At 35.0% G+C, this 576716-nt stretch overlaps 5 protein-coding genes across 8 annotated transcripts; 4 read left to right on the top strand and 1 right to left on the bottom strand.

Annotated features, from left to right (window-relative positions):
• Positions 1-111332: 111332 nt before the first annotated feature.
• Positions 111333-434582, bottom strand: LOC138692799 (monocarboxylate transporter 12). 2 transcript variants are annotated; one of them, XM_069816017.1, is made up of 9 exons: positions 434381-434582; positions 146102-146235; positions 130816-130942; positions 130588-130731; positions 128560-128765; positions 124703-124880; positions 120247-120570; positions 113881-114072; positions 111333-111496 (listed from the first exon to the last, which is right to left on the bottom strand). In XM_069816017.1, exons 2-9 carry the CDS (start codon positions 146204-146206, stop codon positions 111375-111377), a joined length of 1398 nt encoding a protein of 465 aa, XP_069672118.1. In that variant the 5' UTR covers positions 146207-146235; positions 434381-434582; the 3' UTR covers positions 111333-111374. The 2 variants fall into 2 exon arrangements, with proteins under 2 accessions (XP_069672118.1, XP_069672117.1); XM_069816016.1 differs by lacking the exon at positions 434381-434582 and adding an exon at positions 153162-153273.
• Positions 401501-465008, top strand: LOC138692796 (probable cytochrome P450 6a14). Of its 2 annotated transcripts, none has more exons than XM_069816014.1 (5): positions 401501-401833; positions 451435-452520; positions 457517-457690; positions 460802-461053; positions 464771-465008. In XM_069816014.1, exons 2-5 carry the CDS (start codon positions 451608-451610, stop codon positions 464941-464943), a joined length of 1512 nt encoding a protein of 503 aa, XP_069672115.1. In that variant the 5' UTR covers positions 401501-401833; positions 451435-451607; the 3' UTR covers positions 464944-465008. The 2 variants fall into 2 exon arrangements, with proteins under 2 accessions (XP_069672115.1, XP_069672114.1); XM_069816013.1 differs by having other exon boundaries at positions 401502-401833; positions 457457-457690.
• A 4280-nt stretch (positions 465009-469288) lies between these two features.
• LOC138692795 (probable cytochrome P450 6a13) lies at positions 469289-489714 on the top strand. Of its 2 annotated transcripts, XM_069816012.1 has the most exons (4): positions 469289-472973; positions 480333-481535; positions 485513-485764; positions 488105-489714. In XM_069816012.1, the coding sequence occupies exons 2-4, from the start codon at positions 480383-480385 to the stop codon at positions 488269-488271; spliced, it is 1572 nt and encodes a 523-aa protein (XP_069672113.1). In that variant the 5' UTR covers positions 469289-472973; positions 480333-480382; the 3' UTR covers positions 488272-489714. The 2 variants fall into 2 exon arrangements, with proteins under 2 accessions (XP_069672113.1, XP_069672112.1); XM_069816011.1 differs by lacking the exon at positions 469289-472973 and having other exon boundaries at positions 479065-481535.
• A 5480-nt stretch (positions 489715-495194) lies between these two features.
• Positions 495195-541221, top strand: LOC138692747 (uncharacterized). Its single transcript, XM_069815940.1, has 8 exons — positions 495195-495352; positions 503763-504914; positions 505684-505935; positions 510963-511124; positions 528528-529475; positions 531038-531259; positions 539243-539494; positions 540900-541221. The coding sequence occupies exons 2-8, from the start codon at positions 503774-503776 to the stop codon at positions 541070-541072; spliced, it is 3150 nt and encodes a 1049-aa protein (XP_069672041.1). The 5' UTR covers positions 495195-495352; positions 503763-503773; the 3' UTR covers positions 541073-541221.
• A 4875-nt stretch (positions 541222-546096) lies between these two features.
• LOC138692797 (probable cytochrome P450 6a14) lies at positions 546097-565402 on the top strand. The gene is made up of 5 exons (XM_069816015.1): positions 546097-546301; positions 554579-555514; positions 560231-560452; positions 561258-561509; positions 564925-565402. Exons 2-5 carry the CDS (start codon positions 554608-554610, stop codon positions 565092-565094), a joined length of 1551 nt encoding a protein of 516 aa, XP_069672116.1. The 5' UTR covers positions 546097-546301; positions 554579-554607; the 3' UTR covers positions 565095-565402.
• Positions 565403-576716: the final 11314 nt, after the last annotated feature.

The following is a 576716-nucleotide window of genomic DNA, read 5'->3' as shown; positions in this document are numbered from 1 at the left end:
GATAATGCGAATTCCTTGAGATTATTCGGATTATGTTGAACATTATCCTGCTTCAGAGTCTACGATGTCTAGTGTAGAGGTAGGCCTATTGAAAGGAATTAAAAAATGAAAATGTTATTCATATTTGGACATGAAATTCACTGAGTTAGCTGAGATATGTAACAAAGTTTTGCCCAATAGTTCTATGTTCCTTGCCAATCTCAGAGACGGCATTTCGAAACTCATCCTGACTTCACACATGAAACTACAGACTAGGCACTTTAAAAGAAAAACTGACGAACTCCATGCAGTTCAGACAATATTCTTATCTCATGTAAAAGACAAATAACGAGAAAGTACTGGAAGCGTCGTACTTGATTAGTCATGATTTGGCTCTTGCTGATAAACCTCCCTCTTGCTGAAACTCTTATGAAACCACTATTAGTGACGGTAGTGAAGTGCATGGTGGACGATAAAACTGCAAACTTGATCTCCAGTGTGTCTTTATCAAATTACACTGTGCGTAATCGAATACAGAATCTATCAAACGATGTTTAAAATATCATAATTTTCCGTATCAGTCAAATGAAATTTTTGCTACAACTTGACGAATCCACGGACGTTGCCGGATTAGCTGTGTTAATGACGTTTGTGCGGTACGAATTATCAGGTCCTTTCGTGAAGATATTTTGTTCTGCAAGCCATTGCCATCCTCTACAAGCGGTGCTGAAATTTCATTAAAGACTCGATACATTGGGACAATTGCATTCACGTGTGCACAGATGGCGAAAAGGCCATGGTAGGTCCTGTTTCTGGCGCTGTTACAGGGATCAAGAAAGTTTAAAAAAACTGCACAAGTAGTCATTGTGTACTACACCAAAATGCTCTCACAACGAAAAAAAATGCCAGCGTTATTAAAGCAAGTACCACACAACGTCGTCAAAATTATCAACTTTGTTAAGGCACGATCTTTGCAGTGTAGGCTACTCAGTATTCTGTGCAAAGTTATGGGAAGTATAGGCCTACACAAGTTATTGTTATTACACATAGGAGTGTGATGGTTGTGGCATGATAAAGCGTTATCCCGTTTACTTGAACTTTGAACGGCAGTTTTTTTTTTTTACTTTCGAATGACCAAAACAAATGGCTATCAGATTATTTGAATGGTCAGGAATGGTTGTGCAAATTATGTTACTTGGCAGACATTTTTTTTAAATTAACTAATTCAACACATCCGTACAAGGTAAACGGAAGATTGTATTCGGTGCTAATGACAAAATTGCCGCGCTGAAGAAAAAGAAAAAGATAGCGTTCTACATAGAAAGTGTCGAGAATAATTGATTTCAAACTTAGAATTAAATAACACAACAGTGAATGACTCATTCATAGCAATAATAAAATAACATCTTGACAATATGAATTCATACTTGCCAAGGGACACTCAGGAATCGATTCGAAAGAAATATGATTGGTTTGTAGATCCATTTCCAGTGCAGTCAAAACCAGCAGCCCTCACGGCGGCAGAATATGAGGTCCTTATAAACATGGTGTCAGGCATCATTTAAAACCAAACCACTTCTGGAATTTTGGGCTCAGTTAGGGGAGGATCTTTTTATAATAAGTTCCAAAGTTAAATTTGTCTTACTGTCTTTTGGTACTACGTATCTCTATGAATCGGCCTTGTCGAGATACACGACTACAAAAAAAAATCGAGCTTTTTTGGACACAAAAGACGATATACGTCTTCAAACTCACTTCTGTGACAACGGACAGTGACAAACTCTGCCGCAAGAAACACGCACATTCTTCACATTAACTTCGAGTGTACATGCAACATTGTAACATTTTTTAAATATCTTAACTAGTTGTTATATCATTTTGTAGATTTAAATAACATTATCTCCAGTACTTTTTCACATTATTATTAATATAGCTTATGATTCATAATTTCATATACGTATCGTGTGTAATATGCTTCATAGAACATAGACAGATATAACTAAAAACTAAACATTTCTTGGGGCTCCACGAGAAACTTTTGCTTCAAAAAGGGCTGAAAAAGTTTGGGAACCGCTGGTTTAGAGTGATGCACATATGTAATCCAAATCTGTGTGGATTACATGGGTAATCCAATTATGGATGGATTACATGTGTATCTATCTATCTGTCTGTCTGTCTGTCTGTCCATCCGTCCATCCGTCCGTCCATCCATCCGTCCATCCATCCATCCATCCATCCATCCATCCATCCATCCATCCATCCGTCCATCCATCCGTCTATCTATCTATCTATCTATCTATCTATCTATCTATCTATCTATCTATCTATCTATCTATCTATCTATCTATCTATCTATCTATCTATCTATCTATCTATCTATCTATCTATCTATCTATCTATCTATCTATCTATCTATCTATCTATCTATCTATCTATCTATCAAAACCACACAGATTTGGATTGCGAGTGTAATCCATCTATAATTGGATTATGTAGGCCTATGTAGTGCATTCATAATTGGATTACATATGTAATCCACGTATTTGGATCACATATCCAATCCACGTATTTGGAACACAAGTAATCCACATATTTGGATTACATATGTAATCAATCCATAATTGGATTACATATGTAATCCACACAGATTTGCATTACGTATGTTATCCATCCATTACGTATATAATCCATATATTCACTCGAGTCAATCCCTAATAATTCCTGATTCACTCCCGAGTCATTCCCGCAATCCACTTCTGGTTCACTCCCGAGTAACTCCTGCTTCACCCAAAGTTACTACTGATTCTCTCCTGAATTAATGCTGATTCACTTCCGAGCCAATCATTCGCCCTAGTCACTCTTGATTCAATCCGGTCACTCCTAGTACACTCGCGAGTCACTCCTGTTTCACTCTCGAGTCACTCCCGGTTCACCCCCAGTCACTCCTTATTCGATCCCGAGTCACTCCCGGCTCACCCCAGTCACTCCTTATTCGATCCCGAGTCACTTCTGGTTCACTCCCGAGTCGCTCCTGATTCACTCCCAGGTTACTCCTAATTCACATCAGTCACTCCTGATTCACTTTAGTCAATCTTGAATCACTCAGTCACTCCAGATTCACTCCTGTCACTAATGATTCACTCCCGAGTCACTTCTGACTACTTCGCAGATTCAATTGAAGATTTTTCAAAATAAAAGAATTTCAAAATTACCAAAGTTTTCAAAATTTATATAAATTTAAAAAAATCCAAATTTTCAAAACATTTCAATATTGAAAAAAAATTTCAAAATTTTTCAAAATTCAAAGATATTCCAAAAATTTTCCAAAATTTCAACATTTTTCAAATTACAAAAATATCAAAATTTACAAAATGTTCCAAAACTAAAAAAAAATTTTTAAGAATTCAAAATTTTCAAAGATTTTTTAAAAATTCAAACAAAATTTGAAAAATTTTTTAAATTAAAAAAATTTCAAACTTCAAAAATTTTCAAATTTTTTCAAAATACAAAAAGTTTCGAAAGTTACCAAAAATTTTAAAAATTCAAAATAATTTCAAATTTTATTGAACTTTGAAAAATTTTAATTAATTTTGGCAATTTCGAAAAATTTTGAATATTTTTGGAATTTTGAATAATATTGAAATTTGTTTGAATTTTGAAAAATTCTGAAAATTTTAGTATAATTTAAATTTTTCCAAAATTTGACATTTTTAAGTTTTTCCAAAATTTGAAATTTTTAAATTTTTTTAAGATTTTGAAAATTTTGAACTGTTTTGAATTTTGAAAAATTTTGAAAATTTTAAACGATTTTGAAATTTTTTCAATATTTTGAAATTTTAATTAATTTCAAAACGTTTGAAAATTTTGTAAGCTTTTGAATTTTGAGAAATGTAGAAAATTTATGGAAATTTTGAAATTTTTTTAATTATGGAAAATTTTGAAAATTTTGAAAAATTTTTTATAATTTTGAAAAAAATGTTTTTGGATTTCGAAAATTTTTGAATTTTTTTCAATCTTGAAAAATTGTGAAAATATTGAATTTTTCTTGAAATTCGAAAAATTTTTGGAAATTTTTGAGGTTAGACATTTTTTGAACTTTAAAATATTTCCAAATTTTTTAATTTGAGAAATTTTGAAAATTTTGGAAAATTTATATATTTTTTAATTGATTTTATTTTTGGAAAATTTTTTTAAATTTTGATATTTTTTGAACTCCAATTTAGGAAAATTTGGATAATTATTCGAAATTTTGAAATTCTTATATTTGAAAAATTTGGAGAGAATCTGTGAAAGAATCCGAATTGTCTTGGTAGTGAATGAGGGTATCGTGAGTGAATCAGGAGTGAAGCTTTGATCGGGATTGAATGGAGAGTGAATCAGGAGTGAATCAGGAGTTATTCTGGAGTGAATCTGAATCGATTCGGGAGTGATTCTGGAGTGAATCTAGACTGGCAAAGAGTGAATCAGGAGTGACATGTGAATTAAGAGTGGCTCATGAGCTTATCAGGAGTGACTGAAGTGAATCAGGAGTGATTGGTGACTGTATCAGGAGTGACTTGATTGAATAGGGAGTGACTCGGGAGCGAATAAGGAGTGACACGTGAGTGAATTAGGAGTGACTCGTGAGTGAATTAGGAGTGACTCGGGGTGAATAAGGAGTGAGTTGGGAGTGAATCGGGAACGACTCGGGAGTGTATCATCGGAATAAGGATTGTCTCTGTATGAGTGACTCGGGAGTGAATCAGGAGTGACTCGGAGGTTTGTCAGGATTGCCTCGTGAGTGAATCAGGAGTGACTCTGGAGTGAACCAGGAGTACCTCGAGAGTATCTGGAGTGATTCGGGAGAGACTCGGGATTAAATCAGAAGTGACTTTTTGAGTGAATCAGGAGTAATTCGGGAGTGAATCGAGTGTGACTCGGTAGTGTATCAGTAGTGAAGCAGGAGTGACTCTGGAGTGAGGCTGGAGGGACTCGGGAGTGAATTAGTTGCGATTCGGGAATGAATCAGGAGTGAGTACTGAACATAAGGTTGTGTGCTATAACTGGAACTTTTATTACTAATCATGCGTAGTGTGTTATAACAGAAACAGAGGGAGAAAGAGAGTGTATGGATCAAACGTAATCGGACTGTCAGTGGAAGACAAAATGTAATCCACTGTTCAATAAGATGCCACATCCTTTCGTCTTACAGTTTAGCCGTTATCTGGAGTGTTTGGATGTAACTGACTTTTTTCTCTGTAGGAGTATGGTTTACAGTGATGTACATATGTAATCCAAATCTGTGTGGATTACATGGGTAATCCAATTATGGATGGATTACATGTGTAATCCAAATCTGTGTGGATTACATATGTAATCCAATTATGGATGGATTACATATGTGATCCAAATACATGGATTACATATGTGATCCAAATACGTGGATTATGGATGCAATTACGTAATCCAAATCTGTGTGGATTACATACGTAATCGAATTATGGACGGATTACATATGTAATCCAAATCTGTGTGGATTACATATGTAATCCAAATCAGTGTAGATTACTAATGTAATCCAATTATGGACGGATTATATGGATGAATGACATGAGGGGCTCAAAACCAGAGTGGTCCAAGTCCACCTGTGGTCAGTTTGTGGATTAATACAGTCTCGGTTGAAGAAAACTTAGCTTCGTTCATTCCCCTAAGCAACTATGTCCATAATCATTTGTTACTCCACGAAGGACAGCATTTCCTATGGAAGGTGAACGTTGCTAAGCGTGAGTCAGGAACTTTAAGACTAAATATCTCAGACCTATTCCAGATGGACTTTGTCCACTCTGGTTGTGAACCCCTCACATGTGATCCAATTTAAGAACAAAAATTTAAACAAAAAACTGACAAAATAAAATAAAAAATAAACTGAAAAATTTGAGGAAAATTCTAAAATAAAGCTGTTGATTTATTAAATTGAAAGAAAAATCAAGAAAAATTCTGATGAAAAGAAAATTGAAAAACAAATTGAAAAAAAACTGAGAAAATATTTGAAAAAATTAAAACTTGATTTTGAAAACACAAAGTAATTAAATGATTTTGGAAAAATATTCTAAAAAAGAAACAATAAAACAATTTAATTTATTTCAATTTAGTTTAATTATTTTAATTGTTTTATTGTGACTTAATTTAATTGCATTTATTTTAATTTAATTTATTTTATTTTCATGTTGCAATTTATTTCATTTTTAATTCAATTTAATTTTTTTCTTAACTTATTACAATTTAATTTATTTTTTTAATTTCGCTTTAATTTATTTTGTTCTACTTCAATTCATTTTATCGTATTTTAATTCATTTTGTTTTAATTTTATTTTCTTTTATTACATTTTAACTTACTTAAATTATTTTCATTTAAATAATTTTGTTTTAATTAAATTAAATTATTTCAACTTATAATTTGTTTCAATCTAATATATTTGATTTGTTCTAATTTAGTTTAGTTTAATTTATTGTATTTTAATTTAATTGAATTTAAATTATTTTAATTTATTTTAATTTAACGTACATTATTTCAATTTAATTTAATTTCATTTTTTTGTTTTAACTATAATTTAATTTATTTCATATTTTAATTTATTTTATTTTAATTAATTTTTTAGGCTGAGAGAGAGAGATAAATTAAATAGCTAGATTAGAGGAGAGGAGAGGAGAGGAGAGAGGAGAGGAGAGGAGAGGAGAGGAGAGGAGAGGAGAGGAGAGGAGAGGAGAGGAGAGGAGAGGAGAGGAGAGGGCAGAGGGTACGAGGACACGAAAGCATAAGGGCAGAGAGCATGAGGGCAGAGGGCAAAGGACATGAGGGCTTGAGGGCACAGGGAATGAGAGCATGAGGTCGGAGAGGATGACGGCATGACGGCAGAAGGCATGACGCCATGAGGACAGACAGTATGAGGTCATGAGGGCAGAGGGCAGAGGGCATGAGGCCATGAGGACAGAGGGAATGAGGGCAGAGGGTATGAGGGCAATGGGTCTGGACAGAGGGCGTAAGGGAATGAGGGCATGAGGGCCTAAGGGCAGAGGGCAGAGCGCAGATGGCGTGAGGACAGAGGGCATGAGGGAAGAGGGCCGAGGGCAGAGGGCTGAGGGCATCACGGCAGAGGGCATGAGGCGGAGGGCATTAGGGCGTGACTGCAGAGGGCATGAGGGCATGAGGCCATGATGGAATAAGGGCAGAGGGCATAAGGGCAGAGGGGAGAAGGCATGAGTTCATGCGAGCAGAGGGTAGAAGGTATGAGGGTATGAGGGTATGAGGGCATGAGGGCAGAGGGCTTAAGGGCAGAGAGCAGATGGTATGAGGGCAAAGGGCAGAGTACATGAGGGCAAGAGGGCATGAGGGCATGACGGAAGACGGCATGAGGGCATGACAGCAGAGTGCACCTATTAAACCTCTATTTGACGTATGTCACCCCAATTCAACTATTTCACCTCTATTTCACGTATTTCACCTCTATTTGACCTATTTCACCTCTATGTGACCTATTTGACATCTATTTGACCTATTTGAGATCTATTTGAAATATTTGACATATTTGACCTCTATTTGAGCCCTGTTTGACCTATTTCACCTCTATTTGAACTATTCCACCTCCATTTGAACTATTTCTCATCTACTTGTCCTATTTCACCTCTACTTGACCCATTTGAAATCTACTTGAACTATTTGACCTCTATTTGAACTATTTGACTTTTATTTTACCATTTTCACCTCTATTTGACACACTTCACCTCTATTTGACACTTATTTCACAACTATTTGACCTCTTTGACCTTTATTTGAACAATTTGACCTATTTCACCTCTATTTGAACGATTTAACTTCTATTTGAACTATTTCACATCTATTTGACATACTTGACCTCTATTTGATCTCTATTTGAATTATTTGAACTCTATTTGACCTATTTTAACTCTATTTGACCTATTTGACCAATTTGAACTATTTCACCTCTATCTGAACTATTTTACCTCTATTTGAACTACTTGACCTCTATTTGTACTATTTCACATCTATTTGACCTATTTCACTTCTATTTTACCTATTTCAACTCTATTTGACCTATTTCACCTCTATTTGAACTTTTGACCATTATTTGACCTATTTGATTTTTATTTGACCTCTCTTTAAACTATTTGACCTATTCGACCTCTATTTGACCTATTGGATATCTATTTGAACTATTAGACCTATATTTGACTTCTTTCACCTCCATTTGAACTCTATTTGAACTATTTCAACTCTATTTGAACTATTTCAAACCTACTTCACCTCTATCTGAACTAGTTACACATCTATTTGACCGATTTGAGCTCTATTTGACCTATTTGACTTTTATTTGAACTTTTTTACCTCCATTTGACCTACTTGAACTCTGTTTGACCTATCTGACCTCTATTTGAATTATTTCAAATCTATTTGACCTATTTTAACGCTATTTGACCTCTATTTGAAATATTTCACATCTATTTGAAATATTTCAGCACTATTTGACCTATTTCACCTCTATTCCACCTATTTCACTTATATTTGACGTGTTTCACCTCTATTTGACCTCTATTTGACCCATTTGAACTCTATGTGACATATTTCAACTCTATTTGACCTATTTCACTTCTATTTGTCATATTTCAAGTCTATTTAACCTATTTGAAGTCTATTCGTCCTATTTCAATTGTATTTGAACAATTTGAAGTCTATTTGATCTATTTGACCTCTATTTGACCTCTTTTGAACCCTATTCGACCTCTATTTGACGCATTTGAACCATTTCACCTCTATTTGACCCATTTCAACTTTATGTGACCTATTTCTCCTCTATTTGACCCCTATTTAATATATTTGACACCTACTTGACCAATGACACCTCTATTTGACTTACTTGACCTCTATTATCCTCTATTTAACCTATTTCATCTTTATTTGACCTCTATTTGACTTATTTGACCTCTAATTGTGCTGTATTTGAACTATTTCGTCTCTGTTTGACCTATTTCAACTCTATTTTATCTATTTAACATCTAATTGACCTATATCAAATCTATTTGACCTATTTCATTCTTATTTGACGTATTTGACGTTTATTTGACCTCTATTTGACCTATTACAACTCTATTTGACATATTTGAACCCTATTTGACCTATTTCAACCCTGTTTGAATTATTTTAATTCTTATTTGACCTATTTCACCTCTATTTCAACTATTTCACCTCTGTTTGCGGTATTTAACTTTCTTACCTATTTCACCTCTATTTGACCTCTATTTGACCCATTTCACCTCCATTGGCCCATTTGACTTCTATTTGATCTATTTGACATCTATTTGATCTATTTCACATCAATTTGAACTCTTTAACCTCTATTTGACCTATTTCACACTTATTTGAACTCTATTTCACCTATTTGACCGCTATTTGACATATTTGAACATTATATGATCTATTTGATCTCTATTTCACCTATTTCAGCTCTATTTGACCCATTTCACCACTATTTTTCCTATTTGACCTCTATTTGACCTATTTGATCTTATTTGAACTATTTCACATCTACTTGACATTTTTCACCCCTATTTGAACTATTTCAAGTTATTTGAACTATTTCATGTCTATTTGACATATTTGACCTCTACGTGACCTCTATTTGACCTCTATTTTATGTATTTGACCTGAATTTGACTTATTTGACCTCTATTAGACCTATTTTACCTCTATTTGAACTATTTAAAATCTATTTGAAATATTTGAACTTTATTTGACCTCTATTCGACCTATTTCACATCCATTTGACCTATGTCAAGTCTATTTGTTCCGTAATTTCACTCTTCACAAAGGTTCCGATAAAAGAGGCTCTTGAACTGGTAGCGGAACAATTCCCGGATGATATTCTACAACTCTTCCGACTGGCCTTGACTACTACTTACTTCACGTACAACAGTGAGTTCTACGAACAAACCGACGGCGTGGCAATGGGCTCCCCGCTGTCACCTGCTATTGCTAACTTTTACATGCAGCACTTCGAACACCAGGCCCTAGACTCAGCCACACACAAGCCGAGCCACTTCTTCCGCTACGTAGACGACACCTTCGTGGTCTGGCCGCACGGACAAGACAAGCTACAAGAGTTCCTACAACATCTCAACAGCATCCACGCGAATATCCAGTTCACCATGGAGGTGGAGTCAGAGGGCTCACTGCCGTTCCTGGATATCCACATACACAGGAAAGCAGATGGTACTCTCGGACATGGCGTGTATAGAAAGCCGACGCACACAGATCTGTACCTGAATGCACTCAGCCTCCACCACCCTTCGCAGAAGAAGTCCGTCCTGACTAGTCTACTACATCGCGCCATAGTCATTTCCGATATCAACAACTTGCCTGCAGAAATGGACCATCTTCGTAGAACACTACAGCAAAACAACTACAGCCGGAGAGACATCAGCAAAGCCCTCAAACAAGTTACCACGAGATGTAACACAATAGACTTAGACAGCAAGCAAGAACCGACAAAGAAAGCTTTCATTCCATTCTGCGGGAGCGTGTCACACAAAATAAGCAGAATCCTCCAGAAGGTTAATATCAAGACCATCCATAAACCACAGAGCAAAATCCGGAGTCATCTACGTCAGGTTAAAGACAGTCAGGGCTTAAGGACTCCAGGGATTTACAAGATTCCATGCGAGTGTGGCGAAGTATACATAGGGCAGACTGGCCGCACAATAGAAGACAGAATCAAAGAACATAAGAGGAACCTGAGGCTGTATTACCCGGAAAAATCTGCAGTGGCGCAACACAGCATAGAAAAGGAGCATAAAATACTGTTTGACCACACCAAGGTCATTAACAAATCAAGCCACTACTGGGATCGTACAATCAAGGAGGCCATAGAGATCAAGCTGGAGAAAAACAACTTTAACAGAGACAGTGGACTCCAGCTCAGTCAGGCATGGACACCGGCCTTAGACCAACTCAGGCCCTCTTACAATCAAGGTCATGAAGATCACGGACCGAGGAAGGCAACCGATTCCAACCGGCGGAACAGGGCTCCCCGCCAGCCAAACTTCACGCAGTAATCCCGGGAGGGGCGGAGCTTACGAGCGATGACAATTCCCGGCCCCGGATTGGCCGATCCGCCAACCAATCCCGTTTCACCTGAGACAGCCACATCTATATAACCTTTCGACTTTCTGTTCGGACATCACTTCCCTGAAGATGGCTGCAGAGATAGCAGTCGAAAGCTTGGAGCATTCCAAAATCTTAACTCGGCTGATATCCCGCGAAAACATATTAGCGAATATTTATAATATTAATATTTTGATTGTCGGGGATTTTAATTTACCGAATGTTACTCCAGATTATGATCTTCTATCAGGACGCCATTCCGAAGTAGCCTTGAGTAATATTTTAGCTTTACTTAATTTATATTCAATCAATAACACATTAAATCACAATAATATAGCACTAGATTTAATATTAACAAATACTCCTTACTCATGCACAACCTCCAGAAAGCACTATCCTCTTGGCAAAGAGGATAAGCATAATCCAGCTTTAAACTTCCACATTTCTATTGTGGCCAAATCTTTTCCTTGTAAAACAAAAAAACTCATCGTCCCTAATTTCAGAAAAGCTAATTTCGAAGCAATGTACAGAAAACTTAATAATATAGATTGGGATATTTTGAGTAATAACTCAGACATTAACCATGCTTTGGAAATGCTTTTACTCTCATGTGAACGAAGTCATAATGGATACGGTATCTTGTAAAGTAATAAAAAGAATAAAAATTACCCGTCATGGTTCACGAATGAAATTATTAACAATTTAATATTAAAATCATATATTCATAAAGGAAATCTTTTTCGAATGAATATGAGATTACATTCAAAGGATTACGAAAACGTACAAAGGAATTAATCACCAAAGCCTATAATACATATATTGCCAATTCAATAGATGCAATAAACGAAAATCCAAAAAATTTTAGGAATTTTATTAGATTAAGAAGAATAGTCTAAAATCAAAAAATAATATATTAAGCCTAAATGACATTATTATAAATAATGAAAGTGCAATTGCTACAAATTTTGCTAAATATTTTAAGAGTGTTTATTCTGATATGCCGTCATCTTATGCGATTCCTGAAACTGTAAATTGTATTACCTCCTCCACACTATACTTTGATGAAATTTCAGAGGAGGAAATAACTGAAGCCATTAGACACCTGAAACCAAAAAATATCAGTGGTTCGGATGGGATACCTGCATATATAATGAAAGGTTGTTATGAAGCACTAAAATATCCACTAAAAATATTATATAATCTTATCATTAAAACTGGTGAATTCTCTAAATTTTGGAAAGTAACTATAATATGTTCTATTTTTAAATCTGGTGATATTAAAAAAATCGAAAACTACAGGCCTGTAGCAGTAGTATCAGCTCCCGCTAAAATTTTCGAGCAAATACTTACTTACTGGCTTTTAAGGAACCCGGAGGTTTATTGCTGCTCTCACATAAGCCCGCCATTGGTCCCTATCCTGAGCAAGATTAATCCAATCTCTATCATCATATCTCACCTCCCTCAAATCCATTTTAATATTATCTTCCCATCTACGTCTCGGCCTCCCTAAAGGTCTTTTTCCCTCTGGCCTCCCAACTAACACTCTATATGCATTTCTGGATTCGCCCATACGTGCTACATGCCCTGCCCATCTCATACGTCTGGATTTAATGTTCCTAATTATGTCAGGTGAAGAATACAATGCGTGCAGTTCTGTGTTGTGTTCGAGCAAATACAGTAGTGTACGTTAAAATCTTCAATCATGTTAAAAGTTATTTATCTAATCTCCAACATGGGTTTATACCAAATAGGTCGACTACAACAAATCTACTTAATTTTGTGCAGTTGATTTCATACAGCCTGGATGGCAGAACTCAAGTTGATGCAATCTATACAGACTTTTCAAAAGCTTTCGACAAACTAGATCATGACCTATTACTGCATAAACTATCAGAATTTGGCTTCTCTAACCATCTGCTAAAATTTACCTGTTCATACTTATCAAACAGAGAACAATATGTTTCATTCCGACAGGTCAATTCAAAACAATTTAATGTAAACTCGGGTGTCCCACAGGGGTCTAATTTAGGTCCTCTCTTCTCCTTACTATTCATCAATGACCTACAAAAACATATACAACATTCCAATTGCTTATTATACGCAGATAATGTTAAATTATTTAAAGAAATTTCAAATGACTCTGACTCAGCTGAGCTACAACAAGATATTAATAGAATTTTTAGGTGGAGCATTGTTAACAAACTCAACTTTAATATTAAAAAATGCTCACACTTTACCTTCACTCGTAATACTAACTCTATGGATTACACGTATAGCATAAATAACACAAAGGGTCACTTCAGTAAATGATTTAGGAGTGGTAATCTCTCATGACCTATCCTTTTTAACACATATAAAAGCAATTGCGAATAGAGCCTTCAAATTGGTAGGTTTGATCTACAGAAACTCAAAAGATTTCATGAACGTTGAAACTGTCTTTAAAATATACAGGGTGTTTCAAAAATACGGGGCATAATTTCAGGTATGTATTTCCCACATGTAGACAATCAAAATAGTTCATTACAACATGTGTCCGAAAATGCTTCATTTCCGAGTTATGGCCTTCACAACATTGAAATTCACCGGAACGTTTTTCTTTCCGCAGGTCGTTGTCATTACAGAAGATGTTCAAAATGTCCACCTCCTGCTTGAATACAGACCTCACATCGATGTCTCATTGACCTGCGAACGCAATCCCAAACTCCAGGAGTATTGCGCATGTACTCAGAATATGCCACAATTCGAATCCGAAGGGATTCCAAATCAGGCACCGGAGACGAATAAACCAATGATTTTAAATGGCCCCACAAGTAGAAATCGAGAGGGTTCAGATCAGGTGAGCGTAGAGGCCATGCAATTGGACCACCTCTACCTATCCATCGATCAGGAAACCTTCGATCCAAGTACCGGCGAGCCATACGACTGAAGTGTGCAGGAGCGCCATTATGCAAGAAGTGAATGTGTTGACGATTGATCAGTGGAGTGTCTTCTAAAACATGAGGTATGGTGTTTTCCAGGAAGTTTGTGTACGCTTGCCCCGTAAGTCTGTTTACAAGCACATGGGGTCCAACTAATCGATCACCAATGATACCGTCCCATATGTTGAGGGAGAACCGCACCTGGTGATGAGATGGAACAGTTGCACGTGGGTTTTCATACGCCCATACATGCTGATTGTGGAAATTTGTTATGCCATCTCGTGTGAACTGTGCTTCATCTGTAAATAATACTGACGCAGGAAAGTTCGGATTTACACCACACTGCTGCAAGAACCACTGACAGAACCTAACTCTTGCAGGGTAATCTGCTGGTGACAGGGCCTGTACACGTTGCAAATGATAAGGATACAATTGATACTCTTTCAACAGTCTCCAGACAGTCGTATGAGGAACATTGACTTGCAACGCTACCCTTCGTGTGCTGATAGAAGGAGTCATGTTCACAGCCTCCAGAATCTCCTCCTGTACTTCTGGAATTGTCGATCTTGGTCGTCCCCTTACCAAACCAGGAGAGTTAAATTTTCCATACTCGCATAGACGGTAATGGAGACGTACAAATGTCTTCCGATCTGGACATTGTCGCTGTGGGTACCTCTCCTGGTACAAACAACGAGCCAGCGCAGCATTGCTGTCCGCCTTACCGTACATGAAGTGTATCTCTGCCAGCTCTTGATTTTAATACATGTCGCACAGTCTAACGCCTACACAACACTGAATGTAACCTTCGCCTCGGAATGAACTGTCAGAGTGCCCTCTTAATGTCTCCTTTGACGGCAACGACCTGCGGAAAGAAAAACGTTCCGGTGAATTTCAATGTTGTGAAGGCCATAACTCGGAAATAAAGCATTTCCGGACACATGTTGTAATGAACTATTTTGATTGTCTACATGTGGGAAATACATACCTGAAATTATGCCCCGTATTTTTGAAACACCCTGTATAATACTTTCATACGAAGTAAATTAGAGTACGCATCTATAGTTTGGAACCCTCACTATCATTCGCACTCTGTCATTCTAGAGAGAGTACAGAATAAAATCCTAAAACTCCTATATATGAAAAACATTCTTGTTACAACATATTCCAATCTTATGAATCCAGCCTGGTTGAATTTAATGTACCATCTCTCAGTAGTCGCAGGATAAGAGCACAACAAATACATTTGTTCAAAACCATAAATGTTTTAATAGACAACCCTGATCTTCTACAGCTAATTAGTTTCAATACTGGTAAATCAAATTTGAGAAAGCGATCTCTCTTTTATTTACAGACAACAAAAACACTATCTCATAAAATGTCTTCACTTTTATTAATGCTTCGAACTTACAATCATCTATCAAATAAACAGGATTTAGATTTTTCGTTATCGTACAATATGTACAAGAAAAAGTTCTGTAAAGCATTACTTGAAACACATGTTCTGTGTTGCTGAGTTTTTTGAATAAATGAATTGAACCTATTGGTTCTGCTGTGTAGTGCTGTATATTGAATTTATTAACATGGTGTTGTATTTGCTCGGCAATTTTCCAATTATAGCTACGCCTACATTTTGCATTTTTGGCTGTGATGTCTGTACTTGGCTCTTTTTGATTTGTTTTTATTTGGTGTTTTTTTTATTTATATATGTATCTGTGTCTTTTATTTAGGTGGTATCTATTTGTTTTTTTTTCTTCTGTTTTCCATTTTTAATTTGTAATTACACTTGTATCTGTTTTACCTTTTTTTCGTGTTATATGTAATTCTATGTTTTTTTATCTGTACTGTCTATTGTAATTGGGGCTTTGCCCTGTTATGGACATAAATAAATAAATAAATAAATAAATAAATAAATAAATAAATAAATAAATAAATAAATAAATAAATAAATAAATAAATAAATAAATGTATAAGAAATTATTCAATCTCATGTACACAAGATCCTTCGCACGAGCCCGTACGGCCATTCGTGCTGTAACTATGCACAGTTTGAAACTTCAAAACAAAGATAATACTACTAATAATAAAATAGTAAAACAACAGTTTTTATTATTACTACCGTTATCATTACCACCATTAGGGCCTACAACAAATCTAACTTCAAGATACAATACAGCGCTACATTAAGACGCTTAAGTAATCGTACAGAAGATTTAGATCTGTACTTCACGAACTGATACCTGAACAGGCTCAACGCAGAGGGGATATCTGAAGCCAGCTTATCGCTAATCTCATGAAAGATAGATTTATCAGAAAAATTATCACATATAATAGAAAATAGACAGGGTTTGGAGTTGAACGGGTTACATCAGCTTCTTGTCTATGCGGATGACGTGAATATGTTAGGAGAAAATCCACAAACGATTAGGGAAAACGCGGAAATTCTAGTTGAAGCAAGTAAAGCGACAGGGTTGGAAGTAAATCCCGAAAAGACTAAGTATATGATTATGTCTCGTGACCAGAATATTGTACGAAACTGAAATATAAAAATTGGTGATTTATCTTTCCAAGAGGTGGAAAAATTCAAATATCTTGGAGCAACAGTAACAAATATAAATGACACTCGGGAGGAGGTTAAACGCAGAATAAATATGGGAAATGCGTGTTGTTATTCGGTTGAGAAATTTTTGTCATCTAGTCTTCTGTCAAAAAATCTGAAAGTTAGAATTTATAAAACAGTTACATTACCGGTTGTTCTGTATGATTGTGAAACTTGGACTCTCACTTTGAGAGAGGAACAGAGGTTAAGGGTGTTTGAGAATAAGGTTCTTAGGAAAATATTTGGGGCTAAGAGGGATGAAGTTACAGGAGAATGGAGAAAGTTACGCAACGCAGAACTGCACGCATTGTATTCTTCATCTGACATAATTAGGAACATAAAATCCAGACGTTTGAGATGGGCAGGACATGTAGCACGTACGGGCGAATCCAGAAATGCATATAGAGTGTTAGTTGGGAGGCCGGAAGGAAAAAGACCTTTGGGGAGGCCGAGACGTAGGTGGGAAGATAATATTAAAATGGATTTGAGGGAGGTGGGATATGATGGTAGAGACTGGATTAATCTTGCTCAGGATAGGGACCATTGGCGGGCTTATGTGAAGGCGGCAATGAACCTCCGGGTTCCTTAAAAGCCAGTAAGTAAATAAGTAAGTAAGTAAGTAAGTATAGAATATGGGTATTATTACCGCAGCTCTGACACCTGAAAACAGCAGCTCGATCACCGTCAGCCTGCCAAAGTAGTTGTTAAACAAAACTAGTTCCGCCCCAAATAGTGTTGTATGTCTGTTGGAATTTTTAATGTGCGGGAGTTTGTTCCAAATGAAAGTGAAGTCGGTGCAGATTCTCATTCTGAACGGCTAGAACGAGTTTATGAAGTTTTGAGAAAGGTGCAGGCATCAATTAATCGAAGTAGAATTCTGTTGCTGCGGGACAATGCGAGATCTCATATCGCCCGAAGAGCCATGGAAAAAAAAAAGACAGAAATTGCAACGATTCGATTACAATCTTCAGATTACAATCTGTTTTTTCAATCTATGGCTCACTTCCTGAGTATTTCCAAAATTCGGAAGCAGTTGAAAAGAGTATTACGGAATTCTTGGCATCAAAAACCAGGAACTGGTACCGTCGCAGGATAATACTGCGTGTTCAGTTCAAAGTGTGTCATGGCTCGCTGTATGACGTCATGTGGCTAGCCGATGAGCCTAGACAATTCAATCTTCCTACACTTCCGCAGAGGCGTATTACGTATGTGCCAGAGAAGTTGCCTAGCAAGTACGGCGTTCATTCTGAAGAGTACTTACCGATACGTACGGTAACTCCAGTAGTGGCAGGAATGTGAACTGTTTGGAAACACGTACTGGGGTGAGTTTTTTTCTTACTGTAGGGATGTGGGGAGAGGGTTAAGACGATTACTTACGTACAGTATTTGTTGATATTAACTTGGACGGTCAACATGGACACGGAGCATTTGATTTGTATTGTGGAATGTTGCCGTACGCAACCGATGATAACAAATACCCTGCGTACGACTTGCCCGCGCAAAACACAGTTCGAAAGAGATTATGGTAGCACACAGACCGTACAGACCGCCATTTGTTGCTAAGACGTTCAGATTATATGTTCTCAAGTTCAGATTGAACGCCTTGATTAATAGAAACTTCTCTGACATAAAATCTGAAACTCGCTTCAAATCGCTGACTCACAACAGTGACGTCATGACACACTTTGAAATGATGTATTACTGTGCCATCTCAACATTACGCTAGATGGCAGTAGTGTGTTATGAATAGCTGTTTTCTTGTTATCGGTTATGCCAACTATGGAATCTTCATTGAACTCTGTGGACGGTTACTGGTCAAGAAGGCTTTGTTGATTCAGTTTCATTTTTATTAAAACAGTTTCATTCCACTTCAATTATCCCGATCCCAGTAATCAACGTCACTTGACAGATGATTTTCAATAAATCTTAGTATTAAACAATCTCTGATACGTGACTATTTATAATATCATGTAGTAGAAGTTATAACATAACCTAAATAATATAAACGGGTGTTAGAAAAGTTTTCATTAGGGATGATGAAATAAACAAAAAACATTTTAATTAACGATGATGAAATAAAAAATAAACATGAATAATTTTAAAAGAAACAATTATTGAAAGTAGGTACAATTTTCAAATTTGAATGTTTTAGTGGTTGGTGGTTCAGTTGATGTTATATTGGACGTGTGCGTAAAAGAAGTGAACTCGGTGATGTACATGGTGTATCCCTCAACTTATTCAGGATTTCCGAATGGTGCTCTTCATGTATTTGTAAATGGAGTTTCAGGGAAGATGCATAGCTATGACCAGTGAGCTTTATTAATTCTTGTTCTTGTTCTTGAATGCCAATGCGAGTCATATTTGAAACTGCTGTGCATCGATTGGAGTGGTTTGTAATTTTCTGTTTTTGACGTCCAGACCAATGCAGTTTGAAATGTTGGCAAACAAAGAAACAAATGCTAGGGTAGTGATAAAAATAAACAAATGCTAGGGACGCGATAAAATTAAACAAATGCTAGGGACGCGATAAAATTGTGCGATAAGCAGCCATGATTGGTTGAAAGACGTCCTTTCGTACCGTTTTATTGGTCAAAAATAGTGTGACGTAGTAAAAGTGTAATAGTCAAAATAAATTCCAACTAAATTTTACTCCAAAACCGACGTTAATTATTAGACAGTACCTGTAGTAGGTACCTGGTTGGATTTATTAGTTTTTTGTAGCCTTTTACAGATGCAATCAACCTTCTTACTAAGGATAAACATTTCCTTTTTATCTAATTAAGTTATCATTAGATTATTTTCGACTTTATACGCCTATCGAAACAATTTCAACAAACAGAGGAAACGACATCGAAAGTAGTCAATCAGGTAAAATAACACCAGAAATTAAACATTAAGAGAATGAAGTTGTTTTTTTAAATAACTGAATAGTTCTTCGGTGACCTATAAGTGTTCAAAGACTGTAATAAAGGATGAAGAAACAGATTTATTAATGGATTTTAGAATTAAACGAATAATATACAAATTCATAACCTTAATATAATAAAATTAAACTAAAAATATATATTACAAACACATAAACAACTCGTACTACTTACAACTTACTTACTTACAAATGGCTTTTAAGGAACCCGGAGGTTCATTGCCGCCCTCAAATAAGCCCGCCATCTGTCCCTATCCTACGCAAGATTTATTCAGTCTCTATCATCATATCTCACCTCGCTCAAATCCATTTTAATATTATCTTCCCATATACGTCTCGGCCTCCTGAAAGGTCTTTTCCATCCGGTCTCCCAACTAACACTCTATATGCATTTCTGGATTCGCCCACACGTGCTACATGCCCAGCCCATCTCAAACGTCTGGATTTAATGTTCCTAATTATGTCAGGTGAAGCAGACTAGATGACAAAAGCTTCTCAACCGAATAATCACAGCCATTTCCCATATTTATTCTGCGTTTAATTTCCTCCCGAGTGTCATTTATATTTGTTACTGTTGCTCCAAGATATTTAAATTTTTCCACCTCTTCGAAGGATAAAACTCCAATTTTTATGTTTCCATTTAGTACAACATTCTGGTCACGAGACATAATCATATATTTTGTCTTTTCGGGATTTACTTTCAAACCTATCGCTTTATTTGCTTCAAGGAAAATTTCCGTGTTTTCCCTAATTGTTTGTGGATTTTCTTCTAACATATTCATGTGAAACAACTCATATTACTCCAACAATAAATGTAATATATAGAAAATATAAATACAAATATAACAAAAGTAATTCATGTCTCATATAGATTGTTAGGAGTAGTTGGGACATCTGAGGGAAAAAGACTTTTAGGGAGGCAGAGACATAGATTGCAGGATAATATTAAAATGGATTTGAAGTAGATGGGATATGATGCTAAGGACTGGATTAATATTACTTAGAATAGGGACCGATGGTGGGCTTATGTGAGGGCAGCAATGAACTTTCGTGCTCTCTAAAAGTAATTTGTAACTAAGAAAAAAAATTTTTTCTCATTATTCTACATTTCCTTAACACGCAGACTGTGAAAATATCATTTACTAATGTTTCTAGCTTCCTTTCTCTGGCTAATAATCATTGTTCATCTAAAATAAATAAAAATTCAAATTCTAGAGTCTCGGAAAATTTTTACAAGTTATTATTGAAGACTAAGTAGTAATGCTACTTTTCCAAGGTTCTTGGTCATCCTCTGTGGTATCGCTATTACCATGCTGGTCGTTGGATCGAGGTAACGGATTAAAACCAGGCCGAGTACAATGAAATTTTAAGGACGATGAAATCCCGAGCATGGCTTTCTTTAGCAGGGAATTAAAGCTGGGAGATTTATGACTTGTAAATGAACCCTATCCCCGATAGTGTTCCAGGAAAATTTTATCGGTCACTCCTCTCCAAAATTTCATTTCGAATCTAAATTGATAGCGTCATTAAATAACACACTGCCACCAAAATTACAAGTATTTAAATTGAGGACCGATTATGGTGAACAATGAAAACGCCAAAAATTGAATTTCCGCTTCTTTGCATCAAATGATAGATATGGGGTACAGTAGCATAAATCGCACTGCTTCCTAAATGGCACCACTGCTAGTTTAAAACAAGTTACTGTAGTAGTGTAGCATATATTGTTATTGTTACAATCTACCGTATGAACTTCCACCATGTCGCTTGATTTCTGCCACTTCTTTGTGCTAGCAACGTGGTGACAGAGTATTTAATATAATCGCTCAGGTGGATGTATATTTAGCTAACATTTTGTAACTAAATAACGGATTTGTATGCAAAGGAATCCATAATCTTAAGATGTTATTGGTTAAAAGAAATATTAAAGAATATTTAACTTCGTACGATTTTCGAACATGTGGTGATTATAGGCTAGAATGAAGGAAATAACTTATGACGTAGTTTCTTAATTCGCACCACTTTGTGGGTGCCTAATTCGCACCGGTGCGATATGAGCAACTGTAGCAATTCTAGCCGTACAAAAGAAGGCCAAAAAATTTTAACTGAACTAGGAATGTATTAGGCGGGTGCAATATCAAGTGGTGAAAAGGACGTTAATACAACAAGTGTGTGTTGTACAAGCGCACCAGATATTTTGTGCCACCTATGAAAATGTTTAAACGTCAAACAGTGCATCCTATATTATCAGCTGATGTCCTTCCAGGATCGTTATTTGTTTGCTCTGATTCAGTTTACATCAACAGTGAACTATTTGTCGACTAGCTCAAACATTTTATTTGCCACTCAAACCTGCCATAGAAAAAAGTGCTGCTTCTGTATGTCCACCTATACGAACCATTGCAAAAATTTAGAAGCTAGATTTTCTCGGGAAAATGATGTGCTCCTATTTCAGCTTCCTCGTCATAATACTCAGAGGCCCAGCCTTTAGATGTTTCTATCTTCAAACCATTTCAGACAGCTAAATCATGAAGCAGTTCTTAGGTGGCTTCGAGATAATCGTGGAGAAAAGGTGACGCAGTTTACAGTTTGAACTGCCTGGTGAAGCACATGGAAAATGTGTAACAATAAAAAACGCATTCAAGAAGTTTAAATGTTAGGTAATTTATGTTCTATTTGTTCAGTTTCATTTGAAGATGCGTTACTCTCTTTCATTAAATTCAATAAACTTGTAATTTGTATTTATTACATTATTCATATTAAATACTCTTCAATATGTTCAATATTAAAAGCTTTCCTTCATCCTGTTCCCTCCAGTTAAAGAGGTGTGATTTAAGAAACCGCAAGTGTTATTTAGGAAACTATTTGCCTAAATGGCACCATTGACAAGTGTTTCGAAAATGTCATTCTACTTCAAAAATATTAAGTCAAATTCAAGGATTCTTTTTTACATGAAAAATAAATGTTCTGGGAATGTATTTCTGTAAAGGAATGCAGAAAATAAAAATTGTATTGTTCAATAAAAATTATAAATGCTAAAGTGGTGCGATATACGCAACTTGGCCTATAATATAGCCTATAATTTATTCCCAAGAAATAATCTGCCCAGGCATCCTGTGTTGCCAAAAACACATATAAGAATAATAACGATTACAGTAAATAGATGAGTCAAATTAAATGTGAACTTAGATCTTAAATTTAAGAAATAATAATGCGTTTCTGTGTATTTCGACATTAAGAGCATATTTCATGTATATTTTTATTTTTATTCTCTGGACTCTGGTAAACATGTAGTAATTATTTACTTTCGCGAACGGCATGTTTTCTCGACAAAATTTATTCACAACTACTTGATTTGACTTGGGGAATATGTACGAAGTATTACATCTAAAATTGAGAGGAAAGCAAGAATTTTTATTTTATCCATTTAGATAATTAAAAGTTTAAAGTTTGGCAGTATAATTTTTTAGAGCGCAATGAAAGATCGTGTATCAGGAATTTCCAACAACAATAGAGAATATGCAACAGCGTATTACCACAGTCTAGTATGTACAGTCACGAAGCTTGAGTTGTGAGGGTGCTAGGAACAATAGACTGTGCCGGTACTATTTTGCATTGTCTGTAATGAGGCGATATTAGCGATCCTAGTGGTTAGCAACTATCTATGGATGCATATTTACTACGTATTGAGCTTCATGACTGTATATACTAGACTGTGGTATTACTGAGGCGTGTGCAGCAGTCTCTGAGAAAACACTGCGTCCTATGCAACTCCTATTGTTCACCGTCGCCATAAGTGAATGGTCATTTTGAACAACTGCTTAAACGACAAAGTTGCACAATAAGGTAAGAAGTTCATTTTGTTATTACTTTTCGCCGCATTTTCTCTAATGGATGCAATTTACAAGCCCAGTCTAATGAATGTCTAAGTCCGACAAATGGCGTGGTTAACTTTCGTGAATCTGACGCTGACAGTCGGACCATCCTGTCTGAGCCCCTGATAGCGCCAGGTACATTTATTACTTCGTGGCAAAGTCTTGAAGATTATGTCTCTGTAGAAATCCGGCCCTTGATGTTTCAACCAATCTTGGACAGCATCCTATACGCTTCCAGAATGACACGTCCACAGCAGTACGTCCATCAGACAATTTGTTCACTACCTCACGTCCACAGCTATTTTGCCCAAGGAAATTAGTCCAGCAAACATTTATTCCACCAAAAAATTTGTCCATTAAAATTAGGTCAAGAATGATTGTGTCCATAATTTTTTTTTTCCCAATTTTTCTTTGTCCACTAGTTTCTGTGCCGACTAAATATTTTGTCCTCGAATATATTGTTAATTTTTGGGTAACAAATACTTCCAATATGCAATTTAAAAAAGAAGGGTTGCTATGGAAATATATTTAATTATTTTGTAACCTAATAATATTCATATCTATGGAAATACGAGTATGTAGTTCATTGGTTCTGTATTAAATTTTGAGTGAAAACATTTAAAATGGTTTATATGATGACAACTGTAAGAGGGCGGGATATGCTAGTCTACAACAATTATACCTACCACTTTTATTAACATTATTATTATTATTATTATTATTATTATTATTATTATTATTATTATTATTATTATTATTATTGGGGTGAAGAAGGGATAGTGACGCGAAACATACAGCCTCTCCTATCCAAATGCCATCCTCACCTTCCCGTGGTCCACCCTGTTTCTACCAACGAGGAAATGGCGACCGAGTCACAGCGGTATAACTGTTTCATCAAATGCAGAGGAAATGCTGCATTACAAGCCTGTCCAGAGGCTAAAAGTGGCAGCCCCACTACTGGACTACCTAACGATAAGGCTAGTAACCTATCTTAGGGAAAACTACATTACTTTCAAGCCTCAAACAAGCAGTATAAGGATAGATAATTTGATGACAACCCAGAGCAAGTCAACGGTTAAACGAAATTGGAAAAAACAAAATATGTTCACATACGCTACTTGGAATGTTAGAGGGATCAATCATAAAGAAGAAGAACTAGATGAAATATTGAATAAAAAGCAGATTAAAATAGCAGCAATAACAGAAACAAAAAAGAAACTAAAAGGTACAACTGAAACAAAAAACTACATAATCATATATAATGGTGTTAATAAGAAGACAAGAGCACAGGCCGGAGTAATGATTTGGATTCATAAATCAATAAAAAACAAAATAAACAATTATACATACTGGAATGAAAGAATATTAGAAGTACAACTCCAGATAGGAAGAGGCAAACTAACTTTCTTTAGTCTTTATGCTCCAGAGGAAGGAAGAGTTGAAGAAACTGAATTGTTTTATGCCCAGTTGCAAGAAATTTTGAATAAAGTAAATAAAAATAATTACATATTATTAGCCGGAGATTTAAACGGTAGAATAGGCAACATCGAAATAAAAAATACCATAGGAAAATTTGGAGAACCTACCATAAACAATAATGGAGAAAAAGTAAGAGATTTGTATTATACAATGAAATGAAAATTATGAATTCATTTTACAACCATAAAGATATTCATATGTATACATGGTCAGCACGTGGCTCAAAATCTATCATAGATTATTTTATAGCAAATAGAAAATTATCCGAATTATTTTTAGATGTCAAGGTCTTCAGAGGAAGTGACATTGGATCAGATCATTACCTTGTATTAGCAAAAGTGAGATATACACCAAGATGGCTACATTTAACAAAGATAAATGCCCCCAAAAAAGAATTAATGCGTTACAAAATTAGATTAATCCATGACGACAGTGTACGCTGGCTTTATCAAAAAAGACTTGAACAAAAAATGTTAGAAATACCTGAAGATGAAGACATTCACAAAGAATGGGAAAATATTAAAACTCAAATATCACAGGCAGCCACGGAGAGCATCGGAAAATATAAGGCTTTCACACAAAAGAAAAAATTAAGATCTTGGGATGATGAAATTAAGGAGATCATAAAAAATAAAAATATAGCTTATAGAAAATACCTTCAAACAAAATCCGTTAATGATGAAATAGATTATAAACATAAAAGGGCGATAGCTAACAGAGAAATTAGAAAACGACACAGGCAATCATGGAAAGAGTTTATATCTTTTTTAGAAACTGACATTTATAAAATGAAACCCAATACATATAAAATTTTAAAATACATGAACAGAGACATAAAGGAATCCGCCAAGATAAACCCTTGCCCCAAAATAGAAACATTCCTAGACTTTTACAAAAACTTATGGAACAATCCTACTTTTGATTCAAAATTCTGGGACACAAAAAACCCAGATGAACAATGCATTACAAAAGAAGAACTACAAGAAGCATTAAAGAAGACGAAAAATAGTAAATCACCTGGAGAAGATAGCCTAAATTCAGAATTGTATAAATATGCAGGAGATCTATTTCAAGAAAGATTACTAAGATTTCTAAACAGAATATATCTGACTGCCACTTTACCGGAAGAATGGAAAAATAGTGTAATTATTCCCATATATAAAACAGGAGATAAACAGAATGTTGAAAACTATAGAGGGATTAGTATCCTCAACACATGTTATAAGATATTTAGTAGGATTTTAAATGAAAAATTAAAAAAACATGCTGAAACTTTCCTTCTGGAGTGTCAAAATGACTTCAGAAAAGGAAGATCATGTGTAGATCCATTATTTAGTATCAAACTATTGTTGGAAAAAAGAAGAGAATTTAATTTAGAAACCCATATAGCTTTTATTGATTTTGTGAAAGCTTTTGATAAAGTCCGAAGAGACCTTTTATTCGACATATTACAAGAAAAAAATATTCCAAATTTGCTATTCCAAAATATAATAGAAATCTACACGGACAGCAAAATAAGTGTCAAAATAAATAACTGTATATCCGAAAGAAAATTAGTTAATAATGGAGTTCGACAAGGTTGTCCACTATCACCAACTTTATTTAATATTTATATAAATGAAATTATTTTAAAATGGAATCAAATCTACTCATCAGGAATCAAAATAACCAGTGCTCTAACATTAAATACCTTACTCTATGCCGATGATCAAGTCATAATTTCCAATTCAGAAGATAATTTACAAAGAGGATTGTATACATTAAATGAAATATTAAAAGATTTTGGGATGGAAATTTCAGCACAAAAATCAAAAGTAATGGCATTTTTAGGACAAGACCCAGTGAGAAGTAAGATAATACACAATAACCAATGCCTCGAACAAGTGCAAAATTTCAATTATCTGGATTGTGAAATATCTTATCAAAATGAAAAAGATGTGAACAAGAAAATTACCAAATTTACACAAATTCTAGGAATAATAAACAATACATTAAAAGCTAAATTAGTACAAAAATCTACAAGAATAAAAATATATAATACACTAGCATTACCCACCCTTCTATACGGAAGCGAGATTTGGACATTAAAGAAAAAAGACATGAACAGAATCAAAGCAACGGAAATGAAATTTTTCAGGAGAACAGCAGGATATACTCTTTTAGACCGAAAAAGGAATGAAGAAATGTTAGAACAATTAGAAGTAGAGTCAGTAGAAGAAAAAATCACCAGATACAAATTCAATTGGCTAGATCATGTAAGAAGAATGGAAAATTCAAGAATCCCAAAAATTATGATGCAATATAAACCTAGAGGACATCGTCGACCAAGAAGACCGTTAAGAAGACTGCTAGATGGGGCCGAAACAGGTCTACAGAGCCTAATTCGTGAAGGATGATGATGATGATGATTATTATTATTATTATTACTGCTACTATTTTTGTAGTGGTAGTATATAGTAGTAATAGTGTATTAGTTTTAAACCATTTATGCAAATGAACAATCAGGAATATTAGACACAGTGTACTGGACGAGACAATAAAATGGCCAATTTAATAAAGAGAACAAAGTTAAATATAGGACATAATAGAATGTGGACCAAACTTTCAGAGGACAAAATAGCACAATGGACATTTAAACTGTGGATGAAATAATATATATAATAATAATAATGATAATAATAATAATAATAATAATAATAATAATAATAATAATAATCCGTGGCGCTACAGCCCGTGAAGGGCCTAGACCGACCAGTCGGCTGCTGGCCTCACGCCCACATGCCGAAGCAGAGGTGGACGATCATCCAACCAGAATGGAGGTATCATGTGGTTAGCACGATGATCCCCCCCAGCCGTTATAGCTGGTATTCGCAACCGGATTTCGCTACCTATCGTAGCTCCCCAAGTGCATCACGATGCTGGGTGGGCACCGGTCCCATACACTGGCCGAAATTTCATGAGAAAATTTCTTCCCCCATGAGGACTCGAACCAGCGCGCATTCCGTAACGCGAGTCCCAGGCAGGATGCCTTAGACCGCGACGCCACGGCGCGGGACGGACGAAATAATAGTGGACATAAAACACCAGAGGACGAAAAATATAGTGGACAAGAAATAAAAGGGACGTACGAAACAGTGGACGAAATATTCGTGGAAATAGCGTCTGGGAACCTCCTATACATTTGCAGCATCCAGAAATCGACTTCCTTCAAGATGTTAATTAGTGATCCAACAAACAAAAATCGGATGGAACTTAATTTCGGGCTGTAATGAGGATGTTCCGTATTATACCAATAAAACTGCAGAAGTTCCTGTGTTTGCTGGTCGTACTATAGGAACGCATTGTACCGCGAGCAGTGCGTACAGATATAAAAAAAAAATAATTTTCTCTAGCATTGTAACCTTACTTAGTAAATTAGGGTATTGTAAAACGTGACGGAAAAAAACTGAAAAAGATAGATATTTAGGAAGTAAACATCATAACAAGAGCCAAATCCAATCCAGGAGGAAGACTGAATCAATGCCTCTCATGGAACAGATGTCCGATTTGTAAATCCGGAACGAAGTAGAGCTTAAACCTTGCAGTGAAGAACTCCAAAATGAAAAATTCAATCATTCTGTGTATTAGACATTCTATGACATCCGGATTTGAAACAATCGGCAACTTTACAGACAAGTGAGCACAGAAATACGAAACAGGCTTAGTGGTAGGTAAGATTGAATCATACAAAGGCCCGACTCACATGATATTTGCATCGCTTCTGTTATTGCTGTGGGTAGAAGGCACCGCGAAGCAATTTCGTGCGTGTACCCTGCCAGACGTGTCGAGCCTCCGTGCCATTGTGCGAGCGAGCCGAACAAGTCGCAATAAGCCAGAGAGATGACCCCTGGCGGTCGGATTTACACACAAACTGATATTTATTGTTTGTAGGGCTACAGACACTATATCTTTCCCAACAATTCATACCTCTCTCCCAGCCTTACGAGACAGCGTCATTTTGTCAAACGGGCACAGATTCCAATTACAATAAATACTGTGAGTTACGTAGTTAGAATTCTACTTCTGTTAAATCTATTTCATCTGAGAATAGGTAACTTAATTCATATTTTTACTACAACTTTAGGTTAACAAAAATGAAAGTATGACGCATTCTAGGATAGTATTCTTCCTCTAGACCAGTGACCAGGCAAACCGACGCTGTAAAGCACCTCGACATTTCCCCCGTTAAAGTAAGTACAGTGCATATCCCTTTCAGTTCTTCGGTAAAAAATCTTGGCATTCACATGGATAATAATCTCAACTGGGACATGCAAATCACAGAAAACTGCAGAAAAATATATTCTATTATCCATGTGCTAAAAAGGATAAATGTTCATCTTCCCTCTTGCTTAAAAAAGTCCCTTGTGCAGATCCTTGTATTTCCCTATTTTGACTATGCTGACATTTTACTGACTGACCTTTCCAGCGACAACAAAACGAAACTTCAACGTGCTCATAATTTGTGTGTACGTTTTGTAAGCAATGTTCGTAAATATGATCCACATTACCCCATCCCTGGAAGCAATAGGTTGGCTTAAACTAGATAAGAAAAGAAATTTACATTCACTTCTCCTTCTCTTCGAAATCTTGAACTCTTCTATTCCTTCGTACCTGTCGTTTCGCTTCACTTACCTTTCTTCCCACCACACTCTGAACACACGCTCTCGCCATGAAACAATACTAACAATACCATCCCATCGCACCTCCTCATACTCATCCTCTTTCACAATAGCCCTGCCAAGACTGGAATTCTTTACCTGCTAGCATCAGGGACTGTCGAAATAAAATTCAATTCAAACGCAAACTTACTAGGCACTTGGTCAGTAATTGAGACTCGTTCAGACATGGTTTCTTGTAAATAGTTCTCTTAATCTATCACAAAATATTTCAATATCCGGTAATTTCATCACTATAGAATTTTGTTATTGTAGGTCAAATTTGTAATTCAGTAAATACAAAAATATTCTTTGTTCCTAACTTCTATGATAAAATGTCTAGCTTTCATTACTCAAGTATTCTTGTCGTACTTTATTTTTTATTGTAATTGTAATTGTAAATTTAATATTAATTGTAATTTTATTCTTCATATTATAGTTGTAATCCCCTGGTAGAGGGGCAGAGAAGGCCTGACGGCCTTATCTCTACCAGGTTAAATAAATAAATACTAAAATACTAATACTGATTCTTAATCTCTATGAGTTCGACGACACTTTTTTAAGGGCCTATATGATGTACATTTTGTCTGACCACCAACGTATTACCCTAACTTTATACTTTCGCTTACTACAAGTAATAAATAAATAAATAAATAAATAAATAAATAAATAAATAAATAAATAAATAAATAAATAAATGAGAGAATGAATGAACGAATGAACGAACGAACGAATGAATGAACGAATGAATGAATGGATGGATGAATAAATGAATGAATGAATAAAATATATTTATAATGTATTTATAACCCTAACAAACCTATCTGAGGTAAAGTAGGATTCTGTGTAAAGTTGAAGTATAATAAATAAATAATAAATAAATAAATAAATACATCAATATTATACGAATAAACAAAAGCTATAATTTTTTCAACAGTAATCTCACTAGAGGTTATGAGTTATGTAGAGAAAATTAAAACTCGAGTGGGATTTAATTGACTATTACACGATTAGAATAAAATATATCAAGATTAGAAGAAATACAGTACTCTAATACAATAAAATATTAACTGACTTATTAGAATTCTATTTCACTAATGTTAGCTTCACCAAAACGTTTGAATGGAGCCGCCATTTTCAGTTGACTATCTATGCGGTAAACAAGTGACGATCGCAAAGCATGTTTTATAGTACCGTAAAGAATTTGCAGTTTGAAATGTTAGCAAACAAAGAAACAAATGGTAGGGAGGTGATTAAAACAGAAGAAAGTATATCAAGATTAGAAGAAATAAAGTACTCTAATACAATAAAATATTAACTGACTTATTAAAATTCTATTTCACTAATGTTAACTTCACCAAAACGTTTGAATGGAGCCGCCATTTTCAGTTGACTATCTATGCGGTAAACAAGTGACGATCGCAAAGCATGTTTTATAGTACTGTAAAGAATTTGCAGTTTGAAATGTTGGCAAACAAAGATACAAAATGGTAGGGAGATGATAACAATAGAAAAAAGTATACAAAGATTAGAAGAAATAAAGTACTCTAATACAATAAAATATTAATTGACTTACTAAAATTCTATTTCACTAATCTTAGCTTCACCAGAACGTTTGAACGGAGCCGCCATTTTCAGTCGATTACCTATGCGAGAAACAAATGACGATGGGAAACCATATTTTGTAATACCGTAAAGAATTTGCAGTTTGAAATGTTGGCAAACAAAGAAACAAATGCTAGGGAAGTGATAAAATAAACAAATGCTAGGGACGTGATAAAATTGTAGCTATAAACAGCCATGATCGGTTGAAACACGTTCTTTCGTACCGTTTTATTGTCAAAAGTTGTATGACGTAGTAAAGATGTAATAGTCATTATAATAATTATGACAAACTCAAGTTTAATTTACAAACATTACAAAAATTAGCTTCGTTAATCAGCCCTTGTAATTACATATAGCCTACCATATCTACTTAAACGGTATGATTTATAAATAACGTAAAATATCTTCATTATAAAACGATATGGTACGAACATATACAACGTACATCGATAACAAGAATATGTAATGAATTCATTACTTTACAGATGAAGAACAGAACTCTCGAGGAAGAGATTAACAGATGAAATTAGGCAAAAATGCCTGCGCAACTTGAACAAGCCAAATCAAACTAAACAGTTTGATGATGATGATGATGATGATGATGATGATGATGATGATGATGGTGATGATGGTGATGATGATGATGATGATGATGGTGATGATGGTAATGGTAATGGTGATGGTGGTGGTGGTGACAACGAAGACGATGATGATGATGATGATGATGATGATGATGATTACGATTATGACCTTAAGTTAGGAATTACAGACAATGTAATTTGTGTGTAAGTGAAAATGTATCTCTCTATTGTAGGTCACTTCATTTATGCATGCATTTTCTGTAAGCGTTCACGAAGATAAGCTATAAACGACAATGTTATGCAAGGAACTGAATAGTTCATAAACGCATGAAACGTACAATAACAAGTATTACTTACAACATAGTCATTATTTTTGTTCTAGAATTAATATAGGATAAATAAATATTACTGCAAAATATATGATTATTTATTTGAGAAAAATACAATGCAATAAGATATTGTTTCAATGGAAGCGTTTTAAGTTACAGATAAACATTTATGGTTTCAGAAAAGTGAAAAGACGAAGTTCAATTCAATGATAGAACTAATGTTTCGGCTATCAGGATATGTTAATAAGTGTGTATCACTAAATTACATGTATATTTTCATGACGCATGTTAGAAACTAATTCAATTAATAATTGTTATATAAAACTTTTTAACATTACTTGTGGTTACTTTTCTCACAGATCTCTTTCTTAATCGAAGTTTCAAATATCGATTAGAAGAATTTATTGCCTAATAGTTCCGGCTTTTTTATGTTTATTTTTTTTTTGTATGGAGAGGGGTATCGAAACACTAGCACCGAAGCCTTGACTGGAGATGTTATGTATTACCACTCTTTTACTTATAAATATTCTGTTGAAGTTCGAATGGCAGTTTTCTTTCTACTGTGACTCAGTTATATGGTGTCATCTGTCGATTCAGTCATGTAGGCTTGTAGTTCTAATAAAGTCTCACTAGAGTGCTCTTTCACCGTCCTGAGAGCGTACTATGCCTACTCACGCTGATGCAATCTGTATGCCAGTCACAATACTACAACTTCGCCCCATTTATGGACGTTGTAAAAATAGTGTTGTCGAATGTATTGTAGAGTAATAGTAATATAATAAATTGAACTATCTAAGTAGTCTTTTCAGACTTTTCCATTGCGCTGTACACTAAACACCCAAGAATACAATTCCAATTATCTAAGTTTTGCTTTATTTTCTATCTTTGTTTGGTTATATTTTAATTGGATAGTGTAAAATAGATCCCGTCTCTTTTATCTTCCTGTTGGCTCCGATAAGAATTTTCAGTGAAAGATTGTGTGAGAAATAAAAATGCAAATGTTTTATTTTAAATTGGGTTACTTGAGAATATCGATGAGGGCGGGAGGGAAGGAATATTTTCTGCATAGTTTAACATTTTCGTCACAGGTGCGCTGCTAAATGCATGGAGTAACTAGTTTTTGTTTTCGCTACTTGGTGCGCTACTAGATGTAATATGTACTCCACCGTCCAACAGATGGCAGCAAGATCAGTTTCTACATTAGCGTCTCTAGCATGTGTTATGGGAAACGCAGTAAGTTTCGCATCCTATTATATATTCATCCATGCCTTGACTTTGTCCACCACAAATACAACTCCGCCATCCCCGGTTCGGACGCGGGTTCGCAATAATTTTAAGTCAGTGCTCTGCTACCTGAGCTACAGAGGCGGATTTCCGTTCCCTGTTATATGGACTTTCAATACACAACAACAGCACTCAAACTGAGAGTTTTTTTAAGTTCAATAACGTCTATCTCCGAGCTTAAAAATGTTAAAAAATTAAACGTTAGCAGGGTAACTCAAAAGCCTGTTTCAACACGAGATAACTCAGAAATTACAAGATTTAGAATTATAAAACCTAAGATAAACGAGGCGTCCATTTCCAAAAGGATCCTTGTTCATACTGTTTACTTTTAGGGAACGTGATAAAAACTTTTTATTAGTATTTTTGATCGGAAAATGTTAATGAAACTTTTGCATTTTGTTTATTAATGATTGTAGAATGACATTCTGAAAGAATTAACCCCAAATTCTTATTGGTTTTGTTGAAAATAAGGTTATTTACTTGGACAAGGGTCACTTTGGAATTCTTTTATGGACAAGGGCAATTTTGAAATTGTTTGAAATGGGCAAGGGGCATTTTGTTCTTGCAGCATTTTATTAGTGATTGAAAAGAACAATATTTAATAGCAATGATAATAACAACAACAATAATAATAAATAATCTATCTTATTTTGTTTAGTATAGGTATAAAGCCTGAAAAATAAAAGCAATTTAGAAGCCTAAATAACAGAATGTATGCTTCGGTCATCTCCACTAAGGCAAAGAAGAAAGGACATCAATAAAATTAACACAAAATTAATGAAAATGAATGAAACACAATTCAGAATTTTGATAAATCATAGTTATCTACTAATAGCAAAATAGCAAGTTGCATTTACATTGTCTCTAGTCATTGACAGTTTCAAGATCTTCCATGAAACATCCCTCATTTTCATCTTCAAATGGCAACTCAACTTGAACATCACTGACAGTCTTAAGTTGTTTGTTAAAATCCAACTATTGCAAGTTAGCCCAGACCTCTCCAAAGTGGAGACTCAGTAAGCGATGAATCCTTTTCCTTAAGTAAAGGTGTCACTGCACGAGATACTCGCCTAACCTCACTCTCAAAACTTGTAGACGGCTGCTGTCGTTAATTCATATTCTTGATAAAAGCTATGATGAATTAAAACTTACTAATTAATGTAATGATTAAACTGAAAATATGCGAGTAAAAATAAAGTACGGTAAGAGAAATAAAAGCCTACATTGCACTCCTTACCTCAACAAAACAGGACAACTTTGAACATGTTTCACAGCTGCAATGGTCGTTAAAATTAATGTGTTTCTTGTGCTCTGTGACTATTGAGGTACTACCAGCAGAAACATTTTAAATTATTGCATAAAGATGTTTAATTCTCTGTACAATTAAGCATTAAACCTAAGATGACAAATCCAAATGAGAAATGGACAAGGGAACGTTTCGAAATAAATATCACATTCTTCGTAAGCTCCGCAATTGGACAAGATTCCATTTGTTCCTGTACTGATGACTGCTGCTATAGTCAGCCATGATTGATTCTCTGTTACGGACAAGGGGCATTTTGAATCTGTTCGTAATTTTCAAAGGCTTTTTATATTGTTTAAATGCGTTTTCGAACTGTAAGACATGTATATTTAGATAAGAATGGTCGCCTAAATGCAGGGATACCAATATCTCAATTTCGAAAATTTATGGACAAGGCCGCATTTGGAAATGGACGCCACAAATCAAATAAAAAACAAAGACTTTAATTAGATAAAATTTGTTTTATTTTAAGGTATATGTACACCTTTACATACAAAAAATTTTGTTTTGTATAATTTTGCTCTGTAAAATTTTTATACAATTGAGAATGGTACCAGAAAGAGAATGAAGTGAACAGATCCCTTGAAATTATGTCTAAATTGTTAATAAAAATTATTTTGTTTATAATTTTGACATGCAACTTGAAACATGAGAGCGCATGCAGTTTTTAAAATAGAGCCACAGTTTTTTCACTGTTTTATAGCTAAAACTATTCTTTAGTGCCTGACATAGAGCTATTTTTTATTTTTATTTACATTAATTAAATATTACCGTATATGTAACTCACAATAATATTTTATGTTGCATAAATCGTGTAAAAAATCCATAGATAATTATTAATTATATTAATGTTATTTTACTCATTGTCAGGCACTGGGGGACATTTCAAGCTTCAAAATGACACCAATATCTTCTTGGTATCACCATATTTGACTGAGATATCATGTTTCAAAGAATTAAATATTCTAAAATTACTATTTACAGGAAATGAGCCACAAACTTTCAGAGCCTAGAGTCACCCCTTAATCAGCTTCATGTCGGTCCAGTTTCAGCTTCTTTCTGCCTCTCAAATACCTCCCCCTTCTTTTAACTTCAGGTGTTGAATGTTTTTTTTTGGCATTTTTGTCCCTATTTCCATTGATGCAACAAATCCTGCGATGGTGTTTGTCCTAGGGTTTATGCCCATCCTCCTCAGAATTGTAATTTCTACTTTTGGACTCTTATTAAAATGACGTACAATATCATTGACACACAAATTTACAGTTTTATGACTAACAGTAAAAGATTATAAATTACTTCATTATGTAAAAAAGTTTTTTCAATTTAATCATCATGCCCAGATATCTATGCATCTATTTTGGGACTAGAAAGAAGTTTATTTTACAAGCAATGCTGGACGAGGGGATTGACTGCTACGAAGATCACTCCAAAAGTAATGCACTCCAAAAGTAAGTGACCGTAGCTGATGACGCAGCATTTTGGAAAATGGGACTTATCTGAAAAACCATAAGGCATAAATCGAAAATTCTTGTATAAAATTAAAGAGGAGAAAATTCTCTATTAAAATAGTTATATTTTGAAAATTCTAATTTTTCACCATTTTTTGCGTTTTGTGGGTGTACATACTGTATACCTTAAGTCAATCATATTATATAATACTAGCCGTACCCGTGCGCTCCGCTGCGCTTGTTAGAAATAAATGTAAAATAATTACATAATTAAAATAGAACATCTTGTCCAGGGAACATTCGTGTTTGATAGAAGGATAAATAGTTTAATATGTTATTTAATTTAAATTATATTTAAATAATTAAAATGCGATTATTTTGGTCCAGAGACCACTTATTTGGTGCAATGATAATTCCTTTAACATGTTTCTTAATTGTTATTACATGCAAATAATTAAAATATGATCACTTGGTTCAGAGAAATCCGTTTTTGGTGCAAGGATAATTCGTTTAATATTTTTATGCTCGACCATGCCGAAATGTAGTAATTATACACCTGGTAGCAGACCTTTAATGCATGTCATTAAAGTACACCTACTCATTAAAGGTCAGGTCTTTCAGCCAATGACGTCTCAGGTTACAACTGTTCAGCCAATGACAGGTCAGCTTTCTACCGTTATAAAACCGCAAGTATCAATTATTCTCGGATATGCAATCGAAAGAGAATTAGCGAAAAGTCACGGAGGCTGGAAATCCAATACTGTCGCAGAAGGTTATGTTCTGTTACTATAATAATTAGCGTTAATTGTAAATAATATTCAAATAAATTCAATTTGTCATCTCGTTTTTCAATGCCTAATTTAATTTCAATGTTATCTCTGTAGGTTCTTATGGCCTAGCAAGGTCAATGTGGACATCTGTTCCTCGGAAAAAATCAATACTTTCGCGTCTGCGCACATCTCACAACATAGAGGGACATTGCTAAAAAATTAATAATATCAAGTTAGAAATATGGTCGAGCATAAAAAGTCGTATGAAACTCGCCTATAATGGTAAATTAAGAAGCTCGTATGAAAATTATGAAACTTGCTTGCGCTCGTTTCATAAATATCCATACTAACTTCTTAATTACCTTCATTATAGGCTCGTTGCATAATGTACTATTCTGAATTAGTTTTGAATGCTTCTTTTAATAAATCACTCCAAATTAATAGAGTTGATTGCATACGAAGATAATTTTTATGTTAACCTTACTGTGTATCTTTTTTTTTTTTGTTATGACACTCATAAAAGTAAAGGCTTCGTATTAAATTTAAACTTGTTTTTACAGTTTACAGTTCTTTCAACGCTTTTCTAACAATATTACATTACATTAAAGAATACCTGTCCTCCTTCTGCTGCTGCTAAAAATAATAAAAATAATAATGTACACAAATTTTAATTCATAGTATTCAAAAAATTGGTTTCGTGTCAGCTGTTCGTTACTGCGCGCTCGCTTACACGTAAGTGGACAACATGGCAACATTGCTCCCCCTTCTCTGTAAGCTGTCAAGTCGGAAGTAGTTTTGGTCACACCATAGCTGGAGATATAGCTAGAAACAACATAACAGAACAATCCATGTGCCCTTCATGCTCTAAACTTGTATCGTAATATAAATTATAACTAATCCTACAAAATTAGTCATTATGGAAGCGAATCAAATATGAAATCAAGCAAATAGTAATTTCATATACCAGTCTGATAACAGTAGGTAGTGTAATTTCATATCTGGTGGGGTTCGGATTTGGTCTTGTTGGAACACGCATCTGATATCACCAACATTGTACCCACTTCACTGGTTCCGGATTGAGACGGCTGGTAAGTACCTTACACTCCCTGCATTGCTCCTCTCTCCGCCTAAAGGAACCGCCCATTGTTCCAGGTTAGGAAGCAGAAGCCCGTCCTAATCTCTCCTGCCTCCCTTCTGTCATTTCCCCAAATTCGTAGGTAGAGAGTAACGGAGACCGCGAGTCTTATAATCCCCGGCAAGATGAAACGACGATGACGTCAGCGGCGACTAATGATGTCAGTCTTAAGTCTGTCTGTCAGTCACTCATTCCATTATGTGGCTCAAGATGAGTCGGAAGCTCTCAACTGGCAGGTTTCGATCAAACAGTCACACATCAAAGTTTCAACTTCCTTTATTCTGTGATTACGCGTCGTTTATCATCCATGAAAACTAATCTTTGAAGCCTGTTCGAAGTTTTGAGAGATAAATTTGTCCAAGCCAACTTTTCCTAGATCTTCTAATATTTCTCTTCCCAAAAGATGTATAAATTCTTATTGATTTTAGTAATATTTTCAAGGTACTCCTTCCAGTTGTTTCTTTATTTCATTATTTTATATGATAAGTTTTTAAAATCCTATTAAGCAGATTTTATAATTTATAATAGGTAAACTAATATCTAGAACATTGAAAAAAAAAAACAAATTACTGAAAACTACATTTAAAATTTTATAAAATAATGGCAATGCCTATTCTAACTTATGCAAGTTAGAACTGGATCCTAAACCGCTAGGATAGAAGAAAAATTGAAACGGCAGAGATAAAGTCCCTGCGTTCAGTAGTAGAAGTATCACTTCTAGATAAGAAAAGAAAGGAAGATATAAAAAAATCTGAAAATAATTAGTCTGTAAGGAAGAATAGATTAACTACGAGATAACTGGTACCAGTATATCCAAAGGATGGAACCTAGCAGAGCACCATCCCTCTTACTAGATTATGGATCTAAGGAAAGAAATGTTATACATCCCCTAGCCATACGGACAGAGAAATTTTCTTTATGCGGAAACAGGTTAGAAGGCCTAATTTCATGAAGAAGAAGAAGAAGAAGAAGAAGAAGAAGAAGAATTAAACTCCATTCGGATATTTTCATATTTTTCTTACCCCAACTACGTTACATTATTACTAACGTTTGCGCATGTATCATTAGCAGGCAGCGCATTTTCGTTCCCAAACGTACAGCGGATCGAGTAGTTTCTTCTGGTAGCTACCTCTATTACGTCACGTGGATGCGTAAGCAAGGTCGAATTGCAACCAGGTACGCATGGATTAATTAAACAATAATGATGTAATGGATTATAAATATATCTCTGTAATGTCATATGATGTAGAAGGAACATTCTCTTAGTTTAAACAAATTTTATGTGACGTTCGTAAAAGATTTGCATTTAATAACCTCAGAACGTATGTTTTCGTTCACTGCAACGGGATAGGTTTTGATGAATGAATTATTTGTACATACTATGTAAAATATAAATATTGATAATTTGTATATTGATTTTTGTTATTATCATTTTGTCCCTGTAACGTCATGTGGAGTAGAAAGAACATTTTCTTAGCTTAAACATATTTTTACTGGCAGTTATAGTAAAAGATATGAATTTCATAATCTCAGAATATAGGTATGTTTTTGTTCACTGTAACAGAGTTGATTTCGTTAAAAGAATATTGAATATATTATATATAGAATATTTACAGTTAATGTCTATCATGTTTACTATTATGTCCTATAATATATATTGTATACTATACACGCAAGCAACTACTATAGTACTTCTGTGAGACCGTTTCAAGCAAACAACTGAATATCACTTCAGAAAAAATTGAGATAATCCGAGTGAGCTCGTATGTGTGTGTGTGTTTGTATGTATGCATGTATGTATGTATGTATGTATGTATGTATGTATGTATGTATGTATGTATGTATGTATGTACATGTGCATATATGTGTGTACATGTGTATATATGTGTGTGTGTATGTGTGTATGTGTGTATGTGTATGTATGTATGCACAGTATGTATGTATGTATGTATTTTATTATATTGGGTTATTTTACGACTCTGTATCAACATCTCAGGTTATTTAGCGTCTGAATGAAATGAAGGTGATAACGCCGGTGAAATGAGTCCGAGGTCCAGCACCGAAAGTTACCCAGCATTTGCTCGTATTGGGTTGAGGGAAAACCCCGGAAAAAACCTCAACCGACCGGGATTCGAACCCGGGCCACCTGGTTTCGCGACCAGACGTGCTGACCGTGTATGTATATGTGTATGTATGTATGTATGTATGTATGTATGTATGTATGTATGTATGTATGTATGTGTGTATGTATGTATGTATGTATGTATGTGTGTATGTGAATGTATGTATGTATGTATGTATGTATTAACGCTACAATTGGGTATACACCCGGTGATAGTGACATAATATAATATACAATAATAACATTATAATTAGATTAATAAAATTTACAATAATTACAGCAATAAAAATGAATAAAATAAACGTAAATTTAATTATAACTATAAATAAATATAATGATGCAGTTCTCGTCCGAACTGAGAGGTAGACAAAGCAACAGAGGAATTTGTTTCAAAATAAGATAAATTGAGAAGAAGGAAACAGGGAGCGGTCTAGCAGACAGTTCATAGTACTTAAGGTTTAAGGAGTGGTAAGGTGATATCCGGCCGGTCCTGTTTGTGGAAGACATAGCGTTTACGCAGATTATTATTATTATTTTTTTTTGCGTGTGACTCACCTATAGAATAAAATACTTTCTCATAACATGTCATGGCAAGATTTTCACCACTTATACATTTCATTACAAGCTTAGGCCTATTAAGTTAAACACAGAAACTTTAAATGTTTCAGATATGAAAATTTGAAAACACATCATTCAAAACTTACAATATTACTCCAGAGTGAAAATTGAAGTTTCCGTGAGCGACTGTACCGGTGCAATACAATTGGGAGAGCTCACGAAGGACGCAACTGCTTAAAAAATGTAACTTCCATTCTCTAAATCAAGAAATTTAAAGTTTAAATAAGCAGTTGAATCATTTAAGTTCAAGTTTGATTGAGTCGTTTAAATAAAGGTTTGAATTACGTTTTAAGATTTTATTTAACTTTAAAATTACTTTCCTTAAAATGTCTCGCCTTATATAGAACTGTACGTGCAGATAATAGAAAACATTATTCATTATGGACACTAAGATTGTTAGAGATCTATTGCAGCTAAATCTACTTCAATTTTTTAATTTTAATGAACCTTCATTGGAACTGTATATAGTAACAACGTATCTAGTGCAAAATGAAACCCTGCGCCTACAATAGCATTAAATTTACACTCATAACATTTAATTTAATATTAAGTAGAAATAAACATAAACAGTGTAATCATTTCAGCTAAACGGGCCTACTAAACGTATTATACGATGTGGGGTATTAGCAATATGGGTTCCCCGTTAAGTCATTTTCATATTTTTATAACGGATCTTACGATGCCTTAGCGAGGGCGAATATTGTGTACATAATTCCCAATTTTACAGCTTAGAGAATATCGTGCTTAAGTCCTTATACGTTAAAATTAATTTATTTTGCAGTAAGATTTCACATTATGCAAAATAAAGTCAACTATTCAAACAGAAAAATCGTTGAGAAAATGGAATTTAAAAATAAAGTGATTAAATTGTTAAATTTGCATCAGATCTGCCAGTAGAACTATAAACTCTTGTGTGTAAAATTCTTGGTTCAAGCCTCGATGCAGTTATCTAATGTGACTTTCTGAAGGTTCCTTAGTACAATCAGTCTTCTAAAAGACTGAATACCGGATTTTCTCCAGGGTACAAAATGGTCGAAATGGGACACTGACCACAGCGTCTTTGTTTAGTGCTGAAGGTGGGGAAGTAAATAATTTCCTCAGAAGTAATTTGTCGTCTTGATGAAAGCTACATTATACTATAGCTCGTGCTGAACCTGATGAAGCTTGGAGGGAGAGAGCAGTAGTGTGGTGTGGGGTCGGCTACCGGCTGATGTTACAGTGGCGAGATGCAAGCGAGACTGAACAAGCTTTACCCCCTCCACTCCTAACCGCCCGTAGAACTGGTTTCGACATCGAGGTCAAGCTTCACCAGGTTCCGTTCGAGCTATAGCACTCTCAAGTGATATCGCAATCGGAGAAGATTCACCTGCGAATACTGAATCGACGTTTGCATTCTAAGATGGAAGGATAATTGAAAGACGAGCAGTTTGGCTTCAGGAAGGAAATGCAATTGGACTGCTGCGAACAATTGGTGAAAGATACCTAGAAGTCAAAAGGAGGATAGCAATGGCAAAGAACGCTTTTAATTGAAAACGGAGTATCTTCTGGGACCTCTGGAAAAGAACGAAGCAAGAGACTAGTGAAGTGCTTTGTGTGTAGTGTGGTATTATGTGGAGCAGAAATATGGCCTTACGACAAAGTGAAGTGGCTAGAAGTATTTAAAATATGGATATGGAAAAGAATGTAACGTGTGAAGTGGACAGACAGAATAAAGAATGAAACTGTGTTGGAAAGAGTGGGTGAAGAAAGAATATTGCTGAAAATCATCAGGAAAAGGAAAAGAAATTGGTTGGGCCAGTGGCTGAGAAGAACCTGCCTACTGAAGGATGTACTGGAAGGAATGGTGAACGGTAGAAGAATTCGGGGCAGAAGAAGATATCAGATGATAGATGGTAATATAATATATGGATCATATGGGGAGACTAAGAGGAAGGCAGAAAATAGGTAAGATTGGAGAAAGCTCGGTTTGCAGTGAAAGATCTGTCCTTAGGCAGAAAACTATTAATGCATGACCATAGATAAGCGATATTCGATTTCGAAAAACCAGCTGTAGGGAAGAGTCGGGTATATCGGACATCGGGTAATATCGGACAGTGAGTTTCTTTCATCTACCACACGATGATAGTACCTGACTGACATGGTTACGTTTCTGTGATGTCGCATAAAGAAACGTAACCATGTCATTCAGGTACTACAATATGGTGATAGATGAAAGAAACGCTCTGTCCGATACTACCCGATGTCCGATACTACCCGACTCTCCCCTAACGGCTGGGGGTTTCATCTTGTTAACCGCACGTTGGATGATCGTTCATCTGTGCTAAGGCGAAGTGGACAAGAGGCCAGCAGTCGGCTGGTCGGTCTTGGTACTTCATGGGATGTCGCACCACGGGCAATAATAATTAATATGTAAGTCGCGACTTTCCATTACCGAAAGTTGACACGCCAAATCACCTCTAAGAGGCCACTTACATGTGCATGCTTTTTTCGAATGGCACTATGCTAAGCGAAATCTGTTTTCTAGGGTGAACTCGTTAAATCAATATATATATATATATATATATATATATATATATATATATACACTGGGTGTTCAGTTCAAAGTGTGTCATGGATCGCTGTATGCCGTCATGTGGCTAGCCGATGAGCCTAGAGAATTCAATCTTCCTACACTTCCGCAGAGGTGTATAACCTTTGAGGCAGAGAAGTTGCCTAGCAAGCACGGCGTTCATTCTGTAGAGTACGTACCGATACGAACGGTAACGCCGGTAGTGGCAGGAATGTAAACTGTTTGGAAATACGTACTGTCGGGATATGGGGAGAGGGTTAAGACGATTACTTATGTATTTGTTGACATTAACTTCGACGGTCAACATGGACACGGAGCATTTGATTTGTGTTGTGGAATGTTACCGTACGCAACTGATGATAACAAATACCCTGCGTACGACTTGCCGGCGCAAAACACAGTTCGAAAGAGGTTATGGTAGCACACAGACCGTATAGACCGCCATCTGTTGCTACGACGTTCAAGTTATACCGTACACGTTCTCAAGTTTAGATTGAAGAACGCCTTAAATAATAGGCAACTTCTCTAACATATAAGCTGAAACTCGCTTCAAATCGGTGACCCAACAACAGTGACGTCATGACACACTTTGAAATGAACACCCAGTATATATATATATATAATACATTTATTCAAGCTGAAATAAAAGGAATGAAGTTTAGTGACACGAGTAAAAATTCAAGTGATTCGGGAAGTGATTTAACTACTGTCGATTAGTGGGAAGGAAGGTCAGTGCCGAGAGAAGAAGTGAAATTGTTTCTGTGAGTGCAAGGGCTGAAATAGTGAGAAGTGAAGAGAAGAAAAAGAAAGACGATTTTATAACTGAAAAGGTTGAAGTGGATGTTTCTGGTCCAGATACGGCTAAGGACATAGTAAGTAAAATAAAAAATTAATTAGAGGAATGTACAGTAATAGGAAGTTAAATAAGACGATAGAGATAATGAAAATAGGTAAGGAGTATGGTGGAGGAGGCTAGCTGGGATAGCGAAGTATAATATACAGAAAATTAGTGAGGTCTGAAAATGGAATGTACACAAGAAACAGACATAATAACGAATATATTGGACAATGGTGTAGTATGTTTTAGGAACAAGTATTATTAAAAACAGTGTGTGTTCGATATAAGTGAACTGAAAATCAAGAAAGGAGTGGTAAAAGTGTCAATTTTGAATGAAATACTGAGGGACAGAGTTCCAAACGAAGTGCTACAAAATATGTCAGCAATTAAAGATCCAGCACTGCAAGCCACCAACACCAAATGGAAGTGGGGAGGCCATGTTGCCCGACTGAGAGACGGAATATGGACGCAGAAAGTCACACTATGGGATCCCCGCATTGGCAAGAGATCACGCGGAAGGCCAGGAAGAAGATGGGCCGACCTCTTCAGTGAACGTGTAGGAAGCCATTGGTCAAACAGAGCAAGACATAGGGAAGATTGGAAAAACCTAAGAAGACAAGTGAACAGCGAAAGCGGAGTAGCTCACCGCGTGAGACAAATAGAGCTCTCCCTCTATAGGAGGAGGCCTTTGCCCTTAACGGGACATTTTTAAGCTAATCATTTCATCATTTCATTTCAATAGGAAGTTAGGTAACACGAGAGAGATAATGAAAATAGGTGAGGAGTATCATGCAGGCTAGCTAGGATAGCGAAGTTAATATGTAGAAAATTATTGAGATCTGGAAATGGAATGTACAAAAGAAACAGACATAATAACGAACATATTGGATAATGGTGTAGTATGGTTTAGTAACAAGTATTATTAGAAACAGTGTGTGTTCGATATAAGTGAACTGAAAATCAAGAACAAAGTTGTAAAAGTGTCAATTTCGAATGATCTAAATTAAGATTTTAGGTTTTAAAGGTGGGGCTACTCATCAATTTAAATGGGGTCGAAAGTCAAATTATAAGAGCGTCTACAAAAGGTATATCTGTAATGAATGTAATTGTGGCACCGGATATAAAATTGTGAGGTCCACGTTACATGGATGTAAATGTTGACATCAAATATATAATCATAGGCCTATATCATATTCATGCTGAAAAGTAGGATAATCTTATGACTAGACTTCGTGGAATTGCTACGAGAATCGCAAGGTTTACTGCGCACGCGGTATAGATTGTATGACAAGGAGGCGTGCAAAGGATGGAGTATGCCTCTGATGTAAACACTGAGCAATATACTGCGGTTGCAATAAAACCTGTATCCTGCATTCAAGAAATGTAATGAATGATCATTGAAGTAGGAAATGTCTCAACATGTAAATACACAATTATTTTATAGTGAGATATATTAACTCTTAAAATTTAATGTAAGATATTCACATAATCCTTGAATATGTGCAATGCAGTGAAGAGTTGCGTACATTTTGAGCGATTGCAAAGTAACCTCCTCCAATGGTCACTTAAACAATTTTTATTTTAGGAAAATGTACGTTCGACATCACACGATGTAATACGTACATATTTCAAGAACGGAAAGTCACTACTTTTTAGTACACCAACTTCAGATGTCTTGTCGTGACCTAATGGTACATCATTTATAGTACGAAGTTGTGAATAGGCATAATTTTTAGCAATAACGTTTCTCAACTTACATTTCATTTTTTCTGAAATTAGTGAATTGTTTTTTGGATAACGGTTTGTGATACTTTATCCATTTTATTAAGGGATTCTGAGAGTTGTAGTTTAGACGATTCTAACAGGATGATGCATTTGGACACGATTTTAAAAACAAGTCCTTACTTAGGTATGCATTAGCTGTAGCTGCTCTATCTATTTGGACCGGTCACAACTCTTAACATGAACTGCTTATACTACGAGACCGGGCGGTCGCTCACCTTCTCTATACTACCGTACAAATCCTTGTACAAACACTCGTGATGCCACACTTTGACTACTGCGATATTATATTAAGTAACCTAAATGCAAATTTGAGCAGCAGGCTACAACGTGTGCATAATGCGTGCGTCCGTTATATTTGTAATATTCGTAAGTATGATCATGTTTCCCCGTCTTTCCAAACTCTGTCTTGGCTAAGGCTAAGCGATCGACGAGCCCTGCATTCTCTTGTTCTCTTATTTCAAATTCTGCGCACCGCTACCCCAATATATTTGGCTTCTCGTTTTCAAAATTTATCCGCATATCATCAGCTAAGTACAAGATCTCATTATAACAATTTACTCATTATACCCTACCACAAGACATCTTTATATTCTTCATCCTATACAGTTTCAGTTGCTAGAAATTGGAACTCGCTTCCGAGTGATATAAGGGGTTGTTGGACAATTGCTTCATTTAGGTCAAAATTACATAAATTCTTACTTAACAGATGAATTGCTGATTAATATTTGTTACTTATAATGAAACTAACATCTGTCCATTCTTATTATTATTATCTTTAATTTCTCTAAATAGATTTACAAAACCTCTAATGGCAATTACATTAATATTCTCATTATAGAAATAGAAATATATCTATTCTCCCTGTTACATAGTCCTAGTAAGCTTATATTAAATTAATTTTCATCATTTTACTAGCTATCTCAAATATTAAATTAATTATAATTCATTGAATTAAATTAGCTCATAAATTAAGTTACTACTTTACCTTATAGATTTATCTAAATTTAAATAAATGTGTAGTGAAGATTATTGCTGGAGAACCTTTTAAGTGTAGTGAAAATATTTGTAATTTAAATAAATATGTATTGTATTGATTAAGGCTGGTTGAGTGGAAGAGAAGGCCTTATGGCCTTAACTCTGCCAGCGAAAATAAAACATTATTATTATTATTATTATTATTATTATTATTATTATTATTATTATTATTATTACATCGGCAACCTGATTGCATGCTGCGTGTGGCAATTCAACGAAGTCTAGAGTAAGGGAGGGGATTGTCGGATAGGTCTGGTAATGTCGGATAATCTCGGATAACATATTTCTTTTCCATCGAATGGTGCAATCTGATGTGAAAATAATGCATTGCGTTCTCTACAAGTAGACGAACATCTGCATGAATAGCCATTACTGTTGAGTGCTTCACTGTGTGTGAATAGTGTTTTCAACGTTTCTGCAAAAAAAACATTTTGAGGGTAAGTAATGTGATTTATTCGTTACAAGTTATTCTTATATTTACACAACATGGTATGCACTGTTTGATATACCATAGATAAGGCTTCTTAATTCTCTAATTGCAGAAATGCTATCGACAACATGTTTCATTGCAGCTGGCTTGTTTTACTGTTTGTGAAGAGTCGGCTAATGTCGGATACTAGCCGAGGGCATTGTCGGCTGTCTTTCAATGCTGATCGCTACATAAAAGCTGCCTTAAACCCATTTATATGTTTTCTATAACAAACCACTACATTTTTACTCATGGGTATTTTTAATTAAAGTAAGTAATTAATTTTCTAATTAATCGAATATTATGAAGTAACGAATTGTTTCTTCTTCTGATATTCTTAGATGCCTAAAGTAAAAGAAAAAAAGAGATTCAGTCTAAAAAAAATAGAAGCCTGAAGATATGGTAAATGCCATTGTCGCAGAACGAGAGAAAATAATGAGCTATCTTGCTGCTTCCAAAAGATTCAATGTACCTCGATCAACATTATTTGATTATGTACGGCACAACTCTGAGCCCACCAAAGCCGTTAAATCGAAACTTGGACGAAAACCAATACTCCCAGCTTCACTTGAAGAGAAGCTAGTTGACTATGTGTTAATGATGGAGAGAAAATATTTTGGATGAACCAGAAATGATGTTAAAAGTCTTGTATATCAGTTGGCTAAACAGAACACTATTGTAATAGTTTCTGATATGCAATATATTATTTTAAATGCATTATCATACCTCCTACATAATAATGTCTAATGTATCCGACATTAGCTTCCCATTCTGTTAGTGATGATATTATTTCTGTTTTCTCTTTGCAAGTTATACAGCAAATACATATTACGTGAATTACCTAATACTTACGTACAATCTGCAGGAACCCCAAGAGGTTATTATAATACTAAGTAATTTCAGTTCTAACTTTTTTTCAATTACCTTTATTTTGAAAAATCAAAATGGTATCCGACAATACCCTCCCTTACTCTACTTATGACATTAAAAATTGAAAAATTACAGTTTTGTTTAAGATTACCTTAACGGAGCTCTTCACGCTAACATTATCAGAGAGTTTGTGACTGTCTAGTTTTGCTTCATGATTGTCAGAGTATTAACAACGATACGGGATAAATGGTTAATGCCTTTTGGCTAGACTATCACAATAATAATAATGGTAAAGCCATTATTTTATGGCGTTTACCATTAGTATTATGACATGAATAAAAAGTCCACAGCCTCCACACTCTGCCCACTTACGATTCCGGGAGTAAAAGAGAGGACGAAGCCAGAGAGGAAGGGAGAAATAGAATCGACTGACGACAGACAGCCATTCATGAAGCTTTGTTAAACATCAGAATCGCTTTTCAGTCAATTTGAAGCCTCTTAAAGATCATTTTTCAATCAAATATTCACAAACCAAACAGTTAAATGTAATAATCCCGCATGTTCCCATATCACAGAATCAATAAATTTGCTTCATATCTACATTTGACTAACCACATAGCTTTAGCTTCTCTTAGCATTCAAACTAATACGTTTAAAACACAGCATATTACCCAAACAAAGCGTAAATGCAGATCAGTTTTTTGCAATCTCGGTCGAAACATGTTATTGAAATTGACATATCGTGTCGGGCTGAGCTGCTGTTATTGTGCCGCGATCAATGGAACACGGTCTGTGATTCTCCCGTGCTCGGGGCACGCTATAACAAAGCTACTGACATACAAGCATGATTGTTTTTTCCCTATTATTACTATGATTCCATTCAAATAACAAGGTTGTTCCACGGTGGTAGATTATTATCATTCAAAATTGTATCCTTTAGTGTACCACCTAAAAGCCAAATGGCTTTGGTAGTTTTGTTCTGTGAATAGTTATTATGGGCCAGTTATATTACGTCATAATTAATTAACAGTCTAGGTATCAAATTCCGACACAATTTAAGAAAGAGAATCAAATTATGTTACTTGAATGCAAGGAAACCAAGTTACAATTAAAACAATTTTAACCCACAAAATATACACCATGTTTAGCAAACGTATAATAATAATAATAATAATAATAATAATAATAATAATAATAATAATAATAATAATAATAATAATATTTATTTATTTATTCATTCATTTTAATAATATTAATGAGCTAGTCAACAGTGATTGGCCACATGGTCTAATAGTCTAGCACAGCGGTACACAACCCACGGCCTGCGGGCCCCATGCGGCCCGCCACTGTGTTTGCTGTGGCCCGATAGTAAATTTTCAAACTTAAAATTAAAAAAAAAAATTGAACAGACATATTATTAATTAATAAAATTACAGTAATCACTAATTGGTAAGAAATTTATGTAAATTGTATTTATTATTGGAGGATGTCTGCTGCCCTCAAAAATAATGTTTTTTTTAAATATTGGCTTGCAGCATTCATAAGTTTGAGCACCCCTGGTCTAGCGCGATAGATACAATAATAATACAACAATATGAAATGAAAACAAAAATTACAGTGATAATAATAACAAAATGTTACATACCGGTAGGTTATATATATATATATATATATATATATATATATATATAATTTGAACTGGTAATGGAAATTATGGGAAAACAGCTGAACGAATTTTAATAAACGACCCCTCATTTTGAAGCTTGGAACTCAAAGTTTTTCAGAAAAATAGTAGTTATCAGTGACATGTCAATTTTTCAACATAATTTTCCTATTTTCCAAAATCCATCTGTCGTCAGTTTTGAGAACTAGCTAATTGCATTTCAGAATAAAACAAAACACAGACTACAGTAAACAATATTACACGAAGGCCATGATCTGCAAGAATGCTGACATATTTAGAGCTTAAATTAAATTGGTTATTAAAAACTTAATTTACTAAAAATAATTTACAAGTTCGATTCTGTGGTGTGTAATTTTCTGGGTACAGCTGTGTATTGTATATTAAAAACTACAAAACTTGAGGTGGTCTGATGACATTATTACCATTAGAAATGAAATATTATTATAGTTAATGCCTTGATGTGACTATTTTTCATTAATTATACATATTTTTTTATTTTATTGGGTTATTTTACGACGCTGTATCAACATCTAGGTTATATAGCGTCTGAATGATATGAAGGTGATAATGCCGGTGAAATAAGTCCGGGGTCCAGCACCTAAAGTTACCCAGCATTTGCTCGTATTCGGTTGAGGGAAAACCCCGGAAAAAACCTCAACCAGGTAACTTACCCCAACCGGGATTCGAACCCGGGCCACCTGGTTTCGCAGCCAGACGCAATTATACATATTAATGCTATATTGATGATATGAAAGTGAAACTTTTGGGGTTATATAAGTAGATGTAGAGAATAACTTAAATTAGATTTTGATTTCTATATTTTACTGAGTGGCGGCTATACAGTATAGTATATGTTACTGAAAGCTATAAAACTTACGTAAGATAATATTATTAAAAATCAAATATTTTTATAGTTATTAATCAAGTGGGGTTGGGTCTTTTTCATATATTTAATGGCGGTGTGGTGTAGATATTTATATGCGTGGTTCTCTTCAGTATTGGCTCGAGAGAGAGTATCTTTCATTATTATGGAAGCAAATAACTTTCAGAATGTCTGGTATTATACATTGAAAATAAATCTGAAAAATGTTTATTTGAACGTCTAATGAACTTAGTTTGCAGAATTTGCTGCATAAGCCACTAGTTTTGTATAAAACTAAAACTACAGGTTGTCCCAAAATTCTCCATACATAGTACAAGTAAGTTCAAAATAAATATTTCACATAAAGTGCTCAATGTGGCCAATCCGCTCCCGAGATCTCGATGTTTTTTTATCTCTGGGATCATCTTAAGTCGCATGTCTATCCGGAGAAAACCCGGGACTCGCAATATCTGAAAGGTGTCGAGAGAAAACAGGGAATGTCACAACAAATCATTATCGAAAAAGAAAAAAAGTTTTAATACCTGAACATTCCTGGTTTTTAATCAAAGTACCAAATGTCTAACCAAATGTACCTTACACGAACATTTCCACTTTCAATTTTTTTCTGTGATTGGACCGTTCTGTATTACCAGTTGCCACCTATAGAATGCGCTATATACTATAAAATCGGTAAAAATAGACATTTCTTGATTTCCCCCAAAATCTTTCACCTGCAAGCACTTATCGTCGATGTCTGTTATGTGACGAGGGACATGTTAGAGTTTCTTCATCGGAACAGGTTGGAACACATTCACCGATCTGTGTTATATTCAGCACATTATGTGACATTTCTATTTTGAACTGATATTCCGTATATATGGAGACTTTTGGGACACTCTGTATACATTCATTTAATAAAATTTAAAATATAATCTTAATAAAATAGGTGAAAAAATTAAAACAACAGTAAATGAGGAATTAAACAGTAATCAGTGATATTAACGACGAATATTTATAAGTTTAAAGAACTTTTTTCAGTATAACTTTGGTAGTTTTTTGCAGTGAACATTATTAAGGGCCAATAATACTAATGGTTATATTATAATTAATTAACTGCATACGAATTAATAAGGATACATCTTTTTAGCTCATATTTTACTTATCTTTTCGCATTCATTTTGAAACTGTAAATTATTGAAAATATTTTATTGCATTATATTATAGGCCTACTTTGAGTTTAAATTCTTACTGTGTACTTACGTCCTATTTTTAAAATTGTAAATTTTTTTACAATATTTTGTATTATTGTTTACATTTCTCGCGTTTTTTCAATATATTTCTTTAGGCTATCCAATTACTTACAATATTTTACATAGGTCAAATAAAAATGATCGGGATGAAATTCAAATACAAACTGCTGAGCCATTTATTCCCGAACCCACACTTTTTGAAGACGAAATTGCTATAGAAAATCTGAAAAAGTACAAGTCTCTAGGTATCGATCAAACTCCAGCAGAATTAATACAAGAGGATATGGAAGAGAAATTTGTAAGCTTGTACTTACTATTTGGGAAAAGAAAATTGTACCAGAACAATGGAAAGAGTCCATAATTGTACCCATCTTTAAGAAGGGGGACAAGACTAACTGTAGTAACTTTCGAGGAATATCAATTTTGTTGACGTCGTACAAAATCTTGTCCAATATTCTTTTGAGGAGATTAACTCTATATGTAGATGAAATTATTGGAGATCATCAGTGTGGTTTTAGGCGTAATAGATCGATTATTGATCAGATTCTTGTATTCGAAAGATATTGGAGAAAAAATGGGAGTATAAGGGTACAGTACATCAGTTATTCTAGATTTCAAAAAGGCATATGACTTTGGTATTAAGTATAATTTTAAAGTCATCTTCTAAAATTTTATTTTATAATTGATAATCAGTGATGCTTAATTATTACATATTATTTTTATAACAATACTCATATTTAATTAATTATATTTTTATTTGCTATTAATTTCCGGATCCTCGTGGTCATCCTTAATTAAGGCCGGACGATTTATTTCTCTCTCTCAAGAAACTAGTACGATTAATTAAAATGTGTCTCAGTGAAACTTACAGTAGAGTCCGTATAGGCCAGTTTCTGTCGAATGCTTTTCCAATTCACTGCGGGCTAAAGCAAGGAGATGCACTATCAATTTTACTTTATAACTTTGCTCTAGATTATGCCATTAGGAAAATCCAGGAAAACAGAGAGGGTTTGAAATTGAATGGGTTACATCAGCTGCTTGTCTATGCAGATGACGTGAATATGTTAGAACAAAATCCAAAAAACTATTAGAGAAAACACGGAAATTTTACTTGAAGCAAGTAAAGAGATAGGGTTGGAAGTAAATCCCGAAAAGACAAAGTTATGATTATATCTCGTGATCAGAATATTGTACGAAAAGGAAATACGAAAATTGGAAATTTATCCTTTGATAAGGTGGAAAAATTCAAATATTTTGGAGCAAAAGTAACAAATATAAATGACACTCGGGAGAAAATTAAACGCAGAATAAATATGGGAAATGCCTGATATTATTATTTTGAGAAGCTTTTGCCATCCAGCCTGCTCTCAAAAAAGCTAAAAGTTAGAATTTATAAAACAGTTATATTACCGATTGTTCTGTACGGTTGTGAAACTTGGACTCTCACACTGAGAGAGGAACAGAGGTTAAGGATGTTTGAGAATAAGGTGCTTAGGAAGATATTTGGGGCTAATAAGGATGAAGTTACAGGAGAATGGAGAAAGTTACCCAACGCAGAACTGCAAGCATTGTATTATTCACCTGACACGTTTAGAAACATTAAATCCAGACTTTTGAGCTGGGCAGGGCATGTAGCACTTATGGGCGAATCCAGAAATGCATATAGAGTGTTAGCTGGGAGACCGGAGGGAAAAATACCTTTGGGGAGGCCGAGACGTAGATGGGAGGATAATACTTTAGGGAGATGGGATATGATTGTAGAGACTGGATTAATCCTGCTCAGGATAGGGATCGATGGCGGGCTTATGTGAGGGCGGCACTGAACCTCTGGGTTCCTTAAAAGCAATTAGTAAGTTAGTTAAATTTATTTTGTATATTTGTTATGACTACAACCCAAAGTGCAGTACATATTTAAAAACAAATTTTTCAATCAGAAATAATAATAATAATAATAATAATAATAATAATAATAATAATAATAATAGTAACTGCCTCTCACACTGAACTTCTGACACCATTATAAATCCATAGGCCTATGTTAAAAACATTAAAATGCAGGAAAATTTCTAAAGAATACAATATCAAAACTATTTTATTTCAGGCAATAAGTTTTAAGTCAGAAAATAACAAGAAAAAAATGTTAAATAAAATGGATTTAATCTTTCCTAAAGACTCCATGGAGTAAGACGCATTTTTTACTCGAACGTTTGTTCAACTGGAGAGAAAGTTACAGGCAATCACTAAATTAAGGTATCTTGAATTTATATATTTATCAACAATAAACAATAACCTTTTATGATGAAGGATGGATAGAACGGAGAAAAATTCTCTCCGGCACTGGGACTCGAACCCGGATTTTCAGCTCTACGTGCTGACGCTTTATCCACTAAGCCACACCAGATCCTAGTTCCGATGCCGGATCGAATCCCCTCAGTTTTAAGTTCTACCTCTCAATTCTCCCTTTGGTGGCCTACCATGATAACGCTGAATTCCTCCACGGAAATATCATATGTATTCGGTACATCATAATAATAAATTTTTAGTTACATACCAATCAAAGAAATATAATAGCAAATATAATGAATTTAACGGTTCGCAACGACTCCAACGAGTAAGTCATTTTTTTTTTTGCTTAACTTTTTGTTCAACTGAAGAGGAAGTTATAGGTAAGCTTCAAAATATATTGAATTTATAAATGCGTCAACAACAAGCAACTCAAACCTCACCTGTTCTCAATAAATTAACTGTAATATTAGTAGTAGTAGCAGTAGTAGTAGTAGTAGTAGTAGCAGCAGCAGTAGTAGTAGTAGTACTAGTAATTGTAGTAGTAGTAGTGGGGGTGGTAGTAGTAGTGGTGGTGGCAGTAGTAATGGAAGTGGCAGTAGTAGTAGTAGTAGTAGTAGTAGTAGTAGTAGTAGGTAATTGTAGTTGTGGTAGTAGAGGTGGTGGTGGCAGTAGTAATGGAAGTGGGCAGTAGTAGTAGTAGTAGTCAGCAGCAGTAGTAGTAGTAGTAATGGCGGTGGTAGTAGTAGTGGTGGTGGCAGTAGTAATGGAAGTGGGCAGTAGTAGTAGTAGTAGTCAGCAGCAGTAGTAGTAGTAGTAGTAATGGCGGTGGTAGTAGTAGTGGTGGTGGCAGTAGTAATGGAAGTGGGCAGTAGTAGTAGTAGTCAGCAGTAGTAGTAGTAGTAGTAGTAGTAGTAGTAGTAGTAGTAGATAATTGTAGTTGTGGTAGTAGAGGTGGTGGTGGTAGCGGTAGTGGTGGTAGTAGTAGCAGTAGTAATAGTAGTAGTAGTAGTAGTAGTAGTAGTAGTCATAATACTATTATCGTCATTATTATTATTATTATTATTATTATTATTATTATTATTATTATTATTAAGTGCTTAAATTAAAGTAAAAATTAAATAGCTATGTTAAAGTTAAAATTAAATATTTCTTGATGTTAACCACGTGGTTCGCTCACTGGTGATGTTACGACTGTAACTACAAGGAAATAACGACATTACTATTTTAAGTCATTTTTTATATTCAAGACTGACTGTCAATGTTTATTTGAATTTATTTTTGATATTCTTACTGTGGGTTTCATAAAATTACTTTTCAGTTCGCTATACTTCTTTGTGAGTGTGAAATTGTAACTAAATCGTGTGTATAGCTGAGAAAAGTCTGTATTAATAATTGTTCCCAAGGCCTGTAGTTTCACTACACTCCTATAAAAGTAATTTCGTACGACCGCGAATTTAAATCTGGAAGTTAAAGACTAGTAATATATCACTACTGAGTATTAATCCATATGCATTGCTGATGTGTGACACGACATAAAATACAAATTTTATAAACTGATACGGCAAAATCGCTTATTTATTGTCGGACACAATTCAAAATGCGGTAGTTTTAAACAGATTATCTATGCTAGGAATTCCCGATGCTGTGGGAGGGAGTCTTTTGAGCACAAAGCTTTTCGTGACGCGATCAATGTAATCGGATACGACATAAATAATGCAAAGCAAAATATGCTTTCATCACTAATAGAATAACAACATTATCGGAAAATAAACAAAAACCTTTAAAATGTAACAAAAACATTACAAAAGCGAAAACTGGATTTTACTCTTGTTCATAGAGACAGAGATGTATTCGGATGTGTATTCAGTTCAAGAACAGGAATGTGTCGAATGAAAAACACATAACCCCATACTGAAATCAAATAATCAATGTTCATTTGTACATATTTAGTATTTTCTATACGGTCTCCATAGCAATGACACGCAAATTTCTGTAAATAAACTACATAGAGAAGAGTGCGGTCACAATATTGGCAATTCTCTAACATCCCTTTCCAAGTATAAAATGTATAGAGATATGCTAATACAGCTATGACAAGTGAAGATGATATGGTTAATCGAGAATACCTATCCATACAGCTTTGTGCCTTAAATCCCCTAGAATCTGACAAGGAACAAACTCTGGACTTTTGTGACAATTTATCCGCTAACGTACGTACAGCTGGTCAATACTCATTATACGAATCATAGATAGGGACAAGAGAAGGATTTTTAGGTAAAATATTTCTTCTGCTTGTAAATATATGACTGAAACTTAGATCAAAAATCGGAGCAATAAGCCGTAAGTTTATGTATGAAATTTTATTCTACATAAGAACACACTTTTTTTACACATTTTTATGAGATTACATATCTCAATAATTTCGCTATAAAATACATAAATACATTGTTATTTTTTTATTAGTATAAATATTTTTCCATATTAGAATTTAATTTAAAAAAATCATTTCAACTATATAAATTAAATCACAATGTGAACGAATTTCTTAATGTATTATTGTGAGGTAAAAGTAAGATATGTCTAACGGACCAGTAATCCTAATTAATTTCAACAACACAGATATCGACTCGTATCCATGCAAGTAAGATCAGACGAGGAGATGAAGAGAAGAAAAATAATGGGGTGGAATAAATTATGAAAACTAAAAATCATCCTCTTTGACAAATTCTTAAGTATCCGGCTAAAAATCGATGTTTTGGAGAGCTGCGTCTCCATGCAATATGAAGTCAAACCTGGTCGCTGACAAATAGGCTACTCAAATAAAGATGTTAAGAGTAAGCCAACGTAAGATGTGGAGGAAAATACTCGTACTTCACATTTCCTTGAGGGATATAATCAGCAACCAAGAAAGGATGACCCAGACAAGCATGAAGGATATAGCGGTCCAAGCTCTACAATTGTAGTGGAGATGGGGCGGTCACGTGCTGAGGCTCAACCAGTCAAGAGGGTCAATGCATTAACTATATGGGACCAGAGAATAGGGAATAGAGGCTAGGGCAGACCGAGGCGGCATTGATCAGACCTGTTCAGAGAAACAGTAGGAACAGTACGGTCCGGAACAGCAACACACCGTGAATACTGGAGAAGTTTAGAAAGAAGAGAGCTTCAAACAATGTAAGTATGAAGGACCGAGTAAACCTCATAAAAGGGAGTATCCTTTTTCGATTCGATCAGTACCTGTACTTCATATAAATAAAGCATGTGAGTGTTAGGCCTGTATCTATGTGTAGTGTCTATTTATGTAGTGTAAAAACCGAAGGCACAAACAGAGAGTAAGGAATTAACCAGAGAAAGGCAGGTGGAGCAATAAAAATTTAAATTCTATTAGCTCGCTGCGAGTAATTGAGTTAGCCCTGTAACAGGCGTTACAGGCGGCACTTGGCCAAATGGGATTTCGTGGGCTGTTCTTATTTTTATTGTGAAAGTTCTCTATATATTGCACCATACTCATGAGCGTGACCATGAATGCATGTGGCTACTTTGTGTGTGGGTGTTGTGAATCTCCTATTGTATCATGCATTACGTATGTGGAATTTTTTCAGTCACTAGTGCTGTCTTGATTACTTGACGAGATATTTACAGAAAGTAAAGTCAAGTGTTAGTTCTGATTTGCATGAATAGTTTGAAGAAATATTTACAGGTAACGGGAAAGTTCTATACTGTCTCAAATGTGGAGAATATATTATGACAACAGGTCAGATATCTGAAATCACACAGCAAGAAGGATCAAGGCACTATTGAAATTGAGAATTTGTATCAATAGCATTCCTTACATGTTATGGTAAATTTTTGTTGCTGGTGTGATGATGACGCAAGTCATAGTGGGATTACATCTTAATTTACTGTAAAATATGTTGCCCTTGACCAGACTTGAACCTACGAATTTTGAATCCAACTGCTAAAATAACCTCTCGAGGCCCAAATACATGTACATTTTATGTAAATCATCATATGTGACATCCGTATAAGTACAGGCCAATAAATTATTTTAGTAAAGCTACTAAAATGCATATTATTATCATTCTAAGATTAAATTAATCGTAAGTATTGAATACAGTATTGGTTAATTCGCTCATTTTAATAGGTTATACAACAGTACAGGTAAAAAGATAAACAGACGGGATAGTAAAGATTAAATTTCCATGAAAATCGTTAAATCAATCAATTTTTTTACCACATCGCAATAACGAGAAGATCGATATTACGAGTATGTACAGCACCGTATCAAAAAACAATATATATATATATATATATATATATATATATATATATACACACATATATACAGACAACATGGTATGGAGATTTCGTTCTAATGAAGCAATGGTGAAATAAAAATGAAAGCTCAGAATGAAGTGCAAATGGATCATTTTATAGACATAATCTGCTAATTATCAAACTCTGAAGCTATACACTGCCTAATCATATGTGTATGGCATTTGTATTAGAGATAGTGTGTGTTCCATATTTCATGATTGTGACGATGATGGAGAGGAAGAGGGAGAAGAAAATGGAGCGAGAGAGAAAGCTTCACGAAGAGAACAAAAATGGAGAAGGGAGATATGTGACTGAAAGATAAGAAAGGAGGAAATTAAGAGAAGAATTTTTTAACGAAGATACAGTAAGAAAAATGTATAAAAAGAAAGGAATCAGGATATAAATAAAAAGCGGAAAATTTGTATGATTAAAAGAATGGAGCAAAGAAGAGCTTAAAGAAATAAAGAAGAGTAGACATTAGTAACAAATAAGGAGAAAACTGAGAAACAAAAAGAGAGGGAAAATTATAAAAAATTGACAAAAAAGAGGGACTAAAAATAAGTAGAAAACAGATAAAAGTAATAAAAGAAAAGAGGATTAAGAAGAAAATAGAGAGATCAATTCCGGACCAAAACTGAAATACATTATAATGACTAAAGGAATATAATAACTGGAGAAAAACATATTTCGGGAATGAATGAAAATAGTATAGATATATGTTTTCGACGACGACGACGACGATGATGATGATGATGATGATGATGATGATGATTAAGATTAAAGTGAGTAAAACGTGAAAACAGATGACAAAAAAGAGGATTAACAAAGGAGTTGAAGTAAAATTATACAGAAAAAACTAACGGAAAAAGAAGGAAAAAATGGAGAAGTAGAAGAGTAAAATGGTAGATGGGTAGGTAGATAGGAAGTGTATAATTATGATGGCGAAATGAATCCGAAATCAAACGCCGAAAGTTATCCAGAAATTCTGTTTCAATTGGTTGAGGAAAAACACGGAAGAAACCTCAACTAGATATCTTATACCAACCAGGATTTGAATCCGGGCTATTGTATGGATGATGATATGTGAATTAATAATGGCGAAATGAGGCCAAGCTCCAACGCCGACAATTACCCAGCAATTCTGCTTCAATTGGTTGAGAGAAAACCTCAGAAAAAAACCAACCAGGTAATTTTTCTCAACCAGAATTTGAACCCGGGCCCACTCGTTTCATAGCTAGACGTGCTGACCATTACTCCACAGCAGTGGACTTAATATACCACTCGTTAACAAAAATACATTCTACGGTCATCTCTACAGTGTTGTGAGATCCATTGGGCACTAAATATGAACAACATTTAAAAATGCTTAATATGAAAGTGAATGTAATAAGTATACAACTCATATTATTAGGACAATCAATGAACATCTTGCGACTGGTCAGTCCATTCATGACATTTAATATGTATACCTGTTAAAAAGAAAATGGAGGGTAAAAACTGAAAAAAAATGAATACAAAGTAGGAGGACATTAATAAATTAGGACCAATGAAAGAGAATAGAAGAAATTGGAAAGAAAGAGAAGAAGAGAATGAGGAGGAAAAATAATGAAGGCAAGAAAATTCGTTCCGTACTAAACCTGAAGAGCATTAAATGAACGAAAAAATATTACTAGCAGTAGCTGAATAAAACATGTCAAGAAAATAATTGCTGAAAAGCATATCATGCGTAAGCTTCATGATGTTTAGGCTATGTTGATAAAAGTTATGAAAAAGAATACGAAGAGAAAGATTAGAAGAAGACGAGGGAGAAAGGAGAAAAGGAGATAGAATGACAAAAGAAGGAAAAGTGAGAGAAATAACAAGAAGGGCAAATGCAACCATTCCCTGCTACATTTGAAGAACATTAAAGAAATAACTTGAAAAATCGTGTAAGAAATATGGATGGAATTAGAACTGTATATCGTCCATTAATATTAGTTTTCCCTCATAAATATTATTTACTTACTTGCTTACTTACTTACTTAATTACTTACTGGCTTTTAAGGAACACGGAGGTTCATTGCCGCCCTCACATAAGCCCGCCATTGGTCCCTATCCTGAGCAAGATTAATCCATTCTCTATCATCATATCCCACCTCCCTCAAATCCATTTTAATATTACCTTCCCACCTACGTCTCGGTCTCCCTAAAGGTCTTTTTCCCTCCGACCTCCCAACTAACACTCTATATGCATTTCTGGATTCGCCCATACGTGCTACATGCCCTGCCCATCTCATACGTCTGGATTTAATGTTCCTAATTATGTTAGGTGAAGAATACAATGTGTGAAGTTCTGTGTTGTGTAACTTTCTCCATTCTCCTGCAACTTCATCCCTTTTAGCCCCAAATATTTTCCTAAGCACCTTATTCGTAAACACTCTTAACATATGTTCCTCTCTCAAAGTGAGAGTCCAAGTTTCACAACCATAAAGAATAACCGGTAATATAACTGTTTTATAAATTCTAACTTTCAGAGTTTTTGACAGCAGACTGGATGATAAAAGCTTTTCAACCGAATAATAACAGGCATTTCCCATATTTATTCTCTGTTTAATATCCTCCCGAGTATCATTTATATTTGTTACTGTTGCTCCAAGATATTTGAACTTCTCCACCTCTTCAAAAGATAAATTTCCAATTTTCATATTTCCATTTCGTACAATATTCTCGTCACGAGACATAATCATATACTTGGTCTTTTCGGGATTTACTTCGAAACCTATCTCTTTACTTGCTTCCAATAAAATTCCCGTGTTTTCCCTAATCGTTTATGGATTTTCTCCTAACATATTCACATCATCCGCATAGACAAGCAGCTGATGTAACCCGTTCAATTCCAAACCCTCTCTGTTATCCTGGACTTTCCTAATGGCATATTCTAGAGCAAAGTTAAAAAGTAAAGGTGATAGTGCATCTCCTTGCTTTAGCCCACAGTGAATTGGAAACGCATCTGACAGAAACTGACCTATACGAACTCTGCTATACGTTTCACTGAGACACATTTTAATTAATCGAACTAGTTTCTTGGGAATACCAAATTCAATAAGAATATCATATAAAACTTCTCTCTTAATCGAGTCATATGCCTTTTTGAAATCTATGAATAACTGATGCACTGTACCCTTATACTCCCATTTTTTCTCCAATATCTGTAGAATACAAAATATCTGGTCAATAATTGATCTATTACGCCTAAAACCACACTGATGATCCCCAATAATTTCATCTGCATATGGAGCTAATCTTCTCAAAAGAATATTGGACAAAATTTCGTACGCACGTCAACAAAAGTGATATTCCTCGAAAGTTACATGAATATTACTACACAAAATAAATATTAAAATATGTTTCAAAAGAAACATTATCCGAAGGATGTAATATTCTAAGTATCAGATAAATTTACATGCATACTATTTTGAATTTCTGCAATAAATATCAAACTACTGTAAATTTATGTTTTTCGATCATGGCCATAATAAAAGAAGACACTATTTCGTTCCCCCTCATTGAACATAAATGTAAGACTAAAACAGATCTAAGGCACAGTTATAATTTCGGCCAAATATTGTATAAAGATTTTATAAAGAGAAATCCAAAATTTAAATTATTAAGCAATAAGTTATTTAAAAAGACATGTGCTTGAACTGTTGTTAAAATCATAATTATCGTATTAAACTTTTATTTTTTATTTTTGCCATCTTATCAATGCTATGTTCTTAACTTATTAGGTTTATGTATAATTATATAATATGTTTTATGCTCGACCATGCCGAAATGTAGTAATTATACACCTGGTAGCAGTCCTTTAATGCATGTTATTAAAGTACACCTACTCATTAAAGTAAAGGTGTTCAGCCGATGACAACTCAACTTACAGGTGTTCAGCCAATGACAAGTCAGCTTTGTACCGTTATAAAACCGCAAGTATCGATTATTCTCGGATATGCAATCGAAAGAAAATTAGCGAAAAGTCACGGAGGCTGGAAATCCAATACTGTCGCAGAAGGTTATGTTCTGTTACTATAATAATTAGCGTTAATTGTAAATAATATTCAAATAAATTCAATTTGTCATCTCGTTTTTCAATGTCGAATTCAATAATCAAGGTTATATCAAGTTTAACGGGATTACATCAAGGTCAATGACATTATTGTTCCTCGGAAAAAATCGCTTGCGCTCGTTTCATAAACATCCATACTTGCGTCTTAATTAGTATCATTATAGGCTCGTTGCATAACGTACTATTATGCATAATTACAATTAACAGCTTAATCACAGTTATTTGTGATGAATTTTTCGATGTCATTTATTTTTTCTCACACCGGATCTCAAGCATCTTGCTTGACCCAGTTATAATTTATTAGTACAAAAATTGTAATATGTATATTGTACATTGTAATGTATTTAAAATATAATTTAATGTAATTGGAATCTTACGGAAAGAAAAGTGCATTTTCTTTCTTTTTATCATTTTCAATATTATTGTTTTGTGCTTTTGTGTTGAATTTTACTTTTTATTATATATTTGTATTTGCAAAATTTGAATTTCAATAAATCTAATTTGAAAATTTATACAGAGCTATGCCCTAGTTCTGACAGGCTACACTATTCTTGCCTTCTTTGATAATGTAGTCAATAAACAGGTCAGAAATTTTGGATGTGTCTTCAACTTACACAGTGAAAATTGTTTAGATCCCAAAAGTTGTAAATGTCCACTATTGAAAGAAGCCACGTATGTGAAATATCTGGGTATCATTATTGATTAGAATTTAAAATGGCCTCATTGCATTACTTATCTTTGTAAGAGGCTTCGTAAAACAATTTATAAATTCGTTAATCTTCGATTACCCATTAGAGTTCTACGAAATGTTTATTTGGCCATTATTCAGTCTATCATTCAAAATGGTATAATTGTTTGGGGTGGAAGTACAAAAATTAATCTTAATCCGTTAAATTTACTACAAAAACGAATAATTAAAATTTGTTTGAAGAAATGTTTCGATTATCCAACTAAATTAATTTATTGTGAATTTAATATATTTAATATTGAACAAATTTATTAGTATACGCTGTTAAAATTTTATTATAAAAATTGTAATAAGTTTATATTACAGACACATAATTATGACACAAGACGAAATATTAATTCAACATTAGTAGTACCCAAATGTCTCACATCTGCTGGTCTAAAGCGTAGCATTAATTTTGGCCCTCGGTTGTACAATGCTTTAGCTAAATTACACCCAGAACTTCTAACATGTAACCCACTAACATATAACAAGAAAATTAGAAACGTGTTAATATCTTCAATTTGATGAAATAAATGTATAGTCTATGTGTATGAATTTATCTACCTATATTATATTTGTATTCTATAATTTTGAAAAAAAAAATATATGTATATATTTATATATATATAAATTGTCCTACTTTTCACGTGCGATATTATTCTTCTCTAGTGTTAATATTATATAATTCCATTGCCGCTGTAATTTAAATTTTAGTTTCTATTTTATTTTATTTATTTATTTTTATTTTTTTATTTTCTATATTTCTCTTATATTAATATTTTATTATATAATTTCTGTAACTGTAATTTTAATTTTACTTCCTATTTTATTTTATTTTATATTCTCTTATAGGCCTATTAATATTTATCTGAACTGCGACCGAACACGAGCGCTGCTCATTCGGTCTCAAATTTTGTTAATACTACTACATCTCCTTTTTTATATTGATTGTATTATTTTATTTCTATTTCTCTTGTTTGTAATTATATTCTTTATTCTGTATATTTAAATAAATAAATAAATAAATAAATAAAACTATGAAATTATACAAACACCTTAAAATATTTCACAAGAAAACAAAAATTTACGTTTCTGTATAATTTATAAATATACATCATCCCTCTATTCGTCTTGGATGGGTGGAGGCATATATGAATCACTGAGAAAGTAGTACGATGGGCCAATTCGTCTGACTATACTTCTGAAAGCTGATTGGGCAGTGTTGGTTATTGTGAACCGTAAAACGCCTAATTAATGAATAAAGAATACAACATAGCAGAAAACAAAATAATTTTTTATCTTGGCACGAAATTTACAGGAAATGAATTAAAAATTCATCCGGTTAGAAACCAACATTTTCACATGCAATGTTACAGAATACTGCCGAAAAATATGAGTGTGGAAAACAGGGCAAATCATTCAATCAACGCGCTATGTACAGATAATGAATTATTGATAATTACATTTCAGAGTAAATTAGATTTGGTGTACATATTCCAGCGTTACGTTTATTAACAACGATATGGATAGAAAAACTGAACCATAAATTATAAACTTCTGCAATTCAGATAGCATACGAGCATAGTTGGTAGGCTACATCTAGGGGAACAACTGCAAGTAGAGAGCAGATTACCCTTCGTGTAAAAGCAAGGGCGCCCGACAGCTTCCTTTCGAGATCCACCCCTCACAACCCCACAAGCATTATGCACTTTCCCTCTACTAGGAATCCATCATTCTGAAGGGTCCATTTGATGGCATTCAAGAAAGATGTTAAATATTTATCGGAGAGGTTTTAGCGTCCCCCCTCCTAACCAAGGGTAAGGGTGTAGAACTCCTGTGGATTATAACGAAGTTCTTGGATGGTCTCTATTAAGTGGCGCATTGTAGTTCCATATACATACAGGCATTAAACAGACCATCCGGTGTCTCTAATTCTGTGGACTTCGTTACCTAGCAACGACCAACAACACACTCTGGTTATCTTGTCAACTTCAATGGGATCTGCGCAAGGAAAATAGGTTACTATGGTACGTTGAAAGTGGTCGTTATGAACAGAATTTATTGCCCAGTTATCTTTCTGAAAGTATTAAACAAAGATAGCGAAAAACATAAAGCCAGAGTTGCGTAAAAGTTCCGGTTTTCTTAGATCTGAGTATCGATTTGGTAACTATTTGAAAAACCACGATGTTCAAAATTACCAAAAATCTGTTTTAATATTTTATGTAGCTATACTAAGGGTTTGATTCTGAATATATATATATATATATATATATATATATATATATATATATATATCATCTTTCACTGTTGCTACCTCTCGTCACTGGAACTCTCTGCCGCCTGAAGTCAAGGGCTGCCGAACATTGAAATCTTTCAAATTCAAGTTAGAAAATTATCTTATGACGAGTTGCCAAACTAACTTACTATTATGACAAGTGTTGTCTTGCATGTTTCCACGTATTCACATTTTTTTATGTTCTAGTGATATTTAACTTATTTTATATTTTTGTTTTCATATTTTCCGATAATGGTATATCTCTAATGTGATAAGTTGAGCTATATATAAACATAATTTTCCTTACTGTGTATACTTAAAAATATTGTATTCATTGTATGCTTTGTACTGCACTATTTTATTACTACTATTAGTATTATTATTACTATTAGGCCTGTTATTATTATGTTATTATTTATTACTATTATTATCATTATTATTATCATTACTATTCTTATTTATTATTATTATTATTATTATTATTATTATTATTATTATTATTATCATCATCATCATCAATAATTGTCTTATTTTTTTATACTTTGTAGGCCTCATTTATTTTTGACCTGCTGTTCACATTTTATTATGCTTTTTTCTTTCTTTCTCTATGTTATATATTATGTCTGATTTCTTCTTACTTGTTGTTTACATTTTATTATTATTATTATTATTATTATTATTATTATTATTATTATTATCTTATTCAGTTTTGTGTGTACTTTGTAAATTTGTACTGTTTCTGTAACGCAGTTTTTACTCCTGGTTGAGTGTTAGAGAAGGCCGTATGGCCTTAACTCTGCCAGGTTAAATAAATCATTATTATTATTATTATTATTATTATTATTATTATTATTATATATACACTGAATATTACTTCTCAAAAGCGACACTCTTTGCCAGTTTGTTAGGATGGTCATTTTAATCTAAGTTCATAATAAACTTAGGCAGGTTCGCTATCGTTCCCAAGATATGAATTGAAACGTTAACGTACCGGAGGAATATTACGTTGGCTAGAAATGCCCAGGTTTGATTTCTACGTTGTTTTCTTTCTGTTATTTAAATTCAAATTTATTGAATATTTTTGTTACATTGATATGATTTGATATGATGTGATATAATATATGTTATATGATATATGATACGATATGGTATGATATATGATATGATATGATATGATATGATATGATATGATATGATATGATATGATATGATATGATATGATATGATATGATATGATTATGATATGATATGATATATGATATGATATTATATATATATATATATATATATATATATATATATATATATATTACATAGGTCGTGACGGCCCTTCACATTTCTGCATACAGTGCCATCACTCCCCTGGATACATATTCTGCTTACGTTTTTTTTAAACATCCGGCTATTACATAAAATGATCCTGTTCACTTTTCCATCACGTCTCTCACCTCTGTTTCCCTCCCTTCGTTTTCTACTTACCCCTGGTATGATATGGTGTGATGTGATATAATATAATATGATTGATATGATATGATATGATATGATATGATATGATATGATATGATATGATATGATATGATATGATATGATATGATATGATATGATATGATATGATATGATATGATATGATATATGATATGATATGATATGATATATTTACTTCACCAGCTTACATCGGTCGTTATGGCCCTTCACATTTCTGCATAGAGTGGCATCACCCCCTTGGATACATATTCTGCTTACCTTTTTTTTAAACATCCGGTTATTACATATAAATGATCCTGATCACTTTTCTATCACGTCTCTCAGCTCTATTTCTCTCCCTTCTTTTTCTACTTACCCCTTTCTTTCCCAGTTATCTATCTTGTTCTTACTAATCAAATTTAACTAAACAATCACTTCTCTCAATTTCCTATTAATTGTTCCCAACATTGTTTACATTAAGTTGAACTCTTTCATAGATATCAACTTATTTATTCACTTGAATCACTAACGTTCACTGACCATTATTCCCATTAATCTAATCTGTATATTTTCAAACGAAGTAATTCTACAGTTAATTCTACAGTTTTTGTTACATTATATAATACAGATAAAGTTACCCAAACTGAGCATGAGCTCATAATAATAATAATAATAATAATAATAATAATAATAATAATAATAATAATAATAATAATAATAATCAGTGCTTTTTTCTGACGGAACGCGTCGTAATGGTGTTTCGATATTTGTTTTTATTTTTCATCATGGAACCGAGAAATGTGTTAATAATTATGTTTTTAAAATAAAGGACGAAAACATCTTGAACATCTCATTCAACATCTTGAAATTTCCAGCACAAGATTTACACTCTTAGAGTCGATTAAAAAAACACTCACTTCATCTCTTCTTCTATATAATTATACATTCGATACGCAAACTTCTCTTTTGTGGCGACGTTTCATTCCTAAGGAGTCTTTGCTTTGTAGAAGTTCAATGAGAAAACTTCTTCCCTTTGCCCAACTCCCATCATGAATACTTCACGTTGCCATGACGACTTCACAGGGATTTATCATAACTGTGTCCTTGGTGCACATTTAGCTGAACGACTGAAACACCGTAATCTATTTTGGAAAGCAGTGCTTAAATATCGACAAAACTGATTGGAATTGTTAGTGAGCATATAATATTATGATTTAGGAGCTATTTCTGAGCGCATGCTTCTACCAGCCACACTATGCTCCTAAAGTTCATAGTCATTTCTATTGTAGTGTAGAGTCGTTGAAAACTATCATCTCCAGGAAACCTATGACAGGCATGTCAATTGATGCCCACAGGAGCAAGCGCGCGCTTTAGAGCCCAGGAGAGCCTGAGCGCTTTACAGCGGAAGGGAAAGAGACAGACGAAAGAGGTGGTATATGCCGCTTGGTCGAGCTATATTCAGGGATGGCCAGCACTGATTCAATAGATAAGGGGAAGAGAACTTATTAAAACTGTATCCATGTTACCTTTTAGATTTGCCTGAGAAGTATAAGTGCATTATAAGAATGTAAGTTTTAATTTTAATGCTCATTTTTCATAAGTTTCATTTTATTTTATTCAAAAGAAATATTTTCTCAACTTTTCATATAGAAAGAGAAATTTTCAGGTATAGGCCTATTTATTTAGTAGCCTTACAGAATGCGCGTCCTCTGGTTGCGGATAGAGGAGAAGGCTTTCAGATATGAAGGGTAGCTGTGAATATATTGAAAAAGCAGTCTCGGACAGCTGATAAGGGGTGGTCCTCCAGCTTGGGGATTGGCTGAAGAGCTAACAAACCGTCACCGTAAAAAACAGCTTGTTACGAAACCTCAAAATAAGCCTCGGAATGGGACTGATTCTCTCGCACAACCACAGCAAAGAAATAAGGTTATGAGATTTTGTACTTGGAATGTTACAAGTCTATAAAGAATAGGAAGGAGTAACATTAGTAGCAAAAGTACTCGCTAGATATAGAATAGACTTTGTGGGAGTACAGGAGCTTAGGTTAGATGGGAATGACGTATCACGAGTAGGAGATTACTTGTTGTATTATGGAAAAGGAAAAAATTATCATCAATTAGGAACAGGATTCTTTGTTCATAAGAGAATAAAATCAGCAGTAATAAAGGTCGAATTTATGAGTGATAGGTTATCGTATTTAGTACTTCAGGGTAGATGGTGCGACATCGTAGTTATAAATGCTCACGCTCCTACAGAAGAGAAAGACGGACATAATTAGGAACATTAAATTCAGACGTTTGAGATGAGCAGGGCATGTAGCACGCATGGGTGAATCCAGAAATGCATATAGAGTGTTATTTGAGAGGCCGGAGGGAAAAAATACCTTTGGGGAGGCCGAGACGTAGATGGGAGGGTAATATTAAAATGTATTTGAGAGAGGTGGGATATGATAGTAGAGATTGGATTGATCTTGTTCAGGATAAGGACCGATGGCGGGCTTATGTAAGGGCGGCAATGAATCTCGGGTTCCTTAAAATCCATATATGTATTATTTTTCATATTCAACTAAATCTTTGCACCTTCCCGTTCAGCAGTAGTGAATATATAGTATGATATATATTATGTGATTAATATCCTTAACTGGAGTATCCTCTTCAAAATGCTCCCCTTCACCAGCTTTCTAACCGGTTTCTCGAAGATGTGGATAAGTTAATTAAAAGTTCGGTGAGAGCGGACATCGTGGCTCTAGACAAGACTAATAGTAAAGGCTTTATACTGGACCCAACTGTTAGATTTGAGATGAGCCAGACCTAACCATCCGAGGTCAACAAAGAAAAACAACAAATTTATGAGCCTACTATTCCGTATTTTCGAGAAAAGTATGAGATGGAAGGCACCTGGGAAGTACATGGTTTAATGATCGGAGCGAGGGGCACCATCCCACGATCAAGTGTAAACACTATCAAAACATTTGGAATCCATGACATCATTCCAAAAATAATTACTTCAACCATTAAAGGGTCTGTGGCAATTCTGAAAAATCATTTATACGGAATATCATAATACCCCCCCTTTTCTATTCGTTAGTGTGTGATTGTTACATATATATGTACAAATTTATTATTTCTTAAACTTAAGCTCCTAGTTCACATTTCAATTTGACTCATCTATCTTACTGTAATCATTACTATTCTTATATGTGTGTTATTCTGTGTTTTTGGCAACCCAGGATGCCTGGGCAGACTATTTCTTGAAATAAATTATATTATATACCTCGCCTTTATATAGTAGGGACATAACCCACATATCATTTGCAACTTTAGAGATGCACACATAAAAGTTTTTGAAGTGCTGCCCGAAACGGACATTGCAATAGTTTAATGAGCCAGTTTGGTCTAAACAGACAAGGTAGGTCGTTTAAATTTCGCCCACGATTTGCTGTGGCATGCAGAATATCGAGAATAATTGAATGCACCCTCGGTCCCTTTCTTCAGACTCAGCTCCTTCTGCCATCAACCCTCTTCCCCTGAGACTTGTTGCTATTATGGAAGCTGACGAATTCCGTGTCTTAAAACTTAATCTGGGGTTTATCGCGAAATGTTGTAGCTGGTGCTACATTTTATGACGAAAGTCTCTCCATCATTCTGTGCTATATACTTCTCTCTCTTTTTTCTTTCTCGTCGCTCTTAAAAATGTAAAGTGCTATATAAGACTGCAAACTAGCCGTGGGGTACTCGGCGTCTAAGACACGTCCTTAATGTTAGGTGGATTTGAATCTCGCCAAGGACATGGATATCTGTCAGTTTTATGTGGTTTCCTGAGTTGTTTTAGATGTAGACATAGCATCAAGGATGAAGGCCTAACATCAAACTGACCAAAATTATGACGTTACTGCGTTTACTATCCTAGTACAGTGTGACTCAAAGTGTGGTAGGCGGAAAGTTTTGAATGAATATCAACCCTCGCGGTCTCAAGATTTTCAGCACTTTCCTTATCCGCAGTACGGACAGGCTAGAAAGCTCGTCATTGTTATTGACATCCGTGAAATAGACGTGAGTGATATTAGTTATTTCGTCGTGTATTTTTGTGTTATACATTTCATCATATAGCCTACAGGAAAACGAATAGTGACGGATTTGTGAAAAAATTTTGCCTTTTCTTTTTTCACTATTTTACACATTCGCATAGTTACAAATGGAAGATGTGTTTTCAAAAGATTTTGTGCAAAAAAATGTTATTTTTTCAGAATTGACTCAAAATGTCGGTATTCAAATTTTTAATATACTGATCCATGCATTGATTACATGATCATTTACTTCTTGGTCAATTTGACGTGTCTAATAATTGAGTCGACCACCTCTGTGGTGTAGGGGTCAGCATGCTGGTCTGTTACGTAGAGGGCCCAGGTTCGATTCCCGGTAGGGTTGAATTTCGTGATTGAGGTTTTTCAGGGTTTTCCCTCAACCTTAAGGCAAATACCAGGAAATTCGGGCCACAACATCCCTGAATATCACCGGCCTCATTCATCATATTCATAACAAATCAGTAATACATATACGGCGCCATCTAGTTCACAACAATAGAACCAGTCTCAACAATAGTACACAGGCCTTCGGATTTCACCCAAAAGATTAAATCGCGATATGACCAAAGATGTTAAAGCGAGTATAAATAACAGCGAGAGAAAAGAAATAATAATTGAAGCACCTAGAATCAAACTGTACTTTATGCAAAAATCTGATTTGTCAGAAAAAAAAAAACTAGTGCAGTTAGATTCCACACGGTGATTCTACTATTAAGTTATGGCAGATAAATTTCAGTTTGACTCCAAACGAGAAGTTAACACATTCCCTGCAAAATTCTGCACTGAAACATACCTTAATCCCATTATTTATCATTTGGAGCAAGTGCAGTTTCATTATAGGCGACTCCATCTAGATGATCTTCCAAGCAGGGATCGTGTGTTCATTGCCAGTACCGGCGAAAGCGATTTCGTTTGAATATGTATTTTCATGTAGAGGCTAGTGATACTAACTTTCCTGGTTTAGTTGTTTTGATCGAACTCGGCGATATCGATTCTATACAGTATTCGTTGGCAGTTCAGAAGCTTGATCAATTTCTTCATTAGAGTCTAAACCAAGTTTATCTTTAAACAGCTCCCTATCTAAAGCTTTGCATCTTAGCACGGATTTTGGTGGAGGGAGTATTAATTGTCTTCGAATTTTTAACAGTGCCGGTTTATGGTCAGAAGATGCTAACGAATATTGAAATTAAATTAAATATTTTTCATCAGAAAAATTTGCAGCATATCCGGATCAAAACGTGGATTATCTTTGTACGTGTCTTTTTTAATCTTTATTCAGTGCACGTCCCATTACATCCATAGTAATAATGCATGCTGATGTTTTTACATTGTTATTAATTAATCTATCCTTAAATTATTACCATACTCTCTTGATGTCACATAACTGTAGCAGCGGCTAAACGCTGTTACTTCGTAATATATAATTATACTATTTTCTCTTAATCCCTCATATTGAAGTTTCCTACTACATGATCACATATAATTGACTAGTAATACAGGTAATGTGTGTTTACATTGATACCTATTAAATTAATACTGTAATTTCCTGATTTAATATTAATCGTTGTACGTGTGCTCTCCCGAAAAGGTCACAACATAATCGCTCATCATTGGGTGTTATGAAGCCTCCACCCTGCAGTGATTGTCACTCAGCATCCCCACAATTTAAGTTTAGCCATGTTTACATGTTGTTATTAAATCTATTTTAATTTACTGTTTTACAGCTCTTCTTGCCCCTTACACCGAGGTCTTGTCCAGGAACTTCTGGTCTGTCATTTAGGTAATTTTTATAACTGGCAATAAGAAACTTAATGGAAGGTCACAAATAAGTTTCGTATTGGTTATTTGATTACTTCCAGATAATGCTAGAGCTCGTGCTTTTCAAATTTTAAGTCCTCAATCACTGCATGTATAAACATGAAACTCACCAGAAGTGTTACGCGTTCTTTGTATTACGTGCTGGTCTATATGTTGGCTCTGTTTAAATTGTCAGGGGTAGTACCTGTGCCATCGTGTGACATTCAGGATTGTCTGTTAGTTGAACACTTAAGGTTTCAAGGACCTGAGGCATTATGTCCAGCGTGAACCATGGGACCTTATTCCTACCCTGCTTCCGGAACGCACTTGCCCAATCTCTATTGGTGGTTGGATGGTGAGAATGTGGACGGGGAGACAGCAACTTAACTGAATGACGGCTTGCTCGTGCCAGCTGCCGTGAGCACGACGCAGTCGGCTAAGATATTTACGAATCACTTCTTCATTGCCAGCTCATCTTCGACAGTGGGTTGACGAGCTTTGTTAGAAATTTTACAGTACTGGAATCCAGCCATAATTGAGGGGTTCACAACCAGAGTGGACCAAGTCCTTCTGGAATAATTTTGAGAAATTGAGTCTTAAAGTTCCTCTCATGCTTAGCAACCTTCATCTTTCATAGGAAATGCTGCCCTCAGTGGAGTAACAAATGAGTGAGTTATGGACTTGGTTTGTTATGGCAATGAATAAATATAAGTTTTCTTCATCCGAGATTGTATTAATCCACAAACTAACCACTGGTGGACTTCGTCCACTCTGGTTGTTAGCCCCTCAATTATCAGATGGCTATAGGATTTCTTGCGTGACAACAGGCGCAAATAAATACATACGACGCCCTCTCCGCGTCTTTCATAATATATGGGGGTGTCCGTCAAAGCATGGTACTATTTCCGGTACTATAATATGATATTTGTGCAGCGAGTATTCCATAAGCTTTCTGGAATGTTTGTCCAAACATTTTCGTTTAATACGACATTTAGTTCAAATTTCTATAACCAACACATTTAAGTTCAGCAGAATAAGTCCATAACATTTTCGTTCGAGAGTAAATTTCGTCCAGAAATTTTTCAGTCCACAAAAATTTAGTTCAATATACATATTGTCCAATCGTGATTGATTTTGGATATTCAGATACTAGAAGCACATTTTAAACAGATGTCAACAATATAATACCAAATAATGGAGAACTAAAAAATGGACAAGTGTTGCTAGAGAAATGCATGCCTTAGATTTACTTAAAATTATCAGGTATACAGTAGATCCCAAAGTAATTAATTAAAAAGGAAACAAACAACTGCTCCTAAAAGACGGCTACTGTTATCAACACTACTCTTATAATAAGAATCTAACCAGGATATATTGGCGATGTGAGAATCGGTCAACCTGTAATGAAATTACACAGCAACCCGCAGAACCACGAAGATGAAAATTAAAGAAGAACATTACACTTTCTAAGAAATATCTGCAATGAATGCATGATCTTTGTTCTTTGAAATAACTGAAAATAACTCTGATGTTTTATTCCAGTGATTCTTTTTTGTAATAAACACAGCTACGAAAATTTAAAGTAAATAAATCTGGAATAATTCAGATATGAATAAAATATAATTTTAATTTAGTAGGTTATTTTACGACGCTTTATCAACAGCTCAGATTATTTAAATGAGATGAAGGTGATAATGCCGGTGAAATGAGTCCAAGGTCCAGCACCGGAATTTACCCAGCATTTGCTCATATTGAGTTGAGGAAAAACCCCGGAAAAACCTCAACCAGGTAACTTTCCCCGACCGGAAATCGAACCCGGGCCACCTGGTTTCGCGGCCAGACGCGCTAACCGTTACTCCACAGGTGTGGACAATAAAATATATATAAGAGGAAATTTCACATGATACTAAAATGACATGGACGAAAGATTTGTGGACAAAATTTGATGCATGAAAAATATATAACTTGACAAATGTAAAATTATGACCGAATTACGAATGGACGAAAACGTAACGGGCTAACATTCTGCTAACCTTCCACAACGCCACGTACCAAGGATATTAACATCGACAGAACGAAGCTTTTATACAGTCTCTAAGTTCCTAAAATAACTTATTTTCCTGACTCGTAACATGGTTCGATATGTGGTGGCTCGTAATAAACACGACCAAGACTCAAGTCATGCTAATAAAGTAATGCGATACCAGATAGCCTACGCAAATTACAGAAACCTCATCGGATCCGACATATACGACAACCATACCAAAACAAAATAGTCTACCTCGGTGTGACATTTACTAAAAAGATAAGCCTTACCAAACACATTGAAATGTCCGAGAAAGACTCTAAACAGCGAACAGATTGCCTTCCAAAAACCAATATCATTCTCTAAAAATCCATAATCTGGTCACCTATCCTGAGCGCCTTTCAACTTTACACGTCGCTCTCAGACTCTGTGCAGCTGAGAGCAGACTGATCCTCTAAGTGCATCATATTCATCACGACACCAACAACGCAAATAAAATACATCTAACCCCTCCCAGAATATATCCGCAGTGAAAACATACAATATATCCACCATTCCGTTTTGCGACTATGTACCCTAAATTCCTCACAGCCTCCACTTCAACCAAACAACAAATCATAATCTGCAATCTCTATCCGCAATACATCCAATACCGCACCAAAACGTGTACCAAACTAATATCCATGGATCCCAAATCCCACTATCCCTCATAAGGAGCACACTATAGAACTATAGTTATATAAATACACAGAGATGACCGGCATATATGTACTAGAACCCAACCCACCTCAATAGCGCTGATCAGCATCTCAAGAACATAAAAAGCACCGGAAGTTCAAACGGCACTACCAGCTGAGGAAGGAAGAGCCTACAGAGATCGCGTCATTCTATGGCTGACAGCACTGGGACCAGTGAACTCGCTTTTGCAAACATGAACAGAAGAATACGCAGTACGACACATATCATCTATGAAAATCATGATAGACTGAAAAGTGTAATTTATAAGGTCCTGAAACAGGGGTTGTGAAATAATTATCCTACCGGAACTAAATACGATAATGATTTATTGTATTATTTTTTGCGTTACTCGCAGAGGTAGGTACATACATAGGCGCGTTCCCATGCCTACGTTTACTTTCTACTTTTCGCGCATTGTCGCTGATTCTCAACGTTCCGTGGTGGGGACTTCAGTAGACTTCTTCGCCTGATTACGCGCTGTAGGTTGCGACTCCTGGAGCGATGGAAGTGCTGGATGCTGGTGACAGTGATGGTGGGAGCTGGTTTTGTGTAACATTCCTGACAGGGGGTAAACCAACCCCTATCAACGCTGGTACTAGTTCTTTTAGCCGATGAACGCCCGGCATCTCCTAAATGTTGCCGGATGATTACCCAGCCAATTAACACATAGCCAATCATTCTAGGTAGGCAACGTGCAAGCAGACGTCAAGTGACCTTGGGTACACTTTCGGCAGGAAGGTGGGTCCTTGCATTGTTGAGTAGTGTGCCCAAACCTCCAGCAAGTGTGGTATGGAAAAGTCTGGCGTGGTCTGTAGGGTTTGAAATAGGATTTGAAACTAACTGATGTGAACAGCAGCATTTTTACGTCTAGGACGGAGCTAACTTTAGCTGTATCATGCGGATGACGAACATTTTTTAGTGTAAATATAGTGCAGACGAAAGTACTTTTCACAGGAAATTTCAGTTGGTTTATTTCGTAATTCTAGTAGAGTTTGTACGAGGAAGCAAACCCTTCGCAACAGCTTAAATATCTTTTTCATCCTGGCTTTCAACTAAGTCAATGGTATGTGGTTGGTCTCAAAGTGTTCATTAATGTTGCTATATCTTGTTGGTTATAATTTTTAATTCCGTAGCCGTACAAGACTCTGTTACACAACATGTCAATTGATCTAAACTGTCCCGGTAAGAAGTCAACAAGCAAACTGGATCTCTCGCGTTTATAACGGGTGGTAGGTATCATGTAATTGACATCAGTGAAGTTCGGGAATTGTCACTAACATTGGACAAATTTACAGCTTGCTCTCCGACCATGCTATCGGAGGCAGTAGGTCTTGCTCCTTCCCTGCTTTTCCAATACAGACTAAAAGGTATGCTTTCCGGTTCGGAATCAGAAGCCCATGAACCACTCCCCAATGAAGTTGAGCGATGAGTCAAGTTCACCCGTCTCTGCGGGGAAGGACGGTCCTCAACCGAGTTAGTTGTAGTAGTAGTAGTAGTAGTAGTAGTAGTAGTAGTAGTAGTAGTAGTAGTAATAGTATAACGCCGCGCGCCGGTGAAAGCGCCACAAATTCGCTTTCAGGTGACGCCCGAACGACTTTTACATTCAGCTTTGTGGATTTCTCCACGTCAGGTCTAATTTTCTAGTCCTTTCTGACCTAGTAGCAACAGTTGAGAGTCCCCACAACAGAGTTGCGTAAGAATTTCCTAAGGGTTGAATACCGTTACGCCTTTTTTCGCTGCAACATCTAATTTTCAGACAGATGACAATGTTGCACGGCTTATCTTTTTGGCAAAAATAGTCTATAATGATATGGAGAAATGGTAGGTGCATGAGCATAGAGACAAGGAGTTGGATGGCCTTTAAAAGAAACGTCCTGGTGATACTTCAACACAAAATCAGTTTGATTAGAACTTACCCCCGCTCTCTTGTAGTTTAGCCTCAGTTCAGTTCAGCTGCTACCACTGAATCAGTCCAGAAGACTGTAAGTGGTAGCTGCTATCCCGCTAGCCTCCCAGTTGGCACCGTTAGGTGGACAGGCTAGCGGAACTCCGGTGGGTTGGCACACCGTATCTCCTTTATCCTCGACTTGATTTGAACTGAAATCCTGCGGTGGAAGAGGGAGTTGTCACAAATGTAGGCCAGCTACTGGCGCCTTAGCTTCAAGGGTGCCTTAGTAGCTCGCTGCAGTAGTATGACCGAAGCCGATTCAACGTCGCATCGGGGACGTTATCCGCTGCTGTGAGTTGTGTCCCTCGTTGATTCCCAATCCGTGCTCTGCTGCCATGATATATCCAACGATGCTTCCGGTTCCGCTGCTCTGTTGAAAATCTCAGCCGGTGCTCAGCTCGTTGCACTGTAGAATAGAATAGAATGTTTTATTTTCGCTGGCAGAGTTAAGGCCATAAAGCCTTCTCTTCCACTCAACCAGTCTTAATACAATAGTGACATACATATTTAAATTATGAATATTTACAATACACTTAAAAGATTCTCCAGCGATATTCTTCAGTTAAGTTTTAACGACTAGTGCATTGTTATTTAAACTGAGATAAAACCTATACGAAAAATTAATAACTTAATTTATGAGCTAATGTAATTCAATTCAGTCTATATGTAATATGTAAAGAATTATAATTAAGTAAAGATAGCTAGTTGGTTAAAATGATGAGAATTAATGTAATAGAACTATGTTACAGGGAGCAAAATATAAATCTAAAATATATTTATATAATGAGAATATTAATGTCATGAGATTTTTCCATTAGAGGTTTTGTATTCTATTTAGGGAAATTAATGGTAATAATAAGAATGGACAGATGTTAGTTTCATTGTAAGTAACAACTATTAACCAGTAATTAATCAGTAATTAAGCAAGAATTTATGTAATTTTGTTCTAAATGAAGTTATTGTCCATAGGCGTCGGCTTCTGAACTGTGGTGGTCTCGTACCACGAATTGCCATCCGGTGATCTGCTGAAACAAGACAAGTTCTAATTTTTTAATCCTTTGTTTTAACATTAGGCCTACTTCATGAAATTTAAATGAGTCGCTAAGCGCATGAAGGTCCACTCTTTTATAGTCAGTTCTTATGTAAACGGTTAATCCCGATGTTATTTTTGAATTTATTATAGTGCAAGAAATAAGCATAAGAAATATCCATTTGCATAAATGTCCTATTTCTGAAAATGACTTGCATTCCATGTATGGTGGTGGCTGAAGCTTGTTGTGCTCAATCTAAAACGAAGTGTTAATGTTATTTCTTTTATTTTGAACATAACTTTAATCTGGGGCCTTCCAGTCCACATAAATATACCTTCGATGTATGTGGAGAACTGAAATGTAAATTGAAGAGAAATTTCCTGAATGATAATGCCAAAAATGTGGCCGCGGCAGAGATAATGGTAGGCATACATAAATAGCAGAAGAAAAAAAAAATTATTCATCCTGTATTTGGTTTCGAGTACATGACACATTGTAGTGGAAGATACTTATTCTTATAGATAGTTCAGTTTGAACACTTTTTAGGTATATGTGAATTAAGAAATCAGCTTGTTACTGCTTACCAGGACATGTTCAGACCAATTGTGTAAGAGATGTCTTGTAGGGCTGTCATTCCGTAGAAACCTGCAATAAAATATTATAGGCCTACATTAAAAATTTTTCAATTTTATTAATGTATAACTAATTAACATAAGATTAATCATTACCAAATCTAAAGATTTGTTTCCTTAGATTTCGTTTTCAAACGCGATTTTTTACATTGTGGATATTATTGCATCCAATAATAAAATGGCAAAATATGAAGTGTTATGTATGTAAGGATTAGCAAATATATCTCCATACGAAAAATTTTATTTCGTGAAGGATTACATAGATTATATAGTACTCAACTCTAACAAAGATTCATTTCTTAATTGACAATTTGTCCTAGACAGAATATTGTAAGATTTCTGATGGCTTTAATCCAAACGGGGTTGTTCATGATAATAAAACAGTACTTTCCTCTGAAAGGATATTCTTTCTTGCCCTAGATCTAATTAAGGGAATTCTTCGTATGGCAGATAGAATCTACACAAAATATCAAATCCTGTGAGTTTATCATCATGAAGAAATTAATTTAGAATGATGTTACTACCAGAAAATTCTGGTGGCACTTTCTGAACAAGAACACTTAGTTTCCAGTTTCTTCAATGACAAATAAGATTCCAGGAATCAATAAAGTATCTCCTTAAGATTTCAGATTCTTTTATTTGGGATACAGTGATTGATATCAAGGTTAGGTTTCAACTTGTGATTTCATTAGTGGTTTCGCAGAACTCAAGTTGGGACTTAGAAATTCTATTCACAAAGATATTAATATGCTTACAAAATCTGCTTATTCTGGGAAGATTACCGTATTAATAAGGAATCATACGCTTGAGAATCTGTTTGATTCCCGTTTGAGCTGATTACTTGGTTGGGTTTTTCCAAAGGGTTTCAAAATTGTAAGGCGAATTTCAAGGAATCACGTAGAAAATCCACGGTCTCATTTCGCCAAATACCGTCTCGCTATCACCAATTCCATCGACGCAAAATAACTTATTAGTTGATATACTAGCGTTACATATCCAATTAAAAACAAAGATTTCATATAATATACAGATTGAGGCGTGAGCCTAAGTACATGCATTCTATCGTCCAAGGTCCAAGCAGTTTCATCAAGAATTTATGCTGGTACGCCTACGTTGATTTTCAAGAAGAGATTGATAGTACTTCAGTTTATTTTCATTTCATCTTACTTGTTTATCTCTTTTTCCACATTACACTTATTTATTCTAGTGTCGCTCATTATACTTGTGATAAGTAGACCTATTATTATTGCGTGACTCTGGATACACCAGAGAGCTAATTGTACAGGACTATTTCTATTCAGGGAAATTTGACATTCAAGACTATCTGAATTAATTACAAAATACAGAGTGATTCTTAGAGAACTGAACCCAATAAATTAGTTACAAAAAGGGAAAAATATAGTACGGATTCGTTCCAAACCACTAATGAGATGTTCACGCGTTTCATATCAACTAAGTAAGTCTCCTGCGAATTTTACCATTTGACCAATTCTTCCTTTATTTGTTTGTGAATTTTAGGCAAGAAATTGGATCGATTCGATTCAAATCACACTACGAAACTATATTTGGCTAATTAATTTAAGGTATTTATAATGTTGGGTTTCTTACTTACGTAAGATTGTAGTTCTCCCTGCGTACTCCTCATCCGATGCCATAGCGACTTCTGGCCTTCTTCCAAGCTCCATAGGATGTTACCTCTATCAGACTGAAGAAAAACGAAGCGACTGATCAATGCCGACTTCGAGTGGATTGTGTTTATAATTTCGCCTACCATACACGAGGATTGGAGCATATACAGGGACATCACTTTATTTTTACCAACATTTTTAACATTAACCTGGCTATACTCGGAAACACTGTTGCCCCCTTCCATTACGGGAGTTTGATGTTACTAGTGCAATATGTAAACAAATCATTTTACTAGCTATAGGAGGAGAGAAAAGTAGTGTATCCATTTATGTTGTAGGGAAATGCGATATTACGATTTTCAGTTTGATGATCACTTTCACGGAATTTATCAAAATACAGTAGAGTAGTAACAATTTTTTTCTTTCAAAAACTCAACTTTTCAGGCGGCTATGTTCGTTATGTAATGTCTACTTTATTTAGCATATTAATTATCGATGTTAACATACAATATAGAGAGTGCATTTAAATTGAGGGGCTCATAAGTAAAAGGCTGTAAGTGCACTTAAGTTACTTTTGAGAAAATGGGGTTTAAATATTTAAGCTTTCGTAAAATCGGTGAAATTTTTATTTAAATTTTAATGTGTGATGCGATTAAAATATCCCTTTGCCACTAAAATTTTAGATACTTTTGCTTACACTGGATGCACTTAACTCATGTTATTACGAATGTCACTAGCATTCCTTTGCTTCTAGCCACCTCAATTCAAAATAAGCTAATCTGAATTTTTAAAGAAGTTGCTGAAAATGGTTGCCGTTCATTACAATGCAGGCTTCAATTCTTTACGCATATTATTAAAAACATTTTGAAGCATATTCTCTGAAATTGAATTTATCGTTTCTTGAATATAATTTTTTAGTACGATATTATTAATACAGGTTCTTTCTTCTATAGAAAACGCAACCATATTTATGAAACACTCTATACACTGTAGTGTTTACTTAACTGCTTGAAGACTTCGAATGCAACAGCGGCCGTAAATTTGTGTGTCTGACTGGAGCAAGGACATTAGTGAAGGGGTGGGAGTGAAGTACATTCAGAAATGCAGGTACAATAAAAATACAAGTAAAAATAAAATGATGTCCCTGTACATCTCTGGAAGAAAAGATATTTATGTCTGAAGAAAAATCGAAAAGCTTCATCCTAATTTACGCAAAGTGAAAATTTGGTACATCTTTAAAACAATAAAAATGTAACAGAACTCGATAACGTTTCTCAATAAAAAAGTTAAGAGTAATATACAATCGTTAATGGTCTATTGCAATTCATAACCTATTGATCGTGACGATACACGGTCAAATTTAGAATGTTTAAAGATAGAGTCTTACTGTGTCCACCGACGTAAATCATGGCGAGAGAAGCTTGTCTCCTGATTTGGGGCTGCGCTCGGACGCGTGTTCGAATTGCAATTGGGCCGGTTAAAGGATTGGAGTCTTTCTGAGGTCTTGATTCCAATTAGCAGAAATACAATCTATTATTAAGTCCACTGATGTCAGATAACCCACAATTCATACAGCATCGTTAAATAACCCAATTGAAGGTGACAGCGGATTAATCGAATCCCTATGATTTCTTGAAACGTGTATGCTGTTCCTGATTGTTATAGTGAGCACGATTGGGATTGTAAAGATGTCTGGGATTTGAAGTAAAGGTTAATATTTATTTTCATTTATATCTTTAAATGTAACTAGGCGAAATCATATTGATGACTACTTCATAATCATTTCCTCGTTCCCTGGGACCTAGTCTCGAGACAAAAAAGGAATTGACAGTTGAAACGATTCACACATTAATATAACGTCAGTGTCTTATTTGAAATAGTAATAAATAGTAATGAAAATAATAATAATAATAATAATAATAATAATAATAATAATAATAATAATAATAATAATAATAAATTCTTTTCGAGAATTGGATTCATTTGTAAATTAATACCACAGTGAAGTACTTCAGAATTAACATAAACAATTTTTTTTAATTAATACATTAGGTTCTTCATTTCTCCGGACGCACCGCATTCTTACTCTTATTGTGCTATCTATGTTGCTTTAATATCTATTCAGTAACCCTGTGTCCTTAATCAAGATATACAGTCCAGACCAGTATACTATACTTAATAATATGAACAGTGGGTTAGTAGAAACTTCATCATGAATTATACTATGTTACATTATCTATTCTTGTCTATAGTCTATACCTCTTGCGTTCTTTTATTAAATTAAAATTAAATTTAATATTTCGTTAAGCGTTCACAGGATAAAACAATTTTCACGTGAATTGTTTCGAAGTTTATCTCATGTTGAACACTGCATTATAATTAACAACAGATTTGACATGGTTTCCCTTATATAAATATTCGAATCGTCTAGAAACAAACTGCACTTTCTCCAAATTAGGAAATATGGGATTAAGCTATGTTTCAATGCAGAATTTTGCAGGGAATGTGATAAACTGCTCGCTTGGAGTCAAACTGAAATTTATCTGCCTTAAATTTAGTATTAAACACCGTTTGAGATCTAATTCCACAAGCTTTTCGTCTTTTCTGACAAATCAGATTTTTGGATGAAGTGCAGTTTAATTCTAGGCGACTCGTATAGAGTCTGAAATAAATAAGCTTACGAATTCATTATTCACTTTTTAACTAATACGCTATAATTATTGTTGTTGGAATTGCTTGTATAAAGATACGACATTCCGGATGGTTGCGTGGATTATGTCAAGAAATGCTGCGATACACATAACCTCTAAAAATACAAAACAAATGAGAATCCGCCAAAATAATAAGTATAAATTGTGCATTCCATTTGATTAGTGTTGTAGTTTCAGGAACTGCTGCGATGCACAAATCCCCTTAGAATATAAAAAAGAAAAATGGGAATGGATCCACTAATATAAGAAGTATACTTCTTATATTAGTGGATCCATTCCCATTTTGATCAATGTTGTAGAAGCATAACGTAGGCAACAAAAGAAAACCCGAGTTCTTTAACCAACGGATACATTGTGGATGTCATCAATGCAACCCCCATAAGGGACAATCCTGTATTTCTTGTTACAGCTCTTTTAGAATGAATGGCATGCAAATAAACTTTCCACGTTAGAAGAACCATAGATTGTATCTGTAGGACGCAAAAGCTGATGCGGCTGAGACTTACCGGTTCTATAGTTGGGAATTCCTGTACAATTTTGTAATTGTTTTTCCGATATGTTTATGTCTTCAAAATAATATGTTAAAATATTTACCAAGGCAGGCCTGCAGAACCCGTCAGTAGGGGAAATATGACGTCAGCCTCACTCCACTTCTACTGGGAATTATCGAATTCCGCGTAGAGTTGTTTACAGTGTCTGCCCGTGCAAGATCCATCAGTGGCGGCACTGTAATTTTCAAAAAGGATTGTAATAAATTCCTTATATTTATAATGCGTTTTCTCGTTTCAAGGTTTACAATTATGCTAGATTTCCTTTGAGATTTCTTTGCACCTAACCTGCTTTAGATTTGCGAAAACTTTCCTCCTATCATCACCTACGGAAACATAAATTTATAGCATTTAAGTAATGAACCTTGAAAGTCACTATTAATTTCAATTCGAAATGAACGCAACGAGTGACGTCCTTAATTTTACAGTATATAAATAAATAATCAATATACAGTTCGTAATAGTGAACTTACCCGAAAGTTTGTGCATTCCATAATTCTTAATATTGACCTTGTTGAAATGCGGTTTAATGTTGAAATGACGAGTAGAAATAAACTGGATGGGGCACAGTAAACAAGCAATTCTTTCGTCTTCAACAACAAAATAAAATCATATTCCCATTTCCTTTGGAAGTAGTATTTTTACACGGGTTTAGATTTTTCCATGTTCCAGTTCTCTTTAAACTGCAGTACGCGTATTGTGTATATGTATATATAATCATTTATTTATTATTTATTTATTTGGCTGGAGTGCGTTACAATGTTGAATGACAGCATTGACATCCGGTCCTATAGCTATCACTCACTTATCAGCGTACAATTTATTTATCGTCCTATTACTAGTAAAACCAGTTAAGACCAGTAATGCAAGTTTTGTAAAAACAGGAATTGAAACTTTATTAATGCACGAAAAGTCATACTAAATTCTTTAAATAAAGCAATTGGTTTGTTGCCTGCATGCAACATTTTGGACTTATTTCATTTCAGTAGAATACAGAGCACGGAAAGACAAGTCGGGGACTGTATTTAACTTAGTTTACACAAAAAGTGGACTTAATCGGCTTTACTAGTAATAGGACGATATATACAAAGGTAGATTTTCTTACATTATATGCACACATACATTTTAAAATTTATTTTATGTCTTTTAACTTATTTATTTCCCCCATTCATTTTTCTCTTATTTTCTAAAGGTACGTTCCTAAGGATTTTATTATCTGTTCATATGTAATTCTTGATAGCGTATTGTATACCTGCCGCTGCGAGAATGAATGTTGATGCAGCCGAACGTAGCTAGAACGATATGACTGCTGGTAGAAAAGGTGGGTGGGGTAAGAAGGGTAGTAAGGCAGTCGCTCTGAGGAGCTACAGTTCTGCAGGTCTGTACCAAGGTGAAGGGGATTACAGGCTGATCAAGAAACTACTGAATGGCTCGAAGTACAGTAGGATAAGAAATATCTTTATCTATAGAAATATCTTTATCTATAGAAACTCAATTTATTTAAATATACTCAATTTTACACAAAAATCGTGATTGAAATATCAACTATTTTAATCTTTTAAAGCCATTTCATTAACTTTGTTTCTTTTTCGTAAACTTTCTGGGAATCTGAGCACCTTCCAATTCCCATCATTACACTGTGCTACTTTACCGTAACCATTTCATTAAGAAATGAATTCAGAAAGCTGAAACCTTCCTCTGGTGATTGCACTACCAACTTCCCTCTGTAACTAGAAACGCAGTGTGAATTTTTAAATACATTCCCGATAGATTGATCACGCAGAGGAGTATCTGCAAATTACATGCAACACACGTCCTTGTCGTGGTGGCGTTATAGTGTGAAGCTTATAAACACTCGGTCTCCCGTTCGTTTGTTATCCCTTGGAGGCCACCAACCCCGCCCCTCCAATTTCAAAATGCCCCGTGTATTTATGTACGTACGTGACCCAATATTGCTCTCGAATTGCGGCGCTTGAAATCTAGACACGCAACTTTCTGTATTATTTATATTTCTCTTTTGATAAATAACCCCTTAAATATTGTACCAAAAACGTTACACTCAAATTTTACGGTTCCAGTAAGAGTTATTGAAGTATCATATCGAAAATTAGGGGCTAGAAAATATTGAGAATAGGACGCATGTTTGTGTGACATTTTTTTCGATTAATACACACATACACATACTTAAACTGGGCTCTAACCTTAGAAAAATACCGCTGCCCTTGTACGGAAACGAGCCTCTATAAGGGGATATAATATTCATAGTACGCAATTATAAAATTAAAAATGGTGCTTCATTTGGTCTAGCTCTTCTTCACCCTCAAAATACTTGTGGGCTTTTTTGTTATCAATCAGTTTAATCCTAGCAAATACAATAGTTACAATACCCAACACAAACAGTATCACTAGCAATAACATAAATACGTATAAAAAACTAACAAAACATTAAGATTGATCTTGATATGATCTCTAATAATAACAACACTTCATAAACTCATTTCATAACATCTGATAATACTGTGACTTAACTTCTCAAGACTCGCTAAAAATAAATTCATGTTTCATCTACTTATTACTGTGGTTCAAAAGCCAATTGTATCACATACTGTATCCCAAAATGTACTTACAGTACAAAGAGACCAACGGAAAAATGTCCTTCAGAAGCAAATGTGACTTTTCCCTGCCTTGTTTTGTCTAAACTGGTAAATTTTCTTCATGCAAACCACAACCAGCAAATTCTAATACTGTTCAATTGAATCGGTCATTTGTAAAACCACATGCGTCACAGAAAATAAGTTTCGAGAAAAATAGAAAAAAAAAACTACCTATAGTTATGGATTTTCTGTTAGATCTGTGAAATTTTTACAGGAGAACCATACATTAATATGTCTGATTACAAAAGCATTGTATGTTAATTATCTCATTTCATATCACCTTAAAATATTTGTTAATTTATTTGACTCATGTTGTTTTAACAATACCATAATAACTCCAATATCCTGATAAAATATGGAGTTTATTGTTTGTTGTATTGTGAAATACATTATTACATAGTTTTCAATTAATTTATATCGTTATTTTTATTTCATATTCAAAATGATTCATATCCTTCACAAATTGAATTCAAAATATCATACCCGACTTAAAAAAAAGTTATTCACGAGTAATTAATTTTCATACCAGTGTGTCACATGTTTTATGGTAATGTATGAGTACAAACGTATCTTTAGTTCACAATAAGAAAATAACATAAATTGTATATTATTCCTCTAAAAAAGACGGTGTCTCTTGCTTTGGGATCTCTCTTCGAGGACTTTTTCTCTTTATATCATGCACTTCTACAAGTCCTTGAAGGTACATAGGTACATATCTTGTTCATTTTTGCTTTCAAATGACGTAGTTTTATAAAAAAAATTCTATTCTATCTGCTACAGCTACTTTCATAGAACACTGTTGATTATTTTTTCTTCTACAGAATTCTTAGAACAACAGTCACTGTCCAACATCTTGACAAAGAAGTGCATGATAGTAAATGCATCATGGCTGCACATGCGTTAAAGTCACATGGGTCCGGTACTGATGTTGTTTTGAAATAACTCAATATTTTAAGATGTTATAGAATGCTTAGTAATGATCGGACTCATGTTGTTTTGACTCGAAATGATGTGTCTGTCCATAGTGCTCCCTACAGCACCGGTAACTCATTTTCGTAAAAATGTGGACTCATGTGCTTTTACAAATGACAGATTCAATTATAGCCTAATAAATTCTAGAAAATTGCTGGACAAAAAATGCTGACTTAAAAGAACAGTACATAAATATACGGATAGCACTTCCAGAATAAAATATTGATCTACTATTTTATCAAAGTCTATTTCTGTTTTAAGCCGTTATTGGCATTAAAACTGCAACTGATTAATAATTTAGGGTAACTTAAAGTGAATACTATTGTGGTATTAATACCAATAATAATGCCCTTGTAAACAAAACGTACCGGCATAATTTTACTATCTTACAATATCATGCATTCTGATAAATAACAATAATTTTTATTCAGTACTTACATATGGAAGAGAAGTCTTCAATATTACAATTTCAGAGATCAAGAATGAGGAAAATATCCAAGATTGGCATTACGTTTTTTTATTTCACAAAATGTACACAAACACGGTCATCTTGTTCCATCTTGCTTACGTCGTCTCCCTTACAGTGTGGCCAACCATTCTCATTTTTATTCTTAATATCTTCTAGGTAAATATGTGTCGTGTTCGGTGGTCACTTTGACAGACGTTTGATTCGAGGTATGTAAGAAAAATTCTGCCAAGGTATTATGATGTTCGTTTCGATGAAGTGCGGACTTCAGCAATGGATATAATTAATTCTGCTTCCTAGTAACTTATACATTTGTGGCAGTTATATTCGTCAGTAATTTTATACTTACAAGTCTATATGCACACTGATATTCAAAGGTATCTGTTCTCCAATTTCTTGATCGTGTAAGCGAACTTTTAAACACGGGAAAAGTCAGAACCAAAGATATAAAAATTAACAAAGTTTGAAATAGTTCCGCTAGTTCTCAATAGGTGACCCCTATTCTTGAGACAGTTAAAAAGTATTTGGGAGAATGCTGATGTAGATTAAGTATAAAATTATTCTCCTAATTGACATTATCAGCAGTTTCCCGTTAAATCTAATGTTTTTTTTTTCGCAATCATTAGAGTGGGGATGAAATTTTGAAGTTTGTAATGCGGATATATTTATGTACTATTGGCGACACTGACTATTATCTTCGCCATCTATTCATAAAAGTAATAACTAAAGAAGCCACACTTAGGGTACGTACACGTTGGATCAACGATAAACGATAAAAGAAACGATCTAGCGACGCTTTGATATTATCAAAGAATCAAGTGTCCATATCGGAGCAACAAGGACGCGGGAAGCGAACATTTTGATTTATCAGTAAAAGATATTCTATGCATCCACTTAATGAAAGAAGATCTATGGGAAATATCAGCTGCTAAGTTCAAGGTTAATGTAACTTGAATACGTACAATATTCAACCCATTTCTCATCCCGAAGATAGTATAAATTCGTTGTGTTGTGATTGGTTCTTGTGATCACATAACATATGACGAATAAATACACAACTGATCAATTTGTCAATATCTACAATAATTAATTTAATAAGCCGAAATAATAATAATAAATCGATTAATATTCGGATATATTGATAACCACCGGTATTTATACAGGTTAATATTATCTTAATCAGAGATCATATGAACGACAAGAGCGAAGAAAATGGTACTTATCTTTTTCGTCGCTTTTATCGTGTATCTTCGCTTTTATCGTTACTCCAATATGCACACCTCAATGACAATGCATGCTTCAATTCTCTCTGATATAGCATCGCTGCTTCTTTTATCGTTTATTGTCGCTCCAACGTGTACGTACCCTAAGACCAACTTGTGTACATTAATTAGAGGAGCCTTTAGAGCCAACCTCAGCATGATATTCTGCATGTGATATTCCATAATTTAACAGTGGTCTGTATAGCAAGTTTGCTGGTCGACCAATATTAAACATAAAAAAAAACTTGTGTACATTGACATTTAAAGGTATCCAACCTACAATTTTATGATCGTGTAAGCGAACTTTCCAACCACGGGATAAGTTAGAACCAAAGATATAAAAAAAAAACTGACAAACTTTGAAAGAGTTCCGTTAGTTCTCAATAGGCGTCACCATTATTGGGAGCCGTTAAAAAGTGTCAGGGAAAATGATTATGTAGATTAAGCTTATTATTCTTATAATAGACAATATCAGCGGTTTCCGGCCAAACTCAATGTTGTTTTACAATCAGTAGAGTGGGATGAAAAATTGCATGTGTGTATTTATTTACACTGCAAGTGGGCAAGCATCCGGTGGCAGTGGTATACACAATATAAACAATACACAATAAAATTACAATATACAATACAAAATATAATTATACAATACACAATACAAATTAATTCTATAACACGAGTATATTTATCTACGATTGGCAACAGTGACTATTATCTTCGCTATCTATTCATAGAAGTAATAACTAAAGAATCCACAATTGCACCAATTAATTATCGATCACTCTCGATTAGTAGGGTCAGATATCTTTGACAGTCAGTGTACACTGGTATTCAAAGATATATAATGTAGAATTTTTTGGTCATTTAAGCGAACTTTATAATTACGGGATAAGTCAGAACCAAAGATATAACAAATGAACAAACTTTCTGTGATCAACTTCCACTTGTTACAGTCAGTTCACCTATCTCCATCACTGATGAAGAATAAAGTAAGATGAAAACGACAGTCACAGTAATTATTATATCTTCATACTACTACGAAAGACAAGGCTCCATAAGGGTACGTACACGTTGGAGCAACGATAAACGATAAAAGAAACGATCTAGCGACGCTTTGGTATTATCAAAGAATCAAGCGTTCATATCGGAGCAACGAGGACGCGGGAAGCGAACATTTTGATTTATCAGTAGAAGATATTCTATGCATCCACTTAATGAAAGAAGAGATATAGGAAATATCAGCTGCTAAGTTCAAGGTTAATATAACTTAAATACGTACAAAATTAAACCAGTTTCTCATCCCAAAGATACTATAAATTTGTTGTGTTGTGATTGGTTCTTGTGATCACATAACATATGACCAATAATATACAACTGATCAATTTGTCAATATCTACAATAATTAATTTAATATGCCGAAATAATAATAAATCGATTAATATTCGGATATATTGACAATCACCGGTAATTATACAGATTAATATTATCTTAATCAGTCGCTTTTATCGTGTATCTTCGCTTTTATCGTTACTCCAATATGCACACCTCAATGACATTGCATGCTTCAATTCTCCCTGATAAAGCATCGCTGCTTCTTTTATCGTTTATCGTCGCTCCAACGTGTACGTACCCTAAGAGGCTTGGAACCTATTTAAACAGGCATATCGAGTGCCACCAATTTTTTTTTTTTTTTTAATTTTCAAGTAGTTCCGCTAATTTTCAAAAGTGACACTATTATTGGGACAGGTAAAAATGTGTTCCAGAAAATTATTATGTAGTTCAAGTGTAAATTATTTTCACAATTGATAATATGAAAGATTTCCCCGCTGAACTTAGAGTGTTTTTTTTTATCATTAGAGGGGAATGAAATTTTGAATTTTGTAACGCGACTATATATTTTGTACTATTGGCGACACTGACTGATAGCTCCGTCATCTATTCATACAAGTAATAACTAAAGAAACCACATTTACATGAACAAATTATCGATCACTATCGATTATTAGAGATCAGGTATCTTTGACCGCCAGTCTACACTGGCGTTCAAATCCATCTGACGTACAATTTCTGATCGTGTAAGCGAACTTTCTAACCATGGCAAAAGTCAGAACCAAATATTTAACAAATTGATAAGCTTTGAAATAGTTCCGCTAGTTTTCAATAAGTGATCCTATTACTGGGGCGGGTAAAAAAAAATCACTTTTTTTTTAATGCAAATTAAATGCTCACCTGCATTCCATAGCAGTCGAAATTAGATCCCTAATATTTAAATTTGAAGGTCGTATTTGCTTAATGTGGGTGCGCGGCCACACAGGTACTGAAGGAAACGAAAGAGCGGATTCATTAGCGAAGCAAGCAGCCTCAACCAACTCAGAATATAAATATTCCGCCTGTCCTATTTCGTACATTAAGCAGAAGATCAAGCACACAACTACACTCAAGTGGAATACATACTGGAACTCTAGTGTTAAAGGCTCTGTGACCAAGAAATTATTCTTTCCCAATGTACAAGACAGACTATGTTGCAGTCAGTTCTCAACCGACTTCTTTTACACCCAATTTATGACCGGCCATGGAAAATTCGGTTCCTACTTTGAAAGATTTAGGATCAAAAGTGCAGAAGAATCTCCGTGCATATGCAAAGAGAATCAGACTGTTGAACATTTGATTTTTCACTGTCCAGTGTTCGAAAGGAAAAGACACTTTTTAAGATATCATATCTCGGACTGCAATTTAAATTACTCCACACCCCTTTACCATTGTCTTAGAAAAAAATGTTGTTACAAACAATTCACAGAGTTTATACACCACATCCACGCAAGACTGTAGCTGTTAATTGTATATAAATTAATGATGTTATAAAATCCTAATGCACTATGTAAAACAAGGTGTCTATCTTTGGGACATAATAATAGTAATAACAACAATAACTATGTTTGTATTATAGTTTTTACTATTGTTGAGTATTTGATGACAGGTATATAGTTTGTAATTTTGTTTTTTATTTTTTTTACTATTGCAAACCAACTATATAATAGGTGTTTTATTTGTAACTACGCCAATTCTGTGCATTATCTCATTAATATTGCTTAAAATTATGTATAAAATCACAAATTAATGTAATAATCTTGCAATTTCTCTACACCTTCGATTATAATTTCTAATTGTATTTAATTTTGTTTTAACTGAAAGTAATTATTACATAACGTATTTAGTATTGTTTACTGTCTCTTAATTAGTGTATTTATATTGTAACTATGATTCACACCTACTATTAATTCTTTAAAATTGTGTATTATCACTGCATAATGTATTTCACATGTAACAAACTACAACCCTAATATACCAAAGGTAAAATAGGGTTTCAATATTTGGATAACAATAATAATAATAAAAAATTAAATGCTCATATTTGACAGTATCAGCAGTTTCCCGCTAAATATAGTATTAATTTACAATCTTTAGAGGGAGGGATGAAATGTTTAATTTTATAATGCGGGTATATTTACGTACCATTGGTGACATTGACGGTTACCTTGGCCATCTATTCATAGAGGGAATAACTAAAAAGCCACACTTACACGAACATATTATCGGTCACTATCAATTAGTAGGGGTCAGGTACGTGTATAATTGAACGATATATATTATATACTCAAAGCTATTTTGGATTTTTAATACGAATTAACACAGATGTTAAAATTCGGACCTGATTGATTGAATAGGATGTCTGTAAATAAGTGAAAACATCCCCAAACATCCGGACAAGGTTGATGAAATTTAAGGGGCTATGGAATCCTTAGCGTGACTTCCATTGGGAAGAGTCCAAGAGTCGAGTCCGATGTCCTAGATGTACATGTCGTGAAAGAGTCCTATTCCTGATAAAGAGTTTCACGCAATTTTTTTTTTTATAATTTCCTTTCACACGTCGAAATATAAAGGCAGAAATATGTGTTCATACTATTTTCCTAAATTGACGTGGCCTTGTTCCATAGCACAGATTAATATGAAATAAATTTTTTCCGTCTGTTTGTATATACACTATGTGTTTGTTTATTTATTTATTCAACTATTTATCTATTGAGGCACTTTATCCTATCAGAAATGACTTTTATGATTTTCTGTTATTTTAACATTAAGGTGAGTATCTAAGAGTCGAAGCTGTGTCGCGAAGCTGCCTCATGATTCTTCCTACGCTCAGTGGATTCCTTGCGCGCTATAATGCGAGGCGGTCTCGCAAGGGTTCGTGGGTAAAGATTCCATTATGTAATCCAATATTATTGCCTCAATTGCTATGCGCTAACTGGTCATTCATGCTGCTTTGCGTTTTTGCCTCGATACCAAAAGAAGAAAACCGCGAGGCAAACAACAAGTGAGGCTTCCGCGAGATGCGACCGCACGTGGGAGCATCGCTTCTTGGATACGCGCCTTTACACACATGGCGGGATTTCCTTGAAGCGTGATGAACTTAACTCGGAGTTAAACTTGAGATTTACCTATTGAAATAAGTTATGTCGTAAAAGCAGGAATGTTCACGAGTAAAATGGAATTATAATAGACTAATGAATTCAGGGCTACGCACAAGACTGGAAGAAAGAGAAAAATAAATGAAATGTAGATTTGGACACAAGAGTGAAAGAAAGACAAAAAGGAATAAGTATAAAAAGAGAGAAAAAAAAGAGAGAAAATGTACAATAGTAGCAAAAAAACCGGACCGACCCTTGTAGCTGATTTCAGATCCTTATTCACAGTGACAGCACGATAGACTGGTAACTAAGACTTCCGTGGTTCGAATCCTGACTGGGAAGGAAACTATTTTTGTTCCTTATTCAAATTTATTCCCAATACTTTTCGATTGCAGCGATATTTTACTACTTAATCAACTTATTATTTCCAGAACATGAAGTTTACCAGCTTATTTTCTAATGGCTTTCGAAATGGGCTACGTCAGCAGTCGAAACTACAACAATTTCGATAGATTACTCGCTATCTTGTGAATGCGGGCGTGGCATGCGCATTGGCTCATTTCGGGGACTTCGATTATTCCGTCGGTCCGGTTTTTTTGCCACTAGGTACTGTACTTCTATCAGTTAATAATTCTAAATTTTACTTATTGTTGCAATATTTGATGATAACCTGCTCCATGACGGCTTTACTATTCCCGAATACGAAGCCTTCTGATTTTCCCATTGGCTTCCTAGAAGTTCCCAATGAACCATGATCTGCCAGCTCTCCCTGGGTCAACTTCTATCTCTTTTTCTTTTAATTATTAAAGTGGAGTTTCGTGAAGACAGTTTTTGTCATTCACGAAGGACAACTTCAACTTACAAGACACATCATATTAGACTACAAATAATTGTTTCATTTCCATATTACCCAATAATAATAATAATAATAATAATAATAATAATAATAATAATAATAATAATAATAATAGTAATAAAGTTAGTAACAATGATAATAATACCTTTTAATACATTATTATTATTATCATTATTATTATTGGAAGAGAATTGAATGCTGTTTTTTTTTACTCATTTCAGTCAGATCAATACACACAGTTAAATATTACAGCAAATTGTTTTTTTAAATCCTAACTTCATTACATTAATTTTAGATGTTTTACGCAATCATACGGATTTGCTCAAATTTCTGACATTAATTTTAGAATATAGATATTTGATAGCCGTCCCAACGAAGGTTTAATAATCGGCCTCCTATTCAATTCTGAAAGAATATTTATATTTAATTCAATTTTTTCTTTAATAGAAACCCTAGTTAGGTAGGCTATCATTGAAAAAATTATTGGAAATACAACAAAGAATTTAGGTTACAACACAAATTATATTTTATAAAGAATATAAATGATGATTAATTATGCAAATCGATGACTTCATTGCAGTGGAGGATATCATCTCCAGGATGCTGTGAGGAACTTTTAATTTTCGGAAGACTCCTAAGGACTCTCGTGGGATTGTGCCTCTAGCCCCAATCATAATTCCTATAACGTCCCATGTCTTGGTGTTATATTTGGTCCCCAAATCTCTTGCAGCATTGCAGATAAATTGCACGTAAGTGACACTTTATCGACGACAGCAACTTTCGTATTATCTGCACATGGCTCCATTGCGTATCGTCCATTTCCGACGGACTGATACCACTTACTAAGATTAGGGCCCATGCGGGATGACTCAGCCCCCACGATGTGTACGCACAGAGTTCATTACGCTTCTTTTTCAAAAAGTTACGAGCTCATTTGCTAGACTTTTCAGTCACCTCCCATAAAATACGAGTACAAAATATTTGTTCGTTATTTATAGATTTGAATCACAAATTCTAATATTGATTTAGTACACCTTATTTATGTAAGCGTGATATCTTCATTAGAGAATTTTGACACAATCCTAACGCCTGAGTTGTTGAGAATATGAATGCTGCGAACTTTGGTGTTTGTTCCTCATCCTCCTTCGTTCGTCGAAACTTCTTACCGCTTCAGAGTTGTCGTCTCTTGGTGTTTCTTGTGGATTTCAACTCCGTTGGCATCATTGGGAAGAGAGAGAGAGACACACACACACAGTTTTAATTCACAATCTCGTTAACTCCCGACCTCGGCTCTGGGATGAGGTCAATGAACAAGGAAATTGCATAATTCACGCCTTGCACAACGCTGCCTGCGAGTTGCGGAGTACTTGAACCAGAGCAGCCGGCGACATCGTTTACATTTGTTAGTCTGGATACGCTACTGAAATCTGACCCAAGAATCACACTCAACCCATATACTCCATTTAATTCTTGATATCTGTTTCCAGACTGAATAAAGCTGAACAAAGCACTAGTAAACAGTAATAATAGTAGTAAATAGCATTATGACGAGTTGCCAAATTAAGGTAGGTGTCCCTGATATGGCCATGCTAAGGTTTGAGAATTTTTCTAGCCGCCATTTTGAAAGAAAATGTAAATCAATTTTTTCTTACTCGTTCTCAGTTTAATGGACTTTCTTAAAACCATTTCCTTTCCCCATAAAAATAGCTTTAATTGTCCAAAAAGTCCCAAATTCCAAAAGTTTACCTAGTGGCCATATCAGGAACATGTGCACATGATATGGCCACACTTGTTCCATGTTCTACAAATCGTGATTGTTTTCAGTTTGATAGCGCAGTTCTGCTAAAATTAAATAATTTTGGTGTAAAATGAATAAAAATGACACTTAATAATCTTTTTTATAATTCAAAAGTGTAGTCAAAACAGGTTTTTCCATAAAAAATTAAGTTGTTTTTCTTAAAATACAAAATTTTTGCGTAATCCCAGCTATAAGGCATGTAAATTTGTCAGGTGAAAAAATAAAAGTGAAATGAACTTGATATGGCCATGGTGCATTTGATATGACCATATCGGGAGGAGGTAAGCTTTCACGAAAATCGTTTGATTATGAACAACTCGTAAATGATACGCCATCAACTACAATACCAATCAACAGAACATTAAAAACAGAATGGAGTACAATGGTTTTCATGAAACAAGTCTTTGAAAAACATGCATAAAACAAAGGAGACTTACCACTGAAAAATAAGAAGAGATCACATGAAAACCGCAAAACAGGCAACTGACGCCATATTGCTCAACCTGACTGGATGTAAAACGAGCAAGTGACATACCAGGATGCCCTTTCACTGGATGCTGCTGCAATTTAGCGGATTTTTTGGTTAACTAACTCACAATAGAGGGTGGCCATATCAGGAACATGGCCATAACAGGAGCACCCACCTTAAGTTACTGTTATGACAAATGTTTTGTGTTTCCGGGTATTCTTTACATCTAACGGAATATACTATTAAGAGATATGTAAAGAACTATTTCTCAGCCTTACTTACTTAAAATGGTTTTTAGAAACCCGGAGCTTCATTGCCACCGGAGTCACTGAACTGAAAGGTTCCGGAGTCACTGAATTGAAAACTGTGAACTCAAGCACTGGTAATTCCGCTTGCCCCAACTGATCTCAGTTCAGGAGAATAGTCCACGATTTGGGTAAGCACACGTGGTAAATGCAGTCCACTGCTTGATCTTGAGCCACCAGTTCAAAATGCACAGATAGTAGTGATATTTACCGTATTAGCTTCCTTTATCTTTTGTCACATCATTTTTCCTTATATTGCCTATCATGTGAGTATTCGTGTTACTTATTATCATAATTTTCTCTTTTTGTGTTTGTACCTAAAGATAATATTAAATAAATAATAAATAAGCGGCTGTTTCGGTCCGATATTTTCGGTAAACAGACAGACAGGTAACAGATATGGGCACCTGACGCTTGGGTCACGCTTTTTCGGTTACTGGTACAGTACGATTATTTAGTCCTGACAGTCGCCGGCGATCTGCGCCTGGGTCAGGCGAGTCCATTTAGTTACGCCAAGGGGTGTTTGGGTTATTCACTCGCTTGCCTTCCGAGCGATCGGATATCAGGCGTGCAGTAGAACAGTATGTTTTCAGTAGAAGTAAGCTGTACTGCATTCCTTTACCGACCGCTCGCCCTTATTTCTACTACGGAACTCTCCCCACTCCTCCTATTACTTCCCCTCTTTCGCGTCGCTGAGCTGTCAGGACTAAATAATCGGTCTGTACCTTTGGGTCACTGCATATTAGTTATGACATTTTGGGTAATTATGGCTTATTGGTACCTACTTCGGTCATTATACCATCAAAATATAACGAAATGGAAGGAATAATTATTTTTATTGTAGCAATTGCACAGGAATTTACTGTCTGAGAAGGTACTATTCCATTTCTTCCTCTTCACTACCACTAAAAGCCGCACACTCACTGGGGTTGATCTTCAGTTTGTAGACAAATGTCCTTAAATAAACATCCAACTGTCCTCTGGTCCTGCAGTCCTTCCCACAATGGATACGATTTGCTTCTGGTTCTTGATGTAGCCTATGTTTTGTTCAGTGGAGACCTTAATGTTTCTTTGCAAATAGTTTTTTCCGTTGCTAGGAAATGTAATTTAAATTAAATTTATTTCATAAGCAATGACCAAACAACATGACTTGAAGCAATGACAAAAATTATAAAGTGACCCAAGTGATCGAAGTGCTGTACCAAAAAATTCGTGGTACGGAAATAGTCTATTACCGAAAATGATGTACCATAAATTTGGTGGGATCGAAATGTCTTATTTACCTAAATGGCCTAGAACAAAAAATGAAAAGTGACCCAAAAAGATGGACGCTCTATACTTCGCTATATTACTATTATTATTATTATTATTATTATTATTATTATTATTATTATTATTATTATTATTATTATTATTATTATTATTATTACTATACATTGTAAATTTCTCACGCATTTTAACTCAATATTTACATTTTTATTATGATTTTTTCTTTATTTCTACATGTTATATGTCTCATTTTTATTTACACTGTTTCCATTGTATTATGTTTATCTCTTTAAATTTTTTGTGTACTACATTTAGTGTATTTGATGCGGTCATAACCACCGACCTAGATATATGTTAAAAATGCCGCGACCAAAATGAATAAGATAGTTTTTAAGACAATATTTTGGTCAATGCGGAGGAAATATTTTGTCTATTTCCAGCAATGTACTTTTTGTAACTTGCGTGCATTGACAGTGGCAGGGTACATGGTATGCAACTTTAGGAAACACAAATAATTTAGTATTTAGTATTAGTAGTATTGTGACAAAAAACATCAAGTTAACTGATACAACAATTAAGTGAAAGAACATTTTCAGAAGATCTGTTTGAAGCATCATTGCAGAGATTATTCCGCTAAACAAAATTTCAGAATGAGAAACTGCGTGGCCTTTTAGAAAAGAATACACGGAGGATAATTCCTACAGAATAAATACTGCGGAATAATTATGGACAACATGTATATGATAAAAACGTATAACTAAAGTGGAAAATAAACTAAAAGATAATATAATTTGAGTGTCAATTGATGAAGCTCCGGACTCAGTCGGACGCCATATTGTTAATGTAGTTGTAGGTGCATTAAATACAGAAGATGCCGATAGACTCTACCTTTTAATCACTGATGTATTAGACAATGTTTATTATTCTGCCATGTAAAATTTTTAACAGTGCTATGAGGTTACTTTGGCCAGCATGTGTACTTTATGAAAATGTCTTGCTATTTTCCAACTTACATGAACAGATCGGCAAAGTTTCTTTAACAGCATTATCCGAATAAGTTAATATGTGACATGTCTTGCACATTGGACTGTCCACATCGCGGAATGCCGCAGTAGACGAACCTAATGAAAATTTAGGCCTACCGTTTTCTTAAATATGTTTTAAGTCAAAGGACAGAGAGAAATATGTTAGTTAAAAATTGTTGGCGAAATATATGTAAAGCAAATTTGTGATTATAAAAATGATATAATAAGTGCGTTGCTGATAATGTTTTAGTGTATGAAACTAAAACAATCATAGCATTTATGATTTCGTTTCATTCTTGCAGTTTTAAGGAGAATCTGTGCCTAATATATATCCCTATTATTGAATTTTCTTATGTGTATTAATAGTTATTTTAATTATTGTTATAAAATTGAAGCAGATTTCAAATATTACTTTGGTTTTAACCATTAAACAAGTAAATTAATCAAAAACAATAATTAACACAATTATCATTTGTTTATTTAATTTTTATGTATTATTTTTATATGTTTACTTTAAGATTAATTATCTATTTAATGATTATGCCAATATAAGTCAAATTTTAATGCACCACATTATATTTCAAATATATGCCTGAAATGCCTAAATAGACGAAAACGTTAGCAACGTATTATTAACTTCAATGAATTATTTATATGTATAAATATTTGTTGTTGTTTTTAAATATGGATAAGTTATTTTGACTAAAAAACTCATGCAATAAATATTCTTATATTATATTTGACTTATCTGAATACCACTACAATGTTTTCTAAAATAATATATTCCTGTTCATAACGTTAGCAGTTATGGTGTAGTCAGATGCTTCAAGAAGATATCTTTTATTGATTCAAAATTGTAGTCTTAAAATTATTGTGGTTATATAAGATAATAGAATTAACAAAATATTTTTCAAAAGTTTTCATTGTTTCAATTAATATTATTTTATAATTAAAAAAAGTTTGTGACTTACTACAGTGTCCAGACTTTTAAATACATTAAACACAATTGAGTTTACCAGACAGATACGGAAACATCTTCTACTTCCCATCCTTTTATGACCATCATAACATTTTCGGATGTCACGATTTTAAACAGAAGGCAGCTCTACTGCAAGGAATGTAATCACTTAATGAAGTTAGCAACAGAATCGAGTTGTTTGAGTCCTGCTCCAAGCATACTTGAAAAACACAAAGAGAGTCTCTATGAATATTACGATTAATTTTATTTAGTATTCATCGATTAAGTTAGGAGCTCTCTATGTATTATGAGAAAGGTTCTTTCATTAACTAATATTTTTCATTCCGAAAAATAAGTTAATCGTGAAAAATACAGAGACTTTCATAAGTAACGAGTCTATCGAAAAATTAACTATTTTGAATGATTTTTTGAAATGATGTTCATCCTCACGAGAAAGAACCCTTCCTGGTACCGTTCAGTCGATTTGGAAACAAACACCCCTCTCCTCGAAGTGAGCGCTATTAAACGAAAGAATGGTTAGTGTTTTAAACCTTTATTAAAACACATAAATGTAATAACAGTTTCAATTGTTGACAAATTATGGTATACAATTTTCAGAATGTCTTCCTTTCTGCTGAATCCTCAAAATATATAAACGACGTATTAACTCTGCATGGATTCTGGTGAGCATGTCAGGCGTAACCATTTGTATCGTGTGTTCAATTCGTTCCGCTAATTCAGAAATGGACTTAGTCGTATAGACACGATCCTTGATGAATTCCCAGAAAAAGAAGTCCAGGGAGAGTCAAATCAGATGATCGCTGAGGCAAACGGATTGGGCCTGTGCGACCGATCCACCTGCCTGGAACACTTCGTCTACGGAATAAACGCTTAATTTGAGTTAAAATGTTTCCAAGTTGGAACCAGGCAGCAATTTTTCTCTTCTGCAATAAAGTTAAGTGGTGGGTGGCATTTCATCATTCCAGTCTATCACAACAATGTGTATAGGCATGGTCGTGTGCCATTAACCTTGGCGTATAGAAGGCCATGCTCCAGGTCATTTTAAGTCCTTGGAGTATTCTATGCTCCAGGTCATTTTAAGTTAGCATAAAATGCACATTACACATGGATAAGTAGTTTCCTCTGGTGGCGGGTGGAGGGGGTGTTTGTTTCCACCGGCACCGGGAAGGGTTCTTTCAAAAAATTATCCAAATAGTTTATTTTTCGATAGACTCGTTACTTATGAAGAACTCTGTACTTTAGGTCTGCATTATGCAAAATATGACAAAGTCTGAAATTGATTTGGTACTGTGAACAAGATATTAAAAAGTACTGTGTGGCACTTGATAATATTGAATTCTTAGAAATAACTAACGATCAGAATTTACATGAAATTTCCGAATTAGAAAGTCCAGAATTATTCCACATTTGTGGTTGTGCAGTATTCAAGATGAAATATGAAATAAATGTCTGTTATGCTATGAATTCCTCCTCATCAAAGGGCTACGAACATGGCAATAATTATATTGACCAATTAAATAGGGGAGGCCTAACCATTCCCTCGGGGACAGTGATGTTGAATGGCTGGCGCGTGCATGGTGTGCTGTACTGTTAGTACTTACTAAATGGCGAATATGAGCATGCATTTTAGCTGTCTTCAACAGCTATCGCTTGTATAGCCCGTATGAAAATGTTTAATTTGTATATTTGATTATATATTTGAGGATTTGGCCAAAAATAGAAGACATTGGTGTGTGCTCTCTCAAAATGCATGGCAAATATTTTTTTTATAAATATAGGCTAACTACTATACACAACTAAATATTGCACTATTCTGAAGCTGTTTCAAAGAAAAGGAAACTTGTGACTGTTGTTAAACTGATAAAATGTTTATGGTGTATTCTTCTTCTTTAAACTTTTAAAAAGCGTTAAATTGTATTAAGGAAGGTAATAAACCTAAGGTAAGCGGAAGCACCGTTTCGGTGTTGGTGTTACGTCTTCGTTAGCGATTGGTTAACTACTGCATCAGCTCATCTTGTCTCTTGATTTGATGTCCCCTATCGTCTTTGGTGGGGGTAGGATCTTTTAGTAGTGATTAGAGTATTTGTGTGTTGCGTAGTATTATAGGACAAATGAGATACAATAAATATATTAAAGCAATAACAAAACCATAAAATAAATAAAATTACGCAGAACACATCATCAATAGCAACCATAATTACAATAATACAGAAACAGATAGTGAGATAATACACATGGAATATATTACGAACATACGATAACATATCAACATTCAACTACATACATTGTTTGACATAATACTACATAACGCACAAATATCCTCACCACTACCAAAATATCCTATCCCCACCACAGACGACAGGAAATACCAAAGCAAGAGAAAAGACGAGGTAATGCAGTAGTTCACCAACCTCCAACGAAGGCATAATACCGAAACGGTGCATTTCGGTTACCTAAGATAGCCGATATTACGATTTCAAATACTATTTAATTTTTTTTTAATTTGAAATTTTTAAAGTTTTGATTATAGATTATTCGAACTCCACTTCACTGTGTAATTTTTATGTAAACTTATATATAATTTTATGCTCGACCATGCCGAAATATAGTAATTATACACCTGGTAGCAGTCATTTAATGCATGTCATTAAAGTACACCTATTCATTAAAGTTCAGGTTTTCGATTATTCTCGGATATGCAATCGAAAGACGAGGGAAACGTCACGGAGGCTGAAATCCAATACTGTCGCAGAAGGTTACGTTCTGTTACTATAATAATTAGCGTTAATTGTAAATAATATTCAAATAACTTCAATTTGTCATCTCGTTTTTCAATTCTAAATCAATTTCCAGGTTATATCAAAATTAGTTCATGTTATTCTCTAAATTATATCAAGGTCAATGACATTATTGTTCCTCGGAAAAAATCAATACTTTCGCGTCTGCGCACATCTCACAATTCACGAGCTATGCACAAGGTCACTTCCGATCTTCAGTCAGGTGCGAATAAAATGAATACTTCTGAATAATTTCAAGTTAGAAATATGGTCGAGCATAAAAAGTCGTATGAAGCTTGCTTGCGCTCGTTTCATAAACAAACATACTCGCGTCTTAATTACTATCATTATAGATTCGTTGCATAATGTACTATTATTATACAATGCATAGATGCCGACGTTTGGAGGGCAAGGCACTTTCTGTTTTCTGAACTTAAATAGCCAAGGGCGTCGCCCCCATCTCCAATAAAATTAATAGAGTGGTCTCAACCCTCCAAATAATATGAAAAGAGGTTTCTCATATTAAAAGAATAATTAATTTGATTGAAAGTTGAACTAGGATATAAGTCAAAAATAGTTATTTCAAATCTCACAATGAAAATGTTAGTGGCTCAACTCGCAATGACCCCTGCCTTTCTTTCCTCCTGCATTTGAAATCGGTGAATCCCCAAACATGATGCAATGGTGACTCCACTTCTTTGCCTATGATCCAGTACAAATCTATCAACTATTACGATCGAACATAAGGATTACCAAAGCGGAAATAATAATACAGAATTAAGAGTTCAGCTAAAATGCATTAGACTGTAGTCTACATTCGCCTAGTATTAGTTAAATTACTAATCATATTCCACACTTTTTTAAATAAAAGATTAAGTTTGTTACGATATTTAATAGTAACCGTTATCAATAGTTTCAGTGACAGTTTTTTTTTTTTCCATGATCGTCGTTACAGGTGTGTGTTTATTAAATGTTACATTTTAATAAAGAAAACTGTCCAAAATAAGAATGCAACGAACGGGAACAGAATGATAAATTTGGTTACAGTAATGGCTAATGTGCATCATTACTGCAAGGATCAACGAAGAGTGAGCAAAGGAGTGAAAGGGAAAAGGTGCTGCATAAGGGCCGCAGTTTTCAACCATCTTACGTTAAGCAATTTCCATGGGTGTTAAATTAAAAACAGATGATGATATTTTCTGCAAAATATGTAAAGAAATTTTTTTAGAAACAGCAAATAAAGTTTTCTCGGACTTTTGTGCAGAGTCCTGCCCCCACCTCTGAATATTTCAAAGAAGCCGTCGCCTATGAACCATGTACACTTACTTACTTACAAATGGCTTTTAAGGAACCCAGAGGTTCATTGTCGCTCTGACATAAGCCCACCATCGCATCGGTCCCTATCCTGAGCAAGATTAATCCAGTCTCTATCATCATTTCCCACCTCCCTCAAATCCATTTTAATATTAACCTCCCATCTACGTCTCGGCCTCCCCAAAGGTCTTTTTCGCTCCGGCCTTCCAACTAAGACTCTGTATGCATTTCTGGATTCGCCCATACGTGCTACATGCCCAGCTCATCTCAAGTTATGAATGATTAATCAAAACAAACTGTAAAGAGAGTTACGCACATCTTAATAAAATGGTAAAATAATATGTTAATATTACATTCTATCTCTATGTGAAAAATATGTATAAATAATAGTGTCCTGCAATGTTCGAAATTGAGAGAGGCAATCATCACTTTAACATTTTCTGCACAGATGATCAGCAAGTGCTGGAAGACATAAAAACTTAGAGGGAACTTTGATTTCATTATAACATAATCCTTTCAGTCGCTAGACTATAGAGTATTAAGTAGTAAACTGGAAACATAGTGATTATTTTAATATTAACTTCTAAAAACATACAAAAGTTGGCATATTCCATACAAGAAGTGTTAACTTATAATTTAATCTTACATACCTACATATTATTAGAATTCTAAAGGAACTATTTTGCAAATTATACTTTGTTCTCAAAGCATATTATGGTGTTATTTATGTACACTTTTATAAAATAATAAAAACATAACGAAACATATTTATCTAAGTCAAATATGAAACAGAAAGTGGTAATAATATGTTATGTAGAAACTTAAAATATAAACCTTAACTTATTTTCTTGTTACAATATAGTCACTCAGAAAACCGAATATTTAACAATAACAGAGAAACATTAAATAATTTCTAGTTGTTGCTATTTGACAGAGTACTTCGTAACAACAAGTAACATAGTTCTGCTATCATATTCGGTTGTCTCAGGGCATATACTAGACACGCATTTTAATTGTGCCACTGGACTACATTATGCCATTCAAGGAGGGAATAACTCTTGCAGCACCTTCTGCAAAAATTTTCTAAAATCTGCAAGTATTACTTTTAAATGTGAACTCCAAAGCCTTCTCAAAACTATAACTTCTAGCTACACTGAAGATCTCGTACTGCGTGGTATAGAAGTTTCCTTACTTGCCACTGGATCTGAGATTCAAGGGTTCAAGCCCCGCTGAGGGTAATGGATTTTTAAGAGAGACAAAACGCTGGGTTGAAAATTCAACCGTGAGATCGTAACAGGCCATAGGGCCTAATACTTGAAATGAAAAAGAAGACAAAGAATAAAAAGAATTCTGTCCTTAAATAACAGGTTTCAGACAAAGTTAACGGTCATTCTTCAACGACGTCATAGATAAATTCTGGAATTACTACAGCGATCACATATGGGAGGTCCAAGTGAGCGTGGTTTGTTTCATTCTCTATTTGCAATCCATCCCACAATAATAAAGTACAAAACTTTATTAGAGATATTTCGATAAACTGGCTGATATTGACACAATTATGGGAGAAAGTAACACCGTTGCTCCTGATTCAGACGTATGCGTGTTAGAATGCATTAAAAATAGCAACCACGAACGGCACAGATATAACACGATACTCTAATTTAAAACTTTAGGAAATGGGAAGTCGGAAGAGACTTTCCAGACTAAATTACATCTATTGAGTCCCAGTGAACGTTCCCGGTGTCTGTCTGTCCACTAGCTGTAGGTCCCCATGCTAACGCCGTTGCTTGCATCCGTAAACTCATGGCACTTCGCCGGATTAAAACTTACGTATTATATAAAATTAATAACACCCGGTACTCACCCTCCTTATTGCAGCTGCTGGAAGTGTTTCCCATCTTATGTGATACATAATGCACATCGTCGTAAGAAACAATCATTCTGCATTAATATAACGGATTCTGTTCGAATGTTTTCTTTAAGTTCCTTCAGTGTATGGAGATTACTTGCATACACTTCATTTTTCAGTGTTCCTTAGAATGAAAGTCGTATGGTGTTAGGTCTGGGGAAGGAGCAGGCCATAACACCCTACTAATAATTCTGCGGCCAAATATACGAAATGTCATTAATGTAACATAATCCGGCGAAGTACAATGAATTCCCAGATGCAAGCAGCACTCATAGCGTGCGGCGAGGGGGGAGAGGGGAAATGGGAGATGACCTGCAGCTAGTTGCCGACAGAAACACCAAGAACGTTCGCTGGGACACACAATCGAATCCTCAAGCCACTAAATAAAATCCCTTCAGCTATGCCTCTTTAAAGTAAAAAGGGTGGAATTGTCTAAAATAAATAAATCAATCAATCCACGGTGCGACAGTCCATTATGAGCCAAGGCTGGCAAGCTGGCTGCTGGCCTCACGTCCACAGACCTCAGCAGAGGTGAACGACCATTCAACCAGAACGGTGTGGTTAGCACGATGATCCCTCCCAGCCGTTTAGTTAGTTTTCTTAACCGGATTTCACTAGCTCCCTAAATGCATCACGATGCTGGGTAAGCACTGGTTCCATACCTGTCGAAAATTTTATGAGAAAATTCATTCCCCATGAGGACTCGAAAATTTCTTCCCCATGAGGACCCGAACTAGCGCACATTTCGTGACGTGAATCCTAGGAAGGATGCATTAGATCATGACGCCACGGTGCGGGACTGGAATTTCAAAAGCTTATTAAGTCAATTTTCTTTCCTGGGTTTGTTTTAGTAGGTTATTTTACGACGCTTTATCAACATCTTAGGTTATTTAGCGTCTGAATGAGATGAAGGTGACAATGCCGGTGAAATGAGTCCGGAGTCCAGCACCGAAAGTTACGTAGCATTTGCTCATATTGGGTTGAGGGAAAACCCCAGAAAAAACTTCAACCAGGTAACTTTCCCCGACAGGGAATCGAGCCCGGGCCACCTGGTTTCGCGGCCAGACGCGCTAGCCGTTACTCCACAGGTGTGGACTGTTTCCTAGATTTAAGATATGAAATAATTAATACTGTTTACATTTATGAATGACATCCTTATATTAACTGACTGGTGGCGTCTTCTTGCACAGTAGTGACAAAAAATTCCCCGAAATGAGCCACTGCGCATGCCACGCCCGCATTCAAAAGATGGCGAGTAATCTATTGAAATTGTTGTAGTTTCGATTGATGACGTAGCTCATTTCGAAAGCCATCAGAGAATAAGCTGGTAAACTTTATGTTCTGGGAATAATAAGTTAATTAAGTAGTAAAATATCGCTGCAATCGAAAAGTATTGGGAATAAATTTGAATAAGGAACAAAAAAATATTTCCTTCCCAGGCAGGATTCGAACCACGAAAGTCTTAGTTACCAGTCTATCGTGCTGTCACTGTGAACAAGGCTCTAAAATCAGCTCCAAGGGTGTCCGGGTTCCCCCCCCCCCACTACTGTACAATCCAAAATCTATACTTGGGTTTTCACCTTTCAGTATCTACGTATTTTCTGAAGACACAGTACGCCAAAAGTAAGACTAGTATATGACCAGCTTAATGACTTAGGATAAGACCGCCTATGCACCCGAAAGACCTCTAAGAACTGAAAGGTTCGCTTTTAAGTGTTTAATCATAATGACAACTTCCCACTGTCAAAATGAAAACTAAGTGGCAAGTTATCTTACTTGACTAGTTTCGAATTCGTGTCAGTCACCTTCAGATCTATTGAGGCCCTTGCTTCTTCCGGGTTCTTTAGTTGTTTTGCTGGGGAAAGAAACTAGAACCTCACTAGTTCTGAAGATGACTGATACGAAGTGGAAACTAGTCAACTGAGGTAATTTATCACTTAGTTTTCATTTTAACACTAGTAAGATGATATTATAACTAAATTCTTAAGTAATACAAAGTGCTAAAATTATGTAATCGAGATGTATCAAAGGTTTGATAGTATGTTCGGAAGAAGGAAAATTAACACTTTTTATGATATATGCAATGTGAAAAAAAAAAAACTAACCATCAATTAACATTTAATTTTGAGATTTAAAAGTTGACATAATACTATTTTAATTTTGCAACAGTCCAATTCAGGAATACATTGTCCTGATTTGAACCGTGTTGTAAAATATCATTAGCATTAAAATTATTATAATACAAGCTGTTAAATAAATTAAAATAAATTCAATCTTTATGACGATGCTTAGTCCAGCTCATGGAACTTCGCTTATTTTAGCACAAAATAAATAATGTTCACTTCATCATTCAATGTTTCTCGTTTGCTTATTAAATAATGGGTTTTTAAAGTATAAACTGTCAGATCTTCCAAACACTTATAAAAATTAAAAAGTAACATTTCAGTAAAACCAGTCTAGTATATTTCGATCAAGCTAAATAAGAGAATCTTAAAGAACTCATCTTATTACAGCCATAAAAATTACTCATCCTAGTAGTAATTCATCTGAAGCATGTTTTTTTTTTTTCAGAAGTATAAACTCACTAATTATCACTTCATTGGAATTGCAAATATTGTAAAAATGTAATAGCTATATTCCTATATTATGTGATCATATATATAATCTTATAAATAATTATTAATTTAAATTATTTGCACGTTGTATTTATATGGTAGAGTCAATAATTGTGTGCACCAAGGACACTATGAACACCAATTACGTAATTGCGTTATCTTATGCATCTCAACAGTAACACAAATTTCATTTCCACGAGTATAGCATCAAATTGATGGAAAAAGTCTTAAAGAATTTTTTTTTTTTTCGTAATACCTGAACCTCACAAATCACACGTTCTAGGGTCTTCGATGTGCCCGCCAACTTCCATTTAATAGACTACCTCCATTAGCGTGTGTAAATACTGCACAGTTGCGTAATACTTGTTCAGAATGTATTCGTAACATTATTAAAATTTCGGTCATTATTTTGTCCGACTTCTGAAAAAATCTTCACGTTTTCACAGTATTAAAATCCTAACACTACTGTGATTTATGTATTGGTAACATTTATTGCAGTCTACGGATATGCATCATGTACACGCGTATTCAAAGGCCTACGGTCCACGAAATTATTGACTCTATTACGTATCTTATATGTTGTAATATTATCTATTTTCTTTACGTTTAAACTATATGTAACGAACTACCAGCAACTTACATAGATTACCTAGTATAAATAATTTTCTAATACTGTGGATCCTATCATCTTGATTTTCCCATTTTTGCTACATTTACTAAATATTTCTATGTTGCTTGAAATTATTACTCTCACCAGATGATAGAATACATTCTTGTTTAGGAATGGACGGGTATTCTTATCACATAACTTCATTGTACTGCAACACTCTTGTTAGAATACATTCTTGTTTAGGAATGGACGGGTATTCTTATCACATAACTTCATTGTACTGCAACACTCTTGTTATGTTATAGTAAGGTTAATATTTCTTTAGAACTGACGTTTAATGGGGATACAATAGTAAAAAGAAGAATAATGTAACAACGACCATTTAAATGCAGTCAGATTTCACTGAGTACTGCGGTTTTCTGTGTTATTCCTAGGTATCATTACTGTATTAGTGACATATTACTTTGTTTATACATCTTCTATTGTTAATAGGGTTATGAATTACTAACGAGGATAAGAAATCTAGAGTATTTCTTATCATAAATAAAAAATCAATAGTGCGAGAGTTCATGGAGAGCCAAAGCCTACCATCCCACTGCTAATCTCATGTCCACATGTCTCAGTAAGAGTGAACGATCATCCAACCAACAAGAGATAACGTATGATTAGCACGGTAATATTCATAGCTATTATAGCTGCTTGCAAAACATGATTTGCTACTCACTAAAGCTCTCCACATTCATCACGATTCTGGGTGGGTACCGATCCCATACACTGGCAAAAATCCCGTGAGAAAAAATCTTTTACCATGAAGACTCAAACCAGCTTTCATTCCCTAATGCTAGTCCAAAGCATGACGCCTTATTCCACCCAGCTAAGACGTGGGACATTTTTATCACATAAAATAAAATTATTTTCTTTAGATATAGAAGAATCAGCCCTAAAATATAAAAGAAGTCATTATTGAACAATAGATTGTAGTCATTGGTAACGGCAAGATAACCTTGGGAACAATGTCAACTGTCAATTCTAAAGTAATTTTAATTATACTATATGTATCGGTATAAGATTCTAGTAATTAAAGGATGTATTTTTGTAAAAAAAAAAACAGAATATCAAACAGGTGCTATATTAGCATACGTCATCTCTTCCTCCTCTGCATTATTATGATTTCTACGATCCATGATGTCATCGAGGCGAATATCAGTGCAGACATTGCATGTATACACAGCGGAAAACTGCCTGTTGCATCCCGCAGCCATCCTGCGAACATGAAATGAATATAAAAATAATGTTAATACAAAAACTGGAAAAGAACGTAGCTTTGAAAATAAATAAATATGCTACTGCGTCGTTAGATAAGCAGCTCAGAAGTAAGTAAATTTAAATAAGTTTTCTTATATAAAAATTAATATAATCATAATTTTTAAATTACTACCAGTTTTTTATGTACAGTATATAAATGGTTGCTCTTACCTACTTTTCGTTTGTAAAAAAAATACTAAATTATATAACTCAAGAGCTCCAATTACCAGTCTCACTTCTGTAAAAATTTACCCTCAAATTTTATTTACAATCTCATATTAAGTAGTAAGAAGAAATAATGTTAGAAATAAGTATATTAATTAATTCTATCTATATCCGACAACATTCTTCAGTAATTTATTCTAATATAACAAGAACTGTCGCTTTGTTTCGATCAGGGGATAGCTGCAACTGAGCTAGTTGCTTAAAAACAAACCCGGATTCGGCAACACGAAGATCGCTTGAGATTTGTGATGAACTTGTATTTACTTGACTTACTTACAAATGGCTTTTAGAGAACCCGAAGGTACATTGCCGCCCTCACATAAGCCCGCCATTGGTCTCTAAACTGAGCAAGATTAATTCAGTCAATAGCATCATATCCAATCTCCCTCCAATCCATTTAAAGGATCCAGGGGAAAACACGTTTAGTCCAAATTTTTTAATTTTAATATTTTAATTCAATCTGGCAGTTAAAGTTGAGATCTTTAAGATCCCCTAATCATAAAAGGGAAAAACTTGCTTGGTTCGAAATTATAAGCACATTAAAGAAATGCTTACACGGGAAGAAAGTGTCATTCTGCAAGTCTGTATGCGCTGTCCTGAAAAATTTGCAAAATGTGACTAAACATGTTTTTTTCCCTGGACTCTTCATTTTAATATTATCCTCTCATCTATGTCTCGATCTCCGCAAAGGTCTTTTTCCCTCAGGTCTCCAACTAACATTCTATATGCATAGTAACTTGATTTACAAAATACAAAAAATAAATCTCAAAAAGTATGATTTGAGACTTTCACGCAAATCAACGCGATGGACAACTTTTGGAATCTTTCACCATCTAAGTGATGCAGGAATATCCTATGTTTCGGAACTCCGTATAATTTGCATCACCAGGGAAGTCCCAATTAATGGGAAAATTCTGGAGGTAAATTAAGTTTTTAACTACAAATATAATATCTAGATATATCAAAAGTCACTCTAGCTAAATATATGGGGCCGATCTTTCTCATACTAGCCTAATTGGGAAAATTCTGGTTTTAAATTAGATATTTAACTACAAATGTATTATCTAGGTACATACAAAGTCAATCTAGCTATAACTATAGGGCCGATCTTCCTCACACTAATTCTGTTCCTTAAGCAATTGGTTTTTAAACCCCATCGCACAAAACATTCTCAACGTAAATTAAATACTGAACTACATTTTGTCTGCATCAACTGGTCATTATAGCTGCACATGTAGGGAAGATCTGGCACAAAGTAAGTGGCAGGGGGTTTCAAACTTAATTGCAAGAAACACTTTCTCAACTTAATTAACATCAAACGTTTTCCTATATAAAATTTTCATTCTAGCTACACTTGTGGGGCAAACATTGCACAGTGTAATTAAGTTTCTTATGCCGATTGTTTTCAAATCTAATGGTAGGAAAAGAATAACAACTTAAATATCGGTACTTAACAACAAAGATGTTGTCTACATCACATAATCATTCTAGCAAATCCTACATGGAGTAATTCGGTTTCTTATGACAGGAGTCTACAAACATAACTACAAAAAATTCTCAAAATAAATTAAATACTTAACAAGAAACATTTTGCATACATAGAATGATCATTCTAACTACATATGTGGTGTAGTACATAGAGTAATTTGGTTTCTTATATAAGGAATTTTCAAAATTAATTGCATAGAAATTTACAAACGTAAATGATATAATTGCAAACATTTTGACTACATCAAATTGTCATTACAGCTACACCTGTTGGACAGATCTTGCTCAAACTGATTCAGTTTCTTACACCATAAGTTTTTAAATTTGTTTAAGTCCAAGGCTCTCTTCTCTAACGTAATCTTCAGCTTACATCAAGCAGAAAGCAATGCGCTATCTTTATTTTATTCCTAACGATAGCAACAGCTTTTATAGATTATGTTCTCCCATGAGGGCAAATATCATTTTGAGGTGCAACTGTTGATTAGCTACTGTATACGGTTCACAATTATCTTATAGAGCACCTTGTTTATGATCATTAGGATTTGTATTTTTATTCACTATTGGAGGTTTAACACTATCTTTAGTTTTAGCTACAAAGGACAAAAACAGTACTCTAACGTTATATTTACCTAACATTGGTCCAAAAGTGAGGATGCCAATGCCTTTGGCCACCATGTTAATGCCAAGAGCTGCCGGTACTTTCTCTTTGGAGCAGTACTCTGAGAGAGCGAGGTTCTGGTTCACAACTGTGGAGCCCCGAATGAAACCATTAATAGCCGAGATGGCTATCAGGACATAAAGACCTCTGGCTTCCGCAGTCACTGAAACAATTGAACTCTGATTATTGATTTCTGTAGTCCTTTGCATTGTTACAAAATCGAATTCATGACACTACAATCTGTGATTGTTCGCTGTGGTCGTAATTCCTCTGACAAATTCACAAGAGCCGGGTTCGATTCCAGGAAGGAAAAAAGAGATTTACCAACAATCCACAAAATTGAGTGTATGTATCGTGTTTATGTTTGAATTAAGTTATCTCAAGTACCGTGTGCTTAACTGTTCTTGAACCCTATATATACGAATTTTTCCCTCTCTAATCTTTCCACAATTTGTTCGCAACAGTAAGAAGATGACCTAAACTGCCATTATATGAGTGAGGGAAAATTGAAAAGAAGGGAGGGAACTTTTAGTTTTAACTCTCGCCGGACATCTTTATTTACAGGGCGAACAGTAGTAAGTTGGAACTTTTTCATTACTGATGAAATAAATGCAGGGTGAGTCAAAAGTCCTCTAACACCCCCTGTAAGATGTAAAGGAGTTATGCGGGGTAAATCTGGTAATGACAGAAACAGGTTAGGCACAGGGGGAACAATATTTATGTAATTTATACCACGCGGATGTCCGCCATATTGTTGTCCGATATATTCAATTCAACATAAAAACTTTAAATGGGAAGGGTATGATACGATATTTCAAATAAGGCTAGAATTTCAAGAGAAATGTAATGGTGAAAGATTTTTCAACCTATCTTTAAGGAAGAAACAGTTATGAATGTTTGATTTTAATCAATTTCTCAATTTCTTCCAAGAGTGATAAAAAAGCGTTAGAATACCTCTAACACGTGAGAAACACGTCGAGATCATGCCAATGTTTGGGGGGAGAAGTCACGTTCCACTGCATATGATTTTAATTAACGACATCTCCAAAGACATACTGTGTTGCATGTGACAGTTGCATATTTACTCAAAAAGTTCCGGGAAGCAGAATCAGTCGACAATAAGCGGCAATGAGGACGTCCTAAAACTTCCATCGACGAAGAAATAGCCATAGAGTTCTGTAGTGAAAAAATCTGCCATCCACCAACACGTAGAATAGATCACTCAGTTTCGGGAATGAAACTACAGTTGTGTTCCTTTGAATGGTTAATTTTTGATTCGGTTTACAATTGGACAATATAGATCTATGATGAGAGGTGCAATATATTTTGTCTTCATATGAAGCGACACTCTGAAATTAGTCCCAGCTCACTAAAACTGTTTCACTCTAATTCGCTCAAAGTGTATCGTATAAGTTATGCCTTTTATCACTTTAAAATTGCAGAACTCGCGATTACAAAAGAAGTGATTGCATAGTCTGTAGCTGCTCTGGATGTCAATATATTCATGAGAGATGCCGCGCGGCAGGACTAATTTCATATGCAACTTGTGCGCTCTTATGCCCGTAACGAGGTGAGTTGGCATCACTGGACGTGGTCACAAAAATTACATTGGTTCATGGTCTAATTACTAATAATTAGAAGGTGGATGCGGGATGACTTATCGTTGAATGTAGGTGCACATTTACTATATGTTACATTTTCTTCATTCAGATCATTGGCTCATCAGGTTTTAAACGTAAACAGACGACGTCAACATGCTACTGTATCTCCGTACAGTCAAAAGGAAAAGAAAAATGACGTACAGTAGCACATACCTCGTTGATGGAATTACTAACGTTGCAGTAAACGACGATATATTCTCGTACGTTGTCGAAGCTGAATTGTCTTCGCCTATCGCTTAAACAGTTTTTGTATCGAGAGAATTTCTGAAGAAAACCTCTAAAATGGAGATCACTTAATTTCTTTGGAAGCATATTTGCACTGAGCATAATTTTGCACATGTCTTTGCAAAAGTTTCGTTTATACCCGCACAACTAAATGTTGATAATGATGTAATGATTCCTCAGATTTCATTTCAACGCATTTCCTGTGCAATGTACTGTTGCAATGTTTCTCTATAGCCTGAGTTGTTCTGGCTTTTATTTAAATTTTACATACATTACACATGATATTGTCTTCGTTAATACACAAATTGTCACTCACTCCTCTACTTCTCAATTGCACTTCTTATCTCTGAGCGAATTGAACGTTATGCCTTCGACATTATGAATGGATCAGCACAACACTATTCAACGCGTACTAAATACTTGAGCAGGATAACACAACTGCACACATTGCGTTGCAATATGACTATGAACGGACCGGGGTTCCTTCGTTCTGTACGCTGCTGTACTTGCCAGGTACACAAAAGACGGACGACGCGGCACATGCCATATACTCTGATACGAAACAACTTCACTTTTCCTTAAGTCATCCCGCATACACTGTCTACTAATAACATTAGTAGTCGGCTGTGAAACATAATGTTATTACAGCAAGTATTAGAAATTCTGTCATTTTTTGTTTCACCACGGATCCCAGAACAGGTGGTCATACTCAGTGTGAGGAAACACGTATATTAGAACTAAAAGAACTCAGGCTATGAGAAAATACAAAGTCTTACGAGCGATCAATCGCGTGGAAACAGCAAGCGTTGGTGGGTTTAAAATCGTCCCTTTTCTTATGCGTACAGTAACTTATTTGAGTATTCCTTTTACAGGTATATCTGTCGATACAATTGAAACCCTTAATAAAGCACAGATAGGCATACAATAACTAATACTCATTAAAACAACACTTTTTCCAAGAGTAACTATAAAAAACAAAACTTGAACTGAAGTAACTAATCTGTGTGTTACTAACCTTTTGTACCCTGTAGGAATTTCATAACATCGGATTTATATTTTATTATTGAAATAAAAGTATCTGTTTCAAAATTTTAATTTCTAAACCATCTTGTTTCTAATGCTAGAGAACTTTGGTTTGTACTGTATGCTTTGCGGCCAGTAATGGTAATAAAAGTGATAATAAAACAAATAACAATAATAAAAGTAATAACATTGTACCTTAATATGACTAGTACGTGAGTTTTAGTTATTGTGTTGAGATATTTGTTTCATGAAGTTTGGAGGCTCTCAAATACACTGGAAAATACATTCACTTCTAAATAATTTTCCATTCATATGAGGTACGCCCAGTTAAATCTTTAAGCCTTGCTTTAATAATTTTATTACTTTTTAAGAAGGATTTTCGACAGGATAATCCATAGAGATCCGTGTTTCTTACTAACTTCGAACTTAGGAAACTTGTTCAATATTAAACTCTGTCCCAAAGTTTCACAAAATGTGTAATAACTTGACCACTGCCGAAGGCAATATTACTGAAGGAAAAAGAGGTGAAAGAAATATGATGAAGTTGGAGAAAGATATGCATGAGACGGAGAAATAAATAAAGACGATGATAAAAAAAAAGAAAGACAATGGCAATTATCGCGACGAAGGCAATTTAAAAGTTACACAAAAATAATTAAGTCAAAGAATATGAACAGAAAATGATGATGTCGATTATGATGATGATGACGGCGACCGCGAAGATGGCAATGGTGATAATGATTGTGAAGGTGAAGAATATAAGGAGAGAAGTGAAAATGGAGAGAGAGAGAGAAATGGACTATTACCGGTATTATGATAACTACTATGATAGTAATAGGGCAAAACTGTAGAATTGATATCGAGCCACTGAACCGAGCTGTTACTATGACAATTAAGTACAAAATGTTGCCAACATGATGGAACCTTATACATGGCCCATTTGATATGACTTATGGCCGCTGCGAGTATTTTCGTAAAAGACGAGTTATTTCCCCTGGGCAAAAAATAGAAAGCCAAAGCGGCATTAATTATTTAGCGCATTCGTGAACATTAACCCATAAATTTCCCTTCGTCGATTTCAACGATATTCCCTGAACCACATCATATTTTCCTTTCATTTCGCTCTAATAACGTATGTTTTTTTCAAAATCCGTTACTTTCTCTTAGTGAATTACGAACCGGCATTATATTCTATAAATTTTGCACTTTATTACTGCAGTCAATTATTAAAGAATATAGTTACGAGTTTACTATAGATCATTAGTTATCTCGTGATACCTATCTGCGTGTCAGGTGAAGAATAAATTAGACTGGAAAGCTCCCTTCCTCTCCCTATGCTTCCACTTGCAGCTAGCTAGCTCACTTATCCACGGCATAAGGTTCTTATTTTAAGCTACGGCGCACGCATGCATTTGGTTTCACGTGATAACGAATGGCCTATATCAACATATCTCTTCTCTTTTGTTTCCCTGGCTCGGTACGGTCTGGTTTAGTAGCGAGCATATTAGGCGCTGCTGTATCACATGCATTCTGCAGTTGTTACAATTATAGTAAAAAAGAAAACAACGGAAATGAGGTAAGAATGATGGAGAAAAAGAAAACATAATTCTTTTGATAATAAAAGGGTGAAGGAAATGGAGGAAAGGTAGAAAGGAAGATGGTTAATGATGGTTATGACCAGTGTGAGATTTATTATTTTCCCAGAGGAGAAATTGGAGCGCTCTCTCTCTTTTTTCTCTAGAGAAGAAAAACTATATTTCAAACTGTTAAATGTTATTATGAAATGCTGACAACTAAGAGGAATGATTTCACTTTTTTCATTAGGAATGTCACTCGAAATGCACACTTTCTGCCATCAATAAATATTGGAAAATGTTAGTCTTACAAACAATAAGCAATTCAATAACATAAAACAACATTACCATTTTACGTGAACATATATATTCATAAATTTGTTTATATTAAAATGGATTGGAGGTTATCAATTCTGACTAAGTAGTGTATAAACAAAAAGTTTTATAGCTACAACTTCCTACAACTAACAACCCGAATAAGTCAACGATTACGATAATGGTAATTACAAAGAACATGAAAATTATGAGCATAAAATTAAGATAAAAACAAAAACTATAAACAAATATGACGATGATAATCAAAGATGCACAACTCCCGCTTTTGGAAGCGGTACGTAGTAACAGGCAGAGCATTTGTGTTCCCAAACGTACAGCGCATCGAATAGTTTGTTCTGGTACATCTATTACGTCACATGGATGCATAAGCAGAGACGTGTGACGTCACAGAAATGCCTGATTTATAGTTTTGATGCAAGACACAAATCAGATCTCCATCTGCTCTATGTTTGTCTCAGCTGTTATAAAAATGGAGTTCAAGAAGAAATGTTCACAACAGAATTAAATTTCTTCATACTCATACCATGGATGAATATATAATAGGATGCGAAACTGCGGTCAGCACCATCTGATGGAAGGGGGTTCAAATAAGATGATCAGCGACCGACGTCGTGAGTGGTGAACATTAGAACTACGTGATAGGTAGATTACCCAGAGTTCCCTATTTATCCGTTCGTTCGAGACGAACAGACGATGCTCGTGAAGACAATATGGCAGCCAGAAACTTGTTATTAAGTGGACATCAAGTGATACTAAGTGTATAAGCAGTGTATGTTAAACAGTGATGTTTATGGACGTTGTAAAAACAATGTTTTTGAGTGTATTGTAAAGTAATGGTAATATAATAAATTGAACTATCTAAGTAGTTTCTGCAGACTTTTCCATTGCACTGTACACTAAATACCCAAAGAATACAATCCCAATTGTCTAACGTTTTTCTTTGTTTTCTGCCTCTGGTTACATTTTAATTGGGTAGTGTAAAATAGATCGTCTTTTTTATCTTCCTGTTGACTCCGGTAAGAATTTTCAGTGGAAGGTGGTGTGAGAAATAAAAATGTAAATGTTTTATTTTAAATTGTGTTAGTTGAGAATATCGATGAGGGTGGGAGGGAAGGAATATTTTATGCATAGTTTAACACTTTCTTCACCAGGCGCGCTGCTTAATGCATGGAGTAATTAGTTTTTGTTTTCGCTACTCGGTGCGCTGCTAGATGTAATAAGTTCTCCACCGTCCAACAGATGGCAGCAAGATCAGCGCCTCTAGCATGTGTTACGAGAAACTCAGTAAATTTCGCATTCTATTATATTCATCCATGTTAATACTTTCTACTCAACTGATGAATTTTTTATGCTTGTAAATCATTGAATTAATCTGGCTACTACGTATACATTTCTATTTTTGTATAAATTTTGACTTGTTCTGTATCTTAAAGCTAGAATGCTGATATAAGATCCATGAAATACAATTAATGAAGTGAAAATACTATAAATTATAAAATGAAATATTCATCGACTCACCAGATCTGATGACGCCGAGAGACACCGCGCCAACCAGGAAGGTGGTCCTGCTGCGGGCCTTCAAGCGGTCTGTGATCTGTGGCAGCAAGAGCCGCGAGGAGATGTCGGCGCTGGCCAGCACGGACATGCAGAGGGCAGTCTGCGAGCGGGTGAGTCCGGCAGTGTCCTGCAGGAAGAAGGGGAACACGAGCGAGAAGTTTATGCCGGCCGTGTACACGAAGGCTAGCCCCAGGGCCAGGTTCACGAACACGGGGTCGCGGAGCAAGTCCAGATCCATCACCTCCACCACGCGCGACCAGCACCCCACCACCGGCACCGCCGCAACTGCAAATTAAAGTCAGAGACTCCGATTATCTCACCATCATCGTTGAGCTACAATGTGCAATCAATATATTTCCGAACTGCACGTCTACAATAAATATTGTACCGTTAAACATAAATGCTCGTGCAAATCAAGCTTTCAGGTATACTCCCTGTAAAGTTGATTTGAATAATTTTGAGGGAAAAATTGTTCCGGGGCCAGGTATCGAACCCGGGACCTTTGGTTAAACGTACCAACGCTCTACCAACTGAGCTACCCGGGAACTTTACCCGACACCGATCCAACTTTTCCCTCTATATCCATAGACCTCAAAGTGGGCTGACAACCGTCAAGCAACCAACGTTGAGTGCACACTAACTCTGTGCGACTTAAATTATGGTTTTCTTTTAACGCACAGTGACGTGTATTATGCAAATCAAGCTTTCAGGTGTAACTCCTTGTAAAGTTGATTTGAATAATTTCGAGGGAAAAATTGTTCCGTTGTCGTGTCACTAAAGATCATTGCTTCCATGCCTGTTGAGTCAGTCTATCAAAAAACGTCAGATTGTCTTAAGAACTGAGCTTCTATACGTGATATTTCCAAATATTTCAAGAACATATTTCAATTTTTCCTTCAATCTCCCCATGGATAGTCTTCTTTTCTGCCTTGGAAATGATGCATTTAGTATATACTCCAGGCGTTTCCCTGGTTCTAGATAACTCCTCTGTTATTTATGTCGCGCGTGTTTCGTATAGTCAGGGCAGTCCCGATACTTATTGATTGTCCCTTGTATTAGTGACCTTCGTCATCGATTGTGTCATTACCGTCATTATTAACTAAGTTTTCACCAATACTCTAATTTAGGCAGTGTTATCATTTGACCATCGCCTTCATCACCATTACCATATTTGTTGAGTTATGGGTAATTCTTTATTGTGGTACATTATCGTCAATCGTTTAAAAGCATAAAATAGGTTATGTATTGAGAGGGGCAGCATTCATCATTATAAGCAAACATAGGTCTTAAATTTAATACTCTCTCATGTCCTTATTTGTGTACAGCATTCAGTGATATAGACCGTCTTTGAGTCTGGACTAATTTATCTTTTCTTAGGTTTACTTCTTCAGAGCACTAACGGATGTGGTAAGTGTTATCAGGCTGTTCAACTGCCAAAATTCGTTTATTCAAACTGCGCAACTATCCGTCGTGGCAGTCTAACCCTCCACCTCTTTCCCTCCCCTATCTCTACTGAATGCAGGTCATAGTAAAGGAATATTGAAAGCATTAGTTCATCAAATTAATACAGATAGGCACTGTTATCAATTTAGCGACTTCATCGCTAAATCTGGCGAATTTTTTAATGTTTTTCGGCGACAATTTCTTATAACTTTTCTATTGCTTAAAAAGTGGTTTAGCAACTTTTTCAGCACCCTCTACCGACAAAAATTAAATTGTCTCTATTGATCATACGGAATCTAGCGACTTTTCAACTACTGCTTTTCGACTTTTGTACACTTCAGTTGTCAACACTGCAAATACGCAGATAGAAGAGGAGGGGTTCATGACAGGAACAGTTTGGCTGTGGCGCATGCGCGGACACCTCATGTAATGCCAGCGTGATCCTTACCTGGATTTATTTTTGCGCGTACATTCCAGATCAAATCAAAAAGTTCCCTTCGTGCTCCGGTTATACATCTTGCACATACGAATGTTAGGTTTGGTTAGTTTAGGTTTTTTATTCAAGTCCGCGCATGCGCATACATCACAAGAATTGCAGCATCACATTGTAGATGCCTTCCAGCAAATGAAGAATGGTCCAGGATTGCTCAAGCGCACTGTTGGATCTTTGCGGAGAAGACTAAACGGATGGATTCAAGTGCATGGTCAGCATTTTGAACATTAGCTGTAAAATTCTTCAGTTAACATGTTCATACTGTACTGTACCTTGTTTATCCACAAACTTTACTGTTCAAACATTTTTTTGTGTACGTTCAATCACATCTGTGGTATTGAAGCCAAAATTATTAATTTTACTGTCTCGTGATTCATAATTGAAATAAAATTGTCGCTGGTTTGTTGGAATTAGTACTTATTATCCAGGGAACCCTAAACAGCACAAGATGGCATTACCTCGTAAACAGTTAATTTGCGGAACCATGTTTACTGGAACTTTTCTGCTTCTCTTCGTATTTTACTTCTCATCTCTAAATTTTTGGCAATCACTTTTGAAAGACTCTGTATATTTATTAAGGACTCTGTATTTGTTTTCGGACATACTATGTTCATGGGGACTTTGTTATAGTTTTGACCAATATTAGATGGTGTGCAAAACTGCCACACTTCTATTTGAATCAGGGATTGCAGAAACAGCACATGTCACTATTTGTGGCGAAATGAGTTTATTCGAGTTTCATGGACTGTTGATATAGGGCTATCATTCCATGCAGAAAACACATACAGTATGTCAGTATAGCCGTCTCACATTTGGAGACCTGTGAATTCCTGGAAGCGTGCAGAAACAATTCATGTCAAAGACATGTGCCGACACATTGGTTCCGATTCCAGACGGCAGACATCTACGACACAAGGATACAAAAATTGATCGCACTGAATGACAAATGTCTCAATTCTGGTGGTGAATACGTTGAAAAATAACTCAACAATTGCTATATCTGTTCCAATAAAACTTTCCATGAAATTTTGTTCTCTTTCTGTGAACGGCCCCAGGGAAACTTATTTTTTACGGCCCTCGTAATTGCGCTCGAGTGGCCAAAATTTGTGTAAGCACTTCTTTTGACAATATTAAAATGATGTAAGAGAAAAGATTAAATTTTTTCTGCCCCCATCAGAATGTTTGCTTGCAAGTTCGAAGGAGAATACCATATTTATATTCTTCGTTGGACTATCCAGACAAAATCGTGCCAATTCAAAGAGAGAAGCTTGACGATATACGCAAACTAATGCGTTACATACCACATGAATATCAAGAGTTTTACAATAATATCCTTCAGTGGCCTATTGTGAAAAAATAAGTTTAATTATATGTTGAACTTATGTATTAGGTACACAGTAGGCCTATGCATATATTATATCCCTAATTTCACAAATAAACTTTGAATTTAAAAGTCATGTTGAGTTCAGATAAGTTTGAGAAATAATATCATACAAATTAATTTTTTTTTTCAGTCAATCACTTATCATGTTAAGATGGCAGAAATGGATTCTGTTACATCAAGATACAATGTTAATATACGTCACGAATATTTTCGACTTACTTTCAAATCATCTTCAGGTGACAGTTTTCTAACAAACTATTTACTAGTGTTTTATAAATGTGTTTAAATAATATTTTCACCTAGTTCAAATGTTTGTTTCTTATAAAACTATCACCTGAAGATGACTTGAAAGTAAGTCGAAAATATTCGTGACGCATATTAACATTGTATCTTGATGTAGCAGAATCCATTTCTGCCATATTAACATGAAAAGTGATTGACTGAAAAATAAAAAACTAATTTATATGAAAATAAACTTTGGTTGAACTGAAATTATTATACTACAATTTTGATTCCTTGCAGAAACAGCACATGTCAAGCTAATATATATATATTGATTTATTTAATTAACGATTCAATAGATTCCAATAAATTTAGTATAAAAAGACACATCTATTAGGCTTCCGTCTGGACCAATGATGTGGTCTACCACCAGTAATACTGTTTTTTGTGTCTACTGAAAAATGTAGTTTTCATGACATGTGCTGTTTCTGCAATCCCCGATTCATTTAAACACTCTGTGTAGGCCTAAATATAATTTTCGTCATAATCGGTTTAAGAATATAAGAAAACTACAGGAAAAAATCCAACTCTCTTTCTTCCTTCATTCCTCTTCTATATGCATCCGCGCGCACAGAAATACACATGCAGAATCATCTTACGCAGCTTTTTTCCTATCCCTATTCATAAACCATCCTAAACGTTACTTCGGTTTACTGCGCCTTTTAGTCGAGTAACCGATGTAGATATCGGGGAGGGTTAGCAGTCAATATAATATTTGCACTGATGCCCCTTATATGAGATCTGCAAATATATAATTTTGAGTGAAACAGCCACAGGATATTCCAGCGAATGGACTCAGGAGAGCCCGTGTTTACCTTCCTTGAGGCTCATCTTGCGTCTGGCTGCCTGCTGCTGCTGCTGTGCACGCCCGCCCTCGGTACGTGTTTCAACATCGTCGGGGGCGTGTGTTGTCTTAAGAGGGGCTAATTCAACGTCACTCTGAGGTCCGGGCCGCTGGTGCCACTCCACGGGCTGGAAGAGCGACGCTCCTACCTAAATCACATCACAAGCTTCAATCAAACACCGCCTATCAAAGATAACATCTTACGCTCCACTGCAAACTCGTTTTCAGTGTAATTTGCCAATATACAGTGGAAAGATAACGGGTAGATAGGTGACGGGGAAAGGGGTAGGAAACAAATAACGTGGAAGAGATAAACGAGGGAGAACGAAAATGTGGCAAAGGAACAGAAAATATGGAGAACTGAAAAAGCATCAAGAATAAGAATGAAAAATAGGAAAATGTGAAAACAAGAAAATAAAGAAAAATGAAGAACTCAAAAAGGATCAAGAATAAGAATGAAAAACAGGAAAAAGGAAAAACAAGAAAATAAAGAAAAATGAAGAACTCAAAAAGGATCAAGAATAAGAATGAAAAATAGGAAAAAGGGAAAACAAGAAAATAAAAAAATGAAGAACTCAAAAAGGATCAAGAATAAGAATGAAAAATAGGAAAAAGGAAAAACAAGAAAATAAAGAAAAATGAAGAACACAAAAAGGATCAAGAATAAGAATGAAAAATAGGAAAAAGGAAAAACAAGAAAATAAAGAAAAATGAAGAACTCAAAAAGGATCAAGAATAAGAATGAAAAATAGGAAAAAGGAAAAACAAGAAAATAAAGAAAAATGAAGAACACAAAAAGGATCAAGAATAAGAATGAAAAATAGGAAAAAGGAAAAACAAGAAAATACAGAAAAATGAAGAACTCAAAAAGGATCAAGAATAAGAAAGAAAAATAGGAAAAAGAAAAACAAGAAAATAAAGAAAAATGAAGAACTCAAAAAGGATCAAGAATAAGAATGGAAAATAGGGAAAAGGGAAAACAAGAAAATAAAGAAAAATGGAGAACTCAAAAAGGATCAAGAATAAGAATGAAAAATAGGAAAAAGGAAAAAAGAAATTAAAGAAAAATGAAGAACTGAAAAAAGGATCGAGAATAAGAATGAAAAGTAGAAAAAAGGAAAAACAAGAAATTAAAGAAAAATGAAGAACTAAAAAAAGGATCAAGAATGAGAATGAAAAATAGGAAAAAGGGAAAACAAAAAAAATAAAGAAAAATGAAGAACTCAAAAAGGATCAAGAATAAGAATGAAAAATAGGAAAAAGGGAAAACAAGAAAATAAAGAAAAATGAGGAACTGAAAAAAGCATCGAGAATAAGAATGAAAAACAGGAAAAAGGAAAAACAAGAAAATAAAGAAAAATGGAGAACTGAAAAAGGATCAAGAATAATGAAAAAGAGGAAAAGGTGAAAACTAGAAAATAAAGAAAAATGAAGAACGGAAAAAGGATCAAGAATAATAATGAAAAATTGGAAAAAGTGAAAACAAGAAAATAAAGAAAAATTACGATTAAAAAATGTATAAAAAGAAAAAGGAAACCGTTGGAAGGGCAATAATTAAAAAAAATAAAAAAGGAATAGCTCGGAAAGACAATAGAAATAAAAAGTGAAAAGGGAAGGAACGACGGGAAAAAAGGAAATAAGATGTTAACAACTAGGAAAAAAAGAAATAGTGAGTGAAGGAGAAAAATACAGAAAAAACAAAAGTAGACAGAAAAATAGAAGTACATCACGGAAATAAAATAAAATAAAAATATGAAAAGGAAATAAGCAAGAAAAATAAAACATATATAGAAAAGAAAGGACGTGAGCAGAAAGCAAACTTGGAATGAGGAAAGGAACTGGCCACCCTACTACATTATCTTCTAGCTTAGTTTCCTCATGAGTGATGTCTTATTGGTGCCACTTGTGAGGTAGAAACCTATCTTTGGACAAACAATGTGAAGGAGAATACAACAGTTTTCGTCAACAAGGAGTTCAGTATTTAGTACATTTGTGATTATAAGCACAAAATCGTACTGTTCCTCTTCAAGACGACATAGTTTAGGACAACAGCTGTTCAAATTTATGACATGAACTGACAAAGATATTGCCGGATGATTATAACTATTGAATGAATTACTTGTATGTCTGTTAATAAGTGATGGTATATACAGCGAATGTGCGTCAATAGGAGCACAAGAGCACGTGAAAATCTTCTTTCCGTTAATGCACAACTATTTCTATTATTTAATGTCATACTGACGTACTGGGAATGTATAATATCCAAATCGAGTTGTTTAAACTTCCCATAACTTTTACAGACTTCTTGTATAAATTTGGCAACGTACGTTCACATGAAAGCCGTGCTCTTTTGAAGAAGGTTACACGACTGGGCACTCATGCGCGGCCACTTATGACTCGTCAAGAGCACAAGACGTTAAGCGAACACTGAATCTATCCTGCAGATGTCAGGTTCGTCGATGCGTTCTTGAGGTAGGAAGAAGTCTATATTTTAGTCTATAGGTGTCAGCATTTCTGGCTGTAGGAGCTTTCATTTTGTATGTACAGTGCTGCTACGGGAGTGTAGTTTGTGAATTACCATACTTCAGAGTACTTTAGTTAGCTGTATGTACCATGCTATGACATATAACCGGTATCCTACAAGACAAATATGGTGAGCAAACTAAAATAAAATAATTGGGGTTTCATTATTATTGTATGTGTGTGTCTAATGTCTACCCACTTTATTTTGCGTGATTCGGGTTCCGCATATTGCGGATAGATGGCAGGACTGTGACCCATTTGCAAATTGCACACGACATCAGCGGGCCACGTTAAGCATGATGTGTATCTATGAAGAGTTACGTCGTGTACTAGAGACAGTGTATGTTAAGTGTTCGTGTAAGTGTAGTGTGGGGAATGGGTGAGGATAATGAAGGTGAGGAAGGGAGGAGAGGAAACCCGGTGCCGACACGTAGCCTACTTCTGTCGATTGTTGTTAATATAAATTTTGAACTTATATGTGGTCTTTTTTCGATAGTGAGACGCTGGAATCATGACATTTACATTGAACCTATAAATTCTGACTAATGATTTCAAGGTCCCTTCGGTTTTGGAACACAAAATTGTGAACATACGCAATATTTTATCACGAGCAGCCACTGGGTATATGTTGTTATACTGTGTTCTGTATTACTCGACCGAGCTCACCGGAGTCCTGCAGCCCAGAGCGCCACTTGTACCGCTTCTGCGTTCGTAATATGTCATCGCTATAGTTTACATTACGCCCGCGGCTCCACTCGCCTCGGTCGAGTAATAAATACAGCCGCAACTGCAGTCCTCGCCAAGGACACACGCACCGATACATAGGTAAACCAAATCAATAACTCTGTAGTTATTAAACTTTGACCGAATCTGTATCTATAGCACAGTAAAACAACCCAGCAACTAGGTTGGACACTGTGGTTGTAGAATAGTCTTCCGTAATGAAATTTCACTGAATCCTAGAGTTGCTCGTTCAAACCAGCCGAAGACGATGTCTTTTGATGGACTATAAACATATTTAGACTACCTTCCTTTGAAAAGCAATGCAAAGTGGGAGACCATCTCGTATATTTACGGCACGCAAAATAACCAAATATGTATCACTCATATGAAAATACAATTCTGAAGAAAGCACAAGTGGCTTGTATGGCTGGGCTAAGTGCATGCTTGTCTCTTTCCTCACCTTTAAACTATTCATCCACACTAACTAATCCTACCTAATGAAGGAGCATCTCACTCAGAATATGCTAATGAAATAATTTTGTATTTGCATATCTCTGACTTATTTATCATACTGCCACGTACCAGAGAATGAAGGGCCAGGCCTCCAAGAAAGAGGACGGTGCCTTTGTAGCCGTATTCGTCGAGCAGGGATCTGACTATCTGCGGCATCGCCATCTGGCCCAGTCCTGTGCCCGCCAGGCCCAGCCCAACTGCCCGACCACGTCTCGAACTGAAGTAGGAGTTCACTGCTACGAAAGTTGCCGGATTCAGTAAACCGAGCCCCAGACCTGCAACATAGAGATTCATTGCTTTATACGACAGATAATCGATAACTTCCAATATGAATTAAACGACCTTTTGGATGATGATCCTCTTTGGGAAAGACACTGCTGTGGTATGACGGAGCATCGATTCAATTTAACTTGAACGTTCGCGAGTTGTTACACATAAGCTTCCACAACAGTGTATTGGCCATGGGTTACCAACACTATGACCTCCCAGATCCCCCGACTTCAATCATTGGATTTTTTTGGAGATATCTAAAATTTTTTGTATATTTCAGCCCTGTTGATAATGTTAACTAACTCCGTAAATGAATTGTAAATGGCTGTCAACGCTTTAGAGAACGTATACGTTTGTCGTTGAAGAAACGTGATGATGCCTACTTCACCATGAACGATGACATACCTTCTAATGAATTCATGATCCTTTTATGATTGTAAATTCAATTAATCTCCTTGTAATGTATTGTGTATTTGTGTATAACTTTTGACTTGTTCCATATCTCAAAGCTACAATGCTGATATAATAATTATGGAATACAATAAATGAAATGTTTTCTGTACCGTAATTTTTCTGGCCCTCAAGCCTATACCTTTTGTTTATGGTGTAAATGTTTTCCTATTCAAAGTCATTAGTATAACACTTTATTTGAAAATAACTTGTAAATCACATTCTGTGACAACAGGAATAAATTCGCTACCCGTAAATAATAACGTAGACTTATTAATCTAGAGCCCAGATGTTTAGACATTTATACCAGTTAAAATAGGCAGGCAAAACCGTAATAAAAAGTCATAATAATCTTCGAAAAAAGCATTATAAATTTTGAAAAGGCATAATATATTTTAGCAATAAATTTAAACTATATTCACATAACTCACATATTTATTTCGTAGGTGACATATGTTGACTTATAAGACTTATTCGTGATAAACAGTCTTTTCAGAAACCTTACATAACAAAACTGTTCCATCGGTTGAAAACACATGGGCACCAAATTCACTAACGTAAGCATGAAGTTTACTTTTCAGTGGCTTACTGAATTAGGAATTCTAGCTAACCGATCTTATATCTTCTGTTACCCGACAATAACTGACTGTTCCTCACTAAAATTTCTTTCTCCTACAATAATAAACACGTGTAGCACAAAACTGTAACATTAGTAACAGTAAAATTTGAAAATATGAAAGCAAACAATTATTGGAAATGCAACGTGGCAACTTGTATGAGAACGAGCTTAATATTTAAGATTATAAAGCTGATTGTTGGTATCGAGAAGACATGACAATATTATACTTGTAACTGTGGATTGTCGATCATTATTCATATTACACTAATATTATCAAAGCACGATATTAGCAGATTAAGCACCGAAATAAATTACTTTTATTTACTATTGTTAGTAAAGTTAGTCATTGTTCCAAATATTTAAATTTCATACACATTACATTACAATTAATTACAAAATTGCAAATAAACAAGAAATATTGCTTTAAAATGACAAAAAAGGCATTTATTAGTAAGAAACACTTTAAAAAGGCAAAATAGGCAAAATAAAAAATGGCCCTATTACTTTGATTTACTCCAAATCACATTGATATCTATGCAAATAATGATTTACTTCCACCCATTTTGCCAAACATTCGGACTTTACTACAGATATAAGAGTGTATTGTTTGTTACAATATTATTACCCTAAGTATTTAGTTATCGTTGACATAGTATGATATCTACGTAAACATAAATATGGAGTGATAACAGATACAAATGTGAACGTCCTACTAAGTGACTGCTGCCTCCCTTTGTTGAATAGCAGTGCATGAATACCTGCGAGGATGCTGTATGTGATGATCATTTGCCACATGTAGGTGGCACCGCTGGTTAGAATGACGCCGGAAGCCACAAGAATCCCGCCGACCACAGCGGCCTTCCGGTAAGAGAACTGTTTGATCATCGGCCCGATCAGGAAGCCTTAAAACAACGACAGCCTTTGATTAGACGCTATTGTGCGCAGTGATCCGGTGCACTTCGAGGTGTTCATTCAAATTAACTCACCAGAAAGATTGGTAACAGCACTCATGAGGTTCATGATGACGGCAGCCCCTGTCGTGCCGTGTCCCATAGAGATAATCAAGTCTCCGTAGAGAAGACCGAACACAGATACCATAGACTGATTCGTCATCTGAAAGTAAACATAAATTTAATACAATATACTAGATATTAGAATTATAGCTTTCGCATTTATTTATTTATTTGTAATATATAATTGGGTTGTTTAAACTGTATTTTTAAACAAAATTAATATTCCCTATTATTTCGGAAACATTTATTATTTATTTATTTATTTAACCTGGTACAGATAAGGCCATCAGGCCTTCTCTTCCCCTCTACCAGGGGATTACTACTACAATATTAAGAAAACAATTACAATTATAATTACAATTAATATGAAATTTACAAATACAATAAAATCAAAGTACTAAAAAATTAACTGATTAATAAAAGCTAAACAGTTTATTGTAAAAGTTAAGAATAGAGAAGCATTTCTTTTATTGATTAAGTACAAATTAAACCTACTCTACGCAGTAAGAAAATGCTTAATAAGCTTGCTTTTGAACGCTACTAAATTCCGACAGTCTCTGATGTCACTGGGTAGGGTATTCCACAAGCGCGAGAGCGAGATTTTGTATTATGATGAATACGATGATGTCTCATGTGTTGGTATGGCTAGTATGCGGCTATTTTGCGTGCGTGTGAAGAGATTATGATATGATGACAGGTAACTGAAACGGGAGGCAAAGTAGGTAGGTGTAGAAGTGTGAAGGACTTGGAAAAGGAGAACAAGAGAATGAAAATTTCTACGTTCGTTAAGCCGTAACCAGTTTAGAGTTTGGAAGGATGGGGTAATGTGGTCAGCGCGACGGACATCGCAGGCGAAGCGAACACAAGAATTATGAACACAACACGTTGTAATTTTTGCGACTGGTTGACATTGAGGTCAGTCAGTAGAAAATCACAATAATCGAAGTGGGGCATTACTAGTGTTTCCACTAGTATTTTCTTGAGTGATAGCGGAAGGAATTTTCGAATGCTGTTTAAGGAATGTAGTATGGAAAGCACTTTTTTGGTAATATGGGTTACTTGGTTATTCCAGTTTAAATGCGTATCAAAGTAAACTCCAAGGTTTTTAACACAGGAAGCTATTGGTTTTAAACTTCAGAACTAAGGAAGAGACTAGTGAAATACTTTGTGTGAAGATAAGCGATTAGAAGCAATTGAAACGTGAACATGGAGAAGAATGGAGTGTCTGAAATGGACAGAGTAAGACATGAAGCTGTGTTGGAAAGAGTAGGCGAGGAAAGAATGATGTTGAAACTGATCAGGAAAAGAAAAAGGAGTTGGTTGGGTCACTGGCCAAGAAGAAGCTGCTTACTGAAGGATACACTGGAAGGAATAGTGAACGGGAGAAAAGTTCGGGGCAAAAGAAGATACCAGATGATAGACGACATTAAGATATATGGATCGTATGCGGAGACTAAGATGAAGCAGAAAATTAGAGATTGGAGAATGCAGGATTGTCAGTGAAAGACCTGTCCTTGGACAGAAAACTATGAATGAATGAAAATCTTCGTATACATATCATTTTATTTGAATATGTATTTTGAGAAAGAATCAATAATAATAATAATAATAATAATAATAATAATAATAATAATAATAATAATAATAATATCGTATTTCATACAAAAAGAATCGTCACACAAATATTCACTAACGTAGTCCTATCTCACATACATAGTCTCCTCTCTTCAGAAAGCTTTAATTTTGGACACCTGTCATATGGTTATAATAATTCTTTTATATCATACGACAGTAAATTTGGATGTGTATGTAGGAACTTAAAAACCTAAGTGTACGCATTTTCAGATATATTTTGTGAAGAAAACTGTAAAGACAACGACAATAATAATAATAATAATAATAATAATAATAATAATAATAATAATAATAATAATAATAGCAAGATCAAAGAGAATAAACTCAGAAGAGAATGAAGAAGAAAATCAATATATTATACATATCGAAGACGGTAATAAGCACGAAGGTGAATTAAAGCATAGCAGAAATGATGCTTCATTTTTAAGGCACTTTCATTTGCAGAATTCAATGTGAGTGAGAAATAACCGCTCAATTTTTCCTAAGCTCCTATCAGGCTGAATCTACTACATGGGATCCACAGATTTAATATCTTCTAGGAGGAAACGAGGTAAGGGTAATACATTGCTCCTCCAATTTAGTAGAATGCGTTTGAGTCTAAAGAAAGGAGCAATACAGTACAACGTGGTCTGTTGTCGTGACGAGAAGTCCAAGCCCCCGCATACCGATCAGGCATCATGTCACAAACACGTTCACGTCTGAGTATTTTTCACAAAGTAAACATTATTCAACGCCTTGGAAACGGCGCAAATAGTAACGATTTTGATAAAGAGTTTTAAGGTAATATTTACTTATTTACTTATGTATTTACTTATTTAGTTTTTACTTATTTATTTATCGATATATATTCATTTATTTACTTTATGATACGTTGTCTATATTAACGTTGTATCAGATTCGATTTCGTAATGAATTAATAACTCTTAAATACCCATTCCAATACGATAGATTTTTTTACTGTACATAATATTCCTTGGCTTTCACGTATATTGGCCTTTAAAATCCATCGTCTTCAGGAGAGTTTCTACCCGAAAACCTCTGATCTAATGTTTAGCACGGTAACGGCTAGCTCATCTTGGACCCAACTAAGATGGGGACTAGTTGAAGACTACAAGACAATGAAAACTAGTTGAAGATGAAACTGGAGAAGAAAGTGAAAATGAAGAGAAATATTAAATTTAAATTAATGCTGATACAAAGATAAGGAAACACAGGTAAATAAAATGATCTAGATCATAAGGATGAAGAACAAGATGATGATGATGATGATGATGATGATGATGGTGATTATAGACGACATTGATGAGGAGGAAAAGGAGGAGGAGGCACAAATATTGATCATGTAAGACAAGATGGAAATGAATAACGTATGTGTTGGTGTGAGTAGAAGTTCGACATTGTACGGTAGTTAAGACAACCTGAAATTAATTTCTGTAGGAAATTGTATAATTTGTATCTCACTTCCGATCATTTCTGACAGAGGCTGTTAATGCTCTTAAAGTTATGGAGGAACCTGACAGCTTGCGTGCAAATTACTCAAAATCTGTATGAATCCATTACGTGGGGAGGGCCTGCTTCCCTTTGACGTCACCAACAAAGCAAAGGACATACACAAATTCTGATACCTTGCGTTCTTACCGGCTGCCAGGCGAACATTAAAGGGGCCCGTGCAACGACTTCCTAGTATTCAAAGCAACTGAACGTTTTGCGTTAGTTTCAATTACTCACGTTCTAAGTTCCTGAAGAAGTAAAAATCTTAAATCGGTGTTCAATCATCTCTAATATTCTCACAAAATTAATTTGAATGACTTTCTCGACAGATTCCATGAAATTTTTTGGTTGACAATTTAATTCCTAACAGGTGTTATCCGATTACACAGGATTGCAAAATTAAATTTTGGTTCAAGGCTTTTAATATCGAAGGTTGATTTTGATTAATTGTTGGCTTCTGTTGAAGAATCTGAAGTCAGATTTTGCCTATCACGTATGGAAAAAATATATAAGAATTTCAAGAATTGCCATATTTTTAGCTCCAGTCACGCATTATTAACACATTTAAATATATAAATCAATTAATCTTTGAAAATGTCTATACAGTAAACAAAATCAAACAGCAATTCACAATTTAGGTTCAACTCATTCCAAGTCTCATGCAGACACTTTATTTTTCAATACCGCTTCCTCTTCACCTGGAAGTTCTGTCTTCGAGATTGTCTTCTATGTTGTAGCTCCACATTTTCTCCTTTTATAGACCAACAGTAGTCAGCCATCATCACTTCATCCCACCTGCCTTGATAATGCTTTTCTATTTCTTTCAAGTATTGATGTACCCTTTCTCCGTGTTTTTCGCTATAATCTCTCAGACACACAGGGAAGAAGTCAAGATGGGCATGATGGAAATTAATTTCAATGCTCATATTGCATCCTAAATTGTTCATAGCTACCAACATATTTTATGTAATATTTTTTAAATATGGATTTTCCTATTCCCCAAGGAATTGTCAACCACATTCTTAAATCCTGTCTAACCCAGTTTTTCTTATTGGATCATTAAATTTTCAAAGTAATCTTAATCAAATTATTATCATAGGACTGTAATGCTTCTGTGCACTTCTAGATAACTCGAGAAGTATAGATTGTGCCACAATAGATCGTGTTCAATCACTTTACGACAGATTACATCATTGCAGTATACGATTACGCGCGGAATTTAAATATAGCGCACTTAAGAAATTACATAAAAACTGTGGAGTGTTTTGAAGAAAATGAATTTCATTTTTGCAGAGAGCATGAAAAAGTCATTCAAAATTACCCTTCGTCATGTAAAATGCCAAAACATGGCAACCCTGTGTTATTTAGGCTTCACATTTCTTTCCAATAATGTCAGGACGAGTATTAGCAATTAGTAGTATTAGTGGTACTGGTAATAGCAGTAGTTAGAAATAATTCTAGTAACGGTAGTGATAGTAGCTGTAATAACTAATAAATTTAAATATAGCGCACTTAAGAAATTACATAAAAACTGTGGAGTGTTTTGACGAAAACGAATTTCATTTTTGCAGAGAGCATGAAAAAGTCATTCATAATGACCCTTCGTCATGTAAAATGCCAAAACATTGCAACCCTGTGTTATTTAGGATTCACATTTCATTCCAATAATGTCAGCACGAGTATTCTCAATTAGTAGTATTAGTGGTACTGGTAATAGCAGTAGTTATAAATAATTCTAGTACCGATAGTGATAGTAGCTGTAATAACTAATAAATTTAAATATAGCGCACTTAAGAAATTACATAAAAACTGTGGAGTGTTTTGACGAAAACGAATTTCATTTTTGCAGAGAGCATGAAAAAGTCATTCATAATTACCCTTCGTCATGTAAAATGCCAAAACATGGCAACCCTGTGTTATTTAGGCTTCACATTTCATTCCAATAATGTCACCACGAGTATTAACAATTAGTAATATTAGTAGTACTGGTAATAACAGTAGTTAGAAATAATTCTAGTACCGGTAGTTATAGTAGCTATAATAACTAATAACTAATAAATTTAAATATAGCGCACTTAAGAAATTACATAAAAACTGTGGAGTGTTTTGAAGAAAATGAATTTCATTTTTGCAGAGAGCATGAAAAAGTCATTCATAATGACCCTTCGTCATGTAAAATGCCAAAACATGGCAACCCTGTGTTATTTTAGGCTTCACATTTCTTTCCAATAATGTCAGGATGAGTATTCGCAATTAGTAGTATTAGTGGTACTGGTAATAGCAGTAGAAATAATTCTAGTACCGGTAGTGGTAGTAGCTGTAGTAACTCTAACAGTAGTAGGAACGGTAAGAATTATAAGGCAGTAGCCGTAGTTTCGGGAATAATAATAAAAGTAATTGCTGTGGTAGGGATAGTAGTAACAGCAGCGCAGCGATGGCAGTAACAGTCGCAGTATTAGTACTAATATCAGCAACATTAATAATAGAGTCCAGCTTTATGGAATCGCCGTTGAAATTTTGTCCGAATGTCACCATACGACGACCCCTCTAGCCTCCACATCACCATAGCAACCTTTTCTGGTAAGCTGAAGATCATGCAGATTCAGTTAGGCCTACTTGTAACGACAGAACACGTCTTTAGCTGTTGTCACAAGGCCAATGCCTGGACTCCAGCAGCAATTGCAATGTTTAGAAATACAGTGTACTTGCAATTTATTACCATACACATCTTACCCCCGAAACGCCCTATTTCTACAAATTCGGTATTTAATTTCTGGACAACCTGCACAAGCCAGAACCTCAATCAGAAGTAGCTCGTTATGTATTGTATATTTCTATAGCTAACTGATGAATTCTAGGTATATGCTGTAAATTGAATTAATCTGCTTGCTATGCATTGTATATTTTATAGCCCAACTAATGGATTGTATATGCTTGTAAATGGAATTAATCTGTTTTCTATGTACAGTATTTTTTGTAGAGCCACCAGTGTAGTTCAGTCGGCAAACTCGCTTGCTTGCTGATCCGGAGCTGTATTCGGGCTTGGGTTAGATTCCCGCCTGAGCTGATTGTCTGGTTGACTTTTAGCTGAGGTTTTCCATAATCGTAAAGCAAAAATCAGGTAATCAATGTCGAATTCTCGGCCTTACCTCAGCTCGCAAAAAAATTTGCTCTTGACTTACTCCAAATCTAATATAAACTATGGGATAGAATAAATTCAAAGAAAAAGAATGAAAATAAGAGTAATAGCCACAGTAGGATCATAAGCAGTAACAGTAGTTGTGTAAGTAAGTGTAGCGGTTATAGCAGAAGTAAATTTAGTAGTAGTAGTAGTAGTAGTAGTAGTAGTAGTGTGTGAACAGTATAGAGCAGAACAGGTTTCACGGCCGGCCGGATATGCGCGCGGAGGTGGGGGGAGAACTCAAGGCCACGCGAGCCGTGAAACCTGTTCTGTTCTACTGTATACTGTTCACCTAGTAGGAGCAGGAGCAGCAGCAGCAGTAGCAGTGCAATTAGAACTAATAGATAATTATTATTTTTTCGCTTTCGTGCTTCTTGAAGAGATATTAGCCTATTTCTACTTAAGCAATGTTTTGAAAATGATTAACGTAAAGAGACATAAACAATAAACAGACGACGAACAATAATATTACTCGCTGTATGATAAAAGAACTGATTTTTGTGAAACAAGTGAAACGTATAATGCAAAATTTATGTGACACCTTGCTGACAACTATTTCTTTATCTTTTCTGTACATAATTTGTTCCTTATCAACTAAAAATAAACTCTTTACCTGTTTTAAATAATCTCGAAACACTGATTGTATCATAAGGACATAAGTAATAGTGATGGCTTTAACCGATATACTATCTGAACCTGAAGATAAAGCATAAATATCATCACACCACATTGTGACAAGTTCAAACACTTATCGTGCCAGACAAAATATTATTATCGGCGAGAATTTTCGTCACAAGGTATTTGAGTCATGCTATGTTAGAACAGTGATATCAACGATTTACTAGAAGTACTCTAAGCGGCATGTGTGATAATTTTCCCTTCCAAGAAAATATTGGGAAATACAGAGAGACCAATATACTACTGAACCATACACAAGAACGAGTGCCGTTATTATGTACACATAGCTAGGTATTAATGACATCAAGAGACATGAGGACATAACAGCTTCAGTGTTGAACGAAATGTTATGCTTTTATCAAGTGAGAATTAACGTAACAATGTAGGATATGTGGAAAAAGTTTCCGAAAGACTGAACTAAGTGATATGTTTTGTTCCACTAGAACAGAGGTCTCCAAAAAGCGTATCGTCATTCGTGCTCTTGATACTGCCCGCCGAACACAGTGTGCTGTAAGGCTAGAGAAGGGGAAGAGACTCGTACCTCAACAGATGGGAGCGATCAGTGTGGGATAGCGACAACGGCTGCTTATGTTTACAAATAATATCATCAAAAGAATAAGAATTGTCATACGTTTGTATATTATTTTGACATATATGAAGGTGGAGCCCCGTCTGTTGCTATAGACACAAGCCATTGCAAATTCAACCTCTTCTGTTCTATGGTGCCTTTCAGTGCCTGGAAAAGATCTTCTCCAATTGTATTTTGTAATTACATCTAGAAGACATTCAGACACACTAAAATGTTTATTAACTCCTCGGATAAAATGGCTAGGTGAGCTTTGTCATTTCTATCTGTGCTTTCGTCCAATGAAAGTGAGTAAGCCACAAACTGGTTAGTTGTGGTTTCGACTTCAGATTCAATTACATTTACAATCTTGAAATTCCTTCTCTGAACTGTAATTGGAAACAATTTAATTTTCTTAAACTTTGACTTTGTTCTGGACACAGTATTTTAGTAACGTCCTGTATGCACGATTTTACAAATGATGCTTGTGTAAAGGGCTTAATTGATTTTCCAATATTCCAAGAAGTCTTTTTTTTTTTGTTTAAGACTAAGGACACGTGTGTGATTTCTGTTTGTATTTCCTTGTTTTATATTTATCAAAATATTTGTAGGCCTACGCATTTCACCTAAAATTAAACAAAAAACTATATGTTTGTCATGCGGAACTGAGTAATATACTGATTATTATGTATAACCAACAGTTATACAGATAGCCTCAAAATAAATTATTCTCACATGTCCAACATGTCTGTAATTGTATGATATTCTTTGTGAAGAGTCGACTATTGTCGTCGCATGTTGAATTTTAACACACGCTTAAGAATTTTCGACAAATTAAGCATTTCACATTCTCCCCACTAACACAAAAAAATGTATCTTCCTATTTATCCTTGATTGTACTACGTCCATGATTAGAAGACATTGTGAAACGGTGGAACACTTTGACCAACACAGTGATAATGGCAGTCCGCACTGCTTTTCGTTTGCTCATAAACATTGAGTACAATACAGGTGGGGATGGGTGAGGCGGATCGCGCTCATTACGTACTGGCTTCGGTTCCGTTCAGGGGCTTACTCGCCAGTAGGCATTTGGAGACTGCACTAGAATTTCCTATATAGTAATAACATTAAATACATAAAGGGAACAAAACAACACACAAGAAGACACCTGAGAGATTACATAAAATAAAATAGACAATTACATACTCAAGATCAAAGACATAAGATAATACAAGGAGGATATATACAACTTCTAAGACATGGAAATTGCTCGAGATAAGCTCGACGTCATACATAATGAGAATATAAACAATTTGGATATCAACGAAATCACTTGAAATGGAATAGCCTATGATGTTATCACAGTCTAGTATATACAGTTACGAAGCTTAATACTTACTAAATATGCAAACATAAACAGTTGAAATATGCATCCATAGATAGTTGCTTACCACCAGGATCGCTACTATCGCCTCATCACAGAGACTTTCCCTGGCAGACCATAAAATGTATTGTACTTTCGATATCGTGTTCTTTTGAAAGAATTAACACCTTCTTTCCAGTATTGAAATATGAAATACATAAGGTTTATATATTATTTTCATAAAATATATATTATATTCTATAAACTCACCTTCTTGGATCTTTCGGAAGGATAACTCTAACCTATTTTTCTTACAATTTATAGTACTACAAACGTCTCCTTGTCCCATATTGTTATTCAAATTATTGTATTTTAGCCACTTACAGTTATTACAACCGATAACGAACTTTTCACAAAAATGCGAAATACGGCAGAGTCAATGCTTTTTCGATCTAGACCAGGCCGTAATGTTTGTTCGGGTTTTCTATTTCAGTGTATGGAGCTCAGTGAAATATTATAACTTTATTGCTTATTATTGAAAAGCTTTATTTAGTGTAATGTGTTACCGGTATAAGTTCCGTTTACTTCTTGTTGCAGAAATAATTACAAAACTGTGTTATTTTAATGTGAAGAGAATTTTACGTGTTAACATAATCTGTTCGCGTCAACATTTCAAGTTTAGAATGGAAGCTATTTTGAGGTTTAATAAAAAAGAATTTATATTGTGATTTCAATTTAGCACATCTACCTTCCTTAATTTTAGATAAAACATTTACCATAACACTCCTATGAAATTAGTGTACGTACAATTGTGTTACTTCATCTCTTAAGTAGTAGATAAATACAATAATTCAGTACTCAATTTTAGTATTAAAATACAGAAAAATTGAATGTCCGGGGTATCATACATGACATTATGCTTAATTATAATGTATGATTGCGAATTTAGGAATATAAGTTAAATATAGTAAACACCTATCATTTTCATATGAATGGCAAGGCATTGGAGATCACTAAATTTGGACAGAAAGGGGCAACTGGTACAGTAAACATAACCTATAATTTCAACATATCTAAATATCCGTGCGGTGCAATTGAAAATTATTTAATCGTGCATAAATGAATGTACAAGAATTTCGCAATATTTAATCGAAATAAAGGCAGGTATTACACATACGAACAACGTAATTTTCACACCATAAATAATATTACATCTTAACTCGCAAGTAAATTATGTCTGAAGTGTGTCATAATCATTGTTTTAAATTTTATTAATGGAATTACACTACATTTTAGAGAAACATATGTTACTGTTTATGCATTCCAACTAATTTATATGGCTGAAACGCCGCCCTTAGTGATCAGGTTAAGCGAGTTACATGGTCTGCCTTACGGCCTGTATTAGATCACGATGGCTGTGGCACAGTTTATTGTTCCTAGTACTCACAGCGCTCCAAGCGGCTAGCAACCATCGCGAGATTTGTAAAAAAAATCACTCCAAGCCTCGTGACTGTATATAGTAGACTGTGATGTTATATAAGCTATACGAATACAAAAATATAAGGGTCTAACAAGATTGTGCTTAATAGTAACTTATCACTGAATTAATTTAAAGAACGTTACAAAACATTATTCAACGAGTATAAAAAGTGACAAACTAAACAAAATAGTAAATAAACAAAATGTGTAAGGATATTCTTACCAGCTTTACAATTTTGTCGTGATGAAGTTTAAATATATGTACCCAATTTTATATACAAGAATTACATAGGCTCATGCATATCCAGGGTGTTTGAAAAGTGATGGTCTATAATTTACAAATGAAAAGTACAAACTAACATAAGTAATAAAGCTCCAATACACATTGGTCCGAAAATATACCGTTGTCGAGATATATACATATTCTATTGAGATTCCTCGCTGACTACAGAGTTATCAAAATTGTATCTTAAATCCAATGCACGGGTCTTCTGACCGTACGTGTTGTGTAAAACAAGTCCTACTTTGTAGGTTTCACCCCCGTCACCTGTCATTAGATCCAACCACTCTCCAAAGGAACACGTAGATTAAAATGAAAATAGCACAAACAAAACACATTATATAATGTATTCTAACCTAAAACAGACATAAAAGTGTATAATTGACTAAGAGCAGACGTGCAAACATCCCTAACTGAATTCTATCTAGAGCAGTTGTTCAAAATGCGTGATCTAGGAGGCCACGGTAAAAGCATTCTTCTGCCTCACGGTTAATTTGCGGACCAATATTAGTTAGAGCTTTTTTGTTTGTTTCAGTTTGTAATTTTCATTTGTAAATAATTGACTATCACTTTGGAAACACTCCGTATATATTGTAGTTTTCATTTAACAATAATTTAGGCCTATATACAAATTAAATACAGACTTCATAAAGTCAATTTTACGTAAATTATATGAAGCGATTTCTTATTCTGTCAGAACATATTCGTCTACATAAACTTCATTATCGTTAACTGAAATTTAAAAATTGCAGCTTCATTTATGCACTGTTGTAGACTACTGTATATTATCACTTGCACCATTCAGAAATAAAACTTTTTATAATTGAAACAATTATTTTGATCTAGGCCTACTCATAAACCATTACAAATCACTCAAATAAAATTATATTCGTTTTTATTACCTACTGCAACATTATGTCTATTGTTATGATTTCAAGTCTATATGCGTATTACTTTCTTAACATCGCTGCGCTAATCAAAACATTCATGTTTAAAGTTCATACAACTGTATCTTTCTGAATGAAAAAAAAACTCTGTCATCCTGTGTCTGAAAGACGCACAGTATAAAAAATGAGCTTTAGAACGTAGATAGGATATCTTATATAGACATAAGTACTCATAATAATGCGTTTCTTCAGCAGTCTAGCTCTGTCTGGTGGCCCAGATCATCTATTCCTATTATATTTGTTATTTATCGGAATTAGAATATGATCTATATAATTATTTATGAAGTGTTATACATCATTAGTTTCCTCATTCAGGATAAATTTAATTGTATTAAATAAAAAATAGGCTGGAACTGTTCCTAGGCCTACTGTTGACCTCGCTACGGTCAAAACACATGTTCAAATTTCATCGAAAAACATCCGTTTAAAATCAAACAGTTCTCTATCCTCCCGTACCTTTGCCGCTTTGGTAGTTGAAAAAGCAGTTGCTGACAACGACCACTGACCTGAGTTCAAATCTCAACAATGACGGAGTTTCATTTGTGTCCACAAAGCCAAGTTTGTGAGATTTTTTCTTGTGGTACTCAGTCTTTTCCCCTCATCGTTTCACAAACACTCCCCATAATTCACCTTTCATTATTATCTGCCTCGAAAAAATGGGTACGACTTGTGTTCGCGTGACGCCGAATCGATCTCCGTTATGGTGGGTATTCTACGCTGTTTGCTTAAATATTCGTAGATGATTGTGATGGTGTATTAAAGACGATACATAGATTTGCGTAAGATTCACCAGAAACCACCCAGGTTATTCTTTTCCTGACTGAGATATGACTACCCATGTAGATCTGTGAGACACGGTAGATAGATCACCATCAGAGATATGGTGTACGGATTTGATGGCCGGAGAAGAATGTCCAGTGTGGCGGATGGTGGAGCCGGCTTAGCCAGGCAGCACATCGGCACTCAAACCATTCATTTACGAGTAATCAGAAAGCCTATTTGAGCGGAAATGCTTATGAATGCTTCATGTTCAGCCCGATAATCATCTCTATATCTTTATCCCATGTCTAAACGAACATTATAAATTAGCTTTAGAAAATAAGTAGAAATCAACATCAACTGGATAATTGTGACTTTAATTTTTGGTTTAAACCTGAATGTGAAATATGCCTAACTCTCCTAGAAATCATCACCCTTGACCAGGTTTAAATTCTGAACTTTGGCTCCAATAGAGGCTATAGAAAGGATTGTTTGTACTAGTGTTTAATAGTATTGAAATGAATGGCTAATAATGAAAGAACTACGAGATAGTGATAGAGTAAATCTGTTTGGTAAATAGGAAAGACACTGTTGATAGAGTGGTAGGGTTTGCGTACTAATTCATGAAACGCTTAATCCGTGTTTTCCAACAAATTAAAGCGCTTTTAGCAACATGGCTAACAATTTCCGCGAACAATCTATCTTTACTCTTGCTCGGCTACGTAATGGACAAGGCCGTAACGTACTCGATCGCTTTTGCCAGCTTTAATGTGTCTGGTGTAATGTACCCTGATATATTCCTTTACCCCGGCGTAAATTTTGCCAATAACTTGTTTTATTTAATGGTGCTAATTGCAACAGGTATTTTATTGGAATGTGAGATCTAGTAGAATTGTCTATTTGCTGCCCTATTTGTCACACAGAAAATAAAACCAATTTTGGTGTCTATAAAAAGCAATAACATGTAAATTAAATGAATCACAGCAAGGGAGGAAGACTGAATTAGAGGTTACCGCACAAAATACACTGTGTCATTTAAAGCTGAATATGTTACATAGAAGAGATTACTTCCCCGACAATTTGGCATACGGACTGCAGCCATCTGAAAGAAGTGGATGTTTATTGGAATTTCATAAATTATTATTCCGTTATGTATATATTCTTCCTTCAAAGTAAGTTACTCTATTCATTATAAACACTGAAAGTTGGATTTTTGTTTACACAGTTTCATTGCAAGACAGCCCATGGAGGGGAAAAGCCTACGAATCGACTGCTGGCATTACATTCACATGACTCAGCAAAGATGAACGATCATCCACTCAGTATAGAGTAACGTTTTGTTAGCGCGATGATCGACCAGTCTTTGTAGGTGGCTTTCGAAACTGGACTTAGCTAATCGATGTAGCTACCTCATAATATTGGGTGAGCACCGGCTCCATACCTACTTACTTATAGCTTTTAAGGAACCCGGAGGTTCATTGCCGCCCTTACATAAGCCCGTCTCGGTCCCTATCCTGTGCTAGATTAATCCATTCTCTATCATGTCCTTCTTGCTATCCACTGACTACTAATAGTTTAAATAAATTGAATATTAATTGCTACTTTGAGCTGTATTTTACAGAATGTTTACTTTAACCCTCATTACCCATTTTTGACTTACACCACTTCTGCTCTGAACGGCTCATGTAATACAATTTGTCTTAATTTAAATTTACAATTTTTATAAAATCCATACAAAACTTTTTAAATTTAATACTACAATTATACTACAGTAGAACAATTATAACTGACACGATTAGGATATCTAAATATAAATTTGTTATATATTCTTGGGCCTAAATTACTACTATGATTAAATAATGTAGCAGTGTTGCATTTTGTTTCGAACAATCTTAAAGAATTCATACCTTTTGTTTCATAACTATGAGAATACAATACAAAATTATTTCGATTTTCATGTATGAATTTTATTAATACAATGTAATAAATTTGTCTTATTTTAAGAACATTAAAGTCTAAAAACAATTTTTGAGATGGGAAATCAATAGATTTATGAAGACATATTTTAAATATTTCCTTCTGTAATAAATAAAGTGGATTAAAATTGGATTTAAATAAGCTACCCCACCCTATAATTCCATACATAATTACCGATTGATGAATGATAGAAACGTTTTAATTAAGGATGATGAAATGAACATGAATCATTTTAAAAAGTACAATTATTGAAGGTACAATGTTGGCAAACAAACAAATAAATACTAGGGAGGTAATGACACTGTAGAATAACCAGCCGTGATTGGTTGAAATATGTCTTTCCGTACCGTTTTGTTTGCAAAAAGTATGACGTAGTAAAAGTGTAATAAATAGTCTTTGAAATTCAATCAATATATCTTTTTGTTTTTTTTTTTTTTACTTGGTTATTTAACGACGCTGTATTAACTACGAGGTTATTTAGCGTCGATGGAATTGGTGATAGCGAGATGATATTTGGCGAGGTGAGGCCGAGGTTCGCCATAGATTACCTGACATTTGTCCTACGGTTGGGGAAAACCTCGGAAAAAACCAACCAGGTAATCAGCCCAAGCGGGAATCGAACCCGCACCCGAGCGCAACTCTGGATCGGCAGGCAAGCGCCTTAACCGACCGAGCCACGCCGGTGGCTATCTTTTTCTTGAAATGCTTTCAATTAGGCCTATGATTGATATAGGCCTATATCTGTTTGCTATAGATGTTTCTGAACATTGGCCATCTCCCGTGTAAATCAGAATAAAAACGCATAGCCTAATGTAAATATGCCTACTACGGTCTTTCTGAAAACTGACGTCAAAATAGGTACGGGAAGAAAACGATAGTCTAATCATTGTAGACTTGCACTCACGTTTGTGATGGCGACTCCCAACACGACCATCCATCCCCAGCCTCCGTCAGGCGGCTCCATCTCCTTCTTCGGTCTGTGCTCGGGAATGGCTCTCAGAATCGTCATGATGTTTTCCCTTTTCGAATCGGAAGACCCTGTTAAAAAAAAGTAAGCCATTATTTGAGCCTCAATTGTTTGAATTTCACTAATGCGGAACGCAGAAAATACGCTATTCATGGTAATTCTGCAATATGTTGATTTCACTGCAATTATGTGCAAAATTAACAAATAGTATTGAGGTTAGGCATTTTAACGCTCACTAACAGCATGTTTACTAATTGCTCCCATTCAGGATTAAACAAAATTGTGTTAAATGATTTGGATTCTATTGTGCACACAATGAAATTGGACTAAATCCTTCTCATAACTCAATTTAATCAGCAATGCCGCCCAATAAATAATGCAGTTGGTTATTATGTCAACTCATTGTTTAAAAGTTCTTATTTTTATGATGTTAAACATAAAAAATGTACAGCTTTTGCCATTTACATAACAGCAAAAGTGTTTGCTGCTTTGCTGCAATATACTGGAAAACAACATAAATGCTCTCTCCACTGTAGAATATATTAAACGCAAATTTTTCTACAAAATATTTCGAAGTACTTTATCAGACAACAAAATCAAAAAATTAGAGAACAAAGATGGTTGCTAAAGGAAAAAAATAAAGCAGGCTTCCGTGTTCAATTAAACTGAAAATACTGAGAAGTGGAATGATCGGTTCTCCTTTGTTTGTAACTCAATACAATTTATATAAAGTTTATCTTTTGCATGGTATCCAGGACATGGAATTCCACCGTCTCAACTGGATTCACGTTAAATTATTTCACTTTCCTATTTCTCTAGAATTGAGTATTGAGTGGCTAGGGGAGGTTTAGGGACGACCCTTAAGCACATCGGCTCGACAGTGGCCTATTGTGCATCCTGAATTATGGGATGAATGAGAATGAAGTGTACCAGCCCACTGGCCAAATGAAACCCTCACCCGCACAACCAACGGGCTCCCTACACCCCCGCCTTAAGTTCATACCACCAAGGTGACCAGCAGCAGAGGATCCATTCCGCCAGCCCTTTTAAGGTGTCGAAGCGCCCTCGGAAGTGCTCTTAAGCAATGAATCCTGGCAGAGATATAGGGAAAGACTTGGAACCCAGAGACAGTTTCGGAGAGGACGCTCCTCCTGTAAGCGAATGAAGATATGAGTCATGACCTGAATTTTCCCATATGATGAAGATGAATGAAATGTTATGAAATCTAAATTCTTTTTCTACAGGGAAGACAAAGAGAATGGACAGTTACAATGAAAATTCCAACCCGGAATTTGCCTAAGTAATTGTGGAAAAGCACGGAAAAACCACAGTCAGGTTGGTCGGTCCGGGGATTTGAGCCGCCGATCTCCTGAATGCGAGTCCCGTGCGGAACGCATGAATTACCTTGCATTTCTTTAGAAAAGGAGCTCAAAAAATAAAGTATATACCTATAGTAATGTCATTCTAAACTTGATAAAGAATCTGAATTTTGGATAAAAATGAAAGCGTGTAATGAGAAATTATGTGAAACCCTCGTGACACCGTGACACTTATTTCTTTCTAATTCTCAGTCTATCTCACAATATTTCGAACATAGCGTATTATGAGGCTACATAAGATTCAAGACGACTCAACTGGTGAATATTGTAATACATGTGGCATGCTTATAATACCTGAAGTTAAGAGCAGTAAGATACAGTGTGATCGAAAAGTCCTTCCGCAGCAGTATTAGTTCTAGTAATCCTAGAATACAACCCTGTAGAAAGTTGGCACTCCCCTAATCATTCCGGTTTGACAACCTCACATCTCCAGTTCATCATATGCTTAGCAGTCAGTGCTGCCACTTGAATTCTCTACCAAATACACTTAAATTCTCTGCCTAGTGGATTCTCGGCTACACAAGCACTGCGGAGAGACTTCTCGATTGTTTCGAAAAGTTGAAAACTCTCCATTTTGTGGTGAAATGAATTAAAAATTTGTGTTCAAGAAGGCGAGATTTAGTTTGGTCTTTATCTACTGTTGTAGTCCACACCTGTGGAGTAACGGTGAGCGCGTCTGGCTGCGAAACCAGGTGGCCCGGGTTCGAATCCCGGTCGGGGCAAATTACCTGGTTGAGGTTTTTTCCGAGGTTTTCCCTCAACCCAATACGAGCAAATGCTGGGTAACTTTCGGTGCTGGACCGGCATTATCACCTTCATTCCACTCAGACGCTAAATAACCTAGATGTTGATACAGCGTCGTAAAATAACCCAATAAAATAAATCTACTGTTGTTGAATCACAAAAAACGTTCAAATTCACAAGACAGTAATTGTTCTTGATTTATGTATCAAAACAAGACTATGATCAATAAGAAAGACTTAAGATATATTCTGTAATAAGTGATACTTAGTAATTGAGGTTATCTCATTTGGAGATAAATGGAAATCTACATCTGTCTTATCGGATTCACTTCCCCATTCCATAAAAATAGTACATAGGAGCTCAATCACACAAGTCGTGTAAAATAAGACACGTTTCATTCCACATGTCTGGAAAATTAATGAGCCCTTATACAATTAATTATTGTTAATTATTTTATCATACTATGCAAAACATGTATTCGGGAGTTTCAGCTTTGATCCCTGGGGTCTGTAATCCAGATTTAGATTATTCCTGATTTTCCAAGTCTCTTCAGAGGAAAGTAGGAATAATACAGACCTAGAAACAAAATTTGGGCCACATAAATTTTCAAAGTTCCAGTTGTAACATACTGCGCATGCTCAGAAAGCAATATATTTCTTCACATTTAAAGGACAAAACCGAAATTCTTTCTATCATTTACTATCATAATAAACTGCTCTATTAAATTGACTGAGCATATTGGAAATTAAATCAATGGCTTTCCCAAAACATGCTATGATATGTTTCATATAAAACAATATGTATCTCGGAAAGGAAGCAAAAACGAGCAAAACAGTATTAAACTTTTAAGTTTTAAATATCTCAAAGAATATCCCTCTGAAAATGACATTACTTACGGGTCACCTGTATATATATATAGGACGATGGGGTACACTTGAATGAATATAAAACCTATATTACGCTTTGTGATTAACTGCAAGGTTAATTAGAGAATTAAGTTGGAAGTTCCAGCAGTCCGGCAACCACGCTACTAACAGTCTCCTTTCATATCGCAATACGAGGTCAACGAAATCAGCGTACGTAAACTGGCTCGCGCCTGCTTCTTTATTTACAACGTTGCAATGTTGTGGCATCGTTCAGTGGCTTGAAATTAATGGTTTTTAAATTAAATTTACACGAAAACCGTTCACGCCATTGAAATATTCCAGAAGCATAAATGATTATTTATTAGATTTTCTATCGAGATGAAAAAAATCACGATCCAACTCGCAATAGTTACCGAATAAGAGCGTGTTAAACATTCGGGGGGGGGGGGATTTTTTTTTTTTTTTTTTTTTTTTAGAAAACTATGAACTTTTCACCATTATGGTATCACATTTTTTATTACACACAACATGAACTATTCGCTCTAAGATTCTGCAGGGTTTATTTCATTTCCACCACACACGCACGGACGCACGCACGCACACACACACTGTGTTATCAAACCCAACCATTTCTTTGCAGGAATTGACTAACCAATGATAGGAAATAATATTAATCTGTGTTTTCCATGTTCATGATATACGTTGAGTCTGGTATTCTATCCCAATATTGAGCAGTTTCATTATATGACTAATGCCAATATGTGTGTCAATAAAATTTAACCTATCTTTAACCCCTAAGATGAATTTAAAAGTTTCCATTTGGGAAGCTTTCACTTTCTCCTTCATTGTATCAGTGTCTCACTACCATATATATTCCTGTTACTGTTAATTTTAGATTCAGATGAATTTTTAAAGGAAACCGTAAGTTTTTCGAGGTGAATGATCTGTAAGATGCCAAATACAGTTCTCTCTATTAGTCTATTGTAACATGTGACAAAGCGGTTGTGTGGGTTCAAATTATGTTTATGGCACTTCGTTTGAAAGAACTGGAAATGTAGGTGTGTTATACATCTCAAAGAGGAAGTTTCTGTTCTGCCAGCCCACGTGGCACCGTCGTGTTCTTACAACTCTCGAGCGAATTAAGACACATGTGAGAAAATGCTGCCCACGCACGTCCCAATCAGCTGATACAAAAAGTCCAATGCAATGTACAAAGAGGTTGTTGACTCCTTTACGTAACCTCCTCACCTCTCCGAAACTAAGTTTATGGTTTCTTAGCAGACACATAATCATTCCATTCACGGACTATTGTGTGCAATTTTCAATTGACATTGAGGCTGTAAGACTTTCTCCCTGGAGTGATACGATTTCCAATACTATTGTCATTGTGACGCAATTCAGCATAGAAGCTCCCGTTCGATATGCAGTACATTGTGTATGAATTTAGTTCTCATTCAATTTCATTGCCTATTATTGGGGTGTCAAAGTGGTCCAAATTTTGTTACACTGTCACGTAGATGGTTCACGTTCAAGTACAGGTGAGGCCCGAGGGTTATTATGGAAAAAATATAGTAGGACTATATAGAGAGTCGTGTGGTGAACAAGGTTGTGATTTTCTCGAGTTCTCCCACGTTAGGCATCAACATCACTCCGCCCAGTCTCCATTCCATTATATATATATATATATATATATATTTTAATTCAGTAGGTTATTTTACGATGCTTTATCAAAATCTTAGGTTATTTAGCGTCTTAATGAAATGAAGGTGATAATGCCGGTGAAATGAGTCCGGGGTCCAACACCGAAAGTTACCCAGCATTTGTTCATATTGGGTTGAGGGAAAACCCCTGAAAAAACCTCAACCAGGTAACTTGCCCCGACAGGGAATCGAATTCAGGCTGCCTGGTTTCGCGGCCAGACGTGCTAATCGTTACTCCACAGGTGTGAACTCCATTATATTATTCCATAGCATTCCCTAATCTCCTACTGGCGACGTGCGGAGGGCACTGGTTTAGAGACAAATGGGACTGCTTGTTTAGAAACTTGAAGGGTAAAAATAATAGATCTACTATGATCCGTCCCAGGGATCTGTGGAGTAACTTCGCGCATATGGGAGCGAAGTCTATCTGTGCCGAAGTGTATTACGGGCAGCATCAGCTCGAGTACGTTAAGGGGTAAGATGCTCGTGGTAGAAGGTAGAGTAGAGATCACATAGAAATTATCCCCTACTGCAAGCGATTGCTCGCTTCGTTCAAGCAATACCTCCCACAGAGCAGTCATTGGTCCCATCCCTCCCACATACCACTTGCGCAGAGGTCTTGTTTCGTCTTTCTACTCCACAGATTCCTGGGACCGACCATAGGTCGCCGTGCTGTGTCATAGTAATCCTCAATAATACATAAATATATAGTATAAGCACGAGATCACTTCAAAAGTATTTTTAATAGGTTATGTTCTACTCATTTGTCTTTTGAGTTGCTAGGCAACTGGAGATTTGTTTATATATATATATATATATATATATATATATATATATATAATAAGCAATACATGTTACAAATGTAATATAGCAACACTAATAGTAAGAGGAATAAAACTTAAAAATAATAAACACCTCTTCTCTTGTCATTTTGAAAACCACCATGGTTAGTTATAAACTAGAAAACAAATATCTTCCTCATTTCTTGTTGCTACATTAATCTTCCTCGGTAGTTGCTTCATCAGATATTGTAGGCTCTGGATTCACTAGTTCAGATCTAGTGAACTTAAGTTCCATCATACCATTACAAGTTTCTCTAACCTTTCTGGACACAGCCTATTTCTGAGTTTTGTATGAATGTTGCCCTGAGCGGACCAGTTTCTTTCGCATGCAGCCGAAGAAGATGACACAGTTAATATTCGTGAAGCAACTGAATATAAAGCCTGTCCAGAACATAAGCCTTTCACCACAGACTACTGTTTCAAAATGATTCCAAATTCTTGAACGAGGTCTCAATGTATTCATGAGCTTACACAGTACAGCATCACGACACGACTGGTTAGGGTCTACAAGCGCGCACTGAACTGATTGAGTAATATTATACATACAGATTTTATATTATCATAATTTTCTCTAACATGCAATGCACGGGTCTTCTGACCGTACGTGCTTTGTACCCAAAACAAGTCCTCCTTTGTAGGTCCCCCCACCTATGATTACATCCGATTACTCTCTAAAAGAACGCACATATTAAAATGGAAATGGCACAATAAAACCCATTATATAATATATCCTAACCTAAAAGACATAAAAGTGTACAGTTGGGTAGATACTATTATCCCTTCCTCAGTTCGCGTCATAAACTTGAACAGCTGAAGTTCTGATCTTTCTCGCCTTCAAGATGAACAATCCAGTCTTTTGTTTCCATTCTCTATTCCCCATGAGGTCAAGACATGCAAGAGAACTCCTATTCTGACTTAGCATCGAGGGTGGTAGATATTTTCTCCGTACATGTTCCAATTCGACACACTGTAATAAAATATGTTTATAGGGGTCCTTTTCTCTGCAAAGAGGACAAAGACGCTCCCCATAGCATACGCCAACAACCCTAGCGCCTAGTGTATGCAAAATGGATGGCATATATGATGTTTGAAATTGCATTCAATAAATCCAATTAATCCTAGTAAACAGGGTTTTAAATCCATAAAAACCTATGTATATGGATTTAAACGGATTAAAACAGGTTTTTTACATCACTATGCATGACACAAATTAAATGATCGACTTAATGAAGAGCCGATAAAATGACCGTTGACTGACTGAATGACTTACCTATCAACCAACAGACTGACCAACTTACTTAACCGGCTGACTTAATGATAGACTGAATAATCAAACCACTGACTGAAAGAATTGACTGGCTGATTGAACGACTGACAGATTGATCGAATGACTTTATATAAATTTTTACATAAAGAAGAGGCACCATTGAGGCCCAAACTTTGAAGTTTATGACAATGACGCTTACCAGATATTACACTGGAGGAACGCTCAACACGACGAACTGCGAATGAACTCAGGGGACATGTTCGCTAAAATCAGGATGTGCACCGGGTGACAACTCACCAACTGTCTGTGATGGTAGCCACAGAGTGTAATCATGTAGGTTCTAATCTAATCTCAATCAATTAGAATGTACCGATAATATGCAGTGCTTGGGTGCTCCCGTATCTGCCAGCTCGACCTTGGAGCGTGGTAATTAGTAATTACCATCGATAAATATGTGTGTACCGAGTGATACATGGAGCCTTATATGCATACGTGACGAATATAGTACTGAATCAGCAGAGTACTAGATATTACTAGATATAATGACTTCTTTGTAAGCACATTTTTATGTCTTCGGACTGAGATTACACTAGAGAGATTGAGTTGACATTCAGAAAATACATTTTTATACTATAACGATATACAGTAGTTAATGGAAGAATAAACGGTATATTATACATCAAGCAAAATAACTTTCGGGCCATAACAGCTTAGTAAAAGAACATTTTAAGAATAATTACATGAAATATTTCAAGTCAATAGACAACAAATTCGCAATAACAAAAATATCAGAATCATACTCGTACTGCTAACGATAGATAAACGTTCCGTTTCCTGTGGAAATAAAACTCTTCCCCGCATTGTCTCTATCTAATGTACGCACATCAAATATTCACTCCATTTCAAAGCTACGTCAACCCAGGACTCAAATAATAAAACGGTTTTAACTGCGCTTGTTAAAATAACACAAGTCCGAGAATAAATGCATACGAATATGAAAATATGAATTCAAATAATACTATTTCTGTAACGAGAGGCAATTACTCGTATTTCATCCATCATAATTACATATTGGTAAAAGGATTTTAGTTCAATTTTAAACAGCAGGGGCCCTAGAGTAAAAAATAAATATCATTATTCTGTAGGTTGTACAGAGTGTTTGACTTAAGCCGATTAGTTTTGCTGAAGCAGCCCAAATAACAGTCGAGACATGTGGGAGGTATTTATTGGTTTCGTAGGCGTGACCAGGTGTGGGTATAGCCACAGTAGGCCGATAAGTTCTGTATTCATACAGTAAGAAAAGTTCGCCCCATGTATTGTGGGTCCCTATCACCACTGCAGGGCGCGTCCTCAGGTTGCGGATCGAGGAGACGGCCTCCAGATATGGAGGGTAGCTGTGAATATATTGAATAAGCAGTCGCGGACAGCCGATGAGGGGTGGTCCTCCAGCTTGGGGGTTGGGCGAAGGGCTAATAACCCATCACCGTAAAAACAGCTTGTTACGAATCTTCAAATAAGCCTCGGAATGGGACTGATTCTCTGGCACGACCACAGCAAAGACCTTTAGGGAGGCCAAGACGTAGATGGGAAGATAATATTAAAATGGATTTGAGGGATGTGGGATATGATGATAGAGAATGGATTAATCTATCTCAGGATAGGGACCAATGGCGGGCTTATGTGAGGGCCGCAATAACCTCCGGGTTCCTTAAAAGTCAGTAAGTAAGTAAGTAAATAAGTAATTAAGTAAGTAAGTAAGAAAAGTTAGCCAATTCTTCTACCAGAAAGAATGCATGCGCATACAGCTAGCGATCCAAGTGACAAATAACTAACACTAATGAAAAACTTAGTTGTTTATATGTTATGGTAATGAAACAGAAGCGAAAGATTTCTTAAAAGAATGGAAGTTTCGAAGGAACCGTATTCTTCAGGCTTTAAATTGCAGCAACAAGAAAGGACGAAACACTGAATTGCATTTTTTCGCTTTCTCCAAAGAGCCAACACAATCCATAGACTACATATTTTAGCGGTTAGCGAGTCTGGCAGTGAAACCAGGTGGCTCGGGTTCGATTCCCGATCGGGGAAAGTTACCTGGTTGAGCTTTTTTCTGGGGTTTTCCCTCAATCCTATACGAGCAAATGCTGGGTAACTTTCGGTTCTGGACCCCGGACTCACTTCACCGGTATTATCACCTTCATCTCATTCAGACGCTAAATAACCTAAGATGTTGATGAACCGTCGTAAAATAACCTACTAAAAAAACTACATATTTTAGTGTAGGACTCACTGCAAACATCTTATAAATGAGAATATTATCTTCAAATTCACAGATAACACACACCAGATGCTCTTCTTTCTTTTTGTTATCAGCTTGCATCATTTACCGCTGATAGCGCCACATAAAAACATTTTTGTGACGAATTATTGAATGACCCATGTATTTATGCGGAATAATAAAACAAAGTTTGAAATGAACTAAGAAGAAAACACAATATGTGAAGTTCTAAGATAGCAGATCCAGCATTCTTATATGGGTCACAACACTAGATATTAACGAAAAAAGAGGAACAAAGAATAGAGCATCGGTAAAGAGGTCCCTGAAGACTTTAGCTGGTTACACAATAAGAAAGACCGAGCAGAAATTAGAACAGAATTAAATATTTTGAAACGTACAGACAAAATCTTACAATAAAGGGAAGACTGGATAGAATACAAAAATAGAATGGATCAGAGACGACTTTCGAAGAATATACTTAGCTGCAAAGCATTACGACGAAGAAACTTCGGAAGGCCTAGTCTAAATCGAATAGAAACCTTCGTGACATTGAAACCGACTTGACGCCTAATACATACTGTGGTTGAAGATCAATGACCGAAGATATTATTTAAAAAAAGAAGCACTTTCATCGCTGGCAGATGTGAATCAATGAGTCTGGGTAATATTTTGAAAAGTAATCAGGATTTGAATTTTTATGTCTTATAACACATTAAATTTAAATTCCCTCATAGCCTACATTATCAAAAGTAAAATATTGTAAATATGTTTTTTTCTTAAATAGTCGATTGAAATAAATGTTTTCTTACATAGTAAAAACCGGTATTTGAACGTTGAAATCTGAAGGTTTAACGCTGTCCGGAAACCATAGTTACTAGTTTGAGTCTTGTGTATGGCATGAATGTATTTCTGTTATCAATGTGATTCCTGTATAATTTCACGCACTTACTTAGCACTGTTTCCAAGTAACGCTACTCTATGACTCAAACGCGCCTGAATTTAGCAAGACTCATTAACTTAATTTACTACGTTGTGCGAAGTGTTATAATGCTTTACGAGCTAAAGCTTCGACACTGTCGAGCTACTCGACTATCGACTGGCTACATTGACTCGGTTGCACTTTAGGCGTGAATTCCACTACTTAAACCAATGTTTTACTATCTGAGAAATTCTACTAAATGAATGGGTGTGAAAATTTTTGTAGATAAAAATCCCATATCTAATTACGTCTTTTGTGTATTTAGTGCAGATCGCAAAACTGATAAAGGTAACACTCTTCTAGGAGTATAAACTTCTCTATTGATGAATCTTTATTGACATGTTAGGACCGATAAGTTACTGATTAAAGCGAATGAACTTTCAATTAGAACCGTCTGTAACTTATCACACTCTAAATACATTTAATTACAAGATATATATTTTGAATTTATTAAAGCAGTGTAGAACGTTTTCGACTCGGTAAGTCATTATCAGGTCGCTTGGATACATTTAAGAACACTTAAATTTGTATACTGTGGTGATTTACAAAGAGAGTACATGATATTTTTAATCTGAGACCTATTTGAATTATTACAGTAAAAGCTTTTGAAGTTTAACGTCATAGACAAGTTTAAAACAACGTATAGATAGTTTAACCTGTGACAATGGTTAAAATTAAAATTAAGATCAATGTACATTCATCTTTTTGAGTAGTTTTAAGCAAGTGTACAATAGGATTACACAATATATAGTCCTGTGTTTGAAACTGGTACGTGAACATGTTATATTGATGACGTAGCTACGTACCAGTGACATGAGAAAATTAAAAAATAAATAAATAAATAAAAATAAAAAATAATAAATTCTGTTTGAGATTTAATTTTGATATGATGTACATTTACGTGGAAGAAACTACTCAGTCTACTTACAAATAATATTATCGAGAGAAGGGTGTTGAAGATTCAACTGTTACTCATGCACTGATCGTCTAGGCTTAATATTGATCGTTACTATCAATATTAATTTTATGGTATTTTGAATCGTAAAGATTGTTTAACAGAAGTGCATCTATGTAAGTAAAATACGACTTAACTGCCGAGCATCTTTTATATTACACTTAACGGGCTAGACAACCGTCTCATTTAACATCTCACCCACCGTTTTCTTTTTTCATTAAATAGTGACAACTCCTTAAAATATCCATCTCTCACTTTTCCTTGTATAGTTCTTTGGCTTGCTTGTTCTGCTTCTACGAATATTTCGTGAGGAATTTCAATGCAATCCATTTATACAAATTAATCTCAGACAAAACCACTCGTAGTAAACACTTTTGTTTTATTTTCCTACCATAATAAGCGATGACGACGTTTTCCTTATTGTAATAACTGATTAAGACGTTTATCAATTGTTATTTTATTTACAAATTCACAATAATTTGTGTTCCAACAAAATACAATATACAATTATTAACTTATTTTCTCTTAAGATATACGATTCAAAATTCTATAAAAACGTTGTACAATACATGACCGTTATAAGAACTCAACATGCTCACAGGGATAACTAAACTCGCTGTCGCTCATTAGTTAAATTCCATGCTCGCATGTTAAGTTCTACCCTAGATCATATATGCCCAGATTGCTCGGCGTTATAGGTTTTAACGGTAACAACTTTTGTCAGGTTTACTATGGTGCCATCTAGTTGTTACATAAGGAATCACGTCATAACTCCCTTTGAATTGCATTAGCGACTGTACTGCCATCTCGTGTTCGTTTACGGCGGACTGGTGGCGATCCTGGCAGTTGTTCTCTTCAAAGTGAAACCGGTTTTAACATAGGAAAGAGCTATCTATATGTGATCTGGGGTTTTACATAACGGTCTTGTAACGTAAATTTCGAGATCAGTCTGATATTAGCTGTAAAGAATTTGGCTAGTGGACCTGAATATTAATAACGGCACAAGTAGCCTCTGATTTCGTAGTTCTCAATGAAAGGGAATTCTTAATGGATACGGAGTGAGTCGAGCCTTTATCGACTATTAAATAATGCAGTGGCATACGGGACCGCGGCCTAGAGACCAGGATTCGATTCCGATCAAAGTGTAGTGATTTTACTTTTTTATCCAGACGATTCTGAGTTCCATGCACAGCATAGAAGAATATTTCAATTTGGAAATGCATCTCCGATATCTATATTCATGGGTCAGTATGTTGGAATATTTGCATTACAGTCATAAAACAATAGTTAATTATTTTCATTTCTATACAATGACTCTAATTATTTGTAAACAAAATGCTATACACGGCTTTGCATCAGTAAAGAACCTCGTCAACAACATGAAATAGAAACTTAAGACGAGAAATATAGGCATGAGCATATAAGTTTGATTCCTAACTGCAATAAACTGGTATATATGCTTATTTTATCACCAAAGAGCATCAACGTAAACAAAGCCAAATCTAATTTGTATTGGAGAAGAAGTAGAATCATTGAAATTTGAAAATGTAGGTACCTCGTACAGGACGCATCGAAATAGATAATTTTAGAAATTATTGAATAACAATTCAAAATATATTTACCCAGACTAGGGAAGCTGTAATTGAATCGGAAAGTATAAAAGGTAACATGTTACAAAAGGAAAAGAAAAAAATTTACAGGACATAATAACAACTTTCTAATTCTTGCAAATTATGCTGCATATACATATAAAAATTAAGTTTCCCCTGCCAGTCTACATATTTTGGAACAAGTAACTTAATTTCTATATTTATACAGAATATGATTTGCAGGAATTAAAAAGTTTTTATTGTCACATTTAAAATTTGTTTTTTGTATTTTTGCATTTTCCAACCGAATTATATGTCTTAAATATTATTTGGTGAAGTGAAAACATAACAGAAGATAAAAATGATATATTTATAAAACTATTATATTGAATATTTTTACATAAGGGTAAGATATTTGACAATTATCGACCAGGAACGTCCACACCTATGGAGTAACGGTTAGTGCGTCTGGCCGAGAAACCAGGTGGCCCGGATTCCATTCCTGGTCAGGACAAGTTACCTGGTTGAGATTTTTTCTGGGGTTTTCCTTCAACCCAATATGAGCAAATGCTGGGTAACTTTCGGTGCTGGACCCCGGATTCATTTCACCGGCATTATCACCTTCATCTCATTCAGATGCTAAATAACCTAAGATGTTGATAAAGCGTCGTAAAATAACCTGTTAAAGTAATAAAAAAAGTCAACCAGGAACTTGAACAAAATTATATTTACAGAGTGTTCCGAAACTATTCGTTCAAATTAATACAGAAGGTAGAGAACATGAAAACAAATATATTTCGATAACGAATCGATGGATCGGCCGAGGTGGCCCCGTGGCCTGGCCACCCAGGTCACCTGACCTCACGTGTCCGGATTTCTTCCTCTGGGGGCATATGAAGCAGCTGGTGTATGAAACCGTTGTGGAAACAGAAGAAGACCTCGTCGCTAGAATTACTGTCGCTGCTGATGCCATTGCGGACATGCCAGGTATCTTCGAGCGGACACGACAATCAATGGTCCGACGATGTACTGCGTGCATACAGGCTAATGGTCGCGCATTCGAGCAGTTCCTGTGAATGCCACTGATGTAATTAGCATGCTAAACTACCTTCTGTGTAAATCGTCCCTAGGATCAGAAATTGCCTTCAGGGACCATATGTACCATTACAAAATATATTTGTTTTGATGTTCTCTACCTCCTGTATTATTTTGAACGAATAGTTTCGGAACACTCTGTATAGAACTGAATATATTACAGAGGTCAGCAGAAAAATCCAGGGTAGAGAAATTAAACATGAAATAATTATAAAAGAAATTATCGGAGTGAAAGATAATCTGGATATTTTAGACGTTGTTGAAGAAGAAGATATTGCGTTGATTTATACATGTTTAAAAATGACCAATAATGGAAAAAGAAGATTCCAAAATATAGACTTGGCTGGAAGGAGTTGGAGTAGCAATGAAGTCCAGAGATTTAAAAGAAGACCAGTGGATGGACAGAGTGGAATGGCGTTTGGGTACCAGGAAGACAGAAAACTTTTTAATTTTCAGGTTATACTATTTATAAATTGAAGTCAATTTTTATTGTTGCTTGCCATTTGGTGTTTCTTTGTGTTAGTTTCTTCTGACAAGAAATCCAGGTCTTTGCGATAATACAAAACTTATTAGAACATCGATTAAGTTTAGTAGGAGATTAATAATTAAGCGAATAACTCACAGAGTGACAGCCAAGCCTACGCCTGGCATCCTCTCAATGCCAAATTATAGTTTACGGGCCCGGATTCCCATTACCGGACAATAGCTCAGCACCTCCGCAGTGCTGTGAAGTAGTTTATGCGTCCCGACGCCATTGTGCGGTGCTGTGTAGATTATATTATACGGACATCTCATTAGTAAAATACAGAGCTGAAGTACTGTACTGGGGATTATAGCAGCCCACACGTTAACCGAGGGGCCACAACAGGTGGTCCATGGACCCTTCTGATACTGCTTACAATAACTAAGGTAGCGATAGCGGTCAGAAATATGATTCCGGGATTTGGATACAGATTACCGTAATTTCTGCTTCAGTACAAACAGTTCAATAATATGTGCTCACAAAATATTTTGGGCAACAAAAATAACATCCATAGAGATAGGCTATTCTTTTTTCTTCGCCCGTTTTATCTCCTTTTTAATATCGACTCACAATCCAATTCAGTGTAAGGGACGGATACACAGGGTGAATCTTCTCATCCTGTGGATTGATAACTAGGCAAACCTGTATTTTGCAGACGATGCTAAATGCAGTTGCTCACATCGTATTCACCAGCCTGTCCGATAAGGCTACGGTTGACATCTATTCCATGCTAAATTATCCGTTAAATTACCCTAAATAAAGACTACCTTCAGGTGTCAGTACTTTACGTCAGACCTTCACCGTTAAAGGCCAGCGCGTACATACCTATGCTAGTGGAACACCAGATCAGGGTTGCCAGATAGATTTTACCTAAAGTCGCCAAATCTTGGTGCTAGTGTAGTCCAATGTTGCCAGTTTTTTCTGCTTTAAAAATAAGTAATCTCAATGTATACGTTTTTATAATAATATAATATTGTTACTTTACGCCATATTTATGTAACAAATTTTATAAATTTACTATTTATGGCATACGTTTTGCATTGGTTTTTGTGTCGATTTTCTCAAATTTTCTCCACTTCTCCAATTTCGCACAACACAAGTCAATGTTATACCCCCTACAAATTAAACCAATCTCAATATTAACATCTTTGAAAGAATTAAATATTTAGGGAGCTGAAACAGAAACTAGGATTTGATTGATATGTTTCACGCTGTTAGAAAATTCTCTACAATGCTTCGTCTATAAGTTCCAGTAGCTTATTGATCAGTTTATTGGTCCTCAGATTAATAAATAATAGCGCGTAGACCTACTTCCTGGAGCGAGGAAGAAATAGTGTTATGTTTGTTGAAATATATCTCAAAGATCGGTCACAAGTTCCGCCGCTCAACTGTAATGTTGAGAATAAACATAAACAAATAAATAATAAAGTTTTCTTGGATTACAAAAACAAGTTCCGGCGTGTCATCAATGATAAGTCTAATATTTCATGTCAGTTATTGGATTGATTAGTCAATATATTAGGAATGGACTACTCAGTAAAATAAAATTAATAAACGATTAGTGATTTTTTCTATGTCGCCCAAATTTGCAAAATTCCGGGCAAAAGTCGCCCAAATGAGGTTTCAAAATCTGTTTATGTAGCCCAAAAGGCGAAATAGCGCTATATCTGGCACCCCTGCACCAGATCATGTCATGCCGAGCGGTCAATTCGGCCGAAAGTTATATGACGCAGGGGACTGTGTTTAAGGTATAGTCTGTAAAACGTTGGTACTGCATAAATTCTTAATCCGCAGGGTGAGAAGATTTACGCGGTATCTTTGGACCCACACTGTGAAGACAAGCCGCCTGATAAGAACGTCATAGGGTCACCAATAAGACAAGATATAACACATAAAATGTCATAAACACTCAGTCTCATGGACGAAAGATAGGTAAGTGTCTTCCATCGCAGATAATTTTTTTCCATTACTCAAACCGGAAATCGAACCACAGACTGCTTAAACTGAAAGCGTGTACTCTAATCATAGAAAGAAGAAGGCAGATCATAGAAATTTTATGATTAAAAAATTAACTTATGTGTTCGTCACAAATGGACGGGCGACGTGTGCGAGCCATGTCTGCCGTCTCATTCGATACGAAATGCAGAGACCCTTCTTGCAAGAGTCCGATACGGTAGTGCATCGTTTCCACAAGCTTCACATTGACTTGCATTTTTACCACGGGCTACCTCGATTTTTATCCACGATCGCTGCTCAAGTTTAGTAAACATGCTTTAGAGCAGTTAAAAATAGTGCTCTTTAAAAACATGTGTTGTCATAGAAACCGGTTTTATCATTCAATACATCGACAATATCTCCAACTAAGATCATCACTTGTCTCGTATTCCATACGAATGCGCATGAACCATTCCCGGCAGTGTTACCACTACTTTATTTACAACCCGTGCATTTAGCAATATTTTACATTAATAGTTCAATGTTTTCCGAATTACTGTACTAAGCTACATCCATTACCGGCGATTGGCAGCGCCCCTTTGAAAGCCAAAATTCCCGCTCTTTGGGGGAGGTAGGTTACATATTTTTCGCCATAGCTTGGGAGGTTAGGAATTTATATAAACAGAAACGTGTATAATTTTTATGTAGTGGAATGTGCATCCGATAATTTTTCCTATTGTATATAAGGAAGGAACATCACATTCTTAAAAATCACTGTCATTTAATTACTGTGTATTAATGCATCGCCAAAATGTATATTCTTCGGCAAAACTTCAAACATTTTGAACCTAAGTTTCTCACGACTATATACTGAATTAAAATATCCTATTATTCCACTCATATCCTTAAGTACGACAGAAAAACGAAATAACCCGAAGTGAATTTGGCATAGAAAATTTCATTCTAACTTTATGAGATTTAAACTCAGATCTTCAGCGTGAAATACCGATACTTTGGCCGTTGAGCCAAAGGTAATGAGCCAAAAGTAATCCCAAGGTTTCGCATTACAAAATGATATGTTTAAGTGTTTCTTGTATCTTGTCCTTTGTTTACAAACTGAGGGTTCTATCTTTAGAAAATTTCAGTGTCGCTTCAATTCCTCCCTCACTCTCAATTGAAACTGTGTGCGACTTCATGCGAGAGAAATGGGTCCCATTGTGTATGACGTCTGCCCATATTCCACATCTCACGGGGGCCGCCCGCTCTCCCCTCGAACACCCGTCGGTGCCTTGCTTGTTAAACATGTTCCTTCTAACTACATCACAAACGCAAAAGCTTTTGAAACCAATGTCCTAATTGAAGCTGACACCACGACACAAAACGATTATGGAAGAAGCCTCCATCACTTCAGAAAATTATAGCTTCGCTTTTACCGCCCCTTTACTATCTCCCAACCCCCTTTAAATTACCATCCACTTAGTCTAATGATACATCCCTCTCTGGTGCCATATCTTGACAACAATGAGGGAGACAAAGGGATTCTGTTGCTATGTTCCTATTCTCTTATGTCAAAGTGATGAGCAATCTGGACAACAACACTCGGTTTCACCAACCATAGTCAGACGAGTTTCAAGTGTTTAACAGTTCCTTAATAGATTATTTCAATTTTGTCAATGTCCGTAATCTCTGTAATTTGTGAAATTTTGAGCTTAAACTATATTGACAGTTATCAAATCAGTAACGAAATATTGCACAGTTTGAGAAAAGCAGTTGACAGTTCTTTTCAAATTGGCTGATAGCTCTTTTCAAATTGGTTTTAATCCATTACAGAGAATTCTTTCCAAAACAGCATTACAGAATGAGGTTCTCCTATCCTCTTGAGCTACATATATCACTGATTTTATGGGTACCACATAGAAAGGATTCCGATCAAACGTTGTGTGGTATGTGATGTGCTCTAAGCCTGGAGCAGTGGTGTGACAGAATCAGCACGCAAACGATTTTTAAACTACTCCAGTGCTCGTGAATATGAAGTGAGTCAGAAGAATCCGAAATATTCAGTATCTACTATTATTGCATTCGTTCTGGGATACAGAATATTTTAAGGGGATTACAGTGCAGCAGAATTTTAACGGAATGGAATTTCTTGAGAGGACCACTCTGGCCCAGCACTGCGACTTTTCAAGGTATATTGCGCAGTCCCAAACTCACACCGGCTGACTACAGTAAGGTTCGCTGCGTACCCATGTTTCGAGCAGACAACCTCACTCGTCCCTAGACCAGCCCCCTCCGTGCATCGCCAGCCGGCCTAATATGGGGAAACGGGGCAACCCCAACTGCGACCTTGTTCTCCGCAAGTGTCACTATGGACTTTTCAATTAAAAATCCCAGGCCTTACCGGAACTCGAACTCGGACTGCTTGCATAAGAGGTTGAAGCCACCGCAGGGGGTGAAGCAGAAGTAGTCCATCTGTTTTGTTTTATAAAAATGTTCCATTATCAGTGAAACCACTGGCAGTCTTAATATAGTATACGCACATAAAAATATAATTTTATACATTCAATATGCAGTAAAGTTTAAATGTATGCAAGTGTTCTTTTGACGGAAGTTAAAAAATAGGCCTATACTGAATTTTGTAACAAAGTACCAAGCTGCAATTGAAATTTCAATGTCTTTAAATATAGTAGGCCTATACATCAGATATTTATGTCAAATTTTTAGTGTGTTTCCTTTTTACTCCAATGTGGGCTTAATGGTATCTTTCCTCAAAAAATTAAAAATTTTATTTTACTTCTTTGTTCATCTACTAATTATTTTCTAGACCCCTAAAATTATTCTTAATGTTTTAACATCTGTTAACAGTCAAATCCAAAGGCCCTAGTAGTGAAGGAAGTTGTGTTACTATATGAATTAACCAGCTATGTGTTGAACTTATATTTCCTAGGCGAAAAGGGCTTTTGAATATAATTCCAACTGTGACATGTATGTTGTATCCAGAAAACATAGATAATATTCAATCGAGATAAGCGAGATGTAACTCTAAATGGTATCAAATAAATGCAATCAGCAAGGTGATAAATGAAATCATGCGAACTGTAAGGTACAACAAATACCTTTTACAAAGAATATGCTATCATTTTAAAATTAATTTTAAATATTACAATGGACGACGTAATTGCATAAAGCTAGAATGCATTCTGAAAAGTACAATCATATTCAGAATGCATATTCATGGAGACCTAATTAATGGATAAATACAGAGAGTTCAATCTATCTACATTACTAGAATTTATAGATTATAATAAAACATTTCATACATTTTATACCTTTAAGAGAGCAAACAATTTTCAGAACGGCAGGTTTAAAACACAGCATTAGTCTAGGATCAAGATTATATAATTCTATAATTAAAATCCATCCTGAATTGTCAACACTTTCTGTTTTTAATTTAAGTAACAAAAAAAAACATCTACTTATCAATGATAGTGAAATTGATATTATGTAGCTATACACTTTTCTTCATGTTCTTATATAATATATGTGCATTAATTTTTGTATTTCTGTATTATAATGGAACTACACCTGAACACGAGTTTTGCCCATACGGGTGTTTTTGATTTTTATGTTTTGTATAATTAACTTAGTATAACTTAGTTAATATAAGTAAGTTACAGAGTAACGAAAATGAAAGATATCCCACAACACTATAACAACAATAAGACGTACCTATTCAGATAATAAAACATGAATTGAAATGGAGTCAGAAACGTTAAAAAATATCAGTGAAAATAAATTGTGGAATGAGGAAAGGGTACTCACTATAGCAGTCAGTTCTTAATTTGTACATTTACAATATTGTGCGGAATTAGCAGATAGAATTGGAAAAAACTTAAAAAATAAACAATCAGACAGTACATCTCACTTGACGATATGTGTTAGAGGAACAACAATTGTTTGTACGAATTTAAAGTAGTCTGATTAATGTAATATGTTGCTAGTTAGCGATGTATGCAATGGAGGGGAAAGAATCTGACCACCCTACCCCATAATCTTCTGGCTTAGTTGCGTCATAAATTGTGCTTTATTGGTGCCACTTAAGGTTCAGACGTGTCTTCGAATAGTTGACTAACCAACAACAATAAAATGTTAGAGGTTTTTTGCTAACGTTTGTGTGTAATCACGTAAATCAGAAACGGACGTAGAATTCCACTAAGCTTGCAGGAAAATAGGGATGCTATAAAGTGGGAATGGGAGATTATTGCCAAAATGAAAGACAAAGAAGATGTCAAGGTGTCGTCAAATGTAGTGGAGGCCATACACGATACTAAATCTGTATATAAGATCTTGTACGAGGGAGAGTCAAAAAGTAATTTTAATATTGTTTCATTAATTGAATATGTACAATAAGAGTACAAACACTTAATCACTTTTAACATAGTATAACAGGAACACTTGCATTGAACGTAGTGGGGACTATGTTTAAAAGTCATGAAGTGTTTGTAGTCTTATTGTATTACTCGACCAAGGCGAGTGGAGCCGCGGGCGTAATGTGAACTATCGCGATGCGGTATTATGAACGCAGGAGCAGTAGCGCCACGGTTCCGGGCTAAAGGACTTCACTGGCCTTGGTCGAGTAATACATACTCAATTAATAAAACAATTATTATGGTTACTTTTTTCTCTCCCTTGTAGTTTAACACATTTTGACAAGATTTGAATGCTAGTTTAGTCGCATTTTCATGTAAAGTTATTTATTGATAATGGAAATAATTATTAAATTAGGTACAAATAAATACCATAAATTCAGTACCATAAATAATTCATTCCTCAAATTTCTTACTTTCGCTGTTCTTCAATAAAAAAATATTTATATATAAGTAATTGAGGCGTCTGGAACAATTTAACTACAAAAAATTGAATTTCAGATAAAGAGGATCAAATATTTTAAATGTGGAAAAATATCTTTGCGCAGAACGGCATTCAAATGTTTCTTAGAGGACGATGTGTTTGTTGGAAGAATGTAGTATAATTATTTTGTCAACAGTTAGATGTGCTATTAAGCATGCTTCAAATGGGAAAACGACGTAACATACGTAAAACTGTTATTCCAGAGAACGTCTCAATTCATAATATTCCTTTAATTGTTTTGAACAGTGTATTAGATTTTAAAAAATTAGAAACAATTAATTCTACGTTAAACAGTCGAAATCTGTCGAGCTCTGATGAAAGAGGTCGCAAAACATATGGACTGGGTAGTGATAGAGATTTCCACAAAAGACGTTCGATTCAGAGGAAAATATAAACAAAAAGTCTGTGTCCTTATAGTAGAGTCTTCTGCCTCTCATTTCTTATTCATGTCCATGCTCTGATCTTTGCAGACCTTGTCCCAATACCCAAGCGGTATCGGCGAAGCGCGAGGAATTGAAAAAGAAAACACAAATATTTTATACATTCACTCTGTACATATTTCAACGATATAAAATTTTGTCAATACGAAGAAGAAAAAGTTTATTTTGTTAATCGAGATAGGAGAAGAAGGGCCAGAAAACTGGAGACTTCTGTTTTGAAACGTGATATCAGATACTCCTACGGCGACGAAACGACTGGAAAATATGCATTCGATTCCGGAATGGACAAAGAAATTTATTAGCTCGTACAAGAACGAGAGAATAACTACTGCTTCTTCAATTGTGCAGGCTATTCATGAGACGATTAAACAGCGATAAGGAGCCATGGTGGAATAATATGAATAGGGACAACCGAACTGCGCGGAGGAAACCTATTTCACAACCTCGTTATAAATAACAATAATTTACCGTATTTACTCGAATCTAATGCGCACTTAAATATTTAAAGGCTTGAAAAAATGTTTACTGCGAGTGTAATGCGCAGCTGCAAAGCTGATGTGAAATACAAATAGGCCCTAATTCAATTTTATTTTACCTATCTACAATTGCCTTCATACACCATGAGCTGTAGCCACCTCATTAGCTTTATTTCTAATTGTATTATTATTCACAAGGAATCCATTTTCCTCCTTTCCTGTATGAATTTCAAAACCTCTACTTCAGGATGTCTTCCTTTTCTTGGGTCGGTGAACTACTTCCTCGTCACTTTAGAAGCAAATATCGCCATTTTGTGTTGGCGTCATAAGCGAATGTTACTCTCTTCTACACCGAATTCTCTTACAGCCTGCCTGTTTCCATAGTTTTCAGCATAAAATATCTTTCGTTTGAAGCTGGCTTTATACGACACCCTTTGCTTTTTGTCTTCCAACTCCTGATCAAGAAAACTCACTTTTGGAGTTTTTACTGGTGTTAACAATAATGTAAACAAATACAAAAGTTCGTGAAGTGAGAAACGTAGATAAGCGACGAGCAATGACGACCAACAAACCAAATAACTCGTAAATTTGTCAATCCAATAGTTAATGAATACAGCAGGGATTCTCAAATTGTGATTAGTCCCAGTAATACATCGAGATTTGTTAAGTGGTATACTTTTAAATTTATATAAAAACAAATAACTTCAATTGAAAAGTGCGCCACAATTTCTAGCAATAAGAATGCAATATGGCCAATTATAAATTTCTCAGTTCCAGCGTCTTTCGTTTCTTTTAGATTTCTGTCTTTTCATTGAAGTTTTTTTCTTGCATCTGTTACTGATAACATCTGTTTTTATTTAAATAATTTTCACTTCAAATATTCTTTGTACGATGAAATCTGGCTGTATAATTTGGCCCCTTTGCTCACGTCTTCAGTAGACTCAGTGACCTTAACGAGGGAATTCAGGGCGCCAACACGATAAAATAAAAAAGTGGACTAAAAACTTGGATTAGTAGCAAATGCAATCGCCAAAAATAAAAAAAAATATTTGTTTTAACCTGAGATGCTAGCTGAGGTACAAGAGCACTACCAGTGTATTTGGTTAGAGTTCCGAGAGTACTTTACAGAAGGTCTTACAAGCAAACATTCTGATAGGGGCAGATAAAAAAGTTACATTTGTTTCTTCCACCAAGTTAATAATGTCAAAAGAAGTGCTTATACAAATTTTGGCCACTCGACCGCAATTACGAGGCCGTCCAGAAAGTGATATTCTCTGGGGCCGTTTACAGACAAAATCACAATTGCATGGAATAATTTATTGTAACAGATACAGAAATTGTTGCGCTATTTGTCAACATATCCCCCACTGGAATTTAGACATTTGTCATACTATGGAATAAATTTTTGTATCTTTGTATCGTAGAAGTCAGCTGCCTGAGATCGGAACCAGCGTTTGACAGCCGTCGATCCTATGATATGACAAATGTCTCATTTCCGGTGGCGAATATGTTAAGAAATAGCTTAACACTTGCTGTGTCTGTTCCAATAAAATTTTCCAATGAAATTATGTTTTCTTTCTGTTAACGCCCCCTGGCGAACTTATTTTTTACGGCCCTCGTGATTGCGGTTGATTCGCCAAAATTTGTTCACGTTATCAACTTGGTGAAAGAAAAAAATTAACTTTTTTATATGTCCCTATCAGAATGTTTGCTTGTTAGTTGGGAGTTTTGAATAAAATATCGATTTTTACATTTGGAAGAAGTCAGCTTTCAAAGATTTCTGGTATAGAAAAAGAAGAGTTACGATTGAGTTTACATGTGGTTATAGCTTTGAGATCTGTATTTCTAGAAAAAAGTCTGGAGGATTCTTTGATTCAAAGACAAAATGAGTATGTGTCCGTGTACAATTAGTATGCAACTCATTCTATCACGTTTGCAAAAAGAAAGCCTATTTGAGCTGATGAGCTTATGAATTTTTTTTTTTTTACTTTTTTCCTACTGGTTTAACTGTTTGTCATTCATTTTGTTTATTTTCCATGTTACGCCTTATAAGCAACTTTATATCGCTGTCTCTACCTCCCATAGGACACAGCCAAGTAAATAAAGTATTTTCGTTACTTGTGAATGTTAAATGTTCGTTCGTATTCCTTGCAAGATTCACAATAGAACAGGCCATTTGACCCAGTAATTGAAGGGGTGGTGGCGGCGGCGGCGGCGGCGGCGGCGACTACAACGATGATTATGATAACGATGATGATCATGATGATGAAATTCCTTTGCCATAGCCTATCATTTTCCACATGCTATTGGTGAGTCATTGATACATGAAATAGGCACATAAATCGACAGAAATAATTTTATATAAAATATTAGACAGAAGTAATATCTGAAGGTGAGTTGAATTTACTGGTCAGTAAATACTTACGATCTCCAACCTTATTTTACAAGCAATAAATAACAAAAGTCTGGAAATATTTGTACTTGCTCGTTGGCACACCTTGTTAACATTCATACTTGAAATATTCATACATTCAACTCGTATTTTGTTTATAAACAATCAAGAGATCCGCACACTGGAAACATGTTGACTTTAGGACGAGACCTTGTTAGTGAGTTAATACAACTGTTTTGTCCTACTACGAGAAGCGAATCCAAGAATACTCCTGCCTCGGCGGGAAACAAAAATAAATGCCTACATCTGCTCAAAGATGTGGCAAATCCGGTCGCAATTTAATCATCTCATTAGTAAGGATTTAGCATTGAGACATGACTAACTGTGCGAGGTTTAGCAACATTTCTGGTATTGCTGCCATCATTATTGAAATACCCAGATTCTCCGTTCCTAGAAGTTAACAGAGAGTCTAAACTCAAGAAGAGAGTGACTACAATTATGCAGTCTGTAAAATTAATTTTATTTTGATCTCTGTTACATCTTTCAAAGAACTGAAGAAGAAGCATATATTCTTGTAACTTCTCAAACTTGAATAAGATATCACCCCTTTGCATTCAATACTTTATATCAGGGATCGGCAAAAATATCATCGTGATAACTAACAATAGTGACGTCGTAGAGGAAGCGCAATAAATTATGTTTGTTTCACCCCCTCCCTTCCGTCCAACTCCCCTACAACTCCAGTGCACAGGCATCTATCAGTGGCGGGTTATCTGCTTACATATAGATTGCTTCTTTCTCAAAACCTTCAATATCTGTTCGGAAACGTGTGTTTAAGGAAGAATGGGAGGAACAGTATTTGTTGTGCATATGGTGACAATGTAGACGCCTCTTGTGTTCTAAAATTCTAATAGCTACTTATAAATCAAACATCTAGCGACATGCGACACGTCATAATATTTTCACGAAGTCGTAGGTAAGCATGAACATATCTAATGTAATTGTAAACGAAAATGTATACAGTAGAAAATAAGTATAAACACAATTTTCTTTTCGTAGGGCTGGACAAATGGACAGGGCGCAGCAATTAAAACATAAAAAACCTAAATTCAAGTAACAGTTCCGGCACTAAAATGTGAGGAAAAAAGCTACGAGTCAAAGAAAACTACATGCAAGTTATGTTATTGCTTTGGAAATCGCGAAATCATTGAAGTGCTATAATGAAGAACAGTTCATTAAAACATGTATGAATAGAGTTGCTAACATTATTTGTCCCGAATAATCTGATGTTTTTAACAGTATAAAATTATACACACGAACAATACAAAGGAGGATAAGGGATATTGAAACACTAGCTGAACGAGAATAATTTAAATTAAAGATGCATAAACAGCAGTTTAATCTCTCGTTTTAAGTGGAAACACAGATATTGATACAGTAGAATTAGTAATATTCACCCGCGGAGTTACGAAGGATCTCTCTGTATAAGAATATTTGCTCGATGTCATTGCACTTAAAAGAAATTCAACAGCAGAGGAGTTATTCCAAGCGTGAAGAAAATATACAGAAGAAATGAATCTGAACAAAATCAACTTGTATCTGAAGTAATATACGGGACTCGAAATAAGACTTTAAAAAAGTCTACTAGGTGGAGTAACGTGTTATTAAGAGAGCTGGAAATAAATGAGGACATAAAACGTTGCCTTTGTATAACACACCAGAATGGCTTAGATTTATTTAAATGCTCTCCATAGAAAATACTGTATGTATAATCCTATCATAGGTCACCTGCCGCTAACCTACACAGCTGCTATGTTTGGCTGTATATTCAATATATTTCGGAACACTTGTTTTCTGAACGAAAACTTGTAATATATAAACAAAGAGTGGAAATTTGTGACATATGTTCTTAGTTGCTGTAGCACAGTGAAAATAAAAGCGAAATAAAATATAATTTGTCCATCTATAAATCAGTATTGTGTAATCTACGTCAGATGCTTGTGTTGAGAGTCTGCCACTCGGATTCGAACGAGTGTTCTATACTCATCGATTGATGTTACATCTTATGTATTGCGGCTTGCGTCCCGTGATGTCATCGTAAGTACAAATTTGCCGACGGCGGCTTTATATGCAGGTAATTATCATGTAAGCCGCCAAAATGTTAATAAGATTATGTCCACTTTTCAAATTGCCTTCTACTGAAGTCTCAACGGTGGAGATGAGGTAGTAGCGTATGCTGCCCATCCGAGCGGTCTGTGTTTCGATTCTTGTATATACAATTGAAAAAAAATATCTTCTATTTATAATAATAATAATAATAATAATAATAATAATAATAATAATAATAATAATAATGATTTATTTAACCTGGCAGAGTTAAGGCCATACAGCCTTCTCTATACCCAACCAGGAGTAAAACTGCGTTACAAAAAACACTACAGATTTACAAAGTACACTACAATTTTACACACAAAACTGAATAAGATAATAATAATAATAAAATGTAAACAACATGTAAGTAGAAATCAGACATAATATACAGGGTGTTTCAAAAATACGGGGCATAATTTCAGGTATGTATTTCCCACATGTAGACAATCAAAATAGTTCATTACAACATGTGACCGGAAATGCTTCATTTCCGTGTTATGGCCTTCACAACATTGAAATTCACCGGAACGTTTTTCTTTCCGCAGGTCGTTGCCGTCAAAGGAAACATTAAGAGGGCACTCTGACAATTCATTCCGAGGCGAGGGTTACATTCAATGTTGTGTAGGCGTTAGACTGTGCGACATGTATTCAAATCAAGAGCTGGTAATCTGCTGATGACAGGGCCTGTACACGTTGCAAATGATAGGATACAATTGATACTCTTTCAACAGTCTCCAGACAGTCGTATGAGGAACATTGACTTGCAACGCTACCCTTCGTGTGCTGGTAGAAGGAGTCATGTTCACAGCCTCCAGAATCTCCTCCTGTACTTCTGGAGTTGTAGATCTTGGTCGTCCCCTTCCCAAACCAGGAGAGTTAAATTTTCCATACTCACACAGATGGTAATGGAGACGTACAAATGTCTTCTGATCTGGACACTGTCGCTGTGGGTACCTCTCCTGGTACAAACGACGAGCCAGCGCAGCATTGCCGTCCGCCTTACCGTACATGAAGTGTATCTCTGCCAGCTCTTGATTTGAATACATGTCGCACAGTCTAACGCCTACACAACACTGAATGTAACTTTCGCCTCGGGATGAACTGTCAGAGTGCCCGCTTAATGTCTCCTTTGACGGCAACGACCTGCGGAAAGAAAAACGTTCCGGTGAATTTCAATGTTGTGAAGGCCATAACTCGGAAATAAAGCATTTCCGGACACATGTTGTAATGAACTATTTTGATTGTCTACATGTGGGAAATAAAAACATGAAATTATGTCCCGTATTTTTGAAACAGCCTGTATAACCAGGCTCCGAGACTTGGGACCCGATACAATAAGTTTACTGTGCATGTACTGTAGGTTGTTGAGTCGCTGCAGGTAGTGAAAGGTAGAGATGTGTTGAGGTAACAACGTTGCTATTTGGAATAGAGTACGGTAGTATGGGGAAACATACACATATGTACATTATGAAGGTAAATATACATTACAAAATGACAATGTCAAAATAATGTGAAAACCATTTATTCTCCTGTCTTTTATAAGCATTTGTGTTTAATTATACACAGTGTTAATGGTGGAAATAAACATGTAGCAATTTTAATTTCTCCATTCATCCTATTGGTCATCTTTAGAAAGTGCAGTTACAGTACCGAATTGCAATGTACTACAAGATACATTTTCAGTGTCCCAAACGTAAATCTTTTTCGCTTATCTGTCAACACAGTTTGTACTGTGAAAAGCAATGCTCTACGTCACATGACGTGATAGGAGCAAAACGAAAAAACCCAACATCATTGCAGTCTCTAAGATGTCCACTAATTTGCTGTTTATATTACACAATGTTCCATATACGTTATTTTCACATAAAATTTATTTCCACATCTGTTTTACACGTTCAGTAACCGGTGTACGTGGTGTCTCATTAATTCTCTATTATTTCCTCAACTAATTTGAGATCTTCCGGCATCTCTTGCTCTGACTTTTCTAACCGTGTAATAGTTTCAGACACAGTTTGAAAATAGGTTTGTATGAAAACCAAATTATTCGTCAGAACCTTCAAATCCAGAACGTTTTTCTTTCCATATTTGTTGTCATTCATTCTACAGTACCCCCACCCACTGTACGCTTTACCACTATACTCAGTACACCGTTATGCGGATTTCCCACTGAATTGCTCTATCGGGTCCGAAATCTCGAAGCCTATATATAACATACAGAAAGAAAGAAAAAAGAAACATAATAAAATGTGAACACCAGGTCAAAATAAATGAGACATATGGGACTGTATGGTTGCCCATTGTCTAGTGATTGTTCTGCAGTGTCTCTCCGGTAGCCCTGCGTTATGCCAGTCCTAAATCCAAAGAGTTCCTTAATATGTAGATGTCTAGTGTTTATTCAAAGGCAATAACATCCCTCACATATACCGCAGTCTCTGTAAGTCGATAGTACAGGAGAGATGGAACGGATAAAAAATAAATAAGGAAAGTCTTCTATGATAATGATTTTTAGTCAACACCCTTTTATTTTATTTATTTATTTTTTTTTTTTGCATGGACGAGGGTTCCGAAGTTTAAGTGCAGTAATGGGTGAAATTTTTATTATATACATTTTTTAAGCTACGTCCTTGATTTTACTGGATGCTTCACTTTAACAGTATTAAAATAATAAATTTGAATATCATGCATTTCAACTCGGGTTCTCGTCTTATAAAATCGGCGTTCTAAACTCTCCGCTAATAGTAATGTATCTTACAGCCTTTTATGTAATTCATATTACCAAATTTCAGTGAATTCAACTTCGCTAATAAGAGAGATATTGAGAGCAAAATGCGCCGCCACCTAAAGCAAATCACGGAACATTGATATAAAAGTGAAAACCGATAGCTTCGAATGTCAACAGGAGTACGAAAACAAAGAATCCTGACAAGTATAAAACCAATTAAACCGACATTGCTGACACTTTACTCAATTATTCCGTACGGATTATCGAAAACGTATGACAAAAGTCGTGTCAGTTTTCACGTCATAAACAATACAATAAAAAGCGATAGGTTCGACGTCCTGTCGAGAGAGAGAAAGAGAGAGAAAGCACTCGAAATAAAAATGGATGTGCGTCTCTGATGACTCACAGTGATCGATATTCACAAACATTTTTATGACACCAGATTCCCTTTCATTTCCTCTCTCGATCTGTTTTAGATCAACTGGCTGGTCAGATATCAAATCTTATTGTAGTTATGTAGAACTATGTTACAAAGCAATAACGGTAAGTTCGTTTGAAAACATGACCCCTTTCCTTGAATATGAATGCTATTTTTGAACCTGAATTCACCTCGATATAATGGCCAGAAAGAACCATTCATTCGTTTAATTAATTAATTAGATCAATTAATTCGTTCGTTCATAGTTTTCTGTCCAAGGACAGGTCCTTCACTACAAATCCAGCATTCTACAGTTTTCCCTATTTTCTGCCTTTCTCTTATTCTTATTATACGATACGTATAATATATTCATGTTGTATACCTATCACCTGATATTTTCTTCTGTTCCAAACATTATTTCGTTCACCATTCCTTCCAGTGCATCATTCAGTAGGCACATTCCTCATAGCCAATGACTCAGTCAATTTTTTTTTTTCCTGGCCAGTTTCAGCATTATTCTTTCTTCAATTACTCTTTCTAGCATAACTTCATTTCTTATTCTGTTTGTCCATTTCACGCGCTTCATTCCATATCCATGTTTCAAATTCTTGGAGTTGTTTCTCTTTACTTCGCCGCATTGTCCTTGTTTCGTTTCCATACTATTCCACACTTCACAGACAATATTTCACTAGTCTCTTCCTTATCTTCCTTAGTTATATTTGCAAAGGTCCGCAGAAAAATTTATTACATTAGTTTTGGCAACTGCATTAATGTCGCCTTGAAGGAAGTAATAATAATAATAATAATAATAATCATCATCATCATCATCATCCTGGCGCTACAGCCCTTAAGGGCCCAGATCGATCAGCCGGATGCTAGCCTCACGTCCACATGCCGAAGTATGTATGTATGTATGTATGTATGTATGTATGTATGTATGTATGTATTCACACTGCAAATGGTATATACCCGGTGGCAGTGGTAACAATATACACTCAATAATGACAATTAATAATAAACACAATAAATTTTACTGAGCGACAGGAAGATCGGTTTTGTGCGCCAACGTATTAAGAAGAAGAATATGAGGATGTTCGGTGGAAGGGAATGGATAATAGTGAGGAGTGTTGCGATCGTGTGTCACTCTAGATTATGGTGGACGGATAAATTTTGAAAACGAGACGCAAGTTAGGCAAGAGTGGAGAAATGCAATATGTGAAAGAGGAGGGAAAGACAGTGGATTTTCCTACGATCTTCTAGTAGGAGCCAGGACAACATTTCGAGGGATGGTGATCAGGTCGGCGAATATTGTAGACGAAACAAATGCACATATTATAAACACGTTGCAGTCTCTGCGCCAAAGTAACGCTTAGGTCAGTAAACAGAATATCACAGTAATCGAAGTGGGGCATCATGAGTGTTTGCATTAAAATCGTTTTTAGGAAAAAGGGTGGAAAATTCTTCAAGCGTCTAAACGAGTGGATTAGTGAGAATACTTTTTTTACAAGTTTCTGCAACTTGAATGTTACAATTTAAACTTTTATCCATATAAATACTTAGGTTCTTTACCAATTCACTGATTGGAATTTCGGTGCCGTATATTTTAATCGGAGACAAATTTGGTGTGGTAATAGTGCTTAACAACCCCACAATATATGAATTTACAAAGTGGAAAGAAATTTCGTTAGCTTGGTTTTGGCTGGATATATGTACTACGCATTACAAAAATATTCTGGCGGTATTTACTTCCGGAGTTTACCCACGCCCGAAACCGTCATATTCCATTGCCGAATCCTATATTATAGTAAATCAAAAAAAAAATAATAATAATTTCGTGTTGATACAGTTGATAACAACGTAATGTTGATTATTTTTAAAACATACGAATACCTGTATATTTTATTCTATGAGAAGTAAATTTGGAATTTAATGACACTTATTACATAATCAAATAAAGACCAAGCGAGAAGAGAATGCCAAGTAAAATAGTTTAATTGAATGTTCCGGAATCTTAAGAAGTGAGGAGGAGGACGAGGACAACCGGAGCTAATTCCACTTTGACTCCTCGGGTCGGTACATTAGCATGCAGATGAACGGATTAGTGGGGTGTCGGCCGGCCGGACAGTGACGGAGAATCATTCAATTAGCGGCGAACCTTCGGGGAATAAAGAAGAGAGGCTCGTCCAGGCTAGACAGATTGTGTGTTGATCAGTTCGGACTCGGCGTGCAATAAACCCGCCCACCCAGCCACTTGTTGGAAGGGTGAGAAAAGGACAGTCTTGTGCACAAGTCGTGCACTCTATAGTGAACACAGAGCAATACAGTACCACAGTCTAACAGACACGAAGCTTGAGTTGTGAGGGTGCTAGGAACAACAGACTGTGCCGGTTCTATTTCGCATTGTCTGTAATGAGGCGATATTAGCGATCCTAGTGGTTAGCAACTATCTATGGATGCATATTTACTACGTATTGAGCTTCGTGACTGTACAGATGCCTCAAACTAGCAAGCTGCCTCGTTCGCGCAAGCGCATAGAGCACATCTCCTCTACCACTGTCCGCCTACTGTTCTCCAACCAGGAGATCAACCGTGAAAGTAATGTGCTTACTATTGCGTCATCTATTGGAGCGAAGTAGATAGATAATATTATCGTTATAACGTCAGTTTAAAAACCATGCGCTCTCCTGCATCATATATATGGAGAGATTAAAAGACCAGGAGATTAAGAGTGATCTAATTTTGTAACTAGTGTAGTATAAACATGTGTATGTCAATGTTATTGTTTGTGCTGTGAGAGCTAGCCAATAGAGAAACGAGTACCCACGTGTGTGATCTTACGACATCTTATGACATCAACATTCATTCACAGGATCACCCCCCTGCGTTTCATTCCGGAAAGACTTTCTCGTGGTTGGAGCACAGTACTGCTGTGCACTGTGGACTAGAACGATACAGTTCAGTCCTAATAAAAGTTGAGAACACTATGTTCTATGTTTCTGTGTGTGGCTGTCGTTTGTGATAGAAGTATTTCTTCCATTATGATGAGTAGTACACTAACGGACAAAGTTCTCCATAGTCAAACGCTATAATCTATAATTTGGACAGATATAACTAGAATAATAATGAAACATTTAGGTCAGGCATATATTATACTAAGGAATATACTTTTGCGATTAGAGAATAAATCATAAACACCAATAACATTAAACTAATTATTATGTATTACAACACTGCTCAATATATTAATGGGAGGATGCTACTTGAATACAGTGCCAGGAAGTCAATTCTTTAGCTGTACTACCTCTCCTCTCCAGGGGCCTGTTTCTCAAAACTCACGTACTAGTAATATTAGTCTGTACAGTAGTAATAATAGTTTGTTTTACAAGTCTGTGTTTCTAGAAACTGCAAGGGTAAAGTAGTAGTTACCAGTTCACAGACTAGTAATATTGGTCGATTTCACCAGTTCCTAAGAGATTCTGTTTCTCGAAATGCTAAGCTAGTTGATTATACTAGTATTCAACAGGAATATTCCTACAAGACTCTAAAGACCGGTGATTTCTATATTATCAGTTACCAGTGGCAATCTTTCTGAGACAATGAAAACAAAATATTGTAGTTACTGTATTTTTTAATGTCGTTTAGTGATTCCGATTGAAGTAGTAAAGAAGTTGTTGTGAGAAGAGCTAAAACTATATCGAGAAGGAACAATTATTATTCATTTACAGGAGCATTGTTTAAATATAATGAACGGTTTAAATAAAGTGCTGAAAAGCTTGGAGAGTTGTTAAATATAGGGGGACCTGCCATAACAAGACAAACAAATAGAAGTCATGCATTATCAGCAAAGCTTCAAATACAAATTGCTCTACAAATCGGGATGTTGATTATTTTCCAATGCCATCTGGTTTTTCTGCCCTAGACCAGCAACACATGCAGAATTTTTTTCCTAATAATCTGATACCAATTCATCAACTGCAGTAATTTTTGCTGGCTTTCCTCCTCCACTGCCAGTTCTTCTGACATTGTCAACTTTAGCCTACAAATTAAATACAAAACGAAACTAATTTACGAATAGATCAAGCGTAAAACTGAAAAAAAAATTAGCGAATTTTTCAAGTCATAAGTGGCATTCATGTCGCTAGTAGACCCACTAGCTACATAATGTGTTCATATTATGATACTGTGAACTTGAATTGGTACCCCTCGTCAAAGTTGCTTTCTTAAAGTTTGGCCAGTAAGTGTCCCTAACATATGCATAATCTTTGTTCTGAGGTATCAGTTCCATAGCCTCACATATTACAAATTTTTTTGTCCATTCGTTTACTTTATCATTTTTTGTTATTATGCTTGAAAAAGCACCGAATGATACGAGTATATCCTTTGATTCATTAATCATATTGAGTATAGTTAATTTGCTTTCAATTGATGGAATTTCAAGAGAAGATAGAAGTAAGAACCAAAACACAAACAACTTAGCCTTCTAACCTCAAATAACAATACCTACCAATAGCTATAAACAAATGAACTCAATCAGCTGACTAGTGAAAGAGATCATGTGACTAGTGAAAAATTGTCACAAGTTACTAGACTGGTAAAATAGTTTGAGAAACAGAATCTACTAGAGCTGGTGAAATATACTATGGTAACTAGTAACTGGTGAACTACTAAACTAATATTTTTGAGAAACAGGCCCCAGGAAGCTTCCTAGCTTGAGTTATCTGTATATACTAGACTGTGACAGTACTATGATACAGTGCGTTCGTAGCTCGGCCGGACCGTTCCGCGGCGGGTGAAGATTGGCGCGCTTGCCGCCAGAGTTACACGTACACGACCGGCAAGTCATGGGTATGGAACACTAACTACTCTACTAACATTAAGCTTACCTGCATCACAACAGATTTTGAAAGTGATGACCATAAACTCGAACACCTTCCCTATGTCTCATGTTGACTGATTGCCTGTATTTCTCTCGTGATATTGTCCTTCAATTCTTGTAACGTGTGAGGATTTGATGCGTATTATTCTTTAACGTTCCCCATAAATAAAAATCGCGTGGAGATAGGTCAGGGAAACGAGGTGGCCACAATCCTCGACTAATCATTCTGTCACCAAACACGCTTCGCAATTCATGCAAAGAATTGGCATCGGTCTGTGCTATAGCTGAATCCTGCTGAAACCAGCCACTCATTCGTTCATTTCTTGTTAGTTGAGGAAAAACATTATTTAAAATTGAAGTTACATAAACGTATGAATCAACTGTTGTGTCGAAAAATATGGGACCAATAATTCTACTCGCACTCACTCACTGCACACCAAACCCCAACCTTTGCAGCGTGCTGAGGAACTTCATGAATAATATGGGGATTTTTGGTAGCCCAGTATCTATTGTTCTGAGTAGAAAGGTGACCTTGAAGATGAAATCATGCTTCATCAGTGAATAACGTTAAAAGTGGGTCCACGTCGCCACGTCACGGACTGCACAAATCAATTTTATTGCAATAATTAACCCTATTTACAGGATCTTGTGGTTGTAAAGCATGAACTACAGTTACCCTGTACGGCTTAAGTTTCAGAAGTGTCGTTGCCACAAAAGCTGACGTCTTGGAAATGTAAACCTCTTGTGCTAAACGTAGCAGTGAGTTTGCGGGGTGAGTGCTCTAACCGTGCCCATACTTCATCAAGCTTCTCTTCTGTCATTACACGGCGTTGTTGAACACTTTTTTTGTTCAAAAAAGATCCTGTACGTCTAACGTTATTGATAAGGTCATGAATAGTTGACCTGCTAGGAATTCGAACACCTGTAAACCGATGTTCAAATTCTCTTTGACACCTTCTTGCAGAAGAGTATTTCACATATGCATCATAGGGAAAAATACGTTGTTCTAAAGTGTACTCAAACATTATTAATAGACACTTTTTCACTACGAGACAACACAATTTTACTCACAACACGCGCACAAACGTCTTTCCCTCACGACAGATCCAACTCGACTAACTGGCGCGTCAGCGTTAGCTACAACGCTACCTGGCGGCAGGCGCGCCAATCTTCAAACAGTGCAAGGCCGCCGCGGAACGGTCCGGCCGAGCTACGAACGCACTGTATATCTTAGCTGGTAACGAATTGTAGGCCTACTCGTAATCCTATGCTGAGCTCGAGGGTTGATTCGAATCCCGCTTGAACTGTTACCTGGCTTAAGTTCTTACCGTCACTTTGAGCTGCTATTGTGGAGTATAGAATGGTATGTTGTTAATTAAGGCTGGTAAATCATAAAATAATTTTAAAATGTGATTAGTTAAGTGAAATAGAAGACTGAATGGCCTTAACTCTGCTGGTTAAAATAGATTATTATTATTATTATTATTATTATTATTATTATTATTATTATTATTATTATTGTCATTAAATGTAAATAATACGAAAAATGTAAACGATAGCGATAGACCTGTTAAGCCCCATTATCTCCTTAATCTGCTTTCACTGATCCCAAGTTCATTTCTCAAAAATATTCAGTAGAGCATCTCTTATTTCCTGCATTAATTTTTGCCTTTAAGGAATCGCCATCTATAGTCATGATGGCAGGAGAAAACTGATACTGAATATAAAATAATTTCAAAATATGGAAAATATAAGAAATTATCTAAAAATGAATTACCTAATGTAATGTGAACCGAATGACTAAAGCATCGGTTTTCCATAATGAGACCACAGTCCAAATTCGAAAAAGTGAAAGTGAAATTTATAGTAACGTAGCTGGAAATTCAGTATATTTTCTCAGGGTACTTCAGGATGTTCCACTGTCATTTCTCCAGTACAGTATAGCATCAATTATCTGAATACCGATCAACCGGAACATCGGTTAACCGAAAGCGTTCCAGTCGGAAAATTCAAATTTGCGCGCGTGCCATGTAGAAGTTTTGCTAGGGTCGTTTGCGAGATTTAGCGGCAAAAAAAAAGCCTTAGCTCTGAAGAAAAAGAAATGGACTTCTTTTTCTAAACTGTAGGCCTTCTTTAATGACCATTTTGAACTTGTCAAACTAGGCTAGTCAGTTCTGACTGTTATTTGTAAGTCGTGAGATATAAAATATATACTGTATGTACAGTTTTATGTATATAATATGTTCTTTCTTTCATACTGCTCCTATGACACCGGTACTATTTGTTTTCGTAAATGATCGGTTATCCGAAAAATCAGTTATCCGAATATCCCCCGTCCCCAATTGTTACGGATAATCGATGCTCTACTGTGTAGTCACTGGCACAATAAAATTCTGAGCAAACAAGAAATTAAGAGAACTGTGGTTAAAATAGAAATAAGGAATTGTTGTTTATAGAAAAGTAATAATTTATTTGTTCAAAGTGAAATAAAGAATTAAAAATAACACATAGAATTGGGGAAAAATCATTGTCTCAAAGAGAATGAACAAACAATATTTGCCAAAAATAAATGAAAAATTAAGAAATTCTATTTTAAAAGTGTGATAAATAACAAGCTATCATTACTACGGCGAAAAAGAGAAAAATTATCTAAAATGGAACAAATAATAATATAGGCCTATGCAGTTGTGTAGGAAACGAAAATAATAATAATTTATCTAGAAACATGCAACTGATACAATTGTGTCGAGAATAATTAACATTCTAATTAAATTACAATAAACAATGACATTCAATATGACTGCATCCATGAAGCGACAATAATTACTAGTTTAAATCAGAATAAACAACAATAATTGGCATTAATGAGTACAAAATAACGAAATATATTTATTGAAATTGGAATGAACAGTAATTAAAAATCGATACAGTTCTGATAAAAAAAATTGAATCATAGCAAAATAAGTAATAAACAATAGCTGACAAGGAGTTACTGATACAAAGTGTAATGAATAAGAAGCAAAATTGTAGAAAAAACGAATATATATCCAAAATTGAACGCAGAATAAAAAAATGTGCTCTCCTCTACGGGGAGGAAAGAACATTACAAGGAATCTGTAAGAAGCGGAAAAGCCTGACAGATACGGTGACCAGATTCACATCGGTATAAAAGAGGACACAAAGCTTCAAGAGGGAGTACATTGTTCGAAAAAAGAAGACAAAAATACGTACTCAGATTTAGGCTAAGGCCTATATTATACTACAAATTACGTCAATATCTATTTTCTTACAAAATATTTACAGTACAGATTTAGGCTTATATTATAGTTAAAAGTATGTTAATATTGCAAAAGAATTATGATAAAACTTAATAATATTGATTTTACATTTAGCTACATATGAAAGTCAAGGGAACTATAATTATTAAAGAAAATATCTATCCTATTTAGATTTAGGCTTAGACCTATATTATACTTAAAATTATGTCAATATCCATTTTATTACAGCATACTTATGCTAAAACTTAATAATATAAAATGATTTTTACATTTAACTACATATGACAAGCAAGGGAACTATAATTATTATCAAAATACATAAAAAGACCGCACAAAATGTGAATTTAATATTACTTTGTAAGCAAAGAGAGTTATGATCGTTGGTAAAGAGTATATTCCGTCGATGCTGCTGCCATCTACAGGCAAATTACTTGAAAAAGGCGTCAAATCAGATAATTTCAAAATATCAGGCATATCTACAAGTTACGAAAAGGAGGACATTTCTTGATTTTTTAAAAATTCGCCCGGACCCCGGACCAAGGCTTAAAATGGAGGACATGTACGGACAAAAGAGGACGTCTGGTCACCGTACTGTTAGAGAGAATTCAAGTAATATTGTACAAAACTTCTATCATTATCATCTAAATTGCTACAATTATGCAAAAGAACAAAAAGTGACTGATTAAGGGTATAATAAACAGTAACAATACATACGACTGTGTGTAAACAGGAATTACTGATTGAATGGTGGATAAACAACAATATTGAAACTAATGTCCAGTTAACAACAAAATATATTTATTTGAATTACGCTAATCAACAAAAATAATAATTGGCGCCATTGTACAAAAGATGACAAAAAGGTAATGGGAAAAATATTTTAAGCAATCGGGAATAGGTTATCTGGAAACACTGATTTGTGCCATATTTTGAGAGAGATTCTGTACTTCGTGACTTTAAATAGAGCTATTAGCATCATTTACTTTGTTAAATCTACCAGATATTGTTGAGAAGGCGTTATGATATGAAAATTACTTTTCGTCCTCAACTTCCTCCATACTTAACAATACAGAATTGGCTCAAGGAAAGAAGAATTAATATAATCATTCCGTCATTTTCAATACAGCTTGCCATCTCCAAGCAAATTTGTGAAACAGCACAATTTACGTCAAATCTACGAAACAATTATTTAACAAGACAGGCAAATAAAATTCATTATGTTTGTGGCACTTTGCCACTTCACATTGTCTTTGAGAAAAGTAAAAAAGGGGGGAATAAATCTGAAATATTCCATAAATATATAATGAGAGATGGATATTTTGGCATTTCTTAATTTAATGAACCTGCTAAGTAACAAAAGTTTCCACAGCCAATGACGTATAGGTTATAGCATAACGATAACAATTTCAATCTTTGAATGGCACTGCAAGTAGGTGGGTATATTTGAAAGTAACCTGATCAATGTTAATTAATTATTTTATACTATATACTAATACATTATTTCACTTAAATGTTGACAAACTCGGATTATTTTAGCTGAATACTAACTTGAATATGTGCGTACTATGTCCAGCTCTTATATTTTAATTATGTTTGTATATATTAAGTTTACACAATGGCCCGGACTTTGAGGACAAGAGATAAAACCCGAATAGTAGACAAGGAGATGAAATTCCTGCGAAAAGCAGCTTGCTATACTAGATTAGAGCACAAGAGGAACGAAGATGTTCTTCAAGAACTTGAAATATCTTCTATTTTGGATTACATCTATAGTTAAGAACTAACTGGCAGCAACGTGTTCACCGCACGGAAAGGACTCACATTCCTCGTCACATTTCTACCTACTGTCCAAGAGGGAAGAGAACACTAGGAAGACCTTTAAAGAGATTGCTTGAGACAGTAACGGGCCATTAGGTCCAATACTTGTTAGGACGATGTTGATGATGACACAATTTTTAATTATTTAAATGTGATTCATTCCGTTTGTTAGGAATTCACATACGAATTATTTTACTTAACTTATACATTGTGTAACAAAAGTCATGGTGGGATTTCAGAGAATGATATTTTTTGGATGAATTGAGATAGAAATGTAATATTGTTGCCAGATGAAAACAAAACCCTCAAAGTTTTCGTCTGTAAGTTTGAGGCACTGAAGGAAAAAAAGATAGTAACAATCAAACAAATTCAGTAATTTTCATATTACAGTTAATTACGCGAGATGAAAGTTTTGTGCTTTGTGGCTGAAAAAAATTGAATCTTTGACTCATTAAGTTTATCCACAGAAAAACTCACACATTTTCTGATAATCATCTGGATTAAGTGCATGTAATAATTATTGCACTTTATAAGAATCAGATAAAGATGTTTCTTTTAAGCTCTATGTACTGTTGTATTCGGAAATCCTCATTGTAGGGGAACATATACGATTAAATTTTTGAACTCTGAACAAATTAATGTTCTTCAGATGACTTCTACCGTTTCAAATTTTGTTGCTGGCCTTCCAGTATGCTTTTTCTCCAATAGGCTTTCAGTCTCTTTTAACCGTCTATCCCAGAGACGGTGTTATTCGCGTGTGGTGGTTCTTCGTTAAATATGCGACGAAATTCACGTCGTACATTAGTCACAGATTCAAATTTGGTAAGCACGGAACACACTGCACTTTATTTGGACATTCATTTTGTACAATTAATTACTTTAACAATGAAAGTTATTACATTTGTTCGATTGTTACCGTCTTTTGTTTCCTTCAGTGCCCCAAACTTACAAATGAAAGACTTTGAGAGTTTTATTTTCATCTGGCACCAATATTTCATATCCAACTCTATTCATTAAAAAAATGTAATCGTTTGAAACTCCACTATGACTTTTGGGACACACTGTACAGTATTTTCACTTCAGTAACATATGTGTGTAATTAGCAGTGTTATATCTATTTATTTTATTAAAGCTTTTATTAATGTATTTATTGTTACAGTAAATATGAATTTAGTTAATCATTTAAATAAGCATTCAAGTAGTTACACACGTAATAGTTATTTAATTTAATTATTGATAAAGGTATGTGCGCGCACGTTCTTTTGTTTCTTATTTAATTATTTCTGCATGACGTTACTTATATGTACATCTTCAAATACTTTTAAAAACATTTGCTACTGATATATATATATATATATATATAGGCCTAAATAATTAAGTTAAGTATATGCTTGTCAGTAGCAAATGGTAAGTTCATGTAACGTCGGCAGATTTTTGTTGCTGGCATGGAGATATTTTAGTCAGATGAGATCCAGTACTCGTCATGAATTATTTGCTATTCGCTTTACAGTTGCAAGAAGCCTTCGAAGAAAAAAAAAAAGCATATAGGGTAAAAATTGGTAATTTCGTGGCAGTGGTTATTTCGTGATACTTTTTCTTTGCTCCTTTGTGAACTAACCAATGGTGTTACGAGATCCAAATTTCCGCCAAGGGATTGCATACGTTTTCCAGTTTCCAGAAACATACAGGTAAGCTTCGTGTGCCTATTGTAGTTGCTTCAGTGAGCTTTTATGTTTGGAGAGAGCAAGTTTGCGTCTACTTCTCAGGCATACAAATTTTGTGGATGTTTGTAATTACATTACAGGCTTATTACTAAAGGTAAGCATATGATATTAGGTACAAAGATTTATTGTATCTTCATGAAATTTTAGGAAATGTTTTTGGAATTTTAGATACAGCTGTAGTCGCCATATAGACTTAGCTTTACCGATAGAAATCTTTGCTGTTTGAGGCGAAATTCTGTTGAGCATTAAGTGTTACATTTTATACTATTTTAAAAATTGTGTTACAATAGGAATTTTACAAAATCTGAAGACAAGATGTGATAGCAAAAAAGAAAACGGAGACGCAATGGGTTCAGTGTAGCTTCTGTTTGATTTGTTATCATGCTAAGTGTCAATGATAAGTGCTAGATGACTTACTTGCAAGAATTGTGACAGAAGATGGAACATGACTCCACCATTTTGGACCGGAGACAGAGGCAGACAATGGAGTGGCATCATGCAAATTCACCAAAGAAATAGAAATTCAAAAGTACACCTTCGGCAGGAAACGTTATGGCTACTGTGTTTTTCGATTCAGAAGGACTCTTGCTTGTGGACATCATGCCACACGGAACCACCATTAATTCTGACGGGTATGTTGCAAATCTCAAGAAACTTCTAGTTGGACTGAGTCGTGTTCGACGACATCGGGAGAAGCAGGATGTTCCGCTATTGCACGACAACGCACAGCCATATGTCAGTCACAAGACCACAGACCAGATCAGAAAATTCGGATAGACAACACTGAAACAGCCGCCTTACAGTCCTGAACTGGCACCGTGCGATTAACATCTCTTTGGTAAACTGAAGGATCCCTTCGCGGAACGAGGTTAGAAGATGACTCCCTTGTGCACGCTGCTAAAGAGTGGCTCAGACGTGTTGGTCCAGACTTTTACCGTGCTGGTCTACAGGCCCTCGTTCCTAGGTTACGTAAGGCAGTTGAAAGGGACGGGGATTATGTGGAAAAGTGACATTTTTTTTCTTAAGGATGCATCTACATTCTGTGAAAATAGCAAAGCTGTAGGATAAAAATATAATTTTTAAACAAACGTTATGCATTACTTTTGGAGTTACCCTAGTAATATAGGCTATAGTAAAGTCCGTAATAAAAGTGTTCACCCTTTCAGGGCAAAGAAGATCCCTTTTCAAGTTCAATTTTTACTTTGATTTCATTCTTATTATGTGTTGATATGTATTTCTATGTTTTCTTGCTATGAATATTAGACGGAATTGCTATGTTTGAAGTCTTGTAACAATAAATGAGAATTTCATTCGACTTTAATGAATTTTTCCATGATTCTTCTACCTCTCACGAAATTATCAATGCAATATCACGAAATTACCAAGGTTATCACGAATTAACCAACCTTTCAGCTTAAGTTGTAAAAGTGGTTTTTGGCACATATTCAAGAACGTATCCAATCTTTTATGTCTCCAGATTTGTACAGCAAGTTATCGTCTTTTAGATGAAAAAATCGGAATAAGGATATATTTACACATTTGCATTTTAAATTAGTTTTCATGAAATTATCACGAAATTACCAATGTTTACCCTAAATAACGCCCAAATCCCAACGCAGCCCCGGGACATAGCTCTTTACTACCGAGCTACGTCAGTGGCCAATAAAATTTGTTGTGTTATATAATATTATTTACTGTACTTTAGAGATAGAGGTACATGTGGAGCGACACTTGAGATATTCAAAAGATCTTCAGTCCAAGTAGGCTTTTTGTGCACCTTTGTGGAATAATTTGTATGATAATTGTATCATACCTCTGATGGTGATCTGCATTTCTCACAGATCTACATAAAGTTGTTGGTCCCTATCAGGAAGGGAACAACTAGGGCGACTCTGGTGCTTCTTATACAGTTCTATGTCATATAAAATCTACCATCTACAAATCTCAGGAGAAACTACAAGGAACACCTATCTTGGCGGACGATCGATACGGCATCACACAAACACAAGCCGTGCTCTATTTTTCTGAGACAGAGACGATAATGAACGAGGAATTGTGAAGAGTGTTAGTGGAATGACGAGAGAAATAAATAAGAATTGTGAGAAAAAAACTCTGATTGATTATTATTGGCAGTGGTAATTGATTATATATCAAATATTGTTATAGACCGAAAAAAATTGTGGACTCGTTCTAAATCCCACAGTCCGTTTTGAGAACAGCGAGGAACATCCTAGAGAAGTTTGCAAAGAAAAACGGACAATTTATCTGCCATGCTGCAGTGATTTGGGGACCAAATATAACATCAAGACATGGGACGTTACAGGAATTATGATTGGTGCTAGAGGCACAATCCCACGAGAGTCTTTAGAAGTCTTCAGGAAATTTAAAGTTCCTGACAGCACCCTGGAGATGATATCCTCAACTGAACTGAAGTCATCGACTTGCATAATTAATCATTTATATTCTTTATAAAATGTAATTTGTGTTGTAGCCTAAATTGTCTGTTGTACTTCCAATACGTTTTTCAATGATAGCCTACCTAATTAGGGTTTCTATTAAAAGAAAAAAATTGAATTAAATATAAATATTCATTTAGAATTGATTAGGAGGCCGATTACTAAACCCTAGTTGGGACGGTTATCAAATATCTAATATCTGGCAGTGAGTATTGATTATTGCTGGCAATGATAATCGGATTTTTGTGACAGTAAAAGAAACAAAATTAAAAGACCTAATTTAATTTTTTATATTTAAAGTCACAGACGGATACATAGTTTTGTTAAAGAAGGTTCCATTCATTAAGTTACACCCTGTGTAATAAAGCATACAATCGATATATTTTCAAATACTTTAACTACGATATAAATATCAAAAAACTTAGCCTGTCTGACAAGATACTAGGTCAATAGTGTTAAGACCAAACTTCCGATATAAGGTGCGTTAAGAGCATAGCATTAAACCTTTCAGCTATATTCGACGCAACTATTTTTGATATTGAGATCAATGACACCATTAAGCCGTAAAATTGACGGAGATGTGATCGCTTTTATGATCTCCTTTCTTTTTAGTTTTAACTTCTAAGAGCATTGCTTCTATATGTTGCGATGACATTAGAGTTTATGGCCCTTTATTGGTCATATAAACAACACTCTTATTTATTGCATACGTATATATCTTACCGTGTATATAGGGCGTAAAATTCAACCATAAAAATACAATCTTATACCGAAACTTCTTATTGAAGTTTTTCCAATAATCATAAACATTTCAGTGACTATAATGAAGATATATACTAGGCCTAGTTGGAATTATGAACATAATAACAAGGTGTCGCTTCTGTTAAATGATTACAGTTTCAGCCTATGAATGTAGCACGGTGTAATTCTCTAACATTTGCAGTGTCACATGTTTATGTAAACAGTCATATTCCACAAATAAAATTTTAGACTTTTTCTCGTGCAATTTTCACTTTAAAATGCAGATTCTGTTCCAGCATTACTTTTAACTTTTAGTGGTCAAAGTGAAAGTAGAGGAAACTTTTAAAATAAAATATTGTTAATGTTTGGCTATTATAATAATTTTATAAAATTAACTATGAAATGTAAATGTAATTTAGGAAATGAAGTAATAATAGTTTTATAGTTTAGCAACAGTAGTAGTAATAGTAGTAGAACCAGCAGTAGCAGGAGACTACTGTGGTGGCAGTGTAATAGTGGTAGTATTTCTGACGCCAGTGTTTCTGGCGCATGTCCTTGAGTACAATGCACAGTCTGCGAGCATCTTTTTGATAGTGTAGCTGAGAATGGTACCACCTCCTGTACACATCACGTCAGCAATCTACCAACCACAGTTGTCAGTCCTGCTGCTCAGACTGCGGCAAAAGTAAGATACTCGCACTTAAGTTTCCCTACGCTAACGTTCCTGTGATGCGTCTTTGAGTACAGTGTCCAGTTAGTGAGTTTATGTTGCCACTGCAGCTGAGAACGGTACCTCCTCCTAAATACACGTCACATCAACAATCTGTCAATCACAATTGTCAGCTTTATCGCCCATAGACTGCTACAAAGGTAAGACACTCGCACTTTAGGTTCCCATTACTTATTTCACATGCCAAAAACGGTGGCGCTGCCTATAGTAGTAGGCAAGACACTCGCACTTTGCGTTTCCGGGGTGTGTCCTTGAGTACAGTACACAGTCAGTGGCATCTGTTGCCACTTCGGCTGAGAGTGGTACCATCTCCTAAACACAAGTAACGTCAGCAATCTGCCAATCACAGTTGGCAGCTTTCTCGCCCACAGCCTTCGGCAAAGATAAGATACTCGCTCTTAAAGTTTCTATTACTTATTTCACACTCCAGAAACTGTGGCTTTGGTTATACGGCAATAGTAACGTGTGAATCGTAGTTTAATCTGGGATTTCGTGGTATCACTGCACAGCAGGGATTAAGAATTGGGTAAAATTGTGAATGGCAGTGTAAACAGAAAAGTTAAGAATTTTGTAAGATACCTCACAAATACTCAATATGGCTGCCCCTCAAGATACAACAGATGGTTATCCTGTAATGTAATTTTAGCACTGCTATGTTCATCTCTTTGACCGCTGTGATAATGCGGTGTCACAATTCCTCTGAGTCTCGGGGCATGGGCGGCAGAAACACAGTGTCGTTAACAAATTCCCACAGGAAGTTAAGTCCGGTGATCGAGGAGACCAGACTAAAAGTGGTCGATCGTCATTAGAGGCTGACTAAAATACCGGAGGAAATTGACTCATGTAGCAGTAGCATTAGCATTAGCAATAGTATTTTATTTAAAGGACGCTTTCAGCCGCAAAAGTCATTGAGCGACGACATTTAATGTGTACAAGAAATAGCCGATAAATGTTGTCTGAAGCCCTGTGAGACATGGTTCATTCACATGATGTAAATCTAAGGATTGGGAAATATGGGTTTTCTTCCTTTCAAAAATATCCTTGAGATAGATTTTTATCGTTCTTTAAAATTCATTGCCCTCGGGTCGGATTTGAACCAGCGAACTTAGGATTCAACAATCACCAGATTACCGAGGTCCACTCTTTTAAGTTAAACAACGTGACATGTTATATATAATTTTAGGGACTAAATCAACTTGAGAAAACTATATTCGAATGCTAAGAAAAGCAAACGTTCTATTATTGAGTTAAGCAATGGAGAATAGGCCTAAACTAAACGATAGAGCTACGTAGTTTTACAACGTCATAGTTAATTATACATACTGAACAAATGAAATAAAAATATATCACATAAACATAAGTAATAAAATGATTGGATGACAAATTAATGTTTGCATAAATTTTAATAAGTATTCAAATTAGTAAAGTTACACTTCAGTGAAAATGTGTCACTTTTTTTATATACAATAATTATGGATAAAATTACTATATCTATTGATGTGAAAGGATACATTTTATTATTTATTAATGTTAAGCACGCCGGTATTTAATTTTCGTCCTCGGAATATAATTGAATAAGTATTCATTTTATATCGATAATGTTATCGTTATCGCTGTTTAACTTTTATTATTATTATTATTATTATTATTATTATTATTATTATTATTATTTTACTATCTCTTTGTTTATTTATTCGTTTGAACTATGTACTCTATTTTGTCCATCAAGTTCTACTTTTGTTTCAAAAATAATGTTTATTTATCCTCTGATGTATTATAGAAACCATCATACTATAATTTTTATTTTTGGCCTTTGAAATGAGTATATATAATTCGTTTTAAATGTCCTCTATCTACAAAACCATTATAAAATATATGCAGTTATTATTATATAGAACTTTATTTTTACTAATTTTCTAAATATTATTGTACGAGTTCGTCCTTTCATGCATGCTGAAGCACCTTCAATACTATGACTATCTTCAACCATCCGACAGTCTCTGATTAAACATCCATCATCATCTTTGTAACAGATCCGGTGTCAGTATCATTATGTCATAGTTACCATACTTGCTATGTAGAACTCGATGTTATCCAATTAGAGAGCAGACTGTATGAAGACATGAAACATGCCGCAACGTGACATATTGCAAGCCATCTACAAAGTTTGTATTTACGAAATGAAAATACCCGAGGTGTCAACGTGTGATTCTGTATGTGTGTACATATAACTCTAATTTTGTAACCCACATAATATATGCATAACCTCACACTGTGCATCACTAATTGTTTCTAGGATCACTCACGTCCGAAATTCAAAATTAGTCTGTTTGAAAATTGACATTGTTATTCATGATCAGATTTCAACAACAAAATTTTGTAAATTACATGAAAGCGACAATAAACCACGCGCTGCTGATGAAGTCGCATTTTTCTGTCCGTATACTGCACAGAATTTCAATGCCGTGTGTACTTTAGCAAGTGGATTAAAACTCTGCGTGCTTCAAAAGCGAGGACAGACTGGCCTTCCAAGTACACTGTTGTTGGAATACTTGACACTTTTCTCATATTATATTATGACTGATGCAAAATCCGCTATCATTAAAGGGAAAACAAATTATTGCACTAGATCATCTCCTGTGGCTTAAATGATTGATTCTCCGATTCTATATCAAATCCTGAGAACCTGATTTCGATTCCCAATAAAGAAGTGGAGATTTTCTCTCTCAACTGGATGTGGATTTCATATCTTTTTGTGCGAGATCGTGCGTATTTGCTTGGTTTCCGTACAAAACCAATCCGCGGAAAGTCTAAAATACCACATTCAGTATTCCCAACCTAACACACATAACAATTTGCCTCTTCTTACCGCTTAAGTGACATATTTATTTTACTCTTTTAGGATTTTAACATATTATTTTTAGAGACGTTCAATATAGTAATAATTATAAATTGGAAACTTACCACTGCAATTTCACCTAAATTGCACTATTAATTATTGCTTTTAAATATTTGCAAAAATTAAGTAAACTCTACAACTCCACTAAAGTTGCTGCATTCGTGATGCAAGTAACATTAAGGAAGCCGTGAAAAAATCAACAAGATTCCATAGACTGGGGGGAAAAAAGACAGACGTATATCACGGCCTGTTGGAGTATAGTAAACACAGAAAACATTTTAAAGCAACAATGTTGAAGATAGATATTTTTGTTTTGCAAATTTGCCGTCATTGAACAGAAACCAAGATGGAGATTTCATTGCAACTAATTAAAAATTCGTCTTTCAGGTATGTAATAAACGATCTTCGCACAAAATAATGTACGATACACGAGCGGTATGTTTTCTTTAAATTCTCGGAAATTAAAAAAGCTCAACTACGTTTCGTTTTTTCAAACTTTTCCTCGAACATGAAAACTTCAACATACCGCTCTTGTAACGCATATTACTATTATTGTATGTGTTTCCATCAGTGGTAGCCATCTAACTTTATGGATTACATGATTAGATTATATCAATTCTTTTCATTAATATACAGGGTGGGTAAATCATCAAGATTAATTGAACAGAATTTTCCTTTGCTATGTGGCATTATTTATTTTTATTTAGCGAGTGGTGTGATGTGATACTATGCCATAAGATGGTATAGTATGTTTTATTGGATATAATGCGACGCGGTATGTTTTTTAGTTTGTTATTTAACGACGCTGTATCAACTAAACGTTATTTAGCGTTAATGGGATTGGTGATAGCGAAATGGTATTTGGCGAGATGCCACAGACTACCTGACATTTGCCTTATGGTTGGGGAAAAGCTTGGAAAAAACCCAACCAGGTGATCAGCCCGAGGGGGAACAGAATCGCGCCCGAGCGCAACTTCGGGTCAGAAGGCAAGCGCCTTAGCCGACTGAACTACACTGGTCGCATGCGGTACGGTGTGATATTATGTGTTATTATGTGACACAGTATAGTGTGATACAATCTGATACTTCTGTTGCGACTATACACTATCACCTTATGAGGAACTAGATATTGTTGAAAAAATATGTAAATATAGTAAAACAATGGGGATCATTGATAAACTCATGAAACCTTCACTAGTACAAAGACACCAAGAACAGGCTTGTACAAAACCTTAGCAAAGCCAGTATTAAGCTATGGTAGTGAAGCGTGTACTGTGAAGAATAAAGATGTCAGTAGAATAACAGCAAGTGAGATGAGGTTCATGAGAGCAACAGCTGGATATACTCGCTGGGATCATAAAAGAAATGAGGCCATAATGCAAGAACTTCAAATAGAACCCAGAACTTTACACTCTTTGTCTTTACTCTTTCGAATTCTGCACAACTCAACACCAAATTACCTTTCGTCTCGTTTCTCTTATCTATACTCTAACCACGACGTAAATACCAGATCACTTATCTGTGGCACACTAAATATACCTCTTCATAGAACATCTTGTTATTCCTCATCTTTTACAATATCCACCTCGCGTCAATGGAATTCCTTGTCACAAAGTATCAGGGGCTGCAAGACAACAAACACCTTTAAGAACAGCTTAAAAGATAACCTTATTAGCATTTCACTCCAATCATACTGATTTTAACTATCACTGACTACACTGTTGCTTTTTTTCTTTAGACATCATCCTGATTGTGCTAAATTTTCAAAATTGTCTCATAATAATCTCTTTCTATTATCTAATATCATTTGAAATATATTAACATTCTATGTATTTTAGTTTAATTCTGCTACACAGTTTATTTCAGTGTTTAATTAATAGTTCATAGTATTTTGTTGTTTAATTCGTAAATAACTCTTGTATACATGTAACTCTCATCTAAATCAAATTGTTGAATTCTTTGTAAGTTCATGCATATGTATATACACTTTTTGCTGGTTGAGTGGAAGAGAAGGCCTTACGGCCTTAACTCTGCCAGCTAAAATAAATCATCATTATTATTATTATTATTATTATTATTATTATTATTATTATGCAGTTCATCAGCAAATATCAACTTCAGTGGAAGGGTCATCTCGAACGAATGGATCGATGCAGAATTCCAAAAGCACTGTTTCATTACCATCCGCATGACAAAAGATCTCTAGATCGTCCGAAGAAGAGATGGACTGAAAATTCTAGTTTGAGACCGTAACAGGCCACTCGGCCTAATACTTGTTGGGAAGACGATAACGACAATCTGATGCAATGAGGTATGATGTGATTTGGTGCTAACCTGTATGGTGTGACGTGACGTGACGTAATTTTATGTGATGCAATACAATAAGGTTTGGTATGATGTGAAGCGATGTGACATGATTTGCTATCATACAATGTTATGTGACATTACGTTACATGACGTATAAAACGTGGCTAGTACCCTCTCATTCATGACATTTCTTATCACTTCTCATGTCACATGGAATTTTTCAGTAAAGTTGCTGAGTTATTATCTCAAGAAATAATCAGAATTGAACAATTTATGTTGAACTAGTATTATAATGTGAGTGCAAATTGGACATGTTCTATTATATTATTGGAAACAAAAAATCGATATTAACATATTTCTATTCAATATCAGTTGAGGACAGTCTCTGAAACTTCCTCTTCCTACTACCATAACAACACTAGTACAATTTATTGCTGCTACTGCTACTACTACTATTGCTATTACTACTACTGCTGCTATTTCTACTACTTCGGTAATCCTGGAAGTTTGCTACATTGTCAGTGAGATATTTTGCATCAAGGAACTTTTAAATATTATTACTAATGAGTAAATCTTTGTCACATCTATCACAAACACAACGCACCAAATCTAACTCAGCGTATCTATTACAAATATTGTTTTTTCTTATGGTAACGCTTTTAGTAAACTAACACTCTTGGAAAGTTTAAAGGCAAATCTATTGGCCTCGCCTGTACGTTATGCATGCCCGGTGTCAGGAGGACGGGATTACGAAAGGGAATGGTGGAGGATCAAGTGGCCAGTGTCCGTCTAACTGATCGGCTCTCGTTTGTCGGTTGTGGATGTTGACCCAGGGAATAAAAGCCAGATGGTCAAAACACCGTTACCATACCTTTTAGTGTTTAACAGCAAATCATGAATTGTTTTGGATTTGTAGAGCTTGTTTCTCTGGAGTGTATACTCGTGGAAATTAGGATTTTGATCTTAACAAAATCATTCAGTCATTGAATACAGAACAACATTTACGGATATATTTTTACTCAATTAAACAAATCTAGTAACAAAATACGGTATGCCTTAATCGTAGTGTAATAACTTCTGTCGCTGTGTGGTCTAGACCTTAAGGCCTGTCACGCAGGCGCTCTGGGTTCGAATCTCGATGAGGCTTGAGATTTTTCATTGTGGTGGACAAGGTTACATTTAAGGTTTTTCGTCGGAAATCTCCAGTTTCTCACGTTAGGAATCCGTTCGATCTGCATTCTATCACCATTCCATAGCAATATCCAGATAGCCGGTTAGCAATGGACACAGGGAGTTGGTCTAGAGGCGAATGGAGTTGCCTGCTCGAAACTTGGATACTCAGCGAACTTTAGCGTAATCAGCTAGTATGGATTGAGTGTGTCTGGCTGGGGTTCAACGTAATATTGCCAGATGGATGTAGCGCTAGGATTCGCACTCTCGCTTTACAATAATAATAATAATAATAATAATAATAATAATAATAATAATAATAATAATAACAATAATAATAATAACAAATGTAAAATCGCCACGGTGGCTCAGTGCTAGTGCGTTGTCCTTGTAAGCCAGGAGGCCCGGGTTCAAATCGATCCTGAATTTGTAACTTGTCCTGGGCAAGTCCGTGGTCCAAGCAACACACGGGTTTTCTTCGGGTAATCTGATTTCCCTGTGACATCCTAACAAGTTTTCACCATCATCATTGTCATCATTCATTCATTATGGCTGAAATATAGATCCACTGCCTGTGGTGTACTCTGGATAATTTTTGGCGAAATATGTGGTGCAAGCTTCACTAGCGACATCTAGGAGTAATGATCTAAGAGTCGTTGTGAATAATGGCAAAGGACCTTGGCTTTAAAAAATTAGTAATACTAACAATGTAATCATATGAAACGTTGATGGAGGATTTTATCTCTTCTATACAGGTAATTAAGCTATTAAGGGAATGGTTGACAGTTCAACAAAATATTTTAGAAACCTATATGATAATTGTGCTGAGCCAGATGGCTACGAGGTCTAAGGTGTGCTCGCCTTATGCGGCGCGGTCCGAAGCTTCGTGGATTCGAATCACGGCTCAGGCATGAATGGATGTCCCTTGTTAATGTTCTTTCGTCTGTGTGTATCTGTGGAGGCCCATACGCTCTGCTGACCTTAGGCTAGAGGAAGCCACAAATACGTCGATGTTTGGTGCGTGTGTCCATTGAATCGTCCTCTCTCCTAAAGTCATTGGTATGTATGACCTATAACAGTGGAGGTTAAACGGACAATGAAGAAAGAAACGTGATAAGAGCCTGTACAGTATACGTTACAGAGTGCTGTAAGACAGCGCTTAGAACCGGTTTTATTCGACCGGTTGTAGATCAACCGGCGAGATTGGACATTCGTTCGAATATCCGGCAGTGAAGCGGTTGCGCCTGGCTAGACAGAATCACAGATATATAGGACAGAATACCTAGCGCATTTCATCATACAGGAACTCTGATGACATTTTGTAACTACACAAATGGAGTAACAATTGAAAGAAATTTACTTCTCCTAATTAAGAAAATGTTAGCTTCAAATTCTTAGGAAAATATTTGGGGCTAAGAGGGATGAAGTTACAGGAGAATGGAGCAAGTTACACAACGCAGAACTGCACAGAACTGCACGCATTGTATTCTTCACCTGACATAATTAGACGTTGGAGATGGGCAGGGCATGTAGCACGTATGGGCGAATCCATAAATGTATATAGAGTGTTAGTTGGGAGGCCGGAGGGAAAAAGATTTTTGAGGAGGCCGAGACGTAGATGGGAGGATAATATTAAGCTGGAGTTGAGGGAAGTAGGATATGATGTTAGAGATTGGATTAATCTTGCACAGAATAGGGACCTATGGCGGGCTTATGTGAGGGCGGCAATGAACCTGCGAGTTCCTTAAACGCCATGAGTAAGTAAGTAAGTAAGTAAGTGAGCTTGAAATAGGATTATAATTGATTGGACACTTCGGCACATTTATCTCCATAACTAATATACAAATCAACTAATGGACACCGGTAACAACAAAGGAAATAAGTGTAATGCATAGATGAAATCTGGCGTGTAAACAAATACAAGAATAAAATAAATTACAATTACTTACAAAATAGAAGAGCACATATGTACACACTTACTACTGTAGCGTTCATACTTTAAACTCAAAATACATAGGCTACTTCTGAAAGAGTAGTTATTAATATAGCCTTGCCTATGTCGTTTAATTATTCTAAGTGGATGTGTTATTATTTTTCTAATAAACCGTTTTTAGGGAGATAAAAAGTTATTAATATAAATAAAAGCACTCTCAAATCTAATGATTATAGTTTCATGATGTGTGCTTCAATCAATGAGGAGAGAGGAGGAAATATCAATTGAAAGGTACACGATGATAACCGCGTCCTTGCAACGATTCTCAGAACTCCTGGATGGCTCAATATTATCTCTCTTTCATGATCCAGAGCCGTCCACCCGAGTGAAACTCAGACATTCGTTAAACCGAAATTGGACCACTCCGTGAGACGCAAGAGCTTCGCATACTGACTATAGCGCCAGGCGTTCAGTAGTAATATGTCTTTTCCTATCTTTCGTGACCGGTTATGCAGGACTCTAATACGTTATGATCAACGCACAACTCCAATTCGAATTCCGACTGTGTATGAGCCTCTTGTACGTTATCAATGTGAAATCCGGTGTTATTTTAAATAAATGCTAACATCACGATTATCCCACATCGCTTTAAGTTCGTCACTTCATTGTCTTCTTCCGTGTTAAGAAAATATCTCAGATAAGGTAATCACAATTTCATTTTTATTACTTTGTCCAACACGGATCTCTACAGTATAAAAGAGTGTCGGTACTGAAAATACATCTCTCTGCAAATCTGGAAAGTTAATAAGAGAAAAAGACCAGCAATTTTTGCTCAGAGCCCTGTCATACAAAAACAGATTTCTTTTATGTGCTAGAAGTATAAAATGAAGGACCATATGAGCCGTTCAGAGCAAAAGTGGTGTAAGTCAGAATTGGATAATGGGGTTTAAAGTAAAAATTCTGTAAAATACAGCACAAAGTAGCAATTAATATGTCTTTTTTGCCGTTCACAGACTACTAATAGTTCAAATAACGTGAATATTAATTGCTACTTTGCGCTGTATTTTACAGAATGTTTACTTCAATCCTCATTACCCATTCTTGACTTACACCACTTCTGCTCTGAACGGCTCATATGTTGTATTTCCCTGCCGAAGAAATTCTTGCTAAGGAATTTAATTGCCTATAAGAACTGTTACCATGGAGAATGCAAATAAAATAAAAAATAAATTGATTGTGTAGGTTATGTGAACAATATTCAGTTTCAGTTTATGGTAGCCTGAAAACCATGCATTAATATCTACAATTTACAGCTTAATTTGAATGCGTGTCAAGTTAATGAAAATCCTCTTCCATGTGACTAAGAGCCGACAGAGGTTGTACAAATTAAGCAATAAGTCGTGCCGCAACTGTGTGAGAGGCAACAGCTTCACCTGACTGGACGTTATAGCCTTCAGGACGCGCCAGTTTCACTCGATGGTCACATCAAGCTACTGCATATGCAAATTTGCCGCAGGGTCCACAGATTTGAATATAAACTAACTCTGTAGCTTCTGATATCTTTCAGTTTGACAAGTGAGCAAGGTTTATTACCTGTGGTCCAATTCCACCAAAAGTTATACGAAGCAATGCTGAGATGAAGTGCGAAAACTTTCGGATGTTCTTCTTCAATGGGATATACAGAGTGTTTATTGCAGAACTTCCCAGTCTAAATAACTATATAATTTAAATATGATTTAACTAAACAATAAACACGTCAATTTATATATTGAGAGGGAAGTTTAAAACCAGTCTTAATTACATATGAAGAGTTCAGAACCATAGAGGGTCAAGCGCCATTTACTAAAACCGTAGAAAACAAGGATTAAAATGAAGTTATCTGTAGTAATGTCACGAGAGGTCTGAGATCTGCCGATAAATCCACGAGCGAAGCGAGTGGATTTATCTGGGAAATCTCAGACCTCGAGTGACATTTATTAGGACTATTTCATGAATAAAATAAAAATTTAAATAATATATCCCTAAAATTCGATCACAAAATGTTAATAATTGTATATTAACGAATACTTAACCTATTCAGACATTGTGAATTTGAAATACTCTTAGATGAATATCGATTATTGCAATAAAGAAATTCGATGTTATTATTCAGTAATGCCAATTGCGAAAAGCGAAATACTGGTTTAACAATGTTAATTACATGTACTGCACTTTTCTATTATTATTATTATTATTATTATTATTATTATTATTATTATTATTATTATAGCAAATACATTTTCATTATCTGCTGATATCATAATTTAATTTAACAGTAACATTGGGGACAGTTATATACCAATGCTTATGTATTCACAGCGAGACATGTTGCTACAGAGTGAAGCCATCTCTGTATAGATAGGCCTAATTAAAACACGAATTTTATTACACCATACGGAAGGCAGTTTGATCAAAGACATTATTACTATGCAAGATCTTTGAGTTTGATATGCGATGATGTTACATAAATTTGAACGTCTATTAATTGTTTAATTTCAATACAAATGTTATAGGCTACAATTTTATAGGTTACGTTAGGCCTACCTGTGGAAGCAGGACCAATGTCAGCTGTGCCTTGTTTCGACCGTTACTTACAATCAGTGCTACACGAAAGCATTTTTTATAGCTCGACAAACGCACTCTCGCTGTAGTGCGTAACGGAACTAAAGCTGCATCTCCACAGTTCAATATTCCAATCGCGTATGCGTGCAATCTGGGAAGAATATTGAAAGAATCAAGTTTAAAAGGTACGTTCAATTAAGATGCATAAAGATTTTGTGTCTACATGGTGCGCCCTTTTGAAAGTGGTCTTCACTGCGTAAATATATTAATTAATATCAAATATCAATCTTACATTCATTGCTTTAAAGTTGAAAGAAAAGCTTAACCGTGTAGTTGCATCTTAATGTATTCATGATCATCAATTTACGGGGAAACAGTTGGCGACAACGACTAAACAAAAGAACGACCATGCGATAAATTGATAGCGATAAATCTAGCTGCAGAAATTATCGCAAAGTCTGACTGTGATTGGTTGGAATTCAAAATTTCATTACACTTCATTGGTCGAAAATGCAATGACGTCATATAAACGAAATAGTCAACATAATTCAATGGAAAAATAGAGCAAGTAATATAAAGTATACACATTCAAATTAAATGATATGTCAATCTTCATTAAACTATGGTATTCCCTTAACTTTAACCCTTGCTTTCTCCGTTTTTAATAAATGGCGCTTGGCCCACTATGGTTCTCAACTCTTCATATTAGTTTTCATCCTCTTACCCCCAGCCACCCCACTTTGAAATTTTAAATGGCATCCCTATCTTGTGATACTTAAATTTGAAAGAGTATTCAATTGTTTATAACTCCATTCGTTTTCGCATATTTTGTTTTCTATCGTCGCTTTGAAACCTGTATTGTTATTGTTGAGAAGAGCTGAAGAGAATAAAGCTACAAAGACTATTGAGCATTTCATGTAATAGTTGTGTTTGTGTATTAAATTATGGTGTATAACCTTCAAGAGTGAACAGAAATCATCCTTATTGATTAAATTTAGGAAATTACAAAAAATAAACTGTATTTTCATCCTACAATCAACTGACAATAACAATACAGGTTGCCAGGCGACGTTAGAAAATAAAAGATGCGAAAACAAATGAATCAGATATATAAAGAATTGAATACTCTTTCAAATTTAAGTACCGGTATCACAAGATAGGAGTGCCATTTTAAATTTAAAAGTGCGGGTGGCTGGAGGTGAGAGTGTGAAATTTATTCAGTTAAGATAGGTTTTATACTTCCCCTTCAATATCTAAATTGACATGTTCTTTATTTAATTATATTCAATTTAAATTTTATAGTTATTTGAACTGGAAAGTTTTGAAATGAACGCTCTATATTTTACACAGAGTGGAAAGGAACTTATTACTTTCCCTCATACATATGATAGACCGTATTAACGAGATGTTAAATTGCCCTTTTCAAGATCATATTTTTCCTTCACTTTACATACACTATTCATATGCCAAATAACAAGATCAATATTACACAAAACAATGACATCTAAATAAACCCAAAAATAACATTACTATTACAGCTTTTGAGGTGCGCAGTAACCAAGGCTTTAAGCTACAAAACCAAGGGGTTTCGAATTAGATTCCCGATGAAGTAATTCTTTTCCAATTGACCTAATTCTTCTGACTACATTTTGATACTAGGTCGACACAGTTTCTAATAAAAATGAGTACCACGAAGTTCTCCTTGGGAGAAAAGTGGCAAACAAGTAGGATTGACGTCACTATTGCATGTATAGTTCGCCGTCTTCACCTCCCTCTACTATACAGTCCTCTGTGGCCTATAATAAGGATAATTTTACCTTTTATTTTTTTATCGTTATAGCTTATAATCCAATTTGTCTGAAACGAGGAAAACCGCAGACTTCAACAACTTCTCTCCTTTTCCCTCCATCCTGTTACAGTACACTTACAACCATAAGTAATATTATTTTTATGTTTTAATACTATTGACAATATTGCAGAGCTGTGACTTCATTTGAAAACTTCAGAACAGTCCGTCGAGCTTAGTTAGAATATTCAAACTGAGGATTTCTTTACGTTAGCTGTATATTTGAACAATGACGTTATTACAGGAATGAATATGCAATATTTAGATATTCTAACATACCTTATGTAAATTTACTCAATTAAATAAAGTAAACGAAAATCCTTCATGGGTAGCATAATACGAATTCGGCATAAACTTCGGAATTTTGACCATTTAAGGTTAATTTTCCTGACCACTGATTGCGGACTGTGTCACTGACACGTTATTGGCTGGTTGACTGAATTTCTGATTGACTGAACCACTGACACACAAACTGAGTTATAGACTTGAGTCATTGATAGACTGACTGAGTCACAAACTAATACAGACTGAGTTATTCACTCATTGACTGAGTCACTGTCAAGTGACTGTGACATTGACAGACTGAGTCACTGACATACAAACTGAGATACTGACAGGCTTGAGTCATTGATTGACAGAGTCACTGACAGTCTTATTGAGTCATTGACAGAGGGACTGAGTCACATATTTATTGACTGATTGAATCACTGACACACAAACTGAGTTACAGACTTGAGTCACTGATATACTGAGTCAATAACTGACAGAGGCATTTACAGAAACCATTGACAGATTGACTGCAACATTGACAGACTGAGTCACTGACATATGAGGGGTTCACAACCAGACTGGACCAAGTCCATCTGGAATAGTTCTGAGATATTGAGTCTTAAAGTTCTTGGCTCACGCTTAGCAACCTCCACCTTCCATAGGAAATGCTGCCCTCTGTGGAGTAACAAATTAGTTATGGACTTTGTTTGTTATGGCAATGAATAAATCTAAGTTTTCTTCATCCGAGATTGTATTAATCCACAAACTGATCACTGGTCGACTTGGTCCACTCTGGTTGTTAGACCCTCATATATACTGAGTTACTGACAGACTTGAGTCTTTGATAAACTGGATGAATCATTGACAGACGGACAGTGTCAGTGATAGACTTAGTTAGGTACTGACTTATTGATTGAATTACTGATTGAGCTGAATGACAGGTTCATTAACAGGCTGATGAGAGTTACTAATAAACTGACTGAGTCACTGACAGATTGACTGTGGCACTGACAGACTGAGTCACTGACACACACAAGCTGAGTTACTGACAGACTTGAGTCATTTTAAGAGTGAGTCACTGAGAGGCTGTCGAAAAATCGAAAGAGAATTGGGAGGACAAATTTAAAAGGTACGCAAAACGCGTCCTTGCAAGGGGTTGGGGGCTGTACAAAACTAAATATGTGAGCTCCAAGCCTGTTGGCCACTAGTCTCACTCCGGGTTACGCTGCTCCACTGAAGGAGCTCTAGAAAATTTTGAAGGGGAAGCCGAAATTGGACGTAACCTCTTAGGTACCACATACGCGAGGGGGACTGATTGAGTTCCTGTAATAAATAACTTACTACATGACCGGCTGACAGTCAAATATAGAGATTTACAAGTAAGAACCTAGACTGATGGATTGACAGACTTAGCTGGCAGATTAACAGAATTAACTAATTAATGAAGAATGAGAAATGGGTAGCGAAACAGACAGACTAATTCAGAGACAGATTGACAGAAACAGATAGAATTTGGGTTAGTGTATAAATTACTACTTGACTGATTCACAGATTGACAGTCAAACCGATTTTCTGACCGACAGACAGACAAACCGGCTAAGCCACAGCTGGGGACACACTCCCTGTGCTATACTATAATCACTAATCTCAAAGTGGTCCTTTCTACAGTCGAATGTGGTGGGACAGATGCGGAGGCAATAAAAAAAGAGTTTGGAAGAAGCAAAGGTTTTAGCTACACAGTGATCAGCGCGGTACGAACAAAGGAAGGACTCGGTGCGTGTGACAGGTTATAATGGAGGACGGGAGTGGCTGTCTGATAGATGAATCAAGTATGCCGCTATAATAACTAAGGCTCGAGCTGTTATTAATGGTGCGCCACAGGCGGTCATGCAGCACGTTACATTGCTTGTGCATTATGGCGGTCGGAGAGTCCCCCTCTAAACTCGATAACAGTAATAATAATAATGGTATTATCCTCATCAGCACCCAATAATTACCAGACTGGTGACACGGGATGTGCCGCTGCTTTATTTTCCCCACAATCCCCTTCCAAAGCCCCTAAAACTAAGGGTCCGTACAGGCAAGAAATTATATCCAAAGTTCGGAAGATTAGGGCTCTTAAAATGAAAACTCTCTTATATTTTCTTCTCAATTACCGCCAACGAATTTCATTTCCCCACAAGATACGGGTCAGTTATCGAACTGCAGTTTGAGAGTAGCTTTCAGCTGCCGAATATTTTCAGTTATTCACTCACTGAAGCGACTGAAGCACTTTCTTCCAGATGAACTAAAATTAATCCTTGTACAAACACCCGTGATGCCACACTTCGACTACTGCGATGTTATGTTAAGTAACCTAAATGCAAATTTGAGCAGCAGGCTACAACGTGTGCATAATGCGTGCGTCCGTTACATTTGCAATATTCGTGAGTATGATCATGTTTCCCCGTCTTTCCAAACTTTGTCTTGGTTAAGGCTAAGCGATCGACGAGCCCTGTGTTCTCTTATTTTCTTATTTCAAATTCTGCGCATCGCTACCCCAATCTATTTGGCTTTTCGTTTTCAAAATTTATCCGCATACCATCAGCTAAGTACCAGGTCTTATCACAACAATTTATTCATTATACCCTGCCACAAGACATCTTTAGCCTATATTTTTCATCCTCTACACTTTCAGTTGCTATAAATTGGAACTCGCTTCCGAGTGATGTAAGGGGTTGTTGGACAATAACTTCATTTAGATCAAAATTGCATAAATTCTTAATTAACAGATTAATTACTGATTAATATTTGTTACTTATAATGAAACTAATTATCTTATTATTATATTATTCTTATTATTACCATTAATTTCTCTAAATAGAATACAAAACCTCTAATGGCAAAATCTCATTACATTAATATTCTCACTACATCAATATATCTTAAATTTATATTTTGCTCCCTATAACATAGTTCTAGTAAATTTCTATTATAAGTGGAAGTTTTCTTGGAAAACCATAAAACTTAATAATGGTTTCGCATTGTGTTTCAACTTTCAATAGAGGTAGACTAGGTCACTGTCCTCATATCTCTATCTCTTTCTGAAGTGTCTGTGCAAAGATTTTTCCTACGCTACCTATTTACAGTTAGAAAATAACAGTACTATTGTGCTTTTAAGTAAGCAATTTTCGAGAGAGAAATATTGTCGGAATTTTTAGTATGAGTTTGTATTAACAAAATAATAATATCAACTACAACATATTAATTTTAATCGACTCGATTATTAGATTAAATATTTTTGGTCGCTTAATCTTACAACAGAAATTGATCGATTGATCGATTAGATTAATCGATTAAATCCCACAACACTACTTTTTACTCTGTTATTCAATAAAATGTCTTAACACTAACTTATTTGGAATGCCCCCTGAGCACAAGTATGTAACTTACTCTTTCTGCGGGTGCTAGAGAGTTCGTATATAAAAAAAAAACAATATGTATCTTTGTTCTGGCAATAAAGTATATGTCCATGTAGTAGTGGAATGGCATGGGAGAACAAACAAAACAAGAGCAGACATCTATTTACGTATAAAAGAGAAAGAGAGAGAGAGAAATCTCTAAATCGTTGCTGGTTATTGAACCCGCGTGCGCTTGAATTATAGCTTGAAAATCTGCTACTTATTACAAATACTTTCCAAGTATGAAATGCTGGGATTAAACAAAAACTACATTTAAATTAAGTAAAGGAAAAGACCAATTCAGTCACTAGAGAATGAAAAATATAAATACTTGCATTGTATAATTACAAAGATGTAATGTTTCTGAACAACAAGAACTCCACGAATTCGTCTCTATGGACTCTCAAATAAGGGCGTTCTCTCAACCGAACCACAAAATGGGTAGATCTTGTCGATTAGGAGTAAAAGGAAAATCGAGGTCATCCAACATTCGCCGAATCAATGACGTCGTACGGCTCTTACGAAATTAATCAAGTTAAGCCACCCTCCGGAATGACGTAATTAAAAGTACATTAAGTATCATCTCAGATCCTCCGCTTGAAAGCTTTCCTAACAACTGGATCTCTCTCTATGTAAAATATAGAAAAAAAAGTTTTTTCCTCGTATTAGAATTGCAAATTTTATCCCGATTAACAAATCAGGTTTTAGTCAAAATATAAGATAATTTATATGCGGCGTTCTAAAAGCCGAAACAGCAGTGGATATTTAATTTTCTTTTCAACGTTCTGGATCTTCCTGTTTGATAGAGAATTATATTGTAAAGAAAGGAAGTACAAAGTAGTCCGGCGGAGACTGAATGTCTAATGCGTCTCTTCCACTGCTTGTACTCCCCGTCTTGACACCGCCTACTCCTGAACAAGACGTAGCATTTCAGTAATTAAGTTAATTATTTTTTCTTCTGTTTTGAGAGCTCGCCGACAGAGAGACTTCTGAGATGTAAGGTGGAGTAGTCCTAAATGTATTCTAATGTGAGTGACACACTTAAATAACGACAAGATGTACGCAGTATCTTAAAAGCTTCGTATGCCTAAGGTCGTGATTCGAATCTCGACTAAGAAGTATAGACCAATGCAAGCCATTTTATCAATGTGCTATTCTACATTATTTTGGTTACAGATGCGAAGTTCCATTGATCTAAGCTCCGGAAACTATTGTGTGATAAACAGGCTTATGACCGAAATAACCCTCCCATTGTCAGAACTCGGACAACTTGGGAAATATAGTCTACGAGTGTCCGAGTTTACCCCATACTGCGGGGTGACAGAATTTACATTTTTATTTCTAAAATACTAAATATTTTAGGATATTTTTGGGGGTTGAAAAATGTTTGTGACTTGTAAAGGATGTTAAGTATTTTTTCACTGTCATTACACCGCAACAATTAAAGTAGCTATTTTAAAAATACTTTTAATTTTATCCGAAGTCACCCTATTTTATGCCAATCTTCTCTATGCAACAAATATATTCATATTTATCCTATATGCTCTTGAATTCATCTCATTTGACTCTTAGAAGAAATAAAATATAACATATTTTCTTTACCAATGCCACCAGGTTGTCTTTTCGAGATTTCTGGTCTCTCCTGGCAGTGGCTTAGTTGTAACCCACTTCTGAGGTTGGGGGGCCTGAAAGGTGGAGTTACATTATCCCGATGGTAATATGATAGGATGATTATGATTATGTGGGCAAGGAGAGGTCTTAAACCTAAACTTAACCTAAATTCCAGACGGACACAGAAATAATCCCCTTTAAGGAATAATCCCCTTTGCTCTAACCGGGAATCGAACTCGGGACCTCATGAACTATAGCCAGAAGCTCTGAACACTAGACCATGAAGCTGGTCATAAAATATAATAATAATAATAATAATAATAATAATAATAATAATAATAATAATAATAATAATAATGGTTTATTTAACCTGGCACAGTTAAGACCGTACGGCCTTCTCTAACACTCAACCAGGAATAAAACTGCGTTACAAAACACACTACATATTTACAAAGTACACTACAATTTTACACACAAAACTGAATAAAATAATAATAATAATAATAATAATAATAATAATAATAATAATAATAATATAATATAAGCAACAAGTATAATATATTAATAAATAAAAATGTAAAAGGATCCAAAATAGTTATGAATATGTATCTTTGAACTTTTAAAATTTTCTACCAGACAGTGTTAAAGATTTTCCTTATGCATTATTAAAAACTAATAAATCTGCATTTTTGTAGAAGTTTTTTATAGCATCCAAGAATTTAATATTTTATATATGAATTTTATGTCATTTATTCAATTGAAGTAATATAATGTAATGTCTGCGAAAATAAAAGTTACTGCTGCTGCTGCTGATGATATAGACGCCACGTCTAAACCTAATTTTTCGATATTGAAGTTGCTAAGAACATGGTTTCATGAAAATATCCAAATCGATTTTTTTATCATCGCAACACTTTCTCTTTAAATTTCGTATATAGAGAAAGCAAACATACAATTTCCCACTTCATGTCAGTTAAAATAATATTTTGCATTCTTTAATCATTTGTAATCGGGAATATACTTCATGCAAACACTTGTCTGTCACAGTATAACTCTCACAAAAAGTTTTGTTTATGTTTCGTCCCACACCTTCCTAATATGCCTCATGGGAAAACGTCATATGAGCAACGCACACACTTCCGCTGCATTTTTTGTGCTGGAGTCGTGTGTGTACTGTACTGGGTCACTCATTCCATTTGTTTCTGTACACCTCGAATTGCTAATGACGCATCCAGGAACGCAAATTAACAGCAGCGAGCTTCTATAAAGCTACAACCGCAGAAAATGGTTTCTCTTGTTTCATTAAGGCTCGTACACGGTCAGGTTGGTTCATTATGTGTCAGCCTGACACATAGGTTCACACAAGATGCTGCAGTTTATGATCAAATGATAAACAGAATCTCCCTTCGTTAGTGACAAGAAACAGTCCGGATTCTGTTAGCATGTAGATTACTGTCCCTTCGTACACAACGTCGGTCCCACTAAACGTTCTTTGGCTTCTGTTGATATTAGAGCATGATATTCTAGCTTGTACATCTCTGCGACAGGTATCAAGTTGTGTTGTGTGATTCAACCGTGTAGTGGCGAATGGGAATGTCACCAAATCTCCTGTGCTCTTCACTGGTACGTAACATCCTTGGTCAGTATGGAATCAATGAAGCAATGAACATTAAGGAATTAATGAATGAACGAAAAGAAAAAGATATGATTCAACATAAGATCGAACAACAAGGCGGAAGCACGAACCGTCGAATGAACTAACGAAGAAATGAACTAAGGATGAAACGAACGAAAAAAACAAAGGGTGAAATGAAGGAACGAAAGTTGAAAAAAACGAATGAACGTACAATGAAAGGAAAGAATGAAGGAACGACGAAACAAACAAATAAAACAACAATGAAACGAAGGAATGAACTAACGAAGAAACTAATGAATGGGCGAATGATGATAGGAACGAATGGACGAACGATGAAAGGAACGAATGATCAGATGAAGAGAAACGAATGGTCCAACGGAGGAAAGTATGGCAATGATGAAATTAACGCATGAACCAACGATGAAACGAACCTACCAACGAATGAACTAATGAAGGAACGATTGAATGAGTCAACGAATGAACCAAAGAAATTAAGAGCGAATGAAACAAAGAAGGATCTAATGGCAGAAAGAAAAAATAAACCAAAGAAAGAAACAACGAAAAAAATTATTAAACCAAGAAAGTAGACATTTATGCTCCAAATAGAAAATATTGATTCTACCAAACGAAGGAAAGAACAAATATACCAATGAAGGTAAAAAGATTGAACTAACGAAAGAACGAACGTATGAACTAACGAAGGAACGAATGAACCAATGAACAAATGATTAGATGAGTGAGTGAGTGAGTGAGTGAGTGAATGAGTGAACGAAAGAATGAACCAAAGAAAGAAATAACTAATGAGCTAACGAAGGAAAAAAAAAGCAAATGATTTAAAGAATACAACAAGGAAATAATGCACGAAAAGAACTGAAAATTAACGAACGAATGTATCATTGGTCTATTCTATGAGTAAAGGAATTCGGTGGAGGGAAAATTAATAAATGAATGACGGATTTAGAAAATGTTCAATGAAATTATTTTTAAACAATCTATGAAGAAATGAACGGAAGAACTTATACATTAAGCTATGACTAAAATTATTAACGAAGGAAAGAGCGAAAATGGATAATTTAACTAACGTATTGCAAAATAATTACGAAATAACGAATTAAGAATCTACCAGACTGATAACTTTTGGATGGATGGATGGATGGATGGATGGATGGATGGATGGATGGATGGATGGATGGATGGATGGATGGATGGATGGATGGATGGATGGATGAAGAGGGAAAATGGAGAAAGAAGAATTAAAATGAGATATTTAATGACAAAAACGCCTGGTATTTCTAAAGTTAAACAGTTATTTAGTCTACAAGCTTTAAGCTCATAGCGAAGACGAGTTACAAAATGAAAGTGAAAGTGACTATACCAGCAAGATGTATTGAATCATTAGTTCAATATCAATAATTAAATAGTGAGAATATCACTGAAGTAGAACTAATGAATGACAGCGTTAGTATAGAGACTGTTAAGTCTATTTTGTTTAAAGTAGCTGGTACCTGGCTGTATGGATGCAATTTATGCCGTCATCTCTCCTCTCAGCCTTCTGTATATCTGTCCCTGTATTTGCCACTTTATTAAGTTGGCTTTATCAAATTATCTCATTATCCAAAACTTCGTTATACAGATTTCCGTACCTCACTCTAACGGAGTCTCCTTTCACGTGGATCAGATCTCAGTTTTCGAGAAGCAGATCTCGACAGCGCTACTGATTTATGCAGCTTCAATTTCCTCAAGCACCCCATTTCTTCCTTAAAATACACATAAGAGAAAAAGTTGCAGACAATGACAGCCCTATCGCTATTGTATTTCGTTACAGTAATTCACGCTCTCCTGCTAATTAAGTAACATTGTATTATATTGTATTGTTGTATTACAATGCATTATACGCTATATTACATTGCATTATAATGTATTGTATTGCACTGTACATACGGTACAAAAACAAGAAGAGAATTATTATTTCAAAAATTAATTATTTCAACGAAATGTTAGATGCGCCGTGCAAATTTCTTGTACGAATCTATCTGTTAATCCACGTTCATGTTTTTTTCTCCACTTTCTTTTCAAGAATTTTTTGTGGTTCATGAAGCAGCAAGGCGCCAATTTTTCTGCATACATGTTCGTGTTTTGCTTGTGGTATCTACAGTTTCACCGAGCAAAAATGCCAGTTCACGAATGATTTATATTATTATCGGTAGACCTATATTAATTATAATTGAGCCGGTAGCTACGCGGCTAAGGCGGCTCTGTTCGAAGGTTTGTGGGTTCGAATCCCGCGTCGGGCATGCTAATGTTCTGTACTGTGTATGTCTCAGTAAGCATTCCTGCGCTCTCCTTACCCCAGGTTAGAGAAGGTTCACAAATCTGTCGATTTCTAGAATGTGTACCCATAGAATCATCCCCTCCGCTACAGGCATTGGTATATAACACCTGTAACAGGGGAGGTTAAATGACAATTAATGTAGCTATAATAATAATAATAATAATAATAATAATAATAATAATAATAACAATAATAATAATCATAATAATAATAATAACACTTACTTACTGGCTTTTAAGGAACCCGGAGGTTCATTGCCGCCCTCACATAAGCCCGCCATTGGTCGCTATCCTGAGCAAGATTAATCTTCCCATCTACGTCTCGGCCTCCCCAAAGGTCTCTTTTCCTCCGGCCTCCCAACTAACACTCTATATGCATTTCTGGATTCGCCCATACGTGCTACATGCCCTGCCCATCTCAAACGTCTCGATTTTATGTTCCTAATTATATCAGGTGAAGAATACAATGCGTGCAGTTCTGTGTTGTGTAACTTTCTCCATTCTCCTGTAACTTCATCTCTCTTAGCCCCAAATATTTTCCTAAGAACCTTATTCTCAAACACTCTTAACCTATGTTCCTCTCTCAAAGTGAGAGTCCAAGTTTCACAACCATAAAGAACAACCGGTAATATAAGTGTTTTATAAATTCTAACTTTCAGATTTTTTGACAGCAGACTGGATGATAAAAGGTTCTCAACCGAATAATAACAGGCATTTCCAATATTTATTCTGTGTTTAATTTCCTCCCGAGTATCATTTATATTTGTTACTGTTGCTCCCAGGTATTTGAATTTTTCCACCTCTTCAAAAGATAAATTTCCAATTTTCATATTTCCATTTCGTACAATATTCTCATCACGAGACATAATCATATACTTTGTCTTTTCGGGATTTACTTCCAAACCTATCACTTTACTTGCTTCAAGTAAAATTCCTGAGTTTTCCCTAATCGTTTGTGGATTTTCTCCTAATATATTTACGTCATCCGCATAGACAAGCAGCTGATGTAACCCGTTCAATTCCAAACCCTCTCTGTTATCCTGGACTTTCCTAACGGCATAATAGTAATAATCATTTATTTCCTTGCGATTATAAAGATGATGTACGAGTATAATATTAATACATCCGAAGGAGCAAAGCTCGTGCTCGGGTGCAGTTCAGTTATAATACTTCTATAATACAGATAAAATAGCAATAGTCGTAAACAATAGGATAATGATATGCATATTAAGAATTAGGAATTAGCCATGAAATCCCGTGAAGGGCAAGGGCCTCCTGACTATGCAGGGTGGCTTGTCAAGCAGTTCCGGTTAGCCATTCCGGGAATGATGGTCACTTTTGTAATGTCATAGTCTTTAAGATGCCGTTTGGGTTAAATTTGAAGGGTCCACTGTTCACTAGTCAGTAGTCACTGCTTGGATTGCAAGTCACTTTGTGGTGACCTTCCATTGTTGTCGGTCCGAATCCTGTTCTGAGTTCGTCCGTCCACTTGTCTTCTGTCTTCCAGCGTTGCGTTTGCCAATCTTTGGGTCCCATGTCGTAAGGATGTGTGTCCACCGGTTCTCGTTGAGTCGCATCATATGTCCTGCCGATTTCGTCTTCAGCTTGTCGGCCGTTCCTGCTCCGTCTTTGAGATGTGTTTGGCTTCTTATGTCTTCGTTGCGTAGTCTGTGTCTGAGTGTGATGTTCAGCATCTTCCTCTCCATATATATATATATATATATATATATATATATATAACTAAAAAAACACCACTGAGACGCGCGCTATTTAAGCGTGAAATATGATTTCAAGTTTAGGATCTTCGTGCGATCATAATTACAAACAGCGGATTTTCGGTCCCTACACAGCGACAAGACATCACGTCGCTTGGCTTACGAAGGGAGCGTAGCTATGAGTTCAATGACCTCCATGCAACTGACGTACACCTAACGTTCAGTATCGGGACAGAAAATCCGCTGTCTGATCATAAATATGGCCTCAAGTTTAGACGTTTCAAGAACTTCACTCTCGCAAACTATCCCCGTCTGAATCAGGCTTAAGGGGTTAGGTACAGATTACAGCAGTAAATTTTTATATATATTTTTTTCTTAATTAAAAATGGTGGCAGTTTACTGTGCAGTGATGAAGACTTTCCCTCATAACTCATAAACGTTTTCATGTTCTCTCTCTTTTATTTTATTTCTGAAACTCACGTTTACAATATCATGCTCTTTTAACTACATTCCTTAAAAAATAATATTTTTTTTTTATTTTGTGTTAGAAGAAAATACTGATATTCGACCATTTTTTAAAATAAATTTATTTTATTATCAGGCAGTCTATCAAAGGTAGAGAAGTGATCTTGCATCATATTGTAGATATGACATGAATAAATATACACAAAAAACTTCATTACAAAATGTTGGATAGTATTTAGTTATGTGGGAAACGCTTCATCACTGCACAGTAAACTGAATTTTGAAAAAAAAAAAAATGTTAATATATTTTTTTTAAATCGTATTTTTTCATATAGCAGAAGGACAACGTTTTACACATATTAACTTTCATTGTTATACAAGATACAGTAATGGAGGATAACAAATGTTGAATGTTTCCAAAAATTGTACTGCTGTAAGCTGTACCTAACTCCTTAAGTTTCTTCATTTTCAACACAACTTTTTGAATTACCCGTTATACATTTTGAGTTGAAAGTGTATTAATTTGAAGAAAAATATAACGGAAATTTAAATAATTTTGAAATCATATTTGTAAAGTTTGCGGCAACAAATTTGTCATCCATCCAATCAATGCCGGATATCGAACCTCAGTGTGGGGATTAATAATCCCGAATTTTATAAATGAGCTGTCAGTGGAATAGTGTATTATAACCAGGTGTACGAAGTATACAGATTAATATGGAGAGTAAAACAAATTCACACGTACCTATGCTATTAATACAGGCTCATTGTGCTATATCTAAATATAAATGTGGATAAGACCGAAAAATTTAGGCGAAACACTCTTCCAAAGACAGGGTTCCCTCAAATTCTTTGTTCAACAACACTGCATCATGGAATTGTTGATAACGAGATGTTTTTTGACGAGATGAAGCCGAAGATTCGCTATAGATTACCTGATATTCACCTTACGACTGAGAAAAACCTTGAAAAAACCCAACCAGATAATCAGCCCAAACTGGAGTCGAACCCACATTCGATCAGCAGACAAACGTGTCTGCAGCCTTCGCTACGCCGGTGGTTTATTCCAATTGACGTAAATTATTACACGACAGCACCCCCAGTTTTATTGCCCCTCCCAAAAAAATATTGCAAAATCCTTCGCCTTTGACCAGGTTTGAACGCACGGACCCTGACACAATAGCAGGAATGGTAACTGATATTTTACTGAGCACGGCATATATTGTTTAAAAGGGTCGTATCTAAAAACTGGGATTTTTAGGGTGGTCAAGTCCGTGTCACAAAAGGTACAAACAAACACGAACTGCAAATCCCATGGCGAGTGGTAAAGTGACTAATTATTGCATTTTGACGCGGATTATGGGAGTTGTACACTGTGACAAAACGATGACTAGAGTTTGGCGTGTATCATTACCTCATTATCCGGATTATCTTGTTCACCGCAGTTATAGTAAGCCTCTTTAAAACCCTCGACTGTGAAATGAGTTTATTAACAACTTTTAACTTATTTGTCAGTAGATTGAATAGCTGAATATTTAACTTCTACAATTTCTTTTCAACTAATTGTTGTAATGAAATAATAACTATCTAAATGACGTTATTAATTTTTCAGATTCGTAGTCTCTTTATCGGATGAAAATGATTAATTTCTTCCAACATTTTTATGAATTTGTATTATTTTACCTTAACCGTCATTAAAGTGGCACATATATGGACAAAATACTAAATTACTTATGAAAATACGCAAATTATGCTTAACACTGCATCGGCACAAAAATGTTTTGGCTTTTCTATGAAGTAACTCCAGGAAATATGTTTCGCTCCGATAAATGCTGTACTAGGCCTATTACTGTTATAGATCGAACGCGACTGGCGAGGAAGCATTGTATGTTCATTTCCCCTGGATCGAACGTGTGAAGATTTTCGGTACTATAATACAAAATTAATCATTCATCACGTTTTAATACAGAAGGGTCCGTGATCTTTACAATTTCAATGACATAACTTCCGAACCAATAATATCAAACGTGTGCAATCTGTTCTGAATTATAGGGAAACTGTGAGAGAATCCTCAGAGTAAATGTTGAAAATATCTTCCACCTTCTTCCGTATACAACTGTATTCGTCGCATCATATTCCGTGACGTTCTCCGATGTGTATCCTCGTCAATGTTGCTGATTTCATTCCTAATGACCTCACGGAGTTCAGCAAGTTACTGCGGTCTATTCTTGTACACTCTGTCCTTAATAGTAGCCCCATAGTCCGGAGAGGTTATGTCAGGTGATCAGTGGGGCCACCGATTTTTTTTAGGTTAGGTGATCATAGAAAAAGCTGGTTATACGTTTCATAGAATCATTAGATGTATGACATGACAATAGCCTTCTGACAATTCCATGTCGTCCAGTTGCTCTACAATTGTACTGAAGATTAGCCCATAAACTGCAGTGTCTACCATATCATCGTAGAAAATGGGGCCAGCAACTCTGGTAGTTGACACTTCGCATTAGACTACAACCTTTTCAGAATGCAGTGGTGCTTCGTGGATGATATTCGGGTTTTCAGCAGCTCAATACCTGCTCTTTTACGTGTTGATGTAACTTGACAGGTGGAACCATGTCTCATCCGTAAATAAAGTTATAGAGAGAATGTATGGGCTTGCAATAAGAAGATCATGGAACCATTGACTAATACATTCGCTTTTCCGCGTTTGGTTCATTCAATTCATGCACTATATGCACTTTGTACGCTCGCAAGCCCGATTTCTTTGCACTTCTCTGGAGTAGCCTATCTTCTTGCTCAATCGATACAATAATTTCTTTGGTGAGTTTACTAAACATCCTCGAACATAGTCAAAACAATCTTGACTCAATGCAAGTCTGTGTTTTCCAGTCTCGCAGTTGTCTCTAGCTTTCTTGTCATCAATAAAATTGTTGATCTGGTTGAAACATTGCGCACACCGAATTCTCTTCGAAATGCCCGTTGTACATATTTGAATCAAAGAATTTGTCTTCCAATACGTTTTCACAATAAAAAAACGCTGCCGAATTGAGAACTGCATGTTCGTGTTATGACTGCAAAAAAAAAAAAAAGCTAGAGACCGAACTAATTACTACAAGCCAACAATAGTTAGCCTATAATAGTCAGCAATTAATGGTATATTCTCTCAGAGCCACTGAGATCTTTAAACTCAATTTCATGTTTATACTAGCTTCCACAGGGAAATTATAACTCAATAAAGTTTTAAAGGTTTATATGGATCGCTCTGTATTACGCTTAAAATTCTGGTCTACTATTTGTGGTTCACTCTAGTGCTTTTTGTTTTCTTTTCTTTACGAAACCTATCTAAATAGAAACTAATATGAAATTTACGATCATTTCTCGAACAGATATCAACAACACTGAAAAAAATACCGCTTCTTAAGTAAATGTAGACCTTAGAATAACAAAATAACGGTGAAGACATCAGTGTGTTGGTTTAAATAAGGAATACATACATGAGATGTTACAACATCCTCTTGATATTTTGGCCTTTATATGAAGCAACGCTAAACTCTCTCCAATGGAGGGACTCCATGGCTGTGTGGTCAGCACGGTATGTGGCCACAGCAGCTACATTACAGTCATCCAGTCCCGTGAATAGAGATCAATCTGTGCTTACTCAGGGAATCAAACTACGGACTCTTTAGTTCGTAGTGCATGCGTTATTCACTGAGCCATAGCGGGGACCGAGAAAATCCAGGATTGGCTACCTCGTTTTTTTTTACTGTATATGTTATTGTTACCTAGCGAGAAAGCTTTAAAAGTAGTACATCTTGTGTCCATCAGTCTGCGTGCACAAAGAGACAAATCAGTTGCCTTTATGGTGTGCATGTGGTGTGTTCTTTGTGTTTTTCATCAATTTCAAAGGTGTGCAGGTATGTAGTTTCAATTTATTGAAATAAATATATTTCGTGTTTAGAAATCACGCTTGATGTGTTGCACTGATTAAGAATAGCTATATTTATAAGAGTAATGTTTATTTAGAACAACAATTGCCATACATAATCCTAGAAACCTTCATGAGTCGATGCTGCTAATATGGGCTACAGCTATGTGACATATATGGGATAGGTAGCCCATATTAGCAGCACGTTAACATATCGTGTATTTTCACTATCGTAATTTGAGTTATTTGTTACAGAATATTGCCATTTATGTGACAAGGTTTTCCTGCTTATGTTTCTTTGTTTTTTTCCAATTTTATTTTCAAATTTTTTGGTAGCCCATATTTAGACCCCACTACCTATAGATGACCAGTTCGTATTTCTTTCAAACAAGTAATTATATGCAAATATCTATCGTAATTATTGACCTTTAAGACTGGAAACTCTGTATATGAATAATTACTCTGTATGTCAATAAAGATTTCCAAGCAATATGTCACACTATTTTCCATTATTATGAGGAAAATAAAATGATAGCCCATATTTCCACCTTCTCCTTTACTGTCAAAATATGATATTAAATCCATAATAAAAAGGATGTAGATCTAAGATAGTCGAAATACGATTTTTAGTTGATATAAATATTACATAATCATAACCAGGAAGGTTTGTAAAATATTTATATTCGAAAGCATTGATAACCTCGAACAAACATTTGAATTTCGAAAAAAAAAAAAATAATGGAAACCTTAACAGACACAGCAATTAAAGGTGACAAGGATGATGATGGCAAAACACATATTCGCAACCCATTCCAGCTTTTTTCATCGGGTATATCTACACATTTACATTAGGGTTGAAACTTCGTGTTATAACGTACTTGGGAGCGGAAGACCATTGGAAGGCGTTATAAAGGGTTGCGTGATCCCAGCAGTTATGGATCATAATGTGAGGTAAGAGCCTCACATTTCTCTTAAAAAGTGATGAAGTTACTCCAATGTGCTGTGTTATGTTCCGAATTTTCTTTATACTTTCACATCTTCACTTCATGCCAACTTTGATTAGCCTCTTCTTGTTTTTCTAGGCTTCTATTCCACTTACAGAAATAAAAGAAAGGAAAGTACAACATAGTCGTCTTCCAAACATAGAGAATGGACTCAGAAAGATGATGTGCTATGAAAATTACATTTACATTCTTGTGGAAATAATAAGAATTAAAACACTGGCTATGAACTGAAATGTAAGCATCCAGAAAAATTTGCATGCTGTAAAACAAATTAATATTGAATATATAAATAACGAAAAATTCCAACGTTCCAGGAACACCAAGCGAGTGGCAGAATGGAACTGACGACGGCTTAGAACAAAATACACTGACTGGCAAAAAGTGGATCATTATTTTAATTTTTAAAGTTTTAATTACCTTCAACTTTATGAGATCCGGGTTCAATCCTCGGTCGAAACACCTTGAATTCAGAACTTGTCTGCGTAGTCAGTATAGCACTGACCTTCTCTGCCCGAGGTTGCGGGTTCGATCTCGGCCCAGGTCAATGGTATTTAAGTGTGCTTAAATGCGACAGGCTCATATCACTAGATTTAGTGGCATGTAAAAGAGTTCCTGCGGGAAAAAATTCCAGTACACCGGCGATGCTGATATAACCTCGGCAGTTGCGAGCGTTGTTAAATAAAAATCATAATTTAATTTTATAACTTGTATTGGGCATGCCCATTTTATAAATTAGGTTAACTGTTACACCAACACTTTTATATGGATGTAAAACATGGGTATTCAATAGACAACAAAAGAGAAATGTTGAAAACGGTGAGATGAAATTTCTAAGATATGTAGCTGAATATAATTACTCCCAGAGATGCAATCAGTAACCTCAATATTCCCAACGAATCATAAATATTAAAAATAAACGACATAATAAAGGGAAGGGAAGTTAGATGGAACAAACTCAATAAGCATTGACATACAGACCCACTGGAAAGGAAGACGTTGGACGTCTTCGAAGAAGATGGGAAAATGATTTGATATGAGAGCTTAACTGTTTCTAAAGGGTTAATAACTGTAACCAACGATGATGATTATGTTGTGTAAGCCCCTGGTATAGGCAACAAAAAGGAATTCTCTCCGTGTGGGCTACTTCTGTTCCTCTATGGCAAAATAAATAAATTAATTTTATGCAATAAACGAATTTTTGCTTATAAATAGCAGCGAAATTCAAATATACTGCATTCTTGATTTTTTCCGAGTTAAATTAGCCTACCATTAACCGATTTGTGCAAATATCTCTTTTTTTGTTTCAAATTGTTGGTTGGTCTATTACTATGTAACTCCGTCCAAATTGTGGAGGTAGTAAAAGAACAACATTATGTCTCCTACTGATAGGCCTATACAATTACAAAATCTTCGACAAACAATAATTACATAAAAACTCACATTTTGTATAGAAATCTGTGTGCTCAGGACTCAATTTTCAAACCAAATGTCTTAAGCCTTGGTTTTTCTGAACCGACGAATACGACGTGCGAGGTGCGAGGCCCGCCTCGCACAAATCCGGACTACACGAGAGATAGTGAGTGGTTTCTATGGCTGCGAGGTACGCAGACCTCACATCTCGCAGTTATAGAAACCACTCACTATCTCTCGTGTAGTCCGGATTTGTGTGAGGCGGGCCTCGCACGTCGCATACGTCGGTTCAGAAAAACCAAGGCTTAACTTCTACAGTAGGAACACAGTCACATTATATAGCAATTTTAATTACAAGCTAAACGTAACTAGGAGGCCAGATGTATAAATTTTTTGGGTAATCTAACGAGTTCATCAGGCTTGCACTTTTCAATTCAAATATATATAAACTATCAGCATTTCTTTACCGTTTTAGTTTTCAAGAATTAAGGTCCTATCTCTTCTGTATTATTTATCTTTCTTCAAAGACATGTTTAATTCTTTGCTTCAATTAATTGTACATTTGATATTCTTTCCAGTATTGCACGTACAGGCCATTACATTGCACCAAGATTTTATCCTGCTAAATTTTTCTAAGATATTATTTGCTGGAATGCAAGCTTTACAGCCAAATAATGTGGTTTTATGAAGCTTAGTATTTCTCAATACCAAATGATGCAGTATCCACAGAACTCTCTTCAATTTACGAATAAATGCATCTCATTTCTAAACATCAGTCTGCTGCTTTCTAATCTAGCTTCCCGTAATATGTTTTGTGTCGTATTTCACAGTCTCTTAGCACCTTAATAAACTATCCCCCGTCCTTTATACGACACCTATAGTCAACGAGGTTGGAGTCTGCATCATAAAATTACCCTTGTTTAATGACTCGCGAAAGTAACACGAAAAACACACATTTACGACATTTACAACTACACGTACAGATAATACAAGAGCGCTGAGAGCTATGAGAAATATAGAACGAGAAGTGTCTGCAAGAGAAGATAAAGTCAGGTTAATCGCGAATAGACGCATACAACCGTCTTTCTTCAACAGGCTTATGTATGTGTCAAAGAAACAATTCAACATTCAATAAATTTAAAGGTCAAACATTAATTGCCCAAAAACATGAGAATATAGAATACACGGCTGGTAAATATAAAAAAGAATATAGTAAATTATGCTTAACAACGAACTTAAAAAAAAAGTACTTACCAGATGATGGCCAAACGGTAGAATTTATTCTGAGAGCTGGAAAAATTCTAAAGAAGTGTATGTATGTGTTATAAGCCTAATTGGGTGTAGTCATATAATACGGAACCAGATCAGTAAACTATAGTAATCCCCCCTTATTCGCGAAATCTTTATCCGCGGTTTCAATTATCTGCGGTTAACCTCGGCGACTTTGTTTTACGGATTTTAACTCATAGCGTACTAATTTAAAGACTATTAGAGACAATCTAAAATTTAGCTGTACTTTGTATTCACAGACTGTGATAATATTAATCACCAACACTTTCTTTAGTGGCATTACTGTTTCCTACTCTCTATTGTTCACTGTCCTGACACGTGCTGCACTACCAACAGGATATTTATAGGTTTGCTATTATCTGCGGTAAGTTTCGGAACGTATCCCCCCACGGATACGGGGGATTACTGCATATATAAATAAGCTAGAGTATTTTATTTTTTTTCGAAACATTGCAAACGAAACTTCACTATGATATTATATTGTGTTGTGTGTTGTGAGGTATGAGTTCAGCTCAGTTTGTTGTAAGCTATTGAAGAAATTACTCATTCGTGTACAGTGGATTCTCCTAAGTTCGACAAAACAGAATTGAAAGTTCAGTCCAATAAGGATAGTGGGTATGGCAGGTGAAATGAATACAAATTCTTATTGATTATCCGTCAACGAATACAGTACTGTACTTGCATTTCCTGCCCGCTCAAAGACTTGTGTATGCGCTTCTAGTACCACAGTGGGTTTCGACAGTTCCGTCTCACAAACGACACAATTCTCAAATAGAAAAAGAAGATTCATTAATTTCAAATCAGTGATTAAATATTGATGTCCTAATCAATAAAATATTCTGTTTTCCTTTAACAAAAGTATCACTACAAGACACAGAACCAATTCCCATTCAAATGGCAAACCCATTCTTAGTGCCCTTATAGGAGCGTATATAATTCTTCTACGTAAGCAGTCGAACTTGATTTCTGTCGAACTTAAGAGCTTCCACTGTATATTGTAGTTCAACGTTTTATTGTTTTATAGTTGTTCGAGAACACTGAAGATATTACTGATTCGTGCGTAGTGTACTGCAAGTTATTGTGTTTTTTCTAATAAAATGACAACACTGAAGGGATTACTCTTTGTTTGAGAATGGTGGACAGCATATTGCAGCTAGGTTTGTAGTTTCACTCTATGAAAATTCATTTCATTCAGTTGTCCAAGGGCAGGTCTTTCACTGCAAACCCAGCTCTCTCCAATATTTCCCACTTTCTGCCTTCCTCTTTGTCTCCACATATGATCCATATATCTTAATGTCGTCTATCATCTGATATCTTCTTCTGCCCCGAACTCTTCTACCGTTCACCATTTCTTCCAGTGCATCCTTCAGTATGCAGCTTCTCGTCAGCCAGTGACCCAACCAGATCAGTTTCAGCATCATTTTTTCCTCACCCACTCTTTCCAACACTGCTTCATTTCTTATTGTGGAATAAAATATCTGAGAAGTTATTTCGAACACGCAAGAAGAGATTAGTCGAGTTTTTCAGAATAATCTTCGCAGATATCAAAAATGAATTGAAGCAGGAGAACACCTTGAACTTTATTTTCTTGTTCAACTTGTATTCATTTTTAAGTTATTTATAAACATTTTCGCCGCTGAGCAGATTGTTATAAATTTATTACGGTACCGTAGAAACGGGAACCGATTTCGCGGTTACTGTACGAGGTGTGTAACGGAAAATTCCACTGAGTTTGCAGTGTGAAGGAAGTGTCATATATGAAGGATCCTGTACTTGAAGATACTCGCGTTAAAGTCGTTTTGTCTATAAAAAATAAAAGAAAATATTCTGGCTTTCAATCACAAACATATTTCGTGAAAAGCTATCACCTGATAACTGACTGAGTCACTGACTCAATGACTTACTCACTGACTTAAATACTGACTCATTTACTTAGTTACTGACAACTGACTCACTGACTGATTAAGCTACGCCGGAATTTGAAAATGAAGTAGGCCTATTGATATAAACTCTATTGCACAAGAGACTTTGGCACTGAAGACTTCACTTCTTTCTTATTCTACTTATCTTCCCTTTTATTCCGAATTACACGACACTGTGGATAAGAGGAGGCGATTGATTCATCTGATCGTACACTACACACCTCACTAATGCAGACTTCCCTGTTCATGGGATCGGTATATTGCAGAGCCACCGCTAAGACATCACAGGACGATCATAAGACAACGGACGAACACCCAATCCCGTGAACGGAAGATAAATTTCTTTCATTGTCCACTCCGGGAATCAAACCTGGGACCGTACAGTTGGAAAGCGCACGCTTTATCCATAAGCCATTAAAAAATTAACAACTCTAATTTAACTATAGTTTGGTCGATGATATAATGTATGTATGTCTAAATCCGAAGACTGGTTGAAACCTCATCACCAATAAGACCACTGATGAGGCAACTAAGACAGGAGATAATGGGGTAGGGTGGCCAATTACTTTTTCCCTCTATTGCATATATCGCTGACTAGCAATACATTTCACTAATCAGATTTAAGATTTATGCAACAAATTGTTCTTCCTCTGACACATATCATCAAGTGAGATGTACCTACTGCCTGAAAATACGGGATGTCTACAAATGATTGAAGCGAATTCAAGATTTTTATGGCCATAGTATTAAAGATATGATGATAGAGTTTTTTTCCTTGTTAGGAAGGAGGGAGAGAGGGAGGAAACATCCCACGCACCACGACCTGAGGTCTATTGTACACCCTCCCATATGGGATGAGTTGCGTGCCCACCGATCCTCTACGCGCACCGACCTAACCACTTGACCCCCTCAACTACCGGTCCCTACAGCCAACAGAGTCCATGTACCACTCCTGCTTCGGCAACCCCCTTCCGGGGCTCCCTTAACGGTCCGAGGCGGAAGTCCTCCCCGAGAAGGTCTGCCCCGGGCTCCGTTGCAGAAGCTATCCATCATAACTTGAAAACAATCCACGGAGCCCGTCGAGAGAGCCAGCAGCTTCGGAGGGCCGCTTGTAGAGCGATCTGAAACCCTGAAGTAACGGGATGATGAATGAAAGGATGATAGGGAAGGAAAGGATGTGGCGAAGATGAGTGGGGTTCCAATCGCCTGATAAAGTTATCTGATATTCATCCATAGGAGTGAGGAAAAAATCCCGAGAAAACCTCACCCAGGCAACTCGTCCCGACCTGGGGATCGAAGCCGGACCCACTGGATTCGAAATTAGACTCGCTAACCCCTCAGCCACAGCGGTGGACTATGATCGAGTTTGGTGACATAATATATAAGTACCTCTCAAAGTTTTCTTTGAATTTCCCGGCAATTTCCACTTGTAGCTGCGATAGCGCTACAGTTGTAAGACGACAACAAACAATGAGAAAGTATATATGCTATCCTCGAAATTCATTCAAGTTAATCTGTCACAATGGTTCTGAGACACTTCAGAATGAAGTTCCATAAAGATCCGCCCAGAACCAACTCCATTCGGAGATGGCATGAACAGTTTCAATCTACGGTATGCCTCGTCGTCCTCTTGTACCTGAAGAAACAGTTGAGTGCACACGGGTCAGTTTCGCGCTAGCGTTCATGACTTCTTTAACACCCGACTGAAAAACAGATGGATTGGTCTTATCGAAAATAATCACAAACTGCTATCGTGGCCTCCACGCTCTCCAGACTTAATCCCTTGTGACTTTTTGTGTGAGGTGTGTTAATGATTCACTGTTTGTGTCACAATTATCGGTTGATCAGCCAGAACTCTGGACTGGCAAATTGATAGAAATATGTTACATCGAGTGTGGAACGAACTCTATTACAGACTTGAAGTGTGCAGAGTCTAGGGGCACATATCGAGCACTTGTAACATGTCAAAAAAAAGCTTGGTTCCTTTTTCCATGTAATTGTACAGTTTTGTTTTATGTTAAGGAATATGCCTACAGAGATTCTTTGAAATCTTTTCAATCATTTCTAAACATCGTGTATGTAGTATCAGCCAGAATCTCAATGAGAGGTAAATGAGATAATGATATGATAGTAATCGGAGGAATAGCATATCTTCGTCGATTTTATGAAACCTCCTATGTGACAGAACAGAAAGTCATTTTTCAGGAGGAAGAAAAAATTGATTAAATATCAATTGGTCTACACTCATTCTCGATGATGTCATTTATATTCACCACATTCACCTATGTTTTCTACCGAATTACTATATATTCTTATGTAGGTTCATTGATTTTTAATTAATTTTTCTTCCTTCTGAAAAATTATGTTGTGTACTGTCACATAGAAAGTATCACATAATCAACGAAGATATAAAGTACTGACAGGAAACCTACTCCGCATTTGTTTCGTCCATGGTAAATTTCATATCCCTAACTAAACTAGAGCAGGGTTCGAGTAGATAATAGTTTGACATTAACAGAGAATTACTGTATAATAATGAAATATTGTGAGAAAATCTATTCCGCAATAAAATTGTTTTGTCCATTGCAAATCTCACAGCTGTAATTGTACGCTTGCGACTACAAACAATTATATTGTGCTATAAATTCACCGTATAAATTATGTAAATATCGTTTAATTATCAATTAAACACTGCACCTACTTGGCAGTTTGCAGTTAATTACATTGCTATTAGGAAAATCTCATTATTTTCAAAATTAGGTACACGGAAATGATATAAATTCTTTTCAAGAGTAGAAATGAACGTACATGGTATGAAAAATTCAATAACTCTGTATCCCATATCGCGACGTCACTCTGTCTCTTGTAGAAGCGTAAATATATAGCCCACATTAATATGGGAGTACGATCATAACTCCCGTTCTAACGGATATGTCAATAACACGCAGGCATGGAGAGAGAGCAAGCTTTTATTAACATTAACATCTGTATAATCCCATTGCTACGTGGACGTCAGACAGGGATGTATTGCGTGTACTGATTTGGTTCTGCTGAACCGACCTAAAACATTACTGAAACTTTAATTTTAGTAACTTGTACGAGACAATTACTCAACGTACTATTGTATAAAAGCACAAAACAATTTTAAATAAAGTTATGTTTCTAACAACGAAACAAAGTCCTAAAATTCCCACGTCTTTGACATTCAAATAATCACAACGTCTCTCACCAAAATTAAGGTCTAAGGGCAGGTTACTTGAATAAGTAATCCGAGATCAAGCAACGAAATTAACTTTAAGTGAAGCTAAACTTAGATTCGGGAAAAAGAACTAAGGGAGAAACTAGTGAAGTGATTTGTGTGGAGTGTGGCATTTTATGAGTCAGTAACATGAACATAATGACGAAGTGAAGAGACAACTAGAAGCATTTAAAAAGCGAATATAGAGAAGAATGGAACGTAGGAGTTGGACAAACAGAATAAGAGATGAAGATGTGCTAGAAAGACTGAGTGGAGAAATAATAATGTAGAGATTCATCAGAAAGAGAGAAAAAAAATTGGCTGGATCACTGGTTAAGAAGAAATGCCTACTGAAGGATGCACTAAGTGATGGTGAACGGGAGAAATATTCTGGATAGAAGAAGATATCAGATGATATGGATGGCATTATGATATAGGCGTATCGTATGTGAAGACTAAGAGGAAGGCGGAAAATAGGGAGGAGTATAAATCATATAGATCCAATAAGTCTTAAATACAGGGCATATCAAAAGTCCGGTAACACTTTCAATATTTTGTTACACAAAAACTACTAACGTCAGTTTAAAGTTAAACTCTCAAAGTTCTGTTTACACCTTACAGAGATTCAATGTGTGAACCACTAGTGACTCGGCAGATGTCCAAACGATAATCAAACTCTTCCCATAGGCCTACCCTTTTCAACATATCCTCTGTGACCGTGGCGGCAGCTTCTCGAATTCTGGTTTTTAGTTCCTCTAAATCACGTGGCAAAGGCGGTACAAACACATGGTCCTTTAGTTACCCCCATAGAAAAAAGTCACATGCAGTCATATCGGGTGACCTTGGTGGCCATGTCATGAAACATCTGTCCCTTACGATGACTTATTCAGCCACTTAATTTTCAGCGACGGAGAGACATTCCATACGAGTGGGAAAATTAACAAGCACAACTGTCGTGTTGGGATACACAGAAACCTCACAGAATCATTTAACATGAGCGTGATTCACCAAAGGTGAATGTTTTCTGCGCGTTGTCACAACGAAAACTGTACGGACCTTTCTTCTTCATTGAGGCTACTGTGACTGGACATTCATATCTGGGCATGTTGGAGCAATGGTTGGTGCCTCAACTTAGACAAGATCTCAATGAATATTTCATCTTTCAGCAAGATGGGGCTCCGCCACATTTCCACAATGCAGTTCGTGCTTACCTGAATACGGAGATGTCTGATCGTTGGATAGGACGTGCTGGAGTAAGGGACAGATTTTTCATGACATGGCCACCAAGGTCACCCGATATGACTGCATGCGACTTTTTTCTATGGGGTACCTAAAGGACCGTGTGTTTGTACCGCCTTTGCCACGTGATTTAGAGGAACTAAAAACCAGAATTCGAGAAGCTGCCGCCACGGTCACAGAGGATATGCTGAAAAGGGTAGGCCTTTGGGAAGAGTTTGATTATCGTTTGGACATCTGCCGAGTCACTCGTGGTTCACACATTGAATCTCTGTAAGGTGTAAACAGAACTTTGAGAGTTTGACTTTAAACTGACGTGTGTTTGAAGGTGCTATCATTAGTAGTTTTTGTGTAATAAAATATTGAAAGTGTTACCGGACTTTTGATATGCCCTGTATAAATAAAGTGCAATATATATATTTACACATTAACTTCGAGAGAGGTACAGAGGTTAAGGGTTTTTGAGAACAAGCTCCTTGAAAATATTTGGGGCTAAGAGGGATGAAGTTACAGGAAAATTGAGAAAGTTACATAACATAGAACTGCACACATTGCATTCTTCACCTAACATAATTAGGAACATTAAATATAGACGTTTCAGATGGGCAGGGCATATAGCACGTATCGGGGAATCCAGAAATGTATAGAACTGTTAATTGAAAGACCTAAGGGAAAAAAACCTTTGGGAAGGCCAAGGCGTATAAAAAGGATAATATTAAAACAGATTCGAGGGAGGTGGGATAAGATGGTAGAGACTGGATTAATCTTGCTCAGATAGGGACCGATGGCGGGCTTATGTGAGGGCGGAAATGAACCTCCGGGTTCCTTAAAAGCCATTTGTAAGTAAGTAAGTATGCCTATGCAAGTATATATTAAACGTCTTATATTAACAACATAAATATTTTTTTGAGAATGATGGGTTTGCAGTGATAAATCTGCCCTTGGGCAGAAAACTATAAACTGAATGAGACTAATGTAACATCATTACGACTTGATCTAAGATCAAATGCAACTGGGTACTTATCTCGGTTCAAGAGACGGTTGAACTTTAAAAACAGGAGCTAAATAATTACTTAAAATAGAAAGGAATAAATACCAACATTCATTGAAAACAAAAGTATTAGTAAATACACAATGACTGGATTTATTTTATAAAGCATATACTATTATTGCTTACATTCTAAGCCGTATCATATACGTACATTAATGAGAATATGCCGTGTAAGGATCAATGCAATTGTTTCTTATTATTATTATTATTATTATTATTATTATTATTATTATTATTATTATTATTATTATCATCAGATGAATCTTCTAATGACTATTTTAAATATAGACATTAATCATAGTGACGTTGTGGTCATGATCAGAACATCTTAATTCTCTTGGACGCTTTCGTATTCAACATGCATGCTGATATACTGGGTGAACAGTATAGAGCAGAACAGGTTTCGCGGCCGGCCGGCTATGCGCGCGGAGGTGAGGGACTCAAGGCTGCGGAGGCCGTGAAACCTGTTCTGCTCTATACTGTTCACTCAGTACTTGTCTCTTCATTTCCTTAGTGTTATGTTAGTTAACCCTTAAGTTGACAAAGTATCCTATAGGATACAACAGGTTAATAGGCTATATGCTATAATTTTAATAAAACAATAGAAAAAATAGGTAGGAAAATTAAAATTTCACAACACACTGTTATCTTTCATCATCTATTTGTTCTTGTATTGTTTTGCATGCTTTGTCTAATGGCAGGCTCTAATTTGAGGAAGCTCTTCTAAATAAACAATTGTACAATATATAAAATATGGACATTGCGATAATTGTTTTCTTTAGTCCGGCAAGGTTTAATAAACTAGTGTAGGAAATGAAGTTTTGCCAATTTAAGCGTTAAGAGTTCTTTTTTGTTTAATGTCTCACAACACATTATGTTGTACATGTTTATTGATGTTTATTGTATTCAGGATCCTTGTGGAATTTGAGTGACCACAAGGGTCCTGAATACAATAAACATGTACATTATAATGTGATTTGAAATATTGAAGAAAAAAGAAAGTAATGTTGAAGGCAAATAATATAAGTGGATTAATTGAAATAGAGATGATGATGTAATATTTGAAGAGAATCCTTGATAATATTTATAAGAATAGACATTACATAATCAAAAGGACTCTGAAGTTCCTTAAGAAAATTCCATGTGAATTTTGTAATAGAACCTCTACTGCCAAACAGCAAACCAACGACAGACCATTGTTTAAGAGGGACGTTGTACTTTTGAGAAAGATACGGCAGACAAGGTTCATATATAGACTTCTTCTCAATATCAACTTCGGTAGCTTGATTTAGGTTCCTTTCGAAACGGATAGTAGGGACAAGAACAAGAGCCCGTTTTAAGCGTCCGTTAATAGCAATAATGTCTGCCCGTTTGAAAGAACCATCTGATAACACACAATGTACTTCATCATGAATCTCCCAATTTAAAGTTTTTAACGATATCGCCAAAGCATGTCGTACACGATGATGTCTAGCATTGATCAGTAGCTCGCCTTTAGAGCATTGTCCAAGCACGTGTCCAAGTGTTTCAAGCTCACTACAGTCTGGATGACGGCAGCGGGTTGTGCTTAGAGTTCTGCCCGGTATTGCGCGAACCGCCGAAATATTGCTTGACATTTTTAAAGCACTGGTCCATTCTGAGGAAGATAGGCCCTTTCGATTGCTTACCCATGAGTTAGCCTTGGGGAGATCACTATAAACAATAACCTCTTTACCACGCAAGGTATGGTTTGTCCAAGTGTGAAATGCTTCATTACTTAAGTGTTTACGAATTTTAAGACCTGACCAGTTGATAGCATCAATAGTGGTGATATTCAATTTTAACAGAGCAGAAACTTTTTCGCTTACAAGGTCCCTAACAATATGGACATGGCAGTCATCAGTTATTTCCATGAACGTCTAGCATTAGCTTATCATTGTGTAGTCTATAGGAGGATCTATGCCGAAAATAGTAAACATTCTACGTCTACATTGTTAACGTCGCCATTTTCTGAACTACGAAACGAAGACGGGTGGTTAAGAGGCATTGAGCAGAGAGAGATGCGGAGATAACCTGAGATAGTGCCATACTTACAACACACCTCTACTTCTCTTCGATAGTATTGGTAAATTTTCGAGATAATCAATATTCCGGGCTATTTTGTGTAAAATAACACGTTTGGAATATTCGTCTTTAATTTCATTAATGAAACATACATGCAACTATAGTAATCAAGAGTAGTAAGTTTAGTCAGAATGTAGTATACCAGATATTTTCCCCTGCGGTGGCTGAGTGCCAGACAATCAGCCTGTCACGTAGGCGGTCCAGTTTCAATCCTGGTCAGGCCTGGGATTTTTCATTGAAAAATCCATAGCGGAACTTTTGGCGGACAAGGTCGCAGTTGGGCTTTTTCTAGGGGTTCTCGTGTTTCCCCATGTTAAACATATACATCATTCCATCAACATTTCTCCGTTTTGTCTTCATTCCATAGTATTCCCCGAACGCAGGCTGGCGACGCATAGAAGGGGTTGGCCTAGGGAGAGTGGGGTTTTCTGTTCGAAACCTGGGTACGCAGCGAACTTTAATGTAATCAGCCGGTGTGGGTTTGGGAATGCGCCTAGTTTGAGAATTAGCGCAATAGATCTTTAAAGGTCTCAGTGCTGGCTCGTAGTGCTCCTTCCTGAAATTATATACCAGGTGTTCCAGATTAACAGAGTCAAAATGATATAGACAGTCGCATGGTCTTGTGATTATCGTGGTGAAATGTTACAGCAAACAGTAAAACAACCCATATTCAATTCCCACTAAAGACAAATTTTTCTCCCTTTTATACTGGAAAATAAACCTGGGATCCGCTCGAATAAGTATCATGATGGTGATGAACTCTCGTCAACTACTGAAGTTAAATATTGTTAAATCATAGCAGCGCTTTAAACTTCGGGTGGGTGTAGTACAAAGGGCAGGAGACCATAATTTCTAAAGAGAGTTTCATATTAATGATGCTCGTACAAAACAAAGTTATAATTCAATAATAAATCGGGGTCAGATGTAAAATTCAATTTAATGTTTTTAGAGACAAAACTAGGAGTACTACTTTCGTTGTGTTACAGTATGTTTTAATTACGTAACTGAAATGAATCCTAGAACAAAAAAAGAAAAAAGAAATTAAAATGACAGTCGAACAGGTGTCGATGTACTGAATCAAGCCAACTGTTAGTTCAAAATTTCTAAGCTCATATTCATCGAGGTGCAACTTCTGATGGTCGCTTTGTGCGCTGAATTTTTCAGCTGTGTAACGCGCCGGTGCTTGCAATATTTACGTTAATTTACACAATAATTTTGCTCTACAAACACGAGACCAGGATGGGAATTTAGCATGAAACAACGGTGTCAGGTAAAAGGGCCACCGCTACACAAAAGCGCGGGAATGTTGCAGTTCAGGTGTGAAGTGTAAAATGTATATTTTTTAAGCGTGTTTGCTTATACATAATATTTCCACGTAACTATTCGAGTTTGTTTTATCCCATTTCCCCAGGTATGAACAAAAAAATACACAAACAACTACACTCATGTCATATCAACTTCAGCTTTCAACTTTTCATTTTCGAAGTATATAGGAAATATAAGCGAGGTTGAAAAAATAAAAACAAAACAATTGAGATTGATGGAACTTTTATTTTATTCCATCACTGATATTTGAATTGTGATTTATTTCTTCTTCTTTGTCCTTCTCGGTGGTCGAGAGGTTATCGTTCTGATCAAAAAATCTAAGATTCTCGGGTTCTATGCCAGCTAAAGGTGATGGGTTTCTCAAGGACGATTAAGTTTTGTCATAAGTAGGAATCGAATTTTTAGGTGGTAGAAGTTAATAATCCAGATAAATATAGTTATAAACGAGCACTTAGACTTCCACTCTGGTATAAATAATGTCCCTATGTTTGAAAACGGTAGCCAATTCTAGTGAATAGTCCGAACTTCGTGTTCCCTGTGTAGGGGAGCCTCGTCTAATTTGGCAATACTTTATATTTTGACACAGTTTGTAGTTACATATTCTGAAATTAAATATTCCTCCATTATGGAATGTGTTTAAACATTAAATCCCAATAAACCTCTGAAAGAAAATTCTACAAATCTAAATTACTTTACAAATAACACAAGTTATAGTCGGAGGCACCGATTTTGGCATATGACCTCGATGACATTTCCAGTAGGCGAGCCAATATTGTTTGTTTAAGCTGCGAGAGCGAGATGCGATAACATTCTGAGTCGTTCATATTTTCATAACAGCAGCTCATATCAATTATCCTTATTATGAAACACACCACGGTACAGTCCTACTCAAAGAATACCTTTAATAAATGTAAATGACTTCCATTCGCAATGATTTTACAATACATCTCCTACATTTTCTGAATTAAATTAATTCTTAATTAAAAGGAAAAAGCATTGCATTGCGCATATATATATACATATATATATATATATATATATCCTACCCTTACCAAATCAATATACAAGATCTGTCCAGTAATAATCTAGGGATCGTCCACTGGTGGTGCGATAATTCAAGTTAATAAAATTACGATTCTTCTTAAGAATCAAAATATAATTTGGTTAATTGGGTAAAATTGCATGCTGCGGAAGTTAGATTTATATAAGAGTATAATAAATAGGATTGTAATGGATATTACAAGGGCAATAATTTCTTCACATACACACTGTGAATAGAACAGAGAAGAAAGCATTTTAAAACATTCGAAATCGTACAAAATATCGGAGAAACTAATTTTCCCTATAGAAATTGCACCAATTGAAAAATATAATTACCATTCACAATAAATACTGTATTTTATGGATTCTAAAAAGTTGTTTATTAATCTAGAGGTATTGGCTGATGACTATATTAAATTCCAGCACAACATTCATTCAGAATATGTAGAAATTACACTTTGGATTTTGCTAAATGTATAGGCCTACTATCAAAAGGTGTTACATACCCCCTTAAATACTGTACATGTGTTACCTGTGTGATATCCGATGTTTAATTTTTTAAAATATAATTCATAGTACTGAAACTGCCATATTGAATTCGCACAAATTGTATTATTCGTAATTTTCGTCTCGAAAACCCCTAAGATATTTAATTTAATTTTTCACCCATTTTTGTCCCACTCCACTACTTTAGGGACAAAGTCGGACTAAATAATACCTTATTCGTATTCTGTGATCGCAAAGATCCCCAGATATCGACTTTCATCGAGATCGGATGACATGAGATTTCTCACTCCCTTCTGCCTTTTCATCAGTACCTTAGGATATGGTATTTAAAAAATCTAAGAATGTTTAACCAATATTGTAGAGAGTAACCTTCATTTTAAATTTTGCGTTCAAGGGAGTAGTCTACATGACATTTAATTTTTTTACTTTCCTTATACATTTTAGAAACAATTCTGAGAGATGAGATGAATAGTCTAACCCAATTTTATGAGTGAATCTTTGTTTTAAATTTAAAGGCTGCACGTCTGCTGGTTAAAAAAAATAAATCGGTATAATTATTTTGATCATTACTGCCTCCCATTTTCCATCCCTTAATGTTCGTATTTCGTAAAACTCAGTCTTATCTATTGACTAAGGATTAACATATTTCCATATACATATATATATATATATATATATATATATATATATATATATATATAAAACAGATTATATTTGCATTTCGTACACTATTCTGGTCACGAGACAAAATCATATGCTTTGTCTTTTCGGCATTTACTACCAAACCTATCGCTTTATTTGCTTCAAGTAAAATTTCCGTGTTTTCCCTAACCGTTTGTGGAGTTTTTCCTAACATATTCACGTCATCCGCATAGACAAAAAGCTGATGTAACCCGTTCAATTCCAAACCCTCTCTGTTATCCTGAACTTTCCTAATGGCATATTCTAGAGCGAAGTTAAAAAGTAAAGGTGATAGTGCATCTCCTTGCTTTAGCCCGCAGTGAATTCGAAAAGCATCAGATAGAAACTGGCCTATACGACTCTGTTGTAAGTTTCATTGAGACATATTTTAATTAATCGAACAAGTTTCTTGGGAATACCAAAGACACATATAGACTACTGTAATATCTGTTTAGTTTTTGGAGGTGACTGTCCAGAGTGCACAAATACTCGGGCGTGCATGTTTACTCTTATGTCCTACCCATTCCACTGCGACAGAGATAACAGCCGATCTTGCAGCGGTGAGGACTCGCTCACCAGTTCACATAAAGAAAATCCATCTGCCAAAATCCCTGGCTCGACCTATACATGTTTCCAGATTTGGTACTTCATCAGGATAATTTGGCAGTAGTACAGGGGTCATTTGGCAATACGATTAAAAAATAAAATTTTCAAAATAAGACGGTGGTACAACGTTTATAAGACTTAATTTACTGGGTCAAGAAATCACTAAATACCGTAAACACAAAACAAAAGCAAGAAAAAAATTGAACGGATTTTTCCGACCACTCTTATTAATTATATTGAAGGGTTGTCTTCTAATTTCTGTTGCCGATAGCCCAAACCCAAGTTCTTGCATTTTGATTACATATGTCACCAGTTTTTGCTCTTCCTCAACGGTTGGAGCTAGGGGTCTTCCTTTCTTGGGAAAGACAACGTCATCGGGTCCTGAGGATACATACAGAAACCTCTTTAAGTTGTTAAAGGGCCCATTGTACTTCTTAGAAGCCCTATAATTTGACCATCTAACCTTCAAAACACTCCCAACCGCAGCCTGCAAATCATCTTTGGCATATTTTTCAGAATAATGTCCTCGTTCCCTTGGCATATCTGCAACACACCACACACAGTGTTGCATTGAAGACTATAAAAATCCCTCATACGTCCCTACTCTTAAATTTTACCATCGAGTACACATTCTTGTTCAAAGAGAGCAGCAATATATCACTATAAAGGAAAATGGCTAATTTACACTACCCTGTACAAGACATGTTTTGCTAAGAAGAACATAAAACGAGCTAAGGCCTGATGAGTTATTAACAGAAAATATTAATTATATAAATGGCTTACCTTATAATATAGAATCTCAGCTTTTGATATGTAATGCACAAACAAACGTAGGTAATGAAGAACACTTTTCTTCCGTCTTTGTATACACACGTCCGCACAACCACCACGTCAAAAGGAAGTATTCAACGCTTCTTTCTATTAGTAGCAATATGTGCCACTATAATGCGCGGATTCGAATGAAACGAAAAATAAAAGTACAGTCAGATGTTGCACTCTATGAAGGTGTCATTGAACTTCTTAAAACTCTGGAGGAAATTTGGCAATAGAATAAATATAAGAATATTGCCAAATTTCCCATATTGCCAAATTTTCCGAGTTTCCCCTATTTAAGGAAGCCCACACCAACCTCTGCAATTGGCTATGACTTCAGCTCAGATTGGCTTGTGAGTGACTTGTGAGTTGTGTTTGCTTTTCAAATACATGTTCAAACGGTCTCAACCGTTGCTTACAAATTAAGCAAGCAAGATCTTCACTAGATGCAATCTCCAGTTTTTGTCAACCAGCTCCTTTTGTGTTAGAATTCTCAGTGTTTTAAACGGTTCAAACTTAAATCACATACATTCACATATACTTCGTATCATTGTGAATATTTTGTAGGCTTACCTAAAAATCCGACCTATAAACATAACTTTCCACGGAAGCCAAGGAGCGCAGTCTACAGGACGTAAAATAACTCTGATTCGAATTGAGAGATCTGCAGGTAAAATCGAATCATCGCTTTTTGCCCAAGACGTAAAAATTAAAATTTGCCAGTTCTCATCCTCATATATCCTCCTACTATTGGCAGTAGGAATGTCACCATTGTTTGTTTGACAAATTCCTGGACATTCAATAAAATAGACATGTCATTATCTGAATATATTAATGCGGTGAAGATGTCTTGCAACCTTCCTACAGTATGGTCAGTCCCAGGTACAGCATTCAACACAACCCGTTGCCGCCTCCCAGGCTGACAAGATTGAAACACTAGGACATGTGTTGGGTTACTGCGGAACAACCGCCATCATAGGGTAAGGACAATGCTTGCTGACATCCTAAGACAAGGATTAGAAGTCCATGAAGAAGTGCATTGTATCTCGGAAGATGATTCAACAAGACGAACAGATATTGTTGTCATTGATAGAAAAAACAACACAGGAACAATATTAGACCCGACTATCAGGTTTGAAAGAGATGCACAACAGCCAGAACTTACTGATGATGAAAAGAGGATCATCTCTGAACCTTGCATTCCTTATTTTAGCAAGCAGTATAACATCATGGCTAATCGTACACGGACTTCTTTTTGGAGTTCGTGGTACCATCTCCAAATATACCTATAGCCTTTTAAAATCAAAAGGATTCACATTTTACAATGTTGTGAAAATCCTTAGAGATATTCTAAAGGCCTCAATTCAAATTTCATCTCTATTTCAAGTAATATGATTCACTTTAATTTTCTTTTGAAATTTATTGTATATATTTTCATTGTTTCATTGTAAACTTTTATATACGTATTTGTTTTCTGGATCCTTGTGATCATCCGTATTGAAGGGCAGATAGATTTATTTTATAAATCCGATACATCAAATTAGAATTACACCTGACTAAATTCCTTTTTCAATAATTAAATAATATATTTGTTAAGCATATTTTTACTTTAACGTTGTAGTTGCTTGAGCAGTAGATTTTGCTGTTTAGTTAAGATTGTTCCTCTTGACCATAATGTTTTTTTCAGCATATATTCCGTCATAATCAGCTTCAAGGTTCAAGGTATAACACGTTCCAACATCAAGGATGACCTCATCTCCTCCTCTATCGGGGCCCTAACTACCCTTAGTTTATAAATAGCTAAAATAAATTATTATTATTGTTATTATTATTACTATTACTATTGGGACCGCCGAACGTCCCATCGTTTAACGATGAGTCGACCGTGTGCCTGGTATGAACCTGTGGCGGTTGTGGTGACAAAGATTCTGAAAATTGTTTTTTAGAATTTCCCGGTATTAAATTGTAAACCATTTTCCAACGCCCGAAAAGGAGCGATCCGTTGAATGCAGTGCCGCCTGGTATGGGTTGTGGCCAGGGGTCAGTATCAGTGGATAAGATGGCTTTGCTCCGCGGGATGTGTACAAATCCTTTAATGTAAGTTGGGGTGAGCGGTCACCAAATATTTCCAATTTTGCGTGTTTTTCCCCGGGACCTCTCCCGTTGTATGCTATTTAGTGTGTTTTCGAGTTGGGCTATGAATGGTTGTGATTATATTCCTTCTCGAATGAGTTTGAGTTTGTTGAGTATGGTTTTCGTATGGTTATGTGATGTGGGTACTTTCTGTCTGCGCACAGAATTTAGATTATTTAGAATTATGTATCAGTTTTAGTTATAGTTCTAATGTTGTTATTAAAATGGTCATTTACATTTAGTGAACCATATTGGTTTGTTATTTTTCCTCACCATCCAACAACGATTTCGTATTTACGCAGGAGCTAACACGGTCACGGAACCAGGGCGGCAAAACTGCACGTCTCAATATTATTATTATTATTATTATTATTATTATTATTATTATTATTATTATTATTATTGTTTAAGTAATCTTTCAAACGTCATTCGAAGAATATGTCGGTATTAGTTTTCTCTATAACATATTTGTTAGTTGATATTAAATAAGGCCTAAGTAATTCTTTTTAATATCAAAACTGGACTTCTGGTCTCGGAGAGAGTATTCAGGTATGAAGCAAAGGAATCCCATTTCTGCGAATTCTGTTTTTCTTTTACCACTTCTTATTGACTAATTTCACAGCTTTAAATTTAAATTGAGTTACAAAAATTTTGTAAATTTCTGTCGTGTGGAGATTCGTATATTACTATCACTTAGGATGTATTTATTGTTGCTCCAAGAAACTGTCTTATAGCGACTACATGACCAGATTAAAATACAATTAAATTACAATATTATACACCACATAAATATTCCAGTACGGATTACAACAGCTCTTCATACAAATTTATTACTTTGAAGAATTTTATTCCACACAAGAACTAGTGTATCTTACAGTACTTCCAAATTCTCGAGAGATGTTCATCATTTTCCTGCAGTTGTGAAGTGTCTACTCTGAGATTATACATTTTATGGTAGGCCGGTGTTGCATGCAGTACATTCTGGAGAATGATCGTTGAGCATATGAGTCAGTTTTGAGTGACAATTCTGATTCTAATTAAAAGAACTTGATTCCTTCGCCTTATAAATCGAGTTGCGAAGACATTCGTCGAATTTAATCTTGCGTTTATATTGTATTTGAAAGTTCTTCGTACTAGTTCACACATTCTTTATATCCATTTTATTTTATACATAGTATCGGATCAGTAGACAAACACATTACTTTCTGACCAATAAAGGTGCTCTAGCATCAGTTTTTTCCTTCTTATCACATTAGTTACGTGATTAGTTTGTCACTTAAAAAATGTGCATTAGAAACGTTTGACTACAGTTTTCATCAGCGGTTTTTCGTAGTTCAGTTGATTATGGAAGTTTTCTGTTAGTGGCTAGTGCACAATTATTACATTCAAAGCTAATGCCTCAACTTTTTAGAATGGTTAAAACAACATGTAGGTCTATGCCAATATGTCTGCGTTATGAACGCAAAACTTCCAGCATTTTATACTTTGGTTGTCAAAATACGGGCACAGCGAGGGTTATACACTGCGTTGTACTTCATTTGTTATTCATTATTATTTATACGATAGGTTCAAAAGGTCGTCTAAAACGACTGAACTTGTATGCATCGAAACTTTTGCATGATTAAACATGAATTTATTGGAATTTATATCATCAAAATTTCCATAATCGATCTATAAGTTGAATTCTATTTCAAATTGTTGATACGTGTTTATTAAAATCGGGAGTTTTTCATTAAGTTACGTCGGCTCGTTTAAATTAGAACAGAGGGTTATAATCCTCTTAAGGGTACAAAGTGGTCATATTTATTTTTTAATGTTTTAAATGAATGGTCATACAGGCTAGACCTCCTAAACGCAACAACCATGAGTATAATACCAATTATAACATTATTGTAGATGTGCTCTTTTAACGAAAATCTCTTTCATCTGAGTGCACAGTGTCGAATTGAAAAGTTTAATCCTCCAGTTACAAAACCGGACGCTGTTGGCACTCCATACAAAAGCAGGTTAATTAGATATGAAATGCCACATTTAAACATCGTTACAAATCTCTCCACAAACATTTTGTATAGATGAAGGACTGCTCTGGCGCAAAGGATTGTGGGAGCGGGAATTTTGGATGTTGCTGGGACAACGCAAGAGGTCGTAGAAGAGTAGGCTACATTGTGTTTGTTCATAGATTAACAAAGTCCAAATGTACCTGTAAATTCCTATAGAATGGTGAAACATTAAAGGTAAAGAATTACATTATGTTAGGGAATTAGTGAATACATAGGATGTAACGAAAAAAGTGAGCAAAACTCTAGGTATGGATTCCTTATTATGTATAGAAGAAAAAATTGTTATATCAACATGGGTCCGGAAATGTTTGGTTTCTGGGTAGGGCTTGCAAGAATGATCATAATACACTTCAGTATGTCTGTCTGCTGGAATTATTTTGATGCATTCTGCTTACATTTCCTTACATTAATTATTCAAGAAGTCCACCTCCTGCCTGAATACAGGCCACAGCTCGTCGTCTCATAGAGATCCGAACATACTCCAAAGTTCTTAATATAGTTTTATTGTCTAACAGCTTTGCAGAATCTGCTGATGGAGGGATCCTTCATTATCCATATGAGTCGAATAAACTAATAATTTAAATTGCTTCCACAGAAAGGGCAATGAGTAGAGGTTTGATGATCGTGGAGACTAAGCATGTTAAGATCTCTATTATACGACGAGCTGCTGTCTGCAGTCAGGCAGGAGGTCGAAATTTTGAACAATTCATCTAAGGCAGGCCTGCAGAACTGTAGTTCCTGAGAGCAATGCTATACTCCCCTTTCTTACCCCACCCACCTTTTCTACCAGCGCGGTCATGACGTTCTAGTTACGCTCGGCTGCATTAACATTCATTCGCGGTGGCAGGTATACAATACGCTATCAAGAATTTACGAATGAACAGATAATAAAATCCTTAGAAACATACCTTTAGAAAGTAAGAAAAAAATAAATGAGTGAAATAAATAAATTAAAAGACATGTAAAATAAATTTTAAAATGTATGCGTGCATATAATGTAAGAAGGTGTACCTATGTGTATCGTCCTATTACTAGTAAAGCCGATTAAATCCACTTTTTGTGTAAAATAAGTTAAGTACAGTCCCTGACATGTCTTTCCGTGCTCTGTATTCTACTAAAATGAAATAAGTCCGAAATATTGCTTGCAGGCAACAAACCAATTACTTTATTTGAAGAATTTGTTATGATTTTTCGTGCATTAATAAAGTTTTAATTCCTGTTTTTACAAAACTTGTATTACTGGTCTTAACTGTTTTTACTAATAATAGGATAGGCCTAAATAAATTGTACGGTGATAAGTGATAGCTATATGACGGATGTCAATGCTGTCATTCAACATTGTAACGCACTCCAGCCAAATAAATAAATATAAATAAATACATAAGTAAATAAGTAAGAAAGTAAGAAAGTAAGTAATAAGTAAATAAATAAGTAAATACGTAAATAAATAAATAAGTAAAGAAGTAAATAAATACATAAGTAAATAAATAAGTAAATAAATAAATAAATAAATAAATAAGTAATTAAGTAAATAAGTAGGCCTAAATAAGTAAGTAAATAAGAAAATAAGTAAATAAGTAAACAAACAAACAAATAATACGTGTACTGCAGTTTAAAGAGATCTGGAACATGGCAAAATCTAAACCCGGTGAAGGAATAATACTTCCAAAGGAAATAGTAATATGATTATTTTGTTGTTGAAGACGAAAGAATTGCTTGTTTACCGTGTCCCATCCAATTTATTTCCACTCGTCATTTCAATATTAAACTACATTTGAACAAAGACCATATTAAGAATTATGGACTGCACAAACTTTCGGGTAAGTTCATTATTACGAACTGTATATTGATTATTTATTTATATACTGTTAAATTAAGGACGTCGCTCATTGTGTTAATTTTGAATTGAAATTAATAAGTGACTTTCAAGGTTCATTACTTAAATACTATAAATTTATGGTTCCGTAGGTGATGATAGAAGGAAAGGTTTTCGAAAATCTAAAACAGGTTAGGTGCAAAGAAATCTCAAAGAAACTACCGACAGGAAATCTCGCATAATTGTAAAACTTGAAACGAGATAACGCATTATAAAAACAATGAATTTATTACAATCCTTTTTGAAAATTACATGCCACCACTGATGGGCCTTTGACGACAAGAGAAGGTAAATAACTCTACGCGGAAGTCGATCATCCCCAATAGAAGTGGAGTGATACTGACGTCATATTTCCTCTTCTTAAGAGATCTGCATGCCTGATCTAAGGTAATGTAAACAGAATTCATTATAATAATTCCAGTAAGAAAATATACTGGAGCGCACTATGATCATGCTTGCAAGCCCTACTCAAAACCAAGCACGATGGACGAATATTGATATAATCATTTTTTCTTCTGCATATTTATGCGGAATCCATACTTGGAGTTTTGGTGACATTTCGTTACACCCTGTTTACAGAGTGGTTGTTGAGGAATATTAAATATTTTAGGAGATGGTAATATGGACATTAAGAGTAAAAAAGTTCCTATAAACATTTGTCCAGTTTCAATGGGCGTCATACAGTAGGAACTAAATTGTTAATGTTTAGTGCACAACAGAGGTCAAAATTGCATTCGTATAGCCTACAGAAATAAAACCAAAAGTATGTCATTTTGAAGGGATGTTCCATTTCAAATATTTTATAGCTACATAGATATCAGCAAGGACAGAACGATAATAAAAGAGGGATATAATAATAATAATAATAATAATAATAATAATAATAGTAATAGTAATAATAATAACAACAGCGAGTAGAGCAGCAAGTTAATATTAGTAGATTCAATATCCTGAAATTAAAGAACGAGAAAACTAAGCAACATTATCATGTCAAAATGTTAATAACGTGTGGTAAATATCAGAGATAGTATCAAAATTGCAGCTGAGCAGAGCATAGGTTATTATGAAACTAAGAAAAAGAAACCATGGTTTGCAGGAAAGTGCTGAACAACATGAAGGTTCGTCTTGAGGAGGTCCTACGACAAGATGGTCGACATATTGAGCATATTTTGCGTCGATAGTAACCATGCACAAATCAGCCCATGTTGTGATACCTTTCTGTAAAAAGTTATTATCCAAATAAATATTGTATTCGTAAAACAAAATTGATGTCATTTCATTGGCCACACTGTATGATTGTTTCAGCCCGACAGATGGCCCGGGCAACAATCGTGCATTCGATATTGACAGATGGACCATCCTGTCCCATACCTAATATAGCTACATAGGTCCTATCTCGAGACGAGTACCTGGTAAGGCCCATAGCCCAGAAATTCCAAGTAAGGGCTAAGAGAAAATGTTCAGAATAGAATTAACAATATTTCAGCATTACTCATACCTCCCACTCACCTGATGAATTGTTTATGTTTGTAAATTGAAGTAATCTGTTTGCTATGTATTGCATATTTCTGTATAACTTTTGACTTTTATATCTCAAAGGTACAATGCTGATTTAACATCTAAGCAATATAACAAATGAAATTTATAAGAAAGTATCTGAGACTCGTACTATTCCCAAGACTAGATCTGATTTCATTTCTAAATATACTGCTCCGTCGATATAGGAGAAAGTCAATGTTCAAATGTTCACCTACTTAGATAGATATAACACGTAGAGCGAGTCCCCTGCAATCGGCAAGCGGTAGAGCATGAAAGTCGGGGAATATTATTATAGAATAGAAAACATCGATCATACGGAATGGGTATTTAAGAGTTAATTCATTATAAAAAGTAAATCTGATACAGCGTTAATATAAATTAGTTTTATTTCCTGGAATATACTCGCATGCATCTATAAAATACAATATGAAATAAATAAGTAAATAAACATAGACGTAAGTGAATGAATGAATGAATGAATGAATGAATGAATATCACCTTAAACTCTCCAGCAATATCCTTAATATTTGCGCCGTTTTCTAGGCGGTGAATAAAACCTTGGTTTTTCTGAACCAACGCATGAGAGATGCGAGGTGCGCGGAGGGCCTCGCACATATTATCCAGACTACACGAGAGATAGTGAGTGGTTTCTATAACTGTTAGATGCGAGGTCTGCGCTCTTCGCAGCTATAGAAACAACTCACTATCCCTCCTGTTGTTCGGATTTGTGCGGCCTCGCACCTCGCATCTCGCATCTCGCATCTCGCATCTCGCATGCGTCGGTTCAGAAAACCAAGGCTTAATAATTACCTTTTCAAAAATACGTACGCGTGAACGTTTTGCGACATAATGTTGAATTATTTTATTTATCCTATCACGATAAACCTTTATTTAGGCACTTTAATATCAGTGTTTTAAGAAATTTTTTTTTTCTGTAATGGTTTAGGTTTTCGATTCTGTAATATAATTTTTGCTTATTTGCTGGCAATTCTTGTAATATAAGATATTATATTACCAGTATGAGGGGTCTTCTATTTTTAGACTCAAAACGGATTCTACTAAATCGGCGGAGCAGTGTGTTGCAAAATACAAATGAAATAGGGTAGGTAGAGTGTGTTGGTGAAATGGAAAGGAGAAAAATAAGTATCCCCAGAAGAACTCCTTACAATATCTAATATTTGCTTTGTCCACAAATTCCATCACGATCAGGACGGCGATCGAACCCGCGCTATCCGAGTGAAAGACCGAGTCACAATCGCGGCTTCTTCCCGTTCAGAATTGTGCAATAATAATAATAATAGTAATAATAATAATAATAATAATAATAATAATAATAATAATACTCAGTTGGTGAGATACAAGGTAGCTGGTAAACAAAACTCCTTTTACTGAAAAATAGCAAGAGAAATTCAAATAATAATAATAATATCAGAAGTTGAAACTGAAAGTAAACAGTGAGAGCCGGGGTTAAAACACAGAAAACTCTCCCTCCCTCTCACTCTCCCTCCCTCTCTCTCTCTCTCTCTCTCTCATAGAAGAGAGGGTGTCAAGAGGGAGGAGAATCATTAGGAGATGGCTGTACCCTATTCTCAACTCTTGGGGTTGCAGAATGCGAGAGTTGGTTTTCTGCTAACTTTCTCTTAGAATGTGCGGACTTCGCTAATCTTTCCTACCTTTACAAAGTTTGTAAGTGGCTAACATCAGTGTGGGTGCTCCTCACATAAAATCGTTTGCAAGGCACAATGAGTATTGAGTCGGACTGCCAAGAGATCTTCACCGCTACATTTATAACTAATCCAAGTGCGTCTCTCTGAGATTAAAGGGTCAAGACCAGAACCTAATGAACTCTTTTAAACTACATGAAAAGCAAGGGTCAGTGGTGAATTGTATCAGTGCGTACCTAAAACCCGTTTTAGTTTTCCAGTGTATGTAGCTATGGCCAAATGAGACATTTGACATCTTCGGTGGTCTAGTGGTTAGCATGATTGCTATTGGATTCGAAGTTAGAAGGCCAAAACCCGATAAAGAGCAATGGAGTTTACACTACGAAAAAAATATAACTTAATAATTTATTTTCTTAGCAGAGTATTATTTTTTCTCAGCAACGAAGTAAAGATGGGAATCACGTGACATTGATTTACGGCACATAAAATAATCTTATTCCATATACAGGGTGTATCTTAATTAGACCGATAAACTTTGGCATCGGGAAGAAAGTTTATTTTTAATCATTTTTTGTTAATAAATTCAAGGGCTATGTCTTTTCATTCAACACAACAGAGTATAATGACGCGTCAGTGGTTGTAATATTAGCGCGTTAGACTTCTATCCAGATTCGATCTCTGGTCAGGTCTGGATGAAATTTATGGTAAACAAATCAGACGTAGCAGAGGGTTTTTATTAGAGCATTTCCTTTTCTCTCTTTCATTCCACCAACACACTCTATTTCCTCGTCATTTCATTTATCATCTGTAATAGTAAAAATAGACTGGGGTGATGTCCGGAAGTAGTGCGGGTTTCCCATGCTGATGCATGTTCTAAGAGCTTGGGGCAACAGGCTCTGCGTTCGGACTCACGAGTACACAATGGGATCTTACCTGCAGGACCCAGGAAGGATGGCCCGCCTGCCAGCATCGGATTTAAGAATGCCACCAGGGCTATCAGTTGGACTTAAGGAATCATCGCATATAGGGCGCAAGGCCTAAGTGCAAGGATCCATCTCGGACCCAAACCTCGTTAAATCAATCAATCAACAGGATATCATATAATAATTTATGTTTGTCGAATTTACAGGGAGAGATTAAGGTAGTTTAATCAGATTTTTAAATTAATGAGCACTAATAGTGTAGTTCACGATCAATGCTGGCAAATATGTAGTGTGGTGGGGAACTGGTCAGTTTTGGAGTAAATCCTAGTAAATTATTTGAGTTCCACGATCACAACCAGATGCTGCTCCTTATGCCATGTGCATGTCTGCTAACTCGTTCCATCTGAGACGTTCTATGATGTTCTCGTACTATCTCATAAATTTAATGCATGTCTAGATATTCCGCATTACTAAACATTTTGATGCATTCTCTGCAGCTTCTCTCTTGGTAAGATCCTACTGTAAGATGTGGGGAGTGGTAACGTTGCCTCTCCTCTGTCGTCACAAATAAATGCGTTTACGTAATCACAACATTTCATGGCGTGTGTTCCATTGTCATTCCATGAATGGTGGAAATCATGATTTGTACAGGAGTGGCAAAAAAAAAAAAAGGACCGGCCCTTGTAGCTGATTTCAGAGCCTTGTTCACTCCAGAGCACGATATACTGGTAACTAAGACTTTCGTGGTTCGAATCCTGCCTGGGAAGGAAACATTTTTTTTGTTCCTTATTCAAATTTATTCCCAATATTTTTCGATTGCAGCGATATTTTACTACTTAATTAACTGATTATTTCCAGAACATGAATTTTACTAGCAATCGAAAATTATTGGGAATAAATTTGAATAAAAAACAAAACAAAAAAAAAGTTTGCTTCCCAGGCAGGATTCGTACAACGAAAGTCTTAGTTACCAGTCTATCGTGCTCTGGAGTGAACAAGGCTCTGAAATCAGCTATAAGGGTCGGTCCTTTTTTTTGCCACTACTGTACACAAACCTACATCAAAACAACTGACGGTAAATTGGTATTTATTGAAAGTATCATGAGATGTGAATTAACTGTTAGACCTGTTGTAACTCTGAAACGGTTGCAAATAAATAAAACTGACAAAGGACTTTCCTGCTCTAAATGTCGCCCTGAATCATCCCCTCACCGGTTGACCTTACCTTTTGAATCACTCCGTATGCAATTAATAAGGTAATGCATATATTGGTAACATTAAATAGATGAGAATCTTTTGTCCATCGAGGTAACTCAGCAGTAAAAATTGCATTCGAGCTAGGCCAATTTGATCGGTATTTTTAGTGGTTTTCTCGACCATAAAAAACTACGAATATATTTATTTAAAAGGTAGGCTATATTCCGGACTACTTTCCATTTTCACTACAACTAAAGATATAGATACTATTTTGCAAGAATGAATTCCTAAGGATTGTACAGATCCAGAAACAAAATTTGGGCCATCTGAACTTTCCGAAATCCAGTTATAACATACTGCGCATGCTCAGTACTTATTGAAAAATTCAGGTGGCCCGAATTTTGTTTCAGTGTTTGTACATGGTTTACATGCCTCCAGACATTCGCACTAGATGACAATATTAGTGAGGGTTCGCGGACTCGCCGACAGATGACAACAATTCAATGTACATTGGCGTTCGAAGAAATCTGACCTACCACTTTCTGATCGTGTAAGCGAATTTTCTACGTTCTGGATAAGTCAGAACCAAAGATATAACAAATTGACAAACTTTGAAATAGTTCTGCCAGTTCTCAATAGGTGTCACTATTATTGGGACGGGTAAAAAAGTGTTGGGGGAAAAATGGAGATGTACTAGATTAATTATACATTACTCCCATAATTGGCAGTATCAGCAGTCTTCTGCTAAACCTAGTGCTTTTTACAATCATTAGAGGAGGATTAAATTTTTAGTTTTATTATGCAGGTATATTTATGTGCTATTGCCAACATTGACGGTTATATTTGCCATCTAGTCACATAAGTAATAACTAAAGAAGCCACACTTACACGAACAAATATTTTTTGACGTAGAATACATCTTTCCGTCAACCTGGTTGGCGAGTTGGTATAGCGCTGGCCTTCTATACCCAAGGTTGCGGGTTCGATCCCGGGCCAGGTCGATGGCATTTAAGTGTGTTTAAATGCGACAGGCTCATGTCAGTAGATTTACTGGCATGTAAAAGAACTCCTGCGGGACAAAATTTCGGCACATCCGGCGACGCTGATACAGTGTAACCTCTGCAGTTGCGAGCGTCGTTAAATAAAACATAACATTTTTGTATATTTTTCCCAAAACCGAGTTTAGGTACTCGTTCAGGTATTCGTGGTGAAAAAAAAAAATGACAGAATTTCGAATGCTTACCATAACACAGCCGAATGATAATGTTATTAGTAATTAGGCTATAAATCAATGTATTACTCGTCCGAGGCGACTGGACCTGCAGACGTAATGTGAACTATCGCGATGCGGTATTACGCACGCAGGAATAGTAGCGCCACGGCTCCAGGTTGCAGGACTCCACTGGCCTTGGTCGAGTAATAACTTCTGTGGTCACGCCCAATGACGCCACCTCCTCTCAATACGGGCACCAGGGCGCTGAAATTCCATAAAAAATTAGGTTCTTTGCCGAGAGGACTTTTTCAGTAATATCTTGGCATCGAGAGCAGTTACAGATCTGTGGGCCCACTCGTCTGATTTGTAATCGTGTAATCGTGCAATCGTAAATTAAACTGATATTAGGCAAGTTAGATATACTTGGAGTGACCCACAGTGAAAAATTTATTGTGAGCTGGGTCTAATTTCGAAATTGTGCTTCATGTGCAGATAAATGATATTACATAACCTTCATTAAAATATATTTCTATGATTACAGATCCATACACTCTATTTGTAAACTGAAAGAATTATAAAACAATCAAATCACCACAACAGTAGTTTCATTCCTGAAACTGTATGATGTATTCTATATGCCGGTTTACATCTAATACAGCGCGGAGTTTTTAAAAGTAAGACTTGATCATATTTTGCGCTTTTATGGTCATATCTATTTGCTGAATTTAATTTAATATCTCTTGGAAATCGTAGATTACTTGCTGAGCAACTTTTATTATATAAAATATTCAACGGTCTACTGGAGAATAGCGAAATATTATCACAAATCCAGATTAACGCTAGAACATCACATTTAAGAAATCGTCAATTGTTATATTATAAAAAACCAAACACTTCAGCATATAAAAATTCACCTGTGTTAAAAATATGTTCAAATTTCAATGAAATATGTAAAACATAGGAACTAGATTTCAGCATTTCTTACATGAAATATAAACTTTTTCTTATTAATATACTTAAGGTAGTTGATTTTAAAAAATATTGCTATCTATTTGTTACACATCTTTTGGTTATGATATTTATACTTACCTATTTTTTCATTTATTTTTATTTTGTATTTTTCATTTATATCTATATCTGTGTCTTTTATTTAGGTAGTATCTATTTGCCTGCTCTTTTTTTCATTTTCCTTTTTTCATTTGTATTTACACTTGTATCTTGCATTTGTATCTCTTTTATCCCTTTTTTCATGTCATTTCCTACTTTATGTTTTAAGCAAATATCTGTAAGGTAAAGTACCCAAATAAGAGACACTTTTCTTTAACTGCTTATAAATGAGGATGGGAATGGATATTTTTAATCTGAATGAGTAGAATACATGCAGCATTTCGTCTATTTTTAGAATTGACAATACAAATTTAGTCAGTTTTTATTATTACTTTAAATTATAAAAAAAAAGTAAAACTGGGAAATGATGTTTTGAAAAGGGGTTCCAAATAAGAGATGCTTGTGTTATTTAAGTTTATTTTTGAACATGGACAAAAATTATCATCATTTGACTGAAAATTGAAGCAATATGTAACATTGTGAAGTTATGTAGATACTTTAATAAATTCAGGAACATTTTAAAATTGAAGGGGTCAGTGCAACAGTGACCGAACTCTTCTCAACAGAAACTCTGTTGTTTATTTGGAATTTTTCCAAGTGAAATTAAGATGGTTTACGAAAAGAACACAAAGTCGGTCAAATCGGACATGAATGTACTAATCTTATTTAGGCTACTATTGGTAACGTTAATATTTTTCTAGAGAAAGAAAAATGATAGAATATTAAATTTCGATCTCCATATTTTAATTTTAAGTTGATTGCACATATTTTGCCGACTCCTTTAATTGACACAATTCTTATTTCGCTGTATTGAGCAAGTTGGACAAACGAAAGGGTCATCATCAGTGCTGCAGTCTTCGTGTGCCCAACGACGACATTTTGAACCCTGAATCTGTTTCTCCCTCCTGAGCCCTGGTGTCCTCTGAAAAAAATTCAGTGCAAAACAAGCATTCTCCATCATCATAATTTTCTCCATATTCCGAGTCACTAGAGTTAATTAATTCCATTTCCACATCGGATTCTTCATCACTGAACGAACTCAAGCACTGCTTTTTGGAATGAGTTTTTCTGTGATTTTTGTTGTTTTTGGAACAACTTCTTGCTAGCTTCGTCTTTTCTTTGATTTTCTGTATCTAAACTATCTCTCATTTTTTTCTGAACAGAAATGATATTATGATAGCTCCTTTTCCTGCCATGGATGACTTTACATGCGACTACCCACTGGTTGAAGCTTACTGTTCTTGAGGTGGTGATTGTTGCTGCTGCTTCTGTAGGCCTAACTGTGGTATAACCAAAGTCACCGTTTCTGGCGCGTGAAATAAGTAATGGGAACGTTGAGAGCGAGTGTCTTATATTTGCCATAGTCTGTGGGCATTAAAGCTGACAACTGTGATTCGCAGATTGCTTACGTCACATCTGTTTAGGAGGTGGTACCACTCTCAACCGAAGTGGCAACAGATGCCACAGATCTTAGAGTACACTGACCAGTCAGTGGACTGGTCAGTGTACTCAAGGACACATCCCAGAAACGCAAAGTGCGAGTGCCTTTGAAGCAGTCAGTGGGCAACAAGACTGACAACTGTGATTGGTAGATTGCTTACGTGACGTGTTGGGTGTTACCGTTCTCAGCTACACTGGCAACAAGTGCTCACTGACTGGCTTTTTATTCAAGAACACGCGCCACAAACGCTGGCACTGGCTGTAGTGGCGATATTTACACAGGTCCAACGAAATTTTCGAAATCAAGAATCATAATTAAATTTAATAGTTTTATAATTACACAAGTTTTTTTTAAATGTATGGAGAATATTTTACGAATCAAGCACTTATATTTTAATCTTTAAGTAAGGTAATATTGTCGGACTAGCTGATATTAATTGACTTTAGCTATTGATATTATTGTCATCTCAATAAATAATTAATTTTAGTCATTAATAATGATAACTTAATCATTTCAATTAGTAATTTTTGTAATGAATAATTGAGGACAATGTATAATTAATGATTGACCTAATTCGTAATTAATTTTAATTAATAGTTCAATTAATCTTTCATTGGTTCTTATGTAGTTGCTGGCAGACAAACTGACATGACTGGAAGCATTAACGCTTTTCGTAAACTCTCAGAGTTGAGTATCATAATAATACCAAATAAGGGTTCTAAATAAGATATACTATCTCTTAATAGGACCCCTAGGTATCTCTTATTAGGGGACGGAGTATATAAAAATGAAATAGCTACCCAAGGTCATAAGTTATTATCTTCCTTATTAGCAATCTACCTTATTATATGCAACATTTTGCTAGCAATTTTATAAAATTAATAATAAATTTGTTGTAGCGTACATTACCTGCTGTTCTCTTCCTCAACAAAAAACAGTAAAAAGTTCAAAATGTGAAAAATTACTTTTCTTGCTCTCAGCTTCGTTGCTTACTTTCAACTGAGGTCAGACAAAGAACACGATGCCTTAGAAGCACAAACATTGATTTACCATAGTTGTCGAGAGATCGTAAATTATACCGGAGAATTTAACAAGGTATCTCTTATTAGGGCCCTGTCTCTTATTTGGGTACTTTACCTTACTATCTATTGTAATTGGGTCTTTGCCCTGTTATAGACATAAATAAATAAAATAAATATTTAGCTATTTAGTGCTTTTTAGGTCACCTTCTTCCTACATCTACTGGTAAGTTTATAATATCTTAGTGTTGAAAAGATGAGATAAATAAACAATTTCCTCTACCCATAAACCCCCGACCATCCTGTACAATTTTGACGGCTCGATCGTGTTGGAATGCTTGCTAGGGTCGTGGCATGTACATTTGCAACTTTGATGAAAAACCATTATTGAAAGCCAATATGCCTGGGCGGCATCGATTCGCCCGTTTTTGGTTGTGTTGAACTTCACCTCGTCATTTGTTTTATATATTTGAATCGTGCGGGAACACGTGCTTTCCCACACTCAACCCGAAGGGATGCCATGCGGCGTCCCACCAGTCATTAGGCCAGACATACGCTCACACTTTGATTAGGTCACTTTTTGAACCTCAAAAATTTCCCAAATCAATGTCAAACTGGTGTACTAATTTCTTTAATTCCATTAGTGCGAGATTTTTCTAGAAACATACACCGTTTCGGAACGATATATGTTAATTCATTACACTCTTTCATAAATATGAAATATAAAACAAGGACCACGAACTAGAAAATATATTGGCCTGCTATTTAATAGCGTCTTTTATAAAGTAGAACTTAATAAAAGCCATTCTAATTTATATAAGAATAAAAAATTTGTCATAAAATAGAAAATAAAGCAAATAAAAAACAAACTGACGCCAACAAAGGAGTTAAACAAGGTTGTCATCTTTGTCTAGTTTTATTAAATTTATGTATTAATGAAATAATAAAAAAAAACGAAATAAAGAAATAAATTGTTGTTGTTTAGCCAACTGTCGGAAGACAGGTCTGAACCCCACAAGTCATATCAACATTGCACCACTTATGAGGCAACTAAGCCAGGAGATAATTGGGTAGAGTGACCAGTTTCTTTCTCCTCCAATGCATACATCGCCGATTAGCTACATATTCCACTAATCAGACTTCAGATGTATACAAACAATTATTCTTCCTCAGACACATTGAGATGTACTGCGTGATAATAGATGTACATATCAGCCAGAACTTCAATCTCGAAAATCCCACTTGTAGAAAAACAACAGCACCTAGATGCATTCAGAAAAAGATTCAAATACCTTCAGATCTGCACAAATCTGCCAGTGATTATTCTCATATTCAATTGCTTCACAGATCTCCTTCGTGTGCACAGCATGATCTAGAGTACCAGATGCAAGTGGATTTCTATTATGCAGCGAACTTAATTTCGGTGAGTCTCTGAAAGGTCACCAGTTTATTCCATGCTCAAAGAAATCATCAGCCTATTAACATCACAGCAGGCAACATAGTTGTTTTCCATTTGAAGTCAAGTCTTTCTGCCAGTTTCCATAAATTGACAATTTTACATTCTTCGTAAGGGACATCACTACTGAAAACTCGATATCACAGGAAGTTGTATGAAACGAGAAAAATAAGAAACTAAATATTAAAACTGGTAAATGAATGGAGTTGAGATCTGAGAAGAGTATATAATAGAAGTACTACTACGAAATATTACCTTGCAGTCACTTCCTTGTGCCAATTGACCTATTCCTCCATTTCATTTCAGAGTACGCCATCAGGTTTTTCGCCACGTTTACATAATTGGGCGCAACCTTATATCCCAAGACTACTTCCCAATTAGCTATGCCACTCATTTTTCCTAAGACATGATTACAAATTTATAAGTTTTACATTTTTGTACTTCCTTTACCTTTTAAATAGCGTTCTTCTTTCGTATTATGAAGACTTTTTTCAAGCACTAATATGTTTCGGTACTAGTATTCCTAGTCTTTGAGATAAAAAGATGCTATAAATCTATTATAAAACACAGTAGCCCACTTTTCACTCTGTATCTCATCAACTTTTAATACTATCCATCCTAATTTTAAGACAGATTAAGGACGAATATAACCTGCAAATTTTAATATATTAGCGAACATTAATGAGGGGTTCGGGAGTAAAACATAGTGAAGTGACGTTTCAGTGTTTTGAAGTTATTACGTAAGTAAATATTTATACATGCAACAGTTAATACAGTTACTAGGAAAGTAAAATCTGTATACTTCTGCCATCTGTTGAGATGTTGGAAGACTAACTACTGCATTAGACGCAGAATGTATGATACCATATCATACGCTCCATATCTCATTAAATTGTTTACCAAAATGTCAGTTACCATGTTTTACGCCCGAGCCTCTCATCAATTGTAACAAAACATTTAAAAAATCTTATGAAAAAATGAAACTGAAAACACTGAGACATAAATGCCAATTTTCCTCATAAACTAATAGAAGGATTTAAATGACTGTCTTCTCACACAGTCTACAGACATTATTTAATTTTGGTAACTTATTTTTTATGTTAATATGGGAATGAGATATGCTTTTCTATTTTTAAATTTGAAATATTAATTTAATTAATGTAATTTTTATACTTCCTAAAAATTTAAACATTAATGAAGGATAATTAATATAATTTTCAAATTAAAAAAAAACTGTCTTAAAAATGTCAATTGGATAGCTTTAAAAGTTGACGAGATGCAGAACAAAGTGTGGGCTGCTGTATTTTATATTAGATTGAAAGTACTTCGTTATCTTGAAGAACTTTTCATTCAAATCCAAATATGTTTTCTACTTGTCAATTAATGTTCACATGATACAAATATGACATGGATTTTTATACCCATTTTTGTTCCGATAAGTTTTGTTAATTTAACAATATTTTCTTTAAGTCCGTCATAAACTTATCTTATATAATAATGTGATATTTTTTCACATTATTATATCCGTCATAAACTTATCTTATACAGGGTGTTTAAAAATACGGGGCATAATTTCAGGTATGTATTTCCCACATGTAGACAATCAAAATAGACCATTACAACATGAGTCCGGAAATGCTTTATTTCCGAGTTATGGCCTTCATAACATTGAAATTCACCGGAACGCTTTTCTTTCCGCAGGTCGTTGCCGTCAAAGGAGACATTAAGAGGGTACTCTGACAGTTCATTCCGAGGCGAAGGTTACATTCAGTGTTGTGTAGGCGTTAGACTGTGCGACATATATTCAAATCAAGAGCTGGCAGAGATACACTTCATGTACGGTAAGGCGGACGGCAATGTTGCGCTGGCTCGTCGTTTGTGCCAGGAGAGGTACCCACAGCGACAATGTCCAGATCGGAAGACATTTGTACGTCTCCATTACCGTCTGTGCGAGTATGGAAAATTTAACTCTCCTAGTTTGGGAAGGGGACGACCAAGATCTACAACTCCAGAAGTACAGGAGGAGATTCTGGAGGCTGTGAACATGACTCCTTCTATCAGCACACGAAGGGTAGCGTTGCAAGTCAATGTTCCTCATACGACTGTCTGGAGACTGTTGGAATCCCTTCGGAATCGAATTGTGGCATGTTCTGAGGACATACGCAATACTCCTGGAGTTTGGGATCGTGTTCGCAGGTCAATGAGACATCGATGTGAGGTCTGTATTCAAGCAGGAGGTGGACATTTTGAACATCTTCTGTAATGACAACGACCTGCGGAAAGAAAAACGTTCCGGTGAATTTCAATGTTGTGAAGGCCATAACTCGGAAATGAAGCATTTCCGGACTCATGTTGTAATGATCTATTTTGATTGTCTACATGTGGGAAATACATACCTGAAATTATGTCCCGTATTTTTAAACACCCTGTATAAGATAAGTTTATGACGGATATAATAATGTGAAAAAATATCACATTATTATATAAGATAAGTTCATGACGGACTTAAAGAAAATATTGTTAATGACATGGAGTTTACACGATCGAAGTCTCAATATGACAGATTAATTCATATAAATAGCGGATGAACATGCGTGTCCTAGGCAATATTTGTACGTATTTTGGTTACTTATTCTTATTCGATGCTTACATCTCCATCGGTATTTATGTTCTAATACGCCAATTTAATTAAGTACACACTGCAAGACTCTGGACAAAAGTGTTTTAAGATCTCCTAAAGATAGGATTTATTTTATGTCCAAGGAATGATGTACTAATCACAGAGGAAAAATCTTGTTATTTTAAAAGTCTTTTCTCTAGGTAATTTTCATTCGTCTCCTCGCTTCTAGATTCAGACGTGTTCTCGTCTCTTTTTGTCTTGAGCGTTAAGTGACTACTGCGTCATCTGCATGCCTCATTTGCAAAGGAAATAAAGGATATGCTCATTCAAGAAAGAGATGAAGAACAAGATCGATTCTTCTTTCATTTAGCTTATATTGTCTAAGTGTGCATTGAAGATCGTTATCCACTGGTGGGAGATATTTGGCATTTGGTCAACTATCAACAGAACACCTAATGGTAAAAATATTTCAATAAAACCTTAATAAAATGTTTAAAATAATTATTTTCGCTTGCATTTGTTGTACTATTCTTGATATCACAATGTTACACAACAAATAGTAAGATTTTTAGATAATCTAGTCCTGTTATTTGAGTCTCCCTACAACTTCAGTTTTTAACTGGTTAAGTAATTTAGTTTAGGAATTGCAGATTTAAAGCCAGTCACCGATTATGGATTGTTAAGGGAGGAGGTACTCCTTCAGCATAATTTTACTATATATCAACATTTATTTTCTCAGAATCTATAGGTCCTCTGGAAACAAAAATTGGCATGTTTGATATACACTATCTTTACATCAGTAAAAATTGTAATGTTTTTGAAAACCTAATAATATTTTTTTTTTAATTATGAAAAATTTTTTAGAATTATTTTCAGCAGGATTGTTGTTATTGTTGATTAGTGCTGAAGAGAGTAAAGCTATAAAAACTTATTGAGCATTTCATGTAATAGTTGTGTTTGTGTATTAAATTATTTGAAAATGGCGTATACCCTTCATGAGAGAACATAAATCATCTTCATAATTTAGAAAATTACACAAAATAAGCTGTATTTTTATCCTGCAATCAACTGATAATAACAAAAATACAGGTTGCCAAGCGACGATAGAAAACAAAAGATGCGAAAACAAATGAATGAGATATATAAACAATTGAATGCTGTTTCATATTTAAGTATAAAAATATAGGGGTGCCATTTGAAATTTCAAAGTGGGGGAGGCTGGGGGTGGGGAGTGAAATCTAAAATGCAATTAAGCCTGGTTTCAGACTTCCCCCTCAATATCTAAATTGACGTGTTTTTTGTTTAAATTGAATTCAATTTAAATAATTAGTTATTTAGACTGGGAAGTTTTGAAATGAAAGCCCTATATACCTAAATGTTGTATTGTGCAACTTCTGAAGGCTGGGAATTTAGAGTGTAACAATGGCTGCCGCCTAGCGCCATATTAATTAAACAGTACAACAAAAAATAAACAGAATGGAGTATACGACTGAGAACCTACACAACATCTGTATCCTTAGAAGTGTCTTGTGTAGTGCGCCATATCTTAAGTTGGGCTTATTGCACCTATCTTCCTCGACGGTACAGTTAAAACAGAATATTGTCTACAGATCCCGCAAGAAGATTTTGTTACAATTCTTCAACGCATGGAGGCGAATATTGATGAGGCATATTTCCAACAAAATGGTGTAAGACAGCACATAGAAAATGCCGTCCTTGATTTCCTGGATGAATATTTCTATGGTAGAGTAATTTGTGGCCTCCTTATTCACCGGATTTCAATCCTTGCGATTTTCATTTATAGGGATTTATGAAGGACCAAGCCTGAAAGACTACTCTCATATATTGAGAGGAAACTGAAAGCCAACAATCAAACTGCCGTACAGAGAATTCGTGATGAAACACTCGAAGAAGTGGTGGGTAGCTTCCATCAAAGATTGAATATGATGGTGGCTGCTGGAGAGTGTGATATTGAAAATATTTTATATAACATCAAATTCTCAGATTTCAGGGACACTTTAATGCCAAAACTACCGATGTATTTAATGTATCAGCTGAAATATAATTATTTATAAGTGTTGCATTTTCTTATGAAGGCCCTGTATAAGAAGTCTGTGAATATATGTTACCATTAATCATTTACATCTTAAGGTAAAATAAAGCTAGTTTTTATAAGCTAAGATTTCTTCAATTTAATTTAACATCTACCAGTGTCCGGAGCCATTATTTCAACAGAAAAAATAACGGCTGCCATATTCAGTACGAAAATGACACGATTAGATGTTAAATAAATACAATTGTCAAGTGAAGTTTTGGAGAAACAAACTTCTCAGCTACTTCACCAACTATAAGTCACAAATCAGACATCGAGGTCCCTATGAAGAAAAGCCGTCAGTTGACAGAGCTATGACAGGGTCTGGTACGCCAAAGTTTAGTATAGTTTGTTAGGTCGATCACTGAAATACCCCTACTGTACCACTCTTAAGTTACAGAGGTCACATAAAGTAACTTTACACAGGAAGCAACTGCATTCTCCCTTCGTTATATTAGCATTGTACTGTGCCACCAACTCCACGGCGTTCGTTGTCGCGCTGCTCTAATAAGCTAGGTACAAATAAATAGACGAAGCCCTTCAGAAACAGCAGTCACTGTTTAGCCTGCCCTAGTTCGTGTAACGAGTTGATAGAACCTAACTTGTAACTAGGGTGACGAGAATAATTGCCGGACGTTTTGTGTTTATTTCATTAGAAACCGAGAGAGAAGGATTGCACCAATTAATAAGGCCAGCGAGGCTCGTGTGGACGCTAACGATGATTAAGGCTAATGTTAGCAATGGAATTAAAACCTCCATATATAAATATCATGATATACCAATAAAGTTTCATGACACCATCGACGAAGAGAAGCGTTTACATGAAACCTTCTTTTCTTCTTCTTAGTACATATCCATTAATAAACTTTATTGTATTTATTCTAGCGTTTCAATCTTCTTTTTCATACATCTGTCACGATTCCTTGTTCTTTTCCCTACTCTTTGCTCTTCTTCATATCCAAAATTTTATATAGGCCTACCGTGTGACACAAAGTTCACATTCCATACGTAAAGTCTATACCGGAATTTCTCCTAGACGACTGGACGGATTTTGTTCATATTCAGTATCTACGAGTCAATTTACCAGTGAGTGATGCACAATAAATATTATAACGTTAATAAAGTAGTAGTAGTAGTAGTAATAATAATAATAATAATAATAATAATAATAATAATAATAATAATAATAATAGGGTTTTATTTATTTCAAATCAAAAGCACAAAATGACCATGGACTCGGAATCTATACAAATGATACGAAGAGACAAATGAATAAGTAAGACAGCATTTGCATATAGAAATTAATTATAACAAAGCAGAATTACTTCTACTTCTGTCTTTGATTTCAAATATTCCAAGAACAAATAGCCTCCTGGTTAAGCGAATTAACCGCTAACTTTAGTGAAGAAGGTTTCATTGTACTTCAGATAGCAGTAGGATAAGGATCTTTTTCCTTAAACTCATTTGTTACTCTTCAATGAATCAAAACAAGACTATAGATATAATCCTATTTGAAAAAAAAAAATATATATATACACACATACATTACATAAATACATACATACATACATACATACATACATACATACATACATACATACATACATACATACATACATACATACATAATGTCACTTTTAAATGCCGATTTTCGTTAAAAATCACAAAAACGCTAAAATAATAAATTGCAGTACACATACAAATACAGTATATTATGTAAACATATAACCAAATAATATTACATACGTATACCTACTTAAGAATGCACCTTATAATCGTATATCTTTACTTTTCCCATAATTTCGACGTAGGCCTTTAGGCACTACAGATCAAGAGGCGAGACCTGGGATGTGAGTTACGCTACAGGGAAAGTGATGGGAGATTAGAAACAAAGTTTATTTCGATTTGGTTATTATTAGACGAATCTGCAGACACGGAAATTCAATTCAGACTAAAACCTTATTTTCCCCCTCCAAACCAACTGGTGATATAGCCACGGCGCGTGATAAGGTCACAGTACAGGCCTTTCCTCCTCTACTATAGCCTACGTTTCTCTCTTTCAAACATTCTTTATTTCTTTTCTACGTTTTTCATACTCGTCTATTTCTATTAAATTATGAATAGCGTTTCTTGTAACTCTGAGACTCTGTGTGTGCGTTCTCGTGTCAGCATAATGTGCCTGTCAAGCAATGTAACAGTAACGAATGTAAAATATTATTCCAGAATAAGCTTATGTAATTTAGACAAGAACGTAACTGGTAAAATGAAAAACTAGATTTTTTTGGAATGCAGAAAATGTATGAGGGGAAAACACGTTTCATATGTAGGCCCACAACTGAGTTTGGTATTTCCTAAAATACCGTAAGAAAACGTGAGCTTAAATGAATTCAAATAATAATAATAATAATAATAATAATAGTAATAATAATAATAATAATAATAACAATAATAATAATACATTTATTGAGCTCTTTTACACAACATTTAAAATTTCGCAATTTCTCATTAGCTCACGCCCGAAAAACCAAAGCTTGTGCTCGGAAGAATAAAATTATTTACATTAAACACATTAAGATAATATACAAATATTAAACAGCGCACATTACGAAATTAAACGCGATTGATTACAATATAAGAATGCAGTAAATATTCATAACAATTTGTACACTTTCTTCTTAATGCTTTAGGCCAGACTTGCAGGACTGGGCGACAATTGTGGCGTTACGTCACTCATCGGAATACGTCACTCAACCCTTCCTTCCAACCCCGCGTCATTGACTTGGTAAGGGAGGGGATTTGTATTCAGACTTGCAGAACTGGGCGACAATTGTGGCGTTACGTCACTCATCGGAATACGTCACTCAACCCTTCCTTCCAACCCCGCGTCATTGACTTGGTAAGGGAGGGGATTTGTATTCATTGTCTGCCTTACGCGATTGCGTACGGGCCACAGATACGTCATCCGACGCAGGTGGTCTGTGGACAGGGAACCAACCTTTTCCCCATGGTTTCCACTCCTCTCTCGCCAATTCTGTATCCCTACTATATACTACAGAGCAGTGGTCGTCAGCACACGCTGAAAAGGGTAAAGGATAAACGGAGCAACGTGTTGTGCCCTGTCGTGCAGCAGGAAGAGGTAAAGAGCATACCCGCCAGCAGCTAAGAATGCACCATAGTGCAATGTCTTTTCCGCGGGTAAGAGACGCTAGCCCGAGGGTGCAGTGTGCTGAGGACCGCTGTTATAGCGATTCCAGGTTAAGAGAAATGCATTGGGCATATGAAGTTATTTCATCAAATGACAACTTGCCATGAGAATGCCTACTTTCCATAAATCTTCCATAGTGTACAGACCCAGAAACAAAATTTGGGCCACCTGAATTTTCCAAGTTCCAGTTATAACACATTTCGCGTGCTCAGTAATTCAAGTGTCCCAAGTTTTGTTCCTGGTCTGTACTAGACAAGGCCCATAAAATCAATACTTTTTAACCTCGAAACCTCTATAGGTGAGGATAATTAATAATAAAAGAATTATTATAATTGTAATAATTCTAAGTCTTCCCTTTTCAATTGAAAACCAAAGTTTTAAGTATGTAAGTGGGAATACTAAAACCTACATAAACATATCACGTAGTACAGGTATATCATTTTATTTTTACTAACATTTCTAATATTAACCTGGCTATACTTTTGGGCGTATGATTGAGAACCGTAAACACCGTTTGCTACCCCCTTCCACGACTGGAGTTCGAGTAGTAGTAGTAGTAGTAGTAGGGTTTAAGAAGGGCGCGTCAGCTACTATGGCTATTTGCGCCCTTATCTAAAATTCTTAATATAATGACATAAATAATATAATAATCAGAGTGCTAAAAGAACTAAAAAGCGTTGTCACGATAAAACGAGGCACACAAATGCAGTAGACATAAGGTGATTTCTACAGAATCATAAAAGTGAGCAATTCTACCACACTAGGTGGTATTCAAAACGAACAAATAAAACTAAGGCCACCAGAGATAACTTGTGAATCATATTTTAAAACCATAAAATTTTATAAAATATTCGGATGTATAAAGTCGGAAATGTCAACAATGTAAAATCAAATATAAAACAACAAATGTAACCTCCGGATGTAAAGGGTCCGGAGGATAAGTAAAACGGATCAATAAAAAACTAAATCACCTTATCCAAACCCGTATTCGATAAAAATCTCAGAACTGCATTTGTACAATTAAAATCATTTCCAAGAGCGTCACGTAATGTCGGCCGAATTCCATGTTGCCTCCGTGCATGGTCATATTTCCTGCAACGCAATAAAAAGTGTTCCACCGTAAGTGGAACATGGCACATATCGCACTCCGGCTGAGGTTCGCCACGTAGGAGATGGCCGTGTGTAAGATGACAATGGCCAATCCTCAACCGGGTGAGTAAAACCTCCTCGTGTCGTGACGCTCTTGTAGACGAATCCCAAACTCGAACAGTATTCTTTATATTTCGTAATTTGTTTCCCTCTTGTGCAGACCATTCTCCTTCCCATTGCCACCATATTTTATATTTCAAGTAGTTTCGAATGTCCTGCCACCTCTCGCGCCAATATACCAGAGAGCCATTCAGTGCACCAGCCCTAGCTGCAGCATCTGCGGCCTCATTTCCTGGAATCCCTACATGGCCAGGAATCCACACTACTCCAATCTCATAATCAGAGCAAAGGAGAGTATGGAACAGCTGCTGAGTTCTTAAGACAAGCGGATCATCACAATTAAAAGACTGCAAGGACTGGATGGCACTTAAAGAGTCGGAACAGATAAGGAATCTGCCCCGAGGTTGCCTAATTAAAAACAATAAAACTCTGTAAAAAGCATAGAGTTCAGCAGTAAAAACACTAGTATATTGTAAATGACAACTAGTATATTGGCTTAGTCTGTATTTAAATGTGTCTCCATTTGTAACGAAGCAACAACCAACACAATCATTTATCCGGGATCCGTCAGTAAAAACTAATGAATAATTTGGATATCGGGATAAAAGTTCACTAAAACGAAGTCTATAAACAAAAGCTGGTATAAAATTCTTAAAACAGCGGCTCAGACGTACATCAAACATGGGACGTCGCATAATCCACAGTGGAGTGGTGGTATACTCCAGTGTGCGAACTGATGGTAGATGCATATCCAGCTCAGAGAGCAGTTCACGAAACCGCACACCTGCTGGACGAGGTCTCCGTGGATTTTCACTGTATCGGCCGTAAAGAGACGAATGATGGAAAGAGTCGTAAGAATTGTGCTCAGGCTACGAGCGGAGCTTAACAGCATATGAGCACAACAAGATATTACGTCGCCGATACAGTGATGGTTCTCCTGCTTCACAATACAGACTCGCTATCCGACTGATTCGGAAGGCCCCTGTAGCGAGTCGATCCCATGGTGATGGATAGTATCTAAAAGACGTAATTTAGATTTATTTGCTGAGCCATAAATAAAACATCCATAATCCAGCTTTGATCGAATAAGAGCTCGGTAAAGGCGTAAAAGCGCTGTACGGTCTGCACCCCATCGGACCCCTGACAAAAGGCGTAAAATGTTTAAGGATTTCTCGCAACGCCTTCTCAAATCACGTATATGCGCCTCCCACTGGAGTTCGATGGTACTGACGCAATATACAAACAAATCACTTTACTAGGTATAGGAGGGAAGAAAAGTAGTTCATCCATTTACGTAAACTAGGAAATATCGCAATTTTGAGTTTGATAATTTTCAATAGGTTTTTGTTTAATCAAAATATAGCACAGTATTAACAATGAGTGTTTATGTTCACGAACTGAGCTATACATGCGGACATATTCATTATGCAGTGTAAATTATACTGTCTACAGCACATTAGCGTACACTATAGAGAATGAAGTTAAATTGAAAAATAATCATAATATGGATATTTAAACACATTTTTGAAAATGGTGGCCGTTCATTTCGATACAGGCTTCAGTTCTAATGTTCACATTATCGCACTATAGACTATTGTACGTAATTCCATTTACCAGATTCGTACTTCATATCAGTAACTCATGTTGAAATAATTCTGTACCTCTTCTATAAAAGAGTACCTTACGTACTGTAAATTCAGTCTTCATTTCTGCCCGATCCAAAAAGATAAAATTACTCATATAAGCTATCCACTGTCCGTCCAAGTGATTATGTCGCATGGCCATAGACAGGGAGGAAATCACATGACAGTTAGCCTAATTACTTGACGAGGCCCTTTTATTTAGTAACATCTTTAGTAAAATCCTTTTATTCAAGGTAATTTTAAACAATTGCATGGGTATAATATTACGTAGACGTCCAATTCCTAACAGAAATTAATGTTCTCAGAAAAGAGGTAAGACAGCCCAGCCACTAGCCTTTACATAGAGGCGAATAGAAGCAGGTGGGGGAAACCGGGATGCGACGTAGGCAAATGGACGACAGTACCTGTGCGAAAATGATTCGTTATTGAAAGCTCTTTCGTCACTGGAAAACGCGAAGATATTTTTGGAACGTACTGTTTACCATGACCGTAAGGCTACTATGACTGTATATGTGGTCTTGGATCTGTGTGGAGGACGGTTGAACTTCTTTAGTAGAAGGGGTGGGAGTGAAGTACATTAAAAAACTCAGGTACAATAAAGATTGAAGTAAAAATAAAATGATGTCCCTGTACAATGACGGTCTCGGCAACAGGAATATTATTATGCCACAGGTAAAAGTCAAGACAATAAATCGCAGAATACCACTTGTAGATGAAAAAAAATATATTAATGAAAAAATGATGGGAAAACTGTATAAATTCGTTTAAAGGCGTATGTGTCGCTTTTGTGCACAGATAAGTAGGCTACTTCGATATTCTCTGCAGGATAACACCTCATCAGCTTGTACCATTCTGTAAAGAATGAAAGACGAAACATAAGAGAAAATATAACGGACACAATGAAGCTAATAAATCGGAGAGCAGACGGGTCGTCCATTTTAACAGATACGAAGTTAAATTCTTATTCATTCTTAACAATGCCCTAAACAGAGACAATCTGAAAGTCTCAGAGCAGCCTAATAGATACGCACCACGGCAATTCGAAACCACGATTCTGGTTTTCATACAGCACTGGGGCTTTGTTTTCAGCGTATTGTACATGGCTACCGACAGTTCTAAAATATAAGCTATTTTAATGACTAAATTTGTACGTGAACTTCTGTACAGAGCAAATATGAAAGCAAACATTTCATTGTTCACATTTTTGTAAAGGTTGTATGGTCCCATTGTTCACATTTCAAGGCGAACCTTTGTTATTTCAGGACAACATTATACAGTATTTATGTTCGAATCGGAATTTTATAACAAAGTTCAACAAGATTATTACGTCATGAAAGTAGTGCGCAAAATGCACCTACTCAGTTTTTGCATATTTATAAATTCACGGGTTGATTCCCCATAGAGAAGTTATACATTGGGAAGCTGGAACGGTTTCCAAGCAATTGAAGCAGAGCTTATTTTTCTTCATCACAAGCGTCACATTTACAGCAACAAAAGAAAATGTGCGCGTAAAGAAGATTCCATTAATTTCATCATTCTACATTTCATTGGTTTCTCAATAATTAAATTCTTTTGTCATGTTGCGAATGATAAATTACGATTTTCAGTCAAATTTTGTTAAAGATTAATAAATCTCTAGGCATCTAGGTTACTTAACGAAGTTTTTTCAACCACGCTGTTATCTGGAAACGATAGGATTGGTGATAGCAAAATGGTATGTAGCGAGATCAGTTCGAAGATTCGCCAAGGAATTGTCTTGCATTCGCTTTATACGGGGACATCATTTTATTTTTACTAACATTTTTAATATTAACCTGGCTATACCTTTGGATTAATGACTGAGACCCGGAAACACCGTTTGCTACCTCCTTCCACGACTGGAGTTCGATGATACTGGCGTAAAATACAAACGAATCTCTTTACTAGGTACAGGAGGGAAGAAAATTAGCTCATCCATTTATGTAAAGTAGGAAATATCGCGATTTTGAGTGTGATAATTTTCATTAGGTTTTGTTTAATCAAAATACAGTACAGTATTAACAATAAGTGATTTTACTCACGAAATGAGTTATCCATACGGACGTATTCATTATGCAGTGTATATTATACTGTCTACAGCACATTAGCGTACGATATAGAGAATGAAGTTAAAATAAAAAATAATTATAATATGGATATTTAAACACATTTTTGAAAATGGTGGCCTTTCATTTCTATTCAGGCTTCAGTTCTTTTGTGCCTATTATCGCACTATAGACTATTGCATCTAACTGCAATTACCGGTTTCGTCCTTCATACTTAGTAACTCATGTTGAAATAATTCTGTACCCACTCTATGAAAGAGTACCTTACGTAATGTAAATTCAGCCTTCACTTACACAGACATGCTATCTACTGTCTGTCCAATTGGTTATGTCGCAGGATCGTAGAAAAGGGGGGGGGGATCGCGTGATAGTTAATTACTTAACGAGGCCCTTTTATTTAAGTTATTTTAAACAGTTGCATAATATTACGTAGACGTCAAATTAAATCCTAACAGAAATTAATGTTTTCAGAAAAGAGCTAAGAAAGCCCAGCCACTAGACTTTACAGCGGAGCGAGCAGACGCAGGTGGGGGAAATCGGGATGCGACGCAGGCAAACGGACGACAGTACCTGTGCGAAAATATGATTCAATATTGGAAGTTTTCGTAACTGGAAAACGCGAACATATTTCTGAAACGTACTATAATCACTAACTCAGTACTACGGCCTTGGTTCTGTGTGAAGGACAGTTGGAACTTCGTTAGTAGAAGGGGTGGGAGTGAAGTACATTCAAAAACTCAGGTACAATAAAAGTTGAAGTAAAAATAAAATGATGTCCCTGTAGTTGATGAAATGTGTAAAATAATTAGGGGACCTTGTTTCCAGAACATTTTCCCAATTTTTACTAAGTTAGGCATTTACAGCCTTATTTATGCCAGCTATTCAACTTATCTATTAATTAATCAGAAAAAAATTCTCTGTCAGGATGATAGATTCACATTTAACTTTCAAATTAAATTTTTTCTATTTTTATTTCCTGTCAAAACTTAAGGGGAGAGGATGGTATTTCTTTTAACTTTTTTCCTATTTGGTGTAAAATATTGATTTTTTGTATGTAGAGAGCTCATAGCTATGGCAACTCAACCAAATACAAATATTTTGCAAAAATTATTATTTGGGCGCCCAAATTTGAAAAAAAAAATATACCCAATGCAGGATTTTAAGACCGATATATCTAAACCGTTTTTAAAGATAGAGTCAAACAGTTTTTTGCAATGTATTTGCAAAAGCATGTTTTACAAACTATCTGTAACAGAATTTTGATATTAGTCCCTACGTTTGTAAAATAAACAATTAACATTTAATAACAATTTTCTGATTTCATTTCTTGCAAACAAACGGACGAATTTTTTAAATGAAATTAATTAACAAAATTCTGTTACAGAGAAAAGTTTTCTAATAGACTAAAGAATGTGTGTTCTAAATTTCATGCATGAATCTTTAATAGTTCAGAAATTATATCCATTTTTGTCTGGAAATATAGCAAAAAAATGAAGTAACTGGAAACCGATAAAAGCGGGCGTGTGATTTAAAAATCCATAGCGCAGGAAATTTAAAAATGGCGACTCAACATCCGATAAGGGCACAAATAGTCACAAAATGTTATGCTATACATTCCACACATATCACAGAGTATTTTAAGTAGCCTAATTTTTTTTTTGAAAATTTACTCATTTTTCACCAAAAAATACCATCCTCTCCCCTTAAGTATCGTATTGTTATTGGCTCTTTTTTATCATAGAGGTTATTGTTTTTGTAAACTATGCTATTTTATTGATTATTTTGTCTTCTACTTTCTGCTTATCTACTGAACGGTTTTGAACTCTCGACCACGAGCATTGATGATACGAGGGTAAATTCATTTACTTTATACTTATGTTTTGTTTTAATATTTGATATGTTCATTTTTGTTTCGTGTAGGCCTACATAATACAGTAGTTTTTAATGTATGTTGTTTCTACTGTGTTTAATATGTATTTTTATAGTTTCCTCTTTATAATAACTCCATTAACGTCAATAAATGTTACACAAAAATTATTCATAAGCTAATGAGTTATGAGTTTTATCATAGTTATAAGAATACTCAGTATTTATTCCTTCTGAAGGAAAGAAAGAAAATGAAGTACGGCCACATGCTATAGAAAAGAAATGTGTTACAAAACAGAAATGTTTAAGGAAATTTACAGGACTTTACAACTATACTATTTAAACTAAGACAGATATTAAATTGAATTTTTTTGGTATGCTATGAGTAAAGGAATTTCATGTGATCTCTGCTCATAAACTGCATTTTGTACAGTACCATGCTTAAATGATTCACTAAGATTTTAACCGGAAACAACTGTAGACTTTGAAGAGAAATAAATCAGTTTCACATATCCCTGCACAGTCTATATAACAATGATTGTTATAACTTTCGAAGGAATGGCAGATGCAACATTAATGTTCCTCACGTTAGTCAATACAAAATATGATATTATTTGCTGTAACAACATCCGTAACTTATATTTGTTTTATACGAAGCTCCTTCAATAAACTACCTACCAGTAACATATTTGAAGTGCAATATACTGCAACACAACATGGTATACGTATATACGCCTAAAGATTTTTGACATACTTTACTGTTTGTAAACGTAAATTTTCTGTAGATTACTTGCAGGATCAATTATTTAAATCTTGCTTGTACCGCAGTCGGCTTTAATAGATATTTCTTGATTTATTTTTTATTGGAACATGTATAGGCCCCTAACTATAAAATATATCGATAGTTGTTGATAATCATCAATGTTTAGCGTTCATAAATTCATTCTGTTGTACATCGATACGCATCTCTGTTCGATTTTATTCGTATTTGGACATTTATTAGTCTGTAAGCTTCGCAACACTATGAAAGCCGAAACAAATCATAATAGGTTTTAATTAGGTATTTAATTTCCAATTTTGAGCCATTTTTTGTAATACCTCCTTATTTCCAATTGTTGTTAGTAAATAATGCATTTAATTCGTAAATTTCAAGTCATCTATTATAATATAGCTATTTATTGCTTTTAAAATAATGTGTTTAATAACTATTTCATTTTAATTTATATATATTTCTTCCTATAACCATTACAGGTTGTCATTGACAAAGAGTACCGTGATACAATAAGTATACAGAAATGTCTTGAGGCTTTATGAAACATATTTTGTTGTTATAGTGAAAAATAACAAATTGAAATAGATTGAAACACAAAATAATATACGAAATAACGTCAAGAAGATGTGAATTACAGTCATGGTCCCTTTGAATGATGCCTGAAAATAGCTATTAATCCTTTGCGTGTTTGTTTTTTAAAATAATGTGTTTAATCTGTAACTACAGTCAGTGTATTGTTATTAGTATACGAGTATCTTTGTTGTTACCTATTGCTTTAAAAAGAATGTGTTTAATTTGTAATCTTAAGTCATTTTTTCTACTATTCCTTTACTGTAAGTCATTACTTGTGTTATATTTTAATTATTGTAATTGTTCCTGAATCATGTATGTAACTTGTAACCGTAAATCATAGCTTGTAATATTTCTTTATTACTCTTAACTGTTTCATTGTTCATGAATTAAGTATTAATTTGAAAGTGAAAGTGAAACTTTGTTTTATTAATCTACTATTGATTATCTTTTTAAGATCGCTATTTACTCTGAAACGGTTAGACATTCTTGTACACCTTTTATATTGATTATTCCTCAAACATCTCATTAATCTTTAACAGGAGCCATTCTTTCACTAATGTGCATGCTTCTACATAATTCAAGTAAATTGTAACTGTGACCACTATTTTATGTTATCACTTCACTATTGTTTATTGGTTATAAAATATGTATTTTGATGCCAACTATAACCCTAATATACTTCAGGGTGAAATAGGCTTTATTAAAAAAAATCATATATAGGCCTAGTTCAATTTAAAACGATCTATTAGATTATGTTTTTTTTTCTACCACGTTGGTTTGTAATATTTATGCCTTCATATTTTTTATTGAAATAAATCGAAAGTTCTCGATTGTTTCCGATTATGCACAGGGAGCACAAGCAGAACACAAGGTGAACAAGGTGACTACAAGGAAGAGAAAGGGGAACATAAGGAGAAATAGGGAGGCAAAGAGGACAAAGAGAAAACAAGGCAGACAAGGGGAAGAAAAGACGAACAAGGGGAAGGCAAAACAAACAAGGAGAACACGTGGGAATACAAAGACAACTATGAGAAGGCAGGGAGAACTAGCGTAACACAAGGAGAACAAGGAGAATAAGAGGCAGGCCTACACAAGAGGGATAATACGAATATAATGAGACGGAGAAAACAGGAAGAACAATGGGAAGGAGAAGAAGGCCAACGGAGAACAAGGACAACATGAGGAAAACCAGGGGAACAGCCTAAATATCGACAGCCATTAGGGGTGCATGTTAAAAAAAATGTGTTTTACAGTCAACGCTCGATAACTCGTAAAAGGAGGCGAAGATCTGTCCGAGTTACGAAAAGTCCATCTTATCGAAGGGAAATAAAGTTGTACGTTAGGAATGAACACTAACACCATATGTTATTTATACAGTAGCAATATTACACTCAACTTTAATGCAACAAGGTTATCAATACACACCAGGTAAAACGGAAACACAAATAACACAGGTAGTGGACAAAGTGCATTAATGAGTGTCTATTGTAATTCGATTGGTCTATTATAGGAGCATGGTGGTGATTGATCTGCCACATTGCTGTTGTTTTCCCCAGCAGAACTTTTGAAAAAGTTGTTAATCTTCTTTTGTGAAAACTTTTGATGTTGCTTGAGAATAATTATCTCACGTACAGTCCTACCAGAATGTGTCTGTCACGTTCATAAATAAAATTTTATTTTCGAAAAATTTGTTTCGAGTTATCCAAAGTCCGAGTTATCGAGCGTTCACTGTATATCGAAAAGTATAGGCCTATCTGTCTATAGCTTTTCGAAATATAGGGGTACTTCGCCATTGTATACACATAAAGCTATTTAATAATTCTTCTTCGTGTATTAGCCTCTAGTTGATCATTATTATTTTTATTCTCACTTAGTTATTTTAGATTTAACAAAAATAAGCCATACTCAGCAAGCTAACATTCAAAATATCGTTACACTGTATTTCTTCTTGCATATTGTTAATGAAACTCTGGAATATTTAATAAATATTATCAAATAATATTAATATGTGTTACAAGAGCGGTATGTTGAAGTTTTCATGTTCGAGGAAAAGTTTGAAAAAGCGAAACGTAGTTGAGCTTTTCTAATTTCCGAGAATTGAAAGAAAACATACCGCTCGTGTATCGTACATTATTTTGTGCGAAGATCGTTTATTACATACCTGAAAGAGGAATTTCTAATTAGTTGCAATGAAATCTCCATCTTGCTTTCTGTTCAATGACGGCAAATTTGCAAAACAAAAATATCTATCTTCAACATTGTTGCTTTAAAATGTTTTCTGTGTTTACTATACTCCAGCAGGCCGTGATATATGTCTGTCTTTTTCTTCCCCCAGTCTATGATGAGTCTGGAATCTTGTTGATTTTTTTCACGGCTTCCTTAATGTTATTTGCATCACGAATGCAGTAACTTTAGTGGAGTTGTAGAGTTTACTTAATTTTTGCAAATATTTAAAAACAATAATTAACAGTGCAATTTAGGTGAAATTGCAGTGGTAAGTTTCCAATTTATAATTACTACTATATTGAATGTCTCTAAAAATAATATGTTAAAAGCTTAAAGGAGTAAAATCAATATGTCACTTAAGCGGTAACAAGAGGGAAATCGTTATGTGTGTTAGGTTGGGAATACTGAATGAGGAATTTTAGACTTTCCTCGGATTGGTTTTGTGCGGAAACCAAAGAAATACGCACGATCTCGCACAAAATTCTTTTATTGTAGTGCCACTTTTAAATCTATCGAGAAGTGCGAACAATAATAATACTATAATCGATGTTTCACTACCCTCTATATCGATATGAATCGCTATTAAAAGCGTTCGATAGTTATTAGCTCTTTGAAGCATTTAATAAGCAGCGAATGTAGCGAGAGTTTATAAACCCGGGGCGGGATCTTGATTCTTGCGCGGGCATGTGACACATGGCGCCCTTGTCGCGGGGTCGTTAATGTGGCTGACATGTGTAGCTCCCACCCCTATCAGCGCGCTGCCATTGTTCACTGATGCTGCCCATCCTTCTGCTACGCCGGTTCCTCTTTTTCTGTACCCGCTGACAGCTCTATCTTCACAGAGCCTTTTTGTGTTCATTTTTCTTGTTTTCTTGTCGTTTATAAAAGGACAAAAAAGGTGGGGGGTAGTAGTGAGACGGTGTAAGAGAAAGAGAGGACATTTGCCCTTTCTCCTTTCTTTTGTTTGTCTATTTTTTTATTTTTCTCTCAGACTTGGGGGAGGGATTATTTACAACAAATTAGCCACGACGCTGTACGAATGGAGTGCGTTCTACGCGAGGAAGTGACCGATAGGCTCAACTAACAGTGACGGAAACAGAGATGAATGACGTTCAACTGTTTTGTTGACAGTCTCCATCAACGTGGTGCACAGTTCTCACATCCATCACTAGAGTTCGTTCCAGTCTGTTTTGTTAAGACGAACAGAAGAAGAGGGGCACTGCACTGGTGAGAGGAAAAGCAGCAAAATCAAGACAACTCTTCGAGAACAACTTGTCACATGAGTTTGGTCATTTGATCGACGCAGTTATTAAACTAAAAACATATACATTATTTTACTTTATATTACGATAAAAATATTAAACATTTAAAATTTCTTGTTTAGTTTTTTTTTTATTTTGACATTGGATTAATAACTTTAGATTGATTTTCATATTTCTCTCCTTTCATTATTTACTGGATAAATAATGAAAAAATTTTCCATGTGTTGCATAAATACATAAACATAACATTTTCATTAAAAATAGAAAAGAAATAACGGGAATGAAGAAAGCTACTCCTTTTAAGGACTTTACTAGAAATTAACTAAGAATAATCAAATTACAAGACAAAAAATAATAAGAAATTTTCTTCTTGTATTAACGCAGGAGAGATAGAGTTTTGTATTTCCAATTGCCTATAATATACGAGTATAAGGGGCACGCGGTAGCGTCGCGGTTAAGGCATAATGCTACAAAGCCGGAAGGTCGCAGGTTTGATACCCGATGTTGTCATGGATTTTTCCATTGATTTAATCCTTCCGGCCGCACTATGGCCCTAGGGTCTACTCAGTCTCTAACAGGAATGAATAACAGGGGCATTTCCTTGGGGGTAAAGACGGCAGGCACATAGGATTGACATCTCTACTGCTATTAAATGTCGATTGTCTGTAAAGGTGGGAGGTTTAACCTCTCGCCCCACTTTCTGGGCCACCTGACCTGTCATGGGGTTGCCTTTACCTATAACATATAAACCATTTGCCAAACTAAATCATGGAAATCGAGGACAAATTCTATGATTCTCCAAACGGGATGAAATAGATCACCAATAACTAGTCTATGACTGGAGCAAAAACAGAAAAGAGTTAGTAGTATGGGAAAAAGAAGAGGATAAAAAAGGACAGTGCGTGAGGTGAGGGGAGAGGGATGAGGAGAAGTAAAAATAGGTGGAATGAGGAGAGGAGAAAGCAGACAGAAACGAGATGAGGGAAGGACGCAAAAGGTCAGAGAAAGTGAGAGGGACGAGTGAAGTGAGGTGAAGAAAAATGGGAGAAAATGAGTTGAGTGAGTTGAAGAGAAACGAGAGCAGAGGTAAGAAGGTGAGATGAGGGGGAAAAAGGAAATGAGAGAAGTGAGGTGACGAGAAAAGAGAGGAGACGAGAAAAGTGATGCGAGGAGAAATGAGAGGAGACGAGAAAGTGAAATGAAGATAAATGAAAGGAAACAACTTAAGGGGTTAGGTACAGCTTACAGCAGTAAAAGTTTTGGAAATATTCAACATTTTTTTCTTCCATTACTGTATCCTGTACAATAATGAAAATTGGTATGTAGAAAACACTGTCCTTCTGCTATATAAAAAAAATATATTTTTACGATTAAAAAAATTACTTACATATTTTCTCAAAATTAACAATGGTGGCAGTTTACTGTGTAGTGATGAAGCGTTTCCCTCATAACTCATAAACTTGTTAACTTTTCATATTCTCCCCCTTTTATTTTATTGCTGAAACTCATGTTTACAATATCATGCTCTTTCAACTACATTCTTTAATAAATAACATTTCTTTTATTTTGTGTTAGAAGAAAATACTGATATTTACCATTTTTAAACGAATTTATTTTTTATCAGACAATCTATCAAAGGTAGAGGAGAGATCTTGCATCATATTGTTGATATGACATGTATAAATACACACAAAAAATTTCATCACAGAATGTTCGCTAGTTTTTGAGCTATGTGATGTAAATATTTTCTTTTAATTAGTAAAAATATATATATATTTTTTTTTCATATAGCAGAAGGACAGTGTTTTAAACATACCAATTTTCATTATTGTATAAGATACCGTAATGGAGAAAAAAAAAGTTGACTATTTCCAAAATTTTACTGCTGTAAGCTGTACTTAACCCCTTAAGCACCAGAAGAACAAAGAGAAGACAAGAAAAGTGAGATTAGCAGAAATGAGAGGAGACGAGAGAAGTGATGTGAAGTTAAAGGAGAAAAGGAGAGGAAGCAGCAAGTGAAGTGAAGAGAAATGAAAGGAAACCATTTAAGTGCCAGAAGAAGAAAGAGGAGATGAGAGAAGTGAGATGATGAGAAAGGAGAAGGGACTAGAAAAGTATTGTGAGGAGAATGGAGAAAAGAGAGAAGAAAGGAGATGAGACAGAAAGTAAAGTGAAGGGAAATGAAAAGAAGCGATTTAAGTGCCAGAAGAAGAAAGAGGAGATGAAAGAAGTGAGATGAAGAGAAAGGAGAGAAGCCGAGAGAGGTGAGGCGAGGAGAAATGGAGAGATTCGAAAAAAAGTGAAGTGAGGAAAAGAGAGATGAGATGAGAGAAGAAAGGTGAGAAGAAAAGAGAGGAGAGCAGAAAAGTGAAGTAAGGAGGAGAGGAGAGGAGAGGAGAGGAGAGGAGAGGAACGATAAGATAGAAGTGAAATGATTAGAGAAGTTAGGTGAGGAGAAAGGAAGAGAGACGAGACAAGTGAGTTGAGGACAAAGGAGAGGAGTAAGAAGAGAAGACGAAACAAATAAGGTAGGCCTAAGAAGAAATGAGAGAACTCAAAAGAAGTGAGGTGAGGAGAAGAAAGGAAAAAGAGTGACTCAGATGTGGAGATGGTAGAGAAAACTAGAGATAGGTGAGAAGAATATCTAGAATACGAGGTAAGTGAAGTGAAAGAAAAAGAGAGAAAAAAAGTAAAGTATGGAGAAAGGAGAGGAAACGAGAACGTGAGATGAAGAGAAAAGAGAGAAGGTGAGAGAAATTAGATGAAACGAGAGGAGAGGAAGGGAAAAGTATGGTGAGGGAAAGGCGGGGAGACGAGAAGAACCACCAGTGAGGGGAGAGAAATGGAGAGAGAGGATATACGAATTAGGAGAAAAGAAAATAGAGTAGAGCACCGGAGAAGAGAGGAGACAGAAAAAGACGATAAAACTATATTCTTCCAGATGAGGTATTATTAATAACGTAATTCAAATGGAAGTTATTAAGGTAAGATTCAACTATAGGATTAGTTAAAACAGAACTAAAGAAATATATTTACTTTCAGAACACCCGGCAGGTTAGACTAATAGAAAAGCTACACTAAACAGGCAGTGTAATGTGGAGGAGAAGGAGGTAAAGCAATTTAGCTTAATTGCATTATATACACTTTATTAATTTTCAGGCACATTAGTAATGTGAATTAACGAGCTCTAAAAATAATTATAACGAGTCTCAGGTGCATTTTGCCTGCGAAATGAAAGTGTATGGTCATTGGTTTCGCGAGGCGTAATATCTAAATGCCTCACTCATCTGCCCAATAGTTGAAATAGACTTTCGTAGTACTAGCTAAAGCTTCAACTATATTTGCTTACATATTGTATGTAGACTGTCAAAAAATTTAATAGATAAACAAAGAGCTATCATGCAGATATTTTAGAAAAGATATAGACCTCATAACTTCACACTATTTATTTTAACAACATAATGGAAAGATGTTTAAACACCTATGAATTCCATACACATTCTAAAGGTAAAATTTGGATAACGGAATTTTAATACTGCTTGAGAAAATTATGATCACAAAAACAAAAAAAAAAAAAAAAACGTTACTTCAAGGGCCAAGATCTTCTAGCCAAATGATGGTCTTACGTTCACATGGCTTTGTAGAAATGAACGATCATCCAACGTGTGTGCCTAGCATGACGATCCCCCAGCTGTTATAGTTGTCTTGAAAACCGGATTTGGCTATTTCTCAAATTCACTTGGGCACTGGTAGCATACATCGGCCTAAATTTCGTGAGAAAATTTCTTTCCCTATCAATACTCGAATCAGCAATACCCATTCTGCAAAGCTAGTCCAGGACATGACAAGACCAATAATTACACAAGATTCCAAATAAAAAATAAAATAAACATCAAATACTCCACATAAATAAGTCAAAACAAAATTTATTAAGCGGAATATTTAATTACACAAATATAAATAAGCTGAGAATAATGGAATAGTCGTGATCCCAAAAATAAAGAAGAGAGTCTTGAATACACAATACATTTAAAAATAAAATAATCAGTGTCAAGAAGATAACACTTTTCATTGTAGAGTACGTTTCATACTTTTCACAAAATTTCAGTTTTCATTACGTTACGAATCGTATTCCTGTTTATCGTCGTCTTGAACTATTATTCAAAAGATATAAATGGAATCCTTAGTTTGCAATCTGGATTACACACAAAAGACATCGTCTATTTTCAAATAGCGTACTTCTTTGTGCTTTTAGTTTGTGGCCAAACTTTGTATAAGCACTTCTTTTGACATATTTAACATGGTGAAAAAAAAATTAACTTTTTTATCTGCCCCCATTAGAATGTTTGTTTGTTAGGGAAAGACCGGGAAGGCCACGTGAGACAAATGGCATAAGGTCAGAAAATGGAAATATTATCATGAGTGATTTAACCCTTTTAAATACAAAGTTCCGGTGATAGGCGCTGAAGCGGTACTTATATCCCCTAGTATAATTAAATTTACATTATGTTATTTTTTTATTTTCAAAATGGTTAAAATTAATAAGCTTACAACAACATGGCAGTAAACACCAGACTCTCTACAATACACTCGAAAAAACCGTATGAAAATATATCCAATAGATTACAAACTGGGGCTTGTTTTGTGCAATTGTGCATGATGCGTACACGTATACGTAAAACCGCTACAGAACTACACCAGAGAGCTGCGTACACGTGTACGACAAACCATTAAGGGTCAGCATTAGCAGAGGAAGGGATAGTATAACCTACATTAGTTTTACGAGATAACGGTACCATATTACAGACCTGAATATATCTATACGTTTCCTTGGAAATATAACTGATATGTAGATTCTGAGAAGCCATCAATTTATTTTCAAAAATGAGAATTATTACTTCATTCAATGTTGCTATAACGGTGAAGTTCAAATTTCAGCAATTAGGCAGCATATTACACTTTGAACATTGGACACAGAGAACTTTATGGACAGTGAAATCATCAAAGGTAAGATAAATGCACACAACGATTTCCCTTTCGCTGTAAGACTTCTCCCTCAAAAATTACTTCATAATAACCAGTCCATTAAAGGGCAGTACACACTGGTTATCTAAAAATTACGTCTTTCACAAATCCTATATTGTATGACAAATTTTCAGAGCATTACGATCTGGATGTAAGAAATGCAATAAGCGGTACGTTTCGAAATTGAATGCATTATTGATGGTATGTTACCGTCATGTGCTAATACAGTAGTGGTAGTGGTGGTAATATTGTTGGAGGTGGTGGTGGTGGTGGTGGTGGTGGTGGTGGTGGATGTAGTAGTGTTAGTGGTAGTAGTGTTAGTAGTAGTAATAGTAGTAGTAGTAGTAGTTAATAATAATAATAATAATAATAATAATAATAATAAGAAGAAGAAGAAGAAGAAGTAGAAGAAGAAGAAATATCTTAGGAAAACCATGTTCACGTTGTCAGATCATCGTAACGTGTCAGTTAATGTTACATAGTATAAAAATCAGAAAAAAAAATCTATTTTTGGAATCCTGGGTCATTCTGTGCTATCGATTTCAAGTAAAGTCCATTAATATTTAATCTACCTCTGATTGAGGTTCTGACTAATACATCTATTTTATCAGGCAGCACATATTCTCACTTGACGATTTGTGTCAGAGGAAAAACAATAATTTATTGTTTGTAGCATCTGAAGTCAGTATACACATCCTGGCTTAGTTACCTTATGAGTGGTGCCTTATTGGTGTGACTTATAAGGTTTAAACCAATCTTTGGACTGTTGACTAAAGAAATAATATATATGATATGCGTAAATCACTTCGTGATTTAAGACGGCGCATATCCCGTCGGATCCCGGCCAACTAGTCACTCAGCACATGTGTGGACTTCGGTCCTGCGTTCATAGACATCTATGACGTAGTGCAGAGGGCGGCCACTAGAGGGAACCCAAGAGTTGGAGCTTAATCTGAGACGATTCTAACCGGCGTCGGAGTTGTATCCGGTGTGGCTTAGTGGATAAAGCATCAGCACGTAGAGCTGAAAACCCGGGTTCAAATCCCGGCGCCGGAGAGAATTTTTCTCCGTTCCATTACTCTTTCATCGTATAAAGAAATAATATTTTATCAAAAATTATTATTTTTCAAATTGTACCGCTTCCAGATAAATAAACTGGCTCGTAGATGCTGAATATGACCAAAATTCCGTCCAACATTCAGGAGACATTTCTGGATACTGCAGACAAGCAGACAGATAGACACAGACAACATGCCCAAAATCACTTGCCTACTATCAGAAATGTATATTTTCACGAAAATCTAGGAATCGATTTTTCGTAGCATTAAACTAGATCGCCTTTACACTTCTTATAATAATAATAATAATAATAATAATAATAATAATAATAATAATAATAATAATAATAATAATAATAATGATTTATTTAGGATAACAAAGAAAAATATATGCTCTCTATTCAGAGGTTTTTCTACACCACGCTATCCGTCTAGTTTTAATCTGAACGCCTATGCCACAGGACCTGATGCAAATCGAACGATGGAGCCCTTTTCCCTGGAAGACACAATTTATCTGGCTGAAATACGTATGGGTCAAGGACAAAAAATTAACATAATTATCTTGATCAATTACAGTTTGGAAATAAGTCTGTGAGTATAGCTCTGGACTGCACGTCTTTCTCCACTTCAAGTGCATGGACTTGTCATTTGATTTATAAACAAGCGTAACTAATTCTGTTCCCCCTCCTCGCGAGTTCGACGGGTGTGTTCCGAAAGCTCACACGTCAGAAATGAAGCGCCATGGCAGTCAGTGGACCGCAGACTGGACATGTCTGATTTACAATATGAGAAGGGCTACGCCCCACGTAACTGATCTCTAACTAGAAACTATCGATTTTGTGCTGCACTGGACGGTGTCTCATGCAAATTATGAACATTATTCGGATGCGATATGGTCTAATATGGCTCATAGGAAGTAAAATAGGGACAAATACGTATAATTTGTGTTTCAAGTAGAACAAGAATCCTAACATCAATTCAGCGTTTTATTACCGTAATATATTGTTCCACCAAAAGTTGGGGTTTCTATTGACGGGAAACTAGATAAAATACATGATACAGTTACCCTTAACTGAGTGTCGCACCTCCGCGGAATTTTTATCTAAGACATGGGTGTCCAAACGCCTATAGAACCAGGAGATATTGCATGTCAAGCATGCTCTGCTAAGGTCAATAACTTTCCATATAAAATAAGAAAAGCGACCTTAAAGAATATGCGCTGCGGGTTGCTTACGCCAGGGGTTACCTCGTACGAGTTACAAATTGGTAAGTGGTTCGCGAGATGATTTACAAAATAAAACAAAAAACGCCTTATTAATATACACTTTTTATGTGTTCAGAAACATAAACAACATTTGTTCCATACTATATCGAATTATACTTCTTTCCGTACTCCAAACCAATACGGAAAATGGAACTTTACGTTATAGTTACTTTCCGGACTCCAGGCCTACCAACATATGAATACACCATGATAAACCTAGAATGAGAAGACTCAATTATTAGCCTTTTCCTTGTTTTGTGACATTATTTCCTGTTTCCTTTACATTATGTACTGTATATATGATATCATTTTTATTTTACGCGTTGTCTTAAGTCAAACGACATTCCTCAAAATAATTAATAAATTCTAACGTTTTCATACTTCTTGGGCGGGTCTATATTATTTGATGTTATTCCTATAACCACAACTATGACTTCAACATATAATATTTACAAACACTGAAGAAACATAGGCCTATCTTATATTTCATATCATTTTTATGAAAACACAGACAAAGAAAAACTTCAGTTCAGAGACATACCATCCGTAATATGAAGCAAATCTTCATTATTGATCGGAGTGCCCTGTAATGTGCATTATAGAGGATGTTAAAAAGTATCCAATATTTTAGGAGATGCTAGTATGCATCAAAACTAGAAAATAATGTCTAATAAACATGGGTCCTACAACACATACTTTCTGAGATCTGAACACTTGTTCATAGGCGGTGCTCAATGTGACGTCCATTTATGTCAATGCATTTTCTGCCCTACAATACAGCAGACTACCAGATAATCATACCATAGTTGACACCCCTGGCACAGAATAATGATACGTCGCAAGGAATACTGAAAACAAAAGTCTGATTGCGGGTATGAGCGGGGTTCAGCAGAGATGGTGTTCTGAATTTTCGTAATCTGCATGTGTAGGCTGATGAAAATCTCAACTGAGTTGAAGAAATAAGGCATCAGCACCGATTCTCAATCAACGTATTGGCAGGCGTTCTTGGTGATAGATTAATAGGGCTATACGTGCTACCACAGAGATTAACTGGGGATCATTATCAGGATTTTCTTATTAACGTATTAAAACAAATTTCAAAGAGTGCGTGATTCCTTACGCCGAGGGGCAGAGGAATCCATTGCCATTAATGGACATCACATTGAGCACCTCCTATGAACAAGCGTTCAGATCTCAGAAAGCATGTATTGTAGTGCCCATGTTTATGAGATATATTTTCTTGTTTTAATGCCTAGGCTATTAGCATCTCTTAAAATATTAGATACCTTTTTAACACCCTGTATATACAAGCTTGAATTTACCAAATTGAAGTCAATAAATTAAAGATGCGTAGGATACTTCCTAACTAAACTAAATTAATTTACTTTCATAAATATTTATGTCACCTTTGTTACACTGTTTCATAATATCTTGCATAATTTTCATTGTTACAATTGCATTTACTACATTTAATACTTCTTTTGAAATCTCTGGACTTCTTCAGATCAATATTCTAAGGTTCAAAAGGCATCTACATAAATTATTTTCAGAATTCCATGTAAATGCAGACAGTTGAGACGTAGATCTAGAATTGGCATAAAGGCTATGTGCTAAAATAACCGTTTCTGATACATTGCATACCGTACGATGAAAGAACTCCTCAATGATATTGTGTAGTAGTAGATTCCTGAAGTGAGACTTAGAGGTACTTAGAGCAATAGTTTTTTTTTTTTACTATGGAAAAGGAAAGATGAAGTAGAAACGTCATTCTGTATAACTTGATAAATCTTTTCCTCATATACTAGCATAGTGGTTATTTTAACTATTGCCTGATACGTGAAATTATAAAATATATAACAGTAATTACTCCCATTTTTTATTTTTCCATAAATACGAGCAATGGCTTTCATTGTGTCATATATGCAATTACTTTTGTTGTAAGAACTGAACAGTTCAAAAATCTATTTTTTATTTAAGCAATAATGATACGTTTCATTTATCTCTGAATAGCTGTATGTTAAATTTATAATTAAAGTCTCAATGAGCGGCTATTTCACGCATAATTAACCAGCTATTATATGTTATTAGCAGCAAGATTAATTAATTTAACATCTTTATACATTCTCGCTGCAAATTCACTTCGGTTGTCGGCCCCAGAAACAAGCTGAAGAACCAGACTCCCAAAGACGACAAGAAATCATCCTAACTTTGGAGAAATTAGGGGAGGTAGGCGAACGATTCGCCCTAAAAAGTATTTCGTTGTGTAATTCCAAAATGAGTCAAAGGACTGGACAGTTTGTTACTTTTCCTTAACCAGAAATTCAGAAATAGTTTAATATTTGGAATAACGCCGATGCTTACATGGTTTAATTAGATGCGTTTATTCTAATTTTATTCAGAACTATAAAAATTAGAAGACAATGTTTTCTATATAAATTTACCGTCACAAGTAAGCGAAATTGGCGAATCCATAGGTTTAAGGCCTATTATTCTTAAAGTTTTATTTTGAGTAATAGTAATAATTTAGGCCAAAGAATATAAAATAAATTTATATTTAAATATCCTAATCTTGTCAATTCGAATAGTTCTAGTATTAAATTTAAAAAGTTATATATGGATTTTATAATAATTGAAAAACTGTAAATTTAAATTAATATATTCTTATTGCTAGACGCCGTATTGCAGCTACCTAAAGACTCAAGTTAAAGACACATTGGGTATATAGTACGCCGAACACATGTAATGTAACGAATAAGGATATAAACAAACACGTCGTTGCTGCGTGTTCGTGGAGTACAGTCAACTTCCGACAATCTGAAACCATACTAGTAAACACATGCTTGAGACATGATGTCCATTTTCGTCGTGAGCTTTGCAGTGAATAATAACGTGCGTTCGTAAGTTACGGAACTTGAACATATGCGGATTTCACTTGCAATGATTTCATACCGCAAGAAATTCTTTCAATAACACATGACATCATTAGTGCATGATCTACAAGATATTTCTATTGTCTGATATTTTTTCGTGTTTCATTAGTATATTGCATATGTTGCTCATCATTGATAACCCACTAATTTTCTATGTACTTTTCTAAACATTCCCTAAAATGTAGATTATTTAATTTATTAATTGGAATGTTGGCATTGAACATCATGGTAGGCTACACAAATTCATGCTAAACGTCGAGTTAATATCTTCATAATTTTCAAATTTTGATGGTAGGTACTGGTTCTTTTGGATACGTTCAACACACTTTCTGCGCCTTTTGGTATTGCAGTCTCTTTCAGTGCACTGTTTTGTCACTTTTACGTTCAACTTACACAATTTATATATAGGGGAAATCGGGTAGTATCGGACATCGGGTAATATCGGACAGTGAGTTTCTTTCATCTACCACACGATGATAGTACCAGATTGACACGGTTACGTTTCTGTGATGTCGCATAGAGAAACGTAACTATGTCATTCAGGTGCTATACCTTATTTTATTTCAAGGAGTGCAGTTCGGTGGCTCCTTTGAACACCGAACTGCACTCCTTGAAATAAAATAAGGTATACCATATGGTGGTAGATGAAAGAAACGCATTGTCCGATACTACCCGACTCTCCCCTAATGTTGTCTATATTGACAATGAAAATATTAGTTCAAATATCCTCAACTATGCCCTGCAATATTACACGTTTGAGTGTCTTACCTAAGGCACATACCTTTGCAATGAACCTTCAATCAGCCACAAAGATGTAGTTATTTAAATAATACGACTAGTAAGAGCAGTGATCTATAAGACTACTTACTGTGACTGCCTCCCGATTTTTACTTTCTAGAATCTAGAGCAGTAATGTCAAAGCAAGCGCATTTTTCTGACCTTGACGTCGTGCGCGGGCATTAAGCGCTGGGTATGCTAGGAGGAATAAGCAGCCTGTTGGATTAAGAAAACAGTGGTGCACAAACATCAAACGGAACATGAAATTTGATGTCATGATTTCTATATGACTTCTTTCTGTTTGTTATTTTCTATATCGTCTGTAAAACAAAAGTACTAACACCTATTTCTTAGCCTAATATTGCAGTTGTGTTTTAAACGTTTACAACATAATAAAGAGTAAAGAAGGAATATTCACACAAATTCCATAATAACTACAACTATACTGTACTAAGTGAATTAAACACATTATTCATAAAGAAAGTGTTATCCCAAAGAAAGACACTGAATATGACATGATAAGTTCAAATTGATATTGATGGTATCTTTAGCTTTATAAAAGTAATCAAACCAATATTATAGTACAAAGCAAAGTTGTATAGGTATGTGTTTCAACTGTAACTAATATTACATAATAAAACTCTTATCTCATTATGCTTTTAGGTGATATTGGTGCGCAACTTTCTGTTATCAGAATATTAAATTATTTCGAAATCTGCTGAATCTATAAAGCTGACGTTTTACCGACACATAGGCACATATTTTTGTTTGTGATGTAACAGTATTTGCTTTGTTAATTCATTTCCTTACAAACATTTTCCATGCGAATATTTTCAAACATTTTAATACACTATCTCCAGTAATACGTATTTACGATATATTAGATTTACGAAAACACTGTTTTAGTACCTGTAAGGCTACTAAACAAACATATCTGAAAATTTCACTTTTCTGTAAAAAAAAAGTTGAGAAAATATTGCTTTTGAATAAAAAGCAAACTTGTGAAAAATGAGCATTAAAATTAAAACTTACATTCTTATAATGCACTTATACTTCTCAGACAAATCTAAAAATTAACATGGATACAGTTTTAATAAGTTCTCTTCCCTTTATCCATTGAATCAGTGCTGGCCATCCCTGTATATAGCTCGGACAAGCGGCATATACTACCTCTTTCGTCTGTCTCTTTCCTTTCCGCTGTAAAGCGCCCAGGCTCTCCTGAGCTCTAAAGCGCGCGCTTGCTTCTATGGGCATCAGTTGACATCACTGATCTAGAGGAAGAGGGTAGAGGATGCTTAACTCTTTTGTATACGAACGTACTTGTACATGCGCTGTGACGTCACATATACTTCGAATCAGACAACCTCATTCTAGTTTATATATAGCTGAAATACGAAGCCTACTTTTGCGTAGTAGACATAAGACAAATTGTATTATATACTTCTTAATTTCAATTCAGGAATCCACCACTGAGCACGAGTTCTACTCTTTCAGGGTCGAGCTGAAGGTTTTCTGTATATATGATATTTTATGTTACAAATATTGGCAAAATAAATAAATAATAAATAAATAAAAATCAATGGTTAGAGGTTAGATTTCGATATGGTTTCATATTATGCTCTTCATAATTATAATATTCAAGGTACTCCGATGGATAGTATTGGATTTATTCGTACTTTTGGTGTTTGGTAAAGTCACACTAACAGTATTCGATGTGTTCGTAATTACAGCTTTCGATTACTCGGACACAAGGTATTCGATGTACTTGTACTTATAGCACTTGATGTACTGGCTCTTATAGCAATCCATGTGTTTGCAATTATAGTATCCTATTCGATGTACTTGCACTTACAGCACTCGATGTACTGACTCTTATAGCAATCCATGTGTTTGTAATTATAGTATCCTATTCGATGTACTTGCACTTACAGCACTCGATGTACTGGCTCTTATAGCAATCCATGTGTTTGAAATTATAGTATCCTATTCGATGTACTTGCACTTACAGCACTCGATGTACTGACCCTTATAGCAATCCATGTGTTTGCAATTATAGTATCCTATTCGATGTACTTGCACTTACAGCACTCGATGTACTGGCTCTTATAGCAATCCATGTGTTTGCAATTATAGTATCCTATTCGATGTATTTGCACTTACAGCACTCGATGTACTGACTCTTATAGCAATCGATGTGTTTATAATTATAGTATCCTATCGATGTACTTGCACATAGTACTCGCTCTTATAGCATTCGATATGTTCGCAATTAGCATTCGATGTGTTGATAATTATAGTATTACATGTACTCTCACATGCAATACTCGATGTGTTCGCAATTATAGTATCCGATGTTTTTGCTATTATAGTATTCGTTGTAGTCGCACATTTAGTACTGTATGTAGTCGCACTTATAGTTTTACAATTCGTACATATTTTCCTGTATTCTCTAATAGAATTTCTGTTATACAGTATTTTAACTCTCCGCTAGTATAACACAAGTCCGATGGGACGTATAATCAATACTACTTCACAGTACATGCATATGTGATTTGACCCACTCGTTAGTTGTACGTCAAATGCGTACTTATAAAAACTAAACAGAGTGGCTGTTTTGATTTCATTTGTTTTCTTTCGTAACAGTGTATGTAATAATTTAATGACATTATTGCTCTTTTCAATCAATTTAATTACAGAATATTGTGACGAAATTTGTTTCATCTGTGGCATGCGAAAATTAAGTCTCAAAACACAAGGATACCGGTATTGCATAAAATTAATCAAATTGTCTTTGAACTAAGTACACACAAATTTATCCTTGACCAGTAAAGGTGATATACTTCAGTAAATGAGATTTTAAACTTGGAATCGATCATTCTCAATCTTCAAATGAAGACCTCGGTGCAAAAACCGGTCAAGTCCAGAAATGAAAATTGTGCACGAGATAAAAAGTACTTTCCACAAAAATTGAATGTGCATTAATTTCAAAATGATTTTTTACAAGACAACTAAAAATATTAGTGTGTTTTTATGTGGTTACCAATATTCTTGTTAGTTCGCTTTCGTCCATAGAATTTTTTGTAAATGGTGAACTTGAATGTTTTTTGTCCCGAAAATACAACGGATGTCATTGTCATGTTTAAATGTATTATTTTATTGAAAACAAATCTCCGAAACTTACTTCAGCCTCAGATGAGTTCTCTTGAATGGTTAATTAATGCATATGTATATTTACAAACACTAACTATTATTGTACTACATTTTAAAGCTTAAAGTGTTAGTTTACTCAGTATAATATAGGGTTTTCCAATAAGAGTGTCACACTTTTAAAATGAAATAAATTGTATATACGAAAGAAGTTTATTTATTTAATTACTATTATTTTGAAGCACACAATGCCATTACATATGGAAGAGAACGTCAGTTAAATGGCCGTCGTGGCTTCGTTAGGTTGCGCGTATACGGGTCTTCCAATTTTCTATAATAGACAAACATGCTCAATTTTATGAATAACGTACGTGATATTGTTCCTTAGGTCATTACCTGTCTCTGGGTTGTTGGCATAAACCCATTATTTAACATAAACCCATAAGAAGTAATCCAGCGGCGTTAAATCACATGATTTCTGGTGCCAGTTAACATCACCTCCGAACTTCTCCTTCAAAGGGTCGACTGTTTTGTGAGCAGTATGACACGTGGCGCCATCTTGCCAAAACCGGACGTTTCTGAGATTCATACCTTCCAATTGAGGCCAAAAATAATTGTTTACCATAGTCCGGTTTCTTACTCACACCGTAGACCTACACTTCACGTAATGCAATAAATGCTTGGCGAACGGATAACTTTTTTAAAATATAAATTTTAATGATTTCTACGCGTTGTGGAATGGTGTAACATTACATGATTATTTATCAACAACAACTGTAACCATGAAAAAATAGTAACGCTATAGTTTCATAAGCACGACAGCTGTTATATGTTAAAAGTAGGACACTCTTATTGGAAGACCCTATAGCACACATATTTTAGGAACAATAATACATAGGTTGGATAAAAAGTAATGGCAACACTGCTGTCACGTGACGGTGGTGCGTTCGAGAGCTGCCAGCTGTGTGGACATGAACAAGGACTGTCAGATGAGTTAGTGCAGCCAGCGGCGACAGTACTCTATCAATCTACTGCAGTGCGTAGAAAGTTCACTTTCATAGGGATAGTGCGAGCGCCCTAAGACCATCCTTACAAAACTAGAGCAACGTTCCTGGATCAAAATTGAAATGGCACGAGGTTATAGTGCACAAGAATGTTTTCAGGGAGTGCGTGAAGCATCTGGCGATGCAGCGTTGCCATATCGCACAGTTGCACGATGGGTTAAAGCGTTCCGGGAAGGCCTTGTTGCACCGGTACCAAAGGGAGGTGACGACTTTCTTGGACGAATCGTCGCTATGGACGAAACCTGGACTCGCTCGTATGAACCAAACTTGAAACACCAATCAAATGAATGGAAGCATCCCGGTTCTCCTCGTCCAAAGAAAGTGCGCCCTACACAAAGTGCTGTGAAGGAGATGTTCATTGTGACGTATGACATTGATGGGGTAATACTGTACCACGCTGTACCTCCAAGGCAGACGGAAAACGCGGACTACTGGAACATCCACCGTACTCACCCGATATGATCCATGCGATTACGATCTTTTCACCAAAGTGAAAGAACCACTGCGAGGGACCCGGTACAATACCAGAGATGAACTTATCCGTGCTTTAGGGCGGTCAATACGGAACATCAACAAAGATGGACGCGCTGATGGTGTACGACGCCTTCCAAACATTTGGCAAAAGGTAATAGATAAGGGGGGGGCGACTATATAGAAGGTGCGTAAATGTTGTACCCCTGTGAATAAAGCCATGTCAGAAATATCGAACTGTTGCCATTACTTTTTATCCAACCCAATGTATGCTGTATATCGTTTATATTTGCATGCTATTGTTAAAAGGTTAGAGTAAAAACTAAACTTATTTCACAAACGTAAAAATGACAAAAATAACGAGACTAACATTTTGCTTGTCCTATCTTCTGTATTAAATCCGAATCATTGAAGTTATTATTTTCTTGTTCTAAAGGAGAGTATGACTTTTTTATCTTTAGTTAATACTCCTAACGACATTTTGGCAGTTATTCTTCTGCAAATTTTCGCACATCTTTTAATTTAGTTGCCTTGATTGATAATGGATCATGGTATAAATATTGCACAGGCAATAAAAGAACAACATTATGCTTTATTATAAAAAAAATTGAAACACTATAAGAACAACGTAACATCAGTCTAGCATATACAGTCACGAAACTCAATACGTAGGGAATATGCATCCATAGATAGTTGCTAACCACTAGATTCGCAACTATCGCCTCATCATAGACAATGCGAAATAGTACCGGCTCAGTGTATTGTTCATAGTACCCTCAACAACTCAAGCTTCGTGACTGTATATACTAGACTGCGGTAACACTGCGCTCATTAGTGAGTCACCTTTTTCTTCTCATATTATATGAAAATTGTTATGAAGACAATGTGGCATATTTCACTCTTGAAGTGTTAATAACAGTTGACTTAAATAGAGGTTTAAAATGATTAACAAAATAATATATCAATTTTTATGTTATTGCAACAGTAAATTTTTTAAGTTTTCAGATAAGTTCTATCGTATCGAAGAGTTATTACTAGAGCCCTGCGTTTGATTAATTAATTCATTAACTTTATCAGTTCCTGAAATTACTTATATCCACTCTGCCATCTTTCATATCCGTACTTCTTCACTTCTTCCTAAATTCTAACTCAAGTCAAAGACCTTTCTACTTGGCTAGGCGGAGTGTTGTGCATACGCGACTGCTTTCGACAGACTTCTGCTGTAGACTTATTTGCGAAATATTCGACTTCTTAACAATATCTGCTGGGAATATCTGCCTTCCTTTATTAAACATTCAGCCACTGCCATTTTATCGGGAAGAAATATGTTTTCTTACCCATAAACTCACCTTCGCAAGAAAAAGCAACTTCAGTTCCAAAAATCACTACAACAATCCAACAAAGTCAGAAACTCAACATTATCTCATCACTTCCAGGCTTCAATTCTGGCATGAAAACTGAACACTGTTCTAGAAAAACCATGAAAACCATGTTCAACAAGTACTTTGCATACTTGCACTCGATAATGAGTTTTGGAATAATAGCCTATTCTGGGGAAATTCCACAGGTAGTAACAGTATATTTCTATTACAAAAAAGAGTAATTAGAATACTAGTAGGTGCCAAATCTAGGGAATCTTGTAGGACTATTTAAAAAAAAACTACAAGTAATGCCCATGGCTTGTCAGTATATCTTTTCATTAATAGTCTTCCTCGTATGTAATCGTGAAAACTTTGTAACTAATTCAACAGTTCATAGCATAAATACACGTCAAAAAATGACTTTCATACTCCATCGGCAAGTCTATCGTTCTATCAAAAAGGAGTGCGTTATGTGGCAGTAAAACTTTTTAATAGCCTCCCTATCGATATAAAAAACGAAACTCAAAACATAAGATTATTTAGGGCCAAATTAAAGAAGTACCTAATTTCTCAAGCCTTCTATTCTGTAGGTGAATTCGTGACATTCAATAACACTTCATGAAATTGATACTAAAACTTTGTGTTGTACTAGTAGACTATATTGTAAATCTCGTCTGTATATATATATATATATATATATATATATATATATATATATATACATATTTCATCTAGACTGTGACTATAAATTAAGACTTTATAATAGTATTAAGTTTTTTTACTTGTTCCATACTCTAACTGTAAAGCAATGTATGAATACCATGGAATGTTAATAAATACAATACAATACAATACAATACCACAACAGCTGATTTGATAAACAGTGTCACCAATCTTTACAGAGAGGAAAATACTTTTCGCTAAATTATGCCAAGGGCTTTCAGTGAACCAAAGAAGGTATCAACACAAACCATACTTTTACTTTAATATTTGCAGAGGTTTTCGTACCAAATGAGGAAAACAATACAAAATATATGCTTTATTCTGATAATTTGCACACGTCTGTATACAAACACGCCAAAACCAAGGCAGAGGATCAAATGGAATACCGAAACCCTTCTCTGCATAACAACCTGACCAGAAGAGTCTGTGGTTATTGTGGGGATTAACTGCAACCACGAGTGAAAATAATCTTACTAAGTGTTGGCACTACTGGTATTACCATCCATAGATTATTGCGAATAGCATGAAAGTGGATTTATACATTAGCATTATGCAACAACACATGCCGAGTATTTCTCAGGGGTTTCTGGACTATTCCATTACTCCAAATATATCTGCAAAATAGGACATTTCAAAGGTTGATATTGTATACATAGGACAAAGAAAATGAGAATTCGTCTATTTTAAAAGTGAGGTGAATTGAACCTCAACCTCCTGCAGACTACCTGATTGCTGATTATAATGTTTCCTCTAATAGTGGTTAGCAAACAAAAGTCTGGTAACTTCATCCACTGTCATTTACAGCAGTTTTATATTCATGGAAGCTCTTCTACATATATTACAGTAAAATCCCTCGTATCCATCACCCAAATAACCGGTAATACCAAAACAACGGCACTTTTGGCTGGGCAAAAAAAAATTAAATCTGTCACATTGCCACAGTCTGGCCGTCAGTTTTTCCACATTGGGAAGTTCGCACGAACTTTCGTTTTCAGTGAATATTCGAACCTAAAATTGATGTATTATTTGTGTTGTGTGATGTGTTTTAATAAGGAAAATCTACACAGTATGTGTGCCTCGTTTTATCGTGACAACGCTTTTTAGTTCTTTTAGCACTCTGATTATTATATTATTTATGTATTTGTTACATTAAGAATTTTAGATAAGGGCGCAAATAGCCATAGTAGCTGACGCGCCCTTCTTAAACCCTACTACTCTACACAGTTTTTATGTTTATTCAGTTACGAGCAAGCGATAGAGAAATAACCTTCACATGGATGCAATTTCAACATTTGGCACCATGAAATACGAACTTTTTTGTATATAACTGTAATTATTCAATTATTCGGCAAAATCTCGTATCCGGAACTAGTCTGGTCCCTGTGGTTCCGGTTAAGAGGGATTATACTGTATTATCATTTCTCTTCAATGCATTTCAATTTTCTCTCAATACGTACAATACTTATTTGCAATGTTTTTCTATAGCCAAGATTTCTTGACAAAACAGTTTTGAATTTTATTACATCATCTTTTCTCTGATTTCTCAAGGGAATTCTCGCACGTTAACACAGTCCCCATCTCCTGAACAGATGACGACAGCAATACATTTTTATATTACAGCCTTGTAATTGCACAGCCAAGGCATGATATAATGCTCCGAGTATTTGCACTCCTTTCGTAGATATGGTTTTATGGATTCATCACTTCACATTGCATCTTCCTCTTTCTGCTCTTCAAGAATTTTATTGTTTGGAAATTGTCCGCGTAATAGTATGCAGCATATAAGCACGTACTTCATTTTCTAAGAATTGGTTATGGGATGAAAGGAAAGTTGCAGGAAAACTCTTTCAATACACAGTCTTTACTGGGTATTTTGAAGCAATTGCCTTGTTTTAACCAACAAAAATGGTGTCACGAGGCTAACACACTTTCTCACTGGACATCGTAGCCTAGTTTTGCAATAATTCAGTTCCTTTGTCATTTTGTGAATTACATTACATTTGTCTAAAGTTTATTTTCGTGATTATTATTCAAAACATATATATATATATATATATATATATATATATATATATATATATATATATATATATATATATACAGGGTGTTAAAAGAAGTATCCAATATTTTAGGAGGTGATAGGATGCATCAAAACAAGAAAAAAAAGTCTAATAAACATGGGTCCTACAACACATACTTTCTGAGATCTGAACACTTGTTCATAGGAGTGCTCAATGTGACGTCCATTTATGGCAATGCATTTTTCTGTCCTACAATACTGCAGGCTACCAGATAATCATGCCGTAGTTGACACCCCTGGCATGGAATACTGATACGTCGTAAGGAATACTGAAAAGAAAGGTTTAGTTGAGAATATGAGCGGGATTCAGCAGAGATGTTCTGAATATCCGTAATCAGCATGTGTGGGCTGATGAAAATCCCCATGCAGTTGAAGAAACAAAGCATCACACCGACAATCAACTTATGGGCTGACGTTCTTGATGATAGATTAATACGTGCTACCACAGTGATTAACTGGGGCTCATTAACGGGACTTTCTTATTAACGTATTGCCTACCTTGTTGGAGTATGAGCCCAAAGACTACAGATTTCATGCATGATGGCACATCAGTACATTTTTCCGCAATAAGCGTGACGCTGACTTTTAGGACCGCTAGATTGATTGGGAAGGTCCCACACGTTGGCCTGCTCGTTCCTCAAATCTAAATCTCTTAGTAATACTATATTAAATTAACATGAGCCGTCTGTGCGTATCTAATTCTATATAAATTGATTATAACATGAACGTTTTCGGCACTAATGTGCCATTTTCAAATGTATGAAAGTTTGCCTAATTACATTTTCAAATAGATGCACATGAACTGTGTAAGTGAGACATATAATGTGTACCCTTGATGATTTGAACATAATATGTAAAACACTTTTATATAGGCTACATAATTAAAACACTCAATTGTTACTAACAATATCAACTAATTTGTTCTTCTGCTATGTTGTCCATTTTTTTGTAGAACAATGTGGTTAGCTTGACGTTAATATTTTGTCAAATGCAGTTATCCAGTCATTAAAATTGTTAAATTACACTGTGATATAAAATGTTAAAATGCTTAATGTTGACCTGTCTTATTCATTCTTATTGCACCAAGGTTCCTTGTTTGATCACTTTCACATGATAAAGCACTTTACCTAGATGGAACGTGTTTTTTTTTCTTCGGTGCTAGGCTGATAATCGGACGGTGACAACTATGAATTTGTAATATTTCAACAACGGAAAACCGAAGAAAAACAATAACCAGGTATCACTGTAACTTATATTACGTACCACGTATCTTTGAAATTGACCTGGTTTTTCTTGATAACCAATAGTCTAGGAGATTTAATTTAACTTTATATGGTTTTTCCGATAAGCAAGTTGTAATACTATATTAAATTAACATGAGCCGTCTGTGCTTATCTAATTTTACATAAATTGATTATAACATGAACGTTTTCGGCACTAATGTGCCATTTTCAAATGTATGAAAGTTTGCCTAATTACATTTTCAAATAGATGCACATGAACTGTGTAAGTGAGACATATAATGTGTACGCTTGATGATTTGAACATAACATGTAAAACACTTTTATATATATATAATTAAAGACTCAATTGTTACTAACAATATCAACTAATTTGTTCTTCTGCTATGTTGTCCATTTACGCCGAAAGGCAGAGAAATGCATTGCCATGAATGGACGTCACATTGAGCACCTCCTATGAACAAGTGTTCAGATCTCAGAAATTATGTGTTGTGGGACCCATGTTTATTAGACTTTTTTTCTCGTTTTGATGCATACTAGCACCTCATAAAATATTGGATACTCTCTTAACAATCTATAAACAATTAAATCACTTAGCATGTAAATAAAATCAACTGTCATACCTGTATTCTACATACAGGGCATTCTTCACAATCATAAATGTAAGTCATTTTATTCGATTTATCAATTTTCGGTTCAATTAGCTATATGTGTAATTAGTTAAGGACAAATCTATATAATACAGCTATACAGCTGATTTTATAAAATGTATTTTCAAGAACAAGCATTTAAAGCTGAGGTGAATTTTTTAATATAGTCTGTTAATGGTTTATAATGACACGCCAAGCTTCACTAAATTATTTTGCTCTACTGTTTACTCAATATCATAAACTGACTTCAAAGTAGTAACGAAAACTTTCCTACAATTTTCTTGGAAGCAACATTTTAACTGATTGATGTCGCTAAGTTTTATAATTATACTGTTAAAATTTTAAATTTTCCTCAAAGTTTTCTCCTCATGAATGAAATTTTTAGCTTATTGAATTTTCAAAGTTTCATAAATGTACCGGTACAATTGTAAATTTTATTTAAAATGTTCTCCTCCTTTTAGGAATTATTTGACCTACTGTTTTTGCTAAACTCTATTTTACTGATAGAGCTATGACTGTTCCTGATAATTGCCTTCTTATCATTTTTAGCTTAAATATTTTGCCAAGTTTTATGATTATTGCACCTATATAATTAACATAAATTCCTTATCATGATCGGTAGATGGTCATATTGTTGCTCAAATAGCCACTATTTACACAATTCAAACTTATGTTTTGTATAGTGTATAAATTTTATCTTCCCTCACTTGCATGTGCACAGCTGCATTGTGCACTGCCTCGTCCGTTCTATATCCGCGAGCGGGGGGAGACAAAATGCAGCCTATACACATACAAAATCTGTACACGTGTAAATCGAAGAGTATCAAAATTTAAAAATAAATAATTTTATCTGAAAATTAATTCTACGAAACGATGAGAGATCATTAAATACTTAAAAGGTCAAATACTTAAAAGGTCACTTTTAACAAAGCTGTGAACTTTGCGCTTGCTACAGTTGTGACTGCATTGTACAAAAAATAAAGTAGGGAGTCTACAGACAAAACGAAGTAACTCTTTACTTTCTAGAATTTATACATGGTTAGGGTTGGTATTATGTCTCTATTATTGATGTAAAGGGTTATTCTATAGTAAGTTCCCTGTTTGAAATGGCTGTATGCTCAGCACATATTAACAGTTTGGTTCCATATACAGGGTGATTCAGTGACTATGTTACAAACTTTTAGGGATGATAGAGGAGACAATTATAAACAACTTTCATATAGCAACCTATGTCCGTTCTCTAGAACTTGCAACTTGCTGATGTGCATTTCATTTATGGAAGAACAAAAGGAAATAGAAAGTTGCAAGGTTTAATCTGTCAGAATATAATGATACCAACCAGCTTATACTATGTTAATGAGAAATCACCAACGTTTGCAGGAACACGTCGTCTGCAACAGAACTTCAAAAGGATGACCTTGAGTTCGATTCTAGCTGGATACATTGACTAACATATCTAGGCTTGTAGGTTCCTATAAGAAAGTTGTTCATAATAATTGTCTTCTCTATCGTCCCTAGAAGCTTGTAACATAGGCAATGAATCACCCTCTCGATACCATTATGCTTTAGAGTGATTGGGATTTGTTTTCGACTAGCCATACCCCTTCGCTTCGCTGTACTTGTTAGAAATAAATATTGACTTAAATCTAAATAAAGTTTTGTAATTACTTAGTGAATAATAGCTTTTGGTATGTTGTAAGTCGTTTGCTGCTGAATCATTTTCAAAGTTGTATTTAAAACTATGAATTTAACTGTTATTATCATGCAATACTTTCTGGAGTTGTTCAGTCAATTCTACTTTTAAGATTGATATTATATTATACTTAATAGACTGGTCAGCGTCTGACATGAAATATACTTGTAAGAACTGAAGGCTCTTACTGTCATGGACTGAGAAATGGACCCCGGTCTGTAAAATCATTTCGTAAGCCGGTAAACAAATTGCATGATTCGGTGCAGAATCTATCCAGCAATCTATCTGCGGTTAGATCTGTGCCCGGCAGAAGTTTCAACATAACCCGTTGTCGCCATCCCGGCTGCAACGAGACGGAAACTCTTGGTCACGCGTTGGGATTCTGTCGAAAAACGGAGCTGCTGCGCAAAAATCGCCACCATAAGGCCAGGACCGGTATTGCTGATGTCCTCAAGCGTCGTGCATGGGAAATATAGAGGAGATCCACTGCGTTTCATCCTTAGATTCGAACAGAAGAGCAGATATTGTAGCCATCCACAGGACTCAATCTAAGGGATTAGTTTTTGATCCTACAATCCGGTTTGAGAGGTATGCCCTGCAAGCACAACACGTTGATGAGGAAAAGAAATCCATTTATGAATCCTGCATCCCTTATCTAAGTGAGAAATATAACATTCCCACTAGTCAGTGGAGTGTTTCTGGTCTTTTGTTTGGTGCACGTGGCACACTTCCTAAATTCACATGTGATATTTTAAAAGCACTCTGACTCCGACTTTTTTAAATTCAAAACATTTTGTTGAATATTCTTAAGGATTCAATCCAAATATTACATTACCATTTATATTTTGGCCATTGATGATTCTGTTGGGTTTGCATTTCTCTGAATTTTCTACTAAACAATTCCTGTCTTTCTAAATTATTCTGTAGTGCTTTTATTCTGGATCTTTATGGTCACCCTCATTGAGGGCAGATTATTTTCTTTAAATATTTATATATTATTGAAGAACATGATGGTGATCATATTAACTTTTTTATGTTTCTTGTTTCTTCCAGTTATAGTAGCTCCCATTTCTTTACGAATTAACTCGTGTTCTTGTTCTTCATAATCTAAAAATTTGCCAAAATTATGGTCATTTGAAGATGGGAACTTCCTTCAGAATAGAATTATAGGGCCTAAATAAAAAATCCGTATATGGTACCTCACAGTTTTACATGAGTCGTCATTCCCCGTCGGGAAAGGAATAACCTGTCTTGAGTACTTCGTTTGGAGATCGTCTAGAATACACTATTAGGTGTATTGTAATATACGAATCTTTGGATAAACCACCATAGCGGACGATCAATTCGGCGGCACACAGAAAAAAGTGGTAGCCTATTTTCCGAGACGGACATAATAATGAAAGGGGAATTGTGCAGAGTGTTGATGGAACGACAAGAGAAGAACAGAAGATCTCCGAGAAGAACCCTCACTACCCTGGTTTTGTCCACCATTATATCGTCGAGATTTTGGAGGTGGGTCCGGAGTCGTCGTAAGCTAGCTCTGTGCAAACTGACATACGAAAGCGACAATTTCATGAAGGGAAAGCAATGACAAAGTTTGTTAAACTGTTAATTTCTTAAGTGTAGATACAGTCGTGAAAATCGCATCAGTTACGCCAATTGTTATTGTACAGAAGTTTTCAGAGACTTTCAACTTCAGTGCCTATTTTCTAAATTTTTATATCAGTGGAGTTAACCAGTTTGTACTATCAAGACTACAAAAATCGCATTATCATAGATAAATGAAACAGTATCTAAGAATTTGCTCTATATTCTCATATTAATGTACCTGAATCAATGTACGAGTTAGAAAGAGTTGGAGATAGTAGGCATGCAGACACCAATTTAAGGAATTTAAGAAATTCTCCTTCCTCTAATGCCCATATATTGTAAGGTCATGTTAATGAACTCGAATACTTCTCATCGTGTTTGTGGTTTGCAGTCGCCGTAATATATAAAAATGTATTCAACTGTAGCGAGACCGCATGAAAAACGTTTTCGTAGATACTTTGTCATTGCCAAGTGCAGGTAATTTATTCTAGTAATTTCGAAACCAGAAACTCAAAGACTTTTTTTCTTTTACATTGTAATTTATTTTTATTCTTGCAGTAAGTCACGGATTGTAAAGGCAAAGGATAATTGTATTGTATCTCCAATAAGTTTCCGTTATCTGTTCCGAAACATCAGTCGCATCATCTACTAAAATTTCAAGTATCCAAGTTGGCAATTGAGAAAACTGTCTTTGAGAATACATTTCCTTGTCAAAACAGTTTTGCACAGAATGGACTTAAGATGTTCAGAATAAATGACACTGAACGCTGAAACATAAGTATGAAAATAGGTATTTCTAATCCATATGGAAACACACAACTAAAAGATCACTAAGCACTACTTACTTAAGTACATATGTTACTGGAGCTAAATAACAGCTGTGAGCAGTATGGGATGAATATAAATGAGATTAGAAGATTTTGAAATGTGGATATGGAGAAGAATGGAGTGAGTGAAGTGGACAGACAGAATAAGAAATGAAGTTGTGTTGGAAAGAGTGGGTAAAAAAAGAATGATGTTGAAATTGATCAGAAAGAGGAACAGGAATTGACTGGGTCACTGGCTGAGAAGAAACTGGTTACAGAAGAATGCATTGGAAGGAATGGTGAACGGGAGAAGAGTTGGGGGCAAAAGAAGATATCAGATGATTGACGACATTAAGTTATGCTGATCATATGCGGAGACTAAGAGGAAGGCACACAATACGAAAGATTGCAGAATGCTGGGTTTGCAGTGAAAGATCTGCCCATGGGCAGAATAATGTATGTATGTATGTATGTATGTAAGTATGTATGTGTGCATGCATGCATGTATGAATGTATGTATGTATGTATGTATGTATGTATGTATGTATGTATGTATGTATGTATGTATGTATGTATGTATGTATGTATGTATGTATCTAAGCACTAAGTAACCTCAAACTAATGCAACTTAATAGAATCTAAGAAAATTAGTATGGTTATTCAAGAATAGGTTACTTGTGTTAGTGCATATGAGACAAATGTAAATATGAGAGGGATGGCATATCTATTGCGTAACTGCAGTAGATGGCATGAATTGTTAGTAACAACAAAAGAGTCTCAGAATGTAGCGTAAATCTGTCAAAGAGTTTCGTACAACAAAAGAGTCTCAGACTGTAGCGTAAATCTGTAATTCTTTCAAAGAGTTTCGTACGTCCAGCTTTAATCAAATGTATAGGCACTGTCACATTTAACATTGTAAAATTTTGTGACAGTAACTTGATTATTTACAGTACCCACATCTACAAAAATTCGAGCTCTGTTCCATTTCCCTGTTTACTATAATTTAATAGTTGGTAATAAACTCAGTATGAAGTAACAATTTGTACCTATCTGGTTACAGCAGGTAGAATTTTATATGATATAAAGCGTTGACAGTAATTATACTGGATTGTATAATGTTATACATATAACATTTTATACCAACTTCAATGACCCCTTTCGTAATTAACTCTATGAAATAGCTCACAGGTCTGCGTGAGTTAACATACAATAATTTTTATGCGTGAGGGAAAGGACACTGTATAAATTAATGAATATCAATCATATCATAACTAACAGGTTGAATTTAGAACATTTAATTATTTATTATATATTTTGTTATACATTATTTTATAATACAGTTCAAGTACCATCTTTTATATGACGGGGCGGGGGCTACTTTATGAATAAGGCGACCTTAACTCTCAACTAGGCTATATTTAATTCGCACCCTGGATAGCACCAACTGTTCAATCAACTCTTTGGTAGTTCTTGTAGCCTTCAGGAAGCGCTATCAACTGAAATTAAATTATAGTTTATTTAACGACGCTCGCAACTGTAGAGGTTATATCAGCGTCGCCGGTGTGCCGGAATTTTGTCCCGCAGGAGTTATTTTATATGCCAGTAAATCTACTGACATGAGCCTGTCGCATTTAAACACACTTAAATGTAATCGTCAGGCTTCGAGACTTACTGTGCATGTACTATAGGTTGTTGTCTCACTGTAGGTATTGAAAGGTAGAGATGTGTTGAGGTAACAACGTTGCTATTTAGAATAGAGTACGGTAATATGGGGAAACACACACATATGTACATTCTGAAAGTAAATATACATTACACAATGACAATGTCAAAAGAATGTGAAAAGCATTTATTCTCCTGTCTTTTATAAGCATTTGTGTTTAATTATACACAGTGTTAATGGTCGAGATAAACATGAAGCAATTTTAATTTCTTCATTTATCCTATTGGTCGTCTTTAGGAAGTGCAATGTACTACAAGATACATTTTCAGCGTCTCAAACGTAAATCTTTTTCGGTTATCTGCCGAACACAGTTTGTACTGTGAAAAGCTGCGCTCTACGTCGCATGACGAAAAAACCTAACATCATTGCAGTCTCTAAGAGACAGTTCTTTATTCTTGGGTAACTCTATGTCCACTAATTTGCTGTTTATGTTACACAATGTTCCATATCCGTTATTTTTACATACAATTGATTTACACTTCTGTTTTACACGTTCAGTAACCGGTGTACTTGGTGTCTCATTAAATCTCTAGATCATTTCCCCAACTAATTTGAGGGCTTCCGGCATCTCTTGCTCTGAATTTTCTAACCGTGTGATAGTTTCAGACACAGTTTGCAAATAGGTTTGTATGAAAACCAAATTATTCGTCAGAACCTTCAAATCCAGAGAGTTTTTCTTTGCGTATTTGTTGTCATTTATTCTACAGTACCCCCACCCACTGTACGCTTTACCACTATACTCAGTACGCCGTTATGCGGATTTCCCACTGAACTGCTCTATCGGGTCCGAAGTCTCGAAGCCTGGTCATCGAATATGTTATCAGTTTTACGTTAGCTAATTCAAAATAATAATTATATCATGGTGTGTGTTTCTATTATATTTTCAATTGTGTATTGCCATATAATTTATTGTATGCCGTTAGAATGAACATGCACTCTTCTAGTAATAGCAAATAGGTCTCAAACAATTGTTTTCATACAGCTCAATATATAAAATCTTCTTCTATAGTATAACAAACCATTATTTCAAGATTAATGCCATCAAAGAGAATTTTAGTTGGTAATAATCAGTAGTCAGTTGTCTTTTCTACAAGGCCTACTAATTTATTACACATGGCCAGCTATATGAAATTTCACTTTCAAGTTTTTATACATGGATTATTTATGACAATTTAATTCCCTACTATAATTTGAAATACGGTATGGTTAGATCATTTAAATTAGTCTCATTTGGTAGATATATATATATATATATATATATATATATATATATATATATATATATATATATATATATATAAGCTTAAGCTAGGTAACCTATGAAGCAGTATATAATAGACTAAATAAATATAATAAAAAAATTGCAACACTTGTATAATTTTTATTTCTTGCGTATGGTACGCATAATCTAACATTACTATATAAACGAATTCTTGGAAGTTAATTGTGCAGGGCGGTCTCATGCGTGCGACAGTGCCGATAGTCCGCCACTGTAAAAGAACCGGGAAGGAGAGTTGTATCATAGTGCTGGGCTATATGGCTTCGAACTTGGTCAGTGGTTTCGAAGTCCACTATAAATGAATCGGGGATTGCAGAAACAGCACATGTCTCTACGCCACACATAGTGACATGTGCTGTTTCTAGAATCCCCTATTCAAATGAGCCGGGGAGCAGAGCTATATAGTACTACTGTAGGCTATGATGGTTTCCAGCTTGGTCGGTGTCTGGAACTCCACGTGAGACCTGGCGCCAACTCTGATTTTTCTTACTTTGTTTATGATGATAGACTGACCGAACGATGGGGAAAATATGTGACCAGACTAGGCGTTATGTAGTCTTTTGGGCTATAATTTTTTTTTCTAAAAATGCGACTATCGCCATTTGGACGTGTCCCGAAAAACGCTATTTTTGGGTGACAATACTATCTCTATTTTTTAACACAATTTAATATAGACTATCTTCCTTTCTTCCATTTTCATTCCGTTTCTTCTTTTCTCCTTCCTCTGCAAAGTTCTTGATAATTCGGCGATGGTCAAATAGACCGACAGGTCCAATGCGACTATCGCCGTTTGGGCATGTCCCGAAAAACGCGATTTTTGGGTGACAATACTATCTCTATGTTTTAACACACTTTAATATAGACTATCTTCCTTTCCTCCATTTTCATTCCGTTTCTTCTTTTCTCCTTCCTCTGCAAAGTTCTTGATAATTCGGCGATGATCAAATAGACCAGATGTGGGCATCAGTAGTACATGTCGAACGGAGTCGAACGCAAGGACGTGATCTCCCTCCCTCCACACCCCTAGCTGGGGTACCTGTCCGACCGGTTGAAGTTCTGGCAGTCAGCAGTGGATTTCACTAAAAAAAAATGTCGCTCTCTAAGGAAGCTCCTGATGTAAAAAAGTCCAAAAATATTATTTCCACAAAGAATGGGAAAATGAATTCTTTTGTTGCGAAGAAGGGGAAAGCGTTAGGTGTTTATTATGCTATAAAATTTTACTAGCACGTTGAGCGACATTATGAAAAGATTCGTTTTAATGGAACAATTTTTTTTTATTTTATTTTTTATAATAATTGTAGTCCACACCTGTGGAGTAACGGTTAACGCGTCTGGCCGCGAAACCCCAAGTGCAAGTGCACAAATATGGCTGGCTTAGATGTATACCTATAAGCTTAAACAACTTTGCAAAGTAAAATATTCACATCTTCGGAGGTTTGTTATGAAAATTGCTTCTATGTTTGGCTCAACCTTAATTTGTGAACAGTTTTTTTTCTCAGTTGGCCATTGTAAAATCCAAATCAAGATCACGCATTTCAGACGAAAATTTATTCTGTCAACTCACAATTGCAATGTCTGACATAACTCCAAATTTTGAAACACTTGCTGATTTACACGACGAAGAAGAATAAACGAATCCTTTCTTTTAAGGGCATGAGTCAATTGACGTAAATTGACAAAAACAACAAAGAACTACAGTAAGAAGTTTAAAAAATAGCCTAATTGTTATATTTCTGTTTCATAGTAATGTGCTTGATATTTTGTTAAGAATCTATTTTTCCTTAGTTTCTTAATTTTATTTTCAAAGGATGCAAATTAGTGACTGATGCCCTTTCAAAACAAATAGGTTCAGATTATGGCATTACTTTTTAACTGTTGTGGAATTGTACGTTTTATATCATTTTATAAAGTTTTTACAGTATTAGAAATACAGTTATGTTTCAGCTTTTTGTAAAATAGTTTGTATTTGTTTTGGAAAATTTGTTTTCTTTCATTGTCATTATTCATAAAAATAATATTTGTAGAAACTGTGTATCTTCTTGTCCTGCGTAATTACTTAACGTTCCGTGTTTCAATACTTCACGCGATCCACCGCTAAGCATTACGTTAACAGGTGATGCGTGTTGCAGCAGAGTAGTACGACGCATCTTTTTAAATGCCCACGTCTGAAATAGACCGACAGGCCATTGAGTGTACCTCATCATAGTAAGAAAAAGGCGGAGATTCTTATAAGAACATGGCCTGTGTGGTACTACAATGGCTCGCAAAACTTTTGTCAGATATACCGTACAGTATTTCTCGTTGTTAAGTTGGTATTTGTACTCACTCTAGGACAGTAGCGTAGGCGGAGGGTAGTCATCCCGCAGGTGACAAACCACCCCTCCTCACAAGAGAAAGGTTGAACCAAGCTACTTAATAAACTTAAAGATAATATGTTTACTTAGTGGTCTAGTGATATAGATAAATTTAATAAACACGGCATTTTGTAGCTCCTCCTCACGCCACGGTTCTTTGCTTTATAATGCGCCTATAGCTTATTTTTCTTTGACTGTTGTCATGGTAATAACACTACGTTAATAAAATTACATTGATTAAATGTGGCACTAACAATCAATAGATTGATATTCTAAAAAATCGGGTAATCAATTTTATTAAGACAAATTATTATGGGTATGTGTATAATTTAAAACTTGATTATCAATTATATCCCTAGGATACAGCAGTTTAATTTATATTTTGCAAACATAAAAAAAGGTTTGCATATTGCTTTCATATAGTAATGGAACGAAAATGTGGATGTAACGAACTAAAAAATAAGCAAAGCATATAAAAGTAGCAAATGACTGTGCTTTCAACACCAAAAATGATATTGGAACCATATCTGATACAACAAAGATATGTAGATGGAGGAATTGTCCTGTTGAAAAATATAATTATATCAGGTTGCAACATGTGTATGCTAGGTAGCATACAGTATTTTCCAGTATGTGGTTATATTGCTGGGAAGTCAAATTCTCTTCAATTTTACACAGAGTTCCTCCTCATAGCATGAAAATCCATCCTGAAACAGCGACAGAAATATGTCCACTGCGTTGTGTTGATGTTATTATTCTAGCTGGAACTTTGTGGTCCCAAAAGGACGAAATACCTGAATAGGCCCACGACTTGTGTTTGAAAAAATTTTTTAATCTGAAAATATTGCATTTTTTCATGGATATTCATAATATTCTTGTCAAAACGTGATGTGATCTATTCATGTTCATGATCCAACATGGTATTTATACGTGCAGAGAAGATTAAGCATTTTCCTGGAATATTATATAATATTCAAGAGAAATAAGCAACATGTTTTAAACATTTCGATGCAAAATAGACTCAATGTTTTATTTCTGTCGGTTACATATACCATTATTGCCTTAAAAGGTTGTCTTTGGTTCGATTAGCTAGGTATATACCTGCAACTCAGAGTTCAAATACCTTCCTTCCCAGGACGACATGTGGAGTGGGATGTGTAGACAGATTACCAACATAATATCTCACAAAGTTCACTTCCACATTATTTCATAGGACAAAAGATATGCGAGCCAGTGTACAGTAGTCTAGCTATGGACATTTTCTTTTTCACGAAATTGGGAAACGAACAAAATATTACGTATGATAAATATGTATATAACTCAACAGTAGTTATTGTAGAAAACTTTGGTAACATGCTTGTGTAAAGTATTTTATGCTCGACCATGCCGAAATGTAGTAATTATACACCTGGTAGCAGCCCTTTAATGGACCTCATTAAAGTACACCTATTCATTAAAGTTCAGGTGTTCCTCCAATCAGAAAACACCACTGTAGCAATATGAAAGCGCAAGTATAGATTATTCTCGGATATGCAATCGAAAGACAACTAGCGAAACGTCACGGAGGCTGGAAATCCAATACTGTCGCAGAAGGTTATGTTCTGTTACTATAATAATTAGCGTTAATTGTGAATAATATTCAAATAAGTTCAATTTGTCATCTCGTTTTTCAATGACTAAATCAATTTCAAGGTTATATCAAGATTAATGTTTATTTTACTCTCTAGATTATATCAAGGTCAATGACATTTGTTTCTCGGAAAAAATGAATACTTTCGCGTCTGCGCACATCTCACAATTTACGAGATATTGCACAAGGTCAGTTCCGCTCCCCAGTCAGATAAGAATAACATGAATACTCATGAATAATTTCAAGTTAGAAATATGGTCGAGCATAAAAAGTCGTATGAAACTTGCCTATAATGGTAATTAAGACGCTCGTATGAAAATTATGAAACTCGCTTGCGCTCATTTCATAAACATACTCGCGTCTTAATTACTACCATTATATGCTCGTTGCATAATGTACTATAAAGATTCTTTCTTACGTTATGTGACAGAAAATCATCAAATACACAGAAGTAGAAATTGCATGGAACATGTGTCCCAAGATGAATTTTAGAGAATTAGGCTCTTTCTTATAGCAGAAAAAGAGGAGTATTTTTTTGGGAAATAACTTAAACACATTTCTGTAGAACATAAACACAAAATTGTAGGAAGAATTGTTTAATGTAAATTAAATTCTAACCTACAAAAATTTCATCTATTCATTATTTTCATATTAATTTTAATGACAAATGATAATAACTGTATAGTGTTCAGAATGAATATTTAACCAATTGACACAAAGTACGTAGTACATTCCGAATGATACAGTGATACCTTAGAGAAGAAGAATAAAAATTTGCGCCTGACGTAAATGGTGGGTGCTGTATTACGAATGTGGCTGGTTTAATGGCATACAAAAAATCGCAAATTTATCAAATATTTAATTAATTCAGGGACAGTACTGAAACATTTACTCTGAAAAAGTTCTATCTTGTGATCTCTCTCTTTTATACAATTGATGGATTAATTAACTTATTTGCAACGCACAAATTTCCCAGAAACTTCCGATCATTAACCCCAGTGAATTTTAAACAGGCTTGAATAATTTGCTGCCAATTTCCACTGAACTAGAAGCGTTGTTTTCCACTGATATTCAAGTACGAAGAATTCCTCACTGCTTATGCTCTACTAGGAGATATTTAGTATACATACGGTTTATTTTAAAATTATTACAGAATTTCTGATCTAAGTAAAGAATTGATGTAGTACCGGAAAAAAATATGTCAATCAGAAATATTACTACAAAATCCAGTTATAATAAAATAATTGTCCATTCGATGAAGGAAATCGAAACTGGACTACAATTTTTAAGGTAGGCTATCTTCTAATTTAGCTACGAATTACGTGGACAGTGGTTACTTAGTTACTTATAATAACCCAATTCTATTGCTACTATTAATTTTCTGAAACTCGCGACAGAAAGAAAGACTGAAAGAGACTGAAGAATTGAATATAAGATGCTCCAGTAAGTAGAAGAGGCCTACATCAACATGATCAAACTGAATGCGGGTTGTCGTCGACCTCGTCTGTCTTAGACCATAATATGGTCTATCATAGTCTGAATTCAACGTATTTCTTGGTCTACCCACGTTGTGACGTTGTCATGGTAGTGTCACTAGGAGTCACATGTTCAAAATATCTTGAAATAAAAGAATAAATTTGCTAAAATTCTGGGCCGCTTGTTCTTAAAAACTCATCCTTATTACGTTCGTTGCTTATTTCAAATAAAACAAAACAAACAATTTAATTACAGAATTGGATAAGTTGTAAACCGAGCGGGCTAGCGGCGTGGTAAAGGGCTGGCCTTGCATTCGGGAGGTCCGGGGTTCGATCACAGGGGCCGGCAATCCTAACTGAGATTTTTCATGGTTTCCTCAATTATTTTCAGGAAAATGCCGGGATTGTACCTCTTGAAAGTCCGGCCATGGACGGCGATCCTTCCCTTAATCCTTTCATATGTGTGAATAAATTATGTGTAATGTCTTAAATGTTTGTATTGTATCGGAGGTGGCCCTGGCATTGAGCTGATCCCTCATCCGGGGAGGCCCTCCATGTCCTTGTGTGGTCAAAAAAAGGATATATGTGATCCATAGATTAATTCCTCTCCCAACAGGTCGCGGCCCTTGGCGTGGGTCGTGTAATAAGAACCTAAAAGGGATAGGTTAAACTAAGGGATAGAAGAAGAAGAAGTAGAAGAAGAAAAAGAAGAAGAAGAAAAGTTGTAAGTTACGTACCTATTAAGATATGATACACTCGGAAGCACCTATAAGAAGAGCAAAGGACTCTATAAAACGCTATCCAACGATAAACATGGCTAGAAGAAATGTTCGAAAGCCGAAAGAAAATAAATAATTAACGTAAGAGATTGACTCCACAAGTTCAACATAAAATTACCATACGAAGATTAAAATCCGTTAACATTCACGTGACGATGTCAGTGGAAGTTATACACACCCCTGATTCCACCTGTGACGCCATTAAGTACCTCACACATATCTCGACTGATTTTTGAGCATCCTAAACTACATTCAGACACCCTATACGGATTGTTATTTTTTATTCTCCGAAATCATTGCATATTAAATATCGTTACCCTTATTACAAGAAAGAACTGTTGGGTTGAGAAATATGATTAGCTGAATGGATGGCTGATAAGTTATATTTGTGTGCATGGTGATAGCAACCCCTTTGCTTGAATGCTGGGGTTGTGGTGACCAATCACTCTCTTCTTCCGCCCCCTTTCCAATTCTGCGCTACGGCCCGGAAGGAAACTAATATTGAACCTCTGAATTAAGACTTCGACTCCTCTATTCTTTTCTCAACCTTCTGTTCCTTCACCCTCTCCCCACCCCCCTGGCTTCGTCGGAGAGATGAGTTATATTCTACTAGAGAGAGGGTGAAGATTTTGGGGGTGAGGACGAAGGCTACAGATATAGAGCTGTAGATAAGAAGACACAGAGGAAAGAGTTTCGGATGATGGAGGGACGGCAAAGTGAAAGAAATGTGGTATATAATACACAGAAAGAAAGAAATAAAAATAGATGGCAGCACAGCTTGTGAAATCTATTTTAGAGAAGATACATTGCCAAGTTTAATTTAATTTTATTTGCTTTGCTTCGAAATACTTTAAATTAGCAAATGCAATCGGTCATCTCCGTGACCCATTTAGTTAATTAATTTGTGACAGAGCCAACGGATTTCTTCAGCTGAAGTAACCTTTATTCTAAAAATACATGAAGGTTCGAAACTTTCTGCGTACGGTAAAGATAATTTAAAAAATCTGCGAAGCTCATTCTCAACAAGAACGTTGAATCCATATTAGCTACTGTTTTGTAGTACCGTATTAAGGCAAGGACCATCCGGGTCTTTGCTTTGTAATCTCATTCCTAATGGGTTTCATCCCCTTGTTCAGACCTATATTATTATTATTATTATTATTATTATTATTATTATTATTATTATTATTATTATTATTATTATTATTACCATTATCATGACCTGCTAGTCACGCATTCTTTATAACGGGTGAACGCCCGGAAACAGGTTTCGCTTAGCACGGCGCCGTTCGAAAATTGACATGGGTGAGTAACAGCCCGGTTAGTAGTTACTCGGATAATATCAATCAGTTTAATACTTTTGGTAAGAGTTGAGTGCCCATCCAGAAGTAAAAGTACTGGTTTCTCTTTGGTAAGTTTGAAAAATTAAAAAAACCGTTGGAATCACTTCAAGAATAGAATAGATCTTTCTGCAACCATCTTCTGGGATGGATGCATTAGAATAGTAGATCCTGATGGAGCATTAACAAGAAGCTCAGGCTTAGTCTTCTAACAACGGAACCGTCCCAACTGGGCCGCGGTTATTTGGATAAAAAAAATTACACGAGCTAATTTTTGTATGATAAACAACGTGGTAATAGTCGCATATGTCGCTTTTTTGTTATTAACGATATATTAAATTGTGAAATTCGAAAACATACACTTATTACACTCTTGAGCTGAAAGTGGCTGTCGGCCTCTCTGCGGCTGAAAATACAGACGGAACCCATGAGCATAGTTATATGTTGGTTGTGTCCATGGTTAGACAGTCCATTCTATGTATTTTCTTGTGTTATGTTATGTTTCTTTCGTAAGGCACGGAATATTTTTGTGTTTAAATTTTGTATTGAATAGGAAGCTTATATTATGGCGTGCATTAATCCCATTAGTGTTGTGAACATTTTAAAACTGGAGGTTGATAAGGTGTATGGTGAAATAGTCGGAGAAAGAGTAAGATGAGGCATTTGCGTATGAACTTCTACAAATTATACATGACATCTATTTAACTTGTGACACTTTAGACGTCGATAGTGATTCGGATAGTGGCGAAACTTTATATAAAGGAAGTGTAAATTTAGAATCTGATCCAGAAACTTCCACTAGTGAATACGAACCTTCAAGTCCTGAAAAACGAGTGGTCTGTACACGAAAAAAATGCAAATTCATGTGAAAAGATGGCTGATGAGTGTGTTCATTCCTGATGTTAAGGATGATATACTACTTCTATTAGATTCATGGAATGGACAAACTGATAAAAACAGTTTTAATGACCCTGAAATAAAGATGCTTTTAAATAGTAAAACAATTCAGAAGAAAATAATTCCTCCCAAGACCACAATGTTTATACAGCCACTTGACGTTTACTTTTTTCCGGCAGTATAAAATAGTAATTCGGAGAATAGAAGACTATTTCAGATACAAAATTATAATTGAAAATAGTACAGAAAATTTGCACGATAGAGTCTTTATAATAAAAGTGCATTGTCTAATATCAGTTCTGTTCCTCCGTACTGCAAGTAATATTTGTATACGCGTGGCAGAAATCTGGATATGTAACAAACAAACTGGACATTGGCTTTCGAAATATTCTTCAAACTCTACTTCACGTAGACAATAGCGAATGCGAAGTGGAAGACTGTGAAGAAACAGCATGTTAAATGTCTGTACTGTTTCATGGCCCTTTGTCCGAACCACTTCGTTTTGAATTCACACTACCGTCGATAAGGTAAGAATAGTTTAAAATCAAAATTGGACACAGTTATGCAATAATAGACCAAACGACAATTAAAAAAAATAGAGATATTTGCAGAAATCTGTTGTTGACTTAATTATTTAACTCAGAAAAAGATCAAGAAAGCGATATCTGCACTCTGCTGACATTTATAAGCGATTTTTTTTTGCTTAAAATTAATTTATTTATTTTGATTTGCAATATTAAACGAACTTCTGATCCGTTATTAAAAATCAATTAGCCTCTTTTTGTTATTATTTGTGGTATTTTTTGTAATAGTATGAGTATTTACAACACTTCTTGTTTAATAAATAACCAGATTTACTTCAATGGTCAATATCTCGAAAACAGGTTTTTGTCGGTTGGTCTCTTATTGCGTAACTCAGTCCAAATGATATATTTAGAATGTAATATGTTACAATTGTATGAAGGTATTAAATGAAATAAGGATGAAAAGTATAGATTTAGAACTTGCTGCTTGTTGTTTTGCTTGAATTTAGCGCATGAGTGGCATATCTACATCACTGTTTAAAGTTTTTATATATCGTTAATAACAAAAATGCGACACAAGCGACTATTACCACGTTGTTTATCGCACAAAAATTAGCTTGTGCGATTTTTTTATGCAAATAGCCGCGGCCCAGTTGGGACGGTTCCCTTGTAAGTAGTGCTGCTCAGCGGAGCGAATACTACTGCGGAGGAATCGAATAAAGCTCTCCGATACTACCGTAGGTGACAGAAGGAATATACAGAGGAATGCGGAGCTCCGAAGGGAAGCGACAATCGAAAGACGGAATTCTCAAGGACGATCGGCTGGCCGACCGACCGATGAGACTGGCGGTAGTTGTCAGTGGGACAAAATGGCCGACGAACCTGAATTGCGTGCGAAAAAGAGAAAACAATCCGAATTGCATGCGACTAAGAGACATGCGAATTGCGTGCCATCATGTTCGCAGATATAAATTTGGCAACAGCATTTTCCTTCCCATTTTTTATACTTAGGACTGTCAGTTACAGCTTCTCGAAGTTGAAACTGATATGGCTAAAAATGCTATATATATATATATTGGTCTACAATGTCATTATTTCACAGTTTTCTAATTCCATCATTATATGGGAAATTGCACTTTCTCTTCGGCGGGTTTCTGGTCGTTTCGAGCCTGATTTCGAAAGCTCTTTTATATACAGTATGTTTCTGCTACGTAGTCTATCATTAAACTAATTATGTAAAGAGATGCTTATTTAAGATTGAAGAAAATAATTCTAGACAAAATGTTTTTTGAAAGATTTAGAACATACAAAATTTTACGTCCGCACAAGTAATTGGGAAAGCTACCATAATCTTAGACTGAGATATGCACAAAAAAGGATTAATTCTCCATACAGACACAAGTTACTTAGGTCAATGATAGCTATTCTGGACCATAATTCGAGCCTAGACAAACAGAAGTCAGGTTTCAAGACTCATTATTTAAGCGTCATTTTCTTGGGTTATGAAGCAAAAATATTCATTTAGTGATGATTCTTGGAAGTAGCTAATAATAAAAGACATAACTAACAATCTAAAAGTGTGTGAGGTATTGATTTCATATAAGTAGGCTATTGGCAAAAGCACTAAATCCAGAAATTAAAAAAAAAAAATGAGATTTTGGTACCCCTGGATTCATTTCCTCCTTGGTTACGAAATGAACATTTTAAACTTATGAAACAACTGTTATAAATCACATAAAATCGAGAGAGTAAATTGGGTTAAATCCTTCCTGCAATCAATTACAATTGAAGTTATGTCCATCAGTCAGATTGACAATTTCAAAAACAGCCAAATAATTTTGACAAAATGGCAACCTCAAACTTTAAGTTGCAAAAGTAGCTACATCTTTTTGTATAACCATAAGGGAAATTTATTTTCATCTATAATAAAATTATGTGGTATTTATAAATACGTCATTAGGAGAAAATATGTTAACAAACTGGAAAACAGCTGTATATTATTAATACCTTATAGTAGTTTTGTATCAACAGGTTCGAGTTTATTAATTTATTGTATCTGCCTTTTCAAAGATTAGCTGTTCCTTTTCTCAGTATAGTATACTTCGCTAATTTATCAGTTCAGAATAACAATATTGTTAGATTTGTTTATATTTCATTAAACTAGAAATATCTGAGTAAATAGAGAAAAATAAATTCATATTTTTTCGTAAATATCTGAAAGTGTTTTGTAATAGGTATACAATTTTCTGTATAGGCCCTATTAATAGGGTAGTAAAATTCTTCAAACCATGATTTTATGTAGTCTATAATTCATTAGCCTAATCTAAGATGTAAATGCAATTGCAACTGTACAAAAACTGTTCCAAAATCAGCTAAATCCTTCGTCCAGCAGCAAAACCAGTTAAGTACATTTTATTTTAATAAATATGAATTGTATTTCTCATTGCATATAGTACAGGATTTGTTAACTTAAAAAAAAACAGACATTTTTTCATCTTTTTTTTTATCGTTTCGATAGCTCGGATGATAAAAACGATAGACGTTTTTTCGCTATAGTCAAAAAGAATTAAAGTGACAATAACGACTTTTGCCAAAAAAAATGCCAAATGTTTATTCTTCCTACAACAAGTAAGTAAAAGTGAAATTTCTACTAGGCGTAATTGATAAAATATGGACGATATAAAACAAATTAACATGCTTAATGGAAGATTATGACGGAACAGATACGCAATGTTAATTGAGTAACAACAACTGCATTTTATAAACGAGAGAAACGAGTAATGCCGTAATTCGTTCGGGTCACTGTTAGATTACATTTTTTTGGTCTCTGTGTCGCGTTGACAGATATAACGCTAAGTAATTAATGAGATTTTACATGTAACTACCACAAAAATCTAAACACACTAGAAAGGCTGCTATAATCATTGTTATATTTATAGAGAATAATAAAAAACTTACACAGAGGTTTAATTTGATGTAATCAGCTTTATTGTAATGGAAAACCGCCACTGAAATCGTTGTAATTTTCATCGGGGGACAGCTCAAATTGTCATTCAGTATAACTGTGTAAGCTATACATAATATGATAACCAATTACCATCTATTTCAAAGCGAAAACGTATTTGTTAATTGATTTGGCAGCTCTCAACAACTTTGTGTTATGATGAATTGAAGCAGGGATATGTGCTCATTGTAGGATAATGTAAAAATCGATAAGTGTTTATTGCTTTAAAACCAGGGAGCGTCACGGTAGCAGCCGGCACTTTAAAGTGGCTTTGTGCGTGAGGTAACGGAAGCCCTTGAACGTATAAAATATTGTTTCCGAAGTTCCCCTTCGCCCTTCTAGCCTTACCCTTTCCAGTTCGACATGTTTCACATTTCCCTTCCGTCACTTGCAGTTAAACGTGACTTCCACAAAAGCGGTTAGCAAAGTTTGTGTTCGTGGAACTTGACTCTGAAATCTTACAAAATAGTCTTTCACAACCAAACACTTCCAAAGCTGGATAACAAAGTTGTTTTTATTTACCGACGTTAAATGCGTTACGAGGAATCTTTCTTCAGAGAGATGAAAGTTACAAAGTCTGGAGAGGAATTGTGCGCATTTCAAATAATATTAGATGGAAATAGCGACTGCAATTTCTGTTCAACATTTTTTTTTTTTCCGAGACGGTGAGATGATATTATGATACTGGAGAAACAATGATGGAATAAACACGACAGCGACTCCTGAAATGCTTAAAATGTGACCTACAACAGATTTACCGGTATATTTCCTACAATGAATCTGCCTGGAATCGATCCCGATCCTGATTCTCTGTGAATAAATCAGCTATTTCACTGATCTACGACTCATTCTATTATGTGAGAATAATAATAATAATAATAATAATAATAATAATAATAATAATAATAATAATAATAATAATAATATAGTAGTAGTAGTAGTAGTAGTAGTAGTAGTAGTAGTATTAAATGTGTGAAAATGGAAAACTTCTAGAACACGAAATGCAGAAAGAGGAAATAAAGGAATGGAAAAGGGAAAATAAAACAAACGGAAAGGCAACTGGAAAATGAAAGCAAAGGAAGGGAATAAGAAAAGGGAAAATCAAGGTAAGGGAAACTACGAAAAGAAGAAGACAGACAAATAAGAAAATAAACTTAAAGGAAAAAGGAAGTGGAGGGGAGGAGAAAGAATAAAAAGAAACGAGGACAAGAAAAGGAAAATGGAAAATAAAATTGAAAAAAAGGAGGAGAAGGAATGGAAATGAGAATAGAGTAACGAGACAATAAAGATAAAAGGGAAGAAAGAAGAACATTTTGAAAATAAATAGAAAATGTGGAGGAGGAAAGGAAGTGAAATGGGAAAGGGCAAATAGAAGAGAGAATGGAAAAAATAAATATAAAATAAAGAGAAAGGAGGAAAGGTTAAAAAGCAAGGAAAAGAACAAAGTAAAAGAGAAAGAAAAGCGTTCAAACAAAGGAAAATAGAAAATGTAACAAATTATAATAGAGAAGAAAAGAGGAGAAGCGACAAACGAAAAATGACCACCACCACCACCACCATCACAATCCCAACACTTTCTTATCCTCCACGTTAGGAACTCAATACACCGTATCACTGTGCAATGTTCTCTTGTTTATTATTATTATTATTATTATTATTATTATTATTATTATTATTATTATTATTATTATTATTATTATAAGCAGGGTAGTAGTAAGTCCTATAGACATCGCTAATATACTGATATAGCCTACAAGACACAAATAATATAGGCCTAATTGAGTCCAGAATGGTGACTGATAGAGTTGAAAAAAGACAAAAAATTATATTAGAATATAATAAAGATATTAAGTTTGTTGAACATATTTCCATTTGTCATACGACTTTTTAGTTTTAACCAATCTGGCTTTATTAGAATATAAAGTAATTGAATGTTGTGGAATAACGATGAACATTCGAACCTATACAATACGCATGTAAATTCTTCATTCTCAACAAACATCCACCATTTTCAAATGTTGACTCTGATAACTCAGCTTTTAATGAATCTAATAACTATAGATAATGGCAAACAGTTACAACATTGAAACAAGTGTAGTGCCGTACCGGTGCAAGATAGGACAAATATTTCTTAATAAAAATGTTTGTTTTAGTACACTCTACTTACAACATTCTTCTGTAGCCTAAGCTTTCAATCACCCAGAGTGAGTCAGCCAGGGCTAGACCGACGTCAGCGGGAAATCGTATGCGTAGTAACAGGTTCACACAGTGAGGGTGCAGCTGTATACCGTACATTTAGAATGCAGCAATGTGTTCATTATGAAATGTAGTCTTGAACAACGAGTGTTTACTTACGACAACTTTGTGAAATACGAATCTTGGAGAGCAGTTGTAACAAACTTACGTCAATCATTCCCTTATTCGCCAGAGCCTTCTAAAGCAATGATTTACAATTTAGTGAACAAATTTCGTACAACTGGATCAATAATGGATAAGAAACGAATATGTGTGAAGCGTGTTCTCGCTGAGCAGATGTTAGATGAAATTGGCCACCGACTAGAGAGAAGCCTACGACATCCAACCGTGTAGATCAGCAGGTAAGGGTGTCACAGTCTTCAGTGATAAGAGGTACGAAACAATTAAAATTAAAACCTTATAAAATTCGTGTAGTTCAGAGTTTAACGGAACCCTATTATCAGAACAAACTTAGGTGTTGCATGTGGTTTCAACAGTCAGTGTATGATGGACTACTTGACCACACCTTAATTTTTTATAGTGACGAAGCATGGTTCCACCTCAGTGGTTACGTGAACACTCATTTCGAACATGAATTGTGAATTCGATATGTACATTACTATTATATGTAACTGTGAATATTTTGTCCTGAATGAACAGAGGCGTACAAAGGGCATTACAATCGCAGCCAGTTACAAAAAGCCTTCTTCTGTAAGATAAGAACATAATCAATATCGGCACCATTACCGAAGATGTGAATTCCTTAGCATAAACTACTACTAAAAAGAAGCAAAATATATATATTTCTGAGATACTCTTAAGTCAACAATTTTTTAAGTTGTCTCAATAAAAGAATTACCCTTGATAGGCGAATACATATAAAATTAATGTGTGTACTCTAAGTCAATTTTTTATTACGAATAATTCCAAGAAGCTTCATAAATTGCAAAGTATCATCTATTGAAGTATTTGTTAATGAAAATATTTCTTGCGTTTTATTTGTTTTGAGTTTGAGTCCATTTGCACTGCAAATCACTACAGATATAATGTTATAGAACTCTTGTATTTGTAGGCGATTTTGGGCCTGAATAACCTTTGTAACTGAAATGACTTTGAATAGAGTATGTGTACCTTGAAGCCTAACATGCAAACGAACTGTTGAACAAATGACAACGCAGCTTTGATGCCAGGTGGATACCTTGCAAAAATTTCAGGTTTACAAGACGTTATTCAGTCAGTCCATAATTGGTTACAAGAACTACATTGCAACAATAAAATTTTATCATAAATGGAAGTAATCTCAAAACATAATAAAATCATCGAAAACAAAAAGACGGATGGCAGACTTCAGAAGAAAGTTTGGAAACAAGCAGAAATAGATTTGAATGCAAAATTGTCATCCAAAGTCTCTAGCAAAATTGTAGACAAAAGGGAATAATATGAAAGCAGTTGCAAGGAAAAATGCAGCAAGCAAAGCAAAATGAAAGACTTGATTGATTTATGCTGTTCCAATGCCTTCATATATGTTAGATCTAGGCCTATACAATAAATGTGTTAGTCATATTACTTTAGTTCCTTTATTTTAGGCAAATGAAAATAGATTAAATGTTTCTTTAATAAAAATATAATTTAAATAATAAAATTATGAAGTACTCACCTATTAGTTGGAAATTCTAAATCACATTCTACACTATTCAAAATACACAATGCTGATGTATTGCTTAGCCTAAACCGCATTTGCAAACATCTTTCGTCCATTGTAGTAAAATAATTTTCTTTTTCGGAAATTATCCTCGCCCGTCTTAGTAATAAATTATCATCTTCAAATATCAAGTCCATCATTCTTCTCTCCAAGATGAAAATTATAGTCGTTAATGCAGGATTTAATATTTAAAAGACCAAATATTGATCAATTAACTTAAATGCAATTTAATGAGAGCTTAAAGCCGAATTTGAGTTGGTGAAATGCATTGTCCCTCTAAATGGCAATTAAAAAGGCTTTAAGTAACAATTGAAGTTAAATATTTTTAGTGAAATCGGCCCTAATTTCCGAAACACGATGAACCAACATAATTGAAATTATTAACATTTCCTTTACTTTATGTCCAACATGCTTTTCTCAAGTATGAAGCACCTAGTTCGTGTAAGAGTTAATATTTATCAATTAATACGGACATATTACTTTTTACAATCAACAATAACAGCACTACAGAGTTGCCAAATAAAAAATATAATCGAAAATTCGCGGAAGCAATTAAAAGGAATCTGTATTAATCTGACTGAATCTGCGATATTCACATCTAAATCACTTGGCAGACTTTGCAATAAAATTATCGAGCAGCTGTAGAATATCATCGGTTTAAAAGCAAAACACATTAAGTAAAAAGTATTACTTCTGAGAAAAAGGCGTTTCAAAGCTCTTAACAAAACAGAATCCTCTAAATATTATATTTAGCAAGTTGTTTCTCGTTATGTGCATTTTATTTTACAATTCTTAGTTACTACACATACATCATGTACATTATATATGCCTTTTCCTCAGGATTTATATTTTTGACTTAATGAGTTTTGCTTGTAAACCGACGATATAATTATAACCATTGATTCCCTAAATTATTTACTCATTAATAGACATCGGGTTTATATTCACCAGAAGTCGAAAATATGATGCGTTTATGTTGGTAAAATCTTATAAATATGCAAAGAAGCTAAAACATACATAAACCTCAATTATATTGTTGCCACTTCTACTCACGTTATATATTCTTCGTTACATGTAATCCTAGTGGTTGTAATTTGATTTGCAGTATACAGCAGTAACTTTCTTCAGATGCTCTGGGCCAACTTAATGACGTTTATCTGTTAAGTTTGTATGCAGAGAACGACCTTTGAACACCAACAGATATGATTGGACAATATTCGAAATCACTAACAACCTATAGAGGAATTTGTTCTGGAAGATCTTCACTGTCACCATGCAAATATTTGTTCACATAACATTAGGTCTTAAAACCAGGATTTCTTTTGTAAAGCACTGCACAGTTTTTGGCGGCCAGGTAGCTCATTGGCAGAGCTTGCAAGTCCCGGGTTCAATACCAGATGGTATTACCCATTTCCAAAACTTCCAGAACGTCCCCGCGTTACCACGGAATAACCTTATATGATGTATTTCTGTATGTATTTATGTATTGGCTTACTTTACGACGCTTTACCAACTGTGCTGGTTATATAGTGTCGGAATGAAAAGAAGATGATAATGGCCAGCGAAATGAGTCCAGAGTCAAAAGTTACTCAGCATTTGCTCTTAATGTGTTGAAGAAAAACCCTGCGAAAACCTCAACCATGTAGCTTGTCTCAACTAGGATTTGAATCCTTTTACGGTCAGACGTGCTAACCGTACTCTACAGCAATGAAGTATTCATTTTCACAATATTCAAAACTAAAATAAAATATTTTAAATATTAGTATTAACAAGCATCAAGTGTGCCAGACACATTGAACAAAATTTATTGGTCTATTATTTGACGAACAATTGGATCTGAAATTACATTGTATACACCTAACTCAGAAAATGAATATTGTCTTTTGCCAAATAATAAATTTGAGATATTTTCTTTATCACAGAACCATTTGGTCCTTTTATTATGCTGAAGTAGAATCGATATTATCATACTGAATTTCCTTCTGAGGGTCAAGTCATAAGATTTATGATGTTTTATTGCTCCGAGTCATGTTGTGAGATGCATGGCAGGTGTTGATAATTGTATAGCATGTAAGGAACATAAGAGTTTTAATATTTTATGCTTTATACCTAATATGCCATTAGGAAAGTGCAGGGAAAAAGGGAAGGTTTAGCATTCAACGATTTACATCAGCTGCGGATGACGTGAATATGTTAGGAGACAATCCACAAACTATTAGGGAAAACACGGGAAATTTACTTGAAGCAATTAAGGAGAAAGGTTTGGAAGTAAACCTCCAAAAAACAAAATAGGCCTATATGATTATATCTCGTGACCAGAATATAATATGAAACGTAAATATAAAAATTGAAAATTTATCCTTTGAAGAGGTGGAAAAATTGAAATATCTTGGAACAACAGTAACAAAGACACTCGAGGAGAAATTAAATGCGAAATAAATAGATAGTTGGATGGATTTATTTAGCAATATACATACAGATGCACTACACTATCAGAATAGCTTACAAGTTACCCCTTCAGTATTCCATCTTCAGCTTCAAAGTCTACGCAAAATATTCCACATCGCGTCATCTAATCACACATCATATCTAATATCTTTAGATTCTCTAAGGCCCTAAGTACTCTACAAGGTCATATAACTGACTTAGAACTACTACGAGGTACACGGTATTATTAGTCACCGTCATTCGCAATGCGGGTAAATATATTATATTTGTATGGATTTCTTCCCATCAAGGCATACCGAAAAAGCCTACAAAGGTGCTGAAGACGTTGTTACTATCAGAAGAGACGAACATGCTGAAATTAATATATCGACGCACAGCTACCTTTCCAAAGCATCCATAGACAAATGGGAACATCACTGGTACCAACTACCACCAAGTAATTTGCACATTGCAAGAAAAGGATCCATCTCACCTTATCATATGAAGTTCCTTATCCGTCAAGAACAGGTGGAAGCTATCTGTCTCAGGATTGGTCATTCCTACCTCAAGCCACTCTTAGCTCCTTCTCAAAGAACCACGACCAACATGCAGTAAATTTCACACAACTCTCACCATCCACCACCCCTCTTCAACGAACGCAGTAAGTATAAGAATTAAAGACAAAAATATGGAATTCTCAACTATCCATCGTCTACATTTAACAATCTCTATCTCTGTCCGAAGATACTCGCATACTTTACTGATCATTGGAGTTAATCTAATTTCAATACCATTTCGTAACTGTATAGCTAAGAAAATAAAATGATAAATGGCGGAGTTTCGCAATAATAGACAATTTGAAAAAAAATGAGATAATTCACAAATTTGTTGATGACAGGCTAATTTAACTAGAAAAAAATTAAGTATGCGATATTTGAATTTTGCTGCTATTTATAAACAAAAATTCTTGTATTGCATAAAATTCATTAATTTATTTTTCTTTGAAATATTAATTCAACTGCTGGTCTCTTGTTAAAAATCGGTTAGCCTTTTTGGTATTATTTGTGCTATTTTCTGTAATAGTATGAATGTTATAATACTTCTTGAATAAAATGTTTTATATAAAAAAAGAGAATTATTTCAATGGCCAATATCTCGAAACAGGTTTTTGGCGCTTGGTCTATTATTGCGTAAACTCCGTCCAAATGTAATTTTATGTTAACAAGTCGCGGTATGACCTACATATCAAAGCGATAATAATTGAATTAAAAAATAAAACTTTTTAAGGAATACATAGTTCATAATGTATTATTATAACGTCTACACAAAAACCAAATCACTTTTATTTGATGGAATCGCTTAAATCAACGGTAAAAATATTCGCAGTACCAATAAACAGGGCCTAGTTGCGCCCCACGGTCAGGTAAAATGCAGCAGATAAAAAAGGGTCCCTATTTTGTGGGCATAATTTCGCCCCGTTCCCATCAAGTAGAGAAAAGGGGATGGCATAGTTGCGCCCCGATGGAATAGGTAGAGAAAAAGACACTACGGAAAATCGAGCCTCGTAATCAACCAACCTTATTGATTTCTTATTCGATTTAATATTCATTGTGATACCGTTAAAATGAACACCGTGAAGTTGGCAATATTTTATTAACTGTTTTTCTACTGTTTATGCAGTGATTATCGATAGCCTACCGTTAAAATGAACACCATGAAGTTGGCAGTGCTTCATTAGCTGTTTTCCTACTGTTTATGCAGTGATTATCAATAGCCTACCGTTAAAATGAACACCATGAAGTTGGCAGTACTTTATTAAGTGACATATTCAAATGAGTGAGCCGTTGGAATATGGGGGCTTAGCAGTCTTTGATATTTTATTAATGATTTTCACACCGTCTGTGGCGTATAGTGAGGTTAATGTAAAATGAATGTTAAGTTTAGTGAAAAGGGTAAAGAGTTAATAATTCACAATGGTTCTAAGTTTCAGTTTTCGAAACCCTGTACCGTAGGGTTAAGATATCGATGTACAAACAAAAAATTCAGTTCATTTATTGTGTGTGATCGATAAAAAAGTGCTATTTTAAATAGTAAAATTGATCATATGCTAGGCCTACCTGATTTCAATGCAGCTATCACTGTAATATTCGTAAGTAATTTGTTTATATTATGACAATCACTTTCGTGTGTACTATGTCCATCGGGGCACAACTATGCCATGTCCATTCTGCTACCTGATTTCTTCGGGGCGCAACTATGCCATGTCCCTTCTGTTACCTGGTTTCTTCGGGGCGTAATTATGCCATGCCTAGGCTTCCAAATTGAACGCGGGGCGCAACAATGCCATACCGGTGATTTCTTCACTGAGTTATATACAATGAAAGAAGTCCCACTCGCTGACCCGAAGATGATTTCAGAGTAACTTACAAATTATAATACTCTACAGATAATATGTACAAGAGACAAATTACTGAATTTTTATATTAATTTTCGGTCGCTAATTAAATAAAATCGCTTGATTTTACTTCATCATTTCACCCTTAAAAAATACACAGGGAAAGTGGATTCGCTCAATTTTCGTAATTTTCAGAGTTGTGATAAACTACATGACCAGAAACACCATTTTATCGGGGTGCAGGTGGTTTTATTGCTCTTTTATTGATAGTATTTTCCTTTACCGACTAATTATTTTAGGAATTCAGTTGGGCTATTATTCCCATTCGGTGAACACATGTTTGATTCAATGAAATTTTGTGTTTCACTGTGATTTTAGAATACCCATAACAGTAAACAGCGAATACTCCATTTTGAGTGATAAAATCAGATAAGTGTACCATTGCAATACGTAGTCTACATGTTGCGAAAGTATGCTAATAATTCTAATTACTCTTGCTATCATCTGTAAAGAAGTGACTTTCAAATCACAAAACGCAGCTTTAACTTCGAATGCAAAAATCAAACAATTTTTATTTTGGTTCGAAATGGAGGAAAAAGGGAATGTCATGTGCACCACATACTTGTTGTCGTAACACTGTTCTACAAATTACGTGTATGGGTATATGGGAAGGCCCGATCTATGTCTAAGCACTTAGCTTGTGTCCCTAATGTGGCGAGAATAAAGAAACCATATAGGCTAATCAATTGCTACTTCTGCATGATATATTCAGTTATTGACACGAAAAATAATAAAGTATATATTTCAAGAGACACTGGGACTGAAATTTGAAACTTTTGAAGTTTTTCAGATTTTTTTTTTTAAATTCGATGGATTTGCTTCGTCAGTATATTTAAGTGATAGTACAACATTTCATCAAGTTCCATGCATTAATTCCTTAGATGTTAATTTCCACTTATTTTAATAAGAATACGTAAATTCAATAGAATACGGCTTCAGATATGTTATTACGACTTAACATTTTCTGTGAGGGGCTTTTATCTCATGATTAGAAAATTGCGAAAGGAATTTTCAATTTCAGCATTGGTTAATGAGATAGAAATGTTCATGCATGTTATAATTTTTCCTTTATAATTTTCTTTTACTTTTAAAGTTAAAAATTAATAATATGAAAAGTTTTAAATGAAGAGCTGGTTCCATGCACACTTTTGTGTATTGAAGTATGTTGAGTAGGGTAAACATTGGTGATAATTTCATGAAAACTAGTTTAAAATGCAAATGTGTAAATATATCCTTATTCCGATTTTTTCATCTAAAAGACGATAACTTGCTGTACAAATCTGGAGACATAAAAGATTGGAAACGTTCTTGAATATGTGCCAAAAACCACTTTTACAACTTAAGCTGAAAGGTTGGATATTTCGTGATAATCTTGGTAATTTCGTGAGAGGTAGAAGAATTGTGGAAAAATTCATTAAAGTCAAATGAAATTCTCATTTATTGTTACAAGACTTCAAACATAGTAATTCTAATATTCATAGCAAGAAAACATATAAATACATATCAACACATAATAAGAATGAAATCAAAGTAAAAATTGAAATTGAAAAGGGATCTTCTTTGCCCTGAAAGGTGAACACTTTTATTACGGACTTTACTATAGCCTATATTACTAGGGTAACTCCAAAAGTAATGCATAACGTTTGTTTAAGAATTATATTTTTATCCTACAGCTTTGCTATTTTCACAGAATGTAGATGCATCCTTAAGAAACAAAATGTCACTTTTCCATATAATTCCCGTCCCTTTCAACTGCCTTACGTAACCTAGGAACGAGGGCCTGTAGACCAGCACGGTAAAAGTCTGGACCAACACGTCTGAGCCACTCTTTAGCATCGTGCACAAGGGAGTCATCTTCTAACCTCGTTCCGCGAAGGGATCCTTCAGTTTACCAAAGAGATGTTAATCGCACGGTGCCAGTTCAGGACTGTAAGGCGGCTGTTTCAGTGTTGTCAATCCAAATTTTCTGATCTGGTCTGTAGTCTTGTGACTGACATATGGCTGTGCGTTGTCGTGCAATAGCAGAACATCCTGCTTCTCCCGATGTCGTCACACGACTCAGTCGAACTAGAAGTTCCTTGAGATTTGCTACATACCCGTCAGAATTAATGGTGGTTCCGTGTGGCATGATGTCCACAAGCAAAAGTCCTTCTGAATCGAAAAACACAGTAGCCATAACGTTTCCTGCCGAAGGTGTCCTTTTGAATTTCCATTTCTTTGCATGATGCCACTCCATTGTCTGCCTCTGTCTCCGGTCCAAAATGGTGGAGCCATGTTCCATCTTCTGTCACAATTCTTACAAGTCATCTAGCACTTATCATTGACACTTAGCATGATAACAAATCAAACAGAAGCTACACTGAACCCATTGCGTCTCCGTTTTCTTTTTTGTTATCACATCTTGTCTTCAGATTTCTAAAATTCCTATTGTAATACAATTTTTAAAATAGTATAAAATGTAACACTTAATGCTCAATAAAATTTCGCCTCAAACAGCTAAGATTTCTATCAGTAAAGCTAAGCCTATATGGCGACTACAGATGTATCTAAAATTCCAAAAACATTTCCTAAAATTTCATGAAGATACAATAAATCTTTGTACCAAATATCATATGCTTACCTTTAGTAATAAGCCTGTAATGTAATTACAAACATCCACAAAATTTGTACGCCTGGGAAGTCGAAGCAAACTTGCTCTCTCCAAACATGAAAGCTCACTGAAGCAACTACAATAATCACACAAAGCTTAGCTGTATGTTTCTGGAAACTGGACAACATATGCAATCCCTTGGCGGAAATTTGGATCTCGTAACACCATTGATTAGTTCACAAAAGAGCAAAGAAAAAGTATCACGAAATAACCACTGCCACGAAATTACCAATGTTTACCCTATTCATGCAACGTTTCATGTAAAGCGGAGAAGATGGAAGCCGTTAGGGACCTTTTTATTGACCAAAGACCTAGTTTTGAAAAAAAAAAAACAATTTTTAGTAAGTGTGGTAAGTTTAAAAGAGCTGCTGGTAGAATTTAAAAAATGGCCGCCAGGCCTTTAAAATGGTGGTCGAGGGCTAAATATAGGATGAAATGTTAAACAAATGTTTAAGATATGTCTTTATGTTAAATAAAGTATTCATTTAAGCCAATATTTTTATCACTTTGGTCAAAAACTCAAATATCTCCGCGTACTGTACATCATAGTCATAGTGTTCCATGCGGTTCGAATCTCGCTTGGGATATTTACTTATTTTGGTTTTCCAAAAGCTTTTCCCAACTGTAAAGCGATAATGGAAGTGGTATAGGCCCCTATATTGCAGTTTCGAAAGTGTGTATATGTGCAGACTTGAAAGTGGCGTATAATGCAGTTTCAAAAAAGTGTATAATATGTGCAGACTTGAAAGTGGCGTATAATGCAGTTTCAAAAGCGTGTATATGTGCAGATTTGAAAGTGGCGTATAATGCAGTTTCAAAAGAGTGTATATGTGCAGACTTTAAAATGGCGTATATTGCAGATTCAAAAGAGTTTATGTGTGCAGACTTGAAAGTAGCGTATAATGCAGTCTCAAAAGTGTGTATGTGAAGACTTCAAAGTGGCGTATAATGCAGTCTCAAAAGTATGTATATGTGCAGACTTAAAAGTGGTGTACAATGCAGGTTCAAAAGAGTCTATATGTGCAGACTTGAAAGTCGCGTATAATGCAGTCTCAAAAGAGAGTATATGTGTAGACTTAAAAGTGCCATATAATGCAGTCTCAAAGTGTGTATGTGTGCAGACTTGAAAGTGGCGTACAATGCAGTGTCAAAAGAGTGTATATGTGCAGACTTGAAAGTGACATACGATACAGTTTTAAAAGCTTGTATATGTGCAGACTTTAATATGGCGTACAATGCAGTTTGAAAAGAGTGTATATGTGCAGACTTTAATATGGCGTACAATGCAGTTTGAAAAGAGTGTATATGTGCAGACTTGAAAGTGGCGTATAATGCAGTCTCAAAAGAGCGTATATGTGCAGACTTGAAAGTGGCGTATAATGCAGTTTCAAAAGAGTGTATATGTGCGGAATTGAAAGTGTCGTACAATGCAGTGTCAAAAGTGTGTATATGTGCAGACTTGAAAGTGGCGTACAATACAGTTTTAAAAGATTGTATATGTGCAGACATTAATGTGGCGTACAATGCAGTTTGAAAAGAGTGTATACAGTATGTGCAGACTTGAAAGTGGCGTATAATGCAGTCTCAAAAGAGTGTATATGTGCAGACTTGAAAGTGGCGTATAATACAGTTTCAAAAGAGTGCATATGTGCAGAATTGAAAGTGTCATACAATGCAGTGTCAACAGTGTGTACATGTGCAGACTTGAAAGTGGCGTACGATACGGTTTAAAAAGATTGTATATGTGCATACTTTAATGTGGCGTACAATGCACTTTGAAAAGAGTGTATATGTGCAGACTTGAAAGTGGCGTATAGGCTAATGCAGTTTCAAAAGAGTGCATATGTGAGCAAACTTTAAAGTGGCGTACAATGAATTTTGAAAAGAATATATATGTGCAGACTTAAAAGTGTGTATATGTGCAGACTTGAAATTAGCGTATAATGCAGGTCAAAAGTGTGTATATGTGCAGGCTTGAAAGTGGCATATAATGCAGTTTCGAAATTCGAAAGAGTGCATATATACAGATTTGAAAGTGGTGGCTATTATAATTTATCTTCTGCAGGGTTTTACACAGTATGTCTGCTTCTTATCTGGTGGGATAGATGTGTAAAGAAGTAGCCTTATAATTATAAAATTGACTAATGGTCCTTTCGACTAAAGTTGTCGACTAAAGTTGGAACCAGGTGCTAAAAATGTTGTTCACAACCAGTGTCAGTCCACAGCAAATTAATACTATCAGCATGAGATATTAGATGGAGATTGGAGATAAACCTACAAAGGGAGTGGGCCGAAGTGGTTTTCAGATAATTTTTCATAAATTTACTAGAATTAAATGATTCTGAAATTAAAGGAAGAGTTTTCATAACCCTATATTCCCAAATAAGAAAACGCCTTGAGTGATGAAGATATTTCGGGATTTTTTATATTTTCTAACCTGAGTTGATAGTTACACGGCAGAAGCCTCAGTGCTCAAGGTCTACACAACGTCAAATCTGTACCTAAACAACGCAGTACAATAAATTTACAACGAATATCCACGCATATTTCATGTGAGATTTGTAGCTACTTATATTCAAAATAAAACCTACGCTTTAATTCTTTCAGAAGACAAGATGTGATTGCCTCAAGTCTCACAAAAATATTTTGAAATAGTTTATTTAGGTGAATAAAATGTCGCCAACTGACCTTATATGTAAAGTTTCGGTTGTTGTGCCTGTTTTCCATTGATCGCATATGTTCCACTTTTACACTGAGTTCTTCCCTTTTCGTATTGGGTGTAATTGGGGCTGATCGTTACCCCAGTCTGTGTCAAACATATGAACTGTATCAGGATTGATGTAATATTGGATTTGTGGCGGGTGTATCATTTTAGTGTGGCAGTGAATAAGCGGAATGTGTCGGCACCATCATTATCATTCATTCACTTGTATAATCAATCATCTTCAGTCGCACTAACCAAGTGACCTTCGCTGTCAAATACATTATTATCAAACATTTTAAACCGTGTCCAAAATTCGCTATACGAAGAGAAAATAAAGCTTATAATTTTATTAATTCCGTATGTTTATCATAATTATACAGTGCGATTATGAAAAACTGATTTCATCTTTCTTTGTAATCTTCATAACTATAGAACTCGAAATTCCTATTTCTTTAAGGATAAATTGCGAAATTACGTCAGGTATGATAGTGGGAACCTTTGTCTTCCGTACCATTTGTTTGAACAACTTCATTTGCCTCCTTAGAGTTTATTTCGATAATCATTTCATTGTCTGTGTAACCTGCTTGGATTCTTAGTATTTAATGATTTGAGTTCACAGATTTTAGATCTTGTTCGTATCATGGCCTGTTACACACATTACATATGTAACCAAACTTATTGCTAATAAAATGTTTATTAAAATATTCAGGGGTTAGGTACAGTTAACAAGAGTAAAATTTTGGAAATATTCAACTTTTTTTCCACCATTACTGTATCTTGTAAAATAATGAAAATTATTACGTGTAAAACACTGTCCTTCTGCTATATGGAAAAAATATTTTTACGATTAAAAAAAATTATTTAGTTTTTTTTTTCTCCAAAATTCAGTTCACTGTGCAGTGATGAAGCATTTCCACATAACTAAAAACTATCCAGCATTCTGTGATGAAATTTTTTGTGTGTATTTATGCATGTCATATCTAAAATATGACACAAGATCACTTCTCTATCTTTGATATATTGTCTGATAAAAAAATAAATTCATTTTAAAACTGGTCAAATATCAGTATTTTCTTCTAAAACAAAATAAAAAAATATTATTTATTAATGAATGTAGTTGAAAGAACATGATATTGTAAACACGAGTTTCAGCAACAAAATAAAAGAGAGAGAACATGAAAAGTTAACAAGTTTATGAGTTATGCGGGAAACGCTTCATCACTGCACAGTAAACTGCCATCACTTAAAATTTCGAATATATATACATAAATAATTTTTTTTTAAATCGTAAAAATAATTTTTTCATATATCAGAAGGACAGTGTTTTACACATACCAATTTTCAGTATTGAACAAGATGCAGTAATGGAGGAAAACAATGTTGAATATTTCCAAAACTTTTACTGCTGTAAGCTGCACCTAGCCCCTTAAATAAAAGGTTCTTTATAGCCAACATTGCCTTTTTAACTTTGACTACTTTTATATTTTTGCCTATACTACCACATATTCTTTTCCACTTTCTCTTCGGCACGTTTTGGTTTCATCGAAGTCACCATTTTTACTTTCATTATCATCTTGTCTTTTCTGCATGTACTCTACTTGCGACATTTTCACTTCCATAACGAAGCAATAATGAGTCTGCCCAGCTAGTGCGTCTGTGGTAGTGCGTCTGTGGTAGTGAGTCTGTCTCCATACTAGCCGATCCGGGTTCGATTCCCGGGGGTGGGGTCAGAGAGGTGGCAATTCATAACTTCTAATCACTAAATTGTGCACCAATATGCCTGGGTTAAATCCCAAGGGAAGACGTATGTCACTCCTCCATCCCGAAGAGCTTGTCTGCAGTAACTAGCACCTAATTTATATCCTTCCAATGAGAAGGACAATATTTCTTGTTGTTTCATATGGTGTTCGGTAATACATAGCACATTCGGATTTAAATGTTCGGAATCTAAGGATGCAAGGAATTAATCAATCTTATTTCTTATGCTTTTTATATTCTGATGAAATACAGTAAAAGTTGTTTGCGTTACGATTTGCTGATTTTATTATTATTATTATTATTATTATTATTATTATTATTATCATCATTATTATTATCCTAATTATTATTATTATTATTATTTTGTTTTTTTCTATTTATCCTAAAAAGGACAAGCCTTATGGTAGATTACAACAGGAATTTTATTTTCACACTCATCATGATCACACGGAATATTGTCAGAAATGAGACGTGTTAGCGAGTCCTTGCCTCAAAAATGGTCACTATTACCGACTTCATGTTGATCTTATGTATTTATGCGTGTCTTATGGTCGGTTTCTCCAAGTTTTGTTAGAAAATTTGACGAATGTTAAACTCTAAACAGTTTATGAAATATAGTTTTTTCATGTCTTCAACACTAGTTTGGCTTAACAGATTGTTAAGTGTTTGTTAACTTTAAATGTAGGACTTCAAGCAGTTAACTCATTTGACAGATAGTTAAATATGGCAGATGACACACAGCTGTTCCAACAGAAGTTGTGAAAATAATATTAATTATGTCTCTCTTTAAGGAATCTTTCGTGAATGACTGATAAATAACATAACATTTAAAAGACACTTTTAAAAGCTAATATAGGGAAGATAATCTTCAAAAGTAAAGTGATTATCACACCGGCGGCTTATTTTGATACTGAGCTATTATACATTAAATATTCAGAAAATGTGGAAACTCAACTAGGTAAGGTAACTAGGAAGGATGATTTATATACCATGCATGATACTCAATTTGTGACGATATGGATTTTCAAAATAAGTAGGCCTCAAAATTTTACAAGAGGTTTAAACCAGACTTGAATATTCTACAAACAGAAATAGACCACTTACGCCAATTCAGCATCTACTATTTACTCTTGATTCTATGATACTGGCTCTTTTCAACCAACTATAGCTAATGTCAATAGTACTTCAAAATACACAGTGAGTATTATATTAAAAAGGTTTCAGCAAAAATTGCTTCTTTGAGAAGTCATATAATTATTATTAGCATTAGTACTATTACCTTACTTTGTAATATTATTCAATAGTAATCACCTACAACTTTTATTTGTCTTCCTCTTTATCGATCATGGCCTACTGTACCAGGTTATGATTTGATACATGTTTCATGACATATGTACAATACAGAATTTAAAGAATAATAGCCTACCAACCTATAAAAAATTTCTTCACATGTGCAAAATCATTACCAACTGCTATTGAATGGTTAAAATAGTGTTAGCAACTGTTATAGTTAAATGTTGGTTGTTTTAAACAAAATGATGTTGAAGAAATGGAAAATACATTAACAAAACGTTAAAAATAAACAGGCTGTTAATTTAACACTAATTAAGCCAAATTAAACATTTCTTAGAGAAACTGGCCATTAAAGTTATATTAGAGCCAATTTATATTTCAAAACCATTTTTTATATACTTTATGCTCGACCATGCCGAAACGTAGTAATTATACACCTGGTAGCAGATCTTTAAAGCATGTCATTAAAGTACACCTACTCATTAAAGGTCAGGTCTTTCAGCCAATGACGACTCACGTTACAACTGTTCTGCCAATGACAGGTCAGCTTTCTACCATTATAAAACCGCGAGTATCGATTATTCTCGGATATGCAATCGAAAGAGAATTAGCGAAAAGTCACGGAGGCTGGAAATCCAATACTGTCGCAGAAGGTTATGTTCTGTTACTATAATAATTAGCGTTAATTGTAAATAATATTCAAATACATTCAATTTGTCATCTCGTTTTTCAATGTCTAATTTAACTTCAATGTTATCTCTGTAGGTTCTTATGGCCTAGCAAGGTCAATGTGGATATCTGTTCCTCGGAAAAAACCAATACTTTCGCGTCTGCGCACATCTCACAACATACGGAACATTGCTGAAGGTCAGATACAATTAAAATTAATAATATCAAGTTAGAAATATGGTCCAGCATAAAAAGTCGTATGAAACTCGCCTATAATGGTAATTAAGAAGCTCGTATGAAAATTATGAAACTCGCTTGCGCTCGTTTCATAAATATCCATACTCACTTCTTAATTACCTTCATTATAGGCTCGTTGCATAATGTACTATTATAATATGGAACATGTATGAATTTTGGCAAGAAATAAGTAAAATAGGTAAAAATATTTTCAGATACCGTACTTAGGATCACCATGTAGCAGGGCATGTAGCACGTATGGGCGAATCCAGATATACATATAGAGTGTTAGTTGGGAGGCCGGAAGGAAAAAGACCTTTGGGGAGGCCGAGACGTAGATGGGAGGATAATATTAAAATGGATTTGAGGGAGGTGGCATATGATGGTAGAGACTGGATCAGTCTTGCTCAGGATAGGAACCAATGGCGGGCTTATGTGAGGGCGGCAATGAACCTCCGGGTTCCTTAAAAGCCAGTAAGTAAGTAAGTAAGAAAGTAAGTAAGTAAGTAAGTACTTAGGATTGCCAATTTCGATAATATATTTCCATAAATCAGGCATGTACGAATTTTTATTCACGTTTTATATGAGAAACAAAAAAAGTTTCTATCTAAAATTTAAGATGTAATTATAACTTACTGATCATAATCAATTCATAATAATTATTGGCTGAATAATTTTAAATGCCTCTCACACGTGACTTGTCACTAGTAACAAAAATCGTAATAAAATAATAAGTTATAACTAAACATTGTAACGAAATACGACATTTTTGCAATTTTTAATTCTGAATATAAAAATTCACCATTATAACACATTTTGGGCTGTTTGTAGAAGAAAGGTTAAAATATACCACCTTAAAAATTACCTTACACTTTCAAAATACATAGGTCTATTAATGCCTGTTACTTGATATAAAATATTCGTATCATAATTATTTTAATTATTTTTAAAATAATTTTATGTTCTCAAAATAAATGACTAAGTTAAGTACCTTGAATTCCTTAATAATAAAGTCCACTCTCAGTGAAAACAGAACTGTTCAGAAATCTGCATATAATACACATTGGGATACAGATGAGGCTGTAGCATCTTTAATGCGTATGGCTGGAAAAGGCCTGGAGTCTAGAACGGAATGTATGTTATTCCTTAATTTAAATATACAGTGAAAAGCTTTTAAACAATAAACTGGAACTACGTAAGAAGAGAATCAACGATATGCATTGTGTTGGTAATATTTCTTCTCTAGGGATAAAGAGGAAAGAAGAATCAGAAGATTTTTTCCATCTGCCCAAGATTTTAAATGACTCTATCGGAAGCGTTCATCTCTTTTTAATTTCCAAACTTTTCCATCTACGAGCCAGTTAAAAAGGGGTTGCAAAAAAAAAGTTGGTAAAGGATTTGATGGAGAGTAAAATTTTTAACCTCACCCACTCTCCATAATTCTTTGCGGGCACAGATCAATTAATTCCAGTCAGTAACTCTGTGCTTACAAAAACTGCACTATCCGTTCCAAATACAGAAACTCCGGAATCGTGACAAGTCTCTCAGCATTTAAGATGTAACTAGTGCAATTTCCCATTCTTACATGCACTTTAAGAACCAGAGATTGATTTTGAAATGAAGAAATAAAGAACCTTCTCTACGATATAATCTAGATTAGCAGATTTTATTTAGAAAGAGAATAGGAACTCTATCTGAAACGGAACTGAGTCAGCTGCTATAAAGAGAGAAGAATGTGTAATGTGACTTTGCTCCATAGGCCAATTAAGGAAATAATATTATCTATAAACAGAAAGCATATCACTCTAAACTTGAAAATATTGCTTACACTTTCTTGTCGTACTTTTCCATCTCCTACCCATTTTATATCGTCTCCTTTTATTTATATTCATACAGAGTGTCCCAAATTGATGTATACACATCTTGAAACACTATTTCTCAGCAACGAGATGAGGCAGAAATACGATTTTTGCGGTTTTATATTCCTTAAGCCCGTACATGCGCAAAATGACCCCCTTCCGCCACAGTACAGTCCCAACAACGACGTACAACAGAGCGACATACCAACTGGATTGTTGCTAATGGAAAAATGGAAGTCTTACATTCCGAGACATGTTCACGCACTAAATGAGGACGACTCAGAGATGGATAGGACGAAGAGGAAATGCTGCGGAGTTCCCGCCTCGAGAGGTCACATTCAACGAATAACAGAGGCTTCTCTTTTAACTTCACATCATGTAGAGGAGTGATGCATGTTTTGTAATATCATTACATCGAATTTCTTCTGCACTTGTTCTGAAAGTAAGTCACAGGACAATTCCTATGGATATGTCTCTTACTTATCAGTAAGTGGCAGAAGAATTAAAAATTCCTGTCATTCCAAGTTAAAAAAGTTATTTTTATTCAGACAAATAAAAACTAAGGTACGTTATTGGGTTAAGTTAAAAATTTATTTAGTCGCATTCGACTAAGTACTGAAATGTCCACCGCTGTGGAGTACCTGTTAGCTTGCACATAACCAGAGAAGCCTCAGAAGCTTCAATAAGAAGGCCTGTGGTTAGATCGGGGGAGTGTAGCTCCCTCGGATAGATGGTGCATTGGTGAGTAGTGAAATCGATGGCAGCATGGCCTTCTGGCTGAAGATGCAGCAGATTCAGGCACATGAATTGCGAACAGATGTCATCGATCTGAATAGGCTGCAGAATAACATCACAGGCAAGCGAATTGTTGTAGCTGCAGGAAGAGGACTCGTTTTCTTGGATTGCTTATGCAAAACGTCTCAGTTGGTGGCAATAAATGTCGCACGATGGTGGTATGGTCACAATTCATCACATTTGCCAGTTCTCGGGTGCACTGACGTGGATCATTGTGGAATAATGTGTTTAAACGGCCTTCATCAAACCTCGAAGGTCTTCCTGAACGTGGAGTGCCAGTCAAAACGACCCTCCTTGAAACTAGAAAATCATTTTCTTGCCGTGCTCTCTCCGATAGCATTATCCCCATACACGGCGCAAATGTTTCTGGCCACCTTAGCTACTTTCGCCCCTCTATTGAACTCAAAAAGAAAAATATGTCGGAAATGTTCCATTTTCTCCACTTGAACTCAAGCACAACAATTGAACTTCAAATAAAAAATGACAATCAATAAATAAACCCATAGCAACCGGAGTACCAACACACGAAACAAAAACATTACAAACTTATGCACCAACCCAATACGTCATAAGCTATAACTTGAATGTAGCCGAAACAGGTCTACAAAGACCTAATTATTGAAGGATGATGATGATGTTCTTTCTTTCTTTCTTTCTTCCTTCCTTCCTTCCTTTCTTTCTCTCTTCCTTTGTCAGCTTTCAACCTCCCCTTTATTCCGTCTTACACGCCACTGTTGGTAGGGGAGAGAATAACTAAATCACACAATAGACATCTCACAAGTGTAGGTTTCCTTAGCCATGTGATTAACATGGTACAGAGTCACCGCATAGACATTACAAGACAATCACAAGACAACAGACATCCAATCCCGTGGACACAAGATATATTTTTTTCATTGCTCATGCCGAGAATCGAACTTCGATCCGCTTGGTCGGAAAGTTCACGGGCAATGAACATATCCACATTAAAAAAATATATTGCATGACCTTCATTAATTAGGATAAAGTTTGGTAATACTGTGATATGAGTAGTCTAATATTATGATAGTTATTTTTGAGAAATTATTACAATTTTAATGAGAGACAGAAGGACTGGTTTTGTGCAGCAACTTTTCCACGAACAGTCCCTTAATACGTTGACGCAAAAGAAACCGATCTTCTTCTCGCTCAGTAAAATTTTAATACATTCTCAAAAAGAACTAGCCTATCACAATATTACTCATATCACGATATTACAACCTTTACCCTACTGCTCTTATCATAGACCCATACTCTCCATTAGTAAACCGAAACAAAAATAAAATATCCAAAACGACACAATTTTCGTTTAATTCCCTAAACTGGGGGAAGTATTCTACGTGATTGTGTATCCCTATCAAAGCTCAGAATTTTTTTCAATTTGATTTTAATGGAAAATTTGGATCAATAATAATGTTTTAAAAGTTAGCATCAGTCTTTGATCACATATAGGCCTTTATCAGATTGACCATTCCTATGTCATGAAACGGGAATATAAAAAGAGAACAACCACCAGAACCTCCATCGTCGAAAAGACATTTTTTGATAATGACCGCTAGATGGAAGTACAGTTGCAAGCTATTACCACAGTCTAGTATATACAGTCACGAAGCTCAATACGTATTGTAGTCAATATGCATCTTTAGATAGTTGCTAACCACTAGAATCGCTACTATCGCCTCATCACAAACAATGCGAAATACATAGTACCTACACAGTCTCTTGTTCCTAGTACCCTCACAATTCAAGCTTCGTGACTGTATATTCTAGACTGTGTTATTACTTCATACAATAAAATTCCAACACGACTTTTTGCAGTCGCTAGATGGCAGCATAGAGAACTTGATAAAAGTTGTTGCCTCGAAAGTCCATTAGGCTGATCAATCTGTTATATGTAATCAGGTCTTTAGTCTTCTTCTTTTTCGTCTTCTCCTCCTGTTCTCAAGTTTTTATGAAAATGTTAATAAATTATATTTATAATATTAAGTCAAGGACAAGACATAAACTGATACAAGTGTTTAAGGATCTTCTCATTAATATAAGACGAGGTCGGTTGTAGCTTGAGCAGATGAGGAGCTGGTGGGTGGCCCCTGTTTCTACCAAGTCCTTCTCCTTGTCTGGAGTCTCCCTTACAGTCAGACACTTCATTTATCTCCTCTGCGGAGGTTTATCTCTCATGCTCCAGTGCTTTCAGCTGTATTAAGTGATGTCCTTTATGACCAATTTAATTAACACCGGCCGCCTGCTCCAATGGCAATGCTATGCTTGTTGCGGATTACTAAATAAACTGCGTGTACGTCTATTAACCATTCTCAACTTATGAGATTGTTTCAAAATTTTAATTCTTTACTAACAAGAGTGCTGCAAGCACGGAGATTAGATGATGCTTTTTTTTTATTGGGTTATTTTACGACGCTATATCAACATCTAGGTTATTTAGCGTCTGAATGAAATGAAGGTGATAATGCCGGTGAAATGAATCCGGGTTCCAGCACCGAAAGTTACCCAGCATTTGCTCGTATTGGGTTGAGGGAAAACCCCGGAAAAAACCTCAACCAGGTAACTTGCCCCGACCGGGATTCGAACCCGGGCCACCTGGTTTCGCGGCCAGACGCGCTGACCGTTACTCCACAGGTGTGGACTAGATGATGCTACATCATTGGAAATTTAATGAAGACCTTATAATTTTGACAAGCTTTGAGTTTAGTTAGTAAAATTCTTACATAGCAGATTTTAAATGTAAACTCTATAGCTTACTAGCAGTTTTCAATGACGTTCCTTCAAAGAACACATAGAAATTTTAAAGAATTCAGACTCGGGCCAGAGGAAAGAAATATACCTAATATTTTATACTCAAATACTTGAAAAATAATTGTTTCTCCTTTAGGTTAATTACAATACGTACTGTAAATGTTTATCGCGAGATATAATACGAGTAAGTATTAACAGTAGGCTAACTTCGTATTTTGTAACAACTGAAGAGTTCGCGGGAAAAACGATGAATGTCACATTTCTGTTAAGGATTAGATAATGATCTAATTGAGTCTATAACTGCAAGATGTAGTGCTGTTTCTATAGAAAATAAAGGAAAGGATTACTGTATTCGTGGTGATATTTCTCCATTTTTACCATTTTTCATAAGAACAACATTAAATTTCGTAATGATCCATGAATTAGATAATGACATCAACCTTAACAAAACTGTGACATTCATCGTTTTTCCCGCGAACTCGTCAAATTCATTAGCAAAAAATTTTATATCTATTATACAGAGTGACTCACGAAGGTCGTCTAATACTCTAGAAACTGATATCTGATATCATTGTGACAGAAAAGTTCCTATAAACATATGACACATATTTTTTTTTTTAATTTACTAAGTTACACTCTCCTGAAAGTTAAAAATGAGCGTGGTAGCTAATTATGAAGGTATAAGCGTTTAAAAATCTATAAAATTGGTGTTGGGTGTATTGTTAATTTATTAAAGTGAATTCATATTATAACTCAACTGAAAAAATTCTATTAAAGTGGTTTTCAAAGGTCACCACCTTCAGCAGTAATGCACGTAGTCGCTCGAGTGTGAAATGGGCGCGTCGCTTTGCATAACTTCCGTTGTTGGTCACGAATAAATGAAACAAATCTGTCAGGAATGTATTCAGTTCGCAGCATGAATTGTTTCAAGCAGTGTGCATTATTTATTTACAATAGAGTGTAATTCTAAAAGCTCGAGCGAAGTTCAAAAGAATGTGTATTACGGAAACAAAAACCTCGATTATTTTTCAAAATTGTTAAGAATCGGGCACATCGTAGGCTATATACAGGGTGTTTCCGAAGTGGTGTTACAAACTTTCAAGAATGATGGCGAAGGGCACATGTATCAATTTAAGATAAGGAACCATGGTCCGGAAATGACTGAGTCGAAAGTTATAAGCAAAAATAGTTGTGTGGAAATGGAATTGTAATTTGGCACCACGTGCCCTCCTTCCCTTAACCTTTGGAACAGTCGTGGAAAGATGATATGGGCCGGATGTATCCTACGTGGGTACTTGTCCCGATACAATCTGTGCGCTTGTCTACTGTTCCCATTGGCACATCCGTATTCGAAAATCAGATCTGCTTATTCTGCTCTCGTGTACTTCTCCATTTCACTAGGACTGATCGACTGGACACTGCAACTTGTACACATACACTGTTGTCTACATACATGCATATCAGGACCGACTATGTCCATTACACATTACGCTATCTACATTGCTTTAGTGTAGTTTCCTGTCCCCATCCCTCAGACAGCGCACTGAATGGAATACTGTAAGTAGACAACGTAAACAACGTCAGATGAATACAGGATGTGTAAGATGTACAGATAAATACACATAAATAAGGTGTACAGAGAAATAAATTTATGTCATTTCCACACAACTATTTTTGTTTGTAACTTTCGACTCGGTCATTTCCCGACCAGGGTTCCTTATCTCAAATTGATACATATGCCCTTCGCCATTACCCCTGAAAGTTTGAAGCCTCCCCCCTCGGAAAAGCCCTGTATAAACTATTTCCTCCATAATGATGTCAGGAATCAGTTCCTACAGTATTCACAATCTTCGTGAATCAATCTGTATATTTAATTGACTGAATTCTTGACCCAGGGAGAAAAGAAACACAATGAAACAAGACAAAATATGAATAATTTCGAGGGAAAAATTGTTCCGGGACCGGGCATCGAACCCGGGACTTTTGGTTTAACGTACCAACGCTCTACCACTGAGCTACCCGGGAACTCTAACCGACACCGATCCAATTTTTCCCCTCTATATTCACAGATCTCAAAGTGGGCCGACAACCGTCAAGCAACCAACTTCGAGTGCACACTAACTCCGTGTGACTTAAATTGTGGTTTTCTGTTAACGAACAGTGACGTGTATTATGCAAATCAAGATTTCAGGTATAACTCCCTGTAAAGTTGATTTGAATAATTTCGAGGGAAAAATTGTTCCGGGACCGGGCATCGAACCCGAGATCTTTGGTTTAACGTATCAACGCTCTACCACTGAGCTACCCGGGAACTCTACCCGACACCGATCCACCGGGTTCGATGCCCGGTCCCGGAAATTTTTTCCCTCGAAATTATTCAAATCAACTTTACAGGGAGTTATACCTGAAATCTTGATTTGCAAGACAAAATATTTAACCACATCAACCAACGTTGCGGTTGCCCAGTCCCAGGTCTGTACAAAATGGTAGGGAAGATTTAATCTTACCATTAAGTTTACATTCACACTTTCAGGGATTCACAAATCTCTTTATAGGAATTCACATAATTATCTAAAATTCGGCCGACAGCGACTTTTTAGGAATTCACCTACCGCTCAATTAAATAACGTTCACAGAATTTGTCCAGGATGAAACCAGTGAAGCGTATCGGCACACGACAGTTAGAAGAAACCAAGGGCGTTTGCAACAAGTTACTTAAAGAAGAGGCTACTTAGTATTCTTCGCTTACGAGTTGAAATTAAGTTCAGCTTTGGGATTAATTAAAGTGTAAACCAGTTGTTATCATGTGGTGTCCTTTGGAGTGCTGTGTCTTGAAAGATTGATAGTGATGATGAAAATGAACGTTATATCCATCAATTGGACTTCATAAACCCGTACTTATGACAGTAGTAGTATAGTAGTCTGTATAGCTCAACTGATGAATTATTTATGATTATAAATTGAATTAATCTACTTGATATTAATTGTACACATTTGTATAGCTTAAAGAAAGTATGCTTGTAAATTGAATTAATCTGCTTACTTTGCATTTTATATGTTTGTATAGTTTTGTCTGATGAATTGTATATGCTTTAAGTTGAATAGTAATCTGTATAGCTCTATTGATGAATTGTTTGTGTTTGTAATTTGAAGTAATTTGCATGATATGTATTATCAATCTCTGTATATCACAACTGATTGAATTGTTTATGCCTTAAATTGAATTAACTTACTTGTTTTGTATTATACATGTAGCTCAACTGATGAATGATCGTTTGCGTTTGTAAATTTAATAATCTGATTGGCTATGTATTGTATATTTTTAGTAGAACCATCGATGTAGCTCAGTCGGCAGACTCGCTGGGCTGCTGATCCGGAGCTGCGTTCGGGCTTGGGTTGGATCTCCCTTTGGTCTCATTGATTGGTTTCTTCCGAGGTTTTCTCCAGCCGTGGAACTGAAGCCGGATGGTCTATGGCGAGTCCTCGGCCTCGCTTCATTTCACTCCTTTGGTCTGATTATCTGATTGGGTTTTTTCCGAGGTTTTCCCCAACAAAAGGCAAATGCCGGGTAATCTTTTGGCGAATCATCGGACCACACCTTATCTCACTACATCTCGCCAAAATATTGTACAAAATTGCAGAAAATTGTAAAAAATTGTAGAAAATTACAAAATTGTAAAACTGTAAAAATTGTAAAATATTGTAAAATTGTAAAAATTTGTAAAAATTGTAATATTGCAAAATTTTGACTTGTTCCACATCTTAAAGCTTCATTGCTCATGTAAGATCTATGGAATATAATAAATGAAATGAAAAAAGCCAACTAAAATAATTCACACGTATATAGATATTTTAAGTAGAAAAAAATACATTCCCATGACCCACTAGCAAAACCCATAGCAGCGACGGGAGTACCAAGCTCAGCGTGGGTTGTGTTTCTGTGGTATGGAATTCGTATTCAGTACCTGTTGTTTTGCCGTGGATAACATAAATAATTTTGTTTATAGTCTGGTATATTTGATTTGCATAACATTCCTACTCCGTTCTTCGAATTAGATTATGATTAAATTAATCCATTCCACACAAATCTGTTTTGATGTTTTGAACACACATTTTCCGACATGGCTTATTTTGCTATAGTTATGTACAGCAGCGACTATTTTCTTCAACTTTCAGCGCGTTACTGCTGCCACAGCTATGGTTTTTGCTACTTCGTCGTGGCATTGTCCTCCTTCCTCCTTAAAACATTTACATATATTTTTAATGACTTTAACTGAGCGTGTAGGCTATATTTATGGGTTCATTTTTATCATCACTAGGGGGCGGAAAAATGTGCGTTACCAAGCGATACAGGTTAGTTTGGTCTGAAGTATGGATGACGTCACATTTACAAGCGCAATAAGATAAATGCATCACGAGAGGGAGGCAGTACAAGTAGGAACCAACAAACGACCTTCAGTGTCAACTTCTAGTCGTATGGGAAAGAGAGCCAGGTGTTTACAATATTGTTTATTGCCTTTGTGTAGGTGGTAGTGTTGTGTAAAAGTGATTTAAAATACCAAAGTCGAAGGATTTGGAATTAAACAGTCTAAGAAATAAATACGGAAGAGAGATTTTGATTCCGAAGGGGAAAATATTTTCTGTGCCGTGCGCAAATGTGAAATTAAAATACGTAGGAAATGTTACATAGAGCGGCATTATAACAGCAAGAAACATACCGAAAATGTACAAAGGTCTTCGATATCAAATAATGAAAATTATACACGACCTGAATTTAATGTGGATTTATGTAACATGATGATTTCTGCAAATATTCCGTTCAAGAAACTTGATAATCCACTTTTTATAGGTGAAAAGATGAAAGAAAAATTCCACAAAAAATACTGGTTATACAGTTACGTGTAACATTCTGAGTGGAGGGAAAAACGACGATACTACGGCGCTTTTTCATTTGCACCTCTAACATCTTGTGGCACGGAAAAAAGCTTTTCGATGGTGAAAAACTGTTTGAGTGAGAGACGTCGAACTTTCTCTTTCGATAATTTACGAATGTATATTGTGGTTCAGTATAATGCATCCTTTAATCATCCGGGCGGTGGCAGTTAACATTTGAGGTAAGTTTTTAAATCATCGTAACTATATTACAGCTTCATTTCAGTATTTATAACTCGATTGATTGGAGTGATGATGTTCTCATTACCAGACTGTACTCCCTTGCCGCTGTTTACGTGAGTGAATGACAAAAGTATAGTCCGTTGATACTGAACTTAAGGCATAACGCACATTTTTCCGCCCTTTAATCATCACCATGATTGTTTAGAGACACTAACTCCCAAGGACCCCACATGATAATAACTGGTTTACACTTTAACTATCACAATACAAAATTTCGTTTCAACTCGAAAGCGAAGAATACTGAACTATCTTTTCCTTCACGTAACATATTGCAACTGCGCTTGTTTTCTTCTAACTGTCTTGTGCCTATACATTTCACCGACTCAAACCTGGAAAAGTACTATCCCTTCCCACTGGGTAAAAGCTCAGTGAACACAGAATAAGAGTTTCATAGCCTTCGCCCGGATTTGAACTCGCGAGCCCTGACTAAAGGAAAGGAAGAGAACCACAAGATCACCGAAGACGACGGGATTTTTGTCATATTCAAGATTTGTCTTGTCGCTTCTTGACATAAAACGACGCGTGGTAACTTTTTTTCCTTCCCCTCTTTAAAAGAGATAGGTTGAAGATAAGATTTAAGTCATTTCAGATTTTATTGATCTCTTGACGGGAACTGAGGCGTGATATCAGGCATCCTCATGTCAACACTTGTGTCTCCCGTTCGTAGTAGCTGTACCAGCCCTCTCCCATTCTTCACTGTCGTGTCCCATGTTCAAGTCTTTATGGCTGATCTTTGCAACATGTGCAGCTGACATTAATTCCAATGTCCGTTTCTCAACTAATTTAATACAATGAAAATTTCCGACATGTTCATAAATCTTCTCATTTTTACGTGTCAATATTTTTGTAATAGAAGGCAGCAGTTGGGGAGTTCAGTAAATGGGTTAAGGCTTTCAAATGTGTTGCAGAAGCGGTTTGTTATTAACTATGAACTAATTTCAACATTAAGGACGAACATAAACATGAGTAATTGCAGTTATATAATTTTAATAACACGGAGGAAATTTTCTGTGACTTAATATGAGGGTGAAACCTTTTTAATACAGAGTCATGTACCAAAAGAAATTTTTCCATTCCTTTTCAGTACTTCCTGTTAAATGCTGGACATTTTATGGAGCAGAACTGAGCTGTAACTTATTGTGAACTTGTTTCACTGTAAATTTATTTTTATTCTCGCTAGCCGCGGTGCACGCAACAGCGAATGTGAAGCCTTAGAAGTTCGATGTGAGTTCGATTTCTGCCTAAGACATGTCCATTTCTTTGTTAGGTTCATTTCTTAGGTTCAGGTCCGGCGAGCTCCGACTCATGACAAGAAATCTGAGTAATGAGTAGAGAATAAAGACAAAATATGAACTTAGGCTTTCTTTAACCCCTTCAGACCTAAATTTATACTTTTAAAAATTGAAGAAAAAAACTGGTCACATAATCATTCTGGGATCCAAAATTCCCAAATCAAGTTTTCACAGAAAATAAAAATTTGGGGACAATTTTGACCCCTGAGGCCCCAAAATTTTTAATTTTATTTTTAATTCAGGTATAGAAATGTTAAAAAATTATATTCTCCATCTCTATCAGATTGAATTTTTCAAAATATTTAAAAGTAACGTATCGAAGACATTCCAAAAAAGAAACAATGTACACTATAATGTACATCAGGTCTGAAGGAGTTAAGGGCAATAAAGGTCACAAGTGGTGATGAAACAAGTAGTAGGGTGTAATGAAACAAGTGTTGATGATAGTCTAATACTGATGGTAGTGGTAGTGGTGGTGCTGGTAGTGGTAGTGATAGTGGTAGTTGTAGTGGTAGTGGTACTGAAAGTAGTAGTAGTAAGAGAGGGTTACCGGGTTTGAACCTCCCCCTTGTTGAACTTTTGAAAAAAAAAACATATTTAGATTTAAATATTTTTTTTATCCATAATCGTTTTACTCTCTTTAATTTTTCACTGCCGGATAACAAAATCTACAACAACACAAGGCATAGTACTCTTACCCCTCATTGAATATAAACCCTATGCTTGGTGCTGCGGCATGTTCAAATTATAACATTGCTGTCTTTATTATAGAGAGATATACCGCCTATCACCGATCTTGTAATAAAATGACACAGTGAGAAATTTAACTTCTTATGAAACATATTGAACATAGTTCTGCAGTGTAGATGTTAAATATTGTGCATTGTCGATTTTAAACTCATTTTAAGAGTGGTATTCAGTCATTCGTTAGAGTTCTGACTTTATTGCGAAACGTTCGTTTAACGTTTTGTGCATTTGACAGTTCATATTTTTAATAATAATAATAATAATAATAATAATAATAATAATAATAATAATAATAATAATAATTTTTGACAGCAGACTAGATGACAAAAGCTTCTCAACAGAATAATACCAGGCATTTCCCTTATTTATTCTGCGTTTAATTTCCTCTCTAATTCAACTGTGAGATCGTAACAGGCCATTTGGCCTATTACTTGAAGCGAAGAAGAAGAAGAAGAAGAAGAAGAAGAAGAAGAAGAAGAATTTCCTCTCTACTTTCATTTTTAATTGTTACCGTGGTCCAAGATATTTGAATTTTTCCACCCTTCCAAAGGATAAATTTTCAATTTTTATATTTCCATTTCGTACTATGTTCTGGTCACGAGACATAATCATACACTTTATCTTTTCGAGATTTGCTTCCAAACCTTTCTCTTTACTTGCTTCAAGTAAAATTGCCGTTTTTTCCTTAACATTTTGTGGATTTTCTTCTAACATATTCACATCATCCTTTTTCCTAATATCAGTTACGGAAAATTATTAATGTTCAACACTGTTTCACAAGTAATAAAACGAAATTTAAAAGTAGCCGTTATCAACATTCCGCTTCAGTAATTTTTTTTGTGATGATCATCGTTGCCGGTATGGTCTTGTTAAATGATCAGTAATTACAACGTAACTATTGATAATGGATAGATTTTGAATTAATGATAAATTGGGTTGTAGTACTTACAATACAACTAAGAGCTCACGTCTGCAAGCATGTACGAAGTGTGAGCAAAGCAGTGAAAGGAAGAAAATAGTGCATAAGAGTCTTAGCTTTCAACCATCTTGGGTTAAAACAATTTCCATGGGTATTACATGAAAATTCAGACGGTGTTATTTTCTGTAAAATATTGTACGTAAGAATTAATATATATATATATATATATATATATATATATAACTTTTAATAGGAAGAGAAGTATAACAAGGATGTACTTTATCACCTACCCTGTTCAACATCTACTAGGAGGATTTAGTGAAGAATAGTTTTCAGAACATGAAAGGAGTGTTGATAGAAGAAAGAAGAATAAATTATATAAGAACTGCTGATAATGTGATATTGTTAGCAGAAAATGAAACGATATTAAAGGACATGCTACTGGAGCTAAATTACAACTATGAGCAGTATGGGATGAAGATAAATGCAAACAAGACGAAGATCATGATTATCGGAAGAAAAATAAAGAAGATAAACTTGCGAATAAAGAAGGTAAACTTGCGAATAGAGGAAGTGAACAGCTTCGAATACTTGGGATGTACTATAAGTAGTAACATGAGCTGCTGCCAGGAAGTCAAAAGAAGTATAGCAATGGCCAAGGGAGCTTTTAATAGGAAAAGGAAATCTTCTGAGGACTTCTGAAAAAAGTACTAAGAAAGAGACTAGTAAAGTGTTTTGTGTGGAATGTGGCATTGTATGGGGGCAGAAACATGGACATTACGACAAAGATAAGAGAAACGACTAGACCTGGCATGTCAATTGATGCCCACAGGAGCAAGCGCGAGCTTTAGAGCCCAGGAGAGCCTGAGCGCTTTACAGCGGAAAGGAAAGAGACAGACGAAAGAGGTGGTATATGCCGCTTGGTCGAGCTATATTCAGGGATGGCCAGCACTATTCAATGGATAAAGGGAAGAGAACTTATTAAAATTGTATCCATGTTAATTTTTAGATTTGCCTGAGAAGTATAAATGCATTATAAGAATGTAAGTTTTAATTTTAATGCTCACTTTTTAACAAGTTTGATATTTTTATTCAAAAAAAATATTTCCTCAACTTTTCGTATAGAAAAGTGAAATTTTCAGGTATAGGCCTATTTATTTAGTAGCCTTACAGAATGTTTTCGTAAATATAATATACCTATATACGTATTACTGAAGATAGTGTATTGAAAATTTTGAAAATATTCGTATGGAAATTGTTTGTAAGGAAATGAATTAACAAAGCAACTACTGTTACATCATAAGCAAAAGATACGTGCCCATGTGTTGTAAAAATGTCAGATCTATAGCTTCAGCAGATTTCGAGAAAATAATTTAATATTCTGATGATAGGAAGTTGCTCACAAATATCACCTTAAAAGCATAATGCGATAAGAGTTTTGTTATGTAATATTAGTTACACTTAAAACAGATACAGTACCTAGGTAACTTTGCTTTGTACTGTAATATTGTTTTCATTAGTTTATTGATTACTTTTGTAAGGCTAAAGATACCATCAATATAAATTCCAACTTATCATGTCATATTCAATCTCTTTCTTTGGAATATCACTTTCTTTATGAATGATGTGTTTCATCCACTTAATACAGTATAATATTATACTACTATGGAATTTAAGTGAATATTCCTTCTTAACTCTCTATTATGTTATTAAGATTTAAAACACAAATGCAATATTAAGAAATCAGTGTTAGTACTTTTGTTTTACAGACAATATAGATAATATTAAACAGAAAGAAGCCATATAAAAATAACGACATAAAATTTCACGTTCCGTTTAAAGTTTGTGCACCACTGTTTTCTTAATCCAACAGGTTGCTTATTCATATACACAACCCTTCCTCTTTCCATACTTTGCGCTTGCTGCCCGCGCACGACGTCAAGGTCAGAAAAATGCGCTTGCTTTGACATCACTGGACTAGACGTATATAAAAGATGGCTATGGTGAAGAATGGAGCATATGAAATTGACAGACAGAATAACAAAGTTGTGCTAGAAGGGGTGTGTGAAGAAAGAAGAATTCTAAAACTGATAGGTAAGAGAAAAAAGGATTTAACTTGGCCACTAGCTAAGAAGAAACTAATTAATAAATGATATACTGGAAGGAATGGTGCAGAGAAGAAAAGTTCGCGGTGAAGGAAGATAGCAGATGATAGATAACATTGAGATATAAGGATCGTATGCCCAGACTAAGGTAAAGGCGGAAAATAACAACATTGGAGAATTCTGGGTTTGCAGAAGGACTTGCCGTTGGGTAAAACACTGTGAATGAATGAATTAAAGTTTGCTCGGACTTCTGTGCAGAGTTCTGTCCCCCCCCCCAATATTTCAGAGAAATTGGTGCTATATTTCCTCTCTTGAAAATAAGACCTTATCGCTCGCAGATAGGAAAATATTTAATACTGATATTTCTGAAAGAGACTTTGAATGAAGATTTACCAATTACGGCGCTGAGACACAAGCCGCCACTGGAGACGTCGCGAGCACTTGGACGTTACGTGAGTATCAGAAATGGGCACGGTGGACCTTTGAATTGACGTATTGTGTGAGTTGTGATAGGCCCCACCTTCAGCAAGCAACACGAGGGAGTGAGAGCTGGCGTTGGCAGATTTATACATATAGGAGTCTCGTCTGGATTCACTCCAACACGGAGCTTGATTTACACCCTCTCCCTCATCCCCTCGCAGATTATCACACTCACCGCAAACACAAATGTTTTCCACGACTTCCTAGAGCCTACGGGCTACTGGCCAATATTATTAGCTTCCTATATAATTCTACCACTTCGGTTATGACCATACGGAGATAGTGCCCCCCCTCCAAACCAGCCATTTCTCACAAATTCGATCCAAGAAAATAAAATCATTACTAATTGGCACAGTTCAGTAACTTTCCCTCTCGAATATTTGAGTTTAGTCTTTAAAAATCACTTCCAGCTAGAGCTTTAATAAGGTTTAAGTCATAGAAGACGGATTTGTTATGACGCTGTATTAAAACATACCACCAAATAAAACAACGGAAATAATTAATCATCATCATCATCATCCCAATCCGTCAAGACTTTGGTGTTGCATTCGTAAGCAAGTAAAGGGTTCAGGGGAAAAACACGTTAAGTCACATTTTGCAAATTTTTCAGGAGTATGTTCTTAAAGTTTACAGACTTGCAGAATTGTCTCTTGTCTCCAGTTTGAGATCTTGAACTAACTATGCTAACATCTATTGCTTTCTTAACGAAATCCAATGTCGAAAAAAAGGAAAATTCTTACACGATGCCAAAACAAATCATAAATTTATTGAAGTTGTCATAAAGTTGGACTTAGCATGATTTTCCTCTGTAAGATAAGCTAAGTAAGCTAACTAAATAAATGCATTTTGTATTTTTGCGAAATTTCACGTCACAGTGTATTTCAGTCATACCACCAACTGAAGAAAAATTACCCTGGACTCCACATGTTCTTCGCCTGTTTACAATGAACATGACAGTTTCTTCCCATGTAAGCCTTTCCTTAATATACTTGTAATGTGGAACCAAGCGAGTTTTTTTCTCCAGTATGATTAGGGTATCTTAAAGATTTCAACTTTAACTCAATTAAAATATAAAAATTACTGAATTTGGACTAAACATGTTTTCCCTGAACCCTTCAAATCTTAAAGGAGTTAAAGTTTGAGTCTAAGAATGTTTAGACTCTCAACACGATCTCACTATCCTTCTTTTTTATTATTATCCATTGTTTAAAAATTCAAATTTTAAATTTCGGTTTATTTAACGACGCTCGCAACTGCAGAGGTTATATCAGCGTCGCCGATGTGCCGGAATTTTGTCCCGCAAGAGTTCTTTTACATGCCAGTATATTTACTGACATAAGCCTATCGCATTTAAACACACTTAAATGCCATTGACCTGGGCGGGATCGAACCCACAACCTCAAGCACAGAAGATTAGCGCTATACCGACTACGCTACCGAGGCCGACTTATTCATTATTAACTCTCTAACATCTCTTAGGGCCGGTTTCATCAACAGATGTTAAAACTTAACACATTATTACACTGATTTAACAATAAATTTAACACAAAAACTGTTTCATGAACAGTTGTTAAACTGTTTGTTAAGTTAACATTAGAATTTTCTGTGTTAAAAGTTTTAAACAAAATTGTTAAAACCTGAACTATGGCTGGTGTAAATTACGCTTTAGATGCAGAATTTCTGTTTGAGCTTTTAAATGTAAATTATCATACTCGTACGTCATCAAGAGAGATGTATATATGATTAATGCTTCCGAAAAACTACCTCAGGACGAATTTTTTCAGAGGAATAGACTGTCAGGAAGATTACAGTCTACACTCGCGAGAGATTAGAATATGCAACGGACATATGCCTCTCTGTCGTATGCTACAAGTATGAATTATACGGGCCATTCCATGTCAAATCAACACAAAAAAGTGGACTTTTCTACCCGACCACCTCAGATGTTCATTAAATTTAGTGGGATGGTAAAGAACCTTAAGTTAATTAATTATGTAAAATTTTAGCCCTCAATAATGCACTATATCCATACAGCAATTCTGTTAATATGAGAAAAAAATGTAAAAATGTTGCATACTACGTCAACAAAAATAATTCTTAACTTCTCTTCTAATTGAGGTAGAATCTTAAACTTGGGCTTTTTTTAAAGCTAACGAATCATATTTTTCAATAAAAGTAGGTTTGCATCGAAGTATCGAATTCTTTATTGAATGGTCACGTGAATCACATTTTAACATTGAATATCTAAAAATGCGGGGCACACATTATTTCGCGAAAAATATATGTTATAGAGGTAATAGCATTCTCCTCTTGGTGTAAGTTTCATTTTGGGAACGTTTCAGGAATATGAGTAAAAAAATATATCAATGTCTTGGTTTGTAGCACTTAAACCCATCTTACACCAACACTGCATGCGTGCAAGTTCGTACTTGTCTCATTATCTGCGTCGTCGATCTGTCAGGCCGTCATGAGTTATAGTTTATACAGTCTTCAATTTATACAAAACGTGCGATCTATTTCAAGTGCAGTTTCGTTAGTTTTTGTAGTATATGGTAGTTTTGTGCATGTAATGGAGTCGCGTTTTAAGTTATATGTTTTCTGCAATCTCTTCGAGAAATCAGGGCATTGTAATTAGAGGAAAAATTTAAGAAGTGTTATATCGCGGATGCTTAATGTATTTCCTGATTTAAAACAGGAACAAAAGGTGTGCGCTATATGTCGCAAAGAAATAAAAAAATATATATAATATGATGCTATTATGCAGAATCCTCAGCATGACTCTAGAAATGAAGAATACGTCGACTCTACAGCAAATGTAAGTTCATTAAATGTCTTTTTGACCAAGATGTGTTCGTTATTAAACAAAAAAGGCTACAACAAGAGAAATATAAGAGACAGAAATTTGAAAATATTGTAAAAGATAAAGTCTTCGATATTAAAAACGCCGAGGAACCAGGACCTTCATCAAGTCCTGATTCTGAAATTTTGTCTCAGTTGCAGGAAATTTTTCAAAATTCAGGTAAAAGTGAGAAAATCACCATTTTAACACTACTACCTAAAAGCTGGAGCGTAAATAATGTATAAAAAAAGTTTCTTTCAGCTTCCGAATACATAATTCGGAAAGCCAAAGTCCTGGCAAAGGAAAAGGGAATTTTGTGTTCACCAAATCCGAAACCTAGAAAACCCTTGCCCGCGGCTGTTGCCGGTAAAGTTAAAGAATTCTGTTGTTCTGACGAGATTAGCAGAATAATGCTGGTAAGAAATATTTGTTATGATTAAAGAATCAGGGAGTAAATCACATGAGCAGAACTGAATTATATGCAGCGTTTAAAAATTCTAACCCTGAAATGAAGGTAATATTCTCCAAATTTTCAGTTCTTAGACCAAGAAATTGTATTCTAGCTGGAGTTAGTGGGACTATACTGTCTGTGTTTGTGTCCTCATCAGAATGTAAAACTCATGCCGGAAGCAATTTATTAAAGTTTCAGGTCTAAGTGGATTTCTAGAAAATTTTTCTTTATACCTTCCAACTTATCAACATTTCTTGGCTACTATGGTGAGCAATCCTTCTCATATAAATTGCTTGTTCAGGAAATGTACAGAATATCCTGAATCATTCAAAATAAGAGAGGGTTTAGAGAAATTTTTCGAATAAAACTTCATTGAATCAGTGACCCACAAGCAGTGGATGACGACTGACTGATCAACGCTTGAGAACATAGTGAAACCCAAAGACAAATTTTTCGACTGTCTCTTGGAGAAACTTGGTGATTTACTGACTCACTCATTTATATCATCTGAACGAAGTAAGTTTCTACGTGATATGAAATCATTTCTATAGCCATGCCAGCTTATTGCATTATGCGACTTCGCTGAAAACTATTATTTCGTAATCCAAGATGAAATTCAGTCATACCACAGGACTAATGTGCAGACAACCATTCATACTTTCGTAATATATTATAACGAATCGTCATTCGATAGTCTCTATTAAAAATCTGGTAATAATTTCACACTGCCCGAAACATGACACTACAGCTGTACATCTGTTTCAGAAATATCTAATGGAGTCATTAAAACAAACATCTGTAATTCACCACAAAAATTATGTATTTCTCTGATGGATTCTCTGCTCAGTATAAAAATAGAAAAAAATTTCCTGAATCTCACATTACAGGAAGAAGATTTTGGATTTCCAGCAGAAATGCATATTTTTGCATATCGCATGGCGAAAGAGCATGCGACGTTGTAGGTGGGACAAAAAAGGTTTGCGGTTCGTGCTAGTTTGCAGAGACCATACGATAAACAAATAACTACACCTAGGGAATTGTACGACTGGACAAGGGATCATCTCCCAAATATTAATAACGTTTATGTGACTGAAAAAAGCTATACTGAAGAGGAAAGAATGCTTGCTCTTAGATTTGAAAAATCCACCGCAGTGCCTGGAACACAAGTTTCATACAGTCCTGCTGTTTAGGATGGGTATTATACTTGCTAAGCAGTTTTAAAATGCAGCTGAAACAACGGAGCATCCTGTCTGGAAAGATGATCAGGCTATTTCATCTCAGCAATGAAAGGCAGTAATAGTTTTTTATAGTAATAGTTTTATTTTCTCTGGCAGAGTTAAGGCCATCGGGCCTTCTCTTCCATTCAACCAGGATCAAATCACATACAGAAAAAATACATACCGGTATACAAATATGAACTTAAAAATAATAATAAACATAATTAACTAAAAAAGAGATATTGAATACATATACACAATCAGTATTAACTTTGAAATAACAATAATATATATATATGTGTGTGTGTGTGTAATAAAAAAAGAGACTGAATACATAATCACAAACAGAAAAATACATTCTAATATCAAGTATTAAGTTAAAAGAGAAAAAAAAAGAATTAATACATATGAATATAATCTCACAACTAAAGGAATAGTACAATTAGTATGATCAGCACAGCACGTGTTACATTGAGACAATGACATTTACCTACCTATTAGTGTTAATGGAAAAATAAAGTAATGACTGTGTAAAATAATAATAATAATAATAATAATAATAATAATAATAATAATAATAATAATAATAATAATAGTAATAATAAATAAAAATTATACCTAAAAACTAGTTCTGTGCATTTAAAATATTTCTAAACAACCTAATTTTAAACAACTGGGAACTAAGACTACCCCTGATTTCCAGCGGCAGCGAATTCCATGAGCGGGCCATGGCTATTGAGAAAGAACTTGAGTACAGAGATGTCTGATGACGTGGTATTGATAGCAATAGATTGTGCTGTGAACGTGTATTACGATTATGATGTGAAGCTAGAAGAGTAAACCGAGAGGCATGGTAGTTGGGTGTGGAATCATGTATAATTCGATATAGCAGGCAAAGAGAATGTACTAATCGTCGATCTTGCAAGCGGAGCCAGGAGAGTCGTAGAAAATATTCCGATATATGATCATGTCGGCGGATATTGAAAATAAATCGGACGCAGACATTATGTACACGTTGAAGTTTTTGAAAAAGTTCAGCACTTAGGTCACTATATATAAAACATCACAATAGTCAAAGTGAGGCATTACAAGGATCTGTACTAGAATTTGTTTTAGTTTAGTAGGAAGGAAATTTTTCAGGCGTTTCAAAGAATGCATGATAGAGAAAACTTTTCTACAGATATATCTGATTTGCGTATTCCAGTTCATATTAGAGTCGAAATAGATGCCGAGGTTTTTTACAGTAGCACTGAAAGGAATTATTTTGTTGTTGAGGGAGACCGGCTGAAGGGTGTTCATAGTAATAGAGGATAAAAGCCTTTGCTGCCCCAAGAGAATGGCTTGGGTTTTATCTGGATTGATATTTAGCCCAAATTTTCTTGCCCAATTATTAATTGACAAAAGATCGTCATTGAGGCTCGACAAACGTTCATTAAGAGTAACAGGCCGAGAGTGTATATATACTTGAAGGTCGTCCGCATACAAATGATATCGGCAGTGCTCCAGAACTGAAGAAATGTCATTAATATATAGAGTGAAAAGCAAAGGACCTAGTACAGACCCCTGAGGGACACCTGCTCTCACGTGTCGCCAAGAAGAAGAACGATTATCATGATATACACATTGCTGGCGGTCGCGAAGGTAGGAGTCAATCCATGTGACTGCACTCTCAGAAAGATGCATTTGTCTTAGCTTTGAAATCAATATGTCAATGTCGACAGTGTCAAAAGCTCGGCTGAAGTCAATTAGTGTCAATACAGTAATTTCACGTCTGTCTATAGCTTCACGAATGTCTTCAGAGATCTTGAGTAGAGCAGTAGTCGTACCATGGCTATTTCTAAAACCTGATTGACAGGCGTCCAATAGATTGTGTGTACCAAGGTAAGCAGTCAGCTGTTTGTAAACAATGCGTTCTAGAGCCTTCGACAGTGTGGGAAGAATGCTGATTGGTCTGTAGTCATTTGCAGTCATTGGTTTGGCGGTTTTAGAGAGTGGATGAACTAGGGCGTATTTCCATTGTTGTGGGTAGGTAGAGGTGTTGAGGGAAGCATTGAAAATGTGAGACAAGGTAGGGAGAATTATATCTAAAATCAAATTTAACATCAAAATATTAATGCGATCTGTGCCTTGAGCTTTCGTTTTAATCCTTTGTATGCTATTTTTACGTCTAGATCAGTGACATTAGTGAAATAAAATTTGTCGCGGTCTGGGATAGGAGCGGTTGAAAGTTCATCTATGGCTTGTTGTTTCAGGTCAATATTGGGATGTGAAGTGGAAGCGGATGTAAGCATTTCTTACAGAACTTCAGGTTTAACTAAATCCATGTGACAATAATTTATTTGAGGTAATAATTAAAAAAATTCCAATTATGTACTACATGTTAAATTACATAGCGACATTCAAGAATATAATCAAATATAATTAAATACAACGAATGTGTGGGACATAATTATCGCGACTTATACGGTTAGCTTATGCTTGCAGTGACATAAAAATGTTTATCTTTTGTAACCTATGATGATTCCAAGTTGAAACTTATCAGTTCATTATATCACTAATTGAGGCATACTATATATTTTTTTCCTTAAAATAGAACCCCCGCATTTTAAAATATGAATATATCAAAATTGTTTCGCCATGTTTTTTTAGTGTAATTGAATATATGCAGAAAAGAATGTAAGCAATAAAAACTATCACATATTAACCCAGATAAGACTGAAGTCCTATATATAGGACACCGGACGTTTCACACAAATATGTTAATAACAATGACTATGACAGACTAAATATAAGAAAAAAAAATTGGAGGCAATTTATAACACATAAGGATTATGGTATCATGATTGCCGACTATGAAAATCTTACACAGCAATGTTAAAGAAATAAAACGTTCCGTCCTATATATAGGACGTCAGTCTTATCTGGGTTAAGAATGTATCACTCAATTTTTGTAAATTTATCTGGAGACGTTGTTGAGATATATAATTTTAATTGAAGCGGCGCGCTTACAAAAATATGATTTTTCTTCATGTTTGAAACGCCACTGACAGAAAACGAAAAGCACAGGACATATGAAACTCGGCAGTTTTAGTTAGGGCGGCAGGTAAAACAAACCCTCAAATTTTGAAAGAAATCTGAGTCGGTCGGGTTGAGCGCCTTTTTGATTTGATATGGAATGACCCATACGTTAGTTTGCAATGTTATAGTGACAATGAGACGAAAATATGTAATATTTTCATCAATTCAAGAGCGGTAACAAAATGTTACGATACCTTTTTGATGATAAGACTACTCCTTACCTCATATTACTTATAATTTGTTAATTAATTAATTTATTTATTTATTTAGTTATTAATTAATTAATTAATTTATTTATTTATTCATTTATTCATTTATTTATTTATTTATTTATTCTACTTACTTGATACATCTAACCTCAATGGGGTTTTCCCTCAGACACAGAATACTGAAACAATAATTTCGTAACATGTTTTTGTTTTCAGATTTAAAAAGAAAGATAAAAGATAAACTATTGGCAAAAATATAAATATATTAATTTCTTAATACTAACAATGTATGTTTCCATGCAAACGATTTCTTAGCATCGTCACAGATACACTTGACTATACTTGTCACTCTCTCTCTGTTTCTAGAGATTTCTCAAAATTTATATTTTCCTCACCATTCAAACTAATATTTTGTTGTGATACCTGTAGCACCAAAGGGAATATCTATAAGTGAAATTTGATTAATATATTCTAATATAATTATTGTATTTATGTTGGAAATAAGGAATAGATTGACTCACAGATACTTCGTTTTTCAGCATTGACTTCATCTGGTTGTATTTTAGAAGATTCGAAGAGAATGCTTGTATGTATATTTTCGACTTCATTTCGCCTCGATAATGCACAATATAATGTCAATACGGCGGTTGCTGTCGTATGTGATACAACGAACTTTTTAATAGAGTTCGAGGTCTTTTTTTCTTTTGGTTACTACACGAGTATGTTTATATAAATATTGTGTTAAATCTCGCTAAGTGGTTTTTGTATTTATTCTATCAGTCTTAATGTTGTTGTTGTTATTATTATTATTGTTATTATTATTATTATTATTATTATTATTTTCATTCTTTCATAGTATTCTGCCCAAGGACAGGTCTTTCTCTGCAAACCCAGCATTCTCCAGTCCTATTTTCTGCCTTCCTCTTTGTCTCCTCATATTATCCATATATATCTTAATGTCGTCTATCATCTGATATATTCTTCTACCACAAACTCTTCTCTCGTTCACCATTCTTTCCAGTGCACCCTTCAGAAGGGCAGTTTCTTCTCCACCAGTGACCCAGCCAATTCCTTTTCCTCTTCCTGATCAGTTTCACCATCATTCTTTCTTCACCCACTCTTTCCAACACAGCTTCGTTTCTTATTCTGTCTGTCCACTTCACACGCTCCGTCCTTCTAGATATCCACATTTCAAATGCTTCTAGTCACTTCTCTTCACTTCGTCGTAATGTCCATGTTCCTGCCTCATACAATGCTACACTCCACATGAAGTACTTCACTAGTCTCTTCCTTAGTTCGTTTTCCAGAGGTCCGCAGTAGATGCTCGTTTTTCTATTAAAAGCTTCCATTGCCATTGCTATCCTCCTTTTGACTTCCCGGTAGCAACTCATGTTACTGCTTATAGTACACCCCAAGTATCTGAAGCTGTCCACTTGCTCTACTGCCTCATTTCGAATTCGTAAGTTTGCCTTCTTTAATTTTCTTCCTATGACCATGGTCTTTGTCTTGTTGGCATTTACCTTCATCCCATTCTGCTCATAGCTGTAATTTAGCTCCAGTAGCATATCCATTAATATCACCTCCTTATTTGCCAACAATGCCATATCATCAGTAAATCTTATACACTTTATTCTTCTTCCTCCTAATATCACTCCTCCCATGTTCTGAAAGCAGTTCTTCACTAAATCCTCCAAGCAGATGTTGAACAGCGTAGGTGATAAAGGGCATCTTAGTCGTACTCCTCTTTCTATTTTCGCTTTCTTCTAACATTTCTGCTTCATACACTATCTGTATAAATTTTCTTAACGGAAACCCTTTCAAATCTAGGTACTTTATAACTGACCGATACTCAGTTAAAAAAAAATTATCTGACATATTTTCTCAAAGAATTCACAATATACGTAGAATCGGTTAAACGTTTAGTACGAAACATGGATTAGCTAACTACAAACGAAACAACATTTTTTTTTTCCATGGCAACCCCTTTCGCTTTTATGACAAGGTCTAAGTCAAGCTATATAATATCAAACCTCCTTAATATACAAAATTATAATATGGTTTATTACGTTCTACTGATTTCTTGCATGATGGAAACACTCTAAGCTAATATCACAATTCCTATATTTGTTTAATGGAACAATGCAATAGAATGCGTTAGAAATCTCGTGGCTTCAATTACCTTAGTTGTAGAAAGGGTTTCTGCAGAAAAGGAATTTCCATTTAAGATTACAGAGTAAAGCAGCCTTTTCCCATTCTTATAGGCGGGAACAGTTGTACTTCTGAATTACAAAGACCTGGTTGCTAGGAAACGCAAAATTAAAAGCAAGGACAATCTACATTGCAAGTCTGTGATTATACAAGATTTTATTACGGATACCTATGTATCACATGAATAGAAATCGGAGATTCTAATAATGGTGGAGTGAACGAATGTTACTAAACATTGCAGTTACCAGTGTACACTAATTACATTCAGGTAAGGGATTAATATACTCCACAAGAGCACAACAACGGAGCTAAAAATAGAACGGCGAAGTGTCACGATGTAATTAAGTTTAGTTCGTCGTTTAGCACCCACTTCGGGGAAATTTGTTCGCAGTCGGAAAAAATACCTATTAGTTCTAAAGTCTAACCCTTTTTATAAGGTATGGACAATGTACATCTCCACAGAACACAAATTTATTGTTTTATCTATTTGTTCCGATGACCAATCTGTTCTTTCAACATCATTACTAGAAAATATATGACAAACCCATTAACCAACATGCATGATTGACTTACAGTATTAATGCACAGCAACATTGTACTGTACGAACTGAAAGCCAAACGACCAGAACTCCCGACAAGCCACGTGATTCCGTTGCATGACAACACTGCAATACTCTCTCAGTGGTTGGGAGTAGTGTTGGGATGTGGGAATATTTGTAACAGAAATACGGCAGCGGGAATAAATTTATTTGAGAATATTCCCAGATGATTCTTGCTAATATTCCCAAACTGCGATTTTTTATTTCTTTCTTTACTGTGGCAAATGTTAGAAATTACAACTCAAGGGAAACAGAATGTCGCAAATATTGGCAATAATTGCTTCATTATTCCCGCATTCCAATAAGAACAAAGAATAGGCCAATAATAAATGACAGAAACCGAGACAACACATTAATTTTTGTTCAAAATTAATTAGAATGCTCATTATTATTATTATTATTATTATTATTATTGTTATTGTTATTATTATTATTATTATTATTATTATTATTATTATTACTATTATTAACACAGAACAGTCTTTAGTTCTCAATTCCACTTTGTTTACTAGAAAAAAATCAGCTGTATAAAGAATAAGTTCAGCCTGTTTCCGAATGTATAGCCTACTACAAAATATTTTATGGATGTCTTCATAAAACTACTGGTGCTAAAAAATATAGTTCTATTTCAACCAAAACTACAGTACCTTAACATTTGCTTCTGCAATATGAAGTAGGTCTACCCTCTAAACTTTTTGGTATTATTTCATAATTTGTACTTGTAGTGATTTATTTATTTATTTATTTATTTATTTATTTATTTATTTATTTATTTATTCATCATCATCGTCTTTCCAGGTATTACGTCTAGTGGCCTGTTACGGTCTTCGTCCATCTTTTCAGGGGGCGGGCGTCCCAAAGATCGTCTTCCATGTGGTATATAGCGGAGAATTTGTCTTGGGAGTCTGGAACGGTCCATTCTATTGACATGGTTAAGCCATTTTTGTTGAGATGTTCATAAATAGGTGTAATTTTCAATTCTTTTGTAATTAGTTCATTCCTTTTGTGGTCAAGCAAGCTGTAGCCGGCAGTCCTCCTTAGAAATCTCATTTCCGCAGTTGTTAGGCGTTGAATATCTGAGTTTCGGACAGTCCAGGCCTCACTACCATACATGAGGACAGGTCTTGCTAGAACTTTATATGCTTTTAACCTGGTATGTTTTTGGGTTTTCGTGGTTATTTATTTATTTACTTATTTATTTATTTATTTATTTATTTATTTATTTATTTATTTATTTATTATTTATTTATTTATCTATGTTTTTATTTATTTACTTACTTTTGGAGAAATGAGAAAGTTACACAACGCAGAACTGCACGTATTGTATTCTTCACCTAACGTAATTAGGAACATTAAATCCAGACGTCTGAGATGGGCAGGGCACGTAGCACGTATGGGTGAATCCAGAAATGTGTATATAATGTAGTTGGGAGACCTGAGGGAAAAAGACCTTTGAGGAGGTCGAGACGCAGATGGGAGGACAATATTAAAATGGATTTGAGGGAGGTAGGGACTGGATTAATGTTGCTAATGGGGACTATGTGATGGCGGAAATGTACCTCCAGGTTCTCTAAAAGCTATTTGTAAGTAGATTAGTGAATGTTTATTATTATTGAGGGTTTTTTTTGTTCGACCTCTGCATTATATGTATGTATTACTCAGCCTATGTCAACTGCAATCCGAAACAACAATATAATTGCTGATCAGCTAAAATAGGAGATAATTTTGTAAGTCTGCTAAATAGTTCATAATTATTAAAGAACAATAAGCCCTTTATGTCTATATTTAATAGTTTCATGTATTTTACAAATGAAAAAGTCTCTAGTTAACACAATTTTATAGTGCGATTCAATAGCAACACTGAATTTAATTTTTTTTCGGGGAATATTTCCGGAAATATTCTCTGGGAATATTTCCAACGGAAAAGTACCCTGGAATTTATTCGTAACTAGTTGGAAGGCAATTACTGAGAAACTTGACAACATTTATTTTGTCTCTTACAATTTGTATTTATTGGAATTATGTCTGATATACTGTATATGAAACAATTTCGACAACTGTCTGTCATAAAAGAAATGACAGAGAAATTCGTAGAAACTATACATCTTCCGCAATAAACAATATATTTATTTTATTTTATTGGGTTATATTACGGCGCTGTATCAACATCTAGGTTATTTAGCGTCTGAATGGAATGAAGGTGATAATGCCGGTGAAATGAGTCCGGGGTTCAGCACCGAAAGTTACCCAGCATTTGCTCGTATTGGGTTGAGGGAAAACCCCGGAAAAACCTCAACCAGGTAACTTACCCCAAACAGGATTTGAAACCGGGCCCGATCGTTTTACGGTCAGGCGTCCTAACCATTACAGTGGGTCAAATTACGAATCTGGCTGGACAAAAGTATTTTAACTTCGAAAAGAATCATGTCGTAGTTCCTATGACAGTCAATCAATCGCGCTGTAATTCTTTAATTGATAACTCAATGTCTAAGGAAGGCATAGAAAAAAAAATCGAAATGAAGATCTTTTTAAAGAAGTAAGAAAAAGAAATACTAACTTCAATGTGATCTGTTTAGAATAGACATTTACACATTCAAAAGTTCATAAGCGGTAAACTTTTATGATTTTCACGTGACAAGTGGGGTCAAAGCGAGAGAAATGTTGAGAAAGAGTAGACATTACTTTTAAAAGCGGTCGCTACTCAAAATCTTTACTGGTTACCGAGTTACGGCGAGTTAAACAAAGGAGCGTTTTCGCTTGGCGGAATACTGACGATTCAACCGTTTATCTGTAGGAATCTCATCGAAAAATTCTTTCCTGAGCCTTCTTTTACTGCGGCCTGAATATTTTATCCATCTTGAGCTGTTCTAAGTAGATGAATATCATTCACAGTGGTAAATCTCAAACGAGTTACCATGTTTTAACACCGAATTAGGACTACGGTAAATTACATTCACGTCCACGTTATCTGGATAGAGACAACGGGTTCCGCTATTGAAATAACGTGAGATGAATGGCTCTGATTGGGTCTTTTATCAATGAAATCAATATAGCGTTAACGTTTAGCGTACGGCAAGGATGCGAAAATTCTCAATTACTTTATGTTATTTTATGTTACGTTACATATTGTATTATTGAATTGTATTACACTCCACTATTCTATATATCATATCATATCATATCATATCATATCATATCATATCATATCATATCATATCATATCATATCATATCATATCATATCATATCATATATCATATCATATCATATCATATATCATATCATATCATATCATATCATATCATATCATATCATATATCATATCATATCATATCATATCATATCATATCATATCATATCATATCATACCATACCATACCATACCATACCATATCATATCATATCATATCATATCATATCATATCATATCATATCATATCATATCATATCATATCATATCATATATTATATTATATTATATTATATTATATTATATTATATTATATTATATTATCTGTAGTAATCTCAGACCTCGAGTGGCATTTATTAGGCCTATTTCGTGAATAAAATAAAAATGTAAATAATATATCCCTAAAATTCTTTCACAAAATGTTAATAATTGTTTATTAACGAATACTTAACCTATTCAGACATTGTCAAGTTGAAATACTTGTAGATGAATATCGATTACTGCAATAAAGAAATTCGATGTTATTATTCAGTAATGCCAATTACGAAATAGAGGTTTAACAATGTTAATTACATGTACAGCACTTGTCTCTTATTATTATAACATAAATACATTTTCATTATCTGTTAAAATCATAATTTAATTTAACAGTAACACTGGGGACAGCTATACTCGTATACCAATGCTTATGTATTCACAGCGAGACATATTGCTACACAATGAAGCCATCTCTGTATAGATAGGCCTCATTAAAACAAGAATTGTATTACGCCATACGGAAGGCAGTGTGATGAAAAGATCTTATTATTACTATGCAAGGTCATTCGGTTTGATATGCGATGATGTTACATAAATTTGAACATCTGACTTTCTATTCGGCCTAATTGTTTCATGTCATTCACAAAATACAAATTTTATAGGCTACTTATTGGTTATGTTACCTGTGGGAGCAGGACCAATGTCAGCTGTGTCTTATTTCGACCGTTACAATCTGTGCTACACGAAAGCATTTTTATAGCTCGACAAACGCATTCTCGCTGTAGTGTGTAACTGAACTAAAGCTGCATCTACACAGTTCAATATTCCAATCGCGTATGCGTGCAATCTGGGAAGAATATTGAAAGAATCAAGTTTAAAAGGTACGTTTAATTAAGATGCATGAAGATTTTGTGTCTACATGGTGCGCTGTCTTAAACGTAAATATATTAGTTAATATTACATATCAATCTTGCGTTCATTGCTTTAAAGTTGAAAGAAAAGTTTAACCGTGTAGTTGCATCTTAATGTATTCATGAGCATCAATTCACGGGGAAACAGTTGGCGACAACGACTAAACAAAAGAACGACCATGCGATAAATTGATAGCGATAAATCTAGCTGCAAAAATTATCGCAAAGTGTGACTGTGATTGGTTGGAATTCAAATTTTCATTACACTTCATTGGTCGAAAATGGAATGACGTCATATAAACGAAATAGTCTGCCTATGTTATGCTATATTATAACGTGTAAGAAAAGTATCACTATAGCGTACAGCAGAATGAAGTATATGTATTTTCTGAGCTTTGATTGTGTACTATCGTGTTATCATTTACTAATACGAAGTAAATAATTAAAAAACAGATTAAAACAGATTGGAGGGTTGTAACTGAAAGAGATTTGAGTGAAATCATATACATGGCAAAGGAATGCATGATGCAGCGATTGATTGGCGGGCAGATTAATTGTATTCTAGAGAGATTTATCTCGGGCGATTGGATGGAATTCGAATGAGTGACAAAATAATTTAAAAGTGGCCGGCATAAATGCGTTTCAATCGACCCGCTGGCCGCAACTAAACCGGACAGCGCCTCTGATGTGGCAACAGAGTATTCTGTTTGATTAACTCATATGATTCATACGTCAGTGACAGTCAACGCAACTCGAAATTATTGTTTTTCTCGCCTTGGATTGCTCTGGTAGCGAATGTAATACCCGTTTATGGTATATTTAAAATTCTGTCCAGCTTCAGAAGTACTAGTTAGGGTACAATTGTGTAGGATTGTTTCAATCGCATTTTATAAGAACAGCAATTATATTTTAAAATATATTTTGAAGTATTGATTTTTAACGTAAAAGTTTATTTTTAAGAGACATTATTGGTCCGACAAGTTAAATATATAATATAGAATAATTGATAAAAAATCCTTAAAAACTGTCTTAGTTTATTAGCCTATTGAATTATACAAATAAAAAACATTAGGTCATATTTACAATTGTAATGTGACTAGCGCTTTTGCCGTGTGTTGCATCATCATGACGTTGTCTTTTCATATGTCGACGTATCGGTCAACATCACGCAATCATCTATGAAGCACCAAATATCTATAGCTAATAACTTTTAGCAAGTTACATTTATTTATCAGATAACATTTCTATCCTTTTCTAAAAAAAAATTCAATCTTAGGCCTATTCATTCACTTAAAGTTTTTTATTGATATTTTCAGATTTTCAATTTGTGCTCGTAATTTTGCGTCGTGATGACTGCTGCAAAGCATTACCCTATTCAACTGTGTTATTTTATGCATTTACATCAAACACTGTAATCTTTTGAAGACTTCCATTTTAATGTATGCTATCTGGCATTTTTAATACATTAACAGTATTACTAATAAACCGTGTATAGTTTTTATACGAGACTTAATGCAGCGTTGAGACAGAAAACGTTACTAATAAACAATGAATAAGCGATGGCTGTATAAACAATCTCTAACTATACAATGGGAATTGCTTTGCAGTAGTTATATACACGAAACCCCTTGTTTAAGCGTTGTATATAGAGAAAAATGGCCGCCCCTCTAACAGCTGTCCGTATCGACTGTCATTTTATGATGATGGATGCCTTGTAACCACAGAGGAACACACCAAAGAGCACGGAATAAGTAGAATAATATTGCTGTAGCTTGTACTCTTTGACCAAAATATAGTATGGTAATCGATCAGAGCCAGTTGTACTATCGATTCTAACACGGCACACTAGAGCGCTCTACCGGATGCAATAGAGAATCTCAGATATTCTATTACCTTTCGTAATGAAGTAATGACGAACCTATGACGTAGCTGTGTAACAGTTATACTGTTATACACGACGTATGTAGTGATTATTAGTAAGGAATTTACACACGATTTATAAACGAGCTACTCATTGTATAAGTATAAGAGAGTTAAACGTCTGTATATAGATTTTTTATTAGTAAGACCGTAACTTTGTAAGAATATTCACTACTTACATTCAAAATATTGAAACTTACTTTTATATAATTGCACATCTAATAATTGGCTTTTGCTCACAATTTTGCGTTTGTGCAGTCAGCTATATGACATTGTTTCTAACCAATGATATTTTATTTTCTTTGTCATGTATTTTGCAAGGTCATACTATATTTGCACACTGTTCATGTCTTTATGTTCATAATATTAATGCATGTTACTCTTTTAGACCTGATGATGCCACGCACGGCGAAAGCTCTAGTCACATTACAATTGTAAATACGACCTAATGTTTTTTATTTGCATAATTTCTTAGGCTAATATACTAATACAGTTATTGAAGGATTGTTATCAATTATTCTATATTATAAAAGTTTATGTTCGAGGGTTCAATTAATAATTATTATGATGCTAAAGTTTCAACATTCGCATCACTTCGTTAGAACGGCATGAGTTATGTCACTTGCATAGCACTGGCTCAGATTCTTACATTTACGTGGTATTTCCTAGAGGGATAGACTTTTTTCCATGGAATATGTTTCTCATTTATCTTATTATAGACCATACTAACGACTCTCCAGCAAACAATTTCAGATGAAACACAGTAATTCCATTGTGAATATATTATTCAGATATATGAGAGACTATATTCATTCATAGTTTACATCCCAACGGCAGGTTTTTCACTGCAAACACACGCTTCTTCAATCTCTTCTACTTTCTGCCTTCCCCTCATATGATCCATACACAGTATCTTAATGTAGTCTGTATGTATGACCAGTAGGGACCGTAATTTTTCCCAGAGCATACGGAAATAAGGTTAGTTGTTCATAAACTATATTGACGTGACGTCATATTTGACGCGTGTCAGGATTTGTTTGCGCTCAAGTTGACGTTCTATTCATGATTCAAAACTAGATCTCATAGACTGTTTACAATTCATTATAGTGTTAAAGACTGATACTACGATGATGTTTCCTACAATTTAAATTATTTGTTCATTAATTTAATTAATTTATTTCTACCATATTTAAAACCATAAGGCCTTCTCTTCCACTCAACCAGTATAAAAATGCAAAGCAGATATAAATAACAGCAACACAGAAAACAATGGACGTAATAATAATAATAATAATAATAATAATAATAATAATAATAACAACAACAACAACATGTAAAAGTGTTTAGTTACATATAATTCCAAGAGATAAACGATTACAATTTAATATTAAATAAGACAATTGATAACAAAGGAATTATATTTCATAATGAAGGACAATATTAATTGATATTAAAAATAAAAATCGTATTCAACAAAATATTTATTTGAAGAAATATCACATTCTAGAAACGAAAAGCACTTTCTTTGGCAATCGGCTTCTGAAAATATTCAATGTCTGAAGCCCCTTAATACGTATACTCTTTACAAAATAAGTAGGCTATAGTATTATGAAATAAAATATAGTTCATTGCAATACACAACATTGTACCCAGGTACATACTCGTAATAGTGTAAATAATGTTTGATCAATGTAGGCCTACATTTTTATCATAGTGTAAATAGTAAGAATAGCGTATTCTAGTGTACATTGTGTAGATAATATATAGTGAAATTGTTAAAGTGGTCTATGGTTTGTGCTCAACTTGACCAAACAGGAGTCTCGAGAGCACATGCACGCAGTCATCCGCTACAGTAAGAACTCCAGTAATACTTAACCATGTAGCCTCCTGGAATAAAGTACGGTCCCTAATGATCAGTCATACAGATAGCTGTATGTAACGATCCCGACGGGTAAGTTTTCTTCTCACATGGCAGCATTATTCCCGAACAGCATGATACATAGATAATGAATATAAACGAAGTTCATTCAGTACTATAGGTGAAAACTCTATAAGCAGACTTTCTCTATTCTCCTGTAACTTCATCTCTCTCAGCCCTAAATATTTTCCTAAGCACCTTATTCTCAAACACCCTTAACCTCTGTTCCTCTCTCACTACCATACAGAATAACCGGTAAATAGCTAACTGTTTTATAAATTCTGACTTTCAGTATTTTTGAAAGCAGACTGGTTGACAAAAGCTTATCAACCGAATAATATCAGGCATTTCCCATATTTATTCTGTGTTTAATTTCCTCTCGAATATCAGTTTTATTTGTTACTGTTGCTGAATTTTTCGCTGTTCCAAACGATACATTTCTAATGTTTATATTTCCATTTCGCACTATATCCTGATCACGAGACATAACCATATACTTTGTTTTTTCGGGATTTAACTTCTAACCTATCTCCTTACTTGCCTCAAGAAAAATTCCCGTGTTTTGACTAATACTTTATGAATTTTCTCCTAATATATTCACGTCATCCGCATAAACAAGCAGCCAAAGTAAGACGTTCAATTCCAAACTAGCTCTTTTATTCTGGACTTTCCTAATTTCATATTCTAGATCAAATTAATATTAGAGGAGAAAAATTCGCTCCGGCGCTGGGGATCGAACCCCTCTCCTCCAGTGTGTTTTTCCCTTTGTGCCCTGACTCCAAGTTGGACATATATGTTGATATTTTATATTAAGTCAACTGCCATTACACAAGGAGCACACTCAGTTGAGTGACTTTATGGCCGGGAATGCACAATAATAGGCATTTGCACAGTAATCTGCACTGTTGCTCGGAGAATCTACGTAAAGATTATTATTTTTTGGTCATACATAATACATCTGTTAGGGTAACAGAGTCAGGCCATAAAGGGGAAAAAACACTGGAGGAGAGGGGTTCGATCCGGTGCTGTGGATTTGACTTCGGCATAGTTCAATGGTGAGAGCGCTTGGTACGTAGAACCAAGGACCCGGATTCCATCCGCGGCGCCGCACAGTGGTCTAAAATCCATATTTAGGAGGACAAATGGAGAAAAATGACATGTAAAAAAATGAAATTAAACCCTTAAATTATTTTTCCTATATAACTGAGTAACATTGAATTGAAAATCTTAATCAGCGGAGGTGGCTGCATAGCGAGATAAGAAGCCGGTAACATGCCACATTTCGCCACCCAGCATTCTTACTCAGCAAGCGCCGCGAGTCTGCCTTTTCCTTGTGCTGTAACTCTGTTGTAAGTGGTCGATTCCATTCATATTTGGTATCAACATGTCAAGTAGTTCTTTAGGTATGTAACACTGTTTATTAGTGTTACATTTAATATTATTATAGCATGTCAAATTAGCATGAATGGACACGGGACATAATATAAATATAACCACTGAGTGCAGACTTTGCTAAGGTAGAGAAAAAAAAAACCCCCTTTGATTCGTCCAAAAAAGATTTTTTTTTTCACTTCCTCCACTATTTACTTCTATTTTAAATCTAGTCTTAAGGTGCGCAGATTTGCGGAAGTAATAATTTATGAGCACTATTCTTTCGAGGTGCAGTAGTGCAATTTTTCTCGGTTGCAGTTATTTCAATATCTGTGAACCGAATCTGCTTCCGCAGTATAATTCAGGGAATTCAAGATGACAGCTTGTTAATTATGTACTAAATAAGCTTTCCGAGTGTCCAAAAGGTGCAATAGTACCTGAAATGTTACATTCCCCCCCCCCATAAGATTTTGTCTAAATCCATCCCCCTGTAAGGGGCACTTCTGCTCATACCAACGTAAACAGAGTTTGTACACAAAACAAATGTACTAAGTGTAACTACTGTATAAAATTTCATAAAAATCTGTTAGATAGGACAAAAGTTACTAATTTTGTCTAATTGCGCCCCCCTATAAGGGGTAGTTACACTTAGACCAACGTAATGAGAGCTTATATACAAAACATACATGCTACCTGTAACTACTTTGTAAAATTTCATAAAAATCTGTTAAATAGGAGAAAAGTTACTAATTTTGTCTAATTGTGCCCCCTAAAAGGAGTAGTTCTCCTTATACCAACGTAATCACAGCTTGTATACAAAACATAGATGTTCCTTGTAACTGTTTTGTAAAATTTCATACAAATCTATCAAATAGGAGAAAGTTACTAATTTTGTTTAATTGCGCCCCCCTATAAGGGGCAGTTCCCCTTACACCAACGTAACGAGAGCTTGTATACAAAACATACATGCTACCTGTAACTACTTTGTAAAATTTCATAAAAATCTGTTAAATAGGAGAAAAGTTACTAATTTTGTCTAATTGCGCCCCCTATAAGGGGTAGTTCCCCTTATACGAACGTAATCAGAGCTTGTGTACAAAACATATATGCTACTTGTAACTGCTCTGTAAAATTTCATAAAAATCTGTTAAATAGGAGAAAAGTTACTAATTTTGTCTAATTGCGCCCCCACTATAAGGGGTGGTTCCCCTTATATCAACGTAACGAGAGCTTGTATACAAAACATATATGCTACCTGTAACTGCTGTGTAAAATTTCATAAAAATCTGTTAAATATGAGAAAAGTTAATAATTTTGTCTAATTGCGCCCCCTATAAGGCGTAGGAACGTAATCAGAGCTTGTATGAAAAAAAACATATATGCTACTTGTAACTGCTTTGTAAAATTTCATAAAAATCTGCCAAATAGAAGAAAAGTTTCTAATTTTGTCTAAATGCGCCCCCCTATAAGGGGTAGTTCCCCTTATACCAACGTAACGAGAGCTTGCATACAAAACATATATGCTACCAGTAACTACTGTGTAAAATTTCATAAAAATCTGTTAGGTAGCTGAAAAAGTATTAATATGTCCCGCTAAATTTGCATTCTAGACCACTGTGCGCCGGAGCGAATTTTTCTCCTCTAATATTAATTTTTACCATAACAGATGTATTCTGTAGGACCAAAAAATAATAATCTTTACGTAGATTCTAGATCAAAGTTAAAAAGTAAAGGTCATAGTGTATATACTTGTTATAGCCCGCAGTGAATTGTAAAAGCGTCAGACAGAAACTGGCTTGTACGGACTCTGCTGTACGTTTCACTGAAACACATTTTAATAAATCTAACTAGTTTCTTGGGGATACCAAATTCAATAAGCATATTATATAAAATTTACTGCACAGAATATACGAATACATTATCGTATTGTGAAAAATCGAAAGTAGCATAACGCATCACATTTCTTTCCACAGAAGAATATGACAACTGCAATCTACGTGAACAAGCAAAGACTCAAAAATATTGGAGACCCCTTTGCACAGGCTTTCCCGAAATGTTTCCTCTCCTCCTTTCTTCCTCTGCAAGTCGAGGAAAATGACTCTCTTGGGGTGACGTCAGACATAACGCCCCATTCTGAAGACCGAGGAGACGTCGGTTCTTGTTCCGTGAGGCGTCTTCGGAAGCCTCGGACTAAACACGGCGAAGCTCCTTCGTGATGGGAAGCCGGGCTGTAAATCAATGCTCCGAGCCGACGCGGCCGCCGCCTCGAGGCTTCGTGCCGAATTGATGCGTCCTTTGGCGCTCGTAAATAAATACGGAGGTAATTGAGTCCCGATGACGTTTATGAGTCTTTGCCACAAAAGCAGCCACGCTCTTGTAAGGTGCGCAGGCAGTCCAAGGCGCCTCCACCTCAGAGTGCTCTATTGTTGCGCTTCAGGCTCGGGGTGGGAAGAACGGCCTCTATTCTACTCAGGTGCGTTCACACCACCCACTTAAGGGAAGGAAAATGAGTGAGACTTTATGATGTCTACATGAAAACCAATAAAAGAGGTTGAATGTCGTGTATTCAAGAAAGAAAGGCTATAGAAATGACCTAAAATTGGTGTATAAAATTATATCGAGCTGCAGACTCTCTGCACAACTTCTGGATTCCACAAGATGAATGGAAATAAAACGACATTTGTATCGTATAAACTGGAGTTGGTATGAATGTAAGTTGTTGACTGATTTCGGAGGACTATTATAACTGAATAATGTATATTCAGAATTAGGATGGCAAACATCACCAAAGGCATGAACTTCGCCAAGCATATTACTAGTATTGTTTGTAATGCATATAAAATTCTAGGTTTTATGTTTCGAAACTCAAAATATTTTAATGTTCATATCTTACAGAAATTTTCTTATGCATTAGTTCGGTCAAAATTAGAATACTGTTCGATAATTTGGAATCCAACGACAATCAAACATATAAATTTGTTGAACAAGTTCAAAATAAATTTCTAAAATACTTGTATTTTAAAAGTTTTATTTATTATCCACAATATGAAACATACATGCGGATGACATGAATATGTTAGGAGAAAATCCACAAAAGATTAGGGAAAACACGGGAATTTTACTTGAAGCAAGTAAAACGATAGGTTTGGAAGTAAATCCCGAAAAGACAAAGTGTATAATTATGTCTCGTGACGAGAATGTTGTACGAAATGGAAATATAAAAATTGTAAATTTATTCTTTGAAGACGTGGAAAAATTCAAATACTGGGAGCAACAGCAACAAATATAAATGACACTCGGGAGGAAATTAAACACAGAATAAATATGGGAAATGCCTGTCATTATTCGGTTGAGAAGCTTTTATCATCTAGTCTGCTGTCAAAAAATCTGAAAGTTAGAATTTATAAAACAGTTATATTACCGGTTGTTCTTTATGGTTGTGAAAGTTGGACTCTCACTTTGAGAGAGGAACATAGGTTAAGGGTGTTTGAGAATAAGGTGCTTAGGAAAATATTTGGGGCTAAGAGGGATAAAGTTACAGGAGAATGGAAGAAGTTGCACAACACAGAACTGCACGCATTTTATTCTTCACCAGACATAATTAGAAACATTAAATCCAAACGGGCAGGGCACGTAGCACGTATGGGCGAATCCATAAATGCATAAAGAGTGTTAGTTGGAAGGCCGGAGGGAAAAAGACCTTTGGGGAGGCCGAGATGTAGATGGGAGGATAATATTAAAATGGATTTGAGGGAGGTGGGATATGATGATAGAGACTGGATTGGTCTTGCTCAGGATAGGTACCTATGGCGGGCTTATGTGAGGGTGGCAATGAACCTCTGGGTTCCTTAAAAGCCAGTAAGTAAGTAAGTAAGTAAGTAAGTAAGTAAGTAAGTGAGTAAGTACGTAAGTAAGTAATATGAAACATTCAATAAATGATTCAATTTTTTAACGTTTCAATCTTATCACATAGAAGAGATTGCAATGCTTTACTGTTTTCACTCGTATATAAATTTTAATAAACAATAAAACAGATGATATGAGTATACATGATAATATTTCTTATTATGTCCCGTACAATTCTTATAAATATCATAATATTTCTTTATCTCATATTATGTCAACCAAATGTCGGTGTTCTGCGGTGCTCGTACGTATAAAAACTTCCGAGACATTTAAATGAAGGAAGAGACTAGTGAAGTAGTTTCTGTGAAGAGAGACACTATATGGAGCAAACACATGGACATTACGTCGAAGTGAAGAGAAGCGACTAGAAGCATTTGAAATGTAGATATGGAAAAGGATGAAGTGTGTGGATATGGACAGATAGAATAAGAAATGAAGCTGTGTTGGAAAGAGTAAGTGAAGAAAGAAACTGATCAGGAAGAGAAGAAGGAATTGTTTGGGTCACTGACTGAGAAGAACCTGCGTATTCAAGGATACACTGGAAGGAATGATGAACGGAAGAAGAGTTCGGGACAGAATAAATCGGATAATAAACAACATTATGATTATGGATCATACGCGGAGACTAAAAGGAAGGCAGAAAATATAAAAGATTGGAAAATGCTGAGTTTGCAGTGAAAGACGTGCTATTTGGCAGAACACTATATATATTTAAATGGTTGCACTATTGAATTTGAAACGCATGGAAACTTGAAAAGCTGCTTACTGCTACTTTGTTTTCAACTCATTTCCTCGTGAATCAAGGGCTCTCACAATTTTGATGCTGGGAACATGGAATTACTACTTACTTCATGTTTTACAAAGTGTCTTAACAAAGTCTGGTTCTCATTATTGTTTTTGATATAGTAAATATCTTTTTTAATTAAAAATTAGAACATAATTTTAAAAGTGAGTGAACGTATTTTTTTAAATACACCTATATTTAAATTTGAAATTTTGGATCCTCAATTTCTTATACAAATATCATAAATGTTGTAATAACAAATTCAGGCATGATATTTAAATCTTGTAAAATGATACAGATTCTGAAAACATGGAATGTTCTTAAAATTTGAATAACGCAAAAACTATTTGACTCAGGATAATGAAATTTATACACACTCATAGCAGGAAGATGGTCAAAGAAATTCAAGTCTGTAGCTTAAAATTAGTATAAATATAAATTTCACATATCATCCCCCTCAAAAGTTTCATAAAGACAATAAGGGTTTCTGAAAGCTACTAAAAGTCATAAATATTTGGAATAAAAGGGAAGGTCTCTATTTAGTTCAAGTGTGACAGCACACTTCAACCAAAAGAAGACAAATATGTGAAATTTATTATGATTAAAATGAATACTGGGTGTTCATTTCAAAGTGTCATGACGTCACTGTTGTTGAGTCAGCGATTTGAAGCGAGTTTCAGCTTATATGTCAGAGAAGTTGCCTATCAATCAAGGCGTTCAATATGAGAACGTGTACGGTATAACTTGAACGTCGTAGCAACAGATGGCGGTCTGTACGGTCTGTGTGCTACCATAACCTCTTTCGAATTGTGTTTTGCGCGGGCAAGTCGTACGCAAGGTATTTGTTATCGGTTGAGTACCGCAACATTCCACAACACAAATCAAATGCTCCGTGTCCATGTTGATTGTCGAAGTTAATGTCAACAAATACGGAAGTAATCGTCTTAACCCTCTCCCCATGTCCCGACAGTAAGAAAAAACTCACCTCAGTACGTGTTTCCAAACAGTTCACATTCCTGCCACTACCGGCGTTACCGTACGTATCGGTACGTACTCTTCAGAATGAACGCCGTACTTGGCAGGCAACTTCTCTGGCACATAGGTAATACGCCTCTGCGAAAGTGTAGGAAGACTGAATTCTCTAGGCTCATCAGCTAGCCACATGACGGCATACAGCGAGCTATGACACATTTTGAACTGAACACGCAGTATAGTACTGTATGTTTACTATGTAGCCTATTGTATACTTTTGTATAGTTTAACTGATGAATTTTATATAATGTAAATTGAATAGTAATCTGTATAGTTGAACTGATGGACTGTTAATGTTTGTAAATTGAAGTACTCCTAATTTGCTTGCTATGTATTGTCTATTTTTATATATCTCAACTGATTGAATTGTTTATTCTCTTAAAATGAATTAATTTACTTGTAATGTATTAAATTTTTATAGATAAACTGATGAATAATTGTTTATGTTCGTAAACTGAATCATCTGCTTGCTATGTACTTTATATTTTTTGTAGCGTCACCAACGTAGCTCAGTCGGCAGACTCGCTCTGCTGATTCGAAGCTGCGCTCGGGCTTGGGTTAAATTCAGGTTTGGGCTGATTATCTAGTTTGTTTTTTTCGGAGATTTTCCCTAAGCAACAAGGCAAATGCAAGGTAATCTATGACGAATCCTCGATCTCATTTCAATTCATCTCTCCAAAAAATTCTAATGTTGTGAAATGTTTATTTGTTCCACATCTTGAAGTTTCAATGGTAATTTAAGATATAATTAATTAATTATTTATTTATTTAATCTAGCAGAGCTAAGGCCAGTAGGCGCCTCTTCCGCCCAGCGAGACTCTAATTCTAATAGAATACAATTGCTTACATAGTTATTACATTAATATCTAGACCATAAAACAACATGAAAGTAAATAATGAAAGTTGGATAACTAATGGATATATGGAACACAATAGATGAAATGAAAATGAAAATGAAAATGAAAAAATAAAACGTCTTCAAAAGAGAAAGAGTAAAGTAACAGCTCGACCGCAACAAATTACTTATCTTTAAATGTATACGCCCGCAGTTGTGTATGCAATGTTTAAGAAGCAGTTTTACGTTGCGTGCGATAGAGCCCTGCCTAGAGAATGAATGTCTTGTCTCTCGTTGACAATGCGATGTCTCATGTTTTCTTAAGAGGAAGCACAGTCGTAGGCCTGCTCTCCATTCCACGGACGTACTGCCTCGTGTCTCTCAAGTATATAGGGTCGAAATTTCAAGAAAGAGCGAAAAATTAAATCCTGACCAGAGAAAATATCTAACGGAGAATGGAAAACAAGTTTTATTGTTGTGTCTATAACTCTCGGGTCCGATTCTCGAATACAGAGAATAGAAAAGTGTCTAGCCTAGGTAAAAAATAATTCGTGTAGAAAAGTTTATTCGAGTCGCAGCCTTCGCCACATCGGAGAGCATTGCTCGTATCCTGATAAGTGAAAGTAGAATTGTACTGACAAGGTGGTATCTATAACAGTTTTATAAAGGTACTCTTATATTCCCTGACTAAATTATATAATTTCTCCAGTGCAATCTATCATAGTAGTCGCCGCTGCAGCTAGTAGGTAATGCTCGATTTTATATATATATTAGGTACAAATATAAAGGGTGGAAGTGAAATAATCTTTATTCTTCTCTATTATATTTATATTATTTTAATTCCATTAATTATTATTCATATATTCCAATCAAATTATTAACGGAAAAAATTGATATAAAAACTTTAAATTGAAAATGATAAGTAATTTATTTTCAGTATTTGACCCATCAACAACTATAATAAATTTATCATTAAATTGAATTAGTACTATATTGGGTTTATTTTTATTCCAATAAGAGCAGATTGAAAGAGGCGATAGGATACACGTAAATGAATAGAAAACCTATATTACGTTTTGTGATTAAATCCACGGTTAATTAGAAAATTAAGTTCAAAATTTCAGCAGTTCGGCAACATCGCCGCTAACACACTCTACTCGTGATACAGATGTAATAGGTTAACGAACTCGGCGTGTCTCGGTAGGTGAGCTGCTCTGTGGCAAAAAGTTGCCACTTGCTCGCATCGCGCAATGGCTTGAATTTAGAATAATTGCATTAGGTTATTATTCAGTCTACACTTATCATTTTTAAACAATGAATTATATATTTGAGTATAAATACATTTTATTTTATTCTATGACGAGCGCGGCATCATCAGGTCTCATATAAACATAACAGGAACACATTATGAAATATGTAGTTAACAACATACAACATGTATGTATTATAACTTTGCGACGAAAAGTAGAAACTCTGGTGAATTTTTTAGGAGCATAACAGAATGCATATTATGTGATTTATGAGGCATTTGCACATCATTGTTCAATATGAAAAAGCCAGAAATATGCAATATTATACACAGTAGACATGTCTTACATATTAGATAAAAAAGTTAAAATACAATTAAAAACACTTGGAAAACATATGTTGCATAAATTTCAATACAAAAAACATACTATTTAAACATCAATCGCCATCTAAAACTTGCTAATGTATGTCAAATTGAATTCAGATTTTCTTAAAATGAAATTTATACGAAAACCGTGCACGTTATTGAAATACGCCAGAGGGATAAATTATTATTTATTAGTTTTCCTATCGATGTGGACAAAAATCACAATCCTACTCGCAATAGTTACCGAATAAGAGATTATTAAACATTTGGAAAAAGGACTTTCTTTCTGAAAAAAAAAAAAAACTATGAACTTTCCACCAATATGATATTACAATTATTTTGTTACATACAACACGAGCTATTCGTTCTGGAAATCTGCAAGATTATTTCACTTCCAACCTGTATATACGTATATAAAGAGTGGAAGGGAACCTATTACATTAATTCAGAGAGGTAATAGATCAAGTCAATGCGAACAGCTTTTATCAAACAAGTTTTTTGATACGTCTAATACTTTTGAAAATACGAAATACAACGTGTTGCAACGCTGCAAAGAGTAGCAATGCTCCTTGTGGTCATTGCTCCGCAGTCGGGGTGAGTAACTCCACTCCGCGAGACATGCGAGAGGCGAATGTAAATAAAAGTTTAATCCGATATGTTTCGATCAAAATTACTGTAGATACATAACACTTAACACATTACTGTAAACTTAATACATTTTCCAACGTAACTGGGTGATGTGTGCGGCGCGAATCTCCCGAATTTCGAATCGTGTCGAGGCTAACATTTCGACGCCGACACCGTGTTGTCTGACAAAATTTGTCGATGTGTTCCCATCTGCCACTTTGAAATCATCTTTTACATGTTAAAATACATTACAGCCTGGTTTCTTGGTTCGCTTAAGAGTAATAAAATATGTTTACGATAAGGGATGTTAATCCTTGAACAATGGGGTGCTCTTCGCTACCTTTCGCTACCTGCTTAGCGTGTTGTTGAGAGGTTTTAAAAGATATAAAATTTCAATATAATGTATAAATAATTCTCCTCATAATAATTAATTTCCCTCAAGAAAGGGTTTTATCGCTGATATTTTAATTTTAATCTCTCAATTCTCACTTTCTCCTGCACAATAAATTCAGGAATAAAGTACGCGTAGTTGGATTTGATTGGGATTAATTTCCCCATTGTGTTCAGATGTCAAAAAAGACACATTTCTATTAATAAACCATATCCTGTAGTAATGTTGACGAAAATGTTCATTTCAGGCAAAGCTGGAATCTAATCCAAGTTCACGAAATACTGTCTGATTCTAGCGGTGAACTAAGGGACAGCCGGGTTGTCACAGTGGTCTAATGAAATTACTAGAGATAAATTTCAATCAGTAATACTTTTCCTACATTTTCTGCCAATGCTGGGGTAGTTTTTCAATTCCACGTCTGATTAAATATGCTGATTTGGAGTTGAAGTCGTCAAACCAAGTTTGTAAAGCAATTTCGTTATCAAAAGAGTTCCCTTAATGATTGCTGGATAGAGGACGGAAAAAGGTGGAAATATGAGAGCTCAAGGTAGGGGAGGATATGGGGATGTTGAATTGGCTCCCAATCAAGCTCCTGGATAGCTACTTTCGTCATATTAGCGGAGTGCGACCGTGCATTTTCGTATTGCAGCAGAAATAGCTGCAGTCTTCCCGTCGTCTTTCTTCAATTTCGGCCGCAAGCGTCAGAGTTGTTGACAATAAATGTCAGCAGTTATGGTTAAAATCCTGAGAAGCAATTCGTAGTACACGACGTCTTCGTTATCCCGCCAGACGCATAACATCATCTTCTGTGAATGGAAACTTAACTTCTATAAGTGGTGTTGTGTGTTGAAACAATAGGACTATCATCTTGTAGTGCTTTCTCCGATGGTATATTATCTTGCAGTGCTTTCTCCGATGGTATTCTCTTCGTACACGGCACAATGTTTCGAGTCGCCTCCGCTAGCTTTGCTCCTCTATTAAACTCAAACAGAAGGATATTTCAAAAGAATTCGTTTTTTCGGTTTGACATTCCATCTTCTTTAGCCCACAACTACCAAACTTTTCTTCCAATCCGCAAAATTCAAGGCATATTTGCAAGCACAATACTCCAAATAACAAGTGACAAATAATAACAATCTCTTAACTACGCAGTGTTGTGATAACGAACAAAACACTACGGACATTTGCACGAATCTAATAAATATTTTGAGCAAAGAAAAAAAAAAACAAGATTTTAGGAAGTAGTAAGGGGAGCAAAGAGTCTTGTAGGAGGATCGATAACTCCCTTTACTTTGAGTATTCGCAGTGAATGATTTTCTTAAAAATCGATATGGTCGTAATTTGTATTAGTCGACATTTTATTAATGAATGCATAAAGTCCATGCTCTGATTTCCATAGTAAGATCTGGTCGCAAGAAAATAAAAATGTATTCATATACATTCATTGTTTTCAACTTTTAGTTCCGAGTATCTACATTTTTTTCCACCAACTAAGAGTATCATGAACATCCATGCTGTATTAGGACGTGCAGGCGAAATGCTGCAACCCTAACACCGCAGAATCTGTTACCGCATTTTAAAATTCATTTGTCTGTTGGCTTCAAACCCATTTGCTACGAATCTAACTTCCCAACCACAGACGACAACAAGTAAGTTAAATAAGGCATTGGATAGTAAAGCTATTAATATATTTTATGCCTGTATGATTCACGAAGTGTATACCTAAGTTATGTATGCACAGAGGAAACATTGCATCAGCTCCGTTTTGCCAGCCTGCATATTCACTGTTGACATATTCGGAGGTGTATATGCATTGTAAATATACTATTTAGAATACCAAGTATACCGCTAACCTACTGGTTGCCAATCGTATTGCACAGAATGTTAGAAAGTAAACTGTTAATGCAAAGTATGTCTGTACTGCGTGTTATCTAATATGTAGGAAACCTTCGAGGAATAGAAAAAATTTAATCGGTAGGCCTTGTAAATAAAACGATGATAGTATTACACTACTTAGGCGAGTGGAGCCGTGGGCGTAATGTGAACTATTTTGATGACGCTATATGAACGCAGGAGCAAGTACAAGTGGCGCTCCGGACTGCAGGACTCCACTGGCCTCGGTCGAGTAATATATACTCATATGCTAAAAAATAATATACTCATTATTGCCACCTGGAACAATGAAATATTTTGCTGCAAGAAGTTCCACTACACTTAATTCACCGTATGTCGTTCATGCATGACGGGATATAGCTTGATCTTTCTGTTGCTGCCAAATCGATTATAAATCAGAAATTCCCTTATAAATGGATAGGTCGTGGGGGACCAACACCCTGCCCTGCTCGTTCCCTTGACCTTACTCAAGAGGATTTTTTTTTAATTACGGGTAAATTTGAAAGCAATAATTTTGTATTAAAGACTTGATGAAAAATTTGAAAATGTTCTTCAGCGTGTTGAAGAAGGATGCCAGCAGATATAACATACATCCTGAATATGGGAGAGAGAGTAAGACAGTGCATGATGCGGTGCTTGGAAGTCCGTATTAGAACTAATGGAGGCCATTTTGAACATTATCTGCGGAATTATGCATGGATTTAGTAAACAAAGACGTAAAAATAAAATTGTAATAAGCAAACATATATTAAATAAAAAGTACCAGCAGTTAAAAACAAAGAGCAATCGACTATATATTTACATTACATTTTTTATTGTTTTTAGGTCCTCTCTATCCATTCCTTAAAGATTTCCCACATATTAGTTAACAGGCTGCATACGTCTTTAACCTGCAGAGAAGAAGGTATCAGAAAATGACAAGTTTTATTATTAATAAAAATAATCATTTCATGGTTTTAAGGTAGTCTCAAGACAATTTTATTACCTTTGTTTCTTCTTGTCTTATTCCTCAATCTTCCTCATTTCACTGATAATTCAAACAGTCTGTTAAGAATTGTCGGAAAATAATTTAACTTGTTAAGAATAAACAGAGAACGGAAGAATTGTTAAAATACATATATTTAAACGTTAGCATTCACAAATAAAGCTGGTTCACAATAAATCGGGAACCTGAACGGAAACGAGGACGAGAATAGAAATATTGTTAAAATAAATGTATTTAAATGTGAGCATTCACACTTAATGAGAAGCTTGCCGGAGCCAGGAAACGGGAACGTGGAAATTAATTGTGAATGCTCACATTTAAATAAATTTATTTTAACAATATTTCCGTTCTCGTTCTCGTTGCAGTTTTCGTTCCCGGTTTATTGTGAACCAGTCTTTAACGAGAAGCCCGTTAACGGGAAAGTGAAGGTTGACGAACTTTTAACTTTGCCGTTCTTGTTTCTGATCACAGCCTACTAGATTCATTCTGTTGTCATCAAAAAGCTATTTGGTCGTCGTATGTTTTGTAGAAAGGAGGCCGTGACATAATTTATTCTTCATGCATTGCTTGTAACTAAGCCAGAAATTCAGGAGAATCACTTTCAATATATGCTACGTGTAAGTATATGTGACCAGTCTGCCACGTGAATTGAATTCTTAAAATATATTTCGTGCCATAAATTTTGAAGTTGGTTAAACTGTGTTCATGTTGGCTGACTTGTACTCATGAAAGAACGCGAATGGTCAATATTATAAACAAATAATATCAGAAAGCGTAATATCGACTTTACATATCGTTATTGACATACATATCGATATGCATAGGTGTTTCAGTTCTCGGTTTATTGTGAATAAAAAATCTTTACGTTCACGTCCTCCAATTCTCGTTTCCGTTCTGGTTTTCGTTCTCGGTTTATTGTGAACTCAGTTTTCTAAAATCTCTAGTTCGTGACATGCTAATTTAGACTGTCTTTTCTTTCCACTCTAATCATAAGAGCTACCCAATTATTGCAATTCTGTTGTATTTTATTGTTTACTGATTTTTTTTTTATTCTGATGTGATGCCTTTTCTCATTAATTCGTAGGTGACAATACTAACTCATTACTATAACTTACGGAGGCCTGCCGTTGAGTCGAGACTTGTACCACTTGTTTTAAAGCGATCTCAGTCAACAGTCAACCTTCACATCTTTCGTCAGAAGGAAGATGCTTTACGACTTCAAAGATCCGCCTGTTGAGCTGCCGAGCTTTCTCGATTCAGTGAACTGGGATTCTCACTTTATACTATCAATGGTGGCACATTCAGGGTGCATGATCGAGTGGAATCAACGATAAGAAAGCTCTATCTTGCTCTAAGTATTTAAAAGACATCGAGATCTATGTAACACAGTTTACTTTGCTTACAGATGACTAGACTATTATTAACATCCTTCTTCACCTACAGAGCCTATTTACGAACTAATAAATTAATGTATTAAATACAGAGTGTAAGGGATATAAGTGCCATTATTTTAACTGATGATTATTCATGTCATAAGGAAGAAAAAAATGTCCTTACAATTTTTTTCTAATTGCAATATTTAACTAGTTGTTAAAGTTTACAATATTAGACGTTTTGCAAATTGCTAGATGGGGAGGATGGTTTTTAGAAGTATACAGTACAGCTCAAGGGGAGTGAAGGGGGTTTAGAAGTACATAGTACTAGCTCAAGCGGGTACAGACATACCTGTACAAAACAGATGCTCTGTTCCAATGCAGGAGCGGACCATGACAATACTGTTGTTTACATAAAACGAGCAGCAAATACAAACGTTTAATCTCATTAATAGAACATTATGGTAAATTTACATTTTATGTAACAATATTGCTCCATTTTTTTATTATACGTCTAAAAAATAAACAATAGCTAATGGTCTACTGCACAAAATCATACGAACTTTTTTTCTAATGCAACATTTTAATCTCCCCACTTTCGTAAAGCAGTATCATTTTCAAACAAATTTCTGGTTGTGTGATTTTCGAAACGGGGTAAGAAATTTCTAGTTTCTAATAATCGTTGAGAAAATGCTACAAAAGTTCGCCGATTAGGTAACCTTCTCAGAGGAAAATGTTGACGGCACATCCTTCTTGACTCACTTGAATTATGACGACTTTCTCCATAAATTAATAACATATGATATTCCTAAACTGTGAACGACATTGTAAGTTGTTATCGAATACTCTGCACTGAACTGTCATCCGCTTGGCAGTAGACCAATGGACAGGGAGCTTGAGCTCAGTTGACTCCTACTTACGTTTGTGCAGAATACTACCTGCTGAACGTTGCCAGGTCTCTCACGCCAGAATATTAACAAATTTAAGCACGAAAACACGTAATAGAACACACAAATATTTATTTAAATTAATATTAACTCTTTACTAGATACATCTACTGATGTAATTGTTTTCGTAATTTTACTAACAACATATGCAGTATAACGCAAATAAAATAAGAAAATAAATATTTCTTTCTGGGAAAATTATCAAGTTTTGACTATGTTGTATGGACATGTTTTGATCCTGGAGACCGTCCCCGAAGAATGTTAAAAGGACGGCACTTATACCTCTTACACTCTATATATTTTGAGGGAGTTTTATCTCCTTGTCATAGTTTTAACTTTTTTCCACTTTTTACTTTTTTACTAGAGAAGATATTGCGATGCTTCAATTTTAGAGGAAATACGTAGAGGTTTTTAGCATCCCTGACGGAAAAAAGTGCCTTTGGGCATGATGTTTCTTTACCTAGGTATACAGAGAGATTTCTCCTAAACTAATGAACTAAACCAGTGGTTCCCAATTTGGGGGACTTATAAGAGCTAAGGGGATCGCGAGATGATTTACAAAATAAAACAGAAACGCATTTTTAGTGTACTGTATTCAGAAACATGAACAACATTTCACATAACAAATTAGTAGTTAAACACTGAAGTAAAATATATTTTTATTAATACCACAAATATCCTGTTTTTTTTTTTTTCAGAAAGTAGCACTCAAATTTGGACTCTTTATTCGAATATACACACTGGTCATCACTTTCAAGTTCAATGAGATTTCTCGTCACTGGTTTGATGGCATTCATAACGAGAATCTTATTTTACGTGAATATGATGCTGCAAATGTTATTAAAAATGTAATAACTTCTTTCGCAGTGTCGAGGTAGTCTTTTGATCCAAATCTGGCCTACACATTGGGAAAAGTCTAGTTTCAACATTTTCGAATCAAGCCCTATAATACGGCCAGATGGCAAGTCTTTTAAAATGGCCAGAAATTTAATTTTGGATTGCAGCGCCTTGGTAATTCGTCCGATAAACGTGACAGTGCTCAGGCAAAGAAGTATCATCTATTGTGTTTGAGTATGAGTTGTGGTTCGATTGTGTAGCGAGTATTTTAGGAATTGAAAGTATTTATAATATATCTTGTATTTTGAAGCGAGTGCTTTTTTTTTTTTTTTTTGTTTCAGTGTACCCATATTATATTTATTCCCTTGAAGAGCTGCGTTTTTTCCTTAAATACAGTTTACTGTCATGGTAGCAAACTCCTTTGTGTTCACTTGGCTTTGGTCCAAATTCCTATTCGTAGTACTATTTGTCCTACAGACTATTAACTACATCGATATGTACATTCTTGTAATATGGCCATGTAGTGGTCAAGATTTTTGTATTCGACAGATATTGAAGAAAAAATTAGAAGTATAAGGGTACAGTACATCATTTATTCATAGATCTTAAAACGGCGACTCGGTTACAGCCGGCGCCAGCGTTTTTGGATTGTGTTCTAGATATACAGTACCCAGTTGGGAGCATGTTGCTGCTGTAGCTGAGAATGGTACCACATCCTATATACGTCATATCAGCCATTTATCAAACAAGGTTGTCAGACTGACTGCGGCAAATGTAAAACACTCATATTTGACGTTCCCGTTACTTATTTCACACGACAAAAACGGTGACGCGGACTGTAAGAGAAAAGTGTTATATGATATTCTTATTGAATTTGGTATTCCCAAAAAACTAGTTTGATTAATTAAAATGTGTCTCAGTGAAACGTACAGCAGAGTCCATATAGGCCAATTTCTATCTGATGGTTTTCCAATTCACTTCGAGCTAGAACAAGGAGATGCACTATCACCTTTACTTTTTAACTTTGCTCTAGAATATGCCATTAGGAGAGTCCAGGAAAACAATATTATTCTTTGTTTTTCTGGTGATGTCCAATAATTTTGGGTAAAGTTATCGTTGTTCGAATGGAGTTAAGTATCCTACGAATTCGGTACTGGGAGTCGCATACAGAAGTCTCGCCTAAAAGTGGGTGGCGCCTTCAGAAAGTTTGGGAACCACTGAAATAAACTAAACCTATATGATTATACTAATTACAAAAATAATACATAATGTAAAACTATTACAGAAAATTAGGTAGGCCTACTGAATTTCTATGTATGTTGATCCATTGAATTTCAATATACACTAAATAGATCCGCTAAATTTCTATGTATGTACACCGAATTGATCCACTGAATTTGTATATAAACTGAATTTATTCATTCAAGTTCAATGTACACTCTGTCGATCCACTGAAGTTCTATAAACACTGAATTGAACTGTTTAATTTCTATATACACTAAATTTATACACAGAATTTTTTATGTGCACTGAATTCATTCACTGAATTTCTATACACACATACTTCATCCACTCAAGTTACATGTACAGTTGTCAAAAGAAGAAGTGGCCGCTCTCTAGAAGCAAAGTTCCCTTCGGGTATCTTCGCTACAATTCGGAGACAGACGATGTTACATGTTGTTGGACCATGTTGCCTGATATCTACAGTTATAATTAATGTATTCGGTGTGTTACTTTATAATTTAATGGTAACGTTCCGGCCTTGTATTCGTGAGGTAATGCGTTCGAATACAACCTAGTGCTTTTTATGTTCTTTTTTGTTTTGTTTTTAAGAGAGAGAGAAAATATACATAATTGCTCCTGCCTCTTTTATGATTATTTTAGTAATTAACATCAGGTTCATGAATATATTGTGCCATGACTTTATCATTATTTATTATGACTGCAAATGGAAAGAAAAAAAAAAAGGTTTTATCTCAACAAAAATATCGTTCGTGGTATAAACAAACAAACTTATTGACGTCTGTCTTACAACATTCAAACAATTAACCGTTCAAAAGACAAAACAAAAAGCCACGATTCAATATTTAGTCTATCTTCCCCACATCTGGATCACATCTTGCAGTCGAGTGGGCATGGAATCGACTAGTCTTTTCAAATTGCGACTGTTCTCAGCCACGACATTCAGGCACCCTGGACATACATACATACATACATACATACATACATACATACATACATACATACATACATACATACATACATACATACATACATACATACATACACACATACACACATTCACACATATACACACATACATGCAATCAAGCACGCATCCAAACACACGCACACATAAACTTGCATACGTGCATGTACGTAATACGAAATGTCAGTCCCCACTTTAACCTCTCTTCAATCGGTTCATCGAACAGAAAAGTTCGTTATAGCGCTGTTCGTCATATTGAAGTTCCATGCTATGTGTGATAGTGGTCAATGTCGCACACCCAGCCTGATTTTCAAACCAGGTCCCTGAAGGGAACGTTAATGTTCGTAACTTTTTATGTCCTTTCAATGTAGACGGAGGAATCCCGAGGGAATATCAACGTTTGCGAATTTCTTTCCGCGCTTTTCATCTATCTTCCATTTGTAGACTGACTTCCTAGAATCTGTCGTCTGGTTCATTTGTCGTTTGAGAGTGCATCCGATTACATCGTGAGAGACGCAGATTGGTTACACTTCACTTCGTAACGATATACGTAGCCTGCTATGCCTGCCATGCTGTGCATAAATGAATTGTTTAATTAGACACCAAGCCCATTTTTAAAACTCCAAGTCGACTTCATTCTCTGATATCGAAATATAGAAAAAAAAATGCCGGTCTGTATTTATTTAATGCAAAATAAAGAGTATTTCATCTAGCCTATATGAAACTGAAACTCAGTATTTTATTGCGTTATTGTTTTCTTTACTAAATTACTAAAAGCGTACGCAGTTGTTTTATTTGCGTGACTTAACAGATTTATTGTAATAAATTGTAAATTATCATTATGTAGATTATTCTGAGAATATATTTATTTATAATTCGCTGTTGTTTTTGTCTATAACTATTTAATACATATGTAATAATGCCCTATTACTTTTTACTTAATTAATTATTTATTTATTATTTATTTACTATATTTAAGGTCTTTAATTTTATTTCTTTCATCTACATTAAGATCAAGACTAGCCATGATCTGCATCAGAACAAAGGCTTTTTGTACAATGGATGCTAGTCAAGCAATCCTGACAACCACCCTTCGCTTAAGTTCTACTTATAATATTTGGAAAACATATTATGTGTCTTTCTCGTGTTAAATTTACATTACCCCGTTACATGTTTCAGCCTGTTATCGGCCATCCTCAGAAGTGGTTGTTGTTGGTCTTGGCGCCTTTCATTTGTGTTTCCGGTGGGGGTGTGTTTGTGTAGTGTAATGTGGAGTCAAAGAGTGGGTATCTTCTGAAATTGAGTTGTGTGTTGAGAATTTCCTTTGGATGTGTTTTTGTGTGTCTGCAGTATATATTTCGTGTGTTTAGTTTCTGGCTTTTTGGTTGAATATGTAGAATTTCCATGTCTGTATTGATGTCTCTGTAGGTGTGGTTAGCGTTTGTGTTGTGTTCTGCATAATTATGTGGAAGTGTTTTGTTATGGCTGTGATGTGTTCTTTGTAACGTGTTTGATTGTCGTCGCAGAGTTCTCTTGTGTAGCAATTCCTCCAGAATGGGAACCTATTCCAACGCTGAAAGTATCGTTTAGATCCTTGCCCTTGTTACCCCGAACATAGATATCATATTTTATTCCCTTAGAAAGAGTGTCCTTCCCCGCTCTCCAGAAACCGTTTGAAATTTTAAGGTAGAAAATTTACTTCTTTCAGCTCATCTGCTTCACAAAGAACCAGAAAATGGTAAGATCCTTGATATCATATTATAATCGAGAATACTCGGAACTTCAGAGACATATTGTCATGATGAGCTATACAGCAGTGGCAAAAAGAACCGGACCGACTCTTGTAGCTGATTTCAGAGCCTTGTTCACTCCAGAGCATGATAGATTGGTAACCAAGACTTTCGTGGTTCGAATTCTGCCTGGGAAGGAAACTTTTTTTGTTCCTTATTCAAATTTATTCCCAATACTTTTCGATTGCTGGTAAAATTCATGTTCTGGGAACAATAAGTTAATTAAGTAGTAAAATATCGCTGCAATCGGAAAGTATTGAGAATAAATTTGAATAAGGAACAAAAAAAAAAAGTTTCCTTCCCAGCCAGGATTCGAACCACGAAAGTCTTAGTTACCAGTCTATCGTGCTCTGGAGTGAACAACCTCTGAAATTAGCTACAAGGGTCGGTCCGGTTTTTTTTTGCCACTATTGTACATACATGTAAATTTCACAAATTATGTTTACTTAATTCCGAAGGGAACTTGTTTAAATTTTTTATAATGTTAGAAATAGCAACAAATCAATTTTTATCTTTACCTGGACTCAGATATTAGATTAATTCAGTGGTTCCCAAACTTTTTGAAGGTGCGGCCTACTTTTGAGCGAGACTTTTATTGTGACCCCCCCCCCCCGACTGTTGTACCTTACCGGTACTTAACCCCATTCGAAAGATGCAAGTCTCTGTAGATATCGCCCAAAGAACTAAAAAAAATTGAAATTTATTACGGAGCAATAACGACATGAAACATTAGGTAAACATAATTTATACCCCGGAAGAAACCTCAACTAGGTAACTTGTCCCAACCAGAATTTGAACCCAGGTCCGCTCATTTAAGGTTAGGTGGCTAACCGTTACGCCTCAGCAGTGGACCAAAAAAAAACATAGTTAAAAAAAAAATCTAAAATGATGCTTGCGCTGTTTCCAACGAATATATGGAGGGTTCAGAGCCATAGTGGGCCAAGCGCCATTTATTAAAAACGGAGAAAGCAAGGATTAAAGTTAAGTGAATACCATAGTTTAATGAAAATTGACGTATCATTTAGTTTGAATGTGTATACTTTATATTACTTGCTATATGTGTCCATTGAATTATGGTGATAACTTCATTTTAATCCTTGTTTTCTACGGATTTAGTAAATGGCGCTTGGCCCACTATGGTTCTGAACCCTTCATATAAAAGAACTTGATTCCTAGTCGATATCACTTGACAAAAAGAAATGTGATTCATTTCACTCTAATAAGGAAATTATGGAAAAGTTAGCTACGTATTATGCGACAAATACTAAGATTATTTTTGCAGACATGTACAATTTTAAACAACAGTTTTCTGAGTAGGGTACTCAAAAAAATTACAATAGTTATAGATGAATACCTAATCAGGTTTTATACAGTTGCGTTCAACTGCCTGAAATTCCAAAAGGATATAGCCTAAAAGAAACTCACTATATACACCCACTGGTGGAATGTTGAAATTTTGGTTCTAAAAATGCAAGAATACCTCGAGCGAGAAAAAATAATCTTAAATTTTATGCAACAATTGCAACCTCGCATTAAAAAAAAATAAATTAAGGTTTAATTAACAACGCTCACAACTGCAGAGGTTATATCAGAGTCGCCGGTGTGCAGGAATTTAGTCCCTCAGAGTTCTTTTACATGCCAGTAAATCTACTGACATGAGCCTGTCGCATTTAGGTACACTTAAATGTTATCGACCTGGGCCGGGATCGAACCCGCAACCTCGAGTACAGAAGGCCAGCGCTATACCAACTACGCTACCGAGGCCGATCCTCGCATTTGTGCACAATAACTTTCTCGGCTATGATTGAAAACAAAAGCAAGAAATCTCCTTCGACTTGAAAATGATATCACTGTGTGTGTATCGAATGGAGAGTCCAGATTTGAGAAGCCACATTCTGAAAAACAATCACAATTATCGCTTTATCTATTATTTATTTCATAATCACTGAAACATTATTTTGATTTTCATGTTTAACTTCATGTTTCTCCATACAAATTAAAAGCTATCCCCAAGGGGTCGCGACCCACAGTTTGGAAACCACCGGTAATCGTTTTTGCATTTCGGATATTTCTTTTTAAAATGTATAAGTAATTTGTCCACCACATTTAGCTACCATTTGCATACGAACGGAGGAGTTATTAGGAAGATTAGAAACACACAGATGATTTTGTTCCCCATTTTCCCGCAAATAAATCTAAAAATTATTTACAATATAGTACTCAAAAAGAGACTTCCAAAAATTGTCATGAAATCCATTTTGAATGCATGATATATTTATAAAATTTGCAAACATATTGAGAATTCAGAGATGTGGAGTAATGCATAGATTTTACAACCACGACTAGTTAATGGTCTCGAGTAATTATAAAATTGGAAATAACTTATGTTCTTAATTCTTTCTCAATTTATGTTATCTACATAAACACAAAACCATGCAGTAATTAAAGAAGACATATCTATAAATTCGTTAATCTTCGATGCTACTTACCCATTAGAGTTCTACGAAATGTTTATTTGACCATTTTTCAGTCTATCATTCAATATGGTATTATTGTTTGGGGTGGAAGTATAAAAATTAATCTTAGTCCGTTAAATTCCCTACAAAAACGAACAATTAAAATTTGTTTGAAGAAACGTTTTGATTATCCAACTAAATTAATTTATTCTGAATTTAATGTAGGCTATTTAATATTGAACAAATTTATAAATATACTCTGTTAAAATTTTATCATAAAAATCGTAATAAGTTTATATTACAGGCACATAATCATGACACAAGACGAAATAATAATTCAAAATTAGTAGAACCTAAATGTTTCACATCTGCTAGTCTAAAGCATAGCATTAATTTTGGCCCTCGGTTGTATAATTCTTTAGCTAAATTACACCCAGAACTTCTAACATGTAACTCCTAAAATATAACAAGAAAATTAGAAACGTGTTAATGTCTTCAATTTGATTAAATAAATTTATAGCCTATGTGTATGAATTAATCAGCCTATATTATATTTGTATTCTATAATTTTGGAATTTATATATATTTTTTTATAAATTGTCCTACTTTATTCACGTACGATATTATTCTTCTCTATGTTAATATTATATTATATAAATTCATTGTCGCTGTTATTTTAATTTTTATTTCCTATTTTATTTTATTTCATTTTGTATATTCTTCTTATATTAATATAGGCCTATTATATTATATAATTTCACTGTAGCTGTAATTTTAATTTTAGTTCCTATTTATTTTACTTTGTATATTTTCTTATATGCCTATTAATAATATATCTGAACTGCGACCGAACACGAGCGCTGCTCATTCGGTCCTCAAATTTTGTTAATATTACTGTATCTCCTTTTTTATATTGATTGTATTATTTTATTTCTATTTCTATAGTTGTAATTATATTCTGTATTCTGTATATTTAAATTTAAATAAATAATAAATAAACATATAGGATTATATAAACAGAAACTCTAATAAATTAACACACATCAAGATTTGTAAAAATAGATAATTTGTATAAACAAAAGCCGCCCTAAATAAGGGTTCGATAGATCGGCCTACTAATCAATTCATAAAGAATAATAAGTAAACAAAACAATTTTGTGACACTTGGAAAGAAAAAGAAAAAACATTAAGATAAGAAAACGTAGGAAATCATTTACAATAAAAATTTTGTTGGGTACAAATGATTACTAATTATAGCTAAGGATGATTTTAACACGTGAGATCTCATGGCATCAATCGTTGCATCAGAAATTTTATATTGTTTAAGTTGATTTAAAGTTTCACGTGGGATCGTGCCACGGGCACCGAACATGAGCCCAAAAACTGTCCAATGTGTAATGTGGTATTGTGCTCCAAGATGCTGGCAACAAGGCTCATATATGACTTGTTTAAAGTACTATACCAGTACTACGATATGGTAGTGGTTCTCAAACTTATTAGACTGCGAACCTCCTCCTATAGATCAGTATTTTCGCGGACCCCCTCAAAGTCGTCAATGAAATGATGGATTGATATTAAAGTTTGGGGTTAATATTAAATGAAAGAACTATCATACCTAAAGCTTTAAACCCTTGCTTAAAATAGCAGTCTTCAATGTAATGTCTCGTTAAACTATTTCGTAATTTTTTTAATAAAAATTCTACAACAAGCTTTTGTTTCTTTGTACTTCATTAGACGTCACTTCAAACACGATCGTGATGTGCATCTGGGCTATTCCATATGAAATCGATCAGTAAAAAACCTCGCATTTTTTAGACTCTAATTTTTTCCCTACTTATACAAGGTGCTGAGGAGAGTGCATTTTCAAAAATATACTATCGAAAGTCAAATGGTATTCGTATTGTTGAGCGACAAATTTAGCGTATTTTATAAAAACAAGCCTCTTTCAATGCTCAGAACTCTGGAATCATTTACTGCAGAACATTGAACGGGAGCTCATTTCGAAGCTGACATTTGGTAGGTTATGTTAAGAAGTAATCCTTATTTTTATTGTACACAGAGAGACAGATAATTTGATTTTACTTACTTTTAGGCTTTTTGTAAATTTGTAAAAATGTAAAAAAAAATATTGAGAAAAAACCTTGCATTATTAAGAGGGATTCGGCATTGTTTGCTTAGTGGTATGGCAATAAGTTTCGAGGGTATTACATAGATTATTTTCACACGCCTGGACTTGAACGGCGCAGTACCGCACCGCACTGGCCGAGAGCTGAAGATAAGCGAGCGTTGGGCGTCATTTTACACCTGTGTTTATGAAAACTTGTGATAAAGCTAGCGCAGCTATGCGATACTAGACGAAACATCACGTGTTTGTCTCCTGGTCTCGCTTCTCTCGGCTAGCTCCCGTCTCACAGTCAGCTGTTTAGTTCACGCGCGTACTATTTATTTTCTTTATTTGATATTTTCAATACTTTATCAACATACCATCGGTAAGAAATATGTGTTTATTTGTACTTTCAATGCGGAATCTAAATATATATTTTTAAAATATTTTTTCCTAGCCAAAGGCGTCTTAATGAGAAAAAATCTAAATTTCTCCATTCCCATAAAAAGTAAGAAAATCTGTTTATATGTCAATATAAACTTCAATTTCTCAGCATCAAAATAAACCATGATTTTGATTATTGGGTGAAAGGGTTTCGGAGCTACAACAGTTTAAAGTTGCTAATTTTATGAAAATACGATAAATTTAAATATTTTTAATTTAAACACTGTGAAGTTCTGATCCCTCAAACTTTGCACAAAGCATGTATCACAGTTCTCTACATACAAAAAAGTTTCATTGTATTTAGAAATTGTAAGGTCAATTTTCTCTATATTTCGGTCGATTTGAGATGGAATTCTTTGTTAACTTGGAGAAATAAAAATCAATCCACAATTTCTTCATTGGTACCCTAATAATTTATAAAGGAATTATAATTAATACTATTTTTTTCTTCCTTGCGTTTCTGAATAGAATTCTTCGGTGAAATAAAGACTGAGATTTTGTGCGCACATTAGATTTCAACCCATAGTCGCCGTGGCCTCCGTCCGAATGCAAAAACAACATTCTGAAAAGATTTATCAACTTCAAAATATTGTGATAAAAAACTTGGCATATGAGTTCACCGTTTTTAAGTATCCCACAACGAATCCCAAGAGATGCTTTGATGGATTACGCGTTCCGGAAACAACTTCCCGGAGTCTGCATTATTACTCTATCCGATAGCTCCTGCCATCTGTGTAATTTCTGTGAAACTAAACTCTATTACTGCAGCAGTCTTCGAAGTTTCATTCGCTAATGAAAGTTTTGATAGAGAAACATACCGACGGTGGTACGCTTGGCTGATTATCCTCTAAAATCCGGCAACTGTTATATGCACGGTTATTATACAAGCAATTCACATCCAGGGCACGATAATCTAATGTAACTTTGGTCGTGTTTACACTGAATATGCTACATGGGTCAACAATTTACTGTATTCCGGGTATTTCCAAGTGTTTCTCACAAATCGTGGTTGCGCCAGTTTCACTAACCATGATCAAGAAAAAATTACGAATTACAATATTTTAACAATTCTCAAAGATATTATCATTTCGCCGTCAATAAATGCTGACATTCTTTAAACTGATGACATATTGTGAGGATGGGATTTCGGTATTACCCCACGACTTCCTCTTCTTTTCTCGGTTGTTTAACGACGCTGTATCAATTACTAGGTTATTATGTGTCGATGAAATTAGTGATACCGATATGGTACTTGGTGAAACGAGGCTGAAGATCTGCCATGGTATTACCTGACATTCATCTTACAGTTAGGGAAGTCCTTAAAATACCCAACCAGGTGATAAACCCAAGCGGGAAACGAACTCAAGCCCGCGCGCACCCAACGTGTTAACTTACTGGATGACGTGACCTGTCGACCTTTCATACCTTTTTTAATTTTCTAAGTTTCTTCGCTGAAACAGCGACTCACACTGAGACTAGTGGCCAACAAGCTTGGAGCTTACGTAGTTTCTTATCACTATCCCTGATTTACCGATTGATTGATTGGCTAAGTATTCGATTGATTGATTGATTGATTCACAATCTGCATAGAATTTGGTTTGATGGTACTCTAGATAGAACACCAGATTCAGATATCTTTATATACACAAACATGGAAGGATTGATCACTTTCCTTTTAAGGTTTAAACACTATGATGTATTTATATTTCGTGATCTTAATCTTGACCCTAATGATATTGATGATTACACAATTGGTTTTTGTAGTATGCTTAGATCTTACAACTTTTATTGTATTAATGCTAAACCTAGAGACTTAATAGATGTCTTGATAATATTAATTATTACTAATGTCCAAAGAAGTAATATACAACATGGGGTTACACAACCACATTTATCTGATCATTTAGGACTGTTAATGAAATTACCAATTAATGTAACTAAAACTGGACAACCAGATATTGAAACCAAGTGTTACAGAATATTAAATAATGAATCAATCAGTAGATTAAGAATAGCTTTAGCTGATATTGATTGGAATTTGTTATTATCTGGACAAACTACTGTTGAGATTGCTTTTAAGATATTTTTGGACACTATACTTGTGTTTAATGAGTGTTGTCCTATTGTAACTAAAGTTGTGACATGCATTTCCAACAGAAAGGCTAATTTAACTGAGAGGTAAAGTAAGGTCTTTTTAATGTTTTTATACTAGGGCAAAGCTGAATTAAACATTCATTAATTGTTATAAGCAATTAAAAAGTTATTAAAGGAGCCAGATTAAACTAGCTAAATTAAAGTCTAATGAAAACTATATCATGAATTATGTAAATAAATCTAAGGCTGCATGGAAAATAATTCAGAATGCATCATGTTCTAAGAATGAATGATGAAAGAAAGAAATTTAAATCACCTATTATACCTGGTAAGGTTTATCTTGTCTCAGTAGCAATAAAACCAAGTCCCTTCAAATGATGGTGGAGATTATAGGAGGGTTGTAATTTTTAGGATTTCTTTCAAAATCTTGTTATTGTACAGGCTGCCGGAACTCAGTTTCTAGAAAGACAAGCTCAGTGACGGAACTATACTGTACGAAGAGAGATTTTTGTTACTTTATTTTGCGCTACAGAATAATGTATCAACTAGTCCCTTCTGCCACTGGCGTCGCTTCACTCCCCCCATCGCAATAACAACACAGACGAGGTAAGACATATCTCCTTTCTCTCTCTTTTCACAGTGAGACAAGATTCATCACACAGGCTTTATTGCTTATGATTTTAATACTTTTTTTTGTTAATGTCTCTAAACAAGTTAACATAAATTGTGATAATGTTGATATAAATAATATTAAGGAATTGCTTGCTCTCAATGTAAATACAATTTTAGATCATCTACATCTTTCTCAGTGGAAAACTGTCAGTCACACTGACGTACTAAATGTTGTCAATAGATTGGGAAATTCTAAGTCTGAAGATTTTTAAGGTCTATCAAATTGTATCCTTAAGGAAATTATTTATATCATAATAGTTTCTTTTACATATTTAATTAATAGGATGTTGCACGAGGGTATTTTCACCTGAGTGTCTTAAGATATATTACTGTTTCAAAGAAGAAGCTGTTCCGAAATAACAGTTCCAAAAAAAAAAAAAAAAAAAACAACAACAAAAAAAGCTTCGTAAGATCGCACCTACAGAGATCTTTTCTCACCGATTTCAATGACGTAACTACTTGTTTCAACTACTACAGTAGGCTATAACGTAACAAGCGAAGTACGTTCAGTGCTTATGTATTCAAAACACAAGTGATTGTTTTGGAATAAATGTACTATCTAGATTGGGTAGCCTATAGTATAATTATATAATAATTGAGTTTCAACAGCATAATCCTGTGAGAAGTTACATAACGTGTTAGGTCTAAATATGATGTAAGGAATTCCCAAGGCTTCTTTTTTTTTCAGTTTTTCTTCATTGTTCAATAGTGTAGGTATAGTAAAAGAAAAAAAGTAATGTGCAGTCTCGACGTCAGTCCTCCTGCATGTAGACAACAAATTCCGCAAGACCGTCCACAAGTAGCATATGAGTGTATACAGGCGCTGTGGTTACTGCATGCGCACAATGCATTAGTAAAATAAGGTGACCCATTTATTTTTCTGGAACTGTAGATATCAAATCATATATAAATTCGGATATAGCCTTCACAGCAAGATTATCAACAGTAATCTCACTAGACGTTTTGATTTATCTAGAGAAAATCAAAACTCGATTGGGATTTAATTGACTATTACACGATTAGAAGAATGTATATAAAGATTAGAAGTAACGAAGTACTCCAATACAATAAAATATTAATTGACTTACGAAAATACAACTGTCTTCAAATGTATTATTGTACCATCTCAGCATTACAAATATTACGCTAGATGCATGCTAGATGGCAGTAGTGAGCAATGCCTTCTCGTCGAGAAGTTGTCGACATTCCACTTCAATTATCCGAATCCCAGTAATCAACGTCACTTGACAGATGATTTTCAATAAATCTTAATATTAAACAATCTCTGATATGTGACTATCCATAATATCATATAGCAGAAGCTATAACATAACCTAACTAATATACTGTACACAAGTGTTAGAAAAGTTTTAATTAACGACGATGACATAAAAAATAAACATGAATAATTTTTAAAGGAATAATTATTGAATGTACAATTTTCAAATTTGAATGTGGTTGGTGGTTCAATTGATGTTATATTGGACGTGTGCGTAATAGAAGTGGAACTCGTTGATTTAGGCCTACATGGTGTATTCAACTTATTCAGAATTTCCGAATGAATAATTTTAAAAGGAATAATTATTGAATGTACAATTTTCAAATTTGAATGTGGTTGGTGGTTCAATTGACGTTATATTGGACGTGTGCGTAATAGAAGTGGAACTCGTTGATTTAGGCCTACATGGTGTATTCAACTTATTCAGGATTTCCGAATGGTGCTCTTCATTTATTTGTAAATCGGATTTCAGAAGATGCATAGGTATGATCAGTGATTTTTATTAATTCTTGTTCTTGAATGTCAATGCGAGTCATATTTGAAACTGCTGTGCATCGACTGGAGTGGTTTGTAATTTTATATATATATATATATATATATTTTTTTTTTTTTTGACGTCCAGACCAGCGCAGTTTCAAATGTTGGCAAACAAAGAAACAAATGCTAGGGACGCGATAAAAATTAAACAAATGCTAGGGACGCGATAAAATTAAACAAATGCTAGGGACGCGATAAAATTGTGCGATAAGCAGCCATGATTGGTTGAAATACGTCCTTTCGTACCGTTTTATTGGTCAAAAGTAGTATGACGTAGTAGGAGTGTAATAGTCTAACATAATTATAACACTTATGTTTCAGAAAAATAATTTACAATATTAATTTATTGGTTGAAATTCATACAAAATGCTTCGTTTCTTACAATACTTGTACTGTATTACGTGACTTCCCACGGATTTCTTTATGTGCAACCAATAGTTTCTTTTCGCGGTACTGATTAATTAATATTGTTAATAGAAACGGAGTGACAGAGATTAATTTAATTACATTTCACGCCTACAAAATCGATGTATCGTTTTAGCGTTAAGGTCGACGAATTGGTCTGTGATCAAAAGTAGAGCCAGTGAGGCAGATAGCGTGGAGTGCTTTTTACTTGATTATTTAACGATGTTGTATCAAATACTAGGTTATTAGCGTCGATAGGGTATAACGAGATGGTTTCTGACGATATGAGTTCGAGGATTCGCCATAGATCACGTAACATGTTCGGGAAATTTTTGGAAAAAAAAACATAACCAGGTAATCAGCCCAAGCGGGAATCGAACTCAAGTCCGAGCGCAACTCCGGATCAGCAGGCAAATGCGCTACCGCCTGAGCTACGCCGATGGATCTTGAGTGCTTCATATTACGTCACATAAAACAGTCTTATCAACTCTTTAAAAGAACAAGATATTTCATGGAACCGCAAAGAATGTAAAACGAAGATTGGAATATTCAATCGCAATTTTATAGCCTATTCATTACAGTACATCATTTAGTTCAATAACTTATCGCTATTCATTCATTCATTGTGCTCTGCCCTAGGACAGTCTTTTACTGCAAACCCAGCATTCTCTAGTTTTTCCTATTTTCTGCCTTCCTCTTTGTCTCCGCATATGATCCATACATCTTAATGTCGTCTATCATCTGCTATCTTCTTCTGCCACGAACTCTTCTCCCGTTCAACATTCCTTCTAGTGCATACTTCAGTAGGCAGTTTATTCTCAAGCAGTGACCCACCAATTCCTTTTCCTCTTTCTGATCAGTTTCAGCATCTTTCTTTATTCATCCACTCTTTACAACACATCTTCGTTTCTTACTCTGTCCATTTTACACGCTCCATTATTCTCCATATCCATATTTCAAATGCTTCTATTCGCTTCTCTTTACTTCTTCGTAATGTTCTGCTTCTGCCCCATACAATACTACATTCCACACAAAGCACTTCACTAGTCACTTCCTTAATTCTTTCTCCAGAGATCCGCAGAAGATGCTCCTTTTTCTATTAAAAGCTAAAAAAGGAGCATCTTCTGCGGACCTCTGGAGAAAGAACTAAGGAAGAGACTAGTGAAGTGCTTTATGTGGAATGTAGTATTGTATGAGGCAGAAACATGGACATTACGACGAAATGAAGAGAAGTGAATAGATATGGCTGAAATAAAATATATTTCTGAACATTCCTCCACGACTTGTCCTACTTCTTTATTTCCCTTTATCAAAGTAATCTGAAACAACTTAGTGTTCACATTACATCAGGTCTGGGCGTTAATAACTCAATCGAGTCACTGCAGACTACCCCCTAACTCCCCATTTCAGCTTCCCCGGCAGAAACTGTTTTGTTGTTTTGTTTCGGACCGATACGAGTAGACAGGTAGACAAATATTGTTGAGTGACGGATTGTATAAGACAGGTATCATAGCTTTCGGCTCTCGCTGGTCGCCTAAAAATCCACCACTGTGCCTTTATGTGTGTTTTTTTCTAAAGCGGTGTAAGCGAAAAGAACATGGGTGGGGGTAAATCCTTTCCTGTTCTCTTCCCCTTTACGCCCTGGGCTGCATTTCATGTTGAGTGAAAGACAAAGCGTCTCTAAAAAATTGCTGGACAAAATGATAGTACAATACTTTACGAAACTGTACGGTAATTTCAACTTCCAAGTGAATTGTATCCTACAATAATCCGAAGCATTTTATACTACTGTTGATTTTAAACATTTGTACAGTTATTTTTATCTGTAAGATAAAGTACATACTAAAAGGCTGTATTATTCTGCACGCGTTTTCTTATCGTAAATACCCTGCTCTACTTATCGCTAACGGAAATTCAAGATAGATAACATAGACATATAACAATCATATTAATCTTCCGGCAACATTTTTAATACCAGCGGGAACTTAATGTCAACTAGAGCGATTTATCAAGTCTGTAGAACATGTGATAAGTTTCAGTTATTTTATTAGACTCTAGCTCCACAAACCAGAAAACACGTAGTATGGAGGTTACAGTTATTTATTTTTCACGCTTTGCAGTTTTATAGGCCGAAAACTACATTTCCCTAAGGTGGGAACAGTTCTGTGCGAGTGAAATATCTTCCTAGGTTTAAAATCTTTGTGGCCACTTATGAGCAAACTATGAACTGTTAATTGTCAGCAATACTTCGCAAGAGAAGACGCGTGCTTGCACACACACACATCTACAAAGAAGTAAGTATAATATTATATAAAACAATAATTCCTTTATATGTTACCTATTGTATAGTATACAGTACATTGTAAGTTAAATGCAGACAACTTGGTGAATGTAACAGTCAAGGTCGAAGCTCAAAGCACGGAGTGAAGGTCACGGTCTTACGTTCGAAATCCGTCTATGAATGAATGTCAATTGAACAAATACGGTGTGTAGAGAGAGTGATGCTTCGCTTTGGCATTGCTGCCAGCTGACGCTTCGTAAAGACAGGTACTGTAGGTGATGTACGAAGACCATATCACGGCAAGGTTTTCACCCTCAGTACTTCAGTACTAGATCTAGTAGGTCTACTTATACATTTTTTTAGTACGCTAGTACTTAATTAGAAAATCTAATCCCTGAGAGGACAGAAAGACAGAAGGGAGCAATCCAAGGAAAAATGCTTGAAATCTAAGCGACAGATATGACGTCAAACTACACTTTCTAAGCCCCATAATCCTCGGCGAAATACCGCGAAATATTTAATTATTACTGCTATCGGTTTCGGTCATACGTAAACAGTTTAGAACGGATGTGGAGGTAACAGGAGTATTAGTAGATTATTATATCAATGTAAATTACACTTAGTAAATTTAGTGTTATGTTTGTTGCATGGACTGAACACTTATTTCCACATTCTTTCTTTTAAACAATTCGTCGATACATCACTTTATTTACCCAGTTATTTCTGCATTTGATTATTTTTTATTTAGTTATTAACTTACGTATTTACTTAGTTATTAACTTTTTTTCTTTACTGTGTAATTATTTATTTATTTATTCATACATTAATATATTCATTAAATCAATTTTTCCTTCTTCCATGAACTTAATAATTCATTTGCAATTCATTTTTGTATTCAGATAAGTCTAGTAATATAATGAAAAATATGTAAGTTCAATCATAAGACTTATGATTGAACTTAAATATTTTTCATTAATAATTCATGTATCCATATTCTATTTATACATCGTAGAACTACTGAAATTAATTCACCCATCTTTCTATTCACAGATTCATTCATGCTTCCGTTAATGCATTCACTCGTCATATATTAATTTAATTTTGTCTATTCATTCATTTATTATATGAATTATTGTATGAATTTAATTATCGATAGTAACTTTATTCATTCATTCGTCCATTAATTCACAGGCTCAATCGTTGTTTTAACCTTCCAGTGCTCGCGCGCAGACTGTCACTTCATTGACAACTATTAATATTATGGTTATCCCGCGTACTTGTCATCCCAGTTTCTTCACAATGTTCATAGCTTTCAACAGTCGACCTTTCATTACTGCCACAAATTTTAATCTCCGAACTCGCATTTGTCTATCAGTTATTAATAGTTGAGGAGCGAAAGTCCGCAGCGATCTGTAACGACAGTTAAAACTGTAGAAATTATACTTTGTATAGTATCGTTACTATTTGTCCGCGCTAATTAGTATAGGTCAGTATAGGTTAGTATCAGTGATTTCTCGTGATGAAATGTTGCGTGTGGTCATAATTTTGTGTTCCAAAACCGAAAATAACTTGAAGTAGTCGAAATTAATAGATTTAGTACAAATGTCATGTCATAATTTTAATGTCTCACTATCGAAAACAGATCGTGTATAAGTTCAAAATATATATTAACAACAATAACAAAATTAATGATGATGATGATGATGATGATGATGAAATCCCAATTGTTTTATTTCAGTTTCCTCATCACATTTGTCTTGTCGGATATATGTCATAGCATGGCACATATAGATAATTAAAGTATTCTGAAGTATAGTAATTTACAAACTATATTCCCGCAGCAGCACTGTACACACCGATACAAAAACAGCGAGAAAGGCTGACACCTATAGACTAAAATATAAATTATTTGTTAACTCTAGAATGCATCGACGCACCTGACATCTGCAGTACACATTCAATGTTCACTTAATGCCTTGTGCTCTTGACGAGTCATTAGCCAGATACAGACAAATTTGTCTCACACATGTGTGTGTCAAGTCGTGTACTCTCCTTGAAAAGAGCACGGCTTTCATGTGAACGTACATTACCAAATTTATACAAGAGATTTGTGACAGTTGCTCGAAGTTTGAAGTACTCTATTCGGATATTATACATTGCCAGTTCGTCAATACAACATGAAATAATAAAAATTGTCGTGCATTAACGGAAACAAAGTTTTCACGAGCTCTTGTGCTCTTATTGATGCACTACCACTGCTTAGTATACAATATTTTTCCGCATGTTGCTGCGACAAAGACGAAATTCCAGATGCGTATAAAAGTACTTTGAATACTTGGGTGCGAGCATTAACATACGGAGCGTCTTGTTTCTTATCATTCACATAATTATGACTCTAATGTTTGAATCATTTGGCGTATCACTTTTTTGAAGATATAGGGCTATATATTTTCTAAAAAATGTTTGTCCATAACCTCTTCGTAAATATAAGCTCTTTTATTTTCTTTAAGAGTGTCAGTCCACAGCGACCACTTGGTGACAGTAAAGGCTGGTTCACAATAAACCGGGAACGGAAACGAGAAAAAGAACGGAAATATCGTTAAAATAAATGTATTTAAATGTGAGCATTCACAATTAACTATTGTAAATGCTCACATTTAAATACATTTATTTTAACATTATTTCCGTTCTCGTTCTCGTTGTCGCTTCCGTTCCCGGTTTATTGCGAACCAGCCTTAAGTTACAGCAACTACTGTATGATTAAGTAGTGCAATGTGTAAGATTTACTCAAACGCGAAAGACAACTACAACAAAACATTTTCACAAAATTCTAGGGCGCTGAATAAACTTACTTGTGATATAAAAAAGGTTGTAAGACGATTAACCGAACAAAGTGCTACATAAAAACGCTGTGAGAAGGGTCAGGCCCTTTCCGGCCATCTCGCGGATAATTACACGTGGGTAGAAATGCAACCTGGGGCCGTCTCTGTAGCTGGCAGCACAGGAAACGTTTAACGCAATCATTAGCGAAGAGACTGGCGCTGTCTTTGTGAAGAGCACAATGGTAGATGTGATCGGGCAGGTCGCCAAGTCGGCTCGCCCACCAGCCAGTAGCGAGGGCTGCCAACGTTTGAACGCGGAGGAATGCCTCCGAAGAAGTGTCTGATAAAGCGGTCGGCTCGAAGTGTTTGTTTATACGTGGCAAGGCTCCAACGTAATTAATAGAAACGATTCGCAATAATGAAGATACGCACAGGTGCACACAATGCAACATTATTTTCTGTCTTCCATTCCGCATGAAAATGGTAGCGTATCCGGCTATAGATCCGTTGCAACAGAGTTTGATTCTTGTCTTATAAAAGTGTGGTTCCCAACCTTTCTGAGTGTCATGGACCTCTTGAAAATTCATGCCTATAGACATGTCCTATTCATTAAATATTTGCATTCATTACATTCAAGCCCAGCAAGCCCAGCATTCTCCAATCTTTCCTATTTTCTGCCTTCATTTTAGTCTCCGCATACGATCCATATATCTTAATGTCGTCTATAATCTGATATCTTCTTCTGCCCCGAACATTTCTCCCGTTCACCATTCCTTTCAGTGCAACTTTCAGTAGGCAGTTTCTTCTCAGCCAGTGATCCAGCCAATTCATTTTTCTCTTTCTGATTTAGTTTCAGCATTATTCTTTCTTCACCCACTATTTCTACCACATATTCATTTCTTATTCTGTATGTCCATTTCACAAGCTTCATTCTTCTCCACATCCACATTTCAAATGCTTCTAGTCGTTTCTCTTCACTTCGTCGTAATGTCGATGTTTCTGCCCATACAATGCCACATTACAAACAAAGCATTTCAATAGTTTTCTTCAAGAGGTCCGCAGAAGATGCTTCTTTTTTATTAAAAGCTTCCTTTGGCATTGCTATCCTCCATTTCACTTCCTGGCAGCAGCTCATGTTACTATTTATACTACATCCCAAATATTTGGGGCTGTCCACTTGTTCTACTGCCTTATTTACGATTCGCATATTTACCTTCTTCATCTTTCCTCCAATAATCATGGTCTTCGTCTTGTTTACAATTGAAGGGTTCAGAACCATAGTGGGCCAAGCGCCATTTACTAAACCGTAGAAAACAAGGGTTAAAATGAAGTTATTACCATAATTCAATGGAAACATATAGCAAGTAATATAAAGTATACACATTCAAACTAAATGATGTGTCAATCTTCATTAAACTATGGAAGTCACTTAACTTGCTTTCTCCGTTTTTAATAAATAGCGCTTGGCCCACTGTGGCTCTGAAGCCTTCAAATATCTTCATCCTATACTGCTCATGGCTATCATTTAGCTTCAATAACATATCACTTAATATCATCTCTTCTTCAGCTAACAACGCCATATCATTAAGCATCTTTAAAAAGCTAGTAGCTATATTAAATTCTAGCATATCACGCATAGCGTTGCCCGCCGAAGAGATGTGCAACTTAAAAATGAGTCACAGTGCTGCCATCTATCCATAATATGCGGAACCCGAATCACGCAAGTGAAGTGGGTAGGAATTGGACACACACACAGTTTCAACTTTTTAATATAAACTGAAAATAATAAATAAAGAGATATTTTACCTTCTATTACGTTTTTATAAGAAAAATGAAATTAGTTTTTTAGACTTACGTACCGATTTGAGGGAGGTGAGATATGATGATAGAGACTGAATTAATCTTGCACAGTATAGGGACCGATGGCGGGCTTATATGAGGGCGGCAATGAACCTCCGGGTTCCTTAAAAACCATAAGTAAGTAAGACTTACGTATCATGAGTTCATTAATGGGAATGGGGTGGTTCTTATCTTGCAGCTGTCAGTTTTGAGAAGTCTGATTCAATTGTAGATATTGTATGTCATCCATTTTCAACCGCGAATGATCCGCTGATGTGCCGCGAGAAAATGAAAATAGTAAAGTCTGCAGCAAAACTGAAAAAATAAAAGTGAAAATAGTAGTAAAAAAGTGAGTCCACAAGTGTCAACATTAGCAAACCTAGCACAAGTCAACATTCAGTAAACATATTTCCTCCTAAAACCCTCAAAATCCCCCCCCCGGTTGGGAACCATTGGTTTAGATTATATCTTTAGTGTTCCACATGTTCAAAAAGGTTGAAAAACGCTGCTATATACTCTTAAGTCGGAAACTTATTTCAACATTAAAATTACTCCTAACTCCTATATTATTTTCTTCTTCAAGACCTAAGCAGAAAATACATACTGATCACAAATATGTTGATGCAAATGACATTTAAGTGTTCTACTGCAATTCAGAAAACATCGGGATTCATGTGCATGATATGTAACCAAGATTACAACAGGGTAGGTGTAGGGAAACGCAAATTTAAAGCACAAATCGAAGGTTAATTATCACAATTTCTTTTCTTTTTAACGGACAAACTATTTTCTCTCCAAGAAGGGTTTTCACCCAAATGTCTTCTCAATTGTAGGAAGGGAAATTTATCTTAATTTTAATATTAATGAATCAAGATATTCTTTACATTTCCAACGATATAGGACAAAACTTAGCTTCCACGCTCCAGATGTATGAGTCGTGTAGAAGCTACCACCGTCGTCATTTATCAATCTGTGGAAAAAAACAGCGAGAAAGACTCACCATTACGGAAGATTGAATTAACATTACACAAACAAAAGTGGTGCCATATTTTTTCAAGAAGGAGATGATAATGAAAGATAAACTGTGGCGTGTGTTAGTGGAATAGGAGAGGAAACACCCCGGAGAACCCCTCACATATATACGACTCTGTAATAGCTGAGAAAGAAGTAGATATACAGGGTGTAACGAAAAAAGACTAATATTTCAGATATGAATTCCTCATATGTACACAAGAAAAACTGGTTATATCAACATGGATTCAGAAATGTTAGATTTCTGAGTATGGCTTGCAAGTATGATAATAGTGCACTTCAGTACGTTTGTTTGTAGGAATTATTGTGATGAATTCTGTTTACATTTCCATAGATGATCTGTTCAAAACTTCCACTTCCTGTCTGAATACAGATCACAGCTCGTCGGCTCATCGAGATCCGAACCTGCTTGGCCTCCACGCTCACCAAATTTTAACTTATTGCACTTCTTTCTGTGGAGGACACTTAAGTCGTTGGTGTATTCGACTTCTGTGGATCATGAAGGAACTTTCCGTCAACGGATTATGCAAGGCTGTCATACATTAAGGACTACGCCAGGAATTTGGAAGCATGTTCGGATCTCAATGAGACGACGAGCTTCGGCCTGTATTCAGGGAGGAGGTGGACATTTTGATCAGTTCATTTAAAGGTACGTGAACGACCACAAATATTATCAGAAAATGCAGGCTCTAAATTTCTAAAATGTTATAAGGAAATGAACTCACAATTGGACAAAAATTACAAGGTACCACAACAAGACTTATTAGAACTGAAATATCTTATAAAAGTATAAAAAAAGGTTATAACAATAATTTTTACAATTCACTTTTTACATTAAATTAAATTTTCCAAAATGTGGACATTTCCACACATTATTTCATAACTCCACAACCGTTAGAGATAGAATTCTGAAATTTTGTACACTGATTTAACATGCATTTATACAAAAAGTAGACTATAATAATGCCCATTTCTTTGAAAATAGAGAAATTAGGTCACAAAACATTATGTAAATGTTAATATATTTTATACAGGACAAATAAAAAAAAATTGTATTAAAGTAAACAACTCTATATATCTGAGAGTACTCTACTTTTGAAAAATAAGTCTTTATTACACGCAGGAAAAATATTAAAGTTACCAAATGTTACTGCAGAATTTTTTTTTCACACTTTGATAAAACTGGTTTGAAAAAAAATATATTAGTAACCTTTTTTATACTTTTATCAGATATTTAAGTTCTAATAAGTCTTGTTGTGGTACCTTGTAATTTTTGCCCAATTGTGAGTTCATTATCTTATAAAATTTTAGAAATTTAGAGCCTGCATTTTCTGATCATATTTGTGGTCGTTCACATACATATACCCTTAAGGAAATGTAAACAGAATGCATCAAAATAATTTCTGCAAGCAAACGCACAGGAGTTTATTCTGATTATACTTGCAAGCCTTACTCAGAAACCAAGCATTTCCGGACCCAAGTTGATATAACCATTTTTATTCTATATATATGGGGAATCCATATCTGAAGTTTTGCTCACATTTCTTTACACCCTGTATAACGTTTGAATACTTGAAACGTCCGGTATCTAACAATTATATTAGAATTATTTATATGTATAGAGTATAGGCAACTAAAATATAATGGCCAAGATTATAGCCTATAGGTCAAAGTTCTTATCATACGAAATTGTAATGTGAGCTTGTCTTAACAATACATTAAGCATGACTGCCTAATCACATTTCAAGGCTTGTTAAATGATAAACCTTATTAGAATCTTCCAACACAGTGACATTTGTCTTTGTTTCATTTTATGAATTTGGCCTCGCTTAAACATTTAAGAAAAATTTCAACAGTCTTCTCTAGCTCTGATATATGTCGACAGCTAATTATGAATAGAGAAGAAAAGTGCCAAGAAGTCCTATGACGGTCTGAGAATCATTTCTTACTAACACACGTGGTACAGAGATGAGCTGTTATGGATTAATTCAGTACATTTATCACAGTTCACACTCGGTGCAGATCAAGTTACAATGTCTACCACGCTCCTCAGCCTCTTAATTACCTGTTACGAAAACAACTCAATGGACTGAAGTCATGTTTCTTTCTCTAGCAGCTCTAATCGTTAGAAAACTCTTGAAACCCCTACAGAAGAACTAAATATGAGTCTTAAGTAATGTGGGATATTTACTTTTAGTAGTTACCATTGTATTGAAAAGAAGTATTTGAGAGTGACTACAGTGTGATGAGAATTAATATTTGCTACATTTCGGAACTTCTTACTGCAGCGGAAATGTCAGAGGTATTAACTTACAACACACAGATAAATGCTCCTAATTGTGGCTCTAAATTATTATTGTTTTTTTTTTGCTTGATTATTTAACGACGCTGTATCGACTGCGTCGATGGAATTGGTAATAGCGGGATGGTATTTGGCGAGATGAGACCGAGGATTCGCCGTAGATTATCTACATTCTTCTTACAGTTGGGGAAAACCTCGGAAAAAACTCAACCAGCTAATCAGCCCAAGTGGGAACGGGCCCGCGCTCGAGCGCAATAATTCCAGTATAGAGATAGCAGTGCAAGTAGCGAGGACAAAAGGCAAAAGCCTCAGGCATGGCTATGACCTTGAATCGCAAGCTTGAAGGGTGACTGGGGAAGGGATATCGATTCGTTACATATCCTTACGGGACGAGGCTAGCCTTCCGTCACAATATTACGTGACGCTATATTGGTGTTCTCTGAAAGTGCTGCGTTGTTGCGTTTAGTTTAATGAAAGATGCATGTGTGCGTGTGTTACATATTAATTTTGTGTAAAACGGCCCACACTGAGAGAACACTGAGGTCATTATTTGTAGAATTAAAAGAGAAAATCTTTTCGTATTGGACATATAAAACAAAATATGTTTATAAAGATAGGAGATCGACACCACATTTACATATTAAAATATTGGATGGAGGAAGACATATTATAAATTTTCAATTTTCAAGCTATAAGAAATACCCTTGGCTAAAAGGGTACTCTGAGACAAATAAATTACATTGTTTTATCTGTATGCTGTTTGGGGGTTCAAATTAGTGATCAACTTTTTGTGGGGTTTGTATTACAAAAAGTTGATAGAAAAGTCGATAAACATATTTTCTATAAAAAGATACAAGGTAAGCAGATATTTCCAGCCTACCCAGTATTTACACCTTAGCTTCGCCACTGCTGATGTGTCGCAGACGGATGGGTTGCAATTATAACATTTTTTAAAGGTGGATTTAATACAATGAATATCCTGAAATATATTTTATGTTCGACCATGCCGAAATGTAGTAATTATACACCTGGTAGCAGCCCTTTAATGGACCTCATTAAAGTACACCTATTCATTAAAGTTCAGGTGTTCCACCAATCACAAAATACCATTGTAGCAATATGAAAGCGCAAGTATCGATTATACTCGGATATGCCACGGAGGCTGGAAATGCAATACTGTCGCAGAAGGTTGTGTTGAAGAATCGACCCAAAATAAAATTGAAATCTCAAATACAATATTAAGCTCAGTCGAAAAAAACAACACACAAATTAACATCAATTCACCGTCATCTTCCAGCCTTTCACAAAGCACATTCCCGCAAATTCATTTCACCAATTTCACAATAAATCACCTATATTTGAAATAAGTCAGTTCTGTTACTATAATAATTAGCGTTAATTCAATTTCAATTCAATTTCAATTTTATTTATTTCAAATATACAGAATAAAGAAATATAATTACAAAACAAACAAAGAGAAATACAAATAAAATAATACAAGCAATATAAAAAGAAGATGCAGTAGTATTAACAAAATTTGAGACCGAATGAGCAGCGCTCGTGCTCGGTCGCATTCAGATATAATATTAAAATAAAAGATAATAATATAAATAAATAAGTAAAATAAAATAGGAACTATAATATAATTACAGCGGCAATGGAATTATATAATATAATATTAACACTATAGAAGAATAATATCGCACGTGAAAAGTAGGACTAATATATATTTGAAAATTATAGAATACAAATATAATATAGGTTGATTAATTCATACACATAGGCTATAAATTTATTTAATCAAATTGAAGATATTAACACGTTTCTAATTTTCTTGTTATATGTTAGTGGGTTACATGTTAGAAGTTCTGGGTGTAATTTAGTCAAAGCATTGTACAACCGAGGGCCAAAATTTATGCTATGCCTTAGACCAGCAGATAAATTAATTGTAATAATTAATTGTAAATAATATTCAAATAAATTCAATTTGTCATCTCGTTTTTCAATATCTAATACAATTTCAAGGTTATATCAAGATTAATGTTTATTTTACTCTCTAGATTATATCAAGGTCAATGTCGACATTTGTTTCTCGGAAAAAATCAATACTTTCGCGTCTGCGCACATCTCACAATTTACGAGGTATTGCACAAGGTCAGTTCCGCTCCTCAGTCAGATAAAAATAACATGAATACTTATGAATAATTTCAAGTTAGAAATATGGTCGAGCATAAAAAGTCGTATGAAACTTGACTATAATGGTAATTAAGACGCTCGTATGAAAATTATGAAACTCGCTTGCGCTCGTTTCATAAACATACTCGCGTCTTAATTACTACCATTATAGGCTCGTTGCATAATGTACTATTAACAATACTACGTTCTTATTTCATCGCCGATCATCGCTACCCCAATCTATTTGGTTTCTCGTTTTCAAAATTTATCCGCACATCATCAGCTAAATACAAGATCTCATCAGAACAATTTACTCATTATACCCTACCACAAGACATCTTTATATTCTTCATCTTATACAGTTTCAGTTGCTAGAAATTGGAACTCGCTACCGAGTGATGTAAGGGGTTGTTGGACAATAACTTCATTTAGGTCAAAATTACATAAATTCTTACTTAACAAATTAATTGCTGATTAATATTTATTACATATTATAATGAAACTAACATCTGTCCATTCTTATTATTATCATTAATTTCTCTAAATAGATTTACAAAATCTCTAATGGCAATTACATTAATATTCTCATTATAGAAATATATTTTATTTTTATATATTTTTTCTCCCTGTAACATAGTTCTAGTAAGCTTATATTAAATTAATTTTAATCATTTTACTAGCTATCTCAAACCTGAAATTAATTATAATTGATTGAATTAAATTAGCTCATAAATTAAGTTACTACTTTACCTTATAGGTCTATCTAAATTTAAATAAATATGAAGTCTACTAGTCGTTAACTTAACTCAAGAAAATTGCTGGAGAACCTTTTAAGTGTAGTGTAAATATTCGTAATTTAAATATGTATTGTATTGATTAAGGCTGGTTGAGTGGAAGAGACGGCCTTATGGCCTTAACTCTGCCAGCGAAAATAAAAGATTATTATTATTATTATTATTATTATTATTATTATTATTGTTATTATATTTAAATTTGTTAATTATACTGTATTTCAAATTTATTCCATCAGCCCCGCGCACCGTAAGCGTAAAGGCTGGTCCACAATACACCGGGAACGGAAACGACAACGAGAACGAGAACGGAAATATTGTTTAAATAAATGTATTTAAATGTGAACATTCACAATTAACTTTCACGACCCTGTTCCAGGGCTCCGGCAAACTTCTCGTTAATTGTGAATGCTCACATTTAAATACATGTATTTTAAAAATATTTCCGTTTTCGTTCTCGTTGTTTCTGTTCCCGATTTATTGTGGGCCAGCCTTAAGGACTTGGCCGCCTGTGTGCACGGACGCGCTGTACGCCTGCTAGAACCGGCTCTGATTCGAATACTTTACAAAACTGCAGAGTGAAACGGTAGTCCGTGACTATCGAATAATTTAGTAGTTTTCATTCGATAGCTTCCATCACTATTTGGATGTACTGACCAAGATTAAACACTAAAAAGGCATATTGCTTTGTCATGGCGAGGACCTGTGCATCAACATGAGGCCCCAATCTCAATTGAATAAATTAATACGATGAAAGAGTAATGGAACGGAGAAAAATTCTCTCTGGCGCCGGGATTTGAACCCGGGTTTTTAGCTCTACGTGCTGATGCTTTATCCACTAAGCCACACCGGATACCCACCCCGGCGCCGGACAGAATCGTCTCAGATTAAGTTCCAACTCTTGGGTTCCCTCTAGTGGCCGCCCTCTACACTACGTCATAGATGTCTATGAACGTAGGACTGAAGTCCACACATGTGCTGAGGTGCACTCGTTATGAGTGACTAGTTGGCCGGGATCCGACGGAATAAGCGCCGTGTTAAATCACGAAGTGAAAACCAGGGTTCAAATCTCGGCGCCGGAGAGAATTTTTCTCCGTTCCATTACTCTTTCATCGTATGATGACGCAGAATATCTGCATTGAAATACCATATGTACTTCGGTACATTAAAATTATATATATATATATATATATATATATATGATATGATATGCGTAAATCACTTCGTGATTTAAGACGGCGCTTATTCCGTCGGATCCCGAACTAGTCACTCATAACGAGTGCACCTCAGCACATGTGTGGACTTCAGTCCTACGTTCATAGAGAGTAATGACGTAGTGTAGAGGGCGGCCACTAGAGGGAACCCAAGAGTTGGAACTTAATCTGAGACGATTCTGTCCGGCGCCGGGGTGGGTATCCGGTGTGGCTTAGTGGATAAAGCATCAGCACGTAGAGCTGAAAACCCGGGTTCAAATCCCGTCGCCGGAGAGAATTTTTCTCCGTTCCATTACTCTTTCATCGTATGATGACGCAGAATATCTGCATGGAAATACCATGTGTACTTTGGTACATTAAAATAATATATATGAATAAATAAGCAAAATAAAAATGTTTAAAATATTATGAAAGAAGAAATCTAAAAATGAAAATGAAAAAATGGCAAAAGATCTTAAAGCTAGTAACCAAAAGATCTCGTGATCCCGAACTCGTCTTGTTTCTTGTGTGTTTCAGCTGATAAACAAAATCACAGACAGAGTGCGTACACAAATATGAAAGTCATTCGAACAAAATCTGCGTGGTCATCATTCAACACACAAACACAATCTTCAAGCCCTTGCGTGTTTCAGCTGATAAATAAAATCACAGAAATTCAGTTGTAAAGACAGAGTGTGTACACAAATATGAAAGTCATTGGAACAAAATCTGCGTGGTCATCATTCATGACATAAGCACAATCTTCAAGCCACGAGCTGTGGTTAGGGACAACCACGTGACCCGCAGAGGAGAAGTGGCAGTGTGTCCACAATCCGGACCGGAGAGTCAAGGTTACACGTGATAACGAAATTTGTATCATTAGAGCGTACCAATGGCCTACTCGCGCACAAAACCTACATGCAAACTTATTAGTCACATGGATGGAACTGCCCACTGTATAACGTATGTCAAGGAATTTTTTTGTCATTAAAACCGATGCTCAATGGAAAACAATTGTGTCAGAAACAAGTATAAATATTTTAGGGTTTTTTTTTTTACTTTCTCATTAGAGAAACAATTTATTGTAATTCAAATCTAGCTTTCAGATAAAGTCCCCGTGAAGCAGACTTGAATAATTTCAAGGGAAAAATTTGTTCCGGGGCCGGGTATCGATTCCTGGGTAGCTCAGTTGGTAAGAGCGCTGTTGCGTTCAGCCAGAAGTTCCGGGATCGATACCTGGCCCCGGAACAATTTTTCCCTTGAAATTTATTGTAATGCTACAATAGTTACTTGAGTTACAAGGATTAGAAGCGAGATTTTACGGATGAGTTGAAATGTTTCGAAACGAATTCAGAAAACACTTTCAACTCTTGTAATATACCACATTTTATTTAGTATTATGTCGAACTACATTATTTTAACAAATGAATATTAACATGTACGTATTGAACAACCGGTAGAAAAGGACAGCCCTAAAATATGCTAAGAATTAACTGGCCCGTATGTATTGTTTGAAGTTTGTTGAACGAACTACGCTCATTAGGGGCTATCTATGTAGGAACAACTGATAGACTGAAAATCATGGAGGGAGATTTGGATGGATATTTTGAAGTTCAAAACGAAGTAGGCCCACTGGTATCACATATCTCCTGGTAGAGGGGTAGAGAAGGCCTGACGGCCTTATCTCTACCAGGTTAAATAAATAAATACTAATACTAAATACTAAAATACTAATAAATGTAACGAAGCGATGGGAGAATGATCCAAGGGGGTAGAAACTTTGTTGAAGTTTTACATGGGGAACAGATCCAGGTACTTATATAGTTTTTCATTTGAAGTTTTTTGTGAGCTATTCTGTGTCGCAAGGCAAACCCAAAATATTGGGTGAGACTAATAAATTAAAATAACGTTACAGTTATTTCAAGGTCTAGATTTTAAGAATTAAGGATTTAAATGATTTACTATAAAAGAGAACTGAATTTTTTCACAAGGTGAAACATATTTATAGTGTGTGCCGAGTAATAGCGACCAAAAAACATATCCCTCTAAACAAAGTGTATTTGAAATGTAATAAAATTGTTATTATACGCGAAAACAATTAGGCGCGCCAATGGTTTTTTTTTTTTTGCCTAAGTCAACAATGTGTTCGGCAAACTCCTAATACATATTGTTGGCATTGCTCATTTATAACAGATTTTCATAATGATTAATAAAATGTTAGAATTGGGATATATTATATCTTAGATTTTGTCTTATTGCATGACATTATACCTATTTCTAAGTGATGTTCTGAATGATAAGTACAGCCTTAGACATTAAAAATGACCGCTCTTCTGTAGCGTGATTTTGTGTAAGTCCACTTTGGGCAGCGCCTGGTTCACACGACTAGGGAAAGGATGTTTATTTCGCACTTAATTTACTCCAATATATCTCCGTTATAGATTATTCATAACACCTAACCTATAAACAGACAGAAAAAGCAGCAAACTAACAAAACAAAGGAAAAATAAAGATGAGTTATGCGTAAGAAATTCCTTCGCGTGTAAACCTAAGCTTTCACGGAATCAACCTAAGTATTATCAGGCAGTACATCTCATTTGACGATGTGTCAGAGGAAGGACAATTGTTTATACACATCTTAAGTCTGACTAGTGTAATATATTACTAGTCAATGATGTATGCAATGGAGGGAGAAAGGAACTGGCTACCTTACCTCACTATCTCCTGATTTAGTTGCCTCATGAGTGGTTCCTTGTTGGTGTCACTTGTGAGGTTCAGACCTATCTTCTGACACTTGACTAAACAAGAACATGACAGTCAATACAAAATCCTATACCTATAGGCTTTCCAGTGGCAGGGTCCTTAATTTGCCGTTATACGCCCATAATTTAAGAGCAGCATAATAAATGTCGCTAGTGTCGACCACTTAGTTCGTCAGAGACTATCCAGAGTGAACCACAAGCGGTGGATCTACTTTACACTCGTACTGGATGACGACAACGATGACGATGATGATGATGATGATGATGATGATGATGATGATGATGATGATGATGATGATGAGGAGAAGGAGGAGGAGGAGCAGCAGCAGATCTAGAAACTTGGTACCAAAACTGTTCAATTGTGTGAGCTACGAATATATTTCTGCCGAATGAAAAGTAATAGCGTATCTCTCAATGTCAGTGAACCAGAACGACAAACCGTTAAAGTAAGTACAGTGCATATCCCTTTCAGTTCTTCGGTAAAAAAATCTTGGCATTCACATGGATAATAATCTCAACTGGGACATGCAAATCACAGAAACCTGCAGAAAAGTATATGCTATTATCCGTGTGCTAAAAAGGATAAATGTTCATCTTCCCTCTTGCTTAAAAAAGTCCCTTGTGCAGACGCTTGTATTTCCCTATTTTGACTATGCTGACATTTTACTGACTGACCTTTCCAGCGACAACAAAACGAAACTTCAACGTGCTCAAAACTTGTGTGTACGTTTTGTAAGCAATGTTCGTAAATATGATCATATTACCCTATCCCTGGAAACAATAGGTTGGCTTAAACTAGATAAGAAAAGAAATTTACATTCACTTCTCCTTCTCTTCGAAATCTTGAACTCTTCTATTCCTTTGTACCTGTCGTCTCGCTTCACTTACCTTTCTTCCCACCACAATCTGAACACACGCTCTCGCCATGAAACAATACTAACAATACCATCCCATCGCACCTCCTCATACTCATCCTCTTTCACAATAGCCCTGCCAAGACTCTGGAATACGTTACCTGCTAGCATCAGGGACTGTCGAAATAAAATTGAATTCAGACGCAAACTTACTAGGCACTTGGCCAGTAATTGAGACTCGTTCAGACATGGTTTCTTGTAAATAGTTCTCTTAATCTATCACAAAATATTTCAATATCCGGTAATTTTATTACTATAGAATTTTGTTATTGTAGGTTTAATTTGTAATTCAGTAAATACAAAAATATTCTTTGTTCTTAACTTCTATGATAAAATGTCTAGCTTTCATTAATCAGGTAATCTTGTCGTACTTTAATGTTTATTGTAATTGTAATTGTAAATTTAATGTTAATTATAATTTTATTGTTCATATTATAGTTGTAATCCCCTGGTAGAGGGGCAGAGAAGGCCTAACGGCCTTATCTCTACCAGGTTAAATAAATACTAATACTACAAACATGTACAGCCGGGTGGTAACCAAACATGTGCTTCAATCGTCCACAGTCTTAGAACAAGAAAATAAAAAAACAAATAATATTAAAAAACAGTAATTTTTTAATTAGAAACTTCATAAATCCCAAACTAAAATAATTTACCCATAGGTTACATATAAACATAACATACGAAGTATACAATTATGATTCTAGCCTCATTATAACAAATAACAATGAACAGTTTCATTTTATTAAAGGAAATACTCCTCTTATGTTCAGAAGAAAAACTATATTTGTACTCTAAAAATATTCGCTCTAAGTCATAAGACGTTACTGGAGCAAATCTGAAATATGATACAGTATATCTTACTATTATCGGGTGAAGAACTACTTTGTGAATATAATAGTGTATCTCATATGTGGCTCATAATATTAAACTCATAATTGTTTTCAAGAAAATGTTTCATTTCTATTGTAATGGCAGCTAGGAAGTTCGATGTCGAACTTGGACTGTAACCAACCGAATGCATAGCAGCATGAGACGTCAACATTTAACGAATAATAATCCAGGAAAAAATAAACGTGTTACACACTCCTGTTTGCATAATTATTTAATAACAGATGAGTTTACCTTTTTTGGAAACATGCATAATATTAACATTACGTAAATAATATAATAATAACAGAATAGCTCACTTTGTTAAGAACCTAAAATAAAGTAAAAGTAAATCAGTGGCGCTACACCCCATGAAGGGCCAAGACTAACCAGCCGGCTGCTGTCCTCACGTTCACATGCCGAAGCAGAGGAGGACGATCATTCAACCAGAATGGAGGTATCGTGTGGTTAGCACGATGATCCTCCCAGCCGTTATAGCTGGTTTGCGAAACCGGATTTTCGCTACCTATCGTAGCTCCCCAAGCGCATCACGATGCTGGGTGGGCACCGGTCCCATACACTGGCCGAAATTTCATGAGAAAATTTCTTCTCCCGTGAGGACTCGAACCAGTGTGCATTCCGTAATGCTAGTCCTAGGCAGGATGCCTTAGACCACGACGCCACGGCGCGGGACAAGAACCTAGAATACACTGGTCAACAAAAAAAACATTTTTTGAATGTTTCCTGCACTTCATGAGTCAATTCTTACTAATTTTGGGTTGAGAAAAACGAATATGACAATGGAAAATTTTTCTTATCTCTAGTTTCTGTAATACATAATAGGTGGAAGTATTTCAGTTTAACAAATTAAGAGAAAACGATACATTTTAATTACATATGCCAACAACATTGAAAGTGCATTTGAATTTTTTTAAATGGCAGTTACATTCTAAGAGTTCTAAATTGATGGAAGAATACCTGGCAGATGGTTGGGTTTGAAGAGAATCATGTGGTGGCTTCATGAGATCGTCGTCTTTTAGCTTGCCTCTTGTAAGTGAGTTCCGGAGAATCCCTACGCAAAGATCAGCAGTAATCCGCAAGCATTGTTTCATTCCAACGGCCTTGCATAAAAGAAATATCCTGATGGAAACTTTCTCCGTGTTCATCACTGACAGCTGCACAACTAGGAGGGAAAAAGTCTAGGTGGGAGTGGAGAATATGGATTTTAAGGGACATGTTGCATCCGAGTTGATGGTATTTTTGCAGGAGCACTGTCACCGACTGAGTGTAGTTATCATCTCTTTTTTGCCTAAAAATCGATGACTGACTCCCTTGAAGGCCTCCCAAGCTTCCTTTTCTTTCCCCTCCAAAACTTGGTCAAATGGAGGATCCTTTACAAGTTCTCGAATTTGTGGCCCGATAAAATACCTTCCTTAACTTTGGCATCACTTAATTTCGGAAAGTCTCTCTTACATACTTAAAGGCCTGTCCTTCTTGGTTCATACCTTTGACAAAATCTTTCATCAAACCCAGCTTAGTATGCAGGGATGGAAGAAGAACATCTTTTGGGTCCACGAGAGACTCGGGAACGACATTTTTCTCGCTAGGGTTAAGATTTCTTGTAGGCCAGTCTGCTTGAATATAATGTGATTTCCTATCCCTGCTATCCCACATACATAAAAAGCAGCAATATTTTGTGTACCCCAGTTGCATTCCTAAGAGTACAGCAATGACTTATAGATCACCACAGATTTTCCACTTGTGTTCATGATATTTGATTGAGTCGAAGAGGGCTGTCATATTTGCATAAGTCTCCTTCATGTGAACTCCATGACCAACAGAAATAGAAGAAAGACGGTTGCTATTGTGAAGTAATACAGCTTTCAAACTAAGCTTGGAGGAGTCTATGAATAACCTCTATTTAGTTGTATCATGGTTCAAATTAATTTCATTAAGCCATTAATGTAGCAGCAAACAACAAGATTGTTTTTCTTCTCAAAAAAGGGAAGCAGATCTCTGTGACGTTGTCTGTATAGTGGGACCCTGATATCACGTTCCAGAAGATTCCATTGCTGTAGTCTAGACCCTAGAATTTCTGCCTTCTCCTTTGACAGGTCAAGGTCTCTAATGAGATCATTCAATTCCGCTTGACTCAGTCTGTGCGGTTTATCATCTGTTTTCCTCAAAATCAGGATCATGGGATGTGGAAGGCTTGTCGGGTTCTTCTTCTTGTTCCACACTGTCTTCATTTTCTACTTCAAACACACAATTTTGTTGGCATTTTTACAAATTTTACACTTTAAAAACACTTCCAAACCAGAAATTCTGCATTAATTACGGTAGAAATAATATGAAATGCACAGTCACAGCAACAATATCTATGTTTGTAACTTACAAACAGCTGAAGAACTTTTGTTTTTTGCTATTTGACAGGTGTGCCAACTTCCAAAACAAAATTTAACCCAAATTTCCCCCAAACGGAAAATGTTGACTCTAAATAATGAAATGTCCCTTTATCTCCAAAGCAAGAGCTAATCTGTCATTTTTATGGTGATTTTTGCATTGAGGAGGTGGAAATACATAAGAATTAGCTATTTTTGAGCCCGAAACATTTTCATTGTTGTGCGGTGATATTAACATATATTAACAATATTCTTCAAAGTTTTTACGATAGTACACAGAGAGACAGAATGATACTATGCGTTTTTATGTGAACATACTGTGTCTCATCTGTAGCGAGTGGAAGCAGGGCGAGGAGCGTATCACATCTATACTTACTCCTCTCTGTACTCAACTGAAATCTACTGTTTTGGTCACAGGGAAACCGGAGTACCCGAAGGAAACTCCTGTTTGTCTGGGCCATGGTGTAAATTGAGAGTAGAGTGAGCTTTGAATTAATAATATGCCATTTTACACCAAGTGTTAACATTTTGTACACAGTGATATGTCTCGATACACTCTCAGAGAGGCCACGAATGTTTAATTCAAGTATTGGAGAATGTTTGGTTTGACACTTCTCCCTGGGGAAAATCCTGCGGGCGTCCATGCTTCTGGGCAACTCGCTATTGTTTAGCCAATAATGTTTTCATGAGTCACTTTACACTCTGCAATTTGCAGTATGCGGCAGTGTACCATGACTGAACAGTTGACTGTTCAAAACCAAACAGAAACGTGTAAACATTCCCTTCATAAATGTTGGTCGTACAGACTGTCTGATGAGATCCATTCAAAGCTAAAAATCGTTATGAGGCCGTTGTCAAAGAAGAGTTTGTTGCAACATGTGGAAGGAATTTACACTACTACAGTATGACCACAGGATATACGATGATGTAATTATTACAGTTTCGACGCAAAAAAAATGTTTTTTTCTCTTTTATATACGTACTATATTATAACATATCCAATAATTATTTTATTACGTAAAAATAATACGCCTGTCTATGAAACAATTATTTACCTATTCATTCATTTAGTTATTCATTCGTTAATTTATCCTTATATTCATTCATTCATTCATTCATTCATTCATCCATTTATTTAGTTATTTACTTATTTATTTACTACTTATTTATCCATTCATTCGTTCTTTCCTTCGTTCCTCGACTCACTCACTAACTCACTCAATTTATTTATTTATTTACTAGCCGTACCCGTGCGCTGCGCTGCACCCGTTATAAATAAATATAAAGTAATTACACAATTAAAATATGACGTTTGATCCAGGGAACATTCGTGTTTGATAGAAGGATAAATCGTTTAATATGTTACTTAATTTAAATTGCATCCAAATAATTAAAATGCGATCATTTTGATGCAATGACAATTCTTTTAACCTATTTCTTAATTTTTATTACATGCAACCATAGTTTAATGAAGATTGACATCATTTAGATTTAATGTTTATATTTTATTTTACTTGTTATAGGTTTCCATTGAATTATGGTAATAACTTAATTTTAACCTTGTTTTCTACGTATTCAGTAAATGGCGCTTGGCCCACTATGGTTGTGAACCCTACAAATAACTTAAATTATATTATATAATATTACATATTATATTATATTATATTATATTATATTATATTATATTATATTATATTATATTATATTATATTATATTATATTATATTATATTATATCAGAAGTTACTGTAATAACATTATAGCATTATGTCCATCTAGAGAAACTACACTTTCCAATGGTGAAATAATAATTAATTATACAAATCAGTTAATTTAGCTTCCGATATTACTTCATACAAACACAGAAACATTCTCTGTAGGCTATCTTTCATAGCTTTCGATTGTTGCTGTCCAAGGCCCCTTATCAACTCCGGGCTATAAGCTTGAAACGGTGGAACCAAAAAGGTGTACTAGTATGGCCGCCAAATTACCCATAGTCCATCTCTTTTTCCGGCGTGTTAAACAGCTGTTATGTTCGTAATATTACGATTACGACTTCTGTTTTATGTTGTGAATATTTTGAAAGTCTAGTAAAATTCAGCGGGTGTTATTTTTATAACAGCTAATATTCTTTTCTGTTGGTGAATATAGTGAACAGCAATAAAAGAAAGTAGAAATGAAGTGTTCAGTCAATGTAACAACCATAATACGTTTAATAAAGCTACAGTGAAAAGTACATTGATTTAATAATCTACTAATTTACTCCTGTTCTCTCCACATCCATTCTAAGCCATTTACGTAAGACAAAATATAATTTTTGAAGCTTCAAATGTTAGATAGAACATAGGTGGACATATTGTGCTGTTGAGTCTAATTTTTTAAATACCTAGCTTTATAAAGTACCGTAATTTCACATAACTATGGTCCAATATCTCATCACTTTTTAGATTTCTCAATGTAATTTACAAAATAAAACTAATAGAAGAATTTATTTTGTTGATATCAACTCTGGAAAGGTCAGGAATTAATATCAAACACTTTTGTTATTCGAAATGTAGTTGGTATATGGAACATCTTTTCATAAACTGTGGACTATAGTTGTGTTATGAAGTCACAACTATAGTCCATTGAATATATCCTAATATAAATCGCTCATGGACTACAGTTGAGAGGATGTTTTGCAACTGTATCATACAGCAGTCAATAATTTTTAATATAAAATACAGATTTTGCAGAAGACAGTGAGAAAAATTATTTATTTCTTAATTTTAACATAATCGCTGTTTCTTTAAGAAAAAAAATGTATCAAATAATGAAATCAATATAAAACCCAAAAAAAAAAAAAAATTAAGACAACCATTCTTAATCAAAATCAAACATTCTCAAACAGATACATAATCAGTTGGTTAATTTTTTGTTTAACTCCATAGACCTTCAAGTTCAGGCACATGGAAAAGCTTCCTTTTCGTACTTCGCTACTTTGGCTTACTGATAGATCGTTTAATATCTTTTAAGAATGGTTTGAAGTATCTTCGAGTGTCTCTTCAATGTCTGACAAGTTCAATGGAGATCTGATGCCAAGGAATATCCATCTTCATCTTTCACGGTAGAACTCTCTACTGCCTTCCCCTTGCAATAACCTTTGTTTCTGCTTGAGCAAATTGCAATTTTGGAGGTAGATGGTAATGCAAAATTTTCAATATCTGCTGCTGAAATACTTTTACCTGACTTAACATCAAGTTTCTTCTTTCTCCTCTTTATGATGTTCCTTGTTCTATTGCTTGATTCGTTGTCATTTTTTATATATTTTATGAATATGTCTGAAACAGCACTCCCTTCTGAGTTTCTGACGTTAGGATCAGAACATGATGGCAAACTTCCTAAAACTTCAACTGCACAAAGAGGAAAGATTCCAACTTTCCTGAATCCAACTGCAAATTTGCTTGCGATATCGGAATATAGTAACTTTATTCCAGAGCTTATTTCACAATGGAGGAAGTGCATTTTTTGAATCTGTTGGCATGCTTCTTCCATCTGGTGTCCCTTTTCACTCGTCAAGTATTTGCCGCCAATGGTATTTCAATTTCGAAAACAAGTTCTGTATAGTGGTTGCATCAGATCGGTCACATTTGGAGACTCCAAAACCTGTGATAATTCATTCTTGTGACGTTCTGAAAAGCATTTTGCCCAACGTCTTCCAGATAGATTCTTAGTGAATGTTGGTACTTTGCTGTCTTGGCTATCCAGGTACATTTTCACATTACACCTGAAGTAGAATAACGTTATCAGAAATCCAAGATTGGACATGGATATAGCATGTTCGACGAATGCACGAATGTTTTTTTTTTTTTTCTGAAGACAAGAAGAACCATTGTCAATCAGGTGAGTTTAGTTTATTTTCATGCAGTGCTCTCGATTTAGGTATTATAGAACTACGAGGTATTTTGTACTTTTCTGCGGTTTCCCGCTGCGTCAGTACCTTGTTGGTGATATCGTTTATACAAAGATCCATAATTCTGTCATCATATAGCTTATAGGACCTTCCTGCCAACTTTCTACGAAAAATGTTATTAGGTGGCACCATCAGAAGCTATAAAAACATTTTGTAATGTAAGAACCGAAACCAGAAGTCGTAACACAACTATGGTCCACAAAAATGATAGGACCATAGTTGAACTCCAAGTACCATTTTTTATTATTCTTCCAATAAATATGAAAATACATATGCAACTGTAAGAATATTCATTAAATGTATGTAAATACTAAATTACCTGTCATATAGAGCATCAAGAACACAGAAATTCTTGTTGTGGTAACTGATGGCAGAGAAAGTTTCCAGTGGACGAGGTAACATGCAAAACCTAACTCCAATTGACAGTTGACTAGCGACAAAACGTGGCAGACAGGATGCGTTTCATAACCCTCACAATATTACTATATCTATGCTCTATGCTTTAGTATTTAAATAATCACTAACTGTCACTAGGAACTGAGATATCACTGTTTTCGTGAGCGCGTGTGTTTGGACCATAGTTGTGGCTTAGGACCATAGTTGTGTGAAATTACGGTATCGTAAGTTGCTATACAGAAAAGTACAGGGTGAAGGTCAACCATGACAAATATAATTACATAAGGTTGCTCGACAATAAAATATTATAGGATGCAGTATTTTCAAAGAGTGTAGGCTATTATTTTTATCATGTAGTTGCCACATGGCCTAATACTGGTAAATTGCATTATTTTTTAAAGATAGGCTATAACATATTTTACATTTTTATATACAGTACAAAGAATATATACAGTCCTATTATAATGCTAAATTACATTTTTAATGATCAATTGTTTTATTAATAAATGTTCAGAAAAGTGTAGGCCACATTTTTATATAGGTTATGTAGTAGGCCTATCTTTTATATAGATGGACCATTATACGGCCTAACACAGTACTAAGTTATATAGCTATACTTTATCCTGTCTAAATTTACAGAAACATGAGAAAAGTGTGCATTTGTTGCATAGGCTATAGTCAGTGTTTTTCTTCTGGAGAAAAAATGTTGGAATTCTGTGTAGAATTATAACAGACTGGGAGGTGATTACTATCAAGTGTCGTTTTTAACCTCCTTTTCGCCCAACTTTCTTGGTGTGTCAGTGTTTGATGGCAGTTCTGATGATGTTGAAATTATATAAGGAACTTCTTTTAGAGTCCCTGGAATATGATGCCGAACCTCAAAGGGAAGAGAAAAAAACTAGACTAATTTGTATATGAAATCTTATAGACTGTAATTAAATCCACTGTACTTCATCATTGTTAAATTCTAAATATATGCTTACATATTTAAGTCTTTCCACGTACAAAGTTGGAACTGCATTTGATTTCAGTCTAACACTAGAACAGGGGGAGGACCTGTCAAAACATTCTTCCAGGAAATGTTGCGAACAAATGACGCTTCTTGCCGTTGGCTGCCAATTTGGCGTATTTATAAATTTTAGCCATTCAATTTTACGACTTAAATCTTTCGGAAATCTGTAAAGAACGTAAGCCATAATGGTTAGGCCTACATACTATTATATGAATTCCATTCATTATACATAAATATAACAATATAATGCTTAGATATGAAAGGTCACGGCATTTCCTGAAGATTTTGGTTTAGCTGTTATACCACAAACGCAACAACTAACAATTATTAAAATTTGAATTAGACATTTAAATTTCGCCATGTGACATAACAGCCTCTAGCAAAATTAAATACTTGGCGGTATTTCGCGGAGAATTATGGGACAAAAGGTGTAGTTTGACGTCACATTCGTCCCATCGCTTGCAAGCATTTCCCCTTGGATCGCTATCTTCTTTCTTTTTATCCTCTCAGCCCCTTATAGACGAATTCATTTGTTTTTTAATTCATTACACGGCCTTAGATGGCAGTTATTTTAATTTTAAAACTCATTTATCTCATTAAATATCAGTCCTATCCTAAAATCTAAGTTACAACGAACTTAATGTAACTTATATTCCAATTTTCATCGAAATCCGTTCAGCCATTATCGCGTGAAAAGGTAACAAACATATAGACAGACAGACAGACATACAAACAAAAATTTCAAAAAAGCGATTTTCGGTTTCAGGGTGGTTAATTATATATGTTAGGACCAATTATTTTAGGAAAATCGAAAATTACCAGAAAAATTTCGGCTACAGATTTATTATTAGTATAGATTTATTTATTTATTTACTCATTCAGATATTAATTAATTCAGTTATATAATCTTGCATAGGATAGGGACCGATGGCGGGCTTATGTGAGGGCGGCAATGAACCTTCGGGTTCCTTAAAAGCCATTTGTAAGTAAGTAAGTAAGTATACATTCGTTTTTTGTTCATTCATTCCTCCATTTCTCAATCACTTATTTAGTCGTTTGTTCATTAATTTGTTTATTTTATTTATTTATTTATTTATTTATTCATTCATTCAGATATTAATTAATTCAGTGATACATTCGTTCTTTCGTTCATTCATTCCTCCATTCCTCACTCACTTATTTAGTCGTTCGTTCATTAATTTGTTTATTTTATTTATTTATTTATTTATTTATTTATTTATTTATTTATTTTGGTGTAGTTAAGGCCATCAAGCTCTCTTTTCCACACCTGTGGAGTAACGGTTAGCGCGACTAGCCGCGAAACCAGGTGGCCCGGGTTCGATTCCCGGTCGGGGCAAGTTATCTCGTTGAGGTTTTTTTCCGGGGTTTTCCCTCAACCCAATATGAGCAAATGCTGGGTAACTTTCGGTGTTGGACCCCGGACTCATTTCACCGGCATTCTCACCTTCATCTCATTCAGACGCTAAATAACCTAAGATGTTGATAAAGCGTCGTGAAATAACCTACTAAAAAAAAACAAATAAAAAAATTAAGACACCGCCAGAAATACAATTATTACAACAACAGAAAAAAATAAATCTATAAACAAAGTAAAACCACACCGCATTCGAAGACTAGGAAAAAAAAAAAAAAAAACATTCTGCAATCGAAAGGAGTTATACGCAAAACCACTGTGATATTAATTTATTTAACGACGATTTCAATTGTAGAGGTTTTCTTTCTCTCCATTACGGAGAAGAATCCGGCGCGGATTCGATCACCGCTTGGGCTGATTACCTGGTTGGTTTTTTCCGAGGTTTTCCCTAACCATAAGGTGAATGCCAGGTAATCTATGACGAATCCTCGGCCTCATCTCGCCAAATACCATCTCGCTATCACCAATCTCATCGACGCTAAATAACCTAATAGTTGATACAGCGTCGTTAAATAAAAAACTAAAAAAAAATGTGGAGAAGAAACCAGAAAGATATCATTGCAGCCTGTAGCGCAGTAGTTCTCAACCTTTGAGAGCCCGCGGCAAGTACATTATTTTTTGCACCACATACTGTAGTGTTTTTGCTGTATTTTTACACTATTGTTGTTAGGCCTTGAAGGTTAGAATTCCCACACAGAAACTTGTGCTAGGGAAACCATTCTTCATAACATAAAACTATACTGAAATAGACCCATTACAGTGCACTTATTATTACTTAGTTACCATTACAGTACAGTTTTGCGAAGGCTTTGGAACAATATTGCTCTAAATTTTCAATGTCAAGCCTAATGATTTATCTCGACTTGCTGTGAACCCAGTTTCATAGATAATTTGAAAGAGAAATATTCATCATCATTATCCTGACTCCTATCACCAAACTCAATTTTTAAAAAAGAATTCATTAAGAAATTATCATCACCATCATGACTCCTGTCATTCATTGAAATATCCAAGTTTTCCCAGAGAAGTTATGCATTAATTAACTCAAAGAAAAATTCAAGAAAATTAGATTTTGTTTTGTGAATCTTCACCAAAATATTAACTCTTCTCTAGGAATTATGCATGAATTAAAATAAAAAGCCAAGAAGATTAGATTTTGTTTTGTGAATGTTCTCCGAAATATTAATGTTTCATAGTGAGATCTCTCCGTGGACTTAACATCTTTATCTAGATTCGAACCCATGTATTTTCTTCTTATATTTTATAGGTATTTCTTTGGAAATGGTGGTGGTGGTACCGAAATTCTAGAATCCCTGCGCCAGGGAACTTTTTTTTTACATTCACCACTGCTTCCTACCACTGCACTGAGTGAAACACGTGAGCAGAAAAGAAAGACGCGATCTGATTGTCTCTTCTACGGTCTCATTTCAAGGTCAGACTGACATACTCGCAGGCATAGTATCTTTTCCAACAACAGGCGAAACGGAAATGTCGTAACTGAACAAATCTTTGTGTCTTGATTTTTAGTTAACAATGAGAACCCTTTAACTACTACTATATGATTTACTCAAATTACACTATGATTTCATTTAATTACATCACGCTACGAATTCTACGCAAACCCATCATCAACTTCATTTCATTTAATTGGGTTTAAAAAGCTTAAATGGATTAATAAAACTTTTTGTAGGATTGGCACTAATGTAACTCCGTGAGAATTATCTTCATCATCATGGTTTAACGTTACTAAAGTAGACATGTCGCGTGCTCAGAATGACAAGGTTCTATCTGACATTTTTAGCAAAATTGAGACTTTTGTTGCATTGAATTCTGCTACTTCCCAGCTATCTACCATATAAATTATATGTTGATATCTCAATTATTGTTCGTGATAAAGTTAGTTTGGAAAGGTTTTATTGCATTGATTTTATTAACAACCAAACTTTTAAACGCTCTTCTGTAAAATTTATTAAACACTAGATAGAACGTTGTCATTCTGAATCCTCGATGTTCCGACTTCAGCCCATCTATCTCTATGTCGGTTACATCTCGTCTTCGTCTTGGTTTGTGTTGTATTATTTGCTTAGGATAGGCCTAGCTTTCTTCATTCATTCTATGTGATCTTTCCAGTTTTGTCTAGATGTTTCTATTTTGCCTGTTGCTGCGAATATTTCGAGTTCTTGCTTAATTTATATGTTGTAAATTGAAGCGGTCAGAATAGTAACGGCAGATCCCAACCGAAGTTCATTTTGAGAAAAATGACATTTTATGTTTGTTCTTAAAGCTCTGCGAACTTTAAACATTAAGACTTCATTTTTTTCAGGATTGTTAAATGTAGTGCTTAAAGTTTACCTGCAAATTCTTGAGCTTTTGTCTTTAATAGTTCGTCTGTTTTTGCGCTGTTAAGTTAAGAGGTTAGGTACAGTTTACAGCAGTAAAATTTTGAAAATATTCAACATTTTTTTCCTCCGTTACTGTATCTTGTACAACAATGAAAATCAGTATATGTAAAACATTCTCCTCCTACTATAGGCATATATAAAAATATTTTTACGATTTAAAAAAAAATTGTATATTTTTTTTCAAAATTCAAAATGATGGCAATTCACTGTGCAGTGATGTTCAGCGTTTCCCTCATAACTAAAAAACTATCCAACATTCTATGATGACATTTTTGTGTGTATTTATGCATGTCATCTCTACAATATGATGCAAAATCACTTCTCTACCTTTGATAGATTGTCTGATAAAAAAATAAATTAATTTAAAAATGGTCAAATATCAATATTTTCTTCTAACACAAAATTAAAATATATATATATATATAATTTATTAAGGAATGCAGTTGAAAGAGCATGATTTTGAATACTTCCAAAATTTTACTGCTGTAAACTGTACCTACTCCCTTAAACAGAGTATATGGAAATAAAAAAATTGGGATAATGAAGAGTTCTTCTTTATTTATATACCAAATTAACTAATCCAACTCCATTTTCATATTTTCACATTCGTCTGCAACATTAATACCATTATGAACAAGGTCTTTTATAAAAATCATGATAGATGAGTGGCATATATTTAATTTTTTTCTCAGATCATTGAAATTAACTTTTTTTTGTCCTTTGTTGTGACGTACGTATATCGTACAATGATTGAATGTTTGTAATATGAAAACATTTTCTTACATTCAAAAATAGTTACAAAGTAACGTAACAGCTCTTGCCGTTACTTGTTTAATTTTTATGTTGCATTATCACACCATAATTTAATTGTATTTAATAATATAGTTTAGAACGAATGAAGCGTAAAGCATTAGTAGTTTCGATTCTAAATAACATCAAAGACGATTAAATTATGGTATGATAATATGACACGAAAGTAAGGTAAGTAACGGCAAGAGCTGGTAAGTTACTTTGCAACTATTTTCGCATCTTAGGTAAATTTTTTCAATTTAAAAAAATTGGGTCATTGTACGATTTAAGTACTTAACAAAAATTATCTTGTTTTGCCGTATTCCTGGTGGCATTAATGTTTATTTTCTTAAATTCTAATTCAAAATACATAAACGGAACCATAATTTATTATGCACCAACATGGGAAGACAAATTTTTGTTTTCTGGGTAAACACAAGTGAAAAAAGTAACATACTTGATGTTCATAAATTCTACAACTTAAGTAGATGTGCCTTATTAAATATGGGTTATAGCTACTCGTATGTTTTAATAATTCCCTATAGTTTTATATTTTATAAAAATCTATATTCAAAACTGATAAAAGTTTCTAATTTTTGTTAATGACCTAGAATTAGTTTGAAGCCTATTCCTTTGTAATCAAATTACCAGCAATACTGTTAATTATACAGTTGTTATGCAAATTATTTCGGTGGAAATTCAGGCACACATAACAACATGAAGAAGGTTTATATCTATTTACATAATTGTTAAATAGAGTTAACCTTTCTGGTACGTGCTCAAGCATGGTATTTCGTATTAGGACGGATGTAAATGATGATCAAGATCACAAAAAATGATAGAAATAGATCTGTATATAAACAATTGAAGGTTTCAGAACCATAGTGGGCCAAGCGCTATTTACTAAAACCGTAGAAAACAGAGTTAAAATGAAGTTATTACCATAATTCACTGGAAACATATTTATTTATTTATTTATTTATTTATTCTGGTGTAGTTAAGGCCATCAGGCCTTCTCTTCCACAACACCAGTAATACAAATACAATAATAGAAATAAACAGAAAAAAATATACTATAATATACAAAGTAAAGCTACACAAGAAATAAAGAGAGAGAAAAAAACACTATAAACAAAGTAAAGCCACACATAAAATATACAGGTTGCAGTCACACAAACTTTGAATGAGTGATTAAGTATCATAATTAATTCTATCCTAACTAATTAACTAACATAAACAAGAAACTTGCAATTTTAATTTAGGTTAAAAAAGAAAAAGAAAAAAACACAAATCAATACTTCTAGCAATAACTAAAAAAACATTAACTAAGACAAAATTTTCCAATTTAATTTTGAATTGTGATAAAGTCCGGCAGTCCCTGACATTAGGTAACGAATTCCAGAGGCGAGGTATTTCTACAGTATAGGAAGATGAGTATAAAGACGTTCTATGATTAGGGATAGAAAGAAGTGCTTGATGTCGGTTTCGAAGAGTTGTAAGAAATTGAAAGCGCGATAACAGATAATTCGGTTAAGATAATATAGCAAGTAATGTAAAGTATACACATTGAAACCAAATGGTACATCAATCTCCATTAAACTATAGTATTCACTTAACTTTAACCCTTGTTTTTTTTTTCCATTTTAATAAATGGCGCTTGGCCCACTATGGCTCTGAACCCTTCAATTCACTTATTTATTTAGAAAATATTTTGCTCAAAACAAACTGTAATATTTTATTTGTTAGTTTATTCTACATTACAAAGAAAATCGTCAAATTTTATATGAAATAAATCCGCACTTTGTTTTATATTTCAAATAAAGCTGAATTAATTTTAATAAGAGTTATGTATTTCACAGACAATATTTTCGGGTAAGTTCACTTATTTTTCTATTGAATAACTAGGAACAAACCTCATCCAATTATTTGGAAGAAATAGCAGCACGTAAGACATACATATGTCATATTCAAAATCAATGTTTCCCTTTAGGATGTTATAAATAACTATTTTCTTCAAAGTAGCTACACATAGCACCAGTATGACAACATTTTGTTTTTATACAGGGACATCATTTTATTTTTACTTCAATTTTTATTGTACCGGAGTTATTTATTGTACTTCACTCTCATCCCTTCTACTAGTGAACTTCCACCCATCTTCCGCATAGAATCAAGGCCGCATATGCAAAGTCGTCTTACAGTCACAGTAAACAGTATTGAGTGAATATAGTACGTCCCAGAAATATGGTCGCGTTTTCCAGTGAAAAAAGAGCATTCATTATTTAATCATATTTTCGTACAGGTACTGTGCGTCCTTTTGGTTACGTCGTATCTCGATTTTCCTCACCCGCTTCTGCTGTGCTGTCCTAGCCCTGTTTTGAAAATATTTTCTGTTAGGAATTGGCCGTCTACGTAATATTATACAACTGTTTAAAATAACTTAAATAAAACGGCCTCGTCAATAATTGTCACGTCATTTTCCCCTTTCTACATCCCTGCGACATAACCACTTGCACGGACAGTTGATAGCATGTCTGAATAAATTTATTTGTTTGGATCGGGCAGAAGTGAAGACTGAATTTACAGTACGTAAGGTACTCTGTTATAGAGTAAGTACAGAATTATTACAACATGAGTCACTGGTACGAAGCACAAAACCGGAAATTGGAATTAGGTACAATAGGCTATAGTGCGATAATATGCACAAAAGAGCTGAAGCCTCTATCGAAATGAACAGCCACTATTTTCAACAATTTGTTTAAATGTCCAGATTTTTATTATTTTTAATTTTAAATGCTAATGTGCTACAAGTCAGTATAACATACATTGCATAATGAATACGTCCGCATGGATAGCTCAGTTCGTGAGTAAAAACACGTATTGCTAATACTGTATTGTATTTTTATTAAATAAAAACCTAAGAAAATTATCAAACTCAAAAACGTAATATTTCCAAGTTTAGGTACTACGTAAATGGATGCACTAATTTTCTTCCCTCCTATACCTAATAAAGTGATTTGTTTGTGTTTTACACCAGTATCATCAAACTCCGGTCACGGAAGGGGGGTAATAAACAGTGTTTCCGGTTCTCAGCCGTTAATCAAAAGGTATAGTCGGATTAATATTAGAAATGTCAGTAAAAACAAAATGATTTCCCTGTACTAGGTACAATGAGAAAGTAAACATATTTCAAAGTCTAGTATAACACAGAAGTAATCTGACAGAACATACTCCACAACTGCTTCGTCCATAACAAATGTCATAATTTCGAAAGGGCCTCTTTAATGAGAAGACGTCAGTTGACCGACTTACGAACAATAAGGCACTGTAATTATATATGTATAATCTAACAACAATCATATTAAAACACATAGACCTATCGCGTTGTGTGAGCAGTTTTAAAATTCAGTGTTGGAATACAAAACGATGTTACGCAATTAAAATCAGAGTGAAATCGTAAATAATGCACTTACAGTTATGATACTCCTCGTACACAATATTAAGCAGCTCGATGGCAAGGATCCAATGTTTTCACAGCACATTCCGCGTCAATATTCCTTACATTTTTGTGTTAGTTCACTTATTAAAGTTGGAAGTTTTGAAACTAATCCAAAAAGAGACCGATTCGGAGGCGAAGACAAACCACTTTTAGTGAGAGTTGGTGAGACACTAAGCTACAATTCATCGCTAACTCAAGGCTTTAATTGTCTCGATTAGAAACACGATGCCAACTGTTTTTAAAACAGTTCTGTCTTTTCTTCTTGAATTAGCAGTAGAAGTGATTACTTAATTAAAAATAATATGGGCCTATTTTGCAATTGTGACGTACATATTCCAGTACGTGGAAGAATGCGCATTTCTTAACTGATTTATGATATTCGAGTACGTAATTTAACTTCTAGACATTCCCTATTTCCGGGGAGAGTTCCTACTTTTCTACTATTGTCTCCGGAGAATGAACGTCCTCGTTTTTGTCCCCGGTGAACAGTTATGTTCCCTGAAGCTTAAATTTGTCGTATTAATGTTGTATTTGTACATGGTAAGAATGTTGGCGGAACTGATGCGATTAATCTAGATTTCTGGACGATGTCTCTTGTTGGGCAAAAAAAAAAATCTGGTCAGCAATAATAAAAACTTCAAATAATGTAGTTAAGTTTTCTCAAGAAAATAATAAAATATCATCATGAAATGATAAGTACATGAGTACGTTTTTGAAATATAAAGAAAACAATTGTCATTTTACAGTGAATTTAAAATTAGGTTGTAATATTTTAATATACAGGCAATATAATTTATTAAATATCGATAACGAAAATTAAATTTTTAAATAAAGCAGTTTAAATCTTAAAATACGAGTAATATTACAGCGAATACTTTAAAATCATTATTTCCAAATATAAATTTCTTCTGTATTTAAAATGATATTTCGTAAATATACACTGAACTGTTACTTTCCAGTGCAAATATAAGGAATATAGAAGAAAACTCAACATTATAGCATGCCAGTTAATTTCGTGACGATTTTTAAGGATATTTCATACTATTACGAACAATAAACTATTACTTTTCAATAACTTATCAATGCACTCTAGGAATTACAAATCAATTCCATTTGTTGCGAAATTAAGGAATAGTACAGAATTTCGTATGACTTGAAAGAATACTTTGCAATCATAGTGAATTCACTGTTTTAATATCTATTTTTAGTAGTAGTATTAGTAGTATTTATTATTTAACCTGGTAGAGTACAATACAATTTCATATTTAAGACATCAGTAAATTATAGACGATTTTAAATATATGTTTTTTGTAATATTATAATAAGAATTATTTTCAGTTCATTAATCTAATTGAAAGTATTTTCAATACGACAGAAAATATAGAAATTTCACCTCATTTGAAATAATATTTAGGAGTAATTTTACAACAAATTAACTGCTACTTCATTCTGATATGCTATTCATATAAAGAATACAAATCAATTCAATACTAAATTAATTTCTTGTGTGTTACATTGTGTTATAAGCATAATCAAAATTTAAACGCTTTAAAAAAAACAACAGGATAATATGTTCACATTAAGGACAACAAATCTCTTAAGTCTAACAGCGTCACAAAGATTCAACCAAAGTTTTTAGGTGTACGATAAAATAGTCTATCATTCGCAAACCATAAATTCAAGCTAAGTAAGCTATATAATCCTAACAATTTAAAGAATCATACGCAAATATATGATAATTTTAATGTGCGCTTTCTTTTTCGACTGTGGGAAACTGCGTTGAGATAAACGTATTTTAGAACAATATTATTGAAACAACTGCATAGAGCGATTCACCATTATAAATACATGTCCAACAGTAAACATTACGTTTACATTTACATTATTTAACTGCGTATGAACGTCTTCCTGTTCTGTAAAGTGGACGTGAACAGATTTCGCTTGAGAGTCTTCTTTAAACTTTAAAGTTCGAACACTTCTAGCAGTGAATATGATTTTATTTCTCTTTTGTTTGTACAAATAATTTCTGGGTTTCTTAATAGGTGTGTAGTTGAATTTCCAAGTACAGTACTTATAATATTTAGGTACACGATTTAAAAATAGGAAATATATTATAATTCTTTGGAAGTATGATTAAAGCAGGTTTTATAATAGTGGTGATATCTTTACAACGCTGGAGTTAACTATTGTTATACAGATAGTCGGTTTCGATTTTTGCAATAGAGACGTTTAAAGGAATTTTGCATCTTCTTGCTTTTCAAGAGTATTCGGAGGTGAAAATAAAATCCTTAGCATCATTCAACAGACTTGAGTAAAAATTTTAATGACTAGTAAAATACTGCTGTAAAAATAGTTCAATAAATGGGTACCAAACTCTTAGATAATTTACTGTTTTACAAAGGTTAGATAAAAAGTTATGGCAACACTGCTGTCACATGACCATGGTGCGTTAGTGAGCTGCCAGCTGTGTGGACATGAACTAGGACTGTTAGATGAGTTAGTGCAGCCAGCGGCAACAGTACCCTGCCAATCTACTGCAGTATGTAGAACGTTGACTTTCATAGGGATAGTGCGAGCGCCCTAAGATCATGTTTACAACACTAGAGCAACGTTCCTGGATCAAAATTGAAGTGGCACGAGGTCGTAGTGCACAAAAATGTTTTCAGGGATTGCATAACGCATGTGGCGATTCAGCGTTGCCATATCGCACAGTGGCACGATGGGTTAAAGCGCTCCTGGAAGGCAGGAATGCCGTTCAGGACAATCTCCGTACAGGACGACCCCGCGTGGAGGACAACACAGTTCAACTCCTGCTTCCCAGTTGGATCGCCGATGGACTGCGCGTGAGTTAGCAGCGGAAGTCGGAGTATGTCACAAAACTGTGCTCCACTTTCTGCACGACATTCTGATTACCGCAAAATTGCAGCGCGTTGGATACTCCATGAAATTTCCGAGGTGCAACAATGGTACCGCTATGCAGTCTCACAGGCCTTGTTGGACCGGTACCAAAGGGAAGGTGACGACTTTCTGAGACGAATCGTCGCTATGGACGAAACCTGGGTTCGCTCGTACGAACCAAACTTGAAATGCCAATCAAATGAATGGAAGCATCCCGGTTCTCCTCGTTCGAAGAAAATGCGCCCTACACAAAGTGCTGTGAAGGTGATGTTCATTGTGGCGTATGACATTGATGGGGTAATAGTACACCACGCTTTACCTCCAAGGCAGACGGTAAACGCGGACTACTACTGCAGGTTCCTGCAGTACCAACTTCGTCCAGCCCTTAGGAGAAAACGACGATACTTGGTGGTTCAGAACCCCATCATTCTTCATGACAATGCAAGGAGTCACACCGCTGCTGCTGTCAAGGACCTCTTGCGCAACTGGCAATGGGAGATTCTGGAACATCCACCGTACTCACCCGAAATGAGTCCATGCGATTACGATCTCTTCGTCAAAATGAAAGAACCACTGCGAGGGACCCGGTACAATACCAGAGATGAACTTATCCGTGCTATAGGGCGGTCAATAAGAAACATCAACAAAGATGGACACTCTGATGGTGTACGACGCCTTCCAAACATTTGGCAAAAGGTGAGAAATAAGGGGGGCGACTATATTGAAGGTACGTAAATGTTGTACCCCTGTGAATAAAGCCATGTCAGAAATATCGAACTGTTGCCATTACTTTTTATCCAACCTTAGTATTATTAGAATTTCATACCTTCAACCAGTAAAACAGTGTTGGACAAAAATTACGAAAGTAATACGTGATTTTCGACATACGACATTATTTTACTGGGGGTGAGATATATAGTAGTTTGTTTCCACCAAAAATGTAAAATTCTGTTCGCCACAGGGTTTTTCAGTAACGAGTCATCACTGATATAGGCCTACAAGTGCTTATACATATACATTTTGTATTTTCGGTATTGTGCTACAATACATTATATATGAAATAGTTACGTACTCCCGTTTCAAGTAAAGAAAGGTCTGAAAAGACTGCATCCGCGAATATATTTTCAGTCAAATTAAATACGTATTTTTCAAATCTTATTTGTGTTGCTCTTTCCGGAAGCCTTTTGGTACTCTGCACAGCATGTGTATTGAGTGAAATCGTGTTACCGATCACTTTATATTAGTCAAATGAAGGCAAAAATCTCATTTACATAACTTATTTATAAGTTAATTCTTCTCTCTCTATGAACGCGTTCCGCTGAAAAACAATGACAATTTTCCAGCAACATTAAAACAATATATCAAACTTCATAAAATTTGCTGTTTTAAAGAAAAATAATATGTAGAGTATGTACTCACCTCAGCCACATCATGCGGGTTGTTGTTGCAAATGGGTAAAAATTTCCAACAGCACCGCAGCCTGAAATAGTAAATATCTTATTGTGAACTACTCGTACAAAACAAGTTAAGCATTTATTTATTTACTTATTTATTTATTTAATTTATTTTATTTATTTAATCAATTTTATTTATTTATTTACTTATTTATTTATTTAGTTATTAATTTACCTTATTACTTATTTATTTATTTACTTATTTAATTACATATTTATTTACTTATTTAGTACCTATTTTATAAAAAGTACGTAAAACTGTCGGATATTGATTTTGTACACGGTAGAGACAGACACTATTATAGAAAATTCTAACAGAATTAATAAATGCTAGATACATGGAACAGCATTATTCTTAACCGAGCGAGGTGGGTTAGTGACAAACTCTAGACTCGCATTCGGGAGATTCCGGATTCCAAATAGATTTGATTACATCACAAAGGTTGAATATTTTATGTACTGCTCACACCACACGCAAGACCCACAATAATTTGTAACTCAAAGAATGTGGTTAAATCGCTGCTAATTCAAGTCTAGTTCCCATTTTAGAACTGTTTATCATGATATCGATGATGATGATGATGATGATGATGATAATAATAATAATAATAATAATAATAATAATAATAATAATAATAAAGAAGGGAAAAAAATTAGAAATCAAAGAAGTAGAGAAATTATGGAGGTAGAAAGGAATGCCATTGAAGAAAGAAGACTTAAATGGTTTGGACATGTGAAGAAGATGAAAAATGGAAGAATAAGGAAGATGATGCAATGGACTGCGGAGGGAAGAAGAAAACGAGAAAAATCAAGAGAACAATGGGTGGATGGCATCAGTAGGATTATGACTAGAAGAGATCTTACTGAAGAAGAAGAAGAAGAAGAAGAAGAAGAAGAAGAAGAAGAAGATGAAGATGAAGATGATGACGATGATGATGAGGATAGAGATTTGTGGAGGAGCAAAATTTCTTCTGGTTAAGAATAACTACTGTACTGTAGAATAATAATAATAATAATAATAATAATAATAATAATAATAATAATAATAATAATAATAATAATAATAATAATAAAGAAGGGAAAAAAATAAGGAATCAAAGAAGTAGAGAAATTATGGAGGTAAAAAGGAATGCCAATGAAGTAACTGAAGAAAGAAGACTTAAATGGTTTGGACACGTGAAGAAGATGAAAAATGGAAGAATAACGAAGATGATGCAATGGACTGCGGAGGGAAGAAGAAAACGAGAAAAATCAAGAGAACAATGGGTGGATGGCATCAGTAGGATTATGACTAGAAGAGATCTTAGTGAAGAAGAAGAAGAAGAAGAAGAAGAAGAAGAAGAAGAAGATGATGTTGATGATGATGCTGAGGACAGAGATTTGTGGAGGAGCAAAATTTCTTGTGGTTAAGAATAACTACCGCACTGTAGAATAATAATAATAATAATAATAATAATAATAATAATAATAATAATAATAATAATAATAATAATAATAGCCTAATAATAATAATAATAATAATAATAGCCTAATAATAATAATAATAATAATAATAATAATAATAATAATAATAATAATAATAATAATAATAATAATAATAAAGAAGGGAAAAAAATTAGGAATCAAAGAAGTAGAGAAATTATGGAGGTAAAAAGGAATGCCAATGAAGTAACTGAAGAAAGAAGACTTAAATGGTTTGGACACGTGAAGAAGATGAAAAATGGAAGAATAACGAAGATGATGCAATGGACTGCGGAGGGAAGAAGAAAAAGAGAAAAATCAAGAGAACAATGGGAGGATGGCATCAGTAGGATTATGACTAGAAGAGATCTTAGTGAAGAAGAAGAAGAAGAAGAAGAAGAAGAAGAAGAAGAAGAAGATGAAGATGAAGATGAAGATGAAGATGAAGATGAAGATGATGATGATGATGATGATGATGATGATGATGAGGATAGAGATTTGTGGAGGAGCAAAATTTCTTCTGGTTAAGAATAACTACCGTACTGTAGAATAATAATAATATTAAGAATAATAATAATAATAATATTTAATAATGATATTGTGACTGATAATTCTTACATAATTTATTTACTTCTTTTCGTTAAGCCTGCATATCCTAACTTGTACTTTCCAGTGTTGCTTTGATTTACATCGAAAATATGTTAGCCTTGTTTCAGAATTCTCAAAAGAATGGAAATGAAGAGGACCATAGGATCTGAATCTTAAAGGTTTACAGTTTGCCAGGACCCGGATTTAATGCACTGTAAAGTAGTATTGCTAGTTAGTATATACTTTTAATAACGCCTCCATACAAGTCCAATACCAGATATTTCTTGATATCTAGCTATGATGTGGGAAGCATTGTATGTATATTATCATGTTCAATCAGAGAAGATAAAGAAGATAAAGCAAATTTAAACACAGCGTCTCTTGATAATCGCTGTGATGATGATAACAATGATAATGCTAACATATTTTCGATGTAAATCAAAGCCACACTGGAAAGTACAAGATAAGGTATGCAGGCTTAACAGAAGAGGTAAATAAATTATGTAAGAATTATCAGTCACAATATCATTATTAAATATTATTATTATTATTATTATTATTATTATTATTATTATTATTATTATTATTATTATTATTCAGTACAGTAGTTATTCTTAACCAGAAGAAATTTTGCTCCTCCAAAATCTCTATCCTCAGCATCATCATCATCATCTTCTTCTTCTTCTTCTTCTTCAGTAAGATCTCTTCTAGTCATAATCCTACTGATGCCATCCACCCATTGTTCTTTTGATTTTTCTCTTTTTCTTCTTCCCTCCGCAGTCCATTCCATCATCTTCGTTATTCTTCCATTTTTCATCTCCTTCACGTGTCCAAACCATTTAAGTCTTCTTTCGTCAGTTACTTCAATGGCATTCCTTTCTATCTCCATAATTTCTCTACTTCTTGGATTCCTAATTTTTTCCCTTCTTGATTTTCCTTATTATTATTATTATTATTATTATTATTATTATTATTATTATTATTATTATTATTATTATTATCATCATCATCATTATCATCGATATCATGATAAACAGTTCTAGAATGGGAACTAGGATTGAATTAGCAGAGATTTAACCACATTCTTTGAGTTACAAATTATTGTGGTAGTGGTGGTGGTGATGGCGTTGATGTGATCTAAATACTTCTAATTAAGTTACGCTAGTCCAGCGGTCACAACCCGCGACCCGCCACTGTTTGCTGCGGCCCGATAGTAAATTTCAAACTTAAAATTAAGAAAAAAATATTTTAACAGACTTGTATTATTAATTACTATAAATTACAGTAATCGCTAATTAGTAAGAGATTTATGTAAATTATTTATTGTTGGAGGATGTCTGGGGCCCTCCAGAAGAACATTTTTTTTTAATATTGCCCCGCAGTATGCATAAGGTTGAGCACCCCCGGGCTAGTCCTTTTACGATAGTAATGCATCTCTTGATGTTTATTTTTTTTATTTTATTGGGTTATTTTACGACGCTGTATCAACATCTAGGTTATTTAGCGTCTGAATGACATGAAGGTGATAATGCCGGTGAAATGAGTCCGGGGTCCAGCACCGAAAGTTACCCAGCATTTGCTCGTATTGGGTTGAGGGAAAACCCCGGAAAAAACCTCAACCAGGTAACTTGCCCCGACCGGGATTCGAACCCGGGCCCCCTGGTTTCGCAGCCAGACGCGCTGACCGTTACTCCACAGGTGTGGATCTCTTGATATTAGTGTCGCAATTTTCATTTGAAGTAATGTCTGTGGACGAACACTCGAGCCAAAATATTCGGGTCTCCCTAATGGTGTGGTCAGCACGGCACAGGATTACAGTTAGAAACAACACAGGACAGTACAAGACAAGATCGAAACACTCAGTCCCATGCACTGAAGACACATGTGATTCATTGCTCATGCCGGAAATCGAGACGCGGACAGCTTGAACGAGAAGAGCAAGGCACATAGGCAAGGTGAACTAAACTGAAAAATATATTTACTATTCTGTAATTAAAAGCAGATTCCTGGACGCGGAAGTAAACGAATAACTTCATTACGAATGGCAGGGACAATGTTTGTGCACGTTAAACAGACGCATGGGCGAATACACACACATTGCTACTGCGACAAAACTTGAAGCAAAAGAAAAAGTGCAAAGTAAACAGAGGTCGTTTCTATTTGTTTAAAAAGCACGGTGAAAGTGCGAGAACGAGGTTTTAATTACGTTGCCAGAATGCTGAACCTGATTTTCATTACATGGCGCATTTTTGCAGTAACAGCTAGTAATTTCACTGAGTACACTCCGTTCCAGTAATTATCTCGTTTCCTAAAAGAAAAAAGGTTTCAGAAGAAGTCATGTGTTAAAATATGTGTCTGTTTTCTCTTAAAATTGTACAAAAGTGAACCAATTCTCAACTAATTTGCTATATTTGATATTTATACGGTACCACAGTGTAGCTTCTGCATTCCTCAATAATGTAGGCCTAAATACAAAATATACTTCTTGATTACACAACTTTTAACACTATATCACTTCGGAAAACGCATTATGTGTCTTTCTCGTGTTACATTTACATTACCTCATTAACATGTTTCAGCCTGTTATCGGCCATCTTTAGAACTGGTTGTTGCTGGTCTTGGCGCCTTTTGTTTGTGTTTCCTGTGGGGATGTGTTTGTGTAGTGTAATGTGAAGTCAAAGAATGTATGTGTTCTGAAATTGAGTTGTGTGTTGAGAATTTCATTTGGATGTGTTTTTCTGTGTCTATATATTACGTATTGTTCTAGTGTATTTAATTTCTGGCTTTTTGGTTGAATGTGTAGAATTTCCATGTCTGTGTTAATGTCTCTGTAGGTGTGGTTAGCATTTGTGATGTGTTCGGCATATGTGGAAGTGTTTAGCAGTTTTGTTATGGCTCTGATGTGTTCTTTGTAACGTGTTTGAATTGATCTGCCTGTCTGTCATATGTAGAAGTTGTTGTAGGTGTTGCATTTGAGTTTGTATATGCTTGTGTGGTTGTATTTGTTTGTTTGTGTTGTTTATGTGTTGAGATGCTTTTCAAACACGTTACAAAGAACACATCACAGCCATAACAAAACTACAAAACACTTCCACATATGCAGAACACATCACAAATGCTAACCACACTTACAGAGACATAAACACAGACATAGAAATTCTACACATTCAACCAAAAAGCCAGAAATTAAACACATTAGAACAATACGAAATATATAGACACACAAAAACACATCTAAATGAAATTTTCAACACACAACTCAATTTCAGAACGCACACACTCTTTGACTCCACATTACACTACACAAACACACCCCCACAGGAAACACAAACAAAAGGCGCCAAGACCAGCAACAACCAGTTCTGAAGATGGCCGATAACAGGCTGAAACATGTTAACGAGATAATGTAAATTTAACACGAGAAGGACACATAATACGTTTTCCGAAACTAAATATATCTACAACATTTCGGTAATGTTTAGCGGCTTTAGATTCCGCCACACGTTTACTACTTGCAAGAGAATCTTGATAATAGTCAATTAGGCAGGTCACATTGGCCAGTTAATCTGCTTACGGTTTTTCCGAGGTTACAGAGAAAAGGATAGTATGATTTAATGCACCGTGAAGTAAGTAAAATGTTCAGGCTTCTCAGATAACAACTGGAAATACCATGTGGTTGATAGAAGACGAAATCGGCCATTCAGTTTACAAATAAAACATTGGCAAAAAAAGGACTACAAAATTTGCCTACAGCACTCAAGTTAGGACAGGGTTCGATTATGTGTCGTAAATGTCAACCTCAGGGGTACGCAGGTGCATCGAAACAAAAAGTACGTAGCTCTTTGCAGGTACCATTCATATGATGTTACATTGTGATCCAAAAGTCATTGTGGGCTTTCAAGTGATTTCGTTTTTTGAGTAAATGGACGTAGAAATGTAATATTGGTGCCAGATGAAAATAAATCTCACAAAGGTTTTCGTCTGTAAGTTTGAGGGAATGAAGGAAACAAAAGACGGTAACACTCGAACAACCAGTTTCATTTTGGTACAGAAGTTACCATCCAGCCTCTATGTAATATGTTTACCTTAAGATGCTCTACCAAATTAATTCATTTTCATGTGTAACAGAGTAAAATGAATGTTACTTGCAGTAGTTAGACATAATGAGCACAATAGAGCAGAGCAGAGCAGACGACCCCTTTGGTCATATCTGTCATGATGATGAAATGTTCAATTCCAGAAGGTGGTGGAATACGCATATCAATTATTATTATTATTATTATTATTATTATTATTATTATTATTATTATTATTATTATTATTAAAATGAATCAATCCAAAACTTTTGTCATTTCCTTCTCACGGAAAACTACTTCCCTAAAATTTAATTATTCTCTTAATAATGTCATAATTACTAAGAAAGATTATATTAGAGATCTTGGTGTCTTACTTGATTCTAAACTATATTTCCATGATCATGTGCAATATATTTATTATACTCATTCATTAATAATGCTTGGTCTAATTAGATCTATAACTTATTCTTTTTCTACTCCTATGTGTCTATTAATTTTATACTATACATTGGTTAAATCCAAGCTTGAATATGCATCTGTTGTATGGAATTCCATTACTTTCACTGACTCGGCTAAATTTGAGAATATTCAAAGAAAATTTATTTCTTTGTCTTCTTATAGATTTTTATTTAATTCCGATTACAAATATGAGATTAACTGCAAATATTTTAATTGCTGTAGTTTATTTACCAGACTTCAAGTTCTTGATTATTTACTCTTTTGTAAAGTCATTCAGGGTGATATTGATTGTAAATCATTCATAACCAATATCAGTCTTCGTTTTCCTGTTAAAGGTTTAAGATTTCATAAAAATTTTTTATAATGGAAATTCTAAATCTCTCTCTCCTGTCTGCAGATGTACAAAATATGCTAATTTGCATGGATTGAACTTGGATCCATTTAATGGGTAGTGTATACTTTTTGAGTTTTATGTCAGTTGTTATTAATTTATGGCTTTTGTTTAGATATGTATCATAATATTATTCTCCTCATCTTGTATATATTTGTAATACTATTTATATGATTCCATTCTTCATTTATATGATTTCATTCTTTCATTTGCAATTATCATTTTATTTAATTGCCATTATTTTAATTATTCCATTGTACTTTTATTGTAATTTATATCATTGCTAATGTTTTTTGTTATATTGTCTTTCTGCTGAACTATAATTGGGCACTGACTGTTGTACAGCACTTTAAATATAAGTAAATAATAATAATAATAAGTAATAATAATAATAATAACAGTAATAGTCAGTCAAATTTTACGGAACCACCTATATGAACTCTAATTCAGTGTACTGAAAAAACTGACGCACCATTATCATTTTTCTTTCTCTTATTAGCTTTCATTGCTTCTTTACTTGTAACTTTTTTATTCTGTGTACTGCCATGGTTTGTTTGTTTGTTTGTGTACTTGTTTACTTTTTTCCTTACTCTGTTATCTTTCATCATTTATTTGTTCTTGTTTTGTATGCTTTGTCTAATGGCAGCCTCTAATTTGAGGAAGCTCTAGTAAATAAATAAATAATAATAAATAATTATTATTATTTCCTGTACATATATCATAAGCAGACAGCGGATTTTCGGTCCCTACACAGCGACAAGACGTCACGTCTTTCGGTGTACGGAGGGAGCGTAGCATTGAATTCACTGACCACCCTGCAAATGACGTATATCTAAATTTCAGTATCGGGACCGAAAATCCGCTGTCTGATTTTTACAATATGTTGTTATAATATTTACATGTTACTATTATTCATAAATTTATATCGTAATTATAAATCTATTTATAAACTGAAAACATAGATTACAGGGCATGTTTAAGCATGAGGAAGAAGGTTGTTAATGCTATTCGTATATATGGAAATCTTGTCCGTTGTAGTTAATTAATTTTTTTCACATAAAATAAGAGGATTTGTTTCGTTTGCGTAAAATAATAGTGACTTTGTGCCTTCGTGCTATTTAGCCTACTGTCCAATACAAGCTTGACGAATGGTTTTGTCTTCTCGTTTGCTTTCACAATCACATCATATTAGATAATGACAACTCTTTATTACTACTAATGTTTTAAGTGTGTAGACCTAATCTTATTCAATTTTTCTACAACCGCAATCATCATGCATATGAAATTAATATCCTCTTTCCTGGAAATCAATTCGATAAATTTTATTTTCCAACATGTAATCATTTCAGCAAGGAAAACCTAGAATCTAAATCGAATAGCAAAATTATGGCGCTTTTTTCACAGAATTTTACTTTCAAAATGTTACTTTCAGTAGAAATTATAACGAAGTTGGAGAATGCTTGTGCCATTTACATGACATCGTTTTTTATATAATACTGCCCTTTCAGCTCAGTTTTCTGGTTCATGTACAATTATGGCTGCTACTGTGCAATTTTAAAAACAATTTAATTGGTTTCAAGTATTTTCTTGTTTCTTCTAGCCATAAAATACATATAATTTTCTCCAACACACCATTACATACATAATTACAAACACTCATTAACGCACTGAAGAAAGCGTTCCTTGAGTGACACCTTTCAAATGTTAATTATATGCGACACGTTTTCTAAGTAGTAATCATGGACTCAAAATAGATGTAATTTTTGTTAAAAATAAAGTCGACACGCCAATTCAAAAGGGAAACAACTCAAAATGCAAAGTTTTGAGACAAATGCATTTTAAAGTCTCATGTTGTTGTGAAAAATCCAATAATAATTTAAATTACTCCACATTCTGTTAACGATGTTTCTTAGAAAGAATGTAGAAAGATTAGGATGATGTTAATTGGATTTTTCACTGCAAAATGTAACTTTAAAATGTAATTTCAAAACTTTGAATTTTGCGTTGTTTCCTTTAGAACCGGCTAGTCGAATTGTTGACATTTTCCCTTACTCTTATGGTAATTTTTAATTAAATGGAACGAGCAAATGCTGGGTAACTTTCGGTGCTGGACCCCGGACTCATTTCACCGGCATTATCACCTTCATTTCATTCAGACGCTAAATAACCTAGATGTTGATAAAGCGTCGTAAAATAACCCAATAAAATAAAAAAAATAATTAAATAGATCTTGTTATACGTAATTATTGAAAGTATGCAATATAAAAAATCGGAAATTTATCCTTTGAAAATGTAGAAAAATTGAAATAACTTGAAGCAACAGTTACACTCCATGAAATGAAATACACTCCATAGGAAAGTACGGTGTTTCCGAATTCGCTCCCAATTTCCGAATAGGCTCCCAGAGTTAAATTCCGAATTTCCAAGTTGGTTCCGAAACGTCTATTCTGCATCGACCCCAAATGCATCAAAATTTCCTTCCCAATTTAACAGTTAGGAGTGTCCACATCACATAGGTCTGGTTAAATAGTAATATGCGTTACAAGAGCGGTATGTTGAAGTTTTCATGTTCGAGGAAAAGTTTGAAAAAGCGAAACGAAGTTGAGCTTTTTTAATTTCCGAGAATTGAAAGAAAACATACCGCCCATGTATCGTACATTATTTTGTGCGAAGATCGTTTATTACATACCTGAAAGAGGAATTTCTAATTACTTGCAATGAAATCTCCATCTTGGTTTCTGTTCAGTGACGGCAAATTTGCAAAACAAAAATATCTATCTTCAACATTGTTGCTTTAAAATGTTTTCTGTGTTTACTATACTCCAGCAGGCCGTGATGTACGTCTGTCTTTTTTTTTTTCCCCAGTCTATAAATGCGAACTTAAAACAAACGGTAAGGTTATGTAATGATTTAGAATTTACTTAATTTTTGCAAATATTTAAAAACAATAATTAACAGTGCAGTTTAGGTGAAATTGCAGTGGTAAGTTTCCAATTTATAATTATTACTATATTGAACGTCTCTAAAAATAATATGTTAAAAGCCTAAAGCAGTAAAATCAATATGTCACTTAAGCGGTAAGAAGAGCGAAATTGTTATGTGTGTTAGGTTGGGAATACTGAATGTGGAATTTTAGACTTTCCGCGGATTGGTTTTGTGCGGAAACCAAGCAAATACGTACGATCTCGCACAAAATGTTATTTCAGTTGTGCAGTACTTCAGCCATTAGCTTCATCTTTTTTACATTTTCGGTAAAGACTTAAAACTCACTTTTTTTAAAAACCTGCACAGTGTATTCTTACATAAAACTTTCAATAAATTTTTCTTTTTCAAGTCGTTGTGTGTTTGTGTTCTGCTTATTACTGTTCAGTTTGATGCATGTGATATTCTGGGCATAAATTAAAACATCAGAAAAATATTGGGATGAGCGGAATAAAATTAAGAATTCAACTTCAAATGAAACTTAAGTGGTTGAATTCTTCGCAATGAAACACACAGAGTTTGTGGATATACAGTGTGTGAGAGAACAGCGCCATTTAACTGTAAGTGACTTTGATAGAAACATTTTACACGCCCCGATGTCTCTGTTTAAGGGAGCCTATTCGAACACGAATTGCTTTCCTTGGGAGCCAATGCAAAATAAAAAAAATTGGGAGCCAATTCGGATTTCATATTTTCTTCTCTGAGCCAATTCGGATGTAGTCGGAAATTAAACGCAGAATATATATGGGAAATACCTGTTCTTATTCTGCTAAGAAGCTTTCGTCATCCATTCTGCTTTCAAAAAGGTTGAAAGTTATAATTTATAAAACAGTTATATTACCGATTGCTCTCTATAGTTTTGAAACTTGGACTTTCACTTTGAGAGAGGAACAGAAGTTAAGGCTGTTCGAGAATAAGGTGCTTAGGAAAATATTTAGGGCTAAGAGGGATGAAGTTATAGGAGAATGGAGAAAGTTACACAACACAAAACTGTACATAATTATGAACATTAAATTCAGATGTAACATGGGCAGGGCGTGTAGCATGCATGGGTGAATCCAGAAATTCATGTGGTGTGCTAGTTGGAAGACTTGAGGGAAGAAGAGCTTTGGGGAGGTAGGATATTATAATCATAGTATAATATAATCTTTACTTCTGATTGAGGTTCTGGCTGATAAGTACATCTATTATCAGGCAGTTCATCTTACTTGACGATATGTGTCTGAGGAAGAACTATTATTGTTTGTATATATCTGAAGTCTGATTAGTGTAATATGTAGCTAATTGGCGATGTATGTAATGAAGGAGGACAGAAACTGGCCACTCTAACCCATTAAGCCGGGCCTTGTTGTCTCATAAGTGGTGCCATCTTGGTATTATTTGTGAGGTTCAGATTTGTCTTCGAACAATTGACTAAATAACAAACAATATCATATTTTTATCTTCATTTCCCCCTTTCTTGATACTTCTCCTTCTTTCTTTCTTTTCGTCTTCTTCTTCTTCTTTTTCCTCCGTCATATTCTTCTCCTTCTTCCTCTTCTTCTTTCACTGCCTTTCCGACGCAAAAATATCTTTCCAGTCCAGTGGCGAAGCTCTTACGAGGTTTTTGAAGCTTAGCCTACCCCCGCCCCAAATTGAGTTATTGTATCTAGTGACAGTATAAGTTCATAATAAAGATGTATCATAACACTTGGTTTCACTCCGATCCTTCCATATTATATTAAATTCACTGTTGGCAATCATTCCAGGAGCACAATTCAGTGCGAGAGGCTTGTGGCAGAAGTCACGTAGCGACGTGCGATGGTCTCGCTCACAGGCAGCGTCACTCGAAAGCTTGAGGGAAGAGGGGGTATCGATTCGCTATGACTCAGTAGTTGCTAGCCTCAACCGCGATATAATATTCCACACTATGTTGGTGTTCTATGTATATGCTGCATTGTTGAGTATTAATTTAATCAAAAGTACATGCGTATGTGTTATATACTAATTTTATGTAAAATGGCTCATACTGAGAGAACATTGAGGTCAATATTTGCAAAATTAGAACAGAAATCGTTTTCAAATTGGGCGTATCAAACAAAATTAACTTACAAAGATATGTTACCTTTTCTTCCCTGCTTATACTTATTTCGTCCTCTCCTGCATTTCCTGTCCATTTCCTTGTTTCTATCTCTATTCCATTCCTTCCACATTTAATTAATTAGTTCATATTTCTCGTTTCATTTCTTCCTTTTCTTCTTTCATCCTATCTCATTTCTCTCTTCTTCCGTTTTTCCTTTCATTCCTTTTTTCTGTAATTATTTCTTTTCCATTCCTTTCTTTGTTCATCCTTTCTTTTTTATTCTTTTTCTTGTTAATTTTGTTAAATTCTCCCCTTTCTTTCTTTTTAATTCCCAACTTCTTTTATTTTCAATTCTGCCTTCTTTCTTCAATTATTTTCCTTCTTCCATTTTCATTAGTACTTTCTTTCTTTCTTTCTTCCTTTCTTCTTTTCTAATTACATCTTCCATTCTTTATTTCATTTATTCTTTGGTTCATTTGCTGCACTGCCCCATTCTTTAACTTCTTTGTGACCATCATACAATATCAAATCTGCGTCTTAAATAGCAGAAAATATATAATAAATGTATCACTGGAATACAAGTTTACTATCAATGTTCTGTCGTTTCTTCTAAAAATTTGTATGATACATTTTTTGTTTATTTTCTCTTTGTTTCAGATTGGAGTTTCATACTCACAACCTTTTGACATATCCTACAATCTCAGAAACACAGAAAGTACGAATGAAACAAGATTGTTAAGAAAGATAATAAAATAATATATGGATATTATTAATTTGTCATTATTTGCGGCGTACTTTACTGCATAATTTATCTTAGCAGAGAACTCATTATGGCCTTATTTTTAATATCCTGGATATTAGGTACTTTCATCATAATTATTATATCATCAGTTACTGGTTTGTACTTTTATCTACTACTGAATTATTCATACTGGAAGAAAAGAGGAATATACAGCCTTACGCCAAAATTTCCATTTGGAAATCTTGGAGAGACAATGACACTAAAGAAACCAATGGGTGAAACATACGCTGACATATACAAAAATGCATATGGACAAAGGTTCGTTGGAATATTTCATTTGCATATTCCCACTTTGGTCATACGAGACCCAGAACTGATCAAGATGCTACTGATAAAAGATTTCTCCAGCTTCCATGACCGTGGTATCAACTTTGTTGAAGAAGTAGATCCTCTAACTGCCAATCTTTTTATGTTATCTGGCATAAAATGGGAGAATTTGAGAAGAAAGCTGGTACCAGTGTTTACTTCAGGAAAAATGAAAATGATGTTTCAGTCCATAGTCGACTGCGGTCATCAACTAAGAGAATATCTCGAAGAAACAGCAAGCTGCGGGGACGTATTTGATGTTAAAGATGTGATGGCAAAGTACACCACAGATGTCATAGCATCTTGTGCGTTTGGAATACGATGTAACTGTCTTGAAAATCCTGATGCAGAATTCAGGAAGTGGGGAAAAAAGATTTTTGAACCGACTACGGAATCAAGTATTAGAAACTTTATAATATTCTGTTTACCATCAATCGCAAAATTTTTTAAACTGGCCATGGTTCCACATGACGTCACAAAATTCTTTCAAACGGCCGTGTGGGAGACAGTTAAATATCGCGAGGAGAACAATATACAGTGCAATGACTTTCTGCAATTGATGATCCAGTTAAAAAACTCTGGCATCTGTGAGGCATTTGAAAACGAGAAACCTACAGAAAATACGGAAACGAAAGGTAAGTACGTATTCATAGACTGTGAATTTCTTCGCTGTGAGGAACATTACTGGTATTCTGTAATAACTGCACTTGATAGCATAATACCAACGTGCCAAGTGATAAAACGGGAGGGAGAATTCAACAACTAATGAAAGATTATTCCAGCCTCGTAAAAACAATGTTGCATACAGGTCAAGAAATTCAGCAACATCAAACTACACCCGATTAAATTAAACAGTTCCTTCATTAAAAGGAAGGTCACCATTCATACACTACTCTTCTAGATATTTATTCAAATACTAGCCTTACCTGTGCGCTTCGCTGCACTTGGTATAAATAAATATTACTGACTTAAATCTAAATACAGTTTTGTAATTACTTCGTGAATAATAGCTTTTTATTATGTTGTAAGTCGTTTGCTCCTGAATCATTTTCAAAGATGTATTTAAAACTATGAATGTAACAGTTATTGTCATGCAATACTTTCTGGAGTTTTTCAATCGATTCCATTTTTAAGCTTGATTATACTATATTAGATCTAATAGACAAATGGTCAGCGTCTGAAATAAGATATAGGTAGGCCTACTTGTAAGAACTGAAGATGGAAGAAGACTTCGAATTTAATGATACGTCTATGCTTGAAATTTAAATGACGACATAGAACTGACTTTATTTATTTCTTTTGCATCAAACGATGCCACTTGAAATAAGGTGTTGTACTATTTATATTATTCAAAAAGTGTGTATAACAGAGTCTTTCGTTTTGTCATTTTGCAGTACGAACTATATAAGAATAATAGGCATATCTACCTAACGTTAAAGTATAGAAACTTTTTCAGAGAATACTACCCGAAATTATTAATGTACAAGTTATACCATCACTTCTCTAGGAGGCAGCGGAGCCTGGATGCTGTCTGCCATGATTCTCTGTAAAGTACGCCACAACCGCGCAGTGTCATCTAGTATATAAAAGATTCAAAATAGGACACATAATTTATTAATGTTCAACCTACACTACAGAATAAGATGAACTTCGATAACCTCGCGGGTCACACATTGGAGAAAAGACGTACTTAAATAGTTGAAAATAACCTCAGAATTTTAACACACAAGTCTAGAGACATGTTGTGGACACTGAGAAAGTTATTTAATAATTAATGGGTAACAGTTGTGCATAGTGCACAACGCTACGTACTGCATAATTAAAATAGTAATATATTTAGCATGACCTGTAGCCTGTGGGCCACCCAAGCCCCGACCTCCACCCCACTGTGTGCGAGTCCTTATATGCTCAATCACTTATTATCTCAATCATAATAACCTCATACGACACCAGAAGAAACTATAAAGTAATTACATAATTAAAATATGACATTTGGTCCAGGCAACATTCGTGTTTGGTAGAAGGATAAATCATTTAACATGTCACATAATTGAAATTGTATTTAAATAATTACAATACGATCATTTTGGTCCGGACAGCAAGGATAATTCGGTGGAAGGATAATTTCTTTAACATGTTTCTTAATTGTTATTATATGCAAATAATTAAAATATAATCATTTGGTTCAGGAAACATCCGTTTTTGGTGCAAGGATATATTCGTTTAACATTTCCCTAAATTAATCTTGAATCATCCTTTAATAAATCACTCCAAACTAATTTAATATAGCGTGAATTTTGTAAGAAGATAATTTTCTAGAACAGAACAGTGGGTTATTTTACGAGGCTGTACCAACATTAAGTTATTTAGAGTCTGAATGAGATGAAGGTGATAATGCTAGTGAAATGAGTCCGGGATCCAGCACCGATAGTTACCCAGCATTTGCTCATATTGGGTTGAGGGAAAACTCCAGAAAAAACCTCAAACATGTAACTTTTCCCGACCAGGAATTGAACCCCTGCCACCTGGTTTCGCGGTCAGACGTGCTAACCGTTACCCCACAGGTGCAGACGATAATTTTTATGTTGGACTCACTGTGCATCTTTTTTCTTTGTTAAGTTTATTTATACATGTTTTAACATCTATGATCATGTCGCGTGTTTAGAATGTGAGGATATACTGTACCAATATACCGTTTTCACTCTTGTTGAGTGTCTATTGTGTGTTGTAGATGGCTTGTGTTCATGTATCTGATTGTAGATTTTGATTCATGTTTATCGTATTGGTGATCGAGGCGGTGATGAATCATGGCATTTAAATTTCCAATCCGGCATTTGCCTTTGTGAGACCTCCCGGATGCGAGTCTCAAACGCTACGGTCTGAGCCAACTCGCTCGGTTGTGCATCATTGTTTATGTAAATAAAAAGTTGAAAATGATAATGATACATAAATATTATTTTAAGAAATATAGGAAACGAATATGGGTAAATTATGAGTGCGGGAACGTCATTTCGTAACATTTTGTAAAATGACTCAGCTCCGGTGAGCTCAACGGTAAAATACTAATTTTTACTCTGTATATATGCCCTATTTTTGGTCCAGGGAAAATATTTATCTTTACGACAAACCTCGTAAAAATTCTATTATGTTCTGTAGACAAAATAAATTGAAATGTATAAAATTAGAGTATTTTATGAGGACCAAATAAAATTTAAATAATTTAATAATAAAATATTCCGACAGAATACCAAGTTTTCTGTACGTAAGGACTTATTTTAATCCTACCTCAATCCTCGATTCACTCAGGATTTACCGTAATGGCATATAGCATTATGTCCATCTAGAGAAATTACACTTTCCAATGGTGAAAGAATTATCCAAATCGGTTAAGTAGCTTCTGAGATTACTTCATACAAAAACACAAACATTCTCTATATTATATTAATATTGATGAACATTTATATATTCCTATCACAGAATACCATTTATATATTCCTATCACAGAATACAAGTTTATCCGTAAAAATAGTATTAAACGAATTCTTTCGATTGTTCTGCAAGGCCGCCTTAAATATATCTGTCATTTGTTTTCATTTAATTATGTTATTCTGAGGCGGCACTCATAAAACGCATTGCTATTTTAAAACTCATATATATATATATATATATATATATATATATATATATATATATATATATCTTGTTAAATAAGAGTCCAATCAAAATTTTGCCTGGAATAAAACTTATCGGAAACTGTTTTTAAAGAAACTTTTGTTTTGCAACACTTCTCATGAAACTCAATAATAAGCGTGATATTTAGATTTATTTAATTCTGGCTCCCTTATAACCTCCCTTTTAAATTAAGTATTTTGAATGACGTACAGCCTAAAATCTAAGTGGAAGTAACTTAACTTATATACTAATTTTCATAGAAATCTGCTCAGACATTATTGCGTGAAATGGTAACAAACATCCAGACACAGACAGACATACAAACAAATTTTCAAAAATTCGATTTTTGGTCACAGGATGGTTAATTATACATGTAGCCACCAATTATTTTTGGAAAAACAAAAACTAAAAGAAAAATTTTGGTTACAGATTTATTATTAGTGTAGATAAGTTTATGTCATCCCACAAAATCAACTATTTCAAAAAGATGTTACAATATTTTCAGGACAATTTAATCGCTTATTTTAATAATACTGTATGAATTACGAAGTAATCTAGCATGCTAAGTCTCATAATTTTCCAAGGAATTACCTGATATTCACCATAAAGCTGGAGAAACCTCCGAAGAAAGCCAAGCAATTTTCCCACGTTAAACATCTGTCGAACGCAACATACTCGTAAATTGAGAACCATTCAACAGTTAAATTATCCATACGTTTTCGCTTATTATGCTGTGTTATATATTATGTACTTTGCAATTTATGTCTGTATGTATGTATGTATGTATGTATGTATGTACAGCTTATGCATTTTGTCAAGCAACTCGCGATGCGCAGTAGGGGAATAACGTACTGTGGAAGGGGGTTGGAGTAGAAGGGAAGGTCGAGCGTGTGTCTATCGAGTTCAAGGCAAAGGTTAAGCCATTCCCCTATAATTCGTAAGTAGACTCATCCGATCTCGTGCACAGCTCTGTAGGAAGAGTGGGGGAGTCTCTGGACATAATGCATGAGCTGTATGTATGTGTTAAGTACATGCAGGAATTGGGTACGTAGGGCCTATATCATAGTGTGTAACTATGTTCATTCTTGAGTTATTAAAGTTTATTTTTGAAAGGCGGACTAATTTAAAGGAGCCGCGTTTGTTCGGTAGACCGACGAACTGACAAGGAGCTCGATATTGTGTTGAAATGGAGAGATTTGTTTTGTGCCCATATCTTCCAGAATGGGTTAGTATTTCGCTCAGCCTGCCATAAAATAAAATACAGTACCGAATCTTTCCCGGTAAAAAAAAAATGGCTGAAGAGTACTGCTGATCAAGTCACTCCAAATGTCGAAGTTCAAGATACGTAAGCAATCTCCCTTCTAGTACTACCTCTCCATAAATGTCAACCCTATTTAATCGTTTCTAAAGACGCTACATCAACTGCCAAGTTATCTAACGTCTTTAAAAACGATAGGTGAGTGGATTCATCATAGGTTTATCTGAAATTCGCTTTACAAATTGAGAGCAATCTCTGAAAGAAATAAACCAGATAATTATTGCAAGCAAACTTATCATCACGCCTATGGGCATTCTTGACTCATAAGCCCCGCTTGCTACTCCGCGACTAAGTTACGAGTACAAGCCTTAAGACAATTTTATTATTCTATTTAAAGTGCGTACTTAATCACCAGGTGCCACTTGCTATTTCCATTCATTGTAACAACAAATTTCCCGTCTTTTCGCCGTTGCTAATTTAGAACAAAATAAAACCTCATTATTTTCCCATAATTATTATAACATCATAGGCTATTAACCCTTAAAATCTAAACGTCAGCGAGTGTAAAACCACAATAGAAATTGACGGCAGATTCAATCATCGATTAATTAACGTGTTAATAATTACGTTGTCTTTTGCAGATGTCTGCCAGAATTTGACGCTGCTTGAGATTGCAGCTCAGGCCTTTGTTTTTTATTTAGGAGGATTTGAAACGTCATCCACAACGATGACCTTCTGCTTTTATGAACTGGCATTGAACACAGATATACAAAACCGTCTTCGAGATGAGATAGACAATGCCACAAAGAAACATGACGGCAATATCACCTATGACGACATCCAAGAAATGACCTACTTGGATAAAGTTGTGTCAGGTAAGGCAATGGAAAGTGATCATTGTTTCTCTGTACACAAATCTCAATAGTAGTAGTAGTAGTAGTAGTAGTAATAGTAGTAGTAGTATTAGTAGTAGTAGCAGTAGTATTAGTAGAGTAGCAGTAGCAGCGGTAGTAGTAGTAGTAGAATAGCAGTAGCAGTAGTAGTAATAGTAGACTAGCAGTAGCAGCAGCAGCAGTAGTAGAGTAGCAGTAGCAGCGGTAGTAGTAGCAGTAGGAGTAGTAATAGTAGACTTGCAGTAGCAGCAGTAGTAGAGTAGCAGTAGCAGCGGTAGTGGTAGCAGAAGTAGTAGCAGTAATAGTAGACTAGCAATAGCAGTAGAAGCAGCTGTAGTAGAGTAGCAGTAGCAGTAGTAGTAATAGTAGAGTAGCAATAGGAGCAGGAGCAGTAGTAGTAGCAGTTATAGTAGTAGTAGTAGTAGTAGTAGTAGTAGTAGTACTAGTACAGGAATAGATGTTGATACATCAGCTACTATAATTATTGCAGTACCAACAGGAATTAAAATTTTTAGTTGACTAGCCACCGTATATGGATCCCAACTATCTTATAGAGCACCCAGAATATATTAAAATTTTTCGGATTGAAATTTGATTTAATCCACCAATAGATCCAATAACCTTCAATTATTGATTTTGTAATAATTAGGAATAGCAGAGTTGATGATCCCGGAGCTTGTACAACGAAGTACTTTATTGAGGCTTCCGTTGTGTACACGTTTTTATTAGTTGATATTAGAGGAATAAATGATAATAAATTAGTAGTAGTAGAGTAGCAGTAGCAACGGTAGTAGAGTAGCAGTAGCAACGGTAGTAGAGTAGCAGTAGCAACGGTAGTAGAGTAGCAGTAGTAGTAGTAATATTATTACAGTAGCAGTAGCAGCAGCAGTAGTAGTAATATTACAGCAGTAGTAGTAGTAGCAGGGAAAACAGTAGTAGTAGTAGTAGTAGTAGTAGTAGTAGTAGAGCAGCAGCAGTAGCAGTAATTATAGTAGCAATAGTATCAGTAGCAGGGAAAATACTAGTAGTAACATTAGTAGTAGAGTAGCAGTAGCAGCAGTAGCAGTCAATGTAGTAGCAGTAGTAGTAGCAGGGAAAAATACTAGTAGTAACAGTAGTAATAATGTAGTAGCAATATCAACAGCAGTAGCAGAAGTAGTAGCACGAAAAAATACTAGTAGTAACAGTAGTAGTAGTAGTAGTAACAGAAGCAGCAGTAGTAGTAATGGCATATTGAAATACCAAAATGATACCAAAATATCACTCAATGAAATCGTCCTGGATCGTCTAGTGATTCTTGTACGTTCAAACCCTTTTTAAGGCCAATATTCCTCCCCCTTTTTCCTTCTTTTCCTTCCTCGTTACTCATTTCTTCTTCATTTGCCCCGCTTCTCTCCCATCTTTTCTTCTGCTGCAATCTGTCCCTTTTTTCCCTGCTTTTCTGCATGTGTCCAGACATTATGACAACCTTGTATAGATTTTTTTTTTGAAAGGAAACAAAGATTTAGGGATCCTCTAGCTTTGATAATAAGTAGCTTTAATGAAAAAAGAACAGTTTTGTTTATAAAATAATGGGGTTTACTCAGGTATAAACAAATTTGAAAACATTAAGATACGGTCGTCATTTTTTCTCTGTTACTGGTAACATCTCTTCTAGAAAATGGATGATTTTTAACAGGTTTTCACAAGGACGACAAATTGCAGGGGCCATACTTCAATCCATTTAGAGTTCTGAATCTGGACTTTATTGCTGGACTTAACCTATAGATCAGGGTTCGATCGAAGTTTGATTCCCAGAGTACCTCATTTATAACCTGTGTTGGGCAAGCCCTTGGCCCAGGTAACAAAAGAAGTTTTGTCCGGGAGCTCCAGTTCTCCTGTGGAATTAAACAAAATTTCATCAGCATCTCATCTCAACGCGAATGTAGCGTGCACCAGCCTCCTATGGCGCACCCTGAGTACCGACTGTGTCGGTAAATTGTCTATACAAGTGGCTTCATATGAGTGAATGGCGAACAGTCAAGTACCCGCCATTAAAAAACTTAATTTATCGATCACAGCAACTAATTTTCTGCGAGATCGTGCGTATTTGCTTGGTTTCCGCACAAAACCAATCGCTGAAAGTCTAAAATCCCACATTCAGTATTCCCAACCTAACACACATAACAATTTCCCTCTTCTTACCGCTTAAGTAACATATTGATTTTACTGCTTTAGGCTTTTAACATAATGGATTTGAGGGAGTTGGGATATGATGGTAGAGACCGGATTAATCTTGCTCAGGATAGGGATCAATGGCGGGCTTATGTGAGGGCGGCAATGAACCTCCGGGTTCCTTAAAAGCCAATAAGTAAGTAAGTAGGCTTTTAACATATTATTTTTAGAGACGTTCAATATAGTAATAATTATAAATTGGAAACTTACCACTGCAATTTCACCTAAACTGCACTGTTAATTATTGTTTTTAAATATTTGCAAAAATTAAGTAAACTCTAAATCATTACATAACCTTACCGTTTGTTTTAAGTTCGCATTTATAGACTGGGGGAAAAAAAAGACAGACGTATATCACGGCCTGCTGGAGTATAGTAAACACAGAAAACATTTTAAAGCAACAATGTTGAAGATAGATATTTTTGTTTTGCAAATTTGCCGTCACTGAACAGAAACCAAGATGGAGATTTCATTGCAACTAATTAGAAATTCCTCTTTCAGGTATGTAATAAACGATCTTCGCACAAAATAATGTACGACACACGAGCGGTATGTTTTCTTTCAATTCTCGGAAATTAAAAAAGCTCAACTACGTTTCGCTTTTTCAAACTTTTCCTCGAACATGAAAACTTCAACATACCGCTCTTGTAACTCATATTACTATTTCAACATTAGGCGTTTCTGTACAAATTACCTAAAATAGTTTGAGATGAGGGGAAGCCACATATACAACACCTGATGATATAGTTCATAGCATGCTAAATACTTTTAGTTTTAGACTACATTAATTAAGACTTGTATCGTCATTTTTACTAGGCCTTACAATCCGTAAGTTCATTTCTTAATTTATCTCATGTGGTAAGTTTTCTTCATTTTCAGAAACTCTACGCAAATATCCACCGTTCCCATTACTGAATAGAGAATGCACGAAGAAATTCCACATCCCCGATTCAGACGTTGTTATCGAGAAAGGAACTAAGATCGTGATTCCAATTCTTGGGATACACCGTGACCCAGAGCACTACGCAGCTCCAGACAAGTTCGATCCCGAAAGGTTTAGTACGGAAGAGAAAATGAAAAGGCACCACTACGCATACCTACCTTTCGGAGAAGGACCAAGAGTTTGTATAGGTTAGTTAATACAGTATTATTTTAACGAACATTTTTTATATTCTGTCTTTCCTAGAGGTGTGACTTTTTGTTGTGTACTACTTTGGAAAAGTTTGTTTTTTTTTATATATTTTAGGTGTTGTTTTTAAAGGTTTCTTGTGTTTTTTAAGTTTCTCGGTGTAATATTTCCAAAGTTTTTATGTTAATTTTCAACTTCTGAGTTGTTAGTTTCTATTTTAGATTTTCGATAAAATTTTAAAATATACAGGATGATTCGTTTGGGTATGGATAAAATAAAAACACCATAAAACATTTATTACTGAACTTTATTTGTTGAAACTTTGTGCATGCAACACTGAAAGTTGAGAGATTCCTCAGAGCTCAACATGACCCCCATTGCGCACCCTGCACAACTCATAACGGTGATAAAATTCAGCCCATGTCCGTTGTAACATAAGAGAGGTGATTTGTTGAAAAGCTTGAATAATTTTTGTTCTCAGATCATCGATGTTCCTGGGCTTCTGTGAATAGACAATGTCTTTAACAAAACCCCACAAGAAGAAGTCAGGAAGGGTTAGATTTGGGGAGTTTGGAGGCCAAGCCAAGAGATAGCTGCTTCTCGTATTGAGTTTCGCCTGCGACCTCTTGCATGTTTTTTTTTTTAACACAGAACCTGTTTCTACAAATGTTCGATACCACAACATTATGAAATCGTATTTAGGTACATTACGTACACCATACTCACGTCGAAATTCCCTTTGAATTCTTTTAAAACTATCAAATGTAGCATATCATCGTGCCCGCTGATTTGTAGTAGTCATTTCAATCATCTATGATTTTCATTTGTCCTTTCAGATTATGCATCGTTGATTGTAGTAGTATTAGTATTTATTTAGCCTGGTAGAGATAAGGCCGTCAGGCCTTCTCTCCCTCTCTACCAGGGGATTAGAACTATAATATGAACAATAAAATTGCATTTAACATTAAATTTACAATTACAATTACAATAAAAATTAAAGTACGACAAGATTACCTGATTGTCATACATGGAAACTCTCATCGTTTAGTCATAATGTAATCAGCAAGAAATTTTTCCCACTATCATAATAGCTTTATAACAATAAATTAATATTATCCATAACCAAACGGATCAGACAGTATTTCAATGCTGCCATGATAAGATTTTCAACCATTTGTTCACATTCTGTATTGTTAAGGAACTCCAAACAGGTTTTTATATTTCATCCAAATTAAAAGGTAAAGGGAAGTTTTTTCTGCAGTTAGCGTTCTTCTCAAACGGCATTTACGAGAAATTTAAACAGTACAATATTACGTTTATTTTTCAAAATATGAAATGTACAGTGCAGTCCTTGTAAAAGAAGAAGGCAGCCTGGTTATGACATCTCAATCACAGAGTTAAATCCAATATTTCTGACAGTCAACATTTATACGAGTAGTTCTCAGAAACTACTTCTAAAATACTTCCAATGACTATATACAAAAATCTGTTTTATTGTATACGAAAAACTCAGATTCCCTAGATTCTAAAGCTTTACTGATGAGTTGCAGTGGAAAATTTTCATTGTTCTGTCTTGTATGATATAGCAAAAAACACCTTAGGCCTATAAAGTGGCTGATAAATTTTTTAGTCTTAGGCTTTTGATGATAACTCTCAACCATCATAAGTTGTTTCTGTTTTGTTTGGAATCTTTATGGCATCATTTTTGACCTTCATCTCAACATAACTGTTACTTGATAATAGACTTCAGATTAATGTTATATTTTCAAGTATTCTTTTCTACCAATTTTACAGTCCGACTCGCTCTATGGACGCCATGACAGAAATTAATTCTCTGACATCGGATCGCTTCCACTTTCACCATATTATTATCCCTTTACACATCTGCTTTCTGAGGTTAAAAGTCACCTGGCCAGAGAAAAATTTCAAATGCACAAAAATGCAATGGAGGACTATTCAACTATGCAATGTCAAAATGATAGTTTAAAATTGGAACAGCAACTCTGCGTAATAGTTGGACTAGTGTGTCTTAACTCTTCAAGACGACTTTCTGGACAATATCTATTATGAATACGGAGAAGTATAGTATAATCGTAATCGTTTTCAAGAATCTTTTAAAGGAACTGGCCTCTAGTGGATATGCATGACTTTTAAATTATTTATGGCGAGAAAGAAATAAAAGGTTTGGAAACCATGCTTTATATCAGCTCATCGACGTAAGTTTATTTGTAAACATTACTTTTTCTTTCCCCGCAACGACTTGCACTACTTACAATAATTGTCGATCAGTAATAAATATTGTACTCATTGAATTCCAGATTCATAATGAGCCCTTCTTTATAATTACAATATTATAACAAGTACCTACATTAATTCAAGTCACTCTAAAATCCCGAAAGATGACTCTGAATTATTTAATAATTGGTAGTATGGTAAATAGCAAATCATTATTTGGTCACTTCTCCAAGATAACCAAATGACCCCACGGGCATTATTGATGGGATCAAATGTCCTGGACATTTTGCAAACGACCAACGGAACTAACCATCATTACCGGGACCAAATGTTCTGGGGATTTTGAAAAGGACCAATTTATCAATCATTATTGACGGGACCAAATGTCCTGGACATTTTGCAAAGGACCAATGGAACTAACCATTATTGACGGGACCAAATATCCTGGACATTTTCAAAGGAACAATGAGACCAGACATCATTGTTGGGACTAAATATCCTAGACATTTTGAAAAGGACGAATGAGACCAGAAATTATTGACGGGACCAAATGTTCTGAACATTTTGCAAATAACTAATGGGACTAGACATTCCATGACATTTTGCAAAGAACCAATGAGACCAGACGTTACTGACGGGACCAAATGTCCTGAATATTTTGCAAAGAACTAATGAGACCAGACATTATTGACTGGACCAAATATTCTGGAAGAGCTGTAGGTATGTGGCCTGCCAGCGTGGTGTAAGCTTGGCTATCCTAACGGCACTTCAAAAAGTGCACTATGGAAAGATTTTCAACTGGAAGTAAGCGTAAACGCACTGTAACTGATATGATTGCTATTACAAGGGACTGACGTCATGAGTAACAGTATTGTTGTATATCATGGAAAACTTTCGTATTTGGACATAGAGCATGTAAACATGACTTTTTTTTGTCCCTTGTCCTATCAGAAATCACTTCCTGAAGTTTGTTCACACATATGCAGTTTACAATAATTGAAGGGTTCAGAACCATAGTGGGCCAAGCGCCATTTACTAAAACAGTAGAAAACAAGGGTTAAAATGAAGTTATTACCATAATTCAATGGAAACATACAGCAAGTAATATCAAGTATACACATTCAAACTAAATGATATGTCAATCTTCATTAAACTATGGTATTCACTTACCTTTAACCCTTGCTTTCTCCGTTTTTAATAAATGGCGCTTGGCCCACTATGGCTCTGAACCCTTCAATTCCATATTTCTCAAGAGTCTCCTGCTGTCACATGTAACTTATGATCGGCTAGTCATCTAGACCAAACAACTGGAGGCCATCTATCTTAATATAAACCGACCTGTCCAAGTCTGAACGAATGAATATGAGGGTGCAAACTAAAAGATCTAAAATCTCGAAAAATTATTGATAATAGCTATACATTTTTCTCCAAGAACAAATCGTCATGATGAAAATAAATTTCTCAAATGTATTTTCTCTTTACAGGTCAGCGCTTCGGATTAATGCAGGCAAAAGTTGGGATCGCCTTGATACTGGCAAATTACGAACTAGAGATCTGCGAGAAAACTCCTAACCCGCTTGTATTTGATCCCAAATTATTCTTTCCAACAGCACTAAATGGGATGTGGCTCAAAATCAAGAAGAGAAACATAACTTAAAGTAACCATGGGTGTATATAGATTTCTTATTCAATCATTATTTCAATATATAAATTAATAATGTATCCTCGTGAACTCAATTTCTTTGCTGCTCTCTAACATGTGTCATACGAGTAGCCGGTCTCATGGTTTAATCGGCGCAACGAGACATTCGAGATCTCCCCGAGATACACCATCATTCAAATGATAACAGCATATTCGAAACAAAGATAACTGTTTGAGGGTAATCAGTTTGGCGCCTTTACTAACTCAAAATGTATATACAATAATTTATGCATCTTTAATATTACGCACAACCAGTCAAAATACAATAAAGGTGGTACAGACCGATTATTTAGTCCTGACAGCTCGGCGACGCGAAAGAGGGGAAGTAGTGAGGACAGCTACGGAGTAGAGATAAGAGCAAGCGGTCAGTAAAGAAATGCAGTGCAGCTTAACTGTACTGGAAACACACTGCTTTACCGCACGTATGACATCCGATCGCTCTGAATGCAAGTAACTGACTAACCCGAACACCCCACCTGCAGTTCGACTTTTTCACTAGGAACAGTGCTCGCAATGGCTCTTTTCTTAAACGTATCGTGATCTCCCAAAATGACCCTACAAGGTTTAATTATTTATTTGAATGCATTTTATTACTCCATTCAATTTACACAGTTGCTATATATAGCTTCTCTTCTGTGTATTGGAAACTTTATAAAATGTTATTCTTCTACATTAAAATGCAAACAAATGCGACAAAATATCAATGTTATTATAACATTACTCGAAAACGTCGTTTTTCTGGTGTTACGTCACAGCAAGCGTTATTCCAGTAACATTAACCTGATTCACACGGGATCAACATTTTTTGGCTTCGTATTTTCATTTCTGACAATATTGTCTATTCGTCAACTGGTACAATCTGTGTAGAATATATTATTAGCTTCGAAAAGATGTGTCATGTCTCAATGTGCCTGTGCAAAAACATCTCTCTCTCTCGAGCTATGCTCACTGTGTATCTTTAGTGTCGTAAGTTTGAGCTGACACGAAGTAGTCGTGAAATTGCAAAGAGAACATAATAAAGAAGTAAGTAAAGTAAGTAAACAAACAAACAAACAACCAAGCAAACAAATAAAATAAATAAATAAATAAAAGCACACTATGTAGCTCGCAGATCCTTATCATGTAGCCCGCGAAAATATTTTTTTGTTAATAAAGAAATTCCGGTTGGGGAATATGTTTAAAAATGGCTCAACAGTTGCTGTATCTGTTCCAACAAATATTTTCATGAAATTGTGTTTTCTTTCTTGTAAACGGCCCCAGGAAGTTTACTTTCTTCACGCCCCTCGTAATTGCTCTCTAGTGATCAAAATTTGTATACGCATTTGTTTTGACATTATTAACATAGTGGAATAAAAAAAAATATCTTCTTTATCTGCCCCATGAGGATGTTTGCTTGTTAGACGATATCAATTCCATAAGACAATTTTCTTGTTCCACCAAAATCCAGGACGTGTTTGGCCTCCATGCTCATTAGATCCCAAATCCCTGAACTTGTTTCTCTGGAGCATTTAAAGTCGTTGTATTCAACTCCTGTAGATAATGAAGGAACTCTTCGTGAAGGGATTCTACAAGACTGCCAGACATTAAAGCCCTTGGTTTTTCTGAACCGACGCATGAGACGTGCGAGTTGCGAGGCACGCCTCGCACAAATCCGAACTACACGAGAGATAGTGAGTGGTTTCTATAACTGCGAGATGCGAGATTTGCGCACCACGCAGTCATAGAAACCACTCAATATCCCTCGTGTAGTCCGAATTTCTGCGAAACGGGCCTCGCACCTCTCACGTCTCATGCGTCGGTTCAGAAAAACAAGGCTTTAACCGAGCGAGCTACGGCGGTGGCTCCTCACTTATTAAACATCTAGAATAATTATTATGATGCATTCTATTAACATTTCCTTAGACTAAATATTCAAAATGTCTACCTCCTGCCAAAATACAGACCACAATTCGTCGTCTCATCGTGATCTGAACATGTTTCCAAATTCCTGACATAGTTCTTAAGCCTTGGTTTTTCTGAACCGACGCATGCGACGTGCGAGGTGCGAGGCCCGCTTCGCACAAATCCGGACTACATGAGAGATAGTGATTGGTTTCTATAACTACGAGATGCGAGGTCTGCGCACCACGCAGCCATAGAAACCACTCACTATCTCTTGTGTAGTCTGAATTTCTGCGAAGCGGACCTCGCACCTCGCTCGTCGAATGCTCGGTTCAGAAAAAGAAAGGCTTAAGTTGCTTGTCTGCCGATCTGGAGTTGCGCTCGGGCGCGAATTCGAGCCCTGTTTGGGCTGATTGCCTGATTGGGTTTTTCCGAGGTTTTCCCCAGCCATAAGGCGAATGTCGGCGAATCCTCTGCCTCATCTCGTTATCACCAATCCTATGGACGCTAATTAATAACCTAGTAGTTGATACAGCGTCGTTAAATATTCAAATGAAAGAAAACAAGTCAAAGATTCCAAATTTTAATGTGTCGAAGCGAGACTTGGGCAATGGTACGAAAACAGTAAATACTGTGTATCATAACACGGTTATACAGTAGCCTTTTTTGTTGTAATCCCTCAACCTTGTCGCGTGAAGGTTAACAGAGGAGAGAATGATGACACCACAGTATTCTTGTACCACAGACTATAGCTCCCATTACGAAATGCAAGGACATTAGCATGTGAAGAAAATATGGACAGGAATGAAGTTGCAATTTTTACTACAGGCCGTTGGAAACACTGTCCAAATTGCCAGTTTTGCGCGTCAGCACATGACATGCAATTCCTCTGCAAAATAATACCAGATTACTGTCCAAACACGCCTGGAGTTTTTCTTAGAAATGCAGTGACCCGTTTCATGATATCCTATTGTATTTAACCAATGTTTTGTACTCTGGACTCTTTCAATAACCGTAAAGATAGAAATCCAACCGTTGTGGAACGTTTAAGCGTACCGCTATGTATCAGAACTACGCATGATAGTCCGAAACGTAAATTTAGCTGGCCAAAATTAATAACTTTTCTCCTATTTAACAGATTCTCATATAACTTTATACAGCAGTTACAGGTAACATATTCGTTTTGTATACAAACTCTCATTAAATATTTTGTGTAAAAGAAACTACTCCATTATAGGGGCGAATTTAGACAAATGTAATAACTTTTCTTCTATCTTAAAAATTTTGATCAAACTTTAAACAACAGTTGCAGGAAACATAAAATTTGTCTTATATACAAGCTCTCACATTTGTCTAAAAGTAACTACTCCGTTATAGGGGTAAATTTATACAAATTTAATAACTTTTCAGATTTTAATCAAACTTTGTACAGTACATTATTTACGGGTAACATACAGTATTTGTTTTGTATACAAATTCTCATTACGTTTGTGTAATTTGACATGGTTGATTACACTGATTATGCTAGTTGTTTTACAGTTTTATATAATAAATTTTGTAACTGAATTACGGCAAAGTTCTCTTAATTTTTGTGGAATTTTCTGCGGCATAGCAGTCTTTCTTTGATTGTACAAATTTCTAGTACCAATGATATATATTTGCATTATAATCAATTGCTGCTCTTCGAATTGATGAATACTGATGCTTTGTTAGTTTGTTTTGCGTAATAAGAGCCGAAGCTTTCGCAGGAGTTAGTGGAATAGGCTTTATGATAGCTCACATATACGCTATTTATATTTGTGTGGCACGCCTTGGTGTAATGTATGTAATTTCCTTGACAAGATCAGCAACATCTCTCGTTCCCTGATTGCTCAAGCTCGTATGTGTAAGAATGTGAAGTTCCTACTTGTTTTGGAAGTGCAGTTTGTTCCTAGCTTTCCTTTTAGACCTTTCAAGAGATTCAGAAAAAATTTCCGTAGTCTATACCGAGATTATTTTTGCTACTAAAAGAGTTGGTTCTGTATGTCTACTAATTTCGAATATTATGATTTCATTCAACCATTCATAGTTATTTCTGAAAAAAAATATATCTACAGGACGGCAACTTTTCGCTCACCTTTTGTTAAACTTATTGTGAAATTAAGTAGGTGTAACAATATTTTATTCTTGCCAGCTTCATTAATGGATAACAGTGCTCCATGTTCATTTTACAAAAATTCATATAGGCCTACATATCGTCGTTGTTACTGCAATAACTCCTATGTGCATATTTATCGATTTTCAGATTTTTGCTCTATTAAATAACTTAAATAGTGACAGAGAAAATAATAAAATCTCCTATATGTAATTATATTTCTTTGTTTCGAAAATGTAAGAATTCACAGTCTCCTATGTACGGCTGCCATAGGATGAATACATGTGTTTTCTCTTCCTACTGAAAAATTTTATATTTGCACATAGGAGTTATTGCAGGAACAACGACGATATTTACAGGACTGAACACTCTGTAGCTGTAGTTTGTCTCTGCTTTTCAGAACGTCGGAGAGTTCCTCACGCGTCACAGTAACCCCCACTTCTGAAATGCTAGGAAGGCGAAAAAAGGCAAATAAAAAGTATGGCAACATGAAGAAGAAATATCTCATAATAAAATATCATATAGCTTATTAAAGTAAAATTCAGTTACTTGTTTTTAATTTCAATACAAAGTTAGAAATTTAAGAAAAAAGTGAGATTTTATACGGTTTATAAAGACTTTAAAAGCCACGAAACATCAATTAATAACACTTGCTAATCACTTTATACAGGGACATCATTTTATTTTTACTAACATTTTTAATATTAACCTGGCTATATCTTTGGATTAAAGGTCTAGAACCGGAAACACCGTTTTCTCCCCCTTCCAAGACTGGAGTTCGATGATATTGGCGTAAAATACAAATCACTTTACTGGGTATTGGAGGGAAGAAAAGAAGTTCATCCATTTATGTTAACTAAGAAATATCGCAATTTTGAGTTTGATAACTTTCATTAGGTTTTTGTTTAATCAAAATACAGTACTGTATTAACACAGTGTTTTTACTCACGAATTGAGCTATCCATTCGGACGTATTAATTATGCAGTGTATATTGTACTGTTACAGCACATTAGCGTACAATATAGAGAATGAAGTTAAATTGAAAAATAATCATAATATGGATATTTAAACACATTTTTGAAAATGGTGGCCGTTCATTTCGATACAGGCTTTAGTTCTTTTGTGCATATTATCGCACGATAGACTATTGTACCTAATTCCAATTCCCAGTTTCGTCCTTCGTACGAATAACTCATGTTGAAATAATTCTATACTTACTCTATAAAAGAGTACCTTACGTACTGTAAATTTAATCTTCACTTCTATCCGTTCCGAAAAGATAAAATTACTCAAAAATGCTATCTACTGTCCGTTCAAGTGGTTTTGTCGCAGGGTAGTAGAAAGGGGGGGGGAGAAATCACGTGACAGTTACTTAACGAGGCCCTTTTATTTAAGTTATTTTAAACAGTTGTATAATATTACGTAGACGTCCAATTCCTAACAGAAATTAACGTTAAAAAAAAAGCTAAGACAGCCCAGCTACTAGACTTTACAGAGGGGCGAAGAGAAACAGGTGGGGGAAACCAGGATGCGACGTAGGCAAACGGACGACAGTACCTGTGCGAAAATATGATTCAATATTGAAAGCTCTTTCGTCACTGGAAAACACGAACATATTTCTGGAACGTGCTATACTCACTAACTCAGTACTGCATACGCGGCCTTGGTTCTGTGTGTAGAAAGATTGGAAGTTTACTAGTAGAGGGGGTGGGAGTGAAGTACATTCAAAAACTCAGGTACAATAAAAATTGAAGTAAAAATAAAATGATGTCCCTGTATAACACAACATACATTGAAGATGAACTTCCATCTGGTCTCACTTCAATTAAAGTCACAGTATAAGAACATAACAATAATAAATAGCCATCGCAACTGAGTGTGAGCGAGCGACTAATGTGGAGCTGTTAGTTTCTCTATGTTTACGCTATCATCACTTTCTCCTGAAGCAACATAAGGCCTTTTCTTGTTTGTTTTCATGAATTCCGAAGAATGGAGTGTGAGCCAGTATAATTATTTAATTTGATGAGTAGTTATACAAACTGGAAATTTATCCTTTGAAAAGGTAGAAAAATTCAAATAACTTGGAGCAATAGTAACAAACATAAATGACTCTGGAGGAAATTAAACGTAGAATAAATAATTATGAGAAATGCGTGTTATTATTTGGTTAAAAAGTTTTTGTCATCCAGTCTTCTCTCAAAAAAACCTGAAAGTTAGAATTTATAAAACAGTTTTATTACCGGTTGTTCTATATGGTTGTGAAACTTGGACTCTCAATTTCAGAGAGGAACAGAGGTTAAGTGTTCGAGAATCAGGTGCTTAGAAACATATTTGGGGCTAAGAAGGATGAAGTTACACGAAGATGGGGAAGTTACACAACGCGGAACTGCACGAATTGTATTCTTCACCTGACATAATTATGAATATTAAATCCAGACGCTTGAGATGGGCAGGGCATGTAGCACGTATGGGCGAATTCTGAAATGCATATAGAATGTTAGTTGGGTAACCGAGACGTAGATTGGAGGATAATATTAAATTGGATTTGAGGGAGGTGGGATATGATGGTAGAGACTGGATTAATCTTGCTCAGGATAGGGACCGATGGCAGGCTTATGTGAGGGCGGCAATGAATCTTTTTTTAGTTGGTTATTTAACGACGCTGTGTCAACTACTAGGTTATTTAGCGTCGATGATAGCGAGATGGTATTTGGCGAGATGAGGCCGAGAATTCGCCATAGATTACCTGGCATTCATCTTACGGTTGGGGAAAACCTCGGAAAAAAACCAACCAGGTAATCAGCCCAAGCGGGGATCGAAACTGCGCCAAAGCGTAACTTCAGACCGGCAGGCAAGAGCCTTAACCGCCTGAGCCACGCCGGTGGTGTAATGAACCTGTAGGTTCCTTAAAAGCCGTTTGTAAGTAAGTAATTTCAGAAAATCTATTTTTGGCCGCTCAGATTGCTGATTTGGACCACTGTGCTACGGTGGCCACCCACTCAATTACAAATAGTCGTAGTGTTGAAATGTTCACAGTTTGCGGTACTTCGACGGCGAATAGCTCTCAACCGACACATAATCTGATATGAAATAATCAATTCAATAACTGTTTAGCTGGTGTCCTATAGGCATGCCATAATTTCGTATCATTTATTTTTATAAGCCCTGTAAAATAACAAGACAAATTAAAGTTTTAGGGAATGAAACAGTGAAATATATGACAAACAGACAGAATAAACATATGCAGAAACTTACGATTTATTTAATGAATTGTAAAACAGAAAAACGATTGGTAGAGGACATGTAGAAGATGTATAAAATCGGCAAGACGGTCACATAGTCCTACTTCTGTATTTTTGTATAATTTATTGCCGTTTACATCACATATAGTATCTCGCTCATGTAATTTTCAATGATAAATGGAGCAGTTTTCATAGTAAAGACAAGAATCTAGAACGTCCGAGACTCGCATCAGAAAATACTCTAAGGTCACGTTTGAAGAACATAGAAAAAACATGTAATTCACCAATTCTGAGAAGTAAGGAAGGTTGACTCGTGGAACATTCCTGTCTTTATGTCCTCTGTGATGTTTACGAAAGCAATGACATGCGTACAATTTCAAAAGAATTAAACACAGTAACTAGCGTTGGTACCTGTTCCCACTTACATATAATTTGAATTCTTATTTAATATCTGGTAGACTACAGAAATTCGTACCACAAAATCTCAATTATTGATTATTTATACTATTATCTTACTTCAAATTATGTTTGTGTAAGTGTAGTCCACTATTAGTATTGCGCAATTGATAATGACTGTGGCATGCAGATAATGTCAGACTTCAGCGTTTTACTTTTGTACGTCATCACGAACATCCATGGAGTAGGGATTCGGACTAAATATCACGAACAAGTAGAATATACTCCAGTTCAGTTCAAGAAAAGAAGATAGGATGTCAACGAAGTAGAGGTGGGTCTGCGAGTGTTTTCTGAACTTCTACACAGTACTGATATTGAAATTTGATTGAAACACTTTAATTATATTATCAAATTAAAATCTAAATATTTAAAATTTTACTTTTTTAATTTTCTTGTTTCAATATATTTTAAACAAACTGAATAAAAAGACTGAAGTGAATTAAAATTATAAAAATAGACATACTTTACTAAATGGTAAATATAAAAAATTATCAGTACCTAAACTCATATTAACAATGTTAATAGTAATTAAAAAAAATTAAAGAGGACCATATTACATTTGCTAAAACTAATTTCCTCATTAGAATATAAATTTTAAATCGTGTTGGGTGACTTATACCAACTATTTTCAAGTATTTGAATTTATATTCTTCTGTACACTATAAAATAGTACTTGAAAATAAAAAAAATTCTTATTTGTCACAACAGTTGACTTATTATGTTACGGTATTCTTATTACTTTACATTACCTTCAGAACTTCAATAGTTATTTAATTCGTAATTCCAACTTATACAAAATTTGAAATAATTTCACTAAGATCACAATTAACACATTGAATTAGGATGATCATGTAAATATGCTTGCTCTAGTAATTCAAGATTTATTACAAAATAAACCTGCGTTTTCTACCTTGGAGATACCGCTTTGATTTGCTGTAGTAAAATTTAAATTTTCTTTTAATTTTCAATGTGTCAGTATTTCATAATCTTAACGCATCTTAAGATGGCTCCGAAGAAAGAAACATATCGATGCGCTTTGAGATTATGATTATTATTATTGCTATTATTATTATTATTATTATTATTATTATTATTATTATTATTACAGTTATCACATACGGTGCAATGATTATAAGTATTCTTACAAAATTCGTATGTGTTTTCTTGGTTAAAATATATTACAAAACTAGCCGTACCCGTGCTCTCCGCTGCACCCGTTAGAAATAAATATAAAGTAATTACATATTTGAAATAGGACATTTGATCCAGGGAACATTCGTATTTGATAGAAGGATAAATCGTTTAATATGTTACTTAATTTAAATTGCATCCAAATAATTAAAATGCGATCATTTTGGTCCAGAGACCATTCATTTGATGCAATGACAATTCCTTTAACATGTTTCTTAATTTTTATTACATGCATCCATACTTTAATGAAGACTGACATATCATTTAGATTTAATGTGTATACTTTATTTTACTTGCCATATGTTTACATTGAATTATGATAATAACTTAATTTTAACCCTTGTTTTCTACGTATTCAGTAAATGGCGCTTGGGCCACTATGGTTCTGAACCCTTCAAATAACTTAAATAACTTAAATTATATTATATTATATTATATTATATTATATTATATTATATTATATTATATTATATTATATTATATAAAAATGTGTTAGTAACGGATGTACACCGATAAGTAAGTTTTTAATTTGTTATGGGGGCTCTTGAATCTCAGGAGGAACAAATTTTATTTTACAACAGCGCAACATAATCTGCTTGGCTCATTACCCAATTTTTTTGCATTGCATTTAATGCATATATATTTTATGTATTTTAACACGATTCAATTGAGCATAGTTAAAATTTGGATTATAAAATAATGGAATGATAAGCTAACATATTATTACTGCATACTAAATCAATACACCCTTGTGGTTCGTTAATTCTCTGAGATAAACATTATTTTAAGAAATACAGGAAACGAATATACAGAATAGCCTATCAAGTTTTTTGTGTATAAGAAGCTATTTTAATCTTACCTGTCCTCAATTCACTCCGAAGTTACTGTAATAACATTATAGCATTATGTCCATATAGAGAAACTACACTTTCCAATGGTTAAATAATAATTAATTATACAAATCGGTTAATTTAGCTTCCGATATTACTTCATACAAACACAGAAACATTCTCTGTAGGCTATGATTCATACCTTTCGATTGTTGTTGACCAAGGCCCCTTATAGACGAATTCATTTGTTTAGCCTATTTCATTACACCGCCTTAGATGGCAGTTATTTTAATTTTGAAACTCATTTATCTCATTAAATATCAGTCCTATCAAACTTTTTCAAAGAATAAAACTTATCGGAAATGATTTGTAAAGAAATGTTTGTTATGTAACATTTTTCACAAAAATCAATAATAAGCGAGATATTTCGATTTATTTAATTCAGACCCCCTTATAACCCCCCTTTTAAATAATGTATTTTGAATGTCATATAGCCTAAAATCTAAGTTACAACGAACTTAATTTATATTCCAATTTGCATCGAAATCCGTTCAGCCATTATCGCGTGAAAAGGTAGCAAACATACAGACAGACAGACATACAAACAAAAATTTCAAAAAAGCGATTTTCGGTTTCAGGTTGGTTAATTATATATGTTAGGACGAATTATTTTTGGAAAATCGAAAATTACCAGAAAAATTTCGGTTACAGATTTATTATTAGTATAGATTATTCCATGAATATGGGGATTGAAGTCATTTCATTTCCAAAATAGCCTAATATCTAAATAATAATTTCAGTAGTGTTGGTACAAAAATCAAAACAGAAATTTTCCTCCGCTATGGTTACTGTGGTGTATTTACGTCAGGATAGCATTTATTTTCCAACACGCTGGAAATCAGTTGCACAGTGAAGGTTAAACAAATTTGGTAAGTAATGATGTCCTTGGATGTGTAAAAGTTCAAGTACTAAATAAATCAAGTCGTTCCGCTTCAAGGAATTAACAGTATAGGATTATTCTTGTTACGTAAATTTCGATCACGAAAACTATATTATTTGGAGAAATGACTGACATTTATTTAACGTACGGTGAAATGCACACCAGGAGATTCGAGGAAACACATATATATAGGGTGCGGCAGTGGGATATGACGGTCTTTATAGCTCTGTTGTGAGACACTCAGGATGAATTAAAAAAACACATAGAGTATACTGGAAGTAACCCAGTAAAATGCAATTTATTAATGTCTGATTACTTTTTAGAAAATAAGTAGCATCCACGGCAACGAATACATTCCTGCAGTAAGCTATGAAAGTTCTGCATAACTCGCCTCAACAAAACAGGTTCGATGGCACTAATTTCGTTCCTTATATTTTGTTTTAGCTGGATGATGGTGCGAGGCTTGTTGCGATACACCCTACTTTTGAGGTAACTCCATAGGAAATAATATGCTGCAGTGAGTCAGGAGATCTTGACGGCTAGGCAATGTCTCCAAATCGTGAAATTATTCGTTCTGGAAACATGTTTCGCAGACAGTTCATTAAACCATGAGCAGTGTGCGCTCTTTACTTCCTATAGGGGTCTCTCTAAAGTAGGGTGTATCGCAATAAGCCTCGCGCCATCATCTAGCTGAAACAAAACATAAGGAACGAAATTAGTGCCATCGAAGGGGCGAGTTATGCGTAACTTTCATAGCAGATTGCAGGAATGTATTCTTGCCGTGAAGGCTACTTACAAATTGTTGTTTTTAGAAAGTAATCAGACATTAATAAATTTCACTGTACTAGATTACTTCCAGTAGCCTATATGTTTTCCTTTTAATTCGTCCTGAGTGTCCCACAACAGCGCTACGAAAACCGTCATATCCTACTGCCGCATCCTATATTTGGCAAAATCCTATCAGTCATGTAGATCGCGCTCGACATGCTTAGATAATGGACGAATAATTATTCAGGATCTGCAACATCGCTGTACTCGGCAATGAAGACAAAAATTGGCTACTTCTGGATAGAATTTTAAAGAATTGCCAGTGGAACAAAGTCTTCGAGACAGTCTTTCCGTGGATACGTCTACTGAACTTCAGATGGATTTAAGAAATCTAAAGAACACAACCTATATTTGAAAAAAAATTGTTAAGTTTGTAAAAATATATCCATTTTATAAGAAAGAAGCTGGACAAGGATGTACTCATTATCGCGGCGTTAGTTTATTAGCCTATATAGCTGCTATAAAATTTACGCAAATATACTAAAGAAAAGACTGAATGTCATAATTTTATTTAACGACGCTGTATCAACTGTTGGGTTATTTAGTGTCGATGTGATTTGTGATAGCGAGATGATATTTGGCGATATGAGGCCAAAGATTCGCCATAAATTACCTGACATTCACCTTACGGTTGGAGAAAACCTCGGAAAAATCTCAACCAGATAATCAGCCCAAGCGGGAATTGAACCAACGTCCGAGGGCAACTCCGGATCGGCAGGCAAGCGCCTCACCCGATTGAGCTATGCAGATGACTTGAATTTAACAATAGGAAATATAATTTCGGAATAACAAAACGGTTTTAAAAGAGGAATATCTTGTGCCAACTGTATAGGGTAAAGGTTGGTAATAGTGTGATACGAGTAATATTGTGGTAGTTCTTTTTGAGAATTTATTACAATCTTACTGACCGAGAGGAAGATCGGTTTTTGCATCAACGTATTAAGGGAATGTTCGTGGCCAAGTTTCTGCATAAAACCAGTCATCCTCTAGCTCAGTAAAATTGTAATAAATTCTCAAAAAGAACTATCACAATATTACTCTTATCACAATATTACCAACCTTCACCCTATTTAACAGAACACAATCATTTGAAAAAGCAAAGAGGATTTAACTTATAAATTTATGTAACGTTTCTGAACTTTGAGGAGGTCTTTGACAAAGCGAATAGCAATACACTTTCAAACATAATCCTTTAAAAAGGCATCCCACAACTCCCAATACAAGCAATATACAGCCCATGTGTAGAAAATAAAATAACAATAGTAACTAATGCATAAAGAAAAAAATCAATTAACTGTGGTGTTAGACAAGGATGTCCTGTGTCGCCGTCAATTTTAACCTATATATTGAAGATTTCATGCAAGATTGAAAGAAGACTTTAGGCTGAAATAACAATCTTATCAACTATTAATTAATCGCTGATGATCATATAATAATATGAAATCATGCTTTAAAATATTCCTAAATTATCTATTATAATGCTGTAAAAATAGATAAATTCATGGCTACAACTTTTCGTGCATTTGCACTTTAAATAAGGTAAATTCATATATAGAATAAGCCAATATATTTATTATGAATATAATTATTTATTTATTTTTATTTCATGCGTTCACGTACAAGTAACTTTCAAGTCTAGTCCCAGCCAAGCACCAAACAAGAACAGTTCGACAACAGCTAAAATTACACGCATAGCTGTACTAGATTCACGGACTCAACAGAAACATCTTGTACCACATACGTCTAATTACCGACACATAGTAACTGTATCAATGATTTTCACAGTAGTCAGTATGAACAACATAATTTTTAAAAAGTGATAAGCCCACAAAGACTCCAATAACACATAGTATCAAAACTATAGATAAATCAGTGAACAAAAAAGTGTGTTATTAAGACAATGATTTTAACTAAGATCAGCAGAAGCAGCCCAATTCAACGACACAACAGGCTAACACGGCCAACCATATAAGTGTTCAAAGTGTTTTATAGTGTTTATAGTGTTTTATAGTGTATACTTCACTTGTTTTATATTCATATGTTATATTATTGTTCTCACATAATTTACACTGTCCTACACGGGCCTTCATAGTGAATTTTAATAGAATCTTAACAAGTAACTATAGACACTGAATTAGGTTAATTCATAGCAACGATCAACTTTAGCTAAACTAGGAAATCATGATAGGTTCTATGCATTTGAATAACCCACAACACAATATGAGGCTAGGTTTTCATCACATATGTTGACATAACATCCTAACATCTGAAGATGATACAATAAGAGTATCGAAAACGTTAATGTAAACTAATAACATTAAGATAAGCAAAGGTGGAAAATAAAATTGCTATAGTTAAAAAGTAACTTTCAGTTTTGTTTGCGTTAAAGCACTTCTGCGTGATTTGTAACTATGCAATTATACATACATACATACATACATACATATATATATATATATTACTTCTCTAATATATATATATATATATATATATATATATATATATATATATATTAGAGAAGTAACTTTTCTTTGTAATTTGCTAACGACAAATGTACGTTTTAAACTTATACTACGGCAAAAAAGATTAAAGTTAACAGTGATATAGGTGTATACATATATGTATATCAAGTAAATTGCTGTTTAAAAATTACAGAAATGAAAATAATTAAGTAAGATGAAAATCGATATGCCTATTCAAAACACGAAAAAATAACGTGAAAATAAATAATTTATACTCATTGTAAATGTAAGAATGAGGATTTCTTAATATGTTAACACTGTCTACAAAATATTAAATAAGTGAATCGTGAATTGCGGAAACCACACAAGTCACAATTCTTCTCAAATTCAGATTTGATTTCATATTCTGATTGTAATATTATACATAGGTCTTTCAACTGGTGCAGAAATCCCACACGTCCAGTGCTCAGTGTACATTTCACAACGGCAATAAGTTACAATGCATTGCAGAAAATTCCAGAAACACCACAAATCCGGGGCATGTGGATTTTTTTTAGATATTAGAAAAATTTTCTGTTTGCTTTTGCTTGCTTTTGTATACGATTAAATGAATTAAAAGAAAGAATTAAATATGCTTTTCACATAATTTTACATGTTCGTATGTGTGTGAACTTTTTTCAATTTCTTGGCTTAAATACATATTTAAGGTTCTTTATAAGATAGAAAAAAATGTTATACTCCGTCTTCTATGCCTAAGAATTGTTTTAATGCAATAAAATTATTGTTAATAGCCGTGAATTGCAGAAACTTCACATGTCCAGGCAAATTAGATTTCTTTTTCCAGAAAATATTAAAAAAAAAAGACTGAAGTTCATTTCTATCAAACATTAGAACTTATTATTATGCTCTAATAAAAAATAGTAACTTCAAATTTCCAAACGCTTTTCAAGATAATTATTTTTTGTGGCCTCTGAAAAATGTACTCAAATGGACATGTGATGTTTCTGAAATTCACGATTCGAGTATGATTTTAAACTTCAACAATGTTGCAAGATTTGTGAATAAATATACTCGTGCAATGTCATGGATGGATTACACATTGGCTCCAAGATCAAGGCTTCTCTAGTGAAAGATATAATTCACTCTCATATCATGTTTTTTGATATAGCTGATCATCCCCCAAAATAAATAGTTGCATAGTGATAATAGGGGCGAAGCATTACTAGAGTGTAAAAACTGAAAAAATGTTGTATCAAATATTATTAAACTATGGGTCCTGATTTCAATGTAACTAATAAAAATGAAGCTCCCTTTTATATGTCTGAAATGTATAATTGTTACATGTATATCTGCATTTAAACAATATTTCTTGATTTCAGCTTGTTCTTCAAGTTATAGCAGGATCAACAACGATAGTCCACCTACAAAAATGAATACTGTTATAATATACTTATTTCTTGCACTTGGTGTTGCATTATTTGGAGTTCTCGTGATTTTATACGCATACTTTAAATACTCATTTTCCTACTGGAAAAAGAAGGGAGTTACGTATCTTGAACCCACATTCCCATTTGGAAATCTCCGAGACACTGTATTTCAGAAGCAGAACATTGGACTACTGTTCCAAGACATATACAACCAACTTGAAGGAAACGATATTGGAGGTGTTTATTCTTTCGCCAGACCAACGCTAGTTCTCAGAGATCCAGAAATAATCAAAACCTTTCTAGTGAAGGACTTTATTCACTTTCACGATCATGGTACTTATTTTGATGAAGTTAGTGACCCCCTGAATGCAAATTTATTCATGCTAAGTGGAATCAAGTGGAGGAATATGAGAACCAAGCTTACACCAACATTTACATCTGGAAAAATGAAGATGACATTTCAAATCCTTATTGAATGCGGGAAAGAACTTGAAAAATACATCAATGAATATGCTGTCTGTGGCGAGAAAATAGAAGTCAAAGACATTCTAGCAAAATATAGTACTGATGTGATTGCATCTTTCGCTTTTGGACTTCAGTGCAACTGTCTGAAAAATCCAGACGCTGAATTCAGGCAATGGGGGAGAAAAATATTTGAAACAAGTATAAAGTCTGGTATAAGAGATATTTTTATGTTTCTTTCACCAACATTAGGTGCAATATTTAAGATACCTTTCGTACCACCAGATGTGACGCGATATTTCACGAAAATGGTGAATGAAACAATTGAATATAGAGAAAATAATAATGTAACTAGAAATGACTTCATTCAACTTTTAATAAATTTGAAGAACAAGGGGACGATTGAGAAAGACTCTCCTTGCAAATCTCAGATGAATGGTCATTCAACGACAGAAAATGATAAAGAAACATCTTTCACAATGGCTGATGTTGCAGCACAAGCATTTGTCTTCTTTGTTGCTGGTTTTGAGACGTCCTCAACAACTATGACGTTTTGCTTGTATGAGCTGGCACTGAATCCGGATGTACAGGAACGTCTTCAGGCTGAGATAGATGCTGTGTTGAAGCAGCATGGGAATGAAATCACCTATGATGCTATACAAGAGATGGATTACTTGGACAGAGCAATTGCAGGTTTGTTCTATATCTTATATATAACATCATTTATGTGCATGATTTGGTTATTTCACAGCATTCAGAATGGTATGAGAAATTTTTGTTTTTATTCTTTTTTTACAGTATTTATTTATTTGTCTAATGGCTAGTACATGATATTTACTATCACTGACTGGGGGAAAAACAAGAAAGTGGTGAACAAAACTATGGATTAAGTAATTAAAAACATTAGGGCTCTGGCTTCCCAGTAACGGTCGACTTCCTTGGAGGATTTCAGAGCAGGGCATTTTGCAAGATGTTGTCTATCCATGTCTTCCTGTTGTTACAGTATTACAGATCGTTTTCGAGCTAAATATTGGCTCAATTATGGGTGAATACAGAGAAATGAGAAATTTTCTGCTGGGTTGGTTACCAAAGTATAAATTCTCTTTCATGATGGACCCGACATGTAGCTCCGAAAATTTGGGCATTTCAATGAAACAGTGAAAAAATACAAATACTCGCATCAAATTCCAAAATTTGTGCGCTCACAGAGAATCATGTCAAGTTCTAAATAAAACATTGGCTACGTAGGAAGAGAGAAGAAAAGAAAGTTCCTCCATATGAATTGATAATGGGTTGGCCTTTGGCGTTTTGTAACACTGGAAGTTCCTAAGCCTAAGAATAGGCCTTAATATTTACTTAACAACAAATTAATTAATATGAATTATGAAAACTCTTTGTTATTAAATCTGTTATTTTCTGTGAGAACCATATTTCAATTTGGCGCTTTTGTCATTTTCTTTACGAACCAACCATGAGAATTTCTTAATCTCTGCATTTAGATATAGCACTGAATCAGTGGAGTTTCAGGACAAAAAATGTATTGTCTCCGGATTCGATTATTACCAACGAATAGAGATTTAGCTATTTTGCATAGTGACTAATTAAATCTTTTTTATATGGCAACTGTATATTTATTTCTTTTGCTTTTGTATTGTCTTGAAAGCTGGCTTTAAGTTAAACTGACCACATAACCAGGTAATTGCTTGATGGTTGAAAGTAGCTACATTTATGGAAAAAGGAAACGGGTTAGATTTCATGTATTAACAGTTAAAAAAAAGTACAGGGTCCGTAAAGTCAACTTTTAGTTCCAGTTTCTCGAGTACGAATATGATTGCTAAACTTTCAATTCGTCATACCAAAGTGTTACAACTACACAGTTGTGAATAGTGACATTTTAAAAATAAGTATTGAAAGTTTAACATACTCTAAAGATGCTGAATGTGAGCTCCCTTTGTGACCTAATAAATGTAAAATCTGTAATCCAGCTCATACTTTAACATGTTCCTGTCCATCGTCTTTTCAAAACCTGGCGGTAAAGATGAAGATACAATGTCAATTTTGAGATCTGTGAGACTTTGACTTTGTGCTACTACATGTTATTTTTGGGTGTGCTTTTATAGTTTCTCTCGTATTTTACATTTTATGCCTCAAACTGTATCAATCATTTACGGACACGGTGTAGATTAAGAAAATCATCTTCCTAACTGCACACTAGAACATTTTTACTACACGTATGACTACTTTATAATTGTTTACTATATAAACTAGCTATTATTTTTAAATTAAGAAAATTAAAAAAGTTACATGATAAGAAAATTAAAATATCGGTATGATATGATTATAACGTACTGTACAAAAATTGCAAGTAAAACTTATTTTGTAATTGTGTGTAAATTTCTGTGAAGTAAATTAAGAATGGCAAAAATAACTATTTTCTCAAGTAAAAAATTGCTTCTAGAAGAAAAGAAATTAAGTACATAAGTATGGCGACAACAGTCGTATGTTTTTATCTGATGTTCCACCACTTTAAGAAAATTGCATAGCACGCACACACAGAGCAATTTTTGACGATGTCTTAAATTGCTACTATATCTCTTTATTCTGTACATCTTCCCAAATATTCTGTTACTGTACATTTTTGTAACAACGTTCTTGTTTTATAGTGTATTATGATGGTTTGTCTTATTTATAACACTATCATAATTAAATCTTGTTCTAGTAAGCCATTTTTTTTTAATTTAACTTTCTCATGTATAATGCATTACTTCTTCTCAGAATTCATTTCCTTGCTAACATGACACATGATAATTTATTATTCTATATTACATTAATTCTCCTGTTTGCATGTTACATAGTCATCTATTCATTATCGACATACATTAATTTTCCTATTCGTATGTGTAAAGCTAACTTATTTTTCTTGTAATCTTCTTTATGAGAATTCATTTTTATAGCAATAAATGTTCATATTCACACATGTTACGGTAATTTTTGTATCTTGTTAGAAACTATATTTATAGTTTTAACGCTATGTGGCAATATTTATCTTGATGGGTGTGGTTTAAAAATGAACAGTTTACGAACGATAGTTTTGTGAATTATTCTGCCGATTAAAGAAAAGATGTTTTCAAAACGATCAATAAATGATGAAATATTGTCCGTGTTATAAAACCACACTTACTAGAGATGAACAAAACTATTTGCTGCTCTCGCTCGCTGTGTTTGTTTCATTTGTGTTTCGAGTCTCGACTCGTCATTCTCGTGCGCTTCGAGTCTCGCTCATTGTTCTCGAAATAGCATTTAGTCGGCGTGGAAAGATTTTAATAACATACATAATTGTAATAAATAACATTATACATTTTTAAATGAGACAAAAAGACAAAACAGAACAGTATCTTAGTTATCAAAATGTTCTGGTTCTATTATATGATATTACCTACGGTTACTTACATAAATAAATAAATAAATAAAAACAATTCTCAAATAAATTTGCATTTCTAAGAAACATAAAACATAACAATATCTTTTTACTTGAGATTGCACATTTGATCTCAAACATATGAAAAGAACATTCCTAGCGGTTTAATAAGAGCCTAGTAATTAAATAAAGACTGGGGAACGGATTATTATACACTGAAAGGTAGAGATGATGTTTCAAATAGGCTACTTGATTGTTTATACATATATAACAGTTGCCAAAGTAGATAAAAGTTCAGTCAGCTATAAACAACTGTGGCGATTCAAGGCTGCTTGACTTCGCGAGTCATCAATATCGAGTCTCGGAACACTCACAACCAGTCTTTACGTCAAGAACGCCACGTAATGCAACATTGTCGTGGGGGTTTTCGGCTTTGCGGGCGCTGTTAGTCTTGCTTTCTCGATCGTTGTTCATCTCTTAACACTTAAGCTACAGTGCAAAGAAAACATTATACGTAACTATATACACAGCTGTCATGAGACATGAATAGAAAAACAAAATTATGCAACATACACAACCGAGTTTGAACAATTTTTCGATAAATATTTGATAACATCAGGAGATAGAAAAAATTTTAAACATAATTTCTACCTAAACTTGCGAGAATTTTAGAGCAACAAAATAAAATTGATTTTTACATTTTCTGAGAATAAGCTTCATGTGGATTTTCAACTTTTTCCTGACGTCCCTCATTTATTCAGTTCTATAGTAATTTAGGCCTTCTTTCCCGATAGAAAACTTCAATAATGTTTTATAGTAATTTATTTTCCTTCCAGTATGCTTTACTATCATTTATATTTTCCTGGCACATTTTCTATGATAATTTTAAAATAAATATGGTGTATAGGCCTACTCAAAATATTTATCATTAGGTCTTATGTGTAAATGTACTAATAGCATATATATATATATATATATATATATATATATATATCATACAAGTAATTGTCATTTTAGGTATTTCACCTGCTGCTCTTAACATAAGATTCAATGTAAGAGATACTGTAGTGTGAACGTAAGTAGACCTATTAGGCTATAGAAATTCGAGTTTTTTTTTTTAATTCCAAGAAAAAATTTCATCATTAAAGCTGGTAGAGGTTTTCATACGCAGTTATGAGTTAACATTTGTTGTGCTGTTTCGTGATAATAATTTCCATACTATATGTGATTACTTTGTTTTCACTGTCTACAGAAACTCTCAGGAAATATCCACCTGTACCATTACTGACACGAGAATGTACGAAAGCCTACACGATTCCTGGAAAAAATATTCATTTAGAGAAGGGAATGTCTGTAGTAATTCCTACAATGGGAATACATAAGGATCCAAAATTCTATCCTAATCCTGAGAGGTTTGATCCAGATCGTTTCAGAGAGGAAGTCAAGAATCAGAGACATCACTTCACTTACCTTCCCTTTGGAGAAGGTCCAAGGATTTGCATTGGTAAGAGAATTGTCTAAAGGTAATCAATGAACTATTAAGGCTGAGATATTTGCTTCTAGAAGTTAAGGCTATACTGAATTCTCATAGGCAGGGTCACCTAAGATGTTAGCCGGGAGTGCGAGTTAGGGACGGATTTTTATGGGAGTTCACTTGTCCCACTCCGTATGGTGCTGTTTCACTGAAGGAACTAGAAACGTTTGATGTGAAAAGCCCACAAATGGACATAACCTGATTATGTACGCTTTTTAAGGGACAGAAATGTTGCAGAGCACTATCTGAAAAAGGGTTTTGCAGCAGCAATGCAGGGTCACCTAAGGTGTTTAGCCGGGTTTGCGAGTTAGGGACATAGGATAAGATCCCTGATAATTATGTGGTTAACGCAGAATGGAGTTCACCATGAGGTGAGAGATAGGGGAGATTCTGACTGACGATGGGCTGGGGCTGGGATCTGTTCAAAAGATTTGAATAAACTGTAAATTATTTCCCCCTCGACAGTCTCAGTTAATGTCTTAAAAGTTAAGGAATTTGGCGATATTTGCTATTTCTCAGGTCACTCCCGATGCTGTACTCCGGGTCGCCAGAGACCGAGGTCGGCTCCGTCAGCTGAAATTGAATGAGGAAGGAAGGGTGATCTAGGTTAAGATGAGATGAGGGTAGGTCAAGGTCAGGTGTGTTGTGCGTACAATGGTGCATGTCGCTACCGTCGCCGTTCCTGGTGATGTATTCCAGCCTTCTAAAACCGAATTCAGCCCTGACAAATAAAATTGGTAGAGTATTAATTAAAGATGGGTGACTATGGTTTAAGATGGGTTGCAGATGGAATTGTTCACGAAACTTGAATAAACTGTAAGTTATCTTAACTTGGATAGTATCAATTAATGTCTTTAAACTTAATTTTACTATAGGAGTATGTGCTGATTTTCAAGCCATTCTCCATTCTATATTCCGGGTCACTAGAGACAGAGTTCGGCTCCGTCAGCTCAAATTGGTTCAGAAAGGGAGGGAGGGAGGGAGGGAGACCTGTCTAAGAATGGGTGAAGGTCGGGTAGGTCGCTCATGCAATTGTGCATGTCAGTAGACTCGCTTTTCCCAGTGTTTTATTCCGGCTTTCTAGAGTCAATTCAGACTGCCAAATCAAATTGGTGGGGTATAAATTAAGGGTGGGTTGCTCAGACTTGGGCTAGAAGTGGGAGACCAGATCAAGTTTAGTGTCTCGAAAAAGTAATGAGTGCTTATATGCAACACAACTGAACAGATGGACTGTCATTATCTGGATTATATATGTATAAAAACCACTCTCTATTTCAATCTCGAAATTAAGACAATTCGTTTAATTGATCAATGTTACAGTTTAAATAGAATCACATAATATTTTATACATTTACATAAAATGACTACGTATATCATTTAATCATTTCTAATATTACTTTTCTATTTACGAAAATCGGCAATTAAAATACATGAAAATTTAAATATATCAGAATTTGCTTTCCTACACCTACGCGCGTGAAATGAGTTTATGCCAAAGGATGTAAATCGTTTAACAGTGAGATCCTCTCATTAAAGACGGTAACTAATTCGTTTGCCCTGGGGCTAATAGAACTTGGAATAATCGCAAAGAAGAGTAGAAGCAATTCAAGCAATTCTGCATAAAATAATCTCCAAAACGTAAGATTCTGGAAACATACTACGCAGCCCATTTTATTTATTTTTTCTTATGCAAAAGAAATCACCTACATTGATTTTTATTTCATTGTCAATTTGTGTTTTTTTATTTCAAAACGTGGAAGCCCTTATTATAAAATATATTATTTTTCATGGGCACCGTTTCATGAAAATTGACCAGAGATACCAATATGAACAAAATTCTTACAATAGCTTAGGAAAAATTATTGTAAACAGACGTACCGATCCTCTCAGGTAATGTCATTATTTATGTGTAATAAACGGATAAGCAGTTAGAAATAAATATGGATCGCCTTATATAATATCCAATTAATGAATAAGGTGTACTCACCCTGCCTGTGGTAGTATTCATTTAATTCTAAAATTTATCCTTGCCTAACCTAAGAAGTACATGTCAAGAATAAAGATGTTTCACGCAATCTAAGCAAGGAACTTTTTTCTTCTGTTTTTTGATCAGAGTGCCACTTTCGTTCCGTTAGAACGTGCTTGTTTATTAGGCCCCGTTATTCTGTACTGCATTCACATCGAGTGTCTACTCAATAAAGATTATTTTAAAGAGACCATATTAACCACCAACATAGTAAAGAATTCTTTATAACAAAATGCCAATGTGTTCACAAAATCATTGATATACTAATTGATAAATGTTTGCAGGTATGCGGTTTGGTCTGTTGCAAACTAAGGTGGGCCTCATTTCAGTGCTTTCCAAGAACAGCGTCCAAGTATGTGAGAAGACACAAGTGCCTTTAAAATTGGTCCCTAAAGGCATTATACCAAGTCCTGAAGGTGGAATGTGGCTCAAGATTGTTAAAAGAAAGTGAAATTTCTGTTCGAAATATTGAAGTGCTATTTTATACCAAAGCACTCAATCAAAGATAATGTTGAAGAGAATTTCTAGGAGTCTACAAGTGTATGCGTTATTTTCATAATACCATTATTTTTCTATTAATCACAATAATTTTATTATTAATGAAAAAAACAACTGGAAACAACGGCAGTGTATCATCTTATTTAGAAGATTAAATCTATGTTATCTCTTAGGTAAACTTTTTAAAAATAGTATGTAAACTTGGAAATCCATAGAGTTACCACTATAAATGCAATTGAGAGACAGAAATAACCAATATATTTGAGTATTGTTGCCGTTTGGATTATTACAAATTAAGTGAGTCTCATTTATCATTAAATAAAAACAACGCTTCCGAGTATGTGAAGAGACACTAATACTTTTGAAGCCAGAGCTTAAAAAAATGTTATATAGGGTGCGTCAGAAAGAACGGATGGATTTCAAAGGACAAGAAAATTGTAAGGATTCATCAAATCAAAAATGTATTGTTATCAACAGATTCACCAATACATGCAGTATATTTATGGTATACAACATCATCCATATAATGTCCTTGGCTTTCGATACAGGCATCGAGGCGTTTTCTGAAGTTCGCCGTCACTTTCACAGTCATAGTTGGTGGGATTGCAGCGATTTCTTCACGAATCGCCGTCTTCAGTTCGTCCAGTGTATGTGGTTGCTTACGCCTTCAAGTGGTCCCAAAGAAAGAACTCGCAGGGCGCGAGATCTTACCATAACCTCGGACGATTTCAGTGCAATAGCATGTTTGCGGGCTGATCGTTGAGGTGGCCGGACAATCTACTGTCTGTCTCCACATTTGCAAGTGTACACGCGCTCCGTGGTCGTCCAGGTGATTTCTTCTTTAATGTTGAACCTGTGGTACGAAATGAAGCCACCCACCGCAAAATTGTATTCCGAGTTGGAATCCTAGTGTGACGTCCGGTGTCGAAATGAGTCCTGAGTGGCGATCACAGACTCTTCATTTTTAAAAAATGTCTCTGCGATGAAAGCACGTTGTACACCAGACCAACACCATGTTCTCAACTGAAACTGCATTCTCTCGCTGACCCAACAGTCGTGGTCCCCTTCACTCTATCCCTCCCCTTGCTGCGTTTCGATAGTTTGAAATCCATCCGTTCTTTCTGAAGCACCCTGTACCAAATTCTATAGGCAGAATGTGTCTTAAGATTCACAGACGAAAATGAACTTTGTTTAAAAATTGATTACTATTTTAAGTGACTAAAAGGGATAAAACAAGATGGGAAGTCAGAAAAAATGTAACTCTGATTTCTTCATTTATATTGAAATATATTAAAATCTTTCCAAACATTATACTGTACCTACCTTCGTCTTTAGATGAACAAATGGGTCTGAGAAGTATATCCTAACTTTGAGGTATTAAAATATATTAAACCAACCTTCAAAATGTTACATTCAGTACCTGCTCTCCTTCAGTATGAAAGTAGAAATTCGAAGTTACACCTTCTTTAAATAATCAACAATTTGTTACTCATATAGAAGATAGGAACTGAATTTATTTTGTTCATACATCTAATATATTTCTAACAACACGGCTTTGTGAAAACTAGTATCAATTCAGGTTATAAACTGTAAATGAAAACTTATAGTAAAGAAAAAGATGTTACTACTCTAAAGTAGGGCTTCTGAATAGTATCGCGAGAGATAATGATTGGATGAAAATAGACATAGTCTTTTTAAATTTCACTACAAGTTTTCGAGAGTTCTGAGTCTTGTTAAAAATCGTATCCTAAGCTATATTTTTATTCATATCATTTTGACTTACAGTTATACTACTATCTCTATCAGAAATAGTAATTACCATTTTCGCTAAAGTCTGCTATTTAAAGAATTCCATTATGTTTACCTTATTCATTCTTTAAATTTAGACATGAAAAAGAAGATGTTAATTTTAAGAGAAATAAGGTAAGTTTAGCCCAATATGCCTCATGTTGCAGTGTATGCCTTCTAGTCCCTCCTCCATACAAGAGAAAAATAAAGTATGTATAACACCAATTTGTTTTACAAAAAGTTTGATTAATAGTAATTTTGAGATTTAAATAGAGAAGTAGTCTTATACATAATATAGTTTCGTAACATCATGTGATGAAACTTATAGATTTACTTTGATTAGGTGAAATATTAAATAGCAAACTAAAAATTGGAAAAGCAGGGTTTCTTCTTCCTGAATTACCAATTTGACAGAAATATTTGTAGGGGAGAGGAAATACAATCAGAGTTGGCAATTGAGTTGGTCTAAATAAAGAGATACACATAAAACTCCGTCATTGCACTATTCCTAAACAGAATAGGCTTGTTCAAAACGGACACCAATATATACTATGAATGGATGAAGACTGCCTGACAAAAATAATATTACCCGACAAAGGCAAGTAGAATCCTGAAGGTAAGGTATTGCTCATCTTTCTTATATCGGTAGACGCCTCAAATTATTTTCACAACCCATTTAGGCTTACGGTGTCACTCGTAGGATAGAAAATGCGAAGTTCTACTTTGTATTGAATGTGACTTATGCTTGTCTGAGGAAACTCTTACGTGTAACTAATTTCCAGATAACATTTATTTTTAAATCCCGATCCGATTTGAATTACGAGTGTATAGTTTCCTTTTTGATTGTGTAATACCAAAAAAAATATGTATCGTTTAAATGGTGGCTTTTTGAAGAGATATTAGTTCATCTACCGAACAGGGTATGAAGTGAGTAATAATATTATTGTATCAATATCATTATGAAGCTTACAAAATTAATAAGCTAAGTAAAATGTCTTAGTAAGCGGAATATTATCAGGAACATTTATAATTCTGCAGTGCCTGGGAAAAGTGACAAGTCAGTTTCCACAAATCTTTTTTGATAATTTATTGACAACTTACGGAACATCTGCTCGCTTGGAAAAAGAGACATAAGCCTAAGTATTTCTAAAATGTTTTAATACAATTATTAACTTATTTCAGAATCTCTAAATATGTATTATATAAAAGTGTATCTGAAGTTAAAAAATATCCATTTACAGGAAACTACAAAACATTCATAATAATTGTCTTTATATTAGTTAATTAACTCGATCACCAAATAATGACCGTTTTCATTTCTTAGCACGTTAATTTTGCACTAATTAAGTGAACTGCAATATACTGCCATCTAGTGAGCAAAAGTTCGATTTTTGCCGTGAGTGGAGTGTTGTCTTCATCCTTGTCTTGCTTTCAGACATTCAAATAAAGAAAATCTCATCCAGAGAATTGGCGTCTGGAAAGGTTCCCAAAATGCTGGCTGCGTTTCCATGTTGGATGGCTATCCCTATTCGTTGCCGTAGGCAATTGGTGCAGTGAGGGTCTCCAGTAACAGTCACCAAACTTCTGCCAATTTCGGAATCTAGGTCTTTAGCTTCTTTACATCAGGAGCCTAGTGTTTCGACAGCAAAGACACGACGTTTACTGCGTACGGCAGATTCTGCTGCAGAGATTACGATTTTAGAAGTTGATGGCAAGTAGGATGGAGCTAAGGTATCCACGCATGTCGTATCCCACATTAGCGATTTTCCTCTGGTCCACGGGACCAAGGTTAATCCATCAGGGCATTTTCCATCCGTGCGACTAATCCCAGTGGGTTCTAAAATAGCAGGGATACCAGAAGATGCTAATGCTCTCTTGATTATGTTGTTAATTGTAGAATGTCTAAAAAAGCGTCCCTTACTCTTGACACAGCTCAGAGCATGATGACCGAAAGTGTCGACAATTTCCCCACATACACATTTATGTGGTTGGCAGATTTTGCATCCAAGACGTAGAGCGACTGCAGTCTTAAAAGTCTTGTTGTCCATCAGCGTTCCAATATTTGGGGAAGGTAGAGCTTGTAGCCAGGAACCCGCTTCTTTTTCTTGTAGAGCCAAAAGTCGAGCTTGGTCAATATTTCTCGCATTACAATAATTCATACAGAAAAAAATCAAATCGACATAAACCAGTGTAAGTTGTCAATAAATTATCAAAAAAAGGTTTGTGGAAACCGACTTATGTCACTTTTCCCAGGCACAGCAGAATTATGCCAGTACAATTATTACAAAACTTAGCAAAATCAATGAGCTACAGTGGTGAATATGAGAAAATTTTCAGGAAAGAAGTACAATTATTTTGTATATCAGATACAATTATAAAACCCGGCAAAATTAATCAACTAAAAAATTCACTTAATCCAAAGGAGAATTTTCTAGACAAAGTTCTTCACTAACGATGACATCCTTCGATCATCGTTGTTGCCTAGGACTCTTATCGTTGAGGTACACGGTCGAATGTTGTCCTCCATTCTGTTTGAGAGTTCGTTATCTGTTAATTATTTTCATGCAATTTCCTTCAGACCTTCTATTCCGTTGTTCAAAAAATTTAGTCATGACTAGTAAATAGTAAATCACTATTTTCATAATGAGGCAATAAAGTGGTCATTATCTTTTCCATTCCAAGTCTCATTATCTCTCTGAACCATGTCCCAGCACAAGTGCGATACTCTCATCTCACACTGCTCTTACACACGAACACATATTATCTTATCTCTGTTGTCAAAAATGTTACATTGTAACTTATTTGTATTTCTTACAGAGCAAAGAGCGAATTAAATTTTCCTACTGTACGTCAAATCTATTCGAGATAGATATAGCTCGCGCAAGGAACGATTACCGAAAAACAGTGGTGAAGTTACTGTCTATTTTGACGTGTAGGCACGCCGAGGGAGCGAGAAGTGCGGGACGATGGAAGTACAGCCTCTTCCAAAAAGATGAACAGATGGAAACATCGCCTGTGGAAATGAAGAGCATAGCAAGAGAAAAATTCGAAGCGAATTAAACGCGCAACATTATGTTTACGAATAAAATAATGATACTCTGCAAGGGGAACGCTCCATCACTACATAATAAAATAAACGCACTTGGAACAAGACACATATTCACATGCAGTGGAACTGAAACTAAAACCGTAATGAAACTATCATAATGCAAGACTGATTCTATCGATGTCGTTTCTCTTGCGACTGTACTTTTGAATATCATTCAAGTTATCTCGTGACCTTTCCTGTCGCCCGCTCTTCCACATCGAATTGTTTCGTTCGCAAACCTACTGTCGGTAATCCATGTTTGTGAGACCTTTTTATAAAAGGAAAACGAATTTATAAATATTGACACTTCTGATATCTTATTTACACCTTCTCTTATTTCTCTTTTCATTCCTCGCAATCCATCAAAATTATCGTCCTGAAATTTCTCAGTTTTTTCTTCCACCATTTGTTCCATCCTTCTATCTCCCTCTTCCTTGCACAATTTTCCTCCTCTTTTTTATATTCCCTCCTCCTTTTATTCTATATTACGTAGTTGTTTCCTATGTCTGATAACGAATGTGCGTCAGGAGTCACACGACAGCTGAACTGTGGCGCGAGGTGACAGACCAGTAGTGGGTGATCACCAGGCTTCGGTCCTGGGCACAGAAACGCATGAAGTTCAGAACGCACGGTCTATAGTGTTGTGTTGGTCGAGTGGAGAGAGAGATGGAGCGCGCCGTTACTTCGTGTCTCAACATGTAAACAGTTCGTCATAATACGGCACAAAATATATTTCACCCTGTACAGATGCAGTATATACAGTACATTCCTAGTGTAGATAATAAATGTCTACCATTAAGTATTAACGTGAGTTGTAACCTTCAATCAGGTGTCCCTACGCCGAAGCCTGTTACACGTCCCGCAGCCAAGCAGCAATACACACAGCGGTAATGCACATTACGAACCCACCTGTGCTGTTGCAGTCACTCCTCCACACGCGTCATGACGCCATTTATACTCCGTGTACTCTAAACCTCATACTGGTTACTCTCTGTCCCTAGGCCGAAGCCTGGTGATCACACAGTCAGAGTGCCCGGCGACTCACAGCATAAATTCCCAAGAAAATCGAGTCTTTTTGAGAGGGGTACATTACGACCCTTTCCAATGCCAAGTACAGGTAAGTGAAAATAAAAGAAGCCTGCAATAAACGAGGTTTCGTTATTTCCAAAAATGGCATCTTCTGTGTACTTAATAAGATTGGTAAAGCTCGAATGGAAATAATTTGTATCATCTCGTGGAGTGCCCAGTGTCATAAGCTTACTGCTCACGAAACAGTCGACCTTTTGAGAGAGAAGTCCAGATGCTTAATGATTTCGAGTGGTGATGATGTTAACTGGCCCCCGAAATCACGTGATTTAACGCCGCTGGATTGCTTCTTACGGTTATGTTACATCACGGGTTTATTCCAACAAGCAGAAATAGTTAATGACCTAAGGAACAATATCATGCTTTATTCGTGAAATTAAGCCTGACTTTGGCTTATGTTTGTCTGTCATTGAAAATTGGAAGACCCGTATACGCGCAACCCAACGAATCCGCGGGGGTCATTTAACTTACGTTCTCGTCCGTATATAATAATATTAAGCGTGCTTCGAAATAATAGTAATAATAATAATAATAATAATAATAATAATAATAATAAAATAAACCTCTTTCGTTTATACAATTTGTTTTATTTTTAAAATATGACACTCTTATTGGAAGACTCTTTAGGAACAAAGTATGATGTGAAGTGCAAACGAGTTTCAATCGCGAGGCAATAGGCCTACTTCACTTTTATTAGTTCGAAATGGTATGACATATTTTAAGTGTATTTCAGCAAACAGATACAATATCTAGTGACGGACAGGTAAGATAAAATAAAGAGTAGGGCCTATACGAGAACTCCACGAATAACAACAATACACTTAAAATGGCTCCAGTTTGCGCACTTTGTAGCAATTGACAAGTAAACAAGTGATGTCTGTTTGGAGCTTAAAGGTTATCTCTAGACGCATTTCAATTGGCATAAAAATAATTCAATGATAAACTGTTCTTTATCGGAAAGACACACACACAGCATATATTATAACATACATAAATAAAAATCTAGTTATATACACTCTATCACAGCGCAAGAAGTCAAATCTCTCTAGACATAACAGTGTGCAGGAAAGAGGTATGTAAATAAGTACATTTGTAAATGATTTTTAGTTGCGTTGATTTTCAGTGTCACAAACTTAAGGCGAATATACCAATGAGGCATAAAATGCCAAGTGGAACACTGATTTAATCAAACCCTTCAGATTCTATGGGACTTTAAAAATGACTCAATTGGAAAAAGGAAAATTATTTCACTGTTATTTTCTCCTATAGAATGCACTAAAAATTACAACAAGAATATAATGGTGCATGCAAATTTTCCCCAAAAAGTGTTGCATTTGACGTGAAATGCCTCCAATATAATTTATCTAATATTTCCACATTACTTACTGGTTCCACCTTCAGATGTGTTGTCCGCGACCATGGAATTCTCATCTATTCGGCTCATTATATCTGGATTGTCCTGAAAAAAAAAAAAAAAACATTATTTCAGTGTTGCTTCTTTGGTTACTTTCTAATAGCTCCATATATGATCGATCACTTTCCCAGACCATCGTAGATTGGGAGTAAAAGAATTCTAATTTGAATGGGGGCACAGCAAGGCAAAATGGGCTGTCACGGATATGGTTATGACTAACACAGTTTAAATTTAACGTGGATGAGAACTGGAAATCTCAAACTCTCTAAGTGTAAATTACATGCCGAAATGTTCTACACGTACACATTATTTACTTCGTCATTCCAAGGAATTTTACGTCCTTTAAAAGATCTTCAGATGCAATGTTGATCTCGGCAGCTATTGAAAGTATTCATGTTGATGGTGATGATTTTGATGTTAGTGTTAATGTTGTTCGTGAAGTTGAATTAATGTTGATGTTAGTGCTCATACTAATGGTGATGATAAAGTTGATATTAATGTTGATAAATGTGTTCATGTTGATGGTGATAATTAGGCATCAGATTTATATTCAAATGCATGTTTTGTTAGCTCTCATACATGATACGCAAAGTGGGACCAAAGTATGTTTCCATTTCTTTTAAATCCGAATGTGAAGTTTCATAGTGTATATAGGCCTAGCTACATACTGACTGTTCATTTCAAAGTGTGTCATGACGTCACTGTTGTGAGTCAGCGATTTGAAGCGAGTTTCAGCTTTTATGTCAGAGAAGTTGCCTATTAATCAAGGCGTTCAATCTGAACTTGAGAACGTGTACGGTATAACTTGAACGTCGTAACAACAAATGGCGGCCTGAACGGTCTTTGTGTTACCATAACCTCTTTCGAACTGTGTTTTGCGCGGGCAAGTCGTACGCAGGGTATTTGTTGTCATCGGTTGCGTACGACAACATCCCACAACACAAATCAAATGCTCCGTGTCCATGCTGACCGTCGGAGTTAATGTCAACAAATACGTAAGTAATCGTGTTAACCCTCTCCCCATTTCCCGACAGTAAGAAAAAAACACATCTCAGTACGTGTTTCCAAACAGTTCACATTCCTGCCACTACTGGCGTTACCGTACGTATCGGTAAGTACTCTTCAGAATTAACGCCGTACTTGCCAGGCAACTTCTGTGGCACATAGGTAATATGCCTCTCCAGTAATGTAGGAAGAATGAATTCTCTAGGCTCATCGGCTAGCCATATGACGGCATACAACGAACCATGACACACTTTGAACTGAACACGCAGTATTTCGGCTGTTGTGGCATATTAGGAATACAGGCATAAACATGCATATGTTTAAGGTTAATATCAACATATTATATACTTTAATACGTCTTTCGTTTACATACAGTTTGTGAGATTATAAAGAAAACGCATATGATGGATATTACTCCGCCATGTACAGTTTAGACACAAAAATTGATAGCTCTCCTATAGCGTAAATTTGTCTAAGTCCACTTTTGGCAGCATCTGATTCACACGACTACAGAAAGGATGTTTATTTTGCACCTAATTTACACCCTGAATATAAGCTATTTTCGTTGTAGATTATTCATAAAACTTGACCTATAAACAGACAGCCAAAATGTAAGAAACAAACAAAACAAAGGAAAAACAGAGCAGAGTCATGTATAAGTCGTATAAATTTTCGCTATCATGGAATCAACCAACGTCTTCCGAAGAAGACGATAATTTTTTGTGTCTAAGACTGTGCCATATTTTCTCGAATATTCCACTTACTTTTTTTTTCTTTCGAAATATGCAAGTGAAAAATATGGGTGCGCGGTTTATTTACGATAAAGTTGGCAACATTGTCCGATTTTCCTCTGGCTCAACTCTAAGGTGTAGCAGCGCATGCCATTATTTTCCCTCTCAGCTAAGTTACTTAAATTCTTAACACTGTTAAATTGTGTTTGAATTAGCAGAACTTGTTTCAGAACCAAATTCAAATGTGCTAAGAGTTTGGGCGTCTTATATTTTCAATTCCATAAAAGGGTACCAGTAAAGTTATTAGATTGCGATCGTTTACTTGCAATGAAAAACTTAAAATTATCAAGATGCGGAGGAACATATTATACTCGTAAAAGTGCTACAGCCCATAAATTTAATATAAGTGAAAGTTGCATCAGAAACTGGAGGATTCTGTTCCAGGACATAATTTATTGTTAACTGAATTGTATTTATGTTTAATTTTTTTTAATTTGTCGTGAATATAGGTATAGTTGTTGAAAGTCTTACTTTTGTAATTTGTGTTTGTTTTATTTTTTATTTAATTTGTGATATTATTATAATTATTTTTGCCTTTCAAAAGTGATATACGCAGCTTATTAGAGCGCGCGGGGTATTCGAGAAAATGCAGTATTATCTGGATCAGCTTATAGCCAGTTATCAGTGAGGATGTAGGCCTAAGCGTGAAGAAGGCCACTAATACATGTTGAAAAGTACCAGCTCGGAAATAATGCCTGTATTCATTTGAATTCATATTACACAAGCAACATATTTTATTAGTTTTAATAGCATATTTAAGAGCACATTCCTCTTTATAGTTATATCGTATTTAAGTGCGTATTTTTCTTTATTGGCCTTTTAATTGCATATTTCTTTGATTTTAATTGCATATTTTAACCAAATTTTGTGCCTAAAATCTGATGTGTGGTGATAATGTTGACATTATTGTTCATATTGAGGGCGCTAACGCTGATGTTAGTGAACATGTTGATTGTAATGTTTATAGTAATGTTGATGTTAGTATTCATGTTAATGTTGGTAAAGTTGACAATGTAATAAAGTTGATGTTGACCTGCTTATATTATTTTTCATGTTGATAGTGATAATGCTGATGTTAATATAAATGCAGTAACCATATTTTGTATTAATATTGATGTTAGCGTTCATGTTGATTATTATAATACTGATAATAATGCTGATATTAGTCTTCATATTGATGATGATGATAATGTTGATGTTAGTATACTGTACCAGTTGATGTTAATATCGATATTTGACTTCATGTTGATGATGATGTTTAATTAATATTGATGTTAGTATTTGTGTTGATGGTGATATGTTGATTTTAATATCGATGTTAAGTATTAGTTTGGGATTAATGATGTTAGGGTTCATGTTGATGCTGATATTGATTATGATATTAACGTTCACGTTGATGGTGATATTGTTGGTTTTAATGAAGATGTTAGTATTCATGTTGATGGTGATTCTGTTGATATTAGTGTTCGCGTTGATAATGATGTTGACATTTATGTTAATATTAATATTTATGTTGATAGTGCTAACATATATGTTCATTTTTAAGTTAGTGTTCATCTCGAAAGTAGGTAATAATATTAATAACCTATTAATATTAGCCTTCTTGTTGACAGTGATTATATTAATATTAGTGTTTAGCGTTATGATGATATTGATATAATACTTGTATTAGTGATGATCCTGATGGTGATGAAATTAAATAAAATTGGCAATGACATTACTGTCGATATTAGTATCCATGATCATGGTGATGTTGATATTAATTTTGATATTAGTGTTCATGTTCATAGTAATGATGTTGATATAGTGTTTATGTCAAGTGTCGTTATGATAGTGACTGTATTAAAATTCATGTTGATGTTATTAATTGTGTTTATGTCCGTGTTATCACTGTTAATGTTAGAATTTATGGCGTACTGACGATGATATTAAACTTCATGTTAGTGTTCACGTGATATTGATGTTAATCTTGATGACTGTTAGTTTGAAACCGCTGATAACATTAATTTTGATGTTAGTGTTTACGTTGATATGTCTACAGATTAAGATGGTGCAATGTTTATGGTTTTGGTGATGATGATAATAATAGTAATAATAATAATAATAATAATAATAATAACAATAATAATAATAACAATAGGTTACTGGTGTTAATACACATATTACGGCTCGCAATTATGAAATTAATAGTAACATTGATATTAATGTTGACATTGATACAAGTGACAGTATTCATTTTCATATCTTCGTACATGTTTTATGCTGTTTACTGTGTGTTATTTATAGTGACGTCGTACTAAGTCATATTATAAATATACCATTAGATCAAAGTTCAATGTTATCTAAGCATATGGACAAAACTCAGTACATATTGTATGTCGTAAAAGATACGTGCCTCAAAGTGGAACCCGTTAAGTAATTCTGAAACATTGGTTAGAATATTATTCCAACAAATGCTTTTCAGAAAAACCAAAAAATGTATCGTACTTATGTGTTTACTTGAAGAGTACATTTAGAAAAAAGGAGAGGATTACATGGTCATAGGCTAGTAGGTAGAAATATGTAGAATAGGAAGAGAAATTTAAGTGGTTGCACATCTGGTCTACTATTGCATAGTTTACCTTGAAATCTCACCGACTCTGGAGGTAACCGGACTTAAACTCTTTCGTAAAGGATTGTCAGTATATTGAGTAATCTGGAGTTGGACTTGTAAAGGAAAAGTAGGATGCATTTTCCACACGAGCACTGATCTCCAAACTTACTTACTGGCTTTTAAGGAACCCGGAGGTTCATTACCGCCCTCACATAAGCCCGCCATTGGTCCCTATCCTGAGCAAGATTAATCCAGTCCCTACCATCTCCAAACTAAAATATTTATTTTTAAATTCACAGTTGCTGCATGTTATCATAACATGACTGTTTTTAAATCCCGATCCGTTTTGAATTACGCATGTTTAGTTTTCTTTTTGATTGTTTAATACAAAAAATGTGGAATTAGTTCATCTACGGGACTGGGTAAGACGGAAGTAATAATTGTATCAGTAGGATTATAAAGCTTACAAAATCAATAACCTAAAAGAAAATTGCTTGATAAGTGTAAAATTTTGAGGAATGAATTTTAATTATTTTAATATTATTTTGTATAACATATACAATAAATATAAAGCTTGGCAAAATCAATAAATAAAAATTCGCTTAATCACTAACTATGACATTCTCTCATCGTCGAAGTATAGGCATCCGACAAGGAAAACTCAGTGTGCAGAAACTAGCGGGCGTGACTGTCTCGCGCAGATCACGTATGCTCCCGTTCCCAGCATGCTCTCACGCCTATTGCAGGGGGGGAGGGGGTAAGAGGGGTATAGCATGTACGCAGCGAAGAGTCCGAGCTGAGTTTTCCTTGTAGGATACCTATAGTCTTGGACATTTTTCGTTGAGGTACACAGTTAAATTTTGTCCTCCATTCTGTTTGAGAGTTAGTTACCTGCTAATTATTTCTGTGCAATTTCCTTCGGAACTTTCACTTCCATTGTTAAAAAAACTGTAGTTATGAAGAGTGATTGATTAGTAAATCACTATTTTCATAACGAGACATTAACTTGTCTATTCTAAGTCTCATTATCTCTCTGAACCATGTCCCAGCACAAGTGCGATACTCTTATCTTGCACTGCTCTTCACAAGAATACATATTATCTTATCTCTGTTGTTAAAAATGTTACATTGTATCTTATTTGTAACTTATTTGTACTTCATATGGAACGAAGAGCGAATTAAATTATCTTACTGTATTTCAAATCTGTTTGAGATAGATAAAGGGAAAACCAATTTATAAAATATCAACACTTCTAACAACTCATTTTCAACTTCTCTTATTTCTCTTTTCATTTTTCCAGTTCGTTAACACCGCCGTTCTGTATTTTTCAGTTTTTTCTTCCACTGCTTGTTCCATCATCCTCTTCTCTCTCTTTCTTGCATAATCTTCTTCCTCTTTTTTATATTCCCTCCTGTTTTTACTCGATATTATTCTTATCCTTCGTCTTCTTTCTTCTACTACTTCTCTTTTTCCTTTCACTATTATTTTTCGTTTATAACTGTTTCTTTCCTCTTACATTTTCTTATTTCTATTTCTTTCTGACTTTCTTGTTAAAGTAATTACTGATAACATCAGTATATTTAATTATAATTAAATAAATGTAATAAATAATCTGAGAAAAGTTAATGCCATATCATTTGATAAATATTATGATTAAATTTTATTTCAATCAGTATTCTATAGGTTTGATGACCTTTTCACTTTACTGATTAGGAAACAGGAACCTCTCCCAGCCTCATTTGTTCCGCCATATTGAAAATACAGACACAAAAACACACCAGCAACAAATGTTCAATATACAACTGAATTTCAGAACACACATATTATTTGACTCCACACTACATAACACAAACGCACCCTGCAACAAAATACTGAAGAAACCGGAAGATGCAATGACCTTACTAGTTCTGAAGATGGTTCCTATTAAACAGAAACTAGTCAACTAGGTATTTGTAAATTTACAAGCAAACATTCTGATGGAGGCACATAAAAAAAGTTTTTTTTTTCTTCAACCACGTTAATAATGTCAAAAGAAGTGCTTATACAAATTTTATGCTCGACCATGCCGAAATGTAGTAATTATACACCTGGTAGCAGTCCTTTAATGCATGTCATTAAAGTACACCTATTCATTAAAGTTCAGGTTTTCGATTATTCTCGGATATGCAATCGAAAGACAACTAGGCTGGAAATCCAATACTGTCGCAGAAGGTTATGTTCTGTTACTATAATAATTAGCGTTAATTGTAAATTATATTCAAATAAATTCAATTTGTCATCTCGTTTTTCAATGTCTAATTTAATTTCAATGTTATATCAAGATTAATATTTAGTTTACTCTCTATATTATATCAAGGTCAATGTGGACATCTGTTCCTCGGAAAAAATCAATACTTTCGCGTCTGCGCACATCTCACAATTTACTAGCTATGCACAAGGTCACTTCCGCTCTTCAGTCAGATAAGAATAAAATAAATACTTCTGAATAATTTCAGTTAGAAATATGGTCGAGCATAAAAAGTCGTATGAAACTTGACTATAATGGTAATTAAGACGCTCGTATGAAAATTATGAAACATGCTCGCGACTTAATTACTACCATTACAGGCTCGTTGCATAATGTACTATTGGACACTCGATCGCAATTACCAAGGCTTCCAGAAAGTGATTTTCCCTGGGACCGTGTACAAAAAAAGCACAATTGCATGGAAAGATTTATTGAACCAGATGCAGCAATTGTTGTGCTATTTGTCAACATATCTCTCACTAGAACCGAGACATTTGTTATACCATTGGATCAATTTTTATATCCTTGTGTCGTAGAAGTCAGCCGGAACCAGCGTTTGACAGCTGTCTGTACCTCTCTGTCGATTCAATGATATGACAAATGTCTCAATTTCGGTTGGAAATACCTTGAAATATAGCTCAACCATTGATGTGTATGTTGCAATAAATGTTCCCAATGAAATTGTGTTTTCTTCCTGTTAAAGGCCCCTGGCGAACATTTTACGGCCCTCGTAATTGCGGTCGAGTGACCAAAATTTGTATAAGCACTACTTTTGACATTATTAACATGGTACACGAAAAAAATCTTTATCTGCCCCCTCAGAATGTTTGCTTGTTAGATCAAAATTAAAACGCGAAATTAATCACCATAAATTATATCACTAAGGGCCGTATTCATAGACATTCTCAGAGCGGGCTTTCGGTAGATGATCAGCGAACTAACGTTTTTCGTATTCATAAACCAGTGTTAGCGATATGATATGAATCCTGTTTAGCACGCTCGTATCCCAGGCTAGCGAAATGTCTATGAATAGCACCCTAAATGTCTAAAATCCATTTCTGTTGATACGAAGAACTTTTCCACCAGTAAATTTACAGAAACTATCGAGAACCAACTTATTTCAACTTTTATTATGTCTGTATTAGTCTTTCGGTACTATTACTGAAAATTACCTTCGTCTCCCTCAAACCTAACTAAAATTATCGGAATCATCTCTTTTTGGCTGGGACGATATTTCCCAAGGAAAACTTTGGTTAGAAGCCATTGATTGGATGAGGTTCAATTTTATATTTAAGTTCGATAGACTTAATTGCGGGGAAATAAAACAGTCAGAGGGAAAACAGATATCGGGGTCATTACTGGAACCTAATACCATGCATACTTTCTTACAGATTTGGTCGAGATGAACTTCGAGTTTTCAACTGTGTTTCTCGCCTCGAGCTTATGCTCGCTGATCGTCTTGTTGCTCTTTGCCTACTTCAAGTACTCATATTCGTACTGGAAAAGAAGAGGAATATTTTATCTTGAGCCGTCTTTTCCTTTCGGAAACATCTGGGATGGGTTGCTTCAAAAGAGTAATGGAGGAATTATGTTTGGAGACTTATATAAACAAATGGAAGGACATAAATTTGGAGGAATTTATTCAATAAACAGACCCACTCTAATATTTAGAGATCCTGATTTAATAAAAGACGTTTTGATAAAGAATTTTTCACACTTTCACGACCATGGAACTTACTTCAACGAAAAAAAGGATCCTCTGATGGCTCATCTATTTATGTTAACAGGAAATAGATGGAAAAGTCTGCGTAACAAGCTCTCACCAATATTCACGTCAGGCAAAATGAAGATGATGTTTCAGATCGTATTAGATTCTGGTAAGGAATTAGTGGCATACCTGGAAAAGCCTGCTTCAAGAGGAGATTTGATTGAATTCAAAGACATTATGGCGAGATACAACACTGATATCATTGCATCTGTTGCTTTCGGTATTCAGGGTAATTGTATTAGAGATTCTGATGCAGAATTTCGTGAATGGGGAAAAAAAATATTCCAGCCTTCGCTTAAGACTGGTATCAGAGACATTATTATGTTTGTATCTCCAACATTATCAGCTATACTCAACATACCATTTATTCCCGAAGATGTCACCAATTATTTTCGTAATATGATAAGAGAAACAGTAGATTACAGGGAAAAGAATAATGTGAACAGAAACGATTTCTTGAACCTCCTCATTCAACTAAAGAACAAAGAAAAGTCAGAGGCAAACGGAGAAGTCAATGAGAAAGCAAACAAGCTGTCTTCTGGCAACGAAGTTACCTTGACATTGGACGAACTTGCAGCTCAAGCACTGGTGTTCTTTATTGGCGGCTTTGAAACTTCTTCCACTGTGCTAAGTATGTGTATGTACGAACTAGCTATAAGGCCTGAAATTCAGGTCCGTTTGCAATCTGAGATTGATGAAACGTTATTGAAACACAATGGTGAAATCACGTACGATGCCATCCAACAGATGGACTATTTGGAGAAAACAGTTTCAGGTCAGCTGATACTTTATTTATGGAACATTAAGTAAAATAATAATTTCATTTATTACTAACATAGGCTAAATATATAATTCTTTACATAATATATAGTAATTCGTATGCATTCATAGTACATTGATAATATATAAGGCTATTTGACTTTGTTACACATTTTCAGGGATGATAAAGGAGGTCATTACGAAAATATTTCAAATATGAGCCTGTGCCCGAAACGTTTCGTTTGGTAATTACAGAACTTGATGTATTTGCTAATCCAGGCCTGAGAAATAACAGCTCAATCGCATCACTGCATATTTTCCATTTCACTCCATACTCCACCGTCTCCGGCTGAGACGAGTAGGCATGAAGGTAAGCATTGCTCAGTGACGGATTGTATAAGGAAGGCACCATAACGTTTACAAACTTTCGGCTCTCGCTGATCGTCTGAAATTTATTACTGATGTACAGTGCCTCCTGTGCGTTTGTTTATAAGGCAGTGTTAAGCGAAAAGGACATGGGCGGAATTTCAGCGACTTGTAATTAACAAACGCAAAGGGTTTCAAAATGAAAATTATTCATATTTCTCACCTCTGTCACCCCTAAAAGTTTGTTACAAAGTCAGAGAGTCATCCGATTTTTTAAATCTTTCGACAGAACGACAGAACTTTTATAAAAAAAAATATTAGGAATGTAGATATAAGTATAGTCTCTTTGTGTTCTTAAATACTTAAATTTTGCGTATCATAATATAAGAAATTTCATACACGTTTTCTTCCGTTTACAGAAGCACTCCGCAAATATCCGCCTGCTCCCTTCCTTGTAAGGATATGCACCAAGCCGTACAAGATACCTGGCACAGATATCGAAGTGCAGGAAGGAACACAAGCTATTATCCCCATCTTAGGACTTCATTATGATTCAAAACATTTCCCGGACCCAGAGAGATTCGATCCCGAGCGTTTCAGCGATGAAGAGAAAGCTAAGAGACACAACTTCGTCCACCTCCCTTTCGGAGAAGGACCACGCATATGCATAGGTAAGAGTTCCATCACGTGTCTGAATAAATTTGTAACTGGCAGGTTCTTATTTATTTTATCCGCTTTTGTTACGTGATGTCAAAGTGATACTCTAAAGCTCTTGGTTTTTCTGAACCGACGCATGCGACGTGCGAGGCCCGACTAGCACAAATCTGGACTACACGAGAGATAGTGAGTGGTTTCTATAACTGCGAGGTACGTAGACCTCGCATCTCGCAGTTATAGAAACCACTCACTATCTCTCGTGTAGTCCGGATTTGTTCGAGGCGGACCTCGCACCTCGCACGTCGCATGCGTCGGTTCAGAAAAACCAAGGCTTTATTGCACTGGTGCAATAAAGTGAAACACGCATTGAAATAGCTGAAAAGTACAGTAAATTGCGATACAAGGATGGTAAGTGCATTTCAACAGACTTGAGATTCTGTTACGCACTTCACACATAATATTTCCTGCACGATCATATTTTTAGAATTGCAAATACCGTACTGTATAATTTTTACTATATTTTTGCATTGAAAGTAAAAGTTCGTATATATGTTATGCAATGATAAGGTAACGATAGCTATTAAGATATGAGTATGAAGTAAGCTACGACACGAACCTTGGAGTATACTGTACTTCGTGTATTTTCCATTTCGTGTACATTGTTTCTACGACCAGTTACATACTTAGTAACTTAGGTACAAACTATACATTTAATTAGAAATGTTGGATTTGAGTGATTTTGAAAATATGAACCTAACAACACCGTCTGAAATAGTGGGAAATAAGAAATCCTGTAAGCCTATATCTAGTCATCACAACCACAGAAAATCTGTATCGAAATGAACCTCATTTAGATGCAGATAACATATATCGGTAGTAATAAGTAAATTTTAGCATGGTGGTAGAAAATTTTATTTTTCAAGCGCTTTGCTTATTGTTTCATAGTAGGCCAATAGGTAACTAGGTAACACTAAGAACCGAGTTTGTTGACAATGTAAATATTACACATTCAAGGGGTTATTATTATGATAAAAAAAGATTAGAAGTTGGTTTTATAATACATGCGAACATCATAACAGTTAAAAAGTCTGAATGCGTTGGTTCTCACATGCCCGGGGAAATAAATATTGAAGAGTTATGAAAAATTAGCTCTAATTATTTGGTATTGTTAAGTTCTAGTGGTATTATGAGTTATAACAAAAATTTGTTTCTCTAGCAGCCAGTCCGTGTGTTGTAAATCCTACTTACAAGAGATCTGTCACCAACAGGCTAAGTACAACAAAAAAAAAACACGATCGTGCAAAATTAATTTATTGTGAACATTAACTACAATATTTGTTTTACAATTATTGCAAATGGATATTTGAGACAACATTTCTTCAACTGTATAACTGATTATTTCCAGAAAATGAAAAATTTTATATAGGCTACCTATGTATTTCTCTCAACATATTTAGCCCTGCTGACCCTTCACATTTCAAACGAAAAATATTTATCTCGTACTAATTTTACTGTGATGTACCGAAGTACATATTATATTTCCGTGTCTGCATTACCATATGGTGAAGAATGGGTAGAACGAGAAAAATTATATCCGGCATCGGGACTCGAACCCGGGTTTTCAGCTCTACGTGTTGACGCTTTATTCACTAAGCCACACCGAATTCGAGTTCCGATGCCGGAGTGAATCCTTCTCAGTTTAAGTTCCTCCTCTCTCTCTTCCCCTTTGGTGGCCTACCCTCATGTACTGTGCCACAGAATATGTGACAGTAGCACAACACTATGTACAGAGATTTTTGTAGCATTCATTAATTTATAACATCTTTAATTATTTGTAACTGAAAATTATTAACACGTACTTAGTGAAATAATCATAACAAACGTTTTTGATTTACAAAATACATTAATTTGTTGTGAACAGCAAACTTCTGCAGCATAACAGCTAGCTACTGTATCAGCTGAACTTAATGACTGACTGTATGCTCCGTAGCAGTTTCTATACCCACCGCTAGATGGGAAAAACAGTCCGATTCTGGATTTCATCAGAGTCCGTGGATGCAGTACGGACTCTGTATTTCATTAAAGCTGGATTCACATTATCATCAGTAGCTAGAATCAGATCGCTTGAGGCAATTATCGCCGATCGAACAACGCCAGCTGACAAGCAAACATTCTGATGAGGGTAGATAAAAAAAGTTATTTTTTTTTTCTTCCACCATGTTAATAATGTCAGAAGAAGTGCTTATACTAATTTTGGCCACTCGACCGTAATTACGAGGCCGTCCAGAAAGCCATTTTCTCTGAGGTCGTTTACAGGAAAAAACACAATTGCGTGAAAAGATTTATTGAACCAGACACCGCAATTGTTGTGCTATTTGTCAACATATTCCCCACTATTGAGACTTTGTCATACCATGGGATCAATTTTTATATCCTTATGTCGTAGAAGTCAGCCTCCTAGGAAACCAGCGTTTGACAGCCGTCTGCACCTCTCTGTCGATCCCATTATATGAGAAATGTCTCAATTCCGATGGGGAATATGTTGAAAAATAGCTCAACAATTACTGTGTCTGTTCGTATAAATTTTTCCAATGAAATTGCGTTTTCTTTCTGTTAACGGTCCCTGCTGAACTTATTTTTTTACGGTCCTCGTAATAGCGGTTGAGTGACCAAAATTTGTATAAACACTTCTTTTGATAGTATTAACCTGGTGAAAGAAAAAAAGTAACGTTTTTATCTGTCCCATCAGAATGTTTCCTTGCGAGCCGTTTCCTTTACAGCGAACATTGTCGACTTTCCTATCGAAAGTATTATGCAATCAGAAAATTTAATAGCACTAAGTTTGGAGGCAATAATTCTGCTGAATCATTTAACGTTGGAAACAAGTCTATGTTTTTTTTTTTTTTTTTTTTTTTTTTTTTTTTTTTTTTTTAAAGGAAAGAAGGAAGAGCTACATGGTATCAGTGAGATATATTGTTTGTTGGTATTTCCTGCTGCCAAATGTTGAAACTCAGCCATGTGAAGCTTATTTCTCTATCATTTGTTCATAACGAAGTAAATATATAAAAACTGTGTAAATTTTCTTTATTAAAACACATGACACAACACAAATAATACACTAATTCTAGGTTCAAATATTCACTGAAAAAGAATGTTCGTGAAAATTACCTCGTATTTACTTCTTATTCACTTTCCATTCATCCATCGGTCAATGCATCCATTCTTTCATCCACCCATTTATCTATCCACTCTTATCATTCATTCATTCTTTCAGCAACACATCCATCCATTCTTCCATCCATCAATTCTTTCAACAATATAGCCAGCAATCCATCAATTCTTTCATCAATCCATCCATAAGTATTTTATAGAGCTATCCATCCATACATAAATTATTTCAACGATTGATCGATCCATCCATCAACAAATTCTTTCATCGATCGTTTTTTTTATTTTTTTATTTGGTTATTTAACGACGCTGTATCAACTACGAGGTTATTTAGCGTCGATGAGATTGATGATAGCGAGATGGTATTTGGCGAGATGAGGCCGAGGATTCGCCATAGATTACCTGGCATTCACCTTACGGTTGGGGAAACCTCAGAAAAAACCCAACCAGGTAATCAGCCCAAGCGGGAATCGAACCCGCACCCGAGCGCAACTTCAGACCGGCAGGCAAGCGCCTTAACCGACTGAGCCACGCCGGTGGCTTTCATCGATCGTTTCATCCATCCATTCATTCATTCATCCATCCATCTATCCATTCTTCCATAATTCTTTCATCTAACGATCCATCGATCTATCCATCTACAAATTCTTTCATGCATCCATCAATTAGCCTAATTCAAGAGCCTAGCAATCTATCCATCCATTCTTTCATCGATCCATCCTTTCATCCACAAATTCTTTCATCGTACCACCCACACACCAATCTACAAATTTTTCCATCTATCCTTCCATTCACCATCCAAAAGTATTTCATCCGTCTATTTATCAATCCTTTTTCTCTTTTGATCAATGGGTATCATTCTTTTCCCAGTATTAATACGCTAGCCTACACGTATAGTTTATACCTATTCCAGTTAAGGTTATATGTACGTTAATATTTTTGAAAAAATGTTTTTTTGTATTAATAAATTACACAGATTTTTCAGAATCCAGTGGTATATACTTTATATATTTATTTGTGCTATTTAAATGACATGTTCTAACACAATACAGGTCAGCTAAGACATTCACTTTTTACTTTAAATTAAATTCCCAAAAGTTGCAATTTTCCACACATATTGTTTCATAACTACACAACCATTAGAGACAGAATGCTGAAATTTTGCACAATGATTTCAAGTCTATTTATTCAAAAAGTAGATTACACTAATGCTCATATCTTTGGAAATGAAAAAAATAGGTCGCAAAACATGATGTAGATTCTAATATATTTTGTATACGACATTAAACAAAATAATTTTATTATAATTAACAACTCTACATGTCTGAGAGTAGTCCACTTTTTAGGAATAAGTGGTTATTACATGCAGTAAAAGAATTAAAGATGATAGACAAACCCTAACAATGTTATGGTTACCAAATGATATAACTGCATAATTTTTTTCATACTCTCATAGAACTGGTTAAAAAAATATATATAGGCCTATATCATTAGGCAATCGGCATTACCAGAAATATAGTCAGGCGACATACATTTCGAAGTGCGCAGGAACCAAGTGCTCCTACTAGTTAGACTGGAGTGAAGGTTCTGCTCCTGTGAAGTACGGTTTACTCTAAATAGAGTAATATAGTATTGCTCTATTCCTACTACTTTTCTTTTACTTTTATCAGCTATTTAAGTTCTAATAAGTCTTGTTTTGGTACACTGTAATTTTTGTTCACTTGTGCATTTATTTTCGTGTAAAATTTTAGAAATTTAGAGCCTACATTTTATGATGTTATTTGTGGTCGTTCACGTACATATACCCTTAAATGCATTCAGGAAAATACAAAATTGTACGACATTCCTAGTTTCTATATTCTTTTGTTCTAGGTATGCGATTCGCACAGTTGCAGATCAAAGTAGGCCTTGTGTCACTGCTGTCAAAGTATAGCGTCCAAGTCTGTGAGAAGACGACGATCCCGCTGAAATTCGACCCCAAGTGCTTCCCACTCTCAGCTCTTGGCGGAGTGTGGCTCAAGATCTGCAAGAGGAATTGACTGACTTCTGAAACACAACAGCGCTTGACTTGAGATTACAAGCACAAAAATCTGGTTATTGTGCCGTCTATGTACATACTTCAGCTAATTTCTCTTGTCACTTAGTTTTCTTTATCTTTCAGCAACAACCAGTGTCAGAACAGTTGTTTTGAAAGGAGCCAACTTGTTCCCTCAAACAGAAATTTACAGCTACATTCGTACTTGAACAATAAGAAACTATGAAGAATGTAATTAAGTTACCTTTACGGAGAATTATAATGTAGACATGAAATACTTACCACAAAAATTTTCATGTAATGTTTTATACGAAAGAATGGAAAATAACTTACCGAAATATTTTATCATTCTGTATTTTGAAAAAAAAAATACAAATAACTAAATAAATAAATTGAAGCGGTAAGATCAATAACCATTCAAGTCCACTTCTGGCTATTCATTTTTTGCAAATTTGAAATTAAATTTTGGATATTTCCACAAGCGTTACGACTTTAAAAGATGGTATACTACTTTGTCTTGATCTCGAAAACAACCACAAATATTACGTGTAAAAAATAAAAATTAGGTAAGAAATAAAAAAAAGGTTTTTGCATTTTTCTCGAAACTTGTGTAAATGGACTTGAATGGTAATTGATCTCGCCCCTTCAATTGTAAAATATATTGACATTCTTCGTACAGTTATTAAAAAGTAAAGATATCCCTAGTAAAGGCTATGAAGGCCAACAGGATACCGGGAAGTTAAGGTGGATACATTTTTCAGGCAATCGGTATTAGCAGAAATAAAGTCAGGCGACATACATTTCAAAGTGCGCAGAAACCAAGTGCTCCTACTAGTTAGACTGGAGTGAAGGTTCTGCTCCTGTGAAGTACGGTTTACTCTTACATAGTGTAATATAGTATTGTTATATTCCTACTCCATTAGCGTATTACAGGTCAATCTTAAAGTGTAAAATGGCATATTCCTTTTGTCACATCTTTTGTTACCTGTTAGTGGATATGAAAGTAAGTTATTATTCGAAACTGAAGAAATGAATAACTATATTTTGAAATGTCATATATTTTTGAACAATTACTTGAACATAGCAGTCTGGAAAATTTTAAGCATCATTTCTTCACACCTATCCTCTCATATTGAACAGACCACAATTTTACTACAAAAACGATTAATTTTGATTTTTTAAAAACATTTCTAATTAGCAAATAGTATGTACAAAAATAAAAGAGAAAAATTGAAATGTCAGTGTATTTTCGAACAATTACTTCAATGAAGAGGGGATATTTTTTGTCCACCTTGATATATTTTCGTAATTTAGTAAAACTGACAGTGAAAATGATTAAACAATAACACACTAAGATAGTATGATTCATAACTGACAATAAATATTTTTATATTTTTAATATAGCAGAAAGCATATGTCTTTGTTGATACTGATTCGTCCATCGGATGGGGACGATAAGTCTGGCGGCTCCCTTGGTGCTATTCGACAGAAGTAGACTACGTGTCGGCACCGGGTTTCCCCTTCTCCCTTCTTCATCATCATCCTCACCCATTCCCTACATTACACGTACACGAACACTTACACATACAATCACCTTAGTACACAACATAACTCTCCACTGAAACACATCATGCATAGCGTGGCCCGCCGAAGTGGTATGAAATTTGAAAATGAGTCACTGTCCTGCTATCTATCCGCAATATGTGGAACCCTAATCACGCAAGTGAAGTGGGTAGTCATTAGATACACACATATGTATGTATATATGTATATGAATTACATATTTTAAATATACATTTCGGAGGAGGTGGGCACAAAGTACACCCCCGTTGCTATTGCTAGACTTAATTGTGTAAAAATGTTGTTTAATCAATTTTTAAAATAAACTGTTACTTATGTAACTAAAATTGATTTTAAACCAGATTTTCTTTACATTTGAGCGTCAGGAGCTATTAAACAAGTAGTATGACAGTGAAAACGATATCTATTGAATTTTGGTCAAAATGTAAAAATTTTCATAAAACAGTGGTACCACAATTTTTTTTTTACCCTGTTGTAGATGGACAAACATCTAACGTTCAAGGGCTACACATCTGTTTCACCACTAAATCCGCAGGGAAAAGGATACTTATCGCTAGATTCGTTGTTGCTAATTTTGAATCTCTTGGCTATTTTAATTTACCACAAAAAAGTTGAGGGGAAATTTTCACACTCTAAAAGAGGGGAAAGGGAAATTTTTGCCAAAAGGACTTACCGTTACTGTACTATAGGTATGCCAGTCCTACGTGCTTGCCGCCTTTATTCAGAAGGAAATATCCCTGGTACCCATTTGATAGACAATGAGTAAATCCCAGGACCATAGTGCGGCCGGAAGGTTTATAATTACGCAGAAAATTGATGACCACATCGGGAATTGAAACCGCGATCTTCCGGCTTGCAGTTGATGCTACACGGTACGGTATTTTGGACTTGGAACTTTTACAGCTGCAGTAGAAAAGTTGCGCTGCAAACTAGCTACTTGTGACCGTACCGCACCTGAGAACATTTCAATGTGACTGGCACAAAAGTATTAGACACACTCTCTTTGCTTTATTTCTTATTACGCATAAAAAAAATCGAGAAGAAACCGTATCAATCGATTTAATATTTCGTTTCCTTTAAAAAAAAGACTTGTTAATTGTATTTAAAGTTATTTATGTTTCATAGGCATAAATTCACAAGCATATTGATTTGTAGATAGGCCTACCAAGTATAAGTAAAATTCGTTATATAATTTAGAAGAAATCGCTGCAGTCAGCATTATACCAGCAAATATGTTGTACTCATTTAAATATTTGCATAATGTAGATTATTTAAACATCGTTAACAGTTCGATAGCGATATGAAATCTTACTTGTAACTCTTGAATACAATCAATAAACATATACAGAACGAACCGTAAGAAATGCCATTAATCTCAGAAGGTTATTCTTTGAGACACTGAAAATAATGGTGAACGGGAGAAGAGTTTGGAGCAGAAGAAGATATCAGATGATAGACGACATTAAGATATGTGGGTCATATGCGGAGACTAAGAGGAAGGCAGAAAATAGGAAAGATTGGAGACCTGCCCATGAACAGAACACTTGTATGTATGTATGTATGTATGTATGTATGTATGTATGTATGTATGTATGTATGTATGTATGTATGTATGTATGTATGTATGTATGTATTCTTTGAGACATTTGAAACAAAATAGTTCAATACAATTTTACTCGTTTTTCCTTCCTTTCCGAGAAAAAAAAATTATATGAAACAAGTCTTCAAAACGCATTTCGGGAAAGCTACTGAATTAATTCCCAATATGCTCAGTCAATAACACTGTTACAGAAAAGAATAATAAAAAATGTCTTAATAAGCCTCTTGATTATCCCTCAGAACTGATGGTTTCTGAATTTCAAATATTTAATATCCATCAAATTTATAACAATATCTTATTGAATTTCGTACGTAAAAACCGTAATATATTTAATTTCTATTCATATAAATATAAAATTAAAAGATCAGACAACATATGCTTGATACAACCTAACTGTACCATAACTGTAGCTTACAATCACAGTAGCAACTATTGGTCCAAGGCACTACAAGTGGAGTTGGGAGTTAAGGGGTGGCCTGCACGACTCAATTAAGTTATTAGCGCCCAGGCCTGGTTTAGATTCTTTCAATCTTGTACTCAATGGTGAACTAATAAAATTTAACAAGCTAAGAATGAGAAATCTTTCGAGTGGTCATATTCCTGTTAAACTCTATGACTCAAGAGTCAGAGATAGACAAAAATATTGCAATAAGCTAATAAATATCAGGGAACATGATGAAGTTAAGCTGAATTAAAATATAGTTCTAAAACTAATCTTGGTTCCGCGGACCCCTTTTGAAACACACACGGACGGTGCCCGCGGACCACAAGTTGTCAACCGCTGGTAACATAAAAAGTTCAACGACTTCTGTTAAACGTAAACTGTCTGTTTTATCGACTGAACTCTTCAAAGTGATTGTAGATGCTGTGGAAGTTAGAGCAGTTACCAACAGAGGGACAGAACAGTCTGTTGCTATTGAAATACAGTCGTGCATTCGCCGAAGGTACGGTTACACGTCGCTACAAACACAGCGCTGCAGTACAAAACACTGCGCACGTCCGAAGTTGTGATTACCCAATCAAATGATCACAACGTGTTCTCGCCAGTGTTGCCAATCGGACGGATATTGTCAAAAGTGACGGAATTTCAACTTAGCGGACGGGAAAAGAATGGCTTTGACGGGTGACGGATTTTCTTGCGATTTGTATAGTCTTTTGACTTTTTTAGCTGCTCTCATTTTATTTGTTTAATTTTTGGGGTATTTTACTTTTTCATGAACTGTGCCGTACCGTGTTAAAGAATCCCCTGTTTCAGATTTCCTTTTAGTAATCAAGCCAGAGGTTATTAATATTTTAATCAAGATTGGTAATTAAATTGTGTTAAAATTTGCTTTCTATTTGTATATAGATATATTGAATGGGTCTTATTTATTTATTTATTTATTTATTTATTTATTTATTTATTTATTTAATTTTGACGATTTCTGACGGATTTCCAGATGCTAGACTGACGGGGATACAATTTGTATGTTGGCAACACTGGTTCTCACTACCTTAGCATTTTGATGTTGATTAAATTGTCACTTGTGCAGTGGTTTCGAGTAGGGTTGTCACCAAAATATGTCATTACACTTTACATTATTTTATATCATACATATTTTAGTGTTCAACGTAAAAAGTAAAACGGCTTGTGGCAGTTTCTAAATGTGTGTGGGCTATACAGAATGAACCGTAAGTAATGTCATTACTTTCAGTGGATTATTCTTTGGTAATTTTTAAAACAAAGAAGTTTAATATACAATATTTTTCCTCGTTTTTGTTTCCCTTTCGAGATCAAAATTATTTTAAATGAAGCATTTCATTGCGTTTTTTTTTTTTTTGTTTGAAAATCCATCGATTTAATTCCCAATATGTTGAGTCAATTTAAGAGAACACAATATTATGATGATAATAAATTCTTGAAACAATTTTAGTTTTGTCCTTTAAATTTGCAGAAATGTGATCCGAATAAATGTAACTTTTCGTTCTGCAAAGGAATTTTATGATATGCATTTAAAAAGAAAAAATTAAAATATTTCATTCATTTGTTATCATAATACAATGCTCTCTTAAATGGACTGAGCATATTAAGAATTAAGTCAATGGCTTTCCCAAAACACGCCATGAAATGTTTCATATAAAACAATTTTTATTTCGAAAAGAAAGCAAAAACGAGCAAAATTGCATCAAACATTTTTAAAATATCTCAAAGAATAAACCCCTGAAATTAACTGCATTAACTACGGTTCACCCTGTACAGAGACTACAATATGTAAAGATCAGTGGCAGGCAAAATTTGAAATTTCATATTTTAAAATCTAAACCATTCCCGCTAACTGTATAGGGACAAGGATCTTCACGATGTAAGACATGTAGCATGTAATTAACGTCAAAAATTTCATATTTCATAATGGTTTAGTAAAATTTTCATATTTCAGAAAATCCTTTTTTCTATGATTGTTTTTCCTTCGTTAATATTTCTGTAACTACCATTGAACCAGGTTTTCCACTATTTACGAAGTATTGCACAAGGTCAGATACAAATAAAATGAATAATTTCAAGTTATAAATATGGTCGACCATAAAAAGTCGTATGAAACTCGCCTATAATGGTAATTAAGAAACTCTTATGAAAATTATAGGCGAGTTTCATACGACTTTTTATGCTCGACCATATTTCTAACTTGAAATTATTCAGGTGTATACATTTTATTTGTATCTGACAAGATCGGAAGTGACCTTGTTCTAGGTCGTGAATTCTGAGATGTGCGCAGACGCGAAAGTATTGATTTTTTCCGAGGAACAATAATGCCATTGACCTTGATGTAATCCCGTTAAACTTAATATAACCTTGATGATTGAATTCGACATTGAAAAACGAGAGGACAAATTGAATTTATTTGAATATTATTTACAATTAACGCTAATTATTATAGTAACAGAACATAACCTTCTGCGACAGTATTGGATTTCCAGCCTCCGTGACTTTTCGCTAATTTTCTTTCGATTGCATATCCGAGAATAATCGATACTTGCGGTTTAATAACGGTACAAAGCTGACTTGTCATTGGCTAAACACTTGTAAGCTGAGTTGTCATTGGCTGAAAACACCTATACTTTAATGAGTAGGTGTACTTTAATGACATGCATTAAAGTACTGCTACCAGGTGTATAATTACTACATTTCGGCATGGTCGAGCATAAAATATAATAAGTGGTTTCTATTTCACCGTTGCTTATTCAGTTCTGGCATGTGTACTTATATACGTGTTACTTAATGTTCTAAACGAATTACAGCTATCAATTTTGTTGTCTCCTTTTTTTAATTTCAGGGTTTTTATCGTAAAAAAACAATATTAACTGAAAAAAGCTGCAATATTTTGCCATATAATATAAAAATTTACTTGTGTTGCATTTTCAGACCAGAGAATATAAGAATTTTTTTCTTCTCTTCTGTTTAAAAAAAAATATCGACTTCTTGGATACACATAAGGACTTGATGCTGAAGACTTTTTAATCATGTAGATTTACTGTATTTTAATTTGGTAGCACATCAAATATAGACAAAATCATTCATATCTAAAGTTTATTTTGAGAAAAATGACGTACGCCTAAACCTGCTCTAAATGCTTTAGGAACAAAAATATTTTAGCCTTCAAATATTTATTACATTTTTTCATGAAATTGGCAAAATTTCCCTCATAATGTGCCGGCCTCTAGGAATAATCATACATTTTTCTTTCAAACTTTATGTGGCTTAATTTCAAACATTGTTTCGAATAATAGTGCTATTTGATTATTATTTAAGCGTGTTGGCATTTCTCTGACAGTTTATAATAAACATAATCCCAACTCTGAATATTATTGGGACTAAAAAATGAATCACAGAGTTACTTGAAGCTAATAAGTGCTTGTAGAATTTGAAAAATGCAGATTACAATAAAAACACCTTAGCGGAAAATTTTAATATAACACAATTATCGAAGAAAATGTCAGAAACAAATTTCACGCTACGCACATATAAAAAGGTTGAGAAACGCTGCTCTAGGCAGCAACAGAAGAAGTGAACAGCAGAACGCGCGATTTGACAGGAAGTAGCTGTGTGACGTCACGCCTTGCTCTAGCGGGTGGTATTGGAAATGACACGGAATTAATTAATTGAAACCGGAATAAGATTATGTTTGGTATCGGCAATGACACGGAATACCCACATTCTTTAAGGTATTGGAAATAAAATGCAACGAAATATAATGACTCCTTTTCCTTTATGTGGCAGTTGACACCAAGCTTGAAAAGACTTTGTTGCTAGAATTTCTCTAAGTTTCCTTCCATTGGTCTTTGCAAGAAGAGATATTTTATTGATATTATGATTTGTAAAGACCACATTTGTTTCTTTTTCAAGATTCCATATACCGCTACTTATAATTTAAAATAAAAAGGCATTGTTTTCTTGTAAAAGTAGTTATGTTTCATAACTACGAAGACGATAAATTTACTCGTAAATAATGAATATGTACAAAATTCGACCAATAGTGTAAGAAAATTCGGCCTCCACAGACGAATAGATATATATAGCACACCAAAAAAAAACAGTTTTTGGCGTCAGTGACCAGTGTTGCCAAATGAAGTGTACGAAACTTACCAAACAGTAGTTCAAAAGTCGTCAGGTTCCTTAATGTCAATAGAGAAAAATTTATTTTTGTCACTACAGAGTACTGAAAAAGTCGTTAAATCCCTATTTAGGCAATAGAAAAGTTAAAAGAAATTGTCGTCGAAAAACGGAGAAAAGGCACTACATTCAGAGACAAAGTCCCTAAATTGACAACGCTGCAGTGACACTGAGACACGTGTGTTTACTCAGAAATGTGAAAATAGATATTTGCAGCATATTTTCTCAGATGAAAGAGTAAAGACTACATGACTACATATAGAGTTTATCCTTGACCGATATGATGTCTAAAAAAAAAAAAAAAAAAAAAAAAAAAAAGTGATGGTTGCAATTGATAAAAATTAAATCTACTCTGCGGAATGTAGAAAAGGGTCGCTGGGAAAGTGATAACATATTTTGCTAACATGCATTTTTACTGCTTAAGAACAACTTCTAAGAAAATTATTAAGAGCAAAGACAGAAAAAAGTAGATTAACTGTATGTCTGTTTATAGATAATAATATCATAACACAGGCTTCTCCATTTCAAATAGGAGAAATAATCTTGTACAGTACAGTTCTCTGGTGATTATCCGTGTTCTGTAATTGAAGTGTGTGCGTGTGGAATCTATCTCCTGAGTTGAATTCATGTGGAAAAAATACTGTACGTAAATTACCAAACTTAAGGCCCATTCACAATGAAAATTAAACATAACCATAACATAAACACAGAAGTTTGCGTCCAGGCTACCAAATGGGATCATTCACAATGATTCACATAAGCATTGACATAAACATTACAGTAAGACGTTAACATGAAAGTTTGCAAACTCCAAACTTTCATGCTTATGCTTATTTGATTTGCGAACAGAACACAATCGTGGAGCGCTTAAGTATACGACAGGGTATGAGGAAATGGCCTCGTTGTTATGTTTCTATGGTTACCAAGTATGTTTGCGGTTATGTTTATGTTCCCATCGTGAATGATGGTATGACTTCTTGATTTTACCGTAACGTTTATATTCTTAAGTTAACGCTTACGTTATGTTTAATTTTCATTGTGAATGAGCTTTCAGTATACATTGCATTGTTTGTTTTACATTTGTGACATATACTGTAATTAAAGTTTTCTTTCTAGTTAATTAGGCTATTTACTTAACATCATTTCAAAATGCAGAGTATCTCTTGCTTATTAGTTTCATTCAATATAATACACCACATTTTCTCGTACTTAAGGGGAGAGGATGGTATTTTTTTTAATTTTTTTCCCATTTGGTGTAAATTATTAAATTTTTGTATGTAGAGAGCTCATAGGTGTGGTAACTCAACCAAATAAAAATATTTTGAGAAAAAAATTATTTGGGGGCCCAAATTTGAAAAAAATATACCCCGTGCATGATTGTACTAAAACCGATATATCTAAACCGTTTTTAAAGATAGATTCGAACAGATTTTGCAATGTATTTGCAAAAGTATGTTCTACAAACTGTCTGTAACAGAATTTTGATATTAGTCCCTACGTTTGTAAAAGAAACAATTAAAATTTAGTAACAATTTTCTGATTTCCTTTCTTGCAAACAAACGGACGTATTCTTAAAATGAAATCAATTAACAAAGTTTTGTTACAGAGAAAAGTTTCCTAATAGTCTGAAGATGTGTGTTCTAAATTTCATGCATGTATCTTTAATAGTTCAGAAATTATATCCATTTTGTCTGGCAATGTAGCAAAAAAAATGAAGTTATTGGAAACCGATAAAAGAGGCCGTGTGATTTAAAAATCCATAGCGCAGGAAGTTTAAAAATGACGTCTCAACATCCGATAACGGCACAAATACCCACAAAATGTTATGCAATGCATTCCACACATATCAAAGGGTATTTTAAAGAAAAAAAATTTGAAAATTTAATTTACCGGAAACATCAATAAAAGTGGGCGAGTGATTTAAAAATCCATAGCGCAGGAAGTTTAAAAATGGCGATCCACACATATCACAGAGTATTTTAAAGAATATATTATTTTGAAAATTTAGTCATTTTTCATAAAAAATACCATCCTCTCCCCTTAAGATAACCAGGTAGTGTAAAATACAGCAGCCCATATTTTGCTCTGTATCTCAAAAAACATTTCACAGTGTAAGATATCTCTTATTAGTTTGATTCAAATAACTTAGCATAACATTTTTCCATACTTATGATAAGAAGGTAGTGTAAATGTACTATAAAATACAGCAACCCATATTTTTCTCTGTATCTCAAACAACATTTCAAAATGTAATATCTCTCTTACTAGTTTGATTCAAACAATATAGCATAATATTTTTCCATACTTAAGATAACAAAGTAGTGTATATCTACTACAAAATACAGCGGCCATATTTTGCTCTGTATCTCAATCAACATTTCAAAATGTAAGATCTCTCTTACTAGTTTGACTCCAATAACATAGCACAATATTTTCTCATACTTAAGATAACAAAGTTGTGTATATCTACTACATAATATAGCGGCCATAATATATTTTGCTCTGCATCTTAACAACATTTCAAAATGCAGGATTTCCCTTATAGCTTGATTCAATATAACATAGATAAATTTTCTCGTATTTAAGATCCTAGGTAGTGTAAATCTGCTATGAAATACAGTAGCCCGTATTTTCCTCAACAACTTTTCGAACAATCCATTTGAAATTTTTTAACACAGATTAAGAAAAATCAGATTAATTTCCCTTGTGAAGTGTAATACCTTAGTGAACATATAAATATTTCAGTAAAATGCGTGCGTGGGCGTGTGTATGTATATAATGCCTACCCATTTCACTTTACGTGATTCGGATTCCGCATATTGCGGATAGATGGCAGGACTGTGAACCATTTTCCAGTTGCACACCAGTTCGGCGAGCCACGCGTACATTATGTGTATCTGTGGAGAGTTATGTTGTGTACTACTGTCAGTATATGTGTAAATTTTCGTGTAAGTGTCGTGTATGAAATGAGTGATGATGATGAAGGAAGAAGGAGAAGCCTACTCCTGTCGAATAGCACTAAGGGGACCGACAGGCTTAACATTCTTATCAGTAAAATATTAAATTATATATACGATTTTCTTTTTTTTGCATAACCTACACACGTAATGTAATTTTGTTAACTGGAATGATTTTCTTACGTTATTCTGGAAACAACAATAATAATAATAATAATAATAATAATAATAATAATAATAATAATATTAATAATAAGGGTACCGACAGGCTTAACGTTCTTAACAGTAAAATATTATAGTACATTATGGAACGAGCCTATAATGATAGTAATTAAGACGCAAGTATGGATATTTATGAAACGAGCGCAAGCGAGTTTCATATTATTCATACGAGCGTCTTAATTACCATTATAGGCAAGTTTCATACGACTTTTTATGCTTGACCATATTTCTAACATCATATTATTCAGATGTATAAATTTTATTTGTATCTGACAAGATCGGAAGTGACCTTGTTCTAGGTCGTGAATTGTGAGATGTGCGCAGACGCGAAAGTATTGATTTTTTCCGAGGAACAATAATGTCGTTGACCTTGATGTAATCCCGTTAAACTTGATATAACTTTGATTATTGAATTCGACATTGAAAAACGAGATGACAAATTGAATTTATTTGAATATTATTTACAATTAACGCTAATTATTATAGTAACAGAACAAAACCTTCTGCGACAGTATTGGATTTCCAGCCTCCGTGACTTTTCGCTAATTCTCTTTCGATTGCATATCCGAGAATAATCGATAATTGCGGTTTTATAACGGTACAAAGCTGACTTGTCATTGGCTGAACACCTGTAAGCTGAGTTGTCATTGGCTGAACACCTGTACTTTAATGAGTAGGTGTACTTTAATGACATGCATTAAAGGACTGCTACCAGGTGTATAATTACTACATGGTCGAGCATAAAATTATATATATATGATTTTCTTTTTTTGCAAACGTACACACGTAATGTAATTTTGTTAACTGGAATGATTTTCTTACGTTAGTCTGGGAATAATAATAACAATAATAATAATAATAATAATAATAATAATAATAATAATAATAATAATAATAATAATAATAATAATAGGCCTACTTTATTGCCAGAACAAAGATAGGGCTACATATGCTTTTTCATATAAAAACACTCTAGCACCCCCATAAAGAGTAAGGAATGTGATTGTTTTTTTTTAATACGAAGAATTAATGTAGTTAGTAGGCCTGGCATATTCTGTACCACAATATAATATTAGTTACGTAGTTCTAGAATATAGCTATTGTGCGGTAGTCGGCTTGTAAACACTGCTTCTGGTTCTAAGCATACAGAAAGTATTATGTAACAGGCGACTGCATCGAGTTAGTTGGCATCCGATGTCAAAAATATTTGTTCCTTCTATGACCTATGTTGTCAGTATTTTTGGAAAAGGCATCAGGTTTACCTTCACCTCCAAGACCTGTGATAGTCCGTTTGGCAACGTGATTAAAAGTTATTTTCATACAGCCGTGGACGTAATAAACGCGTTCAATACTGAAGACAGTTTTTTGGTTCATACATTCATAGTTTTTGGGATCAGAAAATTTGTAAACGTTAAAGTGTTAAAATCCCTCAATATCTCGGTGATTTGTCTGAAACATTTAAGCAAGCAAGTGAGGGAGTGAAAAAAAAAAAGTTTTCGGAAAAATGCAGAATTTTCTACTATATGTAGGTCTATGTAAAATTTAAACTGAACTTGAAGGGCCAAATACGGCGCTAAGTTTGGCTGTTACGAATAAATATATAATATGCGTTTATACATGTTAATACTATAAAGCGTGGTAATATGTAAGGGACACATTTATTTATATTTGTTCATTGTGCTTTTACTCGCTCAACCAGTTTGTTGCTGTCACTCTTGAGCTGCTTGTAACAGGATATAATAGGTGTGCAGTATACCTCACGTTCACGAGTCGAGAAGTGTCAGTCCCAGTAATTAGGGTTATTTTTCAAATTAAGAAAAAAATCATTCTCATTTCCAGACTAACACAGGAAATTGATTCCAGTTCCTGAAATTAAATGATGTCTGTAGGCTGTGCAAAACAATAATTCAGATTCTTCCACAAGTTTATGAGAAAAAAATAGGAATTTTATCCCAGTGTTTTCAGGTCTTTCTCGCAAAATTGTATTCAAAACCATTTTCTGTAATTTTTATACAGAGTAATGACTTAGAACACGCACCATAGGGATTTAAATGCTAACATTTATATTTTGTTTTATTAATTGCCATAATTATTATAGAAGAAAATGCCATTAAATTTTTGCGTAGAAAAAAATCTGAAACCATTATTTTGTTTTATTGAATTAATATTTTGATTATGAGTGTGCTTGGAATTAATTAAAATTAAAAAGTAATTACAACCGTCTTTGATGAAAACTTAATTACAGTAGGTCATGGATAACTGACGTTTATGTTAAGAAAATAGTTTAGGATCCAACCAGTTATGATAAAATCGCTTCCTGCTCGATTGCATCTAATGACTGCTTACACTGCCTGCCAAATCACCGCTAATGCGCGAGTAGCCCTAAGTGACAGATAGTGACTTTGCATATATTCAAAATGTTAATAGCAGTGGGCACTGCTTGCCTAGTAGCGGAAAAATTATTTTGATAGAGCAGGCAGTTTGCGCAGCTATAGGATGCGATCCAGCAGGCAGTGAATAAAATTTAAAGGGGAAACAAATGAATGTGACATGAATGTAAATTCATTTTTTACAGATCAACAATGAAAATATCAATATTTAAATTATTTAATGGCCAATTAATAAATCACAATAAATGTTCAAATAATAATAATAGGCCTAATAATAATAATAATAATAATAATAATAATAATAATAATAATAATAATAATAATAATAATAATAATGATTTATTTTAGCTGGCAGAGTTAAGGCCGTAAGGCCTTCTCTTCCACTCAACCAGCAAAAAGTGTAAATAGACCTCCATTTGCTGTTAAATAACAACCAAGTCTATTATAAAACTCTCATTTGACATTTACTAACTGCATGTTTGATATCTTATAGCATTCTGCTTGTATTGGATTTTTAAAGTCATTTAAATCCTCAAATGCCCTCTCACAATAGATGGTTTATTTTATATGACCCCAAAGGAAAAAAAAATCACTATGAAAAAGATCAGGGGATTGAGCAGGCCATTCAATTGTAGGCCTATGAAATGGACCAATTACATCTTGCCATCGAAAGAATCTGTTAACCAATTTATAACAGTGCGAATCTTGTTTGCAAATACCCATCCATTTGAAACCAATTTCTCTACACCTGTGCAGTAACGGTTAGCGCGTCTGGCCGCGAAAGCAGGTGGCCCCGGTTCGAATCTGAGATGTTGATACAGCATAGTAAAATAACCTACTAAAAAAAAAAAACAAAAAGGAACGAAATAAATTTCTTCATTTTCTACTACAACCTCTATCACTTCAGGTCCTATGCCTTCTTGTAATAACTGCAACAATTTTTCTCCTGTCAGGCTTTCTTGAAGAAAAAAAGGTCCGATGACGTAGTAACCCAATATTCCTGCTAAAAAATCTTTTAAGGATACTGGGTTCTTGTCTCAAGAATATTGTGCGGGTTTTCAGTAGTCCATAGTTGGAAGTTCCGGACATTTTGTACATTCATAACTAAAATAAATGTTTCTCACAAAGTTTCTATCGCTATTCGCCTTTTCCGTCATTTGAAAGCAAAACTCACTTCTCATTTTCATATCTCTTTCCATTAATTCTTGGTGACACTGATATTTATACGAGTGAAACTTGTTCTTTTTTTAAATTTTCAGTGCTGTTGTATGGTGTATGTCATGTCTGTTAGCTAATGTCCGTAAACTTACATTGTAATTTTCAACTACTAAAGCCAAAACATTGAATACATTCTCATTTTCTTCTTGTGGGTGAACATTTGGTGGCTTGTTGCATTTGCAATTTTGTAATACAGATCCAGTGTTCTTGAATTTGCTGATAATTCTAGAAACGGATTTACGACTTTGTGCGTGTTTCTCATACTCTACGTGAACAGTTTCCAGTATAAATACCATTCAGTACTTTGCATTTTTTCCTTTATGGAATACGTTTTTCTCAGATTAATGAATTAACTATAAGCAATATCTTTGCATTCAATTGTGTTTAATAATCCATGGCCAACTATGATCAGCACACATTAAAAATTAGTGTAGTTATTGTGGCGGGTGTATTTTTTTTTTTTTTTTTTTTTTTTTTTTAATTTTCATCCCCAGCCAAAAATTATTTTAATGGTATGATTGGATGCAGAATGTTTTTGTCTAGAAAAAACTTTAATGACATTTTCTTCTATAATAATTAGGGAAGCTGATGTAACAAAATATACATTTTAGCACTGAAATTGCTATGGTGCGTGTTCCAAGTCACCACCCGGTATATCCACTAGAACAGCCTGCAGAACTCGCAAAGTAGGGGAACTATCACGTCAGCCTCACTCCACTTCTATCGGGTATGATCGACTTCCGCCCCGAGAATGAATGTTGATGCAGCCGAGCGTAGCTAGATCGCTGTGACCGCACAGGTAGAAAAGGTGGGTGGGATAAAAGAGGGGAGGAAAGCAGTCGCTCTCAAGAGCTACAGTTTTGCAGGCCTGCACTAGAATATTAAAATTTACAGAGACTATTTCGTTTATATGACGTCATTCCATTTTCCACCAATGAAGTGTAATGAAATTTTGAATTCCAACCATTCACAGTCACACTTTGCGATAATTTTTGCAGCTAGATTTATCGCTATCAATTCATCGCATGGTCGTTCTTTTTAGTCGTTGTCGCCAACTGTTTCCCCGTAAATTGATGATCATGAATACATTAAGATGCAACTACACGATTAAACTTTTCTTTCAACTTTAAAGCAATGAATGCAAGATTGATATTTAATATTAATTAATATATTTACGCAGTGAAGACGACGTTCAAAACGGCGCATGTAGACACAAAATCTTCATGCATCTTAATTGAACGTACCTTTTAAACTTGATTTTTTTAATATTCTTCCCAGATTGCACGCATACGCGATTGGAATATTGAACTGTGTAGATGCAGCTTTAGTTCCGTTACACACTACGGTGAGAATGTGTTTGTCGAGCTATAAAAAATGCTTTCTTGTAGCACGAGTAAAGGTCGAAATAAGGCAGAGCTGACATTGGTTCTGCTCCCAAAGGTAACTTAACCTATAATTGTAGCCTATAAATTTGTATTTTGTGAATGAAATTAAACAATTAATAGAAAGTCAGATGTTCAAGTTTATGTAACATCATCGCATATCAAACCCAAAGACCTTGCATGGTAATAATAAGGTCTTTGATCAAACTGCCTTCCGTATGGCGTAATAAAATTCGTGTTTTATTTAGGCCTATCTATACAGAGGTGGCTTCACTGTGTAGCAACATGTCTCGCTGTGAATACATTAGCATTGGTATATAGCTGTCCCCACTGTTACTGTTAAATTAAATTATGATTTCAGCAGATAATGAAAATGTATTTATGTTATAATAATAAGAGAAAAGTGCAGTACATGTAATTAACATTGTTAAACCTGTATTTCGCTTTTCGCAATTGGCATTACTGAATAATAACATCGAATTTCTTTATTGCAGTAATCGATATTCATCTACGAGTATTTCAAATTCAGAATGTCTGAATAGGTTTATTAAAATTTTGTAATCGAATTTTAGGGATATATTATTTACTTTTTTTATTTTATTCACGAAATAGTCCCAATAAATGTCACTCGAGGTCTGAGATTTCCCAGATAAATCTCAGACTTCTCGTGACATTACTACAGAATATTCGCCCGAGATTTACAAATCTGTCTTAAAACTTTCAAATGGATGGCTTTAGAAGCCGATGAGTTACAGAGCGAAATGTAGGCTGCTGCGTATTACAATACAAGTAGATTTACACTATCTTGTTACCTTAATAAAAATTGGGTAAAATAAATATGAATCATTCTTTTGAAATTCATTCATTCATAGTCTTCTATCCAAGGGCAGGTCTTTCATTTCAAACTCAGCATTCTCCAATCTTTCCTATTTTCTGCTTTCCACTTAGTTTTCGCATATGATCCATATATCTTAATGTCTTCTATCATCTGAAATCTTCTTCTGCTCCGAACTTTTCTCCCGTTCAACATTCCTTCCGCTGCATCCTTCAGTAGGCAGTTCCTCTCCGATTCGTTTTCCACTTCCTGATCAGTAAGAATGATATGTCTAAAGCTACACTTTTAACAAACATGTTTTTTGTGCGAGTTCGTTTCTTATATATTTGGGGAAGATAATAGTAAAATATTTCTAAAATTACTTAGGAAATGATTAAAGTATACGCCGAAGAAATTATGATACCGCACCCAATAGCATTGGACTCTAAACCTTTGATATGCTCTCGTGTAAAATTTTGTTCATGTGGCTTAGGACTGTATCATTTTCAATCCTTCATTTATTACATACTCATTCAACATAACTGTTACAAAGAAATTGTGACGTGTATAACTTTGGTCGTATGTTACAGAATTTCAACATTCGTTGAGGAGAGAGATTGGAAATATGGGATTTTCGCTTCAAGAACTTCTTCTCTACGTTTGTCTTGCAATAACTATCGTCTTTGCTGCTGTATATGTTTATTTCAAGTGGTCGTACACTTACTGGAAGAAGCGTAATGTTCCATGCTTAGAGCCTAGTTTCCCATTTGGTCACTTTTTCGATACAATTCTCTTGAGAAGAACTTTGGGAGAAATACTTAGAGAACACTACAGAAAACTTCAAGGTCACAGATTTGCGGGAACTTATTTCCTTACAAAGCCTAGTTTCTGTTTCATGGATCCAGATCTCATTAAGAAAGTTCTCGTAAAAGATTTCTCTCATTTTCATGATCGAGGTTTCTATTTAAATGAAGAACAAGAACCATTGACTGGCCATCTATTCTTGCTAACTGGAATCAAATGGAGAAATCTTCGTATAAAATTAACACCAACTTTCACGTCAGGAAAGATGAAGTTGATGTTTCAAACTGTGGCAGAGTGTGGGAGTGAACTTCAGCAATCTTTAAAGAAAATGGCTAACAAGCAAGAAGATGTTGACATCAAAGAAATCATTGCTAGATTCTCAACAGATGTTATATCATCCTGTGCCTTTGGCATTCAATGCAACTGTCTCAAGAATCCAAACGCAGAATTCAGAGAATGGGGCAAAAAAATTGCAACGCCGACATACATCGACTCCTTGAACCCCGTTATCTCAACTTTATATCCGTCTTTGATTAGAAGTCTCAGGATGAGAACATTCGACCCCATAGTCTCGAATTATTTTAATAAAATGGTAGAAGAAACCGTGTTTTATCGTGAAAAAAATAACGTACACCGCAATGATTTCCTGCAACTCCTTATTGAAATCAAGAATAAAGGATCGATTGAAGAAGACATGGAAATTGCTGATAAAGAAATGAAGCTTGGAGAAAAAGGTAATTACTACAAATATTAATTTACGTAAATGGAGAGGAAAGATAATAGCTAACGGGTAAGGCATGTAGTTTTAATGCTTTGTGGAAATCACGGTTTTGAGCTCGATTCCAGTCGAGTACATACAAGTATTTCCGCTACCAATGTGATATATATATACTTTTGTCATAGCCTACTAGATGGAAGGGGAAAAAATAGCGTCCTTTTGAGAGATAAATCATGGAGGAGAAGTAGGCCCTAAACATAAAGTCTACTATCACTGTGGCCATTTGTGAACAGGTTTTGAGATGTTTATGAAAATAAAAGCGACAGATAGCAACATCACAAGACATGTATTCAAGTAACAGTAGTGGTTGTGTTCCGAAATTATGTATGTAATTGCACGAAATGTTCAATAACCAATCTAAGGCGTCTTACTTAGAAATAGCTTTAGAGAATCCGGAGGTTTGTTCCCGCCCTCACATAAGCCCGCCATCGGTCTCTATTTTGAGCAACATTAATTCAGTCCCTACCATCATATCCCACCTCCCTCAAATCTATTTTTATATCTTCCCATCTACGTCTCGGCCTCTCCAAAAGGTCTTTTTCCTTAAGTCTTCCAACTAACACTGTATATGCATTTCTGGATTCACCCATATGTGCTACATGTCCTGCCCATCTCAAACGTCTGTATTTACGGTAATGTTCCTAATTATGTTAGGTAAAGAACAGAATGCATGCAGTTCTGTGTTGTGTAACTTTCCCCATTCTGCTGTAACTTCATCTGCCTCAAATATTTTCCTAAGCACCTTATTATCGTTAACCTATGTTCCTCTCTCAAAATGATAGTCCAAGTTTCACAACCATCCAACCTAACGCATCACAGAGGCATATTGGTGACTATGCATTTCTTCCTTTCCAATCTAGTCTTGCTACCGATTTGCTTCTATCGTCAATGACTACACAGTTACATCACAGTCTAGTATATAGGTATAGTCACGAAGCTTGAGTTTATGAGGGTACTAGGAACAATAGACTGTGCAGGTACTATTTCGCATTGCCTGTAATGAGGCGATAGTAGCGATCCTAGTGGTTAGCAACTATCTATGGACGCATATTTACTACGTATTGAGCTTCGTGACACTATATATTACACTGTGGTTGCATTGTCTTCCTGTCACGCACTTTGTTACCGATCTTCAATAAAATTCCGCCCAAACAGTCAATGTTACGCAACAACAAAGCACATGTTTGTTGATATTTGCTCCACAAAGTCTCCAACATCACGTCTCCAACGTTTGCAGTTTTCATGAAATTTGCACTCCAAAATTAAACTCAAAATGCTTCTTTTAACAAACCCCTTTTCACAAAAGACCACAATGATACAAGGTCCGATTTCACCAACATGTAACTAACCCACAATTAACTAATTGTAATTTAACTTAAATACGGAATTGCTGGAGCATACAACCATACACCGTTCCAACACCAAAAATTGTCTTCATAAATCCGTCACCGCGAATCTCGAAATATGAGATGATGAATACCTTCCACTGAGTTAAGATTTTTAAATGTATTATTATAGGTCTATCAATGGACTGTCTGGCGGCGCAAGCCTTCGTATTCTTCCTGGCAGGCTTCGAGACATCTTCCACTACTATGTCTTTCTGTCTCTACGAGTTGTCGGTCAATCAAGATATACAAGAGCGCGTCCGGGAAGAAATTGATGCAGTGCTGAGAGAATATGGCGGCAACATCACTTATGAAGCCATCCAGCATATGGAATATTTGGATAAAGTAGTTGCAGGTATACCGAATTTTTTAGTCAAAATTACAGTTCTGTGTTATTACAAGACAGTGTAAATGCAATGCCATAAAGCGAAATACGCGTAATGTCTAGTTAAAAGGTATTCATTCGTTGTTCCTCAAACGACAGCGTAGTCCAGTGGTCGTCAGCGATCGCTGATATGGGTAGAGTGCATGGAGGGCAAGGAAATATGCTCCGTCGTGCACAAGGGATAGGGAGACAGCATACCCGCCTGCAGCCACGAATGCACGTTAGGGCAGTGTCTTGTCCGCGGGAACGAGACGCTAGCCCGAGGATGCAGTGTTCTGATGACCGCTGTTGTAGTCGAACACAAATCTCACAGAAACGGTTTGGATTATCGGTAGATATATATTCGTAGATATGCATATTTATTGGATGACAATCTAAACAATCATGGACAGCAGTAATTAAATAAAAAATAATATTCTACAATTTGGAATTTCTCGTTAGAGATCTTTCCTTCTCCACTCTGTCCTAGAGTAGGATAGACAGAATTTTTGTCATCACACTTCTCTAGTTGAAGAAGCGAACTGAAGCCGAAAACAGAGAAACGTAAAATTACAAATAGAGTTTACAGTTTTAAAAACAAATTCGTGTTTTCGCGGATCACTGACCAAGGTTTAATCCTTTGACTGCGTGTGGTATTATCCTTTGCAGTCTTTGGATTTTCCAAATGCTTTTGGCCCGCGATACACAAAATGGGACGATATTCTTTTACCCAGTTTGCGAGTGAAACTCTATTTGTAATTTTGCGTTTTCTCTATTTAGGCTTCAATTCACCTCTTCAGCTAAAGAAGTATGATGACAAAAATTCTGTCGATCACTACTCTAGGACAGAGTGGAGAAGGAAAGATTTCTAACGAGAAATTCCAAATTGTAGAATTTGACACACCTCCACAAATGCTATTGCTTTATCTTTTGACTTTGCTTTGCAAAAAAAAAAAAATAATAATAATAGGATTAATAGGCCTAATAGGTAGCATACATAAATACAGGATCCGGCAGTTGGTTCTGATAAATTTCAGGTCTATGGTTTAGAAATAGTATCAAAATAGCACAGAATGTGGCTTGAACATTACATTTTATAGGCACTTTTTTAATTTTTTTTTAAATGTTTTCAAGAGATCCCATTGGTTTGTTGCAATCTTACCTGGAAATTATTCATGATACATAGCAATAAATCTGGACGTCTGTCTGTATCCACTTCTTCAGATCCTGGATAGAGTGTAGTCTGGTTTAGAAGAAAGAAAACAGCAGTTTTAAGATCTGGGAATCGAGCCGGCCCCTTGATATAAACAAATCGAGAAATTAACCGTCCGGGGAAATGATTTCTCAACAACCGCAATTTATCTATGTCAGTATCGACCGTAGTCCCGTCTTCAAATCAAATGACACCCCTGTTTAGTGTGTGTCTGAATAATATCTGCAATATTTACCGGTATCTTTTCTTTCACCGTTCGCTGTAGTAACTCTCTCATTTTCATCTTGAAAAATGCAGAAACCAATGATGACTCTAGTAGATACAGCACACCTACGGTCACATTTTCACTGCATCCAGACAGTTAGTGCAGTGTACAGGCAATGTTTAATTGTTTGTTTATTTATTAATTCATTCATAGTGTTCTGCCGAAGGGCAGCAAACCCAGCATGCTCCAATTTTTCCTATTTTCCGCATTTCTCTTAGCCTCCGCATATGATCAATGTAACTTAATGTTGTCTATCAGCTGATATTTTCTCCTGTCCCGAACTTTCCTTCCGTTCACCATTCCTTCAAGTGTATTCTTCAGAAGAAATTTTCTTCTTAGCTGTAACCTAGCCAATTTCTCTATCTCTTCTTCATCAGTTTCAGCATCTTCATCTATTCTTTCTACACAGTTTCGTTTCTTATTTTGTCTGTTCATACGTACGTTCTTCATATCCACATTTAAATTGCCTCTATTCGTTTTCTTCACTGCGCCGTACTGCTCTCATTTCATTTTATAGTTCTGCCCAACTCGTCAGAGACAACGTGTCATGAACAATTTTGGGGTAAGATTGCAGCAAACAACTGTTTTATTGTTTTTAGTGAGTTATTTTACGACGCTGTATCAACATCTCAGGTTATTTAGCGTCTGAATGAAATGAAGGCCCAAAATCGATAGTTACCCAGTATTTGCTCATATTGACTTGAGGAAAAAACCACGGAAAAAATACTCAACCAGGCTACCTGGTTTCGGGGTCAGACGCGCTAACCGTTACTTCCCAAGTGTGTGCAAACAATAAACTAAGGGGATCATTGAAATGTGTCATTTAAAAAATAATAACTAGGGCTGTGACATCGGTATATTTGTATTAGTTTCAGGTCGACTGAAGATGAACACACGACGCTGGACGTGTTTCAAGTACAGACAACGGAAGCGAATTTGACACACGCCTAAACAAGCACTTTCCGTGTTTTATATATACGATTATTGCGTATTATAAAATCAAGACAATACAATCATTATATAAGGAAAGGAGTCATACAGATGTTTGACGGAAACGAAGCAGCTTCCATAAGTAATGCCCAAACTCTTCTTGGTGACTCAAATATTTAAAAACAGTGTGAATATAAATCATCTAATTTTGGATTTATCCCCTCTATAATCGAAATTCTCGAAAAGACTGGTGTGAAATTTGTGGAGCAAATTTCGATAGTAAATAACTTCATCTCAATAGTGAATGATCTGCAAGATAATATAAGCAAAAAATGTGTGTGAAATTGAACATAGTAAGAAAAAAACCGGTGGTTTAAATTCATTATGCAAAATTGCAAGAGTTTTGTTAGATGACAAGTGTGATTGTTATCAACTTAATGTAGAAATGGATGATGTGAAATATTTTACACATGCGCCCTTGGTTTCAGCCGATGTTGAACGCAGTTTTTCTGCATACAAGGTTATACTATCCGACACTGGGCGGTCATTTTCCTTTGAAACTTTGAAAATGAATGTTGTTGTTTATTGCAGCAGGAACCGAAACCAGGCAAACAACATGCAAGATAGATAACTAAGGCACGGAATAGATGTAATAAATAAATTAAGTGTAACAGTTAAATATAGGAAAAGCAAAATTGTACACCATATACGTTTTCGGTTTAGTAAAACACTGTAATGCAAAACTCTAAATATAAAAAACATCTTTTCAGACTTAAATTGTCATAAATGTGGTAAATACATAAACATGATTTCCAACAATTATTATTCTCAACCTCATGAGCATTTTAGACCTTTCCGATATTAACGCTTATGTACAATGTATTGTCTTGATTTTATAATACGCAATAATCGTATACAAAAATACGGAACGTGCTTGCTTAGACGTGTGTCAAATTCTCTTTCGCTTCCTGTACTTGAAACACGTCAACTACATTCTGTCCGGCGTCGTATGTTCACCTTCAATAGACCTCACACTAATACAAATATACCGATGTCACGGTCCTAATAATAACATACCAATAAATTGCATTGTTCAAGCCATATCCTATGTTATTTTGATATGTTTAAACCTTATAGACCTAGTCACAGTAGAACAGCATGCTGAAATTCGTCAGAACCAGCTACCGAACTCTATTATAAAAATAAAATATCTTTTCAAAGTAAATTATGTTCAAACATATCTATCAGCTGATGGAAGGAATTCAACAGAATAAAAGAACTAATAACTTGGGGAGCATGATTCAGAGTCCTCGAGGAATTGGGAAAAAGGTGCTTTCCACGTATCGTAATACAATCTTTTTGCTGTATCAAGACATTGCGTGAATGCGTTATGCTGCTTTCCTTAATGATTCCCAACCTTTTTTAGGTCCGATATCTACCTTGCAGGATACTAAACTTCTCGGGTCCGACAAGTACATTTTAAAAATAATAAATGTCACAACAAAAATTATTTTAAATGAGCAGACGATAAATTTGATAAAACATTCTACAGTCACCGAACTAGTTTGATGGTTGGCCTTGCCATTTTTGACAAAGTCAGTGCATGTTGGATTTAATGGTGGCTGACATAAGTCGTAAATCTGAGAGTGCATCAAGTCTATTGCTGTATTTGCTTTTCACTTGAATCAAAGAGCAAAGTTCCTCTTCACAGAAATATGATGTGGAGAACGTCATAAATAACTTATATGTACAATCTGAAAGGTCAGGATATTCACGAAACAAAAAGTCGATAAGACTGAATTTACAAATTTCTTTTTTAATGTCGGCGTCATAGCTGAAATCACACATACGCAATATTGATAGAACGTACCTAAACAACCATTTGAAAACATTTCCTACTCTCTCTGTAAATACGCTCGTACTAATCTAATTTCTTAAAAAAGCTCGAAAGTAAAACGTTTTACTCCGTACTGCCTTATCTGTCGAGCAGTTATCGTACATCAACCATCTGTGCCCCAATACCTTCTTATTTACTTATGGCTTTTAAGGAACACGGAGGTTCATTACCACCCTCACATAAGTCCGTCATCGGTTCCCATCTTGAGCAAAATTAATCCAGTCCCTAGTATCATATCCCACTTCCCTCAAATCAATTTTAATATTATCCTCCCATCTACGTTTCGGACTCTCCAAAGGTCATTTTTCCTCAGATCTTCCCAACTAGCACTCTCTGAATTCACCCATACGTGTTATATGCCCTACCCATCTCAAACATCTGGATTTAATGTTCCTAATTATGTCAGGTGAAGAATACAATGCGTGCAGTTGTGCGTTGTGTAACTTTCTCCATCCTCCTGTAATTTCATTCCTCTTACCCCCATATATTTTCCTGAGCCCCTTATTCTCAAACATAATTAGCCTAGGTTCTCTCTCAAAGTCACAGTCCAAGTTTCACAACCATACAGAATAACCTGTAATATCATAATACATTAATCTTTTAAATTAACTGAGGATACAGGGAATTCAATCAATGGCTTTCCAAAAATGTTTTATGAAATGAAAGGTACAGGGGAAAACGACCAAAGTTGCAATTCTCATAAGGGCGACGCCATCATCTAATTCAGTATATCACTGGAAAATTTTTGTGTTTTTATTAACAAAACTTATGAAGGAGAATTATCACTACTTATACAGTCACCCTTTTCTTCTTTTTCATTAGGGAGCAGCAATACATTTTGCAGTAATAAACTGAATTAGAAAATGATACAATCCTTAAGAAAATTGTAACTTTGTTTTTCCCTGTTGCCTACTATTCAAATGCTCATATAAAACAAGTTTTATCTCGAGCATAATTTTATTAAACATTTTTTGTTTGAAATACTTCAAAGGATAACCTTACATATTATTGAAAACTTTTTGACTAAGAACTACTACGTCTTTCTCCTCACCTTCTCCTGTCCTTATTGTCCTTATGTTTATCTTGTTCTCCTTGTCTTTGCGGTATACTCTTTATAATCAACTTGTTCTCCATGTTCACCCGTTACCCTTGTGTTTTCTTTGTTTCATCTATCGCACTAGCTACACGTAGTTCTACGTAACGATATGCTGCATAGCAAAGCTATGCACCTGTCGGCAAGTGATCACATCCACACGCAGTTCTACGTAAATATATGAAACAGAGTAAACCTATGACCCTGATAACCGGTGAATACACTCACACGTAGTTATACGTAAAGGTATGAAGCATAGTAAACCTATGACCCTGATAACAGGTGCTTATACTCACACGAAGTTCTACCTATATATAAGAATCATAATAAACATATGACCTTGATAACAGGTGATTACACTCACACGTAGTTATACGTAAAGTTATGAAGCATAGTAAACCTATGACCCTGATAACAGGTGATTACACTCACATATAATTCTACGTAAATATATGAAGCATAGTAAACCTATGACCCTGATTAACAGGTGATTACACTCACATGTAGTTATACGTAAAGGTATAAAGCATAGTAAACCTATGACCCTGATAACAGGTGCTTATACTCACACGTAGTTCTACCTATATATAAGAATCATAATAAACATATGACCCTGATAACAGGTGATTACACTCACACGTAGTTCTACGTAAAGATACGAAGCATAGTAAAGCTATGACCCTGATAACAGGTGATTACACTGACAGATAATTCTACGTAAATATATGAAGCATAGTAAACCTATGACCCTGATAACAGGTGATTACATTCACATGTAGTTCTACGTAAAGATACGAAGCATAGTAAACCTATGACCCTAATGACAGGTGATTACACTCACATATAGTTCTACGTAAATTTATGAAGCAGAGTAAACCTTAACCTTCATAACAAGCGATTATAGTCACACGTAGTTCTACGTAAATATATGAAGCATAGTAAACTTATGCACCTGTTGACAGATGATTACTAGGGATCGTACTCTATCCTAGGGCGTACGTAGATAAGGTTACCTGTTAATCGACTATATTGACGTGACGTCATGTTTGGCAAGTGGTACAGGTAAAACACTTTCATCTTGTTTGTGTTGCAGTTGAAGTTCTATTCATGATTCAAAACTAGACCACCAAGACTGTTGACAATGTATTCCAGTGATAAAGATTGATACTATGATGGGCTTTCCTACAATTTAAATTATTCCTTCATTTATTTATTTAATTTATTTTTACTGATACTGGCAGAGTTAAGGCCATAAGGCCTTCTCTTCCATTCATCCAATAAAAAATACATACCGATTAAAATAACATCAATACAAAAACAATTTAATAATAATAATAATAATAATAATAATAATGGGATAGGGACCGATGGCGGACTTAGGCCTATGTGAGGGCTCCGGGTTCCTTAAAAGTCATAAGTAAGCAAGTCACACGAAAATGTAGATATCTTTATTTGCATGTAATTATAAGGTCAAACAATTACAATTTAGTTTTAAATAAGACAATATGGATCAAAGAAATGATTAACAAATTGAAGAAAAATTGAGGCGGTAGTCGGAAAATAGTACGTAGGTCTATAGGCTCTTTTTCTGGCGAATATTTAATTCGATTCTCAGTTTTAAAATCTACTTGCTTGCGTAGTTTCGTGTCAATATCTTGTAAACAGAGGGCAGGGTAGCTAATTGAATGAACCTACGCAGCCTTGCGTAGTTGTGAAAGTCAGCAAACATCAGTGATAATGATCCTCAAAGTGAGCGTGAGTCCATCCCTGATATGCACTAAAGTGTAAACTGCATTCTGAAGATAAACTTTAAAGTGAGTGTGAATCCATTCCAGATTAATACTAAATAACCTGTAATCTGTATTCAGTACCCAACAGATATTCTTAATTTTTATGTTTTCGTTATAATTTATGACGTAATTATGAGATATATGTAAGAAATATAATTTTATTAAAATGATTTTGAACTTGTAAATCCCTGTAATGTGCGCTGTTCAATGCTGAAAGAATTTTGATAAAATAAACTTGTTCTCTGGAAAAAGGGCCTATAAAGTGCTCTAATAAAATGTATATATTTATAACACTATTAAAGTCGGAATGCATTACTTAACAAAAACTTGTATACAAATATTATTGTAACAGTATGCAAATTGTTATTTTGATAAAACTGTATTCAAATCGTAATTACTTAAAAATAAATCTTTCTTTCTCGAAACATGACTTTTCCTTATGAACTTTTTTTCCGGCTAGCGCCTCAATTGATATATTAAAAATAAATATTCTACAAAAGTAATATTTGAAGAAATGTCATATTATAGAGACAAAAAGCAGTCTTTTGTGACAAACGGCTTTTGAAACCCTACAAAGGCGTCCCAGCTTCCAAGTATTAGAAGAACTGAAAACTTTGTACTGTGTTTAAAACATAACATTTGTTTCAGGTTATAGCTTCTTTCGGCAGCTACATTTTTGTATTTTGTTCTTTGAAGTATTTACTCGTATACAAATCTTCAAGAGGGTTTATATCTAATTGTAAGTACACGTTTCATGCTAAAGTGTATTAATCTTACTCCTTTTAGAAACCCTGAGAAAATATCCGCCTTTTACATACTTAAGTCGAGTATGTACAAAGAGCTATCAAGTCCCTGAGAGTGATGTCGTCGTGGAAGAAGGAACACAGATAACAATACCCGTTCTGGCACTTCACCACGATCCAAAGTACTATCCAGACCCGGAGAGATTCGACCCCGAACGATTCAACGAGGAAGAAAAGGCAAATAGACATCAATATGTGTATCTTCCGTTTGGAGAGGGACCAAGAATATGTATTGGTAAGTTTAAGGTCACTTTTCATTAATTGCAGAGACTAATTAGAAAGGATGAAATCATAAGGTGATAACGGAGAAATGGTTACAGATAACAGACGGAATTAATAGGAGAAAACAGGTCGATCCACATTATACAAAATGTCAACGTCATGTCACGGACCGGTTACGTTACGTCAGAGTATTGCAAAACGCGTTTTGTACTGTACTCCAACCAGGAGAAAGTTTCAGGGGAATGAGACGCAGCGGGGCAATGCAGTGAATGAATGTTGATGTCATAAGGTCACACACGTGGGTACACTCATCTCCATTGGCTAACTCTCAAAGCACAAACGATAACACTGATAAACACATTCTTATACTGCTCTAGCTACAAAATTAGATCACGGTTAATCTCCTGATCTTTTAATCCCTCCATACAGGAAATAACATATGCAGGAGAGCTCATGTTTTTTTTTTAAACTGGCGTTAAAATGGTAATATTATCTATCTAGTTCGCTCCAATATATGACGCAGTAGTAAGCACATTCTTTTCACGGTTAATCTCCTGGTTGGAGAACATGGTAGCGTTCATATATACAGGCAACGTCACGGACCGTCAACGGCACGGACCGTCTGAGATTCACGAGGAGAATGTTTGACCTCACGGAACCTGTACGTGGACGGTTTGTTTTGCTAGATGCTAGCAGCACCGTTAAACATTAATATGTCATAGTTCTTATGACAGACAAGCAATTGTACTGTAATTTTTAGGATTCATAGATAAATGTCTAAGGAAATTACAGAAAAAATTTCGAATCAAAATCTTTTTTGGACAGTGAGAAAAAAATTAATTTCGAAGCCACCATTTCAAAATAAACATTCAGTTGATAATCGACGAACTTTTTTATTTTTCATGTTAGATGGGGGATCAAAGCAAGAGAAAAGGTTAGAGAGAATGGAAATTACTTTTATAAGTGGCTGATACACAAAATCTGTACAGTTTTGCGAGTTACGGCGAGTTAAATGCGAGGGTTTGCGTGGCGGATTTTCGTATGCAGAGAGACAACTTTTGTCTGTTAGAACTGCGGATTCTCATAGAAATCATCGCTCTTATTTCATATTTGTTTTGAAAATTTTCCATTGATTATGGTTTTCGAGTTAATCGTTAGTTTTGAAATGGTAATTAAAATATTCCTAGTATATACAGTAAATAACATCTATGCTGATTGAATATTAGTATAACATGCTTTAAAATTGAGAAAATTGAAAAGATTCATTGCTTTTGGACTATTTCATGTGCTTTCATTATGTAGTGTACATGATACCTTAGCATGTACACTACAATTGACATATGAATTACTGTTGCATTAAAATGTGTATTATTTTTTATTATACAGTGCCATATTACATTCATTATTTTTCATTCCAGGAAATCGGTTTGGTTTAATGCAGACTAAAGTGGGACTTATTTCTCTTCTTTCTAAGTACGAGTTCACTTTGAGCGAAAAGACGCCCGTGCCGTTGGTAGTGGATCCAAAGTCGTCATTTATTATGGCAGCACAGGGTGGAATATGGTTGAAAATAAGAACAAGAGTCACGTAACAATAAGACTGCTTAAGACATGAATAATGTCCGGAAGATACCGTATAATAATACATTCTTCAGGACAGTATCAGTAGAAATCATTTTAAGAACAATAAATATATTTTACTAAGATATTCCAAACAACTTAATGCAGAATAATTTTATTACATATATTTACTCATATTTTTGTACTTACTGAATTCATTCAATATATTACATATATTTACTCATATTTTTGTACTTACTGAATTCATTCAATACTTTTACGATTTAGAAATTTGCCTTCTGTTATAAGGCCAAATTCGAAGAGTTGAGTGCCAACTACAAGAATTCCAGTCGTAATTTTATCCGTAATCCCCCTTATGTTGGCCTTCAGGGGAGTATTTTCCGTTTCAGTCATTTCTTGCTCTTACCACCCTAATCTAAAGATTGATTACATTTGCACACATTGTGAAATAATAATAGAAAATGGAGTATCGCGAGAAAATATTTGTCCAAAAATGATTGATTGTACACAGATTGAACTCAAATGCTCGGGCTAGAAATTCGACTCTCCATCCACTCGGTTAACGCAGCGAAAAGTCTTTGAAGTATTCGAAGTATAATAATGAAAAAATATTATTTCCGTTTTTCAGCTTTTACAAACGCCATTAAGACGTTTTTATTTTTGTCAAGATTTACGGTGTACTTTATCATAACGATGTATATCTGACGGCAGAAGTAGGCCTATCTTCATTGGACAGTTCTTTCCAAGTATCTACATCAAACGTACGTATATAACAGTAAAATAGTGCATAATAAACGGAACATATGTCTCATTACTCATACTATTCAAGGAACTTAAAAAAACAATTATTATTATTCAAAAAGAACATAAAAATGTAACAAATGAGAATGGTATTTGGGAAATAATGTGCGAAAGTAAATTTTCCAGATGAAAGACAATGATGAAGCACTGCAGGTACAATATGTTTGCTGACGACTTGCAAATTTACTTGCATTTTCAACCTGACTAGATTAATGACGCAATAAATAAGATAAATAAATAAGATAAATGACTTAAATCCAATTTCACTGTAGGCACACAAATATGAATTAAATCCAAAGAAATCGCAAGCGCTCGTAATGGGACATAATCATCTACGTAGCACTCGATAGTGCTACCACAGTGGTAGTACTATACTTACTTACAAATGGCTTTTAAGGAACCAGGAAGTTCCTTGTCGCCCTCACATGACCTAAGCTCGTCATCGGTCCCTATCCTCAGCAATATTAACCCAGTCCCTAGCAACATATTCCACCTCCCTCAGATCCATTTTAATATTATCCCTCATCCACGTCTTGACCTCCCCAAAGGATTTTTCCTCTCAGGTCTTCCAACTAACACTCTATATGTATTTCTAGATTAACCCTTACGTACTACATGTCCTGTCCACCTCAAACGTCTGGATTTAATGTTCCTCATTATGTTAGGTAAAGAATGCAATGCCTGCAATTCTGCGTTGTGTGACTTTCTCCATTCTCCTGTAATTTCATCCCTCTTAGCCCCAAATATTTTCCTAAGCACCTTATTCTCAAACACCATACTCATCCTCCTATATTCTAGAAATATCTCGCGTCTGGAATTCTTCACTTAATGACGTCTGGGGTTGCCGAACATTATCACAATTCAAAATTAAATTGAAAAATTTTGTTTTACTTCATGGCTTTAAATATTGATAGACGTGTTTTTTATGCTTTTGCTCTAGATTTAAAATTGCAAGTTTCTTGTTTATATTCGTTAATAACTTAGCCCTGTTATTAAGAAGAATATTATTATTATTAAGAAGAATATTATTATTATTATTATTATTATTATTATTATTAAAATTTGTTTGACTAGTCTAAATACATATTTTCGTTTTGTTGTACTTTGTTTATAGCTTGGTTTTCTTTTATTATTGTAGTTGTATTTCTGGTGGTGTGACAAAGAAGGCTTGATGGCCTTAAATACACTATAATGAATGAATGATTGATACATTTTTAGTTATAAACTGTAGGAAAAGATCGATTCATTATTTTCCGTAAGATACCAGGATGTTAAAAGTGATCGATGACCCCACATTTAGAATTTTATGCAGTTGGGGAGATTGAACACCGAATTAGGTCGAAAAATAGGAAATTTTGTTTTTTGTGTCATTTTACATTTCAATATATCTAGAATATAATTACGAATGTTTACTGTTGTTTCTGTCTTGATTTTCACACATTTTCTGTCTCCATGAATATAGTGTCATGCCCCCTTTTATCGTAGAACTTCAGTAATTCCCTAATAACTCTGGAATGAATAGAGGGACATTTTTGAACGAACACTTATTTTTTTCGGGACATTTCATTGAATTGTTTACCACTCTGCTATATTTCCCGCTTCCTGAATTTAATGTTCTTTTTTTGTTTGAATTGTGCTGTAAAGTTGTAATTTTTACATGATTCCCACATGTTCAACAATCAAATTAGGACGAAAAACCTGAAAATTTGTTTTCTGCGTCCGTTTATTATGTCTAGAATATGATTACGAAATTATTCTTTTGTTTATTGTGGTTCTTGTCTTGATTTTCACACATTTTCTATCTCCATGGATACAGTGCCACGCCCCCTTTTGTCGTAGAACTTCAATCGTTCCCTTACAACTCAGAGAAACAGGCAAGAAAAAGAAGACGACACATAAAGAGGAAGATAGATGATGAAGACGGAGAACATGAGGCTGGAGAATTTTAGGGTGATTTCATAGTAAGTGGAAACAAAACTTCACATTCGTTTTTCCTGAATGTACATTTTTGTGTACTCAGTGCACTTTTCTCACAAAGTAGGGGTACTTGATATAAAAAATTCAAATTTCACAAAGGTTCTTATTACAACAAAAGCCACGTACTAAACCAAATTTTATTTAATTTAAACAGTTTAAATTAAAAAATTAAAAAATTAAAAAATATTTTTAAACACATTTTAGCAAGAAGTAACTATTAAATGAAATCTAGTCTATAAAACTAGATCTGTAATACCTACTATAAAGAATTTATTCACCCACGCTTATAATTCTTGAGAAAATTGTACCTGAGCATAAGAAATTTAGTATTGTCAACATAGGCTGTTCAATCTCCCCTTAAGCATGCGATTCTGAATCTTTATATTTCAATCGGACACTTACACAAGTAACAAACGTAAATTATGTACGGAATGTTCTCAAAAACTTCATATGAAAATTATTTTCTTGAAATTCAATTTATTTTTTTTTTATTTATTACAGAGAAAATACTAAATCAATCCAGATTCTATAAATATTACATTCTGGAAGACCTCTTGTCAGTATGGGACGTAAGACTTGGCGCTATTGTTTCAGTTTGAACAACAATGCATTCAACAATTTTATGGTTACATATTCACCTTTTTTTTATCTAATACTAGATATTAAGCAAATGGTAATAACTAGACTTCGTGGAATTGCCACGAGAATCGTAAGGTTTACTACGCACGCGGTATAGACTGTATGAGAAGGGGACGTGCAACGGATGGCGTATGCCTCTGATGTGAACACTGAGCAGTATACTGCGGTTACAATAAAACCTGTATCCTGCAGTCAAGAAATATAATGAATGATCATTGTAGTAGGAAATGTCTAAACATGTAAATACATAATTATTTTGTAGTGAGATATATTAACTCTTAAAATTTAATGTAATATACTCACATCATCCTTGAATATGTGCATTGTAGTGAAAAGTTACGTACATTTTGAGCGACTGCAAAGTGAACCTCCGATGGTCACTCAAACAGTTTTTATATTGGGAAAATGTACGTTCAACATCACACGATGTAATAGGCGCATATTTGAAGAACGGAAAGTCACTACTTTTTAGTACACCAACTTCAGAAATCTTGTCGTGACCTGATAGTACATCATTTATAATACGAAGTTGTGAACAGGCAGAATTTTCAGCAATAATATTTCTCAACTTACATTTCACTTTTTCTGAAATTAGTGAATTGTTATTTTGGATAACGGTTTGTGGTACTTTATACACTATATTAAGGGCTTCTGAGAGTTGTACTGGCTGCGGGGGTAAGGGTATCCCAGGGGCAATTGTTTGGAACAGCAAAATTCTCATTGTAGTATGTTTGATTGAATTCTTGTCTGCACTGAACAAATGTTAAGCTTTGACTATTCCAACCACAGTAATGCAAAAACATGTGCTTACATAGGTATACATTAGCTGTAGCTGCTCTATCTATTTGGACCGGTCACAACTCTTAATATGAACTGCTTATACTACAAGACCGGGCGGTCGCTCACCTCCTCTATAATACCGTACATCGGCAACCTGATTGCAAGCTGCGTGTGGCAATTCAACGAAGTCTAGTAATGACAAAGTATAGGAACTATTCAAAATTGCGACCGCCAAAATTAAATAAAGGAACTTTCCAAGTTGAGATTCTTTCATTTTTTCCTTCCTAACACTATCATTTGAAAATGAAGCGTTTCAGGACATTACTTTATTAAGAAAAAATGTTTAATTTCATGCCCTCTATCACATCAGAAAATTAGAAATAGTTATTCTGTTACACCCTGTATATTAGAATATTATGTTCATGCATACTTCATGTAATTTATTCACCATATTGTATATAATAAAAAGGATGAATCTTAAAACGATGAAAAATAATCACATAACCTCAATTTCTCCATACCCAATCCAATTGAAAAATAATAAATTGATTCAGTGCCTACAATACCACCTCTTGGTACATGAGCTTAACTTATTTTTTAATTGGTATTTATTTCTTAATGGTGTAAGCACGTAATTTATGTGTTGGATTTTCCCATATAAGTCACCGATCTGTCGCATGTATAAACATTTCACTGTTCGTTAATATTTCATGACAATTTTTATCGGTGTGACAAATCACCGACAAAAGTCACATATATTTTAAAGTCACAGTCACAATTGTCACAGATACTTGAAAATATCGTCTAAAAGCTCATCTCTATTCATAAGCGTGTAACCATAAGCAATTAATAGGTCAGGAAATGCTGACATCATGGAAGAGCTTCGTCTGGCAAGTCAAATTTATCGCACCTGGTCGGAAATAGTCCCTCGGTGGATGTGAGGGAAGACTGCTCTATCGGCGAGGTTCGTTGGTGGAAGGAGGATACGCATGCTTGCAACGCTCTTCGTAACCACGAGGTTTCAACACGTCGGCTCTTGCAAGGTATGTTATGTACACTGGCGTTCAAAGATACCTGACTCTACTAATCGATAGTGATCGATAATAATTTGTTGGTGTAAGTGTGGCGTCTTTAGTTATTATTTCTATGAATAGATGACGAAGTTAATGGAGTTACCAATCGTGCATAAATATAACCGCATTATAGAAATCAATATTTCCTCTCCCTCTGTTCATTGTAAAACAACACTGGATTTAGCTGGAAATCGCTTACATTGTAAATTACGAGAATAATTTATGCTTAAACTACATCAGCGCTTTCACCACACTTATTCTTAATGGTCCCAAAAATAGTGTCACCTATTGAGAACTAGCGTAACTATTTCAAAGTTTGTCAATTTTTTCATAACTTTGGTTTTGACTTATCCCGTGGTTAGAAAGTTCGCATACACGATTATAAAATCGTAGATCAGTTATCCTTGTATTATCCTAGAACGTAAATTATACTCAGATTGCTCTGCGTTGTAGGCTTTGACGGTAAAAATTTTGTCAGGTTTAATATGCTGCCATCTAGTTGTTACATAAGGAGTAACGTCATAACTCCCATTTGAATTGCATTAGCGACTGTACTGCCATCTTGTGTTCGTTTACGGCGGAAGGGTGGCGATCCTGGCGGTTGTTCTTTTCAAAGTGTAACCGATTTTAACATAGGAATGAACAATCTATATGTGATCTGGGATATTACACTGTGCCATGCACAAATCATACTCTGCTTCGGTTCGTTTTAATTTGGAATTAATTAGGTAGATATGATCATTATAATGCAAAACAAGTATATATATATATATATATATGTTAAAATTTTTTCACTGCATAGCTTCAAAATCAGGTATGATACTAATTTGTGAATAATATGCAAATGTTTACTATAAAATTTAGAAATTTAGATAAACAATCAAGAATAACTAACAAAAGAAGTGCAGCTAACTATCCTCTTTTACGCTATTATTCTGAAAATTAAATTTTCACCGACTTTGTTTTGTGGTAAAACTTATACCCAAATTGTTGTGTTAAAAAGATATTATAAAACTTTCATTTTCTTTTGAAGTTATTATTTGAAATGATATACTCGAAAAGTACTAGTAAAAATACCTGTCCTCAAATGAGGACATTGGCCGCTTATCTTAATATATAAAAGTGTATGTATGTATGTGTATGTATGTGTATGTATGTATGTATGTATGTATGTATGTATGTATGTATGTATGTATGTATGTATGTATGTATGTATGTATGTATGTATGTATGTATGTATGTACGTATGTATGTATGTACACTAATAGCGAGCACTTGATTTTCGTCATTCACCCAAGCGTCTCCATTAATGTTCTGCCCAAGGCCAGATCTTTCACTACAAACCCAGCTTTCTCCAATCTTTCCATTTTATGCCTTCCTCTTAATCTCCGCATGTGATCCATATATTTATGTCGTCTATCGCCTGATATCTTTTTCTACTCGCCGTACTCCTCTTCCTATTTCACTTCCTTTAGATATTTCTTAGGAGGAAAATAACTGGCCACTCTATCCCATTATCTGCTGGCCTAGTTGCCTCATAAGTGATGCCTTGTTGTATCACTTGTGGGGTTCAGACCTGTCTTCGAACAGTTGACTAAACAATTTCTTCTCCTATCCCGATTTTAAGCCTTTTCATGTAAAGAAATTATACAATATTTTAAAGTAATGTTACCAGTCCGCCACGTGACATTGACGTTCCGTATACACTAAAATGAATCTACCTTCATTCGCGAACACGGTTGGGTATTTGACTATGGACGCAGCCTTCTCGGACTACAGTGCACGTGTAGGAAGTCACGAGCCATGAGTAACAGGCCTGACGTAGGAGTCAGAGTGCTGCAGAACAGTGCCTTCAAGCGGTTGCGCCTGGCTAGACAGAACCACAGATATCCTGGATGTTCATTTCAAAGTGTGTCATGACGTCACTGTTGTGAGTCAGCGATTTGAAGCGAGTTTCAGCATTTATGTCAGAGAAGTTGCCTATTAATCAAGGCGTTCAATCTGAACTTGAGAACGTGTACGGTATAACTTGAACGTAGTAGCAACAGATGACGGTCTGTACGGTCTGCGTGCTACCATAACCTCTTTCGAACTGTGTTTTGCGCGGGCAAGTCGTACGCAGGCTATTTGTTATCATCGGTTGCGTACCGCAACATTCCACAACACAAATCAAATGCTCCGTGTCCATGTTGACCGTCCAAGTTAATGTCAACAAATACTGTACGTATGTAATCGTGTTAACCCTCTCCCATATCCCGACAGTAAGAAAAAAACTCACCTCAGTACGTGTTTCCAAACAGTTCACATTCCTGCCACTACCGGCGTTACCGTACGTATCGGTAATTTCTCTTCTGAATGAACGCCGTACTTGCTAGGCAACTTCTCTAGCACATAGGTAATACGCCTCTGCGGAAGGGTAGGAAGATTGAATTCTCTAGGCTCATCGGCTAGCCACATGACGGCATACAGCGAGCCATGACACATTTTGAACTGAACACTCAGTAGAGGACAGAATACCAAGCGCATTTCAGCATACAGGAACCCTGATAACATTTTGTAACTACACAAATGGAGTAATTGAAGGAAATTTACTTTTCCTAATTAAATAAGTGTTAACTTGAAATTCTTAGGAAAATATTTGGGGCTTAAGGTACGTTTTCCTCGGTGCGACTATTGCTATGATCGTTCAACGATTATTGTTGAACGATGAAACGTTGAACGATAATCGTTGGTTACCATTTTGCTAAGAGCGTCTACGATTTGTTGATTTTTCACTAGTCGCGTGTTTTCATTCGCAATCTCATCGTTCTAGAGCAGCCGCGGCGAAAATTTGATCGTGCGCCTAGCCAATGTGTAAACTGCAACGTGCATAATACCTATGGAGGGAGGCGGTCACCCAAAGGGGAAGTGAAGCAACTGTCTGACTTATTAACGGATTTACATTTTCCTTAGTCAAGCACTCAAATATAATTTTATACAGTACAAGGTTACAAACTGATGTTTAGTACGTGTAACGAAGAAAGAAATGAATAAGAAAACATAGGACACATTATCACAACCTAAAATTAACTGTCTTCAGAATGTCTCTGCGACAGAGTTTCAAAATCAGGAATTATGTCACTTACTGCCACTCGTAGTTGATCACGAAGGTATTTGTCTGTCAGTCCTGATCTAAATTTGGGTTTTACTATTTTCATTGTTGAAAATAATTTTTCACAAACGTAAGTTATAGCGAACATGGCTTCAACAGAGTAAACGAATGAACGAAGCTTCGGATATTTATTTTTTTGGCAAAGATTTCAAACGTTTAACATTTTTCAAGTCCTTACATCTAACCTTTATTTAACATTACGTTGTAAATCTGTGAGTTTAAATTGGAGATCTAACCGTATTATTCGTACATCTGCTGAAAAATGATCGACGTACAGAGGTAATAATAATAATAATAATAATAATAATAATAATAATAATAATAATAATAATAATAATAATAATAATAATAACACTTAACCTTTTAATGTTTCATGAGTAACATGTATATATATTTTTATTTTAGTAGGTTATTTTACGGCGCTTTATCAACAGCTTAGGATATTTAGCGTCTGAATGAGATGAAGGTGATGCCGGTGAAATGAGTCCAGGGTCCAACACCGAAAGTTACCCAGCATTTGCTCATATTGGGTTGAGGGAAAACCCCGGAAAAAACCTCAACCAGGTAACTTGCCCCGACCGGGAATCGAACCCGGGCCACCTGGTTTCACGGCCAGACCATGTAGTATAATGCCGTTTTATGTTACATAACCGTTTTCCTCGTAATACTTGTGAACAAATCATACATTTAATATTCTCATCATACTGGCAGCAAAAAAATGCGTCCTCCCATCCTACTTTGAAACTTTCGTTTTTATAGAGGTACATGGTTTCGAGAGAGACATTGCGACGATACGCTACTCGCAGATCAGAGACAAATACAATATGGAACGGAGTTTGACTCCAGTGAGTGAGAGGGTAGGGGTTGGAGAAGGTAGGAAGCAAGAGAAATGCATAGCTATCATTGCAAGCCACAATGTGCTCGTGAGTGACATTTTCGCCACGGCTGTTCTAAAGGAAGATTGTGTTTAACAGAATGAGTTTAATAAGTAGACGTAAAAGATTACTTAAATGCCTTTAATTGAGGAGATGGAAGACGACGAAATATTTCTCCATACGTATGGGATGAAAAGAGCCAAAAAACACAGTCTTCTTGAGCTCAATAATGAAGACCGACTGTATCAAAAATTTGAATAACTTGATTAATAACTTAATTTTCCAACTTTATTGACAAACTCAGCCCTATATTGTCCTTGACCCTTTGTAGGACGCATGTGACAGCTGCCACAGTGACGGATGATTCGCCACTTCCTCGAGAAGAATTTCATCATCAGCGTCAGAAAACGAAGGAGCCATGATACACGTCTTTCTCACAATAAACGTTAGCGACTGACGATTATATTCAACCTTTTCCTGAACGACTATTCAAGACGTACGATCGTCGTTAACGACTCTAGCGGCAGTCGCTCGGAGAAAAACAGCTCCATAGGAAATACAAAGAAATAGTGCTCAACGATTATCGCTGCACGATCATTGTTGAACGATCATCGCAATAGTCGCACCGAGGAAAACGTACCTTAAGAGGGATGAAGTTACAGGAGAATGGAGACAGTTACACAACGCACATACACGCATTATATTCTCCACTTGACATAATTAGGAACATTCAATCCAGACGTTTGAGATGGGCAGGGGATGTAGCACGTATGTGCAATCCAGAAATGCATTAGTCTGTAGAGTGTTAGTTGGTAGGCTGGAGGGAAAAATACCTTTGAGAAGGCCGAGACGTATACTTACTTACTTACTTATTGGCTTTTAAGGAACCCGGAGGTTCATTGCCGCCCTCACATAAGTCCGCCATTGGTCCCTATCCTGAGCAAAATTAATCCATTCTCTATCATCATATCCCACCTCCCTCAAATCCATTTTAATATTATCTTCCCATCTACGTCTCGGCCTCCCCAAAGGTCTTTTTCCCTCCGGCCTCCCAACTAACACTCTATATGCATTTCTGGATTCGCCCATACGTGCTACATGCCCTGCCCATCTCAAACGTCTGGATTTAATGTTCCTAATTATGTCAGGTGAAGAATACAATGCGTGCAGTTCTGTGTTGTGTAACTTTCTCCATTCTCCTGTAACTTCATTCCTCCTAGTCCCAAATATTTTCCTAAGAATCTTATTCTCAAACACCCGTAGTCTCTGTTCCTCTCTCAATGTGAGAGTCCAAGTTTCACAACCATAAAAACAACCGGTAATATAACTGTTTTATAAATTCTAACTTTCAGATTTTTCGACAGCAGAATGGATGATAAAAGTTTCTCAACCGAATAATAACAGGCATTTCCCATATTTATTCTGTGTTTAATTTCCTCCCGAGTATCATTTATATTTGTTACTGTTGCTCCCAGATATTTGAACTTCTCCACCTCTTCAAAAGATAAATTTCCAATTTTTATATTTCCATTTCGTACAATATTCTGGTCACGAGACATAATCATATACTTTGTCTTTTCGGGATTTACTTCCAAACCTATCTCTTTACTTGCTTCCAGTAAAATTCCCGTGTTTTCCCTAATCGTTTGTGGATTTTCTCCTAACATATTCACGTCATCCGCATAGACAAGCAGCTGATGTAACCGTTCAATTCCAAACCCTCTCTGTTATCCTGGACTTTCCTAACGGCATACTCTAGAGCAAAGTTAAAAAGTAAAGGTCATAGTGCATCTCCTTGCTTTAGCCCACAGTGAATTGGAAACGCATCTGACAGAAACTGATGGCCGAGACGTATATGGGAGGATAATAATAAATTGGATTTGACGGGATATGTTGATAGAGACTGGATTCATCTTGCACAGGATAGGGACCGATGGCGGGCTTATATGAGAGCAGCAATGAACCCGCGGGTTCCTTAAAAGCCATAATTAAGTAAGTTAACTTGAAATAGGGTTATAATTGATTGGACACTTTGGTACATTTATCTCCATAACTAATATATAAATCAACTAATGGACACCGGTAACAACAAAGGAAATAAGCGCAGTGCATAGATGAAATCTGACGTGTAAAAAATACAAGAATAAAATAAATTACAATTATTTACAAAAGACAAGAGCAAATATGTACACACTTACTGTTGTAACGTTCATACTTTAAACTCAAAATACATAGGCTACTTCTGAAAGAGTAGTTGTTAATATAACCTATGTTTCTTAATTATTCTAAGCGGATGTATTATTATTTCTCTAATAAATCGTTTTTAGGGAGATAACAAGTTATTAACAAAAATAAAAGCACTCCCAATCATTCTAATGACTGTAGTTTTATGATGTGTACTTCAATCAATGGAAGGGAAGAGGAAATATCATTTGAAAGGTACACGATGATAATCGCGTCCTTGCAACGATTCTTGGAAATCCTGGATGGCTCGATATTATCTGTTGTTCATGATCTAAAGCCGTCCATCCGAGTGAGACTCGGACATTCGTTAAACCGAACATGGGAATACTCCGCGAGACGGAAGAGCTTCGCATACTGTCTATAGCGCCAGGCGTCCAGTAGCAATCTGTCTGTTCTATCTTTCGTAACCGGTTATGCAGGACTCTAGTAGGAGTGCGTCCTGCGCGAAGGGAATAGTTTTACATAATGCAAATATCACTACCGCCACAATAACTTCGTAATAGTTAGGCTGAGAATAATAGTATTTGTATCTCCATGTAGCTCGTAATATTGTCTTCTGGAAAAGGACAGAATTACAAAGTAAAGGCCTATACTAACAACAATGTAAACATATTTTAACCTTTGTACAATAATAATTATGATTATTATAGAACTAAACCTTCTCTACAATAAAACGTTATAATATAATTTATTATTATTATTATTATTATTATTATTATTATTATTATTATTATGTAAACATAGACTGATATTTCTATAGTCATTACTCATTTCACAGCTTATTGTAAATTAAGGTTTTAATTTTATGAAGTCCCTATTACTTCTTAAAACAATAAATTAATTTTGGACAGAAATTAAATAATTTACATTACGAGTGAATTAGTCACCGCTGCTTCTTTACGTTATTAGATTTCTAGCTATAGATCAGTCCTCGGCATAAGAGGGGAAGTGAAAGAGACGAAGAAAGCCCCGCCCATGGCATTTTCGCTTACTCTGCCTTATAAACAAACGCAGAATAAGGCTGTGCGCATCAGTGGTGGAATTTAAGCGACCAGCGAGAGCCGAGAGCTCGTAAAACTATAACATCCACTGATACAACCCGTCACTGACCCATCAAAACAAAACAGTCTCAGCCGGGGAAGGTGGAGTGGGGAGTTAAGGGGTGGACTGTAGTGACTCAATCGAGTTAATAACGCCCAGGCTTGCTATACTTTGAGATTATAAAAATTAAGTTAGTGTTTCTGAATTAGAGCGCCATTTGCTGGCGAAAATGATATCAATGTTGGGTTTAATAGATTCAGAAGACATTTCCAGGATCTTTAATGTGTCAAGATTTTATACAAGTTTTAGGAAGTGGAGTTGAAGTACGGGCACCGCCGCTTAGCCGAGATATAAAACACCGCGAGAGCGGAAAATTTTTATATATAAAGTCCTGTATACACATTTTTTTTATCTTTTATTTTATTTCTCAGACTACTGTATTTCTTCCTCTTTCGTACTCCATTTTTATTCCGATATTTCCACTTCTCTGTTTTCAATCCAAATTAATGTACTTTTTTTATTATACTTTTCAGTGTTATGATATGCTAGCACTGAGTTACCAGAGAGACTGATTATTAAAGCTCGGAATTTTAGGTGCTAAACGTTAAGAATGACACTGAATGTAATTGAACAGATGTGGTGCCCGTGAAGAGAATTTTAAGCCTAGATCACAAGAGTCCGATATGTAATAATAGACAATAGAGTAACAAGGACTGGACAATGGATCTTGTGAACCGTGCGCTAATTTGTAAGTAGTGGTTAAGAGGATTAAAACCCTTTAACGGTACCAAAAGAAAAATACTGAATGACAAGAATGACATTTCAAAGAAGTGGAGGCATGGCTTCTATTTGTAAACTATAGCGAGAAACAATATTAACTTTTAGCACCTAAAATTCCGGGCTCTACTGATTATAGCGATGTTTGTTTTATTTCAGCTTCTCGCAATAGGACACCAACATCAAACATGGTATCCACGAAGGACTTTCTTTTCCTTGTGACAGCCATTGCCCTTGTTACGATATACTTTTACTTCAAGTGGTCATATACATGTATGTACTGGAAGAAACGAAATGTGCGTTGTGTCAAGCCCATATTTCCATTTGGAAACTTCTTAGATGCAATGACCGTACGGAAATCTTTAGGAGAAGTTTTTAAAGACTTGTATGAGAGACTTGAAGGCGAGAAATTATGTGGAATGTATCTGTTCAGTAAACCCGGACTATTAATAAGAGATCCAAGTCTCATAAAATCTGTAATGGTCAAAGACTTCTCCTATTTTCCTGATCATACTTTTCATAATAACCACGAGATTGACCCTCTAACTGCTAATTTGTTTCATTTGGCGGGAGAGAAATGGAAAAATCTTCGTGCAAAATTGACGCCAACTTTCACTTCAGGGAAGATTAAAATGATGTTCCAAATTCTCATGGAATGTGGATACGAACTAAGTAATACGTTGCAGGAATCGGCTCAAAACGAAGAAATTATTGAAGTCAAGGACATTGTAGCAAGATATTCAACTGATGTTATAGCATCTTGTGCATTTGGCATTCAGTGCAATTGTCTTCAGAATCCAAATGCAGAGTTTCGACAATGGGGAAAAAAGTTTTTCGAACCCTCAATCATTGGAGCGATACATACAATTTTTTCAACGCTATATCCAAAAATGTTGGATTTAATAAAAATGAAGACTTTTGACGTTAATGTTACAAACTACTTTCGCAAGATGGTTCAAGAAACAGTCAACTACCGTGAGGAAAATAATATAAGACGTAATGACTTCATGCAATTGCTCATTCAATTAAAAACCAAAGGTAGAATCGAGGACGAGCATGCAACCCATATTGCGAGCAGTAACACATCAGACGATGGTGAGTATTTTTATGTTAATGCAAATTTACCAAAAATAAATGTTGCATGCGAATGGACGTTTAATAATTGATTATAAAGCAGTTTTGACACTTCATGAAGATCTTGTTAATGAATTTGAATTTCCCCAAGGAGAAAAAATTATATGGCAGCAGGTAAGAAATCCGAAGAAAATTCACATTATAAACAGTGTAGTATAAGTGACCTGTAACATGTTAGCTGACAATACAAACTGAAGCACATAAAATAGGTCTGAAATAAGTGTAAAATGTGTAATTCTAGTACTATTTCGGTGATCCTCCTATCTGATGTTAACGAAAAAACAGCCAACTGCATCACATCTTAAACTATAGTAGAGGAATAATGAAAACTTATAAGGCACAGATTAACAATATTAGTGCTGATCTTAATGAAGGGAGGGGGGGGGGAGGACAACGGTGAATAGTTAAATGGTTGAATAGTTTGGATTTTTTCCATTGCTAATTTCAAAAATTGTAACGCAATGTTTCGAAGAGTGGTTCTCTCTTCGACACAGGTGAAAACCTACGCTGGGATCGTTACAAACAGCCAGACAGTCAGTTCTAAGACGAAGAGAGAGACACTCTTCGAAACGTTGTGTTACACTTTTTTTAAAATTAGCAATGGAAAAAGTTCAAACAACTCAACCATTGAATATTAGTATTGCTTTGGACTATGTGCTTTTCTATCTGCCAATATTAATTCTGTGTGATAAAGAAGGACGAAGATAGAACTTTATATTATTTGGTCTACAGGTTCAGGTAATGATAAATGTAGATTCACTAGTAATGTCAAATGAAAATGCTCCAATGGTCTTACGAAAAACTCATTCAATTATTGCAGGTTTAATCAATGTTTAACGTACCTGTAGTTTTCTTCCCAACGGACGGTATTATCAGCTAATCTTTCCTATTTAAGGTATTCTTTACAGTACTCATCCGTAAATTTTTAAAGGGGGTTCCAACTTTATTTTAGAAGTATTCTTTACAAGACATGGACATTTTCTATTGTCAGTGTGATATTTTGGCTGTGTTATATGGAGGCGCGATGATATGCTGATATTCGAGCTCAATATTTCTTGGCAATTAGAATTTCTATAAAAGTTTAGAATGTAGAACTAAGAACGAATTACATGTAGACCTGCCATTTTGAGGTAAAATCTTAACATTGTTGAGTCTGTCCTGGTTGCTTGGTATATACCCAGTACATAATCATAAATTAAAGAAATATGGACACAACTTGCTCTCTTCACTTGTAGTTTTATACAATATTACAATGAGTTATTTCCTTTTCATGGTTCATGAATACTTTTACTTTAACATAAAATATGTTAAAATTCAGTGAGCATAGCGCATACATGAGATTTCACCTTATTCTAGTACACCTAGCTCTCTTCCAATCTGGATGTACTTAGAACTTAAATGAACTGAACTGAGCAGTTTTAGGTCAAGGGTCACGTGACCATGAACGAGCCCATTACGTCTTATGAGAGTGCTTTCCTCTAGACTAGAACTTAACTGAACTAAGGTAATATGAACGTAACTGATACCTGAATGTATACTTTTTCAGTTTGTCACTAGAACTTTTTTAAGTTTTCCACCAGAATTCTAGGCGAGAATAATTATAGTGGCAGTCGTTTTCTTTAGTTCAGTTCTCAATTCCGATCTGATTGTTCCAGTATAGTAAGGTTATTATACAGTACACATTACTTCTCATAATATAAGTTTTGTGTTTTTTCAACAATGTGAGTGGGAGACGAAAATTTTCTTGTATTCAAGGAGAAACGATTTTGTTCGCCAAAATGAATTTTTACGTAACGTTCAAGACAAAGACAATAGAAATATGGAAAAGAAACAACGTTATTGAAGCAGTTCGGCGAGGGATTAGGACGATCAGCTCCATAACATTCACACTTTCAAAATCAACTTAATTTTAATAATCCTGTTAACTCTCTTCGAAAGAAAGAGTTTATTTTTTAACAAATGCAATACGGTAGCAAGACCACATGGCTAGTAGTCTATAACTGATGGCCTACTTACCAAATCCAACATAACGCCAACAGTGAACAGTATTTTTATTATTACTAGTTATTTTTTTACGTATAATGTTGCTGATATATGACACAGCCACCGGCGTAGCTCAGCGATAGCGCGTCTGACTGCTGATTCGGAGTTGCGCTCGAGCGTGGGTTCGATTCCCAATTGGGCTGATTACCTGGTTGGGTTTTTCCTAGGTTTTCCCCAACCATAAGGGAATTCCAGATAATCTATGACGAATCCTCGGCTTCATCTCGCCAAATACCATCTCGATCACCAATTCCAACGACGTTAAATAACACGATAGTTAATACAGTGTCGTTAAATAACCAAGTAAGAATATTATAACACCAAACAAGCCCTATCTCACGCGTGTTATAATTTAAAACAACAATGACTTCATAGGCTCCCTGAGTGTTTCTCCAAATAACCTCAAGATAGTTTTGCAAACATTCAAATAACAAGAGATGAGATTTGTATGCGCTAAAAACAAGCAAAATATGTATTAAAATATTCCCTAAAAGTGTAGAAATATGCACTAAATATTCCCTCGCAGAAATCATAACATTCCATTAAATGTCTAGATATTCCATAAAAAGTGTAGAAATATGCACTAAATATTCCCTCACATAGCCTAATCATAATATCCCATTCAATGTTCAAAATATTCCCTAAAAATTGTGTAGAAATATGCACTAAATATTCCCTCGCATAGCCTAATCATAATATTCCATTCAATGTTCAAAATATTCCCTAAAAAGTGTGGAAATATGCACTAAATATTCCCTCACAGAAATTATAACATTCCATTAAATGCTAAAAATATTCCCTAAAAAGTTTAGAAATAAGCATTAAATATTTCCTCACAGAAATCATAACATTCCATTAAATGTTCAAAATATTCCCTAAAAAGTGTAGAAATATGTACTAAATATCCCCTCACAGAAATCATAATATTCCATTAAATGTTCAAAATATTCCCTAAAAATTGTAGAAATATGCATTAAATATTCCCTCACAGAAATCATAATATTCCATTAAATGTTCAATGTTGTGTGTGGGGGCACTTGAGTTTGGTGTACGAGACTCATATTGAATCGAAGAAAGAGCTCGTCGCTCGGGTCCCTGCAGCTGCTGATGCTCTATAACTCATCCCTGGAGTTTTTGAATGTGTATGACAGGCAATGACACGTCGTTGCATACTTTGTATTGACGCAGGAGGCAGCACGTTTAAAAAGTTTTTGTAAATGATTACAAATTGAAATGGTTTTGAGGAATGAGTGTCACAAGTAACGTTACAACTATATTCTTCATTCCTTACAGTACAGTACAGTTTCTCTTTTTGTCATTTAATAATTAGTTTCTGATCCATGGTCAGAAGACGTTTGTTTTGGTCTCTTGTATCATCCCTAGAAGTTTGAGTATTGAATTTAGATACACCTTATATATTCAACTTTTCGGAACTGTATACAGGTTACATCATGAGACCAAAGTGGTACGACCTAAAGGGTCGTATATTCTTTGACTCGTTATATATGTAGCCTACTCTTGAAACAAATGGGCCAAATTGTCTAATATTACGCTGTGTTTCTGACTCATGTCATAATTTATATCATACTGTAACACCACGCAACAAATATTACGTAGAAAGTTATAAAATTTAAGTCTTCAAGTAATCATCTACAAATAAAAAGGTTTTCTGTAGTAATGAAGCAGTACAAAATTCATTACTTTTCTATTATAGGCCTATTCGAATTTATACCTTTTTAAAAGCTATAACAACCAGTCCGGGATGAAATATATTGTCTGGACACACTCCCGTTGTCTTGTCGTTCAGCACTGAAGTAGTAGTAGGGTTTAAGAATGGCGCGTCAGCTACTATGGCTATTTGCGCCCATATCTAAAATTCTTAATATAACAAAGACATAAATAATATAATAATCAGAGTGCTAGAAGAACTAAAAAGCGTTGTTACGATAAAACGAGGCACACAAATGCAGTATACATAAGGTGATTACTACAGAATCATAAAAGTGAGCAATTCTACCACACTAGGTGGTATTCAAAACGAACAAATAAAACAATAAAATTAAGGCCACCAAGGATAACTTGTGAATCATATTTTAAAACCATAAAATTTTATAAAATATTCGGATGTATAAAGTCCGAAATGTCAACAATGTAAAATCAAATATAAAACAAATGTAACCTCCGGATGTAAAGGGTCCGGAGAATAAGTAAAACGGATCAATAAAAAACTAAATCACCTTATCCAAACCTGTATTTGATAAAAAATCTCAGAACTGCATTTGTACAATTAAAATCATTTCCAAGAGCGTCACGTAATGTCGGCCGAATTCCATATTGCCTCCGTGCATGGACATATTTCCTGCAACGCAATAAAAAGTGTTCCACCAATTCAGCACTGAATATACGGTAGCTTCCAAAGTCAGCAGTTGAGCTGCCTTTAAGGATCCCAGGATTTCAAACAAGTTCTGCTTTTATTCTTTCGTGGAATAAGCCGAAACACAATGTGTGGTCTTGGTTTTAATTTTTAAACATTCCAAATATAATTTGATAGATAACGGAATGTATGTTTTATTATAAGTAATGCAGAAGATATAACTTACAGTATTATTATCTCATGTAATATAATGATTTTAGGTCTTTCAATGGATTCAGTCGTTGCTCAGGCCTTTGTATTCTATTCGGCTGGCTTCGAAACTTCTTCGACGACAATAACGTTTTGTCTATACGAGCTGGCACAGAATCCTGACATACAAGAACGCGTCAGAGAAGAGATACATGCTTCACTGAGAAAATATGGAGAAAACGTTACATACGACAGCATACAAGAAATGGGATATTTAGATAAAGTTGTTGCAGGTAAGCTCGTTACGGACACCAGATATAGTAAAATAATATAAAGGAATTTTGAAACATTGAAACTGATTTTATTTTACCGCATGATTCAATGTAGATCTACTGCAATTACTTCACTATATACTATACAGTGTGAGAAAAGGCAATAATTCTGCATTATACCGCCTCGCGCAAACTTTTATTCCCTGCCAGACAGTGACTATTGGCCGACACCGTTTTTAGTGTCATGCGAGAAAAATAGCAATATTGAAACAAAATTATTTCATTCACTTTTACCTTAAAGCAGTTGCTGGAAATGGTGGCCTCTCTGGTATATAGCCTGAAAAAGGGTTCCAATATTTAGAGAGGAGGTAGTATGCATCAAAACAAGAAATAAATGTCGTACAAACATGGGTTCCAAGATTAATATCTTCTGAGAAATGAGCAAAATATTTACCATCACTGTAAGCGCAGCATATCTTCTACTGTGAGCTCTTTAGCAAGAAACAATAAATTGAGGAAAGAGAATGCAGTCATGTCATGAAAGACTGCAGCAGATGTGGTATATGCATGATGGAGCACCGGCCTATTTTCATCTTAGGGTCAGGCAACACCTAAAACGAGCCTTTAATAGGCGATGGATTGGTCGGGGAGAGCTAGTACTTTGTCCTGTTCGTTCTCCTGATTTCAATCTACAAATCTGCAATACATTGCTAAGCGTACTACGACTAACAATCAAGGACTATATTATTTTCTACTGTGTATAGCAAAGGAAGCTTGAAATTAAGAAATACTGTTATTTCTAAAATCACTATTATTTTTATTTCAGAAACTCTGCGTAAATATCCGGCACTCCCATTTTTAACTCGCGAATGTGTGCAGTCTTATAAAATTCCTGGATCGGACGTTGTGGTGGACAAGGGCACTCCTGTTGTGATTCCTGTTTTGGCACTTCACCGTGATCCGAAGTATTATCCAGATCCAGACAGATTCAATCCGGAGCGTTTCAACGAGGAAGAGAAGACAAAGAGACATCAATGTGTGTACCTGCCGTTCGGAGAGGGACCCAGGATATGCATCGGTGAGTCTTAATATTACATTTTAACTAGGTTGCCATATTTTGATAAGCAAAAAAGAGGACTCTTTATTGGCACCTACTTGCGAACAGATCGCTATCATAGATCACGTACAGTATTGGTATATGTATAATATGTAGACTACTGAAGCTGAGAAATATTGCTAGTAGTAATTTTCTTAAACTTAAAAAACAAAATAATAATACAAACAAGTGAATTGCTTATAATTTAATCTTTATAACCATGAGTCTAATTATAAATCACAAAAAACAATACAAACAACACACAATTTCAATACTTTGGTATCGTATATTGTTATATATGACGAAATTGTACCTGCAGTCTCATTGGGTTGACTTTTCAATTCAATTATTTTGGACTGCAAACCACCATTCTTCCAGTCGAAATACTGGATAACTATGGCAAAAAGCTTTATCGAACCATGGTTACTTACGTCGGCGGAAACTCCACAATAAAGTATTTCATTTTCTTCAATTGTTTTTAAAACATTTCCCAAAGAATCGGGTGCCAAAAACAGAGTTTATAATTGCCTCTGCCTTACTTTTTCCACAAATAAACCTTCTTCGCAATATCCGAATCTAGGGACGTCGTCTTCAGTAGGCCATTTGCTGCCAGATTTTACAAAGAAGTCGGTTAATTTTGTAGAAGAACTTTCTCTTCGAACTGCTCTTTTGTGTTTTTCGCAATCCTGATGTGCTTGCAAATCAAGTTCTCCTTTATTCAATACTGAAACATATGTACCGGCTTTACATACCATGCATTCAGCCTTGAAATCATCTTTACCTCTCCGAAAACAAGGATACTTTTTCTGTATCTCGGCAGAAAATTTACACTTTCTTTTTGGCATTTATTCTCGTAGAAACTATAAGCATGCACAGCACAACAAAAGAACGTTATGAAAGTCGGAAGCCAGCAAGCAATAGTAACCGGAAGACGACATATACCATTGTCACCTAGTAGCAACAGTTTTAAACACAAGACGCAAGCTTCCAAACATTACAAAAATAAAACATCGATAATATTGCGGTCAAAGAGTACAGAAAGAGAAGTTCACGAGAGCACTTAAAGTGGGATGGACTAAAGTGTTACTTAACTGTAACGATTAGAAGGTTCCAAGCTACAACATAGTAACTGTTACAAATGTTTAAGATATTTTCCTTCATTACTAACATCGTATTTTAAACTTAACCTAAAAACCCGGAAAATTAGCCAAAATCTAAAAACCCGCTCGGACGAAAAATTTTACCCTAAAAAGAGGACATGTCCAGGAAAACTCGGACGTATGGCAACCCTATTTTAACTGAAGAGAACAAATGCGGAATTCAGTATTAATGGATTGTACAAAAGGAGAGCTTATAATGTCCGATATTCCACTAGATCTATACTACTCCTGGCTTCAACTGGCATAGGCGGTTAGAAAGAAAGTTTTCCTCATCAACGACCTGTTTCCACACCAATGCTAAACCTTCATTAAGGCTTAGAATTTTCCGGAGGAACTAAACGGTGTTACATCTTCTTCCTAGTCCAGAGGGTATAGCCCTCAAGTCTCTACAGCCGAAGCGGCGCAGAAGTTTTAGAATCGAGACAAATTGAAGCTTGCGATCGCCGCCATGTTTTCGGAGAAGCACCGGCTAGCAGACGTCTTTACTGTGCAATGTTGAATGTTTAACGTATATGTTTGGTGTATCTTATAACTAAATATCAACGGATAAATTAAAAAAATCCTATTAACATTTAAAGCAACCAGGTTGTGGACATAATTGAAGCTTAGTTACCGTCAGTTCGACATGAAAAGAAAGAACTGAAACAATTTGATAACCAAAGACGTTGTATATTTAGGCCTATATGACAACATACAGAGAACAGAAACACAAAATGCATATTGTAGTAATAGTTCAGATGAAAAGATAATTAAGGACGCGATAATTAAGCTGTGAAAGGAAGCATTATATTTTTCACATGTGTTTAGACAGATTAGAATAAACGTAATTGATGAAACAGGAATGACTAGATTTTAGTAATGAAATTTTATTAGCCAAAATAACAAAAGTTACAAATGAGTAGATAATAGAATCCTTAGAGACATATTTTCGGAAAGTACGAGAAAATAGAATCAGGGCAACAAATGTCTTTAAAAAAATGTATTTTTTATACTAGGCCTAAGTGTATATGGGAGTATGAAAAGTAAGTAACCTTTATGTACTACGTACAAATTTAATGAATGAATTAATGAAATAATTAATTAATTAATTAATGAAACGAGCCCTATACAGTAGGCGATTCGTCTGGTCATACTTATCTCCCTGTATGTATATAGTTCCGAAACGTTGGAAATGTGTTTCAGGACACGGTGGAATACCCAAAAGTCTATTTCTGAAAGCGAATCTCTTAATTTTAGTCTTCACCTGGCTCTATGAATGCACTGAAATTACAGCCGGGGTGAGTAATAATTCTGAAAGAAATTCGGGCTCGGGTTGTGTTGAGAGATGGCTTAAAAATTTTGGCCAAAGGAGACCTAAGTTATATTGCACTATAGCACAAATCATGAAAGCTGAAGTTTTATGCATGGAAAGCATTTTCTCATAGTTATTTTTGTTTCGACTTTTGGTGAAACAGGGATTTTACATTTTCTCTTAACTACACCACGTCCGTAATAACACTTATTACCAGCAGGAAGCTGCAATTCCGTTTATTTTTGTTACAGGAAGCAGGACTGCCCTATGTATAAGTAAAATAAAACAACTTTTCATGCGTCTAGTTGTATTCTAAGAGCCTATAAGCTTACGCTGTGTTTCTCTTCTTATTCTTTTCTCCATCTTTCCCTTCTGCCTCACGGCGTCGGGCCTGCATCATCCATCTCTTCCATTCCTCTCTATTCCACGCCATTATTCTCAGATCCCCAATTTCTTTCCCTCTTTTCCTCAATCATCTCAATATTATCCACATACATCGTCTTGGTCTTCCCTTTCCTCGTCTCCTTTCCGTCATTGACTCCATTATAGTACGATTATTTAGCCCTGACAGTCGCCGACAATATGCGCCTGGGTCAGGCGAGTCCATTAAGTTACGCCAAGGGGTATTCGGGTTAGTCAGTCGCTTGCATTCAGAGCAATCGGATATCACGCGTGCGGTAGAGTGGTGTGTTTCCAGTAGAATTAAGATGAACTGCACTTCCTTACTGACCGCTCTCTCTTTTCTCTACTCCGTAGCTCTCCCCACTACTCCTATTACTTCCCTTCTTTCGCGTCGCCGAGCTTACAGGGCTAAATAATCGGTCTGTACTTACTTTTCTTTCTTTCTTCTCCCATTCGCAACATTAATTATTATTATTATTATTATTATTATTATTATTATTATTATTATTATTATTATTATTATTATTATTATTATATGTTCCAGGAATGAGATTCGGATTGATGCAGGTGAAAGTTGGACTGGTTTCTCTTCTCTCCAGATACGAATTTTGTGTCTGCAAGAAAACGGCGTCACCACTGCTGATGGATCCTAGAATATCTTTCTTCTCGTCTTCTCTTGGTGGGGTATGGTTGCAGATCAGAAGATTAAAGTGATGGCAAATAAAAGACTGACAGTCTTATGTTTAATCCACTATACAAACTTTTTTGAATATTTTTTCCTTGAGCACCACTTAGCACGTGCAATAAAGCCCGAAGTTTATTATTGTTTATTGTTAGTAAAATAACATGAACAAAAATAGATACTTAATTCTTTCCTGAAAGTATAAAAACTCCGCTAAGAGGGAGAGATTCATTTTTCACTAAAATGAAATGTTTCAATTACTTTATTTTAGTTTTTAGCATACTGATTTGCTGAATGAAACTTTGCACATTGACACAAATATAAGAACATTATTACTTACTTACTTACTTATGAAAGGCTTTTAACGAACCCGGAGGTTCATTGCCGCCCTTACATAAGCCCGCCATCGGTCCCTATCCTGTGCAAGATTAATCCACTCTCTATCATCATATGCCACCTCCCTCAAACCTATTTTAATATTATCATTCTATTTACGTCTCGGCCTCCCCAAAGGTCCTTTTCCCTCCGGCCTCCCAACTAACACTCTATATGCATTTCTGGATTCGCCCACACGTGCCACATGCCCTGCCCATCTCAAACGTCTGGATTTAATGTTCCTAATTATGTCAGGTGAAGAATACAATGCGTGCAGTTCTGTGTTGTGTAACGTCGTCCCTCTTAGACCCAAATATTTTCCTAAGCACCTTATTCCCAAACAGCCTTGATCTCTGTTCCTCTCTTAATGTGACAGTCCAAGTTTCATAATCATAAAGAACAACCGGTAATATAACTGTTTTATAAATTCCAAATTTCAGATTCATTGACAAAGGCTAGATGACAAACGCTTCTCAACCGAATAATAACAGGCATTTCCCATATTTATTCTGCGCAAAAAGCAAATTTGAGGATTTATGCAACAAAATCTTGAAAATATCCTGCAATTTATGATAATAGTCTATTATTTTCAGGAACGTCTGAAATATGCAAAAAATGAACGATTGACTTTGCATATTTGTCACCACAGACTGTAAAAATATGCGTTTGCATATGAAGGGTTCAGAACCATAGTGGGCCAAGCGCTATTTACTAAAACCGTAGAAAACAAGGGTTAAAATGAAGATATTACTATAATTCAATGGAAGCGTATAGCAAGTAATATAAAGTATAGCCTACACATTAAAACTAAATGATATGTAAATCTTCATTAAACTATGGTATTCACTTAACTTTAACCCTTGCTTTCTCCGTTTTTAATAAATGGCGCTTGGCCCACTATGGTTCTGAACCCTTCATATGAATCCTGGTTCTAGTGACAGAAAATGAAAAACACATGGTGTAACAACTCAAATGAAAAAATGTATAAGTGACAAAGATGAAGGTGAAGTTTTAGATAATCTAAAATGTGTTACAACACCAATGTCATTGTAGTCCCGAAAGTGTGTGGCGTGTTCTTTTATGCACCTAGAACTCCTTCTTTCACACTTTTGGCCAAATTCCTCGTTAATATAATTTTCTATGTCATTAATGAAAAATTCCAGTCGCCTACACACCAGTTTGTTATTCCGATTATTTCAGCATTTCCTGTTTTATCGGTCAACATTTTCCCGGTACAATTTTAAACCCATATAATCCCAATTAATCGAAATTGTTGGTAGCTGTTATCTAAGTTCTTTATTTTAGCTAAAAACCAGGAGAAACAATTTGCCTACGTTGGTGAATACGACCATAGCCAAAAATATCTGACAAGAAAAAGAATAATTTGACCATGAGATAGTGATATGATAGAAAAATTGAAAAAAATGTATATCTATTTCCGTATACAAACATATAGGCTTAATTCTTGCCTCATTTTTTCATTGCAATGGATGATGACACTTACCATGCATAAGTTCTCGAAGGAAAGCGAACGGCGATTGTCTGTAAGTATGTTATTGTACACTGAAAAGCGCCTTTCAACATCTACAGATGCAATAGGAACATTCTTGAAATGTACCAAATTGCTGGGAATTAACATTATACACACGAGAGCAATATATTCTCACAGAAGCACATACAACCAAGAATGGAATATGAATTTTATACACCTGGTCTAAAAGCTGCACCTTCCACCCACAAAAAAATCTAATCAGTAACAGTTATAATAACTACCCCTTCTACATCAAGCAACTATTGTCAAATTAACTCTTATAAGAATGTAGTTTTTCCAAGAATGCAGGCAAAATGTGTACAAAGCTAGGTACAAAGTTAGTCTTACTGTTCTCCAACCAGGAGATTAACCTCGAAAGGAATGTGCTTACTATTGCGTCATCTATTGGAGCGAAGTAAATAGATAATATTTCCGTTATAACGTCAGTTTAAAAAACATTCGCTCTCCATAGTGCGGCCGGAAGAATTATGATTACGCAGAAAATTGATGACCACATCGGGAATTGAAACCGCGATCTTCCGGCTTGCAGTGTGATGCTACACGGTACGGTACTTTCGACTTGTGACCGTACCGCACCTGAGAACATTTGAATGTGACTGGCACGAAAGTATTAAAGACACTCTCTATGTTGCTTTATTTCTTATTACGCATAAAAAAATCAAGAAGAAACCATATCAATCGATTTAATATTTCGTTTCCTTTAAAAAGAGACTTGTTAATTGTATTTAAAGTTATTTATGTTTCATACGCATTTATTCATAGTCATATTGACTTGTAGATAGGCCTACCAATTATGAGTAAAATTCGTTATATAATTTAGAAGAATTCGCTGCAGTCAGAATTATACCAGCAAATATGTTGTACTCATTCAAATATTTGCATAATGTAGATTATTTAAACATCGTTCATAGTTTGATAGCGATATGAAATCTTAGTTGTAACTCTTGAATACAATCAGGAAACATATACACAATGAAGTGTAAGTAATGCCATTAATCTCAGGAAGTTATTCTTTGAGAAACTGAAAGGAATGTTAAACGGGAGAAGAGTTCGGGGCAGAAGAAGATATCAGATGACAGACGACATTAAGATTATGCGGATCATATGCCTCAACAGTGAGCCAATTCCAGTCGGTTTTTTTTAATGCGATCAAAGGCGCATAGCAGTGATTAACTCGTTCGTGTGGACTGTTCGTTGATAAAGATGCCATCACACAACCCGATGTTACTACTAAAATTACCGCGCACTAACTGGTGACTCACGCTGCTTTGCGTTCTTGCTACCTAAAGAACAAAACCGCAAGGCGAACAACAAGCGAGGCTGCCGTGAGAGACACTGTGAATGGCATCTGCATTTCGTGGATACGCGGCTTGAAATCTTAGATCCAGTCGCGTATGTCACCAAAGGAGCAGCAGTGATTCATATGGCCTAAACGTCGCAATTTTGTCAATATTAAGTATGATAAGAGAGGACCTAAGTTCATGTTACGCGGAGGTTTAAAATTTTGATATAGGAAATTAACTGGAAAACAGTGAAGGTGTTAGTGTGAAGAATTACAATGCACATATATATTTACTGACGAACATAAGTTTTAAGAATCTGTAAGGGGGAATCATGATAATTGTTATCAGTTGCCTAGACAAGTTTACTGAAATTTTGAAAGCAAATTGATTTTCGTTATTGCAGTGACCGCAAGTATAAAAGTTTCATATGTGCCCAATATTGACAGTAACCATAGGAGTAACAATTTCACGTGTGCAGAATATGGCTTTATACTTTTAACAACTTTGTCCTTATCTCAAACTTGTGCGCAGTATAGGGCTACCACTTCTAGAAAGTACTGAGAGTGGGAAATGAATCAAATTCTTGGCTGTGAACTAGGCGAGACCATACGTTTAGATCAGCCCTCAGCATAAGATGAGAAGTGAAAGGAACGGAGTAACCCCCATCCATGTCCTTTTCGCTTACACTGCCTTATAAACAAACGCATGCGCAGTAAGTGTCTGTGCATTAATGGTGGATTTTAGGCGACACGCAAGAGCCGAAAGTTCGTAAAAGCTATAATGCCCGCCTAATACAATCCATCACTGATTTTCCTATCTGCTCGACCGCATCAAAACATTATTGTCTCAGCCGGGGGAGGTGGAGAGGAGAGTTAAGGGGGTGGCCTGCAGTGACTCTATTAGGTTATTAGCGCCCAGGCCTGGTTTAGATTCTTTATCGTTGCTTCAATCTAATCCTCAATTGCGAACTAATAAAATTTAATATGCTATAAATGAGAAATAAGTAGACAAGACATGTAATTCATGAGTAGGCGTCGTAATTCAACTACTTATAAGCTGGAATGAAGTTGCTTGATTCGAAGTATATGTGACGTCACAGCGCTGGTATAGGTATGTTAGTATACGAAATAGTTATGCACGTTCTGCCTTTCGATATAACAAGTCAAAGCCGGGACGCAGTCATGGTGAGTAGTCTTATCGATCACTGCTCTTACTTGTCGTATTATTTAAATAACTACAGCTTTGTGGCTGATTGAAGGTTCATTGCAGAGGTAAAATGCCTTCGGTAAGACACTCAAACGTGTAATATTGCAGAGCATAACTGAGGATAAATCCGAATGTGCTACGTATTACCGAACACCATATGAAACAACAGGAAATATTGTCTCTCTCACCGGAAGGATATAAATTAGGTGCTAGTTACTGCAGACAAACTCTTGAGGATGGAGGCGTGAGTGTATTTCTCAAATCTGACCTTAATTTAAAAAGTACTGAGCTTTCACATTTTTGCAAAGACAGGGATTTAGAAATTTGTGCTGTTGAATTAGAAAATGAAACATATAATTTCATTATAATATGTCTATATAGAGCACCATCTGGAGACTACGAAAATTTTATTCATTTATTGGAAAAGACACTAGAATACTTACAGAAACTGAAACGTGAATGCATTATTTGCGGAGACATCAATGTCGATTATCTAACAGAACGCAATAGGAAAGATCAACTAAATTCATTGCTAGCATCTTTCAATTTAATACACACAGTAAACTTTCAGACCAGAATGCAAGGGGATTCAGCTACTGCAATAGACAACATATTCATCGGAAAAGAAAAAATAGGTGGGCCTATATCTCAAACAACCCCAATAATTCATGATCTTTCGGATCATGATGCTCAACTCCTAAGTATAAATATTAACACATCATCAAAAAAAAAACCAACTAAAGTGGGATTCAGAAACATAAACAGGGAATCATTAAATACTTTTGAAATAAATCTTAAAAGTGAAACATGGGGATCAGTATACAGTCAAAGTGATATGAACAGTAAATTCAACGAGTTTCATGAAACATTTCTAAATATTTTTGAATCCAGCTTTCCTGTAAAGTATAAAAATGAAACAATATGTAACAATAGATGGATTACACAAGGTATTAAAATCTCATGCAAAACCAAGAGATCATTATTACATACAGAGCAGAAATAGTAATGATACAAACTTAAAACAACACTATAAAATTATTCAAAAATATTACATCAAGTAATTCAAAAAGCTAAAGAATTACACTATAATACAACAATACAAAACTCTGATAATAAAATTAAAACAACTTGGAACATAATCAAAAAGGAAAGTGGACGATCAGAAAGTAAAGTAACAAACTGTACCCTCATATCTAACAACACAAAAACATCAGACCCAAATGAAATTGCAAATATATTTAACAAATATTTTCTTACAATAACTGATAACCTCAACATCCCCCAAGATAATGTTACTAACAGTGTAGATTCTTTAACACAATATTTTCCGACAAAATTCCCAAATATTCTAATATTTCCAACAAACAAAGAAGAAGTAATTGCAATTATTAAAAATCTAAAGTCAAAAAACTCCTCAGGGCATGATGAAATAACAGGCAAAATACTAAAAGCGAGTTCACATATTATAGCTGGACCATTTAGTTATTTATGTAACTATTCAATGTTCAATGGTATATTTCCTGAGAGATTAAAATATTCAGTGGTTATTCCTATCTTCAAAAAGGGAGAAACAATGTCTCCAGAAAATTACAGACCCATATCACTTCTACCAGTCTTCTCCAAAATCTTTGAAAAAGTAATGTATAACAGATTATATCATCATCTAGAAAGATACAACATTTTAGTCCCAGAACAATTTGGATTTAGGAAAAATAAAGGCACAGAAAATGCAACATTTAGTTTAACTGACAAAATTCTGGAGGCAGTTAATAAAAAATTACAAGTTGGAGGGATTTTCTGTGATTTATCCAAAGCATTTGACTGTATAAATCATAAAATGCTGCTAGATAAATTAAATTATTATGGAATTAAAGGTGTTGCACACCAATGGTTTCACTCATATCTCATAGATAGGAAACAGAAAGTTGAAATCAATACAACTATGAAATCTGCATCGACATGGGGAACTATTAATAATGGAATTCCTCAAGGATCGATATTAGGTCCCCTACTTTTTCTAGTGTTTATAAATGATCTTGCCCCCCTAATAAAAGATGTAGGTCATCCCATATTATTTGCAGATGACACAAGTATAGTAATTACAGCCAATAACACATTCCAATCTTCAACAGAGGAAATTCTCTTCAAAATATGGGACTGGTTCTCAGTCAATAAATTGGTATAAAATTGTAACAAAACTAACATAATTCAATTTAAATCCTCTCCAAATTCAACCTCGCAAATTTCTAGCGCAATAATTAACAACAGATCCTTATTAGAAACAACGACAAATTTCTTGGCTTAAAATCGATAATGTGTTAAATTGGAAAAATCATATTAAAGAAATTACCCCCAAACTAAATTCAGCTTGTTTTGCTATTAGAACTATGCAAAAGATAGTAAATATCAATCCTTCCACTCGGTAATGAGTTTTGGAATAATATTCTGGGGAAATTCCACAGATAGTAACAGTATATTTCTATTACACAAAAGAGTAATTAGAATAATAGTAGGTGCCAAATCTAGGAAATCTTGTAGGACTATTTTCAAAAAAACTACAAATAATGCCCATGGCTTGTCAGTATATATTTTCATTAATAATCTTCCTCATATGTAATCGTGAAAACTTTGTAACTAATTCAACAGTTCATAGCATAAATACACGTCAAAAAATGACTTTCATACTCCATCGGCAAGTCTATCGTGCTATCAAAAAGGAGTGCGTTATATGGCAGTAAAAATTTTTAATACTCTTCCTATCGATATAAAAAATGAAACTCAAAACATAAGATTATTTAGGGCCAAATTAAAGAAATACCTAATTTCTCACGCCTTCTATTCTGTAAGTAAATTCATGACATTCAATAACACTTCATGAAATAGATACTAAAACTATGTGTTGTACTAGTAGACTATAGTAGACTATATTGTAAATCTCGTCTGTATATATATATATATATATATATATATATATATATATATATATATATTTCATCTAGACTATGACTATAAATTAAGACTTTATAATAGTATTAAGTTTTTTGACTTGTTCCATATTCTAGCTGTAAAGCAATGTATGAATACCATGGAATGTTAATAAATACAATACAATACAATACAATACAATACTAATATTTTCACAGTCAATACAGATAACATTACATATAAATTGTGTAAAATAAACCTAAAAATGATAAAAAAAATTCACTGCTATTATATCAAAAGGTACGAAATTGTGTTGAACATGATCCAAAAGAACCAGTACCATCAAAATCTGAAAATGATTAGGATATTAACTCGACGTTTAGCATGGATTTCTGTAGTCTACCATGATGTCCAGTGTCAACATCCCAATTAATAAATTAAATAACCTACATTTCAGTGGATTTCTAGAAAAATACATAGAAAGTTAGTGGGGTTTCAGTGGTGAGCGACATATGCAATATTCTAATAAAACACGAAAAAATATCAGAGACTAGGAATATCTTGTACTAAATCATGCACCAATATGTCATGTGTTATTGAAAGAATTTCTTTCAATTTAAAATAATTTCAAGTGACATCCGCACATGTTCAAGTTAAGCAACTTACGAATGCACCTTATTATCACTGCAAAGAACACGAAGAAAATGAACATCATGGTTCAAGCATGTGTTTACTAGTATAGCTTCAGAGTGTCGGGAGTTGACTGTACTCCACGAACACGAAGCGAAGACCTGTTTGTCCTTATCTGTTGCATCACCTGCGTTCGGCCTACTATATACTCAATGTGTCTTTAACTTCAGTCTTTAGGTAGCTGGAATACGAAACCTATTCATGAGAAATCTTTCCAGTGATCATATTCCTGTTAAACTCTGTGACTCAAGAGTCAGAGACAGACAAAAATATTGCAATGAGCTGAACAGGAAGTTAAGCTGAATTAAAATACAGTTCTAAACCTAATCTTCGTTCCGCGGACCCATTTTTAAAGACTCACGTACCGTGCCCGCGGACCACAAGTTGTCAACCGTTGGTAACATAAAAAGTTCAACGACGTCTGTTAAACGTGAACTGTCTGTTTTATCGACTGAACTCTTCACAGTGATTGTAAATGCTGTGGAAGTTAGAGCAGTTACCAACAGAGGGACAGAACTGCCTGTTGCTATGGAAAAACAGTCGTGCATTCACCGTACCGGTTACACGTCGCTGCCAAAGAGTTTGTAAGTATTACAAACTCTTTGGTCGCTACAAACACAGCGCTGCAGTACAAAATACTGCGCATGTCCGAAGTTGTGATTACCCAATCAAATACTCACAACCTGTTCTCGCCAGTGTTGCCAATCGGACGGAAATTCTGTCAAAACTGAATTGAAGTAAATTGTATTAAAATTTGCTTTCTATTTGTATATAGATATATTGAATGGGTCTTATTTATTTATTTATTTATTTATTTATTTATTTATTTATTTATTTATTTATTTATTTTTTAATTTTGACGATTTCTGACGGATTTCCAGGTGCTTGACTGACGGGAATACAATTTGTGTGTTGGCAACATTGGTTCTCGCTACCTTAGCATTTTGATGTTGATTAAATTATCACTTGTGCAGTGGTTTCGAGAAGGGTTGTCACCAAAATATGTCATTACACTTTATATTATTTTATGTCATACGTATTTTAGTGTTCAACGTAAAAAGTAAAACGGTTTGTGGCAGTTTCTAAATGTGTGTGTAGGCTATACAGAATGAACCGTAAGTAGGCTAATGTCATTACTTTCAGTGGATTATTCTTTGGTAATTTTTAAAACAAAGAAGTTTAATATACAATAATTTTGCTCGTTTTTGCTTCCCTTTCGAGATCAAAATTATTTTAAATGAAGCATTTCATTTCGGTTTTTTTTTTTTTTGAAAAGCCATCGATTTAATTCCCAATATGCTGAGTCAATTTAAGAGAACACAATATTATGATAATAAATTATTGAAACAATTTTAGTTTCGTCCTTTAAATTTGCAGAAATGTGATCCGAATAAATGTAACTTTTCGTTCTGCAAAGGAATTTTATGATATGCATTTAAAAAGAAAAAATTAAAATATTTCATTCATTTATTATCATAATACACTGCTCTCTTAAATTGACTGAGCATATTAAGAATTAAATCAATGGCTTTCCCAAAACACGCCATGAAATGCTTCATATAAAACAATTTTTATTTCGAAAAGAAAGCAAAAAGGAGCAAAATTGTATCAAACATTTTTAAAATGTCTCAAAGAATAACCCCTTGAAATTAACTGCATTAACTACGGTTCACCCTGTACAGAGACTACAATATGTAAAGATCAGTGGCAGGCAAAATTTGAAATTTCATATTTTAAAATCTAAACCATTCCCGCTAACTGTATAGGGACAAGGATTTTCACGATGTAAGACATGTAGAATGTAATTAACGTCAAAAATGTCATATTTCATAATGGTTTAGTAAAATTTTCATACTTCAAAAAATCATTTTTTGTACGATTGTTTTTCCTTCGTTAATATTTCTGTAACTACCATTGAACCAGGCTCTCCACATGTTAAAAGGATGCATACACTTTAAATACATAAGCCACTCGTTCTACCAATATTCCAGGATTCCCAACAGCAAGTGAAATCTTCAATTTCGCATTTAGAGTCATTAAATTCGAGAAGACAAAATATCATAAGTGGTTCCTATTTCACCTTTGCTTATTCAGTTTTGGCATGTGTACTTATATACGTGTTACTTAATGTTCTAGACGAATTACAGCTATCAATTTTGTTGTCTCCTTTTTTTTTTTTAACAGGGTTTTATCGTAAAAAACAATATTAAGCTGCAATATTTTGCCATATAATATAAAAATGTACTTGCATTGCATCTTAATCAGTCTTCAGTGCAGAGAATATAAGCATTTTTGTTACCTTCAGTATAAAAAATATTGACTTCTTGGATAGACATAAGGACTTGATGCTGAAGACTCTTTAATTATGAAGATTTACTGTATTTTAATTTGGTAGCACATCAAATACAGACAAAACTATTCATATCTAAAGATTGTTTTGAGAATAATGGCGTACGCCTAAACCTGCTCTAAATGCTTTAGGAACAAAAATATTTCAGCCTTGAAATATTTATTACATATTTTCATGAAATTTAGTTTGGCAAGATTTCCTACATTTTGTGCCGGTCACTAGGAATAATCATAAATTTTTCTTTAAAAGTTTATGTGGATTAACTTCAAACATTGTTTCGACAATTTTTTAAACAAACTTCCCCTAAAATAGGGGTTGCCCTAAAGGACAAAGTATACCAAATATACAAGTATTAGTAAATACGTACAATTGTATGAAAATGTTTTCATGAGAAATATAATTATTACCGGAGACCGGAAGTTTAGGCATTATGAATCATTAAAATAGGCAGGCAAAAAGGCATCATAAATAGCTCAAGTAGGCAGGCAAAAAGGCATTATAAATAGCTAAAATACGCGATAAAAGGCAATTACAAAAACCTTGCACTAGACCCACAACCTTGCACTTTCCACAAAGGGATTTCGACGGCAAGAAAAGGTTTACATAAGTCGAATTCAAATTGAGATTTTCTACTCGATTTATTACTGTTGGAAGCAAACAAATCTTCCTCCCAGTAGCCTTTGAAAGTGAATTTTTGTGTTTGGTTGTACTGATATGTTGCGATATGAAATATTTAGCTAGCTACAACAACGTCGCAATGAAAACTGAAAGAAAAATAACCAGTTAAAAATAACGTTAGACCCGCACTCATTGTTGCCTTGTCAAATAAACACAAGCGATAATTAAAACCTTACTGTTATATATTTTTGCACGGCAGCACTCATTGTTGCAAAGAGAATATGAACTGACTGAAAGATTCGGTGAAGTCATATTCAATGTAGCGGTTAGGGCCTATAGGAATAAATTAAAATATACCTGTAGGCAATTTTTAATAATAAATTAATAAATAATAGATAAATAGTCAAATAAAGGCAAAAAAGCATTTATTTTGTAAATTAGGCTTTATATTAAAAAGACAGAAAAGAGCAATATAAAACTCACGTTTCAATCACAAAGGTAATATTCGTACAGATTTACTTTCAAAATGAAGATAGATTTAACACATTTAAAAAGGCATTCTGCCAAAGTTTCGGTCTCTGATTATTACTATTATTGTGTTATTAATTTACTTTATAAATGTGATTTCTCAGAAGATAGATTCAATATTTTAGAG

This window comes from Periplaneta americana, chromosome 17 (assembly GCF_040183065.1).
Source record: "Periplaneta americana isolate PAMFEO1 chromosome 17, P.americana_PAMFEO1_priV1, whole genome shotgun sequence".
Lineage (NCBI taxonomy): Eukaryota > Metazoa > Arthropoda > Insecta > Blattodea > Blattidae > Periplaneta > Periplaneta americana.
This window is presented reverse-complemented; position numbering and strand designations above follow the sequence as displayed.

Bases quoted from the DNA above. Each gene is read 5' to 3' on its own strand.
- LOC138692799 (XM_069816017.1), bottom strand. From the start codon at position 146,206: ATGACGATTCTGAGAGCCATTCCCGAGCACAGACCGAAGAAGGAGATG. The intron at 130,943-146,101 runs GTGAGTGCAAGT...GTTTACTTTCAG, and splicing joins TGGGAGTCGCCATCACAAAC to ATGACGAATCAGTCTATGGT. The intron at 128,766-130,587 runs GTATTCATGCAC...TCTATGTTGCAG, and splicing joins CACATACAGCATCCTCGCAG to GTCTGGGGCTCGGTTTACTG.
- LOC138692796 (XM_069816013.1), top strand. From the start codon at position 451,608: ATGGCCTTATTTTTAATATCCTGGATATTAGGTACTTTCATCATAATT. The intron at 452,521-457,456 runs GTAAGTACGTAT...TGTCTTTTGCAG, and splicing joins AGAAAATACGGAAACGAAAG to ATGTCTGCCAGAATTTGACG. The intron at 461,054-464,770 runs GTTAGTTAATAC...TTCTCTTTACAG, and splicing joins AGGACCAAGAGTTTGTATAG to GTCAGCGCTTCGGATTAATG.
- LOC138692795 (XM_069816011.1), top strand. From the start codon at position 480,254: ATGAAGCTCCCTTTTATATGTCTGAAATGTATAATTGTTACATGTATA. The intron at 481,536-485,512 runs GTTTGTTCTATA...CACTGTCTACAG, and splicing joins CTTGGACAGAGCAATTGCAG to AAACTCTCAGGAAATATCCA. The intron at 485,765-488,104 runs GTAAGAGAATTG...AAATGTTTGCAG, and splicing joins AGGTCCAAGGATTTGCATTG to GTATGCGGTTTGGTCTGTTG.
- LOC138692747 (XM_069815940.1), top strand. From the start codon at position 503,774: ATGAACTTCGAGTTTTCAACTGTGTTTCTCGCCTCGAGCTTATGCTCG. The intron at 504,915-505,683 runs GTCAGCTGATAC...TTCCGTTTACAG, and splicing joins TTTGGAGAAAACAGTTTCAG to AAGCACTCCGCAAATATCCG. The intron at 531,260-539,242 runs GTATACCGAATT...TACTCCTTTTAG, and splicing joins TTTGGATAAAGTAGTTGCAG to AAACCCTGAGAAAATATCCG.
- LOC138692797 (XM_069816015.1), top strand. From the start codon at position 554,608: ATGGTATCCACGAAGGACTTTCTTTTCCTTGTGACAGCCATTGCCCTT. The intron at 555,515-560,230 runs GTGAGTATTTTT...TAATGATTTTAG, and splicing joins CAGTAACACATCAGACGATG to GTCTTTCAATGGATTCAGTC. The intron at 561,510-564,924 runs GTGAGTCTTAAT...TATATGTTCCAG, and splicing joins GGGACCCAGGATATGCATCG to GAATGAGATTCGGATTGATG.